Here is a 511,153-nt window from a genome sequence, read left to right as displayed (position 1 = left end):
TGTTAAACTCCTCATTTACCAACGGGGTAGTGCCCCCCAGCTGGAAGCAGGCCAGAATTAAAACTCTCCTAAAAAAACCGGGGCTTGATACCACCGATCTAGCTAACTTTCGCCCGATTTCCTTGTTACCTGGACTGCGCAAAATTGCTGAAAAGCTAGTAAACCAGCAGCTCTCAGGATTCCTGGAAAGCAATGGCCTATTGAGAGACTCCCAAACAGGTTTTCATCCGGGACAGGGCACTGACACAGCCCTCTTAGTGGTGGCTGAGGAGGCTAGATGCATCTTGGATTCAGGGGGATCAGCAGCACTGATCCTCCTGGATCTAAGCGCTGCTTTTGATACGGTGGACCACGAAATATTGCTCCACCGTCTTGCTAGACTGGGCATCGCAGGATCAGCCCTTAGATGGTTGGAATCCTTCTTGAACAAACGTTCCTTTAGGATTTGGGAAAATGGTGTCATGTCTAAGTCTACTCCCCTCCAGTGTGGGGTCCCCCAGGGATCGTCCCTGAGCCCTACTTTGTTTAATGTTTACATGGCCCCGCTGGAGGAGGTAGTAGCCCCTTTTGGGATTAAATCCATCACTTACGCAGATGACACACAACTAGTCGTCTCGCTGACACAGCAAGTGGGATGTTCAGACAGTCTCTCGGGTTGCCTAACTGCAATCTACTCCTGGATGACCGGATCTAAGCTCAAATTGAACGGAGCTAAAACCGAGATCATGGTCCTGGGCCATCAATTTACATCCCTGCCCTCAGAGTATTGGCCGCCTTGTATGGGTGAGTTGCCCCAGCCTAAAGAGAAAATTAAAAGCCTGGGGGTTTGGTTCGAACCCCAACTAACCTTTAGGACACATGCCCAGAAAGTTGCAGGGGGATGCTTTGGCCTGCTTCGAGCAGTACGGAAAGTCCTCCCCTTTTTGCCTTTTCAGTCCAGGAAGCTATTAATCCAGGGTCTAATTCTATCAAGACTGGATTATAGCAATGCTCTTTTACTGGCAGCGCCAAAAGCTACGATTAATATCCTGCAGCGGGTGCAGAACGCAGCAGCCAGGTTGCTTTTGGGGGCTCCAAGAAGAGCATCGGCCAAACCATTGCTGAGAGCCCTCCACTGGCTTCCAGTTCACGAACGAATCATTTTTAAATCATCTTGTATCACCCATAAAACATTGCAAGGCAAAGGCCCCCCGGCCATGAGAAACTTGATTCACCCCTATAGACCGGCCAGGGCCCTCCGATCAGACGGGGACAATCTTGCCATAGTCTCAAGAGTGAGGAAGGCCCGTACAGGAGGCCGCCGCTTTTCTATAAATGGGGCTAAAAATTGGAACGCTCTCCCCAGGGATATCCGGAACGAATCTTCTTATCCTAAATTCAGAAAATTACTTAAAACTTTTCTTTTTCTTAAAACCCCCTAAAATTCCAAATCCTCAGAGTTTCTGTTATTAGTCAGGTAGCGCTGGGACGCTCAAGGGCAGCCATGCGCTTTATAAATCAAATTTCATTTCATTTAATTTCATTCACTGAGACATGGCTGTCTTGGTGCAATGCCCTGCCTGATACCTTTGCAAAAGATAGCGTGCGCCTTCGAGCAGTTGAGTGCTGTATTAGTGTTAAACGGGACCTAACAAGATGTATCTTTGCCACAGACTGTATTACAAGCCACAGTTGATAGACTGGAGAATGGCTTTTGTGTGCATCCTGAAAGAAATCGCTACATTTTGCATGTAATTTAACCCCTTCTGTGCTGGTGACGGAACCACTCCGTCACCAGCCACGGACGGGCTGTGCTAATGACAGAGTGGTTCCGTCACAGCCCGTCCGGCACGTCTGCGCGGCAGCGAATCTCGCGCCTGCACTGAGCGTTCTATTGAGTGGGAAGGGCCGTGACAGAACCACTCCGTCACAAGCACAGCGCGCCCGAGGCTCGTGACGGAGCGGTTCCGTCACGAGCATGGCACCGCCGCACGGCCCCCCCTAGCGCTGCGGTGGAATTACCGCCGCAGCCAAGGGGTTAAACAAGGTGGAAATAAAGATTTCTTCTTTGTCACGATTTGTTCTGTTTCATTATTCTTGGAGTTTATATTACACAAGAGACACTTTTGTCAGAGTAGATGTTATTTTGAGTTACATATGTGCTGTACAGTGCAATTCTGTGGTGATTCTAAAGCCTAATGGCCTTAATACGAGTTTGGCGGTCTTCCTGCAGCACTGTCAATGCTGCACTGGCAGGAAGAACGCCAAGCCCGTGCTGCACCCACCCACCTGATTCTGAGTTGAATCCAGGGTGGGCAGGTTGTTCTGCGGTGGTCTCACGGTGGCAGCTTTGTTAGGCTCATAGGAGAGCCTTAAAAGCAGACCGCAGCTGTGACAGCGCCTACAGCATGTTCCTGCATGGTGCGGCGTGCTCCATTCCATGCATGCCACACTGTGCAGGAACGGAGAGGGACAACAAGTGCCCCCTCACATTCACCCACATGCCTAGAAGCAACAAGGGGCCCTACTAGGGTCCTCTTAGTTGCATCTCAGACACCCTTTTCATGGCGGGCTCACCACCATAAAATATGCGGTGGAAAGGCAACTCTGAATATGCTCAGAGGTGCTGCAGCACCACCGCCAGCATATTCCTTCCCCTTACCGCTGCGCCACCGCAATGGGATCCTGGATATCGGTGGAGGCGGTGGTCTGACCGCCACACTCGAAATACAGTGGGTGGACCTGCAGTGGTGGGGTCGGTTTAACCACAACCACGAGTACGGCAGTCCTAGGACCGCCGTACCTGTAATAAGGCTCTAAGGGCCCGATTCACTGAATGAACTTAAGACTCAATCCTAAACTTACTAATATTTTGGTATTCACAGAATGCACTTACTACTTTTGGCATTCACAGAATGAACTTACTACTTTTGGTATTCACAGAAGTTAGGATTTTGTCTTAAGTCTGTCTTAGGATTTTGTCTTAAGTTTGTCTTAAGACAAACTTAAGACAGACTTAAGACAGACTTAAGACAAAATCCTAACTTCTGTGAATACCAAAAGTAGTAAGTTCATTCTGTGAATGACAAAAGTAGTAAGTGCATTCTGTGAATACCAAAATATTAGTAAGTTTAGGATTGAGTCTTAAGTTCATTCAGTGAATCGGGCCCCGAGTGTGAGCACAGAGAACAGTCGAAATTGGTTTAAAATGTAAGCTTGAAATGCAGAATAAGAGAGGCATATCTTTTATTCTAAAGAGTGTGCAGGCCTAATCTTTTCTGCTAAATGCAGCAACCGTATTGAGCTCAACATAAAACAATCCTACATTTGTAAAACAGACTACTTTACTCCTGAAGATTTAAGGCAGGGCATTGTGCACATGAGCTGCCAGGCAGGACCAGTCAACATTTGTTGGCGATGAACAGTTTCAATAGAATCTGATGAACCCCTACACTTTCCTAATACACCTTCTGATTTTGCGCAGTACCTGGGATCAGTAAAAGGAAAGAACAAAACCGAGAGAGTATACACATCGACAGAAGGCAGTGCTTAATTTGAGCCTGTGAGTTCCGGTGCTCAGCACCGGCACGTAATTATGCACACGGGTGCTTGTGATAGTCTGCCACAAGGTGTGCTGTCCAGTTAATTTAGAGATAGCCACAACAACAGTTAATTATTAATTCAGCATACATAAAAAATGACTGTTACCTGCCGCCCAAGCCATTCTTATAGCATTAAAGGCCCGAAATTGTCCGAATTGTCACACTTGTAAAAGTGTGATGGTTAGTAGTTGTGTTGTTACTATCATTGGCAGCGCTGGCAGGGGCAATGTCTAGTGCAAGCAGCAGTGGCCTAATGGCGAGATCCCTGGCACTATTTTTTTTTTTACAAATTAACCACTGCCAGAAGTTGCTGTATAATTTGCCTTTCCTGGCTGTATAATTTAAACTACCTATCTGCATAATTTAGTCACCCGCTGCTGCATGTTTCCAGTTCCCCTGATTAAAATACATGTTGCAGTGATAGTTTAAAAATGTTTTAAAATGCGAATATTTCCATAAACATTTGGAAATATTTTCATTTCTTGCACGTGTATGCCAGCTGTAGTAATGAGGATTGTCCGCCGTTTACAAATAGGACAACTACATTGTAATGCACTTAACTCTCATGCAGCAAAATGATGTATACCCTCTGCTTATTCTTCCAAATTGTCCTTAATTTTTTAGGTCTCGCCTAGGCTGCGCGCATGCGCTGCCCTAGGAGGGCCTTTAGAAATCGGTCTTCTCATTTTGAAGCACACTCGTGCTTGTGGCGGCATCCACCTTGCGGGATCGAGCAGCAGCGCAAGTGCTAATTGGCCGCTGCTCGCTCCTGCAAGGCGGATGACGCCACAAGCACGAGTAAGCTTCAAAACAGCTGCTGTCATACAAGCGCACCACGCAGTTCGCATGTTGGTGACTTGTTTTATTTGTTTTTGCCGAATCTTTTCAACATGTGTTCACGTCGTAGGTCACTCACTTTTTTATTCTAAATTATATTGTTCTTGCAAGAAAGGTTTGACGTCGTCTCAGCCCGCCCACTTTGTCACTGACACTTTGGTTGCAAAAGTGTGATTAAAAAGCTCAGTATCACATGGTAAAATAACTTATTTATGTCCTGTTAACATTATCTATTATTGCTTCTTGAAAGCCAGATGAAAACGCAGGATAAATTAACAATTGCGTTGTGGGAGCGTGACTTACCGCAGGCAAAGTCATATTTGGAATGCGTGACTTTTAGAACACAAACGTCAAGGCTTTTTTTTACACCGCGAACAAACAGCAGTCAATTTCCTTTTCACCCTCTGCTGCCCAGAGTAAAACATACATAAAAACATAACTATGCGGACAATATTTTTGGGGGCATTAAGACACAATGTCATAGTAACGAATGACATACACAAAGGAGCAACGGCGACGACCTGTTGGTAGTTCAGGTTGAAATACACTTTTGAATGGCAACGTCTTTTTTAGCTAGCGTAGTGCAGATGTTTTCACATGACATGGCGTCGGCTGTGGTGCACTGCGCATGCGCAGCGCAGGCCTGGGCTCCAGGCATAGAGAGACGGAGAATGACCGGGACTGACGCATGAAACCACATTGCTGAAGCCGCTTTTTCACCCAGTTCTGTGTGCACACTGCAAACAATGTATCAGCTGAAAAATGCTGTTGCTGCCTGGCGACTGTCAAAACCGCTCCTATATATGGCATACAAACCTTGGATTGTGCTACAATCTCAAATAGGTCTCTCAAAACATTGCGGGCCCAGTTCACAAAGTTTATGTGACTCGGCCTCTGCAGCCGCAGCGGCTTAGCAGGGCCCCCAAACCATTCAGGGGACCACCTTCAGTTCAAGGCCAAATGTATAACTTTGGCATATGGGATACTACGTGTGCTTTAATTATATTCTGCAGGGAGACTGCATCAGTTTGAGTTACACCTCTGCAGTTTATTTACATTTATTTATTTATAAGGCTTTATATAGCGCCAACATTACCTGTGAAGGTATCAGAGTGATTTACAAATGTTCAGAAAGAAGAAAAAACAAGCATTGTCCTAGCCAATAGGTCTTGCCTTTGGGACCTTATAAGTATTTAATTATGCAGTACAGGATCCTTGGTGCAACATCAACTGTTGCATGGCTAAACACTTATAATGTCCCAAAGGCGAGACCTATTGGCTATGCCAATGCTTGTCTTTTTTCTAATTTGTTTATCATTTCCAAGTATTATTCAACAAGGAGCAGGAAAAAGAAACTCAGGTCGCCCTCCACTCAAAGATCACATATACACCAAGACCTGGTCTCTGAGTCGTCTACCTTCCAATTACTACCTAGAAACGTATGCAGAATACTGTAGTTTTCTACTTTACATTTACTCCTCTCTTCTATTTTTATGAGGTAGCTGCAACACTTTTCCGCCTCTCATTAAAAACATTTTCCAACTGAGAGTCTACCAACACTGAAGTCTCTGCAAATAGACTCTGTGTATATTTTACACCCCAGTGATTTCCTTAGTAAACCACCAAAATATTTCTGAAAAAAAGTGAGAGGAACAAAATGACCCCTCACGTGCGCACCACCAACGGGGTAACTGATAGGTACTCACCAGTTGTGCCCACTGTTATCATCGGTGGTCATTTTGTTCAAAAGAAAAAGTGTCCAAACAAAAATAATAAACAGCTTCGATGCAGTGAAGGGAGTAGTGCACACTTCTCTGGCTAGACAGTTACCTGTAACCATGCTTGCTAAAAGAAATGGTACTGGGGAAGGATGCAGGCGATTGACAAAGACATACATAGCAAAGTATAGCTAGAGAAGTGATGTAGAGGAGAAGGGGTAGGAAGAGAGATGCCGCAGAAAAATATGTGATGTAGGGAGAGAAGTAAAGTAAATAGAAAAAGTAAAAAAAAAACGGAAGGTAAGGTAAGACAAGGTAGAAAGAGGAAGTTACAGGTAGAGAAAGCTAGAGAAATAGGTGGTGCTCTAGTGTGTTATATTGAAAGAGAGAGATAGGGAGATGGAACTGTAGAGGGAAGCAGAGGTGTACATATCCCAAGGTATGAGGAAGAGAGAGAGATAATGTAGAAAAAGAGGTGCATTAAACCGTTAAATACAGCAAGCGGGAGGGATAAACAAACATTAGGAAAAATAGATGCAAGGGAGAGAAAGAGAGCAAAATGAGTAGATGAATAGAAAAATGGGTAAGGCAAAAAAAATTAGGAAGAGAGAAAAAAGAGAGCAGGATGAAGGGTAGAAAGAGAAATGTGGGGTAGAGTAAAAAAAGAAAGTTGAGAGATATAGGTGTAATGCAGAAAGAGAGTTGAGGGTTATAAGGATGTAGAGAGTTATGAGTGACATATGAAGCAGTGCTTACTTTGAAAAAAATGACAGTATCAAAGACACAGTCATCTTGCTCCCAAAGGATCAACATGCATTTAGAGTTTTGATTTGTAAAATCAATAGTTATTGATTTGCATTAGGAAATATAGAGGCAGTAATATAAGGCACACCAAAGAAAGCCAGGAGTTACTAGCACCTTTTGAGAGGAGGTATGACCCCAAGTTCTTTCATAGCACTTCATTGCTAAGGCGCTACGACGACCTGAACATTAAAGTTTGTGAGCCCTGCTAATTTATGAGGGACTAGTGAAAACAAGGATATCGCTGTTGTCATATCATCTTGTTGGGTTTACTAGAGTTCAGTTCACACGCTCCAAGCAGTGAAGGATCGGTGTCTAACAAGGGACACAATGACTCCCGCAATCTGTCATATTTCTGGACTCGTGGGCCGAGTGTCCAGGCAGCCCATGGAGCGAAAGTGAATTTGTGGAAACCAATCAAAACACAACAGCACTCAGTAGTAGTTCAATGTAGGACCAAGACTGTGGTTAGTATGGAAGTAACAATCCAGAGTCGTCGGTCAAGTAACAGAAGTATTTATTCTATGAAGAATTCACCCACAGCATGGAGCGCATCGCTGGATGGAAGGTCGATCTGCAACTGTTGCTGTACATCGAACCCAGCGCCAGTGCACACTCCTTGCACGGGCAACCATTGTTGCTCAATAATATTCTTAAATACCATATTGCAACATTCAATATACTAATACAAACCCACTACATCACCTCCCCCCTTATCATACAACAAACAAAGAAACCCCAGGGAAAATAAAATGACAAGTGAAAACTAATATCTTACAAAATCCTTGAATGTAGCCGGAGCCCTCCTGACCCGGCCACCAAGCTCAGCGCATGACGAGTTCGAAGTTGAAGGCCTCCCAAAAGGCTTGTTTACTGCTTGCCCTGCCCTTTACAAAGCTGATCCGCACTCAGTTTCAGCCTGCAACCAATGAGTCCACCTGTGATCCACCTCCTTCCTAAGCATAATGATCCAAACTTGATTGTGCTGTGGAATTAAAAAACCTTTTTAGGGGCTCACTGATGCACCGGTCCTTAAACCAATAAAGAATAGATTGGCACAGAAGCTGTAATAGTAAAGAGAATGAATTTAGTAACCTCAAATGAGGGAGACTGCGTCAATACGGTACCCCCAGGCCACTGTATGAAGCGTCCAAGGAGTACAGAAACCAAGGGCCTTTTTTACGGCCAGTGTATAGCTGAGTAAGCATGAAGACTCAAAAAGAGGCGGTACAAGTATACACAAGAATAGCTATTTTACATATATGGACTAACAGAAAATACTTAGTCAACAATGTAGGAGGAGTAACAGAGTTGCTGACATTAGTTAAAACAGCCTGATAGTTACTCTAAGAACAGGTGCATTCTGGCAGCTACAGGCCTTTCTGAGCATGTGCAGTATTCTGGCTCAATGCTGAAGGAGTTAACTGTATCTGATGACTTAAGCAGAATACAAGGGCAGGCAACAGTGAAGAGGGAGAAAGCACATGGCTAATGTAATCATGTGAGGGAGGAAGAAGATCTGATCCATTCAGCTTCCTATGTTTAATGTATTTATTAATCAGATGGGGAAGGATCACTGGTCCTGCATAACCAGGGTATGCAGGTCGTAGATTGGTGTGTCCCAAATAAAAAACCCTCATGCACGTGTTGGAAGGATAGGGGTAGTGGTATATCTTGATTCTCCGCTATTCATACACGTGTGTGCATAATCATTGGGTCAGTTTGTTATGCAGCCTCCACCCGGAGGTTCTTACCCATGGTTAAAATCAGTAGTGTAATTTAATCAAAAAGAGGCTAGCTGAGGTGGGGGGAAGGGGTTTGTTTAAACAGAATTCTAGTTTAAAGGTATTCGTGACTCAGTTTTGTTTTGTCAGACGGTTGTAGCACCTGGTAGGTGTGCTCATGAAGCCCTCACCCACGTCCTTGGTAGGTCAACATGCTTCGCAGAACCGGTTCTGCGAAGAAGGCACTGCAGGTTCACAACAGGCTCTGGTCAGTAATCCTGATCAACCACTTTGCCTCTTCAATAACCTTGAAGACATAATTCATAAAACTAGCGTGGTCTTGAGAAGGGAATCCCCCCTCTCACACATAGATACACTTTAGGGCGTGTAGACACATAGTCTGTATCACACGTCCACTAGTTTTAATTACACACACTTTTTAATCGTCCTGAAGAAAGCCAGCATATCCATAAGGCACTGGCTGAAACATGTTGACCTACCAAGGACGTGGGAGGTCGTAACTCGCCTCTAACGTCCACCTGCCTTATTTTTAACCGCTGACGGAGGCCCAGGTATTAAAGTCTGTTCTACCTTCGGGTACTGGGACCCCCGCCAAGCCGTTTTAAACTCACATTCAAAACATTCTTCACCGCACACACAGTGATATACCTGCTCCGCTGTCACCAGGCGTCGTAGCACACCCGGGACACGTTAGGTGTCACTGGGTGGGCCCGATGATGAAGCATGCCACCAACTAGGTTGGTGGGTGAGGGCTTCATGAGCACACCTACCAGGTGCCACAACCGTCTGACAAAACAAAACTGAGTCACGAATACCTTTAAACTAGAATTCTGTTTAAACAAACCCCTTCCCCCCACCTCAGCTAGCCTCTTTTTGATTAAATTATATATAATATGGGGATACGGGCTAGCTATCTGGTCCTCTCTCTCCCTCTTGATACACGACTAAAATCAGTAGTGATCAGTGATGTGGTCAGTGCTCTGTGAAGTTAAAATACCCGGACAGCCAGATTCTGTGCTTTATTAGGTCTGGATTCTGGTAGCCTGTTGGCAAATTTGTACGGTCGTGCGTCCTGTGAATTTCTTAGCAACTTATACGCACACAAATTGGTAGTTAAAAGTTGTCGACATGTTTCTGCCCTGTATTGCCTTGTTAGGTCTGGCGGGCTTTCTTCAGGACCGTAGTGAGTGTTGAAAAGTGAGTGTTTATAATAGAAACTTTCAAATTATAATCAAAATATGAAAAAGGAATAAAGTGACCTGTTTTCCTTAATTTCAAGAAGGTCTCATTGTACCTTAAGTGAGGTATTACCGCACTTCAACGGGTTTTGCGGGAGGGCGAGGGTGCCTACTGCGGCAAAATCCCCCTCACACTGCTTGTGCTGACGCTGCCTCTGTCCAACCCGGATACGGTACAATGAGACCTTCTTGAAATTAAGGAAACATGTCGACCACTTTTAACTACCAATTTGTGTGCGTATGAGTTCCTAAGAAATTCACAGGACGCAAGACCTTACAAATTTGCCAACAGGCTACCCGAATCCAGACCTAATAAAGCACAGAATCTGGCTGTACGGGTATTTTAACTTCACAGAGCACTGACCACATCACTGATCACTACTGATTTTAACCATGGGTAAGAACCTCTGGGTGGAGGCTGCATAACAAACTGACCCAATGATTATGCACACACGAGTATGAATAGCGGAGAATCAAGATATACCGCTACCCTGATCCTTCCAACACGTGCATGAGGGTTTTTTATTTGGGACACACCAATCTACGACCTGCATACCCTGGTTATGCAGGACCAGTGATCCTTCCCCATCTGAATAATAGATAACTAAAATGACTGCCACAAACAAAATGGCTTCAGCTGATTCTAACAGCGATTTCAGCTAGTTTCCACAGATGGCCCTTTTAGCATTAGCTGAAGACATTTCTATGAATTAATAGTAGCATGGAAGTTATCCTGCACATCTATCCTCATAAATCCATTAATATCCTGATCCATTGCTAGGTGGGCAGTTACATTTTGAACATATCGTTTAACTGGTGAGATATAAGCAGAAATACATGGGGAACAGAGAATTGGGTCATAATGAACACACAGATAACAGGAGAAATAATGGCTATTATTACAAACAGAACTATCAATATTTTCCAACCCCAAGTAGCTCAAGAGGAGGGAAGAGTTGCATTTATCAAACTGTCCACAAAACTTTTCTCTTGCAGAATAAACATTACTAATGCAAATATTAAAGCAACTAGACATATTGTCACAAAAACAATTTTCACTTCAGGGGACTAGGAGGACCAAACGGGGCCATGGAAATTAGGACAAGGAGCCGCAAAGGGCTGCTCCTCCTCAAAAATGGGACGAGCAAAGGGTAGATTGCTAAACAGTACTTGAAGAATAAAAACCGCTGTACAACCAGCCAGAGGAGAGTCTTCTCCTTGTGTCCATCTGAGACTCACAGGCAGGCTCCTATCGTTCATCAAAAGTTCTTTTCTAACGGTGGAACTGTCCAGCTTGCCATTCAAACAGACAATCAGGGCCCAAAGTTTCTTTTTTTTCTTTCAGGATAGGGCACCCACCCTCCGGGGCAAATGCCCTCAGCGATCCTGTCCAGTGTCTCAGGCAGTGCACCAGTATTCTTCACTTTAATCTAACAGGCACCAAAGGCACCAAAGGCACAGCACCTGTACCCTGAACTCAAGTCCTTCCCTAACTCCTGTGTTGCTCCGCTGGCGCATTGCTCCATTGTCGGGGCCACAGATTGTACCCAGTATGCCCAGGCACATCTTGATCAACAAATAGAGGTGCAGACTTGCATTCACTTGGGGACCAGGACTTAGAGGCCTGATACTGGGATATCTTAAGCAACCTTTGTTTCAAAAGGGGGTCACCTCAAGCAAAAGCCTCCTTGCCGTCCTTGTCGGTCTGTGACTCTCTCAGCTGGGCATCAAAAACTGGATCCACACAAAGAATTCTCCATCCTGATTTGTGATCCCATCTTTCGTCCAAGACAGTAGTAGGGGTACACACTTCACCGTTATGTTACAGGCCCCAGTGCTTCTGGCCTTCAACCTTCACTCTGGATTGGCGCTGACTCCCCAGGCTGAATCTGATGTCCGGACCACTGTTGGTTGTAGGGCAGCAGATATCTATTGGTGGTCAGAACAAAAAATCTTTAGACAAGACATACAAATAATCTATCAACAGAGAGGATACTCTAATTCAGAATACTTCTTCAGTCTTGGGGCGTCCCATACATTAGCAAGGCACCCAAGAAACACTTAATCTATCTGAGAGTAAAAAAAACAACCTGGACCTATTAGCGAGTATAAAAGGAACTTTTTGGTGAATGTATTTTTATTTATTTGAAAAGTTTTATATAGCGCTGGCTAGAGCCGGAGGTATCAGAGTGCTTTACATGAAGACGAGCATTGTTTCAGAGCATAGTTACAAGTTACTTAGTTACAAGTTACACAGGTTCAGAGCATAGTTACAAATAGCTGAGCTTAGTTATATGAGTTGAAAACATATACGTAAGGAAAAAAGCAGGCAAGGGGAGAGATTCAGGGGAGAAGGGATAGGAGCAGGTGAGGTAGACAAAGAATGAAAGAGGGAAAGAGGTGGGGGAGGGTGAAAGAAACACAACCGGGAGACGAGGAAAAATAGTGTCCAATGTCCAGTGTGCTGTGATCCCAGTGGAAATGGTGTCATTCCCACACCTCCGCAGTGTGTGGCTCCCTTTATGCTGTGGACTCTCTCAGAGGGGTCTCTGAGACTCCAGGGCATACATACTGGATCCCTCCTCAACAAGGGGAGAGAGAATGCTTTGGCAAGGGGTGCCATTGCCACACCTCCGCTGTGTGTGGCTCCCTTGACGCTGTGGACTCTCTCAGAGGGATCTCTAAGACTCCAGGGTATAAATGCTCGATCCCTCCCCAACAAGGGGAGAAGGAGTGCCTTGGTAAAGGGCATATGATTACAATAGTGCAATACAGAAGAAACAAGTCCCCAAGAGAGGAAAGAGAGAGGTGGGGGGGCCAGGTATGGTCTAAGTCCGTTTTTTTATCAGAGGAGTAGCACGACGTGGAAGGGAACACTGTGGTAGCCATCTTGGGGTCAGGCAAGGGATTAACCGGTAGTAACAAGGAGAGCTTAAAATACTTGCTAGCCAAAAGATAATGGTGACTCTTATGCCCTTCATTACAGACCAGACCTTGGAGAGCATTCATAGAAAACCAAAAGTATGTAGCAGCAGCTCCACATGATTCCTGGTGTGAGTCGTTGTCACTAGAAGGTCCCAGCGTTTTACTTTGATGGTGCCCCTTCGACCGCAGCCGCCATCCTAGGGCCAGGCATTGAGCTTTTATTGCCTCTCTCCCCTCCGGAGCGTGCTGGCATCCACAGGCCCGGTATTAACACACGGGCAGTCATCAAGGGGCCCGCCAATCCGGCCTGCATCAGTAAAACATTCTCTGCCAGGCCACAGCTCTCCCAGGCAGTAACTCTCATCAAGGGCCTCCCTCATGGGTTCACATTACCGGTGAGTGTTAATTCCCCCTTACTTGGTTCCGAGTAGATTCCGCTACATTCTCGCTCCTTTGGGCCCCCAGGTCGCCGCCACACAGTACCTTCTCCAGTAGGGTGCCTCATGTCCTGGCACATGAAACCTCCGTCTGTTGCGCCACTCCTCCCGTGTCTCCACTCCTCTCCTCCACTCAGTGCCAGCAGGAAGGTCAAACATTTCATCGAGAAGCGGGCGGCAGGGGGTGGATGAGGCCGCTATTGGAAGATTAAAGCGGCAACCGGTGACATCGCGGTCAACTTCTCTCGCCCCCCGGGTGTTTAGAAGAAGGTGCACACACAGCTCGCTCCTACAACCCGCCATCTTGAAATCGATCTTGAGACGCTCTTTAGACAAAAAGGTTTCTACTCCTGGGTGAAAGATTGGATGCTTCAGACCGTGCGTCTCCGCTCCAATGAATGCTCAATTTATTTGTCTCCTCTCATCACAACCCAGGCCCGTTCTGCACCCAGAGTGTCAACATTGTTGCGACCCAAAAGAATAAAAGAGCCATCGTCAGGACAGTGATTTAGTAAGCCCAAAATACTTGCCGTCGCTCCGTCAGTTCTCCACTCGATTTGCCTTATTCAACTGGTTCTCATAACTGACGCCGTTCATGGAGTCGAAGGAGCGACCCCTCCGAGGGCTGCCGACTCTGCAGGAGTGCATGATGGATTCCGGGCCTGGGGCAGGCAGGTGTGGTCGAGTTCAGCACGCACCGGTTCTTCACAACCTCTGGAGCGTGTCACGGCTTGGGGGCTGTGGCTGGCACAGAGTACAGCAAGCACTGCAGGGACGGGCCCCTGGTACCTCTCTGGAGTCTGCCAGGGTGCGGAGTCTGTGGCTGGCGGAGCTCTGGAGGCGCTCGGCTCGTGGCACCTCTGCTGTAGTAGTGTGTATTGATATACCAGCCTTTTTTGTTTTGTTTTGTGAACTGGCAAGAGTAAAACTTATAGTTCACTACACTTCTACTTATGAACCTTCCACTTCTTGTCCAGGACTGAAGACACTACTAAAATTATTTTTCTTACGTGAAAACACCTACATTTTACGCGTAGGATCAGCCTCTCATGTTATAGGCACAGCCGGAAAATCTAAAAAACTGCTAATTTAACAGGGATCCTTATTACATAAATACCTAAAAAAACTCAACATAGTGGGTACCTGAATTTCTCAAGAAGAACCTATTATGGCAAACAAACTCCTATAAAACAATACTTTCCTACTAAATGTTTGCTGAGGATCACACAGGCATATTTCCTAACATTGTGAACCCTGTGCATTCTACTTTTCACGATCTGGACTATGTAATATCTTTTTCAAAGAAATAACCCTATTCACCAGCACTAATAAGGGCTGTCCGCTCAATTACACAGACTAACTAAAAAGAGACTAGTAATGCCTTTGCAAAACTGTATATAGCATGAGAATAACATAAACAATAATGGTGTTATCACCTGAGAATTTTAGATCAAAAACTACCCACATATGGTAACCCTTAAAGGTCAAATAAGGGAACATCAACCTAGACTACTCATTCTTTCATAATTTCATCAGACAGGATGGGCAGTAACATGGCATTTTTTTTAATTCATTTATTAATTTTAACAATTTTAAAACGGTATTACTGAATAGCCAATTATATATATCATGGCCGTTCCTAGACAGTTTAGACAGGCTCAAGAGAGAATGAGAAAAAGAGAGAGAGCGAGAAAGAGAGAGAGCACATAAATCAAGAAAATTACAGTGTGTTACTTAATTTTGCTAACCCTTAATTTTCCCAGGAGCTAATCTCCCTAATCTCCTCCCCCATTTGGCAGTAGGTAATCGAAACTGGTGACCTCCTGTCGACAATATTTACACACACAAGCTGTGTAACATAATAGCACATAAATGTAAACTTTATTTCATAGCTTTTTGATCTGGCCCTAGCACAGCAATTTTGAGTGAAAACCAGTATTTCTGTATGCATGGCAGAGCTATTTTCTGCATATGGTCTACAGACGCTGCTATCCCTTGATAATGTTATTCAATAAGATAAACCCCACCTGCATATCTCCTACACTTGTATTATGTCTCAAGAAAACAGTGATGTGCTCCTAACAGAATATGCAATATTTCCTTTAGCTAATGTTACCTAAAACAGATCTGTGGTGTCCAATCTTGTTCCAGGAAAGCTTAATCAAGGCCATAACTTTATTGAAACAACTAAGTAAATTCTTCCATTTCTTAAATGTGGTTAAATTACTAATATGATTAACATGAATTGAGAATGAATTTTCACCCTAATTTCCCTAGGCACATTATAACCTCAGACATAATTAGAGCAAAATGTACATTACCTGTAGTGTTTTACCCTACAATGTTAGAATCAGGAAATGTAATTAATACAAAGGAATTAAGTTGTTAAACTACTCTTCAACATTACAAGCTTTCATATTGTAATGTAGAAATCACACACTGACAGTGGCTCCCTGTGTGGACATTTCACGTTCAGTAGTACTGGTCAGTTCTAAATACGGAACTTGGCCTCTGACCCTTAAACATGTTGTCCCTTGTCTGAGAAAGGCTATTTCCATGTGTCAATCACATTTGAAAGTATCTCTCGAGAAGAATTACTGAGGGGCGTCCGTCCTGATATTTGAAAGGTAGGATCTAACTTCTGCTGTTTTTTATACTTATTTTTATTTGTGTGCAGTGCGTGGTGTGCTTCTAGCATTTTAGAGGTCAGCATATTTTTCTGCACTTGCATGCGTGCACTGCTGAAGCCTGAGGTAGGTTTGAAAATAGCCCTGGGTGCCAGGACTGCTTTTAAAAAGTAAATTGTGCCCAAACTAGACTTTGGTGGTAGGGGCACTAAAAAATGTATAACCTACAATGTTTTGGCATATTAAGGACCCCTAGGACCTCCCCTAGGTATCCCAGACCCCAAGGGTCCCCCCTAGGTATCCCAGGGGTGGGGGGTCAGATTTGTATACGGTACACCCTTATAAAATTACTTTCACATTTCACTCCCCACATTGTGATAAAGTGCTGCTAAAATCTGTAATTTTTAGCAGACATGCCTTCATGCCCTGCTGTACTAATTTAAAACCTAGTTCCAACAGCTTGATCTGTAACGTGTGGCCGGGTATAGCCATGTGTTGTTTACGCAGCAGAAACAACTAAGTAAGGTATTTACTTCTTAAGCTTTTTCAGGAGAAAAAGGCCTTGCTGCATTGTAATGTCCGCGCAGAAACCCCAAAGAGATGATAACCCATTCATTACCTCTGTTTATTCTGACAGACAGCTTCTTTTGGACGGAAGGCTTAGAACAGCTGTTTAAAGGCTCGTTTTCTAGCGCCGGGGAATTGAGCGCATTTCAGTCTATTTAAAACCCAGGCATTCCAAGCCTGTACAAATCTATCTTTTTGCAATGTGAAAAAGAGGTGCTTTTATTTCAGCAGCAACCAATTACTCAGGTGATGTAAACACCTTTTAATATTAATATTAATGCTGTAACAATTTGTATTGAGTCCATGTTGTGTACAGCACACAAATTTGTTTTTTTTCTTTCTATGTGTCTTATCTTATTTTTTCCCTATTGAGTGTTAATTGTAATGTTTCTTTACTATTGTGGCAATATTCACACATCTATACTTTGTTACTGTTTTACTTCAAATGGTAGCATGCAGCTGTTTTGAATATGTCATATAATTCATTCCTTGAATTTTAAAATGTAATTCTTTCAATGACATTTGCAAAACAGAATTACGACCACAAACCAAATTTAGCTAATTCCAGACATTTTCAAGAAGGGGGCCATACACTGCTTGTTGCAGCCATCCTTACACAAAAAACATAGTCACTACACACTGAAACAAGTACTTCACAAGCATCACCACCGTTGTCAGTCCATAAACCACGTAGACGCTAAAAAATAAAACTTTTAACCCACAAATCAACACTTAGGACAAAAGCATGAGACAGCCCAGAGACTGTACTCAAACCAAAACATTTGTAAATACCAATTGTAACTCATATTTACAAACAAAAGGACTCTAAAAAAATAGCACAGAGATTACACCAAGACAAATAGACAGCCGAAAGACTGCCATGTTAAAAAAGACAGGCTCAAGCCTCAGACCTTTTACAAAATACACCAAATTACCAGTTGGGCTGGCAGTACACTCAAAAGCGCTCCGTATCACCACTTATGAATTTTACTAAGTGCGCAGATCAGGATCCTTTTTTTAATATATATTTGTTCCACAGTGTAGTGTACATTATGGAAGAAATACCATATTTAATGTACATAAACCTTTTTAGGTATCCCCTCTAGGGGAATCAGCCGAGTACTTTGTAAATCCATATTGGTACCTCCGAGACAGCAACACTTTCTACGAAGTGGGCTAGGAGCAGACATGCCAAATATATTACAATGCGATGTAATACAATCAAAGCGTATTTATCCTGAGAATTATCCAAAAGTAGAAAAAAATCTCCACATTACCTGCCTTTATTTGCTGCAGCAAACAAACAAACCAAAATCTTGGCCAAGCTATACAAAAGTGTTGCATCGTGACCTTACCAAACAAAAGTCTCCAGCTTTCAACTGCCAAGTTCTGAGTGACCTAACGGTCGTTTTGGAATACTCACGCCAAAGAAGAACTCAGTCGGGACCGCCATCACCTAGAGGGTCAGACCAGGAAAACCAGAGAACACATCGGTCTGCAAAGACAAAGGGTCTCATGCAGGGTACCTTCCTCAGTGGATTCCTGCCTTTCATCACGACCGCACTCTTGGATGGCCGGGTCTCAGATGAGGGCCATGTTCGGGCGCCAATTTGTGGAATAAGAAGCCTTTTTAGGGGTTCACTGATGCATCCGGTTTTAAACCAACAAAGACGAGATCGGCACGGAAGCTGTAATATTAAAGAGAATAAATGCATTAACCTCACATGAGAGAGACTGCGCCAATATAGTACCCTCAGGCCACTGTATGAGGCAGTCCAAGGAGTACAGAAACCAAGGGCCTTTTATGGACAGTTTACAGCTGAGTAAGCATGAAGACTCATAAAGAGGTGGTACAAGTATACACAAGAATAGCTATTTAACATATATTGACTAAAGAAAAATACTTAGTCAACAAAGTAGAAGGAGTAACAGAGTTGCTGACATTAGTTAAAATACCCTGAGAGTTACTCTAAGAGCAGGTGCATTCTGGCAGCTACAGGCTTTTCTGAGCATTTGCAGTGCTCTGGCTCAATGCTGAAGGAGTTAACTGTAACTGACGACTTAAGCAGAATACAAGGGCAGGCAACAGTGAAGAGAGAGAAAGCACATGGCGAGCACATGGCTAACTAAAATGGCTGCCACAAACAAAATGGCTTCAGCTGATGCTAACAGCGATTTCAGCTAGTTTCCACATGGCGTCACATTCACCATATGCCTTTTGTATGACCAACCTTTACCATCCAAGAAAGCTGAACCTTGCTTACCCTACTAGCTTGCACCAGGCTTAAAAACTTAGAGTTCCCCTTCTTTACCATGATGGGTTGTTTAACCATCACCCAGTCGCCTACCGCTATGTCCTTTTGGGCAATTTTTAACAGACGCCAGCCTCACCTTGGACTTCTGGTGGGTTCTGTTCCCTGCTGCCGCTGTTGCCGCTGCGACTGGCCGGACCCGCTTCGCGGGTCCCGCAGCGCGGCTGACAGCTTTGCCATCGTCGATTTCCTGCGGAGGCTTGGGCGTTTCTGCTGACCGGCAGGGCTGCGAGCTCCTAGCGGGGGACTCCGAGGACCAGGAGTCCCCGCGCGCCCGTTACCACCTGGGCTGCTCTCTCTGCCGGCTCCACCCCCTTATCCACCAGTCTCACAGACATAAAAGCCAAGTAACTTCCCCGCTGCGCGGGAGCGCGCGGGAGGGCGCCGGGAGAAGCCCGGGACAAGGGCGGGACCGTTTGAGGCCGTTCGAGGTCTAAGAGGACTGGCCTGGCCCACCCCCCTTGGTTCTTCTCAAGGTTATCGTGCCTGGGCATTGACTCTAGTGAGTATCATAGAGAAACTGTAATCTGTCACACATTATGTGTACCCGGGGGAGTCGCAGTAAGACCGCGCTGGGTTTAACCAAGCCAAAAGGCACCTTGGACGCTTTCCTCGTAAAAACAAATTTGGCAATAGATGCCGAAATCACCAAAATGCAGAAGAGGGTTTCTATCGAGTTAGATGCTGCACGCAGGCTTTCCCAAACATTTGCTAACTCTAAAAAATCCTCTCTGGGAAATATTGCGTCTGCTGCATCTCCCCAACAGGTGGAACGTCCGCCTCCTTTATTGATCCTTGCCGACGTTCATCATTCCCCCCCTCCTTCCTCTCCACCAGCATTAGACTCCTCATTTATTTTCTCCCCCATGACCGTCCAACCTAGTGAAGGTGAACCACCTACCGAGCAGGGAAATTCCACCACCTTCCCGGTTATAACTGCCCCCTCCTTCTCTGTACCAAAAAGTACAAACCCAGGTCGCCAAGCATTGAAGAAGAAAAACAATGTAAAATCTGCCTATGCTCGTAAAAAAGCCAAAGTTGCAAGGCAGCAGTTTTTCAACCATAGAAGACCACTACCCAACGCAGGGGATCCTAAACAAACACCACCCCCAGCTATCCACCAAATAGGGGGTGATAGTAACCTCACTACGGCTCCTGCGGTAGAGAATCCCACTATCCTCGCAGATAATCCAACACTGGGAGGGCTAAACAAGACAGAGAGGGACAAGGATAAAGTGGGTGATGATGAAGACTTTCTCCAGACAGTCTGGGTCACTTTAAAACAACTATTGACACCCTTCGAACTCAGACTGTCACGTATTGAGAATCACTTACTCGAGATGGATAAAACGTTAGTATCCCTGGCCACGCTTAGCCTAAAACAGCTGGAAGCAACACATCCCCATATCAATGAGAATCCACCTCTGGCTAGAAATGCTGGCATTCAACCTGCTCCAGCCTCTAACATTGGCACTAAAGCAGCTACAGCGCCTAAGGAGGTTCCTCCCGCCCCCTTGATTCTTCCTGCACCCTTACCCCCCCCGTTATCCAAGCCGACTCCGATCCCCAAACCTAGGACACTTACAAATGTCGCTGCCAACCCCCCAAAAATAGAGGAAAAACCCCCTAAAAAACATCTTCAGCCCAAACCCCCTCCTAGAGCCGACCAGAAGGCGAATAATCCCATCACTCCTCTCTTAGAGCGCACACCAAATTTATACCCGAATCACCAGAACTTTCGCGGAGGCTATATTGATTTTCCCCCTGAGGCTGGGCCCTATGTGGTTATCTTGGCAGGGGTACCACCGCTTGCCCCAGATATTGTTGAAACCCAGTGGTCCTTAAAAAACAAAGTGATCCACTGGTTAAATACAAATAGGCAGATCCCTCACACCAATAGGAGTAGGGTACTAATGGTCAGGAGAGTCCCTTGGGTGGGCCGTACCCACAAATCGATACCAGGAGACTGTATCGTGGTGTCTTTTGCAGACCCTCATACAGCCCATCTCATTACCACATGGGACCAATACGTGACTGAACAAATCATTGTCACCAAACCCCTAACCTTTTTCTACCCTCCAAAACAGCTAGTAGAGCATCCTGGGGCTTGGACCACAATCCACAACCACAGATGGAAGGGTCAGGTGCAGGGATGGCAACCCATCAATAATTGGTGGGAAGGTGCACACACCATGAATAGGTTTGGATGCTTAGATCAGGTGGATTGACTGGGAACAGTCGATCAAACACCCCAATCAAGTGATCAAAACCACGCAATGATTGCCACTAATAGCAATTCATTGCCACCCATTGTTAAGAACTTGACCCATTTGATGGTGGTTCCACCCACCTCTGCCCAGCGCCCGCCCCCTGTGCAAGCCATACAACACCTAGACAGGGCACATTTCCAAGATCAGGTACAGTTAATAGAGAGTGAGGGCCACATATATCAGGTAGATAGTGAACCGAAACACTCATTACTGTCCTGGAATGTAGCAGGACTGGGCAATAAGATCAAGCATATACCCTGGTTGGAGACGGTCCATAAGCATGGCATTCTTTGCCTGCAAGAAACCTGGCTGGTAGAAGAAAGGCACATCCTGGGGTATCGAACGTTCCATACACCTGCTGCTCCCGCCATCCAGGGCCGCAATAAAGGGGGTCTGTGTATATACGTTTCGAATGTGGGGGATATAAAAGTGTATAACTTTCACTCTGACCAATATTTTCAAATCCTTTCTTTTAAATGGGGCACCACACAAAAGGTCATACTGGTGAATTTCTATAACAATATGCCACCAAACGAGATGGAACCCATCTTAAATAAAATGTTAAATCGTATCCATAAAGTGAGGGATCAAAACGCGGGAGACCATACAGTTATTTGGGTGGGAGATTTTAATTGTGCAGTCTGCCCACTTTCTGAGTTAGGTTTGTGCGGCCTTGCAGATCGTGAGGAGGACGGCCCTTTTCACTTCTCACACACCAAACTGGGGTCTCTCCTTAACAGTATTATGTTTGCTTTTGACCTCACCTTCGTTAATCAGGCATGCTCTCCCCCAGTTCCCTTTGCCCCAACATATAATGGAAGAGGTTGTGAATCCACAATTGACTTTGCACTGATATCCCCCACCTCGCCCAACTTTATAACCTCTTGGAAGATAGGGGAAGATCCAATGAGTGACCATTACCCTATTACCTTTGGGGTTAGGCTCCCAGTGGAGAAACTAAAGGAACCTAGCGGCCCACTATATCCATTGGAGGTCACCTTAGCAAAGATAAATGGGTATGTGCTAAAGTGGGAGAAATTGAACCCCACCATCTTCTTCCACAAATTAATATTATCCTGCCTTGAAGACATATTCGTCTGCTTAGAACAAGATGCGGAACCTAAGGCGATTATGGCAGCTTTCGCCAATATACAGGAGTATATAAAAGGCATTTTAACTAAGAGCCACAAAAAGAAGGGGAGACGTGCATCCAGGTGGTTTGATTCTAGGTGCACAGCCGCCCTAAAGAACTTGAAGAAAGTTTTAAATACCATCCCGAAAAATAGGGCCCAAATCTCTGAGGCTAGACGAGAGTACAAGAGAGAAATTAACCTCCGGAAAGCAACTATAAAAAAGGAGGCCTGGGAAGCACTGGGAGAAGCTGCCAGGAATAAGGACACCAACCTTTTCTGGAAAGTGATAAGATCAGTATACAATCCAAAACATACTGATAATTGCATAGATGTAGCAATTACAGCAGAGCTCTGGGTTGAACACTACGGGAAACTCTACACCAACAGACAGGGGAACAGCATGAATCAGCAAAGCGACCCCCTAGTTTCGCCGTATCCAATTGACTTGGTCTTTACCACCCTAGAAGTCGAAAATGCAATCAGGGAAAGTCCTTCAGGGAAAGCTCCTGGTCCGGACCACACACCAGTGGATGCCTATAAAACAAACTTGGAATTTTGGGCTCCGCTCTTAACGAACGTTTTGAACATGGGAAACAAATGCGGCTTAATTAAGACCTGGTCAGATGCCATTGTAGTTCCCATTTTTAAAAAGGGAAACAGGGACGATCCGGCTTGCTACCGTCCCATATCCTTACTAGACGGCCTCATGAAAATTGCAGGAAGGATCGTCCTAAAGAGGATCCAGCACTGGGAGACAGAAAATAAGGTTATTTCGGAACTCCAATATGGATTCCGAAAGGGACTGGGCACCCAGGAGCAATGCCTAAATCTGTCCTTATTAATGTCCAAATATACTGAGGCTAAAAAAGGGGATCTGTTTGTTACATTCGTTGACCTTAGCTCAGCATTTGATTGTGTGGATCATCTGCAGCTTTGGTCAACATTGGAGCTTATTGGGGTGGATCCCACAATAGTGGTTTTTATCAAAGAACTTTATAGAGATGCTGGTGCCAGGGTGAGGTTCGGGACCCAGGGGCAATGTACCAAGAAATTCCCCATAAATAGAGGGGTTAGGCAAGGTTGTATACTCGCGCCCCTTCTATTTAGTTTTTATATTAATTCTGTTGTAGAACAGCTAACAAATCTCCAGAATGACTATCCAGCTGTCAATGGTAGGCCTGTACCCATCCTATTATACGCCGATGATGCGGCTATTATGTCTAGGACTAGGGTAGGGTTGCAGAGAGCGGTAAGAGAATTCTCGTCCTACATGGGGAAAAGAAATTTGAAAGTGAACATCTCAAAAACTTTCTCCATGCCGTGCACCCAAAAGAGTAAAAGGCCACAATGTTCGATATACCTTGACGAGCAAAGAATCGAGACCACAGACACTTTTTGTTATCTGGGTGTTGTCTTTGAGAGAAAAGGAGCCTGGAAACATGCAGTATCGGCTAGGAGGCTTGCCTTTACCCGTGCCATTGGTGCCCTGAGAACTTTTGCAGCGAAAATTGGGGGCAAACCGACTGCTGAGATGATACAGATTTACCAAGCAAAGTGTATAGCGACAGTCACTTATGGAGCAGGCTTATGGGGCTTTGAAGACGTGTCCTCACTCCAAATTTGCGAGAATCTTTTTATTCGTTACCTATTGGGGGTGAGCAAATCTACTTCAACTTTTATTACTCACATTGAGACTGGCCTCAAATACCTTAGCGACTTCATAAAGCTGTCACCATGTTTGCTTTGGCACAAAATTTGGACTACTAGGGAATGCCAACTTAACAGAGATCTAATCAGGGATTGCATGAGCTTGGATGCCGCATCCAAAATTAAATGGTTGCGACATGTCCGGTTGATGTTTGCCAAGATTGGTTGTCCCGAATACTATGATGACCCAGAGTCCCTTGAAAATCTGTCTAGGTCATCTCTCAAAAAACTTTTAATTACCCACCTGGAAGGTGTTAGATGGGATGCAGAGAAACTCAAAAATACTACCTTGAGCTACCAAAGAATTACTCCCACCGAAGGTTTGCAATTGTACCTCAGGACCGAAACTGCACCTTATCCTCGTATGCTTCTCACCAGGCTGCGTCTAGGCACCTTTTTCCGTATGGTCACCCTCCCTAAACAAAATGACTGGACTGCCTCGAACCTAATTTGCCCATGCAATGATCACTCATCACAAAGTAATATTCATATTATGTTCTTTTGCAATCTGTATTCTGCCCCAAGGAAATTGTACCTATTACCTCTTCTAAAACACTGGGGCATAAGAACATGCAAAGACGCTTACTTTAAATTACTTTTGTTAGATGAGGTGTATGTCATCTTTGTCGTTTCACGTTTTTTAATCTCAGTGATGAAATATAGAAATTCCATGATATAACCCTTACATGTTTTAACTTTTGTATATGTTTTTACATGAGGTCAACTGCTGTAATTTCATCATTTAATCTTATGATCTGGAAAACTGTTTTATAGAGTCTCATAAAAATTTCGTTGGGGACAACTTTTTAAACTTGCTGTATAAAATGTACTTGTATGCTTTTATGATTTTATCAAACAAATCGAATAAAGCTAAATTTGAATTTGAATTTACCGCTATGTCCTTGCCCACCAGAAACTCGTTCTATCAAAATTCTCTTTTATCCGTAACTACTTCGCCCTGACTTTTTCTGTAACCCCACCGCACTAACATTTTCTTCTACTTTCTCTGTTCCTTCTCCCCCAGCCAAGAAGGAAATAAGGTTGTGGGTGCGTTTTAGCCCCTGAAGAGTTCCAAAGGAGTAGCTTCAGTGGTACAGTGCACTGATGTATTATAGTTCCACACTTTCTCCTCAAGAAACATTCCTACATCTAAACCAGAAGCTATTGCTGACTGAATTCCTTCCTTCAGCACTTAACTACCCTGCTTCACAGTCCATTTGAAGCAGGCGAATATAATGCCACCTTAAAATGCTTTACATCCTGCATATTCAAAAACATGCACATTTTTTCCGACAGAGTGTGTTCCATTATCTGTAATGAAAGACCGAGGCCCCTTCCAACATAAATACCTTTTTCAAAAATCCAATAGTATTATCAGAATCTGATGTTCCCACAAATATGTAATACATCCACTTTGAATAGAAGTCAACAGCCAAAATTAGATATTTCATTTCATTTGGTAACACACTGTAAGGCCCTGAGAAGTCCAGACCAATTTTCTCCCAAGCTGTCCCAGGGAACTTAGTTGGATGCAAAGGTGTGTGCATAGTCTTACAGTGTTTGTCTGACAGCAAACATTCCTCACAACTATCAATCACGCACCTGACCTGTGAGTATATGGTTCGCCACCAATAGTGTTGTTTTGTCCTCATGCTTGTTTTACTAACCCCCATGTGACCCTGGTGCGCTACCTTTATGATGGATTCCCGCAAACCAGTTGGAGGAATGAACCTGTCCCCTCTCACTACTATGCTATTCTTCACTGATGGCTCATCCGCCCCCTGAGCAAACTTCCTTAAGTCCCCAGACAAACTTCTCGCCTCTGGCCATTTCTGTGAGGAATACTCCAACACCTTGGATAAGATAGCATCCTTCTCAGTAGCATCCCTCTGTTCACTTTCTGAAATGTCGGAACTCCACTCCTCAATCGCATCCACCACAGCCATGCACTCCACATCCTCCTCAACCAGATCCGCCTCATCATCATTCTGGATAAACAATCTGCATGGAAATCATTTGCCCCCAGAAACGAAATCGTACTCCTGCAGCTTTGATACTAGCCTGGCTGACATACTGCTACCATTAGGTTAGTGACTTGTGATCCGTGCAGATTTCAAACTTGTACCCCAAATATACATTTTAAATTTGTGAGCCGCCCAGACACACGCCAAAGCTGCGTGCTCGATGGTACTAAAAGTGACACTCAAACTACTTAAGAGACCTTGAGGCAAGTGCTACTGTTTACTCCCTACCTTTCACCCGCCGACTAAGTACTGCCCCCAAACCTCTCATACTTGCATCCACAGTTATAACTGAGGTACATTCATCACTAAAAGCATGTGGGGCTTGAGCGGAAATGATCAACTCTTTCACCATTGCAAACACCCCTCAAGGTCCTCTGACCACACAAAGTATTGACCTTTCTTGAGTAGCGCACATAGGGGTTCCAAGGTCTGGACGTAGTTGGCCACAAATATAGCATAATACTCCACCAACCCCAAAAAAGAATGGAGCATATCTTTATCCCAGGGAGCCCATGCATCCTTTATTTCCCTGATCACCAAGAATTTTGGTTTAATGCCTGCTTCCAACAATGTGTGCCCCAGGTACTCCAAATCCATCACCCTCCAACTTGCATTTATCCTCCCTTACTGTCATGCCTCGTTCACCCAGAAAGGACAACACCTTCTTCAACAGCTTATTATGCTCCGTCAAACTTTTTCGTAAATATCAAAATATCATCCAAGTAAGCTTGCACTCCTTTTGTGTTCTCAAATAGAGTGTCCATCAGCCTCTAAAAAAATGCTGGCTGCTGACGAAATGCCAAAGGGAAGTTTCAGGAACTTGTATGCCACAATAGGAGTTACAAATATTGTCAGTTCCTGAGACTCCTTTCTCAACGGCACCTGATGTTAGGCTGATTTCAGATCGATTAAGGAGAACCATTTGCCCCCCCCACCAATTCGCCAAAAGCTCCTGAATCCTGGGGAGAGGGTGGCAGTCCACTACCATGTTCTTGTTTTGTCCCCGGAGGTCTGCACACAACCTGATCTCCCCAGTTTTCTTCCTAGCTACCACAATGGGTGTGACCCATTGTGACGACTCTGTGGGTTGTAGAATGCCCTGAGTACATAACCCCTTCAACATGGTTCTCAACTCCTCTCTCATGCTCAAAGGCACTGGCCGTACCTGGTGCACTACCGGCTGAGCCCCCAGCAACAGCTCAATTCTGTGTTCCACTTCTTTCACCTGATCACTGAACCCAGAACAAAACTCAGCCAAAAGCTCCTTAGAATCAATTCCAGTCTCATTCACATTACTCACTGATAATTCCCTCACTCTAATAGGATTGTCATCACTGGGTACCAAGTACAGACCCATTTGTGCCAGATATCCATATCCCACTATGTTCTTTCCCTTGATGGTCACATACACCTTAGTGCAAGTTTCACGACCCATAACTTGCACTTTGGCCATGAAGAACCCCACCATGTCAATGTCCTTCTCTCTGAAGGCTTTAGGGTTTAAGTCAGTTTTGAACAATGAAATGTTTTACCCCACTTTTCATAGAACGTGGAATCAGGAAGAATCATTATAGGTGACCGAGAATCCACCATAACCTGGAGCTCGACCCCATCAACAATAGCTGTGCATAAAAAAACCTTTATCTCGACAGGTTCTGCCTCATACTCTAAAGTTAACAGCACATTGTTGACTCAGAGCATTGGCCCATTTCTACATCCACACTGCCCACCTTCACCGGCTACTTCTGACTTTGGCATACTTTCTAAACATGACCACTCTTTTTGCAATTTGAACAGCGTTTACCTAAAGCAGGGCACTCAGTTACTGAAATGAAATTTAGACCCACACCTGTAGCAAAAATGTTGCCCTTTTTTCTGCAAAGGCTTCTGTAACTTATCTTTTGTGCCTATAGCATACAATCCCTCCTCACAGTACTCATCTTGTGAAGAAACCAAATTAACTTTAGGTGTTGAACCTAATTGCATTGCCTTCATCAAAATTGCAGACCTCTCAATACTCAGTACTAAGTCGATAACCTCAGACAGTGATGGATTTTTACAACTTAGTACTCTTTCTTTAATTTTGTGGGAAGCACAGTTAAATACAAACTGGTCCATGATGTAGTCATCCAATAATGGACCAAATCCACAGGAGGTTGCTAACACCCTCAAGGCTGATATGTACTCCTCCACATTCTTCTCTTCCATTTGTTTACATTTGTAAAAGTTATGCCTTTCTAACATTACATTTGGTGTGTCAGAAAATTGCTTTTTTAATCTAGCTATCACTTCCATATAGACATTCCACTAACAGTCCCCAGATTGCCCAGGAGGAGGAGGTATTGGAAGTGGCAATCGAAAATGTGCTGCGCAGCTTGGCCCATGCTTTCAAACAGTAGGACAAATTTACAAGCAGGAGCATATTCTGTAGCATCAATGGCCACCAAGTGGTTCTCGAATAGTCTGAACCATTCAGACCACATCATCGCAGGTTTCTCCAGAAACAGAGGTGGTTGTGTGATCTGCTGCGGGGTTGCCATTATCCTTACCCATAAGTAACCGGTAAATTTTGCCAAAAAGCTGTTATCATGCACCCTGCAAGATGGCTTCAAAAAATTATTGGGTACCCGCAAAATGCCTTAATTAGTCAACCTCTTGGCAGCTTCGATAATCATGGAAAAATAGAAACCCCACAAAGGTGTCTTACTTTTGAATCCTACCGGCAGCTCACCAGAACGCTTCTCCACCGCTCAGTCCCCTGACAGCTCACCAGAACGCTTCTCTGGGGCCCACAGAACGTTCCTGCTAAGTATACACAGATGCTGCTCTACTGACAGCTGCTCCTTGGCTATCAGTGGTATTGTTTCCCCAGCACTGTTGCGTCACTGGAGCACGCGCAGACGCTCGAGGAGTCAGTAGTAGCAGCCTCGTGTGGAGTTGCTGCTTTCACCCTTAATGAGGACACTAGACTCAAGTTCTGTGGGCAGGTATCGTTTATTAAATCAAAGCACAAACGATCAGGAAGAGCGCCGGGCGTCTTAACCAAACCGCGCCCCGAGACGCTCTGGTACGCGATCTGCCGTTCACGCATGCGCACTTGCTTCGCGCTCTAGTTCGGGCGTGCTGCGTCACGCGCACCCCTGGGGAACTAGAGCGCTAACACTACATATCTCCCCTTTTAATACAATATTTTAATACAGTTCAAAGTTCAATCATCCTCTCAGTCAAAGTCTATGAGATGTGCAGGTCTGACTACCACTCTTCCAGCACGTGTACGCCTTACCGGTGTGGAGGCTTCACGGACACCTTCCTTTGCGGGACTCACTGCTTTTTCTCCACGCTGACTCAGTTTGCTTCTCCTGGGCGTCATCCCTCTTCCTGCTGGTGTCCCCTCCACACTTGGTCTCTCCAGATCTTCTCTCTCCACATGCACATCTTCTCCCCCTTGGTCTTCACCATCTGCTGTCCTTTCTACTTCATCACTCCTCTGTCTTTGATCTCGTGGGTCACTTCCTTCCTCCACCGGCAACTGCACAATTTTATTGATCTTTGCCATGCGATCCTGGGAACACACCTTTCCGTCACTGAGTAGCGCAGCTCTATCATACACTTCTTCCACTTGCAGGGGTGGGCTGTACTTGCTTTCTCCCTTCTTTCTCAGTACTGCCTGCTGACTCTCACCCACTCCCCTCTCTCCAGAGCTGATTCTTTTACATTTCTTCTCCTGTTGTATTGCTTGGTGTACACTTTCTGGGCTTTCTCCAGATTGTGTTGGACTACAGCCGGTGACCACTTGCTGGTGATAGTTTTTTTTTTCCCAAACTACATTGTCTTTCGTAAAAGGGTGCCTGCCTCTTAAGACTTGGAAGGGGCTATACCCTGTCGAGGTGGGGGTGATCCTGTATGCCCACATCATTCTCTGGATTTCTGCTTCCCAGTCCTTGCCTTGCATAATGGCAGCTTGTATGGACCCCATAAGTACCCGGTTAAATCTCTCCATCTGTCCGTTGTTTGTAGGGTGATAAACCGAGGTGTGCTTGGGTTTAATTCCATTCCTTTCTGTGTATCGGTTCCATTTCTCCGATGTAAATTGTGGGCCATTGTCGGTCAGAATTGTTCTCAGGATTCCCTCTCTTAGGAACACCGAAGTGAGGAACTTGATTACCACATCCAAGTCCATTTCCTCTTGCACCTGAACTTCTGGCCACTTGGAGTATTTGTCTACCAAAACGCACAGGTATTTAGCTGTTCCTTGGTGATCCAAGACTTGCCCTAGGATGTCGACTGCAACCTCTTCCCAGGGGTTGCGGGGTTGGTCGAATCTCCCTAACGCTGGTCTTAACAGTTTCAGTACTTTGTCTGCTGCTTGGCACTTGACGCAGTCCCTCACGTGCATTTCCACTTGAATGTCCATTCCCGGCCACCAGTACATTTGTTTCACCCTCATTTTTGTTTTTACAATACCGAGTGACCTTCGTGTAGTTGGCTCAGCAGGGGTGAGATCAATTTCTCAGGGGGCACTACCTTGTCGCCGCGATACAAGAAAGTTCTAGAGTCGCTCATTGATAACTCCTCTCGCACCTCATGGAATTTTCTGAGCACCTCATTTAGCCGTTTCTTTTCCGGCCAACCTTTGATGAGATAGTCTTTGACCTCCTTTATGTCTTCGTCCTCCTCGTAAGCTTGCGCCCACTCTTGTTTGCTGATAGCCCTTTCCGTGTCCTCAATCACGGCTACCATCTCCTCATTCTCTGCCATTGGATTTGGCGCTTCCTCCATGGCTGAGGCCCTGCTAAGGTAGTCTGCCACTTTGTTGCGCGTCCCCGTTATGTACACCACATCATATGTGTATTCCTGCAGTTTAAGAGTCATTTTGGCTATGCGCGGGGTGGCCGTAGCATGTCCACTCGAGGTGAGCATCTTGACTAATGGTTTGTGGTTGGTCTGTAAACGAAACCTCGTGCCCCACAGGAACAGTTGGAACTTTCCCATGGCCCATGTAGCTGCCAGCATTTCTTTCTCAATCACACTGAACTTCTGTTCCGTGGGAGACAACGCTCTGGAAGCAAAGATGAGGGTTTCTACTGTGTTGTCTTCTCTTTCCTGTGCGAGGACTGCTCCTAAACCCTTTTCGCTGGCATTGATGGTCAGGATTGTTTGTCCCGAGGGATCGTGTCCATGTAAGGGCACCGCGTGGCTGATATTTCTATTTAATTCTTCAAACTCTCTCTGCGCTTCATCGTCCCACTGGAACGCTGTCTTGTCTCTTATTAGCTGTCTCAATTTGTGGGTTTTCGTGGCAAAGTGCTGGACGAACTTGCTGTAGTACATGGCCATTCCCAGGAATGACCGCACCTCGTCCTTGTTGACCGCAGCCCTGGCCTCTTTTAGGGGTGATCCCCTGCCCACCTATCTCATGTCCCAGGTAGGTGACGGACGTCATGCCTAACCTGCACTTTTCCCATTCTGCCGTCAGACCTTTCTCTTGTAGCACGCTCAGTACCTTGTTTAACTTGCTGTTGTCGTCCTCGCGGTCCACCCAATAACCAATATGTCGTCCTGGAAGTACTGGATGCCTTCGACGTCCTTGAACAGGCGGTGCATGAGTTTTTGGAACACCGCTGCGGCGGACGCCAACCCAAAGGGCATCCTGCGGAACTGATAGCATCCATAGGGCGTTATGAAGGACGTGAGTTTCCTGCTAGATGGGTGCAAGTCAATTTGATGATAGGCGGACGTGAGGTCTATGGTGGAGAACCACTTCACTCCTCTCGTTTTGGCCAACATTTCTTCGATCCTGGGCAGTGGAAATTTCTCTACTATCAGGCACTTGTTTAACTCGTGCAGGTCCATGCACAAACGTACTTTGCCATTGGGTTTCCTGGCAACCACTAAGGGGGCCAACCACTCTGAGCTGTCTATGGGCTAGATTATTCCTTGTTCTTCTAGCCTGCGCAGATCTTGCTGCACTGCTTCTCTCACTGCTATGGGCACATTTCGGACCTTGTGGGACACTGGCCGGGAGTTCTCCTTAAGTAGGATCTTATGCATGAATTTCTCCAGCTTTCCAACCTTCCCTCAGAAACACTGTGGGGAAGTCCCTTCTTACTTTCTCCAGGTCCGGCCAATTTTCACTGTCCGTCAGCGGTACTTGCTCCATGCCTCCTGGATCCAGCTTAATTCCGAGGTCTTCTTGATCCCTCCATCCTAAAACGGAGGGGCCTTTCTCCGCCACGTACAATTTGCATACTGCTGTTCTTCCTCTGAATTCGAATTTCAGGCTCCGGTATCCTACCATGGGGATCGGGTTGCTCGTGTACGATACTGGCCGTATGTCGGGTGGTTCCAATTTGGGACCCAGGCTGGGCTTGAACTCTTCCTCCCATACCGACCTCTGAACTATGGTGTACGGAGATCCTGAATCTATCGCAATTCTGATCTTCACTCCCCCTATCAGCATGTCCGCACGCGGTTTATCACAGCGTTTGCTGTCTATGCCTAACACTTGCTCCTCAATACATAACGCAAGGTCTTCTTCATCCGATTCCTCACCTGCTTTTTCTTCTGGTTGCGATTGTACTATGTATTTTACCACTGATTTCTTCCCTTTTCTTCGACATACTTTCTCGTAGTGGCCTATCAGTCCGCAGAACATGCATTTGGCGCGGAAAGCTGGGCAGCGTTTGTCCTGGGAGGCGTAGTTTGCGCTTCCGCATCTGTAGAACGTGGACTTGCTGTACGTGAACTGCTTCCCAGGCTGTCCTGGTTTTCCCACCCATTTGTTAGTTCCTCTACTGTCTCCAGGCACCATCTTATATCTTCTTGAGGGCTCAGCATCATCAACCTTGTTGACCATGATCTTTAGCGCGTTTTCCCTTTTTGCCGCTTCAGCACAACGCTTCGAGAGCTCAGCTTTCTTCAGCATTGCAATCACTTCCTTTAGCGTCGCTTCTCCGTGAGCCCACAACTTATCCTGTACCGTCTTATTGGTGGTGTGCACTATGATTTGATCTTTGATAAAGTCATCTTGGAGTGTCCCATACTCGCACGTGATCGCCAGTCTTCTTAAGGCCGCGACGTAGTCGTCTATTGACTCTCCCTCTGCTTGCTTCCTCTGTTGAAAGTTGAACCGATCAATGGAGACACACACCGCTGGACGATAGTGCGTGTCTAGGTCTTCTAGAGCATGCTTAAAGACGTCTACGTCAGCTACCTGCCGAGGCGCGGGCACAATGTTCGTGAACACTCTTATCCCCTCGGGGCCCAGGTTATGTAGGAGTATCCGTTTTCTCCTCGCGCTGGAGAATTCTTCCCCGGTTTCATCTTCCAAGGCTTCAAGATAGTTCTTGAAATACTCCCTCCAGTCCTCCCATTTCATCTGGGGTTCACCTGGTTTGGGTAGAAACGGAATTGGCGCAGCGAGTGAGGAAGCTTGGTTGCTCATCCTGGCCTGTCCTTCCGGTTCGCCTCCCTGGTTCTTGGGGCTGCCTGGCGCGCTGGTGTTTCCTCCCTGGCTCCTGGGGCTACCTGGCGAGCTGGTGTTCCCTTCTCGTGATGTGTTGGGACGGGGTTCTCTTCCTCCCCCTTCACCGCGGTCTCCCCTTTCTGCTAGGGCCTTAGTGGGGGCACTGCCACTCTCCTACGGTGCTCCTGTGCAGGACGCTGTGCTGCCTGGCTCCTGGGCACGTGGTGGGCATTGTCTTGACTTCTGCGCCTCTGCCTCGCCCTTCCTGTACTTCCTGCCGTCAATTTCCACCTTTTTGGGTTGCCAGTGCGTGCCTCGTGGTGCTATCCTAGCTCCTCCTTCTCCTCCACTCTTCATTGAGTTGTTTTTTGAATGGGAAGTTGTCTGTGGGAGATCCCACTCCTCGTCGCCACTGTGGAGTTGCTGCTTTCGCCCTTAATGAGGACACTAGACTCAAGTTCTGTGGGCAGGGATCGTTTATTAAATCAAAGCACAAACGATCAGGAAGAGCGCCGGGCGTCTTAACAAAACTGCACTCCGAGCCGCTCTGGTGCGCGAACCGCAGTTCGCGCATGCGCACTTGCTTCGCGCTCTAGTTTGGGCGTGCTGCGTCACACGCACCCCTGGGGAACTAGAGCGCTAACACTACACCTCACGTCTATGGACCCTAAAAATGCACACGCTGTGTTTGCTAGATCAGGACGCTGGCTGTGACAGTTGGGACATGCGCGAGGATCAGGCGAGCCGCTTGTAATTGTTGGAGGCCCCATTTTCTTTATTTGCACCAGGCTGTATTTTATGAAACACTGGTTGTACCTAAGATTTTTGATTATCAGCAAATCAGGGACTCAATATAACATGGGGTTTGTCGTGCCACGACGTTGGCACTAGGACCCAGGGGACCTGGATGGGGACAGGGGACACCGGACACCACATCCGGTCAGGGGAGGGATCAGAGGGCAGACTGGACCAGGACCTCGGGGCGAGAGGTCGCAGATAAGCATGGCTGTATCACCCATGACGAGTAACAAATAAAGGTACCTCCAATAACCATCTGGCGTCCTGTGTGTGTTCCTTGGGTCGGGGAACACGACATCTGACGACGAGGATGGGATCCGGTGTCCAGCGCGGAGAAATCGCGATTTAAACCAGGAGCCCACCCTGGATCGCGTCGTAAATAGAAGAAGAGGTGCGGCATCATCAGGAGGCAGCAGCGATGTGGGAGCCCACCCCGATCGCTGCACGAAGAGCCACGAAGAAAAGCGACCTTCCTGGTAAGCGCACAAAGAAAAGCACGAAAGCTGAAAGACTTAAAGAAGCAGCGCGAGCTCTCGCGAGAGTCCCAGCGGCCATATTGGGGTCAGGCGCGAGAGCCAATAGGAACAGCGAATAAGAGCTGCGGCCATTTTGAAGTCAGGCATCACGCTGATTGGACGCGAAGTCCTGCGAGAGCACCGGCTGCCATTTTAAGAACAGGCGCAGGAGCCAATCAGATCATAAGAAACGTCGGCGGCCATTTTAAAGAGTCAGGCACAGCGAAAAATCTGCGAAATAAGGAAAATCAAGGGAAAAAATGTGGAAAGCACTGGCAAAGCAACAAAAAAAGACGAAACAAAGCACATACAAGAATAAAGGGCACCAAAGGAGAAATAAAAAGGCAAGAAAGCAAAGAAAGTAAAAAAAAAAGGAAACAATATAAGAGACCAAACAAAGAGAAAAAGCATCAGAAAGGGACAGAAATAACAAATAAAGGATACATGGTGTCACAGAAAGACACAAACTAAAAACAAATAAGTGCCAGAAAAGGCGCAAATATAAGAAAGAAGGAATACAAAGAGAAACAAGGAAAAGAGACAAGATGGCAGACCCCAAACCAAATGCACAATACAGGAGGCCACTGCCATTCAGCTTAGCGGAACCACAAACAGGAATAAGATGGGAGAAATGGGTCAGACGGTTTGAAAACTATGTAAACGCAACAGACGTCACAGATGCAAAGAAACTAGGACTATTTCTGAACTTGGTGGGGGATGAAGTGGAGGATCTGCTCGTGAAACTGCCAAAAGAAGAAATAGCTACCTACGACAAGTTAATAAAATGTTTAACGGACGAGTTTGATCCGCAACGAAATGTTGATTTCGAGAGGTACAGCTTCATGATCGCCTTCCAAGAAGATGAAGAGTCACTAGATGACTTCGCGACAAGGCTGCGGAAGTTAGTGACACACTGCGAATTCGACAAGTTCGACAATGAGCAGGTGATAAGGCTACGCATCATCGAGGGTTGTCGTGACATAAAATTCCGAGCCAGAGTATTAAAGGAACCAATATCGCTGGAGAATATCCTCGCACTTGGAAGGGCAGAGGCACGAGCAACTGCACATGCGAAAGAAATGGAACGGGGCAAAGTAAGGGGCGGAGAACAGATTCATCGGATGACGAACAACCACAGATCATGAAACTGGAAACAAGACAGAGGCGACAAAACCACAAAGAAGCAACAAGAAGGAACATGTTACAGATGTGGACTGGAATTCCCACACCGAGGCCAATGCCCAGCGTTTGGCCAGAAATGCATGAAAATGCAATGGGAGGAACCACTACGCCAGCGTGTGTCAATGAGTACAATTTAGAAATGATCGAGGAAGATCAGGAAGAGGGCGAATGCCGACAAGCAGACACATCAGGCATGTGAAGACTGGGGTGAGGAGCTCATCCGCAGAATCAGGAGAGGACCACGAAGAAAAAACAGAACGGCTGTACCTCATGACGGACGTCACCACGGAGTCAGATGGAGACGAGGAAAAAGGGGAGGAAACAATATGTCTAATAGACAAAAAGAAGATAAAGAAGACAGAATCAGTAACAATAAAAGTGGGACCACATGATACCAAATTCGTCCTAGAAAGTGGCGCGACATGCAACATCATGTGCATCTCGGAGTACGAAAGAATGAAAGTGAAGCCAATCCTCACGCCATCCTGGATACAAGTATTCACTTGGGGAGCAAAAAGACCGGTGATCAACATGGGGAAATTCAAAGAAGATCTAACATAAAAAATCAAAGACTGACAGAAGAAATATATGTGCTCAAAGGAGACATCCCTGCACCATGCTTATTGAGCAATGTCACGGCTCAAGTGATGGGGCTGATGGAAATGACATACAACATGTCGGAAAAGAAAAATATCCTGAAAGAATTCCCCAGGTTACTACAAGGGTTGGGCAAACTGAGAGGAAAACAGATAACACTGCACATCGACGATACAGTGAGGCCAGTGGCACAACACCACAGAAGAGTGCCCATACACCTGCAGCCACAAGTGGAAGAAGAACTAGAGGCCCTACTCAGACAGGATATAATAGAGCCAGCAGAAGGACCGACACCGTGGGTGTCACCGATAGTAGCCGTCCCGAAGAAAGTCAAGTCAAAAATAAGAATATGTGTAGACATGAGGGTCCCAAATAGAGCCATTGAGCGTGAACGACATCCGGGGCCACATTTGGATGACATGATTAGCTGTCTCACAGGAACGAGGTGTTTCTCAAAGCTGGACCTATGCAAAGGGTATCACCAACTGGAACTAGACCCACAGTCGCGGTATATCACGACCTTCTCCACTCACGTAGGACTGTTCCTATACAAGCGTTTGAGCTTTGGGATCTCATCAGCTGCAGAAATATTTCAAAAGACAATACGGCAAGTGATCAGACCAGTCAAAAACAGTTTGAACTATAGTGACAATATCCTTGTATTTGGCAAATCTAACGAGGAGCACAACACAGCTCTAAGAGAGGTGTGCTCACATCTAGAGGAAGCAGGCCTGACACTGAATGAAGAACAGTGCGAGTTGGGGCGAACTGAGCTGGTATTTTTCGGTCACATATTTTCAAACAGAGGAATGTGCCCAGACCACAGCAAAGTAAAAACACTAGAAAAGGCAAAGAAGCCCACCGACGTAGCGGAAGTGAGATCGTTCCTGTGGCTAGCAAGCTACTGCGCGCGATACATCAAAGACTTCGCCACTGTAAGTGCGCCGCTACGAGACCTAACCAAACAAGGACAGAGTTTCCTGTGGACCTCAGAGTGTGACAAGGGTTTTGAAGAAATAAGGAGGGCAGTGACCGCAGTGGATCACCTGGCCTACTTTGACCCAAAGTTATGCACCGAGCGGACAGTGGACGCCAGCCCGGTCGGATTGGGAGCAATTTTGGCACAGCACCAGCCAGGGAGAGACTCCCCACGACACATAGTGGCATATGGGAGCAAGAGTCTGACGGAGGTTGAGAGGAGGTACTCCCAACCAGAAAAAGAGAGTCTAGCGGTAGTGTGGGCCTGCGAACATTTCCACATGTTCATCTATGGGAAGCCGTTTACAACCATTACGGACCATCAGGCGTTGATCACAATCTACGGCAATCCCAACACCAAGATACCGCCACGAATAGAAAGGTGGGGAATCAGGCTCATGGATTACAATTTTAAGATAATTCACAAGCCCGGAAAAGAGCAAAACCCTGCAGAGTACGTATCACGACACCCTCTGCCACAAAATTCAAAAGTGACCACGATGGCGGAAGAATACCTAAATTTCGCACTGAAGCTCAGCACACCAGCAACGATAACACTGGATGTACTAGAGGAGGAGACGAAGCAAGACGTCACTTTGGAAGAAGCAATGAGGATCACCAAGATGCAAAGGTGGAGGCATGTGAATGGCTACGCTAAGGAAGAAAGCGGAGTAGACAAGGAAGAGCTACTAGCATTCAAGAGAATCCATGAGGAACTGTCAGAGTGTGACAATGGGATAATGATGAGAGGCACTAGGATAGTGATTCCCCAAACGCTGAGAAGAAGAACAGTGGAACTAGCACACGAATCACACCGAGGAATGGTGGCCCCGAATAAAATGCTGCGGGAAAAGATGTGGTTCCCAGGACTAGACAACATGGTGGAAGACATAGTGACAAGGTGCCACGTGTGTCAGAAGACAGGACCACCTTCAAAACCAGAACCTCTACAAATGTCCCCGCTACCAGCGACAGTGTGGACAGAGCTAGCAGCGGATTTCTACGGACCCCTAGAAACAGGAAGCTACTTGCTGGTCATAATCGACAAGTATTCAAGATTTCCCCTAGTACGACCGGTATCATCTACATCAGCAAATGCGACACTGCCTGTGCTAGATGACATCTTCGCCTCATGGGGCTCGCCCCAAATGCTCAAGACGGACAATGGTCCACCATTTTCAGGCGAAGAGTTCAAGAGGTTCATGGTGTACCTGGGAATAAATCACAGACGGATAACACTGTTGTGGCCACAAGCAAATGGGATGGCCGAACGGTTCATGGGGACCGTCAAGAAGGCAGTGCAAAGAGCAAAATTGACTGAAATATCGATTGGACAAGCACTGTGTCAAGTACTTAGGGACTACCGAAACACACCCCTTAGCTCCACTGGAAGGTGTCCCGCCGAGCTGGTACTAGGAAGGGTGAGCAGAACACGACTACCACAAATCAAAGAAGGAGAGAAAAAGGAACACAAAGACATTGCCACAAGAGATAAAGAACAGAAAGCGAAGATGAAGGCATACGCAGATCGAAGAAGACATGCCACCAGCAACGATCTAGAAGAAGGAGACACAGTGTTTGTGAAACAGCGACAGGCAAGGAAGTCAGACAGTACCTTCTCAAAAGACCCGCTGACAGTGACGAAAGTAAGCGGGCACATGATCACAGCCTCAGCGGGCCATTACCACATCACGAGAAACAGCTCCTATTTCAAGGAACTAAAACCCAAAGAAGAAGACCTGCCGAAACAAGAACTGACAGGAGATGAACCACTGGATGAACCAACACAAGGCATCAAAAAAACAACGACCGAGACGAGAATGTAGAAAGCCAAAAAGACTGATCGAAGAGATCTTAGGAGACAGAGACACGGGAGCCGACGCGACAAGATAGCAGAACATCTCTCTCTCTCTGGGTGGGGACAGGGGACACCGGACACCACATCCCGCAGGGGAGGGATCAGAGGGCAGACTGGACCAGGACCTCGGAGCGAGAGGTCGCAGATAAGCATGGCTGTATCACCCATGACGAGTAACAAATAAAGGTACCTCCAATAACCATCTGGCGTCCTGTGTCTGTTCCTTGGGTCGGGGAACATGACAGGGTTGAATGGCAACAAAGTCTGCGAGGCCTCTTAATTTAGGAACTATGAGATGTGGCGAGATGTTTTCAACAGTTCAATGTGCCCAGCGTAAAGCGATGATGAGGGTGTGGGTAACCTCAGGTCCTCTCTTACTCGCTCAGCAGGGATAGGTGTCCCACAAATCCACACAAAGTTACTGTAACATCTGAAGGTGCCCACCACTGGGCCTTGAGCCCAGAACACACTCCTATTGTGCAGTGTATGTGTACAGGGGGCGGATTGATGGTCATGTGCTGGCTATCTTTGCTGCCTCCGGCCCGTCACTGCAGCTCTGGTGACACCATGGTAATTGGTGCTCCGTGCAGGCCGTGATAGTCGTCGTAGATCACTCTGTCTCCAGCGCAGGATGTTCCCTTGAGCCAGTCCTCCAAGCCGGCAGCAGTCAGCAGTTCCTCTCCAGTCCAGCTAGGCCAGACATGTGTTCATCAGCAGAAGCCGCAACTTCAACCTTGCTGTTGGGTCCTTCGCGTGGTCTTAGCATCAAGGAAAGAAGCAATGAAGTGTCTTGCTATGACCAATGTTAGACGGGGACCCGGAGGGTCGGCCGAGGACAGGGGGAGAGGCCTCCGGTGAGGGCCGTCTCCAGCGATCGTACAGACGAGTAGCTTCCCCCCCACAGATGAACACCACACAAGGATGAGGTCAACACTCTTTATATATGATTCTTGAAGCAAAGTTATCAGCGATACAGTGAGGTCGGGACACGAGGGTCCTCTCAATTCTAGTCTCTGAAGGGGAAAAGGTAGCGGGACAGTCTTGGTACCGATCCGGTACGGGGGTGGCAAGATGGGTAGCTCACAATCCTCGAGCTCGGAGTTCTGGAAGGTCGGGCCGCGGCAGCGCCAGCAGGCTAGGATGATAAGTCTTGCTTGAGAAGGGCCACGGCAGCGCCAGCAGGCAAAGGCGATGGTTCACACAAGGATGGGCCGCGGCAGCGCCAGCAGGTCCCGATGAAGGTGTAGGTTGCAGAGGGCCGCGGCAGCGCCAGCAGGCAGGAACGATGGTTCACGAGGATGGGCCGCGGCAGCGCCAGCAGGTCCCGACGAAGGTGTAGGTTGCAGAGGGCCGCGGCAGCGCCAGCAGGCAGGAACGATGGTTCACGAGGATGGGCCGCGGCAGCGCCAGCAGTCCGTCAAGGATGAGTTCTTCAAGGTGTCTCTCGACTCCAGGCTACAACTGCCTTCCTGCTCTGGAGCTGCCCCAGTTATAGGTCTGGTCTCCTTTGATGTCCGGACCCTCGCGCTTGGAGGTCGGGAGGTCCGGGATGAGGGAGTCCAGACACCCGGCAGGGGGGTGGAGCCAGCGCCCGGGGAGGCTGGGGGCGATCGGCACCTGGCGGGGAGAGCCATCGACACTCCTCTCTCCCATTGACCTGCCAAGTGGTCTCTTCACCTCCTGGGTGGATGGTGGTGCCTCGATGTCGGGGCCTGGCCAGGCCCAGGGTTGGGGTCGAGCTGAGCCCACGCGGCCTCGTGGTGCAGTGTCCAAGATGGTGGCTGGGTCGGGGCAATGCTGCTGATGGAGGTCCGGGCCAGCCGATGTCGGGGTGTTCGGGAGCAGGCGTCCCGTTGAGGACGGGTTGCGGGTTGCTTCTGGGGGTGGCCGGGGTGGTTCTTCTGGGGACCCCGGGGAGAGCCGGTGTTTGGGCCTTACTATGCGGGGAGGGAGCGGCCCCTTCACGAGGCCTGTCCAACATGCGTCCCCCCCAGCTGAAGGCAGGGAGAGTCACCCATCTTCTTGGGTACTCTCTTCGCCGAGGCGGAAAAAGCGTGACAGGCTGTCCGCGTTGGCGTGGTCCTGGCCAGGGCGATGCTCCACAGAGAAGTCCATCCCCTGCAAGGAGATGGGCCATCGCAATAGTTTTGGGTTCTCCCCCCGCATCTGCATCAGCCACTGCAGGGGTCGGTGGTCTGTCTGTACCCTGAAGTGAGTACCGAAGAGATAGGGCCGGAGTTTCTTGAGGGCCCATACCACGGCGAAGGCCTCCCGCTCGATGGTGCTCCAGCGCTGTTCTCGAGCTAGCAGGCGTCGGCTGATGAAGGCCACTGGTTGATCGACTCCCTCGGCGTTGAGTTGAGAGAGTACTGCCCCAACGCCATGATCTGAGGCGTCCGTCTGGACGATGAATTCTCGGCTGTAGTCGGGGGCCTGGAGCACGGGGGCGGTGCACATGGCGGCCTTCAACTTCTCGAAGGCCGCTTGACAGTCCGGAGTCCAGTTGACTGTTTTGGGGTTTTTCTTGGATGTGAGTTCTGTGAGGGGCCCCACAATGCTGCCATAGTCCTTTACAAACCGCCGGTAGTATCCGGTGAGCCCTAGGAAGGCTCGGACCTCGGTTTGGGTGACAGGAGGTTGCCAGGACTGGATGGCAGCGATCTTGAGCTGAAGGGGGGCCACCAGACCGCTCCCCACTTGGTGTCCGAGGTAGGTCACGGACCCTTGGCCAATCTGACATTTGCTGGCTTTGATGGTGAGGCCGGCCTGCTGGAGGGCGTGCAGGACTTCTCGGAGGTGGTGAAGGTGGTCTGCCCAGTGACGACTGTATACAGCGATATCGTCCAGGTAGGCGGCGCTGAATTCTTCGAGGCCCGCCAATACCTGGTTCACGAGTCGCTGGAAGGTAGCCGGAACGTTTTTCATGCCGAATGGCATCACTTTGAAGTGGTAGTGGCCATCCGGGGTAGAGAAGGCGGATCGTTCTTGGGCCCTGGGGGTGAGGCCGATCTGCCAGTAGCCTGCTGTTAGATCGAAGATGCTCAGATAGCGGGCAGCCCCCATGCGGTCAACCAGCTCATCCGCCCGGGGGATGGGGTGAGCGTCGGTTCGGGTCACAGCGTTCAGGCCCCGATAGTCTACACAGAACCGGAGCTCGGGGGTAACACCCGGGGCGGCAGCCTTGGGGACCAGTACGACTGGGCTGGCCCAGGGGCTGTCCGATGGCTCGATCACTCCTAGGGCCAGCATTTTGGAGACTTCATCCTGGATGCAGGTGCGCACCCGATCTGGCACTCGGTACGCCCTGTGTCGAATAGGTGGACTATCCCCAGTGTCCACGTCATGAAGGCACCAGGGGGTGACCCCTGGGGTGAGGGAGAACAGGTTCGCAAATTGTAGCAGGAGAGCCCGACAGTCTTGGCGTTGTTCCGGGGTCAAGGCCTCGGAGAGTCTGACCCCTTCCACTGAGCCATCTTTTTCGCGGGTCCTCAGTAGGTCAGGGAGGGGCTCGGAGTCTTCTTCCGTCCCACTATCTGTTGCCATCAGTAGGCTGAGCTCCGAGCGTACGAAGTGGGGTTTGAGTCGGTTGGCGTGGAGGACTCGGAGGGGGTTCCGGGGGGACTCCATGTCTATTAGGTAGGTGACAGGGCCCTTGCGCTCTATCACCTTGAAGGGTCCTGTCCATTTGTCCTGCAGGGCACAAGGCTCGACTGGAGACATCACCCAGACTTGCTGGCCTGGTTCGAACTCGATGGAGGAGGCATGTTGATCGTACCATTTCTTCATGTCCTCCTGACTGGCCTCCAGGTTGGCTTTGGCGAGTTCCCTGAATCGCCGGGTTTGGTTGCGGAGGGTCAGGAGATACTTATATACGTCCGGAGGGGTCTTCTGGGGGGCCATCTCCCATCCTTCCTTGACCAGGCTGAGGGGGCCCCGGACGGGGTGTCCATACAGGAGCTCGAAGGGACTGAAGCCGAGGGATTTCTGGGGAACTTCTCGATAGGCGAAGAGGAGGCACGGGAGCAGCACGTCCCATTGGCGACGTAGGGGTTCTTCCAGGCCCATGATCATCCCCTTGAGAGTGCGGTTAACCCGCTCGACCAGTCCATTTCCTTGCGGGTGATAAGGGGTCGTGAACCGGTAGGTGACCCCGCCTGCTGCCAGAGAGACCTCATGTACTTTGAGATAAAGTTCGTGCCCCTGTCGCTGACTACCTCCCGGGGGAAGCCCACTCGAGAGAAGATCCCCATTAGGGCTCGGCCTACCATGGGTGCTGTCACGGTCCGAAGAGGAATGGCCTCGGGATAGCGGGTGGCGTGGTCCACCAGGACTAGGATGAACCGGTGCCCGTGGGCCGTTCGGGGGTCTAGGGGCCCCACAATGTCTATTCCCACCCGTTCGAACGGGGTGGCGACGACGGGAAAGGGTTGCAAGGGTGCTTTGATCTTTCGGCCGCTCTTCCCGCTGGCCTGGCAGGTGGGGCAGGCCCGGCAGTGGTTGGAGACATCATTTCGCATTTTGGGCCAGTAAAAGTGGGTTACCAGGCGGCTGTATGTTTTGTCTTGTCCCAAGTGTCCAGCAAGAGGGACATCGTGTGCCAAGTTCAAGAGGAAGTCTCTGAAGCGGAGGGGCACCACCAGCACCCGACTGGCCCCTAGCTCAGCGATTCTTTGCTCACTGTAGAGCAGGTCATTGTCCCAATAAATCCAGTGGGCCCCTGCGGTGTCTCCTGCGCTCTGGGCGAGGGCTTGCTGCCGGAGTCCCTCGAGGGAGGGACAGGTCTTCTGTTCTTGTCGGACCACCCTCTTGACGCCACTGGGCCAGTTCGGGAAGGTCCTGGAGTTGAACGGGCCCTTCTTCGTTTTGTTCTGGGGGATTGGTGCTTAGGGCGTCTCCCTCCGGGACGATCGGGGGAGGAGGTTCTGGCCATTCGGGTTCTTCGGGACGGGAGATGGCGCGGGCGGCCATGGACCGGGTCGTTATGCAGGCCCATTCAGGGAGGCCCAACATCCCCAGGTGCTCTCTTCTTTCGACGGCTGCCCAGGGGGAACTTTCGAGGTAGTTTCCCAGGAGGCAGTCCACTGGGGCATCATCGCGGACAGTCACCTTCAGCATTCCGGACACTCCTCCCCACTCGAAGGGGACGCAGGCCATCCGACACAGGCTTTCTGAGTTGTCGGCTGACCGGACGGGGCAAAGGACGTTCGGCAAGATCTGCTCCGGGGTTACCAGGTGACAGCGGACTGTCGTCACACTGGCCCCGGTGTCACGTAGGGCTTCAGCCTTGCGCCCATTTATGTTTACCCACTGGCTGTATTTTCTCGTATTGGCGGGTAGGGGAGCCCGCGGAATCATGTCTCTTTCCCCTAGGCAGACCAGGGACATGGCGGCTGGTTCCCACTCGGGCTGGTCCGGTTCGTACTCTTCATAATCCTCTGTGGTTTGCTCTTCCCCCAGGGTGGCGGCAGCGACCTGGCGGGGTATAGGATTCTGGTTCTTCGGGCAATTAGGGTCGTTGGCATAGTGGCCGGGCCGCTGGCACCGGTGGCACGTAACGTTGGCTCGGAACCCTGGACGCATCGGGGGGTTTCCCCTGCCGGCCGGGGGCGGGGTGTTGCTGGCGGGAGCCGCCGGGACGGCGTCTCTGCCCCGACCCTGGCCTCCTCCTCCTCGGGGGCGATGGGGACCTTGGTTGGTTCTGTTCGGCTCGCTGGGCCCGCTTCGGGCAACTCGAGTGCTTTCCCATCGGTCAGCTTCGGCGGCGAGTTGCCGAGGTTCAGTTAGTTTACTGTTGAGGAGGTGCTGCCTGAGCTCGACGAAGCAATTGTTGGAGAGGTGCTCCCACACAATGAGGTTAAAGAGTTGTTCATAGGTGGTTACCTGGCTGCCCTTGATCCACCCCTCGAATGCTCTGCTGAAAAAGTTCACGTACTCCACCCAAGTTGTACCCAGGATCCGTTTGCAGTCGCGGAACCGCTGGCGGTACATCTCGGGCGTGAGTCCGTATCGAGTGAGAAGGGCGGCCTTCATGTGGTCGTAGGACGTCATCTGATGGTCTGGGAGTTGCAGCAGGGCGTCTCGCCCCTCGTTGACGAATCTCCCCCATAACCCGGCTCCCCAGTCACTTCGAGAAATCCGGTGAGAGGTCATGGCGATCTCGTAGGCTTTGAACCATTGCTGGATATCGTTGTTCCGATAATATTCTCTGACGACATCCTTGGGGATGTGGACTTTAGGGTCTGTAGTGCCAGGAGTGTTCGGGCGCTCGGGCACCCCGAGATCTTTATTCTGTTTCCGAAGCTCTATTTCTGCTAGATTGCGCTCATGTTCGTAGGCTAGTTTTTTCTCTTCTAACTCCCTCTGTCTTTGCTTCTCTTCCCGCTCCTCTCGGAGCCGCAAGTGTTCCAATGTTACCTTTTGTTCCGCCAATTTCAGTTCTCCGTCCAACCGAAGTCGCGCCAGCTCCAATTCATGGAGCCTGCTTTTTTCTCGTTCTCGGATCTCCTCTGGGGAGAGACCCGATCTCCTTCCTTCTGTCGGAGTGGTGCTCGTTTCTGGCGCCTCGAGGTTTTGGTTTTGGGGTACGGCCGTACCCGTCTCCGCCCAAGATTCTAGGGCCTTTTTGAAGTCTTCTTTCGTGCTCAGTCCTGTGGTAGCAATGCCTAGTTCCATGCAAAATTGTTTTAGCTCTCTGTGGTTGTACTCTTCTAGTTTCTCCATCTGGAAGTTTTCTGTGGTTCCGCTCTCTTTTGTTGACATTGTGGTTGAGTCGTGGGGTGAGTTACTCTCTGTACGATTACGCGTTGGTTCGGATCGCGCCGCTGGCCACCAATGTTAGACGGGGACACGGAGGGTCGGCCGAGGACAGGGGGAGAGGCCTCCGGTGAGGGCCGTCTCCAGCGATCATACAGACGAGTAGCTTCCCCCCCACAGATGGACACCACACAAGGATGAGGTCAACACTCTTTATATATGATTCTTGAAGCAAAGTTATCAGCGATACAGTGAGGTCGGGACACGAGGGTCCTCTCAATTCTAGTCTCTGAAGGGGAAAAGGTAGCGGGACAGTCTTGGTACCGATCCGGTACGGGGGTGGCAAGATGGGTAGCTCACAATCCTCGAGCTCGGAGTTCTGGAAGGTCGGGCCGCGGCAGCGCCAGCAGGCTAGGATGATAAGTCTTGCTTGAGAAGGGCCGCGGCAGCGCCAGCAGGCAAAGGCGATGGTTCACACAAGGATGGGCCGCGGCAGCGCCAGCAGGTCCCGACGAAGGTGTAGGTTGCAGAGGGCCGCGGCAGCGCCAGCAGGCAGGAACGATGGTTCACGAGGATGGGCAGCGCCAGCAGGTCCCGACGAAGGTGTAGGTTGCAGAGGGCCGCGGCAGCGCCAGCAGGCAGGAACGATGGTTCATGAGGATGGGCCGCGGCAGCGCCAGCAGTCCGTCAAGGATGAGTTCTTCAAGGTGTCTCTCGACTCCAGGATACAACTGCCTTCCTGCTCTGGAGCTGCCCCAGTTATAGGTCTGGTCTCCTTTGATGTCCGGACCCTCGCGCTTGGAGGTCAGAAGGTCCGGGATGAGGGAGTCCAGACACCCAGCAGGGGGGTGGAGCCAGCGCCCGGGGAGGCTGGGGGCGATCGGCACCTGGCGGGGGAGAGCCATCGACACTCCTCTCTCCCATTGACCTGCCAAGTGGTCTCTTCACCTCCTGGGTGGATGGGGGTGCCTCGATGTCGGGGCCTGGCCAGGCCCAGGGTTGGGGTCGAGCTGAGGCCACGCGGCCTCGTGGTGCAGTGTCCAAGATGGCGGCTGGGTCGGGGCAATGCTGCTGATGGAGGCCCGGGCCAGCCGATGTCGGGGTGTTCGGGAGCAGGCGTCCCGTTGAGGACGGGTTGCGGGTTGCTTCTGGGGGTTGCCGGGGTGGTTCTTCTGGGGACACCGGGGAGAGCCGGTGTTTGGGCCTTACTATGCGGGGAGGGAGCGGCCCCTTCACGAGGCCTGTCCAACAACCAAGTGTCCATCTGAAGTTAGGAGGAGTTTGAGCTGATGTACCCAGGACACTGCCACTGTTCCCGGTCTGAGGCATCTGATACTTTGCCAAGCCCTAATCAGGAGGTGTGTCACCTCCAGATTCAAGCCTCAAGTCCACCAGGGCAGGAGGGGTTACTGCTGGCATCTTGGTGGACTTTCCTTCGGATCCTGTGGGAGTCATTGGTTACTGGGCAATATTCACGTTGGGTGCTGCTGTCTCTCAGCATCGGTTACTAGTCCCCTCCAACAGGATAACCCTCTACTTACTTTCCACGTTTATCTTACCACGGGGAGCATGTCCAGCAGTCATTCCTTCTGCCAGAAGGAGTTATAGGGTCCTGAACCTGCACACAAGTAATCCAGGGCTGAGAGATTCAAACCGGTGCAAGACTCTACCATAGTCTTTGATCACAAACTGCATCTGCTACAGCAGAGGTGCCAGGCAGGAAGTGTCGCTGCCAATGGTGGAGCAGGTGCAGTGGCACCAGGACAAGGAGTCCTGGGAGGGAGGGGGCATTAAACCTTGATAGCTGCTGTATTTTTCTACTGCAACAGCAGTCAAAGGCTCCATTTTCCTTACTTGCACCAGGGTCCATGGCATCCTTGCTATGCTACTGATGCTAGACAGGCGGCACCAAAGCACCTAGCAGGGTATATAACCCCCTGTACATGAGTTGTTCACAGTTCTTGCTGCAGAGCGGGCCAACTCAGTGGGTTTCAGCGCACGTGGCTGAGTTTAAAATACATTTTTTTGTATTGTACAACTTTTGCAGAGGAATGTAATAGGAATGGGGGTTGCGTAACTGTTTAGAAACATCACAATTTTTACGAAAAAATAATATGTAAACATTCTCAATCTTCGCGAAACTGCACATTTTCCCATTGACCTCTCCAAATGATGCAAAAGGGGAACCTTGGAACTGCACAACCCCAATAGCGATGATCACTGTTCATTCTGGAGCTGTGTAAGGCATCGTTTTGACCTACATACACGAACACCCAGCATTAACACACAAATGGACAAGTGCGTCACAGGAAAGCTGACACAAGGACGTTTGGCACAACTTGGAGGACATTTCGAGTGCTGCCGGGCCGTTGTCCCCAGCGCCCCCCCAGCCAGAGTTCAGATACCGGGTGCAGGTGCCTTGGCTTTGGGTGGCTGTTCGGGCCATTCGTGGGCTCTTTCGGGGCCCCGTTTCACGGCCCAGACGGAGCACCCCAAATTAATCTGAGGAGAAACCAATTTGCAGGGAGTGTTTCCAGTGGAAACTGAGGTAACCCAGCGCCCCTCCTCCCCCAGGGAGACGTGTGTTCTCGGATATTTTAAGCCTGACAAATTCCCCTGATTGGGGACGCGCGTTCACAGAATTATTTTAAGCCTGCACTTTTGTAAAGACGTCTTTAAGAGGATCTCTTTTAACGCAGCGCCGCGGTGTCCTGACACCTGTGATAGGAAAATATTCCATCACGACAAAGGGGGGATTAAGGCGCAATGGCCGGGCTCCTGTGAGAGCTTTCGGAAAAGGGGGCGGGGCCGGTGCCAAGGAGTTTCCAAGCAGAGGCAGGTCTGCAGGTGCATGCACTGGAAGCTGGAATGTGGGTGTATGGGGGTGACGGGTGGGGGTGGCAAGACAATTCATAATATAAGAGCCACAGGTGACGGGGTAGAGGCCGAACTCCCAATAGCCAGGCCTTGGACCGCCTACTGTTGGAGACACTTCCCAAACGATGAAGCTCTCTTCAGTGGGCACCGCCGCCATGTTTCTGGGGCACCTGTCTCTGCTGGTGCTGGCTGGCAGGACAAGGGGCGGACACGCCAGGACCACCAGCGAGGTCCAGACAAGGTCTGCCAGGGCAGAGGGGGAGCCATCTCTGGCAGAGCCAGGCAGCAGGAGGGCTCAGTGTGTGGCAAGGAAGAGGAGGGTGCCAAGCAGGTCCATGGAGGTGCCAAGAGAGGATGGGTCTGGTGCCATGGACGGCAGCGGCGGGGTCAGCAGCTTCCTCCCACCCTATGGCCAGCCGGAGAGCGGGGCTAAGCCCCGCCAGCACCTGCGGCGCCGCCCCAGGAGCCAAAGCTTGAGGCCAATCCGCCACCTCAGAGGCTACGGCAGGTTCAACACAGATACTGTGAGTATATAACCCAGGGCTCCCACTTACACAGATACTGTGAGTATATGACCCAGGGCTCCCACTTTCACATATACTGTGAGTGCATGACCCAGGGCTCCCACTTACAAAGATACTGTGAGTATATGACCCAGGGCTCCCACTTTCACATATACTGTGAGTGCATGACTCAGGGCTCCCATTTACATAGATACTGTGAGTACACGACTCAGGGCTCCCACTTACACAGATACTGTGAGTATATGACCCAGGGCTCCCACTTACACAGATACTGTGAGTATATGACCCAGGGCTCCCACTTACATAGATACTGTGAGTACATGACCCAGGGCTCCTACTTACACAGATACTGTGAGTACATGACCCAGGGCTACCACTTACACAGATACTGTGAGTGCATGACCCAGGGCTACCACTTACACAGATACTGTGAGTACATGACAAGGGGCTCCTACTTACACAGATACTGTACATGGCCCAGGGCTCCCACTTACACAGATACTGTGAGTATATGACCCAAATCTGTCAATTTACACTGATACTGTGAGTGCATGACCCAGGGCTCCCACTTACATAGATACTGTGAGTACATGACCCAGGGCTCCCACTTACACAGATACTGTGAGTGCATGCCCCAGGGCTCCCACTTACATAGATACTGTGAGTACATGACCCAGGGCTCCCACTTACACCGATACTGTGAGTGCATGACCCAGGGCTCCCACTTACACAGATACTGTGAGTGCATGACCCAGGGCTCCCACTTACATAGATACTGTGAGTACATGACCCAGGGCTCCCACTTACACAGATACTGTGAGTACATGACCCAGGGCTCCTACTTACACAGATACTGTGAGTACATGACCCAAGGCTCCCACTTACACAGATACTGTGAGTGCATGACTCAGGGCTCCCACTTACACAGATACTTTGAGTACATGACCCAGGGCTCCTACTTACACAGATACTGTGAGTACATGACCCAGGGCTCCCACTTACACAGATACTGTGAGTATATGACCAAAATATGCCAATTTACACAGATACTGTGAGTACATGGCCCAGGGCTCCCACTTACACAGATACTGTGTGTATATGACCCAAATCTGCCAATTTACACAGATACTGTGAGTACATGACCCAGGGCTCCCACTTACACAGATACTGTGAGTATATGACCCAAATCTGTCAATTTACACAGATACTGTGAGTGCATGACCCAGGGCTCCTACTTACACAGATACTGTGAGTACATGACCCAGGGCTCCCACTTACACAGATAAATGTAAATGTAGACGTATTTGTAAAGCGCACTGATACCCCGGCAAGCAGTGTGTCCTGGCGCTGTACTCATACCGCTAGGGAACCCGTCCTGGCTTTTCCCCGTGAAATGTCCACTCCTGGGCATCCCCGGGGTGCAACCAGGCATCCCCAGCGCTGTAGGGGGCCGTTGTGGAGGCTAAGCAAGCTATTGCCCAGAGTTGCAGCGTGGGACTCATGCTCAGAGTAGGCACCGAGGCGAGAAATCAGGTCAGAGGAATTATGAGCCCAAGAACCACCAATATCAGCTGAGATCAGCCGAGGCGGGATTTGAACCCTGGTCCTGACCAGACCTCTGTACCAGGGACTGCCGCTCTAAGCAGTGAGCCACACTCCTCCACGAGTGTGGCTCACTGCTTAGAGATACTGTGAGTATATGACCCAAATCTGCCAATTTACACAGATACTGTGAGTACATGACCCAGGGCTCCCACTTACACAGATACTGTGAGTATATGACCCAAATCTGACAATTTACACAGATACTGTGAGTGCATGACCCAGGGCTCCCACTTACATAGATACTGTGAGTACATGGCCCAGGGCTCCCACTTACACAGATACTGTGTGTATATGACCCAAATCTGCCAATTTACACAGATACTGTGAGTACATGACCCAGGGCTCCCACTTACACAGATACTGTGAGTATATGACCCAAATCTGCCAATTTACACAGATACTGTGAGTACATGACCCAGGTCTCCCACTTACACAGATACTGTGAGTACATGACCCAGGGCTCCTACTTACACAGATACTGTGAGTACATGACCCAGGGCTCCTACTTACACAGATACTGTGAGTACATGACCCAAATCTGCCAATTTACACAGATACTGTGAGTACATGACCCAGGGCTCCCACTTACACAGATACTGTGAGTGCATGACTCAGGGCTCCCACTTACACAGATACTGTGAGTACATGACCCAGGGCTCCCACTTACACAGATACTGTGAGTATATGACCCAGGGCTCCCACTTACATAGATACTGTGAGTACATGACCCAGGGCTCCTACTTACACAGATACTGTGAGTACATGACCCAGGGCTACCACTTACACAGATAAATGTAAATGTAAATGTAGACGTATTTGTAAAGCGCACTGATACCCCGGCAAGCAGTGTGTCCTGGCGCTGTACTCATACCGCTAGGGAACCCGTCCTGGCTTTTCCCCGTGAAATGTCCACTCCTGGGCATCCCCGGGGTGCAACCAGGCATCCCCAGCGCTGTAGGGGGCCGTTGTGGAGGCTAAGCAAGCTATTGCCCAGAGTTGCAGCGACTCATGCTCAGAGTAGGCACCGAGGCGAGAAATCAGGTCCGAGGAATTATGAGCCCAAGAACCACCAATATCAGCTGAGATCAGCCGAGGCGGGATTTGAACCCTGGTCCTGACCAGACCTCTGTACCAGGGACTGCCGCTCTAAGCAGTGAGCCACACTCCTCCACGAGTGTGGCTCACTGCTTAGAGATACTGTGAGTATATGACCCAAATCTGCCAATTTACACAGATACTGTGAGTACATGACCCAGGGCTCCCACTTACACAGATACTGTGAGTATATGACCCAAATCTGCCAATTTACACAGATACTGTGAGTGCATGACCCAGGGCTCCCACTTACATAGATACTGTGAGTACATGACCCAGGGCTCCCACTTACACAGATACTGTGAGTGCATGCCCCAGGGCTCCCACTTACATAGATACTGTGAGTACATGACCCAGGGCTCCCACTTACACAGATACTGTGAGTGCATGACCCAGGGCTCCCACTTACACAGATACTGTGAGTGCATGACCCAGGGCTCCCACTTACACAGATACTGTGAGTACATGACCCAGGGCTCCCACTTACACAGATACTGTGAGTGCATGCCCCAGGGCTCCCACTTACATAGATACTGTGAGTACATGACCCAGGGCTCCCACTTACACAGATACTGTGAGTGCATGACTCAGGGCTCCCACTTACACAGATACTGTGAGTGCATGACTCAGGGCTCCCACTTACACAGATACTGTGAGTACATGACCCAGGGTTCCCACTTACACAGATACTGTGAGTATATGACCCAAATCTGCCAATTTACACAGATACTGTGAGTACATGACCCAGGGCTCCCACTTACACAGATACTGTGAGTGCATGCCCCAGGGCTCCCACTTACATAGATACTGTGAGTACATGACCCAGGGCTCCCACTTACACAGATACTGTGAGTGCATGACTCAGGGCTCCCACTTACACAGATACTGTGAGTACATGACCCAGGGTTCCCACTTACACAGATACTGTGAGTATATGGCCCAAATCTGCCAATTTACACAGATACTGTGAGTACATGACCCAGCGCTCCCACTTTCCCAGTAGTTATGTTTTAACAGTTCCAGCTGTATTTGTCCACATATGTTTTAGCCCATGTTATTTAATAATGCATATTCAATTCCTCTTACTCTTCCATAGAAAGTGTACCTTGCAGCTGGTGGTATGTTTCTACAGATAACCAGTAAATGGGCACTTGCATTTGGATGTCAGTTGGGGTTTAGCACTATAAGCACTCACTTACAACACGACATTACACTGATATTAAAACACCAGTATGGTAGTGGAAACACACATCCAAGGGATTCTCTACATCTTGTTTGAACTCTCTATGCTGTGACTATGCACAGATGATGGCTTTGCAAACATCACTGACCGCCTGCAGAGTCGCACACAAGGCTTATCTACCTTCTGTTGTTTTCTGTTTTAAGGATAAAGCCAGTAACTCATTGTTTCCCAGGTGCATTTATGTGTAAAAATCAGTACAAATGTTAAAGTTGAAGTGTTGTAATACAGGGAAGCCTGCGCACGAACTGGATGAAAACCAGCACAAAGTGTTCCTATTACAGGGTAATAGTGGCATCATGACTCACGTAGAACACGTTACATCACTACTCAACTGTTATAAACGATTATAGTTCAGTTGTGTGTCTACATCCTGCTAATAGGTCGCTGGGCAGAACACTCAATGTGACTGAAAAAACTAACGTAAAGGGCAGAGGACGTTTCTAGGGTATGTTTCTCTTCTCTTGTATTTCCCTGAAAATGTACTCCGTGCATAGTTTGTTTTTATTACAAAGAACACGTTAAGGAAATACATCTATTTCCTTCCTACCCTGCATAAACAGCACCAATGAAATTATGAACAATTTACCAGCTGTACACTGTAGTGATCGGATTCCACCTATCAGAAGCCAGGAGAACTCTTTCCTCAGAAGGAGCAAGAGGCAAACATATAAAAGCAGGACATGGTGAGGGTTTAGCCACATATTACACCCTTGTACATTACAAAGACAGGTAACACAGAGATCTGTGGCCTTACATGGTAACTCAGTCTTCAACGTACTTCCTCTTTCTGGTCACAAAACCTCTTGGTAAGTTGCAATGTGTTTTTACAATGCATGGTGGCACACTTTATCCAGTTTGTAGAGAGGTAATGCCTGCCTAAGTTCAACACTAATTTTCCTATTTTATGTCGTTACGTTGCTACTCAGTACTAGGTAAAGAGCAGAAAATAATTTTATTATGCATCTGTAATTGGAGCATTTAAGCGACTCATCCCTAATAAGAAAATGACAATACTACTCTTCTGTAATAAGAAAATTACATCACTACTGAATCGTAATAAGAAAGAGATATAACTACTTACAAGTAAATACGAAGAAACATCTGTTTATCTCGAATTTACAAATAAAGATTTATCGGTAATAGGAAAATGCCATCAGTACTGTTCTGTAATAAGAAAGGTATTTAACTAATTCCCAGTAATACGAAAATGACATTATTACTGATTTGTAATAAAATAATTTCATTTTTCTATATAGCTAAACAGGTAATAAGAAAAATGACATCACTTTTCTTCTGTAATTAGTAATTTCAGTTGAATTGTGACCTCCAAGTGCCAAAGTTAGCAGAGGTGAAAGTAGCTCCCCGAGCAGAACACCAGCGCCAGTTAAACAATTCAATGTGTTTGCTGATCAGGAGATGACATTTTAGTATGATTATTTCATTAATAAAACTCAGTATGGAAGAGTCTGTGTATTACTGTATAGAAATGTAACTGCTTAAAATCCTGTTTGTAATAAACTTGAAGCAGCACATGGAAGTGTTCGGTCCCACAGTACAAGTCTCAAATGTATTCTGCAAAACGGCTCTGCCACTGTACCAGTCCTAGCCGAGGAAGGTGAAATAAACTGAGGGGCAGATTTCCTAAGATTTTCCGCTGTGTTTACGTCTCAGAAGTGACGCAGTGGATAGCGCTGCTTCGCATTGCTTTGCCCCATGGGGGCGTACCGAGGGTGGTACAGAGGCGTTCGGATGCAACCACCCAAAGTTTCACAAGCTAAACACAATTTACTAAATAAAGTAGATTGGGTTTAGCGTGAGAAAACTGCGCACTTCTCAAGTACGTGCCATGAAGGAGAAATGCTTTCATTTCTCCTTCCTTTTCCGACTGTGCATGTGTCTGAACTTTACAGCCCACCACAAAGTATTTCGTACTGGAATAGTAGTGGCCTTATAATACAAAACCTATGCTAGACTCAGCCAGACACCCTTTCCACTCGCGCAAAGATGTCTGTCTCCGTGGCGCACGGCAGCAGATTCTAGCGCTGGCGCTCGTGAGGGTGCGAAGAGTGCCTTATTTTAGAAAATCGGAGGCTCTCCTCCTCTTTCCTTTCCGCGCAGCGCAGCATTTGCGGCTGCTGTAGTGCGTGATAAAATAGTAAAACTGCCCCAAAGTATTAAAGGGGCAGCAGAGAAGATGGATGTACTATTGTATGGCTCCATTAGGTCACCGCTCTAATTTATAACTCGCAGCATCCTTATTACAGACAGTGGGGGCAATTTATCATTCAACATTAATTATATTTTTTTGTGACCTGGTTCGTGCATCCCATGGGCAGCGGCTACTGCCCACAATGTCACCTGACATAACGCACAGCCAATTAAAGAAAAACATTTCATGGAAAAACTTCCCAACACCAGGAATGGAGGGAATTTGTCCACCTAAATTGCATTTCCGCAGATGAAAATTCTGCCAGTTTGATAGAATTTTCCTGTGAGCTAGTGTGTGGGTAGCCGGTCATTTCAAGGGAGTGTGCAGTCCAAAACTTGCAATGTTGTGGCTTTAATGCGGTTTCTACGGTTAGGCAAGAGCAGAAGTGAATTAGGGCTGTGCAATAAATTATCCTCAATGAAAGTCTACAACCGTGATAAATGCTTTTTTTAAAAGGGCAGGTTCAAGACTCCCCTATAGAGACAATCCTTCCTAGTAAAGGTAAGAGAAAATATGTACATACTTACCTATCAATATTGTGTAACTTCGACATTCCCTCCTCGATATTCCGGTACTGTGCCAAAAATAATGCGACCATACACATTGAATAATAATATTGTGCCCGATTCACAGAATGAACTTAAGACTCAATCCTAAACTTACTACTATTTTGGTATTCACAGAATGCACTTACTACTTTTGGTATTTACAGAAGTTCGGATTTTGTCTTAAGTCTGTCTTAAGTCTGTCTTAAGACAAAATCCTAACTTCTGTGAATGCCAAAAGTAGTAAGTGCATTCTGTGAATACCAAAATAGTAGTAAGTGCATTCTGTGAATACCAAAATAGTAGTAAGTTTAGGATTGAGTCTTAAATTCATTCTGTGAATTGGGCCCTATGTCACTGGCTTCATTTACTTTCATTTTTAATACATTTTGTTTTATGGCCACTTTTACGTAGTCGTCGCTCGCGTGAGGATCGACAGTGAAGGTTCTGTTCTAATCTAACACATTAGTTTTCATGTATTCACTGTAATGAAGCACAGTACCATGTGTAAAAATATGAATTATTTAAATTTGTTTCATTTTATGATATATTTTTGAGTGTATTCTGAACGTATTTGCCTCACAGAACTGAAAGCCTAAGGAATGTCTCCATGAGACCTGTAGACAGTGAGCAGTGCTCAGCAGAGACTTCCCTTCTGTTCTCGGCCCTTCGTTCGCCACCTCTGGGGTCAGGGGTCACAAGAGCAGTGCCAGGTTCACCAGGGGTATGCCTGAAGCCAGGATAGAAACTGCTACCTATGGCGACCCCAGTGACGTCAATTTCCGAGTCACTTCACCCCAGCACGTCCACCTCACATCCTCACACAGCCTGCCCCCACACCACTGAACCTCACATGGCACCCGCCTCACCTCATTGAACCTCAGTGGCACCCGCCTCACCTCACTGAACCTCAGTGGCACCCGCCTCACCTCACTGAACCTCAGTGGCACCCGACTCACCTCACTGAACCTCACATGGCACCCGACTCACCTCACTGAACCTCAGTTGCACCCGCCTCACCTCACTGAACCTCACATGGCACCCGCCTCACCTCACTGAACCTCACATGGCACCCGACTCACCTCACTGAACCTCACATGGCACCCGCCTCACCTCAGTGAACCTCACATGGCACCCGCCTCACCTCAGTGAACCTCACATGGCACCCGCCTCACCTCACTGAACCTCACATGGCACCCGCCTCACCTCAGTGAACCTCACATGGCACCCGCCTCACCGAACCTCACATGGCACCCGCCTCACCTCAGTGAACCTCACATGGCACCCGCCTCACCTCACTGAACCTCAGTGGCACCCGCTTCACCTCACTGAACCTCAGTGGCACCCGGCTCACCTCACTGAACCTCACATGGCACCCGCCTCACCTCACTGAACGTCACATGGCATCCGCCGCACCTCACTTAACCTCACAGTGGCACCCGCCTCACCTCACTGAACTTCACATGGCACCCGCCTCACCTCACTGAACCTCAGTGACACCCGCCTCACCTCACCTCACCTCACATGACACCCGCCGCACCTCACTTAACCTCACAGTGGCACCCGCCTCACCTCACTGAACCTCACATGGCACCCGCCGCACCTCACTGAACCTCAGTGACACCCGCCTCACCTCACTGAACCTCACATGACACCCGCCTCACCTCTTGAACCTCACAGTGGCACTACCTCACCTCACTGAACCTCACAGTGACACTCACCTCACTAAATATCACAGTGATACCGGCCACACTAAACCTAACATGGCACCCGGCTCACCTCACTGAAGCTCAGTAGCACCAGCTCACCTCATTGAACCTCAGTGGCACCCGGCTCACCTCACTGAACCTCAGTAGCACCGGCTCACCTCACTGAACCTCAGTGGCACCGGCTCACCTCATTGAACCTCAGTGGCACCCGGCTCACCTCACTGAACCTCAGTGGCACCCGGCTCACCTCACTGAACCTCAGTAGCACCGGCTCACCTCATTGAACCTCAGTGGCACCCGGCTCACCACACTGAACCTCAGTGGCACCCGGCTCACCTCATTGAACCTCAGTGGCACCCTGCTCACCACACTGAACCTCAGTGGCACCCGGCTCACCTCATTGAACCTCAGTGGCACCCGGCTCACCACACTGAACCTCAGTGGCACCCGGCTCACCTCATTGAACCTCAGTGGCACCTGCCTCATTGACCATTACATTTCCACACACATACAGTTTTACAGATAAAAATATACAGCACACAAACGATAATGTGTGGAAATTGAATCACCAATTATATTGATTTGGTTTGATCAAATTAAAGTATTTGTTTCCTCCACACTTCAGAATTACAAAAAAGTGCTTCATTTGTGCTTTCCTAATTCTATCAAATTCTGAAATGTTTGCACAGTTCATTTACAGACATTTAAAATTAGTTGTGTGCTAGAAAAATAACATGCTAAAGTTTTTCCTCCCACATGGGTACTCAGCAGGATTGTCACATAAATCCTCTCACTTTGAAGTCATAGAAAGAAAGTTAAACACCAAGCTCCTTTGAAAGACAGAGTCTGACATTTGACCTCTGTCTTTACATTTTATCTTGTGACATTTGTTGCACATTCAAAGGCCTGTATGCAGAAAGCGAGCACTCATGGAAGAATGCAAGGATTGACGGTGATAGGCTATTCTCCCTAGGATGGTCAAAGACATGCTAGGCATCCTAAAACAAATAAAGCCAGCAAATAGAAAGTGAGCAAATGTGAGTTACAATTACAAACCACAAAGCCAATGGTAAGCAATGGGCGGACTATATTCCCAGAGAAGCTTTAAGAATGTCCCCAAGATGTCTTTACAAACCGGACAGCTGCTCTTTTTGGTAGGCTTGACCTAAAAATGTGACGTTAATTTGTGTAAAACGGTGACAAAGGCCATTTACGCGATCTACCCAAGTTTTTAATATACTGCAAATTTGGTACAAACGCACACAGATACCTGGTGCAAATGTTATTTGCACTTGGTTATTTCGGTTGCCGTTTTGAACACCACGGTCTAAAAGACACAAACGTTTGCGGTATAGAAATGTGACTATTTTAATTTTGCAGTAAATTTTAGTCAGAAACGCTGAGAAGAATTGTATACATAGCTGGGTTATACAGTAAGCAAGAGGAGATAGATAAGAGGAAAACACATACAGGAAAGGGTCAGCGTATTCATACGGTGGGGTAAAAAAGTAGCAGCCTTTTGGAGCCTCCGGCAGGGGGCAGAGAGGGTGTTGTAGGGTAACTGGGAGGTGCAAACAGGGTTGTTGCTGGGGATGGGAGTAGCGCCCTGGGCAATAATGATACTCTTGCCTGTGCTGCTGATAATCTTTCCACCCCTCAAGTATAGAGGGGAAGAGAGGTTAACATCAGCCACTGTGGGAGGTGAGTGAGAGAATTTTAGGGAGCCCATGATTGTAATACGCTGTACACCGGCCCTTTAACATCTCTCGCCTGCTGCAGCCGCTGCAGGAGGCGAGAGATGTTAAAGGGCGGTGCACATGACCTGGTGTCTCAGAGGCCCATGGATAAGACAGGGTGTGGCCCTTAGGGCATGCACAGTACCGTCTGGAGCCATGTGTACAATTGAGTGGAAGGAGATACAGACTACGTAATTTCCTGAGGGTCCGTACAATCTGAGGTCACGGGCACATGCATTCAATGATGAGGCGCAAACAAGCAAAATGCCCTGAAAGTTGAGGCTGTAGAAGGGGTTTGAGGAAAAGTAAGGCGCTGTAGGAATTGAATCCTGAGGGTGCAGGCACGGGTACCGTGGCCGATAGGCTGAGCGAGGCGTGGTTCAGGAGAGGGGTAGGCAAGACCATGGTCAATTTTGGAGACCAGAATGATGGACTTGTACCGGGGCCTGTGATACATGTAAGACAGCGTGCCTGGTGTCCATAGGGTTTGAGATAGGAGTAAAGTTATAGAGGATGCTTAGGATGAAGGTGACAGAACCAGAGCAAAGATTTCATGCCCATTAGGCAAGGCAAGCTCTTGCCAGCTGGTAGCATGATACTCAAGACATATTTGATGTTCATGGGTTTTCGTGGAGTTTCTTGGTAGCAGTGGTCTTGGTAGTTGTCTAAAATCACCTGCTGCAGCACCAGAAATGTTCAAAAGAGAGGAAAGCAGAAGAGAAAGATTCCAAGACAGAAGCTGGGGCAGTGGTCAGATAGATGGGAGAGGAAATGATTCTGGAAGCAGTAGAGCTGAAGGCAGAAAAAGACATTACTCTTTTGAGTTGAGCATCAGAGAGTAAGTAGACATCCAGGCCCAAATGTATCAAGCCTTGCACTGCAGCAAGCAATGCAAAGGCTTCATTAATATTTATAAAGCCACGCCAGGGGTGATTTGTGGTACCTTGCTTGGCTTTGTGAAGAAATGCAAAATATTGCAGCGGCTTGCTTTGCGTTATGTTACAATTCACACTGGAAGGCGTACTATGGATGGAGCAGAGGCGTTTCCATGTATCCACCCATGCTTAGGAGTTTGGCGCACGCCCAGACTTACTAAAGCTAGTAAACCCGGGAATGAGTCAAAATGCTACAACTTCCCCAGTCAGGCCCAACGAGTAGAAATATCTTTATTTCTCCAGGTTTCCTGTTTCAGTGTGTGCTACATTCAGCAGCACACATAGAAGAGGAATGTGCCTCTAACTGTTGTTTTTGTACAAGAAGGTGCACGAAAACAATCCCGCCCGTAATACAGCCATCATTTCTCTATTACGCAAGAGTGCCTGTGTTGGCGCTAGGCAGCACACAGTGAGATAGCTCGAGGGGCGAGCAGAAATACCCCATACATTTGTAAATATAGAGCATTTCTGCTCTCTTCCTTTCAAGCTATGCAGTGCAGCACAGCAAGTCCCTTGTGTGCCGTGTAGTGTGAAATAATAATAAATACGCCCTCGAAAGTCCAGAGGACAGCTACTATGTAGGCTAGGAAAGAGTCAGAGAGAGGGATAGCCCTCGTTGACAGATAAATCAAAAGGGTGATAGAGGAAGAAGATGGTCTCCTGGGAGAAGAGGACAAAGCAGTGGTGGTTCTCCTCTGAGATTTCGTTGAGCACCAGGATGCTGTGGTATACTAAGTTCGGCCAAGAACAGCCAGAGTTCTATCCAATGCCCACTGTATGAGGGTGAGCCGGGAGTTGAGCCGTTAGATGAGTAGCATGAAGTCCTTTAGGACTGGTCACCGCAGTAGGGAGGAGAGCCGGTGTTAGCTGGGCCATGCCTGGAGTAGGCATGTGCTGCAGGAGGATACATCTTTGGGGAACATGTGTTCTATCTTCTAGGTAGCGCATGGATGTGTTTTTCAAGGCATGCTAGATAGCTCTTACGGCTTATACATAAGTGCTACCACGTACAATAGAGATCTCACAGGCTTGCATTAGAAATACTACATCAGTTTTATGGTTTAGTACCTCATAAAAGCTGTGATGATGATAATGCCCTGGAAAACGTTGTCAATTTAGTTAATAAAATGCTCCTATACAAGACATAAAATGGCAGCTATAGCAGGAAGGACTGTAAAAGAAACACATTTTTCTATCCAATAAAACTTTTTTCCTTTTGAATAAATAAACTCGGTTAGATGTTTCGGAAATACCTATTTTTTCCCTTTCAATCCCCTTTGACGTTCTTCCATGTGGTACTGCCCAGCATTGACGGATTCTGCTTTGCATGCCACATCACCATGGATCTCTGTCCTATGCCATGAATGTCCACCATTATGTCAGAGTATGCTTGGAATGCCCACAATATGCCAAGAATGAAAGCTATTATGCCTGTGCCACTAATTCGGCAGTGGTGTGCTCCATATTGCCAAAGATGCCCCCAAGATACCAAGAATAAACAGTATTGTGCCCCTCTGAGCTCCATCATCCTAAGAGGGCCATAATATGAAAGAATGACTACCATTATGGCAGCGCCAGCGTAATGACTGGATCCGCTCCATTATGCCAGTGGTGACCACCATGATCCCAAAACAAGCAATAAGCCTTGGATAAGCGCCAGTATGCCTATGATATGCCAAGGATTGCGGATATTATCTCAGAGGTCATCCTTCCCCGGATGTCCACAATATGCCAAAATGACTATCATTATAGCAGGGACTGCAAGATATCAGTGATGAGCCCATATTGCCAGGCATGCCCAATGCACACTAGGGTTGGACCATATCATGCCCAGGGTCCACTGAGGGGCATAGCCAGACCGAAAAGAACAGGCGCACACCACATTTTCCCACAACAATCAAGTCCAATTTTCTTGAACTGTCTTTATGGCTCGTGCAGCCCCAGCACACGCTGGTGCTCCACATCCTTAAAGCTAACATCAAAAGCTAACATCCCATGTTAGGTTTTGCACCACACAGCTCCCACACCTGGCTTCCTCTGACTATCTCCACTTTTATCCTGTAATCACTCAGTCTTGTTCTGTGGCCGCATAGATCGGGGAATGCTCGTGGGGGCGGAGCCCCAGCCCCATACTGATAGTGTGCTTGATATTATTGGCCTGCAACATGCCCACATGCCAAACCAATGGTGATTGGCTATTGCTGCATGCTCCTGCCCCATGCTGTCAATCACACTGTGAGTTAAATTTGCAGGCTTGTCATTGCCTTGCTGGTATTTGTGGGCTGGCTCTGAGTGTACACCTGACCCAAGAAAACAGAAACTCAGCATGTGTGACACAAGCTCACGTGGAATATTCATATGGATGGCTGCCATTAACCTTTGGGTTTAATTTGTAAAAAATTAAGTGCCGGGGCTCGTTGTCAGGAGACCACTGCAGCTTGACCACCCATTGCCCCTCACAGAGCTACCAATAACAGTACCAACACAGCTAATAACCATCACCTTGGGCAGAAGATATTAGTAATCTTTCATGTATATTGACTTAATAACCAACAGTTGTTGTGCTCATCTGTAAATTAGGCAAACAGTGTCACCATGTGCAGTGTTGACAATCAAGTGCTGTGCTGTGCTGAGCACTGGACACCACCTGCTCAAATTAAGCACCGGGTGAAACAAGGATCTGGATCTGTAGCCTCCACCATTCCTGGACGTTTGCTTATATACCATGTCTTAAGTATGGCTGTGGCCTCCAACCTGTCTTCCTCACTCATCATTTTGCTTTCTCTGTTTTGACTCTTTCAGCATTCATGTGCCGAGATCCAGTCTCGTGTCTGCCAGAAGCCCTCGGACTGTGATGGGTGCTTGGGTCTCTACACCTGCAAGCTTGCTGTGGGGAGGTGCGACTTCAAGAGCCTCTCCAGGAAGACAGGTATTGCACGTCGCACACGACTGGAGAGGAATGGCATCTACAGCCTCATCCGGGCCCCTGCGCGTGAGCATAGCCTTCCGACCACCCTCACCGCTGCTAGGGAGTCCTCTGATCCCCAGGCCTTAGGTGCAGGCAAGTCCAGTCCTGTTTTATTAACTTACTGCCCAAAGCTTGTTGGGATCTGCAGTAAAATGCTGTCAAAATAAATTGTTCTTGGATTTCTTTTTTTCATGCCAACCTCTGGACAGAGGGCTCTACAGTCATAGCTCAGCTGTTGGGATAAATTTAGAGACTGCTCTTGTCCTGCATATGCGCCTCTTCCTTTAATCCTCCTGATCCTCCTTTTTGGACCTACTGGTCATCCAGAGACTTGGCTGCGTTGCCTCACAGCTCACCACCTAGCCTGTCCGTACTGGGAACAAGACTTTGCTATCCTGAACCTACCTGTCCTTCATACCTTTTTTGGACAATTAGAGGCATATTTATGAGCCTCTTATGCCACCGTAGAATCAGTTTAAGTGACGCTCCGGCGGTGCAATCCACAAAATCATATTTATGAGGTCAGGATTTGAATGGCCTCATAGATATGGGGTAAGGCAAGGCAGCGCAAACAGCTGGGTTGACCTTCTCTGCGTCCAGGTGGAGTTCTGTGGGCGTTCTCATGCAACACCCATGGATTTAGACACTTCTCAGATTTACAAAACCATGTGAACCTGGGGAAGCACAACACCTTATGCTTTTCCAGTGGAGTTACAACAAAGAGAAATAACTTTATTTCTCCTCATTTTTCCTCTTTCCACCTGTGTTGCATTCTGCACCACATAAAGAAATAGGAAAAAACCTCCCAGGATTGTTAATGTGCACGAAGGTGCCCCTTCCTGCCCAAAAACACTCCTGCCGACAACACAGGCACCCTTTCACCATGGTGCAAGGGTGCCCGTGTTGGTGCTAGGCAGAAAATTGTGCCCCAGCATAGGGGAAAGGACAGGAATGCACCGTATTGCATATATACAGGCCTTTCACGCAGGCCAGTGAGGCAAGCTGACTTGCTGCGGTGCACTACACCAAATCCCCATTAATGAGGCCCTTAGCTCTTAAGAGCACCCTGGATCTACCAACTCACACCTCCCTGACTAATCTGTGCATACTGGAAACTGAGCCAGCCATTGCTCTTCCCTCTTCATTGGAAGGACTGAAGCTAGCAATGCCTCCTATTTAAACTTCTGACCTTCCTGCCTGAGCTATCACACCAGCAGCACTAACTTACATTGCCTTCAAACGCCCCTATAGTCAGCCTGTAAAATCAAACGGACAGAGACAAGTCTATATCAGGCAATGAAACATAGAAAGCAACCATGAACTGGAAGCAAAGAGCAGGGGTGCAGCCACCTATCCACTAACTCTCAGGTGCATCATCGCTTTTAACGCTAGGTCCAACCTGCTGACACCTCTCAACTTACCCCCAGATTCATCATGGTCATGTTTTGCGAGTCCTTAATAGCGAATTTTAAGGATTCGCTATTAAAGACTCGCAAAACGGGATGCATGTAGAAATCGCAATATTTTATGCGATTTCTACTGCTTCCTTATTTGCGATTCGCTAATTGCTAATCGCAAATAAGGAATGGCTTTCCCATTCATTCCTGTGGGCCTAAAGGCCCATAGGAATGAATGGGGAGTCATTCCTTATTTGCGATTAGCAATTAGCGAATCGGAAATAAGGAAGCAATTTCAAGGAGGCCAGGGTGTCCAAAGGACGCCCTGTTGCAACCCTGAAATGGTAATGTACACTGGTGTTGCGCACACACATGTCGCTATTTACCACGTAGTTAGACTTCGCGGTAAATAGCGGCCCCAGATTGCGAATTCGCAATTTTTAAATGATTCATGAATTGCATTTAAGGAATCTCAAATTGAGATTCCTTAAATGCAATTAATCGCAATTTAGCGATTTCTAGAATTACGATTTTTGCATTTGGGATGATGAATCCCAAATGCAAAAATAGCGCTCGCAAAGGACCAGATTCTCAGAATCTGGCCTTTGCGAGCCGATTTCGGCTTGATGAATCTACCTGTATGTCCCATCAGAGCCTGTTCCATCTTCCTGTGTGTTTCCCTCCATTCCTCATCCATCCTCCCCTATCTAGTCTCCCTGTGGCTTTCCTCACAGGAAGGAGCTGCATCCCTAAGGAAGGACTGGCTGCCAAGCTTCGCTATCCATCCCAAGTCTCTCCTTGTCTCCCAGACGAGAAGCAGAGCGCTTTACAGAGGTAGAATAGGTTAGACTGTAGTACTAATCTAAAAAGAACAAATAGTACCAAGAGTACAAGGCGAGAAGTAACCAGAATAAAAGCTAGTGACTAGCTGGTAGGAGAAAGAGGAGTGTGGGAATAAACATCAAATAAATGTTAATTTGGCAAAATTATAATATTCAGATAACAGTCACTGCCTGAGTAATTTTTCCACAAATTAGCCACTTCTTACATTGGTCATAGACAGTGACTGCAGGAAGTGACGAAGCAGTAGTCTTTTGATATTTTATTTTCAAATGAAGAACTGGATTTATTTGTTCTTCTTTCCAGATGGATAACATTTCAGATTTAGGAGTGTTTTCTGATAAAGTTTGCTTTTAAGTCCTTGCCTTTTCAGTTAAGGGGTTTGCGGCCGGAGTGCGTCACCATTCAAGAGAGCTGGAGTAAGTTTGCTTATAAGAGGTTCAATGATCAGGCATGAATAGCCTTGTCTACTACACAGGGCAGTTTGGTGAAACTTTTCACTTTTTTAGATATCGCTTTCTGAGGGATTCGGATTGGACAGATCTGATCTGATCTTTGCGTTGTAATGCACGGCGAGCTGCGGCACGCACACAGCTTTTTCATGAGCATGGTGGCCTTTCAGGATCCCCAGAAGCAAAGAGTTTCCAAAATCAATCCTTCATAGGACCAACATTTACAGCTATTTCAAATCCTTCATCAAGCATAAGAGATTTTATTCCAAGGGTGTCTAATTTGAAACCGAGCTGGAACATTGATGAAAACGTATATTTCGGTCTAATATGAAGTCTAGCGACTTAGGGGCTCATTTATGAGAAAGTTACTCAGCGTAGAAATTTACCCAGCTGCGCTGCATGGCAGGGAAAGGGCCGGAATGCGCTATACATAAGGCAATACAGTTCACTCATGTCTCACTCATGTCCTTTCCTATGATTTCACTCCCTTTTGGCCGCCTAGCGCCAACACAGGCACCCTTGAACCATGGTGCAAAGGGGGCTGTGTTGCTTGCAGTATTGATTTTTGTGCAGCAAGGGGTACCTTCCTGCACAAACATAATCTGGGAGGCATATTCCTCTTTCTGCAGCACACACAGGAAGAGGAAGAAACAGAGAGAAATAGAGATATTTCTCCTCATTACTCCTCCCCTGGGACAGCATGGCACAACCCCAGGTTCACCAGCTCTGGTAAATCTAGACGCGCATCAAAAACCATGGGAGGTGCCTGGAGCACCCATGGGAGGTGCCTGGAGCAACCATAGGAGGTGCCTGGAGCAACCATAGGAGGTGCCTGGAGCACCCATGGGAGGTGCCTGGAGCAACCATAGGAGGTGCCTGGAGCACCCATGGGAGGCGCCTGGAGCACCCATGGGAGGCGCCTGGAGCAACCATGGGAGGTGCCTGGAGCAACCATGGGAGGTGCCTGGAGCACCCATGCAGTGCCCATGGAACACCTTCCAAGGGCAGAGTGATGCTGCGATTGGTGCTGCGTTGTGTTACTCCAGATTAATGAAGCCACTCAGGGCACCCGAAGTGGCCTTCGTGGCTTCATAATCTTACTTAAGGTTTGTGTTGCGCGTGTACCACGTTGCATGGTGCAAACGTAACACAAACCTCCCATAAATATACCCCTTAGTGCAGTCGACCATGACTGGCTTTCAGTCATGTAGGTCTGTAGCACCTTCCCGTGCTTGAAACAGTGCACAGCAGTGGGGGAGTGGAGGGGTTCAGAATGACTTCCAGCTCTGGAGGTCTGAAATGTTGGTTGCCAGGCAGACATTTTTCTTACGGAGTTACCTTTATATTTAATTGTCTCATCAGCACAATAATGTAAGAAATGTTGGGCTGTCTCAGGAGGAAACTCAGGGGTTCCGCATGAGGACAAAGGCATACTGGGGAGCTTATGGGGCCTTGCGGGACATCCTTGAAGCAAACTCCTGGATTGCAAAGACATTTGCACAGTTTGATTTTCTGAGAACTATTTTCTAGCTTTGGAGGTAATCAACTCCGAATAATCCCTTTAAGTCCCATCTGTTCCTCCAGTAGTCGGATTAATAGCCTTGCTAGCTTCACAAACGAACTGGGTGGTGCTATCACTTACTGAACCCCAGTGAGCTTCACAACCCCGGCGTGTCTTGTTCTTCCAATTATGCTCTGAAAAGCCAAGATTGTTGAGCTACTTCAGAATGCAGCTTTGCAGCCCTCTGTTCTAGGCTAAGTCTCAGCATTGGAGTGCTACTCACTGACCCGCCCTTACAGCTGAACAGATGCTATACTGCCTCTAGTAGGGTCTAATATGTATGCCCATAAACCAAAAAGGGTGCAGAGATTTAGTCCACTTTCTGGGGGAGAGGAGGGGTGTTTACGGCTAATCTATTCTCTTTGTTTCCTTTCAGCTTTCAGAACAGTATTCACAAAGTCCTTCCTTTATTTCACATAGTTCCACCTCCAACAGTTATTTCAATTCATCCCACTTTTCCAACTTCCATGGGATCAGAGTACAGATCAACCTTCCCTTGAATAGCACTCGAGGATTCTTTTATTTTTGCTCTCCGACTAACCTCTATGCCCAATCTTCTTACACCCAGCTTCCAGTTATCTCCTATTATACTCTTCCTGTTTTTAATTTATGTATTATTTTTCTACAGCTATCTCACTCTTCACTTCAATTTCATCCATGGTATTTTGGTTCTCGGCTTCCTGCCTTTTAACAATTTAAATGCTGCATAAACAAAGACACAATAACCCAGATGTACTAAAATTTGACGCAGCAAGACAGCTTGCTGCACTGCACAAAATGGAGAGAGCCGGAATATGCCATAATTACTAACATACAGTGCATTCCTGCTCGGCTTCTCTGTGGTGGCGCTATTGTGGCTGCCAAGCTCCAATGCAGGCAGCCTTGAATCATGGTGCAAGCATGATTGCGTTACAGGCAGGATTGTTTTTGTGGAGGAAGTGACACCTTCCTACACAAAAATAATCCTTACAGGCAATTTCCTTTTTTTTTTTACGTGTGCTACATTTTGCAGCACCCGTAGAAAGAGGAAATAACATGGAGAAATTAACATATTTTTCCTCTTTCCGCCTCACCTGGGAAGGTTTACCATTTTAACCCATTCCCAGGTTTACTAGTCTTAGTAAAGCTGGAAATGCGCCAAAAACCATGGGTTGATGCATGCGAACACCTATGCTCCACCCATGGAACGCCTTCCCAAAGCAAAGTAATGCAAGGCAGTGACTTACGCTGCCTTACTTTACTCCAGTTATACTAAGCCACTTAAGCCATGCAAAGTGGCTCTGCGTGGCATAGTAAATCTGATTTAAGGGCTTGCATTGCCTTACGTGACGCAAGGGCAATGCAAGCCCTTGATTAATCTGGCCCTATGTTTACTTGTCCTCATTAACTAGATAATTGGATTCATAAACTCCACACAACGTTTGCAATTGACAACAGTGCCGTAAACATTGACCTTAATTATTCTATTCATTCGTTCCACCAACCTATTGACTTTGGGATTATAATCAGATATCTTCAAGTACTTAATTTTATGTTCCCAAAGAAGATCAGGAAAACCTGTATATGAGCTATGGACATTTAGCCCCTTATATAGGTTTAACAAATTGTGTAAATCCTATGTACATATTGTGTTGTTAAAGGTTGTAAATAGTTGTATACATTATTTCATTAGGCAGTTTAGGATCCACCCCCCACTTGTTGTGATCGATCTGGTTGTAAATAGTTATGTTTAATCCGGTTACTATTTATAATTTTATGGAATGGAGGTTATGTGGCACAGAACGTGTAATTTCCCCATGTTCTAGTGCATGACATCAAGTAATGGGAATGTAGGGAGGGAGTTAGAATAGAACAGAGAGAAAGGATTAAACTGGAGGAGGAACCAGACCTGAGAACTGCATTGGGGAGCTTTGTAATAAACTTGGATTCCCTATAATGATTGACTGTTCTATTGTTTTGATAATTACATGTATTTAAAACGATTATAAACATTGACTGTTTTACACAACAGATAAAGACTGGGCTGTAAACCTGTATTATTTATGTTGGCCTATCCCCATCTGATATGCCCACTTCAAAGGAAAGCAACACAACAACATTGAAAATCATTATTCCCCATCCAATACTCATGTCCCTAATCATTCTTAACCAATGGAAACGCCTGTATAATTATAGGAAACAGCGTTTTGTTGAGCTTAAGTGAGAATGTTGGATGAGCTACTACGTAACACATATAAAACTATGTGCAGTCGCCTAAAATTGCTGTCCTGAAATGACACACACTGGTAATCGGTATTTTTTCTAATACTGCAATGAAGGAACTGGTGATTGATTGGGTAGTTTGACATATGTCCGATTGTTGACCGGGAACTGGCTTGACTGATGTTTTAACACCATGTTATGCGTTTGTGTAGGGCTACCTATGCGAGGCGGACACACACTTCATTGGATTCCCCTGTGCCTTTACTCTCCTCTTCCCCACAGAAGCAGGGCTATCCCTTGTCCATAGGCCTTTCTTCACTCCTCCCCTATAAAGCATCTTTGAAATGTCACCCACTTTCTATCTCTGCCCCATCACGTTCTTAATTTTGCTTCCTATGCCGGCTCCTCTCCCAGCACAACCATTTCTCCTCCACTCTGGAGTACAGGAAACCATCCATCTGGGTCTAACCTTTGTGGAAAATGTCAGATACACGGATTGGCTGGGTGCTGCACGCTGGCAGTCTAGTCACAAGCCTCTGTCACAGTAGCAGCAACCAGAAACAATTGCCAATACTGCTACTGTTTACTACACTAAGTCCACACTGGTACAATAATTGACCACCAATATACCATGAAGCTTATGAATCGCTTTTTATTTTCTCATTTCATTTTTGTTTTGGAAAAGTAACTTTATCAGTTTTGTAAAACATATATACATTACATATCACAACAAAGCCCCCAAATAAACTGTACACAATACGAACACGATCACATCAAGCATTTGAATTATTCCATCGTTTTGCGGCGTCTTGTAGAAGACGTACTCGCTCCCTCCTGTTAGAATTGTGCTCCGTCTCCAGGGGACCAGAAAGCCTCACTTAGATCGTTTGGAACGCAGCACAGGTTGTGGCCAATGAATGCTCCAATCAGACTGCCAGTAAACTGGGAAGCTCTAGCCCTGGTCCAGTACTTACTCTTGGAGGAGTCGCACACCATCTCAGTGTGAATGAGGGTCGACTTTCAATTAATGCCAGCACCATGGTGAAGTCCAATGAAGCCTCCAGCATGAGTGCACCCATACCCTCATAAACCAACAAACATTTACAATGCAATGGTTTTGCCTTTGTTAAAGTTAGAGCTATTGGCATTGCTCTCGACATTATTTTTATTTATGTTTTTTAACATAAATAAATGGCATTGTCATTTACAATGCCACTAGCTTTATCTCTCGCAAATGACATACACACACAGAGCCCCCCCACACACACACACAGAGCCCCCCACACACACAGCCACACAGAGCCCCCCACACACACAGCCACACAAAGCCCCCCCCACACACAGCCACACAAAGCTTCCTACACACACAGCCACACAAAGCTTCCCACACACACAGCCACACAGAGCCCTCCACACACACCCACACAGCACAAGCAGGCAACAGGGGCACACGGAGGCACAAGCAGGCAACAGGGGCACACGGCGGCACAAGCAGGCAACAGGGGCACATGGAGGCACAAGCAGGCAACGGGGGCACACGGAGGCACAAGCAGGCAACGGGGGCACACGGAGGCACAAGCAGGCAACAGGGGCACACGGAGGCACAAGCAGGCAACAGGGGCACACGGAGGCACAAGCAGGCAACAGGGGCACGAAAACGGAGGCACAAGCAGGCAACAGGGGCACACGGAGGCACAAGCAGGCAACAGGGGCACAGAGGCACAAGCAGGCAACAGGGGCACACAGAGGCACAAGCAGGCAGCAGGGGCACACAGAGGCACAAGCAGGCAACAGGGGCACACAGAGGCACAAGCACGCAACAGGGGCACACAGAGGCACAAGCAGGCAACAGGGGCACACGGAGGCACAAGCAGGCAACAGGGGCACACGGAGGCACAAGCAGGCAACGGGGCACACAGAGGCACAAGCAGGCAACAGGGGCACACGGAGGCACAAGCAGGCAACAGGGGCACACGGAGGCACAAGCAGGCAACAGGGGCACGAAAACGGAGGCACAAGCAGGCAACAGGGGCACACAGAGGCACAAGCAGGCAACAGGGGCACACAGAGGCACAAGCAGGCAACAGGGGCACACGGAGGCACAAGCAGGCAACAGGGGCACACGGAGGTACAAGCAGGCAACAGGGGCACACGGAGGCACACGCAGGCAACAGGGGCACACGATTACTGGTGGCTGACATTATTTCATGAAGTCGACCCATCACTTGTTTTGCTTTCCTTAAACAGAACAGTCAAAACCTAAAAAGCAGAGCAACACATCATGTTTTTTGAAGCCCTGCCTCTCCTAATGTCTTTTAGCTTATTATAACAATTTACCAAATACACACATACCTGAGCACATTATTTACAACAGAATTTTACACTATGTCTCTTTAATTTTTGATTTGTGTGCATTTATGTATGGTATAATGCACTCTGGGTTAAGTAGTAACTGGTCTTGGTACCAAATGACCCAATTTACTATAAGCTCTTTATTTTGATGAGTCATCGATCTTGATAACTATTAATTCTCTATTAAGTACGTCCCGATTTCTATCTGGACGTGTATTGCTTCCAGCAACATCCTGCTCTGTATAAACGTTAAAAACATTGCCATACTGGTCTGTAACTGCACGTGTGCTATTACAAATGAAAAATCGCTCTTCATCTAAACTCAGATTGGGGCAATAATGCGTTCTTGGGACAGTGGACTCTTGGTCTAATATCATTCTCAATCTCTTGACGCTTAAGCTCCTTCTTACGCGTCTATTCAAAGGGGAATAATAAGTTGCTACCTACAAACTAGTGCACACAACCACCTCCCGTACTCCATGCACAAGCAGGCAACAGGGGCACACAGAGGCACAAGCAGGCAACAGGGGCACACGGAGGCACAAGCAGGCAACAGGGGCACACGGAGGCACAAGCAGGCAACAGGGGCACACGGAGGCACAAGCAGGCAACAGGGGCACGAAAACGGAGGCACAAGCAGGCAACAGGGGCACACGGAGGCACAAGCAGGCAACAGGGGCACACGAAGGCAAAAGCAGGCAACAGGGGCACACGGAGGTACAAGCAGGCAACAGGGGCACACGGAGGCACACGCAGGCAACAGGGGCACACGATTACTGGTGGCTGACATTATTTCATGAAGTCGACCCATCACTTCTTTTGCTTTCCTTAAACAGAACAGTCAAAACCTAAAAAGCAGAGCAACACATCATGTTTTTTGAAGCCCTGCCTCTCCTAATGTCTTCTAGCTTATTATAACAATTTACCAAATACACACATACCTGAGCACATTATTTACAACAGAATTTTACACTATGTCTCTTTAATTTTTGATTTGTGTGCATTTATGCATGGTATAATGCACTCTGGGTTAAGTAGTAACTGGTCTTGGTACCAAATGACCCAATTTACTATAAGCTCTTTATTTTGATGAGTCATCGATCTTTATAACTATTAATTCTCTATTAAGTACGTCCCGATTTCTATCTGGACGTGTATTGCTTCCAGCAACATCCTGCTCTGTATAAACGTTAAAAACATTCCCATACTGGCCTGTAACTGCACGTGTGCTATTACAAATGAAAAATCGCTCTTCATCTAAACTCAGATTGGGGCAATAATGCGTTCTTGGGACAGTGGGCTCTTGGTCTAATATCATTCTCAATCTCTTGACGCTTAAGCTCCTTCTTACGCGTCTATTCAAAGGGGAATAATAAGTTGCTACCTACAAACTAGTGCACACAACCACCTCCCGTACTCCATGCAATCAGCTTACCTGACCGTCGGCGTCATCGTCACGGTCATCACAGGTCGCACAGGGTTTCTGAATCCGCTATGGGTGTCATTTACATTTGCAATGTAAATTACGTCGTTCCTTTCTCAGCACCCTTCAAACAATGAAGTTTCTCCCACATTTGTAAATTGAAATGGGACAAAGGCGGGTGAAAGTCATGCACGGTCCTTTTCCTAGCTTGTATTTATTCATACCGAGGGATTTTTCATGCAAATGCCTGTAAGCGCACATGGGATGCTATAATTAGATTTCACCAAGTGCGTTTGAATCGCAGGGTCATTGACCCGAGAAGACACACATGCAGGCAGGAGTGCACGCTTCCATGTGTGTTCAGATCGCAGGGACACGTTTAGCAACATAGTGGGACATTTTCACGAGCAGCCGTCCTGCGAGAGGCTGGCACAGACAGACAGCCCTTCAAGCAGACGGTTGTTTATGTGGCCGTGTGCGTGTGGGGGGCTTGGCTTCAGTGCCACCTGTAAAACACACGGCCGCATTCATTAACAAGCAGGGGGTGTCTTCGGAGACAGGCTGGCATAGAGGGGGTGAGGTGGCATGAGGCACTCTGTGTATGGTTGTAAATGAGTGTTGTGGCTTCTGTATCACCTGTAAATCACATGTCCACGTTGAGAAATCTGTCAGTTTTGACCTCTGCCCACGCTTGCTCTGCCTTTCCTCGGTTGAACACATGCTTTGGCATGATTACCATGTGCCCTCTTCGGGCTCGGGCACTGTCGGGTGCCCCAGAACAGGTGCCATGCTGCAGGGTGGGCATAAAGTCTTCCGACAGGCTACACCGTGCACCCACAGGAGACTAGGTCATCCTCTGCGCCCTCTTCTCGGGTCAATGTACATCCATGCAGAGGTCAGCTGATGGCGTGGGGCGTCCTCTAGAGAGCAGCCGTGACATCTCCCCCTTTAGGCACCGGTCGGGTGAGAACGCCCCCATCGGGGAGAGAGGAGGCGGCGGCGGCGGCATCTTGAACCCCGTCGATTCGGAAGACACCCCACAGGAACGCTTCGGGCTTCACAACTTTCTTGTTAAAGAGGAGCGCACTCGACTTCCTGCATGTTCCGCGATGCTTCGGCGACCACCATGAACCTTCGGCAGGCAGGGAGGGGCACAGTGGGAGAGAAGGTGGCAGAACTGGTGGAGGGAGAAGTTGAGGGTTAGGTGGGCGAAGGTCCCGTGCAGGGTGTTGTCTCGAGGGATCTCTGGGTAGGGCTGAGATGGGGTTGGCATCTGAAGTGTGATTGGCGGGAGGAGGCAGATCGCATGATTAGGGCCGGTCTCGGCAGAATCGGTGTTGTGAGGGGTCCTCACAAGAGTGCACCGAGCGGGTACAAGAGAAAGGTTAGTGAGGGAGAGCTGGTTTCAGACGGCAGATCGCATGATTAGGGCCGGTCTCGGCAGAATCGGTGTTGTGAGGGGTCCTCACAAGAGAGCACCGAGCGGGTACAAGAGAAAGGTTAGTGAGGAAAGGCACGAAGAGCAGGAGGGGGGTCGGGAACGGCCACACACGAGGTAAACGGAGGAGGGGGGGCGGAAAGGCACGAAGAGCGGGAGGGGGGTCGGGAACGGCCACACACTGACAGCGGGAGGGTGAGGGGCGGGAACAGACACACACACACGGACAAAGCAACAAACTAAAAAACAAAGCACTCACCTGGACATCTTCCGGCAGATCTCTTGCTTCCTGCTCTCCACTCCTCCTCCCGATGACGTGGTGGAGGCTCGGCCGGCTGGGCCAATCCCAGCGCGGCCCTGGCTGGAGGCGGACGGCTGCTATCTTAGGCGAGACCTAATAAGAACATACAAAACTGAGGTAAAGTGACAGAAAGTGTAGAGTCCAGGTAGAAAGAATCATGATGAGGAAGCAAGACAAGGAAGACCTGTTTTTTCGGACATCCCAGTATTCAGCCAGTGGAAAGTTGGGATGGCCTCCTAAAAAACGTTGGGCCTTTATTTATTTTAAAAATGAAGCTGTGGTCCCCAAACCCCTTGCATTCTTTCGCCGTTCCCCTCAAATAATACACAGCCCTTTTATCTTCACACATGGCCACATCTGTCTTAACTGTTCACGAGGAGCAGTTTAAATGCAAACGTAGATATTTTTGGTTTTGTTATTTTACTCGCAAAAACAGAGCTGCAGGAAAGCATAGAAAACACCCCCAGCGAAACAATTGAAATGACCTTTAGAGGTTGTCGCGCAGAAGTGATGACAGGCCGGGGAGCATGGAGACAGGACAACTCCCGACGCCATCGCGGTGCTCTCCGGAGCTTGTGTCGCACTGGCCATGATCCAAAGATGAGGCAGGGGCGTGTGCTTCACTACTCTTCGTCATTGTTCTGCTATCTCCATCATGAAGTGCGTGTGCATTAACACGACGAGCGACGGCACGCTTACCTCAGTCAGGCTGTCTCCGAGTATGAAGGGTGTGGGCGGGCGGGAAACAGGGCTCTTTCATCGCGTCCTAATCAATAAAGCATTTCCCTCCTTCTCCCTGTGCGGCATTGTTAAAATCTCCAGAGGCATGTTTTCCCCACCAAGGGCTATCAAATTATTAATAATGTTTTTTGTTTGCCTTTTCACGAAGAGCGGGAGGGGGGTCGGGAACGGCCACACACGAGGTAAACGGAGGAGGGGGGGCGGAAAGGCACGGAGAGCGGGAGGGGGGTCGGGAACGGCCACACACTGACAGCGGGAGGGTGAGGGGCGGGAACAGACACACACACACGGACAAAGCAACAAACTAAAAAACAAAGCACTCACCTGGACATCTTCCGGCAGATCTCTTGCTTCCTGCTCTCCACTCCTCCTCCCGATGACGTGGTGGAGGCTCGGCCGGCTGGGCCAATCCCAGCGCGGCCCTGGCTGGAGGCGGACGGCTGCTTCCTTCGGCTGGCCGGCCTGAGGAGAGGGAGGGAGACGGGCTGCCACGGAGCGGGAGGGAGGGGCTATCGAGCGACTTTTGTGCAATGTCCCGAGCAGGAAGGCAGAGGCAGGTGCCGGCAATGCCGGACCAGATTCGGGGGCGTTCCCGGCTTTTGGCTGACGTCGCGTGACGTCGGCAAAAGCCAAAGAATCTCGGGAACGCCCCCGAATCTGGTCCGGCATTGACGGACAGGCCCCTCGTCCAATGGCTAGCCTCCATTTATGGAGCTAGCCAATCGGAGGAGGGGGCGTATCCCAACCCACATACACAACTCAAGAGGTTTTTTGGCACATGCGCAAAGCGCATGGCCAGTCAAAACCTAAAAAGGCAACAAATCAGGAAGCAGAGTTACCCTTCAGGGCTTTCATCAAACACAAGGTTTGCAGCAGGTGCACTGTTTTGCACACTTCAGGCAAACAACCAACTCTTTGGAGTCGCATTCTCTCTTACCTACAGAGACAGTGGCCACAATCTAGATCAAAGGACAAACATTCAGATCATGGGCCAACATTTAGAAACACTTTGGGGCACAACGCAGTGACAGAATGCAGAGTTAGCCTTCCTGGCTTAACGCCGCACTCCGCCACTTCAGAAACGCAGGGTTGCACCACATTTACAACGGTTTGGTGCAGCCCTGAGTTTATCCCAGCGTTGGCGCTAAATTTAGCAGCCTAGCGCCAAGGCAGGCACCTTTGCACTATAGTGCAAGGGTCTCTGCGTTGAAGGGAAGATTGTTTATGCAGCACACATAGAAACAGCAAATTACCACTGATTGTTGATGTGCCGAAAGGTGACCCTTCCTGCACATAAACAATCTTTAATTGACGTCTTGTAACTTTTATGTGTGCAGCCCACAGAGAAGTTGCAAAACGTCATTTTGTTTTTATTGTTTATCTGCAGGAAGAGTCACCTTCCTGCACATAAACAATCAATGGCAATTTGCTGTTTCTATGTGTGCTGCACAACGCAACACACATAGAAACAGCAAAGCTGGGGAGAAATAAAGCATTTCTCCTCTTTTCGCCTGTTATGACCAGGTTTTCCCTGGTCTTAGTTTTGCAGCTGCCTCCTATTTACGCCACCCTTGTAAACAGGGAGCAGCGTCAAAATCAATGGGTGTTGCAGTGGAATGCCCACCACAACACCCATTGCCCCCCCCCTTTCACGCTAAGTACAGCGTGAAAGGGTGCCTTATTTACAAGGCAGCGTTAAGCGACGTTAAGTGGCTTAACGCTGCCTTGTAAAGAAGGCGAAGCTCCTATCGCCAACACAATGTCACTAAAAATGACGGTGTGGTGGCCAGAGGAGCCTGTAAATAAGCCCCTTTGTGTCAGGGTCGCTTTAGTTTGTTAATGCAAACCCAATGCAAAGAGTTGAGGTGGGATTTTCAATTCAAGGCAAATCTCGATTGCATTGGATTGTAACCCAGAGTAATGCAACATTGTGCTGTGTGCTTGAGTTACTTTGTGTCAAGGGAGAGTGCCATGGGTATTGCTATGCAACCGCCCCTGGAGTGTGGTGCAAAACTATCTACAAAGAGCTGTAGGGCAGGGATTTGCACCAAAATCCTGCACCTCCTCAAAGAAGGCATAACAAGGAGAACTGTTATCATTTCTCCCTTTTCCCGCTTTGCATGTGTGCTGTATTGCACAGCACACATAGAGAGTGGGTAATATATTTAAAGCATAGTTTTTGTATTGGAAGGTACATATGCTTCCCACATAGCAGACACCCTTGCACTACAGCGTGGCAGCAAAAAGTGCGCCAGCGCAGAGCAGCATCACATCGTAATAGATATGGTGGGGTTCTGCTCTCTCCCATTCACGCTATGATGCGCAGCAACTTTATTTGCAGCCCTGCGTTGCATGACTTCTATGTGAATATCGGCTGGGGTGACCAGGCGTCCCGGATTTGCTGGGACAATATCGGTTTTTGGTCACTTGTCCCAGTAGATGTCTCCAAATTCAGCATTTGTCCCGGTTTTCAGAGAGGTGGAAGTAAATTAGCTTTTGTGTGTTCTAGATTAGGTGCCGGGTTTTTCTGAAATAAATTTAATTAGCACTTATGAGTGTCTGTGTAAAAGTTGTATTTAATATATTCCCCTTAGTGTCCGCTTGAAGGTCTGCTTTGTTGGTAAGCAATGTCTTTTAATTCATCCTGCGCCCCTCTGTGGATGTGACATTATTTATTTATTTATAAAGTTTTATATAGCGCGAACTTGATCCCCAAGGATATCGGAGCGCTTTACAATTTGAGGGAAAGAAAAAGGTAACACATGGAAACATGAGTCAAATGGGGAATCTAATAGGCATTGAATCAAATAGTGCACACATGACAGATCATTTATAACCCTGGGTGAACGAGGAATGGCCTAGACGATGTCCTACTTCTATTTTTGGGAAATGTCCCGGTATTTGGTCATAAATATGGTTGAGAGTAAAGGCAAGGGTCCTGATTTACTTACACTTTTCAGTGCTGCATTGTTACACAAGTGATGCAAACCAGTGCAAATTGTTGTTTTGGGATTTATTTCCCACCCAAAACTTTTTTTCTCTCATGAGTCAGTGTGTCTTTCATTAAAAATCTTTAGTGGTAGCTATTGGAAAATGTAGTTTACAGGCTATATTTGGGACTCTTTACACAATGCTACCCCCTTCCAAGAAGGCGGGTACGCATATGACTTTTTATGAAGTCGCGAAAACCCCTTAGAGGATAAATAACAGATTTCCTTAGCAGCACATTGTGGTGAAGAACAGAGCCTTTTTCAATGTGACATTTCCAAAGACGGTGTCCCAGCATTTTCATAGGATGTGCTCTGCAGGACATCTTTAAATCAACTCATATGAGACAGCATTTCATATTTAGATCACCACAAACATTTTGGTTTTTTTTCTTGTTTTCTTTAGGCACATTTTACCAGAGTCTGCAGAGCACGTGAAGATGAAAGCACTGAGCATGAGAAGCGCTGGGGACGGTGCAGGCTCGGGATCGCAGAGGCCTCTGGGACTTTCAAGACAAGGGGGGAGGGGGGAAGGAAAGAACCATCTGGGACTGTGGACGCATGGAGGGACTTTGGTGGCCCTAGAAGACCAGAAGAATCCGGGGCCAGTCACTGAAGGCTTCAGGCGAGGGAGGTTTCAGCATTGATGCTGATCTAAGTTTCAAGTTGTCTGTTCATCTCTCTTCCACATCTTCAGTCCTCACACACCGGAAGTCAGCAAACGCCAAGAAATGAAACTTAGAATCGTCCCAATTAATTGATTATAGCAGGCAAGCTCCAGGGTTCTTTTCTCCTGTCAAACTTGATGGTCCTGAATTTTTTTTTTTTAACCAGATACTAAATTCACCCTACAAGACCACAAACCGCTACAGCCTCGCGGGTACTACCAAATACATATGGATACTGCGAACTGTCCACCGTATGCACTTATAAGACAATGCTAGTGGTGCCATCTATGTATTTAAGGAATAAATATGACGCTCTTTCCCACCCGATCTACTCAAGAAGGGCTTTTTAATTTAGGATATTTTCTAAGAAGACCTCTCCCCTTCTGTCCCAGGTTTACAGCCTCCGACATCTATACATCCCACTCACACTTCCCGTTGTCTTCCATTTCAAGAGCCTTAAGACTTCCTCCTTAAGGCGCTCACATTTAAATCCATCCCTTCTTCCCAGATGTCCTTATCTTTTCCTTCCAACTTTATGGCCGAGTTCCACATTTAAGGCAGTGAAATGCACCGATTCCAAGTTAGGCTCATGGCCTGGGAGTTTCTGATACATTTGGTATCTGCTCCCGTCTGCTGAAAGTCTAACAGTCTTACAGTAATATTTAGGTTCACCCCACAATGAATAGCCAAACTATCTCCATGGCGCCCCTCTCTGGGATCCATATAGGTAGGGCATTTGGAGGGAGAATGCTGCTGTTCACTCACTTCCTTAAAACGAGCCAGGAAGCAGTCATGGGACGTGGTTTGCAAAGTACATGGAGGCCTCTGGTAGTCCATATAGGAACCGGTCACCTCTACCCAAGGCAGACCGGTCAGAGCCTGCACATTTGGAAGTGGTACATCGCATTCTAGGATCTTGCAGAAGCCAGTCTCAAAAGAACAAGTTACTTACCTTCAGTATCACTCTTTCTGGTGGATAATCTATCTAACTGCAGATTCCTCACCTTTAGAATATCCACGGGGTGCCAGACTGGATCTGGAAGTTTTCATAGCAGTGCTCCTAAGCACCGCTAGGTGGAGCTGCACAGCTGCACATTGATCTCGTTCTGCCCTGGAAGTGATGAGGCTGAGCCGTATATCAGCACCACCCCCAGGGGCGGCTCTAGGCTCATGGTGGCCCTGGGCAGGGAGCGCAGGTAGGGGGCCCCGGAAGAGGGGGTCCGGGCGGGGCAGAGCGTGGAGGCCAGTGATGAGGGGGGGTCAGGGTGTTTGGAAGTGGAACCGGAGACCGCCAAATCCCTGCCAGGGGCCGCCACGCAAATAAGTATCCATCCTCAGAGGATTATTATATTAAGGATATATATTGGCGCGGTGGCCCCTGGGGTTTTGTGGCCCTGTGCGGGTGCACAGCTTGCACATGCCTAAGGCCGCCCATGCCACCCCTGCGCACAGATGTCAATTTCTTGCTTAGGTCTTTCCACGCTGGTGAGCGTGAAGCACAAAATAACTGGAGGTACAAGTGAACACATCTCTAATTTATGACCTTTTAAGGTAGTAAAAAGAGACCACCACAAATAGCCAGGCACAATCCGCACAGTATTCCCAATACTACTGAGTTTATTCCATTCATTTATCACCTACTCGTAGCAAATGGTGAATGTCTGTGGGAATCCTGTGTGGGACGCCAAGGACGGGGATGGATAAGGGAATGGAAAACGGATTCCCTTTGTCTTGGCTGCAGGTAGGGTGGGGATGGGAAAAGGAGTCCAGGCTAACCCCCAGCCCTTTTCCTGTGCGATATTATGGGTTATATTTTTCAACCAGTCTGGCACTCAGAAAACCCAGACGCAGCAACACCGGACCCAGTATAATTGTACAGAGATTAATTCTACACAGGAATTCTACTCTCCAGCGGTCGCAATCAGCGTTTTAGAGATAATAGTGATCGCTACCCATCCTGAGCAATGCGGCTAAGGGCCATGTAAATGAGTTGGGGGGGGGTGGAGAGGAAGAAATAGGGTGGAGACACACACGGGGAGGGGAGAGGCACTGAGGAATCTGTAGTTAGAGTATCAACCTAAAAGAGCGTTATCGAAGGTAAGTAACTTGTTCTTCTGATGGATACTTCTAACCGCAGATTCCTCACTGCCTCTCACCTCCCCGTTTCTGTCTCCAACCTAGTTCTTCCTTTAGAATCCATACTGAAGCCGTATCTCCCCGGGGGGAGGGTCTGTAGAGTGGGTTTTAGACCGAACTGGTGAAATGCCCTTCCTCCTGGACCTGACCCACCTGACCGTTCAGGTGGTAGGGCTTCAGGAACGTCTGCCTTGAAACCAACATCACAGCCAGACAGATGTCAAGCACAGGTGTTCCATTTTTCCAGTGCTGTGGTAGCAGCCTTGGTCCTGGTGGAATGAAGCTGCTTCTTGGCCATTGCATAGCAGATAGTAATGCAAAAGACTATCCATCTTGACAAAGTCCTTTTGGCACCATCTTACCTTTCTTTCTTTGCCACAGGGACCCCAATGTGAAAAGGAGTCACAGCTTTTGTCAGGAAGTCCACCCTGATCCTCAACACTAGTTTATCAGGAAAAAGGTGGTGCACAGTGGCAGGTTCAAGCTCACTTATGCAACAAGTTGAAATAATTGCAGTGAGGAAGACAGTTTTGAGAGTCAGAAAACACAGCAAGCAGCTATGCATTGCCCTGAAGGAGGTGCACATGAGGGATGTCAGGACCCAATTGAGATTCAGCAGCATTACACACGGTTTGGGAAAGGTCATGTGTGTCAAACATTTATTAATCTGCATCACATTAGATGATAAGTTCTGTTGGTACGGTAAATGCAGAAGAGCTGACGAATAAACTTTAAAAGTGCACCCGCAATACTTGGATCGGCCAAAATAAAACAAACAATAAGACAAACAGTTTGGTTGCAAAGTCTCTGGGCCATCATATTCATTAGGATAACATGCAGTGCCGAGCAGCAAGTCCCCTTGCTGTGCTGCATGACAGGCAAAGGGCAGGAATGCTACGTACTTAACAATATATGGCACATTCCTGTCATTTCCCAACACTGGAACACAATGTGCTGCCTAGTGCCAATGCAGGCTCCCTGTCACCTTTGTGCCAGGGAGCCTGCAGTGTAAGCAGAATTGTTTTTGTGCAAGAAGGGACACCCTCCTGCACATAAACAATCCTCTGAGGCATTCTTCCTCTTTCTATGTGTGCTGCAGAAATCAACACATAGAAAGAGGAGGTAACGAAGAGAAATAAAGATTTTTCTCCTTCTTACACCTTACTTGGGGGGGTGTAGCTTTTTGACGCATTCCCAGGTCTGCCCTAATGGTAAATCTGGGAATCCATGGGTGGACATGTTGGAACACCCGTGCTCCACCCATGGAATGCCTGCCGTGTGCACAGTAACGCAACACAGCGATTTGCGTGCATTACTCTGGTTTCATCAAGCCACTCAGGGCTTACGTGGACTGATAAATCCTACCTAGGTTTTGCGCCACCATTCTGCCTCCTTGCGTGGCGCAAGGGTAATGCAAAACCTACATAAATTTGGCCCTCTGTATTGCAGACTCCACACACTTGTCCAAGCCCCCAATATATAAAGACTTCACAGACGGGTGTCTGGCAACAAGAATGGCCCTCACGACCTCATGTGGTAGACTGAACGCAGTCAACTTCAGCATCTTAATCTGCATGTGTGGATGTATCGATCGTGCAGGTTCAAGGGCCGAACCTTGCCCTGCTGCTGCAACTTCAGTAGTAGCCTGATCCAAGGAAAGATACTCATGTCCAGATGTTGCGGGTTCCACACTCTCCTGGCTAATCCAGAGCTACTAGGATGACTAGGGCCCAGTTGTTTCAGATGATCTTCAGAACTCTGGCATGAGACGCAGCGGCAGAAAGGTGCACATTAGTCCCATGCTCCACTCCAACCTCAATGCATCTCCTAGAGAGAGCCCTCCGGGAAACTCAAATCCACAGACGTTTTGACAATGTGCATTCTCCACTGTGGCAGAAATATCCAGCTAGAGTTATCCCCATTATCAGTAGATGCCCCACACCAGCTTGCGATACAACCACCATTCGTGAACCGACAGGCATCTCTAGCTGAGCTCTTCTAACTAGGTGTTTAAAGATAGAGCCATGTTGCTAATGAGCAGGGAAACGCCCAACACTCCGGTCACTTCTAGAGGCACAAAGCCTCTTGGCACAGGACCTAGGACCTCACACCCTGCTGCTTGTAGTAGTACCACATGATGGTGGTGGTGTTGGTGAGAGCCTGCATTAGCCTTCCCTTGATACATGGCAGGAAGACCTTCAATGCCAGAATGTCCCGCAGCTATAACAGTTGTATGTGGAGGCAGCTTTGTAGTAAACAAATAAAGATGGATCATGCATGATCTTCTGTTGAAGATGTGAAGTTTATTCACAGCACAGTAACAGACGAGCAGACCACCATCTGGCCAAGCTCATTAGCAGAGAGAACAAACACCATGTTCTAAGTAAAAGACATAAAGAAAAGACCAAACCACAAATAAGAGAAAACATATTTACAACAAGCTGCCTGCCAGAAAGCAAAGGCCTCTCCCAGAAGGCCTTCCAACCCAGCAGTGACACATCTGTAACCACCATCAGTTCTTGATGAGGAAGGGAGAGGGGTTTGCTGCTGGTCAGGTTGTGGTCGAGCAGTCACCCTTGCAGAACTTTTGCAGTCTCCTGCAAGACCTGGATGACTTCTGCCATGGTTCCCTTGATGCTGGGCCCACTGAGACTTCATATCTCACTGCAGAACCCTATGCCACCTCAAGACGTGGAGAAGCAAAATGCATGAGGTCAACAGTCCAAGAAGCCTCGAAGCTGTTCTCACTGAGATCCAGGACTGAGGCTGAAATATCGGCATCATAGCCCAAATGTACTAGAAGTGTTGTGATGGTGGAAGGACCCTGAACGCCTCTGTTTCCACAGCGGCTCCTATAAAAGGCAGCCTCTGCTAAGGAGTCAGGTGTGACTTTGGCTCATTGATCAAGAAGTCCAACAAAGTCAAGAGGTTCACCATCACCTAGAGGTGGTCCACGACGGACTGTGGCGATGGCGATCCTGCCTTTAACAGCTAGTTGTTGAGATAGAGGAAAACTAGTCTCGCCAACCTCCAAAGATTGGTGATGAGCACCACATTACTTTCAAGTACACCCAAGGGGTGATGGTAAGTTCAAAGGCGAGCCTAACAAACTGGATCGTAGCCTTGAACATGCAGGACGCATATTTTGGCGTGCGGTGCAGCAGTCCTAAAGGTGTTACTTGCAATTCAAGGTCAGCCAGGAGAATCTTCAGTCCCCCGGATCCAGGACAGATAGAAGGTAGGCCACTGTGAACATCTTGAATGTATCCTGCTACAGGTAGGCATTCAGAGGGCGAGGATCCAAAGCAGGGCAAAGGCCTCCAACCTTCTTCAGCAGGAGATAATGGCTGCTGCATCGCCGATGGCCCAGGAAACTCGGGCAGATCAGTATCAATTGTGGGATCGGCCCCTCGATATGAGATTAGGCCCTTTTACTGCCCTTGAAACTTCTTTTTAGATGGAGAGTGGTGGGATGGGGGTCGAGTCCTGCTTTGCCTTCTTGGGTTTCTGCCTCGGCTTGGGCATACTGGATGACCTTGACCTTGAAGAGGACTTGTCGCGAGATCGGCCTCGGGAGTGAGAATGGGTCCATGCCCTCGACTTAGAACAGAAGTGGAGCTTCAGCAGCATCTTTGGATGTTCTGCATCATACAGCTTCAGTTCAGTCTCACATTGCTTTGAGTGCATGAGGGTACAATCCTCACACAACTTGGGGCCATGGCCCTAGCCCAAACAACAGAGGCACACTTTAAGCGGGTCCATCACTGACATCTGTTTATGATGTCACAGCATGACTTGAACCTTGTGTTTTTAGGTGGGGACATTGTACTCTTGCACAATAGAATTTGGTTTGAAAAACTTGTCAAAGCAAAGAAAAACAGAGCATAGCTCGGCTTCATCACTCGCTGGGCACAATGAAGTCAAATCAGAGGCTTGCAACTGCACGGTGTCTGCGAGCATGGCTATAAACTGTAGCGGATCCAGTCTGACGGCTGGGGGATATTCTAAACGTGAGGATGCTGCCCTTTGAAGTATCCAACACAAGCCAGGGTTTATTGTGCTATCTGGCAAAGAGGAAACTACCACTCGTCCTGGGGCCAGGTTTGATTGACTGAGACCCTGTGGAATCCTTGGAGTAGCCGCACTCCAGGAGAAACGTATATCCTTAAATCTCCTGAGTTGCAGCACTTGTCCTCGATACACCTGAGATATCTTTGGTACTCCTCTGAATAATGACCTTCCCTGCCCTCTGACCGATGTCCTTCCCTGACCTCCGACTAATGATTTTCCCTAACCTCTGAATAATGACCTTCCCTGACCTCTGACTAATGACCTTCCCTGACCTCTGACCAATGACTTTCCCCGATAGCCCCTTGAGTCCCTCCACACGTGGCATTCTGGGAGGACTATTGTTATAGGTTATGGCAGCGACCAAACATCGGCTCGTGGACAACATGTAAACATACTCCATCAGTAGTGAGTGTTAACCAGGCCATGCGCACCTTTTTACAATGGAAGTGCAAATCTATTTTGACCGTCTCACTCATGGCACCTTCACCATCATATAACCTACATCAACCAGCTGACACTGCAATCATACGACTCACAAATATGCTGTACGCTCACCAGGGTGACAAGTTGTAGGACCAAGAAAGCACTCTCATGCCCTACCCATAAGCTGGAAGATTTAGACTGCAGGCAGCTCATATTATACGACATAAAGTGTTCTCCAACACCTGGCCATCAGCTGCAAGGGCTAGACTGCACAGGCTCATACTGTCTGACCCAGAGTGCTTTCCCAGACTCAACCCATCAGCTGGAAGGACTGCATCCTACCCCACCCTACCCGTGATCGCGAAGGCATACACTACCCCAGACCCTAAACTCAGTGACAGAGCCTACTCTCGTTCTCTACTCATCCGCTGGAAGGCTTAGACCCTCATTACAAGTTTGTCAGAACAAGATGGGGTATTTACCACACGTGGTAAATACCATTACCCCAGGGTGAGATATTTACCATGTGTGGCAAATACCTCCTATTTTGATTTTTCAACAGAAAGACAAGGCTTAACATGTGCAAACGGTTTATAACACACCCAATTACACATTTTGCCTTTTCCCCCCAGGTCTTTTCTCCGCAATACATTTCGGCAGGTTTGTCCTGCTGGGATTTATCAGGGCGAAATTGCCAGGATGTGATAATGATCACACTACTCATGATTCCACTCATTGTGTAAAGACTAATTTACACAGGGATTATAATTTAGCCGTGAACTAGTAATGAGGGCCTTAGACTGCACCATACCGTACTCATGAGCTGGAAGGCCTACACTGTGCCAGAATCAACAAGCTCCTCTACAGTGTACTCTTATACAAACGTGCTTTAAGCCTTTGACTGCACTATACCCATCTTTTGAGCTGCTAAGCCTAGAAGATACTCTCATACACTACTCGTGTGCTGTAAGCCTTTGACTGTACTATACCCATCTCTTGAGCTTCTAAGCCTAGAGTGTACTCTCATACACTACTCGTGTGCTGTAAGCCTTTGACTGCACTATACCCATCTCTTGAGCTTCTAAGCCTAGAGTGTACTCTCATACACTACTCGCGCGGGAAGCCTTAGACTGCACTATACCCATCTCTTGAGCTGCTAAGCCTAGAGTGTACTAACATACACTACTCGCGCTGGAAGCCTTAGACTGCACTATACCCAACTCTTGAGCTGCTAAGCATAGAAGGTACTCTCATACACTGCTCGTGAGCTGGAAGCCTTAGACTGCACTATACCCATCTCTTGAGCTGCTAAGCCTAAAGTGTACTCTCATACACTGCTCGTGAGCTGGAAGCTTTTGACTGCACTATACCCATCTCTTCAGCTGCTAAGCCTAGAGTGTACTCTCATACACTTGTGCTGTAAGCCGTAGACTGTACTATACTCATCTCTTGAGCTGCTAAGCCTAGAGTGTACTCTCATACACTACTCGTGTGCTGTAAGCCTTAGACTGCACTATACCCATCTCTTGAGCTGCTAAGTTTAGAGTGTACTCTCATACACTACTCGTGTGCTGGAAGCATTGGACTGCACTATACCCATCTTTTGAGCTGCTAAGCCTAGAAGGTACTCTCATACACTACTCGTGTGCTGGAAGCCTTAGACTGCACTATACCCATCTCTTGAGTTGCTAAGCCTAGAAGGTACTCTCATACACTACTCATGTGCTGTAAGCCTTAGACAGCACTATACCCATCTATTGAGCTGCTAAGCCTAGAAGGTACTCTCATATACTACTCGTGTGCTGTAAGCCTTAGACTGCACTATACCCATCTCTTGAGATGCTAAGCCTAGAAGGTACTCTCATACACTACTCAAGTGCTGTAAGCCTTTGACTGAACTATACCCATCTCTTGAGCTGCTAAGCCTAGAGTGTACTCTCATACACTACTCGTGTTCTGGAAGTCTTAGACTGCACTATACCCATCTCTTGAGCTGCTAAGCCTAGAAGGTACTCTCATACACTACTCGTGTGCTAGAAGCCTTAGACTGCACTATACCCATCTCTTGAGATGCTTTGCCTGGAGTGTACTCTCATACACTACTCGCGCTGGACACCTTAGACTTAACTATACCCAACTCGAGCTGCTAAGCATAGAAGGTACTCTCACACACTTGTGCTGTAAGCCGTAGACTGTACTATACCCATCTCTTGAGTTGCTAAGCCTAGAGTGTACTCTCATACACTGCTCGTGAGCTGGAAGTCTTAGACTGTACTATACCCATCTCTTGAGTTGCTAAGCCTAGAGTGTACTCTCATACACTGCTCGTGAGCTGGAAGCCTTAGACTGCACTATGCCCCTCTCTTGAGATGCTATGCCTGGAGTGTACTCTCATACACTACTCGCGCTGGACGCCTTAGACTGCACTATCCCCAACTCTTGAGCTGCTAAGCATAGAAGGTACTCTCACACACTTGTGCTGTAAGCCGTAGACTGTACTATACCCATCTCTTGAGTTGCTAAGCCTAGAGTGTACTCTCATACACTACTCGTGCTGGAAGCCTTAGACTGCACTATTCACATTTCTTGAGCTGTTAAACCTAGAATGTACTCCCACTCACTAATCATGCACTAGAAGCCTTAGACTGCACAATACACAACACACAACCCGTGAGCTGCTAAGCCTAGAGCGTACTATCGTACCCTACACTCTGCTCTTTTGCTGGAAGGTCTGAACTGCACCCGACTCACATGCTGCACAACCTAGTGACTGGTATACCCTACACATGGAGTTAACTTCAATCCCACACCAATACTATAAAGCGCCTATAACAAATCCAGGTGTAACGTGATATTTACCCACCTGGCTGTGGCTGATCTTGAGAAATGCGTTCATGGGGGCCTCTGCTGAGTTTCGCATCCTGTATTCGCACTCTGTAGCCTCTTGCTGAGAATCAGAGGGCATGTAAAAACGCTTGTAAATAAAGCTTATATGGTATGTAACAAAGTGCTTCTTTTTTCTCTTTGTCAATGGATTTTGCACAGATTCTGTTGGGTATTTTTAAAATGACTAAATTAATAAATGGTTGTCTGCCATCAGCCCCATGGAGGCTTTTAAATGAGGCCGACATTAGGGGAACTATGCCTGAAATGAACACAAACAGTATCTTACGTCATCTGTTACTCAAATAAATGAAGCATCAAAACTTCTCACAAAATCCTTGACAGCAGTTATTTTTCTGTTGCTCCTGTGGTAGATGTCCAGAATACAAAATTTTCCAGCTATCGGGACAAGAATTTTAGATTCTATTAAGGACATGGAGGCGAGGATTATGCTTTCTCAATTTCTTTACTTCTCAACAGCAGCCAATGAGAAAAAAGTGAACATTACACAAAAACTAAATTACCCATGAGGCTTTGAACCACGCCTCCTTAAACAACCAATAGTAACGGAGGTTAGCATACAAAATAATGAGGCACCATCTTGGCTTTCTCTATCTTTGCAAAAACCAGCCCTTAAGTGTCTGAGAAAAAAACAACAGTCTTGGCTCTCAACGGAGAGCATTAACAGTAAGTCCAACTCTCAATGGGGAGCACGATCCAAGAATCCTGGATACGACAGCAATCCTCCAACGACGAGGAGATCCATACTATAGATCCTCGAAAACATTAATTCTGTTTGGAATCAGTTCCTGAAACAGAAAACAAGTTTGAAAATAGGGAACCAAAACGGTTTGATATCTTAGGGAGGAAAATAACATTTCATACATATTTATCTTGCAACATGACAGTTGACATCTTACCTGTCCCAACGGGTGGGATAATTCTCGCCTACGTGTCCTTAATAGAATCTAAAATTCTTGTCGCGTTAGCTGAACAATTTTGTATTCTATGGCAGGACGGAGGCTCAGATTATGCTGGTTCAAAGCTGAGGAACAACCTTAGAAGAAACATGCATAATAGGTTTATAGTAAAACACTTTAAACATTGAGTCTGAAGACCTATCTGCAGCTTTCAAAATGTTTTCCAAACGAGACCGCATAATATATGCCTTAGAGGCCATAGCGCCTCAGCGAAATGTGCACCATAAACAGAAATGTCAATACCTGCTTCAGACATAGCCCATCTGACCCAACGTGCCAAACTGGACGGAAGGGCTTTTGGATTGCTAACAGCAATTGACCCAAGTGATTTGCCCTATGCGCCAATGTGCATTCCTCGTTTGCTTTTAAACACTTTAAAACACATAATTTGTCATTGTGAGGAAAAGCAGGATACTCAATCGAACGTCATAAAGTCTTAGTCCTCCTAGAGATGATGAAAGACACACCTTGTGGAGAGAACATCCTTCCTGCCAAATCTAAAGCTTGCACATCAGAAACTCTCCTACAGGAGATTAAAGACAGTGACATAGTAAGTTTAGCAGACAATTGTTTCAATGACAAATCATTGTTATCAGGCCATGATTCTAATGACAACAAAACTTTAGAAACATCCCATAAAGTATTGTACCTAGGGCGAGGCGGACAAGCCACTCTGATACCCTTCAGCCACTTACACACAAGGGGATGTATCCGCACCGGCTTACCATTGATGTGATTGTGTCCAGCCGAGAGGGCTGACCTGAAATTATTAACAGACCTGTATGAAAGACCTGATTCCGCACCTTCAGATAAAAAGTTTTAACACTTCCTTCACATCTGATCCCACAAGATCCACCTGTCGTTGAAGGCACCAACCCACCCAACGCTTCCATGAAGCAGAATATAGTTTGCAGGTGGATGGTGTACAAACTCGGCAGCCGTAGATGAAAGGCCCTCAATTCTGTTGTGTCTCCTGAGATCATCCAAACCATGAGGGATAACTGGTTCTGCCGTACCAGAGGATGAGGGGTCCCACTGGGTCCTGGAGAAGCAAGGGGAACACAGGTAGCTGAAAGGGTAGGTCCACAGATCACTCCAATAGTGTTGGAAACCACAATTGTGTCTTCCACAATGGTGTGACCAAGACTACTGACGTCTCCTGTTGACGGACCCGGGCCGCCATCCTCGGAATCAGAGAAAATGGGGGAAAAGCATAGTTCCTCCGAGACCCCCAATTTTGAAGGAACGCGTCCGTTTCCATTGCCATCGTGTCCGGCCTCCAGCTGAAGAATCGTGGGAGGTGAGCATTGAGGCGAGAGGCAAAGAGGTCTATACTGCATGGGCCTCGTATATTCATGATCTCTAAAAAAAAAAGCGAAGGATGATCTCCAATTGCTGAAGTCCCTCAGGAACCTGGAGTTCCAATCTGCTAACTGATTGAGCTTGCGAGGCAGATATTCTGCTACCACACTGATCTTTTGATCCAGGCAAAAATGCCAAAAGTCCCTCACAATGTTGGCCAACAATCAGGATTTTGTCCCTCCTAGGCGATTGATGTATCGCATCACTGAAGCATTTTCCATCATGAGAAGGATGCAACAATTGCTCTTCAGAGGGGAGCTTGATTTTATGGCAAAGGAGCCCGCTAGTAGCTCCAGACAATTGATGTGCAACTTTAACTCGTCGGCAGACCATCGTCCGCCTGTGGCAAAGTCTCCACATCTTGCACCCCAGCCCTAAAGGCTGGCGTCTGAATCTATGAGGACGTCCAAAAATGTCCCTGCCATTCCACGCTTCCATATGTTCCATTCACCAGAGAAGCTCCTCTTGAGCCTCTATTGACAGGGGAAAAAGGTGGTCATACGAATACCTCTTGTGAAGATAATAAATCTTGAGTCGCTGTAAACCCCTGTAGTGAAGGGGACCTGAGAATATGGCTTGAATAGAAGAGAACAGAAGGACTACAATCCTTGCTAAGACTCTCAACAAGATCAGCTGCTTCGATAGAGTGGAGCAGATCTCTCTCTTTCTTGACTTGATCTTGGTCATGGGCAGGAGAAGCTGGGCGGGGACTGCATTTATCTGAAACCCCAGGAAGTCCATTTGTTGGCTTGGGGTGGTCATCGATTTCTTGAGACTGATCACAAACAATAACTCCTGTAGCAGGGAGGTCGTCCATCCTAAATGTGTGAGCAAGAGGTTTCGATCTTGTGCCAGAAGTAACATGCCGTCGAGGTAAATGATCATTTGAACTCCCATTTCTTGCAGACGAGTGACCACCGGCCTTAAAAGAGCTGTAAAAACCCAAGGGGCTGATGGCAGGCCGAAGGGGAGGGAAAGATACCGGTACCATTGCCCTTTCCAGGAGAATTTGAGAAATTTCTGATGTGAGGGGCAAATGGGAACCGTGAGGTAAGCATCTTTTAGATCCAGCCCGACCATCCAGTCGTTCTCCAAGAGAAGATCTCTCAACAGATGGATACCCTCCAACCCTCAATCTTGAAGTGTCTGTATACCACATGGGGGTTGAACTCCCTGAGATTTAAAACTAATCTCTGGCCTCCTTCTTTCTTTTGTACCAGGAAAACGTTGCTGCATAACCCGCTGGAATGAAGGGTCCTACGGCAATAGCTTGCTTGGCCAAAAGCTCTTGAAACTCGGAGTCGATAAAAGCTTTCTCTTGTAGGGAAAAAAGGAGCGGAAGAGGAGGGGCCACCAGTTGCTTTCAAGTCCCAAAAGTGAATTGGTGGACAGTACGTCGATTCAAAGGCTTGGGATCTTAATAAAGGTAGAGTTCAAACACAGAACATTGAGAATGGGAGGGTCGGTGAGGAATCTGCAACTAAACATAGGTAACGTGTTCCTCTTACAGTGACTTCTATCCGCAGATTCCTCACCTTTTGATTAAATACCATAGCAGCACCAAACGGGAGGAGGGCTGTGGATGGACTCAAGCAAGAAAGTACTGAAAGACCAAGCAGGCACAATACCCTTCTCAGTGGACTTAGCTGTCCAGACAATAGAGCTTCATCAACGTATGGAGGAATGCCTACTTAGCTACCTGGCAGATGCCAAGGAAAAGGACTCCACTTGCTAATACTGTGGACGCCACTTTGGCCCTGGTGGAACGGGCACACAGCTCCCCTGGAGGGTGCTACTGCACCAGGGCATAGCAGATCTTAATACAGCACACAACCCAACTTGAGATGGTACACTTCTGCACAGCCTTGCCTTTTCTGTTATTATCAAAAGACACGTTGAGGCCAAGATGACCTCAACCACCTCCAGGGGAAGGTTGAAGGTGTTCGGCTGTTGCTGCTGAACCTCCATGATTCAAGGTGAAGGTTGCAAAGGCCAAGGTGGAGAACCTGACTTGTCTGCTGTGACAGCAGATCCTCCACAACAGCAACAGCTTGATCGGACAGATGCTGAAACCCAGGAGTTCTGGAGGATACCCTACTCTGTGCCTAGTCCAGAGCCACTAGGATGACATGAGCCCGGTCTGTCCTGATCTTCTTGAGAACTTGAGGCATGAGTGGTATAGGCAGCAAGGTATACAGGAGTCTTAAGTTTCACTAGAGCAAGAACGCGTCTGCCACTGCAGATCTTTTGCTGCCTCTTCTGAAATCTGGACGTAGTCAAAGTCCCCTTGATGTTGGACCCCATGGGACTTCAGATCTCACTGCAAAGTCCATATATGCCACCTGCTGTGCTCGGCCAGCAGGATGTAGGAGGCCATCAGTTCCAGCAACCTCAGAGTTTTTCTCATTTAAATCCAGGACTGAGACTAAAAGATCAGGATGGATGACTTAGATTCCCTTTCCCGATGGTAAGGTACGAAACTGAACTGTGTCTCGAATGGCTCCAATGAAGGTTTGTTGTGCACCCCAAAGATAACAGGAGGTTTTCTAAAGGATGGATGTGGCTGACGACTGCCTAGGGTAAGCCTGCCTTCAACAGCCAGCCCTTGAGGTAGGGAAAGACAGCATCCCAAACCTCTGAAGGTGTACTGCTCCCACTACCATTACTCTTATGTACACCAGAGGGGCGCTGGTAAGTCCAAAGGGGGCAGAGCAGACTGAAAATGCTCCTCTCCCACCACAACCTGCAGGTAGCACCAATGGGCAGACAGGACAGAAACATGGAAACAGGCGTCCTGCATATCCAACGCCACCAGTCTCCTTTATCAAGGGAAGAAAAGACCTGGGCCAGGGTGAGCATCCTAAATTTCTCCTTTCAGAGAATGTGATTGAGAAGGTACAGATCTAAAATGGGTTGAAGACCTCAATCCTTCTTGGACACCAAAGAGTAGCGGGAATAGCTACTATGTCCCACTTCTTGTCACTTGTAAAGAAATTAAATATTATGTACCTAAACACCTGTTCCATGGTCCCACTTGTATCACACCTAAATTTTATACACTTTATGCATTGGAAATTAAACTGTCTGGCTGGACATTTGATGTAGAACTATTCAGCCTATATTTATTTGAATTCATTGCGGTTTTTTGTCTAGGGACATTGTCTCTGTTAATACACACACACAGAGAGCCACACACACACACACACACACACTGAGCCACACAGACAGAGAGCCACAGACACACACACCTCTGCCCAGTAACACCCTAGGGAACAGAGGCACGAAAAACTGGATCACAAACAGGGCACAGAGCCACAAGCAGGGCACAAAGGCACAAAAACCAGATCACAAGCAGGGCACAGAGGCACAAAAAACGGATCACAAGCAAGCACAACCAATGAGGGGGCAGGGGGGGCAGGACAGCAAGCACAAGCAATGAGGGGGGGGGCAGGACAGCAAGCACAACCAATGAGGGGGTGGGGCAGGACAGCAAGCACAACCAACGAGGGGGGGGGGCAGGACAGCAAGCACAACCAACGAAGGGGGGGCAGGACAGCAAGCAAAACAAACGAGGGTGGTGGGGGGTCAGGAGAGCAAGCACAACCAACGAGGGGGCAGGGGCAGGGGCAGGAGAGAAACACAAAAAACAGTTTACAAGCAGGGCACAGAGGCACAAAATCCGAATCACAAGCAGGGAACAGAGGCACAAGCAGGGAGAAGAGGCACAAGCAGGGAGCAGAGGCAGAGGCACAAGCAGGGAGCAGAGGCACAAGCAGGGAGCAGAGGCACAAGCAGGGCGCAGAGGCACAAGCAGGGAGCAGAGGCACAAGCAGGGAGCAGAGGCACAAGCAGGGAGCAGAGGCACAAAAACCGGATCACAAGCAGGGCACAGAGGCACAAAAACTGGATCACAAGCAAGCACAACCAACGAGGGGGGGGGGGGTGGGGAACAGCAAACACAACCAACGAGGGGGGGAAGGACAGCAAGCACAACCAACGAGGGGGGGTCTAGAGAGCAAGCACAACCAACGAGGGGGCAGGGGCAGGAGAGCAACACAAAACCGGATCACAAGCAGGGCACAGAGGCACAAAAACTGGATCACAAGCAGGGAACAGAGGCTCGAGCAGGGAACAGAGGCACGAGCAGGGAGCAGAGGCACGAGCAGGGAGCAGAGGCACGAGCAGGGAGCAGAGGCACAAAAACAGGATCACAAGAAAGCACAACCAACGGGGTGGGGGGGTAGGACAGCAAGCACAACCAACGAGGGGAGGGTAGCAGGACAGCAAGCACAACAACGAGGGGGGTGGGGGTGCAGGATAGCAAGCACAACCAACGGGGGGCAGGACAGCAAGCACAACCAACGAGGGGGGGAGGGCAGGACAGCAAGCACAACCAACGAGGGGGCAGGGGCAGGAGAGCAACACAAAAACCGGATCGCAAGCAGGGCACAAAAACCGGATCACAAGCAGGGCACATAGGCACAAGCAGGGCACAGAGGCACAAGCAGGGCACAGAGGCACAAGCAGGATCACAAGCAGGGCACAGAGGCACAAAAACCGGATCACAAGCAAGCACAACCAATTATACATGGCTGCACCTACAAGTTTTCAAAATGTTTCCAATGCTCCATTGCAAAGACCAAATGAAATATTTGAGATAGAACCATAGCCACAGAGGGAGTAAATGTAGTTAAAGCAGGCATTTCCTTTCAAACTGTTTTTGGTAAAATCCAATTTGCCATGGACAGTATTAAAATGTGGCCACAAATATAAAGGTAAAGAAATGATTGAACATGCCATTACATTTGTGTTAACCTAATACAGTTAAGCCCATGCTGCTGGTATCAAATAAACACAGGGCAAAGCGTAACTAACCTGCCTCCTGCCATTTCGCTAGTGCCTGGGGGTCTCCAAGCGGAACGCTTCGGCAAGCTTTGTTTACATATCTTCAGCTGCCACGTTTCTTGGGCCTTAGGGATGGAGAGTCGGAGGCAGCTCTCCTCTCCTAAGGATGTCTCGCTCTGGTTGGCAGCAGTTTCGAAGGTTAGGTAGCCCTCCTCACGTTGTTTTCCGGCACGATTTTGGAAAATTCCAAACGTGCTTCCTGGTATCAGTCGCGCGCCAAAGACCCTTTTAAAGTCTGGCTAGCGTACAGAGTGCAGAGGCAATGAAGCAAAGCGTGGACCACAGGATGCCAGCCCCACACGCTCTCTGCCTGCGGTGCGCGCCGCAACAGGAAAAGAATGTTTCAATTGATTTGCCAATAATCCAACACATTTTATCCAGCCAGTTCACGCTGGCTGTCGCTTATGGCAGTAGCTCATTTATCGTCATGATCCCTCTGATGCACTCAGTAGCATTTGAACTCTTAAGACTGAATAGTGGTCAGGCAGGCCAGGCTGGCACTTTTAAGCCAGTGCGTGGCGCCTGTATTGCGCTTACACAAGACTCCAACTCCCTTGCGCACACACAAGACTCCAACTCCCTTGCACACACACACATTACTGTGCGTGCTAGGGGGCCGACAGGAAAGGGAGTTGCATATGTATCAGCTCTTCCTGCAAACTGGTGCCAACACAACATTTTGTACGGCACCCATAGTGCCTCCTGCAGAGAAGCACACACAGTCAGCTGTGCAGTGGCGCCACCATGTCTCATCGGGTGCGGGCACATAGGAGAAGAGTAACGCTACTGCTGCCTTCCAAACACGGGATCCAAAAGAAGGTAGCCTCCCCTCTTGATGTTGTCAGTTTCCCGCCGGATGAACGTGGCACAGTCTCACCTGACAGCCTCATAATACTGATACGATAAACAAAGTATCAAGCTTTGACAGTCTGTCTCAGCCGTCTCTACCGCAGCACAAACGTTAGCCTCTGCCTGCCACTGTGCAGCCCCAGCCCTCCCTGCCTTCCCCGACACTGACGAGGTCTCACAATGAGTCTTGGACCGTGCTGCTGCAGTGCGCCCGCGGCGCCGCAGCTGTGGTGACTTAACTGCTTGTTTTTGGTTCACATATCTTGGCGCACCGCCATTCAATGTGCTGGAAATGCATGATAATCACTGAAAGCTGAAAATCGTGGTGCCCCGGACACAGGAGTTGGACTGACTCGATGTAGAGGGATCCCATGGACTCAAACTGCAGCAAGATAATTGGCTTCAAAACATGGCTTCTGGACGCAGCGACAGGTGGCAAGTAAATCGGCTCCAGCCGTAGTCGTGGCGCGCTTGGACCGGCTCAGTGCAGCAGAGGGACCCCGCGTCCTCAAGCCAAAGCATGATAATTAGATAACCACGCATAACGAAATAAAAGCGCGGACCTCATATTAAAACGGGGAACTCCGCATGCTGGGCTGCAACAATTGTAAAACAAGAAACACCCAGCAATGAGACTCGCTGGCCGGCCCCAGGTAATGAGGAGAGGGGCGGAGCAGCGAGCACTCGCTTCCAAAACAAAGGGGAATCAAGGGACAAAAAAGAATAAACGTGGCGTGCTCGCAATCTCCCGCGAACGGGAAGCGACACTCACGTGCAATGAAGAAGGAAGGGGGGCGACTCGAACCAGCAGCAAGACCTTAAACACGAAACAGCGGGAAGTGGGGGGGGGAGGGGAGAAAGAAAGACACAGACAGCAGGAGGGAGGACGGACGGACAGCGGGAGTGAGGACGGACCGAGGGAGAGGGGCAGCATACAAGAACACGGGACCACGACCAGGTTAACAATGACGAAAAACATCCGTCTAAAAAAAAAAAAAAAGTAAACACCCACAATAGCCCACCTCTAAATGACGAAACAAAGGGGGCAGGGCTTAAAAAAAAGACAGGAACGCCCACGAATCTGCTCCCGCTAAGATTGACACATCTCTCTTCCAATGGCTAGCCTCCATTTATGGAGCTATCCAATGGAAGAGAGAGGCGCGTTAAAGCCCAGTAGTGTAAAACAAAATTTCTCGGCTGCGCGGCACTGCTTGCGCAGTGTACGCTAGGCCAAGCCCTAAAAAAAGTTCAAACGTAGGGGGCGAGGTCGCTCAGGCCACCAGGACGCCATAACGGCCCTCAGGGCGCACCTCTTCCAGCAACAATGCAAGCTTTCCTCACAAGAGATACATCATAAGCTTTCACAGTGCAGAGTTTGTTCTCTCTCTCGCTTATATTACTGATGCGAGCTCCACACCACGGACACTAGTACTGCAGCCTCCCGTACACTACCAGAGAAATGGGACATCTCATATTACAGCAGTACATGCCTGTCTCACGCAAATATCACACATATGTTCTGCGCACAAATAATGCAACATTTCTTTTACACATGTATTAAATAAACCACACATTTCAGCAGAGCTAAATTATCACACATTGCATGCGCACATGAACTGTACAATGTTTGTGTCCAACACAGACCTACAATAGCAGCGTACGAGGCTTACTAAGGAGGTGCAAAGCAAACAAAAAAACGCCTGTAATATTAACTCTCCTGGCGCAGCTAATGGCATTGTAACCGAGCGACATAAACAACACATTTGAAAAGAGATGCTAAATTGTTATAGATTATAAGCGCATATGAACAGCTCTACGGTGTTTATGTCCAACACTGGCCTATAATAGCAGCGTACGAGCCCTTCCAACTTTCACAAACCCAACATAACGATCGTAACTTCAGCCAGTGTGTATGTGTGACATGCGCAAATGAACAGCTGTACGATGTTTGTGTCCAACACAGGCGTGTAATGGCAGCGTACGAGGCAGCTGTACAATGTTTGTGTCCAACACACGCCTACAATAGCAGCATATGAGGCTTGCTAAAGAGGTACAAAGCAAACAAAAAAAAAAGCCTTTAATACTAGCACTCCGGTCGCTGTGACATGAGCACATGAACAGCTGTACCATGTTTGTGTGCAACACACGCCTACAATAGCAGCGTAAGAGGCTCAGTAAGGAGGTACAAAGTAAACAAAACCAATACATTCTTCGTACTCTCCCCGCGTGGGTTGCACACTACTGATCCAGTCCTCACCACACGGCCTGCTGTAAAGGAAAGCTAATGGTCCAACCTCAGGGCTGAAAAGAAATCAGTACACGCTGCTTATCTGTGCTGTTTCGTGAGCAGCGCATCCTGTGTCGGTGACGCAGGCCTGACTGTAGAGACTCGTCCTGTCAAATGAATTCAACCAGCAGGGCCTCAAGAAATGTGGGCGGACAACAGCACAAAAACGATTGCACTAAAAAATAAAAAGAAAAGCATGGGGCAGCGTTCAGCGCCGTAAATGTTAAAACATTATTATGGTTGCCCAGGTGTGCGTGCGCGATGCCTACATAAAACAAGTAGTGCCTAAATGAAACAATAACAGGGAGCAGTGGAACTACATTGTAGTGGGTCGGTGCTGCTTCCTGCGAAATGGAAGTAAACCGGAAATGATGTTTCGGACCAGCCAATCAATGCGCAAGATGAAATCAGCAATGACACATTTAACCAATGGCAAGTGAACACAAAAAAAAACAAAATGGGTGGAGTTTCACTACTAATACAAATTACTTGATGCCTTGTAGAGGCAGCCTGCGTATGTTCACACGAACAGCAGACCTCCACAGAGACCTAGGCATTGAGATGTTGGACGACCATCTCCTCAAACTCAACAGGAACTTCTACATAGGATTAGATCAAAAGGAAAACCCACTGATCAGGAAACTCGCAGACATCTCTACAAACCCATTTGACCACTACCCGCGTCCCATTTAAGCGCTAACCTTGCAAAACTGAAACAGCAACGCAGCATCCAAAAACTCATCACTGCTTGAAGGCAAACGCCGGCAGGTACGCAAAACTCACCGCTGCCAGACGGCATAATCGCCTCCGCAAGCAACCAAAACCCTTTCACTGTCTGATGGCATAATCGCTGCGGCAGGCACCCAAAACTCAACACTATCAGAAAGGCACTAGATAGACAACGACAAGACTCTATGAGGAAACATGCTGACAATTCTGCAAACTCAATTGACCGCTACCCACGGCCCATCACTGAGCTGACCATGTGATACAACCTCAACTGTGACAAAGCGTAACACATCAATAAAACAACCTAAACAGCGACTAAAAAATTCGAAATTCATGTGTAGTAATGAGGCAACTGCCTCGGTATCCAAAAACTCACCACTGTCAGAAGGAATCTGACAGACGAAAACAAGACAGTGTCCGAGGCAGCCTGCGCTGCCTATGCGAGACCTAAAAAGTTGGAAGTACAGAAACGCCAAAAGCATGATAAGTGATCCACTACAGGTCTCAGGTTTGTTCCCCTCACTGCTGAATGAAGATATGATCTCAAGATGCATGCTTTCCTGAATTAAGTTACAACAAAATGAAACGGTGGATATTTAAAGTTAAAAGACATTTTAATTCAGGAAATACTGAATAGCTGGATGGGGGTTAAATGTATTTATCGGCATCGAGGTGCCCTTCATGAAGTTTTAAAAGTATGGAGGTTGCCCGCGTCACGTGTATAGAAATACAGCTGTAATTAGTATAGATTTTTTAACTTGTAGGTTATTTGTTTATGTTCAGGTACTCTCTTGCCTGTGCTCTGCTTCTCCTTGAGTAGCAATGGAATTTTTCTTTTCTTGGTTTATTAATTTTTTAAGTACAATGCCCTGTGGGGAAAAGCAGGAGGTTGGGGGTAGGTTCACATCTAAAGGACCATAAGTCCTAAAGCCTCTATTCAGGTGTTAGTTGGGTAGGGGGGGGGAGCACAGGGGGTTAGGTATAGGAAGGGTAGGGGTTGGGTGGAAGCACGAGGGGGGTGTGGGAAAAAGGGGGAAAAATATTCAAAGCAAATTGCGCAAAAATTGTTTCTTAATTATTACTGTCAGATCGAATTGGGATTAATTTGATCTATTTTCTGAATTTAGTAAAAAGATGATATCAGAAGAAGGTTCTGTATTTCTATGTCTGCCTTTCTCACTTTTGATTATAAGTAAAAAATGGCAACAAAAGGATTAAGGATTTGTTCCCTAAACGTTTCTGGTTTGAATAATGTTATAAAGAGACAGAAAGTCACAGCGGAGCTTAGATATACATTACCACATCTACTCTGTGTACAGGAAACTCATATCCCATGGTCGAAACAGGAGGTGTTAAAAGAACTTGGATTTTCGCTAGTGGTTGCAACAGGGCAATCTAGTATGATAAGGGGAGTTGCCATTCTTAGTAAAGGAAATCATGTTAAAACTGGGCGGAAATTAATGGATAAGAAAGGACGATGGGCTATAGCAGAATGCAGCTTTGAGGGAAAAACGCTGACACTATGCACGGTCTATGGAGCTAATTTAGATGAACCTCTAATTGAGGTAAATTTGGAATTGGCAACCCGGCCCCAACCGGTGGTGGTTTGTGGAGATATGAATATCAACCTGACTAATAGGGCATTACAGGAAGGGGTGGCCATATACAGTGGGCGCAAGCCAAAAGTATATAAAGCTTTGTATAATTTGGCGCAGGATCATGGGCTGCTGGATGTGTGGGGTAATTTGAGGGTACAAGATAGTGGGTATACATTTTATTCTTACCCTCACAAGAAATTGGTTAGACTGGACTATTTTTTTACCCCAGCCTCATTACTGGATGGTGCAACAGTCCGTGTTTATCCCAGAATTACTTCAGATCATGCACCCATTGTATTAGAGATACAGGGGGGTTTAAGTAAACCAAAATGCTTACATTTTACATTTGATAGGAAGCTGGGATTAAATAATGATTTTGAAGCTCATATGGGAAGGTGGATTCAGCACTGTCTGGGATACTTTTAAAGCCGGCTTTCGTGGCAAATGTATGAGTTTCACGTTTCGGGAGCAAAAGAAAGCTAGACAAGAGCTAGGTATCTTATACCAGCGCTTAGTACAGGCTGAAACTCTATTAATGAATGGGGTAGCTATCGGATTGAATGATTTAAGTAATCTTGGGGATCAAGTAGCCAAATGTAGAGCTAAAGTGGTGGGCTACTGGAGTGTAGTGAATGCAAGGAAGTATTTAATATCAAGGATGGAAAAACATGAGTATTCTGAAACAATTGGTAAAAGGCTGGCAGTTCAGCTTCGGATGAAGGAGTCGGCCAGAAACATCATCGCAATGAAGGATGATATGGGTGTGTCCCACTCTGACCCTCATGTAATCCTTCGGATTTTCCAGCAGTTTTATACTGAATTATATGCAGGGATTGACTGTGATGGGTTGGACTGGCTCGAAATGTTTGAAGGGGGTTTAAAAAAGCTGGATCCTATAGTGGCGCAGAGTCTGGAAGCTCCAATTACAGAGGAGGAGATGGAAAGGGCTGTAAAGGGTCTACGTATTGGCAAGGCTGCTGGCCCTGATAGAATACCCAGTGAGGTTTATAGACAATTTTACAATATTATTAAAGAGGAGTTGCTACTGGTAATTCAGAAAGCCCAGCAGGGAGCTCCTCCTAGATCTTGGTCAGACGCTACCATAGCGGTTTTTGTAAGAAGGGGAAACAGCCGGATCTAGTAGGATCCTATAGACCAATATCGTTATTAAATGCTGACAATAAAATCTACTCGAAAATACTAGCAAATCGACTCTCTGACTGTATGTTCCCCTTAGTCTCACATCAACAGCATGGTTTTATTCCAAAAAGAGGGACAGTAGAGCATGTTAACAAGGTCATTACACTATTTGATATTGCTGCTGTGAAAGAAAATGATCTTGCGCTTATCTTACTAGATGCAGAAAAAGCGTTCGACCGGGTGCAATGGGGGCATATGTGGAAGCCAATGCAGAAAATGGGGTTTGGACCAAAATACATTGCTGCTATTCAGTGCTTATATCAAACACCTACGCCCAAGATCTCTGTTATGGGCCTACTCTCAGATTCTGTGAATATTACACGTGGCACACGTCAGGGATGCCCGTGCTCCCCTCTTTTGTTTGCGTTATACATTAACCCTTTTTTAGAACAATTAACTGGCAACATCCTGATCCCACCATATCAAGTGTCTGAGCATTATTTTTCTGTGTTCGCTTACGCGGACGATATTGCGGTGACAACGATAAACCCTGGTACCGCCATCAAAGAAATTGAGAGGTTGGCGAAGGAGTTTGGGCGAGTAGCAGGATATAAACTAAATGTGCTAAAAACACAAATCTTGTGCTAGGAGTCTGTAGTATGGCAAGATAGTAGAGTGGTGAAGGAGGCTACATATCTAGGAATTCAACTGCGGGCTAATATGACAGAATTAGTTGAGGTTAATTGGATAACATTGATGAATAAAATTAGGAACTCCTTGGATAGGTGGGAACAATTGTATTTAACCATTATCGGACGGTCGAATGTTATAAAAATGAATGTGCTACCAAACGTTTTATATCTATTTAGGTCCATAACTTTAGAGATTGCAAAAGATAAGATACAGGCTCTGCAGTCGAGATGTGGTAAATTTATTTGGAGTCCAGGGAGACCTAGACGGGCAATGAAGTTTATGACTTTACCAACTGCTAGGGGATGGATGGGGTGCCAGATTTTTTTTGTATTATGTAACTTGTTTTTTACTGAAGATGATGGTCTTGATAACTGGGGAGACTGAGCAGGATATGGCCTCTGCCCCTTCTATTTTTGAAATACAGTTAGGGTCTGTAGCAAAACAATCACTATTTAAGGAGATCGATGGGAGTTATTATAAGCGGACTCGCTTTAAGGTAGTGGTGGGCGCGTTTAAGGTATGGAAGTGGGTTGCTAAGACAACAGCGATAGGGAAAATATCTTACTACACGCCTTTGAATACTTATAGACTCCTACCTGGCATATTCTCTGATGACATGGCAATAAGATGGCAGCGTAAAGGGGTTAGATGGCTAGGAGACATGTATAAGGATGAAGGGATTTGTAAATCTTTTGATGAGCTAAAAGACCAGTTTCTGTTTCCTAGACACTTTTTTTTTAAATTTCTGCAAATACGAGATTATTCATCTCACCGAAAAGCTGTGCTTCAGCCAAATAAAGTTGTGGAAGGAATTAGGAGGTTAGTAAAAATTGGAACGCTTTATCAACTGCTACTTAGCGATCGGAGCGACGATTTAGAAAAAGTAAGGATAAAATGGGTGGGCGCATTAGAAGATCAAGAATTAGATATAAATGACCTACTATTATTATCTAAGGAGGCACTAATGTCGGCAAATTTAAAAGCCCGATTTTTTAAGACTTTGTATGATTTATACTACACCCCGATTCGAATGGCAAAATGGGGGGGAGGGAATGACGGCAAGTGTTTTCGATGCAGTGCTGATGATGCAGAAAGTGTCCATATCTTTTATAGTTGTGCCAAACTCCAATGTTTTATTACCGATCTTGAGAAGTTCTTATCCCTTGTAATTGGAATGCCTTTAGTTATCACTCCGGCTATGCTGTTATTGGGGAAAATACCAAAGAACAGAGCAGCTGAGCCTCTATATCAACATCGGTATTTTATTTTCTTTGCAATGACTGTAGCACGTTTATGCATAGCCACTGAGAGGCTTCAGGAACATCCACCTGTTTTTCATCAATGGCGTGCTAAAATGCTTAGTATGTACAAATTGGAGTGGGGACTTTTTTCCATCAAGGGTGTTCGGAAGAAAAGACTGGGCATAAAAATATGGAATGCGTTCCGAGATTACTATGAGGAATAAGTATGGAAGATGATGAAATGTTTATGAATTTTGATGAAATTTTGTTGGAATAACAGAAATTGGCCTGCTTTTTTTCCCCTTGGTTTATAAAATTGCTGTAATGTATTGGTAATGTATTTGTATTGGAACTTGTCAATTTTGATTTGCAACTTTGCTGTGAACGCTTAAATAAAAAAATAAAAATAAAAAAAAAGGAAATACAGCTGCATATTAATTTCAAGTAAGTGTGTGCCTGGGGCTATATAAAGCTCTCCGATACCCATCGGGTCTTGTGATTGTGCACGCTATAGAAAGCAGCAAAGAAAAATAAACGTGTAACTTGGATACACCTCAGAATGTTAAACTTAAACACCATGAAATTAAACTTTTTGACGCAATCGGTAGCTATAATTGAGATTGATCTAGCTAACTGTGAAACCAGTTATCAAAAATACCAAAATTCCACACATTCACACGTCAATTTTAAGTAACTAAGGAGACTGATGCCAGAAGTAGTTTCTGTAAATCTTTAGTTTGACTAAACACATCTCCATTCTTCTCACAGCGTTTACTTGATAGGATGGAATATCAGAAATGGGGTATATTCATTCAAGGAGACCGAGTCAATGAAAGGAAAGGAAGGCAGGCGCAATAAAAGAAAAGTTGTAATGTTCATGTGTCCATGTGCTTCAGAATTACAGATACAAGGAATGTATATAGAATTTTGTTGCTTGTCAGAAGAAGTCTTCATTGTCTATCTAGTTCGCTTCCAGTATTGTAAAATTTCAGAAAACCTTAGCTATAAATGCTGTGTATAATTTTTAATTCTCGCCTGTTTCTTCCTATCACAACTAGGCTTCTTATTCCACAGATCCTGCTGTACACCTAAGAATGTGCTTTCAACTATTGTCTTCTGTACCAATAGTCCAGAGAAAGCCACCAAGGGAAAGAGGAACAGAATTTTAAAACAAATCTGGTTTTACTGACTCCGAAAATTGGCATACAAAAGAGCATTGCCTCAAAAACGTGTCTAAACTAGGATTAAGATTAGACACATATTCCTGCAAACTCTCCCACCATATACCTCTCCCACATGCACAAGAGGTCTTGAATGTTCGACCTAAAAAACTAAACAAATCATGGCTTTTTCTTCTTCAGCTCAGTTTTCCAAATGAACAGTGATAAGCATAAAGGAGATATTTATGGCAACCAGGGACGGCTCCTTCATTGGAGCAGAAGAGCGTCAACCCAACTTAAAATCTCCCAAAAAACCTGAAAAATAAAATGGTAATTGATTACCATTTTCATTTTAATCCCGAGCTGGGTGTCAGGACGGGCTAGCTACTGCACTTGTTTAATGTGTGCATGTTTGTGTGGCCACACGTGCACATTAAACAGTTCTAACACAGCTGTCCTAAACAGGTTGAGTTAGAGCAAGTGCATGCCGTCAGAGGGCTGTGGAGCACCAAGTGAGGCGGCTCCCTCCAATCAGTGTGGTGCTATCATGCTGCATGAGAGCAGCACCATGATTGGTCAAGGGATTTGTGGCATCCCGTTCCGGTGGTGAGAAGAGGACCGGAGGTGAGACGTTCAGGTACGTTTTTAGCACCGGCACTTAATCATCAACACCGGGCGCTTTTCATGAGCACCAATTAAGGACACATTCATTTACCGGGAGATTAAGTGGTGTGCCCAGAATCAAAGGATGTTGGTCCAATGCCGAAGTTGGAAGATCTTGCCATTACGCCACATCCCCTACCCACTTTCATGGTTAGTGGTTGGCTCCGTTTTAGGCAGAACTAACAGGAGAAATGAGCTGGTGCAAGCTGCCTCCTGACGAGAGCAACAGCACTTTTTTGTATGTTATTTAAATTTTTCACAAATTAACCACTCATTGCAACATGTTTGTTTGCCAAGCGTTAAGTGATTATAGAGAAGATAGAGGAGCGATTGCTAGCGCGATATAAATGGACCTTACATTTACATTTACATGTTTCTGCATATTCCGCATAACTCTGACTTGTATTAAACTTTTTGCAAGAAATATCTAACCGCTGTTTTGGTGTGCTTTATTTTGCACTAGAGTCTACTTTTATTTTTCATATTCACAGCCATGCTATCCCTTTCATATGAAAGAGCAACGCAGCAAGAATTTAAGTGGATTGTGGAAAAGTTGATGGTGGGACCATGTATCGGCCTCATTACTTTATATGGCCACAGAGCTCCTCAGTGACTTGCAATATCCCTTAATGTATGGCAGTGGGTACTTTATCCTGTATATATTACCCAGTAACTTACTACTTGCTCATCACAAATGGCGGGAGACAAAAAGACTGTGGCCTCATGTCCTCTGCCTGCAGGGTTTTAAGTAGGCAGTGGTTTGCCGGGGCTAAGCACCGGCAGTTTCATAAAGCAGGTGCCGGACCGGGTCCCTAACGGGCTCTCCATTTTTGCCCTCAAGGTGAAAAAAAAATCTTCCCTCTGCAGCAGTGCCACCCTTCACTGCCTTTGATGCAATTTAAAAGAGACTCGTTAAAGTTCTTTCATAGTCTTATGATTTCTGAACTGAAGAATTCTCAATATGTTATACTGCGAAGCCAGGGTTGTTGCGAATTTATGTTCCATAAACAAAAAACATTGGAAAAGCCAATAGCTGTGGCTTGTTGTAGGTGTAATGTTACTTTTTGCATCAGTATTATATATCTGTATGCAATGACAGAAGCAGTAAAATGCCAGTTGGGGGCCACACTATGCTAAGAACAGATTTTTAGCTTGTGTATATTTAAGACACGCCCCTAATGAGACCAGCCACGCCCCTTAGAGACACCCACAGTTTTTTCATTCCACTTAAACCCCTGACTGCCTGCATCCGGTAACTGACATCCTCAGCCAGCTAATGCCAAGAGCTCACACATGTCCCTGGCCCGATGACGCAGCCACACCTTTCTGTACCTCCGTGTCGTTTCGCACTGCTACTGGCCAAAGATGCATATTCATCTCGAACCACCAACAAAATAAAATACAGGGAAGGAAATCATACACTTACAGGTTTTGCAACAGCGTTCAGACCTCCACTTAGGATTTTTCTAATATAAAGTGCTTCACAGCACTTCCTCAGACAAAATGTACCACTATTAGCCATACGCAGTGTACAAATAAAACTCAGTTTTATTACAGTTGTTGCTGAAAGCATAGTATGTAAACGTTGATTACAGAAACGGATGCATGGATGTTTCTCGCAGCACGGCTCCTTCAAGATTTACCGGCTTGGCTTAGAAGAACCAACCCTGCTGCTGGGTTTATTCCATCTACGCTGCAGGGTTTTTTTCCAACCGCGCAGCTCGGTCAACTGTTATCTCTCATCAAGTCAGAGTTCAGGTTTGCTTACAAAAGAAGCTGTCAATGCAGATCCTGGCCTGGTTCACATGCACAGGGCCTCCCATAGCGCCTGGAAACTTTCACCAGCGCTCCCCTCCCAAACTACCATCGTTACCGAGAATCCAGTGAAATATAAACGCATCATATCAAATACAATGAACCTCACATTTAACTTTCGCAGGTGCTGGCAGAGAGTAGGCGCAGCAGCTTAAACAAAAGAAAACACAATATCGCCTAAGGTTTCAGTGCATGTGGAGCTTCCTTTCGACAGAATGTGTCCCCTCTAACATCAGAATCACACGGAATATGAAGGAACCTCTGAAAACATTAAACGGATCACCAACCTTCTATGTGATGGACAGTCTCTGCAGCGTCAACTCAAACAAACTTTCATTAGTAAGTTATATACTGAATAGCAGAAGAACAAGCCTTGAGCATGCACATCCCGAAACCGGAAGTTCGGGAGGGTCACACCTGTCGAGGGGCGGGACTTCCGTCTTTTGCAGGAAGCCCGCGCCCATGGAGTTGCTGGCCCAGAGGAGCAGTGGTGACGCAGGGCTCCCATGCCTGAGGGAGAGCCCCGCGGAGGCTGCAGAAGTCTGGATTGGCGCCGATGCGGTGAGTGGGGCTTACTTGTATTGGGGGTGGCAGCGGGTGGGGAGGGGGTGTCTCTGTATGTGTGCGCTCGTGTGTGTGTGCATGCATGTATGTGCGCTCGTGTGTGTGCGTGTGTCTGTGTGCGCGCTCGTGTGTGTGCCTGTGTCTCTGTGTGTGCGCTTGTGTGTGTGCATGTCTGTGTGTGCGCGCTCGTGTGTGTGTGTGTCTCTGTGTGTGCGCTAATGTGTGTGTCTCTGTGTGTGCGCTCGCGCGTGTGTGTGTGTCCGAAACGAAAGCGGGGGGGTGTGGCTGTGTGTGTATGCGAGAAGTGCATGAGGCTTTCAAAGGAGACAGAAGATGGTGAACGTGCGCGCGACCTGATCCGATTCCGGGTATGCTGCGCGTGCCCATCTCCCTGAAAGCAGACTCGCCGTCTATAGGTTTCGCTCCGACATCACTTTGCGATGCGTCGCAGGTGCGAGACCTAAAAACAAACACCACAATGATGTACAGTACATGGCATACGGGTCGGTCTCTATACATTACACAAAGATGAAACATCCATTGGGGCCAAGTCAGGGCTACACAAACAATCATATAAAAAGTATTTTATAAAAAAAAATAAGGAACATGGGCAGAGGCAAGGGGGAACAGTGCAATACAAGCAAGTAGTAAGCACAACCATCCCATTATCAGAATTATCATGAGGTTAGATAGTGGGAACTGATAGCAAGTAGGTTGTGAGGGGTGACCAAATGTCCCGTGGCCTCGAAGGTGCGGGCAGCTCTTCAGCATAACAAACCAGCTGGTCCAGACAGTAGGTTAAATCCTGCAGCCACGGTTTGGAAGTAGGGGCCAGTCTACTCTCCCAACAAAGAGAGACCCTCCGCTTGGCCATCAGCAACGCAATGGTTACAAACCTTCTGCAGGAGACACGGACACAGCAAACGAGACTCAGGAGACATATTTGAGGGGTACAGTCCAGAGGGAGCTCAACCATCAGGCCTATAACCTTTGTAACAGATTCCCAGTACGAGAATACCTTAGGACAAACCCATGCCAGGTGATAAAAATCAGCGTCAGGGGCTCCACAGCGTCTACAGGCGGCTGAGTCTCGCAGACCATATTTATGCAAATGGGCAGGTGATAGTATAGCTGATGTACATATTTAAAATGAACCATACGCAAATTTCCATTAGCTGTTCAATGCCCTGTCAAGCGGCAACAGTCCGTCCATTCATCCTCCGTTATAGTGTGTGACAAAACTGCATTCCATTTATTCGAAGCTGTTATATTAGAGGCAGCCACCTCCTCCTGTGATATAATCTAGTGACCAGCTTCACCCTAGAGTGAGTGGTATATAAAAGTTGCAGTGCTTCTAGTGTTGGCGGCTCTGCAGGAAATTGTGAGTACAGCACGCGCATAGCCGACCTCAACCTGGTGTAAATGAAAAGGTGCATTGGGGAGATAGGGCCTCCGGCAACCAGGGAAACTGAAGTGATGAATTGGCCTCCAGGATACACATCCCCCATGGTCACCATATTCATGTCTTTGAGGGTCCGCAGGCCACCCACCTCAGAGGTAACTAAGAGACCTGTGTGATGAAGTAGAGGCATACTAGGCGAACAAAGTGGCAGTTTCCGTGCCCGCCTACCTAATTCCGGCTATGCTTTATCCATGGTTTGAACTGTATAAATCTCCCCCTTCTCGAACACCATATGGGTGTTAACAATCATGGCCTTGAGAGGTATGGGGTGTACTGCACCAGCTTCGACCGCTACATGGGGGATGTAACCCGAGTCATGCTGCCAATAGTACGCAAAGTGGGCTTGCGCACACAGATAGTATAAGTGAAAGTCAGGTGCTGTAAAATCACCCTGCTCATAAGGGAGCGTAAGTGTTTCCCATTTGAGGCGCAGCTTTTTACCCCCCCAAGCTAGGGTCCTTAAAAGGTAGTGAAGGGAATTAAAAAAGTGACTTGTTAAAGGTATCGGAATATTTAAAAATAGATACCAAAAGCGAGGGAGGACTACCGTTTTCATTAACGCTATACAGTCGGCAAAGCAGAGGGGCAGTTTAATCCAGCGGGTAACCTGTTCCTCGAGTCGTAATTGGCTCGCACTACCACCTGCGGGTCTCGATGCAGCCATATACCCAAATATTTTACTGTATCAGGACACCATACCAGGGGAAAGTCTAGGTCAATAGAAGATGTACAATCCATAAGGGGCAATATCATGGATTTGGACCAATTTATTCCTAGTCCAGAGAACCCTTCAAAGCGAACGTATTTCCGGAGGAGGGGAGCCAGATGGAGGGCAGGCTCACGCAGATACAGCACCATGTCATCGGCGTACATACAGACTGCCAAAGGGAGCAGGAAGTACCGCAAGGCTGCTAGGGAATAACACTGCCATAGGATACAAGCCAGAGGCTCAAGGATAAGTGTAAACAGTAATGGGGAGAGCGGACAGCCCTGTTGTGTGCCTCGATGAATCTGGAACAAATTAGATAAGTCACCATTAATCCTCACTCTCGCTGTAGGGTGATTATAAAGCAATTTTATCCAGTTGGTAAAGGCAAAGGGCACCCCCATGGGATGTAAAATTGCAAGCATGTAGAACCAGGAAACCGAATCAAAAGCCTTGGCGGCGTCAAGGAGTACTGCCACCACCGGCAACGTGGGTTCTAGGACGTGCATAACCGCGAAGAGCGTCCTTAGATTATGGGAGGTGGAGCGGGTGGGCACAAAACCAGACTGATCCGGTAAAACCATAACGGGTAGAAGCAGCTGCAATCTGGTAGCCAGTACTTTAGCTAAGATTTTAACATCTGTATTAATTAAGGATAATGGTCGGTAGGATTCACACCTGTCTGACGGTTTGACAGGCTTGAGAAGCATGACCACCAGCGCTTCACGTAGTGTTGGAGGCAGGCATTGAGTCACGTTAGCTTCTTCATAGACCTGGTGTAAACAAGGGGCAAGAATGTCAATATAGGTTTTATAAAACTCCGCTGGCAGCCCTTCAGTACCAGCCAATTTACCATTAGGAAGGGCTTTAATAGCGTCTTGTATTTCACATAGGGTAATGGGGTGCATTAAGAACTCTTGTTGCCCCCGGGAAAGCCACACTAGCGCTATATCATCCAAATATTGTTGCAGCTCTACTTCGTCCGCAGCTGGGCGATAAGCATACATGTCTGTATAGTAATTGGCGAATGCTTGTAGGATATTGGAGGTGTCATGGTGAGTGACATTGTAAACTGTGATCGAACTAACCGTGTATGCTCCACCCCTGGGTTCCATAATACGGGCAGCTAGTGCTCTACCGGGTCTGCCACCCTCCCCATAATATCTGGCCTGACTTCTCCGGGACATGTGACGTATCTCTTGATCAGCCATATCGTTATACTCTGCAACTTTTTCTTTAATGAGCACAAGGACAGAAGGGTCAGGAGATTTTTCATACCGCTGTTCTAACCCCTTCAATTCACGCTCCAGTGTGGACAGGGTGATCGAAGAACACCCGCTTGGAGACCAATACAGAGCACACGTATACTCACCGTAAAGGCCTCCCATAGCGTCCCTACAGTATCAGCCGATCCATTATTGTGTGTGAAATAGTCAGCAATGGCCTCTCGAACACCCTCACAAAACACCAGATCTAGCAAGGACGACGGCTGGAGCTGCCACTGGAAAAGTAGGGGGGGGGGGGGGAGGAGTGTAAGCCGGCATAGCCATACAAAGATGCACAGGAGAGTGATGCGACAATGTTCGGGGCAGGTGCTCAATCCGTACTATCCAGTCATTTGCATCCCGAGTCAGCAGCCAGAAATCTATACGAGACCAAGCATGTTGGGCATAGGAGTGGCAGGTGCCCTCCTTTGTACAAGGATGGCGCAACCGCCAGGCATCCACAAGCCCCAGTGTCAGCACACCGTCCCGCAGCACAGTTGCTGTCCTCTTAGGAGTCAGGTCCGTCATAGACACTCTGTCTATAGTAGGGTCCAGTGTCACATTTAAGTCGCCCCAACAGATAACAGTGGAAGGGGGTAACATGTATAGTTTCCCCCATAAGGTGTCATAAAAGGTAGGGTTGTAAATGTTAGGACCATACACATTAACCAACACCAGTGACCTCCCATACAGCATCCCCTGAACTATGATATATTTCCCACCATCGTCGTCCTCGACGGAGAATGGCACAAAGGGGATACCTTTTTCAATCCGGATCATCACCCCCGAGCATAGGAGGAAAAGGGGGCAGCCAGCTTTACTCCGGCCCATCTGGTAGTTATTTTAGATACCGTCTGTTTGGTAAGATGCGTCTCCTGTAGGAGAGCAATTCTGATATGGTGACGATCTAGATAGGAAAGCACCTGATGCACTTTCCTCTGGTTATCGAGCCCCCTTACATTCCAACTAAGCCAAGATATCGTCTTGCTATTAGAGTCAGTCATGTCCCATCTGTGAAGTGCACAAACCAGTCACAATGTCTGTAAAATATCCCAAACATTGCCATACCATAACCACAACATGCTGCCAGTGTACAATCCATATCGTAGTGACCCTCAACAAACCTCCCCACACACTCCAACAGAATAAACCTGCAGTGACAATCCTATATGGTACATAGATAAATTAACCCCACATGTTGCATAGCTGACAAAACATTCAAGTAGGATCTCCAATCAGAAAACAGTGCAACCAAGATACAAAAAATGTGCCATAACAAATAACACAGCCTTGTGGGGATTTCCCATGTAGAGAAGCGCTAGCAGCCACCGGCACCCCGTGAAATACAGGGTGGGCTGAGACTCAAAGTGAGAAGCTATTCAAGATGTCTCAATAGCAACAATGCAGCTCCACATGTTATATCGATAAAGAAGGCTCTCTCGCCGCCGGCAATGGTCCCACCAGTCATTACAATTCAAAAAACAAGGCATTCATAAGAGGACACAGTGATATACACATAATTTGCAACATCAGAACAGTGGAGGCATCCCAAGTTAACATGCAGGGACAGCCACAGCAATAACAGTTGTGGCAGAAAAACAGTAGACTATGCAAAAGGATACCAAGCTCATCATATCAGCCATCAGAGTCAGAGTCTCCCACTCTCTCTCGTCGAGCGACGTTCCAGCTGTTGAGTGTATTGAAGTGCCTCCTTTGGTGTCAAGAATATGCGGATTTTCCGGTCATGCTGAATATGCAGGCAGGCAGGGTAAAGCATTGCATACTGGACATGGAGCGATTGCAGTTTTTTCTTTACAGCGTGGTATTCCCTGAGTGCCTGCTGCACCACCACTGTGAAGTCGGGAAATCGCTCCACCTTCATTCCCTGATAATTGAAGCTGCCCTTCTCCCTCGCCAGACGGAGCGCTGTGTCCCGATCCCGGTAATTAAGCAGCCGGGCTATGATAGGTCGGGCGGCGCTCCAGGAACTGACCGGGCAGCTAAGGAACTATGAGCTCTTTCAACAATTAGCACCTTCGAAAAGTGTTCCGCCCCTAACTGAGGTGAGAAGCATCTCCACATAGAGCTCCATGGGCCCGGTGTTGGTCGACTCCGAAATGCTAGCTATGCGAAGATTATTCCTTCGGGACCGGGCCTCAAGGTCTTCATTCTTAGCTCTAATAACCTCCAAAAGCTTTTCCATACTGGCAAAAGAGGAACTAACTGCCTCAACCCGATCCTCGGTGGTGGACATGCGTTGTTCAGCCTCGGCCAACTGTGCACCATGCTTATCCAATTTGAAAGCCATTGTGTCCATGCGCAGGTTCAGGTTATCAATTTTTGCATCAATGGTATGGAGGCTCTATTGCATGGACATCATCAAGCGCTCCAACTTAGCACCCGAGCCTCGTTCAAGATCAGTTTCAGTGTCCGACGCAGTGGGGGTATGCGATTTGGGGTTTTTCTTGGCTTCAAAATTAAGTTTGCTTTGTTGTTTGTCTGTGCGCCACATGGCCGAACAGGATACCAGCCAAGCACAACCAGAGAGAGCAGCAGCAGCCAGACAGCAATTGCAAGTAACAACCAGCGTCCGTGACTGTTCTGATTGGAGCCCCACAGGTATGAAGTAGGACATCAGGAGGGTAAAGGACACGGTATACAAAATATTAGCGCCAACTCCGGGAACCGCACAGCACAGCACTACCAGGTGCCCACAGACAAGGACCTTCAAAGGTACAACAGCCCCAATGTCACTAGTGCAACACAGGCATCAGGAGAAAACACCCTATGTGAATAATAAAATACAGATGACCTATGAGGCCCACACTCCGCAATGTCACGCATTGTGCAGCGGAGAATCAAAAATGCAAACCAGCCAAGAGCTCATCAAGGGTACTCAGCGCCAATGATCACAGCCCCACACAGCAGGCCGCGCAGCAGGGGCTTTGGAAATCGCGCACAGCTAAGCGCGAATAGGGGCAAGTATGCAGCAATAGTATATGGAGAAACACCGTTCCTAGGCAGAGAGAGGACTTATCAGCAGAGTATGTAGTGCAGAGAAAAAGGCACAGGTATCGCTGGCTATAGGCCCAGGAATGCCTCTGCAGCAACAATCCATCTAGTGCACTCAGTGCCCGCGATCACAGCCCCCCACAGCAGGGGCACTCAAAGTCGCGTGCAGCCAAGCGCGAGTAAGGGCTAGTAGGCAGGGTCAGACTGGCCATAGAGGGCACCGGGCATTTCCCCGGTAGGCCGCTTGCCTGGGGGCCGGTTTTAGGCCCCTGGGGGACCGTTTTTGTTACCGGGGGTCGGCAATATCGGACCCCTGTAACAAAATCGGCCGAAGCCGGCCCACGCAAACTGCTCAGATGCTCTCCCCCTCGCCCCAGGGGGGGGCCAGCTGAGCAGTGTGCCAGGGCCGGTTTATGTTCCCAGTCCGGCCCTGCTAGTAGGCCGCAGAAGTGTATAGAGGAACGCCGGCCCCAGGCAGGGAGAGGACTTCCGTTATGAGCAGCGTATGAAGAGCGCCGGTATCGCCGGTCATAGGCTCAGGTATCCAGCAGGAGGTAGCGCTGAAACACATAGCCGCCTCGGCCGCCGCAGAGGAGGCCCGCCAGGCCCCCCCTCACCTCAGTGCAGATCTGGAAGACAAACGGCAGCCGCGGCCGGCGGAGGAAGCACAGCAGCCTGGCCACGCAAAACCAATAAGCGAGGGCTTTCCAGCCGCCGACACGGCCCCTCTGTCACCAGCCGGGGACTATACCAGACATGCCAACCCTCCCGATTCAGGCGTGAGACTACCAATTTGAAGGCTAGTCTCCCGCCTCCCGATTCCTACAAGCAAAAACCCGATTCCTTTTATGTAAAGTGCTAATACTTCCAGCAAAGAGTGGAGATGCAGGGGCTCTTGAAGGGGTGAAAAACCAACAAAGCGTCATTAACAAGGGAATCGTCTTTTAAAGACCTGCGAAGTAGTGGGTGGGGTGGGGGCGGGGGAGGGAGGACTGTTTTAGCCCGGGCTGCCACAGGGGGTGGGGGGTGCATGCACTGCCAACAACCTGCCAGGCCCGTGCCCAACCCTTGTATCACCCTCTCTGCCTGCCATTATGCTCCATGCTTCTGAAAGGTAAAAAAAAAAACGTGCATTTGCGTTTAAAATGTCCGATCCTGCAGCAGCCACTTCCAAAGCCCATACATGCCAGTAACCCGATTCAAAGTCCCATTCTCCCGATTTTTTTTTTTAAATCTCCCACTTTGCTCTCCTGAAATGTTGGCATGAAAGGACTATACAGCACACAAGGGCCGATCGGGCGCAAAGCCGCAGGACGGAAAGCCCACCACCTCACCGCAGGGCGGCAATTTCCAGCTGCTGATAGCGCCACTGATGCAAGAAGCAGGGCCGGCTCTAGGCATGTGTAAGCTGTGCACCTGCACAGGGCCACCAAACCCCAGGGGCCACCACGCCAATATATATCCTTAATATATTAATCCTTTGAGGATGGATACATATTTGCGTGGTGGCCCCTGGCAGGGATTTGGCGGCCTCTGGCTCTGTTCCACTTCTAAACTGCCTGACCCTCTCCCCTCTTTACTGGCCAGCGCGCTCCGCCCCGCCCGGACCCCCTCTTCCGGGCCCCCTACCTACGCTCCCTGCCTAGGGCCACCATGAGCCTAGAGCCGGCCCTGCAAGAAGAAACCAGAGCGGCTAGATCGCAGGTTCCACAGCGCCACAAGAGACACCCCGCTCCACAGCCGTGGATCAACACCAGGACCGCCACAGCACAGCAGGTAGGCCATCAGAAAATGCCGAACTATGCCTCCATTTCATGCCAGATGAGGGACAGAAGTAAAGACACGAGGCAGCAAATCCCAGCCAAAGGGTATCAAAACACTCCCCAGGCAGTGAATGGTGCAAATCTGTATAGTGGAGCCGTGGATAATTATGAGTAGGCAGGATGATAGTCGGATTGAAGTCTCGGCCAGCAGAGCAGCACTAAAGTGCAGCCATCTTGCTCCGAGCTCTCTAGCGCCCCCCCTTACAGTGAACAAACTTGATCAACTACTTTGATATGGCACATAGAGGAGACGGTATATATATATATATATATATCCAATTATAGTTCTCGCATTTGTGTATGACAAGTTGGGGTGCGTTCTTAAAAGAAAATTGAAGCTAAAAGATAAAACAAGGCTTAAAGAAATCAAGCTTATGGTGCTGCATGGGCGAAAAGAACTGGAGGGGATATGGTACGTTGCGTACAATGGACATGAGAGCTGGAAGAATGTTTTTGACTTCAATTTTAGTTTCAGAATTATTTTTTCTTAAATCTCCTACGTTGATGGAAGATGATGGGGGTATTGTTATGATCTGATGCATATGCTTTGAGCAAACTGAGGAGTTATGCAACTCAATAAAGACTTAAAATTGGAAAAATAAAGACAAAACCATAATCTCATTGTCCACCAGAGGTCCTTGCTACAACTTTCACATTTCGTTCACATACAGTAAGATTCACTGGGATTCTTCGCTGGATAAAACATATTTGACTCATAACCCATCCTATGTGGATGCTTGGAATGCTACCCCACCCTTTAAACAATCTATTCTCCCCCAGGTATTAGTAAGAATTTTGGGTTTGTCTGCTGCAGGAACATACACTTGAATCCATAATGTTGTAACAAGTATTTCAAACTTCTGCCTATCCCTCTTCATCTTAAGGTCTGAATGATGTGCAAATGCCTCTTCTCATCTAAGCAAGAAACAGTTACTTGCCTGTAGCAGTAATGTGGCAGTTGGGTTTGTCACACGATTACGTGCTATGCATTCTTTTGCCATTTAGTGGTTAGGCCAAAAACCAGATTTAAAAGGTAATAAAATAGAAATTATTAAAGAGTCCAGACTTTATAATAAGACAATGTTAACACCCATCACCCAAAAGCCCACAAAGGCAAACACTTGGGGTGGACCACAAGTCTCAATACACACCGACATCTGAAGAAGGTGAGCTAAAAAACACATAAGCTTGGCTCCTCTGAAAATAGAATCCTAGATAAATGTCATAATCTGCACTTGTGTAGCAACAGTAAAATTAGTTGGTGCAACTGGAAAAGCCATTCAAATGTTTCGTGAACAGCGCATGCGATTCCGACCGGCAGCGAGAATATGTGCTTGTGCAACACCCTACATTTGAAGAGGTTGAGGCCCATTGTTAGGACGGGATTATCCTCTGCATGGTCCACAATCATGTCCCCTGCCCTGCGTGCCCGAACCGAGCGTGCCTGCTGTCGTGGCCTTTAGGTCGAGTCTACCAGACAGCAGAAGCGGCCTGGTTGTAAAAGACCTACTGTGGGCTTACCAAGAACTTGCAGGGGTTTAGAGCCCCGACATGGCTTAACAGGTTGGTTTTATGGTCACTCTCATTTGCTTGCTTCTTTATTTGATTGCTTTCCTTGTTATTCTATGTGAATTTGTAGGGAGTGGCTTATCACCCGGGAGAGTATCTAGAGTCCTTCTTGTGTTTGCCCCTCCCCTGGGTAATAGCCTCTACCAGTCCTCTTGACTAGATGATTTGTGTCCTTCCACTGCCCCCTTTTAGGTACTATTTTCTTTTTGGTTAAGTACTCATCAAAGGGCATGTGTTTTCCAGCTCTCTCCCTAATGTTTTGCTCTGTCTGCCACCTCCTTCTTGTGGCTGACCACTCTCTCTCCCCTCCACATCTATCCCCACACCTCACCCCCAATGGTACATGTTGCTATATCACTGTATGCTTCTCCCTTGATATTATTTTTGGCGAACCAGGCAGCAAATCGCTGCTTCACACAAGCGCTTTTGTGCACTTACTGATGGCTGCCACCATCTTAGAATGGAAATAAAAAACAACAGGAAATTTCACCTGTATGCATGATTATGCCTGCACACAGCTACAGAATGTCATTTTTGGGTCATTGCATGTTTTGTGCCTATACTAAACAGCACCACCAAAAGCACTGATTTTTTTAACAAGGCTGTCCAAGATCAACAAAGAACCTTGACAAACCCAGTAGATCTCAAAGGCAAGAGCTAAAGGCTTTGTCAATGCTTGTTGGATTTTGGCCCCAGGCCTCACATCAATCCTGTGTCTGCTCGGAGGCCTAAGTCTACCCTCGACTTACAATGGTTCTGGACTTATCCTGGATTTGGAAGGGCGCACCCCTCTTAATGACAGCTGGGCTAGAGTCCCTATCATAGGTTTAACATGTGTAGCACAGAGGTAGCAGTATACTGTGTTTCGTAGTGATTACAATCCGACCAGGCCAAGTTACCTTTGTTGGATGAGGTGGAACCTTCTGGCCGACTCATCTAAAAATTCACCTGCTCCCGAGAACTGGAAATCCTAGTGCTAAAGATCCCATTCGCTTGAAAGTAGATATACTAGCAGAGGGGTGTGCAGTACTTGGGTGTATGAATGAATCAAAGTGGCAAAGGCCTGTGGGTTCCATTTTGGGACATCTTGGTGCACTCATATGCACAAGAAGAAGGTGAGGTTGCTTCAACAGGTCCTATCTGATACAGAGGGCTGCTAATTAGTCTTCATGGAACTGCCATTTGGTGGATATCAGAGGTGAAGGGCGGGCTGCTGTATCTATTGTCAGGGTGTTAAAGAACCTTCAAATGGGAGCAGCCTTTTGTCTTTCTTCCTGATTACTGTCCAATGTGGACCTCCTCTCTCACATTGCAGCCAAGACCTGGAACGAGCTCCCGGCAGACATCAGACGCGCCCCCTCCCTGAACACCTTCGGGAAGACCCTCAAGACCTGGCTTTTCAGGTGGACAGAGCTGCTGACCACCCCCCCCCCCCCCCCCCCATCCCCCTCAGGGCCTTGAGACCCTCACCGGTGAGTAGCGCGCTTATAACCCCCTGATTGATTGTTGATAGTCAATGTGCAGACTGCTCGCACCTCACTATACCTCGGTTGTGGGTGCTCCAGCGTGGGGACAACCCTGTTGTTAGAAGCATCACTCAAGAAAAAGGCTGAACTGTGAAGGACACGTGAAAAGGGGACCGAACCGGAACAGTGCCTAAAAGGTAGACAGGGAATCTATATACCCTTTCTGCCAACTGCATTAATGTGGGAGCAGCCAACCCACTTGTTCCAGTTCCAAGGTCTCGTCAACTGAGAAGGGGCACTCCACTAAGTAGTTAGAAGACCACGCTGCACAGCCAAGGACTGGTGTCTGCCAAACAGCCAGTTCCCCGGAGGGCAGGAGACATCACCTAGAGCCCAATCCGAAGGAAGAATTGTTTGCTTGTACTGAGACTCAAAGAACCCTGCCTGAGCAAGAGGGAAGGAAAGCACCAACCCTGCAGGAGGAGTAGACTGTTGGAAGGGGCTGTAGCAACTGACCATGGAGCAGTGGTCCATCCAAGCAAGATTATGCAACCTGAACAATTGACTAGGGCAAGAGCACGGAGTGTTTAAAGACGCTTTGTCGGATTAACTGTGGCAGGGCAGTAGTGTGCCGGAGAGTCACTGCGTACTATCTTTATTGTCACTGCCAAGCCACTAAAGCTTGTGTGCCTGATTGGTTTGCCCTACTGTAGCAGGGACGAGTCGGTACCTGTGTCACCCAGTGTGTGGCAGTGAATGTGGACTATGTGACCACAGCACGGCTAGTCAGTACTGTGTGGTCCAGACCGCTTCAAGGAAATAAAGACTGCAATTCAAAGATACCTGCCCAGGATACCCATCTAATGGTAGAGAACCCGCCACTCTGAAGAATACCAATGAGAGTTAAGTGATGAAAGGGTTGTACGTAGCCCAGGTTGCAGGGCTTTTATAGGACATGCCCGAGGGCGGCAGCGGCAAACCAACCCAGATCCAATGGGGGTGGACCAGAAACCTATGCCTGGCCCGTCGCCTCCCAGAGTCTGGCACGTATTAAACTAGATCACTGTCTAGCATTACCTGAAATTCTCAACTTAGTTAATTCTGCAGAGTCACTTGTTACCCCTTGAGATATTCCGTTGTTGGAAACATTTTCTGGTGCTGCATCTAGTTTGCTTGCCCTTCTTCCTCTTAATTGGCGTCAGCACCTTGTCGATCCTTGAATCACAGTGCAGTAAATAACGGTTGTGTTGGCTATTGAAAACATGATAGCTTCTTACAAGATTTATAACCATCCCCTTGAATTCTAGCGCTTATACGATGCTGCATTTCTCCCTTTCCACTGAGCACCTAGTACCTTGGAATTGTATTTCTATTGGTTATGATCAGCACCAGGAGCACTGGATTTCTGGAGCGTCTTTTAAAGCGCTATAATCATCCCCCTTAATTCTACACTATTTAGTAGATGCTGTATTGGTCCTTTTCCCTTGAGCAGTCAGCATCCCGGATATGGTCACCAAGATCTTTGGATTTCTGAAGTTTCTTTGATTTACTGTACTGGTGACATTACACCACCCTGGACCGAAGCGCTTCAACCTTTTATACGTAGGCCCTATTGCCTAGTCTTTCTTTCGATGCTAACTCCTAAGGAGAATGCCGCAATAGCCACCAAGTTAATCCCCCTCTCTCATCTTCGGGGATAATAACCACCATAAAAACAAGTTCTTTTACTGGAATGTCTTTGTATTCTTACCAAAGGGTGGAGAGGGGTATAATTCCATTTCATATTTGTTTCCAGGAATTTGACTGCCTATTCTGGACCTAACTCTAATGTCTTTATGTTTACTGTGCACCCTAAATAAATTCGACAGAGGTATACCTGTTACTTCCTTATGCAGCTTGAAGGAAATTCCTTTTGCAGGTCAGTAGTCAAACTGGACTTGTATGTTCATCCTTGCGAGGGGCGCAGCTAGTGATGGCATTTTGAGATCTCTCTTGGTCAGGCTTTCATTGCCTCGAAAGGATCAAAGGGTTTTAAACCGACTGTGACTCACATATCCCACTTGTGACACACGGTTATTCAGAAGTACCAATTCTTCCAGTCTAGTATTGCCATAACAATTCACTCCTCACCCAAAGGAATCACGTTGAGCAGGGCAGCCGTCTTGACCTTCATTGCTGTAGTCCAGCCCAGAGAGCTGGGCTTCTATGTGGTAAGTAGGTCAGAAACGCATCTTGTCATGGCTGCTCTCTGGACATGCCCTTCTTTAGCAGAGGATGATCTGCTCTTGTAAAAGCAGACAATGTTGCGACTTTGTCAGATTCAATTTCACTACTCTCCAATGAAAACACACATATTCTGGCCTATCATCTGCAGAGTTCACTCAAAGCAAATTAGCCCTTGGTAGGATTGTGATGCATCATTTGAATCACTGGTTTAAAGCCCTCCTATGAGCTAACTGCACTGGTGTGGAAGGAACCATCCCTGTGTTGTATCGGACCGCCCATATGCATGAAAGGAAGAAAACACACTCTGCCACTGTACGGGTTTACAAAATTGCGTTTTCCGCGGCACACAATTTTATTGCTTCCAGGATCTTTCCAATGCTATCAAAGTAGTCTTTAAACAGTTTCCCACATGGCACTTTGCCATCGATTAGCAGCTTTAGGACCCGTGCCTGTCCTTCCGATGCAGATCCAGGTATTATAAATAAAAAGCATACTCAAGGCTGCTCAGCCACCGCCCAGCACTGCGTTCATGCACTTGTGGGTAGACTTGTCCCACATGCTCTAACCTTTGTTATAATATCATATGCTTTGGTGACACTGCAGGAGTGCAGGCACTTAGGCTCAATTATTTTCTCTACCTTGAAACCAAGGTTGGAAAGCTGGCCCTCCCACTGCTAGTGAAGTTGTTATACATACCACAGGTGTGTAATCTCTGGCTTTCTATTACTGCTGAAAGTTCCAGTGGTAACTGAGTGTCTCCTGGTGGCTGGAATTATCATAAGAAGTTTAGGCACCAATTTAGATTTACTTTCCATCATGTTAGCTGTGGAATACAGAAGGAAATTATTTCCTGCTACTAAAGAGTTTCAACTACTCCCATTCAGTGTTCTGCTTCATTGGCTTTCTCAAAACCATCCTGACAAAACCCCTGATTAGACACTATCTAGGCCTCGGCAGGAAATTCTGCTCCACTCGCATAGTTTTTCCCACTCTGTGCTCAGAGTAGTGCACAGAGTTCAGAAAACACGGAGCACAATTTTTTTCCTCGCCTGCCCTTGCCAACCTTAAGTTGGTGAGCATGAGCGAGATTTCTCCACATGGGCGACCGTGGATGGCCACCACTGGTTGATTGAGAAACCTTCCGTTCACGTTGAGGAAGCGGCCACTCGAGCAGAACATCTTCTTGAGTGGCAGAAAGAAGTAGCGCTCTCTTGCGCTGTGCATGGTGCCATTCACACTGATTTTCTAGAGCACGACAAGCACCTGGTGCTAAAAATCAGCACGAACAGAGTGACCTAAGGTATTCCACTGCTCGCAGAACTCGGTGTAGCGTAGTAGTTTTTTGTCACTTCGCAGCGTTCCGCATAGCGGAACTCTGTCTAGCCTAGCACTATCGAACAAGTTTACTACCTTTGGTAACAATATATCTGTAAGAAACATTAGTTAGTGATAGATTCCTTACCTAAGAATTACCCCCAGGCGTCAGACTTGTTCCTTAAAGTTTTCGTCAGCAGTACCCTTGCGTATCGGAAGGTGGCGTCGTGCGGCTTTGGGTCGGTCGTTGGCATCGTGGTCGGAGAGATGACGTCACGGCAGCTACTTAGACGCCGCCCTTGCGTGCGGACGTCAGTTCTGCACACAACTTTCCGCGCCAGGAACACAGAGCCATGCAAGATACTGATCACTGGTGCAATGAAACTATGGCCCTGAAAGGCATGACCTTAACCCTAGAAATCAGTTCGCAGAACGGGGAGGATGGGTGGGGCGGTAAGGAATCCATCACTAACTAATGTTTCTTACAGATATATCGTTACTGAAGGTAAGTAACTTGTTCATCTGAAAGAAACACGTAGTGATAGATTCCTTACCTTAGAATAGATACCCCAGCAATACCAACCCCGGTGGTGGGTCTGCGAACAAAGATCACACCAGGAAGTCCCGGAGAACAGACGGCTATGAAGCCGTCTCTCCGGACTTGGCTGTCCAGGCAATAGTGCTTAGAAAAAGTGTGCAACGAGGCCCACGTAGCTGCCTGAGAGATGTTTTGTAAGGGGACACCACGTCCCAGTGCCGTAGTGGCAGTCATAGCCCTGTTGGAATAGGCGCCCAGCCCCACCAGAGGCTCCTTCTTCTCCAGAGAATAGCAGGCTTTAATACACAAGACGACCCATCGGGAGATAGTCCGCTTGTGTACGACCCGACCTTTCTTGGCGCTGACATAGCCAACAAAGATCTGGTCATCCACCCAGAACTGTTGTGTGCGATTCAGATAAAATGAGAGAGCACGTTTTGGGTCCAGACGGTGGAGTCTCTCTTCCTCTCTGGAAGGGTGCGGAAAGAAGGTGGGCAAAGTGATGGTCTGCCCGATGTGAAAAGCATCGACAACCTTTGGCAGAAAGGATGGACGTGTTCTGAGCACAACCTTGTCAGGACGGACAGACAGAAAAGGAGGTTTACAAGAAAGAGCCTGGAGCTCACTCACTCTCCTGGCATAGGTGATGGCAACCAGGAAAGCAGTTTTCAAAGTTAACAAACGAAGAGGACAATTGTGAAGAGGCTCAAAGGGAGGGCATATCAAGTATGTAAGAACCAGGTTCAAGTCCCACTGTGGCGTTACGAAGGGACTAGGAGGGAAAAGATGAGTAATGCCTTTGAGGAATATATTTACAACAGGGGATTTGACAAGGGAGAGCTGATCAGGAAGCCTAAGAAAGGCTGAAGTAGCAGAAAGGTAGCCCTTGATAGTGCCCAGAGCAGAATCCTGCTGGGCCAAAGAAAGAAGGAACAGAAGGACTTTTGAAAGAGGAGCAGAAAGGGGATCCACAGCCTTTGCTGTGCGCCATGCCACAAACTTGTTTCACCAGCAGGCGTATACCAAATTAGTGGAGGGATGCCTGGCTGCCAGAATGACATCAGACTCTTCAGGAGGCAAGTCGAAATGAATCAACTGCCGCCTCCCAATCTCCACGCAAAGAGGTGGAGACTGGACAGGTTTGGGTGGAGGACCGTCCCCTGCTGCTGCGATCGAAGATCCTCCTGAAGAGGCAGATGGATCGCGGGGATCAATGGTCATACTGAGTAGCTCGGGATACCAAGCTCTTCGAGCCAGTCCGGAGTCACAAGAATAACTTTGGCCCGGTCGAACCTGATCTTCAGCACTCCGGGAAGAAGTGGTATAGGCGGAAAGGCGTACAACAGACCGCAACTACACTCGCGGCGAAAAGCGGCGCCTAGTGAGTGCCGCCTTGGAAATTCCAACGCGCAGAACAGCTGACATTGTGCGTTCTCTTCGGTGGTGAATATTTCTAAAGAAGGCTCTTCCCCCAATGTTGAAGGAGACCTTGCGCCACTTCCGAGTGAAGATGCCATTTGTGATCCATCATGTACCGGCAGCTGAGTTCGTCCGCCCTGGCGTTCAGTGAGCCTGCCAGGTGTTGAACCACCAGGAGAATGCCCTGATGTTCCAGCCATGTCCAGAGGCACAGAGCCTCCTGAAATAGGGTCCACGACCCCAACCCATTCTGTTTGTTGCAGTACCACATGGCAGTGGTGTTGTCTGTGAACACCTGCACTACTCTCCCCTTGACAGAAGGAAGGAATGGCTTCAGTGCAATTCAGATCGACCGAAGCTCCAACAGGTTGATATGGAGCCTGGACTCCGCCGGAGATCAGAGGCCTCTGATCTCCGCTGCTCCCATGTGGCCGCCCCATCCCAGGAGGGATGCATCGGTCACAATTGTGGGCTCTGGTTGGGGAAGGGAGAGGGATCTGCCATTGACCCAATGCCGGTTCATGAGCCACCACTGTAATTGTTGTGCAGTGCCCCCCCGAGACACGGACGTAGTCGGACAGGTTCTCTTGATGCTGCACCCACTGGAACATCAGGTCCCACTGCAGAGCCCACATATGCCACCTGGCATGATTGATCAGCGGACTGCAGGAGGCCATGAGGCCCAGCAGACTCAGGAACATTCTGACCGAAACCCGGGACAAGGGCTGAAAGATCGAAATAACAGCCCGAATGTCCCGGAATCACTGTTCGGAAGGATAGACCCGGAACTGTGCCGTGTCCAGAACTGCTCCGATGAAGAGGAGCTTGTGAGAGGGAATAAGGTGCAACTTCGGCACACTGATGGAGAACCCCAGCAAATGCAGGAGGTCAGCCGTAATCTGGAGGTGGGAGACGACTGTCCGGGGCAAGCCCACCTTCAACAGACAGTCGTCAAGATAGTTGAAGACTGGAACCCCTGATCTGCGTAGATGAGCTGCGACCAGCACAGCTTTGTTGCCCAAAAGGCGAATGCCATCAAAGGGCATGTCCATCAGAGTGTTCTGGACATCCCCAGAAAAAACAGTTGTCCTCAGCCAAGCGTAGCGACGGAGCGCCACTTTCGTGGAAATCGTTCTGCCCAGCGAGTCAGCGATGTCAAGGCCACAACGGATAGTGAACTTGGCTGCATCCCTCTCTTCAGCAATAGCTTGAGAGAGCACTGCCTGGGCCTCCTCCGGACATTGAGGCAGCACGCCCGCCACCGTACCAAGAGGCATGTGGTGTTCACCGACCTCAGCCCTGAACTGGCAGAACTCCAGTTTCTTGGATTCCCTGTCCGGAGGTGCGGTGAGTGGGGTGTTAGGAAAGGAAAAGGGGGTCGCCCGGGGTCGGGCAATGACGTCAGGCGCGTTCCTATCTACAGGAGGACCTGTGTTGGGCCTGGACCAGGTGCCTAAAAGAAAGTGGGGGAGGAGGGGAGAGCAATAGCGCTTCTTCGACTTCTTGGAATGCTTTGTCTTACCTGACCCAGAGTGCAAAGACTTTGATCCTGGCGGCGGCTCTGCGATCGGTCCCTGGACCTCCAACGGGACCGGGACCTTGAGCGACGCAGAGCCGACTGCCGGACTTCCAGCAACATTCGGGACTGCTCCTGCAAAGACTTCGGCACCATGGCCTGGCAGTCGGAGTACGACTTGGGGTCGTGGTGGCGCTCCAGGCAGTAAAGACACACGCGGTGAGGGTCCGTCACAGACATCACCAGATGACAGTCTCCACAGGACTGGAAGCCGGGCATCCCTACTGCACCAGGAGTCGATCAACTCGAAAAATAGAGACAAAAAGGCCTCGAAAAACTAGTCAAAAAGTGACTGGGGGTACCGCTCCAGATCTGCGCTTGCTGGCGCAGTAAATGAAAGAACGGATGTCGGCACACGAGCGCAGCGTCTAACGAGCTGCTGCGACATCATCTCGGCGACCACGATGCAAACGACGGATGGTGAGCTGCACAACACCACCTTCCGACGTGCTGGGGTACTGCTGATGAAAACTTTCCGGATCCAGTCTGCCGCCTGGGGGTAATTTTAAGGTAAGGAATCTATCACTACGTGTTTTTCAGATATGCACCAAACTAAACGCATTTTGTTTAGTAAACACAGTTTTGAGTAAAAGTTGCTTGCATGCAACACACTGGGCCTGTACATGGTCCAGAGTCAGATACATGTTATACTAAATGCCAGGCAGCATGGAAACCAGGTCCAGGTCTTTGTGTTTAGAATTCTTTGAGCCACTCTGGCAACCATCTCTTCATATTCACTGTCCTTGCACTCCTTAAATAGCACTATTGAGACTTGGAAATAACAGAATGACTCAAATAGTTCTGTGTATGGGACGGAGGCCAGGTGCTGAAGGTTTCCAGATTTCATCATTGTACAATCCCACTACGGACTATCCAGAATATTTATTTTGGTTTAAACACATAGTAGGACACAAATTCCTTCCACCTGCAATAATGGAACTATTACAGATGGGCAGGAGAATTGTATGGGTGGGGCATGATTACTTTGAGACGGGCTATGTGTAACTATCTGACCAATCATTTTACACAAATGGACATAATGAATTAAAGTGCTATGCATCTAAGAAAAGCTTTCAGGTCCCAAAGTGATCTTATGCTAGGGGCAAACAATCTGTATGTCCTCTTAATAGCTACACAAGAAATAACTTCTCTTTCGAAATGCATCAGTCAAACATCACAGTAGAACATTCTCAAATACACTGTGAACCCTAGGTTTTAGGTCACAATTTCCAATCATAGTCCACATAATCCACTCCAGTCAGTCACCCTGTTGACATGTAATATCACAAGGACAAAACAAATCAGTTAATCATTCGGAAAGTAACTTGCCCAAGGCTTTACCCATCCTCCTGCAAAAGGCAATCACATCAAATCTTATGCAATCAAATCCTCAAGGGATGCACTTCCAATTCATCCATGTAACGTTCATCAACCATTAAGGAATCAATTATCACCACACCCCTCTACTTCCCCTTCCTCTTCAGAACTCACCAACAATCGCAAGGAATTACCTCTTAACTCAATTAAGCAGTATCTGGCCTATGCTCTAATATTCTGTGTCCAATGTATCAGTCCACCAGGAAGTAGCTGCCTTTAGCCTCCTGAGTGGCACTCAAAGGACATCATGGTCTTCCAACCCACCCATGGGATCACAGCATTCAATAATATCATAAGTACACATGACCCATTCCAGAGTCCAGTGTGACTGTCCACATCCTCTGGACTCAAGTATGGAAAACCCAAAGATGTTTTGAACCCACAGTCAAACTACTTTCACCGTGACTGGGGGGGTTGTATTATTGTACGTACATCAATGCTTTGAGAAAGCGGTCTCTGATATGTTAATATAAAAAATGAACTCTTGCAAGTGAAATTGAATCAGTTTATAAACTCTATGCCTCCACAAATACCTTGCTCCCTTACAATAAAAACAACAGCTACTCTCTTGACAAATAAGTGAACTTTCTCAGTGTTGAGGCAATACTGTCCGTTTTAAAATCAGTTAGTAGTGGTCTCTATTTCAGCTCTTCAGGTCCAATGTCTATTTTCACATTTCACAGAGATTTTGCCTGGCGGCATAAATTGGTACAGAGTCCCCTATTATAAAAATGGTTGTAGTTAAAAACTCAATACTGTGGAATATTTCCTGCTAGTCTTTACAATCTCTTCCATAAAAATCAGTTGAATAAAAAAAAAGAGGAAAAAAGTGCCACTGGGTGACAATATTGGTAAGTCCTACCATGTATTATAAATAGAAATGTTTTTAATATATAAAAAGGAAATCCATTTGACTCATGTGAGGCAGATGTGGAGCTTATCCAAAAGGTTGTACAGTGCAAAGAATCAAAGATTAGGAATGTTTAAAAGTTTGAGTTGAATCCGCTTCATCTCTTAAAACGGACTGTGGTGCAACATCTGTTAAATACTGGCAGCCTACAAGGCTCTCTCCACCCTCAACTTCTCCGTGGAGGAATAATCCCCAAAGAATTCTGGGCTCTTCAAAGCAGTGGCTCCTGCGGTAATTTCACAAGACATCTTCCCTCTCTATGGTGGAAACCCGCACAGGAACCAGTTGTGCTCAATCAAGTATGGTACGTACTTCGGTTAGCACTCATACTGGATCTGTTCTTTTTACCGCTTGTGCAACCGCCTCATCTTGTTACCTGAAGATACAAATAAAAATAGTTAATGAAAATTTTATTAATTTTATCATACATTTTTTTCGCATGATGTCAAAGGAATATAGGTTTAGGATTGTGCTTTACAGTGTAATATTTCACTGTTTTAAGTTAAAAGCGATAAACATTCTGATAATGTTTTAATAGTAGTCCAGTGTATTTGGTATATTTCATTTCCCCCGCTTTACATTACTCTAGAATATCTAGTATGGAAAAAAGCAAACAAATATATAGAATTAGGGATAAGGCTATAACAACTCTGGAATCGCGTTGCCAGACAATTTTCTTTTTCGGGGTGCAGCGTGTGGAAAGTCTCTGAATCAGGAGCTGTAACCTTGTACTGAAAGGAGTTCTAACAGTGTTTCTAAAACTCTACAAGTTCCTTTGATACGGTCATTCAATGCTGCAAATACATGTCCTTAAAGTGCTGTTGGCTGATTCTTATTTGTAAACTCTGGGTTTTCATCAGCCTTAGAACACTGAAAAGAGAACCTCGTTGAAGGAGAATTGCTAATGGAAGGTTGTGTAATTAAAAAAAAAAAGATTTTCCATTTCAATCAAATGCAAAGACCACAAAACGTGGATTAAGAGACAGATCCAGATAAACTAATGGAAAAAAGAAAAAGCCAAAAATCAGACAATATCTTTTTGTTTTTTTATCTTTGCCTTGTGGGCCTATTTCTTTAAGAACTATTAACAAATCTGAATGAATAATATGAAACAATGATTTAATGGAGAACCTGGAGACATCAAGGACAGCAGACCTGGCAAATGAACGGTTATGATACAAGACCAATTCCAGGTTTTTCATACCTCTCTTGATTGAACTCTCAATGGTGTTGCACTATGTCTGTATGGATAACACATGATTGTTCTACTGTCTATTAGCTCAAACTGATCGAAGGAAAGACTTCAAGCCAAGCGACTGCTCAGCATAACAAGATGTGGAGTGAATCTGACTTTTTGGTATGGGGAAACTACACTGACTCCAGTCGACAAAGTGGGCACCCCAACCTTGTATCAAGGAGTCTGTGACAATGCACTTGTGCAGAAATAAATCTTGAAAAAGCACACCTTCAGCATGTCCCTTCTCTGACACCACCATGGAAATCTGTGGAAAGCCACCTGTGATAGTGCCAGTCCACCATTCTACTTTCCAGCACTACCAGCCCTCCAGACATCCCTGCAGTGATCTCATGGAGATGCTCGACCTCTGGTTCAATGAAAATGTATGAAACCGCGAAGTCCAAGAGTGATGGAATTTGTCTGACTGGGGAGTTGTTTGGAGTTGCTAACATTTGAAAACTGTAAAAGTTTAATTTAGCTATTTCAGTGGATACGGATAAGGACAGTGGCATAAAGCATAATGACGAGGCTACCCTATACAGAGGGGACTGCGGGGTGCCTGGCATTCCCCTAACTCAGGGACATGCGCAGTTCACACACTAAATGGGAGTGGAGGTCTAGTGAGCCTCAGAGGTTAAAGGGTCTGTATTATGCCCTCGGCTAGAGCAAAATCCCCTAGCATCTTAGGACTGATGTCACTACCACTACATACTTAGAAGAAGACCCACACAAGTGCAACAAAGCAATGGTGACAAACAGCAGTGGTGTCCAATGCAATTGCCAATGGCGAGCACCATTTCAGATATTCAGGCCCATACACGTTGGCCACATGGTGCTGGATTTAAAACTTAAAGGATTGCCTAGGATCATGAGCTCAGTTTTTTCACCGTTTGGCTTAAGGTGAGAAGCACCCATCCACGTAGATACTTCCTCAAGACATGAATAGAGGACATTAGGCATCTGATCTGCTTGGTTCATTGGCCTAGGTCATCATGGGGATCCCGAACGGGGCTTCAATAGCCGCCAGCGGGGCAATATAAACATTAAAAAGAGTCGGGCTCACTGATGAGCCCTGAGGGAGTCTGCACGTTAGGGGGGTGGGTTTTGAGACAGTGTTCCCCTCGAAAACCTGGAAGACTCTTCCCTCCAGAAAGGCACCCATCCATTGCAGCACAGTACAAGTTACTCCTCGCTCCCAAGACGGTGAACCAAAATGGTACATTGTGTCAAATGCTGCGGTCAGGTCGAGGGGTATAATGGCTGAAGACCCTACTGAATCTAGAATCTTTCTGCTTTCTTCCACCATGGCTAACAGAGCAGTTTTGGTGCTTTGTCGCGGGCGGAACCCTGTTTGGGAGGGATGAAGCAGGTTATGAGATTCAAGCAACCTAGAGAGAGCATGGTCTACATATTTCTCTGTGATCTTGTCGATTCCTGGAAGAAGGGAAATGGGGCGATATTTGCCCTAGTCGGCAGAATCCAGATTGGATTTTTTTAATAGTATTTTCAACATAGTGGGGACTATGCCTGTGGAAAGTGAGGCATTAATCAGGTCTGTGATGGTGGGTGCAATTAAAGGTGCTAATAGTTTCAGGATATTTAGAGGTGCAGGATCCCACTTTTAACGGAGGACAGCAAAGTTAAAAGAGATTCCTGTGGTAGAGGTGGAATGGCTTCCAACAGGTGTTCAGTTAAATGTGGACCCACATCCAAATACTCGTTTGAGATATCGCATTCATCACCAGTTTCGGGTAGTAATTTAAGAATATTGTGTACTTTGGTGATGAAGAACTCTGACTGTTCATTGCAACGTTGACCCAAGGTGTCAGGTACAACTGGCGGGGCGGGGGCTTTGAGTAATTATTTTTATTTCTGCTTTATTAATGCCAATAGCCACCCTATATTCCAAGTTCTTGTAGGGTGAGAAATCTTTCCTCCAGCTTCTTTCCAATACCTTACAACTCTGTTTTAAAATGCAAAGCTCGGAGGAGAACCAAGGTGATTTATGAGATCCGCCAGTCTTTACCGATATTTTTGGAAGGACCACAGTCAATGAGTACTCTATCCAGTTAGAAAAGTCCTCATTGTCTTTGACTGGACTGGGATCAGGCTTAGTGACGTGATTAAGCTGCAGTGAATGTGAAACACTTCTTTCTAGACCACTCACCTAATCCTTTGAGGAATTTGTCGACCCCTCTCTGCTTACTGCTGGGAAGAGTTTCCAGATATTCCTGAGCCCGCATCTCAAAGAGCCCTGCATAAAGAAAAGGAGGAGGCAGATGAAGCTCACATGGGAGGCAGCAAAGCGGGCACTTAGCATACATCAAAAAAAGACCAACGTGCTACTTGTCCACAACAGTAGTTCTAAACTGTTCAGTCAAGGAAGAGTGCCAGCACTTATGACGACCAGAATAGATCAGGAAATTAAATGATCACTCTTGCCTGTGTTCCACTTTATGCCTACCTTCCACTATTAGGGTGCATTCATGATCACATAGTGAATACAAGCATGAGCGTTATATTTGGGATAAAGTACCTATACCAAGCTTTATAGCGAAGGATGGGGGCTGGAGGGGGGATCAGAACTCAAAAGTCAACGAATGTCCACCCAGTCCTCATATTTTCTGTTAAAAGACAGAAACTTTAATCACACAGCAGAAGTAAATACTATGCAATTCAAAGTAAAAGGCATACAGAGTTGTAAACTAAGCCGCATTTAATAATGCAGAGTGACACCCCCTCCTACCCAGTATTCCCCTGCCCTTTCGCGAAGGTCATGATCTCGTATCTACAGTCCCCAATAAAGTACGAGTTCAAGCACAGGTGCTGGGGGAGGCGAGGTGAAGCACAACTCTCAGTCCCCTCAATCTTGCAGATAGGAGGACCCAGACAACCAGAGTGAGGCATATGCCCCCCTCCCACTGGAGGGTGGCATAATAGGGGGTGCACCCACCCCATGGGACACTTTGGTCTCAACTTTTTACCTACCTGTAACACCCATAAACCTAGTATTTAACGGCACACCCCGAAATTTGCCTCCTCAGAAAAGCAACAATCAAGAAGTAGTAAGACCGAACAGCCGTGCTTGCCTGTCCCCACCTCAAACCTGCAGAAGCGAAACTCCGGTGTGTCCTACTGCCAGCTACCTCAAGAACCCAGAGGACCTGCCCTGCCTTCCAAAGTAAAGACTTTGGGCCCGATGTAGGTAAGTTCATTTTACCACTTCTTAAATACCGAATCATACCGATTCGGTATTTAAGAAGTGGTAAAATGGAGGGGGGGTGGGATGTAGGTATTTCAGATTCGGTAAATACCGAATCGTTAAGATTCGGTATTTACCGATTCTGTAAATACCGAATCGGTAAAGCCCATTGATTCCTATGGGCATTGAAGCCCATAGGAATCAATGGTCATTACCGAATCGGTATTTACCGATTCGGTAATTACCGATTTTTGCAAGGGTGCAGGGGGTGTCACTTTGACACCCTCTAGCACCCCAATTCCGGACTTGTGTGCCATGTGGCACACAGACATGCCCTAAGGGCATGTCTGTGTGTCACATTGCACAGGTGTGCATGCACAGGTGTGCATGCACACCTGTATTCGGTATTTTACCACCCAACTGAATTGGGTGGTAAAATACCGAATCTTAAAGCCCTGTGACACTCTGACATGTGCCAGCTACATCTGCATTTACAGAATCGGTATTTTACCGAGTCTGTATTTACCAAATCGGTAAATACAGAATCGGTAAAATACCGATTCTGTAAATGCATGCCCTACATCTGAAAACCGTAATACCGGTCGGAAACGGCCGAATTCGGCCGTTTCCGACCGGTATTAGGGCACCTACATTGGGCCCTTTGTCTCTTGTGAACACCGGATTTGATTAGCCAAATCCGCGAGTCTGCACCACTCTGCACCCGTCGCCCACGGCACGAGTTTAAGTTGAGTGGCCCAACACCACGAGGTCTGCCCGTCGATTCTGACCTGAGATCTGGTGATCTCGGACCTGCCTCAAATTTCTCAGCGAAGCCTGCAGCCTCTTTCTGGAGGATCCCCCCCGACCACAACCAGAGCTGGTAAGACAAACCCGTTGACTAAAGACACCCCTGCACCTGAAGCACCAAAGACTTGGGTAGTCCAACCGACGGTGTCCCAGAATCCCCAGGCATCCTAACTTAACTCTTCAACCAGTAGTCACCACCAGAAGATCTTCGTCCCCGAGCCTTTAGTCTTTGTTGAAACCACAGAATCCCCATTGAAATCAACAGGGCACCCAACAGCAAAACAGCACCCTGTGCCCAGCCGCCCCAGCGCCGCTGCAGGTGTACTTTGGGAGCTAAATCAGTTACCCCTTTGCCTTGAGCTAACCCCCAGGAGCTTTGCTCCCACAACCCAGTGTTCTGCTTGTAAGCAGCCACCAACCAGAGGCCCCTATGCCCCATTTGATAACATTGGGCCTCAGCACTCTGCACCCGGCCTCCCTAGTGCTACTGAGGGTGTAACAAGAGTAAATCATTGACCCTGGGGGAACCCTTGTTCTAATCCCAGAAACTCAACCCAAAAGACTGAGTACTTACCTGGTAATCATTAACTTAATTTCTCTCCATAGAAACCTATTACCTGTTTTTCTCTGAAAAATGATCTGTGTGGAGTTGATTTGTATGGACACCTGAAAAATTACAATTGTGCAAAACTGATTTTACTTACCTTTTCTCTTGGAAAGGTCCCAGTGTGATATCTAGGTGTATCACACAGAGTAGAAAAAGTTACTTAAAAAGTAATCTAAAAAGTAACGAAAAAGTAATCTGTGCAGTAATTTCAATACCATGACTTACTTGTATTTCAAACAAGTGCATTTGAACTTGCTTTCACTTGTAAACACTGCATAATATTTTGTAAAGCATTTATTTCACTTAGCTGTGCCGGGCTTGGCTTGGTTCATGAAATAAAATAACTAAACAATTTGTCTGAGTTCAGTCTTTAAGTGTTGGAGAACATGACGCTTTGGAGAACAAAAATGAGGTAGTTGAAAAAGACATCAATGATATAGGTAGAGAACTCATTCTAGTGTTGTTGAATATAGAAGCCTGCTGAGAAAGAGGACTGCCACTGCAAGAGAAGACTGTCCAGGAGGAAGAGCCCACTGTGTTCCTTGCATAGGGAGCACACGGAGAATGCTGAATTTTTCAGAGCGTGAAACCAAGCATGACCCATTTTATGAAGGAGCACCCTGGTTGTTTTGCACAGTTATATTCTGAGCTGTATTAAGACTGTACCTTACACCCTCTTTGCCGACCAGTCTGCCTCATGTTGCGAGGCCTGTGCTGCCTCTGAGATGCTGTGGAAGAAGGTTGTGCTGTCACTGAAGCAAGAATCCCCAATTATCCGAGAAGCCGCAGCGGACAGCCGCCTCCATACTGGATTTGGCTAGGAGGCAGCAACTGCCAACCAGAACCATGTCACTAGCTGGCTACGAGGGCTGCTGAGGATGGGGTTTGCAGCATAGATATGTCTCACAGTTTGTAGGAAGCTGGCTCTGTATATACTATACCAAAATGAGGTACAGTGTGCACAGTGTCCAGTGAAACCCCAAGGTAGGCTGAGGTAAAAGTAGATAGCTCCTTACTCTAGTTGTGCTAGTGTGCGCCCACAGTAAATGCTGCCCTTTAAGCGCACCAACCCAGCCTACATTAGGGTGGTGATATGCCATTGGTATTTTAGTAACATGAGAAAATACCTTCATTTCATTAGAATCATGTGTCTGGGAATGTAATCTTGTGTGCAGATAGTCATATCATCTGTGTCTACTCGATAACAGTTAAACCCTTTTTTTTAAATAACCATCATCTCTCGGTATTGGCATTCCGTGGAGAGAAAGGGTGAGGGTGTTTTTACCATTTTAAAGCAGAAAAATCTTAGCGCGCTATACCCTGGTTCTATCGTGTGATCTATTATGTGGGTATGTTATTAGTTACGAAATTAGTGTTTCAAGCATGATAGTTGTAACCACATATAATAATGATAATTTTAAAAACGGTAGATTACGCAGACTTAATTTGAGGTAGCTTGTTGCTCCTTGGGATACAGCGAGGAGGTGGGCCCTGTGGTCACACTCTGTAATGGGTTTAAACTAACACTTAGACAAAGAGCTTGCCGTTTGCTCTGAAATCAGGCTCTCCACGTTATAATTACTTCTTTAAGGTACCTCACCCGCAGTCAAACCTACTGCATCCCCAACAGTCCTGTAGATTGAGGATGGAAGTCGGGTGGCTCAGTTGAAAAATGTATGCATATACCGGTTTCCGGTCCCGCGGGAACCGCCATGACCGGTGTTTGACCTCACGTAGGATGGAGCGGCGTCCTAACGTGTGTTTGATTTGCACAGACGTACTATGACGTATGCTTGTTGTGGATATGTGAGACCCTCGCTGTCTGTCACTGGATTCTCGTGTCATTAGGCGACATAAGGGGTTTTGTTATTTTTAAAAAAGCCCATATGCCTTTAATGCATATATACCTCTAAGTTGTCATATAGCATGTAGGGGAACAACCATGTGCATGAGCACTATGATGACAAGGTGCAGATTTTACTTTTCATTGGTTTATCTTTCCTCTGATGTTAATATTCCCATATATTTATAATGGTTCCTGCATTTGGAAAATTCATCACGGAGGAGCAGGATACTTGTGGCCCAAAAATTGAAATGTATGGTTTTGCTCATATTAAAACCTTCGTTCTGTAGCGGGGATAGAGGTTCCATTTTTTTTTTAAATCATCAGGAGCGGTCTAAATTAATGCAGTTTTTTTATACATTCAACTTTATACTTAGTACATAGGATATAGCTCCAAGGTGTATTGTCATTCAGGCCTGCTTTATGAGTTGACATTTGGTATATCCACCGTTGTTCTTTCTCAAAGAGGCAGCTTTCCAGATTTCCTGAAGAGTTTTACAATTGTTCTATAATTACCCAATTCATGTCATTGGGTGTGTGTCCATGTTGGATGAAGTGTTCTGTCATTTGTGTTCTGTTTCTTCTGCACCTTATATTATGTTCTTTTATTCCCGTCTTGATCCCTCAGGAGGTCATGCCCACGTATTTTAAAATTATGTTTGTGGATTGCAATTTGTGTGTTTTCGTAATGTCCAGGTGTTATCTGGTTTAAGGTTCAGAGTTTTTGTTGTACTCGTTAGATGGCAGACGTAGTTTCCATAGGCATGGTGTCCAGTCACATCCGGGAGAGCCCATAACCTTCTGTGCTTCTTACATCAGTGGCTATACGGTTTTGAGGTCTTGTTCTTACCAGACTGTATTTGAAGCTCTGCGTTTTTGAAAGAGAAGAGGTTTTTATCCCATTTTCGGTTTCCTGATTGGATTATGCACAAGTTCTTGTTTACAATTTTTTTTATGCAATTCAAGATGGTATTATAAGTTGTTACACACGTTAGGGGAATCGCGTTTTCATTTCTGACTGGTGGACCAAGTAGAGCTTCCTTGTTTTGATTAGTTGCTTTCTTTGAAAAAAATTTAAAGGATTTTTTCTGGATAGTCGCGATCCTGCAACTTTTCTTTCATGTTGTTTGGCTTGGATGATAAAATCCATTTTCTGGGGGCGTGGCCGAGACAGCGATGTGAGCGGACGTGTCTCGCCTGAGCTCCGTCGCCCCGCTGCTTTAATTGGCCTGTTTCTGCGTAGTTTCGGGGGAACATCCACTCCTGGGGTCCCCCCGTGCGCCAACGACCCTGCTGGTGTCTTTCCTGGACGGCGAGCGGCGGCTGTCGGGCATTCAGTGGTTGCAGCACCGGCCTCCGGGACCCCCGCAGTCGGCCGCTGGCCGCCATCTTGCTGTGGACCCTCTGCTGATACGCCTGGACTGGCTCCCGGGGAGAGGCCCGACACTGCGTCCCGGGTGAGGCTCCGGAGCACCCCTGCTCCCACCCGTGGCCTCCCTGCACCAGCGGAACCAGCCTGTCGCCGGCGAAGTCGCGCCGGAGCTGTTGGAGCCGGGCTGCCACGAGCGGAGCACACAGCGGCGGCCTGGACGCCGAGCCTACGCGAGCCCCCGGCTTCGGCGGGAAAAACAGGCCCAGACCCGAGGACTTGCCGGCGGCCCCTGCCCACAAGCCCTTGCTCCATCGCCCGTCGCTGGACCCACCCGGTGAGCTGCAGCGCGCTGACCTCCTCCCCCCCCCCCTGCTGCCTTCCCGGGGGGTCCGGCGGTTGCGGGGCTTGGCGGTTGGTCTTCCCGCCATCTTCCCCCCTCGGCAGAGGGCTGACCCCGCTCACGGACGATCCTTGCCGGAGTGCCCCCGGCTGCCCTGGACTCACTGGCAGCGTGCAAGCGGGCCCTGAGCCTTGGTGAGCCCCACATCCTCTGGACAAGTCTTCTGGCCGCCTCCCTGCTAAGGCCCGGCCCTGCCAAGCCTGGTGGGCCGCAGACCGGGCGAACCTGCCGCGACCACACGGGGGCCCCGGGAGCCTTTGCCTTCTGCTTTTCCCGGCGCTGGGCTTCCCACTGCTAGGGGGCTGGGACGCCTGGGGGGCCCTCATGGACACTCTTCGACTGCTGTGAAGGGGCTGGCTGGACGCTGCACTGGGAATAGGCCCTGACCCTGGTGGGACAAGGGGACTGCGCCTAGCCAAGAATCTTCGGAGGCCCCCCGCCTGTGGGCCCCAGGCCCGATCTGCCGTGGGACACCTGTAGCCATCACCCACCTAACGTCTCTCCTGCCTCATCGCTACCTTGCCTCCCCGGTTGCTGCTCCCGCTCCAGCGGCCCCACCACATTCTGGACTCCTTCAACTTGAGTGCGCCCCACGCCTTGTCAGAGGACGGACCCGGCTACGGACAGCGAGGGCAGCGGCACGCATTGCCATCTCCTGCATCGTGGCCTTGAGCCCTAGATCGTGGAACCCGGGCAGCTACACCACAGGGCACCAGTGCGTCCTCCCTCGAAGCGCCCCCCACCTCGGCCCGGCGACTGTGCGTGGAAGCCGAACCTGCCCCCCACTGCCCCGTGACGCCTCGAGGGGATCATGACTCGCGGCAAGGGGACCAAGCCGGACCCCCCGCCCACGACGACCAGAGGGGCATCAGTAGCTTCTATGTGGGGCAAGGCGGGCTCCCCACCATCTTCCGGTGGCCCCTCATCGGCATCAGGGGGGAAGCCCCCGCCGCCAGCCGACTCTCCACCGGTGACGCAGGCCTTCATGACCTCCTTCATGGCTGATCTGAAGACGGAGATTGGATCCCTCAGAACGGAGGTCCACACCTGCGTCAAAGAAATGCGCAGGGAAGTCACTGACCTCGGCGATCGAGTCGACGGCCTGGAGAAAACGGTCGACTCCCGCACCGAAGACCTGGAGCAGATCTGGCAGAGAGTGGCGACCCTTGAGGAACAACACATCCAGCTTCAGATCAAGCAGGAGGACTTGGAAAACAGGGGACGACCTAACAACCTCCGCATACGGGGTGTGCCACTTGGAGAAGAGGGGACTAATACCATGGCCTACGTGGCCCTGCTCTTGCAAGCGGTGTGGGGCGAGGAGGACGCCCCCCCGCCGCGCCTCGACCGCGCACACCGGGTCTTTGGAGCGGGAGGAAAAGCGGGCCTCTTGCCCGACATCGTCACTAGACTCCACTACTTTACTGAGAAGGAGGCCATTTTGAAGGTAGCTAGGGACAATCCAGACCTGCGGTACGAGGGCCACAAGATCCAGATCTACCAGGACTTGGCCCCCACAACACTCCACAGAAGAAAGGTCTTCCGCCCGATCACCGAGAGGCTCCGGACCCTCAACGTCTCCTACCAGTGGGGCCACCCTTTTGCTCTCATCTTCAAGTGGGAGGGCAAGCGTAGGGCTCTCCGGTCCTACCGAGAAGCGGCACACCTGCTAGGCATGCCGGAGTCCCCGGACCACAGCCCGACTCGCCCCCCCCGCTCGGAAAAGGGCCCCCCGCGCCCAGATTGGTCCACTGTGCGCCCCCGCCGAAGGTCCCCTCCGGTGGACGCGCTCTCTGCTTCTCAGACCAAACAGGACATCATCGCACACATCCGCTCCCTTGAGGGCGACCGCGAGGAGCAGGCCTCCCAACTCCTCGCTTCTGGCTCGGAGGGTGGGGATCGCCCCTCAACGCCGGACGGCCGCTGATCGCTGCTGTTGTATCTCATGCTACCCTGGGCGCGCGCTTGCCAGCTGGGCGCTTGGCCTTGCCCTCATCCATCACGGTGGCCTGATCCCACTGCTCTAGAAATGGACAACACCCTTCGCCTCTTCCAGGCCGAGCACCGCATCGCCGAGCCCCAGCGCCCTGTGGCCGCCTGACCGGGCTGAATGGACCCCACGGCCCGGCGCACCCCCCGAACTACCTCGAGGCAGCGGGGTAGACGGGCTCTGAGACGACTTGTTTGCACACTACTTTTCCAGATCTCCGCTCCCTCCCTTTGTCCCGTAGGAAGTGACATTCCTGAGTTCGTCCAAACCCTCGGGTAGAGGATGTCCGGTACCTGGGACACTGTACACTGGGCCCGTCGGCCTGTTTTGGTTCTGTTTCCCCTCTGCGCCTTTTCTTCTTTCTTTCTCTCCTCTCTTCCTACTTCCCCCTTACACATCCCTCTCTTCCTGTTCCTTCCCCGCGCTTGCGGAGGGGTGGCATGGTGGGTCCTGCGGGGGTTGCCGCGCTGGCGACGAGTTGACGCTTCTGCTGTCCCGCTTGCGGGGAGGTCTGCTAGGCCGGGACTTGCGCGACTCCAACCCCCCTTAGCGCTATGACAGCAAACATCCCTACACCCTTGAAGGTCCTTTCCCTCAATGTCAAGGGGCTCAACTCTCCCAACAAGCGAAGGCAGATATGGCGCTACCTCCTGCACCACTCCCCCGACATTGTTCTCCTCCAGGAGACACACCTCCTCAGAGGGGACATCAAACGCATGGCGCACCCTAGATACCCCACACAGTTCTGGGCATCCTCTGACACCAAGACAGCGGGGGTGGCAATCCTCTGTAGGGCTGGCATTAGGCGGGGACCCGTGAAACCCTTTAAAAGCACTGACGGGCGCTTCCTCCGAACCACGGTACAGATAGGCTGTGCACAGTTCACTCTGGGATGTGTGTATGCACCCAACCAGTCGCAGGACAAATACCTCCAGACACTATTGCGTGAACACTTCCCAACGGGCGACGCTAATACAATCCTGGGCGGTGACTTCAATCTTGTCTGGGACCCCGAGCTGGACCGCGCGGGCGCCCCCTTTAACGGCGCGGGAGCGATGTCTTCTACCCTCAGGACGCAGCTTACAGACCTGGGTCTCGTGGACGTGTGGCGCTATCATAACCCGGGGTCCCGAGATTACTCCTTCTACTCACATTCCCACCGGACGTACTCCCGTATCGACTATCTGTTTACCTCCCTTGAACTGGCCCGAGACTCCTTAGCTGCTGCTATATCCGACATCTCCCTGTCGGACCACGCCCACGTGGAGCTGTTACTGCAGGACCCCCAGGCTCGTGCCACTCGCGAACGCAGGTGGGTGCTCCCGCCGAGAGTCCTTCGAGACCCAGATGACGTCGCCAGCATCCGTGACGCCATAGACTCGTATTTCACCGTTAATGACACCCCCGACCTGCCCTTTCACACGGTGTGGGATGCCTTCAAGGCCACCATTCGGGGCCACATCACCTCCTTGGCGGTGGCGCGGAGGAAGGAGGTGTTCAAGTTGGAAACTGACCTGGCCAGTGAGATCAAGCTGGCGGAGGCCCGAGATCGGGACGCCCCCACTCGGACGACAAAGAGAGCCCTTGCCAATCTCAGGGGGCAACTCCGCGCCCTGCGCACTAACAAGGCGGAATTCTCCCTGCTGGCGCTCAAGCAACGGTATTATGAGGGAGGGGACAAGGTAGGTCGCCTACTAGCAGGCAGACTGCGGGCGCGCGCCGCTAGGGCCCACATCGCTAATGTCAAGCGGCAGGATGGCACCCGTGCCACCTCTGAGAGGGCCAAACAGGCTGCATTTGTTGATTATTACTCCTCTCTATACGCCGAGGAGCCCACCTCTGCGGAGGCACGGGAGGCCGTGCTCGCGAACTTTGAGGGATCCCCGCTGTCCCCGGCGTGTGCAGCCACGTTGGAGGACCCCCCGCGGGAGGAGGAAGTGACAGAGGCTATAGGGGACCTCCCCGTGGGGAAAACCCCGGGGCCGGATGGCCTGCCGTTGGCCTTCTATCGCCTGTTCCTGACCCAGCTCCGCCCGCATCTGCTGCGCCTCTACAGCTCCTTTTCTGACGCCACCGGCCCGTCCCCCGATATGGGCATGGCGGAAATAGCCTTGATCCCCAAACCTGGGAAGGACCCCGACCTGTGTGCTTCCTACCGCCCCATCGCCCTCCTTAACACCGATCTTAAGATTTACACTAAGATCCTGGCCAAACGGCTGGATCCGCATATGCCGGGTCTGGTGAACCCGGACCAGGTGGGTTTTATACGGGACCGCCAGGGGGCCGATAATGTTCGCAGGTTGGCGCACTTGGTGGGAAAGGTACACCATTGGAAAATCCCGGCCTGCCTCCTCTCGCTAGACGCGGAAAAGGCCTTCGACCGGGTCGACTGGACCTTCCTGAGGGCGGTCCTTGAGAAACTAGGTCTTGGCCCTACCATGATCTCCAGGTGCATGGCCCCTTACATTGGCCCACAGGCTAGAATCCGGGTCAACGGCCAACTGACACCGCCGCTCTCGATCCACAGGGGTACGAGGCAGGGATGCCCGCTCTCGCCGCTCCTGTTCGCCCTGGCGGTTGAGCCGCTGGCGGAGCTGATTAGGCGTGCCCCTGACATACATGGCATCCCCCACGGGGGGCGTGCTAACACAGTAGCGCTGTTCGCGGACGACCTGATCCTTACTCTCACGAACCCTCGAGTCTCCCTCCCAGCGGTGCACGACGCCCTCACACTGTTCGAGCGGGCGTCCGGCCTTAAAATTAACCACACCAAATCTTGGGCGCTTAACCTCACCATCCCCGAGGAGGAGGTCTCCCTCCTGAAGGGGGTCACGCCCTACCGTTGGGCGGATGACCACATCAAATACCTGGGTCTGGACCTCACTCCCCACCTCGACTCGTGGTCCTCGAGGAACTGGGCTGCTTGCCGAAAGGAAGTCCTGGCGGACCTGCGGAAATGGAAACCCCTGATGATTTCCTGGCTGGGGCGGCTCAACGCGGTCAAGATGTCGGTCCTCCCCCGCATTCTATATGTCTTCCAGTGCCTCCCCACCCCGATACCGATTCACTGCATCAAGAACCTCCAACGCGACCTCACGTCTTTCATATGGGGAGGCAAACGGCCCCGGTTCTCACAGAAAGTCCTCATGGAGCCGAGAGACAGGGGCGGCCTCGCCTGCCCGAATCTTCTCCACTACTATTGGGCGGCGCATCTCCGGTTCGTGATAGAATGGGGTGCACGCGAAAGCGACAAGCACTGGTTCCACATGGACCGAGTGGTTACGGGGCGCACCATATGGGACCTGCCTTGGTTACCGCGGGTGGCGCGCTCCAGAAGTGCATACATGGCGGTCCCCACGAGGACGGTTCTTGAAGTATGGGACAGAGTGGCAGTGTCCAAAGGTCTGACCACGTTCCCCTCTCCGCACACCCCCATTGCAGGCAACCCGCACTTTCCCCCTGCTGCTCAGACCCGGGCATTCGAGAGCTGGACCCAAGGAGACTGCAGGGTTGCAGGAGATCTTTTTCTTGGTGGGTCGCCTAAATCGTGGCTGGACTGCAGAGAAGAGTTCAACCTCCCTTCAACTGCCAGCTTACAGTACGCGCAGCTGCGCCACTGGACCTCGGGAGACGACATGTATCAGGCTGCTTCCAGGGCGCACACTCCATTTGAGAAGTTGGCACGCTCCCTCGGGGGACTGAAACGACTCATCTCCCAAATTTACAACATCTTGCAGCATCCCTCCACTCCGCCTGCGCATCCCTACCAGAGACAGTGGCAGACGGCAACTGGCACTGAAATCACGCCATCTCAGTGGTCTAGGCTCTGGAACGACATCCCCAAATCCTACCGCAGCATCCCGCAGAGGGAAAACGCGTACAAGATGTTAACACAATGGTACTACACCCCCCTGCGACTCAGCAAAATGTTCCCTGCCTCCTCACCGCTGTGCTGGAGGTGTGGCACTGCGACTGGCGACTTCATACACATCTGGTGGTCGTGCCCTGCCCTGGCTGTCTTTTGGAAGGAGGTCCTCAGTCACATTAAGGAGGTGTTGGGTTTTCCCCTCCCTGAGGAGGTTTGCACACTACTGCTGGGCATACGACCCCCCACACTTAAAGCACTCACGCGCAGCGACTGGATCCTCACCCTCCACATGCTAGGCGCTGCCAAACAACTCATTGCTCTATACTGGAAGCGGGCTGAGGCACCGCCGATAGCTTCCTGGTTCGTGCGCCTCTGGCAGGTCCTGACCATGGAGCTGCTCACGGCACGGATACAATCAAGGGGGGTGCGATTTAAAGCAGTGTGGGAACCTCTCGTGCGTCACCTGTGCTCCATCAGCTATGCCCGCCACATGCCTCCCAGGCTCCGCGCTTTGCAATTGTTTGAGGACGCCCTCATCCCTGCCGACCCAAGCAGACTAGGCTCATAGTCACTTCCCCCAGTGCTGGTTTGCGTCTTATGCCTCTTGTAGGCGACCGCAGGTACACCTCCCTGGCCCCTCTCCACCTCACCCCTGCTCTCCCTCTTCCGACTTTTTCTTTTTTCTTGCCTTGCCACTCTGGCTTCCGCCCCCCTTTGGGGCAGTTTGGTCCCTGTTGGGCCTTTGAAAATGTGACACCACTGCTCTCCTTCTCATACGCGCCTCCCCCGTACTATGACACATTGCCAGCACATGGCCATCTCTTGCTTTCTACTCCCTTAAGCCACGCGGCCGGCCCCCCCGGGGGTTGTAGGCAGGGCGCTGTGTTAAGGAATCCACCTCACCTGGTTACCTACTCCTATTACTGATTTTTCTCTGCGCGGCCGGCCCCGATGAGGGGTTGTAGGCTTATCGCTGTGTTCACAATAAAAACAGATTTGAACAAAAAAAAAAATCCATTTTCTTTGAGCTGTTCCTCCTTAAATCGGAGAAATTGGCCATAGTTAAGTTTTCTCTGAGTGTCCTCTGGTGGAAGTTGTCAAATTTGAGCAGCATGTTCTAGCAGGCTTTTAGGCACTTTAGGCAGATCTTCAGCTCCTCCAGCAGAAAGTGTAAACTTCTCGTGTCGTCTCCACGCCTGTGGGAAAATGGCTGTAAGGCACATACTAGTCCTTCAAATTCTCTGGTGAGCACTCCCTTCTAGGTCACAAATAACTTTGACCTGGATGAAAGTAGGGTGGTTTGGATTTTCATTTAATACACATTTCCCAGACAGGAGGATCCACTGTCCCAAACGTCAGGATCAGTTTGGGTTGGTTCCCTTTCAAATGTCATGCCCAATTCGCTCCACAGACACTCCCTTTGTGTAAAATGACAGCTCTCCAAGCAGGTAGCAATGGGAAGGCTTCATGAAGGAGTGCCACAATAATGTGCATAATGAAGTATGTGTTCTCTGCACCTGGCTGTCCTCAGCCTTCTGGAAGCAGTAATCTCAGACAAAAAGATGGGCTCTGGCCACAGACTTCCTCACCTTGACAGAAACTGCAGTGTCACCCCTCACCACTAGCACCAGCAGTGCTGAGGAAGAACCAATTAGCAGCCCTCTGCTAATAATGATTTTTTAAGGGCAGCAATGTCTCCATACCTGTCTTCTCTGTGCCTGGGTCTCTAACCTACAGATACAGTAATTCAGAAAATAGACTTCCACTGTTGTGTGTGTGTGTGAGGGGCTGTCCACTGGATGTCAGGGGAAGGTTCTGGGTTTCACATAACAGCTGAACTTTACACTAGAGAGGTCAGCAGACTGCACACTCACTGACACAAGAAAAACAAGTGGTCACACTACAGATTCTCAAACTATTGGTACACTGTCACCACTGATGTGTTACACGCATGGCATGTTACACTCAGGGCATTGACAGCAGATCACCACATTCTATCAAGGCACACTTGGTGTACCCCTCCAGGTCACAGAACAGGTTCTGGACACCAATTTCCAGGGACATGCTTAAACCTCTGTACACAGGTTTGGTTAATATGAAGGAGACATTCCTATCCTAGCACATATCTTCTGGTCTGACAGCCAAGAACTCAAAAGGCAGAAGCAGTTGGGGCTATATTTCAACCCAGGTGTCTGCAAATGTATCTTTTCCAGACACTTGGAACAGCTGAGGTGTTTCAAGAAAAGAAATGAACAAAATAATTCTCCCTTTGCACTGCAGATCAAGAAGGCTGCCTCTGACTATAACACGGCCAGGGTGGGCCAAAAATGGAACATAATAAATTGAAGAGTGTGGCTGGAACATGTCACTGGTAGAAATGTGGATGAGAGGGATTTGATTAAATACTTTGACACTTCACCACATTATTTTAAGGAAAACGCATGTATTTCTCTTTTCTTTTAACTGTTAGCACATGTGAAAAGGGGCAGAAGCGGAGGTAAGGGTCACAGTGACAAATATTCCAAATAGAAAAAAGGGCGAGAATGGAAGTGCTGGATGGTTGTCTGTTAAATGAAAGCCCAGGACTAGATATACCATCTCAGCTTCATGCAGCCATATTTCGATGTGTTCTTCATCCTACTACCTGCACCTAAATGCTGGCAAACTCAGTTCTAGAACAAGACGGGACTTTAGTTCCGCTCTGAACCTTTCTAGGGAGATTTCAAGCAGGAGGTCTGCGGTTAAGGTGTTCCATAAATGAGCACCTAACTAAAAAAAAGCCCAATCCTGCAACAGCTCACCTTTTAGAAAAACTGAGACTATGCAGACAAACACTTGTGAGGGAAAATTGATGTGCTGGGGTAACTTTACAATTCCCCAGTGAGCTAAATGACAAATGCATAACATTTTGGCATTATGAACATTTTGCACAATGCTGTAAACACTTGATGACTGAAATGGTACCAAACATGTATTAATGCAACTCATTTATCATTAATATTAGGGATTTTAGATGCTACTTCTTCACTTCTGGATGGCAATAGTCTGTATAGTGGCCGAAGGCCAGAAGGATGAGAAGTGCAGTTCTACCAAGAGGTTTGCGAGTATCACAGAGTTTGTGAGCAGGTTTCTGATAACTATAAATACATACAGATCAGTAAGTCTCACAGAAGCATAGCACAAGTCCTGGGTGAGCACCTGCCATCCTTAAAACCAAAGATGCAACAATACTCACTTTGTTCATGTGCACATTACAGCAAGTAAACCTAAAGTTACGGGCTTCATAAAAGTGTCTAGAAAGAATCACTCACTAACAATAAGGAAAATGTTACCTGGCTATTGGTTTGTAGCTTGTAGTGCTGCGGATTCACATGCTTTGCAAACTCCTGACATCTAGTGTGGGGTGCAGACTTTGCAAACTTGTTTTCTTTGATGCTCAAGTTTTTATTTCTAGAGAACTCATGATCCCACCACAAACCACACCAGGAAATGCTTTTTTTCACAGTGGGTGAGTTATACAAGAGATGACAACTCACTTGTGAACATGGACGAAAGACTAACCAGCAGCTGAAGCTTGCAACTTGTAGCTTGCAACTCACTGTGAACGTGCTAGTGCTGACAGCTGGAGTAAATGGGTGCACCTTGTTTTTGGATGTAATATTTGGCTGACATATTTGTTCTCATTAGGACGGACTTGTTTTGAAAGAGCGTGTAAAATGCTCCAAGTGCCAAACGGACCCGTCTAAGCTCTAGAAAGTTGATACTTTCATTGCTCCTGTCATCCAGGTACCTTTGAACAGTCATGTAGTTCAGATGTGGTCCCCACCCTGTAAGTTAGAAGTCTTTGGTAATGGTCACCTGTGGTTCAGGTCCAGAAATGGCCTGCCTAATAACACAAATTTAAATTGGGATGAATTCAAGTCTCAACCAACACTAGATCTTTCCATTTACCCATCACTTGTGACCATTGTCTGGACACACACTCCTCTAGAGCACATAAAGCAGATTGTGTGCACTCTGGCAATGTAGGAGGCCATCATCCCCACAATTTCATGATAGTTCTCACTTTTAGAGGACGTGATGTGTGAAAAAGTGGAAGCAGCCTTTGAAATCACCCTATCTTGGTTGGGAGAAGCTTCGCGGTCACAGAGTTTAGAACTACCCCTAAAAAAGGTTGGATCCGCTGAGGTCAGAGATAGAACTTTTTAGCATTGATTGTAAATCATATCCTGTGCAGGAGTGACACAGCTGCTAAAGTATGAGCTAGGCATTGCTGTCTGCTGCTGTTTTTTTAGATGCTGATCACCCAGATACAGAAACGCCAATGGCGTGCCCTGTGGGTGGAGGGGCATTTACAGAGGCGCTTCTACCTCCTCCTCAAATGCTGCCCCTGAGTTTTCCTCAGATATGGGCCTTCTGCACTGGTTTCTCCTGAAAGGTGTGATGATGGCGATACCTGGAACACCGAGGTGTTGCAAATTTCGCACTCCATCATGCCTTTTTAGAGTACTCCCATAGATCTTTCATTATTGGTGTCTTGTTTATCTAGTCCATCACATTTTCCAACCAAAATCCAACAAGCATTTGCAATGCAATAGGTCTCGCATTTGCAAGAGTTTAAACTGTTGGCATTGTAAATGACAATGCCTTATATTTATGTTTTAAAAACCAACACGTAAATAAAAGGCATTGCCATTTATAATGCCAATAGCTCAAACTCTCACAACTGCGGGACCTATTGCATTGCAAATGCTTGTTTGTAGAAGGTATCAGTACCTCTGATCATTACTAGAGGTCCCTAGAGTCTGAAACAACGTTTTTCTACAGCAGGGTGCAGCACTTTTTTTATTTTTATTTATAAAGTTTTATATAGCGCAAACTTGATCCCGAAGGATATCAGAGCGCTTTACAATCTGAGGCAAAGGTAACAAATCAGAACATTAGTCTAACGTTGGGAATCTAATGGGCAATGATGGAGTCAGCCATGACGGATCCCTGGATGTAGGGTGGGTCCTTAGAGGAATGTTTATATTTCTTCTCTGTCTTAGGTGTGACAGATCTGCAGGTTGATGGCTCCTTGAATGCTTCCCTGCCCTGGTCCAGGACATTTGAGAGCATGGGCAGGAATTGGCTCCTAGTTTGAGTGGGGAGCAGGGTCTCTAGGAGAAAGCAGGGTGTTTGTTTCTCTTCCTCTAGTTTCACCCCATATGCTGCAGCTGCATTCTTGATGACCATATTGTAGATGCCAATGTCGTCTGGCAGCGAAGGCCTCGAAGGATATGTTTCTACGGCCTCTTCCGGGCTTTCGGAATGGAGGTCCGGCCAATCCAGGTCCTGCACCACCGAGGATGCCAATCCCAAGGTTGTTTGTTGGTCTTCCTCGCCTTCTCCCTCATCATAATAGAAGCCCTCTTCCCCCTGCTGATCTGCAGGCTCTGGAGTTTTCAGGAGTTCTTCGGCGTCGAACTCCTCTTCGTTCTCGACTTCGACAATTGTCGTGGGCTTCGAAGGGATGGTGCATCTTTTCATCCATTCGTCAAAATCCTTCTTTCTCTGGAGGATACTGTCCATCTCGGCCTCGAGCCTTCTCTTCTTCCTCTCCATTTCGGCGGCCTGTTCGGCGTCGAGGGTTTCGGCATGTCTCTTCGATGTTGTAGTTGCCTTCGGGTCTTTTTCCTTCAGCGTTGAGCGTTCCTTTTTGGGGACGTGCTTCGACGACCTAGGTTTCTCTTAGGGTTTTCGTCTACTGGGAGTCCTTTTCGAAGGATCTGCTGGGCAGTTTGTCCTTGGATGCAGCTGCGGCCATCAAATGTTTCGGCGCCAGTGCTCCTTTCGAGGACTTTGACTGATTTTTGAGAGTCTGTCTGGGTTTTAGGGGTTGACGTCTCTCTTACCTCCTTTGTCGACTTTGTATCGGTCTCTGCGACCGTGTAGTCCTCTGGTCCCTCGGGGATGTTGTCCTCTTCTCCACTGGAGAGGCCCAAGCCCCGGAGCGACGGAGGTTGACCTTGGCCTTGCATGTTGTAGTGGACTCTCCTCTGTCTTTCCCTTACTCTGAGGGTCTTGGGGGTAAATGCAGAGCAGGCGTTGCAATCCTTGCTTTCGTGGTTGATTGGCAGACAGAGGTTGCAAACCGGGTGCTGGTCCTTCTGCGCGTACTTGTGGTGGCAATTACGGCTTCATTTAAAAGGTGTTTTGTCCATTCCTGCGATCAGGGGGCCCCCTGCATGCTCATTCTCCATTGGACGTCGAAGTTTCGATCTTCCTCTCCTTCTTTGCGTCCAGGCTCTGTGATCTTGATTGTTAGATGTATTCTCCAACTTTTTCGGTGGTTTTCTGCTTTATCTTCTCCTTTTTCTCCAAAATCTCTGGAACCTCTCGGTGACGATCCAGACAAAACAGCGGAAAAAAGAATCTGAAGATGGCGCCCAAAGGTGGGAGCGCCTGGGGGAAGCGCACAGACGTAACAGGAGGACACCAAACAGTTGACGTCGACGCCCACCTGGGCTACGAAAAACCCCCCCAGAAAAATACTACGATCCCGGATCCAACCACTAGATCGCGGAATAATGCACAGCATAGTGAATCCAGAAAGATTCACGCTGCAAAACTATTTATTTTAAAAAAGAAAATCACATTTTGCATAGGGTACTGAAAGGTTTTGCAATTTTGCTACAGGATGGTGCCCTGAGCCTTCGCTATTGCCTGATGATGGGGCAGCTTTGTTTTGAATGCGCCCTCTTTGGGAGCAGCAGGCAGCTTTGCATTAAATGCTTTATCGGTTGGAGAAGCAGGCAGCTTTGCATTAAATGCTACATCTTTGGGGGAAGCAGGCAGCTTTGCAATAAATGCTCCATCGGTTGGAGCAGCAGGCAGCTTTGCATTAAATGTTCCATATTTGGGAGAAGTAGGCAGCTTTGCATTAAATGCTCCCTCTCTGGGAGAAGCAGGCAGCTTTGCACTAAATTCTCCCGCTTTGCATTAAATGCTCCCTCCTTGGAAGAAGCAGGCAGCTTTGCATTAAATCTCCCTCTTTGGGAGAAGTAGGCAGCTTTGATTAAAAGTTCTCTCTTTAGGAGAAGCAGGCAGCTTTGCATCAAAAGCTCCCTCTTTGGGAGCAGCAGGTAGCTTTGCATTCAATGCTCCCTCTTTGGGAGCAGCAGGCAGCTTTGCATTAAATGCTCCCTCTTTGGGAACAGCAGTCACACCCCGGCTGGTGCTCACCTTTGGATCCCTGTTTCTGCAGCTCCCGCTCTTGGATAAATCCACCAAACATCTGAGTTTCCATGAAGACTTCCAGGAATCGCCGAAGGCTCTTGGAGGAGACGGACTTGCGGAAAGCTTCCCGATGCAGAGTTTTCTCGTCCCGCTCCCCAGGGACCAGGAAGAGTGAATAGTGACCCACAACCTCTACGAAGAAGCGCACAAAGGACTCGGAGACAATCTCATTGAGGGGGCTAGAGTCTGCGTGGGAGAAATTAAGTGAGAATTATTGAGGGAGACAGAGCTGGGAGAGAGGAAGGCTAATACTCAGCAGTTGTCTATGGAAAAGAAAAACTAAAAAAGGAAATTTAAAAAAAGTGAAAAGAGACAATATAGAGAGGTTCAGAATACCAATGTGGAGGTAAAAGTAGGAGCACATATAGTATTGACTTACTGACGTTGAGCAGGTATTCAGCAACACTGAAAGGTCACTGAGTAGCAGCTCTGCTATTTACTTAGTGACAATAGGAAGCTCCTCTAAGATATACTCTGGGGGTGATTGTGGGATTTACTCAACGACACTGGGAGGCTGAACTAGAACTCCATGACACTGGGAGACCGCACTAATGTTCACTCAATGACACTAGGAGGAAGCCCACTGACTCACTCAGTGAGACTGCACTAGGAATCCCTCAGTGACACTAGGAGACTGCACTAGGTCTCACTCAATGACAATGGGAGGATACTAGTACTCACTCAACACTCAATGATACTGGGAGGCAGCCATCGGACTCACTCAGTGACACTAGAAGACTGTACTAAGATTCACTATGACCCCGGAAACCACTTCTCAGACTCACACAATGACATGAGACTCTTTGGATGTGATATGTACGCGTTACAAATGCCTTTGATTTGACTTGACACTGGGAGGCTGCACTAGGACTCAATCACACTTGGTGGCTACACTAGTGTTCGTTCAGTGACACTGCGATGCTGCACTAGGACTCACTCAGTGACACTGGGATGCTGCACTAGGACTCACTCAGTGACACTGGGATGCTGCACTAGGACTCACACAGTGACACTGGGATGCTGCACTAGGACTCACACAGTGACACTGGGATGCTGCACTAGGACTCACACAGTGACACTGGGATGCTGCACTAGCACTCGGTGACACTGGAATGCTGCACTAGCGCTCACTCAGTGGCAATGGGATGCTGCACTAGGGCTCACTCTGTGACACTGGGATGCTGCACTAGGGCTCACTAGGTGACACTGGGATGCTGCACTAGGGCTCACTAGGTGACACTGGGAGGCTGCACTAGGGCTCACTAGGTGACACTGGGAGGCTGCACTAGGGCTCACTCGGTGACAGAGGCTGCACTAGGGCTCACTCGGTGACACAGAGGCTGCACTAGGGCTCACTCTGTGACACTGGGATGCTGCACTAGGGCTCACTCGGTGACACTGGGATGCTGCACTAGGGCTCACTCGGTGACACTGGGATGCTGCACTAGGACTCACTAGGTGACACTGGGATGCTGCACTAGGGCTCACTAGGTGACACTGGGATACTGCACTAGGTCTCCCTCGGTGACACTGAGAGGCTGCACTAGGTCTCCCTCGGTGACACTGAGGCTGCACTAGGGCTCACTCGGTGACACAGCGGCTGCACTAGGGCTCACTCGGTGACACTGGGATGCTGCACTAGGGCTCACTCAGTGACACTGGGATGCTGCACTAGGGCTCACTCGGTGACACTGGGATGCTGCACTAGGGCTCACTCGGTGACACTGGGATGCTGCACTAGGGCTCACTCTGTGACACAGAGGCTGCACTAGGGCTCACTCTGTGACACAGAGGCTGCACTAGGGCTCACTCTGTGACACAGAGGCTGCACTAGGGCTCACTCTGTGACACAGAGGCTGCACTAGGGCTCACTCTGTGACACAGAGGCTGCACTAGGGCTCACTCTGTGACACAGAGGCTGCACTAGGGCTCACTCTGTGACACAGAGGCTGCACTAGGGCTCACTCTGTGACACAGAGGCTGCACTAGGGCTCACTCGGTGACACAGAGGCTGCACTAGGGCTCACTCGGTGACACAGAGGCTGCACTAGGGCTCACTCGGTGACACAGAGGCTGCACTAGGGCTCACTCGTTGACACTAGGATGCTGCACTAGGGCTCACTCGGTGACACTGGGATGCTGCACTAGGGCTCACTCTGTGACACTGGGATGCTGCACTAGGGCTCACTCTGTGACACTGGGATGCTGCACTAGGGCTCACTCGGTGACACTGGGATGCTGCACTAGGGCTCACTCTGTGACACAGAGGCTGCACTAGGGCTCACTGTGACACAGAGGCTGCACTAGGGCTCACTCTGTGACACAGAGGCTGCACTAGGGCTCACTCTGTGACACAGAGGCTGCACTAGGGCTCACTCTGTGACACAGAGGCTGCACTAGGGCTCACTCTGTGACACAGAGGCTGCACTAGGGCTCACTCGGTGACACAGAGGCTGCACTAGGGTTCACTCGTTGACACTAGGATGCTGCACTAGGGCTCACTCGGTGACACTGGGATGCTGCACTAGGGCTCACTCGGTGACACTGGGATGCTGCACTAGGGCTCACTCGGTCACACTGGGATGCTGCACTAGGGCTCACTCAATGACACTGGGAGGCTGCACTAGGACTCACTCAATGACACTGGGAGGCTGCACTAGGACTCACTCATGACACTGGGAGGCTGCACTAGGACTCACTCAATGACACTGGGAGGCTGCGATAGGACTCACTCAATGACACCTGGTTGCTTTGGGATTTACACTGACACTGACTAGCTGCTCTGTGGTTTACAAATGCAAAAAGAACAGTTGGACAGAATGCAGAACAATGCCATCCAAACAAAAGCAACCTAGGACCGGTTTCGGGCTTTCAGCCCTCATCAGCCAGGATAGCTTGATTCCAGTGGCACAGTGAGCCCAGGACCCACGTCTGGGCATACCTGGCGCACTTAGGCTGACAAATGCAAAAAGAACAATTGATGGAGAGAATGCAGAATAATATCATACATTCACCCCAGTACAGAGATCTGGGCCTAAATCCATTGCTGTTTTGCTCACCATGGCATTCTAGTTTGGACCCAGCCATATGCAATTCAGTCTTGACCCTGCGCCCAATGGGATGCTTGTTTCCAGTCCAGGGAAGACATCGCTTGGCAGTTCAGGCTGGACTGTTCCCATGAGGCACAGGGTCAAGGCTGATTTGCATATAGCTGTGTCTGACCTGGGGTGGCGAAGTGAGCTAAGCAATGATGGATTCAACCCAGATCTGTGACTGGGGGTGAGTGTCTGAAAAGTTTCAGTGCTCCGTCCATCATCTCCTTGTGTTTGCTTTGCTCTATAGTTTACACTGTCACACTGACTAGCTGCTCTGGGCTTTACACTGGGACACTGGCTGGCTGTTCTGTGGATTACACGGGGACCCTGTCTGGGTGCTCTGTGGTTTACACAGGGACGCTGACTGGCTGCTCTGTGGTTTACACTGACTAGCTGCTCTGTGGTTTACACTGGGACACTGACTGGCTGCACTGTGATTTACAATGTAACACTGACTGACTGCTCTGACGCTTACCACAGCACCTCTTCTGGGATTTACCTTGCCTGGCACTGAGAAGGGCTGGCACACACTCCGCGAACAGCTCGTTCCTCTGTTCCAGGATTTGTTCCAGAGCTGCCTGTAGCTTCCGTGGAAGGATGGAGTCTTCATCGTCCATCTGTAGGAGCAAACAAACTGTTGGAATACAGCCCGCGCCACCAAGGTCACACATGGTAATGCACAGAGAGTCAAACATGGTGCAATACAGATCTATCAAAATGAGGCCATTGAAACCAAGAGACATGGGTACAAGGTCTACTATGACAGCATGTTCATGATGAAATAGAGGTAAGTAGACATCAGTAACTGACAGACACTGTGGCATACTGACGTGATGCACATACATACACAATCAACTATGATACAGTATCAGGCCATGATACATGTTTAGGAGGCAATTCATACATAAAGAAATGTAAATGCAAGAGGAAATATCCTGAGACACTCAAACAATTACGGAGATAAATTGATACACACAGGCAGAGATATAGTAGAGATGGGAGTCACATATAAAGGCCACATAAACATCACAACACAGTTCACACAGGGATCTCTGGCCATGAATGCCCAGTGGTATATGGTTTTGCTATATATTTATTCCACCTTTTGGTTTCTAGCTCCTGCCAACAAAGAGGGGCTTGCGAGTGAACAGCGCTGTAGTATCTGGCTGGCAACGAGCTATCCAAAGTTCCTAACTTCTGCTCCAATTCAAAGAAAGTAATGTGTGATTAGCATCCCTCTTCCATAAGGAATATGCTACTTACCAGTATGCATCTGTTCTTGGCATAGAGGGCTGCAGAATGGTACATTATGAATAGATCGCCATCTGGTGTTGGGCTCGGATGATTGCACTTGTTTTTCTCTTGGAGAGTCTTTTGTAGCTTGGTGACTTCTCCTTTGGTTGCTAGTGCGCATGGGCATCGGCTCCATCCTTAGATTGTTTTGCCATAGTAGGGTTAGATGGAGTAGTATGATAGAATACAGATAGAAATGCCCATTTAAGTGTATCTAAATAAGATATTGTTGGAACAGACACAGGTTTCCGGGGAGGCTGGGAGGGCATGTACCACTCTGCAGCCCTCTATGCCAAGAACAGATGCATACTGGTAAGTAGCATATTCCGTTCGAGGCATATGGGCTGCAGATGGTACATTATGAATAGACTATACAGCAGTTCTCTCCCTAGCGGTGGTCGCCCGTGTCTTTTGCAACAGTCTGAAATAAAGTCTTTAATACAGCTTGTCCCACTCTAGCTTGTTGTGTTGTGTGCACATCTACACAATAGTGCTTTGTGAAGGTATGCGGTGTAACCCAGGTAGCTGCTTTGCATATGTCATCTAGTGGAATGTTTCCCAGGAATGCCATAGATGCTCCTAGTTTACGTGTAGAGTGAGCTCTGGGAGGAACAGTTAATGTCCTCTTTGCTTTTAAGTAGCATATTTGTATACATTTTACAATCCATCTGGCAATGCCTGCTTTAGAGATGGGATTGCCCTTATGTGTAGGAGAAAATGCTACAAATAGCTGTTTTGTCTTTCTGAAAGTTTGTGTTCTTTCTATATAATACAATATTGCCCTTCTGACATCCAATGTATGTAGGGCCCTTTCCGCTACCGTCTGTGGTTTTGGAAAGAAGACCGGTAGTTCCACTGACTGATTGATGTGGAATGCTGAAATTACTTTAAGCAAGAATTTTGGGTTTGTTCTAAGAACCACTTTGTTTTGGTGTAACTGCATGAATGGTTCTTGAATTGTAAACGCTTGCTACTCAATTACTCTTCTGAGTGAAGTGACAGCTATGAGGAAGGCCACCTTCCATGTGAGGAATTGTATTTCACACCTATGCATAGGTTCAAAGGGTGGTCCCATTAGTCTGGTAAGTACTATGTTGAGATTCCAGACTGGGGAAGGTGGTAGTCTTGGTGGAATGACTCTTGAGTCCTTCCATGAAAGCTTTAATTGCTGGTACTTTAAACAGGGAAAGATGTTGTCTGTTTTGTAGGTACGCCGCTATAGCTGCGAGATGAAGTCTGATAGAGGTATATGCTAAGTTACATTGCTGCAAGTGTAGTAAATAGCAAATAATCTGTTTAGTGGATGCGTCCAGAGGGTTGATGTGATTACTGTTACAGTGTACAGCAAACCTCTTCCATTTTGCTGCATAGCATGCTCTTGTGGCAGGACGTCTTGCTTGTTTAATGATTTCCATATATTCTGGAGGTAAATCTAAATATCCAAACTCTATGACCTCAGGAGCCAGATCGCTAGGTTCAATTGTTTGGGATCTGGGTGCATTATTTCTCCATGGTTCTGTGTAAGGTGCATGGGTAATAATCTTAGCTTTTGATGTGGCACCTGTGAGAGTTGCAGTAGCGTGGTGAACCACAGCTGTCTTGCCCACGTGGGTGCTACTAGTATCAATGTCATTGAGTGCTGTTGCAGTTTCCGAACCACTAATGGAATTAGTGGGAGAGGAGGAAAAGCGTAAGCAAATTTGTTGGACCAATTTATCCATAGTGCATTGCCCTGGGACCAGTGGTGTGGGTACCTGGATGCGAAGTTTTGGCATTTTGCGTTCTGATGATTGGCAAACAGATCTATCTCTGGTTGCCCCCATCTTTGGAAGAATGGCTGCAGTATCTGGTCGTGCAGTTCCCATTCGTGTACTTGTTCTGACTCCCTGCTTAGGATGTCTGCTATCTGATTTTGAACTCCTGGTAGGTGTTCTGCTAACAGATAGATCTTTTGAGGAATGGCCCATCTCCAAATGTCCTGTGCTAGTTTGGATAGTTGGAGAGAGTGTGTCCCCCCCCCCCGTTTTTGAATATAATACATTGCAGTCATGTTATCTGTTCTGATCAGGACTGCCTTGTTGGTTATTTGCATTTGGAAAGCTTTTAATGCTAGAAATACTGCTAGTAGTTCCAAGTAGTTGATGTGCAGTTTCTTTTGCTGCACACTCCATTTCCCCTGCACTGTGTATTTGTCCATATGCGCTCCCCATCCAGAGAGCGATGCGTCCGCTGTCAGTATCACTTGAGGAATCGGTTCTAGGAACGACCGTCCCTTGGAAATGTTTGTTGTGTTCCACCACTTCAGAGAGCGATGCGTACGGTCGTCTACCAACACCAGATCTGTAATCTGACCTTGAGCCTGATTCCACTGTGTCGCTAGACACTCCTGTAGTGGACGCATTTGTAGTCTGGCATGTGGTATTAGTAGTATGCAGGAGGACATCATGCCTAACAGCTGCATAAACACTCGTGCTGGTAGTGAGTGTTGTGGTTGAAATCTTTGTATCAACGTGACCATTGTTTGTATCCTGATTGGATTGGGGTATGCTTTGGCTCTTTCTGTGTCTATAGTAGCCCCCAGATATTGTTGAATCTTGTTTGGTTGTAGGTGGGATTTTTTGTAGTTCACTGTAAACCCTAGGTAGTGCAGCAATTGAATGGTCTTCTGTGTGCTGTGAAGGCATTCTTCTTGTGACTTGGCCTTTATTAACCAATCGTCCAAGTAAGGGAAGACATGTATTTGTTGTCTTCTTAGGTGTGCTGCAACCACTGCTAGGCATTTTGTGAACACTCTTGGTGCCGTTGTGACCCCAAACGGAAGGACTTTGAACTGATAATGTTGTCCTTTCACTACAAACCTTCGGTATTTCCTGTGGGCTTTGTGAATTGGGATGTGAAAGTAAGCGTCTTTTAGATCCAGTGTAGAAAGAAAGTCCCCTTTCTTCAGTAAAGGAAGTACTTGTTGGAGCGTGACCATGTGGAAATGTTCCGAATTTATGTATGCATTGAGAGGTCTGAGGTCCAAGATTGGTCTTAGAGACCAGTCTTTTTTGGGGATTCGGAAGTATAGAGAGTATACTCCTGTTCCTTGTTGATGTTTTGGAACCTTCTCTATGGCATGCTTTTGTAGCAGTGATAGTACTTCTTTTAACAATGTCAGATGGTCTTGACTCATTGGACGTTGTCGGGGGGGGGGGGAGTGTTTGGTGGGGTAGCTTTGAGTTCTAGGTAATAACCATGTTGGATAATTTGTCTCACCCACTTGTCTGATGTGATGTTTTCCCAGACAGGTAGGAACTGTGCTAGACGTCCCCCGACCGGTGTTATGTGGTCTGGGGGAAGTTGTATTAAGTCACTGTTTTGGGGTTGGGGAGTTGCGGTTGTTATTATTTTCGCGACCTCTACCCTTGTTGTTGTTACCTCTGTAACTGCCTCTTGAATTACCTCTGGGTGATGTTGGTGTAAAAGAGGTAGTTTGCTGACTTGTTCCTGTACTTTTTGAGCCCCCTCTATAGGTGGATCTACGAAAGGAACCCCTTTGTGTTGGCTGTTGTAATGCTCCCATTGACTTAGCCGTTTCTGTGTCCTTTTTCATCTTTTCTAAAGTCTCATCTGTGCCTGAGCCGAAAAGTGTCTTCTGATCAAAAGGTTGGTTCAATAAAGAGGTTTGTACTTCTTGTTTGAACCCTGATACTCTAAGCCATGCATGTCTTCTTATCATGATACTGGTGTTGATGGATCTTGCTGCAGTGTCTGCCGCGTCCAGTGCGCACTTAATGGAAGTGTTAGTTATTATCTTTCCTTCCTGTTTAAGCTGATCTGCTCTTTTCTGATGTTCTTTAGGGAGATGTGTGATGAGTTTTTCTAACTCATCATAATGCGCCTTATCATAGCGTGCAAGTAGCGCTTGTGTATTGGCTATGCGCCAGCTGTTTGCCGCTTGTGATGCTACTCTTTTGCCTGATGCATCTATTAATTTTGACTCCTTATCAGGTGGAGGGGCTTCTCCCGTAGATAATGAGTTCGCTCTTTTGCGAGCGTTTGAAACTACGAGCGAGTCCAGAGGTACCTGCCCCTTGATAAATATTGGGTCCTTTGGAGCTGGCTTATATTTTTTATCAATTCTTGGGTTTAACACCCTAGCCCTCACTGGGTCTTTGAATATGTCTGCTGTGTGACTGAGAAGACCCTTCAGCATAGGTAGAGTACCCGATGTTCTTTGTGCAGTAGGTAGTGTCTCTAATAGGAAATCCTCTACTTGAGGTTCTGTATGTATATCTACCTTATGATATTTTGCTGCCCTATTAATGAGCTGAACAAAACCTGTGTTATCATCAGGTGGTGAAGGCTTTGAGGGATATAACTCTGGGTCGTTGTCATCATCTGACCCTGCGTCATAATGCTCCCATGGGTCTTCCTCATCTGGGATAGTGTCATCGTCCCCATGAGGTTCTCCCTCCCCTGTATCACTGTCTACATCTGTCTGAGGTGTAGATGGTCTTGGTGTAGAAGGTGGAGGAATAGTTGGCATAGTGTGAGTATTAGGAGAAGAGGGTGTGACTCTAAGTCGAGGAGAAGTAGGAGGAGTTGTATTTGTCCCCATTGTTCTCTTCTTAGAAGGAAGAGCTTTGTCCTCTAGCTGTTCATTCTTCCTCTTCTTCGTCACCACTTTGCCAGTTTGTGGATCGATAAACAAAATCTTTTGTTTCGGATCTGTTTGTTGCTCCAGTGTCAGTACCGAAGCCTTTGGTTCCGAAAGGTGCCTTTGCTTCCGATCGTCAATGTTCGGTGTTTTCGGCACCGAGGATTTGCTCGAGTCCGATTTTTTCGGTGTCGAGTGAGTCTTCGACATCGAAGCATGTTTCGGTTTCGACATGGAATGTTTCGATGCCGAGCTTTCCCTTGCATGAAGCTTCGGTGTCGAAGTCGACCGTTTCTCGGATCCGACATGGTGGGAGACCGAGAGTTTCGGTTTCGTTGCCGGGCCTGAAGGCGGGGCGTCGGAAACTTTCTTCTGCGGTTTGACTGGGCTCGAAGGCAGGGTCGTTACCGCACGGGGTCGGTTTTTTGGTAAGGGGACGTCGTCACTCACGGTTTGTTGAACGTCGAATTCCTCGACCTCCGACTCGTCCCCTTCCGACCCCGACTGTTCTTCATGATCCTCTTCTTCCTCGAGGTACTGGTCTTCGAACAGCTCCGGGATTGCCTCCGACTGCATTCTGGAAACCTCGTGTCTTCATTTACATTTACATCACCTCCCGCGAAGATCACTACCGCACAAATGTGGCTTAAACACCTAACGGCACTCAATGTTCAACCCACCATCGTGGACTCAGCGAAATCTTTGGGCATAACACTTGACACCAATCTCAGCATGCAGGAACACATCAACAAAGCAACTAAGGGAGCGAACTACCAAATCAACACCCGTAGGAAACTTAAACCCTTCCTTCCAGCCAAAGACTTCCAAACTGCGGTACAATCACTAGTCATACCTCGAATAGAATACGGCAGCACCGCCCTCTGCGGTCTCCCCCTAGCTACTACGGCACCCATAAGAGCCTCTTTAAACGCCGCAGCGAGACTTATCACTGGATCAAAAAAACACTCACACATTTCCCCTGACTTCAAATCCCTGAACTGGCTGCCTTTTGAAGCCAGAATACACCTGAAAATCGCTTGTTTGACGCACAAGGCTGTCCACCTGAGCTCACCTAGATACCTCGCTCAGAAGCTGACGATTTCTGGAGGCTCCAGAAACACTAGAGGCACAAACAATCTTTTGCTAAAGCCTAAAAGATTCCGCAAAGAAAAAACCTATACACGCTCTTTCTCAGGAATGGCTCCCAGGATTTGGAACTCACTCCCCCCTGAAACCAGGCTCATCCCCTCTACCATACTTTTCAAGAAATAAGTAAAAGCGATCCTCATGGCTAAATACACTTGAACCACTACTGGGGATCAACTTCAAAGACTCGGTGCTCATCTGTACTACTTGTTCGAACCCTTTGCATTTTTGTTTGACTTTGAAATTGACTTACTTGATTGTTTATGATATCACTTCACTGTACTTTTAACACTATAGATGTATCTGTGTATATTTGCTCCTCTCCTCTGTAAAGCGCTCTGATATCTGCGAAGATCTTGTTCGCGCTACATAAAACTTTCAAAATAAATAAATAAATAAATTTGTGTGGGAACTTAGCACCACACGTTGGACATTTCTTAAATGGAGGCCTTTCCATGGACTCCGGGCTTGACCACGTCGAGAAAGGCCTCCTGTTCGTCGACGTAGATCAAAGTTTTTCTTTGATGTTGGAGTCGAAACGCGTCGGAATGGAAATGAAATCGCGTTCGATAACAATACCGTCGAATTGGAAAGGGAATACGCGCCGAAAAGTCACTTCTTTCCGAAGTCGATCTGGAGCGCTTCAATCCTCATCCAAACCCGATGGCGGAAAAAAACAATCTAAGGATGGAGCCGATGCCCATGCGCACTAGCAACCAAAGGAGGAGTCACCAAGCTACAAAAGACTCTCCAAGAGAAAAACAAGTGCAATCATCCGAGCCCAACACCAGATGGCGATCTATTCATAATGTACCATCTGCAGCCCATATGCCTCGAACATATAAACTCTTTAAGTGATGTAATTCTCATTGAGTCGATGTCTGTATTTATTAACCAAATAGGGAGCTGTTCTTGAGATACCTGGTTTTAGGCTGGAATACACACCCTCCTTGCCCAAACCAGTATGCCTTTCTTTGCACAAGAATAGCCCTAACCAAATGCTCTCTTCTCGCAGCGGCTGACCAGCCACATATTTAATAAGGGTCTTTTTATGGTCTACTGGAGATGTCTAAGATCACACAGAGTCTTTAACCCCTTTGCGCGGCGGTAATTCCGCCGCGGCGCTGGAGGGGAAGGGGTGTCCGCGCGGCGCCGCCATGCTCGTGATGGAACCACTCCGTCACGAGCCACGGGCGTGCTGTGCTTGTGACGGAGTGGTTCCGTCACGGCCCAGTCCACTCAATAGAACGCCCGTGCGGAATTCCTGCAGCGTGGGCGGGGCGGCCGCGCCATGACAGAACCACTCCGTCACCAGCACAGCGTGTCCGTGGCTTGTGATGGAGTGGCTCCGTCATGAGCACGGAAAAGGTTAAGGGTTGTCTAGCGGAGTGATATGAAGAGAAGACTACTGAAAGGAAATTCTCAGAATCACTTGAGGGCTTGAAGGAGGCATCTGTAGGCCTATAGACTGCACCAGAGGGCTGATTTGAAGTATTTAAAGACCAGTTGAAATGGGTGTAAGTGGGGGATGGGGGAAATGAGAGTGTACTGGGTGTGTTTGAGAGCACACCAGTGATCTCTGAGAGTACATCTGAGTTACTTAAATAATAGCTGATGTTGTCTCATGGTAGGCTGAGGAATAGTTTGGTGTCTCTGAAGACCAAATGGAGGTGTCTGAGGGACAGGCTGACAGTTTGCGTATGATCTCTGATGACCAGTTAGGGGTTTCTAAGTGAGGCCTGGGGTGTCTTCAGGAAGAGGTAAGTTGTCCAATGGATACGGATAGCCTTGGATGACCTTTTGAAACCAGGATGTGACTTTCTGAAAGACATCTTGTGACTAATGACTAGAAAGATGTGTTTGAATATGGATTGAGGGTTGTCTGGCCAAGGGCTGAATGGAGTATGCACCAATTAGATTCTCTGAATACCAGCTGTTGATCTCTAATGATTAGCTGGGAGGGATTGGAATGTTGGCTCACTGATGTATCTGGTGACCAAAGGGGGATGTTTGAAGACCGGTTGAGCCTTCATTTCTCGGATGGTCAATTGAGGATTTCTAAGAGCTGGCCCAGCGTGTCGGAGGGTGGTTCAGGAGTGTTCGAGAGCTGGCTGGGATGTTTTTTGGGAGATGTTGGGTAGCACGCACCAGCACTGACATTAAGGGACCCACATAGACACATAAAAAACCGAGACAGATAGGCATGCGCACGCATAAACACTGGGGCAGACAAAATGATGGGGCTTGCGGTAAATGTGAGAGGCAGAATAATACTCTTTGTCACACAGTAATCCCCAGTCATAAAATGAAACTTTGTAAGAATGAGATATTAAGAGACAATCAGTAGTAGAAGACAAAATACTAGGGTATACCAGATGCTTCACAATAAGACACTTTTGAACACATCCAGACACTGCGAAACAGTCACAAAAAGACCAGTAACTGATTACTGCAGTGTCTAACGCAGATTAACGGAGGATGCCATAAATGGTGCAATACAATTATACAATAACACAATTAGACCCAAGTTCTAAAAATGTAAGACACCATAAGCAATCTTTCATTGTGATACACAATCAGACACCGTTATACTCTGACCCCATTCATACAGATGCTGCGATTCACGATTTGATGATGCAATGCACTACCGAATGCCACAATACGCAACCAGACACTCAACGCATAATCAGCCCCAACGTTCCACACGTATGTCACAACATCTGGTCAGCACTGTTACACATTCAGATACTTTCTGAGAATAGAAGACCTTAGAAAAGACAAAGACACAAACACAATCTGACACAGAGAGATTTGGCTCTTCACAGTGCTGTCTTCTCAAACCTATGGCTCTTCACAGTGCTGCCTTCTCAAATCTACAGTCTGATATGACGGCATACAAGAATCCGCTTTATTGATGCCCAAAAAGACAGCCTTACATAGTGAGGTAGACATGTACAGGCACAACATAATATGTTCAGCCAACTTGTGGGAGATGCACAGCCAGAGCTAAATGTTGTTTACTCACCTGTCTTAGAAAGCGGTTATGAACTAGATCCACCACAAGAACCTGTTCAAAGACAAACAATATGATGAAACCACTATCCATAAGACAAGACACCTACCCTTCCTTGCTGCACCTTATTCTCTCAATATGTAGCATACACCACCCAACACTCTTAGAAATTACACATACAGGGCCAATTCACAAAGGTAAACTGAGACGATAATCGAACTTTAAGACTTTCAATATTCACAAAGGGCATTTACGAGTAGTAAAGTTAGACTTTTGTCTAAGTTAAATTTAAGTTTTGGTTTAAGTTTAACTGAGACCAAAAGTCCACAGTCTTCAGTGAACTCACTCTAGAGGTTACCTGTGACGTCCATCTTTACAAATTCTCCAATTATGGAAGCGTGCCGTTCTGCACTAGGTGCAAATTTTCTTTCAGTTAAATCCCAGACTCTCCTAAGCAACATCCTCATCAACACAACATGAGCAAGTCGAATGGTAAGTGCAGGCAGAAGCAAGAATACAAATCTGAGATTTGGGGCAGTCAGAGTACAATGGAGACCGATGACCTGGTTGTATTTTCCAGCTGATATTTTATATGAATCTTGGTGGCTACATCTACCAAAAACATAAAATTGGCGAGCCATAAAGTGATGAGGTAAAACTGAAATTAATAAAAACATTTAGAAAAAAAATTAAAGTTAAAAAAGGCTAAATAATGATGTATGATTATACTATACAATGCTTATGACAATGACTGAGGATTTAAAAGTGACCTCATTTGGCTCCCCGTATCACAAGTGGAGAGCAAGCAAGGGGTAAAATACCCAGACAAGACTCATCATACCAAAGGCAAAAGGTCAAAGGACGCTGATGCAGCTCCAACAGTCTGGTTCCGCATCCTGAGAAATGCTAGATCTGATCATCTATTGGCTGTCTCCCAAGACTGCGATCTGATAGGCTGCCTCCTGGTCTAGGAATTAAGACAAATTATCCCAGACCATTCCACCCCCTCCAGATCCTGGACTTACCTCTTCCACTGGCAGTTCCTTCAGCCGGGGGAGGGAGCTGGACAGGAGCCCAATAAGAAAGGGGGTGGGTGAGCAGACTATGTCGATCATGGAGGGGGGCAGCACTGGTATGTAGGTGTGTTGCCAAGCGAAGGGGTAGATAAGGGCCACCACTGCATGGCAGCATTTGGAGAGTGTGCTGAAAAACAAAAAAGAACAATGCGGTTAGTACATATGCAGTATGAACCCTTTCAGAATACAGGCAGGGTAGTGGCAGGCCCAGACATGATAGGACAGGCATCATGGAACTTGGGTAGGTAAGAGAGGCAGCATATAAGCAATATAGAAACAGGCCCACAGGCACCAGGGGAAATAAACTACACAAGGGGCATAGAACCAGGCCATGACACAGGCAACATGAAGACAGGCCCACAGAGAATCGGCCACAGAAAACATGGACCCATGTCCTGAGAATACAGGAGACAGGCAGGAGGAAGTTAGACCTGGCGACACTAGGAGACCGACCAGAAGGGGAAACCAAGCCGAGATAACCAGGACATAGGCATCGTGAAACTAAGTTCTGGGAAGGTACAGAAAGAAGAGGTTAAACAAGTGGGTGACTGGGCAGGAGAGATGCAATCTGGTGTCCAGTTGTGGGATGCTGGACAGAACACAAACACATCAGTATCAAGCTTTGATCGCAGACCACAGGAAGCATCCAGCCAGGCTAGGGGAAGGAAGACAGGAAACACATGTAGTGGTGTCGGGACTTGGAAACAGGTCCTTGCTCTGATGGACTCAGTAAGCATGCAGTCTAGCAGCGGGACAACAGGAAGTACAAAGAAAGCACTGCGTCAGGCTACTGACAAGCATGCAGGCAAAGGCAAACTGTACTTCCTAGGAGATGTCCTCCGACATCTTTGGAAAGCCCTACCAAAGTTGACTTTCAAACCGGAAGCATATTATAATAGAAGGAAAACAAATCTTACAATATGCATCGTTCAACCTAGAAGCAACTGATCGTTTTTAGGGGGTCCCCTAGAGACATCTTTAGCTGTCTCACCAGCTTCATATAATCAAAATAATATTTAAAAAGATAAATATATATATATATATTTTTTTTTTCACTGAGTTTGCTGCTTCGGCGGTTCCCTTCCTTTCAGCGCTGGTGCCAACGGTGGTAACAGCTACCACCATGCATGAAGATATTTTCTATACTCCACATCCAAATCTTAGTCCGGAATGAAGAGGCAGCACACCAGGAAACAGCACAATAGTTTATTGTGCAATGAAATCAAAAGATGGTGCGTTTCGGTGTTAGCCTTTATCAAGTTACTTCCTGATCCTCTAGTTCCCATAAAAATAGATAGCAAAGTTGCACGACAAAGAAACTACTTCCCTCATTTCAGAACGTACCATATTAACTTTTCTGTCTCGACAATTATAATTCATTTCGAGGTTGCAAATACTTGCATTAGCTGTGTGTACCATTCACATTCATAGTTTACATTGTTCATTTTATACAGGGATTTCCGGCATAAAAGTTGCGCGATACATTGAGCTGTTCAGCTGTTCTATGGACATAGAAAAAATACGTTGCGCATTGTGCAACTACATTTCTAAACTGTACAATAAAAATTGCTACACATTAGAACAATAAACATCATTTAGAGCTGTAAGTACATTTGTCCATTAAAATATTAGCGCAACGTATAGCAAATCAAGTGTAATGATATCTAAAGGTGCTGTGATGCAACACTGCGGACGGCCTGTGCACATTGCCTGGTACGGATTTAGCATTGCGGACTGCAATGAAGTCATACATTAAAGAAATTCTTTTTCGTATTATATACTTCAATACTGTGTCTTAGCAAATAAGGTAATTCCATATAATGAAGGCGTCATTCATGATATTTGCATTGTTAATAGCCACGCAAATATTACACTGTGATGTCAGTCCTGCCTTTGGAATAGTAGCATAACAACTACAGGACCTAAACCTATTGGCAGCTTGCCTCCTAGTTCTATAGTGAGCAATTGCTCCACCAATATTTATGGGTACCTGTATGCGATATGCACAGCATTTGTATGTGTAACCTGCAAGCCTGACACTGCAAAAGTCCAAAATAGAGCTGAGCCACAATGTCATGCAGGTATACTGAAATGTCAAATTAGCCATACCACTAGTCAGGACTACTTCAGGATCGGAAGGCATCCATAAAGGATTATCTTGGATAGGAAAGATTAGTGAAGGGAAAGTGCAATGTGCAATAATTGAATTGTGTGAGTTGATGTGAATGTGGGATGAAAATTATCCATTGTGCCCTGTTAGCGGCTCCACAAAATAGTGGTATACTACTCACTGTTGTCCCTGCTGGGAAACATGTTGCCATGTATCAATGCAATATATTAAGCTCCCATTAAAAGTGAAAAATGAATCAGAAAAAACAACACATTAAAATAATCATAAAAATGCATGATTTTCTGAGGGTAGTTCGCTACCGCTATTCTATGTGTAAGGAGTTAGCGGCCTATATGTGTGGCCAATTCTTCTCCACTATTCAGTCCTCTCAAGACCTTGCTGTCTAATTCCAGATTGAATCGACTCGAGGATCCTAAGTCGTTTTTCGCTGTCCCCTCCCCTTATATGTTTGGGTCTCCTGTCTATGCCAAAACATTGTAAGCTGTTGTTGCTGTTATGATGCCCAGAGTCGCAGAGTGTGAACCCGTGAATCGAGTAGGCACCGGAGCGAGAATTGTCGAGTCCATGGACATTTTGGAACTCAAGACCCCGCTGAGCCGGGAATTGAACCCTGGTCCCAGGCTGACCTCTGCTTCCAGGTCTGCCTCCTCTAACCAGTGAGCCACACTTCTCCACAGAGTAATGACGTGCCACTGGATAGCTGTGGTCACGATTAGATATGGCCCGTAGATGTTCTGGAGCCCACATGGGCACTCCAGCACGTAGACAGTAAAGTCACTGTTGCAATTGATGGCTTGTATTATGACATTCTTCTGATTGGTACCCGTCCTGTATTCCTTGCAATTCCTACCATTGCGGCACGCCTTGCAGGTGCCACAAGTGGTAAATCCATTGGGTGTTCTAAGACACTGTGCACTAGTGTCATCAGTTGGGTAACTGTGAACTAGCCGATATCGTAGAGATCTAGCACGTTTGAAAGTGACTTGAGGAGCGGCTCCTATTTGTTAGCCTATTATAGGGTCTGCCGCTAGCAAGTTCCAATGCTTTCTCATTATTCTCTTGGGTGCCCATGCACCTCTGCTAAATTGGGGTATCATTCTGGGTGCTTTGCTGGCCCCCTCAGTATTTTGAATAGGATTTTTCTCACATGGTTTAAATAGCAGCTCATGTTGGGAACGACCTTCCATTTTGCTTTTAGCTTTAGTCAAAATGTCTTCTTTATAGCCTCTTTGCCTAAAGCGGGTCAGCATGGTTTGTTGCTCTATCGGATAGTTATCGTCAGTAATGCAATTACGGCGTGCCCTTAATAGCTCACCATAAGGTATGCTTTGTATTAGGGAGGCTGGGTGATGACTTCCAGCATGCAATATTGCATTTCCTGCCGTAGCCTTACGGAACAAGCGTGTAGTGATTTTACTATCCTTGATTTCCACCGCTATATCTAGAAATTCACAGTAATTAGGACTAATGGTGCGTGTGAACTTCAGATTTAAATCATTCTGCCCCAACCGCTCAATGAACTCCTTGGCTAGAGATTCTGGGCCGTCCCAAATGACGAAAAGATCATCAATCTATCTGATCCATACAAGTATGTGATCAGTATATTTCGCCGTTTGGTCGGTCCAGATAACATGTTCCTCCCACCAGCCCAGAAAAAGATTCGCCAGGATGGGGGTGAAACACGTTCCCATTGCGGTTCCGCTGCGTTGCCGATACACCGATTTTTAAAAAATGTTTTGTTGTAAGCAAAACAACATCATGATCTCTAGTATGTTATTGTGTGTGGTGTAATCAATATGTCTGCTCTTTAGATAATGCATGCACGCTGCCACTCCATTCACCTGATCAATACATGTATAGAAGGAGCAGACATCTAGGCCAATAATCAAATACCCCTCTCCCCATTGAACATCATGTAATCTTTGGAGAAAGTCAGTACTGTCTCATCAGTATGAACTTAAATTGAGTACATAATCTGGAAAAAAAAAGATCCAAAAATATGGAAGTGTTCTCCAGAAGTCAACCATTAGTAGAAACAATGGAGTGCCCTGGTGGTGTAGTGGCATTTTTGTGAAGTTTTAGGCAAAAAATAGATGCATGGTATCCGTGGCTTGTCTGTTCTCAAAAATGTATACTCATCGGTGTCTAGTAAGCCCTCGTGATAGAAATTCCCCAACAAGCCTTGGTATTGCTGGATTGTTTGTTTGTATATGGCCCAATTAATAACTTCATAGCAGGATTCATCTGGTAATTGTCTTATGGCCTCCGCTCTGTAATTGCTCGTATCCATAATGACTACATTGCCCCCCCTTATCGGAGGGCTTGATCACAATAGTGGGGTCTTGTTCCAAGGAATTATTGGCTTCTCTTCAATTATTGCACATTGCACTTTCCCTGCATAAATCTTTCCTATCCACTATAATCCTTTATGGATGCCTTCCGATCCTGAAGTGGTCCAGACTAGTGGTATGGCCAATTTGACATTTCAGTACACCCGCATGACATTGTGGCTCAGCTCTATTTTGGACTTCTGCAGTGTCAGGCTTGCCAGATTACACATACAAATGCTGTGCATATCGCATACAGGTACCTATAAATATTGGTGGAGTAATTGCTCAGTACTAGGAGGCATGCTGCCACTAGGTTCAGTTATTATGCTACTATTCCAAAGGCAGGACTGACATTACAGTGTAATATTTGTGTGGCTATTAACAATGCAAATATCATGAATGACGCCTTCATTAAATGGAATTACCTTATTTGCTAAGACACAGTATTGAAGTATATAATACAAAAAAGAATTTCTTTAATTTCTGACTTCACTGCAGTCCGCAATGCTAAATCTGTACAAGGCAGTGCGCACAGGCCGTCCGCAGTGTTGCAACTCAGCACCTTTAGATATAATTGCGCTTGATTTGCAATAAGTTGCGCTAAGATTTTGATGGACAAATATACTTACAGCTGTAAATAATGTTGATTGTTGTAATATGTGTAGCAACTTATATTATACAGTTTAGAAATTCAGTTGCACAATGCGCTAAGTATTTTTTCTATGTCTATAGAACGGCTCAATGTATCGCAAAACTTTTATGCCGTAAATCACAGTAAAAAATGCAATATGTAAACAGCTAATACAAGTATTTGTAACTTCGAAAATAATTATAATTGTCGAGACAAAAGTCAATATGGTACGTTCTGAAATGCGGGAAAGTATTTTTTTTAGGTCGTGCAACTTTGCTATCTATTTTTATGGGAACTAAAGGATCAGGAAGTAACTTGACAAAGGCTAACGCCGAAAAGAGTTAATTAATTGCACAATAAACTATTGTGCTGTTACCTGGTGTGCTGCCCTTTTCATTCCGGACTAAGATTTGGTTGTGGAGTAAAAAAGCAAACAAACACACACACATTTACACAATTACACAAACACACACACACAAACACAAACAAACACACACACAAACAAACACACAGACACACACACACACACACACACAAACACACACACAAACACACATTTACACAATTACACAAATAAACACACACACAAGCAAACACACAAACACACACACACAGACACACACACAAACACACACACAAACAAAAAACACTAGACGATCGCTAAACTCGAGCCCCTTTTCCACAGATAGCACGCGTTGGGGTGAAGAAGGGACCCATTGGTCACGACCTTTACCTACCCCTAAATCTAGTATTTAGGGGCAACCACGAACCTTGCCTCCTCAGACAAGAACCGACCAGAAGAAGAAGGACCGAAGAAGCCATGCTGACGATCTGACCTACCTCGAATCTCCAATTGACGCCTGCAGCCCCTTTCTGGAGGATACCCGGACCGCAGACAGAGCTGGTAAGAAAACCCGACGCCTAAAGACACTCCAGCACCCGACGTCCCACGGCCTTGGGTAGCTCAACCAAATTTGATCCCAACATCCCCAGGCATCCCAACTTACATCTCCAACCAGTGGTCACCTCCAAAAGATCTTTGTCCCGAGCCTGCAGTGTTTGTTGCAACCAGAGAATCCCATTGAAACCAACTGGGCACCCAACGCCAAAACAGCACCCAGCAAACCGGAGGCCGCTGCAGGTGTACCTTGGGTGACAACTCATATCCCCCTTTGCCCTGAGCCTAACACCAAGAGCTTTGTTCCCACAACCTTGTGGCCTGCTCGTGAGCAGCCACCAACCGTAAGCTCCCTGTCCCCCATTGGATAACATTGGGCCTCAGAACTCTGCACCCGGCCCTCCTAGTGCTGCGGAGGGTGTTCTTGGAGTGCATCCTCAACACTCGGGGAACCCTGGTTCTAATAACTCCCACAAATAAGTACTTACCTGCAAACCATTAACTTAATTTCCTTCCATAGGATTACATTGACTGTTTTTCCTTGAAAATTATTTAAAGTGTAAAGTTGGTTTATATGAAACATTGAAAAACTGCAAATGTACTAAAAGTGGATTACTTACCTTTTGTCTAGGCAATGTCTCAGAGTGATATCTAGGCATATCACACTGAATAGCAAAGGTAATCTAAAGAGTAACGTGCACAGTAATCTGTAAAGTAACTGAAAAGTAATTTTGAACTGTTGACTTACCTGTAATCGACCAACTGCATTTGAACCTGCATTCAACTGTAAATCATAAGATTTAGCAAAGTATCATTTCACTTACTGTACCAGGCTTGGATTTGTTCTAGAAATAAATTAAATAATATTTTGAAACAAACAAATTGGTCTGAGTTCAATCTTTGAGTGTGACATCATTTCTTGCCGGAGTGTGTACAACAAATGGTTAACACTACCCTCTGATAAAGCCTTCCTGCTCATCCACACTACTACAAATAGAGAGTAAGGTGCTATCTACTTTTACCTCTGCCTACCTTTGGGGTTCCACTGGACTCTGTGCACACTATACCTCATTTTGGTACAGTGTATACAGAGCCAGCTTCCTAGAATGAATACATACATACATAAAGAGTTGCTTTCGGACAGCCCTTTTCATCCAGTGGCCTTTAGAACTGTCAGTCACTGAAGGAGATTATGTCTGGGGCTCGATTGCCCAATTCACCAACCAATATGTCTCACTTAATACCACAACAAAGGGTTTCTGGGGCGTATTTTTGATGTCAAGGAATTAACACTCAATTGCCAACTACACCCAGCAAAAACAAAGAAACAACAAGTATTGGAAACGCAATAGGTCTCGCAATTATTTTTACGTCAGAGCTACTGACGTAAATGGTCAATGTCTTTTACCGTTGTGTGAACACTACACTGCAATCAAAAATACATAAGTAAACAAGCTCTAGCCACGAAAGTCCACTGAAACAGTAGTGGGAAACTTGCAGACAGTAAAACACAATAAAAACACTTCCTGGTGAAAAAGCAGCAAGAAACAAGTAGCCCTGGCCGCACCTTTTCCCCATCTATAAACTGTCAAAAGATTAAATAAAAAAATCTTGTGCACCAGATTTTAAATTTCATGTAGAAGTAACAAGCTGAATCAGTGTAAGATTCTTTGGCAAAGGGAAGAAGGGAGAGTTATGGAGGGAGGAGAAATAGTACCTCAATCATCTCGGGCACAGCGGACGGGCACAGATTATGTTTAAATTATCTGCGCTTGGTCCCTAACCACGGAGGCGAGCCTAACTGGCGTTTGGGCTGCACTGGCCAGTTAAGAGGCAGCAAAGAAGAGTGAAGCAGGAAACAGCAAATGGTAGGCAAGTACGGGCTTCAAGTCCTGTGCTGAACACAACAGAGTTGCAAACTAGCGCATGCGCTCACAGGCTCGACCTTAAAAACTACTATTGCATTTGAATTATTGTAACCTTAGGACGTAGTTTAAACATAGAATAATGATAATATTAACTCTGGATGCCCAAGAGAAGCCCAGGCCTCCTTGGAAGGTTAAGGCACCTCTGGCATACCACCTCCGAATGTGGGGTTGCCTAGCTCTGGACATCACCTTGGGATGTGAGGCACAAACATAGCCTACCCTAGTTAAACATGGAGGCTGCAGAATGAGGTACCTTCTCGAACCTTCCATGCCCTTTGAAGATTACTTTCGCTTTCAACAAGAGAAATACACACTAGTCTGCAATTGTGTCAATAATGATAAACAAGCTATGTGTACAGTCTCATCTATACGAATTTAGCATAATAATAATCATTTTCTATCGCGACGTGTTGCGTCTGTTCTACACTCAGTTGAGACCTACCAATGCTTGCGCTGGGCTCTCGGCTCAGGACCTTTGAGTCTCTGCAGCCCAGCTGAGTCCTGCTGGCAACACCGGCTGCCCTTCCTTTGCCAGAAGACCCGAGGGGTCTGCTGTTCCTAATGATTCATTCTGCCAGGGTGTAGAAGCTGTCCTGCGTTGCAAAGAGACATTAGTGTTTCTCCAAAGCACTTTGCTTGAAAGCCTTGAACGTACGAAGGTTTTAAACATATGGACATACAGATGTGGGACACAGTGCTTACCTGGAAGCTAGTGCTGTGCAGGTGGCCTGGTCCGTAGAAACCTGGCACAATTCTGAACAAGAGCAGCAACATCATTGACTCACTCACAATACAAGCATTGGAAATGCAATAGGTCTCGCACCATTAGAGTTAGTGCTTTTAGAATTGTTTATGGGTTTTTTTGTAAATGTTTAGCATTTTTGTTTCCTGTAGACAATGCTAAAGAATTACAAATAAAAAAAGCCATAAACATTTCTAAAAGCTCTAACTGAAATGGTCTGAGACCTATTGCACTGTGTGAGGGTGAGGGGTTGAGGGTGAGTGAGGGTGGGTGAGTGAGGGTGAGGGGTTGAGGGTGGGTGAGGGTGAGTGAGGGTGAGTGAGGGTGAGTGAGGGTGAGGAGTTGAGGGTGAGTGAGGGTGAGGGTGAGGTGTTGAGGGTGAGTGTGGGTGAGGGTGAGGCTGAGGTGTTGAGGGTGAGTGAGGGTGAGTGAGAGGTTGAGGGGGAAGGGTTGAGGGTGTGAGGGTGAGGGTGAGGGGTTGAGGGTGAGTGAGAGTGGAGGGTGAGGGGGTGAGGGTGGGGGGGTGAGGGGGTGAGGGTGGGGGGGTGAGGGTGAGGGGGTGAGGGTGTGGGGTGAGAGTGAGGGGGTGAGGGTTAGGGGGTGATTGTTAGGGGGTGTGAGCGTTAGGCGGTGTGCGGGTTAGGGGGTGTGAGGGTGAGTGTGAGTGAGGGGGGGTGAGGCTTCGGGTGTGTGACGTTGCGTGAGTGTGAGTGTGTGTGAGGGTGAGTGAGGGTGTGAGAGGTGTTGTTACGCAGAGGGTGTGTGACGGTGTGTGAGGGTGAGGGTGTGTGACGGTGTGTGACGGTGTGTGAGGGTGAGGTTGTGTGAGGGTGAGTGTGAGTCATTGTGAGGTGTTGAGGGTGAGTGAGGGTGAGGGTGAGTGAGGGGTTGAGGGTGAGTGAGGGTGAGTTAGGGTGAGGCGTTGAGGGTGAGTGAGGGTGTGGTGTTGAGGGTGAGTGAGGATGAGTGAGAGTGAGAGTGAGTGAGGGGTTTAGGGTGAGTGAGGGTGAGTGAGGGGTTGAGTGAGGGTGAGGGTGAGTGAGGGTTGAGGGTGAGTGAGGGTGAGGGTGAGTGAGGTGTTGAGGTTGAGTGAGGGTGAGTTAGGGTGAGGGGTTGAGGGTGAGTGAGGGTGAGGGGTTGAGGGTGAGTGAGGATGAGTGAGAGTGAGGGTGAGTGAGGGGTTGAGGGTGAGGGGTTGAGGGTGAGTGAGGGTGAGGGGTTGAGGGTGAGTGAGGGTGAGGGTGAGTGAGGGTGAGTGAGGGTGGGTGAGGGTGAGTGAGGGTGAGTGAGGGTGGGTGAGGGTGAGGGGTTGAGGGTGGTGAGGGTGAGTAAATGATTAATTTGATTGCAAAAGGTATGGACCATTAAAGAATTAAGATCTAAGGTGGAACAAATAATACTCAAATAAAAAAATAAAAAAATACCCTGTGCAAGCGTGCTACCAGTAGCAAATTATCAGTTGTTGTAGCCCTTTAGAATTAATGGAAACAGAAATGACAGAGTTAACATGACAAGAGCACAAGTAGAGATATTGAACTACGATTTACAATGCGAGAGTTGGAAAGTTCTTGCATAGTGCATCCAATTAATGAGGGCACATTCTGGGGGAGTGCGAGCGAAAGTTGTTGTTACATACTCTCCCTGCTTTAGTGACTCCGTTGGACAATAAAAGTAAATGCATTTCTGTGTGGTATCTCTGAAATCGATGTAGCGCAGACGTACTCTCCTTTCACGTTAAAGTTTGATTAGAGGCACGACAACATGGGGTAAAAAAAAAAACAACAGGCTTTTACCATCTCTCACATTTTAAATGACCAAATGTTGTTGTATAAAACGGCAAATGCTAGCAGTCAGCGATAACACGCCACCTCCAAAGCCACCACCACTGGGGGACCAGTTGGGCCAGGGGAGGCGGGGCAATAACTGATAGAAAGGGGTCATCCAAGTTCTGGCAGCCACGATCCAGCTGTGAGGTAGTTTCAGGAGTACCAACTTCTGCCGAAGATCCCAACAGACACAGAGGGGGAGGAGAGCGGGCTGAGAAAGCAGATCTGGCCGGGTGAGTTGGAAAAGCCATGCTGGATCTCCACCCCCTCCATACACAGCAGAGGTCTACTTGCCAGCGGAAAGGCAGGGCACAAACAGGCAGCCGCAATGAGAGTGGTCACCTTTGTCCTGTAAGCCTGGGGGCTCACACTGCCGCATGGTGGTGTAACTCCACAGAGAAGGATTGCAATACAACAGCCTCCCGGTCCCCAGAGCCACAGGAAGAGCTTACACTCTGCTTGCAGGCTCCCCTCCCAGTGTTAGTGCTACGACGGAAAAATCTCTCCTGCAGCGCTACCACACACTGCAATACAATAACACTCTGTGGATGTGGTTACGCATACACTTCTCCCCAAAGCGTCATATACAGTATTTCTTCTGGATAGTCAAAAAATATTTAAATTGTAGATACGAAGGAAGAATACTAAAGACAGCGCTCTGCTCAATCGGTGTAAACTGGTAGTCCCAGCACACACGTAACGCAAAATTTTGCTATTTCCCGATTCCCATCAACCCGACCCCACGCAACGAGAGCAAGACACTTTACCATTCACTTAAACAGACTGCACCCTTAGCAAAACACAAGTTTACGAGCCTCTCCCATGCAAGAGCAAAGCTAGATAACAGGTTTCTAAATGGATGCAACTGATAAGGGAAGAAGTAAGTACGGCAGTGTAGGAAATTTTCCATTGCGCGAACAGGGCGCCAGAGAGCTTTACAAATTTAAAAAAAAATGCGACACGGCGGGCAGGGGAGGGGGCGGAGCGGGGAGAGGGAACAGACGGAGGGAAGGCTCCAGAGAGTCCAGACGCAACAGTGGGTAGTGTTCTCTGAACTACAAGAGGTGCTGACCCCCCAAGTCACTGAGCTAAAATGAGTCTCTGAATTGGTTCATAATCTTTTTTTTCCTCTTGTGGCACACAATGAAATGGCCTTCTTGGAAGTATAGAAAATATCAGTTCAACATGGCCGCTCACCACTATTGGTTTTACCAATGCTTCAGAAGCATTGTCAAAGCCAATACTGACAAACAACAAGCAAAGGCAAAGTGAGACTGCCTGGGATTCCTAATGCTTTTTTTTCTCTAGTGGAATGTTTGTTCACATTAAGAGCTCACCTCACACAATACACTGTTTTGTGTCAAATTAGCCACTCCGTATCTGAGCGTTCACACATTTGGTCTGGCTGATATTAAAAACAAATGTTTAGGACGTTTTTCACAACAAACTGGCACTATGACTGACTTTTTTTTTTAAACTTTGGACTCTGATCTGAAAGCCACGCATGAGCCTTTTGCAAATGAGACTGACTCTGCCCCAGCCCTGCCACAATTTCAGAGACACGGCTAGCCCACAAGCCCTGGTTCCTTTGTAAGTCCATACGGCTCTTCCTTGGTGGAAGCCAGTATTCAAACGCAGTCCACGGAAGAGCTCGGAGCCTGCAGTCGGTGCGGCACGAGTCCTTCAGCATGTCAACTATATTTGATTACCTCGCCGGACCCCCCAGGGGGACCCAAGGCTGAACAAACTTTAAATTGTCAACTTAAACGTTCTGAATCTTTGATGTTGGCACTTACGTGCGGAGCAGCAGCGGCGCTACCTGAGGGCTGGCCGGCTCCGGGTGGCGTGGAATAATTTATTTTGTACATGGTTGTTTGGCAGGGACGTCGCAGGCCCCGGGGGAGATGGGGATACATGGGGTATCCAATGCTAGGCTGCGCATTAGGAAGATAAACGCGAGCAAGCCCCAGGCGAAGCTCGCTGGCAGCCAATCAACATTCAGATCTCCAGGGCGCCCTGTATCATGAAGAGCTGAGCCCGTGCCAGTGCAGCGTCCACCGGGAGCATATTCTATTTGTCTCATACATGAAACATGGTCTAGTGGGTAAATTGTTGGCTGCTGAACCGGGAAAAGCGCGTTTTAATCCCAACTTCCCGCCTTGAACCAATTGTGTGATCCTGGGCTAATTTGACTTCAGTCGCCTGCGCCGCAGTTCTCTCAACTCACTCAATTGGGAGCGCGAGGAAATAGTTTAAGCCGCAGGGTTGAGTGCTATTCAGAAACAAATAGATACCTAATTTTGACAGAGCATTACAATAAGATTTCAAACACCAGTTTTCTACTATATTTTTTAAATAAAAGATGCTGGTGCCATGAGCGTATGTGGCGCGGCTATCTGCCGGCGTAAATAACACCTACGTCCGCAAAATGGAATTTCATGCAGTACGGCAGTGTAGGAAATTTTCCATTGCGCGAACAGGGCGCCAGAGAGCTTTACAAATTTAAAAAAAAATGCGACACGGTGGGCAGGGGAGGGGGCGGAGCGGGGAGAGGGAACAGACGGAGGGAAGGCCAGATAAGGGGAGGGGGGAGGAGAAATGCGACACGGCGGGCAGGGGAGGGGGCGGAGCGGGGAGAGGGAACAGACGAAGGGAAGACAGTTAAGGGGAGGGGGAGGAGAAATGCGACACGGCGGGCAGGGGAGGGGGCGAGGGGGGAGGAGAAATGCGACGTGCGGATGAGGGAACTGATGTGCACGCGCTTTTAAGCTCAATGCGCATTGAGCTTAAAAGTCACGGGCACTGCAAGGAATCGCCACGATTCCTTGCAAGTTGGACAAAGAGTGGATAAGCCCCCATAGTCTCGCTTGCTCGATGCGCATGCGCATCGACAGGCGAGACCTAATAAAGCAAATAAAATGCCTACAGAGGACTCACTAGACGGTCTTTTACCAGTTAGATAACAAGCTGTTGCCATTGTGCAAAAGCAGCCACTTGTTTATATTTGCATCGAGCTTTCACTTTAACAATAGCGACCGCCCCCACACAGCACTCGCGGGGTGGGGCGGCAGCTACTGTTAAAGTGAAAGCGCAATGCAAATATCAACACCCGGCCACCATTGCCAAAGCCGGCTGAAAATAGTGCTTATTGACTTATGAAGGAGACTGTGTAACGCTGCAAGTAAAAGATCCAGTCGTTATGCTCGGTCACAAAAGGAGACAGGGCGGTAACAAGGAGGGACTAAGAAGCCTCATATTGAATCGGAAGCCTGCATTTACCAAGGACAATGACACCAACCAATGAAAAATATGGGTGGAGGCTTCCACAGCACTTCTACAGCATACCCTACTACAGCATGCCTCGCAGAGCAGGCGTGAGCAGAGGCTGGAAGGCAAAGTGGGCTGGAGGGAATTTTGGGGTGGAGCAGGAGGGAGCCTACTCTGGAGGCACACTCACCTATGGCAGTGGGCTCCCACCACAGAAGTGTTGCCACTCTGTACTGTGAGAGGGCTCAGCCTGCAGTTAACGCAGACTGAATGAGGCGACCCTACATCAATGAGGGGCAACTGAGTGACGGAGAGAAACCGGAGACAAGGAATCAAATGGAAGAAAGACAGAGAATGGAACCCATGGAGGAAGAGGAGACAAAGGGGCTCGAGAGACATTGTGAGATAGATTCAAACGAGGAAGAGGCAGCAGACAAAGCAGGGCTCAAGTCCTTAATAAAGGGAAGAAAGGGTGTGACATCACAGGAAGTGACATAATTGCACGTGATATCACAGTGCATCACATCACAGGAAGTGGCATCACATTCCATGACCTCACAGGCAGAGACTTCTTAAGACCTCACCAGAACCTAAGATCTAGCAGATATATCATTAGTACAATTGAGCGCATTACAATATTTAAATTCTATTTTGGGATTTTTCCAAAATATCGACGCAACCCTGATGCAAAACCTGAGCCTCAAATTTATACATTTATTTTTTTCTGACCATGCCACGAAGAAATTGCCAACAAAGAAAAACGTGGCAGTAAATCTGTTCTGCTTAATTAGTAACAACGTCTATATTTTAAAATATCTTATGGGGTTAAGGTACATGCTGCAGAGATCTTTGCATGCCAACTAAATCTCTGGGAACAATAATAATAACATCACTCTGGAGGATAACGTCTTTGTTGTAGAGATCTGTGTTTTGCCTAGTCCTAGTTTTGAATCAAAGTAGCATGGAGGGTTAATTTGTCTCCTGAAAGCACATTGTATAACACCTAGATGACAGATTTTTATTTTATATAAACGGGTAAGATAGTTACTGCTTTTAAGACCGAGATCCTTTAGTTACTTGCAGTTCATAAACTGTAATCTTTCTAATATAGCACAGTGAGGTATGGAAGACATGGGACTACTACATCTTTTAAATGTCATTGTATTACGTAACACATCCTTTACATTGATTTGCATAAATAGGATTTATTTTCAATGAATTGTGCGATGTAAAGTACTGACACCTGCATTGGGATGAGTAGCACTATAGCACATTAAAAGAATTAAAACAAAATAGTGTTATTTAAATTGCTCTTTGTGTAAATACTGGGCGAGACCAAGACATTTGACATTCTTACAGTGCATGCATCCCTCAGAAACAGGGACTGAACAAAGTCAAAAGCTGCCTCTCTCAAGTACTTTTGAAGTGATAAGCTGGGTGTCCTTGTTTACCATCCATTGCATCTAGGTGTGAGGCCCCAGATAGCTCCCAGCCAGGATACTCAACACAAGGAGGCCTGATGGGCCTTTGTTATGGGTGTAAACTGTAATCTGATTAGCAAAAGCAGACAACATACAGGAGCTGCTGAAAGTGTCCTGGTGTCAGAAGAATCACAGCAGGGACGAGTTCAGCATATTTCTGTGAATTCTGGGAGAAGTAGGAAAGACTAGGCATTCCACTGAAAGTGGCAGGCTTTGCAGCGGGGTAGATGGCGTCAACCCTCTGAAAATAGTGTGGTAGACGGAGTCTACCCTCGACTGGAGCCCTGAGACATGGGTTTGCCACCTTTCTTGGATACAAATTCCGGCTACTTGTGTGTGTTTTGCATTCTGGAAAGGCGAAGAGCTGGTTGGTGACAAGGAATTTGTATAAAAATCTCCATTCTTTTTAGCAACAAGGCAGTCATTCCTCTGCTCGCTTTAACAATCAATTAGTCAGCACTCAAAGACTTTTTAAAATCATTTATTTAAATGCCTGTTGACTTAACTTTGTATTCAAAGGGAAACAATTCCGGATTTGACAAATTTCGCCTATTTTTCTACAGGCATCGACATAAAAATGCAGCCCACGGAAATGGCGTACAGTAAAATGATGGAATATGAAGTGGGGCCCAGAGTCTCACATAAATCACGGATAATCATTGCTCTTGGGGCGGAATAGGCCCCTCTCGAGGGATCTGACCTCAGGGGCTTGTTTTGGGCGTCTGGGCCACACCAGTCAGATGGTAACCCACCCTACAGCAGAGGGCTGGCCACAGAAACAACGAAGACCGAGAAATGGAGAGAAAGAATAAACCTGTACAAAGAAGGGGGGGGGGGCTGGGAAAAAAGAGAAGAGCCTAGGAGGGGCAGAGGAAGAGAGAGACAGAGGAAACGTCCAGGGAGTGCGTGTGAGGGAGACTTAAAGGTAGGACTTTTCCTGTCAATATTGCGAGCAGAACACTATATGGAAATCGGAAGAGGAGAGAACGGAGAGAGAGAACACAGTGAAAAATTAGAAGAAAAGATGCAAAGGGAAACGAAGGGGATTGTAGTGGGGACAAAAAGGCGAGTGGGGAGGCCTGTATCGAGGCAGAGGATTTGTAATGAGGGGAGGGAAACTGCGGAGAGAGAGAAAGTGCAGAGAGAAGAGGGAGTGAGGAAGATTGAGAAAGACAAAGAACCTTGCTCCTCTCGGAGGAACCCTGCAGTGAGAGGAGAGACCTTTGACTGTACTATATTGTAAATGCATTTATATAGCGCTTACTTACCCCTGATGGGGTGTTGAAGCACTTTTTCGGCAAGCTGCACACTACTCCGGAACCCATAAAGGATTTATGATGAATTAGCATATTTATTTATTTATTTATTTTGTGCATTTGTATGGCGCGACAGCTACCCTGAGGGTTTCCCGGCGCCTTGGATCTGATTAAGGGGACTGAGACTTAGGAGGAGGGAGAGTTACTGATTAAAAAGCCAAGTTTTCACTCCCCTGCGAAATTGGAGGTAGTTTGATTCCAACCGCAGATTAAGTGGAAGGGCATTCCATAGGATAGGGGCCAAATAAGAGAATGAGCGTCCACCCAGACGTGTTCGCTTAACTCTAGGGACATCAAATTTAGCTTGTGTCATGGATCGAAGGGCGCGTGATGGTACATATTTCTGAGCCAGTTTACATAGATAGGAAGGTGCCTCATTCATACTGATCCTAAACATATAACAGAGTGCTTTGAATTTCACTCTGTTGGCGACTTTCAGCCAATGCAGTTTCTTCAGGTGTTCTGAGATGCTAGTACGCCCTGGGAGATGGAGAAGCACCCTAGCTGCGGCGTTCTGTACAATCTGCAGACGGTTAATAGTGTCTTTATTGGTTCCGAGGAGAAGAATGTTTCCATAGTCCAATCGAGACCCTATTAAGGCCTGTATTACTGTCCTTTGTGCCCCATCAGGAAGTTGCCAAAGTATTTTCCTTAACCATTTAAGGATGGCAAAACAAGTTGCGGCCGTTTTTGTGGCATGTGCACGCATTGATAATTTGTTATCAATAATTATACCTAGATTGCGGGCAGATTGGACCGCAACCGGGGACGGACCCATTTCAACTGGCCAATGAATGGGGCCCCAAAGATCCTTATGATTACCAAATATAAGTAGCTCTGTATAGTGAAATATTAAAGTAATTTGAGTGGTGGATATTTTATTCCGTTATTTGGTTCGAAAGGGAAAAAAGGTTTGTATTTATATATCGCTTGCCACACCTGATGGGGTGTTGAAGCGCTTTTTCGGCGAGTAGAACGCTACTCCGGAGCCCAGTGAGGGGACATAAAGCAGTGTGAAAAACGATGGTGTAGCAAAACCCACGATACTGCAGCGAGAAAGGACCTGGCAGAAGGGGCCATGAGTGACAGGAGGGGGCTGCAGTGATGGGAGGGGGGCTGCAGTGACAGGACGGGGGGCTGCAGTGACAGGACGGGGGGCTGCAGTGACGGGAGGGGGGGCTGCAGTGACGGGAGGGGGGGCTGCAGTGACGGGAGGGGGGCTGCAGTGACGGGAGGGGGGCTGCAGTGATGGGAGGCTGCAGTGACGGGAGGGGGGCTGCAGTGACAGGAGGGGGATGCAGTGACAGGAGGGGGGGGCTGCAGTGACAGGAGAGGGGGTTGCAGTGACAGGAGGGGATTGCAGTGACAGGAGGGGATTGCAGTGACAGGAGGGGGCTGCAGTGACGGGAGGGGGACTGAAGTGATGGGAGGCTGCAGTGACGGGAGGGGGCTGCAGTGACAGGAGAGGGGATGCAGTAGAGGGAGGCTGCAGTGACAGGAGGGGCCCTGAGTGACAGGAGGGGGGCTGCAGTGACAGGAGGGGGGCTGCAGTGACAAGAGGGGGCTGCAGTGACAAGAGGGGGCTGCAGTGACAGGAAGGAGGCTGCAGTGAGAGGGAGATCCCGCAAGGATCCGACAGTGACCCATGTGGCCATGCAGTGTTTAAGACGAAGTGGCCTGAAGTCAGAAGGAGGAGAGACAAAGTCTCCAGAATGAACCCGGCAGTGGGCGGTGCAGGCCTGCAAGGAGTGGCAGGGTCCAGCAGTGCCAGGCGAGTCCCTGCAGTGAGAGGAAGAGCCGTGCAGTGAGAACACAGAAGAGGAGTGACTTGTTGAGACTCTGCAGTGAGATGACGGGATTGAAGGGACCCTGCAGAGATCCCGCAGTGAGAGGGGGCCTTTAGTGAGTAAAGGGGACATGCAGTGCCCAGCGAGACCGTGCAGTGAAAGAGTTGAGCAGTGAGAACACAGAAGAGACAGGACCTTGCTGAGACTGCAGTGGGAATGGGGTCCTGCACTGACGACGACGGCAGTGTAAGGGCCCCCACAGTGAGAGGAGAGGCCAGCAGGGACAGGGGTACGCAGCAGTGGGATAAAGGACTCCAAGGTGATGAAGCCGGTCAAGGGACAGCCCCCGAACTCACAGAGAGAGCAGCCCCTCACCGCTCCAGTCGCCCCCGCGCAGCTTTCACCGCTCCACAGCCGCCGCCGCCCCCGCGCAGCTTTCACCGCTCCACAGCCGTCGCCGCTCCCGCACAGCTTTCACCGCTCCACAGCCGTCGCCGCTCCCGCACAGCTTTCACCGCTCCACAGCCGCCCCCGCGCAGCTTTCACCGCTCCTCAGCCGCCGACGCCCCCGCCCAGCTTTCACCGCTCCACAGCCGCCGACGCCCCCGCCCAGCTTTCACCGCTCCACAGCCGCCGCCCCCGCGCAGCTTTCACCGCTCCACAGCCGCCTTCACCGCTCCACAGCCGCCGCTCCACAGCCGCCTTCACCGCTCCACAGCCGCCTTCACCGCTCCACAGCCGCCTTCACCGCTCCACAGCCGCCTTCACCGCTCCACAGCTGCCGCCCCCGCGCAGCTTTCACTGCTCCACAGCCCCCGCGCAGCTTTCACTGCTCCACAGCCCCCGCGCAGCTTTCACTGCTCCACAGCCCCCGCGCAGCTTTCACTGCTCCACAGCCCCCGCGCAGCTTTCACCGCTCCACAGCCGCCGCCCCCGCGCAGCTTTCACTGCTCCACAGCCCCCGCGCAGCTTTCACTGCTCCACAGCCCCCGCGCAGCTTTCACCGCTCCACAGCCGCCGCCCCTTCGCAGCCGCCTTCACCGCTCCACAGCCGCCTTCACCGCTCCACAGCCGCCTTCACCGCTCCACAGCCGCCTTCACCGCTCCACAGCCGCCTTCACCGCTCCACAGCCGCCTTCACCGCTCCACAGCCGCCTTCACCGCTCCACAGCCGCCTTCACCGCTCCACAGCCGCCTTCACCGCTCCACAGCCGCCTTCACCGCTCCACAGCCGCCGCCCCCGCGCGCGGCTTTCACCGCTCCACAGCCCCCGCGCGCGGCTTTCACCGCTCCACAGCCGCCGCCCCCGCGCGCGGCTTTCACCGCTCCACAGCCGCCGCCCCCGCGCGCGGCTTTCACCGCTCCACAGCCCCCGCGCGCGGCTTTCACCGCTCCACAGCCCCCGCGCGCGGCTTTCACCGCTCCACAGCCGCCGCGCGCGGCTTTCACCGCTCCACAGCCGCCGCGCGCGGCTTTCACCGCTCCGCCGCCCCCGCGCGCGGCTTTCACCGCTCCGCCGCCCCCGCGCGCGGCTTTCACCGCTCCGCAGCCGCCCCCGCGCGGCTTTCACCGCTCCGCAGCCGCCCCCGCGCGGCTTTCACCGCTCCGCAGCCGCCCCCGCGCGGCTTTCACCGCTCCGCAGCCGCCCCCGCGCGGCTTTCACCGCTCCGCAGCCGCCCCCGCGCGGCTTTCACCGCTCCGCAGCCGCCCCCGCGCGGCTTTCACCGCTCCGCAGCCGCCCCCGCGCGGCTTTCACCGCTCCGCAGCCGCCCCCGCGCGGCTTTCACCGCTCCGCCCCCGCGCGGCTTTCACCGCTCCGCCCCCGCGCGGCTTTCACCGCTCCGCAGCCGCCACCGCTCCACAGCCGCCACCGCTCCACAGCCGCCACCGCTCCACAGCCGCCGCCGCCCCGCGCGGCTTTCACCGCTCCGCAGCCGCCCCCGCGCGGCTTTCACCGCTCCGCCCCCGCGCGGCTTTCACCGCTCCGCAGCCGCCACCGCTCCACAGCCGCCACCGCTCCACAGCCGCCGCCGCCCCGCGCGGCTTTCACCGCTCCACAGCCGCCGCCGCCCCGCGCGGCTTTCACCGCTCCACAGCCGCCGCCCCGCGCGGCTTTCACCGCTCCACAGCCGCCGCCCCGCGCGGCTTTCACCGCTCCACAGCCGCCCCCGCGCGGCTTTCACCGCTCCACAGCCGCCCCCGCGCGGCTTTCACCGCTCCACAGCCGCCACCGCTCCACAGCCGCCACCGCTCCACAGCCGCCGCCGCCCCGCGCGGCTTTCACCGCTCCACAGCCGCCGCCGCCGCCCCGCGCGGCTTTCACCGCTCCACAGCCGCCGCCCCGCGCGGCTTTCACCGCTCCACAGCCGCCGCCGCCCCCGCGCGGCTTTCACCGCTCCGCCGCCGCCGCCGCCCCCGCGCGGCTTTCACCGCTCCACAGCCGCCGCCGCCCCCGCGCGGCTTTCACCGCTCCACAGCCCCCCGCGCGGCTTTCACCGCTCCACAGCCGCCGCCGCCCCCGCGCGGCTTTCACCGCTCCACAGCCGCCCCCCGCGCGGCTTTCACCGCTCCACAGCCGCCGCCGCCGCCCCCGCGCGGCTTTCACCGCTCCACAGCCGCCGCCCCCGCGCGGCTTTCACCGCTCCACAGCCGCCGCCCCCGCGCGGCTTTCACCGCTCCACAGCCGCCGCCCCCGCGCGGCTTTCACCGCTCCACAGCCGCCGCCCCCGCGCGGCTTTCACCGCTCCACAGCCGCCGCCCCCGCGCGGCTTTCACCGCTCCACAGCCGCCGCCCCCGCGCGGCTTTCACCGCTCCACAGCCGCCGCCCCCGCGCCGCTTTCACCGCTCCACAGCCGCCGCCCCCGCGCCGCTTTCACCGCTCCACAGCCGCCGCCCCCGCGCCGCTTTCACCGCTCCACAGCCGCCGCCCCCGCGCCGCTTTCACCGCTCCACAGCCGCCCCCGCGCAGCTTTCACCGCTCCACAGCCGCCCGCGCAGCTTTCGCAGCTTCCACAGCCGCCGCCCCGCGCAGCTTTCGCAGCTTCCACAGCCGCCGCCCCACGCAGCTTTCGCAGCTTCAGCTTCCACAGCCGCCGCCCCGCGCAGCTTTCGCAGCTTCCACAGCCACCGCCGCCCCGCGCAGCTTTCGCAGCTTCCACAGCCGCCGCCCCCGCGCAGCTTTCGCAGCTTCCACCGCTCCACAGCCGCCGCCCCGCGCAGCTTTCGCAGCTTCCACAGCCGCCGCCCCCGCGCAGCTTTCACCGCTCCACAGCCGCCGCCCCCGCGCAGCTTTCACCGCTCCACAGCCGCCGCCCCCGCGCAGCTTTCACCGCTCCACAGCCGCCGCCCCCGCGCAGCTTTCACCGCTCCACAGCCGCCGCCCCCGCGCAGCTTTCACCGCTCCACAGCCGCCGCCCCCGCGCAGCTTTCACCGCTCCACAGCCGCCGCCCCCGCGCAGCTTTCACCGCTCCACAGCCGCCGCCCCCGCGCAGCTTTCACCGCTCCACAGCCGCCGCCCCCGCGCAGCTTTCACCGCTCCACAGCCGCCGCCCCCGCGCAGCTTTCACCGCTCCACAGCCGTGGCCCCCGCGCAGCTTTCACCGCTCCACAGCCGGCCCCCGCGCAGCTTTCACCGCTCCACAGCCGGCCCCCGCGCAGCTTTCACCGCTCCACAGCCACCCCCGCGCAGCTTTCACCGCTCCACAGCCGCCCCCCCCCCCCCCCACGCAGCTTTCACAGCTCCACAGCCCCCGCGGAGAGAGCAGCGTCTCACTGCTCAACAGCCCCCGCGCTCACTGAGGGAGCAGAGTCTCACTGCTCCACAGCCCCTGCAGAGCTCTTACTGCTCCACAGACCCCAACCTCACTGAGGGAGCAGAGTCTCACTGCTCCACAGTCCCTGCGGAGCTCTTACTGCTCCACAGACCCCACACTCACTGAGGGAGCAGAGTCTCACTGCTCTACAGCCCCCGAGCTCACTGAGAGAGCAGAGTTTCACTGCTCCACAGCCCCAAACTCTCTGAGGGAACTGAGTCGCACTGCTCCACTGCTCCAAACTCTCTGAGGGAGCAGAGTCTCACTGCTCCACATCCCCCGTGTTCCCTGGGGGAGCAGAGCCGTACTGCTCCACAGCCCCCGCGCTCACTGAGGGAGCAGTGTCTCCCTGCTCCACAGCCCCCGCGTTCACTGAGGGAGCAGAGTCTCACTGCTCCACATCCCCCGTGTTCCCTGGGGGAGCAGAGTCTCACTGCTCCACAGCCCCCGCGCTCACTGAGGGAGCCGAGTCTCACTCTCACTGCTCTCTGGACGGTCTGCAGTGCACATGTTGGAATGTGTAACCCGCTCCTGGGGGTAGCGTCTTTGCGGGGTGGGAGCTTTAGACGGGATTTTAGGGTGTTGCTTACAGAAGACTGGGCTCACGTAATATCAAACACGAATATCACAGCAGTGCGAGGAAAGGGAGAGTCGAACTCTGCCAGCTGAGAGGTCGGGGTCGGAGCCCTCTGAACTCCTATGAGGTCATGTAATTGCCTTAAATGGGTTATTTTCAATGGTTGCCATGGCAACTAAAACAGCAACGGGATCTCTTTCCTTTCTCACTCCCAAAGTATGTGGATCGAGCCGAGCTGGCTCAAAATCCCACCCTCCCCCTCCAGGCTGGAGACCCCTCAGCCCCTCCCCCCTCCACGGAGAGACAGAAAAGACAAAAGTCTTTCAGCTGGAATGTAAACAGGCCCTCCATCCCCTGCAGTCGGACCACAGCTGGCAGGAGTTAGTCCAACCTCCCCTTCCCCCTAAACTCGCCACTCTTCGCCTTCCTGCCAGACACCAGATCACAGCACAGGCCTCATTGTCAGCACCACACATTGGAGCACAGTAACACGCCCAGGGCAGAGAGTGCCTAAACTAGCTGCAAACTCACACCCTAGTCGAACCTTTTTTTTTCTATTTTATTTTTATGCAAATGTAATCTTTTTTCCCCCTCGGATTTGGTGTCCACTACATTTTGTTTTACCGCCTGCTTTTAAGGGCTGCCCCTGCCAATTCCGGCTACATTTGCACTTTACTGTGGGGAATCCTCATTCTGTGTTAAACCTTTAGATTTTGGTCCAAAACAACACGTTACTTCCCTTCTAGACCATAACGCTCATCCCCTTTAGAATATCCCCAGGCGTGTAACTCGATGCATACATTTTCCAAGCAGTGCTCCCCCCACACCGCCAGGTGGCGCAGTGCGGCTCCGCTATGGCTTCGTTCCAACCCAGAAATGACGGAGCAGAGCTGTATACCAGCGCCAGCGCCACCCCCACCCCATCAGTTTCTGGCTTGATGCTTTCCGCCCCTCAGAAGCAGAGCACAAAACAACTGGAGGGGCCAGTGTGCAGATGTCTAATTTGGGACCTTTTCAGAAAAGACCCATCCACAGAATGGGGAGGTGGGCGAACAGTGAGAAACCTGCAGTTAGACAGAGTAGCCGTCTGAAAGAGAGTCACCAAAGATAACTAACCCGTTCTTCTAATGGATGCTTTTAGCCGTGGACTCTTCACTTTTCGAATAGACACCAAAGCAGACTGTGGAGTGGGCTCAGACCAAAAAGATCCGAAATCATGCGCTTCCAGCTCGACCTGTAGACTGTCCCACAGACTATTCACATTAGAACTTATGACAATTCTTTTGAGTTTTGGAAACCAATAGATAGAAAACCACTCCTGTCAGTGACAATATCCATTTTAAGTCTGAAAATGAGTTGAGCAGCAGAGTCCTACACATACAGTAGCCTGGAGATGGACTTGGCCCAGAGGACGACACACAGAATTCCAGAGGTCCAGCTGAGACCCATCAAGGCAGTAGTACTTCGTGAATGTGTGATCGACCATACATGTCGCGGCCTGACAAATGCCAAGGCAAGGCACGCCGTGTGTCCACAGAGTGGTGGTAGCAGCCTTGGACTGGGTGGAATGGGCCCTTAGTCCTTCCAGAGCCTGCTTTTTGGTCAATGCAAACGGATCTTATTGCAGAGGACCATCCACCATGGCTGTGTCCTTTCTGGCGCCATCTTTCCTTTCATTGCCCTAGAGAACCCCACAAAAAGCTCTTCGCCCACCAGATCAATGTAAGAGCTTGATGCTCTTTTGGGTCCAGATTATGGATTCTCTCCACGTCTCTGGAGGGGTGAGGTGGCGCAAACAACATTGATCCCAGGGAAGGAATTTAGGTTCAATACGCTGATGGAAGCCTGGACCGCCATACTCTTGTGAAGTAGTACGCTGTGTCTGGAAATCAGGATCGCATGGCATCAGTCTGTGGCACCTGGTCACCTGCGTATTCACCGGTGGGCAAGAGTAAGGCTTAGGCCAGTTGCCCATCAGGGTATCAGAACAAGCAGCCCCCACAAACAGGGGCCTACTGGGAGATCTGAGGGTCTGGCACAGTGTGTAGCGGAAGAAGCACTTGGTTAAAAGCTGGGAAGAAACACCGACGATTAAACATTAGGACTTATGACTTAATTCTTTTACGTTTTGGGAGCTAATGGATGGAATGGACATTCTCACAGACATGAGAGGATTTCTACGTCCGAAAAGGAGTTGTGCAGCAGAGTCATAGACATACTGTAACCTGGAGATGGACTTGGCCGAGAGGACGACACACAGAGAATTCCAGAGGTCCAGCTGAGAATGTAAGGTGTTCACAACAGAAATCCGGAGTGAGAACCAAATGGAGAAAAAAAAAATCACTGGGGAAGGCAAAGGTGATCAAAAAAGATTTGAGGGTAATAGAAACTTTGGATTTAAGACAGAGGAGTCCAGTAACGAATAGTTTTTTACCTGTCGGTGTAGTTTTGCAGCTTGAAGATCTTTCTGGATTCACTATGCTGTGCGTTATTCCGCGGTTGGGTCCGGAATAGTAGTCTTTTCTTTTTTTTCGTAGCCCAGGTGGGCGTCGACGTCCCACCTTCTGGTTTACTTCCTGTGACTTCGGCTCGCTTCCTGCGGAAGCTCCCACCTTTGGGCGCCATCTTCGGATTCTTTTTTTCTTGTTTTTGTGATCTGTTCGTGAATCCGTGGCAAGGTTTTCAAGTTCTTCCTTAAAGTAAATGATTTATCATCTTGTCTCTTAAAGTGTCTGTTTGTACTTCATATCTTGTATTTCCACCTTCTTCTCCAGCCTCATCTTTCTGGCGGAGGTGGGTGGGTTCGCTAGTGAATCCAGAAAGATCTTCAAGCTGCAAAACTACACAGACAGGTAAGAAACTATTTGTTTTGCAGCATGAATCTTTCTGGATTCACTGTGCTGTGCATAGACTTTGTAACGGTTTGTTATGTTTGTGGCAGCTAGGTGGAAGATGAGAATTGGTTATTGAATATGTGTTGAAGCACCTTCTGTCCTACTTGTGCTTCCTTGTTCATTTGTATATCCACGCAGTAGTGCTTAGTGAACGTGTGCACTGAAGCCCATGGTGCTGCCAAGCATACGTCTTGAATAGGTGTGTTAGCCAGGAAGGCTATTGTTGCTCCCTTTTTTCTGGTCGAGTGGGCTTGTGCCCCCTCTGTTAGTTCTTGTCCTGCCTGTTTGTGGCAGAATTGTATTGTTTGTTCGATCCATCGTGCGATGGTGTCTTTTGTTACTGGTCTATCCAGGAAACTGGTTGCAAAGGACAAAAAGAACTGCTTTGTCTTCCTGTGCTCTTTTGTTCTTTCCATGTAATGCATTACTGCCCTTCTAGCGTTCAGAGTGTGCAGTGCCCTCTCTGCGCTTGTGGATGGTTTCTGAAAGAAGCTCAGTATTTGTATTGTTTGGTTCATGTGAAACCTTGACACCACCTTTGGCATAAAGTGTGGATCCGTTCTCATTACCACCCTGTCATTGTGTATTTGAATGTAGGGTTCTTGCAGCGTCAGCGCTTGCAGCTTGCTTACCCTGCGCAGCGAGGTGATTGCCACCAGAAAGGCTGTCTTCATTGTTAGGACTAAATTCAGGATCCATGCCGGTGGCGGCATCGTCTTAGGTGGTGGAATCCTTTTTGCCCCTTCCAGGAATCCTAGCCTACACAAGAGGAGAGACCGGAAAGAAGCTCTTTCCTGTCTCTTCTCTTCTGTAGGCTACTATCGCTGCTAGGTGTACTCTTAGCGAGGATGAACTTAGTTTTGCTTTCAGCATGTGTGTTACATATTTTAGCACCGTTGATTCCCTTGTCATTTTCTTGTGTAGCTTCTCCATGCTGCACCATTGTGTGAACCTTTTCCATTTTGCCATATAGCACTTTCGTGTGGTAGGTCTCCTTGCCTCCCGTAGCACCCGCAGCATGCTCTCCGGTAGTCTTAGGAGTGCAAACTCTATGTCTTCAGGAGCAATGCCGCTAAGCTGAGGCGCTCAGGCTCTGGGTGTAGTACTTCTCTGTTTTGCATGGAGAGTAAGCCTTTTCTTTTACCGAACTTGTGGGGTGGTCCCTGTGCCATTTCCATTATTTTTGAGTACCAGGTCTGCCTTGCCCACTGTGGTGCCACCAGGATCAGGGTAATGTTGCTGGTTCTGCACTTGCTGAGTACCCTGTGTATCAGTGTATCGGGGAAAAAGCGTAGGCAAATGTTTTTTGACCAGCTTATCCATAGGGCATTCCCCTGGGATTGTTCATCTGGTTGCCTGGATGCGAAGTACCGGAATTTTGCATTCTGGTGTGTCACTAATAGGTCTATTGTTGGTGCTCCCCCACCTCTTGAATAGCCTTTGCGTTTTTGCTGTGAATAGAGCTCCCACTTGTGGGATGCTGATGTCTGTCTGCTGAGCCTGTCTGCTTCTACATTGTCCTTTCCTGGTAGGTGTATGGCTAGTAGGTCTATTTTGAGTGGGATGGCCCATCTCCATATTTTCTGCGCTAGGTTGAATGGTGCAACTGATTGTGTTCCTCCCCGTTTGTTGATGTAAAACATTGTTGTTGTGTTGTCTATTTGTATCAACACTCTCTGGTTGTACAGTTGTTTCTGGAAGGACTTCAGGGCGAGGAGCACAGTCTTTAGTTCCAGGTAGTTGATGTGTCTGACCGCATCTGCTGGAGTCCAAAGACCCCTCACCTTGAGCTTGTTCATGTGTACTCCCCATCCCATCTGGGATGCGTCTGTGGTGATGTTCACCGTTGGGGTTGGTGGTGTTAAAGGCTTCCATTTTGTTATGTTCTCCTACGTTATCTCCTCTTGCACTGCGTACGTTACAACCACTAGATCTTCCCAACTTCCTGTAGCTTGTGACCATTGTTATTGCAGCCATTCCTGGAATGGTCTCATGTGGAGCCGTATATTGGGGACCAGGTGTATGCAGGACGCCATCATCCCCATGATCTTGCTTGCTGTCCTCACTGTCAGAGCTCGCCACTTCTAGTAGTGGCGTGTCTCCTTCAGCAGGGCAAGAGTTCTCTTGTCGCTCAATCAATCAATTAGGAGTTTGTTAAAAAGCAACTACTCTCCCGTAAGGGTCTCAAGGCGCTGGGGGGGGGGGGGGGGGGGGGGGTTCAGGTTCCATTCCATTCCATCAAGGAGGGGGTCTGTCGAAGAGCCAGGTTTTGAGGTTTCTTGCGAAGATGGGGAGCGATGTCTGTCTGAGGTGGAGCGGAAGGGCGTTCCATGCTTTAACCGCGAGGAAGGAGAAGGAGCAGCCTCCCGATCTGGTCTTTTGGTGCGGGGGACCTCGGCGTAGGAGAGCTGGGCTGATCGTAGGGTCCTTTGGGGTGCGTGGAATTTGAGCCGGCTGTTCAGGTATGCTGGTCCGGTGCCGTGGAGGGCCTTTTGTGCGTGGGTGAGCATCTTAAAGGTGATTCTCGCCTCGACGGGGAGCCAGTGGAGTGTGCGCAGGTGCTGGGAGATGTGGCAGTGTTTTGGCAGGTTGAGGACCAGTCTTGCGGCGGCGTTCTGGATGTTCTGTAGCTTGCGGATGAGGTTTTTGTTTATTCCGGCGTAGAGTGCGTTGCCGTAGTCGAGTCAGCTGGTGACCAGGGCGTGAGTGACTGTCTTTCGGTGTTCGAGGGGGATCCATTTGAAGGTCGTACGAAGGAGGCGGAGGGTGTGGAAGCAGGAAATGAGACAGAGTTGATCTGGCGGTCCATTTTGAGCTCGGAGTCCAGGATGATTCCCAGGTTGCGTGCGTGGTCTGTGGGGGTTGGCGGGTTTCCGAGGGCGGTGGGCTACCAGGTGTCGCTCCAGGCGTCGGGGTTTGGGCCCATGATGAGTACTTTTGATTTGTTGGTGTTTAGTTGTAGGCAGCTGTTTTTCATCCATTTGGCGACGGCTTCCATACCTTCTCGAAAGTTGCGTCTGGCGGTGTTGGGCTCGTTGGATAGGGAGAGGATGAGCTGGGTGTCGTCAGCGTATGACACGATGTTGAGTCCGTAGGTTCTGACGATGGGGGCAAGTGGAGCCATGTAGACGTTGAAGAGCGTTGGGCTGAGGGAGGTTCCCTGGGGGATTCCGTAGGTGGTAGGTGTGGGGTCTGAGAGGAAAGGGGGGAGTCTGACCCGTTGCGTCCTCCCGGAGAGGAAGGAGCAGATCCAGTTGAGGGCCTTGTCCTGGATTCCTGCGTCATAGAGTCTGCGTATTAGGGTGCGGTGGGAGACTGTGGGGAACACCTTGGTCTGTATTGTGTTGATCTGTGCACCTAGGAAGATATTCACTTGCTCTGGTTCCATTGAGGACTTCCCCCAGTGTATGGAGAATCCCAGGCTTGTCAGTGTTTTTGTGACCCGCTGTGAGTGTTCCTTGCATGTCCTGTGGGAACTTGCTTTTATTAGCCAGTCGTCGAGGTAAGGGTATACATGAATCCCTTCCCTCCGTAGGTGCGCTGCCACAGCAGTGAGACACTTGGTGAAGACCCTTGGTGCGGATTTTAGTCTGAAGGCTAGGGCTGTGAACTGGTAGTGTTCTTTTTTGACGGTGAATCTTAGTAGATGTTTGTGCTGCCTGTTCATGGGAATGTGTAGTTAGGCACCTTTGAGGTCTATGGTGGACACGAGTCTCCGTCCCTTATCTGAGGAATGACCTCTTGTAGGGATGTCATTTTGACTTTTTGTGTCTTTATGTATTGGTTTAGGAACCTTAGATCCAGGATGGGTCTTAGCGTTTCGTCCACTTTTGGTACTAGGAAATAGTTTGAGTACACTCCCTTGTTTCAGTCTCTGAATGGAACTGGTTCGATGGCCTCCTTTTGGAGGAGTTCTTGTGCTTCCTCTAGGAGAAGCGCTAGTTCTTTTGCTGACTGCGCCTTCTTTTTTGGTTTTCTGTTTGGTGGTTTCTTTTCCAGTTCTATGCAGTATGCAAACTGTATGATGTTGAGTATCTATTTGTCTGTGGTTCTCTTCTTCCATTCCTGGAAGAAATGTTTTAGCCTGCCTCCTACTGGTGTTAAATGTTTGTTGATGTTTTGTTCGTGTAACCCTCTTTTGTTGACCTTGTGCCCCACCCTCGGAGGGGTCGTGTGGGTGGGCATGCTTTGCGGGACGGAGTCCCTTTAAGGTGGGTTGCTGGCCCCCTTTTCTTGTTTGCCCTCGTCCATTCGCCCTCCCGCGAAAGGACTGGCCCCGAGGCTGGTACTGCCAGGTTTGTCTCTGCTGGACCTGCTGTGCTTGATTGTCGCCCTGATAGGCCTGCTGGAATGTCTGGTGTAATGTTCCCGGCTGGTTCCCCCCCCCTTCCGTTTGGTCTCCGTGTCGGGGTACCCCTTCTCATTCCTCTGAACTGTAAGGCCCCCATGGACCTTGCAGTCTCATTTTCTTTCTTGAGCTAGGTGAGTTTTTCATCCACCGGTGCCCCCAACATTGTTGGGAGTGCTCAGAATGTTGTTCTGTACTTCCGGCTTGAAGCCTGAGATCCTCCGCAAGGCATGCCTTCTTTCTTGGACCCCGATCATCATAAGCCTGCTGGATGTGTCAGCCCCATCCAAGGCTCATTTCAGGCAGGAATTTCCTAAATTTTTTCCTTCCTCCACCAGGTGTGACGCTCTTTGTTGGTATTGCTCAGAGAGGTGCTTGAGCAGCTGTCCGACCTCGTCCCAGTGCTGGTACTGGTGTCTGCTTAGTAGGGCATTTGATTTTGCCATGCGCCAGTGTACCTCTGCATTCCTCTCTATTTTCCTCCCAGTTAGGTTCATCCTCCTAATTTCTTTGTCTGGTGGTGGGCCTGAGGTTGTTGGCATGTTTGCCCTTCTCCTGGCTGTTGCCGCAATAATGGAGTCTGCTGTGACGGATCCCTGGTCCTTAGAGGCTTTCTTGTATTTCTTCTCCGTCCTAGGCGTGACAGACCTGCAGGTCGCTGAGTCTTTGAATGCCTCCCTCCCTTGGTCCAGGACACTTGAGAACATGGGGAGGAATTGACTCCTTGTTTGAGTGGGGAACAGGGTCTCTAAGAGGAAGCATGCCTTTAGTTTTTCTTCCTCCAGTTTTACTCCATAAGCCATTGCCGCGTTCCTGATGACCATGTAGTAGACCCCAATGTCATCTGGTGGCAAAGGCCTCGAGGGGTACATCTCTACATGTTTTTCTGGGCTTTCGGCGTCGAGGTCCTGCCAATCCAGGTTCTGTGCCATCGAGGATGCCGAGCCGAAACTTGTCCGCTGGTCATCATCGCCTTCTTCTTCGTAGTACAGGCCCTCTTCCTCCATGTGTTCCTGGGGCTCGGGTGTCTTCGGCGGCTCTTCGAAGTCGAACTCCTCTCCTATTTGGACGATCGTCGGCGGCAGTTTCGACGGAATCGTGAACCTTTTCATTTTCTCGTCGAACTCTCTCTTCCTTTGCAGGATGTTATCCATTTCGGCCTCGAGCCTTCTCTTCTTTCTCTCCATTTTGGCGTCGAAAGTTTCAGCCGATCTCTTCGGCGCCGTCGTCGAAGCGGCCTTTGGGTCCTTCTCCTTCGAAGTCGAGCGGGCCTTTTCGGGGACGTTCTTCGAAGACCTTGGCTTCTCGCCCGTTTTCGCCGTCTGAGTCCTTTTCAAAGGATTCACTGGGCTGTTTGTCCTTGGATGCAACTGTGGCTGTCGAGTTTTCGGCGCTGGTGCTCCTTTCGTGGACTTAGACTCTGTCTTTCGAGAGTCTGACTCAGACTTTCAAGAGTCTGTCGGGGTTTAGGGGGTCGACGTCTCTCCTACCTCTTTAGATGTTTTCTTATCGGTCTCTACGACCCTGTAGTTATCTGGTCCCTCTGCGATGTTGTCCTCCTCGTCGCTGGAGAGGCCCAGGTCCCGAAGCGACGGAGGTTGGCCTTTGCCTTGCATGGTGTAGTTGGCTCTTCTCTGTCTCTCTCTAACCCTGAGTGTCTTCGGGGTGAAGACGGAGCAGGTGTTGCAATCCTTGCTCTCGTGGTCAACCGGTAGGCAGAGGTTGCAGACCGGGTGCTGGTCCTTCTGCGCGTATTTGTGGTGGCAGTTACGGCAGTATTTAAAAGGTATTTTGTCCATTCCTGCGCTCAGGGAGTCCCCTGTGTGCGCATTCTCCTTTGGACGTCGAACTTTTCAAAGTTCTCCTTTTTCTTCGTCGTCGTCATCCCGGCTCAGTGATCTTGTTCCTCGGAGTCTTCTCCAATCTTTTCCATGTAGAATGCGTCTTTTTCCTAGTCTTTCCTCCAAAAACTCTGGAGCCTTTCGGTGACGATCCGGATCCAACAGCGGAAAAAAGAATCTGAAGATGGCGCCCAAAGGTGGGAGCTTCTGCAGGAAGCGTGCCAAAGTCACAGGAAGTACACCAGAAGGTATGAAGTCGACGCCCACCTGGGCTACGGGAAAAAAAAAAAAAAAGAAAGAAAAGACTACGATTCCGGACCCAACCGCGGAATAATGCACAGCATAGTAAATCCAGAAAGATTCACGCTGCAAAAGTCTCCTACGTTCTGCACAATTATTGCATGCACAGAAGGGTCTCATCAGTTTGGAAAACTTTCAGTCAGGAAGATTTCCAACTTTGAAGGATTCGGTTTTAAAACTTGTCTGCTCAACCAGCGTCTTGTGAGGTTTACAACCATAGGGAGATTAGAGGCCTCCAGTAAGACTCCCTGTTTGATGTAAAAAAGAATCAAAGTACCATCTGCAGATGTAAAGAAAGTAAAACCCTGATCATGTACCCGATGAGGGAGAGGACGAAGGTATATGTCAAAGTGTAAAGGAGATAGGACCTACTCCAAGGAACACCCGAGAAATTAACCCAGTGGGATTTGAACCAAGATGGCTTACTGCGAGTAAGGAAGAGATCCAGCCAAGAGCACTGCAACAAATGTGGAAGTTGCAGAGTTTGCTGACGTTATCGATGCTAGTGGTAAACACCACTAATAGGCCTAGTGAAATCAGCCACTGTCCACCATGCAGCGATGCCGATCAAAACTGAAAGGACCACGATCCCAGTACAGAGTATGGGTCGGAAACTATCTTGGAACGAATGTAGTGGAGTATTAGTCTCCATATGACGCTGTAGTGGTAAATGGTTGCCGTTTCAGCAGCCCCGTCCAAGAAAGGGAGAACTGATATAGATCTGAAGTAACTCAGATCACTGGTGTCCAAAGAAGTTTTATATGAAGAGGTTTTACCAAAGATTTTTGAAGCATAAATAAAACAGTAATAAGCTATAATATCCATCAATAAATGCCTTGTTTCAATATGTTGTTGAAAGCAACGGGGTAACCCAGTATCCCTCAGAACCTAGGCATATATATAGTAAGTAACAATTGGTTCTGTTGGGTGAGAGCATTTCTTTACAGTTTAAACATTTTTATAGAATCAATGAATTTTTCAGGATAGAAGTTGGAAAACAAACAATAAAAAAAATTGCGGCAGTATCAAAAACTTTGTACTTTTCTTTTTTCAATTAATCAAAAAATTCAAAATGTAGGCTGTATAGTAATTAAAAAAATAGAACGACGCAGATGACGAATTTACAGTGAATAAAGTGCGCAAGTGACAGAAGGTGTTTTGAGTGTATGTTACATACAAGTGACAAAACGATACATAAATTATGCAAGGGAAAATTATACAGGGAAAAAGACAATGTTCAGGTCCAAGCAACGATTGCTTAACAAATCCAAGGACAATGAGACCTAGGAGTATATGGACAAGTGTATCCGTCGACGTTTCAACCATGACCAATGCACAATGAGGGGAATGTCATGGCGGGTCTTCTTCACGACAAAGGAACAGTGTACGAGCCGCAAAGTTGCAATTCACCTTGCGGCTCGTTTGTAAGAATCAAATTACAACCACGGTTATCCAGTGACCACATGGATGCCCCCAAATTGAATGGATATCTCCATTTCTAATCAGTTTCCTTGGCCAATTATACCGTCTCCAAGATTACCTAGCCAATTATCTTGGGCTATTTCTACCTATTCAAGTATAATTTCAACGTGATTTAACACAACAGCGCTTTCACCTCAGACGGTCTGTTGGAATCATCCTTTCCAGATCACGGTCCTAGTATTCGCTAAAGGTCCATTGTCAGGATATTTACGCCTATTTCATGAATCGAGTGTCTTTGTAATCCTTCAGTTGACACTGTTAACATAATCCATAAACACATATGGAATTGGCTGTCTCATCACTTGTTCTCTTTGTCCTGAAGACGACCCGCCATGACATTCCCCTAACTGTGCATTTGTCAGGGTTAAAACGTCGACGGATGCACTTGTGCATATACTCTTAGGACTCATTGTTCTTGGATTTGCTAAGCAATCGTTGCTTGGACTAGAGATACTGAAAGAATATATTGTTTGGACCAGAACATTGTCTTTTTCCCTGCATAATTTTTCCTTGCATAATTTACGTATTGTTTTGTCACTTGTATGTATAATACACTCAGTCACCTTCTGACACTTTGGCACTTTATTCACTGCAAATTCATGTCACTTGCGTCACTCTATTTTCCGAATTACTAGACAGCCTACATTTTGAATTTTTTGATTGTTTCAATATAGGCTGCACTATTTGATACACATTAAAGAAACACCTGTCCAAACCTTTGAATAGCAGGGTCAGCACGCATGCTTCTAACCAGATTTTTGTCCCAAAAACATCCATCCTCAACTTGAAATGCAGTATAAAGGAAAAATGAAAGAGCAATAGCGTAATTAACTTAAAATCAAAAACCCCTGTAGGTTGAAAGCTTTGAGGATTTCCCAAAACTACCTCTATACCTGGTGTAAACCTGGGTTTCTCAAGAGACACAGTTTCCATCTCATCACCTCCTCCAACAGAAGGATGGAAATGCTTAAAGTGACTTACAAGAAACAAAGTGCATGTAGCATGCATGCACACACTCAAGCGATGGTTTACCTTAGGGTGTCGGCCATGAAGATAACCCTCCTCTCCAGGAGCAAAGAGGCAAAGATTCGAAGAAGATGGCGGATGCTGAGTGATGCGAACAGGCACTCGAAGTCCACATGTTCCAGCCGGGAATCTAGAGGTCGGTACAGCTCGATCACCTGGGAGAGAGATAAGGGTTATGGAGCGGAGAATATATCTCAACCATTGGAAGGGGACCCTACTTAGTAGGGCCCCCTTCCAATGTTATGCAGCTAGGTCTTATCACTTAATGCACAGCTACAGCAGAAGTATGAAACAGTCAACCAATTACTAAAGGTGACCAGTGTACAACAGAGCCAAGGATTGGAGACAATCACTCAAGCATTGCATAAACTCAAAATAAAATAGTGGATTGGAGGCACATCAACACTACTCAATAAAAGTAAAGAATACCTTGAATGGAGTGGAAAATGTCAGACAAAGACTGGAGGCACAATTCGGCTGGTACAGTTAAAGAACAGGCCCAATCTTCAGAGTGGTGGGGAAGGAATGGAGTAGTTTCTGTCCTGTAACTCCAGTTCTGTAGTAGGGGTATCTCTGTTATAGTCATAATCTAGTGAATAGTCCCTCCCATGTGCGTGGACCCCGGCAATAAAAAATGATCTCTTAAGTCGTCAAAAAATTGCAGAACTGCAAAGACACTTAAGAGAGAATTTAAAGACAAATAATGCAGCCTATATCCACAGGCTACACTGTCCAGTACTTCAACTAGAAATTCCATCAAAAACACCACACATACAACACAGCCTGTCCAGTTTCTTCACAGAGAAACTGGCCTCTACCAGTGAAAGCCTCTGGAATGATAGAGAGGAAGGCATGGACAGACAAGTCCCATAGGCTGCCATTATGTGGCTTAAATAGGATACCGTGCCTTTAAGAGAACATTCCAGAACTTCTCCCAGTATCCCAGAATGCACAGCAGGTCCCTTTTACTTTCAGTTCTTTTTGAAGGCGTAACACGCCAGACCTGTAGCATTCCTTACATGAATAACTTTCTCCACCGGGGAGGCGGGAGGGCGCTTATGACTATAACAGAGATACCCCTACTACAGAACTGGAGTTACAGGACAAACTACTCCTTCTGTAGTAGGGGATCTCTGTGTATAGTCATAATCTAGTGAATAGAATGGCAAGCCCATCCCCACACCAAAGCGGCGGTGGAGAGAAGAAAATGAACACCACTACTGTGCGAACAGATTTCGCAGCGAAGCCTGCCCAACCTGAGCGTCTGTCCTGGCATCAGTGTCCAGACAGTAATGCTTAGCAAAGGTATGAACCGACTTCCAAGTGGCTGCCTTGCAGATTACTGCAATCAGAACGTTACGGAGCAAGGCTGTCGTGGCAGCTTTGCCCCTGGTGGAATGAGCCATAGGCTTACCTCCTAAGGTCTTATTAGCTTTTTTGTAACACAACTGTATGCAGGACACAATCCACCTAGAAATGGACTGCTTAGAGGTAGCAAGACCCATCCTGACCGATCCATAATTGATAAACAATTGGTCTGACCTACGAATATCTTTGGTTTTATCCAGATAAAATTTCAACACCCTCCTCACATCCAGGGAATGTAGAGACCTTTCCGCTGGAGATGAAGGATTCTGATAAAACGTAGGCAAAGTTATAGTCTGGTTGACATGAAAATCAGAAATAACCTTGGGAAGAAATTTAGGGCGAGTACGCATAACAACCTTAGCAGCATGAAATACAGTATAGGTTTCTTGGCAACACAACGCCTGAATTTCACTCACCGTGCGGGCCGATGTAATGGCCACGAGGAACGCCGCCTTCCAGGAAAGGTGCTGCAACAAAGCCTTATGAATAGGTTCAAAAGGCTCCTTCATCAACCTGGACAGCACCACGTTCAATTCCCATGAAGGCAAAGGAAGCCTGACAAGGAATACTTTCTTCAATCCTTCCAGAAAATCTTTGATCACAGGGATCTGGAAAAAGGAAGTCTGTGAAGGGCATTTCCTGTAGGCAGTCAATGCAGCAAGATGAACCTTAATGGAGTGAACATTAAGTCCAGACTGCGCCAAATGTAGAGGTAAGGGAGGATGACATCTTCCTTGCACGTCGTCGGATCATAGTTCTTGGACTTGCACCAGATACAGAACCTCTTCCACTTGTGAGCATAGGAAGTTCGAGTGGAAGGCCTCTTAGACTCCTTCAGTATGTCCATGCAATCTTCAGGTAGATTCAAATGGCCATATTGCACTCTCAGGAGCCATGCCGCCAAACTCAAAGACGAGAGGTTGGGGTGCAACATCTGCCCCCTGAATTTCGTGAGAAGGTCCGGCCTGCACGGCAGCCGTATGTGAGGAAGGAGAGACCGGTGAAGCAGGTCCGTGAACCACCACTGCCTGGGCCATTCCGGGGCAATGGGTATCATCCGTGCCCTGGACCGGGCGAACTTTATGAGTACGGCCGGAATCAGGGGAATGGGTGGAAAAGCGTACAGAAAGCTGTTCGACCAGTCGATCCATAGCGCATTCCCCAGCGTCCCCTGCTAGTAGTACCTGGAGGCAAAGTCTCGGCATTTGCTGTTTTCGGCGGTGGCGAACAGATCTACGTCTGGAGTCCCCCACCTTGCGAAGACTTCTCCTAGTACTTCGCCGTTTATGACCCATTCGTGGTTTTCCTGAATCAGTGTGCTCAGTGCGTCCGCCTGAACATTCTGCACACCTGGTAGATGGGTAGCCGTTATCGTCAGTCCTCTGGCCAGAAGCCAGTGCCAGATCGCCTGCGCCTCCTGTGACAGAGTGCGTGATCTTGAACCCCCCTGCTTGTTGAGGTAATACATCGTGGTCGTATTGTCCGTCTGTACAAGCAGAGATTTGGTCTGGAAGGACGGATGAAAGGCCTTCAGTGCCAAGTGAACAGCTCTGAGTTCCAGGAAATTGATGTGATACGTGGACTCCATCGGGGACCACGTTCCTTGAATCTGTAAGTTTCCGGAGTGCGCCCCCCAGCCGTGGAGGGAGGCATCCGTCAAGACAGTCTGCGTGGGAATGTCCTTGTGGAAGGGAACCCCTCTGAGAAGATTCTCTGCCGAACACCACCACTTCAGAGACTGAAGAGTATGCAGAGACAGTTGTATCTTGTCGTCCCAAGATCCTCTCCTCTGATCCCACTGGTCTTCCAAGCACTCTTGCAACGGTCTCATGTGCAGTTGTGCGTGTGGCGTTAGGAAGATACAAGAGGCCATCGATCCCAGTAGAGAAGACACCGTCCTCACTGTTGTAGATTGAGTGGTCATAAGAGCCTGAGCCTTCCGAAGGAGTGATAAGCGTCGCTCCTCCGAAGGAGACACGCTTGCTGACAGCATATTGATGGAGGCTCTCAAGTACTGTATGCATTGGACCGGAGTCGGGACAGACTTGGACATGTTGATGTGCAACCCCAGCTTGTTCAAGAGAACGCACGTCTTCTGGAAGTGTGCTTGAGCTTCCGAGAAGGAGGAGGCCTTGATCAAAAAATCGTCCAGGTACGGGTAAACGAACACCTTGTTCTTCCTCAGGTGTGCTGCTACCACCGACATGCACTTCGAGAATGTTCTCGGCGCAGACTTCCGTCCGAATGGGAGTACTGTGTATTGAGAATGATTGGCGCCGACTTGGAATCGCAGGAACTTCCTGTGTTTGTGTGCAATGGGCACATGGAAGTACGCATTCTGTAGGTCTATTGCACATAGCCAGTCTCCCTGTTGCAACTGAGGCTAAATCTGATGCAACAACAGCATGCTGAACTTTTCCCTGCGAATCCACTTGTTTGCCTGGCGCAAATCCAGAATGGGCCTGAACTCGTTCTTGTCCTTCTTGCGAACAAGGAAGAACCGGGAGTACAGACCTCTTCCTCTCTGAGACAGAGGCACGTCTTCTATTGCCCTTATCCTTAACAGGATATCTGCCTCGGCCTGAAGCTCGCGCAGTTGAAACTGCGAGCTGACCGGCGGAATTGCTGGAGGCGGGCTGGTGAACCGAAGACTGTATCCATTGTAAACAATATTCAGCACCCACTTGTCCTGAGTAATTTTTCTCCACTCTGCCAGAAAAATTGAACGCTTCCCCCCACGGAGTGGGTAACGGATGTAGGTGAAGTAAGCGCTCAGGGCCTAGACCCGGCCGGGCCTTTGGTCGCTGTTGCTGACTGTTGGCCTCCTGTGCCTTTCTGGCGCTTCTGGAACGGCCTTCGGGACTGCTGCTGTCCCGAAGGTTGGCCACGCCCTCTGCCCTGTCCACTGAACCGCCTCTGGAACGGTCGGTAAGATTTCTTGGTCTCTTTGGGCTTCTCCAGGCCCACAGCCGTGAGTGTCTCAGCCTCAGCCTTCATGCGGTCCATTTGGTCATCCGCATGTTTCCCGAACAGAGTCTCGCCGGAGAATGGCAAATTGGCAACCCTCTGTTGGGCGTCAAGTTTTAATGACGTGAGGCGGAGCCAAGCACGGCGCCTCTGGTTAATCCCATGGCAGAAGCCATGCGCCGCCAGGAGGGAAGAATCGGCCGCAGCACTGATGACCTGATTCACCACCAACATCCCCTCGTTGAACACCTCCTGGAAATCCTCTCTTTTGTCGCGAGGCAGGTGTTCCACAAACTGCTGGAGGGATTCCCAGAGTGCGCGGTCGTAGCGCCCCAACAGGGCCGTAGCACTCGCCGCCTTCATAGACGTAGCCGAAGTCCCACAAACCTTCCTTCCAGCAGAATCCATCCACCTGGATTCTTTATCTGGTGGGACCGTGGATGATGGAGTGGTGGCATGTTGTTTACGAGCCGCAGTCACTATCACAGAGTCTGGAGGGGGTTCCACCCTTAGAAAGGCCGGATCCGAATCAGGAGCCCAGTACTTTTTCTGTAGTCTCGAGGGGGCCGCCTTAGTCACCGCCGGGGTGAGAAAAACTGAGGACTACGATCCATTTCACCATCTAAAACTGAATTAAAGTCGCCGCCGATCACTAGATCCCCAAGACGTACACACATACGTATGAAGGAACCACTACAACAGAGATTAGGAAAAAGCGGACATCCCATCTAGTCCAGGCTTCCCATGTACACCGCTAGCTGCAAGCAAGGCTGTCAGTTCCTGATCCCCGGAGTTCTTTGTGGGCTGAGGAGCTTTCTCCATTTCTTACCTCGTTTCCGGAGCCCGGGAGGAAGTTTTTCACAGTTATAGTTCGACCGAGCGCCGGGAAGGGCGCGTCTATGATGCTCCTCATGAACGGCTGCACCAGAGCAGGTGAGATGCTTCTTCTTTTCTCCACTTCATCCAAGATCTTGAAAGGAAAGACAAGCATGTAGGTAGTTGGAAAGCAAAAGAAAGACAAGCCTCTGGTTATAAAGTTACTGGGTGATCTGTCAGACCTTCACCCATGATCTTGCACAATTACAAAAAGTCTCAGGGATTTGTGCCTCGCCAGCGTGACTCACTTTTGATATTCACTCGAGAGCCCCAACTACAGGAACAGCTATGCGTTCCAACAGTAATATCTGCAGCAAAATACTCTAAATACACATTGAACTCTCAGGGCTTACAGAGACACCTGATCTTTTACATAAGTAACAGGATTTCACTGTAGACAATATTTACAAAAAATGCTAAGCAGGCGAAAGAGTTACAGCTCAACATGAAGAGTATTACAACACGTCTGCATCCATGGCATTTTGTAAGACTGGTCCCCTGGAACAATGTCTATCCAAGTCAATGCCATTCCATCAGGGACAAGAGCATCATTACATCCTGCACCTCTCCCACACTACAGCATGTTCACTATAGAAGGTGTTTGATGGCTTCCATGACTTTGCCACTCTTCTGAATGGGATCCAAACGTTGTCGACCTTAAAACACCGTGCACACAAACGATTCTAATTATATGTGTTACGGTTGTCGTCGTTTATCATGCTTGTCCTATTATGCACAATTAAGAACAAGCAAGTTTTTTTGTTCCGCCTGATTGTACTTGTATGTTCGTTTGTTGTTTTCTATGTACATTATCACCTTTTTACACTTGGTATATTGTCTTGCTTCGGATATCCCACTGGATATTATATTTGTCCCTTGACAAAAAATCTATTTATCCTGAATAAATTGCACTATCCAGCTGGATGGAACATATAGAATCGATTCTGATCTATATTTATTGCCTCTGTTGAGTTTATTTTTAACAAGGACCATTGTTTTCTGTAAACAACTGACACCCTAGGTCCTTGATTAACTTTTAGGGTTCCCTTGTCTTTAAATAAACGTGTACAATGACTAGAAACATTTTTGTCCCTTGATTGGGTCAAGCCCAGTACTGGTGCTTAACTGGGTCATTCCTAGCTCCTGCTTCCCCATTGAAGTTTGTGAAACAGGACAACGTGGTGTTTCCACACTGTGGCTACCTGAGGGAGCAGCTTTGATGGTTTTTTGTGACCAGTTCAGACATAGATTCATAACTTATTGATCGCTCGTTTGTGTCAAAACATAGTGAGCGATGGGTGTCGATGTTTTGCAGCGGGTGTGATGGGCGTAGCACCAGCATTTGTTTTTGAAGTACGAGTTACTTACCTTCGGTAACAATGTATCTGGTAGAGACCATTCTAGCCACAGAGTAGTCGTCCGCGTACGTGACGTCAGCGAGGTCACATAAGTCCCTACTCGGCGCGCCTATGTCAGTTTTCTTCAGAGATCTTTTCCGCGCAACACGCGGAGCCAGCAGGCAAAACTGTGAGAGCATAGGAACAGTGTGCGAAAGAGCAGAAAAAGTGGAAAAAAGGAATGGTGAGGAACAATACCATAAAGAGCAGTGCCAGGCACTGCAGTACCCAAAGGCAGGGAAAAGAATAAAGAACAAAGCTTAGCCCTGAGCAGCAACCCTGCCAGTACGGAGATAGCCCCCCCGCCCCCCCTTGGAGACAAATATATATATATATATATATATATATCATTGTTGTTGGTTGGGGTTCTAGTCCTGCTACCTGTTATCATGACATATATATATATATATATATATATATATATATACATATATATATATAGTCATGATAACAGGTAGCAGGACTAGAACCCCAACCAACAACAATGATATTATTTGTCTCCAAGGGGGGGCTATCTCCGTACTGGCAGGGTTGCTGCTCAGGGCTAAGATTAATATATATATCTATATATATATATATATAGATATATATAGATATATATATATATATATATCTATATATATATCTATCTATATATATATAGTCATGATAACAGGTAGCGGGACTAGAACCCAACCAACAATAATGATATATATATATATATATATATATATCCACAGCCTTGGCTCCAAACTCGTAGTCCAATGGCGCTCTTATCATCGGTGCTGACTAGAAAGCAGAGCCCCGCTTTCGTATAATCCACAAATCTATCCACTGACAGAGAAAGTCAGCACTCAACAAAGGATTTGCTTCCCAAAATTTCAAGATTTATTATTCAGATTGCAGCATTATTCGCACAACACCAACGCGTTTCGCAACCCACTGTTGCTTGATCACGGTAAAGATACAAAGTTACGAGAGAACCGTAACTTTGTATCTTTACCGTGATCAAGCAACAGTGGGTTGCGAAACGCGTTGGTGTTGTGCGAATAATGCTGCAATCTGAATAATAAATCTTGAAATTTTGGGAAGCAAATCCTTTGTTGAGTGCTGACTTGCTCTATCAGTGGCTAGATTTGTGGAATATATAATATATATATATATATATATATATATATATATATATATATATATATATATTCACAGAAAAAACCATAGGTTATAGTGGATATATAGTTAGGAATTTGCATTTACAAAACCTTGAAAATTCAATGAAAAAACCATAGGTTATAGGCCATATATAGTTAGGAATTAGCATTTACAAAACCTTATTTTACTCGCATAAAACCATTGAAATTCCATATATAGTTAGCTAACTATAAGCGCTAACTATATATCGCGCACCCGCAATCCACTGCTGATGATGTCACATATTACATCATTCATGACATGGTCAGTGACATCACTGATGACATCACTGATCACAACATCCAGTGATTGTATGTGTCTGTAAAGTTTAAATATGTTTGACATATTGAAGAATGAGTGGATGTATAAGTGTCTGGATGAAGAATTTTAGCATGACTGACTGTATGAGTGAGTGATTAAATGTGTCTCACTGAGTACATGGGTTAGTGACTAAACTGTCTTAATTCGTGCATCAGTATGTTTGTTGTTGTGTAAGCTGCTGCATGTGTTGATCAGTAGCTATAAGAGTGGCCATATGGGTTATTGATTGGTTGCCCAAATATTTGAATGGGAGGCTGAGTGTGTGTGTGGGTGGCTGGGAGGTGCGTGACTCTGTGCATAGATGTGTAAGCAGTTGATTCACTAGGAGTATGAGTTCAAGAGTGCATGTGGAAACAGCTATATGGGCGGTTGACTGTGCATGGGTGTGTTGGTGAGTGAATGGATTTCTCATTGCTACATGTGCAAGTAAGTACGTATGTAAAACACAATACATGTGAGAGTTGAGATATATAAATAACTGAACATAAGAGCCAGTGAATGTGTGAGTGGCTGTATCGATCACTGTGAGCTTGTATCAGGGATTATATAAGAGAGTAAATATGTGTTATTATATGTTTGAATAAGTAAGATGTGTATAACTGTATAGTTGAGGAAATGGAGGTGTGATTGATTCTTTGCATGACTGACTAGGTGTGTGAGTAACTCCATGGATGAGTGACAGTCTGTGAGTGTCTGTTTATACTGAGTGTATGTAAGGTTATATTAGAGTCTGAAGAGGTTCATTGTATTATCACATGAGTGATGTGATCAGTGATGACAAATGAGATGTCATCAGTGATGTCATTTGAGTTGTCATCAGTGATGTCATCAGTGATGTCATTTGAGATGTCATCATTGATATCATTTGAGTTGTCATCAGTGATGTCATTTGAGATGTCATCAGTGATGTCATCAGTGATGTCACTGACCATGTCATGAATGATGTAATATGTGACATCATCAGCAGTGGATTGCGGGTGCGCGATATATAGTTAGCGCTTATAGTTAGCTAACTATATATGGAATTTCAATGGTTTTATGCGAGTAAAATAAGGTTTTGTAAATGCTAATTCCTAACTATATATGGCCTATAACCTATGGTTTTTTCATTGAATTTTCAAGGTTTTGTAAATGCAAATTCCTAACTATATATCCACTATAACCTATGGTTTTTTCTGTGAATTTCATTGGTTTTTTAATAGCAAATATGAAAAGCTTTAAAATGTCAAGTACGTGATAGATAAAAACATTTTCGTATTTATGCACGCTGATGTGCTTTGAACGCTGCCCCCCCCCCCTCCCCTCTTTTGCCTTAGTAGTACTCTCTCTTTGCAGATACTGAAGGGTAGTTAACGCAGGCCTTTACCCCCGTTGTAATCCGTCGTGCCTCCTTGTCTCTCCATTTGATTGATTGTTGTCCAAGCATTTACTGTTTTAGAATTGGTTCTCTTTGGATCATTCTCTATTTACAAACAAGCACAAAGTCGCAATACTCTGTTTAGTCTTTGCAGATAGTGAAAAATCGTGTAAAAAAATAAAAGTAATCGAGCAAAATCAGTAGGCCACTAATTGGATCTCTTTTTGACCTCGCTAAAATAGAAATATTAGGAACAACCCTTCTTGAGAAATACGAAAATAGTGAGATGAACTGAGCTCCACACCATGAGGGCTGCAAGACAGCTCGGCTCCATCACCCATCCCGCACAAAATAACGACAAACCCTATGCAAATATTAAAAATATAGACAACACACCAGCAAAGAAACAGGGTAAAACATTTTATTAAAAAACTATTTACATAACGTTGGTTTATAAGATGATGTCAGTAGTGGACCGATGTGTGAATAGATCGAAAACAGCACAAGGCTCCAAGATCCGGATAGCAAGCTCCTGGATGTTGGGTGCCATAGTTTAGAGTTCTGAATTTCAGCCTTTTTCAATGCCTGTGCTTTGTTGAATCAAAATGGCGGCTTGACACAAAGCTGACTCAAGCGTTGTTACTGATGCTATGCAGACCAAAACTGGTTTTCAGTTTGTACATTTTTCTAGATTTTTCAATCCAAGTTTGGTTGACTTTGTAGAACGATGGCTTCAGATTTTCAACATACGGTGTGGTGGCGCTGACTGGGAGGGGGCGCTTCGCTCCTGCCCCCTCCCCAAGTAAGATTTTCATACGTGAAAGTACGTTAATGGTTTTGGTCCCTGAGATGCTTCGATGTCACTACCATTCTCAAATAGCATAAGTTCTGGATGTTGGGTGCCATAGTTAAGAGTTCTGAGCAGTGCTTGTAACACTGTCTGAAGCTTATTTCCACCTACTGCAGCTTCACTATTCTCAAAGTAAGTGAGTGTCGTTTGTGGACCTGACTGCATTAGAAAACAATGTGATATGTTACCTTCCTAAACAGCTTGACGGAGGCCCCTGAGGGGCGGTGTGATGGCCATGGACTCGGAGAAGACGCTTGGCTCCGACACCCTCCCCAAGTCTTATAGCACTGGTGTAGCCTGAGATCGCCCCCGACATAGGCGGCCGGCTCCCGGGGTCCGGCGGAACTTTTTGCCTTTTGATGACTCTTCAATTCTGGACCTTGTCCCACAATCCGTTTGACCTGAAGACAAGCTGTAGTGGGGCGCCCCTTTATCGTTTTAGTTGCCATTCCGCCCGCTTTTGCTACACTGTGCCTCTTCCGCCATTCAGCTGTTTTCCGCCCGCTCTTGCGACTACAGCGTCTCGCTCACCATGTAGTTGAGATGCGCCCGCTCTTGCGGTGCAGCGATAGGCGGCTGCCACAGGACTCTCAAAATGGCGGCCGGCTCTTCGGTTTTGGGCCTGGTCCACTAAAATGGCCCTGGGACACCTTGGAACTCGGACGCTTGTCTGCTAGGGCTTGGGTCCCATTCTCGAAAAGCGTCCCCTCAGCCGTGAAGATTCTACAAAAGTCTTGGGGGCCTCCGACTCCCGCAGGCTTCTGGTGGGGAGCGGCTGCCATGATTGCTCGTGGAATGGCCACGACGGAGCTACGAGATGGTAGTGGTCTCATGCTGACGCCAGCTTTAGTCTGAAACATCCAGAAACACTGTAGACTACCAATTCGATCAGTTCCGGTAGCGCCCCAACATGACCCGGAAGAGAAGAACTTGCCCTCCCCTCTTTGACTGATGGTTCTTGTTGCCTGTCCCCTCTGTTGTCATTTAACAGAACTTTTTGGACTGCTGAAAGGGGTTGTGTTCTGAACGCTGGTTGGTGGAGACATTTAGACTATATTCTTGACCTACGTTGTCGCGTAATGCGTTTTATGACACGCCGCGTTAGCGCACCCGGAAGTGATCCGAGGCGCGGCGCGCAGCGCGTAACGTAAGCATAACAGGTCATGTGACTTGTTAATAAAACTTTTCATTGGTTCATTTTACTTTTGTTAATTTAATGATGAAAAGCTTGGTCATATGACCTAAAAATTACGCTTTTTATTATTTTCGAACAATATTTTTTTTTCAAACATATGTTATAATATTCCAGGCTAATGTACTTTCCCGGAAAATTTACAACTGTCTTGCAAGTAAAATATATTCCTTTTTCGAGAAAAAGGGCGTTTCTTCCTTCCATGACGGAGCCGTTGAGTAAAAGAGATTCGGCCTGCTGTCTTAGTCGCCGATACGCCTGATTATCAGATTCTTATCGATCACTTTATGTTGCAGACATGAAAAACACAACTGCCCTTGACCATTTATCTTTACTGCGTTCCTACATATTATACCTTTTATCCGTCATGTAATTGGACTGCTTTATTTCACTTGCCTTTTACGGATTCGAAAACAGTCACTAAAAGTAAAAACTTTACAAATGAAAATACTACTACCGTGTTTTGTTTTAAAAACCTTTATTGTGAAAATGTCAGTATACAAATACGGGCCTATAACCACGTGGGCCGGCCACGGAGCAAACTGAAATCGTATATGATGAGGAGACATTTACACTGTAGAAGAACGTAACGAGCGGGCCATTAGGTGACAAGAACAAAGGTGTCTAACAGTTGCGGAATCGGTGGACGTACATTTTGTAATTAAAATACGACAGGGCCACTTACAATAACATTTTCTAGATATACATTTGCGGGCAAAGAGTTACGAGTCCCATTTATACCGGCGCCATTTTGGGCGAGGCCGGGCAGGTCCAAGATATAGTCAAAATGTCTCCACCAACCATCGGCCAGACCAGAACCCCTTTCGGCCCTTTATGCTACAAGATGGTGTCTTCCATTCAGAAAATATTGGTGGCAGCATTTTGAAAGGAAACAGAAACAGCCGTTCTCCTAGTGAGTTTCACATTGTTACATTTAGGAAGAATGTTGAAGAGTAGTATGTGGAAAATCTGAAGCCATTTTTCTACAAACTCTCAATCAGACTTGGATGGAAAAAAAAAACCTGAAGAATGTACAAACTGAAAACCAATTTTTGTCTGTATAGCACCAACAGTAACGCTTGAGTCAGCTTTGTGTCAAGCCGCCATTTTCATTCAATCAATAGCGTCCCCCTGCACACATTCAGGGACCTGGTCGTGTCTTCAGATGAAACGCATTGTAGGAAAAGAAGCAGAAAGGAAAAGGAAAAAAGTTCCGCCGGACCTAGTGAAGCTGCAGCAGGTGCAAATAAGCTTCAGACAGTCTTACAAGCACTGCTCAGAACTCTCAACTGAGGCACTCAACATCCAGGACTTGCCATTCGGATCTTGGCGCCTTGTATTTTTGTTTTGTTTTTGATGGAGGGGAAACAACAAAAAACAGACATTGAAAAAGGCTCAACAGTGCAGGGCGCCTTGTGCTGGTTCCGACCTATTCACACATCGGTCCGCTACTGACATCACCTCATAAACCAACGGGGCACCCCACGCCGACTTTCGGCGCAGCATTGTAGGATGGCCACACCAGTGCGGCAATTTGCTGGACACCACCTCGGTGCCATCCAGATCTCGGCGCGTTCATTCAATCAATAGCGTCCCCCTGCACACATTCAGGGACCTGGTCGTGTCTTCAGATGAAACGCATTGTAGGAAAAGAAGCAGAAAGGAAAAGGCAAAAAGTTCCGCCGGACCTAGTGAAGCTGCAGCAGGTGCAAATAAGCTTCAGACAGTCCTACAAGCACTGCTCAGAAATCTCAACTGAGGCACTCAACATCCAGGACTTGCCATTCGGATCTTGGCGCCTTGTGCTGGTTCCGACCTATTCACACATCAGTCCACTACTGACATCACCTCATAAGCCAACGGGGCACCCCACGCCGACTTTCGGCGCAGCATTGTAGGATGGCCACACCAGTGCGGCCACTTGCTGGACACCACCTCGGTGCCATCCGGATCTCGGCGCGTTCGAGTCACTGTGCCGGAAGAGTGACCGGAACTCAGCTGAACACGCCGTCTTTCGGCGCAGCATTGTAGGATGGCCACACCAGTACGGCAATTTGCTGGACACCACCTCGGCGCCATCCGGATCTCGGCGCGTTCGAGTCACTGTACCGCAACAGTGACCGCAATTCAGCTGGACACGCCGTCTTTCGGCGCAGCATTGTAGGATGGCCACACCAGTGCGGCAATTTGCTGGACACCACCTCGGTGCCATCCGGATCTCGGCGCGTTGTGCTGCCTTCGGCCTATTCGCACATCGGTCCGCTACTGACGCCGCCTCACGTGCCAACGGATTTTCTACGCTTTTTGTAGCCCTATGTCGCATAACAGGTCATGTGACTTGTTTATAAAACTTTTCATTGGTTCATTTTACTTTTGGTTTCCTAAAGATGGAAGGCTTGGTCATATGACCTAAAAATAACACTTTTCATTGGTTTAGAACATTTTTTTTTCCCAAACGATGAAAGCCCCACCTTGTTTCTGGATCATTCAGACTGAAGCTGGCGTCAGCATGAGAGCACCACCATCTCGTGGCTCCGTCGTGGTCATTCCGCGAGCAATCATGGCAGCCGCTCCCCACCGGAAGCCTGCGGGAGTCGGGGGCCCCCAAGACTTTTGTAGAATCTTCACGGCTGAGGGGACGCTTTTCGAGAATGGAGCCCAAGCCCTAGCAGGCAAGCGTCCGAGTTCCAAAGTGTCCCAGGGCCATTTCAGTGGACCAGGCCCAAAACCGAGGAGCCGTCCGCCATTTTAAGAGCCATGTGGCAGCCGCCTATCGCTGCACTGCAAGAGTGGGAGCAACTCAACAACATGGTGAGCGAGACGCTGTGGCCGCAAGAGCGAGCGCAACTCAGCTAGATGGCCGCCACCTGGGGAGGCCCGTTCACGCCGGCTCCCCCACGCCCCCCCCCCGGGCCGCCGCACGCCAATTTTCGGAGCAGCATTGTAGGATACCAAAACCAGTGCGGCAGTTTACTGGACATCACCTGGGTGCCTGTCGTACATGTTGTGTCAGCCATGTGACACTGGACACAGACCGCTACTGACGAGGCCTCCCCCCGCACCACCCGGGACGCCCCACGCTGTTTTTCTGTGCTGCATTGTAGGATCCCTAAACCAGTGCGGCACCCAGGCGACATCACCTGGGTGCCGTCCAGAACTCTGCACGTTGTGCTGCCTTGGGACTATTCGCACAACAGACCGCTACTGACGAGGCCTCCCCCCGCCCCACCCGGGACGCCCCACGCCAATTTTCGGAGCAGCATTGTAGGATCCCTAAACCAGTGCGGCACCCAGGCGACATCACCTGGGTGCCGTCCAGAACTCTGCACGTTGTGCTGCCTTGGGACTATTCGCACAAAAGACAGCTTCTAACCATTGTTGCTTTTTGTGTTGAGAAATGTTTAAATGTTTTTAGTTTTTGTTCCGTTTGTTAAAGTTAGTAGTTAATAAAGTTTTATAACCGTACTTTGTTGGAGTGTTATCTATTTTTTTAAAAACGGGTGAATGGGGCCTTGAATCGGGTTATTGTCATGTGTGGGCTTTGGAAGTGTGCTGCTGCAGGATCGGACATTTCAAACTCAAATGCACGTTCTTTTTCTTACCTTTCCGAAGCATGGAGCGCAATAGCAGGCAGAGAAAGGGTGATGCACGTGTTGAACACTACCTGACCTGGCAAGTTGCTGGCAGTGCCCCCCCGCCCGCTCCTGAAAGAGGGCACACACACACCGCCGCCCCGAGTACTTCACAAATCTTTAAAAGACCATGCGCTTGTTCATGAGGCTTAAATGGTTTATCACCTCTTCTAGAACCCCTGCATCGACCCTCTGACGTTTCATGGAAAAATTACCATGTAACACAATACCAAGCCCTGTCAGCTGAAACCCCCAAGGAATCGTGGGGCATATTATCAAGGGGGTTTATCTCCGCTTTTTTGGCTTTAAAAACCATGAAAGCGGAGATAAAATTATTTCCCTATTATCAAGCTGTCGCTAACACCAGTTAGTGACAGCTAAAAGGAGATAGCGACCATCTTGGGCCCCGCTTTGCATGTCAGTGATACTTATCACTAATGACATGCAAAGTGGCGTGCCAAGATGTTAGCGACTGGAAACAGTCCCTAACATCGCTACCTTCTATTACCAACTTTTGGAGATATTCGCGCTAAGCGCGAATATCTCCAAAATCTAACACCTGCCCTGAGCAGTTCTTAGCCATGTTATCCAATGGGAGGTGGATAACATGGCTAAGAGCATTAGGTCGATAATACATGAATATCGCTGACTTTTCTGCGATAATAGCAAGGTTTATCTGCGATAAAAATCGCCGATGTGCGGCGATAATTTTTGTCTCTAAACAAGTTAGAGACAAAAATTATCGCTAGTTGTTCGTAATATGCCCCCGGGTTTTTGCTTGCAGAAATCGGGAGGCGGGAGACTAGCACTGAAATCAGTACTCACACGCCTGAATCAGGAGGATTGGCATGTCTGAATTCTCTACAGCTGGGGCCATAAACTACATCCGCAGGGTTAGGTGATAGCCTGGAACCAGCCTGGCATCTAAAATGGCTGCCGTGCACGACAAAATTGTGGCATTCGAAAAAAGGCAAGATGGCGCAGCCGCTGGAAGAGATGTATCAACATATATCAGCCTCCTCAGCCACCCTCAGGAAACATAGGGGATTAGGATATGTCTCCCGCACCCCCTTATACCTAGTACTTTAATTAACGAAGCACAAAATGGCGAATTCCCGTTTCGCTACCAGTTTGCGGCCCAGTTCGCGGCCCGTGAAGCGCTTCTACCGTGAAAAATCATTTTTTTTTTATTTTCCCCACGGGACCCTTTAATAACCCCAACAACATTCCTAGGGGGTCAAGAGGGGGATACCTTGCCCCCTTTCATTAAATTCCCCCTTAGTTTTTCACCTTTTCTTCTCTCTCGATCCTACCGAGAGACAAGATGGCGGCCGCTCCGGACTGTCACGCAGCAAAAAAAAAAAAAAAGCTCACGCACAGCCGCTGGAAGAGATGTATCAACATATATCAGCCTCCTCACCCACCCTCAGGAAACATAGGGGATTAGGATACGTCTCCCGCACCCACTTATAACTAGTAATTTAATTTACGAAGCACAAAATGGCGAATTCCCGTTTCGCTACCAGTTCGCGGCCGCGCTTCTACCGTGAAAAATCATTTTTTTTTTATTTTCCCCACGGGACCCTTTAATAACCCCAACAACATTCCTAGGGGGTCAAGAGGGGGATACCTTGCCCCCTTTCATTAAATTCCCCCTTCGTTTTCCACCTCTTCTTCTCTCTCGATCCTACCGAGAGACAAGATGGCGTCCGCTCCGGACTGTTTAGAATGTTGACAGACACCGGAGAGCCAATCAGCTTTCTGCGCGCAAAGTTCCGATAAGCGAAAAGTAAGCGGACCGGATCGCTGCCCAGAGCGCTGTTACAGATATATATCTTGGTTTGAACGTTAATTTCTCAAAAACTACTGGAGCACATATATTGAGACCTAGCAAAGGCACATCGGGCTAACAGTCCCTACAATTTTGCCAAGTTTCGTGCAAATCCATTCAGCCGTTCGAGCTAAAAGTGAGTCCAACCGCCCTATGGAAAACTCAATGCAAAAAACGCGTTTTGGGACCCCCCTTTTTTCTCAGCCCCCCCTTGACGAAACCCCACCAAATTTTCAGGGGCTGCTCAGAAACAAAATGTGCCATTTTCCTGAAAATTTCAGCCGATTCCGTCCACAAACGCCAAAGTTATTAGACATAGAATTTTCAAAAGTCCCATAGGGAAAAAATTCTAACTATATATACCTACTGGCGATAGCCAGTAGGTAATATATATATTTGTGTCCAAGGGTGGCGGGGGGGCTATCTCCGTACTGGCAGGGTTGCTGCTCAGGGCTAGGCTTTGTTCTTTATTCTTTTCCCTGCCTTTGGGTACTGCATATATATATATATATGTCATGATAACAGGTAGCAGGACTAGAACCCCAGCCAACAACAATGAAGGGAAACCAGTCCGGGGCAAACCAGGAACGACAAAACTCCAGGACAGCCCCATCACAGAGTGCGACAATCCTTATAAGGAACAAAAGGGGAGAGGCACAGTCAAGAGACCCCAACCCAGAGGATAGCAGAGGGCCCAAAACCCCAGTAATAAAGAGGGTGATGGGGGGAGGATGTGAAGGAAGGTAGGCCCCAACCTGGAGCAACCAGAGCATGAGGGCACCGAATCACCTATAAACATATCCTCCAATACGCCAAAAGAGAGGAAAGGGAACAAATAAACAGGATGAACATCCTGTCAGAAAGAAGGAAAGAATGTACTCATAGAAAACACAGCCGCCCACATGGAGGAGAGTGCAGAAGACCAAGCCAAAAGTCCTCGCAGAACGGGGAGGAAGGGTGGGCCGTGAAGGAATCTGCCGCTAGAATCTGCTCTACCAGATATATCGTTAACGAAGGTAAGTAATTCGTACATCCGATAGAGACTACTAGCCGCAGATTCCTTAAAGTAGAATAGATGCTCTAGCCATACCCAGAGGGGAGGAGGATCTGCATGATGACCCCACCCGCCTGGACATACCAGAGTCCCACAGGGGACAGGTTAAGCGAACAGGGCGAAGAGCCCGTCCCCCTATGCAAGGGGAACCCCTACACTTAGAGGACCACAGACCCCAGAGGGGATACGAGAAGACAAGAAAGAGGTAGCTCGTCCTCACTCAGCTGAGGAAAAGAGGGCAAGGCGAAAGGAGGCCAAAGCACCCCATGCCCATACAGAGCAACAGAACCACCACCCAAGGCCAAGACAATAAGAGGAGCACCGAGGGTGAACAGCAACCGAGAGACTCCAAGGAGAAATGTAAATGTAAATTGATACTTGTATAGCGCACTACTCACCCGCAAGGGTCTCAAGGCGCTTGTACGAATACCGCTGTGGAACCCATCCTGGCTTTTCCTGTGAGGCGTCCACTCCTGGGCACCCCTAAGGTGGAGGCCAGGCATCCTTAGCGTTGTGGGGGCCGTTGTGGAGATTAAGCAAGCTATTGCCCAGAGTTGCAGAGTGGGACTCCATGATTGGAATAGGCACAGAGGCGAGAATTATCAGGTCCGTGTAATTTTCGAGCCCAAGACCCGCCGAGGCGGGAATTGAACCCTGGTCCAGAGCCAGACCTCTGCATCAGGGTAAGAGCAAAGGCAAACTCTCCCGCTCCCCATCGGGAACACACCCAGTGAAGAGGGCAGCCAAACCTATCACAGCCAGAAGGCAATAGACCAGACAGAACGGCGCCACCAGCAATAAGCAGGCGGAAGCAGCCAGGGAAGCCCAAGGTCACCCAGAAAGAACCATCCAACGCTCTGCAGGGACAAACTGCGCTCGAAAGGGCGCACAAGAACACAAGAACCATCTCATCCCCCGGGAGGAGAGGTAGACTGATTGCAGAGCCCACTGGAAGAAGCAGACAAGGCAAGAATGACTGTCCCATGAAAGCGCCAAGAAGGAACAATGGTGCAGAAAAACAGTAGGTCAGAACGGCAAGTATAGCCAGACGCCGAGAGCACCAAAAAGGATGCTCTCAGGGCAAGCCAGACGTCAGCCAAAGACAGAGAGCAAGAAGGCGAGAAGGGTCCGGACACGCTCCAGGGAGGAGTCCGTATTCACAGCCCAAAAAGAAGAACCAGACAGAGCCAAGACGCCAAGCCACAGACAGCAGGCCAGACGAGTCGAACAGCGCAGAGACCACAGAGAAGGACGCCCTGGGATGCAACTCAAGCCATCAGCAAGAGGATTATATCTGCAACATACCTTAACGCCACAGAGAACAGAGGCCCGAAGGCGACCACAGCTCCCCATGGCAAAACAGAGCTATATAACAGCTACCACTGCCCCACATAGGGCATGTTACATCCCAAGACAAGGGAACCTCTTAGGGAAAACTTCAGCAGCAGAGGACAACAGAAAATACCTGCGGAAAAACCAGCAGAAGGCTTGTCAAGCAGCCAGAGAGAAAAAAACAGAAGGCCTAGTCTCAGGGCCAGCATGGTGGAGAAATCCATAGCAAAAACACAGTCAAGAAGGGCCGGCCAGCAGCCAACAGAACCACAGTCCCAACAAGGAGGACTCGAATGCACATGAAGCACACCGACTACACAATTAGGGTGATCCGCCCCAACGGTAGAACACCTCCCGAAACAGATCAACTCACAGGCCACTGAGGGGGAGGAGGAGGAGGTGGCCGAAGCCCCGCCAAGAATCTCTGAATGGCCGAGTCAGCAGGGGCGTGAAACAAAAGAACGCCATCGAAAGGAAGGTCCACCAGCATTCCTGAACGTTCTCCGGGAACACACTGTCACTAAACCAGGCATGGCGACGAAGTGCAACCGAAGAAGCCATGGCATGACCCAGCACCTCCGAGATGTCCAGTGCAGAGCGAACAACAAACACCGCCAGCTCCCGGCCATCCAACACATGTGCCTCAAATCAACACAGGCACGCTCCTGAGAAGCGGTAGACATAAGGGACTCTGCCGAGTCCCACAAGCAAGAAGTGGACCTAGCCAAAACACACAGCGTGTTAAGGGCCCGCAGAGCCGCACTGGTTGAGGAGAACATTTTGCGCCCCCAGGAGTCCAGCCAGCGTGCCTCCTGTGACGGAGGAGACAACAGCGGTGGCAGAGAGGTAAAGGCATTCTGCAAAAGGCGACCTCTGGTTGAGGGGTGGAGGGAAAGACACACCAGATCACTCGGCGCCGGATGGTGGCAGTGCAGAAGGTGTTGGGGCACCGGGTCCCCCGTAAGTGGGACGTCCCCAAAAGAGAAGAATGGAGCGAACCCTCGTAGGGAAGCAGCAGCTCCCTACCACCAGAGCCCTGATGGAGAACCTCCAGAAGATGATCCGCAGGGAAATGGGCAGCTGGATCACCCACGCGCAAAATTCCCACAGCCGTGTAAACAGCGAGAGCGAAGTCCGCACCCGCCTCCGTAGGGCCCTGCGGAGGGGAAAGCAGTTCCTCGGTAGGCGACAGCTGCAAGCTAAGGCGGCCATCCCCTAAGCCAACCGGAGGAAGGAAGGGCCAGGTCCGGAAAGTAGGGCGAGGGACCAAGGAGTGGGGGCCCTGCGCCTCCTCTGGCGAAGACCGCAGCCGTGTAGACTGAGAGGAGCCATCCTTAGACGACGTCGGGGGAAAAGTCACAACGAGTCAGCCCGTCTCCGGTGAGGATGACACCAGTAAGCGTTGAACAGCTGGAGAAGAGGTGTCCGAGGATGAGTCAACGGTCCGACGTCAGCCTGGCGCCGTAGAGTCCTCAATCTGAGGCAGGACATCGTCGTCCGACGCCAGGGGAGACGTCGGAAAGACCTCCGCCACAGCGCTCGGAGCAGGAGACCGAGGCTGGGCCGGTGTGGCAAGGGAACGGCGCCGGAAAGGCATCGACCTGACCTCTGACGAGGAACCAAAACCGTCCCTGCCAAAGTGCTCGGCCGGCCCCCCCTCTCCCAACCCCCGGGGGTTGGGGGTGCCGCCGAGCTCTTTGCCGGGGGCGGTTTTCGGCCGATTTTGTAGCTATGCTGCAAAAACGGCCCTGTAACAAAAACGGCCCCCACCCTTACGGCACACAGGGGGATTGCCCGGTGCCCGCAACGGCCAGTCCGGGCCTGCCGACGAGGCAGCCGTCTGCTTGGAGGGGCGAGAGGGACCCGGGGAAGGACGAGGGGTCCCCCGCCAACCTCGGCCTGTGACTGGACGAGAAGGGCGCTCAGCCAGCCCCTGTGGCGCCGCCAGGGCCAGCAGCAGCCAGCACCGAAGCGGCATCACCTTGGCCTCGGACGAGGCCACCGCCTGTCCCAAGTGGGACTCGGGGATGCGATCCGAGTCCCGGCGACCTCCTGCAACAACACAGGGACTCCTACGGGAGTGTGCGCCGAAGCAGAGACGCCGTGGTCCAAAGGAGGGACCCCCGAAGGGCCGCACCCCAACGGCACCACATCCTCCGAACGTGGAGCCGAACCTGTCCGCGTCAAAGCCCCCAGTGACGCCGCGGAGGGGCCGCACACTGCAAGGGATCCGCTGACGTCCTAGGTGGGGAAGGAGGAGGAGGAGAAGCCAGCGAGACTTGCAAAGCCGCCGTGTATATGTCTACATCTGGGCTCTACTCGCCCCCACACCAGGAAACGGTGGATAGGGGGAACGACATGCAGGGCCGCACCACCCACAGAGAGCCGGCACCCCCAACAGACCGGGAACCGACCCTTGGGGACAAACTACGACACTTACCGATAGGTGAGCAACGCTCTTACGGCCTGGGAGAAGGACGATTTCGAAGGCAGAGGCAGCGGTTTTGAGAACCTTCCACAGGGGCCGGGCGAGGTGACGCTGCCTACCTGAACATGCGAGCTGAGAGAAGTTTCATCCGGCGCTCCCGCCAGGACTGCGGTTTCATCTGCTGGCACGCCTCACAATCAGTGGAGTTGTGGTGTTTCCTCAAACACCACATGCAGATGGGGTGAGGATCCGTCGCGGACATCATGCTTCCACAAGACAAGACAAGCACATATTAAAGCCGAAGGCATTCTCACACAATTTCCATACACACACAATAGCGAAAGGGAAAGGCCTGAACAGGCCGGAGCACGATAGAGATCCGCGTTGCACACGGAAAAGGAAAAAAAGGACGTATGTGACCTCGCTGCCGTCACATACGCCTGGGCCGAGTCACGTGATGCCATTCCCCCGGCGCGCGCAGGGATGCTGTGGCAAAAAGTTATCCAGATCCAGTCTCACGCCTGGGGATAATTCTACGTTAAGGCATCTGCGGCTAGTAGTCTCTATCAGATCCATTCAATTAGATGCGTTTATCTCATATCCATACTCTGATTCTAGCAAGGTGGTTGATTACTGTTTCAGACTCAGTGGAGAGGTCTCTGGAGTTAAAGTAAATCTGCATGTTGTCTATTTAGGAGTGGAAATGTATATGGAGGGATCAGAGTAGGTTCATATGTGGTTTAATGTACATGTTGAATTCAGCTTCTTTGGGAATCCACAAATAACCTTTCGCCCAAAGCAGAAGACCTGTCCCCATCTCACCATTTGACACCAGCAGAGCAGCATGGTCTGGTCCACTCTGTTGAATGTGGCAAGTTTCCCCGCATATAGAATTTTGTAGCACCCAGCGTTGTTTCTCTTCTGTGTTTGAATCCAAACCTCGATTGAAGTTTCTCATGAATGCATTTGTTTCATTAGGAGATCTCCGAGTTCTTCAGAGGCTCTTTCACTGAAGACACCCAGCCAGGGTAAGGCTGACCACTCGTGGTTACTGATCATTAACCAACTTAGCTACCAAGGCCTGGAATGAACTTCATCTTTCATTGCATCAAATGGCCAATGATAATCAATTCAGGGAAGAACTAGAGACACGGCTATTTAACGGCTATGGTTCTGCTTGAAGTGAACCTCTCTGTTGGTTTTTAGTGCCTGTGAGGCAGCTAAGCTCTTTATAAGTTTGATTTGATTGACTTGATTAAAAAACAAAATTACCTTGAAAAGCCTGCAATGTAGGAACCCATCAACATGTGTATTCAATTAGTCACATGTGCAGCACTGAATAAAAATGGCAGCCTTAACAGACTGTGCCTCAACTGCGAAGGCGCTAGTCAAACCAGACTACTCTTACCTCTCTTTGCCCCACGAGGCCTCGTTCTGCTCTCTGTCACTCTCAGCCACCAAGCTCCCTCTCTCTCGCTCCCTCCTCTCTCCACTTCTTCCTTCTCGTGTCACTACCTCTGTTCTAGCCTCTCCTCTGCCAGCTCATCCTTGTCTTACCCCTATTTTGTCTATCTCTCCCTGGTTTCCTCCCTCTCACCTTTTCGTGCTCACCTTGGAGAATAGGTTGAAACAGCCGAGGCGGCTCACGATGCAGTAGACTTCTGGAAGACGCTTCCCTTTACTGCCGGGCTACGAAAAGAAAAAAAAACAGTAACAGGATTTCTTAATACAAAATGTTGAATGACTGCTGTTAAAGCATTGCCTGGCTCCAAAGGACACTGGAGAAGAAATAAGTTACTTATCTATAGCACTGATTATAGAAGCTTGATGCTTGTTTTGGGTTACTACACTTTGCATTCTCCTGTCATCTAGTGATTCAATTTGAAATATTCTTGTGGGTCAGAGGGGAGAGTACCTGCAAGTACATACACCCGGATGACTTTCGTAAGACCCTCCTAAAACCGTTTGATTCGGTTCTATCACCAGATTTGCCATGCAAACCATCACAAAAAAACAGTTCATTATTTTGTGACTACCTTTACGCCACAGTGATGGGTAGCAGGCATGTAGACTGATAATAAGAGCACATCAGGAAAACAAATAAGAACGCTAAATATCGTTCTATTTAAGGCTATGTGCCCTTCCTCATTGCTGCGACAAGCATTAGTCTACACCACAATGCTTGCAAAAATATATAGGGTGTGCTATATCGCAGCCATGCAGATGTCAGTTAATGGTGTGATAACTAAAAACACTAGTGAGTGTTCTGTTAAATATAATTTTTAATTAACTGCCCAAAACTAGTTAGCTGACTTAACAGGGGTCTGCACATACCCTTGTAAGCATACATGTACCGGCTTGGAAGCCAGCCAATCCAACAAGCCTTATAACTGGATTCCAACCTTCAGTGAGTAAGGTATTGAAAATTGAGCCTGCAAGAGCACTGATCTGTTGAGGCAGCGGGGCATTGCTCAGTCGATGAAACAGCGTTTGTGGGGGTTTTTGGCAGATACTTTTGAGATGACAGACAGGTATGAATTGATTCAATATAAATCCCCCTCTAGCCCTTCAAACTGGCTTTGGAAATCTGTAGAAAGCTAAGAACAGATGAAAGATGATAACTCAAAAACAGAGATGGCGACTGTTAGACCTGGCACCACTGGCGTGGGCCTCCCTTCCATTTTTGCCTCATGTATTTTTGCTGCATTACATGCTTTGATTTAGAAAAGGGGGTGGTGATGAACAGAGTGTCTGAGTTAAACAAACCACTCTTACCCAGTCCAAAGATCAGGGCTTGATCCATCACCGTTATTTATCTCACTGCCCCATCCCAGCTCAGAACCTGGCTATATGCAAATCAGTCTGTCCCTGGCCCAGTGCATCATGGGAACAGGGCAGACTAAACTACCAAGCCAATTCTTCACCAGAAAGGAGACAAGCTACCGGGGACCGGTTTCTGGCATTTCAGCCTTCTTCGGCCCGGCTTGCTTGAATCCTGATGGAGCAGTGAGAAAGGGACTCATGTCTGAGTATACCCTGCCACACCTATAGTGGCCAAAAACGATTTAGAAAAGGGGGTGGTGATGAACAGAGTGTCTGAGTTAAACAGACCACTCTTACCCAGTTCAAAGATCAGGGCTTGATCCATCACCGTTATTTATCTCACTGCCCCATCCCAGCTCAGAACCTGGCTATATGCAAATCAGTCTGTCCCTGGCCCAGTGCATCATGGGAACAGGGCAGACTAAACTACCAAGCCAATTCTTCACCAGAAAGGAGACAAGCTACCGGGGACCGGTTTCTGGCATTTCAGCCTTCTTCGGCCCGGCTTGCTTGAATCCTGATGGAGCAGTGAGAAAGGGACTCATGTCTGAGTATACATGCTTTGGGCACTGCGCCGCTGCTATTCAGTGCCACAGTGCAAGTGCTCCCTATTGTAAATTAATGTATGGATTAGTGATTCCCTGTTTGGCTACTTTGGTTTACTTGTCAGACCCTAGTCTAGTGCACTGAGTGTGCCTGGGCGTGTAATCCAAATACTGCTGTGGGGCCTGCAGCACTGTTTGTGCCACCAACAGAAGCAGCCTTGTAAAATGTGTCTAAGGTCTGCCATTGCAGAGCCTGCGTGCAGTCTGGTACTGTCATGCTGACTGGGCAAGTGCACCCACTTCCCAGTCCCTAAAACTTCCCTTTTCTTCATACCAGTCACCCCTATGGTAGACCCAAGGGCAGGGTGCATTGTAAGTATAAGGTAGGACAAGCCCTGGTGTGTGTGTGGCATGTCCCAATAGTGAATTACAGCCAATTTCGTGTTTCACTATTGCAAGGCTACCTGTTCTCCATAGGCCAGAATGGGCGGTTAGAATTGTTACATTTTATAATCCTAACAGGCTCAGAGAACATGGTAGAAATTCGAGTTTAGTATGCCTGAACTCAGAATAATAAAATACATCTTTTAGTAAAGTTTATTTTAATATTCTGTGTTTGCAAATACCACTTTTAGAAAGTAGGTATTTGCTTGTCTGACCATTCACACCTGCCTCTGCTAGTTTGTGTATTCCTATGTCTGGTTTCTGTGATTGACCGGGCTGGGGAATTCCAGGAGACAGGATGAGTCCCCCAGTGGTGAATAGAGAGATCTCCATTATGGGAAGGAGCAATGCAACTGAACTCTGAATAGGGCTGTGCCTGCCTTCCACAATGCTGGCTCCACCCCTTGGGGAGCGGCTGATGTCTCTGCCCTGCACACTGAAAGAAGAGAAGGAGTCCTGTCAACAAAGTTCTCCAGGACTGTACTTGCCTTCCACGATGCTGGCTCCACCTCCTGTGGGGCGTCTGAAGTGCCTGCCCTGCACTGTGAAAGGAAACGAGAAGTCTGGTAAACAGAGTGCTTCAGAACTGGTTTGTACTGGTCAAAGGCCCCTCTCGCCTCAGAGAACAAAGGATTTTGGGGTATAAATATTGAGACCCTGCTCCCAAGAAATTAGATCACTTTTGGACTACAAGAAGAAACCTTTACTGAGGAGAGGAACCTGAGGAAAGACTATTCCCAAGCTGAAGTGCTGTTTGGGGGATTGTCCTGCAGTGGTTGCCTTACTGCCAAAAGAAGGAGAAAGGAACTTTGTAACTTTGCTTTCAACTTGTGAAGGATCTCCAAGGGCTTGGAAAAGAGCTTGCCTCCTGCTGAAATCTCAGGGGCAACAGACTTCACCCCCAGCACCCCAGAGTTCTTTTGGAAGTGCCTGCTGCTGTTTTGGGACATCTGAGGAATTGCGTGTCGCAAGGAGCCGGAAGCGCGACTCAACGAGAAGAAGCGTGTAGCCGACGCTGTGCCTGGAAGATCTTCACGTCTTTATTTCTTTGCACCTGAAGCACAAGTCTATTACCTTCGGGAACGATATATCTGTAAGAAACAGGAGTTAGTATTAGATTCCTTACCTTAGAATATCCTCAGGCGTCAGCCTGGATCCTGAAAATGTTGAGTAGCAGTACCCCTGCGCGTCGGTAGGTGTCGTCTGCGGGTCCGTTGTCGGCGCCGGGATGACGTCGTCAGAGTACTTAGACGCCGCCCTCGCGCGCTGACGTCAGTTCTTATACACAGCTTTTCCGCGCCAGAAACGCAGAGCCATGATAAAAACCAACACTGGTGCCATGAAACTAGGGCCCTGAAAGGGGATGACCTTAACCCTAGATATCGGTTCGCAGAACGGGGAGGATGGGTGGGGCGGTAAGGAATCTAATACTAAATACTGTTTCTTACAGATATATTGTTACCGAAGGTAAGTAACTTGTGCCTCTGAAAGAAACAGGTTAGTATTAGATTCCTTACCTTAGATAAGATACCCCAGCAATACCAACCCTGGTGATGAGTCTGCAAACCAATGATCACACCAGAAAGCCCTGGAGAACGGAACGGCCGAAAAATCCATCTCTCCGGACTTGGCTGTCCAGGCAGTAGTGTCTTGCGAACGTGTGCAGCGAAGCCCACGTAGCTGCCTGACAGATGTCCTGCAAGGGGACTCCCCGACCCAGGGCAGTAGTAGCCGCCGTGGCCCGAGTGGAATGGGCACGTAGCCCCACAGGAGGCTCCTTTTTAGCCAGATAATAAGCCTTGATGCACAAGACGACCCATCGAGAAATGGTCCGTTTGTGCACCGCCCGTCCCTTCTTAGCGCCCACGTAACCAACAAAGAGTTGGTCATCCACCCGGAACTGGCGTGTGCGATCCAGATAGTATGAGAGCGCATGTTTTGGGTCCAGACGGTGGAGCCTCTCTTCCTCTTTCGAGTGATGCGGAGGCGGGAAGAAGGTGGGCAAGGTGATGGCTGCCCGATGTGGAAGGCTGTGACTACCTTGGGCAGGAAAGGGGGTCGCATCCGCAACACAACTTTGTCCGGATGGACAGAAAGGAAAGGAGGTTGAGAAGAAAGACCCCGGAGCTCACTCACTCTCCTGGCAGAGGTGATGGCAACCAAGAATGCAGTCTTAAGAGTAAGGAGACGAAGAGGACAGTTATGAAGTGGCTCGAAGGGAGCGCATATCAGATAAGTCAAAACAAGGTTCAAGTCCCACTGAGGTATCACGAAAGGAACAGGAGTGATGCCCTTCAAGAACCTATTTACAACTGGGGACTTGAACAAAGAGGGCTGATCAGGAAACCTTAAGAAGGAGGAAATGGCAGAGAGGTAGCACTTTAGAGTGCCCAGAGCAGAGCCCTGCTGGGCAAGAGAAAGAAGAAAGAGGAGAACCACAGAAAGGGGGGCAGAAAGCGGATCCACAGCCTTTGCTGTGCACCATGCCACAAATGTGTTCCATCTGCAGGCGTATACCGATTTTGTGGAGGGACGCCTGGCTGCCAGAATCACATCACAGACTTCAGGAGGCAAGTCAAATGGCCTCAACTGTCGCCACTCAATCTCCACGCATGGAGGTGGAGGCTGGACAGGTTCGGGTGGAGGATTGTCCCCTGCTGCTGCGACAGAAGTTCCTCCTGAAGAGGCAGACGAATCGGGGGATCGACTGACATGCTGAGTAGCTCGGGATACCAGTATCTTCGTGCCCAGTCCGGAGCCACAAGGATGACTTGGGCCCGGTCGCGCCTGATCTTCTTCAGCACTCTGGGCAGAAGTGGTATAGGCGGAAAGGTGCACAACAGACTGCAACTCCACTCGCGACAAAAAGCTTCTCTGAGCGAGTGCCGCCTTGGAAATTCCAACGCGCAGTACTGATGACATTGTGCGAGATGTGGAGCTGGGACTCTGCCGGAGACCAGAGGCCCCTGATATCCGCCTCTCCCATGTGGCCCCCCCAGCCCTGGAGGGAAGCGTCCATGACAACTACGTGCTCCGGTTGAGGTAGGGAGAGGGATCTGCCGCAGACCCAATCGCGGTCCGTGAGCCACCACTGCAACTGTCTTGCAGTGCCCTCCGAGATCAAGACCTGGTCGCACAAGTTGCCCTGATGCTGGGCCCACTGAAATTTCAGGTCCCACTGCAGAGCCCGCATTCGCCACTTGGTGTGATGCACCAGAAGGATGCAGGAGGCCATCAGCCACAGAAGCCGCAGCGCCAACCTGATCGAGACTCGGGATAACGGCTGAAATATCGGAATCAGAGCCTGAATATCCCGAACCCGCTGTTCGGGAGGATAAACCCGAAATTGCGCAGAGTCTAGAACCGCTCCGATGAAGAGGAGCTTCTGAGAGGGACACAGGTGCGACTTCGGCACATTGATGGAGAACCCCAGCAGGTGCAGGAGGTCGGCCGTAGTCTTTAGGTGGCTGACAACTGTCTGGGGCGAGGCCGCCTTCAGCAACCAGTCGTCAAGGTAGGGGAAGACTAAAACCCCTAACCTGCGCAGATGAGCTGCGACCACCGCCATCACTTTCGTGAACACCCGTGGGGCGCTGGTAAGGCCGAAGGGGAGCACGGTAAACTTAAAGTGCTCGTGGCCTACCGTGAACCGCAGGTAGCGCCGGTGGGCCGGCAGGACGGGGATGTTTAAATATGCGTCCTGCAAATCTAACACTACCATCCGGTCTTTCGAGTCCAGGGCAGCTAAGACCTGAGCCAAAGTCAGCATCTTGAACTTCTCCTTCCGGAGGTAGCCGTTGGCGTTCCGAAGGTCCAAGATAGGGCGTAGGCCCCCTTTGCCCTTCTTGAGAACCAGAAAGTAGTGGGAGTAACAACCACGTCCTACTTCTGGCCCAGAAACGCGCTCGATGGCCCCCTTGGCCAAGATGGACAAAACTTCCTCTTGCAGAAGTTGCAAGTGATCCCCAAACATGCGGTGGCATGGCTGGAGGGTCGCCTCGGAGGGGAGGAGTAGCCCCTTCAGACGATTTGCAGGACCCAACTGTCCGATGTGATGGTGCGCCAGTGGAGGAGGTGATGGCGAACCCTGCCCCCCACTGGCGTCAAATGGGCCTGAAAGCTGGGACAAGGAAGGCTTTGAGGCGGATGCTGAAGGGGTAGATGTGGACTGGCCGCGCTGTTGTCCCCTGTTACCGCCGCAACGGTAACCACGTCCGCCACCACGCTGAATGTTAGTCTATGGCCCGTGGCTGGCAGGACGTGCGGGGGCACCCCTCCCGTGGCCACGAAAGGAGCGCTGGGCAGAAGATTGCTGGCGCGGGGCAGGCAGGCGCAAGGACTTGGTCGTAGCCCTGGAGTCCTTAAAGCGTTCCAGCGCATGATCTGCCTTCCCACCGAAGAGGTAGCTGCAAACGAAGGGCATGTCCATAAGGGTGTGCTGGACATCGGCCGAACAGTTGGCGGACCTCAGCCAGTCGTGGCGGCGAACCGCCACAGACATGGAAATCGCTCTTCCTAGCGAGTCCGTGGTATCCAGTCCACATCTTATAGAATACCGCGCTGCGTCCCTTCCCTCCACGAGGGCTTGAGCGAGTTTTGCCCCGGCTCCCTCCGGGCACTCAGGCAGCACGGCTGCAACCGAATCCCACAGAGATTGGGTGTAACAGCCCAAGAGGCACGCGGTGGTGACCGACCGCAACCCCAAACTAAGGGAGGAGAACATCTTCTCAGACCCCCCCCCCCCAACTCCCCCCAGTCTCCCTCGTCGTCCATGTCCTGAAATTCATTGATAAAGGATGGACCCAGATCTTCGACGAATTCCTCTTCGGCTGGCGTGGAATGCGGCGTCGAGCGACGCCGCTCTGACACCGGATCCGGACCGAGGGGTGGACCAGGGACAGCGTTGTGCGGGGACGACGCCCGGGATGATACCCTAAGGGCAGATGCCGGCGGAGTTGTAAGGTCGACCAGCGGCGACCCGGATCCGGAACTGGATCTAGTGGGGCCTTGCGGCGCCGGGACCGAAGTCGCCGACGGCGCCGGGGCCAAAGCACCCGACCCGCTTAGGCTCCCAGTTGGGTCGCTTGGCCCGAAGGCGCCGCGGAACCCGCCGGAGGAGAGAGCGACCTCATGGCCATGAGGAAGGCTTCAATCTCCTCCGGCGTCACGTTCTGCCCAGGGACCGGCTGGTATGGAGCAGGACGCGACGCCTGCGGCTTCGGCGGAGCCGCGTGGGCGGTATCACCCGAACCCCCGGCCGCATTGCGCGAGCTTCGGGGGGAATCAGAAGAGCGATGTTGCCTCTTCGACTTCTTGTGCCTCTTACCTGAGGACTTGGAGCCCAACGAGTGGTGTCGACTCGCCGAGCTGTGATGACTCTGGCCCCGCGACCGGTCCCTCGACCTCCTTCCGGACCGGGACCTCAACCGGCGCGGGCCGACTGCCGGAGCTCGAGGCGCTTACTGGACCGCTCCCGCCTAGCCTTCGACGTCAAGGCCCGACAGTAGGGGCACGACTTGTCATCGTGGTCGGGCCCCAGGCAATGTAGGCACCGGCGATGGGGGTCGGTAACCGACATCAGTCGGCACAGGGCTTGAACCCGGGCATCCCTACCGGCACCGATGGAATCGTACGACTCGAAACGGATCCAAAAAGGATCGAAAAAGCTTAGTCAAAAAGTGACTAAAGGGCACCACTTTCTCCGGACTTGTGCTTGCTGGCGCGGAAAAAAAAAGAACCGATGTCAGCGTGCAAGGGCGGCGTCTAAGTACTCCGACAACGTCATCCCGACGCCGTCGACGGACACGGAGCGGCAGAGGACGCCTACCGACGTGCAGGGGTACTGCTACGCAAAATTTTCCGGATCCAGTCTGATGCCTGGGGATATTCTAAGGTAAGGAATCTAATACTAACCTGTTTCTTTCAGATCTTTGCTGCATTTCCCATCGCTGCGACATTGCTTGTCGTGGAAGCGCAACGCAACTTAAGGTACATTGACTCAGAGTGTCGCATCTAAGAACTAAACGGAACTAAGCTTAATCTACCATCTTAAAGTAATCATAGTGAGTATTTTTTTCGTTTATGGTCTTGTGGTAACTATATAAAGTCTACTTATTTTTTATATAAAACCTGTGTGGTGTCCATTAGTAGTGTTGTCACTGGGTTACTGTATGTGGTCACAACTGCTTAACTTACAACGCCTCTGAAATAAGCCTTGACTGCTCGTATCACGCAACCTAGAGGGTGAGCAGGGGTTATTTTAGGTGTGTAATCCCCTTTCCCTGACTAGAGGAGAGGGTCCCTGTTTGTCACAAGTACCTACTTGTGCCAACCAGAGACCCCCAAATCTAACAGCAACCCACCACCTGGAACTCGGTTAGGGTGATTTAGGTAATGGTTGTGTATAGTCGTGCTACATAAAACAGATCATCAGACCTAGCCCTCTAGCAGACATAAGTGTCCAAGAGGTTGTATAACTCGGTCTGCTAACCACAGCACAGTACACGGGATGGGGCGATATTCAGTACACTGTACTCCACAGATTGTGTCGCGCAGGCCCACCATCTTGAACAGACCTGAAAAGTCCAGTTAGAAACTGACCAGTGATGGCCCTACTTACTGCAGTTATCATTTATTCATTTATTTAGAGTTTCATATAGCGTTAGCTAGACCCGAAGGCATCAGAGCCCTTTACAAGTGCAAAGGATAATTTGAGATACATAAGAGTATACATGTAGGTCAAATGTGGTCAGTGGGAGCTATAAAAAACATATTAAAAACAGTGAGAACATACAGTCAAAGTGAGGCCTCATGCTGCTCGGCTGCAATTGGTTTCCCCTGCTCATCGCGTTCAAGTGTAGCAAACTGGCCCTTCCATCACTATTCAAAATCTTAAGCCATGTTTTATAAAGGACAATAAAGAGAGCGTGTTCAGCTTACACAAAGTGAAGGGCAGTGAGGCCTGCAAGGCATATGATGCTCGTCACTTGATCATTAGACCCTACATCAAACATGCTTTCTTAGGAGTTTGCGATAGGAACATGGGTGGTAGAAGTAAGTTTAACAGATGCTGCTGGGCTACAAGGGACCCCATATTTCAGTAATGGGCTTTTACTCAATAAACCAAAGCATTCTGGGAGTTGCAGTCCTGGTTCACATCAACTGTACTAAAGCTATACAAAGCAAAGTTCTGTAGAAGTAAAAACTGGACTGGAGTATAGTGCTATTAAGTGCAAGGAAGCATCTGGGGACATACCAATATACCTACCTGAACCTCTAAGACAGAAAGTGACCTTTAATGACCGGAAGCATTAGGAAAGATGGTGCATAAGACAACCAGTAGTAGCCAGCTCAGAAAAAGTCCAGATCAGAGAGTCATTTACAGAGAGCAAAAGGCCCAACTCCTACCAGCTCAAACCCCCTGAATTGTCCGTCAGAAGGAAGATTACAAAGCCCAGCTCTGGTGGAAAAACAGATTTTTGAACATGCTACAGCAAAGGAAAACTGGAGCTGGCGGAACACGAATAAAAGCTCGATAACATAGCATAATATGTGTATTTGTAAAGCGAACGTTCACCCAGAAAGGTATCTAGGTACTGAAAAACAGTTGTTTATTGTTACTCAACTCAATGGTACTAATTTTATTGACCTCAGAAGGATGAAAGGCTGAGTTTTCCCGCCAGGATTTGAACCTGTGATCATGAGGTCAAACACAGGCCCCTACAGTGGACGCATTAGTCCACCAGACCCGGCCTCAATACACTGTAGAGAATTACAGTCCAGAATAATACAGCACAGAGATGCAGACCTACTAAGGACTTGATGAAAAAGTGTTCTGCCAGCAGTAGGGGAGCTGGGCGCCATTATTTATTTTAGGCAGTTTGGGTGAAATGCCGCCGTAGTCTGACACATTACTGTCTTCCTCAGGAAACAACATACACTGGAGATTGGAACCAAGCCTTGGATTTCACAGTATATCAAAGTGATCCTTCGTTTATGACAATCCCGAAATTGTTTCCTAAAAATAAAATTCTTACTTGCGTTTTGCAAAATTGGAAACATGAACTAAAGTATGGAAATTCCAGAAGACATTTCTTTGAATAGCTTTCTTTTTGTGCATGTTTGTGATATTTACAACCATATCTATTTTAGAGTTTTTGGAGGTTGGCGTACTAATATACTTATTACTTATCAACCTAGTAAACAGCATTTAAGAAACGTAGACAGAGAAGGGTAAAGATCGGGCATCAACATTTCCGAACAGGAAGAGAGACCGTGTAATAAATACCATGGCTTGGGGAGGGGAAGCTGCATATGGAACATCAGTACAACACAGGAAGCACCAGAGATAATCAGCACAAGCACACTCAACATGTTATGTCAGCTGGCACCGTGACAACAAATGATAGGAGACAGATTTAAGAGCTTAGAAAGCAGGTTTGCTATATGTTTGGCTACTAAAGCACCTTTGATGTAGAAAAAGAGGAATTTACATTTCCGCAGTTGTGGGTGGGCGGGCGGTCGGGTTTGGTCATGTGTTCACTTTTGTGCAAAAGAAGCAATAGAATGTTTTCTCATTTCTACCAATTCAAATTCGATTTTAAATTCTACCACTTAATTTTTTGCCTGTAAGCATAACTTTCTAGGTATCCCTTGTGACCAATTCAGTTTTATAGTAATGATCCTCATAGGGGTAAAGATACTGAGTGGAGTGCATTTTTACAACCCCAAAGCTCGACAATTACTTAAATGATTTAAAAAACAGAAACAAGGTTTGGAAAAGCCAATAGGGCATCGGCTTCCAGCCTTCTGGCTCAGCCAATGCTGTGTTTTTGTGAAACATTATTGTCTGGGAAATGCCAGACGCTTGTATAAATAAAAAAAAGCTTGGTTACCAACAAAATGTTTTTGTCTAAAACAACACACACAACATTGTTGTAGTAGTCCCTTGCAAGGACGGGAGCTTCCCACTTTGAGTGGGAATGAGCTCCTACTGAGTACAGCTGAAGGCTGTCACTCACAGTAAATTTAGTTAATGGCTGAAGTGGGCTGAACCTTTACCTCATGTTGCAGTGAGCGGGAGAAAAATAAACAGCAGACCAAAACCTCGAAGATTCCGGAAGGAAAAAACATACAAACGCTCCTTCTCAGGAATGGCACCCAGGATCTGGAATGCACTCCCTCCTGAAACCAGGCTTATCTCCTCCACTACATTTTTGAAGAAAGAGGTAAAAGCCATCCTTATGGCTAGGTTCACCTGAACTCTATTTTTGTTGGATCAAAGACTTGGCACTGTTTCTGTATTATTAGTTACCTGATTGTTTATTGTTATTATATCTTCACATGATTGCTTATTGGTATTATATCTCTACATGATTGCTATCCTATCCTGCTACTCATTTACTACCAACTTCTATATTGTACCCAATAGTATGTTTAATCACCCTCTTGCCCCTACCCCTTGGTTCTGTAAAGCGCTCTGATATCTGTTCGCGCTATATAAAACTTTGAATAGAATAAATAAATAAATGGAGAAAGAGAGGTGGCTGAATCCCAAAATATGCATATTGAATATATAATTTAAGTAAAATCCAATGTTTTTGCCTAACACCAGTAGTACAAAAATAGCAACTCTCCAGAAAAATAATATTCTTTCAATGTGCATGCGTAATACTTTAATGGGACCACTGGACCTTTTTTGTTTAGTGTTTACTTCACACACACCTCTCCTTTAAGGAAAATCTCATTAAAAAAAGCCAACACGTTAGGCCGTCTCTCTCGCATGAAAACAGTAAAACCTTTCCCATCCAAAACGAGCTTTAGATAAAGAGTGTAAGCACATCTCTCTCACCTGGGAGGATGCAATCCCCTGCTCACTGACCTCTCCCATCCACACTGGCACCTGCAAGGTGTCCTACACACCGCAGCTCGCCTCACTAAAGGCCTAAGGACATTCAATCACATCAACTTAAAGCTGAAGGAACTTCATTGGTGTCCCTCCCAGCAAGCATCATATTCGAGATCAGGTGTCACACACCCAAGGCTCTTAGAAACAACAATCCAGCATACCAGGCCGAGGAACGAGCTATGTTGGACATATAATATAACACAAGAGGCAAATATATCATTAAACCGGAAGAGAGAAAATGAAACACCAAGGACAGAGCATCAGCCATCGACATCAGAACTGCCTCTACTCTTCTGCAAAGAAAAATAAACTTAAAACCCATCTCTTCGCAAAACTCTATCCCGCACCCATTAGCTTCTCATCCACTCCCTCCCTCTGTAAATGTTCCAAATGTACAGGGCTTGCATCCTTTGTTCAGGGCTCTATTGCTTCTCAGCTAGGTTTGTGCTACATAAATACCTCTACACAAAAAGATGGTGCAGAAATCGCGACTTCAAAAATACATTTTTTAACTCATCCGGCTCGTCAAGTATTACAATGTTGTGGCCATTAAATCATTGTAGAATAATATATCAAGATAGTGATCATGAATGCTCAGGTGTACCACTGAGTGCCTGTATATGTATGTGGTAATTTATTGGCACAATCCTATCTGAAAGGAAGCCGAGCACTGTACACAGTCCGAGATAAAGATAAGAGCAATGCGTGTTAGGAGGGGTTGCTGGTTTGAGGACTCTTACTACATCATAATGTAATGTTCTTTAAAGAGGGGAGTATTCAGCTCCTTCGTAAATTCGAGCAGGGTTGGGGTGGTCCTGATGGAAATTGGCGCTTCACTCCAGATCACAGGTGTACAGAGGGAGCATTCCTGTTGCCTCATTGTTTCTTTTTTTACACTTCTTTGTCTTCAATGTGATGGTGTCTTGGCTACAGGTGTGCCAAGAGCCCCAGAGAAAGTGAGTTTATCAGGCAAGAAGGCAGGGGTTGCGGTCGGTATAGCTTTGTAGATGATGCAGCTAGTTTTGAAGATGGTGCGGGCCAGCAAGGGCTGCCAGAGAAGTTCCATCAGGATGGGAGTGATGCGGGGATATTTCTTCAGGCCCAAAAATGATGCAGGCTGCTGCATGTAGGATGCCCTTGAAAAGGGGGCAGTGCGGCAACAGAGGCCGTCGAGCAGGGCTTGAACAGCAGTTCTGAAGGTACTTTCTGGAAGGTATGTTTTCATTTTCTTATGTAGAGAGTGCTGGTACGAGGATATCACAGGTTTACTGGCAATGTGTGCTTTAAGGGCAAGACTTGTGTCTAGAGTAAATCCAAGTGACTTGGCAGTGGGTGTTAATCATGGTTCATATACGTCCAGGTTCATGCTCTTGAGCCAGGTTTGGACTAGTTGTTGCTGCTGGTTCTTGGTGAATAGCAATTCCGTTTCGGTGGAGAGAAGCTTCAGGTAGGTGCTGGACTTCCATGTCTGGATGGGGTACAGACACCGTTTAAGCCATAGGATGTATAGTTGTGCGCTGTTAAGAGCATTGGTAAATATTGGTTTTATCTGAGAGTAGTACCCAAGGAGCTCCATATAGAGGTTGAAGATAATGAGGGACACAATGGAACTCCAGGGAACTCTGCAGGGGATGAGGATCTTCTGGGACTTGGAAGTTCCCATATGAACGTACAAGTTATGATTGGATATAATGGAAAACAACGAGTGGAGGACTTTTGCAGTGAATCTCATTTGAAACGTCAGAATGTGAACGAGGGTGGGATGGTCGATGGTGTCTAAGACAGCTGAGAGGTCCAGTAATATCAGAAGGCAGGGGTCATCTGTTTCTGTGGTCAAAATGATAACTATGACTTGTGAGGCAGCGGTCTCAATGCTGCAGCGTTATCTGAAGCCAGATTGGTAGCTATTTGGAGCAGATGTGATCTTCATATTGATTATGTTGTGCATAGACTGCTTGTTCAATGATCTTGCCAATGATGGGTAGAGGACTGATTGGGGATAGCTGCCAATGTCATTAGGGTTTACTGTGTTTTTTTGCAGGAGTGGGAGGTTCTGGTTTGTCTTGAGAGCTTCAGGGAAGATGACTTTAGTAAGCGAGACTTAGACAATGGGGAGTTCGGGGGGTGAGCCTATCCAAAGAGTATTTACTACATTGTATACAACAGAAGAAAGGGTATTCAGTATACAGGAAGTATGGGCGCTCAGACAATATTAGCGTGAGTATTACAGTTGTCAAAGTTACTGGTGCAAGCAGGGAGGGGGGGACCCAAAGAACCCCTCAATTTAAATGTGAAAGGATTCACACCTAAGACTTAAACACAAAATCCTGCGCACTCAAAATCAATATAACCAGTAGAATACTGCTAAATGTAATTTAGAAAGAAACAAATGTCCAACGTTGATTCCAGGAGTTGATGTATTTCTCCTTTTATTAGATCATCACGTCAATGGTAATTTTACAGCCAGGTGACACGTGTTTCGTTATAAGTCTGTACAAGAAGAGTTATAGCATCTGTGATTGTACAGACCTATAACGAAACACGTGTCGGCTGGCTGTAAAATTACCATTGACGTGATGATCTAATAAAAGGAGATATACATCAACTCCTGGAATCAACGTTGGACATTTGTTTCTTTCTAAATTACATGTAGCAGTATTCTACTGGTTATATTGATTTTGAGTGCGCAGGATTTTGTGTTTGAGTATTTACTACATGTTCACACCGAGGAAACTGCAACAGTCATCTTAAAAAAACAAATAAAACACATTCAAAGGATCTGCTAGAGCTGAAACAAGGTGTCCACAGTTCCTGCATAGGATACAGGGTTTTGGGATTCTTAAGAGTGACATGTTTGGTAACATCTTCGGCCCTACTTTACAATCTATTCTAGCTTTACTCATAACATAATTTTCTCCTCAAACTTTATTTGTCCCTGCTGTGTGTTAGAGCTCTTTTTATGTGGTGATTTTGTAGCCAGCTAGCATGCCAATTCACCCTGCATGGGGTACGAGAGCTGCTATTGCAACCAAAACCAGGAAAACAATAGTTACCAGAAGGCGTCTGCAGTATCCAAATCGCCTGCTGCCATCTTCACCCGTCAGGACAAATGAAAAGGTTTCACTGCATGGAAGAGAGGGACAGGTGACAAGCACTGTCAAACTGCTGATTGTCACATGACCATGTAGACAGACAACATCCACTTGCACATACAAGGCATGAAATAGCAGTTTACATTAACGATGATAGTGGGAAATACTGCATCATCAACCTGCACATATAATATCACACCACCACCAGACACCCAGCCCAGACCTTCAACTCTATTGCATCATTGCTAACAGCTCACCAACACTCGGCGATATATATTCACACTGGAAAAGCACCTCTTGCCTTTCTGAAAGTCAGCAGCAAGAAAGGAGTCTGATTTAACAAGGTTCATAAACATGTGAACACCCATGAAACCAGTGTTGTATCTGGATCGTCTTCCGAGCTCATTGTGCTTTTCGTGGTGTCACAATGGAAGAAATGGATGATTGACTGGGAAGGGCCAGTTACTCGGCAGTGCTGACTTAGCTATTAATGGCACCTGATAATGGAATTACATATTTTACCTTGTCCTGGTCTAGCCTGTGTAACCAACTAGTGCACATGAAAACCAGAGAATTATTGAAGCCAGAGTAATAAAATAGCAATTTCAGTTCAAGCCTAAAGATAAGCTTTAGCTGTCTATTGTTGAAAGACCTATTGTGGGCGATACCAATATTTACCATTAGGTTTTAGGTCAGCCCCTTGCTTAGCATTGGTTAGCTTGTCAGTCTCATTTGGTTACTTTTATTGCTTTTCTTTCTCTTCTTGTGTTTGTCCCTCCAATGCAACATTGCATCTTTACCATCCTTTTAACTTGATAGTGACTTGTATCCATTCACTGATTACACAGTTGGAACTATCTTTTTCTCTTGCCCTTATAGCACTCCATGGGACCTCATGTTTTCTTGCTCTCCACAGTGAGCTGCTTCCCCATAACACCCCTCAGCCCAGGCTTTTCGTATTGCTTCCCTCCCATCCCCCAGCTCGTTCATTGCCCTCCTGCCCCCCAATATAATCTACAGGAACAGGTCATCAGTTCCATAATCGCTGAAAAATAGAATTTTGTACAGCCGCCTCAGCAGGGCTTTTGACGTAACATATACAATGATAGTGAGCCTGGGAAGGGGGAACCAGACTACGCATGGTTCATCTTGGAGGATTCCATTGGAAGTGTACGTATCATGCCCAGTACAAGATTTAGTTGTGACTGGAACTGTTCCAATAGTCTCCATGACAGTTCCTCCGACATAACCATGTGCCTCACATCAACATGTGGGTTAATACAAATAAAATGCCAACAAACAATGCAATACAACTCTGAACTTGCAACAAAAAACTGAAAGATGGAAATAATGTGCAATCAATCAGTAACAAAGCGGATTTAATGTGCGACCATCAAGAGACCATGGTGAGTCTGCTTTCCAGGTGTACTTCTACTAGGAAAATACACAATGTCATTGACAGCTTAAATGTTAGAAGTGCTCAGGGCCTACAGCTGCCCACAAAGAGTTTCTAAACTTTGCCTCTAAAAATTGATTTTGTAAAGTGCTAAAGTATCTGACTTGTTGCTCCTCACAGAGATGGGTAGTAAAACATGTATATCACATATGTACAGACAACTATTTAGGCAGACATTCAAATGCATAATTTAGACAAAAAAGAACTTGCAACCAGGCTATCAGACACAATTATGACATGATATCCATGACTACAACTGAAGCAAGTGGCAGCAAGGTATAAGCAGCCATACAGACTGGTCCACTGGCACGCAGGCTACCTGACAAACTGGTCAACGGGCCTCCAGTCCTTCGCATCAGGGAAGCAGAACTGAGGAATGGCTTTTAGCTGGTCCTCAGCTTCCCGCATAAACTTGAAAGACCGCTCCAGCTGTGGGAGACACAAGGAGATATCAGGAGAATGTACAGCAAGGACGAACACAAACAAAAATATCTAAAGATCATAAAGACGGATGGATATAGAGAAACCCAGCAAAGAAGGAAGAATGAACAGCAAGAGATAATAAGAATGATGGTACAGAGGCAGGTGGGGAAAAGCAAATGTGATGTTGGGGAGTGGAAAGGTTTGGTAAGATGGACAGAGCACACTGCTCTACTGGTGTTAAGAACACATAGCAGATACAGTTTTCTTCTAGCACTAGATAACCTACTGAACATTTACAAGCCATATTCTGGGTCTTTAGACCAGGAATTGAAATAACAAACTGTGATAATTGAGAGTAAGTTCCACGCTTCCGCCGAGCCACCGCAGGTGGAAGATCCTTCTCCTACCTGGCAGCCAAGACATGGAACTCCCTCCCCATCCACCTCCGGCTAACCCAGGACCATCCTTCAGGAAGCAACTCAAGACCTGGCTCTTCGAGCAGTAACGGCCCCCTCTCCCCCTGCGCCTTGAGACCCTTCTGGGTGAGTAGTGCGCTATACAAATGTCATGATTGATTGATTGATCGAAGTGATGAAATTCTGTGACTCGCCTCGTCCATCTGTGCAATCTTGGCACCAGTGGCGGGTTCTCCGCTGAGCGTCACACCACTGCTTGCCTGAGCAGTGCAAAAGAAAAAGAAAATTATAATAACAAGCAGTCATTATTTTATTTTTCTTTAGACTCAAGCTATTTCGGGCGGGGCTGGGCTCCCCACATCAGAGGGAGCAAGAGTGGTTTGCTCACTCCCATGTGCGCAATGACGCTTTGACCGGCCCTCTAGGGCTGGTCAAACTGTCATGCGCACTTGCCCAGCCTCCCCAGGCACTGCATGAGCATCCAAACAGTACGCTCAGTTCAATCACAACGATTGGCTGGTAGAGTCCGGAAGCCTAGGTGCTTGCGGGCTGCAGAGGACGCGGAGAGGCGTGCTGTGGCGTTGGAGAAGATACTTTTTTTTCCTTTTCACCCCCGTTCAAAGGCAGCCGCCACTGCTTAACATTCCAAGCGGGCCATGATCCACACAGCCTTAAAGCACTGGGCCAACCAGCACTGGGAATAATCACACCTCAGTCAGATCTTTCCTTCTGTTAGGCCTATCGCCATTTTCTTCCTATAAAGCCCCCAGTGTGTTCAAGTACAAAATATGTCAAGACGATCTAGACCAGCTTAGTACAGCATAGATACAAGACGCTGGGAGCCATGGGTAATTTTCAGAGTACCATCTAATTCAGGTTTTCAAATTAGAGCTTAAGTATAGCTCTTGAGAACATAGTGAAATTTCGACATGGCTGCAGGACTCATGGACAAATGACGGACTTCCCTGATATAAGTGGTACAGAGTTTCCTTTTACTGTACAATACTGCTTCCATTGCATCAAAAAGGATGGAGCGGGTAAACCTAGTTGTTACAAATGATGTGTAGAGCAAGCTAGATGCAGAACCTTTAAAGTCCGATCTCGTTGGACCTCCCGCTTACAACCAGCGTCATGGATCAGAGAGCCTTGGACAGCTATTAATAAACAGGAAGTCAGGGAAGCACATGCATCATTTATATATTTTCTGAAAAAGAGGTCGCTCAGAGTGTTTAGTAAATCGTAGGCTACCTCACACAATAAGAACCCCTGCCCCCCACTTCAAGGCTTTCACTGTTGCCGATTCTTTTTAACATTCACTAAAGTCCCTCTTTGATATATTTAAGAAATATTAAAGATCAGCTGTAAATCTTAAACATAATTGTTCCCTAAAAAAATGCAGCGGATCATAAACAAATTCAGCTTAAGCATTTCCAAGTCAAAACTCTTAATTGTGGGATCAATCAGCTAACTACATCTATTGAATCTGCCCCATTCAATGCCATTTGATGCAGCAATTCTGCCGAAATGTTGAAATCCTGTTAGCCCTGTCTCTGTCCTGGAAAGGTTAATGCAATTCTTCTTTAATATAAAATTACAATCTTATTAGAGAACTAAATATTCAATTCTCAACAGAGGCATCCAGAATACATCCCTACTGTTGCTATTGGCCAAGTAGAATGTTTAATATCTCAATGACAAATGTGGTCCTGCAAAACACATCGCACAGCCCATGACTGACTACAAATCAAGCACTGATGACAGTTAGAAATTCTGTCCATTGTATTCAAAGCCTTGTAGGAAAACCCACAGTACCTAGATTGCTTTGCTATGTCCAACAAGGTAAGCAAAAAAAGGAACTACTCAAACTCAATGACTGATGAAGAGACACCCTACTCCCTGGAAAGGACGGTCCTGAAAGCATGAAGGCTCTAAGGCCGGCTTCTGTTTTGAACCTTCTCTAAAGATGGTTTCTCCATCAATTTCTTCTACTAGGAGTAGCCCTGATTTGGATATTCTCTCTAATTTCTGACACCTACTAGTCATCTGGCAAATTTCAATATTGCACTAACTGATTAAGATATGGATTATGAAGATACTGTCAGTGAAACTCAAATATTGTTAAAGTGTATGGGTTATGATTCAGAGGAAATTAACAATAGCACAGACAAATTGAAATCAGTTCTGACAAAATGGCATTAATAATACAAAGAGGCTGTTATGCGTTCAGAGGTCACCCTAACAGAATGTGGGATCAAAAGGGCAGCATGCAGGGAGATCCAACCATAGACTTTCTTGGGGGTCATTTCACCAGCAAGTTCATGCTCCTATGATAACTGCACACAGAGGCAGCTAAGCACATGCAGAAGCTGCAGAGAGCCATTTCCCTTTAAAACCACACAAGTTCTGGAGTTGTTATGGTTTGAGACTATTCAGCTATATCATAACAGTCACCTGCAAAGGGAACTGCTGAGTAAGTTCTGGAGTGTAGAGATCCCCCGTTGGCTTCTTCAGCGATACCACCACAAAGTACTCAAAAAGTTGTCTTTTCCGGTACTCAAGCAATTCACGCTCTAACGTCTGGTACCGCGGGGCTTGGCTCAGTCGCGACTTCACATGGACCAGGCGCTGGCTGTGAGCTGTTGCAAGGAAAGAGAGCAAAGAAGCTTTACATTAACTTTGGACGCATCACACAAGTCTTGCATTTCAGAATACATGCACATTGAGACTCAGACCAGGAAAAAAAAACATGAGCTTTTCGACTGCTGCTTCTTACGACGACTACTAGATCCAAACATCCGATGGATGATCCACCTTCCAGCGAATGTCCATCTGAAGTTTCAGCCTGGCAAGTACCATCAATCCACTCTGCAGCATGTGTTGGCAAACAAGCCATCATACAAGTGTTTTGCAAACTTTTATACACAGATCGAAGGGAAACAATGACATTTTTTGATGTTCGGGTTTAGTTTGCTGAAGGGAGATGGGACTGTGAGCTAAAGTACAGATTTTAAATTAAATGGTCAAGGGGTTTCTCTTATGGCATCTTCACCTCCAATGAGATGCTCTAGTCACTGAGGTCTCTGGCCCTTGTATCAAGAACTGGTGTGAACAAGCACTAAACAACCTCCTACTCAGCGCAGGCACAGTTTCTTACTCTTGGGAGGCATATGTTGTTTCACATGCATGTACCCATCTCTTTAGTAAGAACCCCATATAAAGGAAGCATTGGCAAAGCTAATCAGTCTCGCCTTTGTGACCAGTTGGCTTTGCTAATAGTTTTTAGCCAGATGGAAAAAAGCCTTGTAGCAGTCATCAGTCTCATATTGCAGGGACGCGCAACAAGCATATGTGTGTCAATAAAATGACGCAGGCATTGTTCTTTTCGTTTCAGTTACTGATACGAGTTGGATCACAATGAGCTCTGGATCCCAGGTCTGGAAATAGTCAGGCCTCTTGGAATGACTCACAGGCAGCACTAAAGTGATGCATGCACATACTTGGATCAATACGAACTACTGCTAATTATTCTGGGCACATTCCATTGCCTGTACCATTATTGACACATAAAACAACCAAAAGTAATAAAAAAGAAATTAGAGCCTGAAAAACGTGCCACCTTCGGCAGAAAACAAACACCAGATAGGTTTGGCTTTTGGGCATTATGAGGAAGATACAGTTTGAGTCACTATGCCACAGAAAGCTCAAGACCCATATCTATGCATACCTTGTGGATTTACTGAGACACACATAAAAAAACCCATAAAACTGATGGATTTAAATGCATAAATCAATATGAACAACAGGTTCACATTGATGCAAAGTACTAATCCATTATTAGCTCATCCAAGTAATTACTCACAACGATCAACAATATGCAAATTTGTCATGAAATCGCCACAAATTGGACAGTTTAGTCACTCTGCCAGGGTAAGGTCCCCTTTGAACAAGAACAAACTCCTTGCCCGCTTCAGTCTTATGGAGCCCCATTGCTACCATTGCGAGTAGCACGCGAGTCCCTGAGGACTCGAACAAGACCACAGCAGTGCACAGCCATATCATGACTGCCTGGGGGTCTTCCTTTGCATCTATCCTACCTCTATTACGTTGTTGGATGCACAAGTAGGCAAAGGGAGCAAAGATCCACCTTGTAGGATGGTGAAACCTACATAAAATATCAAATACATATGAGTAGGCATTGCAAACACTCTGTCCATCTGCATGAGTTCCGATGAACCCCGCAATAGCCTCACTAGGATAAGATAACCACTTGATCAGGAACGCTTAGTAGATCGGCATTACTCTGCAAAACAAGAGCAATAACAACTCTAGGCCAATTCAATGATTGATCGTTTTTTTACTCATAATCTTATTTGCCTGCTGGAGAGACCCCAATTTACAAAGATCTGCATATTCCTTATATAACACAAAGGCACACACCAAAAAAACAGGTTTTAGAATATAGATAGATAGGCTCATTAATCCACTTTACAACAGATCTTTTGATTTGCCAATAAAATGGCTCTCTGCGTGCATGTTTCCTTCTGGGCTCAGAATTTGAGACTCTTTACATTACTATTTACAATGTAATTTATTAATCACTCAAACACCCTACTTATATGAGAGTGCAAACAATCAGTTGTAGCGATTATGAGAAGCTCGGTCTCGTACTTGCCAGTAAACAGAAATATTTTAGACCATATATGAGGAAAAAATGGTGGGAACTTGTCTGGTTAGCATGCTGGTGCCATTTAAATCCTATGATTTATCTTGCATGTGTATTGAGCAGCAATATGCATTGTATTGTATTACAACATCTGTATAGCACTCACTACCCTTATCGGTCTTACAAAAAAATTTAAAAAATGATAACAGTTACGACCCAACACGTTGTTGAATTATGCATGTGACTTCAAGTGTTTCATAAATAAGAAGATCTTCTAGAGCTGTAGTCACCATGTTGAGCCCACTCGCCTGATCTTACAGGCTGATTTGTCTATACGTGCACATACATATGCAGTTCAGGACAGACTCAGCATCTTGCACTAAATAGGAGGGAAGCTCTATTCAGGACCAAAGCCCATAGTCATCTTTGTCTCACAAATATACAAGAACATGTATATCTAGAAGAGAAAGTCTTACCTTTCCGCTTCTCTTCCGTGTCACTGTCTGATTCACTGTTGTCGTCAGTAACTGTAGGAAAAACAGATTGGCGAATGTAAGTAAGGGAGAGAATGTGACAGCCACAAAGACAGCAGTAAACATGTGATACAAAAAATTTGACGAAAGGGACAAGCAAATAAAGACAGGAAACTGAAGGTAAGACAGTAAGAAACGGCAAGAAAAGAAAAACAGATGTAAAAGAAGTAAAGAGAGTAATTAGACAAGGTGACGGAAATTAATTAGGGTAGAGACTAACTACATTTCATATTTGTAATAAATTAAATGTAATGTGCATCAACTGAGGAATGGACAACAGGCTAGAAAAGGAGGTGTGAACAGAGAAAATAAGGGAGAATGAAAGAAAAAGGGAAAAACGACACAGAAAAAAGATTAAAAGAATACGAGAAACAAAGCAAAGAATGTTAAAAAAAGAAAGGTTGCGGGGCCTGGAGGACATCCCCGAGTTCAGCCCTATAGAGGCCAAACTCTTTATGGGGGATCTAGGATACAGGAAGATATCGCGCATATACCAAACCCTAGTGAGACCCTGCTCCCTCACACTTCAGAAGCTTCGGGGGGACTGGGAGGCAGATGTAGCTGAGCTGGAGGAAGAGGACCGGGTGGAAGCGCTGGCGTCCCCGCGTGGGGCGACCATCGCAATGCGACTTCGTCTAGTCCAATATAAATACCTCCAGAGGGTCTACCTTACTAGGACGCGCCTCTGGCGGGCAGGGATGATTTCCTCACCAGTATGTTTGCGCTGCGATCAGGCAGAAGGCACATTTATCCACACGATATGGCACTCTACATCACTAGAGCGCTTCTGGAGGGGGGTCTTTGCATGCCTTTCGGAGGTTTTGGGCTGGGAGCTAGCCCACACACCGCAGTTGGCCCCGTTACACGTGATGGAGGAGGTAGGAGGCAACAGATACAAAAGAGTTAGGGCTCTCCTTGGCAAAGCGAGATATTGCGCAGGCATGGAAGGCGACGACGGCCCCCTCGGTGGAGGTCTGGAAAAATGGCCTTGATTTCTGCATGGGTCTGGAGCAACCCATATTTGTGGCCAGTGGGTGCCCCCGCAAGCATTATAAAATCTGGAACAGGTGGGCGGAGTATCTGGGTTTGTGGCTTGTCTCCCCTGTTTCGGACGAGCGCCTATTGGCAGGTTAGGGGGGAGACTGCATATAGATACATAGGAATGGGCAGAAGGGGTGCTGGGGGGGACCGTGGGTGCTTTACTGTATATTACTACTAGCAGCCCGTCCCGACGTTGTCCGGGAGCAAAAGGCTGCTTCAGGGCCGCAGCCCGTCCCGACGTTGTCCGGAGGTCCCCCGCAGTGCAACCGCCACCTTCAGGGCTCCCAATCTGCCTTACCGCCATCTTCATGGCCCCCAATCATCCGCACACAGTTCACAGCTCCTCCCCGCGCTTCACTCAGCCGCACACGTTCCGCCTCCTCCCAGCGCTTCACTCAGCCGCACACGTTCCGCCTCCTCCCAGCGCTTAAGGTCCAAAATATTTGGACGGGGAGAACATGTGATAAAGAGATGAGGGAGTAAGAACCGTGTATCTCTGATTAGAATGCTTGCTGTTGTGGTATGAAATGAGTCATTAGCAGGTCCGGCTTTAATGCGATGAGACCAGTGCAGCTGCACCTGGCCCTGACCACGAGTGGGGGTGCTGTGTTTAGAAAAACCTTATGGGTTTAAAAGCACCGGCTGCAGAGTTCCTTGTGTGTCCAGCAATTTTCAGGAAACAATAAACATGTCAAGCTAACTCTGATGATTAATGTTCCTGCTGGAAAGAGATTGAGTTTTACCTATTGACAGTTTTGACTCATCATAAAGGAATGCCGAGGGTTAACATGCGTACTGCAAAGAACGTACACCATGTAGATCACAGAACTTTATTTTATGTGGTTAGCTCAGTGGGTTACTGCTTTCATCACAGAGATCCTTTTGTTGTTGCACTTCATAAGTAACAATCCTGATATATGACAGCGACCTATGAACTGCCACCAAAGAGCTGAAAACAATCATCATGGTATAGGCTGGAGTGTTATGTTTTTCATTATCCTAATGTTGCCAAAAAGGTTACTTTGGGAGAAATACATTCTTATTAGTAAACCCAACCACTGTGGCACGTTTTAAATCCTGAGTTTGCGCTTCTCCAAACCAAACACTCTGAAAATGTACTGCCTACTAATGTGGATGACGTGTTTCCAACACCTTTTAATCCTCTTTGTTTTATGTAACATTACATGTAGACTGATTTACACAGGTATGGTTCATTGTCTCTTTATAATCTGTTGGTGTGATGTAAAGTGCTCTGACGCCCTACAGTGGTATTCATAGTAATATAAAATAAATAAAATGCATGTGATAGAGGGGCTATATGGAGAGATTATGCGCACTGCTGGAGGGTGTTACTGAGGGAATCCGCGGAGAACGTCGCCATTAGGCGGTGGGGGGGGGTGGAGTGAGGGTGGCGGGGGAGATTCTCGCACGGGGCTCCGCCAGCGGTAAAGCCGGAGCAGTTGTCAGATTTGCAAAACCTGCCATAGAATGAGTTCTTCCTGCAGCGCAGAGCCCTGTAAATAATGTTAAAACATAAACACGCTTAACCCGCTCTCAGCTTGGCCCCTTCCTATTACACATGAGATAGTACAGTTACAATTCAGCCAGCGTCAGCTGCCCCCTCCCCTCGCACAGACACTTGTGCTGCACAGGACTCCGAACAGCTCCGAACATTTCCAGCAAGGCATGTGCTGGGTCCGTTTACTGGAACCCGAGTTATGCTTCCAAGTGTCTTACACAGTTCACCAACCATGTCAAGCCCTGCAACCCTCCCTTAAGTAAGGCAAACATACAGCGTGTCAGCAGTAACACTGAGCAGACAGCGCACTGCGGTCAGAGAATGAAAGCAAATATAACCATTAAAGCAAAGTGTGAGCGTGTGGAGGGTACCCAGCAGCTGCAACAGCAAAAGAACATTCTTCGCTTTATGACCTCACTGAATATATCCCAGTATTTCCAGACAGACAATGTTCGGCACAGAAAGGTGCAACTTAAATGCAGCTTTACTCACCCGGATTCTATGCCACATTTATCTATGCCTTCATCTATCAGCCCGACTTCGCCGCTCCTCCCCACGCTAGATGATGTCAGCACGCACGTCCACGTTGTTAGCGCACACGGCCGGCGCTACTTCTTAGGGACTACTTTTTTTTTATTGTTTATTTTTTTTAAACGTTTATTTTTTAATTTTTTTATAGCCTATGTCCTTCTACTGGATTCCCCCTTTCCAACGATGTATTGGGTGTTGCGATTGGTGGTGTACTTTTCGAGTTTACCTGGCTCAAAGGACACAGTTCTCTCTTTATAATAGTAGTATAGATTCTGCATAACTGTGAACATGGAAATGAGGACTTGTGTGACTGGGGGACAAGGGGGGGGGGTGAAAGGTTTTTTGCGGGGGAGTGGTGCGTGGGGGGGAGTAGGGGTGTGGGTGGATAACTTTTCACGCTCCTGCACATGGGGTAGATGTTTATTGCGGGATGAAAGACCTCGAAACGAACAGTCAATGGTGGTTGTGAATGTTGGAGACCAGATGAAAGTAAACAGAATACAATAGATACCTCATCACATGCAAGGAGATGACTCACACTGGTGAAATAAGTAAGGTGACACACATCATCAATGTGCTTCTAGATAAGTAACAGTGCTCCTTCAAATCAAAAACCATATCCAGCTCTCAGACGCCATTGATGCCTCACTGAGTATCTAGCCACATGTTTATGTTTTTTTTGTGACCCTTTTCTGCCTCTGTGCCTGTCGTTTCCCCCCGTTTTTTGTGACCTTTCTGCCCTTTTCTGCCTCTGGGCCACACGTTTCCCCCGGTTTTCTGTGACCTTTTCTGTCCTTTCTTGGGACCTTTCTTTTTTTTTTTTTTTTTGAAAACCTTTATTTATAAATACACAATACACAGCGTCTGCCTACAACCCCGCGGGGCCGGCCGCTATGACATAGACGGATGTTGGAAGAGGAAATATGAAGACAGTACGTTGTTAAAGCAATATTTCGAGTCTACATTATCAAGTGGAACATAGCACCATGTCAAATAGGATAAAAAAGGTTTAATTTTATGATTTTGTCGAAAAGAACAACAACACACAAACACATGGTATCATACTGGCAAGGGTCGCAGGAGGGGGAGGAGGGGGGGAAAGAACGCCAATAAATAAAGGAGCACTTATGGCGAGGGGGGGGTGAGCACGGGGGAGAAAGCACATGCTATACTGGAAATTGGAAACGGAACGCCAATCATGGAGAAGAGGGGAGAGGGACCTCATAGTCAAGTGGAGGGGAGCAAATGTCTCCGCGGTATGAATTCCACTGGGCCCAGACCCTGGACCATTTCTTGGGACGCCCCCGCGCCGCATATACAGTTTTTTCTCGGATCATGCACCAGTCCATGTTCTCTTTCCAGGCACTGAGCAATGGTAGTCTAGGGGATCCCCAAAGCTGCGCTATATCTCTCTTTGCGACCATGTTGCCCAAAGTAACCCAGAGCGTCTGGGCAGCATTGCAGTCCGAAGGTTCCCACACATTGAGCAGGCAACGTCGCGCTTCGGGAAGGATGGGGATCCCGGTGACACGTCCCATAACATCATGCACTCTAGACCAAAAGGCCGCAATCATCGGGCATTCCCACAGAACATGAAGGAAGGTACCATCCATACCACATCCACGCCTGCACCGTCCATCCGAAACCAAACCCATTTGTACCAGACGCATTCCGGTCAGATACACACGGTGGAGGATCTTCAGCTGGACAAAACGAAGTCGAGCCGGGATAGCTACCTCCTTAGGGGAGGATACAGCGGACTGCCAGTCCTCGTCGTCGAGTTCGAGCCAGTCAGCCGTCCAGGAAGCACGAAGTTTCTCTAGTTGGTCAGCCCTGTTGTTGACAAGCTTTTTATATATTAAGGAAATAGTGCTATCAGGGACATGGCCGTCTAAAACACGATCCTCCAAAGGGGAGGACTGCGGGATATCGGTACCAGAGGGAAAGACGGAGGACAAGGCATGTCGAACCTGCATATACCGGAAGTGCTCCCTATCATCGAGCCGGTATTCCAGTTTCAGTAACTCGAAGGATTTAACAGTACCCCGTGCCCATAGATCCTCCACCTTACTGATCCCAATCATGTCCCACTTCTCAAATCCTTTCGTCTTCCACAGATTACCCAACCGATCCGAGTCATACAGTGGCGTCATACGAGTCATCCTGCCACCCCAGCCCGTGGCCACAGTAGCATCTCTCCATGCCCGTACTGCACACTTCGTCGGGCCTGTAAGGAGTCGAAAGGGTGACTGAGTAAAGCGCCCTGTTAAAGTTGCCACCGGGCAGTAATAGTTTATCCAGAGCAAAGGCGGGGGCAGGTTCCGATGAGTACGTCGCGTGGTTGATAGCGCTCAGATGTGAGGCCCAGTAATAGCGTCTTATATCCGGCAACGCAATACCACCATCGTACCATGAGAGGGTGAGCTTGGACAAGGCAATACGGGCACGACCATCCCAAATCAATTGTCGCTGTAAACTCTCAACCTCACGGAAGTAGCGAGCAGGAACAGGATCAAAAAAATTCTGCAGGGCGTAAAGAAATCGGGGGAGCGACATCATTTTGAAGAGTGCCGCTCGGCCCAATGGGGATAGGGGCAATTCACGCCACCGTCGAACGTCCTGCTTGAGTCTGCGGAGCGGAGCATACAAGTTCCGCTCATAGCGGACCGAAGAGACTGTAGAGACATAAATCCCCAAATATTTGAAGCCGTCGGTCGCTACCAATATGGGGAACCTGCGAGGCAGAGGTGGTAACGCCCCGGCTATAACGTAAACACAGGACTTGGTCCAGTTGATGACTAACCCCGAGTTCTTACCAAAGGACGTAAGAACGTCGAAGAGGACGTTAAGCGACTTTTGAGGGGAAGTAAGATAGAGAAGGATGTCATCAGCGTACAAGGAGACACGATCCTCAAGATCTCTTGGGACCTTTCTGCCTCTGTGCCACTAGTTTCCCCCCGTTTTTTGTGACCTTTCTGCCCTTTCTTGTCACCTTCCTGCCTCTGTGCCACTCGTTTCCCCCGGTTTTCTGTGACCTTTTCTGCCCTTTCTTTGGACCTTTCTGCCTCTGTGCCACTCGTTTCCCCCCATTTTTTGTGACCTTTCTGCCCTTTCTTGTGACCTTCCTGCCTCTGTGCCACTCGTTTCCCCCGTTTCTTTGTGACCTTTCTGCGCTTTTTTGTGACCATTGACCCTGCTTGCAGGCAGGTCGCCCCCACGCCGCTGCTAGTCACCTGAATGCCTGGTTCCTGCCTCCTTGCTGCCTCCTTGTTTCCTGGGTTTTTCCCTCCCCTCTGCCATGTGCACCAGATCCCCCCGCCGCTCCCGATCAGACCCTTTCCCGCCGCTGCATCCCTACGGCCCGCCCCCCCCTGCACACCCAATCGCCTCCCCGCTCAATCCTCCCAGCTGCTTCTCCCTCTCAAGCCACCTTATATGCAGGCCGAGAAGCAGCTGCGCAGCGGACGCACCGCGCCCATTCGCGCCTGGACCACGCCCAGCGCCAGAACCTCTGGACCCCGCGAACGCCACAACACCAGAATCCACCACGAAGCCAGCACCCTCCACGCACTCAACGCCGGCCGAAACCACACCTGCTTCCAGGCCGCCCCGAAACGGACCCTTCTGCTGCCACACCTGCAGCTTTACCTGCGACAGAACCACCAACCCTCCAAGGACTGGACCCAACCACCTCTGCTGCATACTCCTCAACACCCGCTCCACACGCAAACACGCCGTTGAGCTCTGGGATCTGCTCTACACCTCCGCCCCAGACGTGGCCTTCCTGACCGAGACCTGGTGGAACGACTCCTCGGCGCACGACATCGCCATAGCCATCCCGGACGGCTACAAGATCACCCGCAAGGATCGCGCCATCGGAATCGGAGGAGGAATAGCCATCGTCCACAAGTCCACCCTCAAGGTTGCCACCCACGCAGACGACACCCTTAACACCGCCAAAACACCTGCACTTCCGGATCCACACCGACCCCAACACCACCCTCAGAGGAACACACTTCTACAGACCCCCCAGACCCCGGGCTCAGTTCAGCGACTCCATCGCTGACCTCGCCAGCACCCACGCACTTGCCTCCACGGACTACATCCTCCTCGGAGACCTGAACTTCCACCTCGAGAACAACGACGCCAACTTCGTCACCTTGATCGACAACCTCGGCCTCAGACAACTTGTCACCGCACCCACCCACGCCGCCGGCCACACGCTGGACCCTGTCTTATCCACAGGATCCCACGTCACCTTCGACTACACCACCGAACTCCACTGGACCGACCACCGCTGCATCCATTTCACCTTCAAGAAACCAACCACGCACCACCGCATTCAACAGCTGCCTCGCCGCTGCTGGAGCAAAGTCACCGAAGACCAGCTGATCACCTCCCTCGCCAAGAACCCACCCAACGACCCCACCAACGCAGACGCCGCAGCCCGAAACCTAAGACAGTGGATCGACAACTGCGCCAACACCCACACCCCGCTCAAGAAACCCTCCAACAGCCACGCCAACAAGTGAACCACCTGCTTCACCGACGAGCTCTAGACCTCTAAGCACCCATGCCGGAAACTGGAGAAAACATGGCTCCACGAACGCACACCGGACAACCTCGCAGCCCACAAGGATGCCACCTGCAGACACCACCACCTCATCAGATTAGCCAAGACCCTCCTTCAAAGACCGCTTGGATAACAACGCACACAACAGCAAAGAGCTCTTCAGCATCGTAAAGGAACTCTCCAACCCCAGCGCCAACGCCATCCCGCCCTCACAAGAACTGTGCGGCTCACTAGCCATCTTCCTCCACCGCAAGATCGCCGACATCCACGACAGCTTTAACGACGCCCCGACTACGCCAGACTCCACCTCCCCTGTGAACACAACCAGCGCAAACCGCCTGACCTCCTGGTCCAATGTAGACGACGAGACACGCAAGGTCATGAACTCCATTCACTCAGGATCTCAGTCTGACCCGTGCCCACACCACGTATTCAACAAAGCAGACACACCCATCGCACCACAACCATGGAAGGTCATCAACATTTCCTTCGAAACAGCGACATTCCCGGAAAGCTGGAAGCACGCCGAAATAAACGCCCTCCTCAAGAAGCCCAAAGCGGACCCCAAGGACCTCAAGAACTTCCGGCCCATCTCCCTGCTCCCGTTCCCGACAAAGGTCATCGAGAAAATAGTCAACATGCAACTGGCCCGCCACCTCGAAGACAACAACATCTTGGACCAGTCCCAGTCCGGATTCAGACGAAACCACAGTACCGAGACAGCCCTCATCGCCATCACAGACGACATCAGGCGCCAACTAGACAACGGCGAAACATCAGCTCTCATCCTCCTGGACCTGTCAGCCGCCTTCGAAATGGTCTGCCATTGCACTCTAAAGACACGCCTCCTAGAAGCCAGAATCCAAGAGAAGGCTCTTGCCTGGACCACCTCCTTCCTCTCTGGCAGAACCCAGAGCGTCCGCCTCCCGATCCGAAGCCACCGACATCATCTGCGGCGTCCCCCAGAGCTCATCCCTCAGCCCAACGCTGTTCAACGTCTACATGGCCCCCCTCCCACAAGTGGCCCACCATTAGGACCTCAACATCATCTCCTACGCTGGCGACACCCAGCTCATCCTCTCCCTCACCAAGGACCCACACACAGCCAAAACCAACCTCCACGAGGGAATGAAGGCCGTTGCAGATTGGATGGGGGTACAAAAGGGGGTGGTGATGGACTGTGATGGATTAAAAGATGCACCGTCCATTGCCACCTCCTTTTGTACCGCTTTTGGCCGCCATAAGTGTGGCAGGGTATGCTCAGACGTGAGTCCCTTGCTCACTTTGCCATTGGATTCAAGCAAGCCGGGCTGAAGACGGCTGGAATGCCAGAAACCGGTCCTCGGAAGCTTGTTTCCGGTCCAGGGAAGGCATGGCTTGGCAGTTCGGGCTGGACTAATCCCATGAGGCACAGGGTCAGACTGATTTGCATATAGCCATGTCTGAACTGGGGTGGCAGAGTGTGCTAAAGAACGGTGATGGATTAAACCCAGATCTTTTGACTGGGTGTGAGTGTTTGATTGGTTCAGATGCTCCGTCCATTACCACCCCCTTTTGTACCGCCGATTGGATGAGGAGCAGCCGCCTTAAGCTGAACTCAGACAAGATGGAGGTCCTCATCCTCGGACCCACCCCCTCAGCCTGGGACGACTCCTGGTGGCCGACCAACACCCACCGACCATGCACGCAATCATGGTTTCATCCTCGGCTCCTTCCTCTCCATGTTTAAGCAGGTCAACGCCGTCTCCTCCTGCTACAACACCCTCCGCATGCTCCGCAGGATCTACAAGTGGATCCCGACCGAAACAAGAAGAAAGGTGACACAGGCCCTCGTCAACAGCAGACTGCACTACGGCAACGCACTCTACGCAGGAACCCCAGCCAAACACCTACGACGATTACAACGCATCCAAAACGCCTCCGCCCGACTGATCGTCAACGACCCCCGCCGCAGCCACATCACCCCCCCACCTGAGAGACCTACACTGGCACCCTGTTGACAAGAGGATCACCTTCAAGCTCCTCACCCACGCACACAAAGCACTCCACAACGCAGGACCAGCCTACCTGAACAGCAGACTCAGCTTCCACACCCCCACCTGCCAGCTCCGCTCCGCCAGCCTCGCCCCCGCCACTGTCCCCCGCATCCAACAAACAACCTCCGGTGGCAGATCCGTCTCCTACCTCGCCGACAAGAACTGGAACACCCTCCCTACCCACATACGGCAGACCCAAGACCTACTAGCCTTCAGAAGACTCCTCAAGACCTGGCTCTTCGAGCAGTAGCAGCACCCACCCCTCCCCTCAGCGCCTTGGGACCCTCATGGGTAAGTAGTGCGCTTTACAAGTACTCTGATTGATTGATTGATAAATGAGGCACTGCTTCCCAAATTAATAACGGGGAGGAATCCCTCAACACACACCCTTGTGAGTGAAGGACCCTTAGGCATACCTGTGCATGGCGAGAAGTCAACATGCATGATGGTAGCCTACTTTCACCAATGTGCAGGCTTGAACCCTTGTGGAAACATAGCACGTACCTCAACGGTATAGAGTGTTGGTCCGGTGTCTCCCACCACGAATAAATAATACATGGCAGGATTACTTTCAAAGGCAGCACAAGTAGCGTTAACTACACTTAATTTCAGGTTTGTGAGAAACTCAATGGAGAAGAAAACTTTGTCAGACTTAGAGCTTTACCTTTCCCAGAAGAGTTCTCTGTAGACTGCGAGAGCCTTTTCACTCGTTTCTTCCCTCGCCGGGTCTCAAAGATTGCGTTTATTTTCAGCACTAGCTGTATGAGGGAGAGAAGAGGTAAAATAAATGAGTGTCTCCTGCCTAACAAGACGAGAGCACAGAAACCGTAAAGGAATGGATGAAACTGCCCATTGTTGATTCATCATGAACAGATCCCAACAACCATCATCATCACTTAAAAAGTGTAGCAATACAAACACTCCAGTTGGATCCTCGCATGGCATGCAGCACATAAGATCTGAACCACATCTTTGAACAAAATGAACACACATCGGGTGGATTGAATAACATTGCCCTGGCACTGTAAAACTGTTAGTATCAACCACAGGGCACAGTCTGCAGATGCCAATCTGAAATCACAGATCAACGACGCCTGCTTCCTCATCCTGCGCAGGCTACGTAAGATCTTCAAGTGGCTACCCCTACACACGAGACGCACAGGGACACAAGCCCTTTTCACCAGCGGACTGGACTATGGCAATGCCCTCTATGTAGGAATCGCGGCACACCTTCTGCAGAGACTTCAGAACATACAGAACGCCGTAGCGAGATTCATCCTCGGCCTTCCCGGAAGAACTCATATCATACACCCCCTCAGGAAACTCCACTTGCTCCGCATACAGAAGTGTTGCCAATGTAAGCTGCTCACCCATGCACACAAGGCTCTATCTACACAACAATGGACCCACCTACATGATCCACCACCTGAACTTCCACCAGCGTACGCACCGCTTCCCCTCCCTTTTACTTGCCCATGCTCCCCGCATCTACCGAAGCAGAATTGGAGGGCGCACCTTCAACCACATTGCAGCAAAGACCTGGAACAACCTCCCCATGCAGCTCCGGACCATAACATCACTTCCAGAATTCTAAATGGCCCTTAAGACCTGGCTGTTTGAATAAGCCTTCGGGGCCTGCAAGAACCTGGATACCCGATCAGGTGATTAGCCGCTCTTTATAAATCCTGATTGATCTTCAAATCCTTAAGACATCTCCAGTTGCATCAGCACAAGTACAATGAATGAGTGACCACAAGACTCGCAACAGAGCAAAGCACAGGATACACAGCCAGATGCCGAGAACTAAAACCACATTCATCTAGGTTCAGACCAAGAGATCCACTGGAAGTCCTTCAATTGATATGGACACCCAGAAACAGCTCTGACTCCCCTATCAATAGCAAACCCTCTGCCATCCCTTGCACTCACAAACACCTGCTCATGTTCAGTGCACAAAGTGCTCTGCCATCTCCCAAAACACAAATCCACCTCAATTATGGAACTGCAATATTTGTGGACACTGTTTTATGTACTGAAAAAAAATTAAACCACATTGAAAGAACAGCCAGTTTCCATGAATGAGTGACTCTGCATAAGAGCTACAAAGAGGACTCAGACACTGCTCATTGTTCTGAAACTATATGTTAAGATGTGGACGTTACGTTGAATATTGGTGAAGTCTTCCGATTTTTCCAAGGTCACTGTTCGACCTGGCACCATTGGCGTGGGTCTCCCTTCCATTTTTGCTGTTGCCGCATGTATTTTTGCTGGTATTAGATGCTTTGGGCACTGTGCCACTGCTATCCAGTGCCACAGTGCAAGTGCTCCCTACTGTAAATTGATGTACTAATCAGTGGTTCCATGTTTGGCTATTTGGTTTACTTGTCAGACCCTAGTCTAGTGCACTGAGTGTGCTAGGGTGTGTAATCCAAATGCTGCTGGTGGGCCTGCAGCACTGGCTGTGCCACCCACAGAAGCAGCCTTGTAAAATGTGTCTAAGGTCTGCCATTGGAGAACCTGCGTGCAGTCTGGTACTGTCATACTGACTGGGCACCTTCCCTTTTCTTCATATCAGTCACCCCTATGGTAGGCCCAAGGGCAGGGTGCATTGTAAGTATAAGGTAGGACAAGCCCTGATGTGTGTGGCATGTCCTAATAGTGAATTACAGTTATTTCTGTGTTTCACTATTGCAAGGCTGCCTGTTCTCCATAGGCCAGAATGGGCTGTTGGAGCTATTACATTTTATAATCCTAACTGCCTCAGAGAACATAGTGAAAATTCGAGTTTAGTATGCCTGAACTCAGAATAATAAAATACATCTTTTAGTAACGTTTATTTTAATATTCTGTGTTTGCAAATACCACTTTTTAGAAAGTAGGTATTTGCTTGTCTAACCATTCAAACCTGACTCTGCTAGTTTGTGTATTCCAATGTCTGGTTTTGTGAGTGACTGGGCTGGGGAATTCAAGGAGTTAAGCTGGGTCACACAATGGTGAATAGAGAGATCTGCATCTAGATGGGAGGGAGGAGTGCACCTGAATTCGGAATAGGGCTGTGCCTGCCTTCCACAATGCTGGCTAAACCCCCTGGGGAGCGGCTGATGTCTCTGCGCTGCACACTGAAAGAAGAGAAGGAGTCCTGTAAACAAAGTGCTCCAGGACTGTACTTGCCTTCCACAATGCTGGCTCCACCTCCCGTGGGGCGTCTAATGTGCATGCTCTGCACTGTGAAAGGAAAGGAGAAGTCTGGTAAACAGAGTGCTTCAGAACTGGTTTGGACTGGGCAAAGGCCCCTCTCCCCACAGAGAACAAAGGATTTTGGGGTATAAATATGGGGACCCTGATCCCATGAAATTAGATCCCTTTGGACTACAAGAAGAAACCTTTACTGAGGAGAGGAACCTGAAGAAACTAAGGAGAGACTATTCCCAAGCTGAAGTGCTGCTTGGGGGATTGGCCTGAAGTGGTTGCCTTACTGCCAAAGGAAGGAGAAAGGAACTTTGTGTACTTTGCTTCCAACTTGTGAAGGATCTCCAAGGGCTTGGAAAAGGGTTTACCTCCTGCTGAAGTCTCAGAGACAACAGACTCCACCCCCCAGCTCCCCAGAGTTCTTTTGGAAGTGCCTGCTGCTGTTTTGGGCCTTCTGAGGAACTGCGTGTCGCAAGGAGCTGGAAGCGTGACGCAACGAGAAGAAGCGTGTCGCTGTCGGTGTGCCTGCCGTCGCAACTCGAAGGAGGGTGTCGCCGCTGGAACTGTCGCACTGCACCGCATGGGAGAGAAGGGTGCCGCAACGAAGAGGAAGCGTGTCGCTGCTGCCACAACTCCGAAGAAGGAGGGTGTTGCCGCTGGAGCTGTCGCACTGCACCGCATCAGGAGAAGAATCTCGCAACGAGGTCGGAGCGTGTCGCTGTCTCTGTGCCTGCCGTCGCAACTCCGAAGCAGGAGGGTGTCGCCGCTGGAACTGTCACATTGCACCGCATCGACCAAGAGCACCTTGCATCCCCGAGAAGCGTGCCGCCGTCAGAGCTGCTGCCGTCGCATCTTGGATGTCGCTGCTGTAGTTGTCGCATCGAGCGGAGGCTTCACGCATCGTGGAGAAGAGCGTTGCCGCTGGAGCTGTTGCCGTCGCATCGTAAGGGTGTTGGCGCTGCAGTCCACGCCTCGAACCAAGAGTTTTGCTGCATCCCCGAGAAGCGTGCCGCATCTGGAAGATCTTCACGTCTTTATTTCTTTGCACCTGACTTTGACGCATTTCTCATCGCTGCGACATTGCTCATTGTGGAAGCGCAACGCAACTTAAGGTACATTGACGCAGAGTGTTGCATCTAAGAACTGAACTGAACTAAGCTTAAATCTACCATCTTAAAGTAATCATAGTGTGTATTTTTGTCGTTTATGGTCTTGTGGTAACTCTATATAAAGTCTACTTATTTTTGATATAAAACCTGTGTGGTGTCCATTTGTAGTGTTGTCATTGGGTTGCTGTATGTGGTCACAACGGCTTAACTTACATCGCCTCTGTAATAAACCTTGACTGCTCGCGCCACGCAGCCTAGAGGGTGAGCAGGGGTTATTTTAGGAGTGTAATCCCCTTGTCCTGACTAGAGGAGAGGGTCCCTACTTGTCACAAGTACCTACCAGTGCCAACCAGAGACCCCCAAATCTAACAGTCACATTAAGAGAACAGGTCACACTCTCCCACCACATAATGAGACACACCAAATGCTAAATGACTGAACAACTCACAGTGGAGTTGGGATGGTTACTCACCAGAGAACCCAACAGACTCCAAGCATCCAACACCTGTATTGGAATACATGAATCCAATGGATGATAATATTGGTAGCTCTTACCCTGGGTATCTTCCGTCTCCGTCGGCCATTTTGGAGGTCTGCTGAATTGAAAAATGCTTCATCTGGGCTGCTTGGGATAGAAGGAGGAGGGCTCACTCCCCTTTGCGGGGATGTTGCCCCATCTCGGTTCACCTTTCTCAACTCTAAGAGTTTAAAGCTTCGACGTTCTGAATTCTGTCGGAAGAAGGCAGGCTTCGGGTAGATCTAATGTAAGAAGTGGGGGAAAAAAAGTCCAGAGGGGTGGATCAACTATAACAATAAGTTCAAAAGATGGATAGCCTGGAACCAGATGCTTTCCCAGTGTGCTTTAAGAAAGATTAGACTGCGGAGTCAGAAGCAGGGTAAGGGATGCGTAAATAACAAATTCCTGGATCTGCTGCAGATTGCAATAATTGAAACACCATTTTAAGAAGACTGACTGGAACTTCTGAAAATATAATTTGCTTTACTATTAAGGGCCATAACTCAAAGGGAGTGAAGTAATTCCTTGGTTTGAGCACCACTTTGTCCCCCCATCTCCCAAATATGTGGCAAACGTATTCGATCTCCTAACTCTGAAAGCATCGGATTTAGTACCGATCAAACTATTGCCGCCTCCAAGAGCACCACTGCTTGGATAGAGGGAATTATACACTGGGACCCCTCAAAGAGATGTTATTCTCATACCTTGTTGGGTGTGCTGGGCGCTGATGAGGTGGGCGAAGCTTGCAAAGAAGAGGCATATTTCTTTCCAAGGAACTGCCCATCGATTTCAATATCTTCATACGGATTTTCCTTTGATGGAGTGTCTGCATGAAACAGAAGATGATTAGCAGAGGCGCAAAGATTTCTTAGAACAAATAGTAATCTCGTAAACACAGCTGCACCATTAATGCAAGTTATATTTCCCTATACTCATGTCAAAGTTCTCATAATATATAAGTGCACTATACCTAAACCAGTCCCTTAGCCTGTCCGAAAGAAGTGGTCTCCTGCATAGAAAAAAGTGTTCAAAGTTTTGCAGAGGCAGAAGAGACGTAATCTGTGAAAGGAATTTTTTTGTTCAAACTTTAAATCATTACTGGATTTGAGCTCATTATTTAATAGGTGGAACCTATGTGACCCTTTGTGTTTAGAGTCTTCACATGATAACCAGATCACATGCTTCCAAGTCACACCACCCCCACACAACTACTGCACACAACAGTGATGGTTGCTGCACCAAGCTATCCGACAATGACATGTGAGACCTTCTTGAAGCCTCACAATCCACCTAACAGAAGACATGAAGTCCTTCTTAAGACTGTTCTACTTTGATAGGAATAAGAACTCTAGTATCTTCTTTTAGTGGCTCTTGACCACTGGTGCTGCTGTGCAAACAAAAGATAATTTTGTATTCTCCTGGGATATCTATGCAGTGGCTTTAGGTCGTGAATCACTATGCAAATGGCATGGGTACATCAAGATCTCTTCACATGTATTTGTCCTAGTATCTGTCCACCATATCTCATCCACTTTTGCATTTGAGTTCTTCTGTATACCTGTCAGGCCGGCACTGCCCACTACTGGTTTTCAGGGTTCTTTCTCATCCGAGGTCCCTCATCCTTGCTTTATAGCACTGGTCATGAACATAACCACTCCTCCAATCAGACAATCGAGTTTCCCAACGTATGATAATCAGGTCCAACGATCACTCACTGTGGGCGGGGTTGATACGAACCACTTATGGTCCACCCTCTAGGAAAGAGGTCTAGGATCATCTAAGCATTCATGGTCAATGTACACCAAATTCTCAAAGCATGCTAAAGACAGACATAAGATAAGCAAATACCATGCACGACCAGACATGCACTATGGAGCAGAGGCCGGACTAGCAGTCATGTTTAAGGGCCACACCTCTGATGCGTTGCAGCAAGGCAACTGGCGATCTGCAGTAAATGCTATCCCACCGTCCCTTCTGCTTTGTGTCAAATCCAGGATGAACACCCTCTGATGAAGGACTGCAACCAAGGTGTGCAGCCCGCGAATAGTCTTGGGGAGCGAGATCTCATAATTTATTACTTTGTGGCTTGTTAATTATTTTAACGTTGTATCGAATTTGACAAACACCTAGGATTTCTAAAGCTTTGCTGCACTCAAAAAGCCAAAGGGACACTGTTTTTTAAACGACACTCCACTCTACTGATAGGAACAGAGAGACAGCAATTTCTAATCTGACTGAAAATATTCATAGAATGGATTTTAGTGGATGCAGAAGACCCTGTGATGACACAGTGGCTAGATAAGCTTACATGGGCAGGTCCCACTGCTGGGTTCATAGCACCCCAATAAAGCATCATTCACTCACTTTTATAAAGAGCCTTGTTGCAATGATCATGCACACATCTACCATGATGTGTATTACGCTCTAAATCTCATATCTTCAGTCAGAAACAAATCAATCGCAGAACCAGTTTATAAACAAGCACAGTCAGACAAGAGGAGTTGAAAGATTTCTGCAGCTCGGAGTCAATAGGCAAACCTTGGTTTTATCTGCCCAACAAAGGCTGCACTTAGAGGAGATGGTAGAGCCACACCAAGGGCAATGGTCCCAGGCAGGTTACATGAAGAAGAGGAGCTTGCTGCTTGGTAAGGAGCATGCAAGGGAACGGAATTGTTTAACTCATTGCATATCTGTAAACCTATTTTGTACTGTATAATACAGTGTTTATACCATTTATAAGCACTATAAGTAAATAAGAGGAGTTATTACCAAATATAACGGTACTGAATTTACCTCAGAAGGAGAAAGACTGAGCTGACCTTTTCTAGGGGCTATGGGCAGTCAAATCATGGGGGGATCATGTGGGTTCCAGGGCCACATTAGTAAGCGCACCAAACTGAATAGCCAAGACATATCTTTTAGGCACCCGACCGACACACTGGTAAAATTTGCAAACATTCGAGATTTATTACAAGACCTCATAGACCCAAATTCAGTGCAACGTAAAGGCAATACTCAAAAACACCAATGTCTGGTCAGTGCTTTACTGTATAAAGTGAAAAGCACTTTCTTTATTACGAGGCACTAAAAGCACTTTTAACGAAGTAAGATACGCAATAAAAACCATAGGCACCGTCTGGACGCAACTTATGACTCTAAATGTATCTATATATCACTAGACGCCAAATTAGCTTTTAACATTGAGCCAATGTTACCCTTCAAGGGATGCTTCTCACTGAAGTCATCTGCGGCGTCCCGCAAGGATCTTCACTCAGCCTCACCCTCTTCAACGTCTACATGAGACCTCTCGCCACCATCGCACGCCAACACAACCTCAATATCATCTCCTATGCCGACGACACCCAGCTGATCCTCTCCCTCACCAGAGACCCCGTCACCGCCAGAACCAGCCTCCACGAAGGGATGAAAGACGTCGCCGAGTGGATTAAGAACAGCCGCCTGAAACTGAACTCAGACAAGACGGAAGTCCTCATCCTGGGACCATCACCCTCCGCCTGGGACGACTCCTGGTGGCCCCCAGCCCTGGGCACCGCCCCCAAGCCTACAGACCACGCACGCAACCTGGGCTTCATCCTGGACTCCTCCCTCTCGATGACCAGACAAGTCAACGCCGTCTCCTCTTCATGCTTTCACACCCTCTGCATGCTCCGCAAGATCTTCCGATGGATCCCGACCGAAACCAGGAAGACAGTCACCCAGGCCCTTGTCACCCAGGCCCTCGTCACCAGCCGCTTGGACTACGGAAACACCCTCTACGCCAGAACCACAGCCAAGCTACAGAAAAGACTCCAACGCATCCAGAACGCCTCCGCCCGACTCATCCTGGACATCCCCCCAACGCAACCACATTTCCGGCCACCTGAGGGACCTGCACTGGCTCCCCGTCAGCAAGAGGATCACGTTCAGGCTCCTCACCCACGCACACAAGTCTCTCCACGACCTGGGCCCCAAATACCTCAACGACCGCCTGACCTTCTACACTCCCACCCACCAGCTACGATCGACCAACAACGCCCTTGCCGCCGTTCCACGCATCCGAAGAGCTACCGCCGGAGGCAGATCCTTCTCCTACCTGGCGGCCAAGACATGGAACTCCCTCCCCATCCACCTTCGACTGACCCAGGACCACCTCTCCTTCAGGAAGCAACTGAAGACCTGACTGTTCGAGCAGTAGCGGACCCCCTCCTCCAGCCCCCCCCAAACGCCTTGAGACCCTTCCGGGTCTAAATGTCATGATTGATTGATTGATGCTTTAGATAAATTCTCTTAACTTTAAAAGCATTCGGTTCTCTTTAGTGAAAAGGGGATTAGATTAGCGAAATGGAACTATTGATAACAGCACCTGAGCTTCATTGGCGCACCGACTTGGTACCCAAAGAATGTTAAAAAATAAAAAGGGTCTGACTAGTTTAGCAATAAAATGTTGGTGTCGGGTGATGTTCATCCAATAGGGATCAGAATCAATTACAGTGGATAGCTGAGCTTGTCTCTTTGGTACAAGTTCTCACTGTATTAATTTTTTCCATGGGCAAAGCACCCATGGGAATGTCGCGGCAGCGCAAGGCGTTAGCAGTGGTCAGCATTCCGTAACTTCAAACAAGGATATCTCCAGTACTGTAAGACTCCCAGAATCATGGAGACATCAAATGCTCTGCAAACGCGGATGTCACAGTATGACTGAAAACTTTCCATCTCGTGGCCTCTATGAGACTAAAGAAGTAGGAAATGCGGCGTTGTGGATTTCATCTAGGTAGGGGAAACTTACACTAGAACAAAGGGAATTGGCTGAAGACCGCCACCCACCACGTAAGCACTTACCAGCCCACTTGGACTTTAATGGCAAGGGACCCTGGCTATGAGGACTGAATGGATTTTACTGTGGAGAGCTGGTAGGATAGCCTCACCTCTCCCCAACCCATTGCAGTGGATGTGAAGGCGTCAGTAACTGACTATAGGTTACACTGCTGCCACAGTCAGCCCCAGCAGAGCTTGGCTAGAGAGGGTTGTAGTATTCTCACCAAATACAGCCTTTTGTAGTGCGCGAACAGCTACCTCCAGTGGAAGTGTCCCGGCACTAGGACACCAAGGGGAGGGTACATCTTGAGTGAGGAAAGAATTGTGTATGTGTATATGAGAGAGATTGTTAAAGTGATCGGAGGTGAGCAGAGAGAGGGGTTAGCGGGGGCGGGAGTGTGAGTACATAGGGATATCCAGAAAACAGAAGTATAAGATAGCATAGATTGACAAAGCTGTGCAGAAGGCGCTTTTACCAAAAGATGGCCACAAGATGCAACTGAACACTGATGCCACAGAGGTTACATAATAAAAGCATTACAACTATTATAAAACAAAACCCAAAAACAATAGACTATAACAACAAACCGTACAGCGAAGCTTTGCAAACAATACCGCAGCAGGACAAGTCACTATTCCAAACCAATGCAAACATCCTCCGTGACATCTGCACGACCCATCATACAGCAATCTTGGAACAGAACACGCAATACTGTCCGGATTAGGAGAGCATCCAATTCCAACAAAGAAAAATTTATGATGCTGAAAACCCTCCAGTCTCTCCCTGGGACTGACGCTCGCCCCGCCCTCCTGCTGAAAGGCAACCACCGTCCAAGAAAACGTCATATAAAAGTTCCATCTGTCAGGGATAGTGCCAAGCCTTCAATTTCCACTTCAGATGTGCTCTCCGTGCTGGACCAAAAACAGGACTTTGGAACTACCAAAGAAACTCAAGAACATTCTTTCCAACTTTTTTCGTCATCAGAGCAAAAAAAAACTCCCGCTTTTCTGCACCCCTATACAACTCTGTATTTCTCGTTTTTTTTTTTATTAACAGACAATAGCATCATGTCTTTGGTATGGCTCGCCGAGTTAAAACGCTCAGAGCTGAAATATGTGATAAAAAGCAGGCCACGGCTTTAAATGCTGGCAAGGTCAACTAGCCCTTCTATTCTTCCGAGGTTGCTAAACTGAGAACCATCTGAGTGGGGAACAGCAACACCTGATGGTTTAGCTATTACAAACAGCATACGTGGTGTGCAGTGCGAAACATAAATGCTATTTATTACATATCCCGCATTTTTGTGAGAAGAAATTGGCTTGTGTGAGGAAAGATACTACATTTGAACGACTCGCCCAGTGTTCACTCCATCTGAAATGTTTATATAGTTTGCCCATGATCCTTTACAAAGCAGCAAACATTACCGAAAGCAGCGGATTTAGAGCCATCTGTGAAGAGGAGACCGGAAGTCTGGTTTTCCCATAGTAGGCAAGATCATTTGTACTGCTGAAATTGACATAACTACTATATGCTCATAACCAAGAAGAAGACACACTGCTTGTTGTGTAGTGACTGCACTTTTTGATTCCCACTGGCTACCACGCAGCCCTCTTCACTTCAAGAGACTTCTTGAATGGTTAAGCCCCTCTCCCCTCCTTTTACCTTATACAAGATTTAAGAGCACATTTTTCAGCTCCTGACAATCAGTACAGTTGATATGCTGAGGCAGGTGCACCGCTTTGTTTCTTGGTTTGAATCGCTTATAGTGTTCTTTTGAACTTGTTTGTAGGTCCTCCACAGGAGGCGTCTGACGTCCTGAGACACTTAAAATTGTAACTGAAAAACGTGCTCCTAATGAGACATTAGTTACATCCCTGTAGGCACTCAGTCGCCCCTCAGCGCGAAATGAGGGTTCTAAACACAATTTTGTTTCAAAAGTTTTTTTTCCTCTTGTTTTTATTCACATAGTGTATTTTCAAGTCTTTTTCATATTTTCCTTCATATTTTTCTCAATTCATTCATTTCATTATTTCACTGTTATATATGCGGCATTATTTGCGTGAAATCCAATGCATTTCGGGCATAATTCACTGCCCTTCATCAGGGAACAATATTAAGAAAAAGAAAAAATACACGATAAACCATAGTAAACATGTCATATGATCTTGAATGTGGCATTAACGCTTGTATAGTTAGGGACCAGGTTTTAGTACCATGTTTCATCTTGTGTGTTACATTCACTATCTCCATCTATCGTGCTCTGGTCAAACTAACCTGATTTATACTCGCGTGCCAAACTTCCTCATGCTCCCGAAAGTTCCAACCATTGAAAGCACCATAGTTGCTTCCTTCAATATACCCGGGGGCGTGTTTATTGGGTAAAGTTCCCATCACGTGATTAATCGAATTAGACAAAATACTTCTGCCTCAGACGTTACCTTTGCCTTGAACTAGGCGAATGCTAGATGAAGTCTAAACTACCAGGTGATGCTAGCCTTAATTAAATGTCACATAGTAGAAATAATAAGTCAGTAAAGAGTAACTAAAAAATCATGTTCATGTTGAGAAGAACACGCCCCACTAGCTAAGGGTGCTCCTCTCTATTATGGTGGGGACATTCTCCTCTTGGGAAAACCTGTGTGGGGCTTTATCCACGCTTCCGATGCTTGACATTACGATATGGGTGTGTGTTTCCATATTGTCCCCACTCGTCCTTTTGTAGATTTTGTGATATAGCTTTTATTGTGAAGTCTTTTTAAATGGTTTTAACTTGTACTTTTTAAACCAACTTATGAATTTGTATTATGTCTTTATAGGGTTTTTAACCGAAAATAAAAGCTTTGACTGACTGACTGTTACATAGAGTTGGTTTTATGGACTCCACGGGAGTATCAAGGTTATAAGGTGACATTTTAAAATCCACAAACAAGCTCAGGATATTAGGCTATACAAGCGTTCTTGTCACATTCAAGATCATATGACACATGTTTACTATGGTTTATCATGTATTTTTTCTTTTTCTTAGTATTGTTCCCTGAAGGGCAGTGAATTATGCCCGAAATGCATTGGATTTCACGCAAATAATGCCGCATATATAACAGTGAAATAAGGAAATGAATGAATTGAGAAAAATATGAAGGGAAATATGAAAAAGACTTGAAAATACACTATGTGAATAAAAACATGAGGAAAAAAATCTTTTGAAACAAAAATTGTGTTTAGAACCCTCATTTCGCACTGAAGGGCGACTGAGTGCCTACAGGGATGCAACTAATGTCTCATTAGGAGCATGTTTTTCAGCAACCAGTACAGTTGCCCAGGGTTCTGCACTATAACCTCTCTATTTTCAGGAAATTCTTATGAACTTTTTAGGTCAGGCCTCAGCAGCGCTTGCCCTGCTGCGAGGCATGCAGTAGTGGAGTATGGCTGTCGAGGTCCGCCCACTCTCCACCGATATTTTTAATTGGGTGGAGATCTGGCTTCTGAGTCATCATTAGGCTTGTTAGTCTCTCATTGGTACCGCCTTGTCTGCATTTGTTACCCCATAACGACTAGACCTTTTACTGGTCTTGTTCCACGGTCTCCTTTACTTGACAGTGAGCATTATTTTCTTTAATGATTTGCCCCAATTTCAGCCACTAGATCGCAGCACGCCGCCCAGTTTTATGTTACTTATTACTAGCGGTCCCCTTTCAGTATAGCGGCCGCGCTTATTATTTTTTATTAAGAAGGGTGCGCGACCACAATTAAAGTGAAAGCGCTGCATGGGCGCATTTACAAAAAAAAAATCTGTTTGTCAACTTGACAAAAAGATTCTTTTTTTTTTCAAAGCTCTTCATGCAGCGGTTTCACTTTAATGTCGGCCACTCCCCTTTCTTTAGATGCAGCTGGTCTAAAGAAAGGGGCGCGGCCTCCTTTAATGCGAACGTACTGCATGGGCGCTAGTAAACAAAAACTTGTAAATGCAAGACCTATTGCATCGCAAATACTTGTTGTACATAGCACACAGGAGACAATTTCGTTATTAGCTAATGTCCTGAACTAGCACTTTACAGATAAACACCAACATATAAAAAAAACATTTAAAAAGGAGAAAACACGGACCTGTCAACCACTAGCTCTAGGATCTGTTGCTAGACTGCCCAAGGTCTCAAGAAAGGTAAACGTCCCAAGACAACATGGAGGCCGAGCATGAATATTCTCTGAACAGGGAAGCACAACCGTCACTTGGCATGCTCCCAGGTAATGTTGGAGGGGAACTGAGGAGCAGGCAGTCTCAGGCAAGTAACAAAGTCCATTCTTCCCATTTCTGGCACCTTATCCCCATGCCCTCTCTTGCATACTCTGCTAGAAAGAACGTCACAGTGCTGGGAAGAGCCCTGCCCTTCACCTCCGCCTCAACCACCATTGCTGAATAGGAGTGTGGTTGTGTGGGACACCAGGGACATTATGCCTCCTTTTTGTCCCACCAGAAACAAAATATTTACACAAAAAGCACCTGAGATGCTTGTGAATGATTGGCTTCTGCAGGATATGTTATTTATGTCTCATTCTCTTAAAAACTTTTTAAACTCTAACGGGTTTGGCGTAAACAACAACTCATAAGAGCTGCTGATAGCAGGATCCAGTTTGAACATACAAACACCATCCAAGGAACAACATATTGATACAAATTAAAGAACATTTCTTCATTTGGCAGGCCTCTTAACCGCATCGCTGCGGCGGCTTTTCTCGCTGTGTGCGGCAATTTTGAAAAAGCCGCTTTAAGTGACGAGCTCAGCTCGTCATCAGCATAGCAGCGCCGTAGCTGATGACGAGATGAGCTCGTCATCAGCAGCGAAGCGATTAAACATGTGAACTGAGATCAACCTAGAAAACCAAAGCTATTTAATCTTCTTTCAACTTTTTAAAAAGAGGAGGTCTTCAACAAATTACACAATAGGCAACAATCGCAGGAACTACTACCTGCTTGCAGCACTCTTACTGTGAGATTTTGTATCTTATATTCAATAAATACTTCAGCAAATTCATATTCCCATATGCGACGGGAGTCGCTAAACACTCCCAACAAGCATAGTTGTGGCTCAACCATGTTGGGTTATGAAGCTACATTATTCTTAAGGTCCTATGAGAGAAAACAACTAATAAGGACAATAAATCCTTGCACCCTCTCGTATTGGATATGTGTGGTGGAATAAAATGTTTGGAGGATTCTATTCTGCTTTATCAAGGAGCGTTCTAAGGGACTCATATGGTGGGTGGCTGGCTGAGGATGACAACATTCGCTGTGGTGATTCATTAAGGAATATGCTACTTACCAGTATGCATCTGTTCTTGGCATAGAGGGCTGCAGAGTGGTACATTATGAATAGATCGCCATCTGGTGTTGGGCTCGGATGATTGCACTTTGTTTTTCTCTTGGAGAGTCTTTTGTATCTTGGTGACTCCTCCCTTGGTTGGTAGTGCGCATGGGCATCGGCTCCATCCTTAGATTGTTTTGCCATAGTAGGGTTAGATGGAGTAGTATAGTAGAATACAGATAAGAATGCCCATGTAAGTGTATCTAAATAAGATAATGTTGGAACAGACACAGGTTTCCGGGGAGGCTGGGAGGGCATGTACCACTCTGCAGCCCTCTATGCCAAGAACAGATGCATACTGGTAAGTAGCATATTCCGTTCGAGGCATATGGGCTGCAGATGGTACATTATGAATAGACTATACAGCAGTTCTCTCCCTAGCGGTGGTCGCCCGTGTCTGTTGCAACTGTCTGAAATAAAGTTTTTAATACTGCTTGTCCCACTCTAGCTTGTTGTGTTGTGTGCACATCTACACAATAGTGTTTTGTGAAGGTGTGCGGTGTAACCCAGGTAGCTGCTTTGCATATGTCATCTAGTGGAATGTTTCCCAAAAATGCCATAGATGCTCCTAGTTTACGTGTAGAGTGAGCTCTAGGAGGAACAGTTAATGTTCTCTTTGCTTTTAAGTAGCATATTTGAATGCATTTTACAATCCATCTGGCAATGCCCGCTTTGGAGATGGGATTGCCTTTATGTGTAGGAGAAAACGCAACAAATAGCTGTTTTGTCTTTCTGAAAGTTTGTGTTCTTTCTATATAGTACAATATGGCCCTTCTAACATCCAATGTATGTAGGGCTCTTTCTGCTACTGTTTGTGGTTTTGGAAAGAAAACCGGTTGTTCCACTGACTGATTGATGTGGAATGCTGAAATTACCTTTGGTAAGAATTTTGGGTTTGTTCTAAGAACCACTTTATTTTGGTGTAACTGCATAAATGGTTCTTGAATCGTAAAAGCCTGCAGCTCACTTACTCTTCTAAGTGACGTGATAGCTATGAGGAAGGCCACCTTCCATGTGAGAAATTGTATTTCACACCTATGCATAGGTTCAAAGGGTGGCCCCATTAGTCTGGTAAGTACTATGTTGAGATTCCAGACTGGGGAAGGTGGTCTTCTTGGTGGAATGACTCTTTTGAGTCCTTCCATGAAAGCTTTAATTGCTGGTACTTTAAACAGGGAAAGATGTTGCCTGTTTTGTAAGTACGCCGCTATGGCTGCGAGATGAACTCTGATAGAGGTGTATGCTAAGTTACATTGCTGCAAGTGTAGTAAATAGCAAATGATTTGTTTAGTGGATGCGTCCAGAGGGTTGATGTGCTTACTGTTACAGTGTATAGCAAACCTTTTCCATTTTGCTGCATAGCATGCCCTGGTGGTAGGACGTCTTGCTTGTTTAATGATTTCCATACATTCTGGTGGTAAATCTAAATATCCAAACTCTATGACCTCAGGAGCCAGATCGCTAGGTTCAGTTGTTTGGGATCTGGGTGCATTATTTCTCCATGGTTCTGTGTAAGATGCATGGGTAATAATCTTAGCTTTTGATGTGGTACTTGTGAGAGTTGTAGCAGCGTGGTGAACCACGGCTGTCTTGCCCACGTGGGTGCCACTAGTATCATTGTCATTGAGTGTTGCTGCAGTTTCCGAACCAGTAACGGAATTAGTGGTAGAGGAGGGAACGCGTAAGCAAATTTGTTGGACCAATTTATTCATAGTGCATTGCCCTGGGACCGTTAGTGTGGGTACCTGGATGCGAAGTTTTTGCATTTTGCGTTCTGATGATTGGTAAACAGATCTATCTCTGGTTGCCCCCATTTTTGGAAGAATGGCTGCAGTATTTGGTCGTGCAGCTCCCATTCGTGTACTTGTTCTGACTGCCTGCTTAGGATGTCTGCTATCTGATTTTGAACTCCTGGTAGGTGTTCTGCTAACAGATATATCTTTTGAGGAATGGCCCATCTCCAAATGTCCTGTGCTAGTTTGGATAGTTGGAGAGAGTGTGTCCCCCCCTGTTTTTGAATGTAATACATTGCAGTCATGTTGTCTGTTCTGATCAGGACTGCTTTGTCTGTTATTTGCATTTGGAAAGCTTTTAGTGCTAGAAATACCGCTAATAGTTCTAGGTAGTTGATGTGCAGTTTGTTTTGCTGCACACTCCACTTCCCCTGCACTGTGTATTTGTCCATATGCGCTCCCCATCCGGAGAGCGATGCGTCCGCTGTTATTATCACTTGTGGAATTGGCTCTAGGAACGACCGTCCCTTGGAAATGTTTTCTGTGTTCCACCACTTCAGAGAGCGATACGTCCGGTCGTTTACCAACACCAGATCTGTAATCTGACCGTGAGCCTGATTCCACTGTGTCGCTAGACACTCCTGTAGTGGACGCATTTGTAGCCTGGCATGTGGTATTAGCAGTATGCAGGAGGACATCATGCCTAATAGTTGCATAAACACTCGTGCTGGTAGTGAGTGTTGTGGTTGAAATCTTTGTATTAACCCGACCATTGTCTGTATCCTGATTGGGTTGGGGTATGCTATTGCCTTTTCTGTGTCTATCGTAGCCCCCAGGTATTGCTGAATCTGGTTTGGTTGCAGGTGTGATTTCTTGTAGTTCACCGTAAACCCTAGGTGGTGCAGCAATTGAATTGTCTTCTGTGTGTTGTGAAGACATTCCTCTTTTGACTTGGCCTTTATTAGCCAATCGTCCAAGTATGGGAAGACATGTATTTGTTGTCTTCTTAGGTGTGCTGCCACCACAGCTAGGCATTTTGTGAACACTCTCGGTGCTGTTGTGACACCGAACGGAAGGACTTTGAACTGATAGTGTTGTCCTTCTAAAACAAACCTTAGATATTTTCTGTGGGCTTTGTGAATTGGGATATGAAAGTAAGCGTCTTTTAGATCCAGTGTAGAAAGAAAGTCCCCTTTCTTCAGTAAAGGGAGTACTTGTTGGAGCGTGACCATGTGGAAATGCTCCGAATTTATGTAAGCATTAAGAGGTCTGAGGTCTAATATTGGTCTCAGGGACCCGTCTTTTTTGGGGATTAGGAAGTATAGAGAGTATACTCCTGTTCCTTGTTGATCTTTTGGGACCTTCTCTATTGCATGCTTTTGTAGAAGTGCTAGTACTTCTTCTCTTAATAATGTCAGATGATCTTGACTCATTGGACGCTGTTTGGGGGGGATGTTTGGTGGGGTAGCTGTGAGTTCCAGGCAATAACCATGTTGGATAATTTGTCTCACCCACTTGTCTGATGTGATGTTTTCCCAGACAGGTAGGAACTGTGCTAGACGTCCCCCGACCGGTGTTATGTGGTCTGGGGGGAGTTCTATGAAGTCACTGTTTTGGGGTTGAGGCGTTGCGGTTGTTATTATTTCCGCGGCCTCTACCCTTGTTGTTGTTACCTCTGTAACTTCCTCTTGAATTACCTCTGGGTGATGTTGGTGTGAAAGAGGTGGATTGCTGATTTGTTCCTGTATTCTTTGAGCCCCCTCTATAGGTGGATCTACGAAAGGAACCTCTTTGTGTTGGCTGTTGCAATGCTCCCATTGACTTAGCCATTTCTGTATCTTTTTTCATCTTTTCTAAGGTCTCATCTGTACTTGAACCAAACAGTGTTTTTTGGTCAAATGGTTTGTTCAGTAGGGCCGTTTGTACTTCCTGTTTGAATCCTGAGATTCTAAGCCATGCATGTCTCCTTAACATGACACTGGTGTTTATGGATCTTGCTGCCGTGTCTGCTGCGTCTAGGGCGCACCTAATGGAAGTATTAGTTATTATTTTTCCTTCCTGTATTAACTGATCTGCCTTTTTCTGATGTTCTTGGGGGAGATGTGTGATGAGTTTTTCTAATTCGTCATAATGTGCCCTGTCATAACGTGCGAGTAGTGCTTGTGTATTGGCTATACGCCAGCTATTTGCCGCCTGTGATGCTACTCTCTTGCCTGATGCATCTATTAATTTTGACTCCTTATCAGGTGGAGGAGCCTCTCCTGTAGATAACGAGTTTGCTCTTTTACGAGCGTTTGAGACCACCAGCGAGTCCAGGGGTACATGCCCTTTAATAAATATTGGATCCTTTGGAGCCGCTTTATATTTTTTATCAATTCTTGGGTTTAGCACCCTAGCCCTCACTGGGTCTTTGAATATTTCCTCTGTATGACTGAGAAGACCCTTCAACATAGGAAGAGTACCTGATGTTCTTTGTGCATTAGGTAGCGTCTCTAACAGGAAATCCTCTATGTGAGGTTCTGTATGTATATCTACTTTATGATATTTTGCTGCCCTATTAATGAGCTGCGCAAACCCTGTGTTATCATCAGGTGGTGAAGGCTTTGAGGGATATAACTCTGGGTCGTTGTCCTCATCTGACCCTACGTCATAATTTTCCCATGGGTCATCCTCATCTGGGATGGTTTCGTCATCCCCTTGAGGTTCTCCCTCCCCATGATCACTGTCTACATCAGACTGAGGTGTAGATGGTCTTGGTGTGGAAGGTGTAGGAATATTTGGCATAGTGTGAGGAATAGGAGAAGAGGGTGTGACTTTAGGTCTAGGAGAAGTAGGAGGAGTTGTATTTGTCCCCAGTGTTTTTGAAGGAAGAGATTTATCTTCTGTCTGTTCATTCTTTCTCTTCTTCGTCACTACTTTGCCAGTTTGCGGATCTATAAACAAGATCTTTTGTTGGGGATCTGTCTGTTGCTCCTGAATCGGTACCGAAGGCCCTGGTTCCGAAAGGTGCTTATGTTTTCGATCGTCAGTGTTCGGTGTTTTCGGCACCGAGTGTCTACTCGATTCCGACTTCCTGGGTATCGAGTGGATCTTGGACGACGATTCATGTTTATGTTTCGACATGGAATGTTTCGATACCGAGCTTTCCCTTGTATGTATCGAAGTCGATGTCGCCCTTTTCTCGGATCCGACATGGTGGGAGGCCGAGTGTTTCGGTTTCAGTTTCGTTGCCGGGCCCGAGGGCGGGGCGTCGGAAACTTTTTTCTGCGGTTTGACCGGGCTCGAAGGCGGGGTCGTTACCGCACGGGGTCGGTTTTTCGGTAAGGGGACGTCGTCACTCACGGTTTGTTGCTCGTTGAGTTCTTCAACCTCCGACTGGTCCCCTTCCGACCCCGACTGATCCTCTTCTTCCTCCATTTGCTCGTCTCCGAACAGCTCCGGGATCGCCTCCGACTGCATTCTGGAAACCTCGTGTCTTCGAGCTCGACGATTTCTAATCGTTAGCTTGGAGGAGAATGCTGCGCAGGCTTCGCAGTCCCTGGATTCGTGTTCAGGCGATAGACAGAGGTTGCACACCTCGTGTAGGTCCTTGTGTGGGAACTTAGCACCACACGTTGGACATTTCTTGAATGGAGTCCTTTCCATGGACTCCGGGCTTGACTGCGTCGAGAAAGGCCTCCTGTTCGTCGACGTAGATCCAAGTTTTTTCTTCGATTTTGAATTTGCAACGCGTCGGAATGGAAATGAAACGCGTTCGATAACAATACCGTCGAATTGGAAAGGGAATACGCGCCGATAAATCACTTTTCTCTGAAGTTGATCTGGAGCGTCTCGATCCTCATCCGAACCCGATGGCGGAAAAAAAACAATCTAAGGATGGAGCCGATGCCCATGCGCACTACCAACCAAGGGAGGAGTCACCAAGATACAAAAGACTCTCCAAGAGAAAAACAAAGTGCAATCATCCGAGCCCAACACCAGATGGCGATCTATTCATAATGTACCATCTGCAGCCCATATGCCTCGAACATAATATTTCTAATAAGTTACATATGAAGAGTCCTGGTTCGCAACAGATTTGGCGATGAGGAGCCAGCCTCAAGACCTACAACTATCAGAGGTAGTCCAGAACCCAGAAATTGCTGGGGACTGTGGCAACAATCATGTGTTACCTTACCTGGGATTGTGCTGGGAAGCACAATCACAGCAAATCACCAGAGATGTACGGTACTGCCAGCACGGAGGTTTTCTGGATTCTACTATTAGATTTGTATACTTTGGCTATGATGGGACCATTGCATGTGCTGTGCGCATGAGACACTTGTCTCAGGCAATTTGCACAAGCTGAGTTGTCCACATTTAATGTTGTAATGACCGCTTTGGCATCTGTCCTGCTGATTACGTAGTTTCGTCAGAGGCGGGTGCCCTTTTGCTTTGGGCATTTATTTGGTCATAGGCACTCCCTATTTATTTTTACGTGTATCACATGAAACAATCAGTGCACTTGTTGATACGCACACTTGTACTATTGGAAGCCGATTAGAACTATGCTCAATGGACAGTTGGGCACTTATTTGGTGATATGCACACCTAAAAACACATACTAGAGTAGATATTATAGACCCTGTCTCTGGATGCGTGCATCACGCGGATCTTCAAGAGGGTATTTCTTTTCATGTTTTGTGGTGATGCGCTCACCACATTATCTTCTGCATCTATTATACAATATAGTGGGCACGATCATTGCTTTCTATTACTCTTGCTTTGTTATTTCTTCACCACCGAGTCATTCAATTCTATTAGTATACCTCTATTTATATCGCAACCTGGACCACCAGCCACAGAGTGGGAGGATTTGTTGGAATGTTCAAAAACTATGTGGAAGCTTTGGATGGCCAAAACTTTTGGCCTTATAGGAAGAAAGCTCTATAGTCAAATGCACTTGGAAAGGAAGCTAACACATATTTAAATATTTACAAAGGATTTAAAACTTAATGGACAACCTATTCAGGATGCGTTTATGGAAGCCAAAGAGACTTGAGCTGTGGTTTGCCAAAAAGGTAACTTTAGTGATGGCTAGACAACATTTTTACCCCCAACCTCAACATGATAATGAATCAGTTGACAAATTTGTCTCCAGACTCACAGAATTACCCATTAAATTTGGTACGTAACCCATTGTTCGCTGCATGACTAGTGCTGCGAAAAATCCATCACTTGAAGATGCCATAGATATTGCCATGGTGGTGGAACAGTCAGAGTTTTGCATGAAAGAGATGGAGAAAAAAGACAAAATTGGCAATGATGTAATCAAGTGTTGGAAAGACAGCGAGCTGTGATCATTATGTGGGTGCAGTGTTGAAGACCAGCAATAGAGTATTCAAACCGAAGCATCATGCCAAGCCATGCTACCAGTGTGACTACTTACATAACTCAGTGTTTAAGTCCTGTATTGCACTTAAACACAAGTACAGAATTGGGGTCCTAGAGGACATTTTGCAGTTCTGTGTAGGAATGACAGCAAATTCAAAGTAGCATTTGTGAATGATGAAAGTAGCTTGGAAGGGTGGACTGGAAGGATCTTGTGTGTTATGTGTGACCAACAAGAGAAAGGGAGAACATTCAGGTCAAAAGCTGATTCTGTGATGAATGAACAAATTGGTAATAAATTCGGGTTGCATACACCATTATTTCGCAAAGTATATTTTACTGACACTGACCTGATGTTGTGTTACTACACAAAGACAACAATCCGGTTGATTATCTCGGGGAGTCTAATAACATCATGGAGATTATATACTCTACCACTAAGTTTGAGGGGAGAAAGATTGACGGTAAAATGTATGTGGCAGTCAACCTATTTTAGGCTGGATGCATCAATATGGTCTCTATAGATGTTTACCCATGTGCACCCAATCGAGTCATGGTTGTTGAGTAAAAATCTGTTTCAAACATCTTGCACGAAGCACAGCACGTCGTCAAAGAGAAGTTGGGGTGTTTGAAAGGATATGTGCACAAAATTATTTTGAAGCCTGATGCTATTCCGGTCCAGCACAAACTGAGGAGTATTGCTTCACTAGCCAGAGCAACCGTGAAGGAAATGTTGGAGAAAATGCTAGCTAGTGGTGTGATTGAACAATCTTCTTGGATATCACCGTGGTTATTACGGAGAAAAGTGATGGTCGGTTTTATATTCATCTTAGGTTGTTAAATCAGAATGTGGTGGCAGATACGTATCCCCTGCCCAACATTAGTGAGCTAATATTGTTGTTGGGGGCAGGTAAGTATTTTTCTAAACTTGACCTACAGAATGCTTATCATCAGATAAAAGTTACATGATGATTTTACACCTCTAACGGCGTTTATTACTATAGAAGGTACATTCCAGTTTGTGTGTATGCAATTCAGCTTATGTTCAGCTGCAAGTGTGTTTCAGCGAATGATGTAAAAAATGTTCAAGAGAATGGTAAACATCCTGTATTTTCATGATGATTTTTTGTTTTTGGGTGAGACTGTTGCACAACATATTCTGGAGCTCAGGTAAGCTTTGCGCAGGTTGAATGAAACTAGTCTCCCGCTCAGAAAACATAAGTGTATGTTCTTAATTCAGCAAGTAGAATATGTAGGGTACACGATATCATCGTAAAAAATCCATTTAGGAAAGAAGATATCATCACGGACCTAAGCAGTTAGCAATCCAACAAGTCATATAAATATCAAGAAGAATATATTTGAAGAATTTCAAAATATTTTCTTTTATTGATTATTTAATTTGATATAGTATTATATGTTGCACTTTGGACATTGATTTGTATACAGTTCATTTAATCAAAAAAACAATTTCCCCAAAAATACAAAAGACAAACCATTTCATGGCTAAACAATATGATTGATCCTACGCGCGTTTCGGCTTACAGCCTTCATCAGGAAGCAAAGATTAACTTTTCCAGGATAAACCTTTATCGACAGTGGAGGATTCTTTTAAATGGAAATTGGGTCAACAAAAAAACTGAACATTTTCTAGTAAGATGACTCTGAAAAAGGGGGCGATTTAGATTATATCAGCAATTGCCCAATGTGAGAAAGCGGATAGATCATACTCTTGTGCCTTCATGAAAGAGGTGTTCCAAGTGGACCCTCTATATGAATACCAGGATGAAGGTGATGGCATATACAGCAGTCATGAAACAGTGTGATACTTGCGCCTAGAGCTAGTTTTAGCTTGGCGTTACAGGCAGAAATGAAATTTAGATTGAAACGACCCCAACCGATAGTGTGTATAGATCTTATTCGGTGCCGTCTACAAACCTCCGTGTTGTTTAAGTTTTCGAAAAGCCTGAAACCAGGAGAAAGTGGTGCGCACTCATGGCGGCAGCACCTTCAAAATGACTTGTACGATGGCATCGGTCTATGAATCTCCGTGTTGGTTTAGTATTCGAAAAAAAGCCTAGAACCGGGATAGAATGGTGTGCATTCGTGGCGACACCTTCAAAGTGTTTTTTTGATTAAATGAACTGTATCAAAATCCATGTCCAAAGAGTAGCATACAATACTATATTAAATGAAATAATCAATAAAAGAAAATATTTTGAAATTCTTCAAATATATTCTTCTTGATATTTATATGAATTGTTGGATTGCTAACTTCTTAGGTCCGGGATGATATCTTCTTTCCTAAATTTATTTTTTCGCACATGAACTATTCAATTATTAAGCAAGAGGTATTAGCGACAGCATGGGGTGTAAAGTATTTTCGAACTAATTGGTTGGGAACACAGTTATTGTTCCGTATGATCACAAACCGTTGATTAGGATCTTACTACCTGGTGGTGCTGGTAAGGGCTGGTAGGTTGGCTAGGCTGGCTGCAAGGTTATAGAAGTATTGCTGTGTCTTGGAACACATCAGAGTTGTGCTCCTGAGGCGGAAAGCCGTGAGCGAGGCATCCTTTTTTAAAACTTTGAGTGTCACAGATTGAATTGTGTTTTAAACTTTAAACTGTCACACAACACTTGTGTAGTTTTTAAAATGTCACTCACTTGTTGCTAGCAAGCAGTCACAGCGTAGCAGCGCTCCCTCGCTCTCGCCACGAGCGGAGGCCACGCCCCCAAGCCGCTTAGGCCACGCCCCCAAGCCGACCCCTCCACCTGCAACGGTACAAATTATGTGCATATCTCGGTCGCGCAGTGGGCGAGCGCAGCGGGCGCGCCTAAGGCAGCCCGTCTGCGTCCAGAACGCGGCCAGGGCCGGACACGCCGACGGTGAGAGCACTCAAATAGATAGAATTGTCTGGTCGAGGGATAACCTATGGTCTCTCAATACTTTGGCGGAAACCTGTGCACACAGCATCGATCTTGGGTCCTCCACGCTCCCTTATACCTGTAGGACATGTGGGCTACAACTAGGCCTACCGGCCAGCACTAATGGTGGAGGATCTACTAAATCCAAGCCACCAATTAGTAAAAACCTTAGCGCGGGACTTGTGAACTGTAGATCCCTTGCAAAGCATGCAGATGATATATGGCTGCTGTTGGAAGGTCACCAATGGGACATATTGTTTCTAACAGAAACCTAGCTTAACGATGATAACATGACTGCCATTGCACTGGCTATCCCCTCTGGATAGAACATTTGTTTCTCCAATCGACTAGGTGATAAAAGAGGGGGGGGGGGGAGTGGCAGTTCTATTTAAAGAACAGCTCACTCTCACCTCCTCCGCACCCATATACACCCAGGGTCTAGAGGGACTACACTTCTGCTTCCAGGTGGGATCTCAGCTATCCCTAGCAGGACTAGCTATCTACAGGCCTCCGGGGGGGAAAGAATCCAACCTCACTACTCTGATGGATATGATCATACAAAGCTCCCTCCTTCACCCTCAGTTTCTTGTTGTCGGTGACTTCAACGTTCACATGGACAGTGCAGATTGTCCTTCAGCAAATTTATTGAGATCTACATTGATCTCAGCTAACCTCAGACTCGTTAATAAGGCCCCCACACACAGAGCGGGCCACACGCTTGACCTAATAATAACCAACATTCCAAACGTGTCGGCAAATATACCGCTACCTCTAATTTGGTCAGATCATTTTCTGATACCATTCCTAATCAAAGAAGTGCTCTTTTATGAAAAGACAGTGGAGCAAACAAGTCCCCGATAACATGGGTCCAGTTCTTGCCCAGAACCCTCCGACCCTCACCTCCAATGTGGAGACGGATGCCCGACTACTCAATGACTGGATTGGCAATATGGTAACAGATATTGCCCCGGCGACGGCCGCTATATCTAAACGAGACTCTCCATCTGCTCCCTGGTTCTCTCATGAGCTTAGACTACAAAAATCAGATTGCAAAAAACTGGAACGCTTATGGAGGAAAAACTACGAACCTCTACAGAAGACTTACTATAAGGAAGCATCCAAAAAATTGCATAGAGCTATTAGAAAAGCAAAAAAAACAGTTCTATGCGAACTCTATTCAGCAAGCTGAACACCCAAGTAGGGAAACTTTCAAAATAGTACAGTCTTTCTTTAAACCTATGAGTGTTGAGAGGGATGTCCTCCCATCGGTCTCATTCTGTAACAGCATCTCTGACTTCTTTGATTCTAAAATAAAGAAAGTCTATGAGTCCTTTGGCCCAGAGAAGATCACGGAAAAAACCGATCTAGCTGGCACTACATCGGACCGCGTTATCTTGACACAATTTGCTCCGATAGACCCGAGTACAGTTAAGCTAGAACTCAGCCGATGCAAATCGGGCTCGCCGGACGACCCATGCCCTCCCAAACTTTGGAGTCGCATAGCCGACTTCGTGGCCCCCACTATTCAGCATATATGGAATTCATCCATCTCTTCGGGGACATTCCCAAATATCTGGAAACATGCTACTTTACTCCCCCTAAAGAAAAAACCAAATAGGGACCCCAAGGACCTCAACAATCTCCGCCCGATCTCCCTCCTGGCAGCGCCAGGCAAAATGCTTGAGAAAGTTATCCAGCGCCAATTGAATCAATTTATTGAGCAAAACAATATATTACACGAGAAACAATCAGGCTTTAGACCCTGTTTTAGCACTGAAACAGCACTAATTGAGGTGGCCGAGTCAGTGAGGTGGTTGATGGATTCGGGAGACTCAGCTATATTGGTGCTCCTGGATCGGTCGGCCGCCTTTGATACGGTCGACCACAATATTCTGCTGTTGCGACTGGCGAAGCTAGGCATCCAGAGCCAGGCTTTGGAGTGGATACAATCATACCTGACTCAAAGGACTCAGAAGGTGGCTCTAAAGAATGTCTCCTCTTCTCCAAAAGCCCTCAGCTGTGGTGTCCCCCAGGGTTCGGCCCTGAGCCCACTCCTATTTAATGTTTACCTTGCTCCACTCTTCACGCTAATTGCCAACTGGGGGATCAAGGCAATTTCATACGCCGATGACACCCAGCTGGTGTTTCCATATTCAGAGGTGTCAGTGACATCCTTTCTGAGTCTGAAGGGGTGCCTACAAGACGTGGCCTGCTGGATGAACACCAATAAACTAAAACTCAATGCCAGCAAGACAGAGGTGATCTTTTTCGGAAAAAGCCCCCCTCCACCATCTGAACTATGGTGGCCGGCAGAGATGGGACACGCTCCCTCTCCCAGCCACTCAGCAAGAAACCTTGGAGTCCGGTGGGACGACAAGCTGTCCTTTGCTTCACACATCCAGCAAGTGGCAGGTTGCTGCATGAGCAAATTGAGAAATCTTCGCAAGATTCTCCGACTTTTACCAACTAGCTGCCGAAAAACTGTAATCCATGCCACAGTTACTTCAAGGCTGGATTACGCCAATGGCTTGTATCTGGGCTTACCAAAGTATCTTATACGACAACTCCAAATGGTCCAAAATGCGGCTGCTAGACTTTTAATGAGGATTCCTTACAAACACTCTATCTCTCCGCATCTCCTTTCCCTTCACTGGTTACCAGTAGCAAGCAGAATAAAATTTAAAGCACACACCCTGGCTTTTAGATCTCTGTTCGGCAACTGCCCAAATTACCTGAAAGCTAGACTACCAAGATACACCCAAGCCCGGTCCCTTAGATCCAACAACAGTGTTCGCATTACAGCCCCTAGAGCAAAAAGAGCCAGGTAAGGTGGACGCACCTTCTCGGCCAATGTGGCGGTACTATGGAATTCGCTACCCCCTGCTCTCCAACAGGCTCCATCCGAAGCATGTTTTAAGCGATTACTGAAAACCTGACTGTTTGCCCAACCACGCTAGGCACCACGTTAGACTCCAGCTCTTCTACCTAAACGGGCACAACACTGTTGCTATAGCGCCGGGACACCTCCTCGTGAGATAGCTGTTCGCGCTTTATAAAACTCTGTATTATTATTATCCAGGGGTGGAGAAGCTGTCAAGCTGATTGTTTGTCTCAGCTACCTCTTGATTGGCATTTGGTAGATGGTCTTTCTGTGATGGGAAGGGAGAGTGAAGGGGCGAAGGCCTCAGTACAGGATTCTGCAGCTTAGAGTGATGGTGCTATAATTATTGATGAATGGAAATGTCAAATGGAAACAGATTGTACACTGAACGAGGTGATGCGTCTTGTGGCATTTCGAAGAAGAAGAGAGCACAGTCTCACCTTCAGTGAGGCTGCTTGTTAAGGTACTAAATTAAACAACGGTGACCGTTGAAATATTATTGAGGAAAGAACGATGTGTCCCTCCATATGGGTTATGCTCTAAACTAATTAGCATAGCGCAGGAAGGTCATTTGGGTCAACCTCTTACAAAGAAGAGACTGAAATCGGAGTGCAGGTGGCCAGGGTTGAATAAGCAAATCACATTGTGGGTGGAGAATTGTGGTATTTGTAGGGCAGGAGAGAAGAGGATGAAGGCGGGTGGTCAGTTGGTCATGAGTCACATTGGCAATCCGGGGAGACCTTGGCATACCCTGTCTAAGGATTTCATGGGACTCATGAATGAAATGAGAGTGGATTTAAGGTTTTCTCTGGTGGTTGTGGATGTGCACATCGAGTAGTTAAGTTTGTAGTTTGAGAGGTAACCACCCATTCCATCATTTGTCTTATGAAGGGAATCTTTAATGAACAAGCTTTTCCTTCAGTTGTCATAACAGACAATGGTACTCAATTACCACCCAGTGAAATGCAGGGCTTTTTGTTGTCTAGTGGAGTCAGACATAACCATACTTCTTTATACATTCCACAAGGCAATGGCATTGTTGAGGTCAAAGGAACCATAAAAATGGCCGTGGCGAATGGACAAGAGGTTGAGAAGATGGTTTTGGATATGGTGTGGGCTTATCGTTCAACTGAACATAGGAATTCTGGCAAGACACACTTTGAGATGATTCGTGGTACAGTACCAGAGCTAAGTTAGCTTCAGCATAGGTGAGAGAGTGGTTGATGTGAGGAGAGAATGGTTTGAGACCCTGTATAACTGAGCACGGTTGTGTAAGAGTTGGTGATCGGGTGAAAATAAAATCAGGGTGGATGGGTAAGGGTCTAAGTTCAGGCGGCCTTTCAAGGTAATCAAAACTCACTACTATTCAGGGGTAATTGAGAATTGGGAGAAGCAATCTTAGAAGAGTGGCTTTGTACCAGAAAGGAGGGGAATGCCAGTTGGGTGAGGAAACCTGAAGTAGATTCATGTTGATGTTATGCTTCCCAGTGTGGGAGGGTGGAGGACATACAACTTCAGGCAGAGAAGATTTGCAGGAAGCTGAAAACCAAGGTTTGAAAAGGAATGAAAGGTCGCGCAGATCACCAGCTTTTTTTTTTTTTTAAACCTTTATTTTACCTTCACATAGTTACACAGCAGTTCGCCTACAACCCCGAGGGGCCGGCCGCTAATAAAGAGCAGTGATAGCCATGCATAAAAGAAGTCCACACAGTAGTCACTCTGCTACTGTAAAAAGGCACATCACGAAACCGAGTGAAAGGTATTTAGCCAATATCACGTTGCAAGTTAAGTAAGGTTTTGTTTTTTGTTTTTTATGAAAATAACAAAAAGAACAATCAGGAAATCACAATGCGGTCAAATAAAAGTGATAGTGCAGTTTAGCTGTACGAAAGATTCATATGGCAGTACATGTTGCTATTTATTATCTGGAGACCCTACCCGAAGTGAGGGAGGACGGTACCCCCACCCCCATTTTCATCCGTGTGATATTTCCTATCCCCCCTCTCTCACCTCAATCTACCCCCCCCATCATCCGACTCTAATTGGTCATCCTCTGGCAGAGGGTCACATATGTCACCACGGTACACATTCCATGGGGACCATACCTTATTCCATTTGCCTGGGCACGCACGGCTTAAATATACCGTCCTCTCAGTTATCATTATCTTGTCCATATTCATACACCACTGCTACTTCGTTGGTAATTCTGCCGCCCCCCAACGCTGAGCAATATCTCTCTTCGCCACAATCATGCCTAATGTCACCCAGAGTTGGCTATGTCTGGATAAGTCCGTTGGTTCCCACACGTTTAAGAGACATCGCCTTGGTTCTGGGAGGAGCGAGGTCTCTAGGGTCTGTGATACAGTGCGCAATATTTGCTGCCAGTAATTTTGTATGTGTGGGCAGTCCCAGAGCGTGTGAAAAAAGGAACCCTCCTCCCCACAGCCACGTAGACAGAAAGGGTGCTGTATTCTGTGGATGCGATGTAAGAGTGTTCTTGTGTAATATACTCTGTGTAGGACCTTAAGTTGGACGAGTCTCAGCCTAGCTGAGATGCCTACCTCTTTTGGCGACGCCAATGCCTCATTCCATTCGTGTTCATCTAGGGCGTCTACTTCCCTTTCCCATCTTTCCTTCAGGGGAACCAGCGGGTCAGGCAAGTTGTTCAGGAGTTTACGATAAGTCAGTGATGTCGCTCTTTCTATCATAAAGTCAGTTAGGAGGCGATCCTCCAGCGGGGAGGACTCTGGTAGACTGGACCCGGAGGGGATGGCTGCAAGCAAAGAATGGCGTATTTGCACGTAACGATATGACTCGTGTGGCCCTAGGTCATACAATTCCCTTACGCGGGTGAATGAAATGACTTCGCCCCGCTCCCACATGTCGCCCACCGTGGATATTCAAATGGAATCCCAGTGAGAGAAGCCTTTGCTGTATCTCAGGTTTCCCAAGGCACGTGTGTCCCAGAGCGGGGCGAGTTTGGTAATTTTCCCCTTCCTGCCCAACGCGGCCGTCGCCACATGCCATAGTTTCACAGTAAGTTTGGTAGGCCCCGTTAAGAGTCTTATTTTACGTCGGTCATAGAGTGGGGCGAGCATGTTGTTGGTGCCCAGCTGCGCCCTATCTGTTTGAAAAGCTGGATCAGATTGTGAGGCATGTATCCATTGATTAATGGGCTTAAGCTGCGCCGCCCAGTAATATAGGTGCAGATTCGGCAATGCAATGCCTCCATCGTACCAGCCTCTGTGTAGTTTGGCCTGCGCTATGCGTGCCAGACGATTGCCCCACAGCAGCCCAGAAACAACTGCGGCTACCTTTTTAAAGTATCCCGGCGCCACCGAAAAGGGCGTGTTGTCTAGGATATACAGAAAGCGGGGCAGCAACATCATTTTGTACAATGCTGCTTTTTCCAGCATGGTCAATGGTAACCCCACCCAGAATTTGACGTCTTGCTTAAGACGTTCCAATGGTGGCGCCAGATTTAATTTCATATATTCCAGTGGATCCCGCGTGACATGGATACCTAAATACTTGAAAGAGGAACCAGCTAATCTCAGGGGACAGTCCAGTCCGAGCGTCGGGACCTGGCCTCTCAGTACATATAACTCCGATTTGTTCCAATTAATTGTGTATCCCGAAATTCTGCCGTGCTCGTCACACAGATTCAAAAGAGCCGGCACGCCTTGCTCGGGATCTGTTAAGTACACCAGCATGTCATCTGCATAGAGGGACAGCCGGTCTTCCCACCCCTCCTTCCATTGTATCCCTTTAAGCAAGGGTGTTTGTCTTATTAAGATAGCCAGTGGTTCTAGGGCTAGTGCGAAAAGCAAAGGAGATAAGGGGCAGCCTTGTCGGGTGCCTCTCCCTAGCGAAAATGTACGTGAAATGTGGCCATTTGCCACCACGTGTGCCATCGGTTCCGCAATTAACAGCCTAATCCACGATATAAAGTTCGGGCCGAAGCCCATGCAGGACAACACCTCAAAAAGGTAGTTCCATTCCACCATGTCAAAAGCCATTTTCGCATCCAGGGCCAGTATAACTGCGCTGTCGTGAATCTGGTCCGCCCTTGCCAACACCCCATGAACCCTGCGAAGATTTAGTGCTGTGTTCCTATGAGGCATGAATCCCAATTGATCTAGATGGATAAGATCAGGCAGATGAGCCATCAACCGGTTAGCCAGGAGTTTAGCCAGGATTTTGCTTTCTGCGTTTAATAAGGAGATGGGGCGGTATGAGGAACACTCTTCCTGTGGTTTACCGGGCTTAGGTATTGCTACTATAGTGGCCGTTCTCTGGTCTAGTGGAAGCGCACCCTTCTCTCGGCATTCTTCATACATATCGAGCAAGTACGGACTCAGGTCTTCGGACTGGGACTGGTACCATTCCACTGGAATGCCGTTTGGACCGAGAGCTTTTCCAGGTTTGAGCGCTCGTATGGCCAGCTGTATTTCATCGCTGGTTATGGCCACATCCAGGTCGGCTATTGCTTCTGGTTGTAATACTGGGATTTCCATTCTACTCAGTCCATCCTGGGCCATGACCGCGGTCACCTCTCTCTCTGGAGTATACACCTGTTCGAAATGTGCCGCCAGTGCTTCTACTATCTGTTCAGGGTTGGTTTGCGTCACGCCATTCCTATCTTTCACCTGTTGAATCCCTCTGGAGCTACCCCCCCTTTTATCGAGCCAGGCCAACATCTTTCCCGCCTTATCGCCTACATCATATATCCGATTCTGTGTATCAGTAATGTGCCCCTGCACCGTGAGACGAGCATGTTCTGTGTATAATCGCTGATGGTGTAAGGGTATGTGTCGTGTCATCTGTAGGGTTAGCCTCGTGTAAACTTCACGGAGTTTTAGCTCAAGTGTAGACTGTTCAGCCGCCTGTTCCTTTTTATGGACCGCGATAGAGCTTATAGCTTGCCCCCTTAGTACTGTCTTGTAGGCCTCCCATAGTACCTCGGAGGAGGCCACAGTTGCCACATTTTCATCAAAATATTGCATTGTAGCCTTCTGGAGAGCTTTTCTGATTTTTGGGACTTTGAGATACGCGATCTTGCCTTGGTGGAAATGGTTAGAGTTATCTGGGAGTGGTCTGAGATGCCTCGAGGGTGTATGTCCGCAGTATCTACGCGCTGTAGTCCTTCTCCTAAAGCCAGAAAGTAGTCTATCCGGGAAAGACTGTAATGGACTGTGGAATGGAACGTGTACTGTTTGTCCTGAGGATGGACGTGACGCCAAATATCTACTAACCCCATTGCTGCTAGGAATCGCTGAAACCGAGAGGGTCCCCCAGGTGAAGCTGTCGCTGGAAGCCTATCAAGCTGTAAATCTACCGCTGCATTAAAATCCCCACCCAAAATGACATCACTCTCGGGGAGAGACAACAAAAAATCACCAAGGGCTGGAAGCATTATTGAGTGAAGGGATGGCGGGATATATACTGAAACCACTGTTAGAGGGCGACCATCCCATTGCCCCTGCAATGCTGCGAAGCAGCCCTGACTATCAGTTTTTGTGCTTATTGGAATGAAGTGTGAGGATTTTTTAATCAAAATACCCGTTCCCCGGGAGCCCGATGAAAACTCCGAATGCACCATCATCTTGTACCCTTTCCTATCTAAGGCCTTAGTGGCCCCTCCTGTCAAGTGTGTCTCCTGCAAGAGCACCAATTGGGGTTTGTGCCTTTTCAGCTCGTTTAGTACCAGGCCGCGTTTCACCTTATCCCCTAGTCCCCTCACATTCCATGAAAGTATTCTAAGGGAGGAACCACTCAATCGTGACTCAGCATTCCCCACGTCAACTAGTTGTTCATCTGCCATTTTCAATCACGCAGCCACATACAAACCGTCCAAAAAGGATCAATCGTACCCGTAGGTATACCTTTCTAGTTACACCACACACAATGTAAGTACCAGTTTCTGACCGACTTAGTGAATTTCCAACGAAAAAAGAACAACCCCCCACCCCTTCCCTCCCTGCCTCCCTGCTTAACGGACCTTCAACTGCCCGCCACCCCAACTGAGCAGAGTGCTTGACCCATCCCACAAACAGAGTACTTGCACGTTGGGGGAGAGTGTCTCCCCGAGCAGGCGGCTCCCTTGCTGCCTTCGGAGTACCCAGGCCGGTGTCCATTAACGACCTGCATGAGCAAACAGTGTGTCAGGGAGTCAGTGTCTAAATAATTCACGGTCTGATGACATTATTTGCCCCCGGCAGCCCCAGACAGTTCCAGCGTCGGTGATGCACTCGCGCTTCTTCCAACTGAAGTCTGTGAGCCAGGTCGGCTATCGTTCCGGTGTCTGTTGCGCAGTCTGTCAGATTTGCGTTCCACTGTGCGCCATCCTTCAAGCCAGTCTCTCGCTGCCTCGAGGGAATCAAAAAACCAAACTTTCTTATCGGCGACCACCCGTAGCCGGGCTGGGAACAACATAGAGTATGGCAATTCCTGTTCACGCAGTGTCTTTTTCACTTCCAAAAAGGTCCTCCTCCGTCTTGTTACCTCTGCTGTATAGTCCGGGAAAAAAGATATACGCGAGTTTTGAATTTGAATGGCTGGTGCCACTCTGGCCGCCTGGAGGATGGTGTCGCGATCTCTAAAGTTAAAAAGACTCGCTAGGATCGGACGCGGTGAGGCCCCTGGCTTAGGCGTTCCCCCAGGTACCCTATGGGCCCGTTCCACGGTGAAGAAGTTTGAAAGGCCCTTGGGGGCTAGTTGGTTCTTTATCAAATCTTCCACATATAAGTCCATGGCTCCTGTGGTTTCAGATTCCGGGACCCCCAAAATGCGGACGTTGTTCCGCCGGGAACTACCTTCATGATCGTCCAGCTTTTCTTTGAGCAGCTTATTGTCGGCCTGCAATTTCTCCATTGTGACCTGTAGATCCGAGACATCCTCCACCAATGATTTAGCTACCACCTCCACCTGCTTCACTCTTTCACTCATCTTTTGGAGGTCCGCCCGCATCAGGGTCACTTCTGTTGCGGTCGCTCCCACCGTTGCTTGTACCTGGGCCAAGGCGTGCAAGACGTCCTCCAGGGTAGCCTTCTTCGCACCGTCTCCTTCCGTGCCTTTGCCCATACATTTGCGCTGCTCCGGCTGGGAGAGTGATTGTCTATCATAAGCGAATTTATCAAGCTTGGCTTGGGTGGTAGTATTTCTGAGTCCTTTTCCCGCCATAGTGACACGCTGGCGCGTTCAGCCAGCCGCGGCGTGCTGTTGGTGGAATGTTCGCAGCGGATGATCTGCTAGGCCGCCTGAGTTTCAGCGGTGCCCAGTCTTCTTAGTTGTTAGACTTCCCACCGTCGGGCCCACACTCTGTACAACAGACGCACTAGTTACTCAGGATTTAGCTCCAAAGAGGGCGTCCGGTCCCTTCGGTGAGAAAGTTCGTGCCTACAATGGCTGACACTACACACTTACTTTCCCGACTTCAGTTGCACCTAGTGCCGCCGTCGTCCACTGTAGTGTCTGGACGTTGGATCGATAATGCAAATCCTTATTCGATCTGGAAGGATCTGCAGGCTTCCAACGCCGTTGTCGTGGGTCTGCGCTCGTTGCGGGCACTTCCGGTTTACAGCGCCGACAAGGCTCCACTTCCGTCCGGACAGGTCCCAACCCAGCCACCGCGGCTGCACTCACGCCACCAGGCCGCACCCAGAGGTCGTCGTTTCTTCCCGTTTCCGGGGCGTCAATGCTCCCAAACTTTTCCTCCAAATGTCGTTCGGTCACCAGACCCGGGGCACCCCTTCTGGGTTCGCTTTTGAACGGATAGGCATGCGGATTGATGCGGGAAGCCGCCTTGCTACGGGAGCCTCTCTAGTTTGCTGCCGCCATCGTCGGCTGCTAGCCACGCCCCCCCCAGATCACCAGCATTTTAACTTGATTAACCACAGTAAGAACTTTGTTTATTTTACCAAGTGGTATGCTGTTATTTGTTTGAGTTATAAGAAGGGAGATGTGTTATATTGGATATATCTGGTGGAATTAGAATGTGTGAGGGATTCACATTTTTTTTTATGAGGGACTGTTGTGTGGTAGCCAGTTGGTAGCTGGCTAGTGAAGACTACTCTTTCGTTGTAGTGTCTCATTAAATTATATTTAAATGAATTTGTGTGAAGAGTCGTGCTTCGGAACACATCCCATCAAGAATATTATAGTGTACCACCAAACTGAAACTTGTAATTGGAACATGGCTAGCGTTGCAGTGGAAATTTGATGAAGTTTCAAGGTTTTATTGTTTCCAAACATTTACTTGAAAATTAGGACTTTTCCACCAATTTATGGACCAAAAATTAAATGTAATGAGAAAAAGTTTGCATTGGTTTAATTAGCATGATAATGATCTTACAATGTGATGAAAATTACATCACAATGTGCAAATAAAACTTCACATGGGCAAAAGTGAGCTAACACCAGGAAAGTGTAAAACTTCACTTGCACAAAAACAAACTTTGCATACCATAATCAAAACACAACCTTGCACTTCTAAAGGACAACATCTTCATGTATGCTCCTGGCAATCTTGTGTTTTCAATACAACTGATCACAGGATACAACTCCGCAAAAAGGGTTTTGACTATTCATTGAGGGTCAAAGCACCATACAAACTATCTACATGGAATAAAAAGTAATCAATCAATACAGATGATACAAGATACAAAATTAACATTACAAGATAAGCTAGGATTGACTCTTTAGTCAGAGGAAACAGCTGGATTATAAATGCGGCCAGGGATATTCATGTGTTCCAGACAGCCCATAAGGTTTTAATCTAAGTAAACATACACATTCTCCAGAGACAGCCGATGAGGCAACACTAACTTTAAATATTTTCCTTAGTTTGAGATGTTGTTCTTATCTAGAACATCTGCATACCTTTTTCACAGACTGCAACTGAGGTTATATTCTAAATAGAATACCTTCACATATATTCTCGTTCAACAGTATGAGGCGCTGTACACTGGCTAGATATTTTCTAACACATTTTCTGCAAACAGACCGAGAGCTTAGTCATACCTACCATCTAATACATTCTCCACAGACAGAGAATGAGGGCCGGATATATCTAGAGATCTTTGAGTTCATTCTTTACAGACAGGGAGTGAGGGTAGGTTCTGCCCAAATATCCTCAAATACCTTCTCTACAGGCAGGGAGTGGGGTTAGAACCTAGCTAGATATCTTTCAATACATTATCTACAGACGGAGAGGGAAGTCATGTGCTTTACCTAGATGTTGCTCAAATTCTCTATAATCTGGGAGTGAGTGTATTCTCTACCTAATATCTTTCAATACATTCCTTACAGACAAGGCGGGAGAGCTTAGGGTCTACCTAGACATTTTTTAACGCATTCTGTACAGACAGAGTAAAATCTAAATCTACCTCAAACACATTCTGTACAAAGAGGAATGAGGTGAAAATCCAGCTAGAGAGCCTACAAAACATTCTCTACCTACAGACAAAGTGTGAAGTTCGAATCTACTTAGATATTGCTTAATACATTCTTTACAAACAGAGCGAGGTTAGAATCTACCTAGATAACTTAAAATGTATTTTCTACAGATAGGTAATAAGGCTTTACTCTAGAATATCATCATATATATTCTCCTTAAGCAGTGTGTGAACAGAAAATACTGACAATCTTAAAATACATGCTCTAAAAACGGTGAGTTAGGTCCGACTCTACACGTAATGTTTTCAGCTACATTCTGCATAGCCAGCTGGTGAGTTTACACTCCACCTAAAATATCTTTGCATACTTTCTCGTAAGACAGTGTCGATATGATTACACCATCTTTGTGAACATTTTCCTCTGGCAACGCAAGAGGGAGAACTTCATATACTTTTGCCATACACATGTTGGTTTATACTCTACTTAGAATATATTCTCCATACACAAATTGAAAGGTTACACCCTACTCATAATCATATATATATTTTACAGTGCGTAAGTTGATACCTTCTCAAGAAAATATTTGTAGGTATTCAACATAAACACCGAATGTGTGTACAACCTGCCTAAAATATCTTTACCTACGTTTTCAGAGGGGAGAATGGGTTATACTCTATTCAGAATACTTTCACATTCTACCCAGATAGAATGTGAGGTCAGTCTCTACTTGGAATATTTTCTTATACATGATCCACAGACAACATGTGAGGTTATACTCCATTTACAATATTTCATGTATATTCTCCAGTGTATCAAGATTATAATGTCTCTAGAATAAGTTCATACATATCAAGCGTGGATTTCATATTCTACGTAAAATATACACACACACACACACACACACACACACACACACACACACATACATATCCATATACACACATATATGCACACACACATACATATCCATATATACACACATATATATATATGCACACACATCCATATATACACACACATCCATATATACACACACATATATATGCACACACACACATCCATTTATACACACACATATATATGCACACACACATCCATATATATGCACACACGCACATCCATATATATATATATATATATATATATACACACACACACATATATATATACACACACACATATATATATGTGCACACACACATATATGCACACACATATATACACACACATATATACACACACATATATATATATGCACACACACACATATATATGCACACACACACACACAAATATATATGCACACACACACACACACACACACATATATATATGCACACTGTTGGAAGGCGGTGACCCCAGGGGTCGAGTAGACTCTCCTAACCCCCTGGAACCTCCTCTCCCACAATTACTGCCGAGTCTTATCAAGGGGGGAGTCCCCACCGTGGAGGACTGATCGTACACACCGTCGACACACCACACTTATGAGCGGACACCACACCATGATTCTTTATCAAGAAAAGACTTTATCAAGATTAAATAAAGAGCGATACACAGCGATCGAGGGATCGCGAAAGCCTCGTAACGAAGGGTCGGGGAAGCGGGACAGTCTTAGGAGGCCAGCTGGCACGCCACGTACCCGGCGCACAGTTCTCAATCCTCGAACCGGGGGGTACGGGGGCTGGCGATGGGACTTGCTGTCCTACTCACTTCTGGTTCAAGCTGTTCGTGAGGGTAGCGTCGATGGTCCAGCCGGACCAGAGAGTTCGTCAAGCCGCGACGAGGTCAGCAGGGCTTGGGTGGGAGTACTCCGTCGTACTCGTAAGTAGAAGGGGCGCGACAGCGTCAGCAGGGCTCCGATGTTCCAGTCTTGTGCTTCAAGAGGGAGCCGCAACAGCGTCAGCAGGGCCCCGATGGTTCAGTTCCGTTGTTTCTAGGATGAGCCGCGACGGCGTCAGCAGGGCTCGGTGGGTCAGAGTCTGTTCTCCTCGAAGTCAGCTCGGTGGGTCAGAGTCTGTTCTCCTCGAAGTCAGCCGCGATCAGATCAGCAGGGCTTTCTTGTCCAAGATACAACTGCCGACTGGATGGAAGGCAGACTGTCTTATAGTACTGGAGTTCTTTGATGTCTGGACCCTCAGAGGCAGGAGGCCGGAGGTCCGAGGGCCAGGCGCCTGATTGTCTGGGCGGTTGGTTCTTTGATGCTTTGGACCATGCACCCATGGAATCCCAGACGCCCATCAGGGCCTGGAGCCAGCTCACTAGGAGGCCCAAGGTGCCATCGAAACCAGCCCCCAGGGATAGTTCAGAGGTGTGAGGGAAACCAGTTCCTCGGAAGGGGGCCGGAGGTGTGTTGGAAGTCTTGGTTTCGGGTACTTGGGGAGTCGTTCACCCCCCGGGTGGAGCTGGGCGCGCCGGACGCGCAGGCTTAGCGGCAGTCAGGAGCGGCCCGGGCTGCCGAAAGGAAAGAAGGCGGCCGGACGGCCGGGGTGGCCAAAACATGGAGTCTGATGGTCACGTGCACGGGTTGCAGGCACGCGGTCTGGGGATCGTCTCAGGCCCAGTGTAGGAGTGTCATGTACAGTTCTGGGTGGATGGGAATCGGTTCCACCCGTAGATCTGGGGCTGCGGAGATCAGCGAGGACCACGCCACGAGGCCGGGTCCAACATGCGTCCCCTCCAGCTGAAAGATGAGGAGAACTACCCATCCTCTTGGGGGTTCTCCTCGCTGAGGCGGAAGAAGCGGGACAGGCCGTCGGCGTTGGCGTGGTCGGCACCAGGCCTGTGTTCCACAGTAAAATCCATTCCTTGGAGGGAGATGGACCAGCGTAGCAGTTTAGGGTTCTCTCCTCTCATTTGCATGAGCCACCGGAGAGGATGGTGGTCGGTCTGGACCCGGAAGTGGGTCCCGAACAGGTAGGGCCTCAGTTTCTTCAAGGCCCAGACTACTGCGAAGGCCTCTCGCTCGATGGTGCTCCATCTCTGCTCCCGGGGTAGTAGCCTCCGGCTGATAAAGGCTACCGGATGATCAATCCCCTTGTCGTCCACTTGGGAGAGCACGGCCCCGATGCCGTGTTCGGAGGCGTCGGTTTGAACCACGAACTCTCGAGAGTAGTCGGGGGCCTGTAGGACTGGAGCGGTGCACATGGCTTGTTTCAATTCTTCGAAGGCCTTCTGACAGGCGGGGGTCCAGATAACCTTCTTGGGGTTGGCCTTGGCTGTCAACTCGGTGAGGGGGCCTACAATACTCCCGTACCCCTTGATGAATCTACGGTAGTACCCTGTGAGACCTAGGAAAGCCCGCAACTGGGTCTGGGTCGTGGGGGTCTCCCAGGCATTGATTGCGTCTATCTTGGGTTGGGGGGGGGCCACGAGGCCGCTGCCGACCTGGTGCCCTAGGTATACTACGGAGCTTTGTCCTATTTGGCATTTACTAGCTTTAATGGTGAGCCCGGCTCGACGCAGGGCGTCCAACACCTCCCAGAGGTGGTGCAGGTGCTCGGGCCAGTGGGCACTAAACACTGCAATGTCGTCTAGGTAGGCTGCACTGAAGCTTTCCAACCCAGTCAGGACCTGATTGACCAGTCGCTGGAAGGTGCGGGGGCGTTTTTCATGCCGAAGGGCATGACTCGGAAGTGGAAATGGCCATCTGGAGTGGAGAAAGCAGACCTTTCTTGGGCCCTCTCCGTGAGGCCGATCTGCCAGTAGCCACTGGTGAGATCGAAGGTACTAAGGTACTGAGCCGACCCTAGGCGGTCAATCAGTTCGTCGGCTCGTGGGATGGGGTGTGCATCGGTTCGGGTGACTGCATTGAGTCCGCGGTAGTCTACGCAGAACCTTAGCTCAGGAACGGTGCTGGGGGCGGCTGCCTTCGGAACCAGGACCACGGGGCTAGCCCATGGGCTGTCGGAGGCTTCCACCACTCCTAGGTCCAACATTTTGTCGACCTCAGCCTTGATGCAGGCTCGGACTCGGTCCGGGACTCGGTAGGCTCTGTGCCGTACCGGAGGGCTGTCCCCGGTGTCCACGTCGTGGACGCACCAACTGGTGACGCCGGGAGTGAGGGAGAAGAGGTCTGAAAATTGTCCCAGCAAGAGGCGACATTTTTCACGCTGCAAGGGGGTGAGGGAGGAGGAGAGACTCACTCCCTCTACGGAGCCATCTTGATCCTTTGCACACAGGAGATCGGGTAGAGGGTCCGTTTCCTCTTCCTCTCCATCGTCGGTGGCAAGGAGTAACCCCAACTCAGACCGCACAAAATGGGGTTTGAGCCGGTTTACGTGTAACACTTTTAGGGCGTTCCTGGCTGATTTCGTATCAACGAGGTAGGTGACCTGGCTCTTGCGCTCTTTCACCTCAAAGGGTCCAGTCCATTTGTCCTGCAAGGCACAAGGTTCCACTGGGGACATGACCCAAACCGGTTGGCCTGGTTGAAACTCGACCAGAGTGGCATTCTGGTCGTACCAGCGTTTCATCTCCTCCTGGCTGGCCTCCAGGTTGGCCTCGGCCAGCTCGCGAAACTTCCGCGTCTGGTTCCGGAGGGCCAGGACGTAGGAGAATACGTCGGGGGTGTGCTCGGTGGGGCTGCCTCCCAGCCTTCCTTGACCAGGCTGAGGGGACCCCGGACGGGGTGCCCATAGAGCAGCTCGAAAGGGCTAAACCCCAAGGATTTCTGGGGTACCTCTCGGTAGGCGAACAGGAGGCAGGGTAGGAGGACGTCCCACTTGCGCCGCAAGGGATCCTCAAGACCCATGATCATCCCTTTCAGGGTGCGGTTGAACCGCTCAACCAGACCGTTGCCCTGGGGATGGTAGGGGGTGGTGAACCGGTAGGACACTCCACACTGTTGCCAGAGGGACTTCATGTACCGGGATATGAAGTTCGTCCCTCAATCGCTTACCACTTCTCGGGGGAATCCCACCCGGGAGAAGATTCCCATAAGGGCCCGGCCCACGACTGGGGCCGTCACGGTCCGGAGGGGGATGGCTTCGGGGTATCGGGTGGCGTGATTGACCAGAACCAGAATGAACCGGTGGCCTAAGGAGGTCAGGGGGTCCAGAGGCCCGACGATGTCGATCCCCACCCTCTCAAAGGGGGTACTGACAACTGGAAAGGGCTGGAGGGGAGCCTTGCGCTTGCCTCCGCTTTTGCCGCTCGCCTGACACGTGGGGCAGGACTTGCAGTGGCGTTCCACATCAGCCCGCATGTGGGGCCAGTAGAAATGGGTCACTAGTCGCTGGAAGGTCTTATCTTGGCCCAGATGCCCTGCCAGGCGCACATCGTGGGCCAGGTTGAGGAGGAGTCCGCGGAAACGTAGGGGTACCACCAGCACACGGGCACACGGGGTAGTTCCGCGGTTATCTGTTCACTGCACAGTAGGCCGTTTTCCCAGTAAAGGTAATGGGAGCCGGACTGGTCTCCAGGGGCCTAGGCTGCGGCCTGTCGGCGGAGCCCCTCTAGGGCAGGGCAGGAGGTCTGCTCTTGGCAGAACTCCTCTCGGGACGGTCCTCCCTCTTGGCGCCACTGGGCCAACTCGGGGAGATCTGCTAGGGTCGGGACTGGTTCGACAGCTGGTCCGAGGGGACCTTCGTCGGAGGCGTTCTCTTCGAGGGAGGGCTGGTCGAGGACCGTAGGGTGCTCGCCGCCCTCGGGTACATCAGGGGCTGAACTGGGGAACTCGGGCTCTTCGTTCTCGGGGTTGGGCATTCTGGCGGTCATGGCCCGGGTGCTCACACAGGCCCAATGGGGCAGTCCTAACATGGCTAAATGGGTCCTTCTCTATACCTCTTTCCACGGGGAGCTCTCGAGGTCATTCCCCAGGAGGCAGTCTACGGGCATGTCCGTGCGAACTGCGACCCGCAGATCGCACGAGACCCCCTCCCACTCAAACGGGACCTGGGCTATCCTGCAGGTGCGGACAGAGTTATCGGCTGCTATCACCCGACAGGAGGTGTGGGGGATGATCATGGACTCAGGAACTAGCGTGTACCTAACAGATGTGATGCTGGCTCCTGTATCCCGAAGGGCTCCTATGCTGCGCCCGTTAACCTTCACTGTTTGGCGGTACTTTCCGGTGTTGTCAGGCAGATAATCTCCGGGGATCATCTCACTATTCCCCAGGGAGGCTTGGACCATGGCTGCGGGTTCCCACTCCCCCTGTTCTTCTATCTCTTCCTCTTCTAAGGCTACTGAGGATATCTGTCTAGAGAAGGGCCCAGTGGGAGTGGGTTTCGGGGTCAGGGGACATCGGGGGTCACCGGCATAGTGCCCGGGTTGCTGACACTTTAAGCACGTGGAGCTGGGGCGGAGCCCCGGGGGTCCTGCACTCGGGGCGGCTCTCGTCGCGGGAGGAGAGCGCGGGGTCTGGTTTCTGGGGGGACTACGCTGAGGCCCTGACTGGGAATTTTGCTGCTTGCCCCGGCCTCCTCCACCTCGCTGGCGGAAAGAACCTTGGTCGTTCCGTGGGGGGTCTCCCCCGGGCGCCTTCTGGACTCGGGTGGCCACCCATCGATCGGCTTCCACAGCCAGTTTCCGTGGGTTGGCGAGCTTGCTGTCCAGGAGATGCTGTCTTAGTTCCACAAAGCAATTTGCGGACAGGTGTTCGTAAGCCACTAGGTCGACTAGGCCCTCGAAGGTGGTCACATTGCTGCCCTTGATCCACCCATCTAGGGCCCGGGTGTAGTAGTTCACATAGTCGACCCACGTGGTGCCAGGAATCTTCTTGCACTCCCTAAACCGCTGGCGATACATTTCTGGCGTCAGGCCGTAGCGGAATAAAAGAGCGTCTTTCATGTGTTGGTAGGCGTTCATGTGTGCCGTCGGTAGGTCCAGCAGGGTATCTCTCCCCTCGCTGAGGAAGCGGCTCCACAGGCCGGCCCCCCAGTCTTTCTCCGGGACCCGGTGAGCGGACATGGCCACCTCGTATGCCTTGAACCATTGCTGGATGTCGTCTCCTTTGTAGATTTCCTTTACAACGTCCTTGGGGATATGAACCTTCGTTTCTTTGGGGACCACCTGCTCCCCAAGGTCTGGTGATCCGGCTGCTTCTTTTCTGGCTTTCAATTCGATCTCCTTGAGGCTGCGCTCGTGCTCGAGCTGAAGTTTCCGTCCTTCATGCTCCCTCTGGAGCTTTTTCTCCTCTAGCTCTCCCTGGAGCCGCAATTGCTCCACCGCCAACTTTTTTTCTGCGAGTTTGAGCTCACCCTCTAATTTGAGGCGTGCTAGTTCGAGTTCATGGCTTCGGTCACGTTCTCGCTCGGCCATCTCCTCCGATGACCGCCCTCTCCCGGTTGCTGGGCTCCGGGTCGGTTGCTGGATTCTCTCACCGGTCGGTGTACCGGGTTCGGTCGGTGGCCTCCCTCCCTCGTCTTCGATCGGGGGAAGAGATGCTCCGGACTCTACCCAGGTGGTCAGCGCTTTCTAGAAATCTTCCTTAGTACTTAGTCCGGTACTCGGGATACTCAGTTCTTTGCAGAACTGCTTCAGCTCTTTATGTGTGTAATCTTCCAGGAGGTCCTTGTCGAAGGTTGTCTTTACACCAGATTCTGTAGTCGTCTTTGTCGCTCTTTTCTTGGGAGTTTGCTGCGTGTAGGCTCAGGTCGTGTGTCAGTGGTACGATCTTTAGTCGTATTGCGTCGCTGCCACCAATGTTGGAAGGCGGTGACCCCAGGGGTCGAGTAGACTCTCCTAACCCCGTGGAACCTCCTCTCCCACAATTACTGCCGAGTCTTATCGAGGGGGGAGTCCCCACTGGGGAGGACTGATCGTACACACCGTCGACACACCACACTTATGAGCGGACACCACACCATGATTCTTTATCAAGAAAAGACTTTATCAAGATTAAATAAAGAGCGATACACAGCGATCGAGGGATCGCGAAAGTCTCGTAACGAAGGGTCGGGGAAGCGGGACAGTCTTAGGAGGCCAGCTGGCACGCCACGTACCCGGCGCACAGTTCCCAATCCTCGAACCGGGGGTACGGGGGCTGGCGATGGGACTTGCTGTTCTACTCACTTCTGGTTCAAGCTGTTCATGAGGGTAGCGTCGATGGTCCAGCCGGACCAGAGAGTTCGTCAAGCCGCGACGAGGTCAGCAGGGCTTGGGTGGGAGTACTCCGTCGTACTGGTAAGTAGAAGGGGCCGCGACAGCGTCAGCAGGGCTCCGATGTTCCAGTCTTGTGCTTCAAGAGGGAGCCGCGACAGCGTCAGCAGGGCCCCGATGGTTCAGTTCCGTTGGTTCTAGGATGAGCCGCGACGGCGTCAGCAAGGCTCGGTGGGTCAGAGTCTGTTCTCCTCGAAATCAGCCGCGATCAGATCAGCAGGGCTTTCTTGTCCAAGATACAACTGCCGACTGGATGGAAGGCAGGCTGTCTTATAGTACTGGAGTTCTTTGATGTCCGGACCCTCAGAGGCAGGAGGTCCGAGGGCCAGGCGCCTGATTGTCTGGGCGGTTGGTTCTTTGATGCTTTGGACCATGCGCCCATGGAATCCCAGACGCCCATCAGGGCCTGGAACCAGCTTACTAGGAGGCCCAAGGTGCCATCGAAACCAGCCCCCAGGGATAGTTCTGAGGTGTGAGGGAAACCAGTTCCTCGGAAGGGGGCCGGAGGTGTGATGGAAGTCTTGGTTTCGGGTACTTGGGGAGTCGTTCACCCCCCGGGTGGAGCTGGACGCGCAGGCTTAGCGGCAGTCAGGAGCGGCCCGGGCTGCCGAAAGGAAAGAAGGCGGCCGGCCGGCCGGGGTGGCCAAAACATGGAGTCTGATGGTCACGTGCACGGGTTGCAGGCACGCGGTCTGGGGATCGTCTCAGGTCCAGTGTAGTAGTGTCATGTACAGTTCTGGGTGGACGGGAATCAGTTCCACCCGTAGATCTGGGGCTGCGGAGATCAGAGAGGACCACGCCACGAGGCCGGGTCCAACACACACACACACACACACACACACACATATATATTCACACACATATATATGCGCACACACACACACACACACACATATATGCACACACACACACACATATATATGCACACACACACACATATATATATATACACACACACACACACATACACACACACACATATATATATATATATATATATATATACACACACACATACACACACACACACACTACCCACAGACAGCATGCGTGGTTATACTCTGAATGTCTTCATATGCACTCTCTTCAGACAGGAAGTTAGGCAATTCTTTAATTAGAACATCTTCAGATAAACTCTCAACAGGCGGCATGTCAAGTCATACTGTACCGAGAATATCTTCATATACATTCTCCTCTGAAAGAGTTCGTGTGAGAATCTTGTTCTGCGTGCTCCAGCCAGCTCGATGATTCTCCAGTGCGGACTGCGGTAAATCTTCAAACTCGTATGACTTTCTGACACCCAACCATATAGAAATGGGGAAAAAAAATAGATTTAACAAAATATAATCAATTGTTGTTGCTTCATACACTTCCTATTGCTTGGCCAATTGCGATATATTGCCTAGTCATGGTTGTGGTCTCTCTTACGGGAAAAGGAACCATACAAATTGCATACATGCTTTTTTTGCCTGGGTAACTTTGCAACTTCTGCGTCTGCTTTTTTTCATCTTGCTTTAAACTTTGAGACCTCATCAGGCAAGTTGACATCTGCTTTAAAGTTATACATATATGAAAAAAAAACATCTAAATAATGGAAAACAGATCTATGTCCAAAGGGCATTGAAAAGGTTATTCAAGTAGGTATCAGTTACCAATTGCATCGAAAGAACCAATATATCTATATCTTATGTAGAGTAACAGGAGCTAATACAGGCTGGAAAATGTCAGATCATTCAAAATCAAGCCATTCATCAATAAATTTAAGCCTCAGGCGACTAATGCCAAGATAGGATAGAAATGTCCACTGAAAAACAGTTAGTTCACAATCTAGAGTTGTTGATGTAATTTGAAGATTCTTTTGGACTGTGTTGCATACAATTATGTGTACTGTATTTAAATTAAAGCAAACAAAAAACAAATGCATTCTGGGGCCTTTCAGAAACACACAGTCCCTCAATCTAGTTGACTTGTTTTACTGTCCAAGTCGCTACCCAACTGCGAGCACTACAGTACGAACAAGCATGGTTGAACTGGCTCTGCGAAGGACGCCGGCACCAATGGGTTTCTGCTTTGTACCCAAGGAACATGAAGTGCCCATTAAATCCAGCAAGAGCTCTTTTAAATTGTAATACCACTGCTTCATTGGGAAATTCCAGAGCTTTTGAAAAGGCACAATAATGTCACTGTTCCCCTGGGCATTGGCTCACCTTGCCAACACCGCAGATTATGCGGGCACAGAGGCTTATACCATTGCAGTTGGTTGTGTCCAGTTGACTGGTGGACAAAGGGCAATCAGAATAGCATTGAATGAATCCCGAAGGGAAGAAGCTAATATGGAGCCAAATATTTTGCAGATAAATGCACGCCTTTAAATTTGGGCTTCCTTCCATGTTTCATAGCCCTCTTCTTTTGAGCAGCCCAGCTTTTGTAACTACAGCATCGATGTCAAGCAAAGTAGACTAACCTCTTATCAAGAAACACTTTAATTTCAATATATCAAAACATTTCTAAACAGAAGAGATTTTTTAAAAATCAAGTCAGAATTATTTGGTCTGATTTAACATGAAAATATAGGCTTCTCGAGTACATGGGGGAAGCCATATAAATGGATTGTGCCAGTATATGGTCAAATTCCTATTAAAAGCTTAACTTTATTGTAGCCAGGCAAATAGCATATTGTATTGTATTGTATTCCACTGCACTACAGGCAAGTGAGGATACACCCTCTAAGTTGCACAACACAACTTGTGCTCCTCTTCGGCACCCTTTGCCAGAGCATTAAACTCGGCGTATAAATCTGATCCCACTCCTGGAGGAGCCATGCTCCTGACCTGCCATCCACCTCCCCTCTACACCGGACCACTTAAGCGTTTTTGGAATTTATCATTTGGGTCTTTCTGGAGAGTGCAAAAAACTCAAAGTTTGTAATACTAATGTTTGCAACATTGCAAATGGTATGTAGCCATAAAACCATATTCCTTACCCAGGCACCATCACAGTGATTTTGAATGAAGTTTTAACCAATCCAAAGCCATGTTGGGCTGAGCATTTGTATGTCCCTTTTCTATTTTAAATGGGGGCTTTCTTGGTTAAACCACCCTTATAAAGAGGACACACATTGTGTATTGCTTTCTCCTCGGGACTTCAGCTCCAAAATCACTTGGATTGAGAGAGATATGGTATGTCCCACCTCTACAATTTCAGACAAGTCCTTCGCTCCAAGCAATACTTTATTCATCACTCTTCAGCAGTAGTGATTACAATTACCACTCAGCACTGCAGTCAAACATTTTGATTAATTCTGGCTTTCCCCTCAAAAATGTAGGAATTATATATACATCTATACAGACAAGTGAAGCCTTTGATTAGAGTCTTCAATTGTTCTCTTAATGCTTTCATTGATCGGAAGAAGCTGGGGATTTCACAGATTCAAGAGTGGAAGGGAGAAGTCACAGTACTTTCTAGCACAAACAGATTAATGTAATTGCGCTCCTGTATGCACTAAATAATTATCTACCTCCTTATGGAGGTTGAACTGATGCCTGCGCTAAGGGAGAGAGACAAAACTGATACCAGGTCAGTCTCAAAGAAGAAAGGGAAAACAGACGTCCTCGATCTGGAAGCAGAAAGAGGAAACAAGACCTTCATGAGTTTCCAGCGTAGTGGTAACAAAGGTTTGCTAAATCTCTGGGGATTGCAGAGATGAAATGAAAAGTGAATTTAAAGAACACAATACACCCGAGGGTATCTAACAGTGCCCAGTTAATTTAGGATGAGAATACGCCAGGATTTCCAGGATTTTTTTAAAGTAAACAAAGGAGTCACACTTAGTCATTCTGGCAGTCAGAGCAGCCTGACACTCTGCCTCCCAGAAGGAGCAAACCAGAGCTTCTCTGGACAATGAAAAACAGAGGCATCCTTGATCTCTGTGGACAAAGAGCACATCGAGGATCCCTCATTACCTGATGGGATAGTTCTTAAAAAAAGATTCCCCTGCCTCAGAAAAGAGAGCTCCTCAAATAAAAGCTCAAAGGGCAAAACCATGTGGGAGGAACCCTATGATACTCCTGTCACTATGAAGTAGATGCAAACCAAAGTTTCTTCAGTCTCTACATAGATGGAGTAAGTTGAGGGATTTAATTTCACAGGGCAGTACGTGCCACAACAAAAGCATACTTTGTCTTGTAGGGGCACGGGCAGACCGAGTTATCTTTATCATCGGTCAGGGGGACAATCAAGCCTTAGTCGGTCTCGTATGAAGAAGATGCATACAAAACTCCTGTCAAGTGCACCTGCCAGGCCAGAAATATGCTCATATGCTCCATCGACCAATTCAATAAACAAAAGAAATAAACAGGAGGCAAGGCAAACATCTAGGGAAAGGGAACAGAATGTCATTGGTGGCTTTAATTATACAAGCATTTACAATGCAATGGTCTCGGCATTATTAAAGGTAGAGCTAGCTATTGGCATAGCTCACGATTTTCTTTTTAAATCTTAAATAAATGGCATTGTCATTTAAATCGCCAATAGCTTAATCGTTAAATAAATGGCACTGTCATTTACAATGCCAATATGTTAAATCGCTCGCAAATGCATGACCTATTGCATTTACACCCAACCAGAGCCACACACAAAGCCACCCACACAGAGCTCCACACACACACACACACACCCAGAGCCCCCCCCACACACAGAGCACCACACACACACACAGAGCCACACACACACACAGAGCCACACACACACACACAGAGCCACACACACACACCCAGAGCCACACACACACCCAGAGCCACACCCAGAGCCACACACACACACACAGAGCCACACACACACACAAAGCCACACACACACCCAGAGCCACACACACACCCAGAGCCACACACACACCCAGAGCCACACACACACCCAGAGCCACACACACAGAGCCAGAGCCCCACACGCACATATACCCAGAGCCACACACACACACACACAAACACACCCAGAGCCACACACACACACACACACACACCCAGAGCCACACACTCAAACACACAGACACACACACACCCAGAGCCACACACACACCCAGAGCCACACAGCACACCCAGAGCCACACACACAGAGCCACACACACACACACACAGAGAGCCACACACACACACACACTCACACAGAGAGCCACACACACACACTCACACAGAGAGCCACACACACACACCCAGAGCCACACACACACACACACACACACCCAGAGCCACACACTCAAACACACAGACACACACACACACCCAGAGCCACACACACACACCCAGAGCCACACACGCACACCCAGAGCCACACACACAGAGCCAGAGCCACACACACAGAGCCACACACACACGCACACTCACACAGAGAGCCACACACACACACACACTCACACAGAGAGCCACACACACACACCCAGAGCCACACACACACACACACCCAGAGCCACACACACACACACACCCAGAGCCACACACACACACACACACACACACACCCAGAGCCACACACACACACACACACACCCAGAGCCAGACACACACACACACACCCAGAGCCAGACACACACACCCAGAGCCAGACACACACACACACACACACCCAGAGCCAGACACACACACACACACACCCAGAGCCAGACACACACACACACACACCCACCCAGAGCCACACACAGAGCCACACACACACCCACACACACCCAGAGCCACACACACACACACACACCCACACACACCCAGAGCCACACACACACCCAGAGCCACACACACACACCCAGAGCCACACACACACACACACACACACACACACCGAGCCACACACACACCCAGAGCCACACACACACACACACACACACACCCAGAGCCAAACACACCCAGAGCCACACACACACACACACCCAGAGCCACACACACACACCCAGAGACACACACACCCAGAGCCCCACACGCACACACCCAGAGCCACACACACACCCAGGGACACACACACACCCAGGGACACACACACCCATAGCCACACACACACACCCAGAGCCACACACACCCACCCAGAGCCACACACACCCACCCAGAGCCACACACACACCCACCCAGAGCCACACACACACCCACCCAGAGCCACACACACACCCACCCAGAGCCCCCCACACACACACCCAGAGCCCCCCCCCACACACACCCAGAGCCCCCCCCACACACCCAGAGCCCCCCACACACACACCCAGAGCCACCCACACACACACCCAGAGCCACCCACACACACACCCAGAGCCCCCCACACACACACCCAGAGCCCCCACACACACAGAGCCCCACACACACACACCCAGAGCCCCCACACACCCAGAGCCCCCACACACACAGAGCCCCACACACACAGAGCCCCACACACACACACCCAGAGCCCCCACACACACAGAGCCCCACACACACACAGAGCCCCACACACACACACAGAGCCCCACACACACACAGAGCCCCACACACACACAGAGCCCCTCACATACACAGAGCCCCACACATACACAGAGCCCCACACACACACAGCGCCCCACACACACACAGAGCCCCCCACACACACACATCCAGAGCCCCACACACACATCCAGAGCCCCACACACACACACACAGAGGCCCCCCACACACACACACACCCAGAGCCCCACAAACACACACCCAGAGCCCCACAAACACACACCCAGAGCCCCACAAACACACACCCAGAGCCCCCCACACACACCCAGAGCCCCACACACACACCCAGAGCCCCCCACACACACCCAGAGCCCCACACACACACCCAGAGCCACACACACACACACAAACCCAGAGCCCCACACAGAAACACCCGGAGCCCCACACACACACCCAGAGCACATCTACTTACAGTGCCTCTACTCATGCTTCTCTCTGTATACCCCTGCCCCTCACACTCTTGCTTCCTCTACCTGCTCCTCACTCTGTACACACAGTGCCTCTACACCTCCCTCACACTCCATGTACCTGCCCCTCGCACTTACACACAGAGCGCCACAAACACACACAGAGCCACACACACAGAGCCACACACACACACACACAGCCACACACACCCAGAGCCACACACAAACACACACACACACACACACAGAGCCACACACACACACACACACCCAGAGCCCCACACAAACACACACCCAGAGCCCCACACAAACACACACCCAGAGCCCCACACACACACACACCCAGAGCCCCACACAAACACACACCCAGAGCCCCCCACACACACACACAGCCACACACACACAGAGCCACACACACACACCCAGAGCCACACACAAACACACACACAGCCACACACACACACGCACCCAGAGCCACACACAAACACCCAGCGCCACATACACACAGAGCCACACACACACACAGAGCCACACACACACAGAGCCACACACACACAGAGCCACACACACACACAGAGCCACACACACACAGAGCCACACACACACAGAGCCACACACACAGAGAGCCACACACAAACACACACCCAGAGCCACACACACACCCAGAGCCACACACACACACACACACCCAGAGCCACACACAAACACACACACACACACCCAGAGCCACACACACACACACACCCAGAGCCACACACACACACACACACACCCAGAGCCCCACACAAACACACACACACACACACACACACCCAGAGCCACACACACACACACAGAGCCACACAGAGCCACACACACACACAGACACACACAGAGCCACACACACACACCCAGAGCCACACACAAACACACACACAGCCACACACACACCCAGAGCCACACACACACACACACACACACACCGAGCCACACACACATCCAGAGCCACACACACACCCAGAGCCACACACACATCCAGAGCCACACACACATCCAGAGCCACACACACACCCAGAGCCACACACACCCAGAGCCACACACACACCCAGAGTCACACACACACACCCAGAGCCACACACACACCCAGAGCCACACACACACACACACCCAGAGCCACACACACACACACACACCCAGAGCCACACACACACACCCAGAGCCACACACACACACCCAGAGACACTCACACACACACCCAGGGACACACACACACACCCAGAGCCACACACACACCCACCCAGAGCCACACACACACACCCAGAGCCACACACACACACACAGAGCCCCCCACACACACACCCAGAGCCCCCCCCCCCACACACACCCAGAGCCCCCCCCCACACACACCCAGAGCCTCCCACACACACACCCAGAGCCCCCCACACACACACCCAGAGCCCCCCACACACACACCCAGAGCCCCCCCCACACACACCCAGAGCCCCCCACACACACACCCAGAGTCCCCCACACACACCCAGAGCCCCCCACACACACACCCAGAGCCCCCCACACACACACCCAGAGCCCCCCACACACAGAGCCCCACACACACACAGAGCCCCACACACACACAGAGCCCCACACACACACACAGAGCCCCACACACACACAGAACCCCACACACACACAGAGCCCCACACACACACAGAGCCCCCCACATACACAGAGCCCCACACACACACAGAGCCCCCCCACACACACACACACATCCAGAGCCCCACACACACACACCCAGAGGCCCCACACACACACACACACCCAGAGCCCCACACACACACACCCAGAGCCCCACACACACACACCCAGAGCCCCACACACACACACCCAGAGCCCCACACACACACCCAGAGCCACACACACACCCAGAGCCCCACACACACACACCCAGAGCCCCACACACACACACCCAGAGCCCCACACACACACACCCAGAGCCCCACACACACACCCAGAGCACATCTACTTACAGTGCCTCTACTCGTGCTTCTCTCTGTATACCCCTGCCCCTCACACTCTTGCTACCTCTACCTGCTCCTCACTCTGTACACACAGTGCCTCTACACCTCCCTCACACTCCATGTACCTGCCCCTCGCACTTACACACAGAGCGCCACAAACACACACAGAGCCACACACACAGAGCCACACACACACACAGCCACACACACCCAGAGCCACACACACCCAGAGCCACACACAAACACACACCCAGAGCCGCACACACACCCAGAGCCACACACAAACACACACACACACCCAGAGCCACACACACACACCCAGAGCCCCACACAAGCACACACCCAGAGCCCCACACAAACACACACCCAGAGACCCACACAAACAAACACCCAGAGCCCCACACAAACACACACCCAGAGCCCCACACACACACACACACACAGAGCCACACACACACAGAGCCACACACACACACACCCAGAGCCACACACAAACACACACACAGCCACACACACACACGCACCCAGAGCCACACACAAACACCCAGCGCCACACACACACAGAGCCACACACACACAGAGCCACACACACACAGAGCCACACACACACATAGCCACACACACACAGAGCCACACACACAGAGCCACACACACACACACACACACAGAGAGCCACACACACACAGAGCCACACACAAACACACACCCAGAGCCACACACACACCCAGAGCCACACACACACACACACACCCAGAGCCACACACACACACACACACACCCAGAGCCACACACACACACACCCAGGGACACACACACCCATAGCCACACACACACACCCAGAGCCACACACACCCACCCAGAGCCACACACACCCACCCAGAGCCACACACACACCCACCCAGAGCCACACACACACCCACCCAGAGCCCCCCACACACCCACCCAGAGCCCCCCACACACACACCCAGAGCCCCCCCCACACACACCCAGAGCCCCCCCCACACACACCCAGAGCCCCCCACACACACACCCAGAGCCCCCCCACACACACCCAGAGCCCCCCACACACACACCCAGAGCCCCCCACACACACACACCCAGAGCCCCCCACACACACACCCAGAGCCCCCCACACACACACCCAGAGCCCCCACACACACACCCAGAGCCCCACACACACACACCCAGAGCCCCCACACACAGAGCCCCACACACAGCCCCACACACACACAGAGCCCCACACACACACAGCGCCCCACACACACACAGAGCCCCCCCACACACACACATCCAGAGCCCCACACACACACATCCAGAGCCCCACACACACACACACACACACACAGAGCCACACACACACAGAGCCACACACACACAGAGCCACACACACACACACCCAGAGCCACACACAAACACACACACAGCCACACACACACACGCACCCAGAGCCACACACAAACACCCAGCGCCACACACACACAGAGCCACACACACACATAGCCACACACACACAGAGCCACACACACACACACACACACACACACAGAGAGCCACACACACACAGAGCCACACACAAACACACACCCAGAGCCACACACACACCCAGAGCCACACACACACACACACACACACCCAGAGCCACACACAAATACACACACACACACCCAGAGCCACACACACACACACACACACCCAGAGCCACACACACACACACACACACCCAGAGCCCCACACACACACACCCAGAGCCACACACACACACACCCAGGGACACACACACCCATAGCCACACACACACACACCCATAGCCACACACACACACCCAGAGCCACACACACCCACCCAGAGCCACACACACCCACCCAGAGCCACACACACACACACACCCAGAGCCACACACACACCCACCCAGAGCCCCCCACACACACACCCAGAGCCCCCCACACACCCACCCAGAGCCCCCCACACACACACCCAGAGCCCCCCACACACACACCCAGAGCCCCCCACACACACACCCAGAGCCCCCCACACACACACCCAGAGCCCCCCCACACACACACCCAGAGCCCCCCCCACACACACCCAGAGCCCCCCACACACACACCCAGAGCCCCCCACACACACACCCAGAGCCCCCACACACACAGAGCCCCACACACACACACCCAGAGCCCCCACACACACAGAGCCCCACACACACACAGAGCCCCACACACACACAGAGCCCCACACACACACAGAGCCCCACACACACACAGAGCCCCACACACACACAGGGCCCCTCACATACACAGAGCCCCACACATACACAGAGCCCCACACACACACAGCGCCCCACACACACACAGAGCCCCCCCACACACACACATCCAGAGCCCCACACACACACATCCAGAGCCCCACACACACACAGAGGCCCCCCCCACACACACACACACCCAGAGCCCCACAAACACACACCCAGAGCCACACACACACAGCCAGAGCCCCACACACACACCCAGAGCCACACACACACACACACACCCAGAGCCCCACACAGAAACACCCGGAGCCCCACACACACACCCAGAGCACATCTACTTACAGTGCCTCTACTCATGCTTCTCTCTGTATACCCCTGCCCCTCACACTCTTGCTTCCTCTACCTGCTCCTCACTCTGTACACACAGTGCCTCTACACCTCCCTCACACTCCATGTACCTGCCCCTCGCACTTACACACAGAGCGCCACAAACACACACAGAGCCACACACACAGAGCCACACACACACACACACAGCCACACACACCCAGAGCCACACACAAACACACACACACACACACCCAGAGCCACACACACACACACAGAGCCCCACACAAACACACACCCAGAGCCCCACACAAACACACACCCAGAGCCCCACACAAACAAACACCCAGAGCCCCACACAAACACACACCCAGAGCCCCACACACACACACACAGAGCCACACACACACACAGAGCCACACACACACAGAGCCACACACACACACACCCAGAGCCACACACACCCACCCAGAGCCCCCCACACCCACCCAGAGCCACACACACACCCACCCAGAGCCACACACACAAACACCCAGAGCCACACACACAAACACCCAGAGCCACACACACACACCCAGAGCCACACACACACACACAGAGCCCCCCACACACACACCCAGAGCCCCCCACACACACACCCAGAGCCCCCACACACAGAGCCCCACACACACACAGAGCCCCACACACACACAGAGCCCCACACACACACAGAGCCCCACACACACACAGAGCCCCACACACACACAGAGCCCCACACACACACAGAGCCCCACACACACACAGAGCCCCACACACACACAGAACCCCCCACACACACAGAGCCCCACACACACACAGAGCCCCCCACATGCACAGAGCCCCACACACACACAGAGCCCCCCCACACACACACACATCCAGAGCCCCACACACACACACCCAGAGGCCCCCCACACACACACACACCCAGAGGCCCCCCCCACACACACACACCCAGAGCCCCACAAACACACACCCAGAGCCCCACACACACACACCCAGAGCCCCCCACACACACCCAGAGCCACACACACACCCAGAGTCCCACACACACACACCTAGAGCCCCACACACACACCCAGAGCACATCTACTTACAGTGTCTCTACTCGTGCTTCTCTCTGTATACCCCTGCCCCTCACACTCTTGCTACCTCTACCTGCTCCTCACTCTGTACACACAGTGCCTCTACACCTCCCTCACACTCCATGTACCTGCCCCTCGCACTTACACACAGAGCGCCACAAACACACACAGAGCCACACACACAGAGCCACACACACAGAGCCACACACACCCAGAGCCACACACACCCAGAGCCACACACAAACACACACCCAGAGCCACACACACACCCAGAGCCACACACACACCCAGAGCCACACACAAACACACACACACACCCAGAGCCACACACACACACACACCCAGAGCCCCACACAAACACACACACACCCAGAGCCCCACACAAACACACACACACCCAGAGCCACACACAAACACACACCCAGAGACCCACACAAACAAACACCCAGAGCCCCACACAAACACACACCCAGAGCCCCACACACACAGAGCCACACACACACAGAGCCACACACACACACACCCAGAGCCACACACAAACACCCAGCGCCACACACACACAGAGCCACACACACACACAGAGCCACACACACACATAGCCACACACACACAGAGCCACACACACACAGAGAGCCACACACACACAGAGCCACACACAAACACACACCCAGAGCCACACACACACACACACACACACACAGAGCCACACACAAATACACACACACACACCCAGAGCCACACACACACACACACCCAGAGCCCCACACACACACACACCCAGAGCCCCACACAAACACACACCCAGAGCCCCACACAAACACACACACACACACACACACACACCCAGAGCCACACACACACACACAGAGCCACACAGAGCCACACACACACACACACACACAGACACACACACACAGCCACACACACACCCAGAGCCACACACACACACAGCCACACACACACACCCAGAGCCACACACCCAGAGCCACACACACACCCAGAGCCACACACACACCCAGAGCCACACACACACAGAGCCAGACACACACACACACACACACACAGAGCCAGACACACACACACACAGAGCCAGACACACATACACCCACCCAGAGCCACACACACACACACACACACCCAGAGCCCCCCCAACACACACCCAGAGCCCCACACACACACACACACACACACCCAGAGCCCCGTACACACACCCAGAGCCCCACACACACACCCAGAGCCCCGTACACACACCCAGAGCCCCACACACACACCCAGAGCCCCACACACACACCCAAAGCCACACACACACACAGAGCCAGACACACACACACACACACAGAGCCAGACACACACACACACAGAGCCAGACACACATACACCCACCCAGAGCCACACACACACACACACACACCCAGAGCCCCCCCAACACACACCCAGAGCCCCACACACACACACACCCAGAGCCCCGTACACACACCCAGAGCCCCACACACACACCCAGAGCCCCACACACACACCCAGAGCCCCACACACACACCCAGAGCCCCACACACACACCCAGAGCCCCACACACACACCCAGAGCCCCACACACACACCCAGAGCCCCACACACACACCCAGAGCCCCACACACCCACCCAGAGTCCCACGCACACACCCAGAGCCCCACACACACACCCAGAGCCCCACACACACACACACCCAGAGCCCCACACACACCCAGAGCCCCACACACACCCAGAGCCCCACACACACCCAGAGCCCCACACACACCCAGAGCCCCACACACACCCAGAGCCCCACACACACCCAGAGCCCCACACACACCCAGAGCCACACACACACACCCAGTGCCCCACACACACACCCCCAGAGCCCCACACACACACCCCCAGAGCCCCACACACACACCCAGAGCACATCTACTTACAGTGCCCCTACTCATGCTTCTCTCTGTATACCCCTGCCCCTCACACTCTTGCTACCTCTACCTGCTCCTCACTCTGTACACAAAGTGCCTCTACACCTCCCTCACACTCCATGTAACTGCCCCTCGCACTTACACTGCCGCTACACGCCCACCATACTTCTCACTCTGTACGCACCTTCCCCTCGAACTCGTGCTACTTCTCATGCCCCTTCACACACTGCCACTGTACACGTTGCCACAGCATGCACCAGAAGCTTGCAAGCTTGGGTGATATCACCCCTCAACGCTCCTCACAAACTCCGAGTTATGGTAAAGACTGTTGACATTCATCATTACAGATACAAGGGCGCAAATATGAAGTAATCTTCAGACAGAGCGGCGCTTCTGCCCGCAATGACGGGAGCCTCTGCTCCCCGTAGCTGTGCGTCCCACGCGGCCCTCCACCCCTCAGCTCGCCCTGCCCCGGTATTTCCCTGCACACTATGATCAGGTTCTTCTGCTCCACGTCGCATTCCTGCTAATGCTCTTGTTACGGGAGAAGTTGAGGCTCAGGGAAGCCATCTCGGACCACAGGGCGTGCTCAGCCCCACAGCTCCTCCATGCACCGGTACTCGCCTGCTGTGCCTACGATGTGTGCGTGTGTTACCTCAGCGCTGAGAGGCCATGGCTAGCATAAGGCAGGGGTGGAGTGGGTCCCTGGCATTTGCGAGGGGAGGCACAGACAGTGGGCGGGCAGGAGGGAGGAGGCACGGACAGTGGGCGGGCAGGAGGGAGAAGGCACGGACAACGGGAGGGAGGGCGGGGGATAAACAAAGCACAACAGTGGGAAGGGGAGGATAGAGAACATGGACAGCAGGGCGGAGGCGGGAACAAATGGGTCGCTGACAACGGGAGGAGGGCGGGAGGATGGAAAACGCAGACAATGAGGGGTGTAACTTACCTGCAATGGCAGCGGGGCTGTTCCAGAAAACAACCCAAAAAAAACAAGACGAACCTCACCGGCAGACAGAGACTCTGGAGCGGCAGCAGGATCCACTCGTGCCAGCGCTCACCGAGAAAAAAAATGGCGGCCGCAAAGCTACGCAAATTTCGGATTCGGGGGCGTGATTTCGCGTTCAAAAAAGGGGCGTGGCTTAAAAGTGGAAAGAACAGAACGAGAACGCTCCCGAATCCGAAAGAGACGGAGCTTGTTTCGAGTGACGCCTCTCTCCTCCAATGGCTGGCCTCCATTTAGGAAGCCAGCCAATGGAGGAGAGCTGGAGGAGAGAGGCGGGTTAAACCACCATACTCAAAAACATAAGATCTCCGACCGGAGACTGCGCAAGCGCAGCCTTTGGGTCCCTCGACCTAAAAAAAGAGTAGTAGCCTGTAATCAGGTAAATACCTGCTTTGCTAAACCAAAATATATTCTTTGACATCTTGGAAGTGATTGGCCCAGAGTGTGGTGTTGCATCTATTCTGACTTAACCTAACTTTTACTGTTATGTTAAAGTGACTTGTAAAGCGCATGGCTACCTTGTCAGGTTTCCCAGCGCTAGCCTCCTCACCAAGCAAGGGTGCTTTATCTATTAAACCGTATTATGCGGATGAAAACAGCCACGTCTTGAAATTAAACTGACATCATATTTTTTAGGTGGAAACAGCCAAGTCAATCAATCAATCAGTATTTGTAAAGCACGCTAATCACCCTGGTGGTAAGGGCGGAAGGGGGCCTGTGGGGGTATCCCAGGGTTCTTCCGAAGCACGAGCAAATGACAAGCTTTCAATGAAAGTGGCAGACCATTCCACAATTCAGGGCCAAGATATGGAAAAGACCAATCACCATGCCGCGACTTCCTGATCCTAGGAATCGCTGCCAGAATAACATGGCTTGAAAGCAGAGCCAGTTGGGCATGTAGTCATAAACAAGAGATCTTACATACAGTGGCCCTGTATTAGCAAGGCACTTATGCATGTTTCATAAGGTTTCAAATTGGACCCGCTGCTCAATAGGCAACCAGTGCAAAGTACAAAGTAAGCTGTCTGTAGAAGTAAGCCTAGGTGGACAAAGAAGCATACGAGCTGCCACATTTTGAACAATTTGAGGCTGCTTGAGCAGAGATTTAGCCACACCCAGATATTGATTGTTTCCGTTAGTCGTCCATTCTGGATATCACTAAGGTCTGAACAACTGTTCGACAGACCGAAGCAAGTAGACATGCCAACATTTTCTTCAGCCAGACTTTTGACCATCTGCATTGGAGAGGGGTCCAGCCCAAAGTAGATGGCCATAGGTGGTGACCCCAGAGATATGAATGGTTACCTACTTACAGGGACTCTGCTTTCTCTGCTTTAACACCTTGGCTGCTAAGCAGATTTCCCTCCTGTGCTGAAATTTTCAGAATCCACTTTTGCATGACTAGCTCAGCTCGTCAAGAGCACACGAGAGGTGTTCCTCATGATGAGCTGAGCTCGTCATGAGCATCAAAGGGGTTAAGTTTCAGTGAATTAATGTTCTTCCAGGCCGAACCTTGAGCCAAATAGGTGCTAAGGGTTTCCATATTTTGTTTATCCTTAGTAGATAAGGACATCACAATTTGCGTATCATCATCTTAGAAAGAAAGGGTCAGCCCCTGGGTCTCCAGAATGTCAGCAAGGGGCCAGACATATAGATTGAACAGAAGTGGAGTCAGGGTGGAGCCATGAGGCACCCCATAGGGTAACAGATGGGATTTCGACCTGCATACATGTGAATGCACCTGAAAGGTGCAATTATACAGGAAAGCTCCAGGCCATGCCAAGGCTGTACCCTGCACTTCCATTCCTTCCAGACAACACAGCAGAAAAGTGATTCACTGTGTCAAATACATACAGCACTGAGATTTAACAGAATCAATGCCGCTGAACTGCCTGAATCTAATTGGCCACGCAGGTATTCCATGACATCAAGGAGAGCAGACTCAGTGCAGTAACCCGCTCCTGAATCCCGATTGCGATGGATGCAAAATCCAAATCTGCTCCACATAAGATGGAAGTTGCCGATTGACAAGCCTTTCCAGCGCCTTAGCTAAGGTAGGCTGTATAGAGATTGGCCTGTAATTTTACCATAAAAGAGGGTCAAGATCGGGCTTTTTAAGTAGGGGGATAGCTAGAGCCCTCTACCTCCTGCTAAGGAAACATTTAGAAGCTTTGTGAGTAGCACCATAGTAGAGATGGCCAACTTTCTCAATATTTACGGGGGCATGGATCAAGCAGAGAGCCAGACCTAATGGCAGACAACAAGGCGATGAATGAAGACCCCTCTAGTGGAGCAAAAGCGTTCAATCCACCTGGCACACATGGAAAATGTTCATCTGCACAGGCACTGAAGGTAGCAGAAAAAGTGACTTGAATATCTTGTATTTTCTTTAATGAAAAATTAGCAATATTGTCACATTGAAATGTGTAAGAGAGGCAGTGGAGGCTGTTTAGTTCTGGTTAGACAAATTCTTTAGAACTCCAAAAAGAGTTTTAGGGCAATTATTCACTGCAGAGAGTTCGTTTGAGTAGTAAGTAGCTCTACTAATTCACCAATTTGTTGATAGTCCTTTAAGGCCATCCTATACATTTGTTACTCCTCACTGAATGATTAGTGCCCTTTTATTTCCAGATCTTCACAATACTTTTTCAATTGATGCACTATACCATCGGTACAGTAGAAGAATTCTGTGCTCTACATATAGTAGGAACAAAATCATTTACTGTGGACCTAATCCACATGTCGATACTATCAACATGGAAGTCAACTTCCACTAAATTACTTAGTGTGGGGCATTGTCCTTCACGTGATGAATTAAGCTCTGAATAGCCAGCTTTGACTAGTCCTCCCAATGGAATTCATCTGGCTGATCAACGCTTGAGACCCAGACAGAACGTGAATGAAAAACAGGACCGTAAAATAGTCTAACCATGGCAAAGGAAGGGGATAATAAGACAATGTTAATAAAATTAGAAAAAAATGGGTCAAAGAAATGCCCTTCTACAGGTGTGCGAAGCTTTGCGATCAGCTGTATGTCAAGTGCCGCAAAACCCTTTATCCCGCATATAGGCATTTTACACACCAAATCATGAAACTGAATGTTAAAATCCCCCAGAATAGTACTACTGCTCTATGTAGATTTGATTATTTGCTCAACCATGCAATGAGTAATGTTTGAGAATGTGTTAGTTTGAGCCTCCGCCACGGAAACACTAGAGCGGAAACATAAGCTTTCCTTTGTCACTGGATATTTTTTAACCCTGGGCTGCCCTTACTCTCAGGGCACATCAAACATACACATAGGTATACAGCAGATGATCATAAACAGAACATTTTACAAAACCTTGGTATGTTCCTTCACACTGAGTATTTCAGTGCTTCTCCTTATCCATTCGCTATAGATCCTTTATAAGAACATTCCCCATCAGGATCAAGTTGGCCATGGTTTTATATTTCCTTAAGCAAGCCTGCAGAAGCACTGGATTTGTGTTCCTCATTCAGAGCGGAGCACGATTTGATTTATCCAGTGGCGGCTCCTCTGTTAGAGCGGAGGAGCATCACCCCACTGCTTAGAGCCAGCAGATTCAAAAATAAAAAAGAAAATGATAATACAATTTTAATATAATTTTCTCTTTCAGGCTGCCAGCCGACTGAACCGCATCTAAGGGCAGGGCCATCCTGACTGACAGCAGCTGTGGCAGGGTGGAGTGTTGTGCATGTCGGTTTGGCCACTTGTCAACATGCGCGCCTAAATCTCTCCAACCCGAGCTGTGTTGCACAGCCGGGTGGAGAACAGGCACAGGCACCCTGTCCCTGAGTGAGCGCCAAACCAGCCCACTCAGACCAATACCAGCGCTTCTCTCGCGTTGGGTATTATTATTAACAGCATGATAGCAGCGTCTAGATTGGTGTTTAGGAGCCTATGCGCCAGCCCATGGACTGCCAAGACTGGAGCAGATGAGCACTGAGGCGGCGGCCGGCAGGTAAGCACTCTTTATTTTTCCGTTACTCTCCCCCGCACTGCCTCACCAACCTTTTTTGACAGCAGCCGTCACTTGGTTTACTCCTCCACGCCACAGGGAAAAAAACGTGGATTACTTGATTTGCTCCCTTGATTAAGTGATTAATAATTCCCACCTACATTTTCATATGGCCACAAACTCCAAAAGGCCTTTGCCTGCCTGATCACCATCTATCTAAAACCTAAGAGCTTTGCACCTGCTGACTATGCATATGCCTTCATTATCACACATTCAAATACAATCTTATGTTCCGAGAGTGTCTACGAGATGAAACGCTATATGCTACCATGTGCCATTCATGTTATTGGCATTCCCATGTTCTAATACACCAATCCTTATTGTACATATCATGATATAATAAAATACTAGAGCTATTATAAGTTTGATATGTGTGCAGTTATTTCTTGCAGGGGGGGAAGTGATAAGGAGGTGGTTTATATGCAGGGCCACTGGAATGATGAGATTGTGGGGCCATGGCATTTTCCACATAATTATAGATTTTACATTTGCCACATTACCCATCATCTGCAGAATAGTCTGCAGATTTTAACAAAAAGAAATGTTGTTTCTAGTTTACAAGTTACTTAAAAATGCAGCAAAATGTGCATCAACAGAGTGGAAGGCTTTCTGCAAAGCTTAACTGGTCACCTGTCTTCTGATCATTGCTATATTTGAATTTTAAACTGGTACCAATGAGGGGCAACCAATGCCTAGACAGTGCTAAGAAGTGTAAAAATGTCAAAATAATGAAGTAATAATATCACAAAATGTGCCACCTCACACTACATAATGTGACTTTTAGTGTCCAATAATTCACTCAAACCTGCCAGATAATTTGTTCCTCCCCTATGGCATAATTCCAGGGGCCCTGAGTATATGTAACTCCCTACAATAATCTCTGACTGGTATGTTGCTTCTCTATGCAATCCTATCCTGTACCAATAGTCCATGGGTGGGCCTGTGAGATACCGGTCCGGTTTTCAAGCTTAGCAGGGTGACCAGAAATACCCACAAATCCGGAGGGCTATGGGAAATCTATCGGGGGTATTCCTAAAATAATGTGGCACGTGATAATATAAAACAACTAAACAAATAAAACATGATAATATTGCAGGTCCGAAGGAGTAAACCATACTGAGCCATGGATGACTATGCTTAAATATGAACATGAAAGCAGAGCTAGAAATATAGGGTGGTCAGATTAGGACATCTTGCATTGCAACTCTCCACTTTAAAGGAAGGAAGCATTTTTGTTTACCCACTTCCCAATAATAATATTTGTGTTCCCCTTTTTCAAACGAAAATGCGCCGATATCGATCTGCTGCATTTGATTCATGCGGTGACCCTCTAACTAGAAACACCTTGCCTGGGTCCGGCCGCACAAGCGGAGCTACACGTTTGTGTGAGACTGGCTTTTCTGGGTTGGACTCTTCCCCATATGTGCAAATAAACTGGTCTTTCTGCTTACCAATGGTCCTGTGTAAAACTACATATACCTGATTATGTTCATGCCTTACCTAGGACAGAGGAATCTTTACCTTCAGATCTAGGAATAAGGAAGGTTTTCTGTTTTATTTTCTAGCTACATGGGATTTTCACACTGCTTCCCTAGCCTAGAGGCATATGATGAGCTATGCTGCATTTCCTCTGCTCTCATACAAACCATTGTTTGTTGCCTACGTTGAAACTCAAATGCTGGTTCGACTTCTGCATCACAAGATTGCAGAGATCTCGAGTTTGCACTTCCCCAGTTGGAATCAAGGAAGCCTCGTTCTTCAATTTCCATCTGAGATGCAATATTCTGGCTCCTTCCTTACAAATCCAGCACTCGACAGGTTTTGATGAACCTTTAGTCTGTCACACCACCTTGCAGAAGCTGTTCCACACCTGTGCTAACCCATCCTGGTAGGAAGGCCGCTTTAAATGGTCCCTTTTTTTGATCTTGTGTTGAGTAATTGGTGCCTCTATTCATCAAGATGATTTTTAAGGCCATATCTAAAGCGGAGGAGCCTAGGTGCTCCACGTTTTTTTTTATAAACACAACTGAAGGCGTGCGAAGCCTGATCTACCACTTGCAATATAACGTATTAATAAAGAATTGAAAATGAGACAAATATTAGTTTGTCTTTTTTCCCTTCTTTCTCTCTGTCCTTCTTCCCTTCCTCTCTTTACTTTCTTCCTTCTATAGCTTAATCTCTCACCCCTTTCTTCCCATCTCTCTTCAATATTATATATAAGTATTGTTTGCTATTGGTGCATGCATCATAATCAACGTTTATATCTCCATATAGGTATATGCTGGACTTGCATGTCACTGTATTTGCTATTTCGCAATCCTTAATTTTATCACTAAAAAAATTCATACACAAATAAGGAAGTGAAGTCAGATCACCTGTGATCAGCATTCGTCTTGTGCTTTCCATTCCAACGCCTTCTGCTCACTGCTGGAGGTGGGGACGACGGGAGAGGGGGAGGAGGTATTGAGGGCAGAGGGGGTAAGTTTCTTTTCTCCTTCTTAAAGCCTGCTGTTTGTCTTGGATCCACCTCCTCTTCCCCATCATGCCTGAACGTCCGGCGGGGCTTTGGGAGTGGGTTAATGAAAGGCTTTTGATCTGGGACCGCTGGTTCTGTGTAAGCGTTCTCCAAATTGCGTTCCCGCCCCCTCAAGCCAGAGGCTTGTGCTTTCTCCAAAGTGCCAAAAATGGGATCCTCAGCTCGCACATCGTTGTTAAAGGGTTTCCTCTGCTGGCCAGTGCCCAGCCTGTCCTTGCCACCTGTCACACCTTGTGCTTCCCCCACCTTCTCCTGAAGGCCCTGTGGGGAATAGTAAGTACCCGGAAACTGAGCTGGGACTTCAGCAGGTCCATCTTTTAAGACCTGCTCAAATATTTTTACTTGACAGAGCACAGAAGGAATGTCTTTTTCCCCTTCCCTTTTATCTCCACCTTTCCTATTGGTGCCTTTTCCGAGACCAGCCTGGCCTTCATCTCTCTTTTCTTTGCATTCCAGATTCTTATCCAAACCTTTGGTCTTTGAATCATTTTCTTTGCTTTCCAGTTCCCAACTCATGAGTCTCCTGAGTGGCAAATTCTTACATCCCACAATGTTTCCCGCTTTCTTTTCCGCTAGCAACGGCATGACCGGGTCCTCTTTCCTCCCAAGTTCTCCTTCCTTGCTGGAGAGGAGCAAGGATGGCGTCTCACTTTTCCCTTCCCACTGCGATATCTTGTCCTTAATGTTGCACGCCTTCTTCGCATTGGCTTTGTTGGGAGGTGGTGGCCTGTGTGGTGTCCCGAGCTGACTTCGAAGGATTTTACCGGGCTCTTTCACCCCCAGATCCATAGTGGGTTCACTGATAATCATTTTCTGCCTCAGCATGTCCCGGTCTGGCACAACCAGCCCCGGAGGTCTCAGCAGGTTGGCCAGCACCTTCAATGGGCTCCGAGGGGGTGAAGGATCCTCTCCAATCGAAGCGGCCTGGTCTCCAGAAACAATGGCAGCGTTGAAGAAGTTCTCACGATAAGAAACAATCCAGAGTCTTCCAGGTTCCTTAACAACTGCTGAACGTTTTCTATCCACAAAGGCGAAGCTAGAAAACAAATGAGAGAAAACAAAAAAAGGCAGATTACCATCAGTGAAAACTTTTAGCACAGTGCTTGCTTTCCCCAGGGGCCCTGCTCTTTGTAGGTCATGCAGCCACAGGGCCCACACATAACATTGCATCAATTTTGCAAATCGCTGAACTAAAAGAGGAACACAGCCATAAACCCCGGTTACAACATACATCTTCAAACTCTAAAATTAAGCCATCATTTGACGTGTTTTCAAGGAAACATAGAAACAGGATGGGTGAACCTCGGTCATCTCTCTTACAGAACCATACACTGTTTAGTTAACCAGACTTACCCAAACCATGCACACAGCAAACTCCACAAGACTGCTTATACAAACAGGGCGCCGCAGTGGTTCTGGTCCAAAGAGACCCTTTCCTTGTATTCAAAGATAACACACAAAAGCAGAGTGTAAACGCGGCCATTGACAACAACAGCAACATCAAACAAGAGGATGGAACCCGGGAGAAACAATCAGCTACTTGGAGAACTTGCAGCTCTCCGTCTTTTGCCCTCATGTCACCAACAGATGTTTACATCCTGTGGAAATTACTTGTGTCTCTGCCTCCATCACTCAAAGCCACCCTGGATCAACATGAAGAGTACAATGTAGAGCACATACTTTCACAAGACAAATACCAAATTCTTCCATAGGGGAAAATCTATAGGGAATGGCATTTAAAGAGCTTTAATGCACTTTAGATGGAAAGCACATCTGACGATCAGTGAAGAAAGCAGAGTGCCTGAAGGAACAGTAGCCTTCTCGATGGCGCACAACTTAGGCCCTCATTACGAGTGGCCTCTTAATTCCACTGGGGCTGGTATCAGCAGTTACCCGCCTCACCCGAGTTATGAGATATGCAGATCTCTTACATTTTACCTGAAGATTACGGGAGCTAGAAGTGAGTCAAAGACTGGAATAAAATGAGTAATTACTGAGCAGATTGGACCTGGAATTGCCGTTTACCCTTGGTAATTCCTCATAAATGGGCCCTTGGGATACAATTCATAATGAGCTGGACTTTGCGCACCCGGGACTTATCAGTACCCCTGGTATCAGTAACTCAGATAGTGGGAATATCCAGCCTGTTTACCGGTTTAATGATCTTTCACGCTTTTGGGTAAGTAGAAGGGTAGGTCCCAAAATCCTAGTAGTGTAATTACTTTACTACTATTCAACTTCTGATCTGACGTATTTCGTGCTTAGGTGTCTGCTCAGGTGGCATGGATGTGGTGTAATAATTTTGTAATGTCAACTAACAGCTTGATGCATGTGATTTACAATTGTTGGGTGCTGCTGTATGTGGTTCTTGTCAAAGCGGTTGCTGCATAGGCTGTTTGTTTGGCCTAGGGTTTCCTATTGGACTTGGGGATTAGGGCTTTGATTGGCTGTTAGGGCTAGGAATGTGATTGGTTGATATGGCCAAGTCTACCATTGACTCTAGTTTTTAGGCTTAGGGTTCTGATTGGTTAGGGCTATGGTTCCATTGGACAATAGGGCAATTTTAAGCATAGGGTTTGGCACATCTTATCCAGGACGTCGAGGCTAAGGGCGGAGAGGACCTGGGTGTTAGACCGGTCAGCTTTTGGGTAGTATCCCTCAATTTTCTCTCTTTCTGCCTCACATTTTTTTTTCCACCAATTCTTTTTCGTGTGGCCTTAGGTCTCCGGGCGCCTCACTACTGCCAATCAGTGCTGAGGCGCAGGTGCGCCTTCCTAAAATGGTGGGATGGGAGAGCTTCATAAAATGGACGCCTGCTAGAAATTACCTCAGAGCTTTGGCCCATAGGATAGCATTAGGGGGTTCCAGAACCTTCCGGTCCACTCTAGTGACCTGGGCCCAGGCTATATAAGGGAGGACACTGGGCGGCCATTTTGTCACACTGCTAGGCTGGCTGGAGTGCAGACTACAGCGTCAGGGGGATCGTGTCACAGGCTAATTGGACTGTTCCTAGGGGCTGTGGGTTGGTCTGAGGGTGCTGCCCTTCTTCCTGTTAATCTGGCCCCGTCTGAGAAAAGTTCAGAGAGCACAACGCCCCAGTGTGCCCACACATTAAGAGGACTAATCCATTTGGACAGCTGGGGAGAGTGACCTTGCCCCAGCACTAGGAACCTAGGAGGGTGGGCGCTGTATGCTGAGAGGGAAACGCTGAGCAAGGGACCCTTCCTACGACCCCTGAAGTGAGGCTGGGACCTAACCTTTGCCCTTGCCTCCTGCTGGCCCTTGTCAGAAGCGTGCTGGTTAATTCAGTATTTAATGTACTTACCTGCTTGGCTTAAACTGCTGCATGTTCCTATTGATTTATGTGGTTCTTGTTTTCATGTTATCAGATTACTCCGAAGAGTCTTTCCACTCCTTTCGGACTCTACCAGGAAAACTCTTGTACAAGCCTTAGTGCTCAGCCGCCTGGATTACTGCAATGGGCAATTGATTTCAGCGAATGATAGCTTACTTAGCAGACTTCAGGTGGTCCAGAACACTGCTGCGAGGTTAGTCTTGAATGCCCCACCCAGATCGTCATCGTGCCCTCTCTTGGAAAAGGTCCACTGGCTGCCTATCCGCCAACGAATTAAATTTAAAACTTATTGTGTTATTCATAAGGGTCTGCCAAATCTGGGCCCCTCGTATATGGCGGAGAAGTTTGTTCCTTACGTCCCAATGCGTGCTCTTCGCTCCAGCAATCAATCCCTTCTTCAAGTTCCCACTATCAGAAGGGCAAGTCTGGGAGGAAAGGCCCTCTCCTATCTTGGCCCTTGTTTGTGGAACAAACTCCCTACCACTCTAAGGTCGTGCATGAATCACTCTGCTTTTAGGAAATTGTTAAAAACTTTTCTGTTTCAGAATTAGTAACTTTCGAGGACCTCAGGACTTCACCTCTCTTCTGTTGATTGAGCGCAGAGATACTCCTTCGGGAGTCAATTCTAGCGTTATACAAACCCACAGATAAATAAATAAAATAAATATACTTACCTGCTGATTGCCTAGTTGAATGTACTTAAATACCTGGTTCTCTGATTATTGTGAGGGAATGCAATGTACTGTCTAATTAATGCAGCTAATCCAAAAATGGAATGTCCAAAGTCCTAATTTATTATCTATTGGAAACTTTATCTCCCTTTTTAATGCAAAAAGATAAAGCTTCTCTATTTTCTATTTAACTAAGACAGTGTGTGTCATTTTTGGTGGGTTTGCACTGGGGTGTTGTAGTGTGTGCTGCGCAAGTACATCACAATTGCCTTCTAGAGTTAGCCTTCCCACTCTGTGCCATGCTACCCTAAGTGGGCCGGTGGTCCTGGTTCCTACACTGGGCAGTTACCTGTTGTGCTGGGCGCAGAGGACAAGAGCAGTTGCCTGTTTGGGTCAGGCCTAGGGCCAGAGATGCTGCCAATTTTCACTTACGAGCTACCACCTTAACCCCTCTAAATCTACCATAATCCAAACACAATATCCGCAAAGGCATTCTACTCATGCACCACAAACAAACCTCACACAGATTTCAATGTGTATTGAAAAACTACAAACCCCCACAAACCACACCTACACACAATTCTACCCCAACGACAACACTTTGGCACCTGCATTCTCACACAAAACATACCTCTGGCCTACACCACTAAAACATCACCAACACAACACAAAGCCACATTATACTAACTTTAATGCATCAAGATACACACTCCCTGTTTAAACAAAACACCAGCTCTATCCTCTACTTGCTCACAACAGGTCCCCTTTTATCATGACAAAACCTATACGAAGCCTCTCATCACCCCATCCACCAACACCTGCCTCCCCTTTTTGCCAATTACCCACAACCATACAATCCCTGTACACCACTCCAGCATACACATTACCGGTTCCAGTGATTAAATCCAACACAAACACTCATAACTCTTGTCCCTACCCTCTTACCCAGCACATACTCGTCTCCAAAACACATCACCAACCCTGTACTATTCAAATACCACTCACCAACAGTACTGCACATACACATCATACACAGAAAACCACTACATCAATATCTCCCCTCACTACTCCAAATAAAACACACACAAATCTCAATATATTATATTAGTTACACATATATTTCCTTACTATGTAATCATCTATCTATATATTTATTTATTTATTCCTATTGGACAAGAAAAAAAATACTCTCTTGAAAGCTTTTCTCTGTCCTACCATCACCCTACATCTTTATCAATGTATTCTCTATCTTCACTCTCTCAGCTCAAACCCAACTACACTGATCTCCAAAAGCAACCTTCCTAGGCTCCATCCTCCTCTCCACCTCACCCCAAACATCAGTTTACTTCTATGATCTTCCAAACAACCCTCCTAAATTGTCCTGCATGTTATCTCTCCTTTGACTAGTCCCGAACATTTTTCACCTGATTCGCTTTCTCCCTAATCCCTTGCTACAGATTCTTCCCTCCTCCATAACTTCTTTACTCATCCCAGACCTCAGCTTACTACTATGATCTCCCAATTAACACTTCTGGTTTTCTTCCCTCTTCTATCCTTCCACTACTCTATTCAATACAAGAAGAGACTCCTGTACACCGCTCAAATTAATTTGTACCTCCCTTTACTAATACTATATCCATATTTCCCTATATTAATAAACCACTAATCATTTTGGTTTCTACTCGCTGAAAAGCACTTTGATGCCTTGTCAGGGGTAGTAAGTGCTATATAAATACAATTATAATGAAGGCCTATAGTGTTAAGAAGACTTGCAAGGCAATGCTAGACCTCTAAACTGCACCTATAACTGATTAATCTGCATATCTACTCCCCAATAAGCTGTCCTGGTCACTACCACAGGTTTTGGCAAACGGATTTGGACTTCTCAGAGATTCAGGATTTGTTAGACGTTTCTTGGTGAAGTTCGAGGTTATTGGTACCAAAGCAGAGATTACACTGGCAGTATGGAAATAGACTGACAGCTGGTGTCTGTCTGGAGCCGTCTCAGTAAACCATCTACGGCTTACTGTGTCTGAGGTCCGTTACTGCTAGACAGGTGGCTGTGCTGCTAGCAGCAGCCCGTCTGCCTGCATCAATAACATGTAATGTTCCTCTGTTGGAGTTCAAGCCCTTCTATAGAATGTCTTCATCCTAAAGGCGAATCTACAGTAAGAATCCCTTTATTATAGTTACCAATACGAGCTCCATCCCTGGGGCTGGGAAACCAAGTGAACTACAAATGCTCTAGAGTCAAAGAGATCAGCCACTCGAATATGCTATGATGATAAACACCACCATAAAGGGGACTGCAGAGCTGCTCAAAGCGGTCAGCCTACCGAAACCATCATCTATGCATCTCTCACACTTTCTCATCCACCACACCGCTGTGTCCCACAACACGATAACCGCACCTTGTGGTCATCACATACAACTTGGAAACACTTCCCACATAGGATCAAAAAACGAAGACAACACCCTTCCAATCACACACCCAACAGGGCGTAGCTTGCTACCCATTTAGGGAAAATGCTGCAAATATAATATAGAAATATCAGCCCCCTAGGCCTAATAATTAGCATAGTGGTATTAAGACAGAAGCCTGGGCAGAGCCAGAGGAGGCATCTGTGCAGCGCATGTAGAAGAGGTCCATAGCATTCACGGGCTAAAAAATATTAAAAACTTAAATCTACATTACTATCGAACTAGTAACATAAAAAAGATTTAGAGCTTCATTTAAAATTTGGCAGAGCCCCCTTCCCCCCCCCCCCAACACGATTAGGGCAGCCGCTAATTCCCAAAGGGCCCTCACTATCAGCGCATCATGAGGCAACATTATGATGGCCTGCGACAGTCAATTTCGACAAAAGTGCACCTGGGGGGCAGATAGTTATTTAGCGGGCTAGTGGACCACAGGCATGCACCGATTGAACAGTAACATTGACACCCTATTCCACCCCGACGCCTACCATCCAAACTCCACCTGAAAAAGAGACCTTACTCTAACTCCATCAAACCTCTGTCAAATCACTTCTGATTCACTAACAGGATAAACAGGAGTTAAGACCATAGGGAAATCTTGTAATGAACACAAGCACAGTAGTTTGTTCAGGCTTTAAAGATGGGATTTCCGTCCAATTACTATATTTAGGCATCTAGTTTAATCTATAACGTGTTCGGACTAAATAAGCTTTGAATCACTATATAAGCTGCTTTTTCAGCAAATCGGCTCCTGTGGTCCTTTAGACCAGTCAACTGTTTTTTATGGGACACTAACATGGGCTGATACTGAGCCACATAAAAGTTCACAAACGCCAAATGTGTGCATGAGTGGGAAGAGCAAAACCTATTTTCGCCTTGACAGTACTCTCGGAAATTTAAGGCCACGGTTCAACAGCAACACATTTCTTACTAGTTACAACATCCTAAACAAACAAACTTTTAAGTTGGATTTAGCAAATTTAACTTGCAATTCGGATAATTGGAATGAAAGGTACAAGGACAGACGAACTACAAATTTTGAGGTGGATCCCACAGTTCAGTTGCTCCTTAAGCATTTTGGGGAGATATAGGGAGACACACCTCCCTCTACTACCAACGAGCACGGTGTGGGTGACATCCCCAGAAGCTTACTTTACATGGAGCCTGAATGGGCAACAAGGCCTCTGTCTGAAGGTGAACTTTACAACTCCCGATTCTGAAATAGGCAGCACGTTTACTCATCAAACTTCAGCAATGTCACTGCCTGCCCTCATTGTGGACAGTGAGCAAGTGACCAAAGCTCTGTGATCGCACTGAACATCTTCAGCCATTTCCAAAATATTTCTGATCCTTAGTGACCGAGGCAGCGAGCAATCTAGTCTGCAAACCAGGTTGACTCATGATCAGTCACAAAGGGATCAATTATAAGAGATTATTCTGAGTCCATCTATAGAAGTGACCACTATAAACAGCACAGTCCCAGCTCTGACCACCTGATAATTAAATGAGGCTGTTTCAGTAATTGTTGCGGCATGTTGAGATCATCGCCAGTGAACCTCTCCCTGGGGATTTGTGCTCAGCGAGCATTAGGAGACACCAGAGGAGCCGGTGCAGGAATGAGCTAGTACGAAAGAGGCTTGAACGGGGATTCTGATGTGCACTGAATCGCCATGAACCTTGGGCACAATGAAAAGTCCCCTGTACTGAACTCAACAGTCTATTGAGCTATACTGGGGACGTCATGTCGGAGACCGTCCTTCTTCTCACTGGATTTAATGACCTCTTTAAATTTCGACTGCCCACAACAATGCAAGTGGCCTGAGACTACTACGGAGATAATGAGATGTGTTTCTGCAGAGGTCAAACCAGCAGTACTTTCCCTCTCCAGAAAAAAGAATACACGCTGGCAAGATATCAAATGTTTACAGGCACAATTTTAGGACAACACTGGAGATTTTGGATCCTGTTTGGTAACAACATATTCCTAGGCTTGAAGGGCCTGTGACAGTACACAGCAGAGAAGATACTGTACTCAAAGCAAAATTTGTGGACGCAAGAAGTCCTTCGAGCTATTTCACGTGATAGACACTAGAGGTGTGGTTGTAGTTTGCAATAAAATTGAAGATGCAAGGCGTTTAGCTACTGGGTCTGCAAGATGACGGCATCCTGCTGGAGCTGGAATGTCTAAACTCCACTGGAGAAGCTCTTTGTCTTCTGGGCGTGCTTTACCTAATAAACTTATGAGGGTTTATACTGCCTGAGGTGGAACTCTCACAATTCTTACACAAGTTGAACAGATTCACTGTTTATAGAGCATGGAAGATCACGGCCTCCAAGAGTGAGAAGAACAGTAGTCTTGAAAAAATTATACCACAGCTTACTACAAGAGCAGACAGGATGGCTTCCTACAAGCACCTGGATGGGGCCAGAACCTGCAAAGGCTGGGAAGACAAACCGCTATCTACAAGAGCTGGAAAGACAAACCGCTGTCCGCATGAACTGGGAAGGTGCCTGCCTGCAAGAGATGGGATGGCCACAACCTACAAGAAACTGAATAACCGCTGTCTACTGCATCGGAGGTAAAGCCTGCCTCCTGCAGCTTAGGTGAGAGCAGCCTACTATTGCCTCTTGCGGTGTGTTTCCTTACATGGCCATTGCAGATAATAACTTGAGGTTGGCAACTGTTGAAAACTATTGTTAAATACCAGAAAGGGCCCATGATTGGCTTTGGACACAATACTAGACCCTAATGTCCTCTGCACATACATATTAAATACAGTGATGGCAGACTTCAGGAACTATGGTTGCTGCACACCTGTCAAAAATGCCCTACGCACTTTATTTGACCTCACCCGCTCGTTAGCTCCCAGCACTTTCAATTAGTCTGATTATGAGCCTTATATTGTGCCCGGCAGTGAAGTATTTCAACCAGTGAAATTTCTGTTTTAACAAGAACCTCTTATTGCCATTCTCACTTAAAATCGCTTGTTTTCTCATGCCGACGGGAGGTGAGAAGACGGCAGCTGACAGAAGCCAAGGGCAGGTGACAGCTGCTAACTGGAGCTAAGATGAGATGACGGCTGCCTACAGAAGCAGAGATGACGGCTGCCTACTGAAGCAGAGATGACGGCTGCCTACTGAAGCAGAGATGACGGCTGCCTACTGAAGCAGAGATGACGGCTGCCTACTGAAGCAGAGATGACGGCTGCCTACAGAAGCAGAGATGACGGCTGCCTACAGAAGCAGAGATGACGGCTGCCTACTGAAGCAGAGATGACGGCTGCCTACTGAAGCAGAGATGACGGCTGCCTACTGAAGCAGAGATGACGGCTGCCTACTGAAGCAGAGATGACGGCTGCCTACTGAAGCAGAGATGACGGCTGCCTACTGAAGCAGAGATGACGGCTGCCTACTGAAGCAGAGATGACGGCTGCCTACAGAAGCAGAGATGACGGCTGCCTACTGAAGCAGAGATGACGGCTGCCTACTGAAGCAGAGATGACGGCTGCCTACTGAAGCAGAGATGACGGCTGCCTACTGAAGCAGAGATGACGGCTGCCTACAGAAGCAGAGATGACGGCTGCCTACTGAAGCAGAGATGACGGCTGCCTACTGAAGCAGAGATGACGGCTGCCTACAGAAGCAGAGATGACGGCTGCCTACAGAAGCAGAGATGACGGCTGCCTACTGAAGCAGAGATGACGGCTGCCTACTGAAGCAGAGATGACGGCTGCCTACTGAAGCAGAGAGGACGGCTGCCTACTGAAGCAGAGATGACGGCTGCCTACTGAAGCAGAGATGACGGCTGCCTACTGAAGCAGAGATGACGGCTGCCTACAGAAGCAGAGATGACGGCTGCCTACAGAAGCAGAGATGACGGCTGCCTACTGAAGCAGAGATGACGGCTGCCTACAGAAGCAGAGATGACGGCTGCCTACTGAAGCAGAGATGACGGCTGCCTACTGAAGCAGAGATGACGGCTGCCTACTGAAGCAGAGATGACGGCTGCCTACAGAAGCAGAGATGACGGCTGCCTACAGAAGCAGAGATGACGGCTGCCTACAGAAGCAGAGATGACGGCTGCCTACTGAAGCAGAGATGACGGCTGCCTACAGAAGCAGAGATGACGGCTGCCTACAGAAGCAGAGATGACGGCTGCCTACAGAAGCAGAGATGACGGGACGGCTGCTTTGAAGCAGAGATGACGGCTGCCTACAGAAGCAGAGATGACGGGACGGCTGCCTACTGAAGCAGAGATGACGGGACGGCTGCCTACTGAAGCAGAGATGACGGCTGCCTACTGAAGCAGAGATGACGGCTGCCTACTGAAGCAGAGATGACGGCTGCCTACTGAAGCAGAGATGACGGCTGCCTACAGAAGCAGAGATGACGGCTGCCTACAGAAGCAGAGATGACGGCTGCCTACAGAAGCAGAGATGACGGCTGCCTACAGAAGCAGAGATGACGGCTGCCTACAGAAGCAGAGATGACGGCTGCCTACTGAAGCAGAGATGACGGCTGCCTACTGAAGCAGAGATGACGGCTGCCTACAGAAGCAGAGATGACGGCTGCCTACAGAAGCAGAGATGACGGGACGGCTGCTTTGAAGCAGAGATGACGGCTGCCTACAGAAGCAGAGATGACGGGACGGCTGCCTACTGAAGCAGAGATGACGGGACGGCTGCCTACTGAAGCAGAGATGACGGCTGCCTACTGAAGCAGAGATGACGGCTGCCTACTGAAGCAGAGATGACGGCTGCCTACTGAAGCAGAGGTGACGGCTGCCTACTGAAGCAGAGGTGACGGCTGCCTACTGAAGCAGAGGTGACGGCTGCCTACTGAAGCAGAGGTGACGGCTGCCTACTGAAGCAGAGGTGACGGCTGCCTACTGAAGCAGAGGTGACGGCTGCCTACTGAAGCAGAGGTGACGGCTGCCTACTGAAGCAGAGATGACGGCTGCCTACTGAAGCAGAGATGACGGCTGCCTACTGAAGCAGAGATGACGGCTGCCTACTGAAGCAGAGATGACGGCTGCCTATTGAAGCAGAGATGACGGCTGCCAATAGAAGCAGAGATGGCGGCTGCCAATAGAAGCAGAGATGACGGCTGCCAATAGAAGCAGAGATGACGGCTGCCTATAGAAGCAGAGATGACGGCTGCCTACAGAAGCAGAGATGACGGCTGCCTACAGAAGCAGAGATGACGGCTGCCTACAGAAGCAGAGATGACAGGTGCCTACAGAAGCAGAGATGACGGCTGCCTACAGAAGCAGAGATGACGGGACGGCTGCCTACTGAAGCAGAGATGACGGCTGCCTACTGAAGCAGAGATGACGGCTGCCTACTGAAGCAGAGATGACGGCTGCCTACTGAAGCAGAGATGACGGCTGCCTACTGAAGCAGAGGTGACGGCTGCCTACTGAAGCAGAGGTGACGGCTGCCTACTGAAGCAGAGGTGACGGCTGCCTACTGAAGCAGAGGTGACGGCTGCCTACTGAAGCAGAGGTGACGGCTGCCTACTGAAGCAGAGATGACGGCTGCCTACTGAAGCAGAGATGACGGCTGCCTACTGAAGCAGAGATGACGGCTGCCTATTGAAGCAGAGATGACGGCTGCCTACTGAAGCAGAGATGACGGCTGCCAATAGAAGCAGAGATGGCGGCTGCCAATAGAAGCAGAGATGACGGCTGCCTATAGAAGCAGAGATGACGGCTGCCTACAGAAGCAGAGATGACGGCTGCCTACAGAAGCAGAGATGACGGCTGCCTACAGAAGCAGAGATGACAGGTGCCTACAGAAGCAGAGATGACGGCTGCCTACAGAAGCAGAGATGACGGCTGTCTACAAGCTATGGTATGACAACTGTCTTCAAGAGGCTGGATGCGACCACTGCCTACAAGAGCTCATACTAACAAATATTGCTAACAAAAGTGGAGAGATGGGACGATTGCCATCTATTAGAGCTGGGATGACTCACTCCTCTATCCCACAAGAGCTAGGGTGATCCTCCTGCCCACAAGAGCTAGGGTGATGCTCCTGCCCACAAGAGCTAGGGTGATGCTCCTGCCCACAAGAGCTAGGTTGATCCTCCCGCCCACAAGAGCTAGGGTGATCCTCCTACCCATAAGATTTTAGGTGACCCCCTCTACCCCTTTCCCATAACAGCTGGGGTGACCCTCCACTGCCCATGACTATTGCAGTGGCCCTCTCTGGGAGCTGGTGTGACTTCTGCCTGCCCGCTAGAGCAGGGGGTGACTGCTCTCGGCCCTCAACAGCAGGGGTTGACCACTCTCTGCCCTCAACAGCAGGGGGTGACCGCTCTCTGCCCGCTACAGCAGGGGGTGACAGCTCTCTGCCCGCTACAGCAGGGGGTGACCGCTCTCTGCCCGCTACAGCAGGGGGTGACCGCTCTCTGCCCGCTACAGCAGAGGGTGACCGCTCTCTGCCCGCTACAGCAGAGGGTGACCGCTCTCGGCCCGCTACTGCAGAGGGTGACCGCTCTCGGCCCGCTACTGCAGAGGGTGACCGCTCTCGGCCCGCTACAGCAAAGGGTGACCGCTGCCTTTGAGACCTATGCTTATTAATGCCTGCAACAGCCAAGACAACAACAACATCGTGCTACAGCTAGGGTGAAGCCTTCCTGCTGCAGCCAGGAGGACGCTTACCTATGGCAACTTCCTCCTTGAGCAGGGCTGATGCTTCCTGTAGTAGCTGGGATGGCTGCTTCCTGTAGTAGCTGGGATGGCTGCTTCCTGCTAGAGCTCTGGGATTCCGTAGGCCTACCAGAGCTCAGACGAACACTTCCTCAAGAGGTCCAAGCTTACCTCACAGCCCCCTTTCAGGCAAGTGGTCTGCCAGCCCCACAGCTCTGCAATGCAGTTCCACCCTCTTGAGAATTTCCAAGACGGTGAGGCTAATCAGAAAGGAATTTAAAAGCATGTTGCTTATCTAAGCTGTGTAAAAATCCATATATTTATTAATGCAGCAACAAAGTGTTTGAGAAATAGGATGTATCACATAAGCTAACCTAAAGACAAAAAAAGATCACGTTGATGTTTACACATGAAAAACCCATTAGCAGCTGAACGAGTTTACAGACTGATGAAAAACTAGAGAACAGACACTCTTACCTGTGGAGTGGCAACTGCACACGCGTCTCGGGTGACTGGTTTCCTGTGGCTGCCTCGCCAGTTCTCATGGCGTTAGCACAAGGCATGGTGATGATTCACCTGCGGGAACTAAACAGAAAGAAACAGGTCAAACCAGACAGGGCACTCTGCCATTACCCAATTTTAAACATGCGAGATGAAGATCACGGACTCCCTGGCCAATAGTCACGGATTTTGATGGCAGAAAGAGCACACAAAAAAACCTTCATCAAACTTTATGGCGCTTTAACAATCTAATAATTGCACAGTTTATGACACTAGAATGAAAGCCACCACTGATGAAGTGAGCCATGTCAAGGGCCCACCCACAAAAGCAATGCCAAGTGCACCCGTGCTCACATCAGTCATATCAAGCACAGAATGTACATGGAAGTCTTATAACTAACAGATCTGAGCTACCTCTGCAAGCCAAGAACAGAACCGCCCATTCAAGAGCTCCCTTCGGCCACAGCCAAGCCAGAGTATACGGAGCCTTGCCAGGCACAACTCATGGCACACACAAACCTCATTCACCATGCCAAGCTCAGACCTGAGAAAAGTGTAAAGCCTATGTAAACTACTGTGTCCCATCAGCCGGGGAAAGCACACACTGATCGACAGCCACCATATTAAGTTCACAGCTGAACTGCATCAGTCAAAAACTGAGGCACGACTTCCAGAGTTTCATGAAAGCTGTCTTTGCTACCAAAGATGCGCCATAAATAACACCAAGGCATGGCTGGAAGTCACTGACAAAAAGAAGCCACACTCCCCAAATCATACCACACAGCATCATTGAGAAATGGGCTATTCTCCCCAAGTAAGAAAGGCACTGGCAGCCCACTACACAAGGGCAACTGAGCAGCCAGCGTGAAAGTTAAGGCCACAGCCATTGGCCTAGCCACAAGCTTGTGCATAACACAACAGCATCGGAAACAAGCAGTGGCAAAGCCAATAGATCACACTTTTAGGGCCTCTATTGGCTTTGCCAATGGTTTTAGCCATGCTTCACAGCATCCCGTATGCTGTGCAGCGTGGATATTAATTAAGAAAGACAAATGGCCTACACATCATTTTGTACGCAAGCAGACCAGGAATGCGCGCCTACCAAATGATGAAAGCGGTTTTTTAGGTTGAACCTGGGCAGCGTATGCGCTTCTATGCAAGCAATGCTGTATTCAGGTAGGGACTTGAACCTCCGCCCATATTTTTTATTGGCTTGGGTCATTGTCCACTGATACTGACTGTTTGTTGGTCAATAGGCTTAGTAGTCCCTCCTTAGTACCACCTGGTCTCATTTTGTAACCTCCCATGTCGACACTCCATCTTATGTGTGTTGTTGCTCAATGGGCTTTAATTACAGCCTCCAGTCACTATTTTCACAAATAGCTTTGCCCTGCCTGCTATTGCAAGCAGGACACGTTCTCTCCTAACGCTTTTTAAAAAAAAATGTATTGCACGGGCACCGAACGCATTTGCAATGCAATGGGTCTCGCATTTACAAGAGTTTAAGCTATTGGCATTGTAAATGACAACGCCTTTTTATTTATCTGTTTTAAAAAACAACCCAAATAAAAGGCATTGCCATTTACAATGCCAATAGCTCAAACTCTTGCAAATGTGACACCTATTGCATTGCAAATGCTTTTTTTCTTTTGGTTTACAGACAAGAGTTGGATCACTAAACAATAAAAATAAAAAGTAATGCGAGCTGCAACAAGGGTGGGAGATGCTAAACAGAGGGCGGAATCATGGAAGGCAGGGAAGCAACAAAGTGGTTGGAGGGAAACAAATGGAGACAGAGCAACCTGGAGAGGTTGGAAGGGAACAAATAAGAGAGCCTAATATGGAGCTGAGGAGAGCACACAATTGAGAAAGCATCAGGGGCATGGGGAGAAGTACACAAAGGCAAGAGCATCATAGAAGAGCCAGGAAGAGCATCCTAGAAGAGCCAGGAAGAGCAACACAAGCACAACAGAGAGGAAGACGTACACTTGGGAGGCAGCTGGAAAACACTTGCATCTTCGTAGGATGCTTAAACAAGAAGAAACTAGCATTGGCATAGCCAATAGGTCTCGCCTTTGGGACCTTATAAGTGTTTATCCATGCAACGGTTGATGTTGCACCAAGGATATTGTGTTGCATAACTAAATACTTATAAGGTCCCAAAAGCGAGACATATTGGCTACTCCTATCACGCAAGCTGGTATCACACCACAAACATTCTTTAATACTAGGCCTTCCGACTAAGAGGTGGAGGCCCTACTCAGTCCCAATTGTATCCAAGTAGGTGTTCTAGAAAACCATACATACATAAATAGCGTAGTAAATTAAAGGATGTAACAAATAGATCAAAAGGGGTAAAAGTATTGGAAGTGTGCTCACGAAAATAATGGAGGGGGGAGGATGTAAGGTGGACGGTTAAGAGATCTTCGAGGCAGGAGCCAAAGAGGAGAGAAACAAAGAGAGAGATGAAACTAAGATACAAATGTGCCCGGAGGCCACTGTGGAGTGGTTAGTAGCACTTTACAACAATCTTGCATAAAACAAATTAAACTCAAATAAAGGGAGGGGTTGAATGCCCGAATTGGTGCCCTCTGGAAAGCACTCCATCCATATCTTCTGAAAGAAAAACAGGATTAAAGTAAAGAAATCCCATTAAAATAGTAAGGGTCGGAGTCAGGGCGCCTGAAAAAATATGTCAACAGTCAGGGAAACAAGTATACAGTTGTCAGAATGACTTACAGTAAAATGCAGTACATGATGCGTGTAGCCCTTAAATTGTGTATATTCTTTGTACAAAGCGCTGCCGCTACCCAGGGCGGCTGCAAATCGCAGCTTTGTCTACTCACAAATCACTGAACTCTGCAGTCTCTCACTCTGCTTCTCCACTCAGTCTCAGACATTCCTGGTGAGGTGCCTTAGTTCAAGGGCTTGAGTGCATACACGCCCGTGATTGCCTGCAGCACGTCAGAATTCAGTGGAGCCCAGTAAACCCCTCATTAAGCTGTTTTGGTGCATGAATTTAAGAGCGGGTGGGGCACAAGGTTGCCTTTGGTCTTTAATTCCCAGCTTCTGGTGCAAGGTGGTGTTGTGACTGAAAACACTAGAGTTCAAGGGTCCGAGGCCATTCCAACATTTGCGGCTGTCACTAGGATCTCTTCATGTGACAGCTTGAAAAATAGCTTTCATAAAGCGGGAGGAAAGGGCTCCCACTCGGCACTGGGCACAGACACACGAGGAGACAGCCAAGTTTAAAAGAGAACATGTGATGGGCATCAAAGCAAGCGACCCAGGCCTGGCCCTGGAAATGTGATGACAGAGAAGTGCCCTGAGCAGCTGACCCCAGGCAAAGGAAAGACCCGAAGTGATCCAAGCGCAACAACCAGGCGAAAGTGCAGCTTTATTGTAATTTCTTCTTGACACTGGGGACCCCGTCGCACATCTACTCCCAGAGGGTTAGGAATGTTACACATGTTTAATTCAGAGTAAAATCCGGGAGCAGGAAGTTGCGACGAGAACAGCTTGGCAAACACAGTTATGTTGTGTGCAGTAATTGGAAAGGAAGGCACGTCCGGTTCAAGAGCTGAGTGGCAACCTGGAGTAGAGCTGCAGGCCCGGTCGAAAGAAAAGGGGCGTGGCCACAGGCCCAGCAAGGGTGCCGGTGAGTATAAGGAGGCCGCGTGTGAAAGGCTGCCAAATGGAAACGGATGGCACCCTGCGCACTCTGAGCAGGCAAATGCACACAGCTCTTTTCAAGTACTCGTGCGTGTGCTGGCATCCACTGTGTGGGAGCGAGCAGCGGCGGCGCGAGAGCCATATGTTTTCAATTATCATGCGCGCCGCTGCGCGCTTCTGCATGGTGGATGGATACAAGCACAAGTGTACTTGAAAAGGAGATGACCGATTTCTAAAGGTCATCTCCTAGAGCAACGCATGCACACTGCCTGGGCAAGACCTAAAAAGTAGCGACTAAAAAAAAATTTACAATGCAATAGGTCTCGCAGCATTACGGTTTGAGTTATTGGCATTGTGTATGACAATGCCAATAGCTATAACATTTGCAAATGTGACACCTATAGCATTTGTAATGCAATATGAGTTGTATTTACATGACTTAGATGTATTGATATTAGAAATAACAATGGCTTTTCATTTTTTTAATACTTAAATAAAAGTTATTGTAATTGAGTTGGTGGAAGGGTGAAGTGGGTCGTGTCCCCGAGTGATGTGGTGGTGTCCCGAGTGATGTGGTGGTGTCCCCGAGTGATGCCCCCGAGTGATGTGGTGGTGTCCCCGAGTGACGAGTGGTGCCCCTGAGTGATGTGGTGGTGACCCAGAGTGGTGTGGTGGTGTCCCTGAGTGAAGTGGTGGTGTCCCCGAGTGAAGTGGTGGTGTCCCCGAGCGAAGTGGTGGTGTCCCCGAGCGAAGTGGTGGTGTCCCCGAGCGAAGTGGTGGTGTCCCCGAGCGAAGTGGTGGTGTCCCCGAGTGATGTGGTGGTGTCCCCGAGTGATGTGGTGGTGTCCCCGAGTGATGTGGGGGTGTCCCCGAGTGATGTGGTGGTGTCCCCGAGTGATGTGGTGGTGTCCCCGAGTGATGTGGTGGTGTCCCCGAGTGATGTGGTGGTGTCCCCGAGTGATGTGGTGGTGTCCCCGAGTGATGTGGTGGTGTCCACGAGTGATGTGGTGGTGTCCACGAGTGATGTGGTGGTGTCCCAGAGTGAAGTGGCGGTGTCCCCAGAGTGATGTGGCGGTGTCCCCAGAGTGATGTGGCGGTGTCCCCAGAGTGATGTGGCGGTGTCCCTGAGTGATGTGGTGGTGTCCCCGAGTGATGTGGTGGTGTCCCCGAGTGATGTGGTTGTGTCCCCAGAGTGATGTGATGGTGTGCCCAGAGTGATGTGGTGGTGCCCCCAGAGTGATGTGGTGGTGCCCCCAGAGTGATGTGGTGGTGCCCCCAGAGTGATGTGGTCGTGCCCCCAGAGTGATGTGGTCGTGCCCCCAGAGTGATGTGGTCGTGCCCCCAGAGTGATGTGGTGGTGCCCCCAGAGTGATGTGGCGGTGCCCCCAGAGTGATGTGGCGGTGCCCCCAGAGTGATGTGGCGGTGCCCCTGAGTGATGTGGCGGTGCCCTTGAGTGATGTGGCGGTGCCCCTGAGTGATGTGGTGCATGGCAGTGGTGGTGTCCGTGTCAGTTCTGTATGTTTGGACTGCAGCACTGACTTCAGCACAGTGACCACATCTGATAAGGTTTGCATTATGGACCCTACAGAAAACAGATACATTGTGGAGACAGTACACATACAGCACGTCGAAGCAAGTCCAACATCGGTTTACTTCTGAAGGAGTATACCATCCTTAGGGATGTGTTTACACGTTTGCATCTTCTATAATTTGAGCTGGAGACAAGCTCTCAGAGGAAGCCACTTGGCGAACTGTTTCAGCACTTCAAATAGCCCCCCACATGTGAAATTAAACCTGCCAAGCGCCAGGAGGCCATTCAAAACATACACACTGAAAGAAAAGATAGGATGGTTGTGCAACCACACCAGATGACGCCTAACTCCTAGAGTTGGGTGACACAGTACGAGTCTGTGGGGGATGAGGACTAACATTTGAATGTAATCTTCTCCAAAGGAAGGGCAGACAAAAACTTTGAATTGAGACGTGGAAGCAACAACGCAAGTTAACCAAGGTACAGCTGCTTCAGTGCACATGACTTCCCTTCAGTTGGCCACATTACCAGTTTTAGTACCAGGATGACTGAACAGGCTCCGCCCATGTACCACCCTCTGATGAAACGAATCAAGTGAAGATAAAAATAACAGACACATGCCAGCCTCACCTCTACTGCCTGTGCAGGGACACATGATACTGGTATGGGTTCTAACCAACCCCTTTTGTTTCAGCTCCTCAAGTTCGCAGAGAGCCTAATTTGGCGTAAATTATGCATGGACCCGTACATCATGCTTTTACCCAGCGAAATCTCCTTTTTGGTTGCTATTTATACCCTCTTTGACGTGCATGATGTATGGTCGGGTCTCCTCCAACATCCTCATATTGCTTGCTGTACAATGGCTGCTATCTGAGCACCTCCAGGGGGCAGGACAGACCCAGCATCCGTTACATCCACCACCGGCCAGACTGACATCCATCACACCATAAAATGTCCAGCGTGAGGGGGCACGCGCGCCGGTTGTCACCGTATGAGGGCGCACATCAGTGGCAGCGAGGGCTATCACAGTCTCATTACCCGTCCACTGCCTGGGAGTGGCAGAGAAAAACACAAACCAGTCCCAGTAAATCAAGTGCTCTATCATTCGCCACTCTTTACTCCCCTCCTAACACAGCAACCAATGTCAAGATAAGCCTCGTTCTGGTCGTCACGAGCGACAGCAAAACAACTTCCACTCTTGCACTGTGGCTTCTATGACAGGTCTGGTGGCTTAGGGCTCTGTGTCTGACCATGTGGTTGCAGGTTCAAATCCAGGCGGGTCCACTCATCCTTCTGAGTCGATAAACTGAGCACCATTGAGTTGGGTATCAATAAACATCTGTTATTCAACCCCCAGGATGCTGCTCTGACTGAGACCTCTTCTCACTGCCTGCAGTGCGCTACTTTAACTCTCTACGGCTTCCGACCGGACGGCGTCCCAGAGACCCTGGACTTTTAGCCCCCCCAAGGCGCCTGCGGTCGCTACTTCTCAGGTCTGCTACAAGCACGAACTAAAGACGCTGCATAATCTACTGATATCTACATTGAAGCACAGTGCACTCTCTGTGCGACACTACCGACTGCACTGTGCACGATCAAACCACTTGTATATTCTGCCCAGCAGTGCGCCTACTGTACGGAACCTACACTAGTTGACATTGTATCCGTAGGCCTGTGGGTCCTGAACACTCATTCAGATTAACTTTGCTGAATTTTCTCGCTCTGATGAGTTGTCCCACTGCATGAAATGCTACAGCAGTACTTAGAAACTGGACGTTGTAGTATTTGCTTGTCTAAGTAGTTCCATTGTTTTTAATATCGCGCTCATGAAATCGCTATTTTTAAAGTACAAGTCAGTCTGATAGAAGTTGCCTTAAGGAGTGCAGTTTGACTACTTTTTTTTCAAACCTGTTTCCATAATCGGTGTAAACGCCCAGTGCCTACTTGGCGATATCCTCGCCCTGTAAATATAATAACATCGAAAGATACACGTACACGCGATGTGCGTGCTGAATATTGTACATTCATTGTGCCGAAAACACCATCCTTTGAACACCTGCCATTACTAATGTCGCTGACAATGTCTAATGCGCACGCTTTGCCATGAATCCTGTTACTGTATGTGAAGTTATTATACTTCACAATAGTTGCGATATACTCGTGAAACTCATGACAGCAAAATTCCAAGCTATGTTCTGGATGAAGCAAGGCTGAAGCAGATGCCACAATCAATAATCGAGGACACTTACTAAGCTCGTTCTCCGACTTGACAGTAAATGAAGATGGAAGTGCCCCCGGAATCCCGCCACGGCCGCCCCGGAAGTCAGGCACGGTCGCCTGTGACGGGGGCGGGGCCACGTCCAGACCGGAAGAGGAGGCAGGCGGAGTCAATGCGTCTCGCGGCCCGGGGCTCCTGTGAGTGGTGTGGAGCCCCGGGGCCGCGCTAGCAGGAGGTTGGGCGCCGCGTGTTGAGAGAAGAGTCCCTGACATTGGCCAGGTAAGTTCCAAAAGGCTGGGGGGGGGCTTGGTGCACTTGTGTGTGTGTGTGTGTGCGTGTATGCTCATGTGTGTATGTATGTGTGCGACGGTGACGGCGGGGGAGGGAGGTGGGGCCTCGGTGCACTTGTGTGTGTGTGTGCGCGCGCGCGTGTGTGTGTGTGTGTATGTGTCAGGGGGGGTGTCTCTGTATGTATGTATGTGCGTGCGTGCATGGGCGCTTGTGTGTGTGTGTATGCGCATGCGTGTGTGTGTATGCGCATGCGTGTGTGGTGCTTGCGCTTCCCAGGAGACAGCGCCTGGCCACAGCGCGCGTTCCAGTTTCAAATCGGCTCCAAGGATGCGCGCGGCCGGGACTGTCTCCTGGGAAGCACAGTCGCTAACAATAGATCTCTAGCGAGACACAGCGCTGACGCGCTGTGTTTTCGCTGCGAGACCTAAAAAGAGAGCACTGTAAGGGAAAACTAATATGTCCATGCTCCAGGAAAAGGACAAACAAGAAGAGGAAAGAAAGTCAACACAGTGCTAACGAATGAGAAGCAAGCAAAGGAAAGTGACAATGAAGCCAACCAATAGGAATGGGCTCTAAACACAGTGTAGGCTAACAGTGCATCTCACAACAGACAGTGCATGCACTGTCTCCTAGGAGAGATTTAGAAAAAGAACAGAGTTCTAGACACTACTTGGACATTAGAACCCACACAGAACTTGGACTAAGAGGAGAGTCTAAGGTACATTTTGTGTAAGGTTTAAGGTCGTATCAGTGACTAGCAAGCCCTGGTTCAACACAATCCTAGTACCAGAGAGAGCTCTGGGTCTTTCTTTGGGGGCACAAGCTGAGAGGAAGTGCTGTCTCTATGCAGAGATGTTATAGGATACCTGCAAAAAGGGACTCTGCCTCAGTGCTCTAATATTTCAGGGCCCCTTGCTTTTTACTGACCAGAGACAGCAATCCACAGGAGAAATGTAGTTATTTAAACTTTCAAAAGTATCTGAAGTCGTGGTGCACTCCAGCAGAAACGTTTATTTGAATACCTTTATATGTTTAAGCTACACGAAATCTGCCAACACAGAAGCAGGCATTGGGTGATGTGGCAAGTATGCAAATCAATAATTACGGGGGGAAACTGACGTGTGGAATCACACAATACCTGGTGCCTCGAGTATACTCAAATTAAGATAAAAAAATAAAAATGTAAACTCAAATGTCTGATTTTTTCTGTGTTTCTTCAGTGTATGTGAGCTTGCATTTCTTTTCTTTTCTTTTATGCCTATATAATTTCTAACAATTATTCCATTTAAAAAATCTGAATAGGGGGCCTCAAATTATATCTGGACCAATTGCTGCATGAATTCAAAAGGTTTTGTCTTTGTGTACTCGCAACAGGGACTGTGTGTTACTCAGCCTGTCCCTTTGCTGGCTGCAGTGCACTGGTTGTAACCGAATATTGGATGAACCATACATAATTTCTTAACTATATGCTGCTAAAATGTAATTTTATATTAGATTAGATTGTTTTATTAAATTAGGGAGTCAGCCAATAGTGTTCCTTTCCAGATAATGATTAGAAGAATTCAGTCCCCCTGAGTGACGTATTTAATGATTAATAGAGATTAGTCCCTTCAGGGAGATGGTAATTTTAGGAAAATTGTTTTTTTAAAGTATTTAGTCGCAATTAATGTTAAGGGTTTACTGAAAAATGTATTATGTACTGTGTGTAATGTAGGATAATTGCAGGGTGTAATCATTTGGGCTTTTAATACTGTCTTTTATGAATTAATGTTTTATTGTAATGTTATGTGGAATTCTTCAGAATTCCAAATCATAATACATTGAATTGAATTGAATTGGCAGTACACTGGTGAGGCTCTCATTAGTGAAGTGGACTGCCTGCTTTCCTAGTCTGAGGTCAGTGCACACCACCTCATCACACCAGCCAGGGCTCCATCAACTTGTACAAGACACGCCTCAGCGTACTGCCTGGTGCAGCTTTACAAGCTTTGAGACCCCGTGAAGGGCTTGTCGGGGTTACTATGGGTCCATTTTGTTAGAAGGTGGTTCTGCCACTAGGGGCCGCCCGGATTGTTCGCTTTTTGAGCACCTAATTGTTGAGCTTTTACCGTGGGGGAGCCTCATAATCTGGGACTCACCCACAGTGAACTCATAATGAAGGAGACTGCACAGAGATTTTACTGGTGTCCCCCAGGCTCGACTAGGCCGCTGCTCAGCAGCTGGAGTAGGGGGCACCGTGCTGGTTACATGCAGACATGGGTGTACATGCGTGTGCACACGTGTAGGGGCTGCGCAGACGAGATTCCTAGTGTGCGAAGTCCAGGATCAGCTACAGAGTGAATCGTGTGGTAGGGCGTATGCAGAATTGGGTGGTGACATTGAATAGGTTTTATGCACTGGAAAGAAACATGCCAGGGAAAGTCAGTTTTGTTTTACTGTGTTTTCACTTCATGATTCCCTTATGGGGTTGTGGGGCCCATGGCTAAAATGACTTCCACAAGGCCTACAGATTCCAGACAAGCACTAAAGGCTAGTGTAGCAGATGTGAAAATAAGTATCCTGCAGAGTCACTGGAAAATGCCATGTTTGAACAACTCCAGAGGCTGGACAAGAAGGAGGGAGCAGGGGCAGGGAAGTGATGTGTCGCTGTTTGATAGGACACACAGAGACTTCCTGCCAGCCCCCTACTTAACTTTTACAAAGTACTTGCACAGGAAGAGAAGCTCTCTCTGGGGTGTGGTCTGCTGAGGCGAAAGGTGCAGGAGCCTGGTGCAATGGGCAGTTGGAAGGAGGACATCCCTGACTGCCCCCAGGCCCCTAACAGTGGCAGAAGAAGAGCCCAGGACCGGGGCGCAGAAGAAGAGGCCTCTGCGCAGGGAGAATAGAGGTGCAAGGAGCCAGTGAAAACTGCTCCCTGCAGAATGCACCTTCTTGGAGACCCGGAGGAAGAAGTAGAGTGCTCCCAGTGGCTGGGGAGCGCCACCAGAAGCAAAAAGATGCGAAAATGGGGCTGATCGGACCCCCAGGGGCTGAGATATGGCCCCTGGAAGGTAGGTGACCTTTGACCCCTAAGAAGACAGACGACGAAGCGCGTGGGACTCCGCCTCGGGTTGTAGAGATGCCCCCAGGGTGGGTCAGGTACCGGGGGCTGCCCCCCGAAAGAAGTAAAGCCGGGGTGTGCCGTCAGGCACCCCGTGAAGATGCCCCCGTGGGGTGCGAGGAGCCCATCCTGGCCCCCGCTGAATCCCGCGCCGGGAAGCGCCGTCGTGCTCTCCGTGAAGAGATGCAGGAGAAGGGGCCCCGTGTGAGGAGACAGGGACAGGAGGCGCGGTCGCGCCCCCCGCAAAGAAGACGGGAGGAGGGGCCCGGGACCCTATCTCCGGGCCCCAAAATGTCCAGGATGGGGGGGAGCACCATCACATCCCCCCCATCCACCCTCCCCCCGAAGATGCGAAGATGTCCAGGGGCCCGGGACCCCAACCCGGGGCCAAAAAATGGAGAAGTTCTGGGAAGTGTAGCCACCCCGAGAGCCGGCGAAGCCTCGCGTGTCTGCGGCAGAATGGAGTGGTCGCCTCCCGCTGAGCCATGCAAGGGTGCTGGCCATGCGGGGAGCCGGCGGGGGCAGCCAGGGGTGGGCTCCCCAGGCTGCCCTCCAACGTATGGGCATGCGGGGGTCCCGGGTGGGACCGGGATCCCCATCCAGCGAAGCCGGAGAGCTGCACGGGGCCCGGGTGGGACCGGGCCCCCGAACACCAGCAGAGCGGCCAAGGGGTGGGCTCCCCGGGCCGCATTCCCTTACCTGGGGGTTCCGGTAGGACCGGGCCCCCCACCAAGGCCCCAGAAAGCAGCGAAGCGCCAGCGTGGCTCTCCCCGGAGCAGCGGGAGAGCCGCTCATCTAATATGTGGCAACACCCATTATGCCTTGCAGGCCAGGACCGGCCTGCAAGGGCAACACAGCGTTTTCATGGCTTATGGTGGCCCCAGAAGAACGGTGTCACCACCCTACATGTATAAAGGTGCTGGGGAGCTGCTGGAGAAGTGCAGTCTCCCCACAGCATGAAGAGCAAAGTCCCACCCACAGTGTCTTGGGGATTCAAAGGAATCAACCCCTCCAGGGCTCAACTTGCAGTTAACACCTTCGGGCTGGAAGGATTAGTTACTTACCTGTAATCCTAGTTCTCTTCCAGGGGTATCCTCATCAAAGTCATAAGCATTAGAATATTCCCGCCTACGTGCGGGACCCCGGAAACACTATATTATATGTGCCCCACATATAAATACACATATATATATAAACCATATATATATAAAAAACAAGCAATAGCAGCCAGATCACATTAGAGCTGAAATATGCTGTGAAGAATTTCCACCATACATGAATAATAAGCATTAGAAACAGGAGAAAACAACACCAAAGCTTGTTTAGGAATTGTTTTAATGCTCAAAAAGCAGTAGAAATTCTCATAACTCACTGGAAGCATAGAAAGCTCCCAGGCTGCATTGCAAACACACAGTCTAACCAGACTGAAAAGCTAACCTGTAGCTAAATAACAAAAAACTGACACTGTGCCTTTAAGGCACTCATGACCCCCTGAATCCCATCATGCCTCAGGAGTGGCAGTTAGGCAGTTGTTCTTTTCGGAGACTGAAAACCAAACCCAATAACACTTAGGTCAACAATATCTCCTTATGAACAGTTATTCCTTGCCCGGGGAGGCGGGAGGGTTGCTTATGACTTTGATGAGGATACCCCTGGAAGAGAACTAGGATTACAGGTAAGTAACTAATCCTTCTCTTCCAGGGGATCCTCATCAATAGTCATAAGCATTAGAATAGAATAGCGAGCCTCTCCTCATCTCTGCGGGCAAAGGAAAGATAAGACAGAAATCTCATCAACAAGCTTGAGCAGACAGAACCGACTACCCAAACAGATTCCTCAAGGAGGCTTGCCCTACTTGAGTGTCAGTCCTGGAATCAGAGTCGAGGCAGTAATGCCTCGTAAAGGTATGCACTGATTTCCAGGTCGCGGCCTTGCATATTTCTGACATGGGAACATCATGCAAGAAAGCCACTGTAGCCGCCTTCCCTCTAGTGGAATGCGCTTTTGGAGACATCAACAAAGGTTTTCCCGCCAGTTGATAGGCCAGCTTAATGCAAGAAACAATCCACCTAGAAATGGACCTCTTTGCCGCTGGAAAACCAGTTCTCATCGCACCATAGTTTACAAACAGTTGGTCAGTTTTCCTAATCCCCTTAGTCATTTCCAAATAAAACTTCAGCACTCTTTTAAGATCTAATGAGTGAAGTGACCGCTCAGCCGGGGTCGCCGGATTTGGAAAAAAAGAAGGGAGAGATATAGACTGATTGATATGAAAATCAGATATGACTTTAGGCAAGAAGGAAGGGTGAGCCCTCAGAACCACTCTGTTATGGTGGAATACCGTATAAGGCTCCTTTGCACAGAGCGCCTGTATCTCACTGACCCTGCGTGCAGAGGTAATCGCCACCAAAAAAGCTGCCTTCCAAGAGAGATGTTGTAAGGAAGCTTTGTGGATTGGCTCGAAAGGTGGAGACATCAACCTTGATAGAACTAGGTTTAATTCCCACGGAGGAGAAGGATTTCGCACAGGGGGATACACCTTCTTCAACCCCTGGAGGAAATCCTTGACCACTGGAACCTGAAAGAAAGACACCTGGTCAGGCGACTTCCTGTAAGCCACAATAGCTGACAAATGCACTCTAATGGAAGCGTACTTTAAGCCAGCTGTTGCGAGTGAAAGGAGGTATGGTAATATGACGTCCTCCTGCCCCTTAATCGGATCCAAATGCTGATCCCGACACCACAAGTAAAACCGCTTCCACTTGAAGGCATAGGATGCTCTCGTGGAAGGTCTCTTAGCCTCCTTTAAAATGCTCATACAGTCAGGAGGTAGGTTCAAATGTCCGTATTGCAGGACCTCAGGAGCCATGCTGTTAGGTTCAATGATGGGAGGTTGGGATGCATTATCCTCCCGTTCATTTTGCTCAACAGGTCCGGTCTGCAAGGGAGTCGTTTGTGTGGACACACAGACAGATGTAGAAGGTCCGGATACCACCACTGCCGAGGCCAGTCCGGGGCAATTAGGATCATCACCATGCTCGTCCTGAGGAGCTTGGACACCACTCTCGGGATCAGAGCCAGGGGAGGAAACGCGTACGCGAACATCCCTGCCCAATCCAACAGGAGAGCGTTCCCCAGCGTCCCCGGTCTGTGGAACCTGGACGCGAAGGCGTGGCACTTTGAGTTTTCGTCGTCTGCGAACAAGTCTATGGACGGACGCCCCCAGCAACGAAAAAGTTCTTCTACTACTTCGTCGTGTAGCACCCAGTCTGGCTGATCTTCGAAGTGCCTGCTGAGTGCGTCTGCTTTGACGTTCAACTCGCCCGGAAAATGCACCGCCACCACTGTGAGACCTCGAGCGAGGAGCCAATGCCATATTGTTTGAGCCTCTCGAGACAGTGGGCGAGATCTTGTGCCTCCCTGCTTGTTCAGATAGAACATGGTTGTCGTATTGTCCGTCTGAACCAGGACTGAGTCGGCTGTGATCGCTGGCAAGAAAGCTTTGAGAGCCAGGAATACCGCTCTGAGTTCCAGCATGTTGATGTGGTATGTCTGCTCCTGCGCAGACCACCGGCCCTGAATCTGAAGCGGACCCATGTGTGCTCCCCAGCCGTGCAGGGAGGCATCTGTCACGATAGATAGGGATGGGATGGGTTGATGAAACGGCACTCCCACCATCACATTGTGTCTCCGAGTCCACCATCCGACAGACTCTTTTGTCGCTTGGGAAAGATGGATATGGTCCTCCCAGCGACCTGTCGCCTGGTCCCACTGATCCTCCAGGGCCTGTTGCAGAGGACGCATTCTCAGCCTGGCGTGTGGAATGAGAAAAATGCAGGACGCCATGGAACCCAGTAGAGACGCCACCTGTCGTGCTGTTGGGGGGCGAGACTCCAGCAGAATCCCGCACTTCAGGGTCATGGAAGAAAGTCTCTCCTCCGAAGGAAACGCTCTTCCCACGCCTGTGTCCAGAACGGAGCCTAGGTAGTGGATGGATTGCGTAGGCCGCAGGACTGACTTCTCCAGGTTCACATGGAGGCCGAGCCTGTGAAGCTGTTGCAGGCACCGATGCAGATCTTGTGTTACCCGTACCGGGGATGAACCCTTCAGGAGCCAGTCGTCCAGATATGGGTAAATGAAGAGACCCTTCTTGTGAAGAAAAGCCGCCACCACCGCCATGCATTTGGTGAAGACTCGTGGTGCGGACTTGAGACCGAAGGGTAACACCTTGTACTGGTAGTGTTTGTGCCCCACGACAAACCTCAGGTACTTTCGATGTTGCTGCGCAATCGGGATGTGAAAGTACGCATCTTGAAGATCCACCGAACACATCCAATCTCCGGCTTGTAGATGTGGACATATTTGGTGAAGCGCCAACATGCGGAACTTTTCCTTGACGATGACCTTGTTCAGGAGTCGCAGGTCGAGTATGGGCCTGAACTTGTCCTCCTGATCCTTTTTGGGGACAAGGAAATATCTGGAGTAAACTCCTTGGCCTCTTAGAGCGCGAGGAACTTCTTCTATCGCTCTTTTTTGCAGCAGGATCGCCACCTCCCGACGGAGCAAGCTCAGTTGGTGAGGGCAAGAGCTCTTGGGAGGAATGCTCTTTGGAAGAGCACGGAAACGTATCCTGTAACCACTTCGCAGTATATTCAGCACCCACTGATCTCTTGTGATGCTGACCCACTCCTCCAGGTGTTGAGATGCACTTCCTCCCACCGGAGTGGGCAACGGTGTCAGAGGAAGCCACTGTTCAGGCCTTTCCTCCTCTCGGGGCGTTGGAGGACTGCTGGCGGCCCCCCCTGCCCCTGCTGGGTTTACCGTGAAACTGGGGTTTACCCTGAGCTTTGTTCTGCGACCACTGAGGGGTTTGAACCCTCTGCTGGGCCCCTCTCCCCCTGTTGGACTTGAAGCGGCGCTTGAACTCCTTCTTCTTCTCCAAGCCCACCGCCTTCACCGTGTCCAGTTCAGTTTTCATTCGGGTCATTTCCTCGTCTGCGTGTTCTCCAAAGAGGGCAGAACCCGAGAAAGGGAGATTCAGAATCCGATGTTGGGCATCCGGCTTCAGCCCTGTAAGTCGCAACCAGGCCGATCTTCTGGCGCAAACTCCATGGGCATAGGAATGACCCGACAGCACCGCCCCATCCGCGGCCGTGCTGATCATCTGGTTAGCCACCAGACACCCCTCCGTAACAGTTTCTTCAAAGTCCTGCTGATCCTCTTTCGGCAGCTTCGCTTTGAATCTCTCCATCGAGTCCCATAAGGCCCTGTCATACCGGCCCAGGAGCGCAGCTGCACTGGAGACCTTAAGAGTGGAAGCCGCAGAGTTGCAGACCTTCCTACCCCAGGAGTCTTGGGTCTTGCTGTCCTTATCTGGTGGGACTGAAGACGAACCAGCAACCGCATGTGTCTTTCTCGCCGCTGCCACGATGACCGAGTCCGCCGGAGGGTCAGACCTCACAAACACCGGGTCAGAAGCCGCAGGTTTGTACTTCTTCGCGATGCGTGCTGGCACTGCTCTGATTGAAGCCGGGGTCAGGAAAACGTCCTTGACCGGATCCAAAATCCCTGGGACCAACGGCAGTAGAGGTCTGGAGATGGCCTTTTTGTGCAATGTCTCGAAAATGACCGTCGTCGTGACTTGAGGAACAGACATTTCAATGTTGAGTTTAAGTGCACCTCTCTGCAGAACGTCCAGGTATGTGCCAATATCATCCACAGGGGAGGACCTGGACGTTGGACTGTCTGTCAAAGTCGGAGAGTAGTCCCTCTTCGACGACCTGGTAGATGAAGTGGAAGAGGTAGACGGGGTACGTCTATGCCGATGGTGAGAACTGCGTCCCCGCTCCCTCGACTTCCTGGGACGCTCCTCCCGTCTAGGAGAGCGTGACCTGACCCGATCCCTTGGGCGATGGTCTCTTCTAGGAGATCGGGATGCCCTGGCCGATCTGGCTGGAGACCGCTCAGGAGACCTGCCCCGAGGGACATAAGCCTTTCGGCTATCCAGTCTAGGGTCTGTTGCAGGCGATCTAGATCTTCCCCGACCGACCCGCCTGGCTTCCCTTGTGGGCGAGCGGGACCCCCTTGGCGCCCTGGTGGGTAGATCCACAGGCGTGGAGCGCCTGGGTGGGCTACGTCTGTCTATCTCCTCCACCATGTCCTGGAGAGCTGACCTGTGGCGCGGGCTGGCATATTCCTGCATACGCCTGGTAGCCCCATCGTCTCTCCAATGGTCCAGGGACCGGTACCATCTTGGCGACAGCCGGATGCGTCCCGCAGAAGGGTCTGGCCGACGTTCAGGGGTCCTGTGCACCGGGCTTCTAGATCTGGAGTGTGCAGTAGAGGAGCCCGAGGACCGATGAGAAGAATGGTGAGAAGCAGATTCTGTCACCATGATCGTGTCCGAGCGCCTCGACGTCGAGCGCTCCCTTCTCGCCGTCGACCGCTTCCGAGGGGTCGGGGGATCAAACAACCTCGATCCCGAGCGGCTATGCGAACGTTCATAGTCTCTCGACGTCGAGCGGCGATGAGCAACCGCCGACGGAGTCTTCTGCCGTGACGTCGAGCGATGGTGTCTGGTCGTCGACGGGGACCTCAGCCTCGACGTCGAACGTCGATGACCTGCCGATGGAGGCTTCTCTCTTGACGCTGAATGGCCTGTCGTCGACGGAGCTCTCTGCCTCGACGCCGAATGGCGATGGTCAGTCGCCGACGTAGAGCCATGCCTCGACGTCGGATGCCTGTGCGACGACGGCGGAGGGGTATTGGGCACCCTCGACGCCGAACGCCGCTGCTGCTGCACCGATGGGGACCGCGTCCTCGACGCCGATCGACGAGCACCCATCGACGGCGGAGGAGTCACCTTCCTCGACGCCGATCGTCGCCTGGTTGACGACGGCGAGGTGACGTCCCTCGACGCCGATCGTCGCCTGGTTGACGACGGCGGAGGGGTAACGGATCTCGACGCCGACCGTCGCCCGGTTGACGGCGGCGGAGTAGCCTTCCTCGACGCCGATCGCCGCCCGGTTGACGACGGCGGAGGCGATTTCGAAGACGCCGCCTTCGATGACGCACCTGGCCTTCCTCTCGATGGCGAGCCCGCCGTCGACGGCAGCTTCCCAGAGGAAAATCCTTCCTGTGGATCTTTTCTCAGCGCCGAGCCCGACGCTGAGGTAGAAGGACGTGAAGACTTCTTCTTTGAAGACGAATGGGCCTTCTTGGAGCCCTTCTTCACTGGGGACCTTCCTCTCGAAGCTCTGTGGGCCAGGCCATAAATCCGAATTCTCTCCCTGTCCTTGAGAGTCCTGCTTGATAGGTTCTCACAGTGTGGACAGGTTTCAGGATCATGGTCATCAGGCAGGCAAACAATACAGACCTCGTGGCTGTCTGTCTTGGCCTTCTTGCTGTTGCAAGAAGGACATCTATCAAAAAGAGATGGCATTTTCGAAGTAAAATGCCCTCCAAACTGCTCAAAAAAGGCAGTATCTTACTTGACAAGGTGGTAGATGTCGAAGTAAGAGCAAAAAGCTTGAAAAAGAAGCAATCTTCTGCAGAAAATTCAGAAAATTAGTGGAGCTGTGTTAGCCAGGGTCCTTCACTGAAGGAGCCGGAAAGAACAACTGCCTAACTGCCACTCCTGAGGCATGATGGGATTCAGGGGGTCATGAGTGCCTTAAAGGCACAGTGTCAGTTTTTTGTTATTTAGCTACAGGTTAGCTTTTCAGTCTGGTTAGACTGTGTGTTTGCAATGCAGCCTGGGAGCTTTCTATGCTTCCAGTGAGTTATGAGAATTTCTACTGCTTTTTGAGCATTAAAACAATTCCTAAACAAGCTTTGGTGTTGTTTTCTCCTGTTTCTAATGCTTATTATTCATGTATGGTGGAAATTCTTCACAGCATATTTCAGCTCTAATGTGATCTGGCTGCTATTGCTTGTTTTTTATATATATATGGTTTATATATATATGTGTATTTATATGTGGGGCACATATAATATAGTGTTTCCGGGGTCCCGCACGTAGGCGGGAATATTCTAATGCTTATGACTATTGATGAGGATCCCCTGGAAGAGAACTTTTTTTCTTCAGCTGAGGGTGTTTTGATAATTGCATCAAGGAGTGAAGGGCCGAGTTGGGGATGTCTGCAGAAGGATATCCCCTGGAGGTGAGGTTCAAGTGACTGATGTTCCATGTGAAGTACTGGTCTAAATGATGCCATAAGCAAAGTGGATTTAAGTGGCTGGACACTCCTGCTAGGGTGTCTGACTATATTTACTTAATCCTGCAATCATCTGTAAACGGTGACACAGGCCCTCGTCAGCAGCAGACTGGACTACGGCAATGGACTCTACACAGGAATCCCAGACAAACACCTACGATGACTACAACGCATCCAAAACGCCTCTGCCCAACTGATCGTCATCATCCCCCACCGCAGCCACATCACCCCCCACCTGAGAGACCTACACTGGCTCCCCGTCGACAAGAGGATCACCTTCAAGCTCCACACTCACGCACACAAAGCACTCAACAACGCCGGACCAGCCTACCTGAACAGCAGACTCCGCTTCCACACCCCCACCCACCATCTCCGCCAGCCTCGCCCTCGCCACTGTCCCTCGCATCCAACGAAGGACCTCCGGTGGCAGATCCTTCTCCTACCTCACCGCCAAGACCTGGAACACCCTCCCTATCCACATACAGCAGACCCAAGACCTGGCTCTTCAAGTAGTAGCAGTACCCCCCTCCCCTCAGCGCCTTGGGACCCTCACGGGTAAGTAGCGCGCTTTACTAGTACTCTGATTGATTGATTGATGCCTTTAGGGGCTGTAATTGCAATGTATTTTGAATGCTATCCAAATGTGCTGAGTACTGTCATTCTAAAATGTGCGTAAACATGTATCCTTGCTGCTGCGCTTAGGTGAAGACCCCCAACTGTCCATCACCTTTTCCAAAATTGATTTTATCCACACTAAGTGTGGGAGGGTATACTCAGACGTGAGTCCCTAGCTCATTGCACCATCAGGATTCAAGCAAGCCGGGCCGACGACGGCTGAAATGCCAGAAACCGGTCCCCGGTAGCTTGTCTCCTTCCCAGTATAAGAATTGGCTTGGTAGTTTGGTTTGCCCTGTTCCCATCATGCACTGGGACAGGAACAGACTAATTTGCATATAGCCAGGTTCTGAGCTGGGATGGTGCAGTGAGCTAAAAAACCGTGATGGATCAAGCCCTGATCTCTTGACTGGGTAGGAGTATTCTGCATCATTCAGAAACTCTGTCCATCACCTTTTCCAAAATTGATTTTATCCACACTAAGTGTGGGAGGGTATACTCAGACGTGAGTCCCTAGCTCATTGCACCATCAGGATTCAAGCAAGCCGGGCCGACGACGGCTGAAATGCCAGAAACCGGTCCCCGGTAGCTTGTCTCCTTCCCAGTATAAGAATTGGCTTGGTAGTTTGGTTTGCCCTGTTCCCATCATGCACTGGGACAGGAACAGACTAATTTGCATATAGCCAGGTTCTGAGCTGGGATGGTGCAGTGAGCTAAAAAACCGTGATGGATCAAGCCCTGATCTCTTGACTGGGTAGGAGTATTCTGCATCATTCAGAAACTCTGTCCATCACCTTTTCCAAAATTGACCCCCAACTATTAGCCCTTAAGATGTAGAGGTGCATACTGTATGGTCAGCAGGATATGCTCAGTCAGGATCATGTGTCACCAAGGCAGGTGTAGCCTGTTTAATGCCTGTTGAAGTAATTGGGGGGAGGAAGGGTTGCCACTGGGATGGTGCCAGTGTGCAATGGCCCTCGCTCCAGGTTAAGACCAATTCACTGCATTGGAGGAAAGATGATGTGCATACATAGGAGTGGTGGTACTAGACCCCACCCCCTATGGGAGGGGTGGAGATGTTATACATAAGCTGATGGAATTACTTTGTGACATTGCATATTTGTAAATTGGTGTATAGTATTGAGTGGTGTGTGTGTGTTTAATAAATGTATTCTTACTTTTATAAAGCAAAGTACAGACTGGACAATCAATTATTGAGTGTTATTTTTGAGCATCTGCAAATGGCGATTACTAGCCCACACCACCTCCCTTGAGTAAGCCTCAGACTGCTCTGCAACACTACCCTCTGAGAGTCAGGCGCTGCCCTAGAGTGTTTGGTTCCCAGTGAAGGACAAATGTGTCATGTTATTTGTGCAGGCCTCACACATGCTGCCTCGTTTTCCAACACATTCCCTGTGCGAAGGAAGTGCTCCAGGAATGGAAAGGGCCATCTAATTAAGTCAGCAAAGTGTTTGGGTTTAATTAAGAAAATCTTTATTTTCTTTTGATTTTTAAACCAGTCTTTGTCAGCCAAGTTTACTGAATTCATGCACAACAAATAAATAAAAAAAGTTCACCGGAGATGTAACCAGAAATCTCGCATCGTACCACCACAACTCACACTTCTGTAACCTGAAGTCTCGCATCGTACCACCACAGCTCACACTTCTGTAACCGGACGTCTTGCATCGTACCACCACAACTCACACTTCTGTAACCTGAAGTCTTGCATCGTACCACCACAACTCACACTTCTGTAACCAGAAGTCTGGCATCGTACCAGCACAGCTCACACTTCTGTAACCTGAAGTCTCGCATTGTACCACCACAACTCACACTTCTGTAACCTAAAGTCTTGCATCGTACCACTACAACTCACAGAACACACACTTCTGTAAAATGAAGTCTCACATCATAATACCACAGCTCACACTTCTGTGGCCTAAAGTCTCGGGTCATAATACCACAGCTCACACGTCTGTAGCCTGAATTCCTCCTCATGTCTCCTCCGAAATATACTCCTAAAATCGACCTATTGATGAACCGCCTTCAACTGCTCCCCCCGCATCATCGATTCAGCTAAATCCCTAGGAATTACTCTGGACAAGCATCTGAATATGAAGTCTCAAATCAGCAATGTGTGCAAGGGAACTAACCACCTTCTAAGAACACTCAGGAATCTGAAACCTTTCCTACCGCAAGCAGATTTCAAGCAAGTGGTTCAAGCGCTTGTCCTACCGAGACTGGACTATGGCAATGCCACACTATGTGGACTCCCTAAATACTCTTTGGCCGCCCTAAAGGCCTCACTGAACGCAGCGGCCAGATTGATCACGAGCACCAAGCGGAACACACACATCTCTCCGGTTTTAAAAACACTGAATTGGCTACCGTACGAAGCTAGAATTAATCTGAAGATTGCCTGCCTTTCACACAAAGCCCTCCACTTCAAAACCCCCACCTACCTCGCACAAAAACTAGAACTATCTGGAGGAGGTAGATCGTCAAGAAGTGCCAATTCCCTCCTCCTGAGACCACAGATCTTAAGCAAAAAAAGAACTTGCCACCGAGCTTTCTCTGGATCTGCTCCTAAAATCAAGAACTCTCTTCCACCCGGAATTCAGAGAATCTCTTCCAAGGCCGCTTTCAAATTGGAAGCAAAAAAAATCCTTATGAAGAAGTTCTTACCTTAATAGGAGGGACATTATATATACCTTTCCTGTACTTTATCTTCCGCCCGAAATGCATCGGACATTGTACAGTATGATTCATTCCTGTATATGATTATTATTTGGTAGTGATTTTATTCCTGTACATGATTATTGTGCCTGCTCCCCTTTAATAATTATGTGACATCGTCTTGCCCATCCTGCGCTCACCCAGTTCTGTAAAATGTTCTGTTAATTGTTCACCACTTGGTTTAATGCTTATATTATAATATTTATGTTTAGATTTTACTAGAGTATTGACTATTATTACTGTATATGATTATTCACTTACTACCCTTATATCACCACGCTACATCATATAGCCCCCTCCTTGCCCACTTTGGACTTCTATTTGCATTGTTATGTGTGAACTACTTGATCTTATGATTATTTTACTACCCATGTTTGATTCATGATCTGATTGTTACCTTTCCCTATAACTGTAAAGCGCTCCGATATCCTCCGGGATCTAGTCCGTGCTATATCAAACTTTATAAATAAATAAATACTACAGCTCACAATTCTGCATGCCACCATTCCAGAATTCAATACATAATTCCATAGTAATCCAGCCAATGGCGTCTCTTGTAGGAAGAATACGACTTTACGTTTTCAGGTTAAGTAAAAAGAACACATGGCTAGGACACAAGAAGAACCCCAGAAGGTGCTTGCATCACGACAACCCCAAACGTTTTGTAACATTTAGGAGCTAGAATCTCGAACAGTGGCAATTTTATCCTGTGGGGTCGGGTCAAACATGCCACATTCTTTTGCCCACCCAGCCGTCTGATGGGGTCATCTGCTACCAATACACTGCTGTAGAGCGCTGGTTACCTCGTCATCGTGGGGATCATCATCCTACAGTCGGCACATGGGGAAAGTTTCACTATTGTAAAACTAGTTAGAACTTTAACGGAAGAGGGAAGTTGCATATGTGTATTTAGGTTTGCATCTGTATTTGTACAGCAATTGCCCCAAAGGCATCAAGGCACTACAGGAAAGCATCAACAAGCGATTATAGTAAAAGGTTTCTTTACAGGACAGTTCGTAAGGATACAGCCAAGATTTCCTGAATAAGGATTAGATTTGCTTCCTTACGCAGCAGCAGGGGCGGAGAACCTAACAGTTACTGTATAAAGAAAAAAACTTCCACTATTGTGTGTCTTTTCTCGAGGTGGAATTTGCAGAACTGCGGCTCAAAAAGAATTACCTGCGGATCTAGGGCTGTGCAAGAGACCGTACCAAGCAAATTCGGAAAAAGCAGAACTAAAAGTAGGTGCATGCAGTTCCCCCATTGTGTTGGAATAAATTTCAAGTAGGGTTTAATAGATTATTTCCAAATAAAAACTATGTAGGTCAACAAAAGACAATTGAGCAGGTGCATGCATGTTTGCAAAATATGCAAATTAAGGCAACTCACCCAAGCAAGAGATACTTCCCAAACTGAATTATCTCTCAGCACTTGGACAAAAGAGATATTTGTGGCCCGAATCCATGGTAGTCAACCTGCCACGCTGGGTTCTGCTCTTGTAACCCGCAGCTGTCCCAGAGAACACTGTGCTAACAAATAAACTACTGAGCTAATGCTGTACACAGACCGGCTCTGTATTAGGACTCCCCTGGGACAGCTGTACTAGACTCATGCTCCGAGTTATAGGCCTCGTGAGACTGCTACACTAGTCTCTTGCTCCGAGATGTAGGCCTCTTGAGACTGCTCCTGAGTTAGAGCAGGAGTCTAGTGAAGCAGTCTCAAGGGACTTCTGGGTTAGGAGTCTTCTGAAACTACTTCACTAGACTGCTGCTCTGCATTTACTCCTTTGAGACTGCGTCACTATACTTTTGCTCTGAGTTCAGAATCTATTGAGACTGCTTCACCAGGCTCCAGCTCTGAATTCGAAGTCCTTTGAGACTGTTTCGCCATGCTTCTGCTCTGGATTTAGCCCCTTGAGACTGCTTCACTAGACTCCTGCGCAGAGGTGGGAGCCGCTTGAGACTGCTCTGGGCTAGGAGTCCTTTGAGACGGCTAGACTGCTGCTCAGCATTTAGTCCCTGGAGAGTACATCACTATACTTTTGCTCCGAGTTGAGAGTCTCTTGAGATTGCTTTACTAAACACCTGCTCTGTATTTAGTCCCTTGAACCCGCTTCACCAGACTCCAGCTGAGTTAGAAGTCCTTTGAGACTGCTTCACTTGCTTCTGCTCTGGATTTAGTCCCTTGAGACTGCGTCACTCGAGTCCTGGGCTGAGTTAGGGGCCACTTGAGACTGCTCTACCAGGCTCCTGCTCTGTATTGGGACTCCCTTCAAGGCTGCTTCGCTAGATTCCTGCTCTGTATTTAGTCCTTTGAGAATGTTTCACTGGTCTCTTATTCTGAGTTGGGAGCCCCTTGAGACTGCTTCTCTAGACTCTTCCTCTGAGTTAGGAGTCCCTTGAGACTGCTTCACTCCAGTCCTGCTCTGTATTTTCTTCATACCTAGAAAAGCATCTATGGGCGGCGAGGACAGGCCTGGGATTCTTGGCCTGCCTCTGTGGCTGGCAGGGGCAGCCATTTTCTGCTCGCATTGAAGTGTTCCAAGGCCAGCACGGCTCTTTGTCTCTTACACAATAGCAGTGAGAACGAAATGCCTGTGGCCAGCTCGGAGGAGCTTCCAGGCCCGGAGCCCACAACTGAGGTCTGGCAGGCAGTCGGAGCCTCGGGAAAAGAGAATATCCTCTTTGGAGTGATTCAGAGGCTGAAATCAGAAAAACCTTAAACCTTCCCCTCAACTGGCTTTCCTAAACCATAACAGCGCCAGTACAGGGACTGGGAGAAACCAAAACCACACACTCGTTCTCCAAACAAAACCCCAAGCACTCAAAAACACAAGAGAGAAACCACAACCTGCCATGACCTCTGGCGATCACAACCCAAAGCCTCGGGCACCCACGATCGCTCACCCATCTCTAAATCCTACAGCCCAATCAACTTTCGCCGTCAGCCAATAACAAAAGAAAACAAGAATATTGTACTGCACAACTAAATAATTTTAGGGTCGCAAAGGCGAGACCTATTGGCTATGCCAATGCTGGTTTTAAACCGTGCCTGCCTGGGGCAAGACTCTGTCCTTACTCTTCTGTGAGGGTGGGAGGGGTTCTACGAGGGGAGTAGAGTATAAATAAGGGACATCGAAAGAAAAGGGATGAAAGAAAGGGAAGGTTTGTAAGACAGCAGGGGAAAAATGACAAAATGAGAGACAGGGATAAGAAAACGCAAAAGGGGCAAGGGAAGGGGTGCAAGAAATATGGATAGCATGGAGAGACTGGCGAAGGTGGTGAGGTTGAGTGAGAGATAGAAGAGGTGAAGAGGGGGAGACTGAGGAAGAGAGTAGGGAGGAGAATATACTAAGGAGGACCGGGATGAGATGAGAAACTCAAACAGAGAGGTAGAGAGATGGAAACACAAGTAGAATGAGAAACATCGAGACCCATAAGCAGGTCTGCAGTTATCATCTGTGCAGCAGGTGTAGTGCCACCAGGTATATGTGCTTCAGGGTCCTACTGTATCCAGATTGTGCCTGCATCTGAACACATTCATTGGGGGAAATTGCCAAGCAGTAAATTTTGCTGGTATTGGGGCTTTGACACCCATGCTATGCCACTGCTGGGTACTACTATCTGTAGTGATCTGCTGGACATATTCTAGTGTTCCAGTATATCATATGCCCTGTACAACCAACCATCGTCGTTTTGCCTTCATATCACTGGAAATGAGAATTAGTAAACAGTGCGTGGGTGAGGGGGATACCAAAGGGTTAACAGCTCAACTGTAATATACATTTAAAACAGAACTCTGAAATTAACTTAAAACAAGTAAAATTAGAGTCTGAATTGAAGCTAAAAAACTAAACGCAGGTTAGCTAGTTGATCAATCCACAACTCTCAAAACATCAATGAAAAACACAAACCACGCACAAATACAGTTCTTATGACCCCAACATATTTACACCAATAAGTTACAGCAACTAAAGCACAATTTTATTAAAAAACAACTTCGAATCAAACCAATAAATAATATTACACTCGTGGCTGTTTCACTGATAGCGATAATGTTAGCAGCATATATGTAATATGATTTCTGGTGTCAATTTTGACATTATAATTGCATCTATTAAATTAATATTGAGATTATGAGCATTTTATTTGCTACGGTTTTGCATGTTTTTTTGTGCAAGTTACAGATATAATAGCCAACCATAACTGGTGAAATTGAGTAGTGTGGTTTTTCGTTTTAATTTGGAAACATAACTGTGTTTTTTGTGACTATGTAGAACATATATGAGTTGTATAGAAAATCGATTTTATTTGTTCTGGACTCAGCCTACTTTCATTCCATCCCTTCATTCCTTGACTGATTGCTGACAGGCCACAGGGTTTAAGCAGGTGGGTAAGCCGGGAGCGCGGCGGGTCAGAAGGAGTGAGAAAGAGGTTTTCTTATATTAACCCATAATCCAACCCTACTTCACCTCATTTTGGCTGCCTTAGAGTTTTCTGATATAGTATTAAGGGCAAAGCCTCTTTGGTATAGCACTGAGACGCCTCCGCACACGCCTGAAACAAAATACCTGAGTATTAAGAGGCGGCATTCAGAGAGTGACTTACTGCATTACATGCTCGGCGGGTCAACAAGTGGTTGTGGTCTTCAGCAATTTATTTGCTTGTATATTGATCCTTTGATTACTGTAATTTAGATTGGTTTTAAAAATGTGATTCATTTCAAAGTGATATAAAAACAAGAAACGGCAACACAGAAATTAAAACAAGGACAGCATGCTCAACACGGCGGGCTTCTCTTTGTTCTGTTTGGTTTCCTGCTTGTGCTGTCTCTGCCTTCCCCGTAAATTGGCTCGAGTTGCAAACATGAATGTAACTCCTTCAGCATAAAAAACATTGTATGCGCGCGCATGTATCGTGGACAGGTCAGGCAAAAAAGAGTGCGAACTCCCCCAGCCAATCTTAGCACAAAACAAGCATTTATAAATGCATTAGGTCTCGTGTTTACGGGAGCCCTATTGTATTATACATAAAAGTGCATGTCTCTGGGGGGCCTGGAATAGTCACCATGGCGATTTGTGTACGCCCCCGACGAGACAGATAACAGTCGATACACTGGAATCCCTGTGATCCCAAAAAACCTTTGTATATTGGATTTTATGATTCTGTACGAATGATAGTTTAAACCTTGCACTGATTTCATATGTTGCTCATCTGATGCTATTGTATTGTTTTGTTTGTTCTTTACTTGATAAAATGAATTTTTTTTAAAAAGTGCATGCCTCGAAGAAGGTACGAATGGGAGAGGAAGGGGTGGTGGTGGGCAGAGAAGCCACGGACTGCGGAGGGAACGGGGGAGGCAGGGGAACAAAAATGTTTTGAAAGTAAAGGGGCTGATAGCTATGGAAGTAGAAAAATGGCAACATGGCCGTCAGGAGGCGGGATTAAGTTGCTGAAAACCAATCAGATTGCTGCATTTAGGATTTCAGCGAATCATAAAGATAGGCAGAAAGGGGGCGGAGCTTCCCCCACTAAACTGTATACAGCATCTCTCGCTGAGACCGCACATGCGCTGCCTAGGCGAAACCTAAAAATGGTGTACTTGCCAACGTTCTATGGAAAGCAGAAGTAGGATTCTGCAAGTCACAAAACCACTAGTTAGCATAATGATGACACCAGTGACCATGGCAAAAAGAAAAATTGCTAGACGGAATGCTGAACAATGCAAACCATCACCCTTAGTCACAATGATCTGGCTTTAATCCATCATTGTTTTGCTCACCACGCCACCCCAGTTTGTTCCCAGCCCTATGCAAAGCAGTCTTAACCCTGCTCCTAATGGGAAAAGTCACATGACTATGCCCAATATTTTCATCATAGTAAATCACATGACATGCGATGGGGCCTGGATCAAAGAACCGGAACCTATGGCGTCTGACTCAGATGGTACTATAAGAACTAAACATCATGACATGAATAATGAACTCTGTGTACTGTGGCTGTTTAAGCCTGGCTAATAAACCTCTTCATCAATAACATACCTGTGCAGTGCAGTGACGTCAGTAACTCCAGCAGAATTCCCAGCATACAGTTTAGGACATTGTCCAGGTTACAAGCGACAAGTTGGAATTCTCAAATCTATTCCTGCTCCGAGAGCTTTTAACAGGTTCAATTTGCAGCTTCTTCAAAATTAGTAGAAGACTCCAAGAAAAATGTAGGCTATCATCTTGCTGAAAAGACAGTAGCCTACTTTCTAAATCAGTAGTGTTGGCAATTGTGTCACATCGGTAAGAAAAAATTGTGTTAATCTTCATCAGACTGCAAGTATACTGAACAGGTCAGGTCCACTCGTGATTTCCAAATTGACACAGAAAGGCCGACATGGCAAAGTGCCATGGCAAAAGTTGATGTACAATTATCTGCCCTCCTGAGTTAGGAGGTAAGCTAGGAAGGGCTCGAAAGAACTATACATTTTAAGTACAAAGAAAGCGGACGTGAGAGACCCCTGGTTTTTGTTGCTCACTTCCAAGGCCTATATGTTTGCACTGGAAGCTTCCTTGAGGGAGCCCTGGGAAAGGTTAACTGAACACCCATGATCAGCCCATTGAGCTTCACAGCCTATTTAGCGCATGGCGTCTTCGATATAACGCAGCCAGTGTATTCTGTAATTCCTTTCGAGTAGAACTATTTCCATAAAGCTGTTAAAATACTCAACTAAAGTTGGTGTATGTTTTAGCCACCGCCAATACAGACCGGGCCTTAATCTTTCTTTGTAGACAATAGCACTAACTCCCAGCTCCCAAGGTAGAGAGGAAATATTGGAGTGCTTTGGGGAGGCTTATCAAATCTTAAATCATTGTTTTCTGCCACACCCATAGAAATCGTCTTCCACGAGCACCTGTTAGACATTTTTTTCAAATCTTGTATTTTCAGTGATATGACCACCGAAGGCCCTAGTTTTATATTAAGAAGAGAGCTTTGGACTACATATAATTTCCCACTGAAAGGCAATATTTCTCTCAATGTGTTCCCATACCTGGCGTGTCACGCAGTTTGGTGCTTACTTTCCCTCCATGCTAAAGGACAGTAGATGTTTCAGCACCCAGGCATTGCAAATCAGGAATGTGGAATGTCTATAGCCCAACGCCCAGGACTTATTGTTTGGGGTCATTGGCAACAAGTTTGCATGTGTATTTTGTCCTTGGGACAAGTAGGCCCAACCTCCGGCAGCAGAAAACCCACATTATGGATCAGGGAAGGGCACTGTCTGCAGTTAAGGTAATATTTTTATCCATATGTTAAATGGTATTCAAACTTGTATTCATGGTTCATTAATTGAAAACCTTTATTATTAGGGCGAGCATTGTAAGTAAATGTTGTAAGCTCAGACTGCACTATGGACAGTAGTTACAATATAAAAATGTGTACACACGTTTTCAAAGTTTAGCAATATGAGGCTTTGCATAATGTTCCCAGAATGTTCTCTGATTTGATGCAAATATTTGTAGAAGGTTGAAAGCAAAATTGATGATTCTTTACTTTCGAAATAAAATGTTCATAAATAAAGAAAGTGGTAAAAAAATTATTTCTCTTAACCACTGTAAAATTTCTGGGCACCATTTCTTTGCAACATCATTTAGTAATGTGTGTTAATTCATAGTAGAATTTCCCAAAAATATTCATAATGGGAAATGAGTGTAACAGGTTTCATTAAGATTATGGAAAACACAAATAAACAAGCATTGGTAAAGCCAATAGGTCTGAAATTGGTGGTCAGCTTTTTAGTTTTGTCAATGTGCGACTTATTTTGGCATGGTTTTTGTAAAACCTTATTGGTGTGGGAGCTGCTGGGCCCTCACCATTAAAACAACCAACGTCACCCCCCCTCTATTCCCCCCCCCCTTCACTCCCCCCGCGGCAGCTCCAGGTAATGCTTAGCGCTGAAAGTCTTCCTCGGGGGCTCCGGTCCCACCCGGGACCCCCGCATGCCTTCTTCGTTGGAGGGCAGCCCGAGGAGCCCACCCCCGGCTGCCCACGCCGGCTCCCTGCGAGGCCAGCACTCTTCTGTGTTGCCGCGGGAGCCGGTAGTCCTATCTGGTCTGCCCGATGCGAGTCGGCTTCCCCGGGTCTTCTGGGGAGTCTTCCTCCACACTCGGGGATAAACTTTATTCAACCGAAAAGCCATAAAAGTAAGTCACATATACAGCTTAACAATTAATAAATATACATCATTCAACAGCTCACCCGGAATGCTAGAGATTATGTTGAATATGTAATACATTTAAAACAAGAGCAAGAAGAGCTCAAACGAGCATATGTAACACGGATAGCAGTCTTTTGGGGGCTAGATGAAAAGGATTCCACCCCCCACCCAGCAAACCCCTGAACCGGCTGGCACCAACTCGTAGGAGCCCTAGAGGGACCGACACCCTCCTCCCTGCAGAGGCTGTCCTACGAAGAGTCAATGGGCCCTAACCCAGCTCCCTGACCTCCAAGAGCCAGCACCCCCCCCCCCACCCCCCTCCCCCCCCCCATGGGTTAAGCACAGACTCCTGGGGGCCCCGGTGGCACAGTGACAGACCGCGGCGTCCTCCTTGGCAGCTGCTCTGCAGGACACCGAGGTCAGGTGTCTAAACTGTGACAGATGGGCGTGGGGGGCATCTGCCCCACCAGGGGCTAACGACCCAGGAGGACTCAGATGATGAAGCAATAAACCCCCACCCCCGCCCTGCAGGGTACAGGCGACAATGGGTTTGTAATCGAGACCCCTGCACTCTGCCAGAGGCCACTGTAATGATTTTAAGGAGGTCGGACTCCACCTACACACCCCTCGGCGTCTACGAAGGACAGAAGGTTCATCAATATTGTAACAATTGAACCTCCCTAAAGAAATAACACACTGTCCGTCCGCCTAGAACTTTCCTGTGTCAGTGCTTACATTTTTGTTTTCAATTTTTGGTTTATTTAGCGTGAAGTCACGCACTCGATCCAATGGCCTTAGAGCGCTTTGCGTGAGTACCTAATGATACTAAACAATGTGAGATTTATTACTATTTTAGGCACAGAAAAAGTGGCTGATTTGCCACCAAACGTGGTGAAATTTTCAAATTTTGCGTCTTTATGTATGTTTTATCAATCTGGTAATATTCATTTTCTAAACAGTCTCTGACTCCATAAATAGGCATCACGGACACACAGAGGTCCTCCGAGCACAGGCTAGGAACTGCTGATCTAGACAGGCACAAAGGTGCCAACCTTTTTGAAAAAGATTTGAATGCGTATGTACCTGGTACAGAGCAGTCCCAATATTGACGGCTGCCATTTTGCCGGTGGCTCAATCAGCCAGCTAGACATGTTCCCCAAGGCTGTAGTGATACTTAAAGCCTACCCACTGCTTACCAGTGTTTAGCTTTATTGTCTGTCACTTATTGCTTGCTTCTCATTTGATGCATTTGCTTCCATCCGCTGGAGCATAGCATCTTTATAATCCTTATGATGGCTGACTTGTATCCTTCAGCTGCTCTCATTTAGGAAATTATTTTTTTCTTTTAGCGCTTTGTGAGAGTACATGTGTTTTTTAGCTCTCTCCCTTGTGTTCTGCTTCCCCTCTTAAATACCTCCCCCGTACTATGCTGCTTTCCACCCTTCCCTGCTCGTATGTCAACAGAATGCTTTTGCAGAGGCATGGCTAGAGAGCAGACTTTAACCCCTTGTGTGCTTCGGACAGCCCCAGGCCGTACAACGTCACGGTGGCGTGTGCGGACGATGGCCGGGGGGCGTCCGAATCTGGCCCACTCAATAAAATCCCCGCACAGAGCGAAAATTTGCGCAGCGCGGAAAGGGTTAAGGGTTGTTTAGTGTTCCCTCACAAATCACATATTGTACCAAAGCACAAACTTTAGCACATGAAGAAATGTATGGCGCAGGGACGGCCCACATGCTGCACTCACTCAGCTAGTGTCTTAAGGCAGAATGTGTAGTTTGTAAAACACTTCGCCTGGAGTACCATTAGGAGGACTATATGGCTAAATCCTGTTAAAAGTAAATATAGCCCTATGGTGTCGAAACTGTATTATTGTCTGAGCTTGTCAAAAGTGGTCCGAGTCCCTCCCTCCTGTAGCTGGCTCACTGTTGTTATGCCGTGCTGGTACCACATGTGCATATCCAGTGATTTATCCCTATATTTGATTCTAGGGTTGTGCCAGAGCGATTCTAGCTGAGTTTGTCTGACGCTAATGTCTAGTAGTTTGTCTAATTTTAGTAGGGCCTGTCGTGTGTTCCTAAGGATTGCGTTCTGTTTAATCGCGGGGTGCTTTGTCGCTGTGAGTAGTGCCACGGGTTCCATTCCCCATAGTAGTCTCCTCTCTAGGGAGAGCCAGGCTGGGGTGTAGTCGCCCTTTGGTGATATCCAGTGTAGATCCTGCGCTGCCAAGCAGGCTGTTTGGAATGTTCTAAAGTTTGTTATGTTCAGCCCTCCTAGAGCCTTGGGGAGTCTGAGTTTCTGAAGGCTGATTCTCGGTTTCTTCCCTCTCCATAGAAACGTGTTCAGCATTTTGTCAAGTTTTTTATGGAAGTCTGGTGTGTTGGTAAGTGGTAGCATGTTGAGCGTGTAATTTACCATAGGGGTGACCATCATTTTGATGGTCTCAACCCTTCCCCACCATGTAGTGAATCTTGGTGACCAACCCTCTAGTCTCTCCTTTATTTTCTGTAGGATTGCTTGTTCGTTCTGGTCTGCTGTGTTCCGCAAGTCTTTCTCTTACAGGAGGCCCAGGTATTTAATTGCTTTCTTTTGCCACGTTAGGCCCGAGGTGCCTAGTACAGTCTTGTTGGTGTGTATGTTCAGTGGTTTGCATTCAGATTTCTCTCTATTAAGTTTGTATCCTGACACTTGCGCAAACTGATCTATGGTATCCATTAGTGCTTCAATGGATTTTTCGGGGTCCTCTGTTACAATGAGGACATCGTCCGCATACGCAGCTAATTTGAAGGGTTCACCCTCTATAGGAATGCCTCTGATGTCTGTGTTTGAACGTATCATGCTCAGTAGGGGTTCAATAGCTAGTAGGAAGAGGGCTGGAGAAAGCGGGCAGCCCTGCCTCGTTCCTCTTTTGAGATCAAGTGTATCTGATGTGCCTCCATTCACTACCACTCGGGCTTTCGGATCATTGTACAGTGCCATTACCATCTTTATATATTGCTGGCCTAGTCCGAATTTTTGCATACATTGGTCCAAGTAGGGCCATGACACTCTATCGAATGCTTTTTCTGCATCAAGGGCGATCATGACCGCCGCATTGTTGCTCTTGGAAGCGTGGTTGATTACGTGGCATAGCAATCTGGTATTGTCCTGGGACATCCTGTTCTTTAGGTATCCCACCTGCGAGCAATGTATGAGGGATGGAAGGAATGTGTCGAGCCTAGTAGCTAGGATCTTGGTGTATATTTTACAGTCGACATTGATAAGTGAGATTGGCCTGCAGTTTTTCGGGTCTTGTGTGTCTTTGCCTTCTTTTGGGATCACTATAATGTTAGCTTCAGCCATCGACGGCGTCATGCGGCCTTTGTTTACACAGCTCGCGAAGACTGATGTCAGTACTGGCCTGAGTGTTGTGATGTAGTGTTTGTAGAAATTGGCTGTAAAATAAGAGTAGCAATAGCCAAAGCCAATATAAACATGCTCACCCCATCAATAACACAATACGCTAACAGCCTGAACATCACAGGACACCAGGTAGCACACATATACAAAGCCATGATCCCCAAATCCTCCAAAGTAAATAACAAAACTCTAAGCCAATGGGAAGAAGCGGCAGGTAGAGAGCTACGCGAGAAGGAAAGGGCAGATCTATGGTCCTCCACATCAAGGAGGAAGGTGACAACGACCCTCGATCAGACAAAGTTCTGGTTAGTACACAGGGCCAACTGGACTCCAGCACGTCTAGCAGCCATGGGTATTAGAGAGACCGACTCCTGCTGGAACTGCGACATGCAGAAAGGAGACCTGGCACACCTCCTTTTCCACTGCACCAAAATAAGGAAGTTCTGGAACTCCGTAAACACTCTAATCAATGACGTAACAGGAGCCACACTGTCAATGGACTTTCACCACCTAATTCTGGGGTACACCGACCCATCCATAACATCAGAGAATGACAGAGACCTGATTGACCTCCTGCTTACAGCAGCGGTCAAAACGGTGTTGAACAACTGGAAGGATACGGCTAAAGCCACTTTTAAAGCCTGGTTCAACTGGGTAATTTTCCTAAGAGGAGCCGACACCATAACAACCAACAGCCAAACGAACTCAGGGAAAAAGAGCGAGATATGGCAATCACTAGACAACTATCTGTCCTCTCATAAGCCACCCTAAACACCCAGACCAGGCAGCACTGCAAAATCAGACAAGCATCCTACTCAACAACATAAAGCGCCTATGTCTCTCTCTACTCCTACACCTCTCTTCCTCTTATACTCTATCTCTTCACACCACCAGGGGGACGGAAGATAACCAGATAGGTTGCAAGGGGGCAAGGGGGAAAATGGAAACGTGCAAGTCGGACGAGAAGAAAATGTAACAAACTGAATAATGGATTAACAGGATCTAAACTAATGTAAGCCAATCTGGCAATATGGACATTGCTTGACCCCCCCTCCCCCCCGGTGCTTCCTTCTTTACTTTATCCCCCATGTGATTCACCCTGTACCCTGTAAATATGCTTTATTTTTCAATAAAAAAAATTAAAGAAATAAAAAAAAAAAGTAAATATAGACTTGGCAAGGATCTCCATTTACAATCTTACTTATTCCTTTTAAAGTTTGTTCGGTTTCACGACTGAAAAGTATTAGAAAAATAAACTGTTTTGTTTATAAAGTCTGAAAACATTTAATTTAATTTGAGAAACCATAAGACACATTTACTTTTCCTCCAGGATTCGATTTGTGTGTGCCTTTTTTTTTTTACAAGGCAAACACTGGGGAATCCAACAGCTTGACACTCCCTATCATAATGGCAATACCTACTGGCTTTGTCAATGCAGCATTAGTAGATGGCGCACACATTTGGCGCTACTACCCACTGCTACGAAATCTACGTACTTAAGATGAACTTTGCATCTCAAGCGACACTTCATGACACAAAAGTAACTCCATTATTTATTTCCGAATCAGGGCTGGATTAGGAATCTTAAGTGTCCCACTTTTCAACAAATAACTTGGACTTACATATGGAAAACGTTTTAAGATTCAGAGAGCAGGAGCTGGTCTGCAAAGTCCATTTCAAACTCTGTGCAGAAGCAGAAAAAGTAGGTAGGTTTAGTCACAATTACTGTAAATAAAACTTTCAAAAACACCATCCAAATAAAAGGAAAACAGTCCGTTCCCCTCTTTTTTTTTTTTTTTTTGAAATATATTTTTATTGCAGGAATTAGCAAAATGTTACATATACGACCAGCATTATAAATCCAATAAAATCAATGAACTGCATCCCACCTTCCCCCCGCAGCATGTCTTCATATACAATCATTCAGCCCACAGCCCAAAGGTCAGGCGGCAAAATCCAGTGGGGGCTCAGCAGGAAAGCAAAGCTGGTCCGGATAATCCACTGTCCGTCATCTGCTTTTCTAAACAAGCCCATAAAACCCAAAAGAAAATCCCTCCCACAAAACACTAAAATCCAAAGTAATCCCTCCCCAACCCAACCCCGCCATCAGTGTGTGGTAGCAGCCGCAGTAGGATTCATGAGAGGACCCATGAGGAGAGTATCAGAAACAGAAATTGCAATCGCCTATCGGGACTCGGGGCGCGCTGCACTCTCGCTATCAGAGTCGCTGGGGGCGCAATAGTCCCTGAGGGCCTGCACTAGTGTCTCCCATTCTAGCGCTGCCTCCTGTGCCTTTTCGTTATGTTGTCTCCCAGCTAGTTGGTATCTCAGCGTGCTTTCTCCCGCTGCCCACTTCAAGAGTTCGCTGTGCCATCTGCTCCCAGTCGGACCAGCTCGTGCCTTCCAGTTCCTGGTCACCTCCCGTTTAGCCAGGAGAAGCCCCAAATCAATGAATTTACTGGAAATTTTGTTTTTGGGGGTATGTGGAAACCAATGCAAGAGTCCCACCGCCGCATCGACCGATAAGGGTCTCCCTGTCACCTCTGCAAGTGTCTGCCCCACTTCCACCCAGTAGGAGGACAATCCCGGGCAGGCCCACAACATATGGAGGAGGTCTGCCTCCGGTGCCGGGCATCTGGGGCAGTTCGCCGAGCCCGTGGCGAAGTACTGTTGGATTTTCGCCGGGGTCAGGTATGCCCGATGGAGTACATAATAGTGGACCAACTGAAAGCGGGCGTGGCGCGTCCCCTTCCAAGCCCGCCGCACGAGTTGAGACCAGGTCGACTCCGGGATCTCCTTGCCTATGTCTGCCTCCCAACGGGCTCTCAAGGTCGTAAGGGGGGTCAGCCCTTCATTGATCAGTCTACCGTAGAGGCAAGTGACCGCCTTCACCGTGCCCGCAGACATCATGACGTATTGACACACCGGAGACGTAGGAGGTTCCTCCTGCCCGCCTTTCCAGTGCGCCTGGATCGCTCTGACCAGGGCCGAGTGCAATAGGAAGTCTCCGCGGGGAATCTCGAAGCGGTCAATGAGCTCCTGAAAGGGCAAGAGCACCCCAGCCTCATAAAGATCCCCCACCAACTGCAGCCCGCGTCCTCCCAGTCCGCCAACCGTGACCAATCACCGCCATGGGGCAAGGCCGTCAGCATCCCTAAAGGTATTTCAGGCGCATACGGTATTCGCAATTGGCCCCGGGCGTGGGCTCGGTTCCAACACAGGCGAATGGTCTTCTCCTCCAGCGTCAGGTCTTGCAAGGCCAAACGTTGGCGTAGAGCTATGAAGGAGAGAACATGTCTGGCCATCCCCATACCTCTCCTGTCCTCCGGGCCCCGGAATTCCCTGGCGATCTCCTGGGTGAGGGTCTGGAGCTGCGCCGCCAGATAGTATTTCTCAAAGTCCGGCACCGCGAGCCCACCCTCGGCTTTCGGCCTCATCAAGGTTTTAAGGGCCACTCTTCGGCGGCCCGAGCCCCAGAGGAATCCAACTATCATTGACCGCAGGAGCCTAAATGTGGCCGGCGGGATCCAAATCGGTAGCGCCCGGAAATAATACAGCAACCGGGGAAGAGCCACCATTTTGAGCAGGGCGACCCGCCCCGCCATCGAGAGCGGTAGCGTAGCCCAGAAGTCCATATTACCCCTTAGCGCTCGACTGCATCTGGTAATGTTTCCATCCAGGAGGTCAGATGGTTCATGATAGATATACACTCCCAGGTACCTAAAGCAGTCAGGTTCCCATCTAATTTCTCCATTGAGGACTGGGCTAGGGGTGCCTCTGCGAACCGGGAAAAGGCATGTCTTAGCCCAATTCACCCGGAGGCCCGAGACCTCCCCAAACGCCGTGAGCGCCATCGCAGCTCCATGTAGGGCCACAACTGGGTCCTCAAGGAAGAGCAACAGGTCGTCGGCATATAATGAAATGTAGTGCGGGCCCGAAGGTGTCCAGAAGCCATTATAATGAGCCCCCGATCGGAGTAGCAGTGCGAGAGGCTCCACCGCCAGCGCGAAGAGAAGTGGGGATAACGAGCAGCCCTGTCTCGTGCCTCTTTCCACCGGGTACTGCGAGGAAATTAACGGACCCGCCCGAACCCTGGCCGATACGGAGGTATACAAGACCGCGGTCCATCTGATGAAGCCCTCGCCGAGGCCGAACCGCCGCAACACAGTGTGCAGGTAGTCCCATTCCAGGCTATCAAATGCCTTCTCTAAATCTACCGATAGGACCACCGGGCACGGAGCGTCCACGAGCGGTTCACCCAGCAAGCGGAACAACCTACGGATGTTCATGGTCGTGTTGCGCTTGGGGATGAACCCAGCCTGGTCTTCATGTACCAGGGAGCTCATGTGGCCCAGCAGTCTCGAGGCCAAGATGCTGCTCAGAATCTTATAAATCGACCGTCAGCATCGATAAGGGACGGTAGGACGCCGGATCGGCCGAGTCCCGTCCCGGCTTGAGGAGGGGAACCACCAGGGCCTCGCGCATCGAGCCGGGGAGTCGGCCAAGCCTCTTCGCCTCTCTATATACGATCACCAGTCTCGGAGCTAGGAGGTCGGCATAGGCCGCGTAAAATTCTACAGGAAGACCGTCTAGACCCGGGGTCTTATTCCGCGCCATCTTTTTAATGGCGCTGCGGATCTCCCCCAGTTCAATATCGGACCCCAGGGCTTTCGCCACGTCAGGCTCCACCGCCGGGAGCTCCAGGGGCCGCAAATAGTCCTCGAGAAGGTCAGGGTCTTTGGCAGCACGACTGCGATACAGCTGATCGTAGTAGTGCCGGTAGCAGCTCAGAATCTCCGGCTGAGTGTGCACCATGGTCCCGTCCGCCATGCGCATGGACGTCGTCAGTGAGGTCTGGCGCGTAGGGTTAGCCAGCCATGCCAGCAATGCGCTCGATCTATCCCCTTCTGCGAGGGACCGAACCGTATAGGCCTTGTAGTCGAAGCAGCGCAGCCGCTCGACCTCTGCCGCCACCTCCTCCTTTGCCTCCGCCGTGCGTCCCTGAAGTTCAGGGTGCCCGGGGCGGCGGAGTTCCAACTCACGAAGCCTCCGATCGGCCACGTCTAAGTCATCGAGGATAACCCGCCTCATACCTACCTTCTTGGTGATGCAATAGCCCCTCACCACCACCTTAAAAGCGTCCCATTCCAGCGCTCTCGAGCTCGCAGTGCCCCTGTTGGACGCGAAATACTCCTTGATCTTATCTCCTAAGTCCGCTTTGAAACAGTGTCCTCGAGGATCTCAGGACGTAACTTCCAGGTGGGCACCGCCGGCGCCCCCGGAAACCAGCGAAGGGCCAGCAGGAGGGGGTTATGGTCTGAGATGGTCCTAGTCAAGTATTCGGAACGGATCGCCGCTGAAACCAGTTCAGTCGAGCCAAGAAACCCGTCCAACCTAACGTGCAACTCGTGCAGGCCCGAGAAGTAGGAGTAGTCTCTAGCGTCGGGGTGTTGCGCTCTCCAAATATCCGTCAGACCCCAACGTATCTGCCAGTCCCTACGACCTTTAGCCACACGGCGAACCGGAGAGTCAGGGAGGGGCGGATGCGAGCGATCGGTCTCCACATCCACTACCGAATTAAAATCCCCACCGAGCAGGAGGGGTCCCGTGAAAAAGTGGGCCAACGAGCCCGATAACCTGGAAAGGAAGGCAATCTGGTCCATGTTAGGTGCGTACACACAGCAAACGTTCAGGTCCCTCCCCCCCAGAGTGCCCGAGATGGCCACGTAGCGCCCCTCTGGATCTACCACTGAGTTTGTGACCTGGAAGGGAACCCCAGCTCTAATCCAAATTAGCGCCCCCCTGGCATACGCGGAGTACGATGTGTAGAAGACCTGCCCCCTCCACCTACGCTGTAGCGCCGCCCCTTCCGCCTTGTTCAGATGGGTCTCCTGCAGCAGCGCCATTTGTATTCCCCTACGCACTAAATAAGCATGGACTTTGTGCCGCCTAGACATGGTGTGAAGCCCCCGCACGTTCCAAGTTATACATTTCACATTAGCAACGTCAGCCATTGTCCCATACTGTTTGTGCAAAGTCTCCCCATCCGGGTCCCAACAAAGAACGAACAACAATCAACCCAGCACCGATGGCGGTCATTTCCCTCAACCAAAACTCAACAACTCTTATTCTAACCAAACCCCTGCCCACCCTCCCTAGAACAGGACCCAAATAGCTCCATCTAGTTCCCATCCAAACCATGCCCTCAGAAAACCCTTCGTCCCCAACTAATTCTACGGTCGCCACCGTAGGAAGGCCTTAAGGGCCAGGTGCGGGCTGGGTGGTGGCAGTGGGCCCTCGATGCCCTGGCTACCAGGACTAAAGCAAGCCCAAATCAGTATCGGAAACCCTCGGGGCAAAAGCAAGGCACCCCACCCCCCGTTTCTCCGGAGATCATGCTAAACCATCGGCTCCCGCCACCCCCGCTTCGGGCCCCCACCCAAAAGGATGCAGCTCACCCCGTCAACCCTGTCCATCCAGAAGGTCCTCAACCGATTTCGGCGTGATCACCGGTGTGTTGATGCTATCCGTCACCGAGTCCTCCGAGTCCGTCGGTGCTCCCTCGTCACCAGGGTTCTCTTCTTCTGCAATGGTATCATCTCGTGAACCAGACAGTGCAGACAACACCTCCAGTACTCCCTTCCGCTCCGTCGATGTCTCCGCAGTTGAAGGGCCGCCCGACCGGCCCCGGCGACTCCGTATCCTCTTAGATCGCCGTCGCTGTCCCGGCTCCTCCGCTGGCTGAGATGCGGAGGCGAAACCATCTTTCCCAGCTCTATAGAGTTCAAGCCAGTTACAGACATCCTCCGGGGTATCAAAAAATTGAGTCTTGTCATCGACAATGACGCGAAGCTTTGCAGGAAATAGGAGCGAGTATTGGATGCCCTCGCTCCGGAGCTCGCGCTTGACCGCCAAGAATGAAAACCGCCTGCGTTGGGTTTCATAGGTGTAATCCGGGAAGATGTTCACCTGGCTGTTCCCCACCTTGAAGGGGCCATTATGTCTAGCGGCATTGAGGATGAGGTCCCTGTCGCGAAAATGCAGTAGGCGTGCCACCACCGGACGCGGTGCACGGCCCTGTTGTGGTGGCCTTGCTGGGACTCTATGAGCTCGTTCAAGGGTGTAGAAAGAGGATAAGCCCTCCGGGGCCACCGTGTCTCGGAGCCAGGCTTCCAAGTAGGCCACCATGTCGCCATCTTCGATCTTCTCCGGCAGGCCTACCACTCGGATATTGTTGCGCCTGTTACGGCCTTCCGCATCCTCCGCTCGCTGCTCCAGGGCAGAAATCCGGGATAGGGCATCTTTCATTGTCGCAGCCAAGGATCGCTGCGCCGGCTCTAAGGTTTTCACCGAGCCTTCCACTTCTTTGACCCTGTCCGAAAGCTTGCCGTGATCCGCCCTAAGGAGGCCCAGGCTCGTCGCCACCTGGGCAATGTCCTGCTGAAGGGCCGAGCGTGTGGTCGCAATCGCCTCCAGGACGCGGTCAAACTGTTGCTGCAATGGCGCACCACCAGCACCTCCCGGGTCTCCATGGTCCTCCTTGTCCGGGGTCTCCGAGTCAGAGGCGGCTGGGGTGGTCCCCTTGGCTCCTCTCGGCTTCCCCATGTCGCGGGAAGCGCACAGTGTGAACTCAGGTAACGGCGCCACCGAGTGCGGGCGTCGGCTATAATTCTCCCGATTGCTGGCCCTCAGGTTGAGGGCTGGCGGTCCTCTTCTCCAGGGCCTGGTGGACCTCCACAGTTTCGGCTCGCGCCACCACCGCGTCGTCGGAGAGCACTGAGGAGGAGGCGGAGACACTCGGCGCCAGGCCGGGCAGGCCCGTCTGGTTAACGAGGACCCGGAGCGAGGGCCACCCACACCACCAGAGACTTTGTGGCGCCAGGGGGTTGTGCTTCCCATGGGATCGAGTCGGCCGGGGGGATGCAGCCAAGTGCTGCGTCGGGGGTCGGCACCACCGTCAGGGCCTCCAGGCGTCCGTGTGCCGGGGTTCACTATGGTGGGGGCATCCGACCATCCAGGTGCAATCACCAATGCCAGAGTCACATCAGGTCAAAGTCCAGTTCCTCACTTTCCAGGAAGACAAAAGAGCGGAGGGCACGCTGGAACCAGCGACGTTCCTCCAGTCTAATGGTCCCGTCCGAGGGGACAATGGGGTCCGGGCGCCATGTTGGGTCGCTCTCCTCGGGACCACAAACTTCGATTTTCGGGCGGATCCCCACCCGTCCAGGCTGCGCCAGGTGACTCAGTAGGTTCCAGTCGGGCCGAACCACGGTTTGCGGGGGCTAGGGTGCCCCGCGGCCTCCGATTAACAGGATAATCCCGGGCTCAGTCCCGGAGCCGAGCTCTCAGGCGACCATCGCCATCAGCGCCCAAGCCACGCCCCTCCGTTCCCCTCTTTCAGCACCTGTCTATTTTCAAAGGCAGCAGTCAGATACAGGGGCAATGATCAGCCCCCCTTCTGTACTTCCAGAGTATAAGAACCAACGCCAGTCAAATACAAGGGCAATGCTCAGCCACACGTCTGTATTTCCAGATTATAGGCACACAGCCATCAGTCAAATGCAGGGGCAATGATCAGCAACCCTCCTTTAGTTCCTGCGTACATGCACAGACATTCATCAAATACAGGGGCAGTGATTAGTCCACCTCTTTTAGTCATTGTGCATCTCTGCAAGACACCAGTGAATACAGCAGCAATAAATGTGGAGAGGTGTGGCTCACTGGTTAGAGGCGGCAGACCTGTAAGCAGAGAACGGCCTGGGACTAGGGTTCAATTCCCGACGCGGCAGGGTCGTGGACCAGGGGTCAACGGACTCGATAATTCTCGCCTCAGTGCCTACTCTAACCAGGGAACACACTCGGTAACTCTGGGCATTAAGCTTGCCTCATCTCTACAACGGCCCCCCACAGACGCCAGAAATGCCTGGTTTCACCTTGGAGATACCCAGAAAGGGACCATCTCACAGGGAATACCAGGACGGGTTCCCCAGCGGTCTACAGCGCCAGGACACTCGGGTAGAGTAACAGTGCGCTTTACAAGAATCCCACATTTACACTCCTTTAGTTCCTGTGAATATACCTAGACACCTGCTAAAAACATGGACAACTATAAGCCACCCTTCTTCAATGCCTGTGCATATGCACAGACACCAGTGAAACAGGCAAAAACCATGCACCCACCTTTAGTTCCTGGGTGTATGTGTCCCCAGTGTTGTATGTAAAAACCCAGCAGACCCGTCAAGCAGGATTGGATTTTTAAGCAGCATAGGTCACTAATCTCGAAAGGGACACTTACAGCCCCACAATCTGCAAATTCTGTCAGATACAGTGCTCATCTCTTCCCATTCACGTCAGCCTATTCTCTATTCCGGAGAAGCACTTCACGCCTTTTTCACACCTACTCAATTACCAATTGCTGGCTGGCAAATTTAGGAAAGCAGGAGAAAATTTAGCCAGCAGGAACTTCAGGAAGAGAAAAGGTAAATTTCTTAAAGCTACTTTTCCTTAACATTTATTAAACATTTGTCTTCATCACGGAATTGGATTTCTAATCCATATAAAAATAGTTGTGTAATTATTTTTCTAGCTTGTCCCTTTCGTGGGATATGCGGCATTAGGATTTTAATTTAATTCTGGGTTTCTACTTAGAACAGCTAGGCCTGCTGTAGTGAAAAATATCTTTTGGGTGCTAGTCACTGTAAGGATTTTTGAACATTACATTTCTATATGTCCTACTTTTAAATACCATGCACCCTTCCTTGTGGGTGACAAAGTCAACATAGGGGTGACTTATCATTTTAAAAGGGAGGTTATGACCTGTCAATAGGGTTTATTTTGACAGGTCGAACTGCAGTGTTTGAACCGCCACAGACGTGCTCTAATGGTAGGCTTGAAGCCATGTTGTACAATGACACTGTAGTGGATGGCACCATAGGTGGTGCAGTCCACTAGTGACATTTCGCTTACAAGCCCTGGGTACATTTTTTACCATATACTTGGACTGATATGTAAATGAAATATATAAATTAGGAATATGCTAATTCACCCATGTTTAAAGGGGGAGCACAGGAACTTTACAGGTTAGCAGGGTAAAAGAGCACAGAGTTCTACAGCAAGCAAAAATAGAAGTCCAGCAAAATTTGAAAAATAGAGGGTGACCGTTCTGAAGAGGCAGCTTTCCTATACGAACGACCTATATACACAGTGGGTGATCACTGAGCGCGACCTTTAATGTGTGCATATACAAAGAGGTGAGCGATTTATTTTTTGCTTGTGTTTATGCACACACAGTAGGTGGTTATTTATATAAGAGTGTTTATACTCTGTGTAGTCTGTGTGTGTATACACAAACACACAAAGTGTTGTCTTCAATCTGGATACCTCCAAATATGTTGTCAGGGAGGGGTGATCTTGAACATATATTTATACACACTTTGACAAGAGACTTGTCCTCAATCTCTCACTCATCTGTGTAATTGTATGTACACGCTGTTGGTTAAGTCAGTCAACGTGCATTTACATGTGCTTGTCAAAAAGTTAACCCTTTTGCCGGTGTGCATGTACACAAATAGTGGCTGCAAATGCACCCTTCACTGTATACACACACATATATCACACCCTTCACTCTGTGTCAGGGAATACATGAGTTTAGTTTATCACAAAAGGAGTAACTTTGGGAATTCGAAGCGTGCATAAAGGTGAAAGAGTATATATTGTTTTTTTTAGCCTTGAAAAAACCCCAGCCTCACAGGACACATATGAGGTGAAACCCGTGTTGTCTAACAAAACGAAAAGCTTCTAAGAAATATACCGCTGGAAATAACGATCTGCAAAGATGATATTTGTGGAGAATGTGTAAAATAAATACAAAAGTGTCAAAACATAGGAAAGCTTTTTTTTCTTCAGGAACATCCGTTGAAAGCAGTCTTTTCTCTGTCTAAAGCAAAAAAAAGTAATTAGAAATACATGGCTGTCACAGACTAAAAGAAAAGGATAACAGGGAAACTGACACTCAACGCCATAACATGATCTAAACATTATTTTGTAATCTGTGTACGTGTAAAAACAGTTGTGAAGTGATGTGTTCCTTCAATTGCCTACATGTACAGACACGCCTTCAAGGAGGGTGGTTGATAATCTGCAGGCATGGGAGCAGTGAGTTAAATGATTCTGTATAGTTGCCACAGCTTTAGTAACTGTGCATGGGCACTTAATCGGGGCTACTGGAAGTCTGCGAGGGGGGAGGGCCAAATTATGAAGCAGGGCTGACTAAATTATGCAGCAAGAAAGGGCATATTATGAGGAAGGCAAACTATGCGGCATAATGCGACATTTTATGATTGTATTACCGCATTATTTTAGGATTTTTACACAATTAAACACTGCATGGATAAAGGTTTTGCGGCATCAGTGCCAGTATGCCACCCAAATACAGTAACAAGCAATAGAAAGAGGAACCAGTCAACTTTTCCCAATGACCAACCATTGTGAGGCAGCACGATGACAAGTTTGAATAACTTTTGGTCCATTTAAGGTAAAACACATTTTTGTTGAAAAACTTCAGATTATGCAACAAATGATGGATTATGAGGCAATTTAATAAATATGCAGAAAAAGCCCCCCAAAATTACATTTCCAGTGGCTCTGTACTTAATGCAGAGCAAGCCTGTACAAAGTGCAGTCACTCTGCACGCATGCACAATTGAACCCATTCACAGGCACGCAGGAGTATGTGGAATATATTTACATTATCACTACTTCACGTACTTCTGAATCATATCCGGATTATAAAAAGGTACAGTCCTTTTCCATTTCTACTACCTGTAAATGAATATTTCCTAAATATTATTATTAGATATTTTCGGGCAATTCACAAAGGCAAACGTAATCCTTCATAAAAGAAGTGGTAGTACAGGTGTACGACTTCAGGTACTCATAAAGGGGCTTGTGAATAGGCCCCACTGTGCCAGGCAGTTGTGCTCAGTGTGCATGTAGTGTAAAGGGCGCTGCTCCAGGCACACAGACCACGGCCTTTAGCGTGAGCTCGCTGGGCCAACGCCCAGGGCGCCGGTCTTCCGAGGGGCGCAAGGGCTGCCTGTAGCAGTCTAACACAGACCTGGCTGCAGAGAAAAGGCTATTTAAAACGGGCACCGTGTCTACACCGCCTGTTTTTCTTCTCCGGGTATCCTCCAGTTCTCTAAGCCCTCACCTTCTGTCCCACCCCTCACATTTTTCCAACACACTGACACCAGGTGGGAGGAGTGCCACTATTTGTGTCGCCCAGGGCGCTACCTGTCCCAAGGCCAGCCTGTGAGAGCCTCCGACACAGAGGCCGCCCTGCGGGCTCCATGCCAACAGACCAAGACAGTAGCCGCAGAGACACGTCTCTGGGAAGGGTCAGAGAGCGGCGCCCCGACCTACTCTCCATCACATAAACATTCGTCGTTCCCAGGGTATAGGCACATCTTTCCGCAGCTGCCTCTAAACCAGAGAATCTGCGGGCGGCATTAAATTACACCAGGACCCCGCCCCCCTCGTTGGTCCCGACAGGACCCGCCCTTCCCTCCCTGGGCTGTGGTGGTCCAGGGGGTCTGATCACACGCCCCTCCGTCTAAAGTGCTCGTAGAGTGAGCGTCACTTCTAGATACAACTCATGCCCCGGGGTAAGGAGGCGGGGAGGGGGGTTGGTGGTACAGGGAGGGGGGGGGAATGCGCAAAATAGACCAGATGTCAAAGTATGACAAATAAGCACGTCATTATTGTTGTTATTAGCACATAAGAACAACATAGAACTGTTGTTTTGTGTGTCTTGGGGCGCATGAGTGATTTGTGTGCATCTGTAAGAGTGGGGAGGGGACGTGCTGCGGGGAAGTTTACTTGCCAGTGGTTTAATAAAATGTCACTTGCATAGTGCTACGATGCCGTTGCGGAGACCACGCAGCGCTACCGCCATGTCCTGAGGCACTACTACTAGCTACGCGGTTAGCTCATCAGAGTAGCGCGTAGCGGTCATGTCTATGGATTCGTAGCGGTCCATGCTCCTATGTTTAGCCGGCAATGCGGATAGAAATGGTCAATAACCGGCTGCGGGTTATAAAAAACAGTCGTGTACATTCACACACCGCGAGGGGAGACTTCTAGACGCACGGTTTGGTAGTGCCTGGCGCTGCACACTTTCAGGGAAATGTGTGCATGGAGTGTATTTCAGAGCACTTTGTTGCAGTAACAATGCGAGAAGAGTGAATCAGAGCGGCTTGCAGCCTCAACGGAAGCAGACAAGCTATGAACACTGGGGTGGCCAGATGTCCAGGATTTGCTGGAAGTGGGCCTGTTTTCAACGTTTCTCCTAGTACATCAAGCTCGAGTTGCTTAACAGGGTGGACTGGCCGCCGCAGATGGCGACGAGGCTTCTTTTGTCCCCTGCATGGTTAGTTGGTAGATCCCACGTTACAGGCAAAGTAAGTCCCCTTAGACTGCGAGCCAAAATTGAACTTCAATGTCCTGTTTTTGCAGTCGTTCTGTTTCCTAGGGCCATCAATGCCTACTTAGAGCAGGGTGGTGCCCTCCAGCAGAAGATACAGAGGTACGTTTGATAAACTATCAGAACAGGACTTTATTTAACCCCAGAGTATAATTAGACTGTTTAGAATAGGTTGTGGAACACGTGCATCTCTCATCTATTTACTTTTATGTAGTTCCATAATTTTAAAAGTGAGATCAGTTTGTAAACAAAGCAAATGATGCACGTTAGTTTAGTCTTTCTTTTCAGTGAGAGATGAAGTGCAGCGATTTAATTAACCCAGATTAACCCTCGCATTAGGTACATTTACACAAATATAAAGCAACAAGGTTCAAAAAGGCATCAGAATGCAGCCGATTTCCTTTTTTCAGTTAATTCAGAAATACTCTGTAGGGTGTTTTAGTAGATCCTATTATATTCACATGACGAGTTTTCCAAAGGATTTTGGAGAGGGGTGGAGCCATGTTCACTTTCAGTATTTTTTAAATTATTTACATTGTACTTGCTGGGTTCCTGCTTATATTGATAACAGGCAGACATGTGTTTCGCCCCCTTTGACCTATGGCTTTCTCAAGGCTTTTTCAGAAAGTATGTTCCACGGGGCGAGAAAAGCACAGAGACAAATTGGACAGCATGAAACTCAACATGGACCTCTCACAACCAAACCCTTCAAGCGACCCTTCTTTATTTAGGCTGACTGCGTTAATTAGAACATACTTGGAGTAGAAGCTTTGAGGAGAGTGACGTTCACACATAACTGACTGCCACAAAAGTGAACATTTTGGATAACAAGTATACATGAACGGTAAGTACTTCACCTTGTCGCGTTTGCGTGCTTGGCAGACGAGAACAAAGCCAACACTTTCAAACGACAAAGCTTTAGCTCTCCCTGGAGTTCTATTAACATTTTAAGAGCCTTGGATACTGGTTATCATAAGTAAAGCAAACACTGTCAGCTACTCAAAGGACTACCAGAACATGTCTCTAACCAGCTTTAAGCACACTCAAAGAACAATCAGAACTGGATGAAGCAAACATGATGCTCTTGAATGTGGCAAAGAGAATGTCTGACCTTAGGCTCCCCCAAAGCTTTAGTCACTCTACCACCCTACTTACACAACCTCTTAGGACGAAAAAAACAGAGCTTTGGCTCAAGAACCCTACTTTCTTTTGATGCATACATAGCGTTGTTGTCTAGTTCAAGAACTACATGCTGAAATGGCCCATGACACAAAGTATCTCATCTCAAAGTCAGATCTCAGGATGCTTGATGGAAGCATTCATAACCAACAAACTGGTTCACTGCAACTCAATGATCCAAGGTGTGGGCTTCGTGCATCACCAAATAACCCAATGCTTTAAAATGCTGCATTGTGACTCATCAACAGTGACGCCCACAGTCGCAATATGCCTCCGGTCCTCAAAGCACTCCACTGGCTCTAAGTCTAGGAAAGCTGCTAACCTTGAGGTTCCGCTCTAATCCCACAAAGCATCTTACTGAGGAAAAGTGTTTTGCTGATCGGCATCATTTGTATCGGGACTCCACTGTTTTTTCATTGCCATCTCGTGTCAAACACATCCACACGACCCCCTGGTCGTTTCTGCTGATGCCTGAGGAAAATCTAAACTGACACGACAGAGACCATCTTGCAGCCTGCATTTCTGCCCAGGAACTGTCGCACACCCAACCCCCCCTGTTCTTTGCAGTTCAACAGAAAGCCATGAGACACTCACACCCTGTGTAAATGATTAATTTTCCATCTCCTGCTCCCACCCTGGTAAACATCCTTGACACCGAGATCAGGTTATCTGGACAATGGTCTGACTGCTGGGCCTTGGTCAGGTTGATTAAACAATGACCTGAAAGACTGGACTCTGATAAAGCAGAGTGAACAATGATTTGTGTACCAAGCCTCGACAAGGTCACCATCTACAAACGTCGTCCAGATCTGGTTATCAACCACAAACACTGCCCTGATTGAACAATTAACTAACAGCCAAAAGACTGAAATGAGAATGTATAAAAGGCTTGTAAGCTACAGAGTGAAGCAGCAGCCTCCTCTGTCTTGTCTCTGACTAGCTTGGGACTCTGTTCCATAGCCCGGGCTATTGAAATAAATCTGGGTTCCTCCTGCAGACGAAGGCTCCTGTGTCTCCTTTTACTAGGTACTGAAGGTATGGAAGACTTGGGCGGTTCCCCCGCCGCAGAGACCCAGTAAGTGGGTTATCCCGGTTCTTCATTACTAGGTCTGTAACAGCTCACATATTGCAGAGTCTGTGGCGTCCCTCGTCTACGAGCTTGGCTGATACCCCTCCCTACACATCTACATCCTTGGTTGGAAGAGGACTCGCCACCGAGAAGCAAATTTCTTCAATGGCTGCTCCAACCCTTCCCTGGGTCACAGCTCTTCTCCCTTGTTCAGACTCTTTCAAGCTCTATTCAACGCATGGCACCTTACAGATAACCAACATACAGAATAAACTTGACAGGCAGGCTAGCCGACTGACAAGTAAAAGAAAAACAAAAGAGAAGGACTGAAAGCCCTTTACAGCCACTGCCCGCAAATCCTAGAACTGCCTTTCTCTCGGCTCTCCTGACCAATACAGCACCTAGACAACTTTTGAGTTTTTGGCTCTAGATAAAGGAGAATTTGATTAAATAATTTTTTTCCAATCAATTTGTAAGTGTCTTGGTGTTGAGTGTTCTATAACATGTAACACAATCATTAAGCTTGTCTGTAAGTGCTCCTGCTTCTGGTTCACCTGCGACCAAAGACACGGATAGGTAAAGTGAAATGCCCACGATCACACAACTTGGACAGGTAGAGACGCTGAAATTAGACCCCAGGTTTTCCAAGTCTGTCTACTGCTGACTGCTTATCCTTATAGGGTATTTGTTATGTATGGAGCAGTTCAGGCTTTTAGTTATTATGTCATATAGTTATACTTTCAATTAGATTTTAGGTGACAATCGCCAGTAGAGAAGTTAACTTTACGGACACTTACTAACAAGCATTTACAATGCAATGGTTTTGCCTTTGTTAAAGTTAGAGCTATTGGCATTGCTCTTGACACTCTGAAGCTCCACTCTGAAGCTCCACTCTGAAGCTCCACTCTGAAGCTCCACTCTGAAGCTCCACTCTGAAGCTCCACTCTGAAGCTCCACTCTGAAGCTCCACTCTGAAGCTCCACTCTGAAGCTCCACTCTGCACTCTGAAGCTCCACTCTGAAGCTCCACTCTGAAGCTCCACTCTGAAGCTCCACTCTGAAGCTCCACTCTGAAGCTCCACTCTGAAGCTCCACTCTGCACTCTGAAGCTCCACTCTGAAGCTCCACTCTGCACTCTGAATCTGCACTCTGAAGCTCCACTCTGCACTCTGAAGCTCCACTCTGAATCTGCACTCTGAAGCTCCACTCTGCACTCTGAAGCTCCACTCTGAATCTGCACTCTGAAGCTCCACTCTGCACTCTGAAGCTCAACTCTGAATCTGCACTCTGAAGCTCCACTCTGCACTCTGAAGCTCCACTCTGAATCTGCACTCTGAAGCTCCACTCTGCACTCTGAAGCTCCACTCTGAATCTGCACTCTGAAGCTCCACTCTGCACTCTGAAGCTCCACTCTGAAGCTCCACTCTGAAGCTCCACTCTGAAGCTCCACTCTGAAGCTCCACTCTGAAGCTCCACTCTGAAGCTCCACTCTGAAGCTCCACTCTGAAGCTCCACTCTGCACTCTGAAGCTCCACTCTGCACTCTGAAGCTCCACTCTGCACTCTGAAGCTCCACTCTGCACTCTGAAGCTCCACTCTGCACTCTGAAGCTCCACTCTGAAGCTCCACTCTGCACTCTGAAGCTCCACTCTGAAGCTCCACTCTGCACTCTGAAGCTCCACTCTGAAGCTCCACTCTGCACTCTGAAGCTCCACTCTGAAGCTCCACTCTGCACTCTGAAGCTCCACTCTGAAGCTCCACTCTGCACTCTGAAGCTCCACTCTGAAGCTCCACTCTGAAGCTCCACTCTGAAGCTCCACTCTGAAGCTCCACTCTGAAGCTCCACTCTGAAGCTCCACTCTGAAGCTCCACTCTGAAGCTCCACTCTGGCTGAACATAACAGTCTGCAGTTTCACACGTTACATTTGTGTTAGCTGCATTACGTCATAATTTATTGTCAAAGGCTGGTTCAAATATGTTCTTTCAATGTTTCAAGCTGTTTTCAAGCGTTCACGCTTTATTACAAATCACAAAAAGATGTTAATATTTCACTTCTGTTCTTGGATTTTCGTCACAATATAAAACTCTGAATATAATCTTCACAAAAGTTATTTACAAAAGTTTAAGCTATTGCCATTACAAATTAAATACATTATTTAACAATTAATTTAACAAAAAAAATAAAAGCCATTGTTATTTGTAATATCAATACATCTAAATCACGTAAATAAAAAACATGTTGCATTACAAATGCTATAGGTGTCACATTTGCGAAAGTTATAACTATTGGCATTGTAAATGACAAAGCTATTAATTTAGCTTTTTTAACAAACACATAAATAAATAAAAATGCCATTTATAAGACCAATAGCTCAAACTTTCCTGATGCGAGACCTATTGCATTTCCAATGCTTGTTTTTGTTTCACTTTTACTTGCGGCGTTACACAGTGTCCTTGATAAGTCGGTAAGCACTATGTTTTTTGAGTCAGTCGATTTTGATTGACCGCCAGTCCTCAGCTAGTCATAAATCCATCATTTAGAGGCCAACCCTTCATTTGCAAATAGCCGTGCTATTCGAAGGTTTCTGACTACACAGTTAATCAAGTACTAAGGCATCTTTTCTTGACCTGGACTTTTCAGCGCTCAATATGGGGGAGTGTCACAGTGATCATCAATTGCCAGTGGCGCTTCTGTTTATTGAATGTGGCAGAGCAGCCCCGTCTGTGCTCTCCACGAAATAACTGAGCTGTCTGGAAGACTCAAGTAACCAAAATAGTCGCTGCTAACATTTTTTGTTTGCACAGGTCGTTATTTCATATCCGGACTGGGCCGACACGGCTGTTCAATCTTCTGAGGTCGATAAACTGAGTGCTGGTAATGTGCTGCTAATGTGTGCAGTTATTTTCCAACACTTAGAAAGGGACGAATTTGAGATTTTAGGTTCACAGATGCCAAGAAGGTTCAACGTGGAGGCATAATCGTAAGGTAGGTTCAACAACATTTTGCAGCCCACGCCCATCTGTCAGTCACGTTCAGCAATCATAGACACATTATACCCTGTGCGGCTCATCTGTGCGGTACACTGGTCATGCTTTCAGAATAAACAAGCATTTGCAATGCAGTAGGTCTCGCATTTGCTGGGTCTGAGCTCTTGGCATTGTAAATGACAATGCCTTTGTTTTGTTTTTTTAAATCTAAATAAAAGACATTGTAATTTACAATGCTAATAGCTTAACCTCTCGCAAATGCAGGACCTATTGCACTAAATGCTTGTCTTGTTTGCTCGCGGGCGCTGCGGGGGAGGGGCATTGCTGCTTAGTGCGATAAGTTTCACTTCCTGCTAGTTCACCGTTTCGGCATGTCGAGGGTCCGTGAGTGGAGCCGGATATGGAGGTAAGTGCGCCTGGTAAGACCGCAGCCAAGCCAAGGGTCACTCCGCCTAATGCATATTTGCTATTATCACAGCCCTTCCCTCAAAATACACTTGCTTGAATCACTGTGCCAGCGATGGCTTTGTGCCGATACTAAGGATGTCTGTTGTTCTGCTGCTCTGTGAACGTTCCCATGAGAGGTCATGGGGTCATGGGTTATCAGCCGTTTACAAGTCACAGACTCCCATGGCTGGAAGCTTATGACCCAGCTTTACTTTAATATTCATGGCAGCCCTGGCAGCTTCTTTTCCCCTCCCTACCTCCTTTCGCTTTTCTTCTTGGTTCCGACAACTTCCGTTTTGTTTGTGTGAGTGGTAAGGGGGCGGAGGGCTTGGTTGAGGGCAAGTGTCTGTTACGGAGCTCTCGCCACGAAGCTCCGCCCCCTCCCCGGCTCCACTCCTCAAACGGTGATTTCAGATCTGTATGCAATATTAACAAAGCAACGCATGGCCGCCCGTGCTTTCCTCGTACTCACTAGTGTTAAGAGGCGGTGGCTTCCGAGTTTCGAACAGCACTTCGCGCTGCAGGAGGTCATTGACAGTCACTAGTCAGCCCACTACCGAGCAGACTGACCCGGACCCAGCCCAGTCCATCCAGGGCTTTCAGTGGCATTCATCACAGTGTCTCACCGGAAGGCGGGCATCAGAGAGAAGCGGGAGGGGGCGGGAAAGGGGGAGGAGAGAGCTGACGACGGCCGGCCGGAGCAGAAGACGGGCACCAGGAAACAAGCGGGAGGGGGAGCAAGGGAGGTGCCGGCAATGCCGGAACAGAATCGGGGGCGTTCCCGGCGTCGCGTGACGTCGGCAAAAGCCAAAGAATGTCGGGAACGCCCCCGTGTCTGGTCCGGCATTGACGGACAGGCCCCTCATCCAATGGCTAGGCTCCATTTATGGAGCCAGCCAATGAATGACGAGGGCCGACCCAAAGCCACACTACAGTTCTCATCAGGTTTTCGCCTGCGCGAAAAAGATGCGCAGAGCGCATCTTTTTGGCGAGGCAAAACCTAAAAAAGACTAAAGGAGCTGATAAAGCTATTGTTACTCATATCTGGGATGTTGCTTTTTCAGCCCCTCGAGCCTGATCGGGCGAGTTGTCTCATGGGGACAGAACCCTGCGATTTGAAGACTGCACACAGTTCTCTGCATCAGGCACATTCACCCCTTGAACTCTTCTGCAGACATTCAAGGTTGCTGAATGCAGATTGCATACAAGTATACGCTACAAATGCCCCACCCATTGAGCAACGTTTCAAAGAAATCAACGTTTTACTTCCTCATCTGCGAAAGATCTAGTCTACCGGTAACTTCCCACTGCCTCGGAGATCACTGCTGGGTTGGGTCAGTGACAGTCACATGCCTCGTGTTCATGCTGCCCCAGCCACACCTGCTGTGTAAGGGAAAAATATATGGAGAAGGTAGTTCTCAAAAAAGGTCAGTGCCTCATCAAGGATAGCGTGCAAGGCTTACCTCATAAGGGATTACATCTTCTGCAGCCCTACTGAAAAGTCTGCCAGTAGACACATCAGATACCCAAACAGTGCAGCCCCTCTAAACTGTCAGTAGGGCTGGGAAGCTTTCAGTCACGTGTAATGTGTGGGGAGGACTCAGGGCTTTAAGCGGGCCGGGTCTCCAGGGGTCTGAGCACCGGCAGTTTTTTAAAGGGGACCTCGAAACGGGTCTCTATCGGGCTCTGTTTTGAGCCCTGGCACAGGTGGTTCGTTTTTTTCCGGACTGCAGTGACAGTAGTTTGCGGTCACTGTAGTCTGGAAAAAAGTTCCAGGGTGCAAAACACCCCGATAGAGACCCGTTTCGAGACAGCAAGCACATCGATGTTGCCTGCCCTCACTTCTCACTAGCGGAGAAGTTACTGCATGACGTCATGCCAGGTGAGCGTTTTGGGGTAAGGGAAATCCTTTAAAGAGTCATTTTCTTTATGGATTTCCCGTCTCTTTTTGAAAGAGTAGCAATATTGTGGTAGGGTCCCCAGGGCTTTAATTGGAAGCTTTTTCAATATTATATGTAACAAGCCATAGTTGCAGCTTATTTATCCTATGCAACTAATAACCATTGACAAAGCAAATAGTACTTACTTGTTGTAAGTATGGTGTTACTTGCTGTATCACATATCTGGATGCAATGACAGAAACAGCAAAATACAAGTCGGGCGGCACACTATGCTAAACAGATTTTTTGCATAAGTGTTTTAAAGCCACGCCCAAAATTACACTGGCCACGCCCCTTTGAGAGACCCCCCAGTTTTTTCATCCCACTTAAAGCCCTGGGAGGACTTCAATGCGGTGTGGAGAGTACTGAAAACAGAGCACTATGTTCGGATGGGTCGTAGAGTAGTGCAAACGACCACAAACCCCTTTTTTTACTCCCAGATGGTCCTAGGCTGCTAATGTTTCTATTCACATAGTGCCAACTGTAAACTACATTGTCTCTTGGTCCACCATTTTTGCAGCTTATACTTTTCAACCATAATGCATCTTCCGGTTGCTAAAAGCAAGTCACCCCATATGGCCTAAGTGAATGCATGAAGGACAGCCATATTCCCACCCGGAAGGTTTGTGCCATTCACGAAGCTCGAAAGAGCAGCAGTGATTGTAAGGCTGAGCCAGGCACAGCGCTCCATAAGGCCTTAGACAGCAGAGCTATCGGTCTTGTTACACATTTCTCAGTGACGAGCCAACCAGCTTTCACAACATTAATAATGGAGGGGGTGGGCGAATTTTTAAATTACACCTGCCTATTCAGGTCAATTTAGAAAATGTTGCTAAAAAAAGATATACTAAATTCACTTGATTAGATGAAGTCAACTGTACCAAATTCCTTATTCTGCCAAGCAAGGACCACGCATTAGGTTGCAGCGTATCTAGTTTATCCGCAGTCACCAGAGTGACAGCGGGTAATAAAAATGTCTGCCACTCCCCAGGTCATCTTGTCCACCTCCTGCGTTCTGCCCTAAGACTTCTAACAGCAGGGAACGAAGATGAAGTGCAGTGCTACCAACTGCAGTAAGGGACTGCCACTACTAGTCCTACACGGCAGTCATACATTTCTGCTGAAGTACTAGTCACCCATTTTGTAGGTTTGGGCTACAGGCCACCTTAGGTGCTTTTAGGGAGATCTACTAATTTAGAAGTACTTGAATAGGCATGGGTCAGCCTCTGGATCATGATAGGGTGGCTTTGTGGTCTATCTCAGTTGTGCGCTCCCGATTCAGTGGTTTTACTCCCTATACATGCGTTTGTCCCGCCCACAAACCTTCCCACCCCACAGTGTTCTGTCTGGATGAGTTGTATCCTTCCAAAGCTTACTTCCACTCACGCTAAAGTCTATGCATCTTTAAAACAGTCACGTTTGCCCTTAGCGAACTTCAAAAAGAGTTGACTGCCATTACAAGTCGTAAATTCGTACAGCCTTAGTTATAACTTTACACGATTTAGAAAACTAAAGTGGAACATTTCCAAGAGGAACAATTTCTGCAGCAGACTACTAAAAATGGAACGGACTTGTTCAATGGTTTAGTACTGAAAAAAAAAATACTGGTGAAAGCTATCATCTAATAATCAAAGGTTTCATTGCATGAATTGACCTCACCTATTTCACCCTTCAAGGTAACTGCCCTAGAAACCCTTAAACGTTTACCGCTCCATACGGTTCAATGTGCTTCTGGGCAAACCAGCAGCGTCAGGAGTATTCCTATGGATTAAAACGGACGCATGTAAGATAATATCTACAAAATCGGAAAGGATATCTCTATATGATCTAGGAAGAGTACAGAAAATATCTGTATGGAATTAGGAAATCTACAGCACCGACACAGGCACATCTGTACAGGATTACAGTGCACATCTATATGGGGACCTCGAGCACATCTGTATGCAATCATGGAGGGCACATCTACAGAGTCGAACACAGCCTTATGTAAACATAACCACAGTGAGCATCTATACAGGACAAAACCAGACAGATCTGTACGGGTTTACACTGGAACCTTGGCATGGCATAGCAAGGCGCATCTGTACAAAATAACAAAGGGTGATTTGGTAAGAATAATACAGGGCACAGCTGTACAGACCACCAGGGCGCATCCAGGATAGAAAAGAACACGCCTCTCTATCTAAGAACATCTGTCGGGTAAAATAAGTCACCTATGCATCAAAAAGTTGTGTGCATCAATACAGAATAAAGGAGAACATCCGTGCTGGCACAGATAAAGCGGATCTAAACACAATAACACGCTCAGAGCAAATATATGTAATATGAAAGAGCAAACATTAATGAGATAACGTGCAACAACAAGGGATCCTTGAATTAAAAACTGCATCTCTACAAAAGACAGTGCACGATTCTGGAAAGTTTAAAATTATACAATGTAGAGCCGTATGAATAAAAGGGGAACAACTGTTCAGAACTCTGGCCGCTATAGTAGAGATGGGCAACAGGTTACAGATGTACATGTTAAAAAAAAATATTAAAAGCATAACAGGCCCATCTGGAAGACAACAACAGAACTCGTCTGTACAAAATACTATAGGCCAATCTGTAATGAACAGCACCGGGCACGTCTACAGAATAGCACTATGTCAATTTGTAAGGCCATCTGCGAGGTTTAACAGAGGGCACACCTCCACTGAATAACAAAGGGCCCATCTATACAAAAGGGCCATGTTTAAGGAACAGTACAGGCCCATGTCTACAAACAGCAAAGATTCTATGTTTACAGAATGACAGTGTACGTGTGCACGTGGGTCACCTTAAAACATCATAGCCAGTGTCATCTTAAGGACTTTTGAGGTCTCAGGCAAGACATATTAGGAGGCTCTGTCGGACACAAATTTGAATTTTACTACCCATTTCTTGCTAACTCAAGCCCAAATGATGCCGAACTACTAGACTATATATTAAACTTTGACACGGTCACAAAAAGTTTAAATATATGTTGCTCAGGACCTCAAAATCACTAATTTGACACAGGGCAGAAAATAGACAAAAGTCAGACAAAAGGTAGAAAGCGAGAGAGGTTTAGAGAGGAAAATAGGATTGACGGATACAATCGACAGAGATACCTCTATCCCGCAGGGGCCCTTTGTACTGCGGGGGCCCTGGGCAACCGCCCACGCTTTAAAATTTCTCTTGGGGTAGCGTAGGGGCGGAGCCCTGTCTTCCCTGACGCCAGCGTCGGCGTGATGAGCTCACCATGACGTGACGGTTTCATCGGTCGTCGTGTGACGTCAGCTGGAGGATTTGTTTCGCTTGCCAACGGTCTTTGTGGACTGGCAGTCTCAGCCCAGTGGCCCGAGTGACGGGTCCCCTCCATGGACGGTTCTCCGGGAGAACGGGGCAGGCAGACGGTAAGCTTCTTCTGTCTGCATTGTTCGCCGGGTTCCTGCTTAAACCAACGAGAGGACCAACAAGTGTGTGCGGAATGCGCTATACCATAAACCGGGCGGACTCCCTCTTCAAACCAGTGACGACCGTTACAGTGACGAGAACTAAAACCATGCCTGCGCTTTTCCAGTTGTATTCTCACGGCGGTTCACCATGCTAAGAAAGCGAACCGTTAAACAAACACGGTATGGCAACTGCAGCTCTCTCTGCTCTGGGCCCTCACCCGGTCTCATTCAGCACAGCGCTTAGAAGCCTTCGGGGTATACGCGCTTTAGAAATACTACAATGTTTGCTTTCCTTCGACACAGCACAAGTTCAGTAAGGGCAGCACCAATGCAAGTTTCCTTCACAAGATGCACACAGTGAACATGCTGTGCAGGATATAACGGAGACTGCTTCACTCTTATGTACACACAAAGCCGGTATTGGCAGAATTGGCAATAGCAGGGCAAGCTTTCTTCGCAGCAGTGCATTTTTCCTCGGACACATTGTAGGAAGCCGGCTCTTTATATAATACTAGCAGCCCGTCCCGACGTTGTCCGGGTATGAATTGCTGCCGGCCAGTAGTATATTGTTTTGTAGGATTTCCTCTTGATATAATTTCTTATCTGTGACTGGCCTGTGAAACGCTCCGATTCACAGTGCACTGCTGATGCACTTAAGAGTGCGCGTTCAGTAGTGTGTGAACTCGAGTTTCCCTACTTTATTTTTCCTTGCAATATTATATAGTGCGAACTCGACAACATAGCATGAGCACAATTTACGTTACAGAAGAACACATTCATTTGTGGTAGGCACGGGGAGACAAAGCGATTTGCCTGGAATCAACTGATGCCGAGATGCTAACGTAGCTCCCCAGCTCTAAAGTTCGCAATTCTAGAACTTGTGGCGGGAGGTGTGTCTAAAAGTGTATGTCGTGCTGGCCATCAATGAGAGAGACCTGTGCATTTTTCAAATGGGTGGTGAAAAAATAGGAGTATGTTGCTGGAGATGTGGGCCGCCGTGCCACCAATGTACTTACCGGGGGAGGGTAAACACCCATTATTCCGCAACTTTCTTTCTGCATACTTGCATTACGAAAGTACCATGACTCTGCAATGCCATTATAACGCATGGCATTACATTTTATATGCTTTTACCATGCTTACATTTACAACGAAATTCGTTGTAAATGCATGAATGTTAAAAGCATGTTTTTTTTTAATGTTTGGATAAGGTAAGTATGGGTAGAGGGGTACATGTTTTGGGGTAGTGAGGTATATGTTTTGGGGTGTTTGGGTATTTTAAGGGTTCAGATATAGTTTGGGGTACAGGGGTAGGTTTAGGGATAGGTATGGGTTTTGGGGTACAGGGGTATTTTTAAAGGTTCAGGGCTGGGTATAGGGGTCTTTTTAGGGTTCAGGGCTAGGTTTGGGGTACAGGGGCATTTTTAGGGTTCAGGGCTAGGTTTTTGGGTACAAGGGTATTTTTAGGGTTCAGGGGTAGGTTTGGGTTTTGGGGTACAGGGGTATTTTAAGTGTTATGGGGTAGGTTTGGGTTTTGGGGGTACAGGGGTATTTTAAGGGTTCAGGGCTAGGTTTGGGTTTTGGGGTACAGGGGTATTTTAGGGTTCAGGGGTAGGTTTGGGTTTTGGGGTACAGTGGTATTTTTAGGGTTCAGGGCTAGGTTTGGGGTACAGGGGTATCTTTAGGGTTATGGGGTAGGTTTGGGTTTTGAGGTACAGGGGTATTTATAGGTTTCAGGGCTTGGTTTGGGTTTTGTAGTACAGGGGTATTTTTAGGGATAGGTTTGGGGTACAGGGTATATTTATAGGGTTAAGATGGGTTAGTGTTTAAGGGTGTTGGGGTATTTTAAGGTGTAAGGGTGGGTTAGGATTATGGGGTGCAGGGGTATTTAAAGGGAGCAGGGTGGGATTAGCACACAATATGTGACATGGCATGAAGGGCGGGACGTACCACACGCACCCAGCGTTTGTCACGCCCACAGCACAATGCAGACACCCCCACAAGGGACTACTTTGCTGGCACAGTTCTTTTACCTTTTAAATGTATATGGTGGGCGTCTACATAGCCTGTGTCCTTCTGCTGCAACTGCCCTTTCCAACGCTGTATTGGGTGTTGTGATTGGTGCGGTGGTTCCTGAGATTACCCACCTCAAAGGTTTGGGCTCTCTCTTTATTATATTAGTATGGATATGGATGGATACCAAGATTAGGTCTATGGATCAAAGCTCCTGGGAATTCCCATTTTAGTGGACAGGGCTTGCTCTAGCAATCTCAAGGTGCTCTTCTAGTGGGTAGTGTGGTTGAGCAGCCTTAGGCTTATCAGAGTAGAGTGATAGACATCGGCAAATACACACAATAGTCAATAAATGATGGACACGGCTCAATAATGAGATCCACACCAATTTATAACAAGCATTTACAATGCAATGGCTTCGCCTTTGGAAAGGTAGAGCTATTGGCATTGCTCATGACATTTCTTATTATTTTTTACTTATAAATAAATGGCATTGTTATTTACATTGCCAACCTCAATGAAGGTCGAAGTCTCACAATGCCTGTCTCACAAGGCACACAGATACACAGCAGTCACCCACTTCAAGAGGCATAACATACACTCAACTTCTGGCATCACAAGATACAAAATGCACTGCAGTACCTTATGCAAAATGCACAAAGTGGGAGGGGGGCAGGAAAGGCACGGACAGCAGGAGGGGGGCGGGCAGGCACACGGACAGCGGGAGGGGGGCGGGCAGGCACACGGACAGCGGGAGGGGGGCGGGCAGGCACACGGCAATCTGTCTAACATATAGAGATTTCATATCAAAGTGGTGTGAGGTGGAGAAAAGTGTTGATAGAGACACTGAAGAGCATCTCCCCTTCCACAAATATTAGTATCGTTTGTTTCACAGTCTCATATTTTCAGAACGAAAACATGTTCGATTATAATTATCAATAGCAATGTAATTGTGTTTACTCATTCATCTAACACTGCTAACAAGGACTGGTGAAGCCAAAAAGTCCTGCATGTTTTAGGCCTATGTTTGTTGTTTAAAGTCTCATCTTTAATTGTGAAGGCCACACCTCTTTGAAAGGATTCCTAGTTATGCTTCCCTGGCCACACCGCTTTTTAACCCCTTCCATGCTGATGACGAACCCCAGCCGTCATGCACTACGGTGCTCGTGTGCTGATGACGGCGGGGGTTCGTCACGGCCCGCCCCTGTTCGTGTTGTTTACTGCACACCAGGGGAATCACGGCCGCATGGAAGGGGTTAATAAGCACCTAACGTTTTCATTCCACTCCAAGCCCTGAGTAAAAAAATATTGTTATGGAACCTCTGCAGGTTTGTGCCATATGTTCTAAGTCTGTGCGGTTATCCTAGATTGCCACTGCGTATCTAACCATCTCTTCGCTATAATGCGGCAAACCCAGTGGTATCAACTTCAAGAACATGCAATAAGGTGTACATGCCGTTTCGTGGCACCCCCTTTTATGTGGTGACATAAGTTGTGTTCAGGTGCTACCGCATGACTAATGAGATCTCCCTAAAATGTAACTTAGGCTGGACACTTTAGAGCTAGATAAAGGCTTTTCGCATTTGTGAGCTTGTCTTCATTGACCTACATAACCTCTGTGCAAAACCCCCATATGTTGTGCTTTTTATAAAGTATGAACCCCAAAATTGAATTTAAGCACTGGGAATACTCCACGACCCTTTTCTAAACGATTTACACACACACAAGCAGGCATAAACTAGTCTTACGGTGCTCCTACCTGCCCTAATTCCAAGCCTGTGCACTGACACACACACTGATACACACATGTGAACAGTCATATAGGCCCATACAGACATACATGCACAGACACAATCGAACACTCATCTAACAGTGCCCCGAGCACGCTGCTTTCTTAGTTTGAAAACTGCACACACAGATGCACACTGCAGCATACATGTGTAACCGGAAACAAAGTTCAAGGCAGACGTGCAAACACACCAACACGCACAGTGTTTACTAATGTTCTAGTGCACGCCTGCCTTAGCTCTGGTTCAAAGCTGCACACACACGGAGTGGTAAACGCGATCACATTACTACACCGATCGAGGGCTACGTTGGGAGCTACAGTGACCCGTGGCAGGGTTGGATTGGAAATGAAAATCGGCCCGGGCACACAAAAAAAAAAATTGGCCAACATTTGCATAAACACTCCTATTATCACTGCGTTGGTGTAATCTTTAAGGGGGGAGGGGGGTTAAAAAAATGCATGCGTTAGTTTACACTGGTGAAACAAGTGAGGCCCCCTGCCCCCGCTCAGTATGTGCAGACATTAATGGGCACCCGAGAGACAAAGGGAGTGATACCTGTGCTAAACGGAGGTAATGAGCGCCCATCAGCCTCTAGAAAGGCCACTCAGACTCCCACTGGGCCACTGACTGTATCAGAAGAACAGAGACAGCGCCCAAATAGCCCCCCAGACTGCTAAAAAAAACAGCCCACTGCAGCCCTCGGACACCGGCCCCTCGGGCATTGCCCGGATGCCCGCGTTATCAATCCGACGCTGACCCGTGGCCGGTGAACAGCGCAGGGGCCTCAGGCTGGCGGGGAAGGGACAGGGCCGCGGGGCCATCGGACGCGAGGCGTGGGCCTCCGGAGAGCAGGGGGGACTGTGTGTCTACTGGGGGTTCGGGGAGTAAACATGGCCCGTCCTGCAGCCTTGCACCCCCGGTCAGCCGCCTGTGTATGTGAGTCTGTATGTTAGCTTTCGAGTATTTCTGTATTTGTATTTGTTTCAGTTAGTTAGCGTGTTGTCTGTGTGTGCATGTTAGCATGTGGGCTACCAGATCATGGTATAATTATTTAGCAAACTATAATTGTGGAATTTCTGTTTTTTCAACTGTTTGATTACAACCAGAATGTGTCTAACTGAGATTTAAGGAAATACATAAATATGATACATGATGGGTAACTGGTTATTGCTTATGCTGCCGATGTGCTATGGTCAGTGCCATTAGTAAACCAAGCAGTATGGGAGTGAGGGTAGGTGATGGTGCCGCTGCCTGCTTGAGGGGGCAGAAAGGGGCTGCGCTACTTACTCCGTCCTCTGCGACATAAAGGTATGTTGGTGCGCCTCATGGAGTCCCCCTCGGCCGCTTTTGCCATTGAATACGGTAACTTTTGCCGATGTCTGCATCGAGTCCCACTGGTTTCCTCAGTGGCGAGCGTCCACGGACGTCACCTTCATCATGGGGCTGTAGCGCACGGCGGAGACACCGTCGCAGTGAGCGTGCACATCGGCAGCTCCGAGACAGACTCCTGCGCGCGACCAAATCCCATGCGCGTGTGGCCAGCTCTTGTCTCTCCCTCTCCCATTGACTATGCTGAGCGTGTGGCCAGCTCTTGTCGCCACTCGTCTGCTGAGCCGACTATAGTTCTCGGCGAGAACGCGCTTTGCGCGCTTCTAGCCGAGACCTAAAAAGGATTGAGACTTGTGCCAAGGAGCTATTGAGCGAAGAAAGCAATGGTAAATCTATTGACTGAGGAGAGTCTGTGTGCTGAAAATAAGCGAGAAAGGACAAGGCCACAAGGTAAGGTCAGTCCTTAGAGAATTGTGAAAACAATAACCGGTGCTTGGATACTTCACATGTATAACTTGGAACAAGCGTTCACACAGAACCCATTTTCTAACAAAATATGATAGTACAGGAAATAATGGATAGATTTAATCTTATGAAAAACAATAATATTTTTACAGAAAACAAATTCTGTTTCGGTTTGATCTTAAAGAAAACCCAGCCAGTATTCAAAATAAATTTGGTTCAGCTGAATCGAAGTTTATTCTTTCATAAATTAATAAATCCTGGGTCACAAAGTCAACGGTCAGGTGAGTTGTTAAGAGATATTAAGCACAAACCCCAAGTGCTAACAACCAAAATCATCAAAAAAAAGAGAAAAGGTGACAATGTGAATAAACGTACATGGTATACTGGTTATTGCTTTGTAAGACAGCCAAATTACATTTACATATATTTTAAACACAGCGGATAAAATCCCAGTGTTAGTTCACAATAAGGTCTGTCTTTTTTTGGTGTTGACGACGTTTCAACTAGGGGTGGCCTTATTTTGCGTAGTCGCCCTACGCAAAGCTCCGCGAAACGGTAAAAAATCTACGAGAGCACGCAGAGTTCTGCGAACATGCGAAATTGCTTGTTCAGCCCGTTCGCGATGCTTTTTTCCTGTTCGCGAACACGGTTTGCGTGCTTGGGGGTAAATATCTTGCGAACACGCATTTTTGAAAGTGCGAACAGCCAAAAATTCTATGAAGCAGCGGATCGCTGAATTTTTGGCAATTCAGCGTTCTCCGTGGAACGCAAAATTACCCAAATTCCACAAGCGGAACAGAATTTACTGCCCAGGCCTAGTTTCAATCCTTTCTCAGAAATCGGGGTCTTGCCAGGACAAGGGTGAGCATGGGGAATGGTGGTGAAGCTGAGGTGGTCTCCCGCTTCCGTTAAGACCACTAGATGACCAATGCTGAAATAAGGCATGGGCATTTTCCCTACAAGCGTTCTCTGATAGGGAGTTCGCCTTTACAAACTTATATCCGCGACAGGTTGATATCCATGCCACTGCCTTAATTCACATTGTCAGCTTTCCTCATTTTTTATGGTTTTGGCTGTTAACACTTGGGGTTCGTGCTCAACATCTCTTCACCACTCACCTGACCGCTGACTTTGACTCATGAATCTTTTAATTTATGTTATGTTATGTTATAAAACATTTTATTACGCGCTCTGCTACTACAGAGTATCCTGGCGCGATATGTAAGCACTAAGCTGACCCAATCCAAAAAGAAACAGAGAACTAAATACTGAGATTAAAAAGCTGGGTTTTTAGCCCTTTCTTAAATCCCGCTAATGTAGCTGATGATCGCAGAAAAAGCGGCAGGGCATTCCAGGACCGTGCTGTTTGGACAGAAATTGACTGACCACCCAGTCTCGCGTATCTGACTTTGGGCATAGACATCAGACGGAGATTGGCCGATCGAAGAGCACGATGAGAAGTGTAAAAGGTAAACCTCTTGTGCAAGTATTGTGGGCCTTGCTGATGCAAGGCCCGAAAGGCCAAAACCAATGATTTGAACATAATGCGATGTGCCACTGGGAGCCAGTGGAGCTCTCGAAGATGGGCACGTGCACTAGTTCTTCGTGGAAGATGGAACAGAAGTCGCACGGCCGCATTCTGAATGATCTGCATTCGCTTTATAAGGTATTTAGGGAGACCACTGTAGAGAGCATTGGCATAATCGAGCCTTGACAAGATCAAAGCACGCAAAACAGTCTTCTTCGCCTCCCTGTGAAAGAATAAACTTCGATTTGGCCGATTCAAATTAATTTTGAATGTTGGCAGGGTTTTCTTTAAGATCAAACAGCAACAGAATGTAAAAAGATGTTTGGTAACCCAGATATTAGGGCGCTCAGCAATGTATAAGGGAAAGGTCTAATTAAAAATATAATTCCGGTGCTACTAGGTGGGGAAAGGTCACCACAACAGAATGTATTTTCTGTAAAAATATTATTGTTCATAAGTTTAAATCTATACAGTATTTTCCCTTGCTATCCTATTTTGTTGTTAGAAAATGAGTTCCATGGGAACGCTTGTTCCAAGTTATACACTGCACTCCCATGTTCACATAGATATTTGGGTCGTGCTCTTGTTAATTTGAACTGGATCCTTCACATGCCACGAGCGACTGTCCCCGGTCCTATGGAGAAGTGTAAAATACTGCAGTATTCAGCCAGCCAGCATACGTTTCAAAGCGGGTTGGGTATGTGTGATAGTGACAGGTGAATGCTTTAGTTCCTATTTATGCTGCTTGTGGGCCTGTAAGTTCTAAGGCGCCACCGAGAACACCTCTATTCTTTCTGCATTTTAAACAGCAAGTTTGACTGGAGGGCTTCGAGTCACCGGCACTCAATGTACCCACTCTCAGGGTGGAGGGTCCTGGTTCTGGACGCAGAGATGCGCAGGCACAAATAAACACTGGTCCGGAGAGGTCCAGGTGACTGAGCACATGTGCACCTGATAACCTCAATCCCAGAGGCCTCCACAGTCAGGATGAAGACATAAATGAACAATTAACATCAGCACCGGAGTGGTCCAGGTTCGGGGGGCCAAGGCACCTGCACACAACTTAACAACACTCCCATAGCCTTCCAACTTCTGGGAGCTGAGGTGCACATGCACAATTATCGGCAACTGAGGGGCCGGGTACTGGGTGCAAGCTACCCTACAGCCCAGATGGTAGGGGTTCTCAAGGCGGAGGTGTGCGTGCACTATTCCAGTCTGCCACCAGAGGGCGCCAGCGTCTGGGGAATGACACAGGAATAACTAGGCCTCCGCCTCATAGGGTTTGACGGTCGGAGTCGGGCTCGTGATGGGCAGTAAGACATCTTGTCGAAGCCTCTCTCGGTTAGAGGGGTCTCATGCGGACTCGCACCTGCAGCAGGGCTGGGGTAGGCGGCTGTCTCGTTAGTTCTGCAGGGGTGGAGCTTCCTGGAGGGAGGGGCATGAGGGTTTGTGTTAGAATCATCATGCCGCAGGCAGGGTTTCTCTTCGAATGGCGGCTGTCAGCGTGCATTCGTCATATATGTAGCACGCAAGGCCCTGCTCATTTATCTTAATGATCTTCTGCAAAGAGGCACCTGTGCTAGGACTGAGCTCTCCAGCGTCAGATGTCACCCGAGAATAGCTCAGCTAACCCAGGGTTTTTCTTTGCATTCTGGTACACGTAAGAGCTTCAAGTGGGCCGGGGCCTGCCGGTTCTCAGCACCGGTAGTTCTAAATAGCAGGTGCTGAGACGGGTCCCTGTCGGGCTCTCCATTGTTGCCCTCACCCTCGGGGTGAAAAACAAATCTCCACTCCAACAGCAGCGCCGCCCTTCACTGCCTTTGAGGTAACTTCAAAGACACTCGTAGTTCTTTCACAATCTTTCAGAACGGAAGCATTCACAATATTATATACAACAAAGCCACAGCTGTTGCTTATTTATCTTATGCAACCAACAACCATTGACAAAGCCAATAGTCCTGGCTTGTTGCAAGTATCTTGTATCTGATATATCTGGATGCAATGACAAGCAGTAAAATACCAGTCGGGCGGCACTATGCTAAGCACAGATTTTAAATTTACGTGTTTTAAGGCACGCCCTTAATTCCATCGGCCACGTCCCTCAGAGAGCCCCCAGTTTTTTAATCTCACTGAAAGCCCTGGTAGATGTACTCCTGTTAATCCAGTTCTATACTCGGAGCTAAAAGCTCCAGAATACGGAGAACAAGGTGAGGACTGGACGATGAGCTGGGAAGCTTGGGAGCAGGACTGTCTTGTAGTCGAATACATGCATGTAGGGGGCATACCCCACGCGTGGTCCCATGATGTCCTGTCCTCAGCTTGTGTGCCCATTTGGAGACGCAGCGTCCAGGAGAGACTCCAGCAGTTGCCACCCTGCTCCACACTTACTCTGACCTCAGCTCCGGGTTGCAGTGCAGACATGGACTTTCACGCCAGCCTTGGTTTTAAGCCGCCAAGTTGCACACCTCGAGTTAACAAATAACTCCACCCCGTGGGGTGCCCCTACTCCGAGCTTGAATTGAATAAATTAATGCATTGTGGACATTGTTAGGTGCACTTCATTGGCTGTGGAAGCACACCCGAAAACAATGATGTGTAAAATGTAAGAACAGGTTCAGGACATGTGTGTTGTGGTGACGAAGCACACCCCGAGGGAACCAGATATAAGGTTCTGTGCACTTCACTGTTTTGTTTTACGCGTTCAGATATCGGGGGGCACCCCGCCGGCTCCCGTCCTTGCAAGAACCATGTCTTAAGAAAGCCACGTCTTGGGGTCAGTTCAGAATAGGGCAGGCGCGCAACACCCATTGGGCTCACCGGGCTTCAGCCCACCCCCCCCCCCCCGTCGCCTCCTCTGCCCGGGCTAAAATGACACGCACTGAAATGGTGCAAGAAGGCTGCGCATCCGATCCGAGAATGTGATTGTTTTAATGCTTTCTGAGAGGCCCAGCAGCCCGAGCCAGACAGCGAGCCTCTGAACAGTTTCAGCGAGTGAACCCCCCCTGCCCTGACCTCTTGTGTTTCCTTTAGAGTGGCGCAGAGGTGAAATCCTTGCCTGAAGGCAGGGATATCACCTAAGCACTTGATGGGTTGTGAGAATGGGGTGTGAAGATGTGCACAGCAGGGGGAAGGCATGGCCAGTTAAGGTGATGCTTTTCCTTTGTAAAGGAATTTCTGCTGGCATCTTAACCCAGGGTGTGCTGTCTGTGCACTTGTATAGATGTGTATTCCATACAAGTGCACAGACAGCAAACCCTGGGCTATGACACCAGCAGGAATTAATTTACAAAGGAAAAGCTTCACCTGCGCTGGCCATCCCTTTCACCCTGCTGTCTGTGCATTTGACCCACATTGATCTACACAGTGAGACCTTCGGGAGGGGCTGGATGCCAGGACACAGTGCTGCTGATCAGCCAGACTCCACATTATAGTATCAGAAGAGCAGGCAGCAGTTTTTTGTGTAAGTTCCAGTAACTTTAATGCATTTTTCAGCACAGCATTACCTACAGCCTGCATATCTAGGTTACTGTGAATGTTGTTCTTGACTTACATACATAGAAACGTCAAAGAGGACAGTCCCCTCCAAATATGCAAATGTAGTGTAAGTTTGTAGTGTTCATTTTTTTTGGGGTGCTAGTGGGTAATTTTAGAGTTCAGGGTGGGTATGGGTTATGGGGTGCCAGGGGTAATTTTAGGGTTTAGGGCAGGTGTGGGTTTTCGAATGTCAGGGGGCTATTTTAGGGTTCAGGGTGGGTATGGGGTGCCAGGGGACATTTTAGGGTTCAGCGTGGGTATGTGTTTTGGTGTGCCAGGGGTAATTTTAGGTTTCCGGGCAGGTGTGGGTTTTGGGGTGTCAGGGGAAATTTTAGGGTTCAGAGTGGGTATGGGTTATGGGGTGCCAGCGGGGAATTTATGGTTCAGGGTGGGTATGGGTTATGGGTTGCCGGGGGGCATTATGGTTCAGCATGGGTATGGGGTTTGGGGTGCCAGGGGTAATTTTAAGGTTCAGGGTGGGTGTGGGTTTTGAGGTGCCCTGGGATTAATTTTAGGGTTCAGCGTGGGTATGTGTTTTATAGTGCCAGGGGTAATTTTAGGGTTTAGGGCAGGTGTGGGTTTGGGATGTCGGGGGCTATTTTAGGGTCCATGGTGGGTATGGGTTATGGGGTGCCAGATGGGAATTTATGGTTCAGCATGGGTATGGGTTTTGGGGTGCCTGGGGTAATTTTAAGGTTCAGGGTGGGTTTGGGTTTTGGGGGGCAAGGGGGAATTTATGGTTCAGCATGGGTATGGTTTCTGGGGTGCCAGGGGTAATTTAAGGTTCAAGGCGGGTATGGGTTTTGGGGCTCCAGGGGGGTGATTTTAGGGTTCAGGGTGGTATTGGGTTTTGGGGTGCCAGGGGGTAATTTTAGGGTGTGGGGTGGGTATGGGTTTTGGGGTGCCGGGGAGGGATAATTTTAGGGATGGTATGGGTTTTGGGGTGTCAGGGGTAATTATAGATTTCAGGGCGGGTATGGGTTTTAGGGTGTGAGGGGGTTAATTTTAGGGTTCAGCGTGGGTATGTGTTTTGGTGTGCCAGGGGTAATTTTACGATTCTGGGTGAGTATGGGTTTTGGGGGGGCAATGCATCAAACTAACAAAAATGTGTGCTTTAATTGTTGTCCAGTTTCAAATGCAGAACTCACCACATTTTTTTCTCAGCTTGACCTGAGCATTAACCGATCCTGATTATCTGCCATTTTAGCTCCGCCCCATTGATTTACATTAGCCACGCCCCTTCATCTGCCATGTTAGCCCCCCCCCCGAAATTAAGACCTAGTTGCGCCCCTGGAATAGGGGTGTCCGCCCACCCCAACTCCTCCAGCGGGCCAGTGTATCCGACCCAGACAGCCAATACACATCCGGGCTGGGAGCCCTGCACCTCCAGACACTCTGAGGGGTGACCCGGCCCAGCAGCGATGGACTTGCTAACGAGGGCCATTGTTATTAATTAGCCAATCACCTGCTGCGCCGAACATTATCAATAACAAAGGGCGCTGGGGCTCCCACACCTCCAGGGCCCCAGGGTGGGGGCAGCCTGCACACCGGTGGCAAGTACCGCGGCCATTATGCAATATTCCTTAACCGCTTCGCTGCGGCGGCTTTTCCCGCTGTGCGCGGCAAATTCAAAATTACCGCGTTACGTGACGAGCTGGCCTTGTCATCCGCGCAGGACAGGTAAGCGCGATGACGAGCCCAGCTCGTCAATAGCCTCGAAGGGGTTAATTGCAAAATCTAATGACGCCCCCCAGCTTTCGGGCAGGGGCCCCGCCCCCTCTCTTTTAATGGAATGTTTGTGCTCTCAAATGGGTCTTAATGGGGCTGAGAATGGGAAACTTCAGAGCTGGGTTTCGGAATGATAAAGGCCCTGCACCTCAAATGGAAACTTTAATCGTAGCATCGACGACGCAGGGAGAATGTCTGTTCATTTTCACTACAATTTTAATCACTGGCCTGAGACCAGTTCATCCGTATCATTGGCTGTGTTGTAAAAAACATTATTTTAAAAAATAGGAGTTGTTTGCTATCTTGTATTGCGTATGTGACATTATCGAAACAGAATTTGGTAACAGAAACTCTGAAACACCCCCTTCCCTTGGCTACTGGCTTTCATTTAAGAATGCATTGCATTCTGGGATTTGTAGTCTTTCTTGGGCCATTTCAAATACTCCAAATAGACTAACATACATAATTAAAATAACCGTAGCAAGTAAGGGCACCATGGCCAGCACACTGCATGTCAACTGGACACAACATGACACATCTTAAATGTGGCACTGAAGTGTGTTTATGTCAGTCCAGCCCACTGCAGGTCAGTGGGGCCTTTGGAACCGACCAAGACTGAGATCTGCCCCCTGCACGTCCATACATACGAAGCATTGTGGCACAGGGTCGGACTGGCCTATATGGCACTCAAGCAGTGCCCGATGGGCTGGTCTGACAGGTGTGTGGCAGTTTGTGGGCTTGTTTTTTAGGGTCAGGGGGGTCAGCCTGCACTGTTGATTTCCTGGATATCTGCCCAAATATTGCCTGCAACAAGCTCGATGCATGCCGTCTTCCACAGTTCATACAGCGCGTCTTTACAAGTCCAAACTGGCCGATTTACCAATGTGGCCACTTTTATTTCTGTGCCCGGGCGTATGTTTTGCCCAGTCCCAGCCTTTAATGGCATACGGTCCTGTTGCATGCCAGTTCAGGCCGTGCCAAGGCGCAGCTGGGAGGGGCTTTGTACTTTCAGACTCCTGGCACAGTAAAGGGGTCACAGGTTCGGACCCTATCTACCAGGGTTCGTTTAAGATTATAACTCACATGCACTTTATTTGTATTCCCCCTGCTTGTGCTGGAAGTCGCATTTCTACCTAGTTATGTATACATTATTTACACTTACGTTCCCTAAGGAATGTGCCAGCCCTCTGGTCCAAATACCCCCTTCATTCTACACAGACCACACGGGTGACGCAGTCTGCATCCACGTTTTTTGCCCAATCCTGTTTTCGTTTCCAAAGCTGATTACACATACAGGCACTAACAGAATATTGTACATTTGGGATCAGATCTTGTCCATCCCAAGAGGCACAGATCACGCGCTCTAGAGTGGCCTCTACCCCTATCTCGTGTTCACTCCCGTGGGTGCAAAGCTCTGAGTGGGTGCCCTCCTCCCGCGTGGACGCCGAGCTCGGACGATCTATTCCACTCACACACCGTCGGGCGCCGCCTCTTGAGATCTGTGATGCCGCATGATGCCACTATGCCCAAGCCAGGCGAGTGCCTGCCTGGGCGGCTGGTGTAGAGTTATAGACGCAGCTGGGTTGCATCTGACATAAGATTAATATGAACAGCACCTCTGGAGACTGTCACAGGATAAAGGCGCTAGAATGTGCCTTATACATATTACTTCGCCGACAGCAGTACCAGTGCCCCAAAATCCCTTCTCCAGACAGCCAATACACAAACCGGGGTAGGAGGATGAACTTCCAGACAGGCTCCATTATGGCCGCAGGAGCAGCCGAATGGGCCGGGCGGGGCCTTTGCGGCAGCCCCGACCCTGAGCTGTGATTGTGAATGGCCCCCCAGGCCGCTCGGCGGGAGGCCTATCACATGCACAGTCCTCACCTGGAAGCCTCCATCAGGCCTCAGGGACATGTCCTGGCGACGAGGTTTGTATCCAGAGCGTTCCGGCACCGCATCTGACTAAAGTGCATGATGTGGGGGGGGACTCGAAGTGAGTCAAAGGGACCGCACGTGGGCGCCAGGGAGAACTCAGGAAGTCAGAAAACCCAGTGCCGAGGATCTGAGAGGTATTTTTGGTTTTTCACCAGCACCCTCCCACCCCCCATACGACTGTCTGGTTGTGAAAACCGACGGCCCCGAGGCGCAGGAAGGTTCCTCCATACACAAAAGGTTGCTGTCTTTCCACTGCCCTGCTCGTCTTATAGGGTGGACGGGAGCAGAACTGTTAAACCATACACTTCAGCGACGGCACAGGAGACCCTACATGCGGCGTACAGGCTTTCATGCCACGGGAGGGGGGCGGGCAGGCACAGGGACAGCGGGAGGGGGGCGGGCAGGCACACGGACAGCGGGAGGAGGAGGAAACGGCAAGGAGGGCGAGCAGGCACAGGGACTGCGGGAGGGGGGCGGGCAGGCACACGGACAGCGGGAGGGGGGAGGAAACGGCAAGGAAGGCACTCACCTGGACTTCCTCCGGCGGCGGTCAGCCGCAGAATGGTGAAAACAAACACATTAAAAAAAACGAAACTCCGCCCACCGCCGCGATGACTATCGGAGAGGGAAGAAATCGCGGGAACGCCCACAAATCTGGTCCAGCCTTGACGGACAGATCCGGCTTCCAATGGCTAGCCTCCATTTATGGAGCTAGCCAATGGGAGCCGGGGGACGTTCCTATATCCCATATTGTAATCATTAGATTTCGCCTGCGCGAACTGCTTGCGCAGTAACGCCAGGCGAAACCTAAGGACACGTATCGCTATATATGTTAGGCATTAGAATCAATCCAATTAGGTAAGTATATTTTGCATGAGAAACACTTTTGCCTTTAAACAGTCAACAGTGCATTTTTCAGAAGATACAGCGTTATCCTATGGGAGGAAAAATAAAGTATGCCATTAAGGGACAGTACAGCGACTAACATAACCAATCTCTGGATCTCCAGGATGTAAGGTGAGTATGAGTCAAGGTCAGAGGCAGCACCAACAGGTCACCTCCAGCGGCACGAGGGTGGCCAGGTGCAGAGGAGCTAATCAGTGTCAAATACCCACGGTTAGTTAATGGAGATCGGTCTGTGGTAAAAGAGGATGTAGGTTTGACTGGGAGGCCAGTCGGGCTGAACCAACCAGTGGGTTCATGTCTTGCGGTGCTAGGGGATGCAGGCTGAACCAACTAGTGGATTCAAGTCTTGCGGTGCTAGGGGATGTTGGGGCATCAATGGTCCTCTTCTCCTCTGGCCAGGGCAGCCTGGTGCAGAGGGTCTTTGAGGTGTACGGTTTCTTCGTCTGGGAGCACTTGCGGTTAGAGCGGGCCAGCACACAGAGACTGCAGGCGGATTTGTAAAGTTCACGAGGGGTGACACCAATGTGGACTCTGTTTAGGGCTTGGGGACCTGGCTGGCACAGTTGGCCCACTTAGACTCGGGATGGGGGGGTGCAGTGGTGTTTGGTGGTGTCCGGTTTTATCGGGTCTGAAGTCCTCACTGTGCTTCTTGGGGTGCCTGCAGCTATGCTACTCCAAGAGAGTTTCTCGAATCTTTATTGAAGACAGGCAGTCCTCCCAGGCATTGGAAGCACAGCCAGGCCGGCAGTTGCTATTCTTCAATCTGCTTTCGCAGCTCTTCAGTGTCCTTCTTTGTAGGTCGTCAGGATCTCATTTCCTGGTGCCAGGGGCTCCCCTAAATACCAAATTAAGGGGCATTAGAGGAGTGTAGGGTAGTAGCCAATGGGCTACTGACCCCTGGGATCCATACCCCTCCCATATGACCACTTCTTGGGGGAAGTGGGAATAACCCTGTCTCAGTGATCCAAAGTTTGCCATCACCAAGATGGTCACTTCTCAAAAGTAGCATCCACTTCATGTAGCCTAGTTCAGGGGGGGTACTAGCCTGAGGGTGGACACACCTGTCTTGCCTAGCTAATTTTCCTGCCTGTCCAGGTGCCATTGGGCTCTAGAAAAAGGGATTCGGTTTCCTCTCTGAGGGAAGCCAGATTTGTATACCAAAGACAGTGGGCTGTTTGAAGCACCCCCGGCTTGAAAGGCTAATACGCAAGCCATCCTGTGGGCTGTGGTGCAGAGCACCCTCGGTCCGAGCAGGCTTGGATTATGGTCCGATGATAGTAAAACCCTTGATGTCAAAAACCTGTCTCTGGTGGCAGGCTGGCAAAAACCTGTCAGTCCGCACACCAGTAGCTGGTAGGGGCGCTTCTAAGGTGCCCTCTGTGTGCATGTATTAACAAATCCACCGCTGGCATCAGTGTGGATTTATTAATACAAGTTGTTTGATACCAAACATCCCTATTTTCAGTGAAGCCATCATGTAACTGGGGAACTTATTGTCCCCTGTGTGCAGCACATGCTTCGAAAGGGCTCCCCTGTTTACTTGTGTGTGCAGTTATGGAAATGGAAAAAGAACAAGTCCCTGGTTTTGTATGTGGGTCAAGTGTTGTCCTATTAACATGTACAGTGGTGGTGGAGTCTATTAAATTAACTCAATTAAAGCAAAATGTTATACTTTACAGAGACAGCAATAATTGCAACATATATCCTTTACATGCATGAAGGCTTCCAAATAAACTCATATATGAATGAAAACAGTAATATCAAAGACCACAGCAATTGCAAAAATTACAAAAACATTTGTATTCAAATGTTTGTTAAAAACATATCAGATCACTTTTACAATAATCAATACCAATACCAAATTTGATTTAAAAGATTAAAAAATAAAACACTATACCGAAATCATATTCAATGATTAAAAACAAGATAGCTACACAATGTTGACGCCGCATTTCGGTGAAGTAGGATCAAACGCCTTCAGGACAGAGTTTTCTATTTCAATCTTTGTTGAGTGTAACCCACGTTAAGATTCGAAAGGGAAACATAGTAGATTTTTTGATAAAAAGATTGGAAATGTCCTTAATGTGTGTTAATATAACTCCTAAATGTTCGTTGGTGCCACCTGATAAATATATAGCTATGTTAATAGCAACCAATAAAAAAACAGAAAACTTTCATTGCAGTTGAGCCGCAATGGGGCTATTATTTAATTTTTCAGTGTTCAATTCTTTACGGTTTCTGGTTATGTTGTATTCGATGATTCAACTCAGAAAGGCACAAAATTTGATTAAAATGCTCGGGCCTCCCTGCACCTAGCGAACGTCTTCCGGGGTCAGGATACGTTATGGAACTGGCCAGCACAGGGGCAACCTGCCCATGCAGGAACACTGCCAAGTTTTAGATCCCCATCAGGCAGATTTTTGATCTGCCCACTCTACGGAATCAGTTATTTTGACAGTCCTGGATGAACTTAGGAAAGGAGCCGACAAGGGCCCCCCCCAGGCCCTGGTCCTGGTCCTTCTGGACCTGTCAGCTGCATTTGACACAGTCGATCATAATTTTTTGATCGACTGTGTCAGAAATGCAGGGATCCAGGGTCTGGCATTGAAGTTGCTCTCTTCTTTTCTTAGCAACCGGTTTCAAGTGGTACGGCTCGGCAACTTCTCCTCCAGAAAAAGAGAATAGACTTGTAGGGTTTCCCAGGGTTCTTCTCTGTCCCCCCCCCTCCTTTTCAATTTGTACCTCCGTCCCCTAATCCACTCTGAGAGAAAGAAAGATTGGAACGTACAACTATGCTGATGATCTTCAGGTGGTGTTCGACATCAATTCATCAGCATCTTCAGTTTTCAACTTTCAAGGCACCATGATCTTCATAAGTGATTGGATGAACGACAACCAACTCAAGTTGAACCCAGACAAAACTGAGCTGATTCTTACAGGTGGACCTTCCAACCCGTGGCACTCCAACTTTTGGCCATCCTCTTTGGGTAACTCCCCTGTGCCAGCCAGCTCCGCCAAAAGTTTGACTGGGTAAGAGTGGTCTGCTTAATTCAGACACTCTGTTCATCACCACCCCCTTTTCTGAATCGTTTTGGCCACTATAGGTGTGGCAGGGTATACTCAGACATGAGTCCCTTTCTCACTGCACCATCAGGATTCAAGCAAGCCGGGCCGAAGAAGGCTGAAATGCCAGAAACCGGTCCCCGGTAGCTTGTCTCCTTTCTGGGGAAGAATTGGCTTGGTAGTTTAGTCTGCCCTGTTCCCATGATGCACTGGGCCAGGGACAGACTGATTTGCATATAGCCAGGTTCTGAGCTGGGATGGTGCAGTGAGATAAATAACGGTGATGGATCAAGTCCTGATCTTTGGACTGGGTAAGAGTGGTCTGCTTAATTCAGACACTCTGTTCATCACCACCCCCTTTTCTGAATCGTTTTGGCCACTATAGGTGTGGCAGGGTATACTCAGACATGAGTCCCTTTCTCACTGCACCATCAGGATTCAAGCAAGCCGGGCCGAAGAAGGCTGAAATGCCAGAAACCGGTCCCCGGTAGCTTGTCTCCTTTCTGGTGAAGAATTGGCTTGGTAGTTTAGTCTGCCCTGTTCCCATGATGCACTGGGCCAGGGACAGACTGATTTGCATATAGCCAGGTTCTGAGCTGGGATGGTGCAGTGAGATAAATAACGGTGATGGATCAAGCCCTGATCTTTGGACTGGGTAAGAGTGGTCTGCTTAATTCAGACACTCTGTTCATCACCACCCCCTTTTCTGAACCGCCAAAAGTTTGGGCATAGTGATCGCTAACGACCTGTCACTGAACTCCCAGATTGGCTCAGTGTTTTCCGCTAGTTTCTTTCAACTGCAGAGAATACGAAAGATCAGTAGATTCTTGTCCAGGAAAGCTCTGACCCTTGTTATCTTAGCTTTGGTCATCTCCCGATTGGACCATGCCAATTTGTTGTATATTGGCATCCCAGCTTACCAACTTCAAAACCAAGCTGCCAGACTTATCTTTCACCTACCGAAGTGGCAATATATAGGACCGCTTACGAAGAATCTACACTGGCTACCCGTGGCTTTTAGGCTGGGATGTACTATCTTCAAAACCCTTTACGGCACTGGTTCAACCTTCATCTCTTCCAGAATCCAACGCTATATCCCCTCTCGAGACCTGCGATCTTCCCACTTGAACCTGTTAGTGACGCCCTCTTTCAAACGCAAGCAACATGGCTGCTTTAGTTTCGCCTTCTTGGCCCCTCAATTTTGGAACTCCCTTCCCGTGGAGTTGAGGTTGGTGACCCCCTATGCCCGGTTCAGAAAACAGCTTAAGACACAGCTGTTTACTCAAGCATATGGTGATCTAATCTAGTTTCCTGTTGCTCTTCTCTCCTCTCCGCCCTTAGCGCCATGAAACCGTCTGGCACGCTCTACAAGTGACTATAACATAACAACCCATGGAGAACCTCTGAGAAGTACCCCTTCATTAGTGGTAAGGGTGCTTTCTCGCATCTGGATGGTGCACTGACTATGTAAGTCAAGAGAACAACAGGCCTCTTAAATTGTCCACTGGGAAACCACTCCTGTTAGATCACACACGTGGGAGGACAGTCTCATTTTTATTGATTTTGGTTGTCTTCTATAGAATCCATTAAGTGTTCTATGCGCCTTTTATAACCTGTAATCACACCACCTTCAAATCTAGGCTGCAGCAACTGGACCACTCACACCAAAGGGTGCTGTTTAGGTTACCCCAGAGCAACAACATGAATGCTCTCAGTAAAGCACTGCGCTGTAACGTAGTGGCGTGGTGAGCACAGGACCCACGTCTGGGCATACCCTTCCCACATAGGGTGAATTGCAAAACACACAAGATGATGGACGGAATGTTGTAACAAAGACCAACAAAAATAAATAAAATAATAAACTATGGTCTTATCCCATCATCAATGGCTGGACGTGAACTACAGGTACCACTACCTCTATTGTGTTTCTGTGGAATCCATTTTGATTCAGTTTCATCCCAATATCCTTTTGAAGCCTGCAATGACCCCTAACAAAGCAGCGATGATCACAAGCGTATGTCACTAGCGCCTCACAGGAGGCTGCACTTCAGTGTTCATCATGTTAAATCTGGAAGAGCTTTCAATCAGTCAATCAATCAGGGTTGGAAAATCGCAACTACTCACCCGTGTGGGTCTCAAGGTGCTGGAGGGGGTGCGGCTCAGTTGCCTGCTGGATGTCACGGGGTTGCAGCTGCAGTTTGTAGGGGCCCCGATATGACTCAGGTGTTCGAGATCACTCCGTAATGACTCACCTTCCTAACAAGTCGCCATAGATTCAGGGGTGTATGGTGTTGCCCATTTACGTGGCACAAAAATACCACTTGGTGACCGTGCAACTATTTTAGCAGAGCTATGGAGGTAGATCTGTTGTGCTGTTTCTCTAAAATGCATCAAGTGATTAAAAAATGCACACTTTAAACAATACTCCGAGGAGTTTATCCCAGCCAGTTGAAAAAATACGCCTATAAAATGTATGCTTTTGAAAATATGGGCTCGGATTTGTTTTAATCTCACAATGACCCTCCTTGTTTGAGTGTTTCAGGGTGAAAATCGAAAACTTCCCTCCACTCTTTTATTCCTTTTTATGAAAACGTTTTTCTTGGAAAAGCCTCAACCTTCTCCCACACTCTGGTTTCAAAACTTAAGTAAATAGGAGCTCTAAATATGCCACGTGGGTGCAGTTTCCAAAATCTTGCGCCTAGCACAGTGAATGTTCTGCCACGGATGGTGAGTTATAAAACAAAGGCACTCCAAATAGTCCAGGAATTAGCATGATGACGGTCGTGGTGTAAACAAAGTTGAGCTTTATACGTGAAATGCTCCGTGGGGAGTGCACATAGATTTTAGTCTACCTTTTGAGACTAGGGACCCACTTAACTATAGCCAACCAGTGCTGTAATGCACTATGTAGAGAGTGCAGGAAATTAAGGCCAAGATGCAGGCCAATGCCCCAAGCCCACCAGTATCACCTTCAAGATCTAGGCTTTATTCCCTATTGTACCTTTGCCTCAAAGCTGAAAGGCCTCATAACATTTCACATTCAACCTCTGCCTCACACCACATATGTGAATACTGTGTGCTCTATAGTACTGTACCTCCCCGCTGGAAGGCCAATCATACTCCACTGTGGTGCCTCCGCTTCATTCCCTATTGCAGGTCTACCTCCCAAATAAGAGGCCAAGCATCATTTATATGCTACTACTCTGCCTCCCAGCCGAGAGGCCATGCTTCACAGCGTTTTACACCACTATCTGCCAGCTCAGAGTCCCAGCAGCGCCCATGCGTCCCAGCCGAGAGGCCTGCACCTCTACTGCCCTGTGTCCTGGCTGCAAAGCTCAGCTTTGCTCTGTTGAAGTGCTCATCCGCGGGAGCACGTGAATCTAAAAGTCTGAGCTTAGATCAGTTAAACGCATTACGGGTCTGCTCGCATATCGTCTCGGAAATACGAGCCGCTGCTCCCCCCCCCCCCTCCCCTCCCCTGGAATCCCCCCCCCTCCCCTGGAATCTGCTCTCCGTGGCCAGGTGCTGTTCGCGGGGGCCGAGAAAAGCCATCAATCCCGCCCGCGGAGGAGAGGGGCAGCGCTTGGCAAGGATCACCTGAAGGGGACGGACAGTAGCGGCGCCCGCCGGGGGCGAGGGCGGGATCGGACCTTCAGCAGAGCACGCGTCTGCCAGAGGGATCAGCGCATCTGTGAGTGGGCGCAACGAGGCCCGGCCGCAGCGCTGCTCCAGGGGACGCTGCAAGAGGCCTGACGGCGGTGCTGCATGCCTCGGCGCAGACACTGCTGTGGAGGCGGCAGAAGCAGCCTAGGAGAGGTAGGGTGCATCTCAGCCAGTTCACGCGACCTCCTTCCGGATATAAACCATATACGGGCAAATAAAAACGCTTGGCCAATCGACGCAGTCTATGGTGGTGTGAGCAGTACTGGTAGACTGTTATTGAAGATAAGGCCTGGCCCCAGTGGTACCGGTAAGGTATGGCATCTCCATCAGAACCAAGACCAGGATTGACACCTGTGCACCATACTCACCCAAAAAGGGTGCCACATTAGCACCGCCAAGGCTCAATGTCCTGATGCTTCTAGCGCTCAGCACTGCTGGCATGAGGGGTATCTAGGCTACCTAATGTCAGCCCTCCTCGCCCACCACTGCCATAGTTAGTCCTCAGAACTGCGACATTTCGGTTCTCAGGCCCATCCTTATGTCTAGGGCCCATCTTCACCTATCTGCCACTGCCTGCCATCATTGACAGGTCTAGAGCCCATCTTCACCTATCTGCCACTGCCTGCCATCATTGACAGGTCTAAATATCCTAACAGATTCGAAGTAAGTGCCATCGCTTTTGGAAGGAACAAAATGTAGAAGCACGGTTTCCTGCACCCATTACTCAGTTCCATAAGGACAGTATCAATGGAAACACTATCTCCCTGCTCAGTCTCTCCGCCTCGGCAATGACTCATTCCACTTCCAAGATATCCAGATGCCTTTATAATGTCGGGGAAGACTCTGGGTTACCATCACCCACTGAACCCGGTTTTTACAATAGGTTTAAAGCTTGTCAGAAAAAACAGGGATGTTTGAAAGAGTGGAAATGGCACCAGTCATTGGCCCAACCAAGGAAGCAGAAGAAGGTGGGCTGCTGATTCCTTTCATTCCTCTGTACACTTCACCTGGAATGCCGCTGTGCAGCTGATAAGTCTGACACAGCTGCCACCACTGTTTTACCTGCAGGACTAGGCGAAACAGTCCCACGCGCCTTTAGTGGATTACTATGTCACCAAACCAGATTCCTCAGCTGCAAATGAATATGCTTTTTAAAAGGTGCCACAGAAAACCCAGGCTTTTTGTGGACCTGCCATCGAGTTGAAAGCGGTCAATAAGGCTCCCACAGGGTTGAAGTAACTACATTAGCACAGAAAATGTTTAAGTGTCCGCGTAACAATGCCCAACATGGCACAAGAGGATGCAAGCCAGGCTTGTAAAGGTTTTGGAGAAACAACTTTTAGCTGGACTGGCACTCGGGGAGTGTATCAGCTCTCTTCCTGGCAATTTTGGGGTCAGGAAGGCCAAACATTTCATAGGGCCCCTTAGTGCCATTTTACAAGAAGCATTGAGAACTTGTCAGTTTCTCTACAGTAAATAATTTTCAGCATCACAATTGTGAGCTAAGTGGGAGTCAAACAGCAACAGCCAAAGAACTGATCCAAACAACCAGCCCCACACACAACAGCTTTAGTAATTTAGGACAATTATTACTTCAAGGTATTCTTCTAACATTGTGAACTCCACCAATCAGTGAGCAGAACATTCATTTCAAATTTTGAGCATCAATCAAATAACTTTTTAAGAAAGTTTGAGTGGACCATGCATATCTCCCACAAGGCTAACACCACTTGGCACTAATGCAGAGCATTGTAAATAGAAATAATGCTTCGGCTTGAAGTCGAATTTCTGCTCATTAGAGGCATCATCCAACTTGTCGGCATCGGAGAACCATGTCACTCCATCAAATAGTCTTTCACGATGCTTTTCAAGTATTAGGGACTCAAAGTTTCACAGAATCAAACTAACAAAAAAATCACTAGTCCCTCTATCAGCTCACATCACCTTCACATATCCTGCAACATGATAGTAACAGTAGGTACTTCACCATATCTGGCAAGATCAAGTCTATGGGTAGCTATGCAACAGGGGAATTCTCAAAAGATCCAATGTAAATCAAGGCAAGAAATTGAAGAGAAGGCACCAAACCTTCCCTTGATACTTTCCTAGGATCTTCAACTCCTTACCTGCATTGATCCAGCAATACTCTGCCCGAAGACCCTCCACTTCAAGCAGCCAATCTCATTCAAGTGTAATCTTCCATTGAAGAAGTACACATGTTTATCTCCCTTCACCTCCATTCATCCATCCCTTCACCCCCTTTCATGGACTCTACACTATTTGCTCCTACTTTCTGCAGCATACATTGCTCCGTAGCTAGGGCCACACTACATAAATCCACAGATTTAATTTTGACCTTAAATGTCTGCTGTTTACTTAACTTTTAACACCATATGTATTGTGCTGCTGCGATCCCTAATCATCCACATTTCCAAGTGAAGCGTTGCTGCAGACGACAGGAAGGCTTACTGCTGGTTGTGCCTCTTTAGGTCTAGCCTGACAGCTCATATGTGTTTCAGCTGTCTACAACAAGTATTGTTACTGCTCGCTTCACTGGCTTCCTGGTAGGAAGCGGGTGATTTTCAAAGGACTCTGCATGGTCTATATGGCACTTCATCACCAGGGACCGATGACTATGAGGACCGCTTTTAACTGGTATATTCCAAAAAGACAGCTCAGATAAGCATCTATGAGGAAGGTGCTCATTCCCAGGTTTCGAAAGGCAAGACCGGGTGATCGCACTTTTTCTATTGCAGCAGCCAAAATATGGAACACTCAGCCTATCCAGATTGCGAGTCTGAATTTCTTTGCAGTGTTCCATACGCAGCTAAAAAACAGTCTCTTCTCTCAACCATAATTGTGTCCTGGTATTCTCATCTTGGCAGTTTACCGGGTTCTAGCGCTTCGACACCTATGACTTAATCCGCTTTATATATACAAATACCAAACATCGGATCTCGCTTCACTCAGGAGACTATTACTCTCTCGCCTCCTGATATTAGCTATTTGGTGCATTATTCCATCTTCCAAGAAGTGACTACATTGCAATTCACGAAGGACTAAGTGACATCTGAAAACTCCACTAAATCACACGATCATTGTTTTTCAGTATTCAGCGCATTCATGCATGCAACACATGAAAGCAGCATTTGTGAATGTCTGAGTGTTGAAGTATTGGCACATTAAAGCAACACTTACAGGCTATTCCAATACTCGTTTTGGGGATTAATATCGGGGAGGAGCCACCTGGTTCTGGGAGAGCAGAAAACCCAGCCTGTCAGGCCTATGCCTCCTTGATTGTCTTTGACAGCCATCTATGCTTCTGCTCTTACCCTGCTCCTGTTGTGTTCTTTCTGCTGGACCATAATCTGCAGTGCGGTGTGTATTCAGGGCACGTTATTCAACTCATTCTTTGCCTAAATGCCTCCTTTCAAGGGACCTCTTTGTTGGTTTCTGTTCTGGGGAGCCCCACAATACCGCCTGCTGGGACGCCCACGATCCTGGAAGCTGGTGACCTACAATCCACGCATGCGATAAATCAACACGACCGCTCTTGTGTCTTCGGCTGTCCAACGCCAAACGCAAATTTGGAAGGGTCTCTACAACAACACACTTCGATTTACAGCGAAAGCCAACAGTTACCAGAGTGCAAAAGAATCCCCTCGTTTCATAAAAAATAAAACGCACAACTATTTGGTGAGGTTTCTTTCGAAAAGCAAAACGAGGAGGAGTTTGAATTGTAAACGGTGGCTTTCTTCTCCGAGCTTTTCAGCAATGCCAAGAAAAGTAAATCTTTCAGAGGCGGCGACTGTGCACCTGGACAGCAACCATGGGCTCCTCAGGCCAGCAGTGTGCAAATAAGGGGAGAGGACCCTGGACTACCAAAAGCAGCAAGAGGTGGCGAGGAGCCCAGGGAACAACAATTGGCACAGGCATTGAGAGATGCCCTGGGCTACAAAAAAATAGAAAAGGCAATTGTTTGCAGCGGAGGGTGGGAATCAAAAACAGACATAGGATAGGGTTACCAAGATTTGGGAATATGCAACTTACTGGATACGAGCCATGGGCTAGAAATCAAGAGCAACAGCAGCTTTGGGCACAACAAAGGCATGGACTGTAAGGCTAACTCAGGAGTTAGTCCAGATAGACATGCATTCCAAAACTCTGGAGCGACTGGGGAACGAGGCAGCAATGCAGCAAGTCTGAGCAGAGCAAGGACATGATCCAAATAGACAAGAACCATTCAAAATTTCTACACCTGGCATCTTAGATGCCATATAACAGATGCAAGTCAAACTAACCTGAATCCTGTGGTTTAGGAGAAGCAACGGAAGTAGAAACATTCACCTTTTTACAAACCACCAGATGAGAACCGAAATGGATAATATGCAGACACGGGCCATATGGGGCATTTCTACTGCCAAGGCCAGATGCTACCAAAGCTTGAAAGAAGAGCGAAAACCACAAGGTTGTATACGAATTCAATATAAGTCAGTTAAAAAGAGGCCACGGTTAAGACCATGACTGCATCAATTTTCAAATGTAATTAAAAGCTCAAGTATCATCCAGAGTAAAACTGGAAGAGCGGACCATAATGAAAAGAGTTTTTAAATAGTGTCCAATGCTGAAGGTCAGCCAGTTTCTGAAACATTTAAAGTTTTAGTAGATAATGAACCAAGGGAGGCAAAAGCTTACAATTGATCACCCCAAGTTGTTAGGGGCCGAAGAGCTCTCCTGATTACACAGTCAGCAATTCAAGCACTGCACCACATGCCCTCCTACAAAGCGGGAACAAAACCATGGTTTCTCTGAGCAGAGGTGCATGCTGACAGCTGCAGTGTTGCCCCTCTACCTGGGAGTTTCATTCTCCATTCTAGACGTACAGGTCTCTTGATTGTCTCCAATTAATTTTATGAACACTTACGATCCATGGAACGTTTCATTTTATCTACAACTGTTTATGCCTGGTACTTTGGCATACCTTCACCCATCTTAGTTAACTAACCGGTTCAATTCCTCTGCCACTTTTGAATGATATAGCCACTATTGCAGGGCAATATAACCCACTCACCCGCAAGTACAAACTAACTTGGTCACGAAGTGGCACGCAACAGTCTCGTTATTAACAATTGTGCCAAACACAAGCATATCAAAATACTGCACTTCTCTCCAACCATCTTATCCTGACGAGGACCCTATAATTCACAATCGGTCGAAACGATGTAACCGTATTTTTGGGCAACTGTGCTTAACCTATAAATCATTGAGTTTTCTGTCTCAATATAAAGGACTTTCTGCTCTCTCCGAAAAAACAGAACAGAGCCAAAAAAAAATTACGTATATACTTATACCCACTCAGATAATTCTGTGACATTCACTTGAGCACTTCTCTTCATGATATAGAATTTTTTAAAAAGTGTTGTGGCTGATGCCCTTATGTTTTCTATCAATTCTTTAATTTTTAACAATGTGTAATATGCAAATGTTATTACCCGTCCCGCTAGGAAGCAATATCATATATATATATACACACTAGGGAGGGCACTTGCTCTGACACTTTATGAAAATAAATTTTGCACTGCTGGCACTTTTACCGGTGTTATGGCGTTGATGATTTAACATCCATCTGATTCGATTGTGGAGAGGAGGTCTGCGCCCGTTAAGACCGCGGCAAGAAGCGGTCGGGATCTCTTTAAAAATATATATATATCTATCTATATCTTTATATATATCTATCTATCTATCTATATATATATATATATATATATATATATATTCGCCAAACTACTTGAGGCAGCCGCCCCAGCCCAATCCCAAATGACGAAAGAGCAGACCCGTTTTTTCGTGCTTAGTCAAGGTGCTTTATTTCCTCCAGCAAGCCAGCCGCCATATATATATATATTTAGACACTTTCAGCAATCTTCCGGCGCTGAAAAGGGTGAGCACACTGGTATCCTCGCAAAAGTGCTTTATTGCAGACCACTCAAACCCTGCGTTTCGCCTCACGGCTTCGTCAATGTCGGTTTACTGTGCAAAACAAACAGCCATTTCAACTCGTGAAGCCCCATGATAACTATATTAACAGTGAAGACGGACTTCAATACCATTGGTAAATATCGTGGCCATCTTAAAACATGTTTTGTAGAATACAGAATTCATTAAAAATGTTGTTTGATAAAGTGCCGTGTGCAATTAAAATAAGAACAACAACACATTGCAAATCAGGGGATAAATAAAGATATGAATATTATCAAATTCATTAAACAAGGCTTGCTATTACAATCTCATGAATATTGCATTAATACTATTGGACCAATTTTTGGTAAATTTCAATGCATTCTTAATCAATAGTGTACACCTTGTGTGCCTCCCCTGTAATACTATCTAGCCCTGAATGGACTGGCATCTCAGTATCTTTGAGAACAGTGGAATATCTCTGTCCCTTATTCTACTCCTTGTGTCTCTGTTTAGACTCCATACTGGTGACAGTGTTCCTGATCAGTTTTAAATAGTTACCTAGCTGTCACTTGTTTGTTTAAAGTCCTCGGTGTTGTTATCTAGGTATTCTTTTGATGTCACTCACTCTTCGTTACTGTGTCCCTATAGATGTACCCACATTTCTTCATCGTTATTCAACCCTATAGGGGCCTTGGTCTGGAGATCAATGATGTATTTTGATTCTAAAATCTTTAATGCTTTGACTATCTCCTCCCATTTCCCTTCGATCCACCTGATCAAGGCAGTAGAAGGTCAGTAGGTCCCTGTTACTTTGATGATGATGTTAAAAGTGGCGCGCTACAGGATATCTTTTTTCCTTGTTTGTTATAACGCGCATGTGTTAGAGTATTTGCTTCTTTCTAGGGTGAATAGTACTACCGATACATCACACATGGACACTCCAAACAGTATACCGTAAACTCTGAGTTGCAGTTTAAGAGTCTTTTAATTTCTCTTATAGGTCTTGCATCATCTAGCCTCCCTCGATGTCTCAGCACTTTTTTACAGTTTTTACTGGCCTTACAGCGAAGGCACAGATAAAAACCCTTGACATTAATTGTCTTGCGAGACTGTGGAATGGTGGAACTCTGTGAAAGCAGTGTGCTGCGTCCTTCACAAGCCAGGTCATACCTGCATGCCCGATACCCTAGCAAAATAGTCATCTGGAATCGGGTAATAGCTATTTTGGAGTACATTTAGGAACTTGGGAAGGGTGAGCTCTTGAACATGGCGGCACTGCCAAGCAATGTCAGCGGAAGGTGTCTTCATCTAACAATATCTGCCAATGGAAAAGAGGGGCGGGCTTAACCCCTCCCACACTTGTGACAGAACCGTTCCGTCACGCCCCTCGGGTGGGCTGTGCTGGTGACTGAACGGTTCCATCATGGCACGCTCGCCATGCCTGCGCTGATTTTGCGCCTGCGCAGCGCGTTCTATTGGAGCGCGCGGGGCCGTGACGGAACCGTTCCGTCACAAGCATAGCTCACCCGAGGGGCGTGACGGAGCGGTTCCGTCACCAGCGGGGAGCGCCACACGGCCCCCCCTGCCCCTTAGCACTGCGGCAGAATAGCCGCCGCAGTGAAAGGGTTAAAGCCAGTTACTGAAAGCCACTCCTAAACATAAGATTTCGCTGAGCGAGCTACGCATGTGCGCAGCCACGCTAGCCGAGACCTAAAAAGGGCCAATCAACTGCATCAAAGGCTTTCTCAGCCTCCAGAAAGAGGAAGACATGTGGATCTTGTCTGTGTCAGACCGTCTCTAGCCAATTATATAATATACAGAGTTAAATCTGGTCGACATCCCAGGCATAAAGCTGGACTGGTCATTGTGGATAAAAGGGGAGATAGCTTTTACCAGTCTGGAGGCCAATGTAGTCGCCAGGATTTTTCTTTATTTACAATATTAACCAATTAGATATGTTTTGTCCCAGGAACGCCTTGGGAAATTTTTCAACAAGGGACTGACCAACTTTCTCATGGTTCATTCCATCTTTAGCTTCACCCCAATGGTAGTAGCAAAACAGTATCCAGGGTGACGTGCAAGCCGATTTTGCAACAGAAAAAATATATCATCTTTTTAGAGAAAAAAAATAAAACGTATAATGCACACCAAGTACATTGGCAAATGCCTTCACATGTGAGAAACGGAACTTCACACAAGATTTCAAGAACCACTCAATGGAAAATGATATGGTCTTCGCTTCTGAGGAGCACTTCTGGACTACCCTGTGAATTCCGCCCCCCCCCCCCCCCCCCCCCCCCGAAAAAGAAATGTACCTCAGCCCATGGGTAGTGGATTTACAAAAAGAATTTTTTTTTTTTTTAAATTAAAAAAAGGAACGACACCGGACCCACTGAGTGCCCCCGATGTCCCTCCTAAAACAATAATACGGTGGACGACAGGAGTACCTGGTATCACTCTGAGCAGTACTTTGTTGAACGGCAATGTGTAATGTCTGGAGTAACTGATAGACAGCACCTGGTTGGCTCCCCATGGACAACCCTTGGCCTTCAGTTTCAACTCGCACTTATGTAGCCAGTCCCATCAAATCATTATAAAGTCTGCTCTATACTACCCCTGCCAGCATCGGAGAACGAGAGAGCCCAGGACATGGCTAAGTGGTGCCAACCCTGCCCTCGAAGTGGGACAACCCAACACCATGGGACGTATTTACAAAGGCAGTGTAGTGCAGGTAAAGGACTCCTCCTGCAGTACTCCTGTGCATACTCTTAAATGCCTTACCCCAAAACATCTGAAACGGGAATGCATAGGGAATAGTCATATAAAATCTGTACAAAGGGCTGTATGCTCTGTCCACTTTTACTAACAGGGAGTTGGACGTTTCACAGAAGCATTTAAGAGTGTGTAAAATAACTACTTTCCGTACTCATCCTTTTGTGAATGGACCTCCTGATCTACCGTCACCGACTCCAGATGGCTTTGACAACATTATCCCATCCTGAGCCCTCTAAGCTGGTCCCTCTGAGATCTGGTATTGTCCCTGACACGCCTGGCATCTGCTGTAATACACCCAGCAACAGCCTGCGGACGCCCAGAAAAACTGTGCACATGCAGGGTCATATTGCGGTCAAGATGCAAGGAGCTGGCATCTTAAAACACCATACGATCACAAAAAAACAAATTCAATCTTTTGCAAAAATGAGCCTTTGCCCGCCACAATGTAGGTGATTAGGCTGCATGATTCACCCTGAGATCTGGATACGGATAGCCTATACTCTAGAACACCGACCAGTGGCAGACACGTGATCATAGCACGGATTATAACCTTGTGATGTGTCGCACATCACTGCATCCATTTACACTAATGCCACGTGTGTAGACGGTGTGGAATGATCCCCTCCCCCCCCCCCGGGATCAGGGTGATCAATGCTGGGCTTTTGGTTGGAGCAAGCTGCTGACAGAGTCAGCTCCTGCACGGTGCACACAGGCCTATCAGGAGGAAGGAAAGTGGGATTATGTAAAGAAGTAGTGCATTGTGATGTCAACTGGTGAGGCACACAACCAGAGCCCTGTGGAATCAGGGAGGTAAACCACCAGAGCACTGTGACGTCAGCTGGTTAGGCACACAACCAGAGCCCAGTGGAATCATGAGGTAAACCACAAGAACAATGTGACGTCAGCTGGTGAGGCACACAACCAGAGCCCTGTGGAATCAGTGAGGTAAACCACCAGAGCACGGTGACGTCTGCTGGTGAGGCACACAACCACAGCCCTGTGGAATCATGAGGTAAACCACCACCAGAACACTGACGTCAGCTGGCGAGGCACACAACCAGAGCCCTGTGGAATCAGTGAGGTAAACCACCAGAGCACTGTGACGTCGGCTGGTGAGGCACACAACCAGAGCCCTGTGGAATCAGTGAGGTAAACCACCAGAACACTGTGACGTCAGCTGGTGAGGCACACAACCAGAGCCCTGTGGAATCAGTGAGGTAAACCACCAGAACACTGACTTCAGCTGGTGAGGCATACAACCAGAGCCCTGTGGAATCAGTGAGGTAAACCACCAAAGCACTGTGACGTCGGCTGGTGAGGCACACAACCAGAGCCCTGTGGAATCAGTGAGGTAAACCACCAAAGCACTGTGACGTCCGCAGGTGAGGCACACAACCAGAGCCCTGTGGAATCAGTGAGGTAAACCACCAGAGCACTGTGACGTCAGCTGGTGAGGCACACAACCACAGCCCTGTGGAATCAGTGAGGTAAACCACCAAAGCACTGTGACGTCGGCTGGTGAGGCACACAACCCGAGCCCTGTGGAATCAGTGAGGTAGAACACAGACGTCAGCTGGTGAGGCACACAACCAGAGCCCTGTGGAATCAGTGAGGTAAACCAACAGAGCACTGTGATGTCAGCTGGTGAGGCACACAACCAGAGCCCTGTGGAATCACTGAGGTAAACCACCAGAGCACTGTGACGTCAGCTGGTGAGGCACACAACCAGAGCCCTGTGGAATCAGTGAGGTAAACCACCAGAACACTGACGTCAGCTGGTGAGGCACACAACCAGAACCCTGTGGAATCAGTGTGGTAAACCACCAGAACACTGTGACGTCAGCTGGTGAGGCACACAACCAGAGCCCTGTGGAATCAGTGAGGTAAACCACCAGAACACTGTGACGTCAGCTGGTGAGGCTCACAACCAGGGCAGTGTGGTGTCACTTAGTGATTTAACCTGGTGATGTAAACAACCAGTGCACTGTGTTGTCAGCTAACTGTGTGAACACTCTGTGAATTGTGATGCCACCTGGTAATGAAAACAAAAAGAGCACTGTGACGTCAGCTGGTGAGGCACACAACCAGAGCCCTGTGGAAACATGAGGTAAACCACCAGAACACTGACGTCAGCTGATGAGGCACACAACCAGAGCCCTATGGAATCAGTGAGGTAAACCACCAGAGCACTGTGAAGTCAGCTGGTTAGACACACAACCAGAGCCCTGCGGAATCAGGAGGTAAACCACCAGAACACTGACGTCAGCTGATGAGGCACACAACCAGAGCCCTGTGGAATCAGTGAGGTAAACCACCAAAGCACTGTGAGGTCAGCTGGTGAGGCAAACAACCAGAGCCCTGTGGAATCAGTGAGGTAAACCACCAACACTGACGTCAGCTGGTGAGGCATACAACCAGAGCCCTGTGGAATCAGTGAGGTAAACCACCAAAGCACTGTGACGTCAGCTGGTGAGGCACACAACCAGAGCCCTGTGGAATCAGTGAGGTAAACCACCAGAACACTGACGTCAGCTGGTGAGGCACACAACCAGAGCCCTGTGGAATCAGTGAGGTAAACCACCAGAGCACTGTGACGTCAGCTGGTGAGGCACACAACCACAGTCCTGCGGAATCATGAGGTAAACCACCAGAACACTGACGTCAGCTGATGAGGCACACAACCAGAGCCCTGTGGAATCAGTGAGGTAAACCACCAGAGCACTGTGAGGTCAGCTGGTGAGGCAAACAACCAGAGCCCTGTGGAATCAGTGAGGTAAACCACCAACACTGACGTCAGCTGGTGAGGCATACAACCAGAGCCCTGTGGAATCAGTGAGGTAAACCACCAGAGCACTGTGACGTCAGCTGGTGAGGCACACAACCACAGCCCTGTGGAATCATGAGGTAAACCACCAGAACACTGACGTCAGCTGGTGAGGCACACAACCACAGCCCTGTGGAATCAGTGAGGTAAACCACCAGAGCACTGTGACGTCGGCTGGTGAGGCACACAACCAGAGCCCTGTGGAATCAGTGAGGTAAACCACCAGAACACTGTGACGTCAGCTGGTGAGGCACACAACCAGAGCCCTGTGGAATCAGTGAGGTAAACCACCAGAACACTGACTTCAGCTGGTGAGGCATACAACCAGAGCCCTGTGGAATCAGTGAGGTAAACCACCAAAGCACTGTGACGTCGGCTGATGAGGCACACAACCAGAGCCCTGTGGAATCAGTGAGGTAAACCACCAGAGCACTGTGAGGTCAGCTGGTGAGGCATACAACCAGAGCCCTGTAGAATCAGTGAGGTAAACCACCAAAGCACTGTGACGTCAGCTGGTGAGGCACACAACCAGAGCCCTGTGGAATCATGAAGTAAACCACCAGAACACTGACGTCAGCTGGTGAGGCACACAACCAGAGCCCTGTGGAATCAGTGCGGTAAATCACCAGAGCACTGTGACGTCAGCTGGTGAGGCACACAACCAGAGCCCTGTGGAATCATGAAGTAAACCACCAGAACACTGACGTCAGCTGGTGAGGCACACAACCAGAGCCCTGTGGAATCAGTGAGGTTAAGCACCAGAGCACTGTGAGGTCAGCTGGTGAGGCACACAACCAGAGCCCTGTGGAATCATGAAGTAAACCACCAGAACACTGACGTCAGCTGGTGAGGCACACAACCAGAGCCCTGTGGAATCAGTGAGGTAAACCACCAGAACACTGAGGTCATCTGGTGAGGCACACAACCAGAGCCCTGTGGAATCAGTGAGGTTAAGCACCAGAGCACTGTGAGGTCAGCTGGTGAGGCACACAACCAGAGCCCTGTGGAATCAGTGAGGTTAAGCACCAGAGCACTGTGACGTCAGCTGGTGAGGCACACAACCAGAGCCCTGTGGAATCATGAAGTAAACCACCAGAACACTGACGTCAGCTGGTGAGGCACACAACCAGAGCCCTGTGGAATCAGTGAGGTAAATCACCAGAGCACTGTGACGTCAGCTGGTGAGGCACACAACCAGAGCCCTGTGGAATCATGAAGTAAACCACCAGAACACTGACGTCAGCTGGTGAGGCACACAACCAGAGCCCTGTGGAATCAGTGAGGTAAATCACCAGAGCACTGTGACGTCAGCTGGTGAGGCACACAACCAGAGCCCTGTGGAATCATGAAGTAAACCACCAGAACACTGACGTCAGCTGGTGAGGCACACAACCAGAGCCCTGTGGAATCAGTGAGGTTAAGCACCAGAGCACTGTGAGGTCAGCTGGTGAGGCACACAACCAGAGCCCTGTGGAATCAGTGAGGTAAACCACCAGAACACTGACTTCAGCTGGTGAGGCATACAACCAGAGCCCTGTGGAATCAGTGAGGTAAACCACCAAAGCACTGTGACGTCGGCTGGTGAGGCACACAACCAGAGCCCTGTGGAATCAGTGAGGTAAACCACCAGAACACTGAGGTCATCTGGTGAGGCACACAACCAGAGCCCTGTGGAATCAGTGAGGTTAAGCACCAGAGCACTGTGAGGTCAGCTGGTGAGGCACACAACCAGAGCCCTGTGGAATCAGTGAGGTAAACCACCAGAACACTGACTTCAGCTGGTGAGGCATACAACCAGAGCCCTGTGGAATCAGTGAGGTAAACCACCAAAGCACTGTGACGTCGGCTGGTGAGGCACACAACCAGAGCCCTGTGGAATCAGTGAGGTAAACCACCAGAACACTGAGGTCATCTGGTGAGGCACACAACCAGAGCCCTGTGGAATCAGTGAGGTTAAGCACCAGAGCACTGTGAGGTCAGCTGGTGAGGCACACAACCAGAGCCCTGTGGAATCAGTGAGGTTAAGCACCAGAGCACTGTGACGTCAGCTGGTGAGGCACACAACCAGAGCCCTGTGGAATCAGTGAGGTTAAGCACCAGAGCACTGTGAGGTCAGCTGGTGAGGCACACAACCAGAGCCCTGTGGAATCAGTGAGGTAAACCACCAGAACACTGACTTCAGCTGGTGAGGCATACAACCAGAGCCCTGTGGAATCAGTGAGGTAAACCACCAAAGCACTGTGACGTCGGCTGGTGAGGCACACAACCAGAGCCCTGTGGAATCAGTGAGGTAAACCACCAGAACACTGAGGTCATCTGGTGAGGCACACAACCAGAGCCCTGTGGAATCAGTGAGGTTAAGCACCAGAGCACTGTGAGGTCAGCTGGTGAGGCTCACAACCAGAGCAGTGCGGTGTCACATAGTGATTTAACCTGGTGATGTAAACAACCAGTGCACTGTGTTGTCAGCTAAATGTGTGAACACACTGTGAATTGTGATGCCATCTGGTAATGAAAACAACCAGAGCACTGTGATGGCAGATGGTGTTGTGGGCGCGCAATGCGTTGTGGTGTCGGCGGGTAAAGTAAACAGACACTTGTGATGTCAGCTAGTTATGGAACCACACGCCTTCTCTGTAAGACACTTTGTTGGACGAACAATGGAAAGCAGAAAATTAATTTTTGGGGGAAATTCGCAAGGCCTGCGGCTTGTGCTAGGAACTTCCGGTCTGGCTTCCTCTGCTCAGCAGTGTCTGGAGGCCGCTACCAGCACCGCGGCGGCTATCGGAGCCATCGGCCAGGGAGTCGTTAAGAGTAACATATTTGTCTCTGCTCCCTGGCTGCGGGTCTCTGAAAGGCAGGAGATGCTGGCTGCCGATAGGAGCGGGAGGGCACGCAGACACACCGGTTTCTGCAGCCTCTGTTAATGTCCAATCCTCTCTGCTTCACTGCCCATGGGAACCGGAGAGCGCCCCGCCTTCACCGTGACCGCTCTCTACTAGTATCTTCCGCATTCTCATTCTGTGTCATCCTTACAACCGCGAATGACTCCAAAGAGCCGCATGTCTTCTGTGTGTGCCCTTTGGGGACACACTTTATGTGTGACTCTACTACTTAAATGCATTCTGCCTGAACCTTCTCATATTACGGATGATGTGTAAAGTGCCCTAATGCCAAGCCTTTCAGGCGCTGTTGGACCCATCATTTAACCACAAAAAGCATGAGTGTTTGTGTGTGTGTGTGGGGGGGGGGGGGGTTGGGTGATATACTAGGGGGAATGAAGTATTTTAACCTGCTGTCTAAAAATGGCAAGTAATGGCTGGGCAGGCATTCTATCTGCACGACTCCACCAGGCCGCATGCTAAGTGTGTGACAAACTGCAACTAGCTCTCTGTTTAACCCCACACTGGCCACACCCATGCCTATTGTAATGCTAAACAGCCATGCACTTTCCAAGTGACTTCCATTGCTCACCTTCTATATGTGTGATACCGGTGTGAGCCCTGGACTGTCGCACAACTTCCTTCTCAACCTGACAAGCCATGTCTGATTCACAAAGGTAAATATACACGTTGATACTTAATCACATGTATAATTACTACTACATCAAGGTGTAACTCTATACATTTTTGGAGACACCATTTCCGAATGCAGATTTACTCCTAGATATAGACTTGCATGTCTCCACTCGCTCAAATCATGGGGTCCACCTCCTACAACAGGAGTTACAAGTGTAAAAACTTTGTACATGTACTTTGAGATGTCGTTCACAGTAGGCCATGGGTATTCACAAACATTTTTCCAGGGTCCGAACAGATTGGTCTTTGGTGTGAACAGGGGCCGCCCTAATGCCAGCTCGGCTGGGGCGTAAAGTGGGTGTAGGGCAAGTGAAGTATGTACATCTAGTGGTTGAAATCAAATTGCAGTGTGAAACCAGAAAACCTAGGATGAATCCTGGCTTCCCCACTTGACCAAATTGTGTGATCCAGGGCAATTATTTTATTTCAATTTCCCTACTTCTTGTTCGTTATCAAATATAAGAAAGACCTCAAAATACATTACTTCAGGATGCGTGCTGCACAAAACCTCCTGCGTTTGGATGTAATCGCTAATAGCATTGTTGTCGGGATTGGGAAAGGGAAGCATGAACGCTTCTAAATTCATGTTTGAAAACCATCACTTTTAAAACAAATACTTTCGAATGCACTGCTATAATCGGATTTACTAAGCTGAAATGGTTCTACATGTTAAGGAAATACACTTTTTGAATTTTGAAAAGACGATCATTTTTTCACACGTTTGGGTAAGGCTCTCCTAAAGTTAAGGGTTGAGGTACTTCCTTTGTTTAACTGCAATTATTAGTGGTTTTAATTCTTTAAAAAATGCTAATGTAGAATTTAAATGTGAATTAACTAAAATATTTATTATAAACTTAAAGCTACTATAAGTTTTAAAAAAAGCTATACACATTAAGATTTTTTTTTTTAAAAAAAGCTTCCCTACCATAATATTTTGATCATGTAGTACATCTTATGATGAGCTGAATCAATTTGAATTATTTGGTATTTATAGTGTTCTTTATTTTTTAAACTTAATAAAAAAAATAAAAAAAAAAATATATATATATATATATATATATATATAATAACAGCAAACACAGCCCTTTGTGGCTGTGTTTGCATTAGCTTGACCCTCTAACCCCTTCCTTAAATTTCCCTTAATCCCACACATTTATTATCAAGTAGTCCCCCTTTTCCAGCCACTTCCCCTGTGTCCTTGTTACATTTAGTACTAAGTGTATACCTAAGTGTGCAGAAATCACACAGAAAAGATGTGAAGATGTCACCAGTAATAGGTAGGTTTGGGAATTACATTTTTTAGCAATTGAGTAGTATACTCCTTTACATGCAACAAAATGCAGTTTGGGAATCTGCCCCAGTCTTTATACACGGCTACAAGCTCAGACCACACAACAATTATTGGCGTCACCACGTGTTTCTAAGAACCTGGGCTATTTACAGTACATATAAAACATGTGGTGCTGTCAGCTATATTATTAATTCATGCCTCAGTACTTGAGAGACAGGCTAACAAAGCAATCCCCTCATAGGTAAATTAATTCTGCTTAAATATTTCAGCAATTAAAACGGACATTGTTGGGAATTTGTCCTTGTTGCAGGGTCTCCCGGGATTTTTCTGCTGAACTCTATTTTTGCTGGCTATAAAAATCGGTCATTATATCCATGCTAACCAGATGTAAAGTGCTTGTGTTCCTCCTTTCAACATGGTAAATGTGGTATACTGCTGATTAACCCATTTAATTTACTTACAAGTGCCTAGTGTATGGTACCAATGCTACAGGTGGACTGCAGCACTCACTGTGCCATCTACTGCGGTGGCACTGTGAAGTATGTTTCCAAACCAACTGTTGACGTTTTTAAAACTGCAACTTCAACCTGTCAAAATAAACTCTTTTGACAGGCCTAAACTTTAAAAAATATTAATAAGTCACCCTACGTAGACCTTATTGCCAATAAGGCGAGATGCATGGTATTTAAAAGTTTAATGTTAAACATGTCATTGCAGTGAAAAAAAACTAAAAGCTATTTCTACCGTAGCAGGGTTGGGTGTTCTATTGGAAGGCATTAAGATACAACATTAGGTTTAATAAATGTTATCACCGATTAGTAGAAGCTAAAAATGTAATTTGTGGACCTTTAGAAATAAATAATACAAGCTCAATTCACTGGTGAAGCCGGTATGTAATAAATATTTTGGAAAAATGACTTTTAGAAAGTTACTTTTGACCCACTTCGACGTCATTGTCAAATCCTGCTAGAATTTCAAGACCTGCTTGACAGGTCTGCTGGGTGTTTGTTCATGTCACAAGGGATACACGTCAAAGGAGGGACCCAAAATGCCAAAACAATGTGTGTGTATGTACTGTCTGCTTACTGAACTATGCTTTTGTTCTACCAGACTTCTGTCTGAGTTTGTTGGGGGTATAGGTACAACCTAAAGCTGAATTTTAGAGTTAGATGTGAGAGAAGACTAGGATTACCAAAGCACCACACACACGACACACACACACACCCTCCCCCCTAAGAGCCCAAGTTTAGTATGGCTGAAGATTTCGGCCATGTTTAAAATGCCAAAAGTGTGTAGGGGATGACCTGGGAACCTTTACCTCGCTGGTAAGGGCATCCCCAAGTGTCATTTCCCCTACTGGCTCTTGCCCTTAGTAAATCTGGCACCACCAGGCAACCACTTAAAAACGCTCCTGGACCCATGGAAGATCAGAAGAGGACTGAACCTGCTGTCTGAGATCTGAAAAGAACCTAAAAGACTGAGCTACCCTTCCTCTTGCACCCAGGACAAAGAAGTGGACTCCAACTGTCATAAAGTTGTTCTCCTATTCAACTATGGGGACACAACAAGCTACAAGAGGGCTTTTCATGCAACTGCCCAGCTGCCCAGCGCAGTTAACCTGAACTGGACCCTCCTGGTGGGCTCAGCCAGCCACCCTGTGCATCTCCCAGTCCCTCCCCTGAGATCCTGGGGTGCTGTAGAAGTGTGCTCCTATGGTAGATAGGGACTTAAAGTACTGAACACAAAATGTAAAAACTATGACCTGGACAAACCGGGTTAGTATATCCGATCCAAACTCCATTGGACTCAGTGTCAAATTCTACCTAGATTGTCTTTTACCGCAACTATTATTTACATTTTGTACTTCTTGGTGCTATTTCTGCTTAAAACTTTAAAAAAAATCATGTATCTTAAGTTCTCTTCATTCATTTTTTGGTGTCATTTATGTTTATTAGAAGTTCCTTTTTTTAAATTGATTTGGGGATTTTTATTGTTTTGCTTCACTTTACTATTTCAGTACTGCATAAATACTTTACACATCTCCTTATGTGAAACCGGTCTGCTCTGTACCAAAGCTGCCAGTGGATTGAGCTCTGGTTAATTTATTGACTTTGAGAGTTCACCCAGACAAGGACTGTGATTATTATTTGAGGTGGGAGCCCTTCTCTGTCAACTAACAACCCAATGTATACAAGGGAGTGGCATCCAGTACTTGGGTTTTGAAGTACCATTCAGTGAGGAGTTAAAACTAAAAATCCCTTTTGTAATCGGACCTCAAAATCAACTTTTTATTTTGAAATGGACTTCTGATTTTTAATTGCCCATTTTCCCCCTAAATTTCATTCCTACTCCTATTGTGCACCTGGGATTTTGTGAAGAATGGAAGTTGATCTGGACAGCATTGAGAGCCTTTGCATGTCAGATGCGGGAACACTGCTTAGGTGGGGAGAGGGGGGCTGAAGCTGGCTAAGGGGTCCAAGATGTTGGAGTGCCAGAAAGCCCTCAGAACGTAGGAAAAAGTCTGCTTGTTACAGTCCATCACACAGGAGCAAGAAGATGATGGAGAGAATGCGAAGGAAGAGGGGGATGCCCTGCAGCGGCCCCAGTACCAGAGGAAGGGTTACCTTCCAAACCTAGGTCACCTTCCTTGTCCAATGTAGGAAGAAAAGTGTTCCCAAGGCCTTACGCTGGCAGGGACAGAGGACAGACTAACAGAGACGTCTCTGAAGTTGCAAATGGTAACTCTTGACCTGGAGGAAAAGAAGCTGGAGACTAAATAGAATAATATAGCAGCAGCTATGTTACTGGAGGAAAAAACATTAGCCTTGGTCCTGGAGGAGAAGGCCGCTCTGCTGGACCATAATAGAGACCAGAGAGAACTGGACCAGAGAGTCAAGAGGGCTTCTGAGTCCAGTGAAGTGCCTTGGAGAAGTAAAAGGGCCCAAATGCCTCAAAGACCTCGTGTCTAGCTTTGTGGTGGAGGATAACAGACAACTGTTTTGAGGCCTTGGAGAAGGCCTTATGTATGCAGTTTCTCGGCAGAAGGACTGAGGACCTATCCTCTGAAAGCAAATGCCCACCTCAGGGATACCTTGCAGGCCCTTGAGAAGGCTGGAATGAGAACACAAAATATCTCAGGCACTAGCCTGAGGAGGGAACAAGAGGCAGTAGGGCGCTGGGAGACGGTCAGCCTCCAATCAGAAATGTTTACCACAATAGAGACCACTCCTAGAATGTGACCAAATGAAATGAAAGTGAGGTCCCAAGTAATAGTGGGGCAGCTCACAAAAAGTGATGGACTGGCATCACACACCACCAGGTGCCATGCTTCATCATCGGCCAGTCCTCGCCCTCCAGAAACCGCGTTTGGTGGAGGGCAGGCATGCACCTGGAGACAGGGATGCACTTCTAAAGTGAGTGGGGGCCCAAAGAAAAGAGAAGTGAATTTAAAAGGCCATCACAGTGCACCCATAGAAACTTTATTTAATAAGGAGACTGTGTGGGGTTAAAATGAAAAGTGCAGTGAATAAGGATCCAATCATCCAGTCGCTGTTGTGAAGTTATTTAAATAGGTCAACATGTTTCTGCCAAATGTCCCAGTGGGTATGTGGCTTTCATCAGGACCAGAAGAGAGGGGGATCCAATCTTACCAAACGTTATTGGCAGTACCACTCTGTGTGTGTGATAAATAATCACTCTCCACTGGCAGGGTCCATTGACCCTTGAAAACAAGACGACTTGCCCCATGGGAGGGGGGGTTTCGGAGAGTCCCTGTGGTCACACTGTGTGATTCCGAGAACCTTCATATCTATGGTATGCGTCTCTCCACCGCCCCTTGAGAAGGCTGGCCAGATGAGATATGCCCCGCTTGAAGGTAGTCCTCGTTTTAAAGTTTGGTTTAACTCTAGAAAGGCAACCCCTGAAGTTCAGTGACAACCAGAAGTAGTCCCGTCAGTCATGGGTTGATTTTGTGGATTACTCCAGTAAGGAGTTGGATGGTTGGGTGAAGGGCAGCAAAGTAAATCATTATGATGGAAGATTTACAATTTAATACTGAAGGAGCACATGTACAATTACTGTTTTACGTCAGCACCTTATTGATTCTAAACGCACTATACCCAGAAACCAGAAAGAGGCTGATCTCTGGTTCAGCACCAGAGTGTGTCCAGAAAGGTACCTTCTAGTGACCCCAAAAAGGGTGGTTCGGTCCAGCTCGGCAAAAGGAGGAGATGGTTCAGGATAAAAATCAGAGAAGTTCCTCAAATGGCCCCAAAAGAGTATGAAGGGAAAGGTTTCCCATACCCTTTCTGCACATTAGGGTAGGCTCTGATTGGCAGAAGCCACTGATGCCCTTCCCCCCCTGCCAAAGTTTTATGACTGTTATCAGTCAGGGCATAAGGGAGGAGTAAAACCACCCACATGTAGGCCTTTCACAGGGGTGGCCAATGTGAGGTTGACCCCAGGAGGAGAAGGTAGAGCATGCCCTAGTGTACCTTTTTTTGGAGGTAACCCGGAAGGTAAGCGGTTGGTCCCAGAGATGGGAGTCATGAAATTCACCAGAGCACAGTACATGGGGACCATGTCATTGCTCTGAAGGATACTTGTGCCAGCCATCCAGACCTTGGTGACACAAAAGATGGTCGCCCCGGAGCAGTATATGCCTAGACAAGTATGTATGATAACTCAGGCCCATGGTATCCATGGAATGGGCACAGTGGAAGTGGTCTAGGAGGGTTATAGTCATTCCCCCAGATGTCACCTGCCTGCAGCCCTGAAAATTAACTACTGCCGGTGAGAGAACAACTGGCTGTGGAGTCTGCTACAGGTGCCACATAGGGGGACCTCTAGGAGCCCTTTCACAAACACTAGTGTGTTCCCTTTTTGCTGTCCAGGGCAAGACCAGATTGAATATCACGTATAGACACACAGGTCGAAACGTCGGCGGAAATAGAATTGCCTGTACTACGCGACTGTGTTGAGACAAAATGATTTCTATACAGATTTAGCCCTTTATTGACTCTTGATGCGAATGATTGACTGTCTAGGTCATTGGACCAGTCAGTTAAATCAATTGGGAGGGAGGTTGAAAAAATTAATTCACAGGAAATATCAGGATTAGTGCCATGGGTGACTGATAATGTTGACCCACTACAACCCCTTGATAGAAAGGTATCTAATAGGCCAGCAAGTCGAAACAGGGCGACATCACTCGAGTATGGAAAATGTCGCAGTACACCAGAAGGTTCTATCCTAGAAGCGGAGCAGAGGGTGGCTGTAGCACTCCAATCTATGCAGGGACTGGGGGCTCAATTTGTGCCTTTAAGGTCTGAGGATGGGTCTAATAGTGAGACCCCTGAGACTAATAGATTTATACAGGGATCAACCTGTAGAGGGGGGCTAAAAATATTATCCTGGAATATAGCGGGTCTGGCAGGGAAGTTTGACAACAAAGAGTGGCGACAGTATATTAGTGGGTTCCAGATAATTGGTTTGCAGGAGACTCGGGCGGTCGATAGCACCCTTTTTCATATAGCAGGTTACAAACGCTTTTTCGTGCCAGCACAAAAAGCCAGATCAGGAAGAGCAATTGGAGGATTAGTATTATGCGTAGATCTAAATCTGGAGGGAGTTTGGACACTGCCATCCTGGTCATCGCACACTCTCCAGGGGGCAAGATTTACTGGTGGCGGGCTAAGGTTGATCCTGTTCAACATTTATAATACGGGAATTGCGAAAGGAAATAACTCTGCACTCCAGGAACTAGATCACAGACTTAGTCAGGAGTTAGCTCATAGGAAAGGGGTTGTAGAACCCTCTGTACTATTGATAGGTGACTTAAATTGCCATCTATGCACAAATTTGTTTCCCCTGAACAGAGATTGGTCCTGTTGCCCAATTAATAAGGGTCTACATTTTGAACACAGCTCCTAAGAAGCCATGTCCTGGAACACACCTTTGATTTGGCCAGCTTGGAGAAAGATGGATCTCTCACTCCAACCTTTAAAGGAAGAGGATGCTCTTCCTTCATAGATTATATTTTAGTGTCCAGGCTTTAAGAAACTGGATTAGCTCAGTAAAGATTGAATGGAGTATATTTAGTGATCATAACCCTCTAGTCTTAGAACTTATATGTCGAGGTCGACCCAAGAAGAGTTTACAATCTGACACTGAGCTGAGGGCAACTTATCAGGGAAGACAGCTCAGGTGGTCGAAAATTTATGGGGAGGCATTTTACAAATCCTTAATGGCCAAGGGGAAAAAACTGATTTACGATTGCCTGGATCTGAAGATAGAGGGGAGTTCCCTGGTCGGGGCGTTCGAGTCAGTAACTAGCTTGGTAGAGGGTCTACTGAAGGCAAGGCGCCCAAGGGGAAACACCTCCCAGAAGAGATGGTTTGACAACAAGTGCTCACGAGCTTTGAGAGACTTAAAATCTAGCCTGAAATCCAACCCTAGGGATAAACTAAGAATAGCCCACTGCAGACAGACATATAAAAATGTTCTGAAGCAGAGAAAGATCTCTCTTCAAGCTGAAGTGTGGGTAGACTTAAGGGAGGCGGGTGAAAGAAGGGACCCGACAGAATTTTGGAGTATAATCAATAGGCCATGTTTTCAGGATAGCACTACCCCTGGGATTGGGACAAACATCTTACCCGAACAGTGGGTGACACACTTTGAGGGACTTTACAATCAAAACCAGGATACCGACCGGGAGGGGGGGGTTTTATGGAAAGCGGAGTCCAGATATAGAATTTTCCCTAGAAGAAATAACCAAGGGGATCCAAGGCCTCACTCGTGACAAAGCTCCAGGCCCCGACGGCACCCCACCCGACCTGTACCTGAGCAATGTAGACTTATGGGCCCACATCCTCACGAGGGTGTTAAATGCGTCCGTTAAGTCTGGATTGCCCCGCTCTTGGTCTACCGCAATAATTGTCCCTATCTTTAAGAAGGGCAACAGGGACAACCCCCAATATTACAGACCAATATCACTGATCGATGTCTCAGCCAAAATTCTGGGCCGGGTAATCTTGAAACGGCTCATGGATTGGACGGAAGAGCATCGTATCATCGCGGACACCCAGTATGGTTTCAGATCTGGGAGGTCCACTAGTGATCAATGTCTTAACCTCTACATGCTGGTGGCAAAATACACCACAGCCAGCAATGAAGCTATCTACATGGGGTTCATGGACTTAGCAGCCGTGTTTGACCACGTGAATAGGAATAAGCTATGGCCCATGATGAGTAACATGGGAATTGATCCAGGTCTGATTGATATCCTCAAAGAGTTACACTGGGACACCACTGCCAAAGTCCGCTATAATATGGAGGGGGGGAATACAGAACCCTTTCCGTGTACTAGTGGAGTGAGACAAGGCTGCATTCTTGCCCCTTTTTTATTCTCGCTTTATATCAACAACTTGGAGAGAACCTTGGTTGCCTTGAACACAGATTGCCCTAAAGCAGGAACGCGCCATATACCGGTGCTTTTGTAAGCGGATGACGCGGTCCTGCTCGCCCGTACCCCAAGGGGCTTGCAGTGTCTAATTGATGGATTTGCCAACTTTATGGACACTATAGACCTGTCGGTGAACTTGAGCAATTCCTTCGTGATGCTGGCAGGCACGAACCCCTGCAGGAAATTTTCATACAAAATAGGGACTCGTACCTTAGAGAAGGTGCAGTCTTTCTCTTATCTCGGGCTGCTATTTGATGGGGCATTAAAATTTAAATCTTTGGTAGAAGAGCGGTGCACAAAACTGATATCCTCAAATGGGGCTATAACAAACTTTGCCCGAAGGTTGGGTCGCAAGTCCCCAGAACAGGTTATGAACCTTTATGGCTCTATAAGCAGTACAAAAGCTATGTACGGATCAGAAGTGTGGGGCTTTGTGGATGCCAAGCAGTTCCAGCTGGAGGAAGATAAATACCTGCAAAGGATCTTAAAAATCCCTCAGAGTACCCCAGCAGTAATTGCGCATAGAGAATTAGGTAGACCATTCATTGAGGACCAGGTTATGCTTAGACCTATCATGGCATGGTTAAGTATCTGAGCAAATCCAGAGGCAGACCTAAGCAGACAAATTATGAGAGATTGCCCGAAGAGGGATAAAGGTCTACAGATCCTGTGGCTAAAATACATCAAGGACACCCTAGAGGATTTAGATGAGAAGGATCTTTTTAGTAATCCAAGTGCAATATCAAATTTTGACAAAATGTTGCTTGAACAGTTTGCCACACGCAGAGCAGGAGTGGAACTCTCTAAACGCTCTGTAAGTGCCCACTGTCTCATCAAGAATAGTGAGGGCATGGAACCGTATTTGTATTTGATGCACAATTCCCAGGACAGGTTTTTAATGTCTCGCTTTAGGCTCAATTTATTACCAAATATACTGGCTGACCCACCAGGTTTTACCTCAACAATTGAGCAGAAGGGTGCCTGCGGCTGCGAAAATCGGTCTCCGCAGGACACCCTTCATTTTGTACTTTTGTGTCCTTTTTACAAGATGCCTAGACGTAAATTTTTGGTAGACATCCTAAAACAGGCAAAGTTTCGTCATGCTACAGTTGCCCTGCTCTTTTTACAAAGAGCAAATGACATGCGTACTTTATGCTGTATTATGAATTTTATTAAGGTCTAGGTAAGGCTAAGAAACACTAGAGGACTGAGTTAATTAATGGTTCAAGATAAAATTATTTTCTATTTTTTAATCTGTATCGGCGATTTTTAGATGGAGTTCAGATATGGTATTTAATTGTATATATGTACTTTTATGATGTTTTTTAATCATCCAATAAAGACTTACTGAACTGAACTGATTTCTATACCTACCTGGCTGAAACACACTTACGCAAAAACAACAATTGATGGACAGAATGCAGAACAATGTCATACATTAACCCCAGTACAGAGATCTAGGCCTAAATCCATCGTTTTTTTGCACTCCACACCACCCCAGTTCAGACATGGCCATATGCACATCAGCCTTGACCCTGTGTCTCATGGGAACAGTCCAGACATGTCTTTCCTGGGCCGGAATCAAGCATCCTAGGACCGGTTTCTGGCTGGGGGTGAATGTTTTGCCATTGTGCAACATTCCGTCCATCTTGTGTGTTTTGCTGTTCACCCTATATGGGAAGGGTATGCCCAGACGTGGGTCCCTTGCTCACTAAGCCACTGGAGTAGAGTCAAGCTATCCTGGCTGAAGACGGCTGATAGCCAGAAACCGGTCCTGGGATGCTTAATTCTGGTCAAGGAAAGACATGGCTTGGCAGGGTCAAGACTGATTTGCGTATGGCCACGTCTGAACTGGGGTGACTTGGTGAGCAAAATAACGATGGATTAAACCCAGATCTGTGACTGGGGGTGAATCTTTTGCCATTGTGCAACATTGCGTCCATCATCTTGTGTGTTTTGCTGAAACACACTTACACCATATTTAGAAAGGCGGAAACTGTTGGAATTCATTAGCTTTCGTTGCATATCTTTGTTTCAGAACATTCACTTATTGCACGAGCACTTTTTGCAATAGGCACGGAGCACTTGGAGCTATATTACTTATAAAGCTAAGTAAACTATCGTAAGACAAGCAATGCATGTTTTGGGTGTGTATATTTGGGAATAATTTGAGCAGAATTAATTTACCTTTAGAGGAAATTGCTTTGCCATCCTCTCCCCAAGTACTAGGAGCATAATGAATAGGTTCGACAGAACGGAATGTGTTCATATGTGCACAAGCTAGGAGGTCATATGTTTTGTGTGCCCCCTCCCCCCATCAGGGCCCTTTCCACGTGCACCCACGTCCCGTGACCCCACTCAGCCACACGCACTCCACGTGGTCCCTGCACAGTCACTCACACGCCACAGGGCCCCGCAAACTTCCACATTTTATGCCGGACAGAAAATAAAACGAGCCGCCCATCTTTCATGCAGCCCTGAGCACATATGTACTTCCCGTGTCACCCGGAAACAGTGGCCCTAACCACCAGGAAACATACGGTTCCTCCCCCGCGCCTGACTCATGCAATAATGGAGATAAAACAATGCATTTTCAGACCTTCATTGCAAACTCCAGCAGTCGGGCTTTCCTGTTAGCTACTGGCTTGGCACGAGTAATGGACTGGGCCCAAAAAGTTTCCAGAGGGCCGGCATTGATCTTGTCAGCTCTTGCCTAATGTCGGAACTTTCAGTCAGCTGCGTCCTTGATGACGTGGTATCCGTGACCTCTCCCCCTCCCCTCCTCTATTCAACTCCGCATGCCCTGCGCCGTCCGCACAGGTCTGCTGACACAGGAACCCGTTTCCGAGGGCGTCCAGTGTGTTCACATCATCAGCCTTGATGCCAGGCGTTGCATTCCCACTTTCGAACCTTGTATCTAGGAAGTGTGGTAAATTGAACCGGGAGATCCGCGTTCGAATCCCGCCTGGGTCACCAACATGGCCACCGCGTTGAATCGTGGACAAATCCTTGTCATACTCGCTCCCTTTTCCAATATCTTCTGAAAACTTTAGAGGCGCTTAGAAACAGGCGAACCACAGCCAGGAAGCACTACACAGAAAATGCCGATTAAATGCAAAGAGGGCAATGCGTCCCTGCCATAAGTCTTTAAGAATGTTATTAGAAAGCACCCGCCGCCAGTCCAGAATAAACACGAGGAGGCCAAGATCAAACAGAGAGTGCACGTTCATCTGCTGGCAGGAAAGGTGAGGTAGGAGTCGGCCTTGTGCCCAGCAGCAGTCACAGCTGCGCGGCTTGGACTGGCGCCAGGGCACGGTGCCAGGCCATGTATAGTATACAGACAAGCCAATTAATGGCAAAGCACAACACGCTTTGAACTCTAGTGGGATTGGGGTGTGTATTGCATTGTACTGTAGCTCCTGCAGAAAGCGCTTCAGACGCCTCACCACCCCGGAGGAGATGCCGAGGCGCACGGTCAGAACATTGCGCTGTGCATGGAACTATGTGTCTTTTATATTGTATTTACAGCGCCCACTGTGGCCCAAACAAGCGCTTCGAGCATACAAATCAACATGCGTTTTTCAAGCACGTGGTGAACAGCAGTAGGCACTATATACACATGATTAAATGGGTTTCTCATGAGAATAATCATGTTATAGCACATACCATAAACTGAATTTTTTACTTGTGCTTAACTACCACTTGTTACCACCCAATTCAAAATACTCTTTCTATCTGCAGAGGGAAAATGAAAGGCTGAGTTGACCAGAAAGCGATTCGAAGTGCAACCTGCTAGTTATACAAAGATCTCTATAGCAGGCCTGCAACTCACTGAGCTGCCATGCTGTGTCATACTGCCATCTGGCAGATTCTTGGCCCTTACAAAACAAAATAATAATTAAAAAAGCACAAAAACAATAGCACCTACAGGATCCATCTCTGTAGGGAGACTGGATCCAGACTAGTCATATCAGGATTCAAATGTATGACCTGCAAGACCCCCCCCCCCCCCAGACCTCCCCCCCTCCCCTCCCCCGCCACCTCTCCATGGCCCCTCTGCATACCCTTCGATTTCATTCCCCACTTTGCGGCAGACGTCTGAAGTTAGGTACTACTGAGCAGGATACGGCGCTGTGTAAGGCCTGAGCAGAGAATACTACACAAACGTTCAGATTGTGAACCACCATACTGTCGGAGATGTCGTCACCTACGCGGGGACCATCCCAGAGAGGGTAAGAAACAGAAACAACCACCACGAGCTCACGCGAGAACTGAAGATCCGGCTTTTCCCAAACGCTGGACCCACCCGAGCACAAGCTCCCCCACGGACTGGTTTGTATAGGCGGCTTGTGGTCCAAACCTCTCACTCAATCCCTTGCTTACAACCACAAGCCCACGCCGCAGGTCTGGAGAGCACGCTCTCCAGACCTCAAGCACCACCCCACAATTCAACACCAACATATGTGGCCACTGGCAAACCCCGTCTCCCATTCATGCACTGCAGATGTAGTAACCAGACAGCCGACTGGCAGGAAGCGCTTTGGGACCCAAAGAAAAGGTAGGAAAGCAACATAGGAATGCTACAATGCAATGCATAATATGAGGAATCATTATTGCACACCAAGAAACATTCCCAGGATGCAATGCAACACAAGAAGGGGGCGGGGGGGGGGGGATGAATGAAAAAGTCAGTATTGTATCTTCCAGCAGTACCCAGATGTTTACAGGGTAGAAGAAACAGCTGCAAATTCCATGATCTCACCCTTAATAGGACCTGGTACAAAAGGCGTATATAACTATTTGTGTCCTGCAAACCTAGACTAAAAGGCAGCGCAGTGCTGCACAGAGATAGAGCCAAAGATATATGTATGAGGTATGGTCAGTGGTCCAAGGCTGAGAGCACAAGCAGGTCCCCCTTTACATAATGTGTCCCGCTACAGAAATACAGGTCATTAAATGACCCCATATAAATGTAAATGTGTGTGTCTTGTAAAGCGTACTGCTACCCGGAGGCGTCCTGGTGCTATAGACCGCTGGGGAACCCGTCCTGGCTTTCCCTGTGAGATGTTCCCTCCTGGGTATCTCCAAGGTGAAACCAGGCATCCCCGGCGTTTGTGGGGGGCCGTTGTGGAGATGAGGCAAGCTAATGCCAAGAGTTGCTGAGTGTGATCCCTGGTTAGAGTAGGAACCGAGGCAAGAATTATCGAGTCCGCCGACCTTGGTTCAAGACCCTGCCGCTTCGGGGATTGAACCCAGGCCGTCCTCTGCTTCCGGGTCTGCCGCCTCTAACCAGTGAGCCACACCACTCCACTATATATCTGCATGCCATTGCTTATCAAACAGGTTATCTTCGCTTTGCACCTATTTGACGAGTCCTTGCTCCAACTCATTTCCCAGCGTAAGACAGGTGTGCAGACAACAGTATATCCCACCCACGAAAACGGACTGCAGTGCTGGGCACTTTTAGGTTAATTGCGCTCTATGATGGGATTTAATTGTTTTAAAGTTCTTATAGCACAAAACAGTAACCAAAGTGCTTTACAGAATAAAATACAGTGAAAACTAGGTAGAGACGTTTATTTACACAAATGTCAATTCAGAGTGTATAAACGAAAAGTACATTTTATCTTCCGACAAATGAGGAGCCAGACTACCCTATGGTTAAACACAGGATAAAGGTCAGACATTAAGAGGACATAGGAAAGAGATGTCTATCAATCAAGAGGCATACCTGGTCTTGTTTGAAAACTGCATGTGAAGGAGACACCATCACTGGAAAAGTCTCACAATCTGGAAAAAACAGTGCCAGGGTTTGTGGAAGCGATACCAAGCATCTACAGAAGTGTCCGAACTCTGCAATTTCTGAAGACCCCTGAGATGATGTGCTTCTGGGAAAGGGTGCATTCTGCTGTGCTCCGAGAAAGAGGTTTTGGCACAATCGAGGACCAGTGCTCAGTATAAATAGTGAATTTGTTCAATATGGAGATTGGCCAATCTTTGCTTAAATTTCGATTAGGCCAAACATGCATATGACGAAGATAGTTCCTGATGTGGTAGCCAACATCTCGAGGGTCAGTGATGCAACATCGATACTAGCCAAAGCATCAGCATTCTGCTTGGATCTCTTAAGCGGGACATTGCATCCAGCCCTCCTTGTACAGTATTCTCTGGAGAGGTCTTGTGTATAATCGCCGAGCCAACACGCTCTCCTATAACAGGATGGGAGGTTACAGCATTACTCTTAACCTCTCCAATGACTCCCTCTACAACTCGGGCAATCACCCTCACTGCCCCAATTCAGGAAGGACCTCAAGACCTGGCTGTTCGACTGAACTACAGATCCCACCATGAGACCCTAACAGGTGATTAGCCGTGCTGTATAAGAAACCGGATTGGTTGAATGACAAGTCGTTTTCTTCGTGACTGTACAGCACTCTATATCAGCAGAAAGATGCCTGCATGCCCTGCAGGAGTTTGTAATGAAAATGATGCGCTATTTCTCTATTTGGAAGTCTCTCAAAACAAAATATACCTTAAAAGTAAGCCAATTCTAAAACAATCAATCAATCAGGGGTTTGTAAAGCGCGCTGCTCACCCGCAAGGGTCTCAACGTGCGGGGGTAGGGGGGGAAAGCAGCTCCGGATCAGTCGAAGAGCCAGGTATTGAGGTGGGTAGGAGCTGAGAGCCAGTACACCGACAGAAACTTTCATTAAGATGCGGGTCACCTCACGCGCTAGCCTATGGAGCAACTCTCTTCATATCATTAGGTTTCCTCAGGAGCGGCACAAACTATTTAGTTTTAGCCTCTCTGTAGGTATCTAAAGTTGCGGCTGGCCCCGAGTTAGTAGGGTTTCTCGACCCCTTCACTCACGTTCACATCACGGTTTTATGGTCCTGATGAAGCACCACCAGGGCTTTAAGTGGGCCGGTTCTCAAGGGGTCTGAGCACCGGGAGTTTTTTTAAAAGAGGCCTCGAAACGGGTCTCTATCGGGCTCTGTTTTGAGCCCTGACACAGGCGGTCCGTTTTGTTCCAGACTGCAGAGACGGCAGTTTACTGTCACTGCAGTCCGGAAAAAAGTGCCAGGGCACAAAACAGCCAGATAGAGACCCGTTTCGAGACAAGCGCATGGATGTGCGCTGCCCACACTGCTCACTAATGGAGAAGTTACGGCATGATGTCATGCCAGGTGAGCTTTGTGGGGGGAAGGGAAATCCTTTAGAGAGAGTCATTTTCTCTCTGGATTTCCCTTCTCTTTCTGAAACGCAAGAGCAGCAACATTGTGGTAGGGTCAAGAATGTTTTAATTGGAAGCTTTTTCAATATTATATGTAACAAGATATAGTTGCAGCTTATTTATCTTATGCAACTAATAACCATTGACAAGGCCAATAGTCCTGACTTGTTGTAGGTATGATGTTACTTATTGTATCACATATCTGGATGCAATGACTGAAACAGCAAAATACAAGTTGGGCAGCACACTATATTAAACAAAGATTTTTAGCGCAAGTGTTTAAAAGCCACGCCCCTAATTAGTGGCCACGCCCCTTTGAGAGACCCCACAGTTTTTTCACAGAGGAGAAGTGTGGCTCACTGGTTAGAGGAGGCAGACCTGGAAGCAGAGGTCAGCCTGGGACCAGGGTTCAATTCCCGGCTCGGCGGGGTCTTGAGTCCTAAAAAATGTCCATGGACTTGACAATTCTCGCTCCGGTGCCTACTCGATTCACGGGTTCACACTCTGCGACTCTGGGCAATAGCTTGCTTAATCTCCACAACGGCCCCTTGCGGCGGGATGCCTGGCTTTCACCTTGCGGATACCCTGCCGGAGTATTGCACAAGGGAATACCAGGACGGGTTCCCTAAGCAAGCGCCTTGATGCCTTCGGGTGATACGTGCGCTATATAAATCGCAATACATTTACATTTACACATTTCATCCCACTTAAAGCCCTGAGCACCACAGATCTTTCTGACCAGTGAAGCACGAAACATGTTGACCTTTTAGTTACTTCGGCACATTACGCCTGTTGGAGTAACGCACGACTTTCAAGGTCTTTTATCCTGACATGAGTACCTTCACATTAAATGTATCTACCCCTGGTATCCCTTAGCCAGTTTTAACTTTTCACACACCCTCTCACTTTCCACATAGGACTTCACACCTGTACTCATCTGACGGCTGTTCAATCAAAAGATCTCTGCCAAAGTGACCCTTCGGGGGACCCGTAGGGCATTGCAGCGCCGACCCGAGGAGCAAATGCCCGATGATGAAGAATGCCTTCCTTCGGGTGTGTGAGGGCAACAAGAGACAAGGCATGGGCTTGCCTCTTACTAGTGGGCTCTAGATCCCGGACTCTCCTCCTACAGTTTCTTTTCTTCTCCTCCTTGTGTGTAGGTGACTTTCAGCACCTCCTCCGCACATACAAAAGTATGTTTTCACTGTAAGTAAAAGTATCTGAAAAAATATGATGCAGTATGAGAAGGCAACCAAAGCAATTTCTAACTTGTTACCAGTTGTATGACAGGCCTGTGAATGGGATTAGGTGAAAGGGTTGTAAATTTACCACCGATTAAACTGTGTAAAGAATACTTTAATTGCTAGTTAAACTTTAAGGCTATAAACACGTTACCGGGTCCCCAATAGAGACCGGATTTTGTTAGTAGTTAAAAGACGAACTTCTCTACTTGCTACAGGTTAGCCAAAAGTCTTAGTGAGACAAACTCATACCAACAACATACAATGTTAGTGTGCAGAAAATATCACGATCATAAGAGCTATGTACCGCGGAGGATGGTCCGCTCTTCCACACTTCCGGTAAACAACTACAGCCCTGGGACCAGGAAGGACTTATCTCCGCCTGGATAAGGCACCTCAAGCAAAGACACCCCCGCGCCTCCACCCACCCGCTGCCAGCATCCTGCCTGGGATGTATTTCCAACCAGCATTGTGTGAAAAATTAGTAACTCGCGCCCTTCCTTCATTTCCACAGAAGAGGGGGCGTTCTCCTTTTGAATTTCGTATACGTTTACAGGATGTTATTCTGGGTTTGCAGGCCTTGCTCGTGGCGACACTTTTTTTCCAGTAAAAAAAGGTGGATGTGGTTGCACTGCAGACTCTGCTGCAGCCTTCCTTGCATCTCCCCCCCCCCCCCCCCTTCCCTCCCTCCCCGTGACGCGTGGAGGCTCCTTCCTCCATTTAAGCAACAATCATCCCCCACGCAAAACTATCATTTCAACGTCTACGGTTTTCGCCTTCCTGTGTAAACAGTACCAGACCTAAAATCATAGCTTAGTGCACTGCGCCAACCCCTCTCTGCCACGCCTCTTCTCTCCTTGCATCTCCCACAAACCCCTTCCCTCGGCAGCATTTATTTGTAAACTTTTATACCACCACCCTATTACACTCAAGTTCATTTCCTTTTACATTCTAGGTTGTCACTGGAGGTATCCAAGGGTGTGATCTTTCCATGGGCACATAGCTGCGTCTGTGCACTCGACTAGAATGTAAAACTCAATGCTACAGGGGTCTAGAGACCCCCACGTGAGCCTAACCCAGCTAACCACCCATGCCTTCCTTCCTCAGCAGGAATATTTGTAATCATATTTATATAGTGCTTACTACCTCAGCACTTTTCGGCAAGTAGCATGCTATTCCAGAACCCAAAAAGAATTAGTATAGGGAAATAGGAGTTAATTTGAGCTGTGGACATGTACGTCTGTTAGTTGGATTGAATAGGATAATGGAGGGATAGAAGAGGGAAGAGTCTAGAAAGTGTTATTTGGGAGATCATAGTAGTAAAATTAGAGTTGGGACGAGAATAAGGAAAGATTGAGGAGGGAAGAGTCTCAAAGGGGTTAGGGAAATCTTAGTAGTAGAATGAGGTTTGGGATGAATCAAAGGAGGAATACATGAGGGAAGAATTTAGGAATGGTTGTTTGGGATATCATAGTAAAATAATGTTTGAAGTGAGCCGAGGAGGGAAGAGTCTAGGAAGGGTTATTTTGGAGAGCCTAGTAGTAATTTCAAGCGGAATTGAATGGGCTTCGAGCCCTCCCTGATGGCGCAGTGCTCACACCAAAGTTGGTAGATTTTCTCAGCAGGCCAGTGGCTCGTTTCCCCCGGATACAAATGAGCTACCAACTAACACCACCTAGGGAAACATTTATCCCACTAGTTAACTGCCCTTGAAGCTACATCTTGACCTTCCACCCATATAGACACATGCTTGTTCTTCAAAGGACCCTGCCCATTTTATTTTTAGATCTACATGGTAATCCTGCGTCTCTGCAATGGGAGACCTTGTGGCGTGGACATAAGAGTCCTCGTCAGATGGCCATGGTGCCATCGTCAGATCTCCATGAGCATCATCAGTTCCAGATCCAACATCATCAGATGATCCCCCATTTAAATTCACCACAGGAATCGTCTTTCGATGAACACAAGCACCTTCAAACAACAGCATAATCTCGTCCTCATCAAATCACCACAAACTTCCTCCTAGGACAAGTGATATTCCAAAGAACACTGGTGCACGGTACAGTACCCTGCCTCTCCAAGGCGAGCCTGACCATGTTTTAGCTGAGAAGATGTAATTAATTGTTGGAACATAAAAAACATAGCTATCCAATGACAAGCATGCCTCTTGCTCGATAGAGGTAGAAAAGGTCCTTGCTTCCAAGACATCCAAGACATTGTGATGATACCCTTTGCACATGACTGCATCATCCAAGATCATGATGACTTTTTCACATTTGGACGTGAACTTGCCTCCTAGCTCGAAGGACAACATCTCACATTAAAATGGGTTACCTCTCACATCGAAGAGGCATCCATCTCTCATCATGATGGCATTCTAACATCAATGCAAACTCACATCTTGAGGACCGCTCACATATCACTGGGAAGTCATCGCACTATGTGCTGGGCATCGTCTTTACATTGGGATGGTGGGTAGCACCTCACACCATGACACAATCATATACCTCACACCAATGTGATGAACAGTGTAGGAAATTCACCTTTTTTTGTGTGGTCAACATAGATTTTTCACCCTTTGCTGGACCCTATATTTCTGTTGGCTTTGGAAATCTGTGTTGGTAAACCTGCTTACCAGTTGTAAATTGCTTGTGCTCCCCTGTAACCATGGTTACATTGACTTACTGCAGATTGGCACATTTAACTTGCTCATAAGTCCCTAGTATATGGTTTAAACAGTGCACTCAGGCCTGGAAGTTAAATACCACTTGTGGACTGCAGCACCTGCTGTGTTATGTGTATTTGAAAAGCGCACTATTGCCCATGAGGGTATCTACAGTGGCAGTGCAAACATGGCGACAGGCCTACCCTGTGTAGCCCAACTGATGCAGTGTGATATGTTAAAATAACCCTTTTCGACAGAGTAAAAACCACCATTTTAAATATTAGTTAGTGACCCCTATGCATGCTCTGTATACCACAAGGCAGGTTGCATGGTATTTAAAAGTGGGACAAGTAGAAAATTAAAGTTACCATGTCCATCCAGTGACAAGGATTTAAAAACAATTTTTACTGTGGCAGGCCTGGCTGTCATATGTAGAAAACCTGAGTGGGATTAAAATACTAATATAGTTTCTCAGGAATTCAACCAGCTGGAAACAAAACAAAACAACTATTTTTAATAGTTATTAAACCACAATAGAATGGTGGAATTTAATTTTTAATAATCACTAAGGAAAAGTAACTTCTAGAAAGTAACCCTTTACCTGTCAGAGGGCTATTTAGAATAAGCCTTTGCCCTCTCCCAGTCAATGCTCAGCCTTGAATATGTGTGAAATAGGTGTGAATGGCCTCACAGGAGCAATAATAAGCTGAGAGAACTCTCTGAACTTCATAGAATATTCACAACAGGGCATTGAGCATCCTGTGATACCACACAGTTAAATCCTGCTTGACAGATCTGTTGAGGTGTATGTAACATTGGGGGCACTCTTGAAAGGGAGAGAAAAGGCTGGCGAAACAATTCCTGTCTCTCCCCAGTCTGGTTGCTGCTGGACCATGCTTTTTTCAACCAGACTTGTGTCTCTGAGTTTATTGTGTATACAGCCCCCGCTACAAACTACATTTTAGTGTTTGATGTGAAAGGACACCATTAGGCACCATAGGACACCTCTCAAGCACACCCCAAACACGCAGAGGCCAAGTTCAGGGAGGCTGAAGACTTACCATTTTAAAAATGCCCCAACACATGCCATTTTGGGCCGGTTTGCAGTAAGGCAAACTAACTGCTGCAAAAGTGGGTGGGGCTACCTCTGGGAACTTTTAACCATTGGTTAGGGACAGTCCAGGAGTCAACCCCACCCCCTCACTAGCTAGAGCTATGCAGAAAGATGGCATTGCCAGACACTTCCTAGACTGGATCCTGCTGTTGGCCTCTGCTGGACACCCTCCGAGTCTCTAGGTTCCCCTCGCTGATGTCTTCAGAGGCTTTAGAAATGTGCTCCTGTGGTTGATTAGGACTTGGAAGAATAAGAGCATGATTTAGATATAGGCCGGTCGGATATTCTGTGACAAATGTGACAGATATCACGCGGGCCAGAGTACAAGTGCTTTATATTCTTTGGCACTTGTAAGCTGGCAGGCGGGATATTCGTTACTTTTGTTTTGTCCCTCTAGATCTAAATCAGGGCTTAAGTCAGAAGGTAAAATCTTTGCCCAGGACGAACCTGGTTGGTGCATTTGACCTACCCTTCATCGAAGTCAACACAAAATTGTGCCTAGGTCCCGGTGTACCGCGACCATAGACTATCTGGGGCATAGTGCTTTTTGGCACTTTTGCTACTTTAAAATACTTTACACATTGCCCTAAATTAAACTTGACGGCTGCGTCATAGTTGCCACAGGATTCAGCTCACTAATTTAGTAACTTCAAGGGTTGTGATTATTCCTTGAAGTGGGCAGTCACCCACTGAAACAGTTATCCAATTTTATACAAGCGTCATAATATATCTGGACAGCCATCCAACTCAAATCTATTTTATCATGGCAACATCCTCAAACTGTGATATGGCTTCTTCTCACAACATGACAAGTGTTTTTTTATAATGCAATTTGGCATTCCCTCATACCTCACATCATGACACCATTCCACATCATGAAATGGCATCTTTCTCAGACTTGATAGATATTCATCTCAAATTCCATCGCAGAAGACATCACAATAGGTACAACACAATTTGATGGATTCACTTTCACATTCTAACAGCTCTCTGTGTTTCCTACTCTCAGGTACCATTTTAACAGGTATCCTCTCTGATGGAGACAGGAATCCATTTTCTCTACGGTAGGCTTAGTTCACAACCCTACTAACAGAACCCATGTCAAGCCATGTCTCCTGTCCTAAACACTACTTGCCTTCCAAATGAAACCGTACAGAGCTCTTTCTAGCAGACTCACTGGCTTAGCCTGTGTGCGTGGAATACACAGAAGTGTGTTCTGTAACCAAGCTCCTGCCATACAACTGCAAAAAAGAACAATTGATGGGCAGAATGCAGAACAATGTCATACATTTACCCCAGTACAGAGATCTGGGCCTACATCCATCGTTTTTTTGCTCCCCATGCCATTCCAGTTTGAACCCAGCAATATGCAAATCAGTCTTGACCCTGCGCCCAATGGGAACAGTCCAGCCCGAACTGCCTGGCCAAGTCCTCCCTGGACTGGAAACAAGTCAAGTCAAGTCAGTCAAGTCAAGAGATTTATATAGCGCGCTACATACCCATAGGGTCTCAAGGCGCTTGAGGAAGGGTGGGGAATTACTTGTCGAATATCCAAGTTTTAAGTTGCTTTCTGAATGCTAGGTGGTTCTGAGTAAGGCGAAGGTGAGTGGGAAGTGAGTTCCAAGTTTTAGCTGCCAGGTAGGAGAAGGATCTACCTCCCATGGTGGTTTTGTTGATGCGGGGTACAGTGGCAAGGGCTTGGTTGGAGGATCGTAGCTGACGGGAGGGGGTGTAGAAGGACAGTCGAGTGTCGAGGCATTCGGGTCCAAGTTCGTAAAGTGCTTTGTGTGCGTGGGTTAGGAGGCGGAAAGTAATCCTCTTATTTACGGGGAGCCAGTGGAGGTTTTTCAGGTGACCGGAGATGTGTTCTTTACGCGGGATGTCTAGAATGAGCCTGGCTGAAGCGTTCTGGATGCGTTGGAGTTTTTTCTGGAGTTTTGCGGTGGTACCGGCGTATAGGGTGTTTCCGTAGTCCAGGCGGCTCGTGACCAGTGCGTGGGTGACCGTTTTTCTAGTTTCGGTGGGGATCCAGCGAAATGTTTTTTTGAGCATGCGAAGGATGTTGAAGCAAGATGATGAAACGGCGTGGACTTGTCTGGTCATCGAGAGTGAGGAGTCCAGGATGACGCCCAGGTTCCGTGCGTGGTCCGTCGGGATGGGTGCTTTTCCAAGGGCCTCTGGCCACCAAGAGTCATCCCAGGCGGAGGGGGAGGTGCCTAAGATGAGGACTTCTGTTTTGTCTGAGTTCAGTTTCAGACGGCTGTGCTTCATCCACTCGGCTACTTCTTTCATTCCTTCGTGTAAGTTGGTTTTGGCTGTGTTAGGGTCTTTGGTGAGTGAGACGATCAGTTGACTGTCGTCAGCGTAGGAGATGTTGAGATTGTGTTGGCGAGCGATGGCCGCAAGGGGGCTCATGTATACGTTGAAGAGGGTGGGGCTGAGTGACGATCCTTGTGGCACGCCGCAGATGACTTCAGAGGTCTCTGACTTAAATGGTGGGAGGCGGACTCTCTGGGTTCTTCCGGTGAGGAACGAGGTGATCCATTCCAGTGCTTTTCCTTGGATTCCAACGTTTCTGAGGCGCTGTAGAAGGGTGCTATGACAGACTGTGTCGAAGGCATCCTAGGACCGACTTCGGGGTTTCACCCCTCATCAGCCAGAATAGCTTGACTCCAGTGGCATGGAGAGCACGGGACCCACGTCTGGGCATACCCGTCCCACTCAGGGTGACAAATGCAAAAACAACAGTTGATGGACAGAATGCAGAACAATGTCATACATTCACCCCAGTACAGAGATCTGGGCCTAAATCCATTGTTTTTTTGCTCCCCGTGCCATTCCAGTTTGAGCCCAGCCACATGCAAATCAGTCTTTACCCTGCATCCTAAGTGCACCGGTTATGCCCAGATGTGGGTCCCGGGATCACTGTGTCACTGGATTTAAGCTATCCTGGCTGATGAGGGGTGAAACCCCGAAACCGGTTCTAGGATGCTTTTTTCCAGTCCAGGGAGGACATGGCTTGGCAGTTCCGACTGGACTCTTCCCATGAGGCACAGGGTCAAGACTGATTTGCATATGGCCAGGTCTAAACTGGGGTGGCGTGGTGAGCAAAAGAATGATGGATTTAACCCATATCCCTTAACTGGGGGTGAATGTTTTGATTTGTTCAATTAAAGTATAACGCTTTCTCTGCTCAAGATTTAATTACATTGTGTAACTATCCAGTTAATGAATATGTTTGCCATAATCTGTTTAAGCACTATCCGAAGATTTTAACTCATCAAATTCTATTTAATGCTGTTTGAGTAGGTGGTTGAACTTTGCTACTGTACCATCTTGTAGTGAGTCTAAAATGCAAAAGTGTTTTAGCTAAGCATTTTTATGAGTATCTAAAATTATTTTAATTCTGTACTTGTTGATCTCAGTTGAGGTCTGGATCAATAAAATTTTACTGTTTACTGTTTGATTTGTTCCGCATTCAGTCCATCAATTGTGTGTCTTTTGCTTTCCCTACCATACAACAACACAGTGTATCAGGACACCCAAACCACACATGGTGTATCCTGTTACCCATAGAGACACGAGTAGGAATGCAAACAGATACATAACCAAGGGCTCTGCAACAATTAACTAGCTTCCGCTAGATCAGAAGCTGCGTGCAACCAACAAGTGCGAGAGATCCAATAATGTTCTATAAGAAACGATGAACTGCAGCGCTTAGAAGTAACACTACCAACCCGCCCTGGGCTACAAGGAGTGACGTAAAATCGCCCACAAACTGTGACTGGAACAGCAAGCATCACGCACGTTTAAAATACAACACACCCAGCTCTAGGACCGTCCTCTCGCGTCCTAACATGGGATCTTCCAAACCCCACGGCCACCGTCTCATCCCGACAACCACTCGCCTCACATTCCTTCCGGCAAGACGGTCACAGTGCCTAATTTGTAAAAACATAAGTGTCAGGGTTCTTGTCAGGAGGCCACTGCAGCTTGTAGACTGCCATGCTGGTAGAAATAGGAACAACACAGCTACCAACCATCACCCTCCTACAAGTGTGACAATGCCGACTATTCCAGGTCCCCAAAGCTATAAGGATGGCTTGGGCGACCGGTAATAGTCATTTTTAATGTACATTGAATTAATAATGGAGTGTTGTTGTGGTGATCTGAGACAGCGCCACATTACGGCAGACAGGCGCCGGTGTTGACAATTAAGTGCCGGTGCTAGGCTCTGAGTGGGAGTGTCCACCAGCACAAATTAAGCACTTGAAAATCATCCCCGTCATCATCCAATGGTCGCTCTCACGCACCATGAGACTGCAGTTATGGCCAGCCTGAGCACCCCCTCACACCGCGACAGGCATCTACCCAGCCCACCACAATAACGGCCCCAATAACATTCATCTCCCCGAGGCTCTGGGGCGAGTGCTGGTCGGTCTGCCCGCGTGAGGGTCTCTTCACCCCCTCTAGAGGTCTCTTGCGGTCTCTCCTCGCTACACAACGCACTTTCACAACTTCCCTCAAAACTTCTGCACTCGGAAGACGAGTCGGGTTTTAGGGTCCCGCGGAGGCACTCACGCGCTGAGGTCTCCTTTGCTGGGGGCGGGGTCTATTATGGGTTGTCCATGGGGGCATGGAATAATGGGGGTGCAAAGACGAGCAATATTTCAGAGGAGGAGAAGCAGGGGGCGGGAGTTCAATAGCGTATAAAAATAAATTTTAAAACTTCGAGGAGCGCGGGCAGGGAGGCAGTTAAGAAAGATGTATATCGGTGGATGCCCCCTTGAAGAAGCTCCACTTGTTCCCCCTGCACGATACCCGAGTAACATTCCTCTGCCGCTCGGTTGTTTCACTAGCCCCCCTCCTCAAATTCACCCCCCAACCTGAATGTAGCTGGGTGAGCCTCAGCTCCCACCCACCCAAGTTATACTCCATTTTTTCTCCCTTGAGGTATCACCACCCCCTTCCCCCCGTACCTGGCTGGGGGGGCTCCGTCTCCATGGTGTGCGGTGGGGGCTGCCCCCGGCATGGCCCGGCGTCCCCGCGCTCTCCCCCGGGCGGGCTGGGTCCGGGCCTGGGAAGAGTTGTTCGGACTGCGCCGGGCTCTCCTCTTCCTCCTCCTCTCTCTCACCAGCAGCGCCCGGTGACGTCTCGTCCCTCCTCCCACACTGCCCCCTCCTCCTCTGGCTCCCCATCCATCCTCTCTCGGCCCGAGGGCTTTCCGAGACCGGGGGAGGGGGCCAGGGGGCAGCAAGAATGAACCTGGGATGAGGGGGGCGTAACATGAAAGGACGAAGGAGCCCGAAAAGAGTCACGCAAGAGAGAGGGACTATAAGCGGCATCCTTCTCTGGAGGAGTGAGGTTTGGGTGAGGAGCGGTTACTTGAGGGAGCGAAGGACCAGCAGCCCCCACCCCCCCACACCCCCTTGAAGGAGTACCCGGAGGAGAAAGAAGTGGCTGAAAAGGTTCATCCAGAAAGAGGGCGAAGAAAGTAGAACAAGTGAGTAGGAGAGGGCAAAGGGGACTCGGTCACGTTTGTGAAAAGGAGAAAATAACGTCCATGGAGAGGGAAGGACAGCTGAGCACCGAGAGGGACCCTCACAAGAAGTGGCGGAGAGAGGTGCCACATGAAAGGGAAAGGTGACCATGGAAAGAACGTGAAAGAAGTAGCTTAAGAGCCAGCGAAGACCCCATAAAGGGAAGGAGTGAGAATAAACTACGAAAATGTGCGTGTGGGGGGCATATATGTAACATTACAGGGGAGAGGGGACGTTAAAGAGACAGAAATTAGGAGAGCAAAGGTAAAGTAACCTGAAATGGAGGGAATGCCGAATACAGAGGGGGTCTGAGTGACTACCTGATAGAAAAGGAGAGAGGGGTGGGGGGCGAGGGAGCGCTCACATAAAAGAGGAGGAGGAGGGAGGGAGGGATCACCCTAGGGTTAAGGACTGAGACTGTGATCACCTATGGAGAGAGGGAGTGACCATTCACCTAAGAGCGGGGAAGGGAGTGATCATCTTATGGGGGAGGGCGTCCTCGCCTAAGAGAGGAGGTGCGAGTGGTGACCTTTGAGAGGAGGTGGAAGTGATCACCTTTGAGGGGCGAGGGAGCAACAATCTATGTACTGAGGTTCGTTGGTGCATTTCAGCTAAAAGACAATGTGGGAGTGATCACAGATAGAGTGAGAGAGTGCTCATTTTAGAAGGAGAGAGGGTCTCTCACTCCCTCAATCCAGGGAAGATCACTCCCTCTGAGTGGGAGTGTTCTTCCATGGATTGAGGGACGTGGGAGTTGTCACCCATAGAGTGAGAGAGTGCTCATTTTAGAAGAAGGAGAGAGGGTCTCCCACGTCCCTCAATCCAGGGAAGATCACTCCTGCTGAGTGGGAGTGTTCTTCCATGGATTGAGGGACGTGGGAGTTGTCACCTAGAGAGTGCTCATCTTAGAAGAAGGAGAGAGGGTCTCTCACTCCCTCAATCCAGGGAAGATCACTCCCTCTGAGTGGGAGTGTTCTTCCATGGATTGAGGGACGTGGGAGTTGTCACCTAGAGAGTGAGAGAGTGCTCATTTTAGAAGAAGGAGAGAGGGTCTCCCACGTCCCTCAATCCAGGGAAGATCACTCCCTCTGAGTGGGAGTGTTCTTCCATGGATTGAGGGACGTGGGAGTTGTCACCTAGAGAGTGCTCATCTTAGAAGAAGGAGAGAGGGTCTCCCACGTCCCTCAATCCAGGAAAGATCACTCCCTCTGAGTGGGAGTGTTCTTCCATGGATTGAGGGACGTGGGAGTGGTCACCCATAGAGTGAGGGAGTGCTCATCTTAGAAGAAGGAGAGAGGGAGTGATCTTCCATGGATTGAGGGACGTGGGAGTTGTCACCTAGAGAGTGAGAGAGTGCTCATCTTAGAAGAAGGAGAGAGGGTCTCCCACGTCCCTCAATCCAGGGAAGATCACTCCCTCTGAGTGGGAGTGTTCTTCCATGGATTGAGGGACGTGGGAGTGGTCACCCATAGAGTGAGGGAGTGCTCATCTTAGAAGAAGGAGAGAGGGAGTGATCTTCCATGGATTGAGGGACGTGGGAGTTGTCACCTAGAGAGTGCTCATTTTAGAAGAAGGAGAGAGGGTCTCCCACGTCCCTCAATCCAGGGAAGATCACTCCCTCTGAGTGGGAGTGTTCTTCCATGGATCGAGGAACGTGGGAGTTGTCACCCATAGAGTGAGAGAGTGCTCATCTTAGAAGAAGGAGAGAGGGAGTGATCTTCCATGGATTGAGGGACGTGGGAGTTGTCACCTATAGAGTGATGGAGTGCTCACCTTAGAAGAAGGAGGGAGTGATCATCCATGGATTGAGGGCTGTGGGAGTGATCACCATTGTAGTGACTAAGTAAACACCTTAGATTGAAGGGTGGAGTGATCTGAGGGTGGAAGGGGAATGACCCCTCTATGGAAATCGAGTAACTGTTCACCTTCTTGAGAAGGTGTGAACTGCAAGTTACTACTGTCGCATGGTTGGCTGCTGCAGCCATGTTTTCGGGGTCTTATTATTCATACCTAAAGGAAGGTCATTTCTATGATATTTCAAGACTCACATTTTGGCTCCCAATATGTGAAAGGTGTTGATTAGCTTGCCCAGAAGAAAAAAATACATTATCGTTGCACTTGAATGTGGTATTCTTCCTTCCTCATGATCTCAGAGCCGGACACGTGCATCCTTTATGCAAGATGCTATATGTCTGTGCCTTACTTTTGCTTATGATGTTTGATCCAATTGGTTTGCTTGGGACCCCAGGAGAAGCTGAATCTGTGACCCACAGATCATTTTTCTTTTGTTAATATAAAACCTTTCAGACTGCAATCAGCAGGTGCACAGATGTATTTGCACAGTCCTGGTGCACTGGTAGAGAAGTGCCTGTGCTGGATTCGACGCAGGCAGCAGAGCTGGACCAGATCCCATATGACACTCCCAAGAGCCAGAGATGGAAGAAGTAGGATTCTTCGGGGGACCATGGTGGAGAATGCCCCGATGCTTTCTTTACCTGCTGAGCAGGTCACAGAAAGCTAGCACGCACTGTCATTTATGTAAAGTGACGTCCGATTGTGTTTATTGGCTTTATAAAAACTGGTACCGACATTGTAATCTGTACAGGTGATGAGGGAATAAACTGCTTTTGGGCAGACATGGAGTGATTTCCAGGATAGCTGGAGCTAGAAGTGTGTATGTATATGTGTATGTATATGTGTGTTTGTGTGTGTGTTTTTGAGTTTATCCCACAGTTTAGGGTAGGAGGCTCTAGAAGGGGGCAGTGAAGAGAGGGCAGGGAGTTCCTAAAACCCTTAGCATAAACCACAGAGGATGAATGTGTGAATGAAAGAGGTGCACTAATCTAGAAGCCTCAAAACCTCTGCGAGCCCCAAAAGGCTGTGACTTTGGATCTCCAAACGCAAAGGGATCAGTGCAGAGACATGAGAGAACTCTTCCGCCTCCCTTTATGTGAACACTACTCCTACCATTTGCTCTCTTGTACCCTACCCCCACCATGGGATGAGCTGCAGATATCTAACTGTGTACCTGCATGATTCATGCTGCAGATACTCATTGTTTTGCCCCCTTCTTCTCTTCTATTGCCAATATTATAGAAAATATTGTGCCATGTGCCAAGCTCACAACAAAAAACCCTTGCTTCCACCCTCATCCATGGGGCATCTTCATCCACATTTAAATTGATTTTATTCAAATGTCCCAATGTTGTTTTATGTTTATATAATTGTTCTAGTGTGCATGTTGTATATCCAAGTGCTTGAGGTGATGCAATCACAGAAGCCAAGAAACTGTTCAGAGTTTTTATCCTTGGGTTTGTCTTTGGATAGTGGGTACTTTCAATAAGGAGCAATAGAGGGCAAAAACGGGCAAGATCACCCTCCAATTAATCATCTACTCACACATCAAAGATCTGGCATTAGTAGGAAGTTTCTCAAATTCATATTCTCTGCAGGATTGGAGTGGGGAAGATATTCTTATCTTTGCCCAAGGCCAGCTGTTGGTTAGCACAGTCCGGCCAAATCCTTTGTGCCCACTTGTTTACTATTTTGAAACAATTACACAAAAGAAAAAATGGTCAGTCCAATCACTCAATCACACAGCATACTGTTTAGGTGTATGTGTGCTACAAAGAGAAACAAGCATTTACAATGCAATAGGTCTCGCATTTACAAGAGTTTGAGCTATTGGCATTGTATATGACAATGCTTTTTATTTATGTTTTGAAAACCTGCAAGCAGTGCGTAAACACCTACTTTGTACTTAGAGTCTCTGCTTCAATGCCAATAGCTCAAACTCTCGCAAATGCGAGACCTATTGCATTGCAAATGCTTGTTTCTATTGTTGTCCTATGCAGTACGTCTCTACGAGTCACCTCCGAATGTTCGGTGACTATAAGTGTGACAAATGCAAAAACAACAGTTGATAGACAGAATGCAGAACAATGTCTTACATTCACCCCAGTACAGAGATATGGGCCTAATCCATTGTTTTTTGCTCACACCAACCCAGTTCAGACATGACCATATGCAAATCTGCCTTGACCCTGTGCCTCATGAGAACAGTCCAGCCCGAACTGCCAAGCCATGTCTTCCCTGGACCGGAATCAAGCATCCTAGGACCGCTTTCTGGTTATCATCCGTCATCAGCCAGGATAGCTTGACTCCAGTGGTGTGGAGAGCACGGGATGCCGCTACCCTTTTGACCTGGTCAGTCCATTCCCCAGTTGTCCCCTGTGGCCCTTTCCTTTTCTATTCTTATAATAAATGTACATCTTCTACATTCATCCGACTCCTGTTCTTTTTCGCAACAGTCTATCATTCAATATTGCTGACTATGCAATGTATGTGAAAAATGCAGTTGTATTGTACAGCGCTCTGACACCTTCGGGTAAAGTCTGCGCTTTACAAAAATAAATAAATAAAATGTTGTACTTGTCACTTAATGCCCTCGAACAAGTGGAAATGCCTGCAATATCATCTGTTCTTTGTGACCTTTGGGTCTACCTTGATACTATTGTGTTCGTTAATCAGCTACGCATCAGTTAATCTATGTGCCTTATGTAACGCTAGAATACCACTGTACGTTTCAGAAAAGGGGGTGGTGATGAACAGAGTGTCTGAATTAAGCAGACCACTCTTACCCAGTCCAAAGATCAGGGCTTGATCCATCACCGTTATTTATCTCACTGCACCATCCCAGCTCAGAACCTGGCTATATGCAAATCAGTCTGTCCCTGGCCCAGTGCATCATGGGAACAGGGCAGACTAAACTACCAAGCCAATTCTTCACCAGAAAGGAGACAAGCTACCGGGGACCGGTTTCTGGCATTTCAGCCTTCTTCGGCCTGGCTTGCTTGAATCCTGATGGTGCAGTGAGAAAGGGACTCATGTCTGAGTATACCCTGCCACACCTATAGTGGCCAAAAACGTTTCAGAACAGGGGGTGGTGATGAACAGAGTGTCTGAATTAAGCAGACCACTCTTACCCAGTCCAAAGATCAGGGCTTGATCCATCACCGTTATTTATCTCACTGCACCATCCCAGCTCAGAACCTGGCTATATGCAAATCAGTCTGTCCCTGGCCCAGTGCATCATGGGAACAGGGCAGACTAAACTACCAAGCCAATTCTTCACCAGAAAGGAGACAAGCTACCGGGGACCGGTTTCTAGCATTTCAGCCTTCTTCGGCCCGGCTTGCTTGAATCCTGATGGTGCACCATCAGGATTCAAGCAAGCCGGGCCGAAGACGGCTGAAATGCCAGAAACCGGTCCCCGGTAGCTTGTTTCCTTCCCAGTATAAGAATTGGCTTGGTAGTTTGGTCTGCCCTGTTCCCATGATGCACTGGGCCAAGGTCAGACAAATTTGCATATAGCCAAGTTCTGAGCTGGGATGGTGCAGTGAGCTAAAAAACGGTGATGGATCAAGCCCTGATCTTTGGACTGGGTAAGAGTGGTCTGCTTAATTCAGACACTCTGTTCATCACCCCCCCTTTTCTGAATCATTTTTGTCCACCATAAGCGTGGAAGGGTATACTCAGATGTGAGTCCCTAGCTCATTGCACCATCAGGATTCAAGCAAGCCGGGCCGAAGACGGCTGAAATGCCAGAAACCGGTCCCCGGTAGCTTGTTTCCTTCCCAGTATAAGAATTGGCTTGGTAGTTTGGTCTGCCCTGTTCCCATGATGCACTGGGCCAGGGTCAGACTAATTTGCATATAGCCAAGTTCTGAGCTGGGATGGTGCAGTGAGCTAAAAAACGGTGATGGATCAAACCCTGATCTTTGGACTGGGTAAGAGTGGTCTGCTTAATTCAGACACTCTGTTCATCACCACCCCCTTTTCTGAATCATTTTTGTCCACCATAAGCGTGGAAGGGTATACTCAGATGTGAGTCCCTAGCTCATTGCACCATCAGGATTCAAGCAAGCCGGGCCGAAGACGGCTGAAATGCCAGAAACCGGTCCCCGGTAGCTTGTTTCCTTCCCAGTATAAGAATTGGCTTGGTAGTTTGGTCTGCCCTGTTCCCATGATGCACTGGGCCAGGGTCAGACTAATTTGCATATAGCCAAGTTCTGAGCTGGGATGGTGCAGTGAGCTAAAAAACGGTGATGGATCAAGCCCTGATCTTTGGACTGGGTAAGAGTGGTCTGCTTAATTCAGACACTCTGTTCATCACCACCCCCTTTTCTGAATCATTTTTGTCCACCATAAGCGTGGAAGGGTATACTCAGATGTGAGTCCCTAGCTCATTGCACCATCAGGATTCAAGCAAGCCGGGCCGAAGACGGCTGAAATGCCAGAAACCGGTCCCCGGTAGCTTGTTTCCTTCCCAGTATAAGAATTGGCTTGGTAGTTTGGTCTGCCCTGTTTCCATGATGCACTGGGCCAGGGTCAGACTAATTTGCATATAGCCAAGTTCTGAGCTGGGATGGTGCAGTGAGCTAAAAAACGGTGAGGGATCAAGCCCTGATCTTTGGACTGGGTAAGAGTGGTCTGCTTAATTCAGACACTCTGTTCATCACCACCCCCTTTTCTGAATCATTTTTGTCCACCATAAGCGTGGAAGGGTATACTCAGATGTGAGTCCCTAGCTCATTGCACCATCAGGATTCAAGCAAGCCGGGCCGAAGACGGCTGAAATGCCAGAAACCGGTCCCCGGTAGCTTGTTTCCTTCCCAGTATAAGAATTGGCTTGGTAGTTTGGTCTGCCCTGTTCCCATGATGCACTGGGCCAGGGTCAGACTTATTTGCATATAGCCAAGTTCTGAGCTGGGATGGTGCAGTGAGCTAAAAAACGGTGATGGATCAAGCCCTGATCTTTGGACTGGGTAAGAGTGGTCTGCTTAATTCAGACACTCTGTTCATCACCACCCCCTTTTCTGAATCATTTTTGTCCACCATAAGCGTGGAAGGGTATACTCAGATGTGAGTCCCTAGCTCATTGCACCATCAGGATTCAAGCAAGCTGGGCCGAAGACGGCTGAAATGCCAGAAACCGGTCCCCGGTAGCTTGTTTCCTTCCCAGTATAAGAATTGGCTTGGTAGTTTGGTCTGCCCTGTTCCCATGATGCACTGGGCCAGGGTCAGACTAATTTGCATATAGCCAAGTTCTGAGCTGGGATGGTGCAGTGAGCTAAAAAACGGTGATGGATCAAGCCCTGATCTTTGGACTGGGTAAGAGTGGTCTGCTTAATTCAGACACTCTGTTCATCACCACCCCCTTTTCTGAATCATTTTTGTCCACCATAAGCGTGGAAGGGTATACTCAGATGTGAGTCCCTAGCTCATTGCACCATCAGGATTCAAGCAAGCCGGGCCGAAGACGGCTGAAATGCCAGAAACCGGTCCCCGGTAGCTTGTTTCCTTCCCAGTATAAGAATTGGCTTGGTAGTTTGGTCTGCCCTGTTCCCATGATGCACTGGGCCAGGGTCAGACTAATTTGCATATAGCCAAGTTCTGAGCTGGGATGGTGCAGTGAGCTAAAAAACGGTGATGGATCAAGCCCTGATCTTTGGACTGGGTAAGAGTGGTCTGCTTAATTCAGACACTCTGTTCATCACCACCCCCTTTTCTGAATCATTTTTGTCCACCATAAGCGTGGAAGGGTATACTCAGATGTGAGTCCCTAGCTCATTGCACCATCAGGATTCAAGCAAGCCGGGCCGAAGACGGCTGAAATGCCAGAAACCGGTCCCCGGTAGCTTGTTTCCTTCCCAGTATAAGAATTGGCTTGGTAGTTTGGTCTGCCCTGTTCCCATGATGCACTGGGCCAGGGTCAGACTAATTTGCATATAGCCAAGTTCTGAGCTGGGATGGTGCAGTGAGCTAAAAAACGGTGAGGGATCAAGCCCTGATCTTTGGACTGGGTAAGAGTGGTCTGCTTAATTCAGACACTCTGTTCATCACCACCCCCTTTTCTGAATCATTTTTGTCCACCATAAGCGTGGAAGGGTATACTCAGATGTGAGTCCCTAGCTCATTGCACCATCAGGATTCAAGCAAGCCGGGCCGAAGACGGCTGAAATGCCAGAAACCGGTCCCCGGTAGCTTGTTTCCTTCCCAGTATAAGAATTGGCTTGGTAGTTTGGTCTGCCCTGTTCCCATGATGCACTGGGCCAGGGTCAGACTAATTTGCATATAGCCAAGTTCTGAGCTGGGATGGTGCAGTGAGCTAAAAAACGGTGATGGATGAAGCCCTGATCTTTGGACTGGGTAAGAGTGGTCTGCTTAATTCAGACACTCTGTTCATCACCACCCCCTTTTCTGAATCATTTTTGTCCACCATAAGCGTGGAAGGGTGTACTCAGATGTGAGTCCCTAGCTCATTGCACCATCAGGATTCAAGCAAGCCGGGCCGAAGACGGCTGAAATGCCAGAAATCGGTCCCCGGTAGCTTGTTTCCTTCCCAGTATAAGAATTGGCTTGGTAGTTTGGTCTGCCCTGTTCCCATGATGCACTGGGCCAGGGTCAGACTAATTTGCATATAGCCAAGTTCTGAGCTGGGATGGTGCAGTGAGCTAAAAAACGGTGATGGATCAAGCCCTGATCTTTGGACTGGGTAAGAGTGGTCTGCTTAATTCAGACACTCTGTTCATCACCACCCCCTTTTCTGAATCATTTTTGTCCACCATAAGCGTGGAAGGGTATACTCAGATGTGAGTCCCTAGCTCATTGCACCATCAGGATTCAAGCAAGCCGGGCCGAAGACGGCTGAAATGCCAGAAACCGGTCCCCGGTAGCTTGTTTCCTTCCCAGTATAAGAATTGGCTTGGTAGTTTGGTCTGCCCTGTTCCCATGATGCACTGGGCCAGGGTCAGACTAATTTGCATATAGCCAAGTTCTGAGCTGGGATGGTGCAGTGAGCTAAAAAACGGTGATGGATCAAGCCCTGATCTTTGGACTGGGTAAGAGTGGTCTGCTTAATTCAGACACTCTGTTCATCACCACCCCCTTTTCTGAATCAGAATACCACTGTAAGCGCTCTAACACCTCTCGGTACAGTCCGCGATATATAAAGCTGCATATGATAACAAGGCTGATAAAGCAACTCCGTGGATCAATGCACCCGCTGCAGACAACCACGTCGAATTTGCGGATCACAGGTTTTTGTCATACTAAATAACTTTGAGGTTTGGGTCATCTGGTTTTAAAATTGTGTTCTAACTGTTGCAGTGGTTCGTCCTTCTGCTTACATATTGGACTGCCATGAAGAAGGTTGGATGTGTATGTCGCTGTACTTCTTGGCACTAAATGCTGCCTTACAAACTCAGGTGCAGAACATGATGATGGGGTGTCGAGGCTGGTTTGTGTGTGGGACATAAGACGAGTGCAGCAGCTCCTGAGAGATGCAGAGAGGTGAACTGTGCGCTCTCGGTGGGACCCGTGTAACCACCCGTTTACCTAAGGCTAGAGCGGTGACCTCGAAGCTGGGGAAACCAGCTTCGAGTTTCGGCAGGGACTCACAACATCCTGTGATTATGGGCAAATCACCATCTCCCCGCGCCTAGTAAAATGAATGTGCCGTCTGTAATGCAGCTAGTGCTCATGCAAAGCGCTCGGATACCTTGGGGTCGAGCTAACGCTATTTTAAACTTTAAAAAACAAATAACTAAATAGACTATTTGTATCAGAGTGTGTTCTGTCATTGAATTCAGGGCAATTTTAATGCATCAACAGTTACCTGGATCAAATACTGTTACTATAGTATAGTGGGCCAATGCGCACTGCAGAGATCTTTGTGTAACACGCAAGTAACAGATTCCGATCCAGATAGGGGAGGGGGTTGGGTCGATCAGCTACCAAAATAAAGGTATAATTCAGAGGAAAGTTTGTGCCTGTGCCCTTTTAGATCCGAGCTGCCTGCTGGCTGAGAGCTCCCAGCCGGCGGTGCAGCCTGCTCTCTGTATGAACCCAGACTTCGACTCCTGCCGCCCTGCCCTGTGTGTGTAAATATGAGCAGGACGCGGCAGTGGTTGTGAGTGTGTAGATCAGGCTGCGGACTACCGAAGATCACACGCAGCCACTCCCCCTCGCCTCAGGATTAGTTTCCCTGAAGCTCACATTACCCAGAGCAGGGCTGCTCTCCCCGCCGCTGTGCAGCAGTGTGAGTAACCGTGGATTGCAGTGGTGCTGGTGGGCGTCTGTGGGTCCCCTCCCTGCCTGCTGCCCGTCGGCTCCCCCTTAGATTACTGATTTTTTCCACCGATTACTTGTCTTATCATTTAAAACCTAGACTTAAGAATACATTTATGTATTTAAGGCTGGGAAGACATCCGACAAAGGATGGTATACCAAAATGGGAAAATCAATGGGCATCGAGCATCTGCAGGCTTTGTAGTCAAAGGGAGGAAACACTAACACACATCGTAACCTTATGTCCAGCTGTGGCAGAGGCTCGGAAGTTGATCCTAAAACCTATTTTTAATGAATTAGGAATTAGAACATGCAGGCAAGCAATTATTACCTGTTTGAGTGGGGCCAATATAAAACTTACCTACCACTTTGTTAAGTTAATTATTATTGTTGAGAAGAAACTCAAAGACGAAGAACAAGTAAATAACTGTTTATTGTGATCCAAAGTAAAAAAAAGAAACGTATTTTAGGAACTGTTTAAATCAAAATGTATGCCAGTTGAAGGGTCTATTAGTTTCATTTACTATAGTTATGCACATTGCACTTTACTATAGCTAGCAAATGGAAAACAGCAAAAAATGTATTATACTAGTATTTCCTACTGCTAACACTGTCACTTTAAGTTAAATGCTGCTATAACAGTGATTGCTGCTAATATATTGTACTCTAGTTAATACCTGTATTTTAATCAGTGTGTAAACGCTTAAACATTATTATGGAATTGACTGTATTAATGCAATTTTAGATGATCATTTTAATATGATTATAAGTCTGTGCATAGTATATGTTTGTTTATGTAGGTTGCTTTTATCTATTCTTGTTTGTAATGATTTTAATTAATCAACAAATAAAATACTTACTACTACTACTACTACTACTTCCACCAATCACGCCCTGTGTAAAATTTACTTAGTTTGATCATAATTGGGGACACACGTCACTATTTAGTCTGTTGTAGAAGTCATTCTTATGCTGTAATGCAAGCTGCTAGGATGCTGCCTCATTGGTGACTAAGACACTTCAGGGTCTTGTACGGCCAATATAACCAGCAGTGGCAGGAGCCCCATGGGGCAGGGCTTCGGCTGCGCCTCGGGGACTGTGGCTCTACACAGAGGTTGATTGTAGGGGGGACTTCTCGATGGGACCCCTCGGGCTGCAGCAGAAGGTGGAAACACCGGGCAGTAGGGGTCCCAGTCGGACTGCGGTCCACCCTGTGGGTGCTCTACTGCCTTCAGTGTCATCTGGTGCTTTCGGAAAGTGCTGTGATGCCCTTGGGCCAAGATTGCACTATATAAAACTGCAACAAATACCTAATTCTCTGCTGTCTGCCCCCTGTCCAAGCCCGGGAGGCAGCAAAGCTCGGGTGGGCGGGGGAGGAGGAGGAGGAGGAGGGGCAGACTGAGCTCACCGCAGCAGCTCAGAGGGAATTCCTGATAAACACAAGCCAATGTGCTTTGACACACTGCAATCCACTAAATGCAATGCGATACAACACACTCAATGGCAAAACAAATAAAACAAAATCATACTATGCAATGCAACAGCCTACACAACAAGTTACCGGTCTAGGTTGCTGCACGCTTTGATGAAGCAGAGTTGCCGGCGGGGGCGAAACCAGGAAGTCAGGCATCCTTGCCCGTGACATGGGCGGGGCCTGTGACGCGGCCGGAAGAGGCCGGTGTTGCGCGTTGATGCGGGGCTCCCATCATGGAGGGAGAGCCCCGAGGTAGCGTGAAGATCCAGAGAAGTGCCCCGCGTGTGGAGAAAAGGAGCTCAGCGAGGCGACTCGACAAAAGAGCACGGTGAGTGGAGGGGGGGATATGTGTGTCTGTGTGTGTGCGCGCGTGAGCCCCGTGAGTGGTGGGGGGGAGGGGGTGTGTGCGTGTGTGTGTGTGTGTGCGCGTGCGTGCCTGCCTATGTGTATGCCTGGGGGGAAGGGGGGTGAGTGTGTGCGCGAGGGAATGTGTGTGCGCATGCGTGACTGTGTGTGATTGAGAGAGAATGCGAGGCAGGGGATGTGCACGGCGACGTGCGCGCCCTCGAGGAGGAATCTGAGACAGCGAGGTTCGTGCCTGAACGCTGTCTCACATTCCTCCGAACACGCCGGCAATAGGTGCTTCGCTGCTTCGCGCTCGACCTAAAAATGTGTAGAAAAATGAGAAAGTATCTCACTTGCGCACCACCAGAGGAGCTACTCGTAGGTTCTCACCAGCTTGCCCACGTTTTTGTCATCATCGATAACTTTCTCAAATGAAAAAAGAATTGTGTCCAGTGAAGGAAAGGTGTAGAAAAAAGACAAACAATAAAGACCCCGTGAAAAATGAGACTCAACATGTCTCTAATAAAATTGAGCTAAACTCACACACATCCTTGTCACTTTTAACCCGAACTGTGAGTCTCGCCAATTCCCAAAAAATGTCATGTTGTAAAACACTTCAAGGACGGCCAACATGTTTCATTGCCTGTTAAACACTAGCGGCAATTTTATCAGGGCAACCGAGGTCAACAATCACCTCCCTGGACATCTAACAATAAAAAGATTGATTGACAGACACAAACAAAACGGGAAACAAAAATATTTTGTTTAAAGAAACACCCCCAAAGCAAGGCTTCTTTCAGTACAGGTATAAATTAACAAGCATTTACAATGCAATGGTCTCAGCTTTATTAAAGTTAGAGCTATTGGCATTGCAAATGGCATTTTTTTCATTTTTTCTCTTTTAAAAAAAGATAATTAAATGGTATTGTCATTTACAATGAGCAAAAGACATGAGATAGACAAAGGGCATCACCCCGATACCATCTTAGAAAATAATCAATACCCACAAAATAAAGTTGAAACTCCACTCAAGCCAGATTTGATTACAAAATATATAGTAAGGGAAGCACCCTTAGTACCCCACGAACAGGTTACGGACCTAAACAAGTACGAACTGACATGCCAAAGTAAAACTGGATTCACACACATAAAAAACACCAAATGTTTACACAATAAATAAAGTTTCTGCATCAAACATTTACAAATAAATTATGAATACATCACAAACAACATTATCGCAATAATTTAATCATGAGCCCGTTTGACTCACCAATGCACTCAAACTCTTTTAGATTTTCCTGCCTGGCCACGTGAAGAAACAGTCCGTATGAAATCTATAACGCTTTAAAGCCCTGCTCTTCCCATAAATAAGTCTGGTATGTAGCTATCTATCCTCTCAGCCCACTGACTAAAAAGGAGTTATTTTTCGAAATTGATGAGTAAAATATTTTCTTTGCATCTTTCAGATACAAAGAATAAAACAGCCCTGATGAGAGACCAGTGACACTGTGCCTGGTCTTGAAACGCGGGCCTTTTCTAGGGTGGAATAAATTGTCATCTTTATGATACTAGGACCGGCTGGTCCAGTATTGAACTGTTTATGAGCCGCTTATTTGCTTATAATTCCCCCCATAAATTGGTTTCTCTCATTTTTTGATTGTACTGTTTGTTATAATGTTGTTTGTGATGTATTCATAATTTTTTTGTAAATGTTTGATGCAGAAACGTTATTTATTGTGTAAACATTTGGTGTTTTTTATGTGTGTACAAAGTATATATAGGTGTGTAAATATTCAATGTATTGTTTGTTTTCTGTCACAAAGTTTGTGATAATTTGAATAAGATAAAAAATTGACATTGAGTAAGATGTCGAGGGTGGTCATAATAAATTGATTTCTTCCCTCTTAAAAATTTGTGGAGTAATTGTGGTTTGGGCAATTTGTGTAATTGAATTCTATAAAGGGTCTAGCCCTCACCATGCGTTAATGGACCTATCCCCTTTTGTTCTCAGAAAGTAAAACTGGAGGCACGCCAGCTGTTACATCTTTACAGAGATCTGATAGGCCAATAACAACTACAGTTGAGACGTCAGATAATATTTAGACTGATGTCTTGGAATATCGCGGGGATATCTGCCAGGCTCGGGGATCCTGGCTGCCTACCATTTATGCAAGAATACTCGATCATTTGCCTGCATGAATGTTGGGTTATGGAGCCTATTCATATAAATGGATATCGCACTTTTCATACACCTGCTGCACATATGGCCAAGGGAAGAAATAAGGGAGGTCTTTGTACCTACATATCAAATCTTTTAACTGGTGTAGAAGTAAAATTTGAATCCGCCTCTGAATACTACCAGATACTGCAGATGACGGATGGGAGAAACCAAAAAATACTCTGATACATTTTTATAATAATATTCCTAAAGCAGAGATATGTAACATCTTAGAGGACATGTCCCAAACTCTAAAGTGTATAGAAGAAAATCAGACAGATGATAAATGTGTTATATGGGTGGGCGACTTCAACTGCCTTCTATGCCCATATAGCCACTTGAACATCTGTGGCCTGGGCTTAGGCAGAGAAGATACTAGAGCAAATTTTTCCCATACGACCCTGGGTAATCTTTTCAATGATCTCATTTTTTATTTAGACCTGAGCTTTATAAACAAATTATGCTCACCTCCGGTCCCATTTAAACCAACATTTATTGGGAAGGGATGCAAATCGGTCATAGATTTTGCCTTAATATCTAAGCTGCATTCCAGTCTGGTTCTCACTTTCAACACATGTGAGATAGCAATGAGCGATCATTACCCAAATGGCCTATCCCTCTCCTTTGCAAGGACACAAGGAAAAGTAAATAACTTAACTGAGAAATTATATAATTATACACTAAGCCTTGCAAAAAAGAATGGATATACCATGAAATGGAATAAAGTAGAGCCAACGGCCTTTTTTGCAAAACCTCATAAAAAATAAACAGAGGGAATTCGAAACATGTCTCACGGTGGATATGGGTGATGCTAAAATTAGCGAGGCTTTTCTCATAATCACAGAGGAAATCCGACAGCTTCTTAAAAGACCACAGACACATGATATAATAAAGGCGCGGAGATGGTTCAACTTGGAGTGCAGCAAGTCACATGCTCACTTAATGTTAACACTAAAAAGTGAACCTAGAAATCCGCCAGAACTGCTTACCAACATGCGGTAAAAAAATCGTAAAAGAGAGCTGAAGCAGAAAGTATGGCAGGTGTTACATCGAGCCTGTCTGATCAAAGATAATACTGGGTTTTGGAAGGCCGTAAATGCCCCTTTTTTCACAGAGATAGAAACCAACACAATAGAAGTGGCAATTACTGAAGATATATGGGTAACCTATTTCAGTCAGCTCTATGAGGCAGATGCCCTAAATGTTGCAGCGAGCCCGGAACAATTAGATGGAGTTCTTGTGGCTCAAAAACATTCCCTATAAATGTTGAATTCTCATTAATAGAAGTCCAAACGGCTATTAATAATAGTGCGGCAGGGAAAGCGCCAGGACCGGATGGGGTACCGGTAGATGTATACAAATCCAACATAGAATTATGGGCCCCACTTTTAACAAATGTCTTAGACAGCTACAACAAACATGTTTTTTTTCGTACATGGCAAGAGGCCATTGTAATTCCCATTTTTAAAAAAGGTGACCGTAGTGATCCAAAATGTTATAGACCAATTTCTTTATTGGATTCACTTACGAAGGTCGCTTGGAGGGTCATACTTAATAGATTACAGTCCTGGGAAGAAGATCAAGGTATATTCTCACCTTTTCAATATGGGTTTACAGCAGGACTCGGAACAACGGAACAAGGCCTGAACTTAGAACTGATAATAACCAAGTACGTAACGGCTAAAAAAGAAAATTTATTTTTGACCTTTCTAGACCTAAGTTCGGCCTTTGATTGTCTGAACCACGACAAATCATGGTCCATATTACTGCAACTGGGTGTCGAACCGAAACTGCTAGATTTTATAAAGGAACTATATCGGGGGGCTGGGGCAAGGGTACGATATGGGAACAAGGGTGAATGCTCTTCAAAAATTTGATATAAAAAAGGGAGTGAGGCAGGGATGCATACTTGCACCATTCCTGTTCAATTTATATATAAATAGTGTAGTCTCTCACCTCATGGAAGATCAGTATGATTACCCTAGAGTTAAGAACACCCCAGTCCCCATTTTATTATACGCAGACGATGCAGTAATTATGGCACAGACACAAGTTGGCCTTCAAAGATCACTTACTAAATTCTCACGGTACATGAGTGATCCATACTAATATAATAAAGAGAGAGCCCAAACTTTTGAGGCGGGTAATCTCAGGAACCACAGCACCAATCACAACACCCAATACAGCGTTGGAAAGGGCAGTTGCAGCAGAAGGACATAGGCTTTGCAGACGCCCACCATATACATTTAAATGGTAAAAGAACCGTGCCCGCAAAGTAGTCCCTTGTGGGCCTGTCTGCGGTGTGCTGTGGGAGTGTGCTGTGGGCGTGACAAATGCTGGGGGCGTGTGGTACGTTCCGCCCTTCATGCCATGTCTCATATCGTGTGCTAATCCCACCCTGCTCCCTTTAAATACCCCTGCACCCCCAAAATCATAACCCACCCTTACTCCTTATAATACCCCAACACCCGTATACACTAACCCATCTTAACCCTATAAATATATCCTGTACACCAAAACCCACACCTACCCCTAAACCCTAAAAATACCCCTGTACCCCAAAACCCAAACCTAGCCCTGAACCCTATAAATACCCCTGTACCTCAAAACCCAAACCTACCCCTGAACCCTAAAAATACCCCTGTATCCCAAAACCCAAACTTAGCCCTGAACCCTAAAAATACCACTGTACCCCAAAAACCCAAACCTACTGCTGAACCCTAGAGTACCCCTGTACCCCAAAACCCAAACCTATCCCTGAACCCTAAAAATACCCCTGTACCCCAAAACCCAAACCTACCCCAGAACCCTAAAATACCCCTGTACCCCAAAACCCAAACCGAGCCCTGAACCCTTAAAATACCCCTGTACCCCCAAACCCAAACCTACCTCTGAACCCTAAAAATACCCCTGTACCCCAAAACCCAAACCTAGCCCTTAACCCTAAAAATAACCCTGTACCCCAAAACCCAAACCTTCCCCTGAACCCTAAAATACCCCTGTACCCCAAAACCCAAACCTAGCCCTGAACCCTTAAACTACCCCTATACCCCAAAACCCAAACCTAGCCCTGAACCCTAAAAATACCCCTGTACCCCAAAACCCATACCTATCCCTAAACCCTAAAAGTACCCCGGTACCCCATAACCCAACACTATATCTGAACCCTTAAAATACCCAAACACCCCTAAACATATACCTCAGTACCCCAAAACATATACCCCTATACCGATACTTACCTTATCCAAACACTAAAAAAAACATGCTTTTACCATTCATGCATTTACAACGAATTTCGTTATAAATGTATGTGTGGTAAAATAATATAATATGTAATGCCATGCGTTTTAATGGCATTTCGGAGTCATGGTACTTTCGTAATGAAAGTATGCGGAGTGATGGTATGCGGAAAGAAAGTTGCGGAATAATAGGTGTTTACCCTCCTCCGGTAAGTACAATGGTGGCACGGCGGCCCACATCTCCAGCAATATACTCAATATTTTTTCACCACCCATTTAAAAAATGCACAGGTCTCTCTCATTGATGGCCAGCACCGACATACACTTTTAGACACACCTCCCGCCACAAGTTCTAGAATTGCGAACTTTAGAGCTGGGGAGCTACGTTCGAATCTCGGCATCAGCTCAACATCCTGTGATTCCAGGCAAATCGCTTTGTCTCCCCGTGCCTACCACAAATGAATGTGTTCTTCTGTAATGTAAATTGTGCTCATGCCATGTTGCCAAGTTCGCGCTATATAATATTGCAAGGAAAAATAAAGTAGGGAAACTCGAGTTCACACACTACTGAACGCGCACTCTTAAGTGCATCAGCAGTGCACTGTGAATCGGAGCGTTTCACAGACCTGTCACAGATAAGAAATGCTATCAAAACAAAATCCTACAAAACCATATACTACTGTCCGGCAGCAATTCATACCCGGACAACGTCGGGACGGGCTGCTAGAGGTATAAAGATAAATATAAGCAATACTTTCACTATGAGCTGTACTACAAAGAAGACCCTAAAATGTAATTTTTTTTCTTTCAGACTCAAAAATAGCTATGACCGATACCTTCTCTTACCTGGGCATTAATTTTGATAAAAGGGGGACTTGGTCTTTGGCAGCTCAAGCTAGAAAAATTGCCTTTTCAAGAGCAATAGGGGCTGTCCGAAACTTTGCTAACAAACTCGGCGGCCGTCCAGTCCCAGTACTAATGGACACATATAAATCTAAATGCATTTCCACGGCGATGTATGGTGCAGGGATATGGGGGATGAAAGAAGCTCACACTTTACAGCTTTGCGAGAATGCATTACTCCGTTACCTCCTAGCGGTCCCGCAGTCCACTTCCACTTTCGTGTGCCATCAAGAATTAGGCATACATTACATCTCAGACCTCATTAAAATTGATCCTATCTTATTGTGGCATGAAGAGTGGTTAACTGATGAGACAGGCCTGAATAGGGATATAATACGGGATTGCCTTAGACTCGAGAAGGTCTCAAGAATCCCCTGGATTATGTGTGCGAAGAGGTTTTTGGCTGATATAGGGCATATAGAATATCGCTGGTCAGAGCTCCGTGACACCTGAGCTGACTGCCGCCCCTGGAGGGGTCCAGAGCCAAGGTAACTCGCACGCTGGTCACTGCACGGGACTCCATTGTCCAGGAGTCCGTGCGCTGAAGACCTGAGAGGAGAACCGCCCACCCACCCACTCACCGGCACTATTAGACGTCTTCCGCCTCCCGCAGCGCGGGACCGTGCGCGGATCTTCGCCGGGCTTAGCCCGGGCAAAGGGCGGGCCCTCTGTGGCCCTCCGTGGACGACGGAGGACGGGCCGGGCCACGCTATTTCCACCTGGACCTAACTCACGGTTAGTACGGTCCCAAGGGAGACTCATTGTACTCTTAACAGCTTGTAGCCTGCTTACATTTATAAAATCTTCAACTTAAAGCTCCTCTGGTCCATAAAAATTATCTGAAGGTATGGGGAAACGAAAAACTATGGAAGGAGGGAGGGTGGCCATCGAGGCAGCCAAGCGACCAAAACAGTCCAAGAACAAGAAAACAAAGGGAGTGCCAAAACACGCCGCCAGGAATTGTGTTATGGACCGTATAGATGCTATTGACGCCATTGTGAATGACTGCCAAGAAATTCTGTCTGCTGATTTGAGGACAGCGGAGGCTCTTGTTCCATCTGCTGGGGAGGGGACACAGAAGCCTGTTACACTTGAGGCAGTAGGCCCACTTATTACCATCCCAGAAATGTTTCGACCCCAGGCTAAACCTCATGTGGCTAGGCCGCTCACTTCAATTGTTAGATCCTCACCACAAGGCCAACCGGGTATTCTAGAGGGAGAAGTGGAGACTGGTAAAACCTCACACACAGATGCTATTGATATTGATTCAATTCCCTGCTCCAGCAGATACTTGGTTTTAGGAGAGGTCCTGCCTGGGGAGTCAAACTCTAATATTGCGTGTGTAGACAATTCCCCCTTACGTATTGATGTAGATAATGTTGACTCTGTTACTAACACCAATGAATGCCCAGAAACCATAGGGGATCTTGTCAAACTAGTTTCTCTACTCAGGGACGAGATTGTCGCAATGAAAAAACTAATTATTAATCTAACTGTAGCCACTCCATTAAACCACGACAATTCTCGGCCCCAGATTGGGGGTTCTGTAAAGGTAGCAGCTGCCTATCCAACCAAACTAAACCAAAGTGTCTACCAGCCTATGGCGAAAAGTGACCCCCAAGAGTAGTAAGGCACCTCAGGCAAGATCTGTAACAGTGAGAGAGAACAGCTCTGCAAGTTTCCCCAGAACTACTAGCATAAAGGGATCTGGTCCTGAGGGGGCAAAAAAGGTAGCAACACAGAGCGGTTTAAGCAAGCGGAAGGGCCCTAGTGGGGCTATTGGTTTAGATGGGGTTCCCCGACCAAATGTGACAAGATCGAAGGTATGGGCAACCTACTCCAGCACCCCCATAATTCAGAACCAAGTGGCTTTAAATCTTAGCACAGTGCAAAGTAGGGGTCAGACTTACAATAAGGGTGACTTTGCGACAAACAAAATATTTATGACCAGCGTCCCCAAGCAAGTTAGGAGGGCCGGGTGCCCGAGAGAAGAGGTTGACTCTCTGATGAACAAGGCGATTCACTGGCTACGGTATGTCAGAGGGTGCAGATCGGTCATAAGGGATGACATTCTCAAAGCAAGGAGAATAAGTCACCCTGGGGCTACCCATGATGTTATCGAATTAACCCTGTCCTCCAATGATTTAGCTGAGAACCTATTCCAGATGGAATTTAGATCCAGCCCTCCGGTTTACTCTGGTATACAGCTGAGGAAGATGCCCCCGCTCCCGTTCTCATTGGTTCCAGCTATGTCTCTGGGGGAAACTAGGCATAGGATTGGGAATTCCAGGCTGGATTCCATTGATTGACTACCCAGTAGTAGAATAGGGGTCATGAATGACCAAGTGTGGGTTACCGATGGCGACCATGGCCCCAATTGTAGTTTGGTTAATGTGTCGGTCCGCATAGAACCAACGGGGCGTTGCCCACCAAATGATGGGGTACACCAGGACATTGTCGAGGTGGTATCTGGTGACTTCGGCCCACCATTAAATACATGTCTGGAATCCTAAAATGAAAAGGGTATAAGTATATGTGATCTTGCAGTGCAAGTCTGCAGGGAAGGAGGAAGTGCAGTATCATGGAATATAGCTGGATTGGGCACTAGATTACAATCACCGGACTGGGTTTCTTTTATAAACAACTTTGACGTCTGTATTTTTCAAGAGACCTGGGCCTGCGAGTCCCAGTTTCTTCTGGGTTTCTTGAATTTTTTTGTCCCGGCTGTCAAGGGTCCCAAGGGTCGCCCAAAAGGGGGGTTAACCATTTGGGTGCGACAAGCACTTTTTGCTAGAGTGCTAGAGCTCCCGACTGGCAGCAGCGACATCCAGCTGATAAGGATCATGACTGAAGCAGGGAGTTTTCTAGATATTTACAATCTGTATGCTAGAGGGACAGGAGGCAGGAAGTCTAAGGTACTGGTTGCTCTAGATCAGCTGATTGATACCCAGCCCGTTGAGAATAATATAATAGTGGCAGGGGATCTAAATATGACCTTTGAGCCTCTCAAAGTAGATGACTGGCATGTAGGGGAGGATGAGGAATCCCAGTGGGTGATCCCCAAGCTGGACCTCGAACCAGTAAATAAATGGTCAGACAGCATATTACAGTTCAATGCTTTGTGTAGCGAAAGAGGGCTCAGAGCACTCAATGGAAGAACTGTGAGCGACGTCCAAGGAGCAGTCACTTTTGAAAACGGTCGCTCACAGAGCAGGATTGATTATGCTGTCGGTAGTATGGCTATCTGGCACTTGATCAAGGACATGAAGGTTGTGGATAGGCAGGAGAGCGACCACAATCCCTTATGTATTACACATTTCCTATGGCGAGGAGATCCACAGGGGCTAAGCGATTGCGAGGAGGCCCTTGTGGAGATCGTCCCATCAAACAACATGAGGCGGGTAAGATGGGCCCAAGTTATGACCAAAAGGGAAGTGCTTGAGAGCATTAGCGAGGAACTAGATAAAACCACTAACGCCGTGGATGCCAGACTGGAGGTTGGAACAGAGATTGCCAATGGCTTGAAAGAAATTACAAAGTTGCACGACAACTTCTTTGAAAACATAAAGGGACATTTCTATAGGGTAGTACCCAAACCAGTAGGCAACCACAAGAGGCCCAAAAGAAAGGGTTGGTACAATGAGGCTTCCAGGTCTGCAAGATTACTTCTAGGTCTGACTATTAAAAAAAAGAGATCCGTCTGCTGTCAGGGAAGCAAGGTTGGAGTAAAAACCTGTATACTGAGGGCTAAAAAACAATGGGACGAGCAACACTGGCAAGAGCTAAAAAGTGCCAGTGCTATGAAGGATTCCAGACTTTTCTGGAGTATAGTCAAGTGGGGGATAGGAGGTCACCCTGAACCACCAACTAATCATGTAACCCAGAGTAGTTGGATAGAATACTTTGGCCCCCCAATACACATGCCGACCTGAGGACAAGTCCGGAGAAGCCCCAGCCATTATTTTCCACTCGGCTCCTCCCTTCAGTATGAGCCCTTAATTCAACCTCACGGGGGAAGGCACCCGGACCCGACGGGGTCCTTGCGGATGTTTTTCTCCATGATAAAGCCCGATGGGGCAGCTACATAATGAAGTTGGCCAATGCAGTGGCGTTAGGGGCCCCGGTTCCGAAGTCTTGGCAAGGGGCTGTCATAATTCCCGTGTACAAGAAAGGCGATAAAGCGCTGCCCGGGAATTATAGGCCGAATAGCCTAATAGACACAGTCCAAAAGGTGATAGGGAAATTGACCTTAGACAAAATAATGGTCTGGGCAGAAGAAGAAAAAAATCCTGTCCCCTTTTCAAACAGGCTTCCGCAGGTTAACCAGCACCACAGACCAGATATTCCGTTTCACCTTCATTGGAAGACAGTCCTGCTCGGGAAAGGCAGCCTTTACGCTGCCTTTATAGATTTGCGTATTTACAACAAGGGGTGGTGAGGGACAGAGTCTCTGAATTAAGCAGAAAGCTCTCACCCAGTCAAGAGATCAGGGCTAGATCCAACACCGTTTTTTAGCTCACTGCACCATCCCAGTTTCAGAACCTGGCTGTATGCAAATTAGTCTGTTCCTGTCCCAGTGCATGATGGGAACAGGGCAAACCAAACTACAAAAGCCAATTCTTACACTGGGAAGGAAACAAGCTCCCGGGGACCGGTTTCTGGCATTACAGCCGTCTTCGGCCCGGTTTGCTTGAATCCTGATGGTGCAATGAGCAAGGGTCTCACATCTGAGAATACCCTTCCACGCTTAGGGTGGACAAAAATATTTACAACAAGGGGTGGTGAGGGACAGAGTCTCTGAATAAAGCAGAAAGCTCTCACCCAGTCAAGAGATCAGGGCTAGATCCAACACCGTTTTTTAGCTCACTGCACCATCCCAGTTTCAGAACCTGGCTGTATGCAAATTAGTCTGTTCCTGTCCCAGTGCATGATGGGAACAGGGCAAACCAAACTACAAAAGCCAATTCTTACACTGGGAAGGAAACAAGCTCCCGGGGACCGGTTTCTGGCATTACAGCCGTCTTCGGCCCGGTTTGCTTGAATCCTGATGGTGCAATGAGCAAGGGTCTCACATCTGAGAATACCCTTCCACGCTTAGGGTGGACAAAAATATTTACAACAAGGGGTGGTGAGGGACAGAGTCTCTGAATAAAGCAGAAAGCTCTCACCCAGTCAAGAGATCAGGGCTAGATCCAACACCGTTTTTTAGCTCACTGCACCATCCCAGTTTCAGAACCTGGCTGTATGCAAATTAGTCTGTTCCTGTCCCAGTGCATGATGGGAACAGGGCAAACCAAACTACAAAAGCCAATTCTTACACTGGGAAGGAAACAAGCTCCTGATCTTTGGACTGGGTAAGAGTGGTCTGTTTAACTCAGACACTCTGTTCATCACCACCCCCCTTTTTGTAAATCGTTTATAGATTTGCGAGCAGCATTTGACCCGGTACCTCGGTCAAAGTTGTGGGAAGTTTTAAGCCAGATGGGTATGCCGCTGGAAACTTTATCACTCGTGATGAGATTGCACGAGGGAAACCATGCAAAAATTCAGTGGGGGGGGACATGGGCAAGTTACTAACGACTTTCCTGTCGAGCGGGGTGTGCGCCAAGGGTGCGCTATGGCACCCACGCTCTTTTCCTTGTATATCAATGGGGTGGCTGAACGCATGCTGACAGGAAATGTAGATGACCCGTCTCTGGCGGGAGCGAAGATTCCGCTCTTATTATTTGCGGACGATACGCTCATTGTCTCTAAACCCCCCCAGTGGACTGTAAAAAGGGGTGCAAAGACAACCAGTAGCCAAAGACCCTTTTTGTTGCCCGGCGATGTCGCCTCTATGACCCACCGATATTAATCAATGAAGAAGCAGGCGCTGGAGACTGAAAGGCAGGAAACAAAGTTTTATTCTCTCCGGAGGAGAACACATCAATTCGGACAGCAAGTATTGTCACGAGGTGCTCTACCCATCTCTCTAAGGCCTGGCCTCTTATACTCGTGTTTATGATCTTTATTGCACGTAACACATTCTTGCAACACTTTGATATTTGAAAGAACATCCTCGGAATCTCCCCTTCAGGCCCGTTCCCACACACATTTACAGTTGAATTCCCCACCCCGGTCGCAACAGGTGATGATTATCGCGCAGCAGGACATTCCGCCCATTCACGGAATGTGTGAAGTTTGATCGGATCTCGTAGGGTGGGGGCTTTGATCGGCTCGAGGGTCTTTTGATGGGGAGGGGAGGCTTCCTACTGTACGGGGTAATAAACAGTATCCGCAGGGCCAGGTGATGGCTTGGGAACAAGGAAGACAGCCGGGCACACAGGAAAAGGGAGGTTTGCGTCAAAGGGCCTGAGACTATGAAAGGAATGAAGGGAGGTGTCGCGCTGGGAACAGGATGGGATTCTGAGGCAGATCTGCGCTGAAGAGGGGTTTATGACCCAAGGAGAGCGAGGGGGTTGCCAGCGTGCGGGGGATGTCTGCGAGGCTAAGAAAGAGAGTGAGAGACGCGCTGGCCATCAGCGAGGGGCAGAGGGGCCATGGTGCTTGAAATGGTTGTTGCCTACGCGCACGAATGAGCTTGTAAGGGGCAAGATGGCGCCGATAATGTTGACGTTTGCAATCTAATCTTCAACAGTCCTCCCTTTTCAACATATCTTAGCCAATCTTGCTTACTCAATGTCAATCTTCATCAAATTCCTAACCTCGGCATCATATAGTGCTCTCATACGTTCGTTCCCAGGGTCCACAGTCTTAGGGCAAATACAATTTACGCATAATGTACACAGAGGTGGCAGACATTGAATTCCTAAGCATAAACCGCATATCACAACTACAGGAATCAGGATAATGGTGAATAGTCTCCAGCCCCAGTTCTTGACAGTGTTCCAGAGCCAACCACCAAGCGACCATTCTTCTTGTTCTTGGTGGACTTCTGAAGAGAGTCTATGAAGATGTTCGATGGCTTTGTACACTGAGGGTGAGTTGTCCGGTATGTACGTACAGCAGCTGGACCCGATAATGCGGCATGCTCCACCACGGTCCGCAAGAACCACGTCTAGGACAAGGCGGTTCTGGAGGGCCACCAAGCAGACCGCTTGAAGCTCGGCGGTGTTATTAGCAAGGATCCCGGCTGTGATGTTCATTGTTGTCTCGACTGCTTGGGTCAGATGTCGGATGGCACGACTGTTTGCCATCGGGCCCCAGAGGGGGACAAGTCCCTTCATAGCATCGAGGAACTGTGCTCCGGTTGAGTCGGCCTGTTCAATGTCCTTGGCTCGTTTTTGTCTGTGATGATTTGCTGGTGCCACATATGTCGGAGGAAGGATGAAGGAAATAAAACAAGTGCCCCTCCAGCCTTTGGGGAGCCAGGTGTAAGCCTTCGTGCCGCAGACGAAATACATGTTTGGGGATGCCACAAAGGAAGGTGGGTCGGTGGAGTCCAGAGTCCTGGAAAACCGGCAAGCACTGTGGCCTACCAGCTGAGTCCCAAGCCATTCTATGCACATGTGGCCGGTGACGTTGATAACTGACAGGGCCACAGTCAGAGTGGCGGCCGTTCGTTTTCGCAGGTAGGAGAAGGTGGTTCTGGTTGGATTATTGAACACCTGCATTTCAATTTGCTCTTTAGCAGGAATGTCCAAGTGGATTGTGTTGTTGGTGGTCTGCGGGCAGAAATGTGTCTTTGTTCTGTTCCGCCAGGTCCCGTGGTAGAAATGTGTTACGGTTTTGCTGGAGGTGGCATTGTCCTTATAGCTTTCTTGCAGAAGGATCAGCCAAGCAAGACAAGAGCCGTGAACTGAGAAAGGTGAAGGGATGAATGGTATCGAGTGTCCAGTGGCGTGGGGTAGCAACCCACAGATCCAACAGTTGGTGGCATTGGTGGCAAGGTTGTGCTGGTGAAGTAGTTGTATGAAAGAGTTATTCCAAAATTCCTTTCGCCTCTCTCTGAGTTGGGGAGAGAGCGAAATCAAATAATGCTCCTTCATGGTGGTAGGCTGAGCAGTAGTCAGGAATGTTTCGTGAGCAGGTGTATTTTCTTCCATAATCCAGAGTGTGGTCATGAGGAGAAAACAGAAAAGGATTGTGATGAGTGCGATTGTCTTTGAGCTGTGGAGTCTGTCTGTTCTTGGGTTTCTGTAGTGGGTATTTCCTGTTGCTTCCATCATCTTCTTATTTGGCGCTTCCATCATCTTCTTATCTGGCGCTTCCATCATCTTCAAGGTGCTCGGTAGCGGGCAGAACCACAGACTTCGTTTAGCTTCTCTCCGGGTGACCCTTGGTGGTGTTTAGGTCACCGTTCTGAGATTTGACTTAGTTCGTGGTCTACTTAGCCGAAGCTCCCTCCTTTCGACGCAGGAAATACCCTTCTCTGGATGGTACAGTGGGATCAGAGAATTTTGAAAGTTCAAGTGCTTCGGTATCAGGATAGCAGGTCAATGACGGTCGGTCCTTGTTCAGGAGCTCTTCTTGGTTATCGATGTTTTCTGTCGTGGCCAGGGTCGAGGAGACCTTCTTACAGTGGTGCGCATGCACCCAGTTGCGTTTTCCCTCCACTCGAAGTGCTGTTCGGGTGGTGATGAGGACTTGCCAGGGGCCCGTCCACCTGGGTTCCAGACTCTTGGCACGCTGGAAATTCCGGATCAGGACGAACCCCCCAGGTTGGATGGTGTGTCCGGGACCCCTGGAAGTGTCAGGGATGGCATGCAGCACCTGTTGATGGATAACAGACAGTGTTTTAGTCAGTTGGCATAAGTAATCAGACATTAGGACGTCCGGGACGTCATGAATGGAAGTTGGTTTCGGTGCAGACCAGACATTCATAGGTCGGCCGAATACAACTTCGTATGGTGTCAAGTGGTGTTTGGTAGGGGTGGAACGCATTGAGAGCAATGCCAGTGGGAGTGCGTCCGGCCATTTCAGTCCTGTGGTAGCCACTATTTTGGCCAATTTTAGTTTCAGGGTGGCATTATGTCGTTCAACTAGACCAGCAGATTGGGGGTGGAAGACTGCGTGGAACTTTTGTTTTACACCCAACCCCTTCAAAATAAGTTGGATAACTTTGGCTACGAAGTGGGGGCCATTGTCGCTCCACAAAATTCGACAAAGGCCGTAACGGGGGAAGAACTCCTTCAACAGAACTTTCGCTGTGGCCATAGCAGTGTTGTCACGGGTTGGGTATGCTTCCACCCATTTGCTAAATGCGCATACCACAACAAGTACATATTTCAGGCCTTGACATCTGTCTAGTTGGATGTAGTCCATCTGCAGGACTTCAAACGGGTGATTTGGGACCCCAAACCCTCCCCGGGGTACTACAGTTCCTTTCCCGGGGTTGTGCTGCAGGCATATCAAGCATTGTTGAACCAGACGTTTGGCGGAGTCCGTGATTTTATCGTTGTGCCAAACTCTGGAGACAAGTTCAATCATGGGGGCTGATCCTATGTGGGCAGGGGAGTGTGCCATAGTCAGTATGGGAATCAGGTACGAGTCAGGTAGTAACCATTTGTTTGTGTCTTTTGTCCGCCAGCAGCCTTCGTCATCTTTTAATCCCACCCGTGTCCATTCTGATAGTTCGTGCTGTGTGCTAGCCATTTGAATGTCCCTAATAGTGTCCCTAGCATCAGTCCATTTTTCTGCTTGTGACCTGGTCACGTACATATGTGTTGTCGTCCTACTTTCGGCTGTCGTTCGGGCAGTGATGTCAGCTAGTGCATTTCCTTGTCCTATAATGTCCGTCACCTTCTTGTGTGCCTGGCATTTGATGACTGCAAGCTTTTTGGGGAGAAGGACGGCTTCGATCAAGGCGGAGACTAGGTCCCCGTGCAGAATGGGGGTGCCGTGTGAGGTCAAGAATCCCCTCTCCCTCCAGAGGAGCCCAAAATGGTGAACCACCCCGAAGGCATACTGGCTGTCGGTGTAAATGTTCGTTGTGGTTCCTGCTGCTAGAATGCAGGCTCGTGTTAGGGCAATCAGTTCCGCTGCCTGGGCAGATCGTTGCGTGATGCGGGCTGTCTCGACTACAGTTCGAGCCGTGGTGACTGCATAGGCAGCTGAAGTGGTGCCGTCGGGGAGTTTGATGCAAGAACCGTCCACCCACAGCTCTCCGTCAGGGTCAGGAAAAGCCGTGTCTCTGAGGTCAACCCTGCTTCTAGTCTGTTCGTCCGTAAGGGTCACGCAGTCATGTACAGGGGGTACATTGGGATCGTTTTCTGGTAAGGGTAGCAGAGTTGCCGGGTTCAGTGTGGTGCATCTCTTCAGAGTGATGTGGGGTGCGAGCAGAGTCAGTTCGTATCCAGTCAGTCGGGCACTTGTCAGGTGTTGCGTCTTGGTTTGGTTTAGGAGGGTGTCAACTGCATGGGGTACCAGTACTGTGAGGGAATTCGAGAGCACGATCCCCTCACTCTGTCGGATAGAGATCGCAGCAGCAGCTACAGCTCGAAGGCAGGCAGGCAAGGCTCTGGCTACAGGGTCAAGAGTGGCAGAGAAGTAAGCGCACGGTCGTTGCTTTGGGCCAATGGATTGGGTCAGGACAGATAAAGCGCACCCTTCCTTTTCGTGAGTGTAAAGGGAGAAGGGCTTCGTGTAATCGGGAGTACCTAACACAGGGGCCGAACAAAGGGCGTCTCGTAGTTGCGTGAAGGAGGTCTGACACTCAGAGGTCCAAGGGAGTGGGAAAGGGACGTCTTTAACTAGCAGTGCAAGCAGCGGTTTTACTATGAGGCTAAAGTTGGGTAACCACTGTCGGCAGAAGGAGGTGAGGCCAAGTAGGGAGCGAACCTGTTTTTGGGTCTTAGGGATAGGAGTTTCAAGAATGGTTTGGATCCGGTCGGGAGTGAGTTTCCTTCCGTCTTTGGACAAAAGGTGGCCTAGGTAGGTGACCTGGGGTTGGCAGAATTGCAACTTCTTCTTGGAGACCTTGTGGCCATTTTCTGCAAGGAAGTGTAGGAGTTGAATGGTGGCTGTGACAGCTAATGGAGTGGTATCGGCTGCCAAAAGGATGTCATCGACATATTGCACTAACACCACTCCGTCGGGTAACTGGACTTGATCCAGTTGTCTCTTGAGGGCTTGGCTGTAGATGCTGGGGCTTTCTGTGTAGCCCTGGGGCGCTCGGCAGAACCTATATGAGCGGGTTTTGAGGGTGAAGCCGAAGAGATATCGGCTGTCCGGGTGGATGGGGATGGAAAAGAATGCGTTTTTAAGGTCAATGACAGTGAAGGTGGTGGCAGTAGAGGGAATCAAAGTCAGGATGGTGGTGATGTCTGAGACCACGGGGTACTGGGGTACCACCACCTTGTTGATCTCTCGAAGGTCAATGATAAAGCGGTACGCTTTCTCATCTCCCTCTCCTTGCTTTTTGATGATGGGCAAGATTGGGCTGTTGCAAACGTTGCTAACCACTTCCTCTACCACTCCTGCGTCTATCAGTGACTGAATGATCTTTACCAATGCCTTCTCGCCCTCGGGCGATATCCGATATTGTGGAAGTCTTGGGAGTGTGGCACCTGGTCGGACAGTAATGTGCACTGGGTCAATCATCATGCGCCCTACATCCGAATCCGTTTTGGCCCACAGATACGGAGGCAGAGTGTCAAGCAGGGATGTGTCAGCGTCGGTGATGGAAAACATGCGTCTGGGAGGGCAATGTCTAAGCAGAACGGGGTTGTCGTAAAGGAAAACTCGAACTCCGTCTTAAGAACATCTAATTGTGGCTCGGAAGTGTTTCAATAAGTCAAGTCCCATAATTGCGTCAGGGCTATTGGAGGAAAGCAAAAACGTGGTGTCAGTGGTGTTGCTTTCTAAGTCGAAGAGGATCGGGGCGGACAAAGGGTTAGTGGAGGGCGTTCCATCGAAACCTGTCGATGTTATTAGTGAGCCAGACAAGGGTGCCCTTGGAATCAGTCGTTTAGATAACGCACTACGTGTTGCGCCAGTGTCTACCAGGAATGGTGACTTTGTACCCAAGACCTTAGCAGTAACGTAAGGGCCTTGCTGGTCAACATGGAGCTCGACTGGATCCCTCCCTTGCCCTGGGCAGTCCTATGCAAAGTCATGAACATCATCGTAGTCAGATTGCTGGCATTGGTTCTGTCTGGGTCGGTCAAATGTGTTAGGCCTGCCTGATCTATCGTTAATTGCGTCGTTTGGGGGTCCTCGCTGCGGTCCCCTATTTCTCGGTCCACTTGCTATATCCCTAGGATCTCTATTTCTGATGATTTCCAAAAGAACTGGGCACTGAGATTTCCAGTGGCCCGTTCCTTTACAGAAAGCACACTGGTCCTCTCTAATGTCTGTACGTCCAATGTGGGGAGTCGAAGTGCGGTCCTTGGGAGGTGCAGTTTTAGGGACGTTCATCTGATGGTTTCCCCGGTATTGGTCTCGTCCTATAGTCACCCCTTGCAGTTGAGCAATCATCACCCTCTCTTTTAAGTCTTTCTTCTTCCTCTCTGTTGCTCTATCGTTTTCGTTTTTCTGATGCTCATAATATTGGGCCATTTGGAGGATAGCCGTAGGTTTGGAGGCTGCCCAGCTACTCTCGCTGGCCTGCAGTTTCTGTGAGACCTCTGGTGATAGACCCTTAACGTAATTCTGGACAAACAGATGGTGTCCGGTTGCAGTGGTCAAGTCCTGGCCGCTGTAATCGGAGAACACCGTTTCAAACCGGGAGAAGTATTCCGATACATCCTCCTGAGGTTTCTGGCGACAGGCCGTTACTATCGACCAGTCCACTTTCTTTTCTGGGATCAGGGTTTTTAATTTCTGTACGATTTTATCCGGGAGGTCCAAAATGGCTTTCAAAGGCTTTTGTCCGGGTTCTCGTTGTTTATCTATGCCATCGAGTTGTAACCAGTTATGTCCGAACAGCTCAACGTGGTCGACTTTCCGGATTTGCTTCCACACATCAGCTGGTAGGCATAACCCGAAAAACAAGTCGATGTCAGCCAGGGTCATAATTGTTGATCCTAGGGCTGTACCCAACTCAGTATAGAAGGCAGTGGGGTTTTTACGTAGGTCAGGCAGAGATTTCCGGAATGTCAGAATCTCTTGCCGGTCCCAGGGCTGGTAGACCCAGTTGTACACTACCCTCCCTTTTGCATCTTTGTTGTTTGCATCATCGTGGGTCCCTTCACCTCGTGGAGGGACCCAGTAAGGGGCAGCCTCTCGTATCGGCATCATGGCGTTAGATTGTTCAGTCTGAGGTTCGATCACTACAGGCGCCGTAGGTTCAGTCGTCGGTTTTCGTTCAGTGAGGTGGCGGAAAACCTCAAGCGTACGCGTAAGGACATCCGTCACATCACACTCACCCTCATCTCCGATATCGACCTTCCGGTACAGAGTCGTTAGGCTCTGGGGACCTTTGTCTCGATACCGGTCCTCGTACGCGTTCAAGACATGGTAACACAGTTGTACAGTAAAGTGTCGTCTGTAACTCCCTGTATACGAGTTGAACACGTCCGTGATGTATTCTTCATCTTCCCTCCTTTCTACCAGTGTCCTTGCTATCTTATCAACCCCTGCTCGCTCATCTTTGCTTAGTCTGTTTGTTCTTGCAGAACCAACTCTTCGGGCCTCGGGGTCGCCTAACGTTGTTGTTTGCGTAGTATCTAATGCAAGGGGTCCGGCCGGCACAGAGGCCCTGGGGGCCGAAGCTGTGGCGCTACTCTCGCTTGTGCCTGGGGGTGGTGGGTGTTGAGCTAAGGGTTCGGAAGGGGCATATGGAGGGGGCATGTAGATGATCGGAGGACCTAGCAGCAGATCATCGTTGGCTCGTTGTTTCGAGGGTAATTCAGGGTAGAGCGTGGAGGATGTTCTAACCGGACACTGGCTTGACATTTCTATTTCTAGTTTCAGTTTGGCTTCCTCTCTTTCTTTTATCTCCCCTTCTAATTTCTGAGCCGCTAGGTGGGCTGCTTTCCGCAGTTCCTTTCCCAACCTACTCTCAGTTCTCTTTTTACGTTGTTCAGTTTCTTTGCGCCACATGCCGAAACTATCAAGCATAGTGGGCGTCGTCTTGTTTTTACCAAGGGCTGTTTCTAGTGCGTTTATTTTATCATCATCGAAGGATCCTATCAGTGGCCACTGACTTTCTCGATCCTTTTTCGTATATTTATGCCACAGCTTGCTATAGCGATCAATCCATGCTTCATGAACATGTCCTTATTAGGGGTGCCTTCCAGCGGAGCCGGATGGTTCATCTCTAATAAGCGGTCCGGGCTAAACAGGCTACTAACCAGTGGGGAGAAGACAGGCATGATGGATCGCAATGGGGATAATAGTCAGCACTACCTATCTTATCACTGCGTGCAAAGACTAGACAGAATATTTCTATTCTACGTTGTTTGCAGGCAGTGAATACCTCAAGAACCAATATCGGGCAATCAATGTTTGGTCAATAAATAAAATAAAAAAATGGTCAATGGGGAGAATAAGTAGGCCCGCAAAGGTCTGCGTCACCTACCCTTTCACTATCTGCAAAGAGGGGGGCCTATTCTTTCCTGTTTGCAGACAGAGAATCTCCAGAAAACAATCCGTAACAGTTAATCAATGGGGAAGGGCAATTGATCAGTGGGGGAGAAAGATAGGTCCAACGGACGCGTACCTATCCTTCACTGTTTGTAAAGGGAGAGCCTGTTGTTTCTCCGTTTGCAGACAGCGAATCTCCAAATAAATTAACAAAAAGTAATACTAGTATTTTCCATCAATTATCAATTATTTCGCGATTTGTCGTGTTTACACGACCTTACCCGGACCGCATGGACAGTTTCTTGTCTTCCGAATCCAGCGCCCGATCGTCCTCTTCTCTTCGTACTCCTCGTGGCACTCCTGATGGTTCCCAGTCAGGACCGTAGATCACTCAAGAGAGGTCCGTTCGGAATCAGTGAAGTTCGGATGATCGGCTGTCAGACGAGGGTCTATCAGACAGGGTACCTTCCGATCGTTGCAGTCGTTTACTCTGTCGTCAGGACCTCTCCCACTGGATCCACGAGTCGCTGATGGGCCCCACGCTTGGGACGCCAATTGTAAAAAGGGGTGCAAAGACAACCAGTAGCCAAAGACCCTTTTTGTTGCCCGGCGATGTCGCCTCTATGACCCACCGATATTAATCAATGAAGAAGCAGGCGCTGGAGACTGAAAGGCAGGAAACAAAGTTTTATTCTCTCCGGAGGAGAACACATCAATTCGGACAGCAAGTATCGTCACGAGGTGCTCTACCCATCTCTCTAAGGCCTGGCCTCTTATACTCGTGTTTATGATCTTTATTGCACGTAACACATTCTTGCAACACTTTGATATTTGAAAGAACATCCTCGGAATCTCCCCTTCAGGCCCGTTCCCACACACATTTACAGTTGAATTCCCCACCCCGGTCGCAACAGGTGATGATTATCGCGCAGCAGGACATTCCGCCCATTCACGGAATGTGTGAAGTTTGATCGGATCTCGTAGGGTGGGGGCTTTGATCGGCTCGAGGGTCTTTTGATGGGGAGGGGAGGCTTCCTACTGTACTGGGTAATAAACAGTATCCGCAGGGCCAGGTGATGGCTTGGGAACAAGGAAGACAGACGGGCACACAGGAAAAGGGAGGTTTGCGTCAAAGGGCCTGAGACTATGAAAGGAATGAAGGGAGGTGTCGCGCTGGGAACAGGATGGGATTCTGAGGCAGATCTGCGCTGAAGAGGGGTTTATGACCCAAGGAGAGCGAGGGGGTTGCCAGCGTGCGGGGGATGTCTGCGAGGCTAAGAAAGAGAGTGAGAGACGCGCTGGCCATCAGCGAGGGGCAGAGTGTCAGGATCCTTTCCGCTCTACTACGTCTGTTGTGCATCAGTTCCCTGTGTTTCTAACATTTCTCATTGTGTCCATGTATGTACATTATGTTATTTGGCCTTACCAGTGTTTGTTATGCCACTTTGCCTTTTGCGCGATGCCAATATGTTGTACCTGCCAATGCTTGTTATGTGCACTTCTCATTTTGCGCTTTCCGCATTTTGCCAGTGCTTGTTTGCCTTAGGCTTCGGGAGTTCCCATTTCGAGTTTGCTGCCGAGGTCTTTTTTCCCTTTGCAGCTTCTGTACTTCTTGGGGCCTGGGACTATATAAGCGGCCACGCCCAAAACGCCGTGCGGATTATTCCTTCCTGGTTCCCGAGATTGGAGGTCTCCTGCTTCCTGGCCGGTCTTCGCTCTCAACGACGGAGGACTTCGCTGAGGCTTCCAGACCTGTTGGCAGTTCAATGGTAGTAAACTACCACGAAAATCCGCTTGCTGAAAACGCAGGTAGGATTGATCCTTTTTCTGTTTGCCGGCTGGTGTTTTCTTCGAGAAGCTCGTAGGGCGAAACGCGAAGGGCGTTTCCCTAGCAACGATCAGGACGATTGTTTATCGAACTGGATTTCTGGACTCTTGCTTTAGTTTGGGACTTGCCAATGTGTTTATAGTTGTATAGGAGCGCTATCATCAGTATTTCTCGTCCGGAATTGTTGATTCAAGCTATTCTGCTTCTACCTTCGTTGGGTTTCCACTTAGGCTGATTGTTGTTTGAACTTGCTTCAATCTGTATTTTTACTATTGCTGCTGTAATGTCGAACTGTGATTGGCTCGAACTGTGATTGTTTTTATAGAGAGTTTAAAGTTTAACAAGGCTGTGAAACAAACAGTGGTAAAGAGCGCGCAGATGTACAATGTTACTGTATTGAATACTGAATGAATCAATATGTGAAATCTTTAATCTTGTCTTATCTACTATCCGAGTACATATGATTATAAACATCTTATGGTGAAAAGTCAACCTTGTTGCTTTTAGCTGGGAGTCTTTTATTAATCCTAGAACAATCTTTTTTCCTAGTTATCTGAAATGGGTCTATAGTTTTAGCAACCAGAGAATCTTGAGAATCTAAAGTTTCTATGTCAGAGTGGGTTTGTGAGTATTGCTCCTGAGAAACGCAAGGGGGCCTGAGAAACCCTCATCCTGACAGAATAATCCGCCCACGAATTTTGTTTCTCCCGAGCAATAGCCAAATGAATGCCACCATGGATGACCTATGTGCCATGATAGGGAATTTACAGACTGAATTAACAGTTAGTAGAACAGAAACCGCAGCTTTAGCCAATAAAGTAATTCAGTTACAGTCACGTTTGGATTCAACACCATCTTCTGGGCAACACCAAGCAAATGTATCCGGTTCATCACCCTCTGTGTCAGTAACTGTTCCTACAACTGTTCCGTTGGCCCAGCCTGAGAGGTTTGCTGGGGAACCCAATAAAGTTCAAACATTCTTAACGCAGGTTCAGTTGCACTTTATGGTTAAGCCAGCTTCGTTTCCAAATGCTCAATCACGAACTGCCTTCTTAATCTCCTTCCTGAGTGGTGACGCGGCAATGTGGGCAGTACCACTAGTGCAGTCTGATGACCCAATTTTATACAATTGGGTGCAATTTAAACAGGAATTTGAAAGGATTTTCGATAGACGTACCATAACAGGATCTGCCGATAGGGAATTATTGGAATTAAAACAGGGAAATAAGGAACTGGTACACTACCTTACCCAATTCAATCGTCTTATAGCAGAAACAGATTGGCCAGAAGCTAAGAGATCTGCTCTTTTTTACCAGGGACTAAGAGATGAGCTGAAAGACCTTATTGCGCCTATTGATCCCCAACCTCGAACTTGTGCAGACCTCATAGCACTCAGTCTTCGTCTGGACCACCGAGTAGCTGACCGCAAAGGAGATAGGAAAAGAACAGATGTCCGAATCTTTTCTAGAGCCAAAGAAAGATCTCTTCCCAATTCCCAGGAATCAACTGAGGCCATGGAAATAGGAAGTTTGAGGAAACCGTTAACTCCAGAGGAAAAAGAAACTCGGCGCAAAAATGGTCTTTGTCTCTACTGTGGCAAAAAGGGACATTTTGTCAGAGAGTGTTCACTCAAACCAAAGAACTCTTGGCCCCGAGACAAGAAGGACATTAAGTCGGAAAACTAGAAAACTCGAATTTGGATCAGGAGACTTTTTCGAGTTGGTTATCTCCTCCTGAACAAACCATCGCTAACACTCTGCAGTTAACTGTGCCTCATCTCACCTTGAATGTTTCTTTTAGGATACCCAACATGAAACCAATCTTGGTAGCTGCAATGATCGACTCAGGCGCCACCGGGAATTTCATTGATTCCAAGTTCATTGCAAAAACCAATATTCCCATTGTTGAAAAAGAAAAACCAGAAATTGTGTATGCAGTCGATGGAACTCAATTAACTTCAGGAATGATTACGCACTGTACCTCTCCCATAGCTATGGTGTGCGAAGCAGGTTCCAGACAACATCAGGAAATCATATCATTCGATGTAATCGATGCACCTCAATTTGGGGTTATCTTGGGTATCCCCTGGCTAACTACGCATAACCCCAGCATCAGTTGGACAGAACGTACAGTTGACTTCACATCCACTTGGTGTAAACAAGAATGTTGTGGGGGACCAGAAAAGAATCTTCAAGCCTCCCCAAGTTCCCTTTTGCGTACTGTTTCAGCTCTTTACATCTCCACAGCAGCCGAGCAAGACACAACTCTACCACACATTTATGAAGAATTCACAGATGTTTTCTGTGAACAAAAGGCAGAAACTCTACCCCCACACAGGGACTACGATTGTGCCATTGATCTAGTGCCAGGAGCCAAGATACCCTGTAGTAGAATATACGCCTTGACAGATTTAGAGAACACCCACCTTCGAGATTATTTAGATACATTTTTGAAAAATGGTTTCATCCGGCCCTCCAAGTCTCCAGCAGCCTCTCCTCTCTTTTTCGTCCCTAAAAGCAATGGAGAATTGCGCACCTGTATTGACTACAGAGCCCTAAATAACATCACTATCAAGAACAGATATCCTCTTCCATTGATCCCTGTACTCCTTGATCAAGTGCGCTCAGCCACAATCTTTACCAAACTGGACTTACGAGGCGCCTATCACCTGGTCCGTATTAGACCAGGTGATGAATGGAAAACAGCCTTTCGAACTCGCTTTGGCCTGTTCGAGTACTGTGTAATGCCCTTTGGCTTATGCAATGCCCCGGCTGCTTTTCAATTTTTTATCAACGATGTCCTTCGGGACTTCTTAGATAGGTTCGTCATTGCCTATATTGACGACCTTTTGATTTTTTCGTCTTCTACTGAGGAACACATTCGGCACGTTAAAATCATCTTGAACACCCTAAGATCACATGGTTTGTTCTGCAAATTGTCTAAATGTGAATTCCACACCACAAAGGTCGAATTCCTTGGGTTTATCCTTTCTCCATCTGGGATCACAATGGCTCCAAGAAAAATCCAAGCAATCCTTGATTGGCCTACTCCAACCTCGGTGAAGGATATTCAACGATTTTTAGGCTTTGCTAACTTCTACCGCCGATTCATTAAAGACTTTTCAACTTTGGCCACACCTTTGACCCAACTTTTAAGGAAGAATGTTAAATTCACCTGGACCCCTGACACTGATTCTTCCTTTCAAACTCTCAAAAGAACCTTTACACAAGCACCTGTCTTGCGGCATCCAGACTCAGACCTGCCTTTTATTGTGGAAGCTGATGCTTCCGACTTCGCCATTGGAGCAATTCTTTCACAAAAGGATCCAGTAACCAATGAGCTACATCCCATAGCTTTCTTGTCCAGAAAATTTTTGCCTGCAGAAGCCAACTACACCGTTGCAGAGAAAGAACTCTTGGCCATTCGTCATGCATTCAAAGAATGGCGTCACTACCTTCTTGGGGCTAGACATACAGTTACTGTTTACACGGACCATCGTAACCTACAGTTCCTAAGATGTGCAAAAGCCTTAACTCCCAGACAACTCCGTTGGACCTTGTTTTTTGCAGAATTTGACTTTATCATAACTTTCAGGCCCGGAGCGAAAAATAACAAAGCAGATTCCTTGTCACGGTATGATTCTAAGCCAGGTGAGCTTCAACTTCTTCCCCGACCTACTAGCATGCTCTCTGAAGACAGAATAGTAGGTGCTACAATGTCCGATGTTTTCTTCCAACAAATAAGACAAGCAATGCCAATACCTCAATTGCTATCTTGGGTGCGAGAGGGAGCTAATAGAACAATTCACCAAAATCTACCCTTCTTCTCCAATCTCTTATTTGTTCCAACTAAAGTTCTACAAACACAGGTTTTACAATGGTGTCATGTTAGTCAACTGGCTGGTCATCCTGGAATCGCAAAAACCAAAGAACTTGTACAGAGAAATTTCTGGTGGCCAACCTGGAGTAAAGATGTGCAATCTTTCGTTCAAGAATGCGATGTTTGTGCTCAAGCTAAAGTAGAACATGGTCGAAAGAAAGGACTCTTACTTCCTCTTTCCACACCAACTCAGGTCTGGGAAGATATCGCAATGGACTTCATAACTGATCTACCCGAAGACAAGGGGATGACTACCATTCTCGTGGTGGTTGACCGTTTATCTAAGATGGCCCACTTCATTGCTTGTCCTAGGCTTCCGACCTCCGCTCAACTGGTTCAATTAATTCTGGAGCATGTGGTTCGTTTGCACGGCCTACCTAGGTCCATAACTTCAGACCGTGGTCCTCAGTTCATTTCGCAGTTCTGGAAGGCCTGGTGTAAAGCGCTTCACATAACTACTAACACATCCACTAGCTTCCACCCTGAGTCGGATGGACAAACCGAACGAGTCAATCAGGTCCTGAAACAATACTTAAGATGTTTTCTTTTCAAAAAACAGGGCTCCTGGTTAACTTTACTATGGGAAGCTGAATTCGCTTACAATAATCTGCAGAACGCTTCTACAGGTTTTTCGCCCTTTTTTGCTATCTATGGCCGACATCCCCATTTCTCGCCTTTGCTGCTGGCCCACCAAAAGACCAACATACCTTCCTTGGATTCGCATTTCAGTGAAATGGAACGCATTACCAAAGTCTTAAGAACTAATGTACTGAGGGCCAAAGCCACATACAAGAGGTTTGCGGACAGGAGACGACAAAAGGGTCCAGACCTTCATGTTGGCGACATGGTTTGGCTTTCCACCAGGAACTTTCAGTTCAGGAGACGTTACAAATTCCACCCTAAATTCATTGGTCCATATAAGGTTGTTCAGTGTGTGAATCCCGTGGCCTACAAGCTGCTGCTTCCTAAAAGCATGAAAATTTACCCTGTGTTCCACGTTTCTCTGCTAAAGAAAGCAATTGTCAAACGAAGGCCTCGTCCTCCAGCTCTTCGTGTGAAGGGTCAGGACGAATTTGAGGTGCGTTGTATCAAGGACTGCAAACGAGTTAGGGGGAAGCTTTGGTACCTGCTTTCCTGGAAAGGCTATGGTCCCGAGGAGGATTCCTGGGTTTCTGGGATGGACGTTCATGCTCCCCGCCTGGTGCGCTTGTTTCATGCTCAGCACCCGGCCTCTCGATTTTAGAGTTTGGAGGGGGTGTCTCCATTTTTGTTGGGGGGCACTGTCAGGATCCTTTCCGCTCTACTACGTCTGTTGTGCATCAGTTCCCTGTGTTTCTAACATTTCTCATTGTGTCCATGTATGTACATTATGTTATTTGGCCTTACCAGTGTTTGTTATGCCACTTTGCCTTTTGCGCGATGCCAATATGTTGTACCTGCCAATGCTTGTTATGTGCACTTCTCATTTTGCGCTTTCCGCATTTTGCCAGTGCTTGTTTGCCTTAGGCTTCGGGAGTTCCCATTTCGAGTTTGCTGCCGAGGTCTTTTTTCCCTTTGCAGCTTCTGTACTTCTTGGGGCCTGGGACTATATAAGCGGCCACGCCCAAAACGCCGTGCGGATTATTCCTTCCTGGTTCCCGAGATTGGAGGTCTCCTGCTTCCTGGCCGGTCTTCGCTCTCAACGACGGAGGACTTCGCTGAGGCTTCCAGACCTGTTGGCAGTTCAATGGTAGTAAACTACCACGAAAATCCGCTTGCTGAAAACGCAGGTAGGATTGATCCTTTTTCTGTTTGCCGGCTGGTGTTTTCTTCGAGAAGCTCGTAGGGCGAAACGCGAAGGGCGTTTCCCTAGCAACGATCAGGACGATTGTTTATCGAACTGGATTTCTGGACTCTTGCTTTAGTTTGGGACTTGCCAATGTGTTTATAGTTGTATAGGAGCGCTATCATCAGTATTTCTCGTCCGGAATTGTTGATTCAAGCTATTCTGCTTCTACCTTCGTTGGGTTTCCACTTAGGCTGATTGTTGTTTGAACTTGCTTCAATCTGTATTTTTACTATTGCTGCTGTAATGTCGAACTGTGATTGGCTCGAACTGTGATTGCTTTCATAGAGAGTTTAAAGTTTAACAAGGCTGTGAAACAAACAGTGGTAAAGAGCGCGCAGATGTACAATGTTACTGTATTGAATACTGAATGAATCAATATGTGAAATCTTTAATCTTGTCTTATCTACTATCCGAGTACATATGATTATAAACATCTTATGGTGAAAAGTCAACCTTGTTGCTTTTAGCTGGGAGTCTTTTATTAATCCTAGAACAATCTTTTTTCCTAGTTATCTGAAATGGGTCTATAGTTTTAGCAACCAGAGAATCTTGAGAATCTAAAGTTTCTATGTCAGAGTGGGTTTGTGAGTATTGCTCCTGAGAAACGCAAGGGGGCCTGAGAAACCCTCATCCTGACACAGAGGGGCCATGGTGCTTGAAATGGCTGTTGCCTACGCGCACGAATGAGCTTGAAAGGGGCAAGATGGCGCCGATAATGTTGACGTTTGCAATCTAATCTTCAACAGTACTGCAGCGAGCCCTGAAGATCTTTGAGGGATTTTGCATTGACTGTGGGCTAGATGTCAACGTTACCAAGACAAAGCTCATGGTTTTTAACCCGCACCACAGTTTTAAAGGGAACTTTTTTATGGATGGTGAAAAAGTGGAAAAGGTATCGGATTTTGTCTATCTGGGCATCCACAGAGCAAAGGTAGCTAACTGGGGGAAGCATATAGAAATGGCGGCTCTTAAATTTCTCGACGTTTGAAGGAAGAATGGGAGGCATTTAAACTGTAATGGCAGTGACCCCCGAAGAAGGGCATTTTTCTGCCCGAAATGCATTGGGTTTTATCTAATAAACACTACCACTAGACGAACTTTGCATCTGTCATGTTCTTTTGAAAGGTCCGGATGGGCACAAATGAACAGTAGAAACTTGGAAAATAGGCGAATGTTGGCGTGTGGGGACATCAATATACGAATACATGAAAGAAGAGGAGTACAAGGATTAATGAATCAGTTCAAAGCGGTTTAAAAGACATTACATTTACTAATGGAGCATACTTTGCTGTGCATCTGGGTTGGGCCCCTTGCTTTATTTAGGCTCTTAAATTTCGCCAAAATACAGGAGCCATAACTGTGGAGTATAGAAAATCCTTGACAAAGCCGATTCAGCCAGCACTCCAAGTGTATGAGGCAAAAGCCATCAGTTCGGCTCTTTACGGTGCCGAAATCTGGGGCTACGATAACCTAGGGTCACTGACACTTTTTGAAAATAAATTCTTGCGTCATCTTATTGGCCTCCCCAAAAGTACACCCATGAGACCGCTGTTTTATAAATTGGGCAGGAAAGCAGTTTCGGACATGGCCAGATTGAGACCAATATTATACTGGTGTCGCATCTGGGTCACGCCGGAGCTTGCGCATTACGCCCAGGGTTTCTTGGACGTAATCAAAACCGACACATTTCGCAAGATAAGCTGGCTTGAAGAACTGTCCAAAGTTTTACTTAATATGGGCATGAAGGGATTGTGGGAGAATCCTGAGCTAGCCCAGTTCCCTTCTAAAGAAGATCTAAAAGCTAGGTACTGGGAAATGGTTGCCTACCAGAAATGGAATGACGCTGCTCCTTCATCTATGGAGGGTCGATATTTGGAAGTGAAACTTCTTCCCAGGTTGGAGCCCTATTGGGACGAGATTACAAAGCCTGGGGATCAAAAACTCTATTTCCAGCTCAGAGTAGGGTCACTCCCAGTAACATTATTAACGGGCAGATGGGCTGAAGCCAATTCCAATGTTTGCCTGGCTTGTAAAAATTATGTTGAAACCATTGCCCATCTTCTCTTTGTCTGTAGGGTTTATTCAACCCCCGACGTGTTTGGCTAATAGCAATGTGCAAAATGCTAGGCACAAGGGATAGCAAGGTTGCACTAAGATTAATTTGCACTAGCACCTTGCCGGTTATCTCAGTAGCGGCTGCAAAATTTCTGGGGTGGGCATGGGCAATCAGAAGGAAATGTGTACCTTGAACTGCGATTTTACTGATCTTTTTGATGTTTTTTAAATAGTCTGTCAAAATGCTTTGTATATCTAATTCTAGAAAATATCGCTCTTTTTTAAATCAGTAAATGTATTATTAATAATGGAATTTTATTGGAGCTTGTAAATCTATTTTAGTATGGAACCAAAATGTTTTATTGTGCTTTTATGAGTTTTTATCTTGAATAAAGCAAATTTGACTGACTGACTGACATCTCAGACCTCATTAAAATTGATCCTATCGTATTGTGGCATAAAGTGTGGTCAACTGATAAGACAGAAATGTAAGATATCAATCATGGAGAATCATCTGATTCTCCAAGGGCAGGGAATTGAGCCATATTTGATTTCGGTGCAAAGCTGCTACTCTCGCATGTTACTGACACGATTCAGGGGGCGGGGACTTTCTTTAGATTGATCACGTTTCCGGACTTAAATTGTTGGTCCAAAAACCTGATATTATGCCCCTGTGATGACGTTTCTAAACAGTCCACTCTACATTGTACTTGTTGGACCCGGCCTTGTGGCGTGGTCCTCGCTGATCTCCGCAGCTTCAGATCTACGGGTGGAACTGATTCCCGTCCACCCAGAACTGTACAAGACACTCCTACCCTGGACCTGAGACGATCCCCAGACCGCGTGCCTGCACCCGTGCACATGACCATCAGACTCCATGTTTGGCCACCCCGGCCGGCCGGCCGCCTTCTTTCCTTTTGGCAGCCCCTGGCCTCTCCTGGCTGCAGCTGAGCCTGCGCGTCCGGCGCGCCCAGATCTACCCGGGGGGTGAACGACTCCTCAAGTACCCGAAACCAAGCCTTCCATCACACCTCCGGCCCCCTTCCGAGGAACTGGTTTCCCTCACACCTCTGAACTATCCCTGGGGGCTGGTTTCGATTGCACCTTGGGCCTCCTAGTGAGCTGGCTCCAGTCCCTGATGGGCGTCTGGGATTCCCTGGGCGCATGGTCCAAAGCATCAAAGAACCAACCGCCCAGACGATCAGGCGCCTGGCCCTTGGACCTCCGGCCTCCTGCCTCTGAGGGTCCGGACATCAAAGAGCGCGATGACTATAAGACAGCCTGCCTTCCATCTAAGCGGCAGTTGTATCTTGGACAAGAAAGCCCTGCTGATCTGATCGCGGCTGACTTTGAGGAGAACAGACTCTGACCCACCGAGCCCTGCTGACGTCGTCGCGGCTCATCCTAGAACCTACGGAACGGAACAATCGGAGCCCTGCTGACGCTGTCGCGGCTCCCTCTCGAAGAGACTTGAACCATCGGAGCCCTGCTGACGCTGTCGCGGCTCCCTCTCGAAGCACAAGACCTGAACATCGGAGCCCTGCTGACGCTGTCGCGGCTCCCTCTCGAAGCACCAGAACTGAACCATAGGAGCCCTGCTGACGCTGTCGTGGCTCCCTCTCGAAGAGACTTGAACCATCGGAGCCCTGCTGACGCTGTCGCGGCCCCCTCTCGAAGCACAAGACCTGAACATCGGAGCCCTGCTGACGCTGTCGCGGCTCCTCCTGCTTACGAGTACGACGGAGTATTCCTGACCAAGCCCTGCTGACCTCGTCGCGGCTTGACAAACTCTCTGGTCCGGCTGGACCATCGACGCTACCCTCACGATCATCTGGAACCAGAAGTGAGTAGGACAGCAAGTCCCATCGCCAGCCCCCGTACCCCCCAGTTCGAGGGTTGAGAACTGTGCGCAGGGTGTGTGGCGTGCCAGCTGGCCTCCTAAGACTGTCCCGCTTCCCCGTTCCCTCGTTACGAGACTTTCGCGATCCCTCGATCGCTGTGTATTGCTCCCTACTTTTAATCTTGATAAAGTCTTTCTTGATAAAGAATCACGGTGTGGTGTCCGTTCATAAGTGTGGTGTGTCGAAAGTGTGTACGATCAGTCCTCCCCGGCGGGGACTCCCCCCTCGATAAGACTCGGCAGTAATTGTGGGAGAGGAGGTTCCAGGTGGTTAGGAGAGTCCTCTTGACCCCTGGGGTCACTGCCTTCCAACATTGGTGGCAGCGACGCGATACGAACCTACGTCTGAAGATCGTACCACTGACACACTACCTGAACCCACACGCAGCAAACGCACAAGAAAAGAGCAACAATGACGACTACAGAATCTGGTGTAAAAACAACCTTCGACAAGGACCTCCTGGAAGATTACACGCATAGAGAGCTGAAGCAGTTCTGCAAAGAACTGAGTATCCCGAGTACCAGACTAAGCACCAAGGATGATTTCCAGAAAGCGCTAACCGCTTGGGTAGAGTCCGGAGCACCTCTTCCCCCGATCGAAGACGAGGGAGGAAGACCACAGACCAAACCCGGTACACCGACCTGTGAGAGAGTCCAGCAACCGTCCCGGAGCCCAGCAACCGGGAGAGCGCGGTCATCGGAGGAGATGGCCGATCGAGAACGTGACTGAAGCCATGAGCTCGAACTGGCGCGCCTCAAACTGGAGGGCGAACTCAAACTCGCAGAAATGAAGTTGGCGGTGGAGCAGTTGCGGCTCCAAGGAGAACTAGAGGAGAAGAAGCTCCAGAGGGAGCATGAAGGACGGAAACTTCAGCTGCAGCCTCAAAGAAATCGAATTGAAAGCCAGAAAAGAAGCAGCCGGATCACCGGGCCTTGGGGAGCAGGTGGTCCCCAAAGAAACGAAGGTACATATTCCCAAGGACGTTGTAAAGGAGTTTTACAAAGGAGACGACATCCAGCAATGGTTCAAAGCATACGAGGTGGCCCTGTCCGCTCACCGGGTCCCGGAGAAGGACTGGGGGGCCGGCCTATGGAGCCGCTTCCTCAGTGAGGGGAGAGATACCCTGCTGGACCTACCAACGGCACACATGAACGCCTACCCACACATGAAAGACGCTCTCTTATTCCGCTACGGCCTAACGCCAGAAATGTATCGCCAGCGGTTTAGGGAGTGCAAGAAGATTCCTGGCACCACATGGGTGGACTATGTGAACTACTACACCCGGGCCCTAGATGGGTGGATCAAGGGCAGCAATGTGACCACCTTCGAGGGCCTAGTCGACCTAGTGGCTTACGAGCACCTGTCCGCAAATTGCTTTGTGGAGCTAAGACAGCATCTCCTGGACAGCAAGCTCGCCAACCCACGGAAACTGGCTGTGGAAGCCGATCGATGGGTGGCCACCCGAGTTCAGAAGGCGCCCGGGGGAGACCCCCCATGGAACGACCAAGGATCTTCCCGCCAGTGAGGTGGGGGAGGTCGGGGCAAGCAGCAGAATTCCCAGTCAGTGCCTCAGCGTAGTCCCCCCAAGAACCAGACCCCGCGCTCTCCTCCCGTGACGAGAGCCGCCCCGAGTGCAGGACCCCCGGGGCTACGCCCCAGCTCCACGTGCTACAAGTGTCAACAACCCGGGCACTATGCCGGTGACCCCTGATGTCCCCTGACCCTGAAATCCACCCCCACTGGGCCCTCCACTAGACAGATATCCTCTGTAGCCTTAGAAGAGGAGGAGATAGAAGAACAGGGGGAGTGGGAACCCGCAGCCATGGTCCTAGCCTCCCTGGGGAATAGTGAGATGATCCCCGGAGATTATCTGCCCGACAACACCGAAAAGTACAGCCAAAAAGTGAAGGTTAACGGGCGCAGCATAGGAGCCCTTCGGGATACAGGAGCCAGCATCACGTCTGTTAGGTACACGCTAGTTCCTGAGTCCATGATCATCCCCCACACCTCCTGTCGGGTGATAGCAGCCGATAATTCTGTCCGCACCTGCAGGATAGCCCAGGTCCCGTTTGAGTGGGAGGGGGTCTCGGGCGATCTGCTGTCAGAAGCAGTACCTGAAATATCCGGATCTCCGTGGGAGCGAGCGGCAATCTTCTACGATGCTAATTTCCAAATTCCCAAACACCCCTGCACCCGGATTGCTCCAAGCCCAGGAATGGAAGGGAAAGGGAAGTGGATAACAAACAACAAAGAGAGTCTTCCACACTGGTGTCTTCGTAACTACCTCTGGAAGGAGTGGCTGGGGAACACCTGCAACAGGGAGCAGAACATTACTAACGTTCTCATACTACATGGGAGACAACACTCTCACACCCTCAACTCTCCTCACTCATACCTGGTTAACGTGTGGAGTTAGCTTCTCTCTTACTGAGTCCCAATAAGTTCATATGAGGGTTGGAAACTCTTGTTGCTTGTGTAGAGTTGTAGAAATGGTGATGCGAAGAATAGAGGTGGTAGACAACAGTATTACCATATGCATATAATATATACTCTCATTTACTTGTTGAACCACAGAAGCGGATTGAAACTCTCAAAAGTCTTTTTCACGAACACTCGGGATGAGCAAAAGGTCGAGATAGTTCTGCACAGGAGTTCGGGTTTCCTACTGACTGGAACGCTCTAATGCAGACAAATGAACCAACTGGCACTGGGCAAGGATAGCACCAACAAGTCTGGAAGAATGAAATGTTCTTACCGCAACTCTGAGGTTTTGCGGGAAGGTACTTGCCCACCGGGACGAAACTCTGATGAGGAGCGCTGACTGAAATGAATCCGCACTGCCGAACACTGGCCGCGGCAAAGGGGCTTTCACACCGGAATGCAGGAATCCAACGGAAACGGAACATAAACACGCTCCAAGGGTTCCGGAAACAAGTCTCTGTAAATGATGACTGGAAAAAGGGGGAAAACTAGGAAAGAACGCGGTGAATTGACAGGAGCCAAACTCAGGGCGTCTAACTGCTGGAAAGGGACAGTTGAAGTGCGCCACATAGAACGTGCGGGATTAGGAAATGGCGGACTGCTGAAAAAGGCTAGAACGCTAACCTCATCAAATGGTGGCACAAACCGGAGGCGTACTACGCCTCAGTCAGACAGTGGTCATGAGCTAATTTCTGCAGGGAACCCCAAAGTGGAAACAGCCGCCAAACAGGAAATCTTACCCTAGCTGCAGGGACTGACAGAGGTCTCTTAATGGGGGTCGGCATAGTCCTGACATCTGCGGGTCGCAGTTCGCACGGACATGCCTGTAGACTGCCTCCTGGGGAATGACCTAGAGAGTTCCCAGTGGAAAGAGGTAGAGAGAAGGACCCATTTAGCCATGTTAGGTCTGCCCCAATAGGCCTGTGTGAGCACCCGGGCCATGGCCGCCAGAATGCCCAACCCCGAGAACGAAGAGCCTGAGTTCCCCAGTTAAGCCCCTGATGTCCCCGAGGGCGGCGAGCACCCTACGGTCCTTGACCAGCCCTCCCTCGAAGAAAACGGACCAGCTGTCGAACCAGTCCAGACCCTAGCAGATCTCCCCGAGTTGGCCCAGTGGCGCCAAGAGGGAGGACCGTCCCGAGAGGAGTCCTGCCATGAGCAGACCTCCTGCCCGGCCCTAGAGGGGCTCCGGCGACAGGCCGCAGCCCAGGCCGCTGGAGACCAGTCCGGCTCCCATTACCTTTACTGGGAAAACGGCCTACTGTACAGTGAACAGAAGACCGCCAAACTAGGGTCAGCCCGTGTGCTGGTGGTACCCCTACGTTTCTGCGGACTCCTCCTCAACCTGGCCCACGATGTGCCCCTGGCAGGGCATCTGGGCCAAGATAAGACCTTCCAACGACTAGTGACCCATTTCTACTGGCCCCACATGCGGGCTGATGTGGAACACCACTGCAAGTCCTGCCCCACGTGTCAGGCTAGCGGCAAAAGCGGAGGCAAGCGCAAGGCTCCCCTCCAGCCCTTTCCAGTTGTCAGTACCCCCTTTGAGAGGGTGGGGATCGACATCGTCGGACCTCTGGACGCCCGGACCTCCTTAGGCCACCGGTTCATTCTGGTTCTGGTCGATCACGCCACCCGATACCCCGAAGCCATCCCCCTCCGGACCGTGACGCCCGGGCCCTCATGGGGATCTTCTCCCGGGTGGAATTCCCCCGAGAAGTAGTAAGCGATCGAGGCAAGAACTTCATATCCCGGTACATGAAGTCCCTCTGGCAACAGTGTGGGGTGTCCTACCGTTTCACCACCCCCTACCATCCCCAGGGCAACGGCCTGGTTGAGCGGTTCAACCGCACCCTGAAAGGGATGATCATGGGTCTTGAGGAGCCCTTGCGGCGCAAGTGGGCCGTCCTCCTACCCTGCCTCCTGTTCCCCTACCGAGAGGTACCCCAGAAATCCTTGGGGTTTAGCCCTTTCGAGCTGCTCTATGGGCACCCCGTCCGGGGTCCCCTCAGCCTGGTCAAGGAAGGCTGGGAGGCAGCCCCTCCGAGCACACCCCCCGACGTATTCTCCTACGTCCTGGCCCTCCGGAACCAGACTCGGAAGTTTCGCGAACTGGCCGAGGCCAACCTGGAAGCCAGCCAAGAGGAGATGAAACGCTGGTACGACCAGAATGCCACTACGGTCGAATTTCAACCAGGTCAACCGGTTTGGGTCATGTCCCCAGTGGAACCTTGTGCCTTGCAGGACAAGTGGACTGGACCCTTTAAGGTGATAGAGCGCAAGAGCCAGGTCACCTACCTCGTTGATACGAAATCAGCCAGGAACGCCCTGAAAGTGTTACACGTAAACCGGCTCAAACCCCATTTTGTGCGGTCTGAGTTGGGGTTACTCCTTGCCACCGACGACGGAGAGGAAGAGGAAACGCACCTCTAACCGATCTCCTGTGTGCAAAGGATCAAGATGGCTCCGTAGAGGGAGTGAGTCTCTCCTCCTCCCTCACCCCCTTGCAACGTGAGGAATGTCGCCACTTGCTGGGACAATTCTCAGACCTCTTCTCCCTCACTCCCGGCGTCACCAATTGGTGCGTCCACGACGTGGACACCGGGGACAGCCCTCCGGTACGGGACAGAGCATACCGGGTCCCGGACCGAGTCCGAGCCTGCATCAAGGCTGAGGTCGACAAAATGTTGGACCTAGGAGTGGTGGAAGCCTCTGACAGCCCTTGGGCTAGCCCCGTGGTCCTGGTTCCGAAGGCGGCCGCCCCCGGCACCGTTCCTGAGCTGAGGTTCTGCGTCGACTACCGCGGACTCAACGCAGTCACCCGAACCGACGCACACCCCATCCCCCGAGCCGACGAACTGATTGACCGCCTAGGGTCGGCTCAGTACCTCAGTACCTTCAATCTCACCAGTGGCTACTGGCAGATTGGCCTCACGGAGAGGGCCGAAGAAAGGTCTGCTTTCTCCACTCCGGATGGCCATTTCCACTTCCGAGTCATGCCCTTCGGCATGAAAAACGCCCCCGCCACCTTCCAGCGACTGGTCAATCAGGTCCTGGCTGGGTTGGAAAGTTTCAGTGCAGCCTACCTAGACGACATTGCGGTGTTCAGTGCTCACTGGCCCGAGCACTTACACCACCTCTGGGAGGTGTGGGACGCCCTGCGTCGAGCCGGGCTCACCATTAAAGCTAGTAAATGCCAAATAGGACAAAGCTCAGTGGTATACCTAGGGCACCAGGTCGGCAGCGGCCTCGTGGCCCCCCTCCAACCCAAGATAGACGCAATCAATGCCTGGGAGACCCCCACGACCCAGACCGAGGTGCGGGCTTTCCTAGGGCTCACAGGGTACTACCGTAGATTCATCAAGGGGTACAGGAGTATTGTAGGCCCCCTCACCGAGTTGACAGCCAAGGCCAACCCCAAGAAGGTCATCTGGACCCCCGCCTGTCAGAAGGCCTTCGAAGAATTGAAAGAGGCCATGTGCACCGCTCCAGTCCTACAGGCCCCTGACTACTCCCGAGAGTTCGTGGTTCAGACCGACGCCTCCGAACATGGCATCAGGGCCGTGCTCTCCCAAGTTGACGACAAGTGGATTGATCATCCGGTGGCCTTTATCAGCCGGAGACTACTACCCCGGGAGCAGAGATGGAGCACCATCGAGCGAGAGGCCTTCGCAGTAGTCTGGGCCTTGAAGAAACTGAGGCCTTACCTGTTCGGGACCCACTTCCGGGTCCAGACCGACCACCGTCCTCTCCGGTGGCTCATGCAAATGAGAGGAGAGAACCCTAA

General features: G+C 48.3%; 1 protein-coding gene across 3 annotated transcripts; it reads right to left on the bottom strand.

Moving 5' to 3' along the window:
* Nucleotides 1–89,838: 89,838 nt before the first annotated feature.
* On the bottom strand, nt 89,839–460,210 carry DENND2A (DENN domain containing 2A). Of its 3 annotated transcripts, XM_086953048.1 has the most exons (21): nt 460,058–460,210; nt 338,412–338,519; nt 324,618–325,814; nt 303,868–303,992; nt 262,820–262,941; nt 262,154–262,357; nt 257,965–258,058; nt 247,544–247,594; nt 244,856–245,040; nt 241,885–241,994; nt 240,071–240,140; nt 224,910–224,987; nt 206,691–206,831; nt 201,533–201,681; nt 166,857–167,034; nt 165,844–165,885; nt 156,237–156,354; nt 152,589–152,828; nt 133,443–133,529; nt 130,351–130,414; nt 89,839–90,198 (listed from the first exon to the last, which is right to left on the bottom strand). In XM_086953048.1, exons 2-20 carry the CDS (start codon nt 338,495–338,497, stop codon nt 130,383–130,385), a joined length of 3,309 nt encoding a protein of 1,102 aa, XP_086809174.1. In that variant the 5' UTR covers nt 338,498–338,519; nt 460,058–460,210; the 3' UTR covers nt 89,839–90,198; nt 130,351–130,382. The 3 variants fall into 3 exon arrangements, with proteins under 3 accessions (XP_086809174.1, XP_086809172.1, XP_086809175.1); XM_086953046.1 differs by lacking the exon at nt 89,839–90,198 and having other exon boundaries at nt 129,620–130,414; XM_086953049.1 differs by lacking the exons at nt 89,839–90,198; nt 338,412–338,519; nt 460,058–460,210 and adding an exon at nt 337,947–338,194 and having other exon boundaries at nt 129,620–130,414.
* Nucleotides 460,211–511,153: the final 50,943 nt, after the last annotated feature.

The sequence above is a fragment of the Lissotriton vulgaris genome, chromosome 1_2, assembly GCF_964263255.1.
Source record: "Lissotriton vulgaris chromosome 1_2, aLisVul1.2, whole genome shotgun sequence".
NCBI classification, from domain to species: Eukaryota; Metazoa; Chordata; class Amphibia; order Caudata; family Salamandridae; genus Lissotriton; species Lissotriton vulgaris.
Note: the sequence above shows the minus strand (reverse complement) of the source record. Positions and strands in the feature narration are given on the sequence as shown.

Coding starts and splice junctions, on each gene's coding strand:
- DENND2A (XM_086953048.1), bottom strand. CDS start 338,497: ATGCCTTGTGCTAACGCCATGAGAACTGGCGAGGCAGCCACAGGAAAC. Junction 240,141..241,884: donor CCCGTTGACCAGTTTGTCAG/GTAGCCTGCGTG, acceptor TCTTCCATGCAG/TGAAACCTTTTCATTTGTCC. Junction 206,832..224,909: donor GTTTCAACCTATTCTCCAAG/GTGAGCACGAAA, acceptor TTTCCTTTCAAG/ATCTTGGATGAAGTGGAGAA.